Source organism: Drosophila ananassae, chromosome 2L (genome assembly GCF_017639315.1).
Source record: "Drosophila ananassae strain 14024-0371.13 chromosome 2L, ASM1763931v2, whole genome shotgun sequence".
In the NCBI taxonomy this organism is placed as follows: domain Eukaryota; kingdom Metazoa; phylum Arthropoda; class Insecta; order Diptera; family Drosophilidae; genus Drosophila; species Drosophila ananassae.
The window spans coordinates 6,927,023-7,391,277 of NC_057927.1; the positions used below are offsets into that span (position 1 = coordinate 6,927,023).

Genomic DNA, 464,255 nt, shown 5'->3' on the forward strand with positions numbered 1-464,255 from the left:
CACTTTTTGAAACGAATTTCCTCACCACCCCACCGTCGAACCATCCAGGCCCATACGGAGCCACCCACCCGTAGCAGCGCCCTTAGCTACGTTGTTCGCGCGGAGCAGCGGCAATGATTCTAGGCCATGAAATCGACATTCGCATTTTAGAGTCCACTTAACCCCTCGCCCAGGGAAGAAACTCTCAGATACTCTCGTATCTGCATCTTAAAGTCAGCTCTATTGAGTTTGATTTTGATTTAATCGGAATTTCGGCATCAGATTGAATTTCGAACCAAATTACAAGAGTTTATGGTAATTAATTTGATTTCATTTGGAATGTCCTTTTGACAAAAGGAGATTTAAGAGTTAAGCTTAAGGCACTATCTGTCAAATAAAATAAGGAGTTCTAAATGAATACTGTAAGGTAACGTTTATTATGGTCCTTTTCGGCAAAAAGCATCTCACTTGGAAGCTGAAGAGCTCCTTCTAACCAAGTCCTCCTTCTTGAGATTCAGACGCGTATCCTTGAGCAACGAGGCCTTGACCGTTTCGTACTTCTTCTGGGACTCCTCGTGGGTTAAGGTCAAGCGCTGTTGCACCATTCGCTTATTGAGCTCCAGGTTCTTGGATTGCTGAACCAATCGCTTGTAATCGTAATTGTCGAATTGGTTCTCGAATTTGTTGAGAAACCGATTAAGGGACTTGGACTCGGAGGTTAGCTACAGAAATAAGAAAATATCCATAAATAAGTAAGACACTTTTAAAAGACAAACATACATCTTCGTAGTGACGCTGCAGATTATTCAGCAAGCTAACGAATCGGGTCCTCAAATCATTGAGACAGGAGTTGTAGACCAGTAAGGACTGTTCCGGGGTTAGTTCGTCCTGGTGCTTGTAAGGCACCAAATACGGAGCCAAGAAATCAGCTGGCTTGCTGGCTATTTCCCTCTTGAGTTCCTCCTCCTCCTCAAACTAACAAGGACACAATTTCAGTCATTAAATTATTATAAATTAGAGCAGTTCCCACCTGTTTCATTCTAATGGCTCTAGCTGCTCCATTTCTCAGCGGATCAAATATGCTGAACTTGAGCTTTGGATCGGACTTTTCATTCTTCCGCAAGTCGAAGATATTGTTGATGTCTTCGTTGATTTTTTCAAAATTTTTCCTCAAGTGATCCTCGTAGGCGAGTTGTTCGCGCAGCAACCTGTACAGCTCCAGATTAGTGCGAGTAGGATCTAGAGGATTTGCCTGCCAAGGATTAAACTATTAATTGCCAGAATGTGGTCCCAAAAACTACAAGTTATCCCATTACCTTGTATATTTTCGTTAGCTTCTCATCGTAAACAAGTTCCTTGCCGTAATCTGGTCGAGGGGGCTTTGTAAACTCCACAGTGGTGGCTGTAAGTGCTCCGAAAGTATAATGAAACTTTAAGATAATTTTATTTTGTTGAAACAGAAATATTCGAGTGGCAATATCAGTGGTTCCCACATCATGGGCACTGGCTTTGTGGAACTTCTCAGTTACTTTCTGTAACAAAAAAGTTGTATTCATCATTTAGCATTAGGAATTTTTTAATTAATTTACTTTGAGGATGTGTTTCGAAGTAAACTCGAATTCCTTGTACCAGCATTTGTCACAACGACCCTTGTAATGGAGGACCAAACTCTCTGGGTTGACAACCATCAAGTCCAGGGAGTCGATCCTGGAACCAGAATAGAAGTACACATGTCGAGTTTGCATGGGATCCGAGAAGTATTCCATAGCTAAGAGAACAAATTATAGACTATTATAAAACTATAATACCTCTTCCTACTCACATTTCAAACTGTCATTACGGCCCTTGAGGAATATTTCCTCAAACTGATCGGTGGCATAGGTATACTTTACATGCCTCATCAAATCCGATCGATTCTCGTAATACTCATACCGCACTTTGGGATCCGTGCACTCGTCGTTGTTGTAAATGGTCAGTTGCATCACCTTGCCGTCCCGCTGGGAATACGGAGAGAATCTCTCGTGGATGGCCCCCTTGTACTGGATCTTCTTCTCGGAGCTAGGGAACCGTTGCTCGTAGTCGGCCAATCCGATGTGAAGGCGTTCCACCCAGGAGCCGATGCAGTCCAGATGCTTCTCCTCGGCAATGTCCCGGTCTTCTTCGGTTATGTTCTCGTCGGAGGCGACTTTGTAGACTCGCATCTCCGGTGGTTCCCCCGGAAGCATGTGCTCCCAATCATTGGTTTCCCTCAGATCCCATCGCAGTTCCCCGACCCTCTGGTGCTTCTGCTTGTTGACATAGTAGTTGTACTGATTCCATACGCTATCTATCAGGATGTACTGCTTACAACCAGTCTCGCATATAAAGCCCGTGGAAGGCTCTATGAACAAGGCGGTGGGAGGAGCTTCCACCACATCGCCATTTACGTCGGTGTAGGTGGTCTTGGGCTTCACACTCCAAGGTGCATTGTTGATGATCACCACCCAAGCATGACTGCGCCGGTAATGGTGGCGATCCACGGCCAGCAGCTCAAGATCCTTTCGGGAAAAACCAAAATCCTAATCTGCGTTTCAAGCAAACAAGTGCATGCTTACCTCCATTTGCTTCCTGATAATTTCGTCCTGCACCCGCTTCTCTTCGGCATCCTTCAGCCTGTGCACCTCGGCCATATCCTCCTCGAGATGACTCGTTAGATCGGGTAATCCGCGCAGCTTATACTTCTGACCCTGCTTTTCGACGGGCGGCGGTACCTCTTCGGCCTCGACCTCGACTATCGGATAGGGATACGGAATGGCCAGCTGGTCGTTGACAACGATCTCCTCCCGGGCCACCCCTGACACCACCATGGCGGGGTGTCCTGCCCCCGTTAGCATGCTGACCAAAAGGGTGGCCATTTCGTAGGAGTTCCCCCTCCGTCTTCGCAACAAAGTGTCGGGCGAAATGAGGCGAGTTGGCTGTAAATCGGATTTGAAGTGATATATTATCAAGGATCCTTCAAGAGTTATATCCTTGAATAGCCAATCACTGGCATTCAATTGCTCTACATTTTGTTAATAGCTGCCTTTAAATAAATATGTATAGAAGAATAATTATGAACCGGGCTCAGGAAACAGCAAGGAAGTTTCCAGGAAATTTGGCACAATCTATTGCGCAGCACGAGACAAAAAGGAAATCTTGAGCCACCTTTTCGAATCGTTTACCTGCCTGGTGGAAATTGATGTGTACCTTAACTGCATGGACATACATATACCATAAATATATGGGCCTGTAAACACAGCAGGAGTCAAGAATCGAGTAGGTTAAGTTTTACAACCTCTGGAAAGTTATATCCGTTTCAGAGGGAAGTTAACAACAAGGGCGAGGTGTGAAATGTATCCTTGAGAACCTGCTTGATCGTTCTTCTCGATATGAAAATATATATTTAAAAAGCGATTTCTATCTCAACAGTATATCGGAAAAACTATCTATGTGTATCTCTGCAAGGACCCTACTTATATCCGCTTATTTTTATGCATTTGCGATTTGCGGATGTCATTCAGTGGGACGAGGACAATCAGCGGTCTGTTTTTGTTGCATCGCTCAAACGGGAAAGGACGACCACTCCCATTTAATCTGCCTCGGGTTGTCCTTTGTCCCCGCCGATTGTCCAGATTGCTGTTACCTGCACACGGCATCTGCAACTTGGCCCGTAGGTGGCTGCACGACCCCGTGCCATTCATCTTCGTTCCTGTTCCGCGAAGACTTAGGAGACAATCCCGCCAGGATTGCCAGGAATTCTGTGCATGTGCTGCGGCTGAGCCGCGTCCTGTGTGGAAGGAACTGTGAAGCGTAGCGAAACGGCCATTAACGCGGGAAACGCTCACAATTATCGAAGGCCTGATCCTGAATCTCACTTTTGGGCTGGAAGATTGTTGCAACAGAGCAAAGGGGCAAGGAGACAAGGAGGCCAGGGGCAGGACAACCAGGAGCAGTTGAAAAATCAAAAAATAAACAAAGATTTGTTTTTCTTCCAAAAACTATGACTATGAGGAGAAGTGTTGAATTTCAATAAAGGATGTGTGTTTTTCAACTGACTCTAAATCCTTTCGTTTCCGAGGTAAGGATAAGTCTCTGATGATCTGAATGATAAAAAATATATGTACTGCTATTTTAAAGAATATTTTTAAAGTATTAAAAATTGATTTAAAAAGTGATTTTTTTCCAAAGAGCCATACAATTTTTAATCATTCAGTATTAAGGTCCTTGATTGCCTAATTTGTGTCCTTTTCAATTAGAATTAAAATCGATTCCCTGCCAAAAAGAGACAATATTGAAAACAAATTCTTTGGAAGTGAGAGGCAAACAGGATTTCAGCGATGCGGAGGTCCTGCACCTTTCGTTTTCCACCCTGCGTGAGTATGCCCCGTCGCTTCGAAGAAGGCCATTAAAATGCAAAATCGCCGTGTGAAGCCATAAGAATCACAATGAGGCCCGGAGTCATCGGTTATCAGCGGGTAGAAGCGGGATGGTATGCACACATAGTAGTGGATTGTGAACTCCGGGAAGGAGGAGTTCGAGGTCAGAAACACACACGCTGCTGGCTGCAATCGATTAGTCAGCGAAAACCAGTCACTCAGTCAGTCAGCGGCCTCTAATTGAATTCGATTCATGCCGTTCCCTTACGTGGCCAGCGGATTGGGTTCCCCCTCCGTCACCCTTAGCTCTGCTCCTCCCTCTCCTGTCCACTCTACTCCTTCCTGGAGTCGCGAATACCGCTTTCCCGCTCTGCCCCCCTTTGCCGCTCTGACGCTCCGACGCTATCACTGCGGTCGCGCGTAATAAGAAACGCTTCAAGGTTATTCGAACGTGTTAAATTAGGATCGGGCCTCCTGGTAAAGCGACAGTGGCAACAATGGAGGAGCGAACATGACCAAAACAAAAGGGTCGTCGAATGCACAGCGAGAATGGAGCAACGGGCGCCCGGTTGCTCGAGCCGGGGACATGGCTCAAATTACAGCCCATGCATTGGGTATTGTTGAGGCTGAGATGGTCGATGGTGTGATACCCGGTACTAATTAGTACACAAATATTTTATATTTATAAAAGGAAAATTAATAAATGAAAGGCTATTTATTAAATTTATTAAAATAAATAAATTGTAAATGTAATTAATGACAAAGTCAATACGATTTTGATAGTTGTAAGTATTCCTAGGATGCTATAAGATGCCCTACCTTTACCTTTAAGGATCTAAAGTAATCTGACAGACTTTATCTTTTAAAATCCCATGATGGGCTCCCCAAAACCAGTATACCCCTTTTAGCCCAAGATACAATGGGTACTAAAACGACAACGTCCATCGAAAGGAAGAAGTACAAAAAAGCGAGAAAAATAAAACTGCGCCAAAAGCGGCGAAAAATTGCGAAAAAAAAGGGTGGCAAGTAACAGAGTCTGCCGAGACAGAATCACTTTCAGTTGCCACCCTGCTGAATGGCTGCCACCGCTCGCGGGTCACAACTCAAAACAATGCGGCACACAGAAAAGGGCTCAAGAAGACGGGGTTGGCAGACTGGCGGACTGGTGGACTGGCGGCCGGGAGGACTGGAGGACTGACAGCCTTCTCTCGTTGACACAATGCAGCGGCTCTCGTCCTGCCCCCTCGTTCCACGGCCTCCAGCCTGCCACCCAGTGCGGCGACATCCCTTCGTTAAACTAACCTGGGGGCGAAGGACTCACTTGGGAGGCGGCACATCGCTTATCGGGATGCATAATGAGCCGCTGCCATCTTTTTCATAAGAGCGCTGAAACAAAGCGGTGAAATTCAGCGCGATTCCTTCGGCTCAGCCGCAGAGTCCTTCTTACAGGACACACACGACCGTAAGTGTGTGTGTGTGTGTGCGTGAATGTGGGTATGGGTATGGGTATGGGTGTCTTCAGGAAATCCCAAGCCGGGGCTTTTGCGGGCCGGCATGTGTAAGTTTTTAAATGAGCACACACGATGAAAATCAGCGACTTAACCCCTTTATGATAATGTACTGCACGGAAGTGTTATTGTCCTGGGGACAAAAGGACACACGGCGTCAACACTAGCGGCCATAATACGCGCAATGTCCCCGTCACCGTCTCCGTCATCGTCTTCGCCTTCGCTCATAAGATTTTCCGGCTATACCCCTAATGTTGGCCGAAACCCCAAAGACCCAACCGCTCACTATTTGCGCGTCTTTCTTAATATTGCACCCTGGATGTACGTGAAATGTCTATAGCGTCTTTCACGGAGCCGGGGATTTTATTATTTGCCTGGCTTCCGCGACCCGCCTTCCGTGTTCCGTCTTGCGAGTCCCTTGGCCCATAAAAGTCCCCCCGGCCAATAGACGCTCTTAAAAACGGCCAAGATTAAGATATAAACACGCGAAATTAAGACATTTGATTCCCTCCTTTTCATCTCGAGAATAACGGTTTGGGTTTGCCGGGATTCTCATATGTAGTTTCCACCGTGGAGAGTGGTGGCTTATTAATATGGGCCACGGTTTATTAGCCCAGTTTTGTGGTTGGTTAACTGAATGCCTTGAGCATCGGAACTTAAATCCATTCAAGAAATAGTTTCTTTGAGAAAGTGGTATGATATTCCGAACTAAACTGGTCTGAAATAATATATATTACAAGGATACTTAGCAAATTTTTCCTCCTACCCTATTTTACTTTTCTATAAAAAATAATAAAGAATAAGAAAGAATGACATTCCAGCTCTTTAATTTATAAATTCCAATACTCCAATATCAATAGGGACCCTTGGGTAATTGTACTCAGATTTCTTGCAACTTTAACGAAGGATATCTGAATAATTTCAAACATACATAGAACATAATTCCATCTTAATAAATAATGCCCCCTCGCATGGGTTAAATTTCAGCCCTAAACTTTCCGAGCCATTCTTATTCAATATCGCGCTGTCTGAGCCAAGAGCGAGTATGTATACAATGATGATGGTTTTAAACTCCGCCGTTGTCTTTGGGATACAAAACCCTGGACAGCCGGTGGACACGGGCCAGTAAAGTGGAAATGTGACCGAGTGGTGGGGTGGATGGGCACGGATGGGTGGCACATGGGGAGACGCCACCAAACGCTCCGGCAAATGCGGCATCCTAACGACGGCATCCGCACAACTTACAATCACAGATTCGATCCAAGTCACATGGCGTTGCCCACAGCGAGGATAAATGCGACGGACAGACGACGTCGCTAAGAAGGGTGGCGGGGGCTGGGGGCGGGGACTGGGATATAAGGATATGAGGATGGCGATGGGTGGAGGGGGGGATGCCCAGGACCCGGGCATCGAGTGATGTGACGGGGGTCGCGAATCCAGACAGATGCGGACACTGATGCGAGGACTCGGACACAAAGTCGATGTGTGTTTGGTTTTGGTCTGCTTTTGAGCAAAGGAAAACGCCATTCCGTCGCGGGCAAGGCGAGTAAGTGGAGTCGACGAGTCCTGCAGTCGACAATGGTAGACGGTGTAGATGTAGATGCAACGTGTGGCACTCGAAAAAACCAATAATCTATTCTGCTGTTGGAATTGAATAATTTCCGACTGCTCTGCAAATCTAATAGACGGGGAAATACTAGTTATAGTGTGGGATGAAGGTCCTTTCGAAACAAAGAATTCATTCATCTTTTCTCTCAGTGTAACTGGTCAAATCTCGATGGTCGCGCAATGGCCGTGTCAGCGACAGCGAAATTGGCGTCTAGTTTATTGTAGCCACGAAGGCTGTTCCTGGAGCACCTTTGGCGGAGGGAAGCTGCGGATGCGGTGGCTTTTGAGAAGAGGTGTCCTTCGGGCATGGGTTGGTGGGGGTTGCGGATGTTCTGCGACTTAAAGCCAGCATGGCATGGTAAACAGCATCTATTTCGTGGCTATTTGGAGAGAGGCAGTGGCAGTGGCAGAGCCCACGTCATCAGCTTGCCGCGCGACCTTCGCTCGCCTGTCTGACCATATATGGCCAAGTCCTGCATCCTGAGGACGTGAAGACTCGCCGTCGCCGTCGCCATCGCCTCCGCCGCCGCCAGTGCCCCTGCCAGTTGTCCGTCAGGGAGACGGCTTTCTTTTGTGAAAGGGTTGGAGCCGCGCCGCCGTTGTCGCTGCCTTTCCTGCCATCGAATCTAAGGGAATCGAGGACATGGACGAGAACGAGAACGCGCAGTTTGCATTTTGCCCGGTTTGGGGCCCGGATCCCTTGGCTTGGGCTCTGGCTAGGGCTCTGGTTCGGGCTTGGGGCTTGGGTGTTTCGCCTGTGGCACTTGGCCCGATCTCGAGTGAATTGCTCTCGAGTCGAAGGAAATCGATATGCGCATAGTTGGCGGGGAAAGGCGAAAGACGAGTAGCTGGAAGACATCTTGGCGCATTTTCAGTTCACTTCTTGTTTTTTTGTCTGTTTCATTTTTGTTTTAAATTGATTTTCGACGGGTTTTTAAACAAGTATATATTTAAGAAATTAATAAAATAAATTAGGAAATAAAAGAATTTTTTTTGTAAAACTTAATTATGTATTTTTTGACACTAGATCCTTTTAAATTCTAATGTTTTTTTAATAAATAGTTTTAATATCTATATACATAACTCTTTCAAAGCTCTTAAAACTCTAACTTAACCCTATCCCTCAAAAAAAATGCAAGCTACCCCTGGTAGAGTATTCCTTTGGCGACCCAAAAAACACCAAGAGAACCTGCTTCCCTGCTTATTTTCGCTAACGCAGTGTCACTCCTGCTTTCTGTCACCGATGTCGAAAGACGACAAGGTTCGCAATTGCGATTGCAAAACTGACCAAGCAACACGACACGCCATTCTACGTCGCTGGAACTCCGCGAGACCCGTGCACTCAACCGGAAGCGACGGCGTTTTCATCCCCCTCGTGGAAGGAAGGAACATCGCTGCCGGTATCGTATTTGGTTTCCCCATACGACCTCCTCCGACTTACTTCAAGTCCGAAATTTCGGCTCAGACTAGAATGAAAAGATGATGAAAACCAAAAGTACAAAAAAATTTGTCAGATTAAAGGTCCCCCTTGACCTTTTTTTTGACTTGTAATAGATTATTTATATGAAAACGGTTACTAAATTTATTGACATATGGGGGAGAGTACGCCTTTCTGACCAGAAAAAATGATGGGACATCTGTTGCCCATTTAAGTGCCCTTTCTAATAGTTTTTCGCGCATAGTTTTAGCCTCAATCCCATAATCGTTAATAGATATGGCCGACTTCCGGTTCAACTTCCTCTGACTTCCATGATTCTTAGCCTTGCACTCAACACGTGCATAAAATCGCGTTTTATCGCTTTCCGTCGCCATCGCCTCCTTAACTTTTGCTGGTAGTGTGTCCTGGCATTCCTACGTCAAAGGACATCACTCTTGAGTTTACAGCGTCAGCGCATATCGCCATCATTTAACCGCATTGTGACGTCAATACCACGTGCCACTTAAGGTTAGAGGGTATGTCCTTTTTGTCTGTTAAAAAGGGTATCTTTTGAAGAGAAAGTCTTTCAAAATGTATTTGCTATGTAATGGGTATTAGTTAGTCTAGTTTGTGAGCTCAAGTCCTGTGCCTTTTTGCCTTTCTACTGCAGTGCAGGGAATGTCGAACACGTCTGAAAAAAGGACTTCAAAAACCTGCCTATTGAAGGGGTGACAAAGGGGGACAAAAGTTCGCGACAAGGATATCCTAGTTCCCTCATATCTGTTTGTTATTTCAATTTATTTTTGGGAAACCTTTCAATTAGAATTCATTTATTCCAATGACCTGCTTATTATTTTACAAAAGGCAACAAAAAAATAAAAGTAATTACTATTTGGAAAATGCAGAGGCACAGAAAAAAGCCACATGAAAAGCCAGACAAACTTTTCCTTTTATCCTTGCCGAAGGTTTTTTGTTTAAAATAAGAAAAAGAATGCCGGCAAGAAAAGAGCAAAAAAGTGTGCCAAACAAATTGTGGGATTTTATTTCAGTTTCTTTTATTTTTTTGTCCAGCAAGTGTCCCAAAGTAAAATCGAACTTGATGGCCGGCGATTTTTAAGGTCAGACCAGGCCGAGAGGATCGGGCCAGGATCCACTACAAGATGTATTGGAAAGTTGCATCTTGAGCCAGAAAAGGACTTGACTGGATCGCAAGAAGTTTGGTGTATGTGGGTGTGTGTACTTTCGGGATGTGCTGGAATTTGCACTTACACATTTTCCCTGCATAAGCATATATACATACATATATAAATATATACGTGTGTATGTGTGTGTCCTGCGAAGAATATTCGCATTTATATATGCTGGCATACACATGACTGTGTTTTCGGACCTATAGCAATTAGCAACTGATTGAACCTGTACATAAGATGTGAGCTAGCACAAGCAATAGCCAAAGCTATAGCCACGGCAAGAGCCAGAGCCAAAGCCAGAGCCATAGCCATAGCCATGGCTATAACTATGGCCCGTATCTAACGTCGTCCATCTTAGGTGCAAAGAATATCTTAACAAAGCTCTGCCGAGTACATAAGATGCGGACGGACCAAGGATACGAGAAAAAGTGCATGTGTCTGCGTTATTTGCATGTGGCTCGCACTCGACTGATTCTGATTCTCCTGCCAGGATACGAAAAGTGGGCAGTGGTCGGTCGACGGTCGACGGTCGGTCGGTTGAAGGAGGTGTATTCATATATGTGTTTTTGTGGCTGTAGCTCTATATCCTTGTGTGAGTGTGTGTGTGTGGCGAGGATTTCTTGCCTTGCTCTTGCTCTTCCACTTGCTGCATATAGTTTAATTTTGAAAAGGATTCGACTGCCGTTGCTAGAGCTCTGGCAATAGGACGTCCCGCTCGCACTGCTAGTCACTTAGCCAGGACACATCGCTCGCACTCGCTCGCTCGTTCTCTACTTCCGCAGCAGGACACTGCAGATGCGGTGGAGGCGAGTCCGTAAGTGGCCAGTAGTTGATGGTCGAAAATGCTGCGCCTGGCTGTCCCAGTTGTCCTGGCCGTCCTCAACGTCCTGACTGTCCTGGCTGCCAAGCTCCATCCACGGGCTACCTCTTCAATTGTTTCAATTTTCCTGCTTGCTGGAAAACTCGGAGACGAAGGCGGTCAGAGCGCACCCAGTGCGGCCTGCATTTGGCTTAGATTGGAAGGACAAATTCCAGCCTGGCCAGTTTTGCCTTCTTCTTACGCGGCATCCTAGCATCGCACTTACACACTCGTCCTCACACGCACACAGGACTCACAGGTATGCTGACAAAAGAGCTAAAACTGGCCAGGAGAAAGGAGTAAAGCGGAGAGGTGGGGTGAGAAGGCGCATTAAAACAAAGGAGCTACGAGCTGGAATATGCAAATCATAGGAACATGGCAGCAGCAGCAGCAGCAGGAGCAGCAGTGGCAGGAGCCGCAGGAGCAGAAATGACCAGCCAACATGCATGGCACAAAATAGAATACAATCCTGGGGGTAGGACGAGGGCAGGGCAGGGTGCCGAGGACCAAAGGGTCTTCGATGGACAAACTGAACTGGGTCCAAACAACTTGCGAGAGCTGCGGTTTTGTCTGCTCAAATCGCCTTAGCTTAGACAAAACTGCAGATAATGGGCAAGGGCCGGGGCGGCGGAATGGCCATGTTAATGCCAAGTTAGGTAGCAAGGAGCTCTCAGGATGAGCAAGGGTGTCTTGCAGGACCGGCCCAGGTCAGCACGAGCGGCGGACAATGGATTAGGTTGTCTCCGAGCACTGCTGCCAGAACTGATCCGCAAAACAATTCCGAAATCTATCCATATCTGGGAAATACGAAATCAGGTGGATTGAAATACATAGTTTCTTATCTATAGGATTTTGAGGAACTTGGTGTAGTTTATTTGGTAATAAAAGTATTGTTTTAAAAAGGTTAAAATATGGTTTTAAGGATAAATGTAAAATGGTATAATAGTATAATAGATTATATTCGATACTTTAATAGCAAATCATTAAGTATAAGATTTTAAAAGAACTTAAATTATGATAATTTGATTTACTATGAGTTAATAATATTTATTATAATAAAATTTGACTTTTAACTTTAAAAATATATAAATTTTACATATCTTAAGAACAGAAATATATTAAACTTTCATATGACCTACTTAGAAAGTTATGAAGTTAAGAGGTCTTTATTGAACAAAAATTAACTAAAACCTAAATCAAATCAAGTCTGCAATTATTTTTAAATATTTAAAACATTGAATTATTCAAAATCTAAATATTTCAGAAATTTTTTAAGGAAAAATAAACGATCAACCAACTTATTGCTATTTTTTGAGTCGAAGGCAAGGTGCAAAGAACTAGTTTTAAGGATGTATATTCAAAATAGGATCCTTGTGTAGCAAGGAGCGAGAAACAAGGAAAACTCGAGCTCTAACGCACGGACGGAACCGCACGGAAAACCCATGTACACACACACACACCCACACTCGCACACACATTTATCTTTTTAGAAGGCAAACTGAAAATTTTGTTTTAGGAACAGTTATACAAAGACAATGTCAGAGGATGCAGATTCCCTGGGCCATGGGCGGGTGGGTGTCCTGAAAATCAAACGCACACGTCTTCTAGCATATGTACACACACACACGAACAAACATCCAAACACACACATATATCACACACACAAGCATACATTTATTCCGGGGGTGACCAGCGTCCAGCCCAGTGCGCCTTCATCTTTCAATTCACGCGAAAATTTCCTTCGCCATCCAGAGGTGTGACATGAGGGGTTGAGTGGTGGCCGGGGCGGTGCGGTGAGAGGGGGGCGCCGATTGTGGGCGGATGGGTGGCGGCGGGCAGGACGACGGTGACAACGACGCGGACTGGCCAGAGTCGGGGAGAAAGTGAATTGAGTTTAGTCGAGGACGACGAATTCGTAATTGTACACACACACGCAGCAACATTAAGGATTCACATACACAAACACACACACACACATACATGGATGAGGAGAGGTGGGGGGTTTTTGGTCCTGAGGGTGATGGGCAGTGGGTGGTTGGGCGAAAGGCAGTTGGTCGAAAGGCAGCTGGCAAGGAGCTGCAGATATGAGAGAAAGTCCGGCGGCCAAAGAGAGAACGAACGAAAATGGAAAATGTTGCCTTGGTGGACACAAAGGACAATGGACAATCGGTCGGACGGGTTGGGTTGCTATTGCTATTGCCAAAAGGGAGATGGGCGGGCGAAGGCGATGGAGATGGCGATGGCGAAGGCGAGGGGGGGGGTACTGTGTTGGGCAGCCGATGAAAATCTGAAGTATATACCCACAAATACACACGCACACACACACACACAGGCTGGCATAGTGGCAGGAGGCGCGTGTGTATTGCCATAAAGCAACAACTCTAAATTTTCGCAGCAGCAAAATTTACGCTAAAGATGCTGATGTGCCTGCGAATGCTAAGAAGAATGTGCGTCTGTGTGCGTGTATTGCGTGCGTTTGTATGTGTGTGTGTGTTCGCATATCCTTGCGGGCAGTTGTATGTGTGTGATGAAATGAAGCGACCCGGGCAGGCTGCTTGGCTTTTTAGTGGCAAGGATATGTTTCTTGCCAATGCGGCCCCATGCCGGCCATCTGTAGTCCTAGCCAGAGTCCAGGACCTGGTCCTGGAGTCCTGTGTTATTGTTGCTCCTTGTTGTTGTGTATACGCCTCTATATATATATATATGTATATATGTTGGTGTGCGTGTGCGTTTGGACATGGATTCAAAAACCTTTCTTAGCGATTTCCCGAAAGGCAGCGCTGGCGACACTGCTGCTGTCTTTTTCGTTGCTATTAGATGTTGTTGGTGTTATTGTTTTTGTTGTTATTATGGTCAGATGGTCAGAAACCGCCTCCGTTGCCCGGACACAAGCATAGGATACAGCATAGTCCGGCTGTAAGAGTATATGTGTGCTCTGCGCAAATATTTTGCATAGCAACTACAATGTCTACGACCCCAAAATGCCTATGTCCGTTCATGTTATATAAGATCATAATCTCCGGGATATCCGCGCCGACATTTCGATGCAGCCGAAACACACTTGTCAGTCCTTACAGCACTATCCTTTATAAATTTTGGAATTTAACAGAAATTAATTTTGTTATTTTTGAGTGCTTGGAAGGGGGATTGGGTTGGGTCTTCGGATAGGCTTTTTTGAGGGAATTATCAGACTATGACTTTGAAGACTAGCTATGAATATAATAGTTTATATAAAATTCAAAGAATTTGTAGTATTTTCCAAGATAGTCATTTTATATTTAGCTCCTAATCTTTAGGAACCTATAGGCCTTTAAGATGTAGGTCTTTATGAATACAATACTCTTTCAAAAATAAAAGTTTTTGCTTAATCTTAAGAAATAATGTTAGTTTTCGTATACTAACTATACTATAACTACTAATCATGATATCTTTGTAATAGAAGCATCATTCTCCATGAAGCCAACTGCAAATTGTTTCATTTTGATTGACACTTCTTTTTCCCAACTCGATATTTGCATATTTTCGCAACCTGGCCTGGCCGATTGACGTATTGAGTATTTCGCCAGTGACGGTTATTAGCCACGGCAATTTACCTGAAAGAGCCGAATCGGCAGAAACCACCACCGGCAGCACCTCAGTTTCGTGCCAAGCGATCCGATCTTAAGTCGACCGAAGAATTCCAGTTTCTTCGACTGGGAAGATCACGCTCCAGCGAAATGAGGAGAGCACCATGCGCTCTGGGGGACGGATTCGCCTTGTTTTGAAGTGGTCGAAGGTGGGATGAATGGTGGTCGGAGGGGGGTGGGGGGTCGTCCTGCCGCCCTCCCCCTGAAAGCGGCTAAAACACGAACGGAAACACGAAAGCTGCTCAGCTGTCGAGTTAGTCTCTCGCTCTCTGAATCCCCCTGGCTCTCTTAATAAGCGGCTTTGGACTCTCTGAACGCCACCTCGGGCTCTCGGGTGGCTCACAGAGTGGGCGCGAAAGAGAGACAAGCCCACATAAACTGTGATGAAGGCGTGTATCAAAACAAAGCGAGAAAAACTGGCCGCAGCAATAACAATAAAAACGGAAAATGCAGCACATGACAGCGGGAAATCTAAAGATAAACAGAATTATCAGCGGCGATAACATAATCCTGCCCCCTGCGGCGAAAAGTAGGCAAGGATTCGTGCAACCGGTTCGAGGTGCCTACTTTAATGGGTGGAGGATGATGGACAAATAGTGGGCGGGGGCGAAGATAAAGACGACTGCGAAGGAGGTTCTAAACACAAATGCGTTTTTGGGTTTTTGCAGGTCCTTAAACACACACTAACACACTTTTGTGCGTACGTGGGCGCAAGAAAAGAGGCCCAAAAGGATGTGCGTCTCTCAAAAAGCCTAGCACGAGGATTGCGTCGTCTTCGTTGCACATCGATGTGTGTGTGTGTGTGTGTGTGTCAGTGTGTGAGTGGACAGTGGCCTGTGGTTGGGCCGGCCAAAATGCGAAAAGGCCAAAACGAAAGCCAAAACGAAAAGCAAAGCCAAAGCGAGACGACTTCTCCTTCGCCGCCGTCTTGTCTTGGCCCGTTATTAATCATTGTACATTTGGCTGTCAACCGAAAAGGCCGCGAATTCGGCAGCAACAGTCTCCGGGTGAAAGCGAGAAAGGACGAACGCGAGCGAAAGAGAGCCCAGCTCCTGGCGTAAGAGTAAGAGCGAGAGAGTGAGAGCGAGAGCGAGCAATACACGCACACCTACGGCCACGTAAATTGAAGCGAAAAAGAAACAAGAAGTCCACTACGACGACGACAACGACAACTACAACTACACCGGACTGACCAACACACCACCATTTCGCACGTGTTTGGGTGCGATTGTGTGTGTGTCTGTGTGTGTGTGTGCGAGAGGCGCGTATTTCGTGGACGTGCGACTTTAAATTTCCCGCTGCTGACGACGTCGCCGCCGCCGTCGTCGTCGTCCTCGTAGTCGCCGTGCGGAAATTCGCCGCGCTAAAATCAAAATTCACCCAAGTCGAGCTCTCGACGGCCGCGTAGTTTGTCGCCGCACGCTCGCCGCTCAGGTTCGCACAATCAATTCGTCCCATCCGCCGACGAGCGCGCATCGCTTGTCCTGCCGCATGTCCTGCTGCCGCTGCCGCTGAAATTCGCACATTCGCCGATCCGTAATTGCGGTGGTAAACAGCCTCGCGCAGGAAGTGTTTGATTGCTCCACAGAGCACTCTGTGCTTTGTGCTTCTTGCCCTCGAGAACGCTTTGTTATTATCATCTCACCGGCCATCGGTTTAACATCAAAACAATAACATTCCGCAGTCCACATGTGAATTAAATGTGAACAGAATACATTTCGGCGGACAAATCAAAACAAAAACCAAAATCAATAGCTGTGCTGTTGAGTCTCGAATCGAATCATTCATTAGCCGCCTTCACCGGAAGGCCCACATCGTATTTTTCTCCCACAAGTTCCATAAAAAGGTTTGTATAGTTTGTGAATGTAAAATTATAGTGAAGTTCTTAAATTTATATATATTTTCAATGAGTCATAAAAAAAGTATAATCCTATTTAAGAATGGTTTTTTGAACCTAGAGGAAAAGTGGAAACTCAAAAGTGTTTAGTCTTTCGAAAATAGTGTTTTAGATTATTGAAACTTTACCCTGCGTATTTTAAAACGATTTTTTGAAGGGGCCCTAATATTTGCTTTTAAATATTGGTTTATCTATTATAACTAATGGATCATTTCTAATATCTAAGTGTATTTTAAAAGACATACTCCTTCCTAATTGTAGTCTCATAATTTTTGTAGAAAAAGCTCCTTAAATTAACCAAAATTCGGCATACAACTTGTACTTTCTAAAAGAAAAGTTATTCAATATAGTTGCATTCAATACATTTAATATAGTTCTAGGTAAAGTTTATCTTTAAAGTTGTTTTCTGTATCTTAAAAGTTTTGTTTTAAAAGTTAAGTGCTTCTTACTAAGTTATATCGTATAGGACTAAAGCGCTCTATAATTATACATCCTAACTAAAACTAGTAAAACTTACTAGTACACCATTTTAAAACTCATATTTAGGAGCAATTCACGCTTAAAACTTTTATGAGTCTTTATACCATTTTCCTCAAAATATTAACTTCTAAACTGTTTTTAGGATATAAAATTGGATTCTTTTCGATTTATACAGATCCTAAAAATTAAGTATAAGATTTTGCAAATTTTCAATATTTTTTATACAGTAATTTCAATGAATTTCCATTATTTTATCAGCATTTTAAATAGATACCCTTAAGTGGCCCTTATGCCACATCCCCCAGAAGTATGCAACAATTTTCATACATTGCCCGCGGATTCCGGAAACTCCGCCATATTTCCGCCCTGTCATAATTTGGGGTTATGGAATTATTAGAGTCAGGTAGCCAACAGTTTTTTAATTTTAGTTTTAAAATTATTTAAATCTCTGAAGAATACATTTTTAATAGTTACGTGACAGATTTTTAATTTGGGACTAGTAGAAGTGAATTTTGGGCCAAAATTTTAGGTTATAAAGTTAACTTAAATAAAGTTAATAAAGTAAAACTGATATAAAAAAGTAATAATCCAGCCAAAAGAATACATACGCTTTAAAATAATTATTTTCGAGTAAAAAAAAATTATTAGAACGAACAACTTTCCAAGGAAGAACATTGTATGTGGAAAAAGACTAAAAAGCTTATTTCTTTCAAATATTGATAAATTGATTGGAGAAGTCAATTATACACAAATTTTAATTTTAAAACATATTCTCACTTTCATAGAAACTTGTCTCTTATTTCCCCAAAATTCCCGACTTAGACAATGTGCCAAAATGATAAAGCAGATAATAGAATCAGAGACGAGTCGAACATCCCATGCATATTAATAGTTTCCATAATCTTAAGGACTCTAAGTGGCTGGCAAAACACCCCCGGAAGAGTCCATATTAGCTTCATTGAATTGTAATCAGTTGGGAACCCAGACCAGGGGCCGAAGGGAGCCGTAATCGAGTTAATCATAAGCAAACACAAGCACCCATTAAAAGGTGCAATAGTGCTTTAAGCATGACATAGATCATTGGTTCCAACAGGTCGAAACTTGGAGAAACAACACACATGTTTGTATATAGACATTACTAATGTGTGAAAAGGAATCCCAGACACTGGAACACACATCCACAACCACGCTCACATCCACATACACAATTGGGATCAGACGGAGGCAACTTTTTCTTTTATCTCCGGAGTTCTTATTTTTATTTGTTGCCTCTTTTGGTGTTTTATTTCTTTTTACATTAACACAAAACGAATAGAGCTTGCACATATTAGTGCTAGTTTCAGTCGTTGACCTCCATTTGCCAGACTTTCCTCCCGCCAGTCTGCCATCCTGCCATCCAGCCAGCCATCCAGCCAGTGTCCTTGCCACATGCACTGCCCACTTGGCCCCTGTATCCTCCTCTGACTGTGAGTCAGTTCAATACGAGAAGCCAAAGAAACGAAAAAATAGTAAATACAATAAAATTATAATTGTATATAGGAAAATCAGAAGCTCTTAGCACACAGGCTCACACTCACACACACATACACACACAGACAAACAGTGGCAGGACATAAAAAGGACAAACCAGACGGTTGGGTATTACAAACATATAGATATGTATGGTCATTCCGGCATACTTATGTACTTGTGTAGGTGAATGTGTGTGCCTGGGTAAGTGTGTCCAGACATAGACAGAAAACCACATACCCCCCTTAACCTTCCACCCCCCTCCCCCCACACACACACACAGACACACCCTGACAAACTTGGTGTAATTCTTTTATATTTATTTCTTTCATCTTTTTCTGTTGTTACTAGATTTTTTACACACTTCTCACTGTCCCAGTTCGGTTCGTGAAAAGTTTAATGGCGAGCCGGCTAGGACAAGGACGGACTTGGTCCAGGACATGGTCCGGCAGTGTGCGAAAGCGAAAGTAAAAATTCTTTTGCTTTGGCTCCAGCTCCCGCTCCCGTTCCAGCTTCAGCTCCAGCTCAGGCTCCTCCAACTGAATGGCCAAAGACCTTGTAATTTTTATACAGCTGTAAAAGTTTTATTCGATATGTGTTTGGGCATTGGGCTAGTGATAGAGTCCAGGGGGGGTGGCGTGTTGAGGTCCTGCCGGCAGGGAGGGGTGGCAGGTTGTTTGGGTTTAGGTTTGCACCATAGTCGACACAGTTATTTGCTGCTCTATTGGTTATGAGCATCCAAGTATGTCTGCATGTGCGCCGCAGGGATTAAATATTAGGTGTTTGGCCCCAGAAGGGAGTGGGGTGGTTACTGGCGAGTCCTGGCCCGCTCGGGTGGCGATTACCACCTGGCTAAGTATGCATTAAGCCAGAAGTTGAATGAGGTGTCAGGCGCATAAATCAATGGGCCCAATCATTCCAATAGCTTCGAATTGGGTTACTCGGATTCATCGCATTCCTTAGCAATTATGAGAGCTAATTTAGCTAAGGGCTTAAATAAATATTTAGAAAGGTAATGAGCTATTGTTTTGGTTTTTTGAAAAATATATTTAAATATGACTTTGAGGAAATAGCCTCTATATTCTTTTTCTTGAGAATATCTTTCATAAGGAAAAATAGAAGATTCTGAAGGTATTTATTGTGAAGGAGTATACAAGTTTTGAAGTATTTTATATCCATAGCATATCAATATCTTTAAAAAAATATCTATGAACTATAAGATATATAGATGACTTTACAAACTATTAAAGATAGAAAATAAATACCTCCCCTGGCTTACGATTTTTTGAATTAAAAAAAACTACCTTGTGCTTATTTAGGAATTAGTTCATTTAGGGATTATATCTAATCTTCTATAATAGCCCCCAACTACCCTTTGAATATTCAAAAGAGTGAGAAAATATTATTAGAAGACCCAATTAAAAGGCCATGTCTAGAAGCCATCTCAAGTGGCAGCAGAACCCGCCAAGACACTGGCATCTTGTAAACAGCACTCGAATGGCCAAACAAAAGACTCCACCAGTTTGCTGGCCACCTGCTCTTGATTCGCCACTCGGCTCTCTTAGCTTCTCTTCCTCGGCGAATGCCTCTCCTCTCCGTACAGTTGTATGTTCGCCAAGTCCACATATATATATATATATTATATAGATATATATGTCTGAAGATATATGCAGAAGGAAAGAAATCATGTGTCAGTCATGCGCAAAACGTGTTTTTCATTTTAAAATTGCAGCATGGGGCGAGCTCTTTTGCATGCCTCACTTTCTGGAGAGATGGAGGCGGAGCATATTGTCGTTCGCTCAGGAGCTCTCCGGCCGGCCAGGTCTTCTTGCCAACAAAACTGACTTGGGGCCCAAAAGGAAGCGACTTGAGATGGGGGCACATGGCCAAAAAAGACGCGCTGCATCGACATCGGCATCGACATCTGCATCTGCACCTGCAACTTGGGCTGTGCTCAGTTTTTCGGTTCAGTTTTTTGGCCATGTGGCAAGGTGGGAGTGTGGAGGTGTGGGGGCAAGGCAGAAGGCGCAACAGGCGGGATTGGCATTGGCATGGATGCCCCGGCGATGGGGGATGTTCTGCGAACTGCGCTGCAGCAGGGCGACGAAACAGGTAAACAAGTTATAAATTCCAGGCCGGACGACTCGGTCGGCAGGGTTCGTCTTCTCGGGGCTCGGTGGAGCCCGACGAATGGCTTGTTCTTGTTGCTTATTCGTAGCTCGCGTTGCGCGCTGCATTTTGGAGCAGGCGCGTCGCGGCGCGAAGGCAACGCACCAATTAGCATATTCCATTGTCTCCCCCGTATACACACACACACACACACACTCCTATTAGTACACACAAAATTGGGTGGCAGAAATCTTGGGGGGATGGTGTGGGGGACTTTTCATTTTTGGAATCCTCGTGCGCCGAGCGAAAAGAGGCTAGAAGCAAACGGGGGCGTGCCGCAGCTCATTTGCCTGCGAAGGCACTGCCACTGTCAGAGAGCAGGAGCAAAATTTTGTCATCTGAGCAGCAGGAGCAGAGTATCCTTCTGCGAGTGCCTTGTGCGTGTGCGAAGTGCCATGTCCGTGTATACGTATTTACGTATATATGCAGATAGATACACAATATAGCGCATACGCCCGGGTGTGCGGCTGTTTATTTACACCGCGACTTGTCCGTAAAACTTTAAAGCGCGCGGCGATTTTATTGGAGCCTCGTGCGAACATGCCACCTCACCCCGCCACCCGCCACCCGCCCTTGCAGCCTCATGCGGCATGCGGCACGTTGTACATGGACGCGCGCACACGGCATTCGCCATTCGGGCGGCACATATATACACCGCTATGTGGCAAGTGCTGGCGAATGAGAACGCACTGTCGAAGCAGAGATATAGCTAGCAACTGTGTCACGGTAATTAATTAACGAATCTTCCACCTCTTGTCCGACTCTTTGCAGGCGCCAAGCTGTTCGACAACGGCCTCAAGTTGGATATTTCCAGCTACCCCCACATGAACATCCGGATGGGCACCAAGGGGAAGCGCCCGCTAAGGAGCCTGACGCCCCGCGACAAGATCCACGCCATCCAGAGGATCCACGATGGCGAGTCCAAGGCCTCGGTGGCCCGGGACATCGGTGTACCGGAGTCGACGCTGCGCGGCTGGTGCAAGAACGAGGACAAGCTGCGCTTCATGTCCCGCCAGTCCACCACCGACAAGCTGTGCGCCGACGCACTCTCCGACAAGCTGGACGTGTCCGGCGGCCTGCTGGGTCCACCGGAGAAGCGCCAACGCCTGGAGCCCAACGCCCTGCCCCTGAACTTCTCCAACAAGCTAAAATTCGACGAGCTGGCCTTCAAGAGATCCCCCCTGAATGGCCTGGACTACAGCACGGGCAAGAACTTGTCGGAGCTGAGCTACAACGGTCTGCCGGTGCCGGACTATGTGGCCTTCAACGGGGGCGTCAACAAGGCCAAGGTCTTTGGGGCGGACATCAACCGGCCCTCCGCCGCCGCCGATCCCTCCCTGAACGCCATCAGTCCGCTCTCTAGCCTGACGCATCTGTCGGGTCTCACGGGCCTCTCGCAGTCCCCGCTGGCGATCAGTTTCAACGAGCTGACCACAAACCTGAACTTGCTGGCCCAGCTGAATCCCGGACTGGCCGCCATGTCGGGCCTGAACAGTTTCCCAGCCGCGGCAGCAGCGGCCTCAACACTCAGGAATCCCAAGACGCCGGGACAGCAGCCGCCGCCGCAGCAACCAGTTCCCTTGCAGGTCCAGGGCCAGAGTCCCCGGAGCGACAGTGGTGATCGTGTGGGCTCCGGGTTGTCGGTCAAGAACTGGGCCAAGCAAAAACCGCCTCCAGGGGAGGCTAGTCTTAATTTAAGCATTAAGAACGAGGTCAAGCCGGGGGACATCAAGAGTCCCAGTCCCTCCATAGCACCCTCCCAGATGATGACGCTCTCCAATCTGGCCGAGGATCCTCTGCTGTACTGGCTGAAATCCCAGCAGACCATGTTGGGCCTGAACAGTCTGTACCCGCCCACGATCCCCATGGGCGTGACCAGTCCCCCCATCAGGTCCTCCACGCCCCAGCACATGAATCAGCACGCCCAGACACCGCCCATTCCCTCTGCCCCGCTGACACCCTCCTCCACGCCGTCCGGAAGCCTGGACGAAAAGAACGCGGCCTGGTACAATTGGTGCAAGGCCTTCGGAGCCAGTCTGCACAATCTCAATCCCAACGCCGCCACGCTGGCTGCTCTGCAGGCCAACTCGCTGCAGCAGCAGGCGGCGGCTGAGGGAGGAGTGGGAGGTGTGGTAATGCCAGGATCGGGTCCGGGCGCCATCACCGATCCCAGCAACATCCTTTACTCCCATCTCACCAAAGAGACTGAGACGCCGTCGGTGCGAAGCTTGTCCTCCTCCAACGAACAGAACCAGGAAGAGGCCACCGAAACCGACCTGGACAACGACGTGGAGGCGGAGGTGGAGGGGGAGACGGGCAAGCCGGAGGACCTCTCGGCCGCCGGCAAGGCTGTGATGACGCCCTCGCAAAGTCCCATCGCCCATTCCCCGTCAGGCGATAGCAGTAGTCCCGAGCCGAGATCCAAAGACGCCGAACATCCCAATACTCTCAGGAGACCCTCCAACGACTGCAAGAAGATCCTGGACAACATGCTGTTCAAGATAAGTGGCCAGGAGCCAGGATGCGAGTCCGAGCACAGCTTCCAGCACACCAACAACAATGACATGAGTGCCAGCAATAACAACAACAACAATAACTCGAATAAGACGGACGAGGAGGAGAAGGCCAAGTATCTGGACTGCGCGGACGACGAGGATATCGAGGCCATTCGGCACGGGGAGAAGTTCCTACAGTGGCTGGAGAACTGCAGCAATCCCCGGGTGACGGCGGTGCAACTAATGCAACTGAGGTTCCTGATCGCCGCCATCAAGTCGGGTAACGAGAGCTCCCCCGGACTGCTGGAGAAGTCCTGCAGCAAGAGCCTGGCAGAGACAGAAGCCGGCGAGGAGATCAAGGAGAGCAAGGACATGGCCGAGGTCGAGGAGGGCAGCGGCCGGGGCAAGAGCCGGCGTCGCAAATAGGAAAAGCCAAAGTTGGCGCCCACGCAGCCAGCCACGGATAATACCCAGGACCCCAAGGACCCAAGCCAGGGCCAGGAGCAGCCAGTGGCTCCGGAGCCGGTGCCGGAAGAGGAGCCGGAGGAGGACGTCGAGAAAGGTGATGAGGCGATGGCCAGTACTGCCCGGTGCCAGGATTACAAGCCCGCCATCTACGAGTCCTCCGCCACTCTGCTCAGCTCACTGTTCTTCCCCCCCTACGAATTTGTACACTGTGACCTCGACGACGACCCGGACGATTGCCAGATTACGGGCGAGTATCAGCAATACGACGAACTGAGTTCCAGCAGCTAGAAAGTTAGGTAGCCGTTAGGAAGTGCTCCTCTGAATTTATCCCCCCAGCTGTGAACCCGCTCTCCCCCTATCGTGTAAGGATAAGGATATTGGATAAGCCCGGCGCTTAACTATTCTCCATCTTTTTTCAATTCAATTCCATTGCATTGTATTGTCTTGCATTAATTAATCGTAATGAAGAATCGTAACGACACAAGTGTATATATCGATGAATCTCATCTCTCTTTGTAGCTATTATTATTATTATTAATCCTTTGAAACGGAACAAATCGAAAATGAGTCGAATCCTGTGTTTCCCCGATGCATTCTAGAACAAATGTTATAGCCTTTATTTTTTTGTTACGAAACTTTTCGAACTGTAAGGTGTGTTTTAAGGCCGCGAACGAATGACATGCATTTGATATCAAACGTTTTTAAATTTCATAAAAATCATAACGAAAATGTGCTCAACAAGAATTTTCTTAATTCGAAATTAATGCGATATTTAAATAAAGCAAAACGCAAAAAGTAAAAAAAGAAACATTTACAAATTTAAATGTAATTTTAAATACATGTTCAATAAAAAATAATTAGATAATTTTTATGAAACTCTTGGAATTCATGTCTTTTTATCTGGGTATGGGAGGTGATAAAAGTGCGATTTAAAAAATAAAATAAAATAAATGGATTTGAATTTATAAGAAATAGGGAAGCTGCAGATAGAAGTGAAGAGGTGATCAAAGCTGTTTAAGTAACTTTTGGAGGGCTTGGTTTTATAGAAGATATTATTTTCTAAAATATAAATAGAAACTTAAGTAATCCATCGATTTTTGAGTCAAGAATTTAGAAAAAATAACTATACCTAACTTAACTATTTATGTTTTTTCTTTCAAAGTTGTAAGCTATTAAACTGTAATCCAACAGAAATCAGAGCTCTTACAAATAGTTCTTGAAACTTATTTAACCATTTGATAACTTCAGTTAAGTTATAAAATAAACTGAGAATTAATAAATTTACTTCAAGGAACTCCTCTTCTTTTAGAGGAGATACTAAAACTTTACAACACAAAAAAATTTCACAGAATAGTTTCAGATGTTTCTTTTCGCTTAAAATTTCATGATTGTGGCTTTGTTAATAAATTTAAATGCAGAATAATTCACTGAAGCTTTATGAAAGGCAAACAAAAAAGTTCTTACCAAATTTATTTGATCTTCCAGTGGCTCGTACTGAATGAAATCTGCAACAAACTTGGCAATTTGCTCGATGCTGGATATGAGTTCGGGGTAAATAAACGCCGTGGGCCGGATGGTGGTGCACACGAACTTCTGCATGTTGGTTGTGGCAAGTTGTTTTATAAAAAAATACAAAAATGCTAGAAACATTTCATTTAAAAGCTTAAGGACTTACCTGTACTCTGCACTCGTTGGGCAACGCCAGGACCATGGCCCGGCGTTTTGGATAGGTGAGAACCCACTGCTTGCGGAAGTTCTCGGCATAGAGCAGGAGCAGTCGCTCCTTCGGCGACAGCGTATAGTACGAGACTGGATAGCACTGGGGACTGTCCTGGAACTCCTCGACTGTCTCCGGAAACGACAGATCAATCTTTCCAATATTCAAGGCAGGCTCTCCCTCGGACAGGCTGATCTCGCTGTCCTCAACCTCCCCCATTTCCTCCTCGTAATATGCTTCCTCCTCCTCAAAGAAATCCGATTCCGCCTGGGACTGCCGCTCTTTTTCAATCTCCTTGAACTTGGCTTTGTAGCGGTCCGGGTCTATGGTGGTCTCCACCTTCTTGTACTTCTGGAATAATACCTTCGGCATTTTGGCGGTTGTTTTTGCTTGGTTTCCACACAAAATAAACAAGAGGTTGTGTTTCTATAACAACGGTAGATATGCAAAAAATATATATTTTCCAATTCGATCAGATGTGTCAGAAACAAAAATATGAATGTATTGCTAAGGGAACATTTGAAAGGAGTATAAAAGTAACTTATAAGATTTAAATTTTAATTTAAAATTTGGATTTGTGGAAAAAAACGGACTGGAAACTGTTAGCATGCAACAGATTCTTTTGAACAGAAGTTCATTTTTCATATGCCAAATATGCTAGCACTGGGGTTTGTTATAATATTATTTTTAAGGCGTTTTAATATTTTTAAATTACAAAAATATTGATTTTAGGCATATTTTGCTGTCTTTCAAATTATTTTTTCAAAATTACTCAGAGCTGTAAAACCGATTTGCAACACTTATTCATCTGGTCTTTATAAATCTGGCGCCATCTCGCGTATTCTACACGAAATTTATCTACACAACTGCTTTAGAATACCATTATTTACATGGGACTTTTGCAGGGCTGGGCAACATGAACTGCTTATGTATATTTTTGGAGGGAAATTTTCAGAAAGCAGTGTAAATAAGATCTGAGGTAATGTTTTAAAAACATTGTCTAAAATTTTGGACGTTCTTCTTTTCAATATCAAAGCTGAAAATGAGAAGTTAAATAACTAACACTTTTGGCCAAATCGCTCAAGGATTGGATGTAAATTGAGAGAAGATATAGGCAGCCATATAGAGAAAAAGGATCTCACTTACCCCAATATTCTGAAGGAACCCCAATATTCCACCATCCCAAAATTGTATAAAAATTAAATCCAAAAACTAAGTAAATTATATAAATTAAGCCATATTTTTTGTTTTTATATTGTTAAAGTTTGATAAAACTAATATGTTTTGTTAAAATCATCAAATCCTTTGAGCAAATCCTTTGTATTGAAATATAAGTTTAAAAAAGGATTTGGCGCTAAACAACAAAAATATCTTCATCTTAGTGGAAATTCTTTTGATATAAAAAAGAAAATATTTTAATTTTAGACTACAATAAAAATAATAAGAATATAATAAATAATGAACACTTATTATAATCGAATAATAAATTTATGTTTGCAATAAGAAAGGTAGATTCATTTAATCTTCAATAAAATAAAATAATTCCCATATATTTATGCATAATATTTAACAATCGCAGTATAATTTGCATAATTATTCGACGGGTTTAAATTAAAAGCAGAGTCGCGGCAACATCTGGCTGGGGTAGAATTTTTTTTTTTTTAGGGACGACATCCTTAGCCACCGTGCGTCTGCTCGCACCGCAAATTGCATTTGCATTATTTATATTGCATCAATAAAACCCGCATTCAGGAATAATTAGCGAAAAACTTGTCGGCAGAGGGCAGAGTACTGAGGACATAGGAGACCAGAGCCAGGACGAGCATCAGCACTAGCATCAGCGGATTGAGATCGGCGCAGTTGATCCGTTTATGGCTGGCGCTAGGATTTATTTGTACTTCCTTTCGCATTTGAAAGGCGAGCGTCTACCTGGGATTGACGGATTGATGCTACATTCATGAAACCATTTGGCGCTTTTAAGCGACTCAATTACTGCACTTTGATTCCCACATTCGTCGCTCTGCGACGTAGTGTCGCAGTGTAGTCCTGCCACCAGGACGACTACCTGTTGTCTGTGTCTGAGGCAAGATGCGTAAGCACTAATTTTTGTGTTTTGAGTGTTTCGGTGCTCGGTTTGCCGTTTAATTGCCCGCGGCTCGCGCTAAGTGTTCCCTAGAAAAACAAAAGACATCGCTGTGCTGCGCGGCAATCGGCGCTCAATCAAGCACATGTCCTCTATGTCCTGTGTGTCCTGCCTGTCGTGTTGACTCCTGGGCGCCTGCGACTGCGCCTGCGGATGTCTGCGGAGTGTCAAGCGCCTTGTGCAGCCTTTGTCTGATTATCGTCCACGCAACGTTTATGTGCGGTTATGTCAATTAACGGGGATCAGGCCGCGAGGAGGGTATAAAAGGTAGCTCTTCGCTTAGCCAGGACATCACTTTCGCCGCATCCTTTGCCCGAGTCACACACATCACCATGCACCTCGCTAAAGTTATTGCTCTGCTGCTGGCAATCCTGGAGTGCTGCTCGGGATTGTACATCAAGAAAGCTGAACGAGAAAGCCCAGTTGGAACTGAACTGAAAAAGGACGACTGGGGAGTCTTTAAAAATACCCTTGGACTAACCCAACAAAAAGGTGTGTATTTTTATTTAACGACAAATCATTTCTTGAGCTTTTACTTACTTATTCTTATTTCTTATTTTCAGTTGAAATTCTGAAATCACAAAAGGATCAGAAGGGCACCAAGGAGCTACTGAATCGCTTCATTTTGGAAAACCCAAAAGCCCTGCCGAAGAAGAAGATGCAGCCCGACCAGTTCCTGGGAATCTACCGATCCTTGCTGAAAAAGCTAACCGCCTCCAAGCGCATGCTGAAGACATCCTTGAACTTCGAACTGGCCGACAGGCCACACAAAACCCTCAAGAGACCTCGCCGGAAGATCGCCGTCAGGATGGTCTCCGATATGCCATCCTGGAAGATTGACGACCTGATCAACTCCTTCTATCTGAAGCACGGAATTCCCAGGAATGCGGATCTGGACAATGAGGAGGGTGACTACCAGGATTCGGGCATGCCATCCGACTCTGACACGGAGGATACTGACTATCCCTACGATCACATCCTCGACGACGAGGGCGATGTCGGCCTCACCGCTATGGCGCGACAGAACTCGGAGTACGGCTCCTTCCAGGACCTGATCATGCAGGCCAAGATGAAGGAGTGGGAGCTTGAGAACGAGGAAACCAAATTGCACGGCTCAAAGGATGACGACTTTATCTAAAGTTTCCGGATAGAGTCTGAGAGAACATTTCGAAAAAGGGCTGTGCAATAGGGGTTCATATGCTGGCATTGAACTTATTTTTAGGCTAAAGTAGTTAATAATGCCATACAGGAAAAACCAAGACTTTATATTTTATTTATCAGCAACTAAGTAGGTTACACTTTGATTATTTTTTTCCATATTAAAATAAAGTATTTATCAGTGAACTTGAATGTGTTGTTGTGGGCGATTTGAGTGGGGTTTCGGAGTGGCTCCGAATTTCGAGCCAAAAAAAAGCTTGTTTTATGCGCATGTCCTCTCCATAAAGTAGAGCTTTTCGTTTTACGGAAATGTAAATAAAAGTTCATTTAATAAACATTGTCCAATAATAGATGATGCCTGTTTTTATATTTATTTGAAAAGGCCTTTAAGACAGTCTTGCAATTGCCAGCAGTTATAAATTATAGCAGCTATAAGACTATATAGACCAGCAGATTATTGCAGTTCAAACTCTTGTGTTTATTTATAACAAGGACTTCAATAATGCAGGACACATGGGGTACAATAGGTTATTCTGACCAAAACAACATAAGCACGTGCTTAAAAATGGAAATAAAAGGAGGGAAAGACATCTTCGGGAGGAGCCGAAGCTTGTGGAGTTAAATGTCGACCTCCTTGACTAAGTTAAGACCATAACGGGGGGAATAAAAAAAAACTGAGTTTGAGTAACTGAATCTGAAAAAAAACACTTGCAATAGTCGTAAGTTTATATAAAAAAAAAAGATCGCAGAATGTTAGAATGGGTTTGTCACTTTTATGATGGAAAAATGTGTATAATTCAGTTAATACTTGACAGATCCACAAATGTCAGACCTTTCTGAGTTCAGAATTTCGAGTACTATCAAATTCAAACAGAACCCGGCAACCAAAATTTTGACCCATTTTCCGCAATTTTTCAAAGGGGTAACATCATGATTTTTGTCAAAAATCGACTCAAAATGTTATTCCTCGATTTTCACAATATTGTTGATTAGATCAAAGCTACTGAAAGTCCTGAATCGTAAATGGTATTCCTTTTTTAAATCAGATTATAAATAGCTTAAATATTTGATAAGAGGTGTCTGAAAGGTTTACTTTTGCCATTCTTGGGTTTTGACTTGGTTAACAAAGTAGACAATATTCGGACTACTAAACCCGAAACTAATTTATTCAATATGGAAACTTTAATAAAAATCTGCACCTGTTGCCTTTTCTATCCATTTATTGGAATAAATCAGGATGAGTTTTGAAACTATCATAAAACTTGAGCCTTTAGTAAAAATTGCTTTCCGAAAAACCGAAAAGTTTCTCCATATTCAAATTGTTCATCCAAACTTTGGTTACACTTGTGTCGGGCAATCGATACGTTCCGCACGAGGAGTATATGCAGTATTTCAAAATGCACATCACGTAGAAAGTCTTTTAGGTATCAGCTTCAGCAGCTTTTTGACGCTCCTCCGGCATCATTTATGCACGTACTCAGTTTTCTCGGCCTGCAAAGTTTAGTTTGCTGCGGCATTAGCTCCGTCACTGGCCAAATATTTGGGTCTTTGCATTATGCTCTCCCATCAAGGCTCCCACACTCCCACCCACCTAGACGCCTCCTTTGTTTAACAATAATACGGTATATATATTTTTAACTTTATACATGGTTGATAAATTAGAGTACATAATACGAATCAAATAAATAAAACGTGAACACATACAACGTACGGATGAAATTATCTTACAATTAAACAGGAATTACAGACGCGAACAGATATGTCCTGGTGCAATAAATAATGGCAGTAATACCTATTTCTATCCGATTTCTGTTAAAGACTCCAAAGGGGTATCCGGTAGCCCAAAGTCTTGCGTCTTGGAGGTAATAAAGCTCTTGGGAATCAGTGCACGGTATCATGGGGTAGACCTACAACTTCTCACCACTTAGACTAACAATATTATAGTAATTGTGATCCGGAAACCGTTCCAGCTCTATGTAGTCCATTTCGGTGTGCAGAAGCTTGTCCAGCATTTGGATTATTTCCGCAAAGAGGGGACGCTCCTGCGGATCTTGTGACCAGCAATAATACATAATGTTGTAGAGCTCTCGGCGGCAGTGCTCTGGCTTCTCCAAACGGTAGCCATCCCTCACCTACAATGTCATGGTTTCAGTTTTCAATCAACTATATATTATTAGTTACTAACCTTTCTCATAACATCGGCTGCCGATATACCAGGATATGGTGTGGAGCCCAAGGTTACGATTTCCCACATCAGAATGCCAAAGCTCCAGATGTCGGATTTTACGGAGAATATATTGTCGTAAAGTGACTCTGTAGCCATCCATCTTTAAGGGTCAAGAATATGTTATTTAATGGGTTATCCTGTGTTATCTAAACCTTACCTTATTGGCAGCTTTCCCTCGCTTTTTCTTTCGTATATTTTCGAAGTAATGACATCTCTCGCGAAACCAAAATCTGCCACTTTGCAGGTGTGATCATCGGAGATGAGAATATTGCGAGCAGCCAGATCTCGATGGATAATCTGTAATAGATTATTAATTAAAGTATTCTATGAAACATCGGATAATAGTACTTACTCCCCGTGATGTTAAGTAATCCATGCCCTTGGCCACTTGGTACATAAAGGATGTTAGGTCGCAGGAGGTAAGAATATTTGACTTTCCATGGGTGTTGCCATAGTGCCTGAAAATAATATATTTTAAGTACTAATTTCCCCTTGAAGTTATCATTTCTTACCTCTCGGCCCGCGAACTGCGCAAATAAGTTTGTAACTTGCCGCGATTCACGAATTCCAAAATGACAAAAGTCGGATCCTTATCGGTGCAACAGCCCAGCAAACGGACAACATTGATGTGCGGCTCCAAGGACTTCATTACCTGCAATAAATACGAAATGTCATTAATTTTGTTTATGTCCTTAGACCTAATTATGCGAAGATTGTAAAGTTTCGGAACTCGGCTCTTTGTTACCTGAAGTGGCAGCAGCAAAGGCTCGTATTTATCTTTATGGACAACCCTTTTACGGGTATTTACTTCTGGCTAAGTAGCAGCAATTTATATCAGTTAATAAGTTGTTCTCTTCCAGCCCAAACTCCAACCCCTTCGCTACTTATTCAATTCAAAAACTTTAAGCAACAAAGTCATCTACTTTCGGGGGCCATTCCTAACCTAGCCGAGGGCCATTCATAATTTTTCATTGTTCTAAAATTAAAGTGCAATTATTCTCGTTTCTGGGGTAATCCGCAAAACATGATATACAGCCGCCGCACACTGTAGTTGCTGCCGGTGTTTCCCGGCCAGTCAGCCAGTCAGCCAGTGAGACAGCCAGGCTGTTAGGCGGTTGGGCAGACATCCTGTAAATGCGACTTTAATGATGAAGGACGCGACCTGAACGGCATCCCAGTGCCATCTAACGGCAACCCTAGAGTGGCTCTCCAGATTCCTCCTCCGATTCCTTCGAGTCAGATTCAGTTTCAGATTCCGATTCAGATTCAGATCCAGATGGCTGAGGGATTGTTGGGGGCCACGAAGGTCTCGAACTCCGAAAAGTCGAAAAGAGTCAGTGCGCAGGTCGAGAGGATATCCAAACACGTATATGTGTGAGTGTATAAAGGACTATAAGTAGTGCCCTGCGGGCGAGAGGATGCTGCGGTCTTGGCCACATTTGTCAGTTTCAACAGCAACAGGAATCAGTTTGTTTCGAGGCGTCGGAGCGCGTGGTCCAAAAATAATTTATCTATCCGGGATCCCAGTTTTTCGTCGTCCTGTGCGGTTGTCGCTGGTTACCCAAAAAGGAAAGCCAAAAAAAAAAACAGGGAAGATATCCTATTTGCTTGGCTGCGGGGTGGAGAATCCAATGTTTACTATCCAATACGTGAATCCTGCGGCAGTGTGTCTTGAATAGGTGGCTGGTGTTGCTGGTGCGTCCAAATGCTGGACTTATTAGCTAACCATCGACTTTTCTACCCCGGCACTTTCAGAGGTAATAATGCAACTTTAGGTATGTAAATGCTAATCGATACGGCGAATGGCCCTGGCCCTCTTGTGTTGCTATCATTACGGGCCTCATGACTGCCTCCAAAAATTACTCTTAGCCGGAGTGGTGCTTCTGGGCCGAAATAAATATGTTGTCGATTCGACTGCCACGACAACATTCCACTATTCCCCCCCACAACTAAGTGTATGCAAATTGTAGTGAGTGTTGATGGCATTAAAGGACCATAAATGTGTTCACAACAAAAGAGCCGTGCGGCATCCTGGCAACTACACAGTCCGCAACTGAGAATTTATTGATTCATGATTCCTATTTTGAAATCCACGCTGCTTTTTTTCGCCAGTTACCTCATTAAGGACACTTGTCTGCCCAGCTATTTGGTTTACACGATTTCACGATGGGAGCTCTTTGTTTTAAAAACACGCATCCTCGCGATGTCATCGCTAGTTGGCCTCTTCGATGGGGTTTCGGAGTTCCACATATGACTGCGAGTGCGAGTGCGAGTGGCAGCATCAAGGATTCAAGGCATTAAATATGCAAGTCTGACACCGGAATACTTACAAGGGCATAAATTAATAATTTTGTCGCAGTATATTTGGCGAGCATGAATATGCAACAAGCCGTGCTATTTTTTTGAACTGACATTTAAGCAACATGACAGTGTCAGAAGTGTTTAAATTACCATTTAGATGATAAGACTCTAATTGGCTTTGAATTCGAGTCACATAAGAAAAGTTTGTGGCACGACAGGCTACCTGACAAAGCGAATCAAGGCTAATTAATATAATAAAAAAAACAAGAGGAAGGACAATAACCAGGAAGCTCATCAAACTAAGAAGCCTCAACTTCAGATGAGAAAACTCCTTGATAAACGTCTCTCTTTTGAGATCCTGATGTTCTGCTTACCCAAAGGTAAAAACTACATACCTCCTCTGGCACTACAAGTTTGAGGAAAGTAATTTTAGAAAGCATTTCTTCATTTCACTAAAATTTGCTTCAATTGCAAGGACCGTGAAACGGACTCAAACATTTTGCAAAGTTTAAGTAGAGACACATAAGTAGACTCTTTTACGTTTTCATTAAAAAGGCAAACATTAAATCCAGGCTTGAGGGGCAAACGATGGAAGTCCTGCATCTTTTTGAGTTCTTCTTGTATTTTTTGTATTTCTTTGCTGCTAAAGTCCGCAAGTCGCAAGGAGTAGAAAAGAAATTCTTTCAAAACTTTTCAGCATCGTTAATTTTCAATTTACAAAACTTTTTCATCTAACCAGAAAAACCGACTGGCAAGATTTGCCCAGCAGCCTGCACAGTTCTTGGTATTCAGTCAGGCATTTGGGTGGGAATAGGAATAGAAAGGATGGTGACAGGGACGGGAGTAGGGACCAAGGGAGGAAATGAAAATAGGTACGGAAAATGGAGAAAATGGGGAAATGGGAACCAATTGAATGAAAAGTGACAGAGTGAAAGGCAGCCGAGAAATTGCGCTCACCAAGTTGTCGTCACTTAGCCAACTTTGCTTGTAACGATTTTGTCGGTATTTTGCATACTCTTCACAAGGGTCTTAAATTATTGTAAATGCAAATTTTACAATAATTTGTTGTTTTTTCATATTACGCTTACCTCCAGCTCGGATAACAAGTCCTTGCGGTCCACTTCGGTGGCGCTCTCCTTGAGGGTCTTCACCGCCACCGTTGTAATGCCCTCGGAGTCTGCGAGGATAGAAAATACTTATTTTGAATCTTTTCGTACTATTTTAAAAAGTCCCCACTGCCTATTGGCAGACAAAAATATAATATATGTGCAGAAGCCACTTGTCTTTGCTTGTCCACTTTACGTGCTCATAAAAAAAAAGGTAAATTGTGGAAATGGTTTTTGGGGGATGTGGCACATGCCACATGCCACATGCCACATGAACACCTGAGTCCTCGGACGAGGAGGTGGCATAATCCGCGCTGATTGAAAACACAATCTGCTTCATTTAAAATACCTTTCTACGTGACGATAAAATTACTTAAATTTATGTTCCTTTCATACATTTCAACCTGACACACTTACCATTTATATTTGTGGCTTCACAGCGCCACACTTGTCCGAAGGCACCTTCGCCCAATATGTTGAAGAACTTCAATCGGTACCTCGGGAATTCCCAGCGGTCGCCCTTTGCCTCGCCAGCAATACCATTTTCCGCCTGGAGGCCACCGGAAGTGCCGCCCCCCACAGCCACGCCACCGGACCCAGGACCGGGCTCACCTGTCCCAGGACTCTGAGCTGCTGCAGTGGCATCTCCGGCATTGGTGACACCTGTTGATAGCTGGGAAGTTGCCTTTTGCGTCCAAACGTTAGATTGGCATTTTGAGCGACAGCATTGTGGGTTAAAGTCAACATGGCCATCGATGAAAGGTAGTTTCCAACATCACGGCACGGCACGGCAGCGGAAATGCCAGTTTTGTTGATTTTAGTGACAGGTACACATATACGCAGCATAAAGAAAAAGCAAAACGCAGGGATTACTGAGGGATCTCCTCAATGATTACGAAAGCCTTAAAACTGAGCATCAATGTCTGGACTATTTTCCTCATAAATCCTAGCCCCATGCATTCGGAAATATTTTCATTTTGCTACCATACATTCACAGGATTAAACATTCGCTGTCAATGAATAAAAATCAGTTGAAAGAACGTCAATACTAGACGCCTTTATACAGGTGCATCCAGCTCCTTTTTCCTGTCAATTACACAGCCGATATGGCCACAATAGCTGACAGGACGGGATTCAGTGAAGGTGTCGAGTGAGCCAACTGGAAATTGAGCGGCTGAATAGCTGTCGATTGCAGGAAAAATCCTGCAACTACTTTCCTTGGATATTTTATGAAAACAGGGCTTGAGGGATTACTAAACGAAAGCTTTTTTTATGAAAAGTATCAAGACTAAGGTTTTAGATTTCAAAAGAAAGTAATTTCAAACAAGTAGTTCGTTTCAACTATAAAAGACTGAAGGGAATTTTCAAAGAAATACATATTTTTGACCAAAATTAAAAAATGTAAAAAAATACCATTTCTAATCCTATTACTCATTTCTGTTAGCATTTCGCGAGGAATTAGTCCTTTCTGAGTTTCAACTCCAAGTAATTCATACTCACAATGCCCATCTGCTGATCCCGCTCCCAGGGCACATAGCGATTCGCAAAGGCCACGGGTCCCTGCCACTGTTGCATGACCATCGAGTTGCGACTGTCGTCGGTGAGAGTACTACTCAGCTGGCTGGGATTGGACTTCTTGGCCAGCTCCTCCTTTTCCTTGGACTTCTTCAAAGTTCTGCTGATGGCGCACAGGCGACGGCGACACAAAAAGGCCAGGAAGACGGCCGCGGCGGCAATGAAACCGCCAATGGTGACCACAATGGGAATGGTGCCGGACTTGATGGAGAACACGGTGATGGTGTTATTACCACTACCACTCTGGGCTGGCAGCTCAACCCTCGTCGAATTATTGGCACTTATTGGCGTCAGTTTGGTGCGACTCTTTTGCGTTGTGGAGCTTATCCTGGGGGGTGTTTCTAGCGGTGTCACTTCAGAATCACCATCAGCCTCGGTGTCCTCGGAACTGGCTTCTGTTTTATGATCCGGGCGAGGAGGCGGCGGCGGGTAGTTGGATGGGTAGTTCACGAAGGGGGGTGGTCCGAAAAGGCCGCCACCTGGACTCTGGGGCACCGGCGGGAATCGAAAGTCTGGCCGGTTATTTGGCAGCCCATTTCGTATGGACTGGACTCCGGGCAGTTGGTCGAACCGGGGCAGAAATTGTGATATATTGTGGACCACGTTCGAAATCGATGTTTGCGGTCGGGGGCCGATGCTCTTCTCCCGCTCCCCCAAAATATTGATGAAGACTTCATTTTTGGCCGTATAGCGTCCGTCGGTGACAGTTATATAGATGAGAAAATTCTGACCAGCCTTTAGGATTTAAGGGATATATTATAGTTTTCGCAGTAAATTATATTATTAAAATACTTACCCTTCCTGCCAGACTTTCGTTGAGAGTGACTACACCGGATTCCCTGTCTATATGAAATGGCAACTTCTCTGGAGTCTCTCCACTGCCGGGAATTGGCGAAAAACGGGGTTCTATTCCAAATATCAGGTCATCCCCATCAGGATCTTCGGCTCGAACCTGATCAATAAACTGGCCCACTCGTTCCGATTCTGGAATTCGCCAGTTTCGCTCTCGAACATATAGTATTGGTGGTGCATTTTGATCGTGGGCAGCGGCTGGAATTTATAATCAAATAAATTGTAATGTTTATTAAAAACAGGTTGCAGGTATGCAGTTTATTACAAAATATTGAAAAACACCAATTCATGCTTTTAAAATAGAGAAATTAATTGGTCTTTGAAATCTTTAGAAAATAAATCTTTCTAATTGCATAGCTTTTAATCTATAATTCAAATAAAAAGTAAACTTGTGTCAAAGGCACTTACATTTACAATTTCCCCTACATTTTAGTCCCAATTACTAGCAAATAATTCTAATAAAAAAAGCAATTAGTGATTGCAAAACTATATTTCCCGCTGAAAACCCAGTTATCACGTAAGCATATTAAGACCGAAAACGTGTTTTGTAATTTCTTAGAAAACCTCGTGTTAACAGCCTGCCTACACAGTCCAATCTGATGACGACAGATTGCTTAATTGGTTAATGTTAATTGGGCCCTGGGCTAAGCTCTTCAGTAACTTTTCATGCATTTCCATCGACCGGGCCAAGCCCGGATGGCTGCCAAGTTCATTCAGATACTCCAAGTACGAGCTATTGACCCGGATGTCTAGCACTACTTGGTGGCGGTGCAGTGTGGCAGGCTGGTTTTATTTGTGGCATTGAACGAGTGCCAAGCGGACACAAAAGATGGTTTTGGGATGGGGCCAGATTGCAACATCGCAGCTGAAAAAAGTGTTATATTTCTTCTAGCGAATATCAATCGGTTCATTGTACACTGAGAATGTCCATGAAATATTCCCCATATTGAGTCGATTTCTTTGCGCCCCATAAGTCAAGCATCATTCAATGGACCTAAGCGACGTGACGTGATAACCGGTTGGGTTGTTTGCACTTGTATCTTTTTGCCTTTGTATCTTTTGCTGTCTCTGCTTTAGCTTCACGACCTTCAGATACAAATGCGCACACATGTAACGAATACGTATACGTGATATTTGTATGCGTCTGTGTATCAGTGTTTCTGTCTGTGTGTGGAAAAACGGAGCTAAACTCTTAAAGGAGGAGGTGGAGGAGGAGTGTGTGTATTTTCGCCAAGAGCGCGACTTAAGTGAGCAGAATGTTTTTTGCACGGCGGCTTGTTGTTTCGCCAAACAGGTTTGAGACATGCTTTCGGGCGGATTTAACTTTGTCCGCATGTAAGCTCATCCAGATAAATATGACTGCTATATATTATGAGAGCTCGGAGCTCGGAGAAGTGTTCCGTTTCATTTAAATATTGCACAATATGCTCGGGGGACACACACGTGCACGAATGCCACTTTGCAGAGTGTGCAGATTCCCAAAAAATTCTCCGAACTGGAAAATTAAAAACACGAGAAAGATATTTCGTAATGTCTCTTTCTTTTTTAGTAAATCTCACGAGTAGAAGCATACACTGCTAGAATAATAGTGTTCATATTTCTATAGAATATTTACCAAATCTTGCAACTACTTCTATCAAGTGTCAGCACACACTGTCTAACCAGTTTCTATTTTTCAATGAGAACAAATTGTTAGTCAATTTTCTACAGTTAACTTTTAAAGGTTTATAAAAGTAATTGAAGACTTCAATCAATTAATATCAAAAACGAAATGATTCAAGTCCATTTCCTGATAATTAGATGGCTTAAAAGTTCAAACTCCGTGATTCAGACGCCCCCAATGAAATGGTACTACCGATCTGGAGCTGGAGCTCAGAAAATATTCACGGTCAAGGCTGACTTGTACTGAAGCTGAGCTCCGATTGTTTTTCTCGCCCACGGGGACATATGGATTACAGGTGGGACTTTGAGAGCTATTTCGCATTGTTTTGGATACCAATTACGCAGATGTGTGGTGGTCATTAACGTGTTTTGTCATCAAGATAGAGAGAGACTGTTGACCCGGTGGTACATTCACATTTGGCCCATGTATTTTACCTGATTAATTAGTGTCTTGAGAGCTAATTAGGATAATTATTACTATCAGTGGTTTGGCTGTGTCTTCAATTAAGATGTGTTCTTAAAAGGAATCGATACATTGTCTTACTAATTAAGCATATTCGTCGCATCGGGACTGAAAAAGATTCTTCTTACCTTCTTGTGAAATCAGAGAAACCACAGATGCTGTTACCATAACAATGGCCAGCAGCCAGCTTCTCCCTCGCCATGTAATTAATTGTTTTCTGCAGTGTATTATCCGACTTTCGTGGTTGTGTTGGTGATAAACCATTGCGCAATCAACCGCCTAAACGGCAGCCTGCAAGCGGCAGATGTCCGAGGACTGAGACAAGGTGATGAAATTTTAATTAAAAATGGATGTACACTGTGTGTTGAAAGGGAAACAAGTGACATATGAGTTGGGGGCGAGCATAGTGACTGGATTCCGTAAATTTCGCGAATATTTTTTTTTTTGTTTCTATGTTAGTTTTGCTGTCGACGTTATTAAATCAACCGATGCCGGAAATATGAAAAATAACACGCCACTTCCAGCTGACTTTGGCCAAACTGGCATGGGATGGGAGAGTGAACCAGGATATGTAAGTACGTTGAAAAAGGTTTGAGTGAAGGGCACACATCGCACTCAACTAAAAGAAAATATAACTTAAGACGACGCGCGTCATGAAGCGGGTCGGCGATTTCTCTTTTTGACGTATACGGACGGACGGGGACGGCATTCGGGTGCATGGCGCAATAGCAAAACAAACTGGGCAACCGAGCACAGCCCCAATATAAATGTATACATATAAATACAAATATAGGTACCCACGGCACACGTATGTACGGGGTATTTATGGTTAAAGATCGCACGGGGAAAAAGAGAGAGGTGTGTATTTAAATAATTTATAGGGCTTTATTGAAACTTCAGCATGGAATTAGTTTTTGCAAGACATTGGCTCAATCACAGGTGACGAAATTAGCAGATGAATTATATAAATTAGGCTTTGAACATCGGAAAGAGGCCACACGCCTTCAAATACACAGGGCATCTATTTCCATACCCATGAGTCATCACTACGCACATTAAATATACTGAATTTTCATTATGGAGCTATTATTACATTTTTTAGGGTGGGATTTCGCGTTGGATTTCACATATATAGATTGTACACAAAGCCACTGGTATCTGAAACTGGTATCCACAAACTTTCACGGGCTTGGGTATCGGCGATCCCTGGTCGGGACTGGAGCGACCGTTGCGTTTGACTTCTCGGCGGACTGTGAGATGGCTAAAGCCCCAGCTTGGCCAGAAAGCCGACTTGCCAGAAAGCCGACCTCTCGAATGCAAGATACCCTCTATATTAACCTCTCTTTCCCAGCTCAAAACGAATAACTTGTTTGGGATCCAAAAACAACAAACTTGAACTTGCTCTCGTGTGGATCTTGAGTTTGCAGGCGCTCTCTCCAGATCACTCTCGCTCTCAGGTTCAGGCGCCCCTGGTGGCGGAACAAGGAACTACATTTTTTTACTAAGTGTGTGCACTCGTTCTTAAAGAATTTTTCAATTTTTGAATATTCACCCGCAAAGCAAGGTGATTTTTCTTAAATACTTCTACAATTTCGTTTCGTTTTCGCTGCGCCTTGTGGCCAAGCCACAGACCCACCCATTCACAGATGAACGCTGATGAAAGTGGAGATGCGGTACTACCATTTTTTAACATCTTATATTACTTTATTTTCAAAAGTAACTAAAATACATATATAAATTAAAAGTACTGAACTTCCGAATATGTTTATGTCTTTAAGAAATTTACTAAAGATATAAATTGTTTGTGAAACTTAAAAACTTAATTGAATTATCTTGCGCTTACTGATAACACATATTCAGTTTGAACTCATTTTTCAGTCGCAAACAAGCGACAAAAATTACTGATTAGGCAAATCATTAAAAAATAAAAAAAATTGTAAACAACATGTGGATTGAATCTCGGATTGTCACTCAATTATGTTGAGTTTTCAGCTGTGTGATTTTAATTTTTGGGAAAACAAATTTAATCGTTATCGTCTCGTTATTAAACCTAAAGAACATAACTTTGCTTAATTATGTATGTATGTCATAAAGACTAGAAGTAAAACTTAATAAAAATGTTAATTAAAGTCTTAAATAAAAATCATTTAAAGACTGGCATTTTAAACAATCCATTTTTGATTATACATTTTTTATATAAAATGTAAGTCAGAAAGCTTCAATTAATTTATTTCAACTTTAGAACTGTTTCAACGTTTATTGACAGAGGCTTTATGAAGTTAAAACATTCTGTTCGATCTGGTTTTATGTATTATCATCAACTGAAACTCATCAAGAGTAATACAAGTGTCAGATAATAAAGATATAAACCATGTCTGACTGTTGTGGTCAAATAAAACCCCTGTGTCTTAAATGATTTGTTGTGGGATTTTTCCATTTTCCACGCACAAAAGCGCTTTGTACCAGGATGGATTTACAAATCAAAGCATTTATCTGTGGGGGCACGATATTCCCAATGGCATCGGGGTCGATTGCAGTGGCGGCGTCGCCCACGACAACGGCAAGTGAGTGGCTACCAAAACAAATCAATAAAGCTCTTCCTGGGCAGCTTATTTGCTAAAGTGCAGCCGATCAATCTGTTTACTCAAATGCAGTGCGTCACCCGGATTTCCCCAGCTCCGGAGAATAGCCCAAAAGGTAGAAAAAAACACGATTTCGAGAGCGCCCCATTCACAAGTCTTTGCCATTTCAAAACCTGCCAAAAGTCGCTGCTATAAGCGACAAAAAAATCATAAAATATAAACAAGCCAAATCTGGTAGGCCGAGCTCTAAAAGTCAGTCGTTGGATGACTGGCAGAGCGGAGTGTCATTATCTTGATGGATTAATAAATAAATTCTGCAATATAACGTCAATAAAACTAATATGTATAATTACTAGCAGTACATTAGCTTTCGAGGTAAGGCTTGTGTTTAGATTGAATTGTTACTGCTGATTCAGTTTCCATAGAAATGTGAACTCTCTAACATGCAAGTGCTCGACTTTCGGTGTCAATTTCGTTCAGCCACATTGAAATAATGAGTAATATGTTACACTTGAAAAAATAGTTACACATTGTGTGACCCTCACAGCTTCCGAAATCCATAAAAACAAATAGTAAATTAATCTAAACTAAAAAGTGTCGATGCCTCAGATGATAAGAGTTCTGATAAGGCCACAATCTGGCGATAAGAGTGGCTATTCATTGGAACCCTGAGTGGCACTGATAAGGCCTTGGGGCAAACATGAATCAAACAAACCCAAACAAGCTGGTTCAGTTGTCTCGCGTCTTCCGTCAGTGTTGCTTACATTTGCTAATTGAAACATCCCCCAAAACCTATATATTATGTGGGCTGTACAGCACATGGTATATAAATTATAAATAAAATTGGCTGCACTTGTGGACCCCAGCGTATAAGGCTATTATTTAATAAAGACAATAAGAAATGTGATTGAATGTGAAACGGAAAACGAAAAACGAAGCTTTAAGGTACGAGAGTATTCGAATGGAAGTGGCCTCCTCTCGAGTGGTTCGGTTGCAAGATTTCCTCGTAAATTATAGTAGGTGTTAGCCGGCAGCAACAAAAATGCAGAGTTCAGACATCTCCGCATGGAGGGCAAAAGCATTTTAGTTTTGCTTTTTGTTTTGTAGGACAATTTTCATGGCTTGGACTAGAGAGCACATTGGTTTTTGGTCGCGCCCCATAAATGGGCCGGAATTTGGCATTTTTGCAACGGTGCAATTTACTTTCCCAAGCACACATAAAGCCCTTCTGTCTGCCGGTGTTCTCTGTAGCAGAAAAAAAAGATATATATAGAAACTTTGGAGTGGAATAGGTTAGGCATGTGTATACCTACATATTTGTATGTTCATCCCGGTAGTTTTTGCAATGAGTTTGAAACCACGACTCCTATCCACATGTGTGGAGACTGGGCTGCCGGCTTCCTTTCGTTGCTCTCAGAAATGGATTTATCAAACAACTACAAATTACTGGAGCTTTACCGCTAAAGCATATGGATTTTTTTGCATATACATATTCGCTTTTATTTCTTGTTTTGCAGGACCCACAACAAGTTAACCAGGACTGAAAGGACCATTAATGCGACGATGGTTCAGAGGCTTCTGCATCGTCTCAACTGCAGTCCTTTGGTGGTTTTTGTGCTGCTCCTAATCGATCTCCGCCTGAGTTATGTGGACTCCAGTTTTCAAGTCCTCCCCGAGTCCGACGATGGCAAATCCGCGGAATTTAATATTCAGGAGCTAATCGATGTGATGAAAGTCCTGGAGGATGAGGAAATTGTTGTGCGACTGCCTTCGAACTCACTGCTCAAATACACATCCTACAAGGATGTTTCCATTTTGCATTTCGATGTTCCACCCGATACTCGGACAGCTTATTTTACGTTTAAGGCTTTCGAGGATTCAAAAAGTGCCTTTCGTAAGTGTCTTTCATAAATCACTGGGACTTGGTAGCACTAAATTGTATTTATTTTATAGAAAGAAAGTGTAAACCCAAGGATGTGACGTTGCATCTGAAGGCTGGCAGCTTTCCAGTGATAAGTCCGGAAAATATAACTTTTCCCAAGAACTTTTTTAGCTCTGATCAAAGGTAACCTATGATACTCTTGTGGAAAGTATGTCTTTGAATTTAATATTTAATTTTCTTTCAGGTTCAAAGTGTATGATTTGCAGTTCCTTTCGAATGAAAAACAACAACGTATTACCATCCAAGGACCGCATATTGGAAGCTGGTTTGCGGTGGCCTTTATAAGCTGGTCGGATCCCAATAATGATCGAATCGAACAGCAAGGTAAACCAGAACAATACACCTTGTTTGTAATTATACATTATCTAAATTATCCATCTGATTATATCCTTTAGGAATCGCAGCCAACTGTGACACTTTGCTTTTTGCCGAAATGTCGGTTTCCCGCTTCCGTCCGATAATCATAAACAATGCTGAAGAACATCAGGACAATTTAACGAGCCATGTCCTGCCCGATGGCAACACAACTGTTAGCAAAGGAGTCAACGCAACGTCCAGACCCCTGCGCTCCCTGCCGCCCAAACAAAAACAAAAACAGTCTGTGGAAATCTTATCTGATGGCAGTAGTGGAAAATCCGGCAGAATTCAAAACTCTACAGGGTCGGAAAGCCGCAGCAACAGTACCGGCATCAGCAACAACACAACACCACTGACCGCAAACAATGAAATCGTTTACAGATTCTATATACCAGAGGAAATCGGGGATGCCATAGCCCGGATCTCATTCGAGCAAGTGTGCGCCGACTGTCCGGCCGTGGGATTCCATGTCCGTGCGAATGGATACCCGCTAGGCGGTCTGGGTCACGGCTCCATCATCCGGCCAAATCAGACGGACGAAATCTCAATTCCGTTTGGCGTGCAACCCAACACATGGCACTACGCTGCCCTAAGTTTTGTGGCCGATGATGAATCGCAAATAGTGAGTGGCAATCACAGCATATCGTATGCCCTGAAAATCGATTTCCTTGCCCCGGAGGAGCAGGATGATGAGCCAACGAATGGCTCCATTACCAATCCCTGGAAGCCAACAAAATTCCGTCAAATGAACTTCTATTCGCTGTTGCGGCAAACTTACCGCGAGTTCTTCATGTTCGATTACGATCTCCGGCCGGATGCCAATGGGACAGTTCCGGAAGTTCTCAATCTCACAGCTCAGACCCACTCCGGCTTCGCTTTTGACCTGGGCGAGGTGTCCGACATCGGTGGCACTCTCACTTTTGCCCTTTCTATGAAGGAAGCCCATCGGACCAGCTTGAAGATGATCGCTCTGCCCACCCAGTCGCCGGATTTGGGTGGCATTCTCGCCGAACGCTTAATAGGCGATCCCAAAGAGGTCGTAGTCCCGCCGGTCAAGACTACGGACTCTAGATCCAATAACCAGAGCATGCAGATAATCATTTGCATGCAGTTGGGAGAGCCAGGGGTACCTACCTGGCCGGATAAGTGCCGCTATGGGCTGCGATTGAAGCCCGCGTCCGCGATTGTCAATCACACGGAAAGCATGGGTCTGGTGCATGTTCCGTTTCCCGAAAGTGGACGATGGTGAGTTGATAAAGAACTTCACACCTATAGATTATCTCATGGAAAGATATCCTCTTCCTCCCACAGGTACGTAACTATGGGTCTCTTTTGTCACGGGGCGGAAACGGCCAGAGTCGCTATCGTGGAGATCGTCAAGGAGTTCATTAGCAAGCACCGCCAAGTCCTGGGAGAGCTGCGGCCTAGTTGTGGATGTGCCACCAAAGCTCCCCGCTACTCCGAATGTTTGGCGACCCCCGCTTGCCTGGCAAAGATGAACGAATCCGAAGCCCTCGAGATAAAGGAGTGCATGATGGACTGCGCAGTGGAGTCCACCCAGATGACGCAACGGTTTGAGGAGCACCGCCGAGCAGCGATGGAGCAGCATGTGGCACTGGACAACTGCAACACCTCGGTGGTGTTCACTGTGTCCTCCAGTCCTTGTGTGGTTGGAAGGTGCGGTCGATTTGGTAGATGCTATCACTACATGTCCGGCGGCTTTGTCTTCAGCACATGCGTCTGCTCGAAGGGGTACAGGGGCTGGGACTGCACTGAGGACTCGCAGGTGCCCACCAACATGTCCATACTGGTGGCCACTTTGCTGCTGACCCTGAGCAACCTGCTCTTCTTCCCCAGCATTTACATGGCCATTAAAAGGCGCTACTTTACCGAGGGCGTCATCTACTTCTTCGCCATGTTCTTCTCCATATTCTACCATGCCTGCGATGCGGGCGAGGATGACTACAGTTTCTGCCTGGTGAAGATCGGGGTGCTGCAGTTCTGCGACTTTTACTGCGGCCTGCTGAGCATCTGGGTTACCTTGGTAGCCATGGCCCATGTCCGGTCGGAGCTGGTCTCCCTACTGCACATGTTCGGGGCCATCCTCCTGGCATTCGGCACGGAGCTGAACAAGCAAAGTCTGTGGGTTTTCCTGGCGCCGGCCCTTACCGGAATCTGCCTGATCTCCACTAGCTGGGGCCTGCGCTGCGCCAAGAGCCGGAAGCTGTTCCCATCGCGGAGATACCTCTCCGTTTGGCTGCCTTTTGGCCTGACTCTGGTAATAGCTGGACTGGTGTGCTACGCATTCCTGCAGACTAAGCAGAACTACCACATCGTCCACTCCATCTGGCACATGGTCATGGCGCTGAGCATTCTGTGCCTGCTGCCTTCGCGGAAGTCCTTTCTGCCAAAGTGCTAGCACGCGGAGTTCGATTCCCATGGCCGGGAGCTCCTGCTAGCTGAGCAGGAGTTCTACATGTGAGATCACTGACTTCGTACTACTTTCCTCATCGGACAACATTACAGGACCTAGACTATAGCGCATAATGTTAATTTTGTAAATATTAACTATCCAAAGATAAGTTGGAATGGAATCAACTAAGCACTGAATGTTCACTAAGCGAAATGCACGGATTCTATCTAGAAAAAAAGAGCCTATTCCTTAGCCAATGTATCTGCATCTTCTAAAACACCCACTACGGCCTACTACTATGTGTTTAGAGTGCGAGCATTACCTACTACGAATCTGTTATACTTTTAGAAACTATTCAAAAAGCCTTACTAAACTTAATGGAGTGCACGCATGGAAATGTGTTTTAAATAATTTGAAGTGTACATAATATCTGTTGATAGATAAATCACATACTATAAGGTTAGTTTATAACTAGGTCATACTCTATAAACACTATCGCACTTATTAAAAAAAAAAATAGCAATTTATTTATTAAATATATGTTTAAAACTGATAAACAAGATGGAAGAGCAAGGTTTTATTATAGTTTAATTGACTAAAGGTAAGTCATGTTATTTAAGAATCGTTAATAGTTCTATTATTTCTTTACATAATTTTTACATATTATCTATTCTCTACAATTTCGCTCAATTTTCTATCGTACACTTCCCGATCCATATCGGATTTCACGTTCAAATTGTTCGGCCTTCAGAGTCCCATCAATGCTTTCGCAATTTTTGTTAAAAACACTGTAGGCGCTCATCTCGTTCCGTTTCTTTGGACCCGTCCTGGTGTTGAAATAGATCCCAAACAGAGCCGAAAACATAAGGTAGACCAGGCCGAACTTTAGCTCAATGGCTATCACATAAACGGTTACCCAAAACAGAAAGTAAACAACCCAAAGGATGTACTTTAGGGTATTGTTTTCCTTGAAGTGATGATCTGTAGATCCGGATGCGGGTGCGGTATTATCTTCCTCTGGCAGCAGTTCATTTTCACTGGAGAAAACTGTCTCGTCATCCGATTGTTTTTCTAAGCTTTTTGTTGTAGGTTCTAGATCCTGAAATAAAAAGATGAATTGTAAATAACCGACGATCTATGAGCCTAAAAAAGTATCTTTGGATACTTACCTGTTGGACCTCGATTGTTGTATCTTTATTCGTCCCGGTGCCCAACATCCAGAATCTTCTCAGTTTGTCTTTAAAATTATTTACTGTTTCCTGCCGCTTTTTCTGAAGGCGATATTGTCGCAATTGTTCTTGAAAATCAGCCATTAAATTTAGCTTACAAGTATTTTGATAAAAATATAAACATTCGGAAGCTAAGACGCGTCAACAATAAAAATACACCAGATGTTTAGATATCGATATATTAGAGTCAGCTGTTAACTATCGATATATTTAGGGAAATGTTAGGGGTATTTATAAAAACTAAACTGTTATTTCTTAAATTTTAAAAGTATTAATAAAGTTTAGTGGTTTTCAAGTAAATTTAATGTTTTACTGATTTTCCTATAATTTTATTGTGTAGTACGTGCAAATTTTGCGTTAAAAATCTATTCTTCTGCCAAATGAGGATATTTTCAAATGTAGAATGTGTGAAATAATTTCCTTTCTGCAAAAATTTGGCGGAATTTTTTGAAATGGATCCCATATAATATTTTCAGCACTTTTAAAATGCAACCAGCTTTTAGAATCACTAAAACGCACTTTCAAGATAAATTCTTGCCCTATTTGAATTCAAAGTTTAGCCATATGGAGTACTTTGGGTTGTAAATTATGTTGCTTAAAGTTGTAAATATTTATATGTAGAACGTCAGCTTCCTCACCTAAAAACAAATAGATATGTCGACATATGCCACCAGATTTATGTCAGTAATCTAGTGGAAGCATTCCATTTTCACACTCTTAATTGTCGTAAACATTAGAACGTAAACATAAATATTTTTTATGAAAGAGATTTTGCTACCGTTAGTGATTACGTTAATCAACAATTATTTCCCAAGACATTCACTCTTTAACACAAAAATGTGTTTATTTGGGAGGGTTATGATAAAAAAAATTATATAGATCATTTTAATTTTAACTTTCCTAGCTCTAAAAATATATAAATTATTTTTAAAGTAAGATAAAGAAAATATATTCAAATAGATAATTTTTTTTTATTATATGGGTAAAGATTACTTTGTAGAAAATACAATAATTTAAGTCTGGAAGACCCTGGAATTTTGTTAAACAGTATTACGCGCATTTTTATATCAGCTTCCACCTGGAACTCTGGGTGAAGATGAATGACGACCACCTTTGCATTATTTGCTCTAATGAATTGGAAAAACAGAATAAACGAGGCACTCAGGCGGGAGTACGGGGCCGTTCTTCTTTCAGATTCAGCAGACGGACCCAGTGAGTGATACACATTTGATAAATAAACATAATATCATCTAGACCCTCAATTATCTTTATTGTTCCCCCTGATAACCCAACCTCTGGGGGCGTCCTCTGGCACTCCAATAAAATTCTGCCACTGCTTTTATACCCACATCCGAGCGGAGTGGTGTTCAGTTTTAGTTTGTCGCAGGTTCGGGAATGCCACAAAAGTTAAAAGTCAATCCAAGAGATCAAAATGTCTTCGGAACAAAGCCAACAAGACGTTGAGGCAAAAGCAAACACGGTTGCCCCAAAAAATGAAAGTGGAGATCGGAGTGCTGGTCACGATTATGAGGATGTGCTTCAACTAATCGGTAGTGCTAGAATCCTTTCTGAACAAGAATTCCTAAGTAAAAGTAAATATATATATTTCTAATCCAGGATTCGGGCGTGTGCAATGGATTGTCCTCTTGGCGGCAGGACTCCTCCTGATGATGGTCATAAACGAGACCATGGGCATGTCCTATATAACCATTGTGTCCCAGTGTGATTTTGAAATGAATTCAAAAGATAAAGCCATTATGAGTGCTGCCAGTTTTATCGGTGAGTGCGCAGTTTTTCTCTTCAGAGTTCCATGTTCACGTGAAATAAATTTTTTTATAATCTAGATAGTTAAATCTTTATCTTACACGTTTTCCTAGTTGTATATTTTACGCGTGAATTTTTTACACATTTCAGGAATATTCTGTTCCTCATATTTTTGGGGATATTTGAGTGACACTATAGGTCGCAGACCGGTATTGATTTATACCACCATTGCTGGAAATGTGCTATCTGTGTGCTCTATTTTTATTCCAAACTATTGGTTCTACGTCTTTCTACGTTTTGGTGTAGGATTCTTGTAAGTATTGACTTAATTATATCAGAACCCAACGTGACTTTACACTGATTAAATGCAATTTTATAATGAAGTGCTATCATGAACTAATATTGAAGACATTTCTATTGACAAAAAATTAAAATACTAAACAAATTTAGTTGGTAAATATAATAAAATGGTGTATATGAGTTTTAATTTTATATTTATATTTTGTAAACAGCATTGCTGGAGCCTCTTCCACGACTTATGCGTACTTGGGAGAATTCTTTACTCCCCGACACCGTCCCATTGCCATAAACTACGCCAGTCTTTTTGTGGGAATTTCCACGGTCTATGTGCCAGGTAATGAAATATATAAAAACTCTAAAATCATCAAAAACTAACTGAAGGCGCTCTGCAGCCATTGCCTGGCTGGTGCTATCCATGGATTGGAGTATTAGTGTGACGGATGACTTTGCTTTCCGTCCTTGGCGACTTCTTACCATTTGCTATATGCTCCCCGGAGTAATAGGAACCATAATGCTGTGGACTTTACCGGAAAGTCCCAAGATTCTATTGTCCTTACACAAAACGGAAGAGGCTTTTTCGGTAGCGGATTGGATTGCAGTGAAAAACTCAGGGAAACATTTGCATGAATTCAAAGTACAAAAACTAAAAACAGAAGGTTGTTCTGATGGAGAGAATATTCTACTCATATCTAAATCAGCGTAAGTTCATTATAAATTCCTATTCAATACTGCTACCTTGAAAATAATTGACTTAACCTTAGATCAGCAACCATAAAGAAAATGTGGAAGGAAACACTGCCACTTCTGAAAAGACCGCACCTGGTAAACTTTGTTATAAGTTGCACAATCATGTGTGGCCTATTTTTCAGGTAATTTCTTAAACATGTAAAATATGTTTGGGTCTTACATTAAATTTAAATATCTACAGTTCCTCTGGCATGGGTCTTTGGTATCCAGAGATTCAAAACCGTTTGGGTTCTGCGGACTCTGACAATTTAACAGTCTGCAACGTTATCGATGCCTCCATTGATCAAATGCAAGCCAATCAGACTAATAAAGTAACTATATTAATATTTATCTTATTAATTTAATGCTAAAGCTTAGTGCTTTCTAGGTGTGTGATGATCACATAAACACCAAGAGCTACGTTGATACAATCACTTATGGAACCGCCTTAATAGTGGGCTACATCTTAATGGGCCTTGTCATAAACAAAATTGGACGAAAGGCTTCCATTTTCCTTGGCCTTACCTTCGCTGGAGCCTGTGCTCTAGCCCTGATTTGGATCAAAGACGATGTGGCTATTGTGATAGCCTTCTGTTTGTATTTGGTCCTGCCAGGGCTTTGCATATCGATCCTCAGTGGAGCTGTAGTGGATCTTGTTCCAACCCATCTCCGCGGAAAAGCAGTATGTATTTGTCTGATGCTCGGAAGAACAGGAAGCGTTTTTGGTAGCAACATTATTGGAGTACTACTGGACGCCTATTGCACTGCGACATTCGGGGTTTTCTCTGGATTTGTTTTACGTGGGTAGATCAGCATTTTTTCTTATACTCCATATTAATAAGTTATTTTGCTTTTTTTACAGTCTGCGCCTTATTGACGTTGATACTGCCTATTTGAGATTGTTATGTTATTTAATATAATTTAGATTAATTTATATTTAATTTTAGTTTAGAGTAAACTAAATATTGTTGTTTAAAATGAATAAACAGTTTTGAACTTGTTAAACCTAAACTTATGAGAATTATTTTACTTTTTGTCTTCAAGGCAAGATATTTCTTGGTGTAAAACCATGTACAAAAACCAACATAAAAAATCATAAAATTTAAAAGACTGGTTTTCGTACTTTATAGCCCACATTCTTTTTTCATGGGTAGCCAAATACATCCGCCGTTTGAAAAGATTTTAGTACTATTTTCTTAACAAAATCTTCATTTGTTTCTTTTCGATACATATCGAATCGACATATTTTGTCAACTTACGCCCTAAATTTAAAAATCCACCCCCACTGTACTTGTTTTTTGAACAGAAGATTGTCACTTGCAATCCCAACCAGTTTGCATATAAAATCGAATTCATTGATGTTGTTAAACTCTCAGCACATTGTTCTAAATTGAAACAAATCCCCAAAAGGCTTTTCTCAAAACGGGTTTGTTGTGGTTTTCACATGTAGAACTGAGAGCATTCTCGAGTAGCTTATTAGAATACAATGCTTAAAGCCAGGTGCTGCACCAGCTTACTGACCAGTCAGTTGTCAAGTATCCGAGGAATCTCAAGATGCACAGCTCCCTGGAAATCAACACCCCCAATGTGTGGGACTATGATATGATATTGGAAAAGATTGGTAAGAACTTTTTGATTTCGATATTAGTTAACAATATCAAAAATAATTAAATTTTAGGGTATGGAAAAACCCAATGGATACTTTTAATTGTGAGTGGTTTGCTGACAATCACTTCGGTTGCCGCCCAACAAGCCATGAGTATCATTGTCATTGCCTCTCAATGCGAATTCGAAACCACACAGGCAGAAAAAGGTGTGATGATGGCTGCCAGTGTTACAGGTGAGAATCGTGAATCGAGTCGGCATCTCACACAGGTAACAATGGAATATTTTTAATGCTTGCCCAGGTATCTTCTTATCAACCTATATATGGGGCTACATCAGCGATGATATAGGGCGTCGCAAAGTCTTGCTTTATGGCATTTTTGCCTCGAATGCCCTTCAGTTTATTCTCATGTTTGTTACAAGCGTTTGGCTATTCAACATTATTAATCTTCTGGTTGGAATTAGGTGAGTGCAAACACATCTGTGTACAATGTAAAATCCAGAAGATACGAGTAATGACTATTATTTAGTATGGGAGGCGTATCAGCAGCACTCTATGCATACTTAAGTGAATTCAATATTCCCCGCCACAGGGCAGTGGCAATTAATTACTCCACAATGTTTGTCAGTGTGACAGCAATTTACGTTCCAGGTATCTATAGTCCTGTCATTATCCTTAAAGAATATATATCATATATTTATTTTAGCTACTGCCTGGCTGGTACTCTCCTTCGATTGGTCAATCACTGTTGGGAACTTCGTTTTTCTGCCTTGGAGATTAATCCTTTTCGTCAGCTTACTACCCGGACTAATCGGTGGCTTGGTTTTGTTATATTATCCTGAAAGCCCCAAGTTTCTGCTTTCGCAAAACAAGGACCAAGAGGCTGTGGAAGCTGTGGAATGGATAAGTAAATTCAACCGAGGCAAACCGATTCAGAATATCCTGAATTGCGATGAAATTCTACTAAAATCGGAAGACCCCGCTGGTGAGAACATACTAGCCGATAGCCAAGGTTGTGGCATTGGGATACTATCCAAGATTGCCCGGGCTACAGTTCCACTTTTTCACAAGCCTCATGGCTTTAATTTCATCCTATGTAATTTGGTAATGTTTGGCATGTTTTTCAGGTAGGTAAAATTCTAAATTCTCTCAAATCATAAGGTAATACTTTCGTTTTCAGTTCCAATGGCATGCAACTTTGGTTTCCGGAAATTGTGAATCGTTCATCTGGCGCTGGAAACAACTCTTCTACAGTTTGCGAAATAATGAGTGCACCCGTGGAAAAGCCAGAAAATATAACAGAAGAGTTGGTAAAATATATGAATACCAATTATTTCCCTTTCCCAATTGATAATTATATTTAAACTTCAGGAGTGCACAGCTACTATATCCAGCAAAACATACATCGATAATATAATCGTTGGCGTTGCCTTTTTAATTGGTTTCTCGATTCAGGGAACTTTACTGAATCCGTTGGGCCGAAAGAATGTCCTCTTAGCAGCCATTGCAGTCGCGGTACTGAGTGGAGTATTTTTGCACTTTATTGCAAATCCCACCGGAGTACTCATTGCCTTTTGCCTCTACATACTTTTGCCGGGACTTTCGATTTCAATCATGATTGGGGCCATTGTGGACTTGGTTCCTACGCATTTGAGGTATAAAACAGTTTTTAAAATATTAATTTTATCTACAAGTAAGTTTCTTCCTAAAGATCTAAGGCTGTAAGCTTTTGCATGTCATTGGGAAGACTCGGAATCATTGCGGCTACCAATTTAATGGGTGTGATGCTGCAACCCTATTGTAACACCACTTTTGCCATTTTCACTTGTACGCTAGTGGGTAAGTGTTTTTGGTTTAATTTTTTGAAAATGGAACACAACGATAACTAAAATTTTCATTTTGCAGTGTGCTTGATTGTTGTTCATTATCTCCCTATTCGAAACTCAGCCTAATAATTTTCTTCGTGTTTTAAAAATTTGTAAATAAATCACCGTTAATGAGTGTTTCTTTTTAGTGTTATAATATTTTTTTTATTTCTTTTCTAATTATTTTTTTTTTACTGACTGTTTGCCTTTTCTTTTGAAGATCTATTCCTCCTCTTCCTCCTCCTCCTCTTCATCATCTTCGAGGGCTTCCTCGTCGTAGCTGTTGCCACCAGTGGGTGCTTCCTCAGCATTTGAGCTGAGCTCGATCACCGGCTCCTGTTCTTCGAGAGGCGTCACAGGCTCTTCGACTAGGGGCTCAGGATTCTCCTCGTTGTCATTCTTCTGAATGGCTTGGAGTTCCTGGGCCGCCAGCTCGGCTTCCTGGCGGGCAATCTCGGCCAACTCGGCAGCCTGGCGGGCGAGTTCACTATCGGCCTCCTTCTCGATTTCCGCCAATCGCTCCAGCTCCTGTTCGCGCTGACGCTGTTCCTCCGCTATGCGGGCCTCCTCCTGGACACGAGCCTCCTCCTCGGCAGCCTGTTGGGCAGCAGCTTCTTCAGCGGCCTTCAAGGCAGCAGCCTCCTCGGCGGCTTTCTGGGCAGCAGCTTCTTCGGCAGCCTTCAAGGCAGCTTCCTCGGCAGCTTTTTGGGCAGCTTCTTCGACTAGACGGGCCTCCTCAGCTGCTTTCTGGGCAGCTTCTTCGGCTGCTTTCTGGGCAGCTTCTTCGGCAGCTTTTTGGGCAGCCTCCTCGGCGGCTTTCTGGGCAGCAGCCTCCTCAACGGCCTTTTGGGCAGCCTCTTCTGCGGCCTTTTGGGCAGCCTCCTCGGCGGCCTTTTGGGCAGCAGCCTCATCAGCAGCCTTCTGGGCAGCTTCCTCAGCAGCTTTCTGGGCAGCTTCTTCGGCAGCCTTCTTGGCCTTGGCAGCTGCCTGCTTCTCAGCCTCAGCGGTCAAGCGATCGCGTTCCTCCTTCAGAGCCCTAGAAATCCATTTAAATATATTTTAGAGGTTTTCAGGTTTTCTATAAGATCAGTGCTGCCATTGCTGTCCTTTTTGACAAAAAATATATGTCCTTCATTATACGTTTTTCACTTTCAAAGTAATTTTTCATATTTTTTTTACATTTTAGTAGCACAAGAAAAAAATCAAAATCTTTCCAAAATGAAAACCATTTCAAAATACATAAGTTATTTGAATTTAAGTTTTTGAAAATTTAATACAAAAATCTACATCTACAAGTTCAGTCAATCAATGATCAATATATACATATTTCATTATGAATTAAAATAAAAATGTTTGATGAAAAAGATAACAGAATCATTGATGCAACTATAAAGTTAACCCGTAGAAAAATTTTATGAAAACATGATATTATAAGAATATGTCTTTGTCTTTTCTTGTTATTTGAGGTGTACTGTTTTTAGTCAATTTTTGGTAATGGCAGTTGGCAGAACTGACTGGCACTGGCACTGCTTACTTCTCTTCACGGCGCTTGGCCTCATCGGCTTTCTGGGCGCGCTTCTTCTCCAAGTCCACCTCATCGAGGGCTTCCTCGTTGACGGTCAGGAGACGCTCCTGACGCAGGCGCTGCTTCTCCTTCGATTCGAGATCGACAGGATCCTCCAGGGGCCTAGGGGCAGAAAATTTTCTAGACGGACGGTTAGGATCCAACTCGGCATCTGAAATTTAAAGCTTGTCATCACACCACAACCACTCATCATTTGTTGATTGTTTTCTCTGTGGAACATTTATCCTTAACCTTGTTGGTCTTCATATATTTACTTTTTAAATTACAGTGTAAGACTAGTACTTACTATTCCGGACGGCGAGTGGAGTGGTGGTTTGCTTTTAGACGAGGCAAGGTAAAATTGCAGTTCAGAAGACGCCAATGGTTTTAGAGTATTGTGTGGCATTAATGGGAATTTCTTTTTGTATTTTCATTTAGGTTCGTGGTGTGAAGAATTAACCAAAATGTAGTTAATGGGTTAAGCATACATACATATATACATCTCAAAATGCAAAGTTGTACATAAATCAAGCTGAGGTTTCGAGATTCGGAATTTCGTGTATTTTTTTGAAGTGTTTGCTTTCAAAAATGTTATTTACAATAGATCGTGTCTCTTTTTGTAGTGTTTTTGGGGTAAATCTTGCTGGAATCCTTTCGTTGCTATAAAAATATACCCACCCATCCTAAAAACCCGCTGCACATTCCCCATAAAAAGATTCATTTTAGATCAGTATTTACAAATTAATATATTGATACATATATGGTAAGTAAATATCCCTAAACGTGAGTTTACATATGCATGAACATAACATTTATTAACAAATTTCGCGCTGACGATTGTATCTTAAATGCCAAAAAAAAGTATGCAGGTGAATGTAATAAATATTATTTAACAATTATGAACATAAATTTAAATGTCAGCTTTGACGGCCTTTATATAGTTTACTTAAGTTAAGAAAAATCGAAAGATGAAGGAGTATCTACATTTTGGTAAGTCACATGAAAAATGTTAGTATCACAAGTGATGCGCTGAATTTATTGAATTGAATATATTTTCGATCGATTTTAAGCTTTTCTGATCTAATCTGATCTGTGTGAATATTAGTCTGAGTAGTGAAAGCGCCAGAGTGGGTCGATATCATTTGTTCTTCTTGTAGATATCGACAAATTGTCTACCACGCAAAAGAAAGTCTTTTAGATTGGTTTATTTAAGAAATAGAAGTGTATGTCCATACAAAAATCAGGCATGTTATCATTTAGGCCTCAACTTCAACAGCTTCAACTGGAAAGAATCAATCAATCATAAAACGTATAACGTTAGTGAAATACAATGAACGGAACAAATCAGGATGCAGCAACCAAATATGTACGTTAGTTACAAATGAATAAATTAAATCAACTTCTGGAGCACCAGTATAGTAAATATCGTAGATATTTTCTTAAATATTTGTTTTATAGATTTTCAGGAAGATATTCATTTATGGGAACAGAAAAAATAGAAGGTGCTTGTTATTAAAGAAAACCTACTCCGTTTTTGTAATGATTCATAATGCAAGGTTAAATAAGAATTCATAGACTTGAAATAGAGATGAAGAGTATATTTATGGGATATGATAACATGGAACGTGTCTATTGAAATAAAAAGACGGAGTAGTCGGTTCAAGAAAACACAGAGACTTACAATCTTTACTTTAATCCTTCCAAATTAAATCAAACTCAAATTTAAACATTAAGGAGTGGAAATAATTTGACGAAAAAACTTTCAAGACGAGTAAAATCTTTTCTTTGAATGGCAATTGTTTTTTGGCGGCAACATCGAAAACATATATGCTTGAATGATATTTATATACAGGTGTCATTTTCAAGCGTCATGTAACGAAGAAACAGAACTTACCTTCCTTCTGAGCAACATTGGATTGCTTATCACTCTTCCAAGTGGGATGTCTAAGGTACCAGGACAAGAGGTTAATATCAGTTCGAACTTTGTCCGAATCGTACATTGGCCTTCTAATATTATAGGCCTTGTCACCGCAAATCCTTACTGATGCAAGATGACTTTTACCTTTTATTTTTTAATTATTTAAAAGATAGGTATTTAATAACTATAGTTCACTAGGCAATAAATTATGATGTCTAACCACAGTTGTGAACGGAATGCAACAATCACACATCTGACTAAATGAAATGAGGGACTTACCAACATATTTAACTGCTGGACGAGGGTAGTGCGAAATGTTATGAACCTCCTTGGCAACGTGACGAACTGGGTTTGTGACACGGGCCACATAGGCATCAAGAGCCAATTGCGAAGTTGGGGCATAATCGTAACTATAAGCAAGAAATATTCTTAATATATATTCTGCAGACATTTATTTAAACTTTAAAAATATGGCTTTGCTTATTTGAATTCAAAGAATTTTTTCGGTTACACACGGCGTATGAGTAATTTTTATGCATACATATTACTCATACGTCATGTGGGCGCTGAAATATTTGTCTGGCTGTAATCTTTATGGTGCATGTCAAAAAAGTGCATGCATAATAAACTTTAAAATTATTTCACACGTTATTAAATCTTTTTATATAAATAATTTAGGATTTTGGCAACCACTTGGCACACAAACACAAAAGTATGCTATAAAATATTTCATAATGTCAACAGTCCCATTAACAATGTAATTTGAGGAAAATTTCTGTATACTATTTGTATAAACTCAAAGAAATAGTGTTAAAAACTTACCCAGTGACTGGGAAAGGAGTGCAGCTGCGTGCGCGGCGCACCACAGGAGTATGCAAGTCACGAATCAGGGATTGCGCGCGGTTGCGAATCCGGCTTGTTTCCTCAGAGAAGGTCTGCAATTTGGACGGCATTTTAGTATGCTAGCCATGACCTCTTCAATATCAGTTTCCAAAACAGGCACAAAGCACTCAACAAATAATGCGCAGCTACGGCAGTCTTTTAAAAGGTGGACCAACTTACGGTGAAGGGTTCGGTATTGAGGTAATTGGTTAGGGCCCGGGCGCCATAGCCAGGCGGCAGCCTCTTCAGGTACGAGGGCACGGCACGGACCGGGGTACGGGTGATCCTAACCGGGGAGGTGGTGATCCTCACCGGAGATACCGAACGAGCGTACACCCGGGTGATTGTAGTTGGGTTGTAGTGGTACGACGGCGTGTAGGTAGTGTACGATGTCGGGGTCAAGGTCGAAGTGTAGTAGCTCGATGGCAGAATTGTAGGACTATAGTAGGTCGATGGCGTGGTGTAAGAGTACGAGGTGGTGCGCTCCGGCGACGAAATCACTCGGGTCGTTGTGCGGACAACGCGAACCGGCGATGGAGAGTGTATGACGCGGGACACCACGCGGGCGGGGGAAGTTACAACTCGGATGGGCGAAGTAATGACCCGGGTGCCACCATACCTGGGCACCGAGTAGCTCGAGTAGATGGGGTAACTCGACTTGTACACCTATTTTTGCGGATGGTTTCAAAAATTAACAAACAACTCTTGAATGGCCAAGGCATGGAATGAGTTTGAAACTAGCATTTTTAGAATGTGAAAGCCATGAAAGGAAAAAATAGTTTATCAAGTAACAAAGAGAAACAATTAAAGAATTGTATTTCTCGGTAAACGAGAATTTTAATTATGGACTTTAAATGGATTTTATGATCTTTTAATAAAATTTCGTTGACTAACTAATTACTTGGAGAGGTTCTTATTAATTTTGATGTGAAAAAAATAATTTAACACGCTAATTAATAAAACAACTTAATGTTGTGAAGGCTTACTACTAACCGAGAAGACTTCCAGTGATGGTGATGTGATATTTGGTGAGGTGATTGAACAGTGTGATAAAAGTCAATAGAAAAGAATAGTGAACCATAGAAAGATGGATGACGAGCGATTATGTATGGCATTGAAATGAAAAGCAAATACTTACTCGAGTCACTTTCGAGACAGTCGGGTACTGCAATTAATACAAAATAACGCATTTGATTTTCTGTTTAAATCCAATTATGATCTCTTGACAAAACGGTTTCATTCACCTTTTCGTTATCTAAAAAATAGTGTCCTACTTCGTGTCTTCAGAATGAATATCGTATCTGTTTTTTCTTTTTTCTTTTTGGGGATTCAACCAAAGTAATGAGTAAGTTTTTTATTTTTTTGAGATAAGACCGTGTTTATTTTATTGTATCACAAATATGTTTTAACAAGACTGCTTGAAGGTTGGCGAATACATAGAAAGATTGTTGCTGCAATAAATCTAGTCTGTATGCGAAACTATTTGGTCATTAGTGGGGATTAGTCCAAGTCAAAACATTTACATCATTTGAATACGAGCATCGAAAACATCATATATAGTACATATAGGCACTCAAGGTTAGCGGGTTAAGTGGATTATTGAAATAAATAATAAATATATGTATATATATTCGAAACAATGACGTATTAGTATCGGGCACACCATAAAACATAGCTAGAGCAGCTTCTAAACGTGGTAGGAGAAGTGACGGTAGCGGGTTCCGCCCGGCAGGTTGCCGGAAGTGGTCGAGGAATAGCTGTAGCCGCCGGGTCCGGCGCCAGTGGTGCTGGTCCGCTCAGTGCTGTAGTTGTACGAGCCGCCGGGACCGCTGCGCGAGGTCTTCTCGACGGTCGAGGTGTAAGTAGACCGCTCCGGACGGGAGTAAGGGTTGCTCGAGTCGTAGCTGCTATTTTCCACGGACGACTTAGAGGTGTACGAGTAGTCCGAGGAGGCGCGGCTGCGGTGCGAGCCGGGTCTGTCCGTGCACAGGTCTAAGCGTGGAGTCTATAAATTCCGATTTGATATTGATATAGAGAAAATGTTTTTTTTTTCGCAAGCATCATTTAAAAGGGTATAAGGCGACTGAACTTGCTGCTCCAAGAACTGTATATGCAAAACTAAAACAAAAACGCATTGCGACTCGAAAGAAACAAGGGAAATTGAAACATGTTCGAACTGTTTAACTTAAGAGCTTAATGCAACCATCTATGCCAAATTATGTTAAGATTCTATGGGATTATGAGAAGTTAGATACAAGGGTACACAGAGAAAAATGCAAAAACAATCACTAAATAATTGCTAGACAAAACTTTAAATATTGATTATAGAACTTGTATTTTTTCTTTGTGTATAAATCATAAAACACATATTTTTAGTGGGTTAACACAAGTGTTTGTATCAACTATGGATATGCTAAAATGTAGGCCTATCATTATTTTTATTTTTTCAGATTTTTTTGTGTGTTTTCTGTTATTGATACTTAATTGCAATTTTTGATTCGTTCGGCTAGATTCGATGTGGTTCGGGTTACAGGGTGTATATATATACGTTTTTTGGTTTTCTTAGTTCGCCCTAATAGTAGTATTTGGTGACCATCGCGCCCGACTTTTCGTTCCGGTAGGTCTCCCTGCGCACCGGCAGGCTCTCGGAGACCGCCCGGTGGAGCCGTGGCAGCTGGGAGTCCAGACTGTCACGGGCAGTTCGGGCGGCGGTGTTGCCACCCGCCTCCACGGTGTCGATATGCTGGCGCACCATCGAAAGGATCCGCTCGCGGTTCTTGTCCCGGGTGGACACATACGGCTCGATCGGCTCGTAGGCCAGCTTGTAGTCGGGCTTGATCGCCGCCCGATTGATCGGGTCGAGGATCGACCGTTTCCGCTGCTCAGCAGCCGGACGCCGTACTCCGAAGGCGGTCACCGGATCGGAGATGAGCGAGGGCCGCGGCACGAACGGAACTTTCTCCCAGTCAATTGGTGTTCTCTTTGGTCTCTGCAAATCCCAAAATGCCACAAAGTTGATTGTTTTAATTTCTGGGATAGCCGTAAGTTAGGTGGCTACTTGGTTAAGTTGGTGCAGACAACAACGCTGGCTGGTGGTTGGTGGCTTGAGGCTGGGAACTCATCTATATATACACGCTCAACTCGGGAGTTGAAAAGCCTGGTTGTGGTGGTTGCATTTTATACAGCAGTGGTGCTATGGTGGGGCATTTTATATATACAGCTGGGTGGGTCAAGCAATAGTTCCAATATTCGACAGACCTTACGATATGACGCAAACAGCATATCTACATATGTACATTAGATAGGACCTTGGCGTGGCATTGCTCATACGCAGTGTTGACCAGTTATCATAGCAAGATGGAAAATTGTCGCTACCAAAGGTCCACTCTAGTCCACACATACACATATGCAAGTTGATACGACGTAGTGTGGTTGTAAGTAATGTGCAATGGGAGCATTAAGTCGGAACACAACAGTAAACATAAATGTATATACAGTTTAATACTAAGTTAATATTTAAAAAAGCATCACTGAAACTCACATTTAAGTGAGACATTAAAAAACTTAGGAATGCGAAAATATGTATTCCACACAAGAATTAACCAAAGACGAAAAGTGTCCAGAGACTTCGAGCTGTCTCTTGTGGATGTAGCTCTATCTATAAACATATATATCCTTGCTTTGGATTATTATAACACCCATTAATACGGTCGGAGAAAAATGACTCTTTTGTTATTTTTTATTTTTTCGTCAGCATTTATCTTCCAATTTTCGAAAATCTTGGCATTATTTTATTGTTGGTTTCTGCCATGGCTTCGGTTTATTTGAATATATTATGGAAATCGGAAAGATATTTTTAGGACTAGCGAAGAGCGAAGTGCGCGCGCATATAGTATTACACATACAAAAAGCAAAACCACGGCCCCGTACAAAAGCAAATTATCGAGAGAAATGCGTTTGTATGGGATTCATCGAGAATTCGCATGTGTTTGGAATTCCACTCGCCTGTATATATTCTAAACATTTTTGGGCACCAGACGGACCTCAACTTTTTGTAAATAATAATAAAATAGATTCGAATAGAGAAGAAAATTTCGGATGTTCGGCCTCCGCTAAAATCTTAAAATGTATTCGCCTGATATATGCACATATATTTTGGGGTGATGAGTAAACGCGAATATCCGAAAGAGATATGAAGATCATCGAGCAGCCATAAATTTAGGAAAAAACTGAATTCCCACGACCTCAAGAAAATTGTAATGCCTTCACACTCGCATAATTTTGTCATATATTTTTAATTAATGGCCTGTTTTTATTATGGTTAAGCCGTGAACACACACATACGATTTGATATATATATCACATATAGTACAGGTACATACTGGCGTATGTAGAATCCATTATGAAAGCGATTAAATTGTTAGAAATAATGCATGTATGATCTACAACTGAACCTGCAAGTTCTAGTACTTTCTCCCTGAAAGCTGTCACTCTGTTTCTGCTTCTGATTAAAATATTATATTATACAAGTGGATAAGTTACAATTAATAAATACAAATTGTTCGATACGATATTCATAATTGGTAGACACGTTTCATTCAAACTTGTTTCAATTTCTTAATTAATCTGTTCGCTTGTCAACATAGAACCGTGGAGTACAGCAAGTGGGACACAAGCGCTTAAAACTGAAATATTTATTTCGACCAAACATTTGATTAGCTAACTGCTTTCAAATTTGTCAAATTTATCCGTAGCGTTTTCAGTGTACAAGAGTTTTTTGTTTTTGGCACAATATTAGGCAATGTTAAAAATAATAAATTTGGAATTTTCAACTTGGACGCACAGATATATTTCACAGATTTGAGTTAAGGTAAACCACACTACCGTATGTCAAGTGTAACTAAGTTTTTATCCAATCGCTTACCGTAACGGCATAGGAAGTCGTCACCGGCCTCGAGGTGTACGTTCTGCGAGTTGTAAATCCACTTTCGTAAACCATTTTGTTTTTGGTGATTTTTTCTTAGAAGATGTATTAATGAATTGTTCGTTGGATTTGATTCGGATTTGTCGTCGTTGCGTGTTGTTCACTGGACGCCCGTTCGAGTTGATCTGCCTGAGAATGGCACGGAGCACTTGCTTATAATTTTTTGATTTTCAAAATTTTCACAGCCTTCGGTCTCTTACTCGGTCTCGCTCTCTCACGCTCCTGCCCAGTCTGTACCTCTTTTTCTATTCATCTCCCAAATAAACTTATTTTTGGAATTAAGAAACATTGACATCTCTCGTCGCAAAGAGCAAGCAATTTCTGTTTACATAAAGCCAGCAATTTTCAAACACAAGTATATATCAGGGAAAGCCTATACAAATATATATGTAAATGGCTTTTTTTTTTGCCTAGAGGATAGCCCTTTATTTAAAAAACAATCTATTTCGGATATTTGTTTCCAGAGTATTTTGGATCATTAGTCATCGTTTATAAATTCCGCCAGCAAAACATTAATGTGGGCGAAAGTGTGCAATTGTTTTCATTCCTCATAAAGCCCAGACATCCGGCCTATAAAGGTGTATTATTTCCTTCCACAATATCGCCACTAATTTGAGTGACATTTCCGATTATATTTACAGTTCTTTAAACTTTGAAACATAATTAAAAACCAAGAGACCACTGATTGTTTTATGTTTTCTCTTGCCAAACATATATTTACTTTCTCTCTGACCATTTTCCTTCACAATATTATTAATGGACCTTAAAATGAAAATCCTTAGTTGAATTAATATGCCTTGGGTATCACCTGTGAATCGGACACAGTGATTCTCACGCATACACCCAGGTCTGGAAATTAATTATTAAAATAACAAACGTGAAAATAAGATAAAAATAAATTTTGTTTTCCAACGGTTTGAGGCCATGATTACTCATACATACTTACAATATGATGGCGAATGTGTATTTGTGAACATATAAATAAACTGCACATCATCTTCGTATACCCACCGTATTAAATCGCGTGTGTAGGTGTCTGGCTTGTATATAAAAACAAAACCATGGCAGAAATTCAAAAAGAAAATTCTTTATGACATTAACCTTAACGAGAGGCAATGAATGACTCGTAATTTCAAGGCTGCCACAATCATGCTAATCGGAGAACAAATATGTCATTGAGAACTGACTGCAGACAGGCACTAGGACATTCTTCCAAAGAGAAAATAATTCAAACATTGTTTTTAACCGAATATGATGTATTTATTTAATGCACATTGGATTTTAACAGATAATAAAAGTCCACATGAAGTGTATACATGAATGAAGCGTCTGATCTCCTTAACACACAGTCGTACCAGTTTTTGGCATAGCTTTAAGGAAAATTTTAGGATTTAATGAGAAATATTTTGAATATACAGGGAGTTCTTGGTTACCTATTGTTTGGGATTCGTCTACTTCCTAAAGACGCCATGGATAAAAAATGTCCTACATCATGCAGGGTGGGCAACATGATTGATAAGGTAAGCAAGGCATGCAAGGGCTGCACAAAGGTCGGTTGTCGCAAGGACAAAAGCATCTGCAACAATATATGAAATATAAAGAATATCGTTCTTAAAAATGGGAATATGAACACTTACAGTCTGTTCATATCCTTCTGCTCCAACTGGACACGCATGATGTCGCAGGTATGGACGACACGACATCCCAATTGATCCTGTTTTTCGCCGTATCGTCCCAGAGACTTGCCATCATATTGGCCATATCCATCCTTCCCCCTTGTGCCATCCCCTCGTCCTTGGCTACCTCGATCACGGGAACCACGTCCTGTGCCAAATTTACTTTTTCTTCCGGAAGAGTCTCTCTTCTTCTTACCGTCTCCTTCACCCCTTTTGGCCTTCGATTTTGAGTCTCTTCCCTTGGCTTTTGAGTCTCTTCCCTTAGCTTTCGAGTCTCTTCTTGCAGCTTTCGATTCTCTTCCTGCAGCGGCTTTGGCTTTAGCAGCCGCCGCAGCGGCTTCCTTATCAGCAGCGGCCTTGGCTTTAGCAGCGGCCACAGCAGCTTCCTTTTCGGCTTTGGCCTTAGCAGCCGCCGCATCCTTTTCGGCTTTCGCTTTGGGGTCCTCTTTACCCTTCTTATTGGGGTCATCCTTGCCTTTGGCTGCTGCGTCTGCGTCGTCGCCCTTGCCCTTTCCAGCCTTTTTGGCTGCGGCTTCTGCGTCTGTGTCTTTGCCCTTTCCAGCCTTTTTGGCACCGGCTTCTGCATCTGCATCTTTGCCCTTTCCAGCCTTTTTGGCTGCGGCTTCTGCGTCTGCGTCTTCGCCTTTGCCCTTTCCAGCTTTCTTGGCTGCAGCATCTGCATCCCCGCCATCTTTTCCATCTTTGCCACCTTTGCCCTTTGCACCTTTCTTGGATCCATCGGCATCATCGTCTCCATCCTTACCTCCTTTTCCCTTCCCTCCTTTCTTTCCACCCTCTCCATCCTCATCCCCATCTTTTCCTTTTCCCTTACCCTTTCCCTTGCCTTTTCCGCCCTCGTCGTCCTCGTCGTCATCCTTTCCTTTACCTTTGCCCTTGCCTTTCCCTCCCTTTTTGCCACCCTCAGCATCTTCGTCGTCATCCTTTCCTTTACCTTTGCCCTTGCCTTTCCCCCCCTTTTTGCCACCCTCACCATCTTCGTCGTCATCCTTTCCTTTACCTTTGCCCTTGCCTTTTCCTCCCTTTTTGCCACCCTCACCATCTTCGTCGTCATCCTTACCCTTACCCTTTTTACCCTTCTTGCCTTTGGATCCGTCTTCATCGTCGTCATCAACACCCCCACGACCTTTGCCCTTCTTCTTTTTCTGAGAATCTCCGTCGTCTTCGTCGTCATCTAGACCTCTTCTTCTAGATTTTTTCGATTCCTCAGTGTCATCGTCGTAATCGCGGCCCTTACCTCTTCGAGATCCATCCGCCCCATCGCCGTCTACACCACCTCGACCTTTGAACTTCTGATTTCTTTTAGAGCCATCTCCGTAATCGTCACCATCCCTATCACCGCGCCCTCGAGTTTTTCGACACCTTTCGTAAGCGTCTGTGTACTTGTTCCTGCCATCCCCGTATTGCTGATAGGCATCTGAAAAATAATCAAACTCTGTATGTTAAATTCATAACTAGTGACTTGAAGTAACCTCTTTGTTCTTCGATGAGTTGCTTTAAGTTTGTGCTATTTCCTCCATCAAATACTGAGTACTGTTCCCGACACCTCTGTCGACTGTAGTTTTTGACTATTTTATGGCATATTCTCTTAAGTATTGCATAGGTATGATCGTTTAGAAAGTTTGATTTACAGCACCGATTACATTTGCATGGGCTACACGGATTTTCTATATCGCAGAATATTTTCGTTGAACTTGAGGAACTGGTTCAAAACAATTAATTTAAAGTTAAAAGAATCAGGATTTGCATTTAACATACCTAGATGCTGGATTGCAGCAGATGTACTCTAAGTCTATACCCATTATATTAAAATATGCATTTTTTCCAAACAGAGAATTTTGATTGTCAAATTTTGCCTAGAGCTCCCCAAATACTGATGTTTAACGCGAAGGGATAAGACTTATGAACTAAATTGAAAAATTTGTGCATGCTTCCCGTTTTTGATGTCAAAATCAATTAAAGATATATCCATAAGCAACCACAATATAGTAAAATATTAAAAATATAAAAGCTAACGAGCATATAAATTATTACTAAAATTAAAAATAGTTAAAAAATCTATAAAATATAGAATCTGTACATCAATACATAGCAGATTTTCACACTTTAGCATTTTATTCAATGTCAAACTTTTACCATATTAAGATCAAAATTCAAAACTTTTTAATTTTCCAAAAATAATTAAGTCCTCTTAAAAATGCTGGATGGCGATGATAAGAGTTGTTATGTTTGTGCACAATGCAATGTTTTCAGACTTTCTTTAAGACAAATCCCATTCAGCTCATCAAACTTTAAGTATGCTAATATTTCATATCAGGATACTAATTGTTCCGACCGGAAAAAAAACAGTTAGCACTAGACATTTAAGTATTTTTGGATTTAAATATGGGAAATTTGTATACTTACTTTTTATCATATTTTCGGACCAAAAACTTTTTTCAACGAGTTTTACACTGTCGCAATAAAGAACTTTATTTTAATAATAATTTGTCATTCAGGGTTTCATTAATTTCCAATATAAGTGGGTGTGTAATAAATTTAAGCCCATTAATTTCAGAGGCATTTAAATATTTACGAGACAAACGACGAAAAGTCAGTGACTTAATACCAGAAACCTCTCGGTCGGATGCGCCTCATAATGATGCAACTGTCGCAGGTGCAAAGCACTTCCATGTGTCTCCGTGGTCCCAAGTCGCGATTTCGATACATTGGAAGACACATAGTACATAAACATATATTTATGTATAGTTTTAACTGCATGGCTGCTCAATTTATCCACCCACAAAGCGTGATCGCGACTTTACGTTGACTGCGATAATTTTGTTAAATAATTGAGTCTGCAATGAAAATTGCGCATTACAGCGGCATAAATACTATGATGCTTTTACTCCACGGGGATTACATTGTGCGTGTGTGCACACTCATAAGTGCCTCTATGGTTACAAACACCTGTTCAGTCGTCTTGCTAGAATGGGTTTCTTTCCTCACTTTTCCCAAATACTCGCATAAACGGCATTCAAATCTGCACACTGCCTGACATTTTGTAATTTGACAAATTGCTTGAATTTTTGGGCAACTCCTATAAATAGTGGAGTTACTGCCGCTCGAAAAGTTAGTTTGAAGCAAAGCGAACACACCGTTGGATCCCCTGCACACAACGCCATAAAGGACTATTTAATAACTTACAAGCCCAAAGGATAATACAATCAAAACAGGATGAAATTGAATTGCCTTGTTGTCTTGCAATTGCTTGGAATTATGCTGTTGCTAAGCTATGTTACTGCGATTCCCAAATACGAGGACAGTCATAAGTAAGTTGATATTAATTATCGGGAAATGATACTAACTTTTAACTGCAGATTCTATGCCGAAAAAACGCAGAGAGATCGGTCATATTATAATGAAAACAAAACACAACCAAGTGAACCGCAAACAGCTTCCACAAAAGACAGGCTGGAAAGATTGGGATACACCACGGGTTATGGATCTCTAAATGTATGAAATCTTTTCAAATAATCCAAACCCTTAACGCTAAGACCTCATGCCTTTAGGGTTATCCTGGTGGAACTGGATTGTCGGCTTACAATCCCATAAAACTAGATTTGGGAGGTGTGGTTTTGGGAACTCTAGTGGGTATTGGCGCCATCATCTTAATCCCCAAGATTTTATCAGCATTCCATGGCGGTTATGGTGGCTACGGTCGAAGTAAGTATAACATTTAATAGGTATGATTAGGATCCAAAACATGTTATCTCTTTTACAGGTGAGGACAATGACCTGACGCCTCTCAGTAGCATGATAAACAAAATCGACGATGTCCTGGGACAAAATAACATAGACTCTACGAGTTGCATGCAACGTGCAGTCTGTGGATACGTTCGCTCCACGGAATACAACATGAAAATAGGCTCCTCAGATCAAATGGATGAATTTATTCATATGCTCTCCGAGTAAACAATATTTTTTAACTAAAAAAATTTTCTGTAATGTTAATGTTGAACCTCCATATATTTTAGAAACTCCCTCGTCGATTATCTGCTAGATGGAACGGCAATAAAAGAGGCCCTCGAGCATGGAAAACGTTCTGGAGACCGACCTTGCGAGGAAGTCTACTCCAATTGTCCTTTAGACAGCAAATCAGCCACTGATATTATTATGAAACTAATGCCCAAGAAAAACACCCAGGGAAAGGGAAAATCGTCAGCCATTTCTCGCGATAAAAAAGCATAGGCTTATTCGTTTGTTAATATCTTAAATACAAATTTTTTCCTATCATTAACTAATCTATCCGACCCAAAATATTTTACAAATTTAAATAAACAGAATTGTGTTGCCTTTATTTAACGGAATGTTTTATTTGTAACATTTTATTAGTGCCATTGATGATTAATATTTGTTTTTGAGCCTAAGGCTGATTATTTAGTGATATATGCCATTTTTAAAGCTGTGGAAGTGGATCAGTATGATTTGATTCGTTGCCTTGCAAAAGAATCTGAAGTTGCTTTTCCTGCTGCTCAATCAGCGGCAACCATTGCTCCGAGGGAAGAATGAACTTTCCAGGCTCAAATTTCGGTATTTTATCCAACTTATTCAACACAGAATTGCGGTGCACGCGACTCTCCAGCATAATCTGCTCCAGCTTGTCAACCAAGTTGTTAGACTCCTTAATCAAGTCGTCAATAGACTGCAGCAAGGCATACCAATCTATTTTCTGGGACCCGATAAGGGAATTACCTCGTAACCTAAAGGGAAAAGGTACAAAGCTTCTCCAGGGCTTGTACGGCTCAATAACATAGGGTATAAAATGCCGCTCAGACTCCATTTCCACTGCATCGTCGTCAAAGTGCCAAGAGGCAAGAGTAGGAGCCAAGTTAGCATTAGTGTTATTTTTCCTAGGCTGAGAGGACTCGTTAAAGTTGAGCTTCCGTATCTTTGCAATTTGATCGCCTAGTCTCTTTTCCACATCAGATATAATGTCACTGCCGTCCTCGTCGGAGTTTGTCAAATAGGAGTTTACCACATCCTTATTGTAGGCCTTGGGCAGAAGGGTTTGAGTTTGACGGGAGACAGTATCCACACTATCAGTCATTTGAGACATGGAATAGGTCAGGACATCTGCAATTCCATTGGGCCTTAAAGTATTATAAATTTAAATAAATTTGTAATAAAACTTACACTGCTGAAACCCATCTTTCTTCTTTGAATATTGCCCATCGGTTAGAATGCCAATTTCCTTGCGAAGAATAAGGTCATGTTGCACACCAAAGCTGGCCTCTTTCATAAGCTTTGTGGGCACGAAATCGGTTTGCAGAGCTACATTGGCCTTACCTGCTCTCAGCCGTCTGTTTGGGGTAAAATTTTTTTAATTTGGTTTAAATATAAATTAATAATTTATATTTTTTCACCTCGAAGCATCCAGCAACTTGGCCCGCAACAGGGCACTTTTATCAGGTTTTGTAAGCGTGGAGACGCTAACAGCGCGCCATGGTGGGCGCTTGGATTCATTATCTTTTTCCTTTTCCGCCGCCAGGTCCTTCATGCGTCTCCAACTGTTTTTGGCTCTATTAAAATAAATTTATTTTTCATCATTAAATGAATGATATTATTTTTTACCCTAAATTTAATTGGCATAATACTTACCTACTCAATGATGCACTACTAGCACGAACGTTCGTCTGCGAAGAACTTTGCTGGTCATCCACACTTTGCGTCTCGCTGGTTTCCGAGGATGTGCCACTGTTGTTGGAGCTTGTGCCTGACTTAAGCCTGTTCATGATGGCGTTTTTTTTTTACTTTTTAAAGTTTAAATGTGTGTGGGTGCAGGAAGTCTTAAAAAGCCCCTATCAGCAGTCAATACATCGATGCATAAACAAATTTGTGCATCCGCGTTGCCATGGAGAAAAATTCGAATTGATTGGGAGGGGTTGAGGCGCGGATATCGATCAAAGGATAAACAGGAATATCCAAGCGGAAATTCAGACTGTTACATCTATCGAAAGCAAACATGTTTTAATTCTATTTATTTAATCTGACCGGAACACATAACAAAAACAGATTTTATTTTTAAGGCGCATTTATATTTTAAGAGTTGTTATAAAAGGCATTTAATATGCGGAAGACATCGCCATTGTAGTTCTCCAAAAACGACTTTCCACCTTTGTAGCCACATTCCGAAAATAGATCATAGCTTTGCCTTTGGAACCACAAGTTTTTGGTGGAACTGTTGGCTCCAATATCGAGTGTGTTCAGTTGTAGTACACCAAAGTGGAAGGTTCGGCCGTCTGTCTGTACACTTTGTACCACTATGGGTTTGGGTAGGACACCGCCGGCAGAGTCTCCATGCAGTTGCTTGGCCCTCGCCACAGCCACACCGAAGGCTTTGAGCAGGGTTCTCGCATGCAGCTGCGAGCTGGTCACCTCCGATTTGTGTACGTTATTGACCAAGTGCTTGTTGAAAACCGAGAATATGGTGTGTGGATGTGCACAGGTTAGGTCCGCACTCAAAGCTGAGGAGAGACGAATACATAATGAAAAAATGCATATTTTTTGGTATAAGGTGTTTTAAAACTTACGATAAAAGTTTTCATTAACATAAATATGCTGCTTTGGAATCGAAATAGTGCACTTCATTGGGTACAGGTCGGGAACATTTCCTTCAAATTTTCCCTTTATAGCCTCAATTGCTTTATTGGCAACCACTACCTTTTGCGCACTGAGATCAAAGTTGAGAAGGTTATCATCCTGGGATATGAAGGCTTGGAATGGAGCATTGTCCATCCACTTTCGTTGCAAGGTAACTGACTCGTTGGCTAACTTCTCGCTTTCGTGTAAAAGCTTGTTGATCAAAAGGCGACTAAAAATGCACAAAAATTAATACATATTAAAAAATAAATTAGGTTCTTCCTACTTGATCCGTTCGTGGGAAATTCCATAGGTTCGTGGCAGGTTAAAATTGGGACGATCTGGGTTCCTAACTTTTGGCAACTTTACTTGCTCCGCGTCGTAAACGTGGGAAGATAAAATAGCGTGCTTCACATTCTTGTCAATGGAACTGGGCAACTCCTGGTTAGCAATCGCATCTTCGATTTTCTTGGGAAACGTCGGAATCTCTATAGAGTTGGTTAGGACCTGGGCCTGGGGCAAACCGCCAACGACAACGTTGGTATCAGAAATCGAATGACAAACTTTTGAATGCCAATTTGGATGCGAACTGTCTAGAGGAATTGGCCGCTCCCGGTCTCCAACTATGTTGACTCTGAATGAAGATAACATTTATTTAAGATGAAGGATGTTTTTACATTCCAACGAACCTCGGCATCTCCACCTTGGGGTTTAATATATCCTCTGGTGTCTTGATGGTTATCCCCAGTTTTAAAAGCTCGGCGGCTGCTCCTGTTTCCTTTGGAACGCGTTTTCCCTGGACCAGCCAGTGCTTCTTGAAATGCCAGCCAATGTGCTGGGCACACAAAGTATTCGTCAGCCTCATTTCAGTTAAGATTTAGCTAATGTTTTTGTTAAAGAAGTGGAGCCCGGCGGACTGGTTATGAAATGGGAATTAGAGACGGGCGATAGGCAGTCACGTTGCTACACAAATCATCGTCTTATCGAAATCACAGAATTCCTCCTCCATCGGCTTTCTACCTTTCGTATCTTAATATAACAATGAATCTTTATTTATTTACTATCTTTTATAATAAAATATATTAAATAATTAAGATATTGTTCAATTCCTGTTATCACCCAAACTCCCGCGAAAACTATCTGCACAAGTTCCTTTCACTAGATTGTAAGTACGGTCATACTTTTACCGATTGCAACAATACGGTGCTTGCCGGAAATTTTCTCCAATAAACTATAATATTAAAAGTTAATATTAAGAGGTAATTGCAATATTTTTGTCCCAACAATCCCAGCTAAGCTTTTCTTATTGTATCTACAATGAAATGTATATTTTAGATATATTTACGGCTAGCAATTCGCGATCATCAAAAGAGACATGCCCCGGTACAGAGAATGGGATCTGGCTTGCAAGGTGTATGTGGGAAACTTGGGATCATCGGCATCTAAATACGAAATAGAGAATGCCTTTGCCAAATACGGTCCATTGAGGAACGTATGGGTGGCTCGCAACCCACCTGGCTTTGCGTTCGTTGAGTTTGAAGACAGGCGTGATGCGGAGGACGCAACCCGGGCGCTGGACGGAACTCGCTGCTGCGGCACACGCATTCGCGTAGAGATGTCCTCCGGGCGCTCACGTGACCGCCGGCGTGGTGGATTCGAAAGTGGTAGTGGCAGTGGCAGTGGCGGACGATTCGGATCTGGACGTTACAGGTAATAATAATATTACAGGCAATGCCAAGGGCTTTGGAGTTACTTCCAATTGATGTTCCGGTCCGTTGAAATCATTTATAGAAAATGGAATACATTTAATTTCCTTAAAAAAATAATTCATATTATTATGTCCTTTGCCAAATTACAATTATTAGTTTATCCAACGAATTCAAAGTAAAACCGACCCTCTTAATGTACATGGAGGTACTAATTGTTTACACCTACATATATTGATATATTAGCGTTTGGTATGTTTTAAATAAGAGTTATCGACACTTTTTCAGGATAACTCCTTCGGCTAGAACTACTTCCACTGCTACTTCTTCCTTCTACAACATCAGCAACCCACAACAGCAACCATCTTCACAGCCACTGCCAGCAAACTTCAACTTTCAACTCTCAACTCTAAAAATTATCAAGTTCTGCGCGTTTTCATCGTAGAAGAAGAGCATTGCAGTCGCCAGAGTTCTACTTATGAAGTTATCCTGCGTATCTTTGATTTTTTTTTTAAATAATATTCATTTTTTTGTTTATCCATCAAAGTGCTTCGCTTGACGATTAAGTTTTAAAATCCTTTTTTGTGTTAATACTGAAACTGACCCTATCCACATTTAAAACCTTTTATAATCTTCATAAGAAGGGACAAAATCTATCAGAAAACAATTATTTTATCAAGTTATACTTCAGCCAACCTTAAATTTTAATGAAAATAATTCTATCCACAATTCTCTGAGTAGATGTTGCGCGATTACCTTAGTAGTTTTCAATTATTTTTGCCAAAATGGCACTATAGAGGAATCGTTTATTTTCAGGAACTTTTAAGGCGTATGTACATGCACTTCCTCTTTACTCAGTAGTGCGCTATACTAAAAGAATTTATATTTAAACTTATTTATCATTTTCCACAATAAATTAATTGCAGATCCCGTTCTCCACGCCGCTCCCGTTCGCCTCGCAGCCGAAGCTTTTCACGCGATCGCCGTAGCCGGTCGGACTCCCGAGACCGCCATTGAGATGTTTTCAAGAGGATATAATTTAAGTAAAGTCGCAATCTCTGCTTTGATTGTGGTGTAAGTAAATTCATAGATGGCAGATGACAATAGACACTATGCGATGCATTCAATAATCCATTTTTTTTGTATCAAATAAAGAAACAATAAAATAAAAACATATTTGTTTCCAGCAAAAAGTGACATGCAAGATGCACACAGTTTATTATGTGAGAATTGACGTGCTACTGTACAACTTTCCTCTAACTTACGATCGGATAATAATTTAAACAGGCGCACAATTGTAAAAATAGTTTGTATACTAACAAAGGTACACTTTAAATTTAAGAGAAGACGCAACACAATTCGTTGCACATTTCGCACTGGAATATACCTTACGTCTAGTCATTTTTATATAACTCTTCTGCGGGCTCTGAGCCCCAGTCCACAATGAAAATCGGGATTGTTATGGCAGATCTAGCGCATACGGTATGTGTTCGTCTCGTGTATCTCTGACAGCTCGCCCTTGAAGTTGATGTCGATCACAAAGTCGAGGTCGCGATTATTCCGTTCATTGGGCTTCATCTGGAACGTTCCGGTGATTTCCTCATTTTTCTTTGCAGTCATTTGGTCGTCCAAGTAAAACACCGTCTGCTTCCAATGTGTGTACGTGGAATCAGGCGACGTGCTAAAACCGAGTCGCTTGTGGCACTTTGTGAACTCGATGTTAAAGTATGTGACCAGCGCCTGGACAAAATCATTGCGCTTGATTGTCAAACTAAACTGTGAAGCAAAGTTGAGGTCCGCCTTCTGCACGGTGTACAAGTCGACTTCCTTAACCATGCAGGAAGTAGATACTACTTGTTTGGGGTCTACCACGTCCACTAGGGGTTCAGTCACAGCCACTTTTCGGATGCAGCTCATATCAAAGCCGTATACATCATCCCACCAGTTGATCTTCTCGTCCTTGTACTGCCGGTCCTCAATGGCCGTAATGTATAGAGTTCCCCGGTCTGGGAACATCATACCGCCGGGTTTAAGCCACTTGTCCCGCGCATACAGAACAGTGTCCAGCATGGACTCGTAGAAAAGACAGTAGCTGCATAAAAAACGCACAAAATTCAGTTCACAATACTTTTGATTCAGTCAGTCTGCAAAACCTACCCCATCCATTCGGAAATAATGATGTCCACTCCCTCAATACCATTTGGCAGTTCAATCTCCTCAATCTTGCCCTTGACAACCTTGATTACATCTTGAAGATTGTTGTCAATGACTACTTGGCGGGCAAACTCAATAATGTTGGAGCAATCCACTGCGATGACCTGAGCGGCACCGGCTTTAGCGGCAAACATTGAAAGTATACCTGTACCGCAGCCCACATCAAGAACAGTCTGCAATAAAGAGGATCCCCGATATGAAAAAGACGGAATAACCCAAAAAACCTTTCCTACCTTTCCCTGGAACAAATGCTTGTTGTGGTACATGGCATTGCGGTATGTGACGGTGCGCACTTCGTCCTTGAGCATCTCCTCGTGGATGCCGAAGTGAGCATAGGAGTCAAAGTAGTAGTCCCGCGATGTCATCTCATCGGCATTAGCATTTGTATTGGCGTTAGCGTTGGCTCCGGGAGACGACTCTGTTCCGCTGGCGGGCAGCTTTTTCAGCACATTGTTTGAATTGGGCGTGAGGCCGGTCGCGTTTTCCACAGCTGCTTCCATCGGGATGTCTGTGCTGGCCTGTCGGATGACTGGGTTAGCTATTCTCCTGATTAAATTACAAGTAGGTCAACCGTAACTCACCATAATTAAATTTTGTTAGCGTCTCTCAAAAATTTTCCCGTCGAAAAAAGGTAGCGACTAAAAAATGAACTATTGCTACAGCACGCTAGTTTGCAAATTCGTTGTACAACACTACATCTATGGGTGGCTCAAACTGAAATTTTTTGCCATTTGATGCATTTGTAATTGTTAGACAGGAGAGAAGAAAATCAAATGCTTTTTAATATTAAGCCTATCTTTAATTAAAAACCGAATAGATAAAGAGAAACAAATAACTCCCGCTAATCCCCTTTTCGGCGCCCTTGAGGAAACATGTGTTGGAAAGTACTACAATTTTTGGTGCATTATTTTGCGATCAAAAGACTGCCACATTACCGCTTGGCAAATTGGCGGCAAAATAAATAGCACAAGGCATCAAGCGAACCTTAAACCTTTTCTAAATCTCATATTAACTTTGTTTATTGCTTAAGATGGAAGGCTTTGACGATGCAGGAGTGTTTTTCTCTGACAATTTCGGCGGTGAGAACCAGCAGGACGCGCAGATCAATCTGCAGGCTGTGAAAAAGAAGTACAAGGAATTCATACGAACCTTCAATGAGGATAACTTCTTTTATAAATATCGGTGAGTGGAGTGGAAACTAAACCCAAACACAACTAATCATAATTCATGTTCAGTGACACTCTTAAGAGGAACTATCTCAATGGCCGGTACTTCCTGGAGATCGAAATGGAGGACCTGGTCGGTTTCGATGAGGCTCTGGCAGACAAGCTGAACAAGCAGCCCACGGAGCACTTGCAGATATTTGAGGAAGCTGCTCGGGAGGTGGCTGACGAGATCACAGCTCCGCGTCCGGAACACGAGGAGCACATGCATGACATCCAGATTCTGCTGACCTCTAATGCCAACCCCACGAACATCCGCGAATTAAAGTCTGACTGCGTGTCAAAGTTGGTGAAGATAGCTGGTATCATTGTAGCTGCTTCCGGAATTAGTGCCAAGGCCACCCGGATGTCTATCCAGTGCATGTCTTGCAGCACTGTCATACCAAACCTTAAAGTAAATCCTGGATTGGAGGGATATGCCCTGCCCAGGAAGTGCACCACAGAGCAGGCTGGTAGACCCAAATGTCCCTTAGATCCTTTCTTCATCATGCCAGACAAATGCAAGTGCGTCGATTTTCAAACCCTCAAACTGCAGGAGCTGCCTGACTTTGTGCCCCAGGGTGAAATCCCCAGGCATCTCCAGCTCTTCTGCGATCGCTCTCTTTGCGAACGCGTAGTGCCCGGCAATCGGGTCTTGATCCAGGGAATTTACTCGATTCGCAAAGTTGGAAGACCTTCTCGACAGGATGGACGTGAGAAAGCAGTAGTAGGTGTTCGTGCTCCCTATATGCGAGTGGTGGGCATCACCGTAGATTCAGAGGGTGCTGGCGCCATCTCCCGTTATAGTAATATCACCAGCGACGAGGAAGAGAACTTCCGGCGCATGGCCGCCTCTGGGGATATTTATGAGCGACTGTCCGAGTCTTTGGCTCCGAGTATCTTTGGATCGCGGGACATTAAGAAAGCCATTACGTGCATGCTGTTCGGTGGATCCCGCAAGCGCCTTCCCGACGGTTTATGCCGTCGTGGCGACATAAACGTCCTGCTGCTGGGTGATCCTGGTACCGCCAAGTCGCAGTTGCTTAAGTTCGTGGAGAAGGTGGCGCCCATTGGAGTGTATACGTCTGGCAAAGGATCTAGTGCTGCTGGTCTGACGGCGTCGGTTATGAAGGATCCGCAAACTGTATGTCTATTTTATTGTATTCCTGTAAGTCCCTTAATATTATTCTTTTCTTAGCGTAATTTCGTCATGGAAGGTGGCGCCATGGTTTTGGCCGATGGAGGAGTGGTCTGCATCGATGAGTTCGATAAAATGCGCGAAGACGATCGTGTAGCTATTCATGAGGCAATGGAGCAACAGACCATATCCATTGCTAAGGCTGGCATCACCACCACTTTAAATTCCCGTTGCTCTGTTCTGGCGGCGGCCAACTCCATTTTCGGGCGATGGGACGATACCAAGGGCGAGGAAAACATTGACTTTATGCCCACTATCCTGTCCCGTTTTGATATGATTTTCATTGTCAAGGATGTCCACGATGAAACGCGGGATATTACTCTAGCCAAGCATATCATCAATGTCCATCTTAGCTCCAGCAAACCATTACCAAAAGAAATGACAGAAGGAGAGATATCGTTGTCGACGTTCAAGAAGTACATTCACTACTGTCGGACCCATTGCGGTCCACGGCTGAGTGAGGCTGCCGGTGAGAAGCTGAAGAGTCGCTACGTCCTCATGCGCAGTGGAGCCGGCCAGCAGGAGAAGAATTCTGACAAGCGACTCAGCATTCCGATCACCGTGCGCCAGCTGGAGGCTGTCATCCGTATCTCGGAATCTCTGGCTAAAATACGCTTGCTTCCATTTGCTACCGATGAGCATGTAAACGAGGCACTTCGGCTGTTCCAAGTGTCCACTCTGGATGCTGCGATGACTGGCAGCTTGGCTGGAGCCGAAGGATTTACCACGGAGGAGGACCAGGAAATTCTTAATCGCATCGAAAAGCAATTAAAGCGTCGTTTTGCTATTGGATCTCAAGTCTCGGAGCAGAACATTCTGCAGGTATGTTGTTTGTTTAAGATTTTATTTATTTACGATTACTTAACAATATATATCTTATTTTGTGTAGGACTTTTTACGTCAGAAGTATGAGGAACGCACCATCATGAAAGTGATTCACACCATGATTCGACGTGGCGAGCTTCAGCACAGGATGCAGCGAAAGATGCTGTATCGCATTTGCTAACCAGTGTTATTTACATAATTATTTATCATTCGTTTCATGTTACATCAAGCTATTGTCATTCTTGTACCCTCATCTTTATTATTAAGAAAAACCTACACATTCTTTATTACCAAAATAGTTTAAAAAAAGAAATAAACTTTAATTTGTGTGTGTTTTACTATTTAAATTAAAGCTATTTTAACGATTAACATTTAAATTGTTCTATGTCCCACAACGTACTTGATGCTGTACAGATGCTTTTCATTTTAGATAAAAGGATTTCAGATTTCAAGTATTCCCAAGATTTGGCAAATACACAAAAGTGAAATTTATACTTTTTTCCAAAATATTCAGATAACGAGGAAATCCCATGGTTTTAAAAATCCATAAGGTAATCGGCCCGCAGATGATTCGTTACATAAATATTAAAGTTTGTTTACATTTGAGAAAAACGAGATTATAAGCAAGATCTTAATTTTGTTTGTTGATGATGCTTGAACAGAAACACACACACATGGTGGGGTCGGCCTCCAACTCTCCACCACAAACGGACAAATTCGTTCTAGATTCGGGTGTGTTTTGTATGCCTACGTCATTCGGACAAATCACAAAAACCAATCATATTACCTTGGCCTTTTGCCAATTTTTTAAAAATATTTTTTCCTCTGTTTGAGAACGTTTATTACTTCCTTTTATACAAAACTCAATTAGTATATTTGCGCATGCACAGCCACATAATAATACATAAGTGTGCACGCAGAAATGTACTCGATACATGCAACATTTTTCTGAAATACGTAAGCTTCTCATACTCTTCTTGGCATTTAAAAACAATGGCGAATATAAGCATTTTAATATTTATGAATTTCCGGAAGGAAATCTTTACATGTTTGTTTACCACAAAATACGTATCCATAAAATGACTTTATTATTTTAAGCTTCGCTGCAATAATATTTATTTCCGATACATTCATTCCTGGTGACGCCATTTTGTTGACGTCAAGTTCTTCCAAAATTTATTGATCGAATTGCTAGAAAAAATTCCGTATTTGCGGTTCCAAAACTTTTAAAAAGTTCCACAATTTATATAGTCACATTCGCTGAAAAACAATCGCCCACATGTGTTTGATATAAAATTGTATCATTTTAATTTAGTTCGAAATTTTTAGATTTTCCAAATGGGGAAAATTCTGAAACACCCTTACTCGGTTTCGTTCAATTGATATTATGGTACTTTGCCCTTTCGTACCCAATGTCAAGATGATTCAAAAGTCAAACAATAAAATTTTAATTGAAATTCATATTGCAATATTTATGCCCATGTGTGTAAATATTTTTCAATTACCTCGGACGGTGCATGTTCATCGTTTCCATTAATAAAGCGATGCACCCGATGTTCTTTTCATTGCATAAATGCATATGTGTACGGATCTATGTGTATCTGGTAGCTTGCTTTTCATCCAAATCAATTTACTTTATTCTTTTCAGCCACCCGCCACGTAGACCCCATATCTAATGTAAACAAGTCCCCCAGTGCTGTCGCCCTCAGTGGAGAGGTCCAGTTTTAGTTTCAAAAACTAAATTTCCAACCAGCGGTTGGCCATAAAACAGAACAGAAATTGCTGTTATATAATGATCGCCAATTATTATTGTTTTTCGTTATTAATTGGGATCGTCGAGGGAATTAGATAATTGTTTCTAACATGCCTCCACATATTCCGAAATAAGATTTTTTGAACGTCATCAACATCCCATATTTGAGAGAGCGCCAACCGAAATGTATCTGGCGGATACGTGTATGTAACACCGAGGTATAGATACAGAATGGCCCAGACACGAAGGAGGTAGAGTGGCACGTGTGAGTGTGCCTGTAAGATACTTTTGGGGCAAAAAGCAAAAGAGCGAGCACACTGAGTGGGGCCTTTGTTTTGTGAATGAATGAAAATGAAAATTCTCGTCGTACATATGCCAAGCCAGCATCTGTTGCACGTCAGTACAATTTTAGATCTCGACCGAGCACGTTCCTCCGGAAAAGCTATATACCCCCAATACTGGTTGATTGTCTTTGGTAGTAAACGCGGATTCAATTAGCTCAAAGGCCCCAAGACACAAGAAATTTCCGTCACCCTGCATCAGAGGATCATGTACATTTACCCGAGCTCCCCGGAATCAGCATCATCCTTGCAGTCCGAAGAGAGTGCGGCCATCAAAATTCAGGCAGGATTTCGTGGATACCGAGTGCGCAAGCAGATCCACCGATCAAGCAAGTCCTCCAGTCAGAATAGCACATCCAGCCATCGTTCCTCGAACTCGAATCTGCGGCGAAACCAGCGTCAGAGGCCACAGAACAACGCCCTCATGGAGAACCAGGGAAACACTCCCCGCCCCACTGGCGGCGATGCTAAGTCGAACGGAGAAAATGGCGGAAAGTCTGTAGAGGATCGCTGTGCCACCAAGATCCAGGCCGGATTCCGGGGATTTCTGGTGCGAAAGCAGCAGAAGATCGCCAAAGATGCGGCGGTGAAGATTCAGGCTGGCTTCCGGGGCTTCAAGGCTCGCAAAGAACTAAAACAGTGTGAGCCAATTGCATAGTGGATGGGGTGGTCCGCCCCTTCGAGTTTCTACTGTACATACAAAAATATGTGTATTCAAATACCTACCTTTTAGTCAAATATGTGTCGTGTAAATAGCTTAATCTTAAATGATAGTTTCTCTCCACAAAGAATAAAATACTCTCACTCAAGAAACAGGAATCTTGAAAGACAACTTTATCCATTAATGTTACAAAATTTGTTTGTATTTTCCTAAGGCCTATTTTTGGGTTCAAAAGTGTTGCGTATGTACATAAACATTTTCGTTAAGGATATAAATTTTCCATTTCGATAGAATGTCTAATTTGATTGATAAATGTTTATGTTGCGAATAAAAGCGAATGCGTACGCATTTTCCCAAATTTTTCCGAATTCCTATTAAATTTAGAATAAAACCAGGCTGGTGGCTGGGGCGAGACATTTGCTTTCTGGATTCGGTGCATTGACCCAAGGTGCACACCCAACTTATAAACCTGTCAAATGTGTTCAACGTTTCGGAGCAAGGTGCCAAGAGTTTGTTAGACAAAAAACATCCGCCCATCCCCAGTCAAATTAAATAAATTTCATTTAATTTTAGAAAAATAGCCGCCTCTGTCCCGGAAGCTTGTCAGTTTTGTTTGATAACAAAAACATTGTCGATCGAATGTATATATTTTATTTGGATAAAATTCAGCGTATTTACTTAATTTACGTACGTTTTATTTCCTTTTGTTAGCATCGGCGCTTTTAATGCGTTTTCGCATATGCTTGGGTATTACTCTGAATACTTCACAGTCGATTTGCACGGGCATTGAGTTCTGCCTCATGGTAAGCCATTTCAATTCCATAGCGGCCCTGGACTTGGCATCACCTTTGCGGAAAAATAATTATTAAATGAAATATAATTTTTAATATCTTATCACACCTACCAACTAACTTGTGGCGTGGCGGCTTGGCCGCTTTCTGAGTCTGCCCACCATTGGTGGCCACACTGTGCTCATCATCCGGGGTAGAGTCATTCCGCAGGGCATCTCCGCGCTGCAGCTTTTGTCGCCTGGCAGCCAGGTTGCTCTCCAGGCTGATGCCCTCCATTTTTCGGGGGTATCCTTTACGTTTGCGCGTATGAATTCTATATGCAGCCTGTATCTTCTTGGCCGCCTCCTCTTCGATGAATCGTTCTAGGGATTCGCTAATGGCATCATTGCCAAATGACGCCTTGGTGTCTTGGGTGGATGATTTGGTGCCAGCACTGGCGCGCCGCAATCTGCGCCGGGTGAGGAATCCCCGAGCTCCAGCCTGTATCTTGGTGGCTGCCGATACGATGGTTGATTCTGTCTCTGTGGAGGTGCCCATGGCATCTGCCATGGCCGTGTCTATATCGAAGTCCTCTTGACTCACCTTTCTGGGATCAATGTAATCGGAATCCGTTTCACTAAGCGAATAGGCCATCATTTTCTTCCGAATGTTCTCAGATGTTTCATCGTCCAAGTAAAAGCTGGCTGCATTTTGTATGCCATGACCTGAATCCATGTCCTCTTCATAATTAAGTGCATCATCAATGGTCACAGAACGGAATAGACCTCGGGGATCATCCCCAGCAATGGTGTAGTGCCGCATCAAATGCACTCTGCCGGATTCTTCGTCTTTTTCCGGAATCTTTTCCGTCTCTGGATCACCAAAAACCACGGAGTCACTCTGGGCAGAACTCTCACGGGTTTCATCTCGCTGCAGACGGTTGTAAACGATAATATCGCCATCTTCAATGTCCATGCTGGTTTGCTCCTGTAAAGAACTCATTGGCCGCACAATGGGTTCCTCAAAACTAGCATCACCGGATTGAATCCTTTCCTGGGAGGATTGACTCTTAGATTCACGTAACTGGGACATTTTCTCAATCACTTCCTCGGGCTTGGCCAACTTCACTGTGGCCTTGTCTATGGTATCTGCTGATAAAGTATCTAAGCCAGTAGTTTCCGAAAGTGAAGAATCCGTAGGATCTCCTGTCTCCTCCTCAGATAAATTGACTAGCGAAGCAGATTTCTTAATGCAAGGTTCTTCTACGACTTCTTTAAGATTTTCACTTTCATAAGGTCCTTGTGCAGATGAGAACTCAATTTCTTTTTCCAAGAAATTATTGACCAGTTCTTGAGTGGAAAGGATATCTAAAAGTTAAAATATTTGTATAAATAGTTTCTATTACACAAAATAAATACAATTCGCTTACCCTGCTCGATTTTATCCAAGTTGGACTGTGTTAGAAGAATAGCATCTTCATCGGAACCCGTTTCAGCTTTAACTTCAGCATCTTCTGGACCTGCTAAACCACAAGACAGTGCATTATCCTTTTCAATATCCTTGCCTACAGTCTCATCAAATTTAGTACCAGAATTTTGTTTGGATTCAAGCGAGCCATGCGAACTATCTACGGTTTCAACTGATTCTACTACTTGCGTGCTTTTACGTGCCGATGCTGCTGTATCCGGACCACTTTCGATCTTGAGAGGTTCCTCAACGACTTCCTGGCTTGGTATAATTAGTGTTGATCCCACGAACCATTCAGATTTTGGCTTAATTTCCGGCGTATTTTCAACGGAGTCCTGAATCAAACTATCTGTTGGCGTTGCATCAGCTGCATAATTTGCATTTTCAATGGTTGTTATTCGGGAACTAGTAATTGATTGTGAATCAAATGAGTTTTCCTCAAGGTGTTCTAACTTTTTTCGTTCCAAATACTGTCTAAAAGCTTTCTGTATTATTATAACTGCCTTGGCTTTTACTTCAAGATCGCCTTTTCGGGTATCAGTTGGTTTAGATTTTTGTTCTTGGGTAGTAACTGAATCGGATTTCACAGATTCTTGCACTTCTTCGATTTCTTTAGACTCATTTTGCATTACAATATCTGGTTTTTGGATTAATTTTAAATATCTTTTAAATGCCCTTTGTATTTTTATTGCGGCTTCGTTTTGCCTTAAGTCGTTTTCATCTAATTCCAATTTGTTTTGTTTAACTTTGTTTCTTTGAGAATAAAGCCTAAACGCTTTTTGAATTATAAGAATAGCGTTTTTCTGCTTTTCATTATATTGGTTATTTTTTTCTTTGTTTTCTACTTCTTGAAAATCGTTATTTTCAATTTTAATCGATTCTTCATTTGATATTTCTTCATTTGCATTCTGTAATTTTTTTACATAATTCCTATATGCTCTTTGAATTTTTCTTGCAGCTAAGATTTGTTGGCTATCCTTTACATTATCTGATGAAAGTTTTTTTAAATTCTTCTCTAAAATATTGCGAATCCACTTTTGTATTATTTTAGCAGCATTATTAACTTTTGAGTTATCAATTTCATTATTTTGTTCTTCGGTGACATCTTTTGAGTTACAAATTTTAATATTTTCTTTTTCGGTGACATCTTTAGAGTTAACAATTTTAATATTTTGTTTTTCGGGGACATCTTGTGAGTTACCAATTACAATATTTTGTTCTTCGGTGACATCTTCTGAGTTATCAATTTCATTATTTTGTCCTTCTGTGACGTCATTTGATTTATCAATTTTAATATTTTGTTGTTCGGTGAAATCTTTTCTGTTATCAATTTTAATATTTTGTTTTTCGGTGACTTCTGCACTCTTGTTTTTAAACCTTTTGTAAGCTCTTTCGATAATCTGAACCGATTTTGTGAGGCTTAAAATATCAGCCTTATAGAGGGATTCCAAATCAGAATCGCTTTTTGTAGACTCTTCAGACTTTTCTTTTAAGTCTCTTTCCTTAGAGATTCCAAGATTACTTTTAACTACCGCTGACAATTCACCTGTTTCTGGATCCACAGCTGGATTATTTTTATTTTGCTCATCATTGATCTGTTCATTTTCATTTAGTTCTAAGATGGTTTGAAGTTTTGTTCCAGCCATCTTCTGGTATTCAGGATCTCCTTCTGAAACTTCTATCACCTCAATTTCCTCTTCATTTTCATTATCATCAGAAGAAAAGGTTTCAACCTCTTCAGATTTGGTTAAATTAGAATCAGCATCTGGTTGTTTATTTTCAGTAATGTTTTTCTTCGATTGATCCTGGAACCTTTTTGGTATTTGGTATTTGGGTTTGCCATCATCAGAATCAAAAGAAACAAAAAACGAAACGGAGTTTTTTACTTTTGGTACATCGGGTTCAATGATTTTCTGGGGCGTATAATAGCTGGGAACTCTTTCCTGAGGTATAATAGGCTCCTCAAATATTTCTGTTGGCTGATCGGAATCAGTTTTTAGAGATTTAACAGGTTCAGTAGGGACTCCTGAGCTTGTATCCAATGGAATCGGGTTCTCTACATATATATCATACCAGGCGCCATCGTCGTTAGTGTTCTTAAATGATTTCAGCTGCAGTTCAGCAATTGGTGTGGGAACCAGACGTCCCGATGATAAAGTGCCAATATCTTTATCTTTTACATTAACGCTAGAGTACTTCTTGGTGTTTTTTTCAATCTCAATATGGTTAGTTGGTAAATTTTGGGTGCCAATTAATTGATTAGTTACAAGCAATGAAGAGTTTTTCTGCTAATTCAAAAACAAATTTAAGAACATTTCGTTTTTAAAATCTTACCAAAATTTACTTCAGTTTTTGAGGGAATTGAATCGATCGGCTTCTCGGCTTTGGAATCTGGGACTTTGAATAAAGAATATTAATAATACTATTGAGATAAATTTAAATTTACTTACCATCTATCTCTTTGCTGACAGGAGAATCGCTATCAGGGGCTTGGGTTTCTTTAATTTCTACTTCATCTAAATTTTTCACTTCCTCTGTTTTAATTAGAAGATCATTCTCGTAAGAAAGTTCCTTTTCTAAATTTTTCACTTCCTCTGTTTTAATTAGAAGATCATTCTCGTCGGAAAGTTCCTTTCCTTGATCCTTTTCCAAATCAGATTCTGTAGCTGAGAAGGGAGAAAGAGAGAATATTATTAAAAACTTTAAAAATGACAAACTCCTTACGTGTTTTATCAATGCTTTCTTTACTAGAACTTTTCAAAATAGTTTCGTCATCTTTGTTTACAGTAACGGCTAAAAATCAATTTAACAATGTAACGTTTAAAATTTTAAAACAAAATTAAATGTATATACCATTATCAAGTTCGGCATCGTTGGGCTTATTTTCTAGGGCAGACGAACTATCCCCTGAATTTTTTTCACTATTCGATTCTTTTGAAACTGCATTTTTATCGGTAGTTTCTGCAGGGCTCGTTTTCGAGTCTTCAGAAGGAATTTTTTCTATAAACAAAGATTAATTTTTAAATCTAAAACATATTAAAAGGCAAATTTACCAATGGCAACGACTTCCTTGTCCGATTCTTTATCTGCAGAATGGAATTCTTTTTCTTCTTTAGCATTGTTAAAACTATCTGTTGTTTCATTTGCAGAATGTTTTTCCATTGAAGCCGAATTTGATTCTTTTGCGTTCTTGATAGTGTCTTCAGAAAGGGATAATAAATTTTCAAAATATAATTCATAAGAAGCCTGATGTTAAAAAATAGCTTACCAGTGGCATCTGTCGGATCAATCTGTATAGAATTTCCATTATCTACCTGGATACTTATTTCTATAAAAAAAACTTAATAAGTTTTTGTTAAAAAACAATTAATAAAATAGTGTACTACCTTGTCTTTTCATTTTACATGCGTCAATATTTTTTTTTTCTAAGAGCTCCTTCGTTCCAGTTTTATTATCTTTCAAAGAAATATCGTTTGCAGATTTTAATTCATCATAAGTTATACTTTCAACTAATTTATCAACTGATGTCGGAAGTTCTTTTTCACTTGGAGATTCAACTGAAGGGACAAATAATTTAGTACCATCTGTGCTTGCATGTTCTTTAACAAGCGTCTGCTTTTCATTATCTTTACTAGCTTCAAGATCATCACCTGATTCTTTACATGGATCTATCTCTGTAATAATACATTTTAAGGATATTATAACTATTTTAAAAATTCTTGAAGATTTTAGTTACCTAGACTTTTAGTAAGGACATTTTTTTGTCCAGGTTCACAGGATTCAGCTTCAGTTGATATTACACTTTCATTAACCAAGCTATCTATAATTCAAGGATTTCCTCATAAGGCCAAATATTAACAAAAACTCTTTAAACAATATTAAACATAAAATTGGGAAATTGTATGAATTGCCAATATGAGCCCCAACGATGGTTATATTTTTGCCAATAATCATCCGATTCATGAACGGAATACCTTAAACGATTTGTAGTTCGATTCTCCATCGATCTGTATCAAAATCTAGAAACAAAATATTTTTTAGATTTTTCGTCCGATTTTCTGGGCTATCCCCTTCAAAATGGGGAAAGTGCATGGGGAGGACAATATGACCACCTGCGAAGGCTATATCTTGGCCAATTTCTATCCGATTGTTGAGAGGAATGCCTTAAACGATTTGTAGTTCGATTCTTCATCGATCTGCATCAAAATCTAGAAACAAAATATTTTTTAGATTTTTCATCCGATTTTCTGGGCTATCCCCTTCAAAATGGGGAAAGTGCATGGGGAGGACAATAAGACCCCCTGCGAAGGCTATATCTTGGCCAATTTCTATCCGATTGTTGAGAGGAATACCTTAAACGATTTGTAGTTCGTTTCTGTATCGATCTGCATCAAAATCTAGAAACAAAATATTTTTTAGATTTTTCATCCGATTTTCTGGGCTATCCCCTTCAAAATGGGGAAAGTGCATGGGGAGGACAATAAGACCCCCTGCGAAGGCTATATCTTGGCCAATTTCTATCAGATTGTTGAGAGGAATACCTTAAACGATTTGTAATTCGTTTCTGTATCGATCTGCATCAAAATCTAGAAACAAAATATTTTTTAGATTTTTCGTCCGATTTTCTGGGCTACCCCCTTCAAAATGGGGAAAGTGCATGGGGAGGACAATAAGCCCCCTGCGAAGGCTATATCTTGGCCAATTTCTATCCGATTGTTGAGAGGAATACCTTAAACGATTTGTAGTTCGATTCTGCATCGATCTGCATCAAAATCTAGAAACAAAATATTTTTTAGATTTTTCGTCCGATTTTCTGGGCTATCCCCTTCAAAATGGGGAAAGTGCATGGGGAGGACAATAAGCACCCTGCGAAGGCTATATCTTGGGCAATTTCTATCCGATTGTTGAGAGGAATACCTTAAACGATTTGTAGTTCGATTCTGCATCGATCTGCATCAAAATCTAGAAACAAAATATTTTTTAGATTTTTCGTCCGATTTTCTGGGCTATCCCCTTCAAAATGGGGAAAGTGCATGGGGAGGACAATAAGACCCCCTGCGAAGGCTATATCTTGGCCAATTTCTATCCGATTGTTGAGAGGAATACCTTAAACGATTTGTAGTTCGATTCTTCATCGATCTGCATCAAAATCTAGAAACAAAATATTTTTTAGATTTTTCGTCCGATTTTCTGGGCTACCCCCTTCAAAATGGGGAAAGTGCATGGGGAGGACAATATGACCACCTGCGAAGGCTATATCTTGGCCAATTTTTATCCGATTGTTGAGAGGAATACCTTAAACGATTTGTAGTTCGATTCTGCATCGATCTGCATCAAAATCTAGAAACAAAATATTTTTTAGATTTTTCGTCCGATTTTCTGGGCTACCCCCTTCAAAATGGGGAAAGTGCATGGGGAGGACAATAAGCCCCCTGCGAAGGCTATATCTTGGCCAATTTCTATCCGATTGTTGAGAGGAATACCTTAAACGATTTGTAGTTCGATTCTGCATCGATCTTCATCCAACTCTAGAAACAAAATATTATTTATATTTTTCAAATTAATTTTTTATGTTTACATCCGATTCCGGAGAGAAAGACCTTTCTCGAATAATTACTTTGTGACTTGATGTGGATTGAACGATTTTTATTACCTTTGGTTGTATTTTTCTCGTGAAAACTTTCTTCGGCTAAGGGTAGCTTAGTGTGGTGTAACATTGTCGTTTCCTCCATAAGTTTCTTCTCACCTCCTTCAGTTAATGACTCTTTTGGTATTTCCCCAGTTAGGTTTTTAGAATTGTCGGTCTCAGAATCTAAATTTATTTCTGTTTCTTCGGTACTTCGTTTGGATCTAATAAGTGGTCCTTCCTGATCTACTTTTTCATCCTTGGGATCTGTTGTGGTTTCTTTTTCATTATGTTGTATTTTGTTTATCTCTTCATTAGATTGTTCATTAGATTCTTCGGTACTCCGTTTGGATCTAAGCAGTGGTCCTTCTTGGTCTACTTTTTCGTCCTTGGGATCTGTTCTGGATTCTATATCATTATTTTGAAATTCGTTTAACTCTTCATTAGATTGTTCATTAGATTTGTCGGTACTTCGTTTGGATCTAGAAAGTGGTTCTTCCTGGTCTACATTTTCATCCTTGGGATCTGTTGTGGATTCTTTTTTATTATTTTGAAATTCGAATAACTTTTCATTATATTGTTTATTTAATAAGTTCTCTTTGCTAACTTCAACTGCATCTATACTCTCGCTTACAGCATTTTTTATGTTGGAAATGGTTTCCGCGGTATCATTCTTTATTTCATCACCTAAATAAAAGTTTCGAAATTTTTTTATTTATAAATTTTAGTATTTACAATTGGTTTACCTAATCTTTCAACTTCCCCAACGACATCTTCAAGTGTTAATGGTTTTATTTCTTTTTCCAAGGAATCTTCCCCGATGTTAGCAACCATCTCTGGACTGTCCTGTGTTTCCATTTCTTTTTTACATTCAGGTGCATCAGAGTTTTTTTCTTGACTTTTGTTCTGATCAATCCGTTCGATGCTATTCTTGAGATTCCCTTCTTTTTCCACAAGATTCTCAACATTGTTTTCTTCAGCTATACTCTCGGAATTTTCCTTGATTTTATCCAAGTTACTTTCAAGTTCTTCTAAACTTCTCTTAGCTCTATGTATAAGACCAGTTTCAATATCATTTTCATCCCTTGAGGAATTATCTTCATTTGATGCAACTCCCTGAATTGGGTTAAGGATTGATGACTCAAGAGGCTTTTCTTTTTCATTATCGAGTGAAGGTTGTTTTGGAGATTCTGTATAGGGAGAACTTTAATCATAAAATAAAATATTAACACATTATTTTTAGTCTTAGCCACCTTGCTTGTGTCCTTCCTGTCTTTCGTTTGAATCTAAAGATTCAACGAGTTTTTCTTTGTCATTATCTATTGAAGATTGTTTTGTAGATTCTGTAAAGATGCAATTGTTTTGTAAAACTAATAATAAAAAATTATTTTTATTCTTGAGCACCTTGAACATGACCTTCCTGATTTGCGTTTGAAAGTAATGATTCAACAGGGTTATGTTTGTCTTTATCTATTGAAGTTTGTTTTCGATATTCTGTAAAAGGTAAACTATATTAATAAAATGTTAATTTTTAGTATAATTCTTGAGTACCCTTATTCTTTTCTTCCTGACTTGTATTGGAAACTAAAGATTTAACAGGCTTTTCTTTTTCATTATCTATTGATGACTGTTTTCGAGATTCTGTAAAATATTATTAAAATCAAATATTTATACATAAATTTTATTATTGGTTACCTTGATCACGTCCCTCTTTGTCAGTATCCTGAATAGACTTAAGGTTTTCTACTTCAATCTCAGATAAACTTTCTGGTTGATCTACTGCCGATATAATTGAGGGTTCGGATGATTCTGGCACAATATCTACTTTAAAAAAATTGTTTTGATATTCTTAACATATTATTTTATTTTTATTTACCATTAGATTCAGATTGAATTTGTGGATTCTCTTCGGGACTATCATCAACATGTTCTATGGAAATGGTGGGAGTTGCTTGCAATTGACTTTCTGCTTTGACCAATTTTGGAGGAGGAATTGTTTCTATGATTTCAATATTATCTTTTTTTTCTAAATCTTCAGGAGTGTCAACAAATATCTTATTTGACCTTTCCTTTTCTTCCTCTTCTTTTTTCCCATTTTGAGATTCACTTTCTTGAAGTGTATCATTTTTAGTCTCTGCCGGCTCTTCTGAAGTGTTTTTAGGCTCTATTTCAGATTTAATTATGGGTTCCAAGCCTTTGATAGTTTCGATATTTCTAGTTTCATCTTCGTTCTCGGTTTCCAAATTCTCGATGGATTTTTGAGATTTAAGATTAGCTTCAATTTCAGATTCTAAATGAGTATCATTTTCTTTTTTAGAGTCTAAGGCCTTTTCGGTCTCTTTGGCATCAAGATTCTGAGTTTGAAGCTCATCTTGTTTTTCCAGCTTTAATTCCAGTTCAGATGGATTTTGTGCATCCCGTTTTTTAATTGCTCTAAATTCATCCTCAAGTTCTTCTTTTGCTTTCTCGACCTCAAACTCAGAGTAATCATTACTTTCATGGTCTTCCGGATTTTCGATTAATGGGCCACTTAGGGTATCTGCAACATGTCAAGATAAATAAAATCCATTGAAGCTAAACTTATTTATTATTACTATAAATTTCCTTAAGGGCAATAAAATTCAGAACTAGATTACAGCAATAAATTACAGTCAACAAACTTATGCAAATGTAATTACCGCTTTTTCTTAGAAGTATCGATTTTTCGGCTCCTTTAATGGGTTCTTCAAAATACTCCTTTCCCAGGCCACCATCCACGTTGCTGTTCTCCACTTCCTCGTCCTCGTGGATTATTTTCTGATGAACTCGTTCCTCGTAATTGGTTCCCCCCAGCTCGGTGGATTCCGTTGAAAGGAGGGCTGTCGACACGGAGGTGTAGGATCCTGTTTCGGAGGCATTGTCGTTAAGGTCCTCGGGATGATCGGCACTGGCCGAGGTTATCCTTCTGGCCTTATGTACGGCCAACATCCTGCGAAAGGCTCTCTGGATTATAATGGCGGCTGTTGCCAAGGAAACTTTTTCGTTTTTTAATCGATTTTGCTCCTGCTTCTTTTTTAAATATATGCGATAATGTCTTTGAATAATGAGAACGGCATTCATATAGTTGGCCGTGTCAATTTTAGCTTTTGGTTGATTTGTACGCGAAAGCTTGAGTTTTTCCACTCGTTTTTTAGCAATAAGCCGGCGAAATTGTCTTTGGAGCAGCAAAATCGAAGTCATGTATTCCATGCTACTGCATTTATCCTTTTTATTTGGACCTGTTTTCACCCGCTTCAGATATCGGCGAAAGTTCCTTTGAATAATAACTACAGATTTGATGTAGGTGATACTAATTAAATTTTTCTCTTCATCATCTTTCTTGGGTATATTAGAGTCGATCTTTTCTTCCTTTTCAATGAGGACAGTATTATTTTCCACATTCTGTGTTTTTGCACTCAGTACACGTCCACATTCACAGGTTACCTTTGCCACAAGAGCTACGTTTTCTTTGTCCTTCAATGACTTTTCGTATGTGGCATACTTTGTGTATTCCGTACGACCGGACTTTTCCTTCGATAGTCTCTGAAAATACTCCTGTGCAAAAATATAAATGTTTTCCGGCTTTTCTCTTAGAACAGCCTTTATAAATTGCTTGATCAAGTCCGTCAGATTTTCGGGTATTATATTAAAAACCATGGATATGGGCACTTGCTGACGTATACGGTTTTTCATAATGGTTTCGTAAGTCTGGGCTGGTTCGTATTTTCTCACTGCTTGGTGGGACTTCTCGCCAACAATCATGTTAAAAAACTTGGCCGAAAACTCGTACAGATCGGATGGCTTTTCACGCAAAACTTCTTTGGTGTAAACTTTCATGAGATCCCGAAGTCCCTCGGGAACTCTGGGCAAACTCGCAGTCGTCATATTGGTATTTCAAAGAACATCCACGGAAAAAGGTTGAATCAATACTGGCCAAGAAAGGTGTTCCTATATGCCTGGAAACCTCGATTGCCACCATGTGTTACCATGTCAACACATTGGGTGCCAAAACATTTCACCAGCTGACGTTGCTACAACTTGTTGCATTTGAAACAGAGTTGCACAAAAAAAATAACAGTAATTGTGGCTTTTATTTATGGAATCTATTTATATATTCTCATAGGTTAGTTCTCTTATAAGTAATACTAATTATGTCAAAGGACCTTGTTGTATTTCTCAGTTAAGCTAGAAAAAGATTGTAATTATATTACAATTTTTTTTTAGCTTAACTGGAATTGCAACAAAAGTTTATACATTAATGCTATTTTTAAATTAATTTATATCCTGTTCTCTTTCCATAATTCTGCAAATAATGGGGACATCGTTTATGTCAGCGCAATTTACTGCCGACTGCGTTACAGTTTCGTTAACAAAATTGTTTTTGAATTTCTTCCATTCCTGGGTCCGGAGCAGGTGTTGGAAAAGTTTCTCCCTTGTGGGAATCATACTGTTTAAGTAAAGCAACCTGCGCTCCCAAATATTTCCAGGATTTTGTTTGGGGTCCAGCAGAAAAAATCTGGGAAGAGTCAAGCACTGAACTATGGTTTTGGCCATTATGACCCGATGTATCATGCTTTCACCTAGGCCAAAAATAGCCCCGAAAGTCAGACTTCCGACATCAATGAAACGGGTTTCACTGGCCGCTATCTGTAAATAAGTATAACGATTTCAAAAAATTTATAAAGTGTAATTTAAAAAAAGTTGGCTTAGAACAAATACGCAGTCTAACGACTTACAAGGCTCATACTGTCAGATGAATAAGATGGAGTTGAAGCTACCGTATAAACTTCACTTTCATCGGATTTTTTTTCAACCACTGAAATTAAGCCTGGATAGAATGGTTTTCTTATCTCCAAACCCATGTCAAAATCTAAATGAGATTGGACAGGACTGGGTAGAATTAGGTCTTCTTCCCAAAAATCTTCCCAATAATCTTCAAACAAATCTTCAAACCAATCTTCCTCGCCATCTAAATATTCTATAGTCTTGATTGATGAAGCTGATACTTTTGATTTTGAACGTCGTATCAATGTAAGCCGTTTAAAGGGAACAGCTGTTTCTGAAACTTTTTTAAAACCACAAGCTATTTGTATATCTCTTAGTTCCATTTTACGCTTCTGTGTAGTTTTTTGGTATAATTAACATTATTAAATTAAATTGTAAAATTAAAAGTGTTCAAACTTAAGACTCTGATACTTTCAAATTTTCTATCACTATTTGAAAATTTAAAAACTCACCAAAGAGTGCTTCTTTTTTGTCTCGTCGGAGGAGCTTGAACTCTGAACAAGATCCGCAATTGAAAAATTTGAACCAATTTCCACAATTCGACCACTCTGAGTCGTGAAAGTGGATCTATGATCGGCTCTGAATATGTTTGAATCACCATCGATATTTGATAGTTGTTGCACTTTTTTCCCCTTTTTTACTACACTCTGTAAAATTAAATATAAATTAATTTAAAATATATAAATTCAACTTATTTTACATTCCTCTATAGTCAGGCATTGGAGTATAACACATTCGCCACTGAGAACAAAATGAACTTTGGAGACGCTTCCTTTATCCTCAAAGTATATGGTTTCAAGTGGATTGTACTGCTTGAGGCTTCCAAATCGACAGGCTTCTATTATCTAGAAAATAAATTAAATTGTTAAGAATTGTGTATGTAAGATCTGGTCTGCATTGTTTTTAATATTCTTATTTTATTTAAATATTCTTACCTGGTCATTATCGAAAAATTCGAAGTAGTCCAGTGCCTTAATGGCCCGTTTCTTCTCCTCCCAGGTCTTAGTCATCCGTGTCCGGAGAATTGCATCGAAATCATATTCGAAGAGAACCAGGAGCTCGCAGTAGCCTGCAAAGTGAAGCGTTCAATAGCTACTCCTCACTGGGAAATGGGAACATTGCCACTAACTTGGATTCGATTCGTTTCTATATAGTGAGAGCTCTGGTGGCGTGCATCTGTTATTCAAAAAGCAAAAATAACAAAAAGAATATGGCCAACAGGCGAGGAGTGTAACAGGCGGAGCACAACAAGCCCAAAATGAAAGGCGGGTGTTGTTTTGGGCCAACCTATATTTGACTGAATACTTTACTTTAGGAGCTAGCTGGCACGTGACGCGGACCTGGGCGGCGGGTATTTTGTTATTCATTTTGATTGAATCGAATTAGGACTAAACGTTGTTTATTGCTGATTAAATTGGTGGGTACAGGCAATCGCAAATGAAACAACAATACACACAATGATATTTGTACATATCGCGTGCCTGACTTATGTATTTCCCATTTATTTCGACATGAGCCTAAAATGATGCAGTTTGCCTAATTTATTTTCTTATCAAATCTAAGTGCGATAAAATTGCCTTTCAAACGCAATATTCACCAGATTTATTTAGGGTATAAACAATGTTTAAATTTGATGGTGGATACTGTTTATAATAATTGTATACAAGTTTTAAATGCTTACTGACAGTCCTAAAGTTATGAGTTCTTGCTCGGTTTTCCAATAGTTCGGCTGCTCCAACTCTTTCTCCAGGTCCATAGACAGCCACAACATCCTGAAACAATTGTTTCTAAAATATTAAAACAAAACATATTAAGTCATTACATTGCCTGATCCACTTATCATTTGTATTTCTCCGACTAAAATAAAATATACTGTCAGTGGTAGGTCCCCTTGTCTTATTAGATTACGACCAGGTTGAATGGGAAATAATCTCACTAGGGGAACTAATCGAGCGCGGTGTTTCTAAAAAATGATCGTCAATATAAAAAGTTTATAAAGGATAATATTTAATTTACAGGTGGAATGTCGACGAAACACCGGAGTTTACTAAACAAAGAGCACAGCCTCTTTCTTTCCGGTATTGTTCGAAATCTTTGCGGAATCCGAATTAGGGTTTTCTCCTGTTAAAAATTTATTATAGAATATTCTTTTTACTCAGCTATTGAATAATGTTACCGCTGAGGTAAGTAAGCCCGCTTTACGCCGAGAGGTCCTCACAAGATTTGATATATTTTTTTGAACATTGTAGGAAAACTTTGGATCATCATCGTGATCAGTGTCCACCCAATGATTGTTCACGCTTACAATTCGAACTGCTTTCTTAAATAAGGCCCTAAGATCTTGAATCCTTTTTCTTTCTACAGTGTCTTTTATAAGTCTCATAGTTACCCCGCACCCGAAGAGCAGCGCCAAAAAATACAAAAAAAAAAAACGTGTAGCCGAACAAAAATAAAAGTTTCAACCTTTCTTGTTTTTGCATTATTTTAACATAAGTTTGAAATGTTATGAAACGGGTTCTTAGCTTTTATTTTTTCTTTTTTCAAGTATTCACGCTTTTTCACATAAAATCATTTTTGGTGTTTCCCCCAATTTGTCTTTTTAGTGATGGTATTTTCAAATAGCCGCCATGTAGGGGAAATTTCCCAATAGCGGAAACCAAGTGCCATCTCTATGCACCGTGATAGCGATTATTGTGAATGGCAAAGGGGAATTTTTGTTGTTGGTTGCCCTGGAGATCGTGATTTAAAGGTTGTTTTAAAATAGTTGCTTGTTTTTAGTATTTTAAAATAGAATTTAGACTTAAAAAATGGATGCAAATGTAGAGGAAAATGAGTCTAAGAAAACCGAGAATGAGGTAAGTGAAATAGTATGAAGAAACATACTTTTTATTTTGGGTAAGCAACTGAAAACTTTCTCTTTCTTAGTTGGCCGAGAAGTCATCTTCTTCCCAATTAAAGGGCCATATTGGCCTACTGCCGGTCATGATTTTCTTGGCAGCTACAGTGGCCACTGCTGTGATAGTCGAAATGTTTCCTCATGCCAGCCAGTTTTTCAATTGGAGCAGAAGAGATGCCTCCGAAGATCAGCAACAGGTTCCCCCGCCCACCTTTGCGATCTTTGGTCGGAGCCCCACGGAGGAGCACCTAGTGCATGTGCTGGATGTGCTAGAGAGATTCGGATACCGAAGAGTGGGTGTCAATGAGAGTTGGGATCTCCTTTGGGCTCATGACTACCCCTTCCGTTCCCTGCCAAACTTGAAGAATCTTGACCAAAACCAAGTGGTAAACCATTTTCCCGGATGTGGTTACCTCACCAACAAGGTGGATCTGTGCACCACGCAGCTTCCATTTCTGCCGCGTGCCTTCCGGTTGCCAGCCCAACGGCAGGAATTCCTGGAGTACGCCAAGGACAATCCAGGAGTGCTCTTTGTCCAGAAACACAATGAACACCGACACATCCGGATCAGGACTCCCAGTGAGATTGCTTACGGATCAAATGATTCCTTTGTTCAGGAGTTTGTCCAAAGACCGTTCCTCGTGGATGGCCATAAGTTTGACATTGGAGTTTATGTGGCTATAACCTCGATCAATCCCTTGAGAGCCTATATTTACACTGGCGATGTTCTGTTTCGCTATTGTCCTGTTAAGTATTATCCTTTCAATCCCGAGAATATTGACAAGTATATTGTGGGAGACGACTATCTGCCCACCTGGGAGGTTCCTTCCCTGCGAAAGTACTACAATCGCTTTGAGGGAAGTATGAGAACTGTCTTCGAGGCCTATGTCCGTGATCAGGGCAAGGATCCTTCGGGAATATGGCCTCAGGTGGAGCACATTATACGCACCACACTGGCCGCCAAGGAGAAGGACATCGTGGAGACCCTAAGCTACTATAGGACACACAACTTCTTCGAGTTAATGCGATTTGATTTGTTCATAGACGAAGATCTGAAGGTTTCACTAATGGAGGCCAACATGTCGCCCAATCTCTCCTCGGCGCATTTTAAGCTGAACTCCCTTTTGTACGAACAAGTTATTTACAGTGTTTTTAACCTGGTTGGAATCAGACCCTTGAAATCTACAGCTGCAGCATAGTAAGTGAACATGTAATGTTTAAATGTTTGGATAATAAATTATATTATTTTTTCAGTTTGTCGAAAAGCTTTGAAATGCTCACAGCAGACAAGAACCTGGCCACTGAATTAAACAAATGTGTGGCCTACGATTGTGATAAATCCTGTAACAAGGACGAGTGTGATCTTTGCCTACCATGTCTCAGCGGATCGCAGTATGAAATACTTCAGAGAGCCCACCAGGAGCACCTGCATCGAGTTGATATGAAGCGCCTTTTTCCTCCACCAATTGTGAGAGTTATATTAATATTTCTTAGAGCTAATTATCAAGAACATTTTTTTTTAGGCCAATTTGAAGAATTATAATCTTTTGGAGGAAACATCGAACATGTCGAAAAGGAATGCGTGGATGACCCGCTGGTTTTACAACAAATGCCAATTTGATGTGAACTGGTGCAATTAATTAGTTGTTTTTTTTTGTTAAAAATTGGCCTCCGATTGTAGTTAGTTGTAAATTATAAAATAAGATTCCAAGGGCCATGAATCAATCTAGTATTTTATGCATAATTGGTTAGACAAATTAAATTATTAGAAAAATTCACCGATTGTGGAATATTTCTGTAAACTACTATTAGGTGCTCTTAAAAGACAAACAGAACATGTACAAATCCAACAAAAGACCGTCCCTAACTAAACTTAAAGTTAGAATTGTTAAAAGCCGCCTATGAGTCGCAAATAAATTGAATGGAAAAAATAAACTATTAACTCTAACAAACTTACAGATTTTTTGAGCTTATGGTCCGGCGTGTTTGTGGCGGCAGGTCATTGTCCATTTTACCTGCAATCCAAACCAGCTGGGACCAGAGGGCCCAATCCTCTGGCTCAAATAAGTGTCGTCTGGCTGGGTTCCTGCCTTTGGTGACATTGCTGGCATTGGAACGCTGTTGAAGCGTTGCCGGCATCGGCTCGGTTCGGTTTGGTTCATTTCTGCTATGCCATCCAGCCAGCCAGCCAGCCAATGGTGTACACTTATTGCAAACCGATAAGACGCGAGATATGTCAATGTCAACATAAACATAAGCAGCGGAATAAATACACACGGGCATGGTCAGTGGCAATCAATGCCTCTGCCCGCCGTCTCCCATCCTTCCCAGACTTCACAAATGCGCGACCTCGTCGCAACCCGGGCCATAATCGGAGCTACACGAGGAAATGTCAGGTTTGATAAAATATTGGCCAGCACACATTCTTACTCTTTTCGCGAGCGAGTTGAGAGCCCCAGAGTCCAACTCGTAGTCCGAGATTGTGAGTCCCAGTTGGAAAACCAAGTCCAAGCTCAAAGAATAGATGGATGCGACAGATGGATTGGACGGACTTCAGGTACCATCTTTGAGACTCTTTTTTTCTTGGCTTTAGTTTTTGTTGTTCTTGTGCTTTTGTCGAAATGGAGATGAAGACGGCGACGAAGACGCTTTGTCGGCAATTACTTGTGGCGGTGTGAAGCGATGGATTTATTGCTCCAACAGCTAATCAACCAGCTGAATTTATCGCTGACTTCATTCGACATTTAGAGGCTCCATAAGGCTGTGCATTAGTTGTGATTGCGACGATGGCGGCGCGAGCGAGTTGGAGTGCGAGTGTCATGGGAAAATAAAAGAAAAAAAAGCACAGCTTAGAACTCAAAAGGTAAACCATCAACTTGATCGACTGATAGGTGCAAATTGCTCTTTGATAAAATGTTCTTCCCCCGGGATTTAATTCTATGTATGTATTTATATAGTTTACCCCTTTACTAGATCGAGATTTCGGTTTCTTTTTGCTATTTCAATTTCTGTGAACTTCTTGATCGGTACTTGAAAGGCATTTCAGCTTCCGTTTAACGGTTTGCCTGCTCTGCTCTTGGTCTTCTGCATACTTGGCCATAAACAACTTTTTCTCTTCTCGGTTTCGGTGAAGGCTCCAAACAGAAAAAGCCAAGAAACTGAGGCTGCATGCGGCAGTGGATGGTGCTGGTGCGGTGCCATCGTTCCGTAATTAATAGCGGCTCATGCGTGGCAATTTAAATAGCCGCTAATTGTAACCACCGTCAAACAAAACCAGTTAAAATGCCAGGAAATGGCCACCGTGCAGAAGGCAGCGCCACATCGCCAGCGCCATCGTATATCCATGCACAGTAAGAAATATTAGATCACAAAATAAGGATAATAAAAAAAAGTAGCCAAAAAGGGGTCTTTAACGAAAGTGAACTTAAGACAGGACCTTAGAAAAATCTTGAGAATCAGAACAAGAGTCATATTAACATTTAAAAAGAGAATCTTGGTTTAGGAGTCATTAAATCGAATGCACTTTAAATTCACATGCATTCTTTGAATTTAAAACTCTTTAAAAAGTAAATAGTTCCGTACAAATTTAATGTAATTTTTTATCACTGCATTTAGCCAGAAGCAGCTGCCTCTCGCGCTCCTCTGATATTTGTAATTTTGCTCCTAATGCCGGCGCATATTTCATTTGCATCTTGGCTTTAAGCGGGGCGGGCAAGAAGCTACCAAGAAGCTTAAGCACTGGCGCAAATAAAGTACTTGCAGGATGCTAATATGCGACCATGGGCGAACTGGTTCATTACTTTTTTTCCACCTTTTCTCCTTCTTTAAATTCATTTGCTCATTTTCGTTCTTATACTTAACACCACAAAGCCGGCTTTAAATTGGGTAGGTTTTTGGTTTTTAGTTCGAGTATGCAAATTCCTCGGACTCAACATCTGTTCTTCTTAAGGTCGTTACCTTGATGACACCTCACCGTTATGGCTAAGACGAGGATCCCATCACTTCTCAGGCTTGGACTCTTAATCTTGTAATCTGATATGCGTACTTAAGTTTCCATTAAAAAAAGTGATTTGATGCAAGTATTTCCTAAGGAAATCAGGTTTTTTCATCAATAAAGTACTTAGTTTACATGTTTAAATTGAGATTTTTTTGTTAACTTCCAAGAGACTGACATCCTCTCGTAGATGCACATTTTCCTGTTAATTTGGCCAGGAAAGATCCCACGATTTTGGTAATTCAAGACCTCAGAGTACACAAAACACCGTCATCAGCTGTATAAAAATATCATAAAAATTCCTGTTTTATAGTTTTCACTAATAGTGCAATAATACAATTTAATGAACATACTAAAGCTCATTTTTGGTACAGGCACAATTAATTAAGTTGAGGAGAAATGCGAAGGCCTCGTCAAAGTCTTGGGGCTTTATGTTGCTATTTTAGAGTTTTTTTTTTTTTTCTTTTTTTAAGAACAACTTTGTTTTAAGTAAGCATCTTGATGCAATTTAACCCCATTGATTAGTTGGAAAACCAGTGATTATTTGGATTGCTGGAGTCGAAATTGGAATTGCTTGCCAGATAAATGTACGGGATATACTGGCTGATTCGATCGAACTGATGTGATGATGCATCTTTGCGGCATAGACAGAGGCTGCAGCAGCATCTTTCTGGCAAAAACAAAAAATGCCTGGCAAGAAAAAAAAAACAAAGAGCTGCTAGGGTCTATTGGAGTGCTAGGCAGGCTATCCGGTTTAATGGCCAAGGCTAAAATGGCGAAAACCCAGCGACTCTGCTAGTTGGCAGTGGCAACTACGATGCTCATGGCCTGGATCAATTTCAATGCCTTGCCTCCGTTAGGTGACCTCAAGAACTTCAAAGAATTTGAATAGCTATTGAAAATTATGGTGCATGGATGGCATGGCTTGGTATGGTATGGCCAGCGGACAAAGAAAAGTGTTTGGAGCTGCCGGTTCCCATATCCGAGACTCTCTGGTCGACTGGACTCGCTGCGGCAACTCGTCGCCTCTTTGGTGGAGTTGCAATTTTCAGATCCTTGTCTGGTTCGCCACAGATGTACATACGAGCGTACTCTCTTGACCCTACATCGGCACTTGGCCAAAACTATGAGGTACTTTGCATTTGGGTTCGGAAAGATACGCCAAAAAGATGTCTTTATATAAATGGAAAGAGGGCAACTAAGTGTAGCTATCAGATTTATTATTACTTTTATAACTCTTTACCCTCCCATCTAGGAAATGGGTCGAGCCCAGTCCCCACTCAGTTTCGGACGCATTATTGATCGATATTCATTGCCAGGAGATCGATTAAATATCAGGCGAAAGGGAAAACGCACCACCCATCCACCCCATCCAGCAAGCCCCACTCGCGGCTCCAGTTTGGGTAATATAGGTAGGTATGTATATACCACCTCGAGGACCACCCGCACGGCATCGGGAAACATGTGCCTATTGACAGAATATTGACAGAAGCTATTTCACTTTTCGGGGTGTGACAGACATGCCGGCGTTGCTTTTTTTTTCGCCGTTCCTGTTCCCGTTGCCGTTGCCGTTGACTGCACCACTCGCACGCTTCCAGACCCCACCATACGCCCATCCACCGCCGAACAGAATCAGACCCACCAACTTGCGGCAAAGAGGGCCTGGGTTTCCGTCTGTGCCAAAAGTTTTGACTGCGATTCAATAAACAAACGGTATTATTAAATAATGCGCTCGTTTCGCAGCGTCGCAAGTTGGCCGAGAAATTGGAGAAATCGGTTCCGCTGCCCGATTTGTCTTATGCATTTGTATATACAAACAAATATATATGTATATATACATATAGTGTGAATGCATACACATTCCACAGCCGAGTGCATGAGGATTAATATCCATACAGCCACGTCCACGGCTCGCCGCCAAATTCGGCACAGAGAGCTCTGCAAAACTCTAAACTCGAGGCCCGAGTTCGGAGGTGTTTTAATGAATGTTGCCAGGATACAGGTGCCAGGTGAGGCCATTTTGTTATTTTTATTTGCTTTGACAGTCGGCACTTGAGCACCCAGCGGTTCGAATCGCAGCAATTGGACGTCGTCGAGTCGGTGGTACGTGATTACTCCAAATATTGGCCAGTGTTCGAATAACTGAAGAGGCGATCAGAAATGCGAACGCCCTTTGCCAATTTTGATTTTAACTTTTCACCGGGCTGTGAGTGCTCCAAACGGACACCGAAATCCTTCACCGTCCTAACACTGGTCTACATTCCACCCAGTCCTGCGGCCAATTGCCCCCCGTTCCTGCTCATCCTCCATGGTGCGAATCAAAACATCCTGTCGAGGGTCTTCGAGGCACGAGGTAAGTGCAACAATTTAAGGGGACTGCCCCGTAAATTCGCTTACACACTTTTCCATGCATGAATAAATCGAAAATGGCTCAAGTATGTAAATGCCCATAGATATATGGTATGTGTAGGTATGCCAGTGTAAACGAATATGTTATTTTTTGGGGTGGGGTCCCCGGGGGTCTCTGCCATTGTATGAGCCACTCAAATTAGCGCCCGGGAAATATGTGGCGTGCGACATTGGCGCCTTCGAGGCTTCAGCATAAAGCACGTTTCTGGTGGAGTATGATAGTTGAGGCAGATATTTATGCAGGAAAATTCTACTAAAAACTGTTGGCGATTCTCCTTAATTTTAGTACAATGAAAATGTAATTTTTCAGACAAACTGCAGCATAATTCATTAACTATAATTACTCAAGAAGGTAATAAATAAAAACCATAAAAAAGGGGTGAACTAATGCATGCCTAATTTGTTTTTTAAATAAGTATACTTATTTGGGATTTAAGGTAATTAATCATATTCTATATCAAAGGGAAACACAGTAAGGCATGGGGATGTGGAAAAGCTGATTCATAATATAGAGTATGAATGTATAATATATAACTTTTATGGACTGATAACTGGCCTCTTAAATTATAAAAACCCATTAAAATGTACCTTCAATATTTCGAGAATAAAAATGTATTTGGTCATAAGAATGCCCTTGAGCCCAAGACCATAAAATAACTAATAATGTAATAAAGCTATACTTCCATAAAGTCAAGGATATATAGAGGTCTTTGGTCAATTCCTCGTAAACCATACTTCCCACTAAGCTGACCACCTTTTTTTAAGAAAGTCTGAGCAATTCATAAATCATTTTTATTTTTATTGGAAAAACACGTACTCCCACACACTTTACAAGTGAGTGACCTCAATAGAGGTATTTGAAAAGTCCACCCAACAATTTGTGGGATGTTTCACGTAAGTCCAGTCCGGTGAAGTCCGGTGAAATCTCGCAATTAAAGCAGAATTTGATTTGCCATCTAGGGGTCAGTTGCGTGGATTGCGTGAATGAGAGAATAAAATGTGCGAGCGCCAATAGGGAATAATTAAGTATTCCAATATTCTGGCCACAATTGGCGGTTGGGAGCATAGAGCCTCGCATGCAAATAAAACCTCAACAAGTCAAACCGGAAACCCAAACATTTCGTTCAGTTTGCCTTTCACAAACCCATGGTGTGGGTGTGGAAATACTCTCAGTCCTTACAACCTCAGTCCTCGGAACTCAGCGCTCAGAGCTTACAGCTCAGACCTCAAACCTCGGACACAAACGATATCGGAAAGAGCTCCCAACCACCTGAGGTTCTATATATACAATGCACGGAGTGGAGAAATGTGTATAGCTGGGATTCATGCCACCGTTCATCCTGTTGTATAAATTAATGGAAAGTCCAGTAGCGTGTTTTGACCATGGCCGGTAACCATGGTGTTAGACTTTAATGGTGGAAAATATAGAGAGAGGTCACTTCGGGAATAAGTATGCAAATTGGATTAGGGTGTCTCAATGACATTCTCCGGAGCCACAATTCAACCGAACCACGGCCCTTAGCCTTAAAAATCACCTCAAAGGGTATACACTTAAGGCCCAGCTCCGAATAAATCGAGGCTTAATTCATTAATTTACTCGGACATTGTCGGGGGAAGGTTGTACTGACTCCTCATTGTCCAGCCCTTAGTCCTTTCCAGTGGAGCCTTTGGGCCCCTGGGGCTTTGCCATGCAAATCAAATTCAAAGACCTTTAGACCTGGTCAAGACTTCGAGCCTAACGGTTTGCTCGCGCGCTTCCCAACTTTTCGCGCTTCTATATATATTTTGTAATTGCCTTCAAAAAGGTTAAAAGAGTGTTAGATTTGTTAAATAATATTAAATTAAAAGTGTGTAAAAGATGTTTCGGGAGTAAGCCAAATTAAATCAAAACATGTGAAATTATTTTTGGGTCAATAAACTTGATTCAGCGGATGGTGAAAAAAATTGGAAAGAAAAAAAACTCCGACAAGGCTGTCAGAAGAGCGAAAAATCGGCCACATGGCCGTCGAACATTTTCAACAAAAGCCAGATTAATTATTTTCTGGCAGTGAACTCTTTCTCTTGCCTCCGCCCCGTCCCGCCCCGCCCCGTTTTATTCTATTGATTACCCTAAAAATAATTTAAGAAAGTGGCGACGGTGCGATAACTGCTGGGTGCCAAGGCGGACTCCGAGGTTGTTGTACTTCCAAATTTCCAACCTCAAGTCCGCCTCAAAGTCTTTGAAAGCGAAGATAAGCCATACGAGTTGATCTACTAAAAGCTGCAACCAGACTTCCCTAAATAGAGCATCAACAAAAGGTTTCTACATACAGTACTTACTGACAATTGTGGTTGAAAAAATAGATAATTTTCAAATTTTAATACAAAGAGTGTTACATACATTATTGAAAGGAGAGTAATCGTGCTTTCAGATAATGCATAGACTTTACAAAATGATTGACAACTTGAAATAAAATAAAATATTTAAACCCTATATATACGGTTTCAAGCCCTATTATCTTAACCCCAATTGTTAGTATGACGAGTATTCAAGTACGTGTGAAAACTTTCAATTCATTAAGCCAAGTTAAGTTTACCTGCGAATGGTATTTTAGTTTCGATTCTTGGCGGTGACTTTTAAGATTCCGGGAATGGCTTACAAACGATTTGATAAGAGGCCATAAAATGAAATTGCACCAATGCAGAGGAGACCATTGTTAGGCCGTGGAAGCCACATGTTGCAAGCTGTCAGAGTTGCCGTAGCCGTTGCCTTTGCCGAAGCGCATCGCGTGATTGGCGCTCTATATTCAAATTTCCATGCGGATGAAAATAACATGACAGTGAAAGCCCCAAAAACTTTCTGGCAAATATTGAATCTTGAATAACAACATGACATTTGTTTTACTGCTGTCTTGTATCCCCAAAAACGAAACATTTTATATAGTTGTGTCAGTGGCCATTGAGATGTCGATTAAATTGAAATTAAATAAAGCGCCTTGAAGAAAACCCATAAGCCTTAGAAGTAATGGAGCGCAACAAATCCAAAATTGACTAAGGAATTTAATCAAAATGAGGTAAATATAAATACTAAGTCGTAATTCGATTGCACTTGAAATTGTAGGTATACGTATATACTATATATTTATGTATACTTAAGTATGATAATGGATATTTGACGTGTTCGATTTGGAGGCCTAACGAACTCCTTTTGGCCCCGTCTGTATTTGTTTTGGCCGCCTGGACACACAAGGTCAGGCCGACGCCGTCATCAGAATTAATATATCTGTAGGTCAGAGAGGTTACCAACTTAATCGAAATAGCCAAAAAGCCAGCCAGTTAGCCAGTTAGCCCGTCGGCCAGGCCAAGTTGTGGCTTCGATTTAGGGCGTAACCAACCTATTGGCATTTGGATAAGGCATCTATCGATACGTTGTCCTCATTATTGGGTTGACCTTCTTCGAGTATGGGATATGGAAGAGTCGGGATGAAGTACAGGCCCAGGCTTCGTCATTGTAAGCCGTGACTAACACCGAAAAAACTACACCAAAAAAATTGGAAAATCCACTGGAAAAGTGTGTCACCACGTGGGCCCCTCTTGGCCAAAATCTCAAGTTTTCCCGGCTCCAGCACATGGAGGTTAATATGAAAAATGGGTTCAACATCTGCACAGCGTTCTTGGTTCGGTTCGGTTTTGGTGTTTGGGGCTTTGGTGGTAAACTCGTTTAGGTTGCCGCCCTCATTGTGTTTTTTTTTTTTCGTTTTTGGTTTCTGTATTTCTGGGCCCATGTATAAATATCCTAGAGAGACAGGCCAGACAGAGGCACTGGAAATATTTTAATGTACCTTCGATAGGCTCCGGCTGCTATGGCGCTCTGCCTGCTGCATTAGATGCAGGTCACAAGATAAATAGCACAGAACACGATTACACATATTGAACAAGCTGGAAACATGATCGAATTACTGCAATTTCGTGTGTAGAACCGCACACAACTCTAGAAAAACACAAACACACACTCCCCGATTCTGTAAATGTTTTAATTTGCTCGGATATGTTTTGGGTTCAATTTAATTAAACTGACATAAGTAATTAATCGAAAACATGACTGTTTTCAAAATTAGCATAGTCATGGGGTTGGAAAACAATAATGAACTTTGGAATTTTATGTGTTTTCTTATCTCGATGCAAGTTTTTTGAATCCCCCAATAGATTGTGATCAGAATGTGCTGAGATAGATTTTGTAATCAATACGTACTTATTACAACATCTCTAAAATTTGATTTTTTTAAGATGAAAAAAGGGGAACCAAGTTTTAAGAGTCTTAGAAATATGGATCTATTAAAGTTTAAGTTAAATGATTCTTTAAATTCTGCATAAAAAGTCAAAACTTCAAAAAACTACAATAGTTTCTTTACAATAGATTCTATTGGCAAAATATTTATTAGTCTTATAGACTCTCAATTAAATCGAATTTATACATATTTCTTCGGTTATTTCTTTCTAATTAAAAGCTTTATCTTGGCACTTTTAAAATATAATAGAATGAAAATAAATTAAGTAAAATAAAAACAAACGCTTTCAAACTCCAACAATGAGTTCATGACTTAATTCTGCAAATCACAAAGTGTTTTATTGTCGTGAAAACAAAACACAACAAATTGGCTATTGTATAAGCCGTGAAAATTTGTGGCCAATAGTTAAATAATTGAAAGAAATCCCCATTTGCATGTGCGAACGCAACCGAATACAAGAGCTTGGAGCTGGAGCTGCGAGTTGCAGGATTAATTGCAGACTCGTCCGCTTCCGATAGTTCTCAGGCTTGTTTATTATTGGGAATATATCAAGGTTCATTGGAGGGAGTTTGTGGTAGTACTGAGAGTTACCGGCGAGCGGGAAACGAGTTTTCACCTCCCAGAGCTCCAAGAGAGTCCCCAGAAGAGAGTGCTCTACTCTCTGCGCTATTGAAACCGGCTTTCTGCCGAAGAATTCTCCACGGCAGATAAGCTTCAATAGCTGCGGCACTCTTTCCGGACCATTGGCGGTGGCAGTAGCATTTCGTCGGCTACGCGTTCAACACACCAACCCGGATCGGGGCGACTTGAAATACATTGAATCGCCAACAAAATCGGGATCGTATCGGGATCGGAATCGGAATAGGAATCCGAAGCGAGTCGAGCTGAGTGCTGACCAAGCAATATAATTGCAGCAATTTGTTGACGCTGTACATACCATACTTTTCTGTTTGCAATTCGAGACTTTAACCGGCGTTCGGTGCTGGCAAACAAAAGAACGTTTAAAAAATTCGCCGAGTTCCGAAAATAATCGAAACAAAAAAAAACATATAATCACCGACGATATTAAGTTACGCAAAAAAATGGTTTCCTAGTAGAGTGAGTGACAGGTCTGCCCGCTTGGGATCCCCATTAATTTGAACTGATCTGATCAACTTTGATCTAATCCGAAGGCAAGGTCGTTTGCAGTTCATTCAAGCGAAACTCCAAATTGGTTATCTGAGACCAGCTTAAAAGAAACACGGATCATTGGTGGCCTGTCTTCCCAAAACAAAATTTATTGGAAACGTGCTGGATGCGGAAGGATCGCTACCAAAAAAAAAAAAACAAAAAAAGCCAATAAAACCTTAAAAAATGTGCTCCTAAATGGAAGCCAATAGCGGGACAGCGGTGATTTCGGCAATTAATATTCAGTGCGGGTCCGAAAATGTCAATCACTTGATTACAAACGAGAAACAACATCAGTGGAGTGCATAAAAAAAACAAAAAAAAAGCGACCACATGGAAAGTTAAAAATTAAAAGTCAGCCTGTGAAGATACGACGATTTTTCTCCACAGTTTACTTCCCAGCAGCATTTTAAGCATTCAAAAGGTATAATTGAACTAGTTGGTATGTACATATTTAATTAGTTCAGGGGTTATAAGGAAGAAGAAATAATATAAATCACAAAGTCCCAGACGAAAGTTGGCAAACTTACAAGAGATGAGTCTCCATTAAGTAATAGTACAAATAAAAAGCCGACAATAAATTAATTCCAATTCCGAGTCTCTTTGTTAATAACACCATTTTTTCATTAAAATTTATTTGGTCAGTAAAAAGTGGGGAAGAAACTGTGTTTGGTTAATTCGACATCTAGTAAACAGCATTAGCTATTTTTAGAGGACAACATCCTCGTCCCACAAATGTTGGAAAAATCAAACCATATGGTGAACCTAATCAAATTGTTCAGCCATGTTGATGGATTACATAACGATGCTTGCGAGTACACTCGATAGAGTGTACGCCGTACATATTCATCTGTAAGCCAAGTTAGCAAGTAAAGCGACTTTTGCTGCAGGAACTAGCCATGTCGGCATAAATACGAATACGAGTACGAGACCCACGAACATGGCTGCTACCAGCCAACGCAAACACACAACTAGCTACTTGTAAGCTGTTATTTTATTTTGTATTTTTAGTAGTATTTTTATTTCATTTTGTTGCTTTTTGCCTTTGCTTTGGCTTTACCTGAGAGCCGCGGCACAACAAAAACACCGGAGCGACCTTGCCTGACCCACTTTACTCGGGGCAGTGCCAAAATTGACAGCTTTGCGGCATTTTACAATTTATGCTGCAAAATTATCCATAATGGATGTGTTTTATGTGCGCCCGTCCCCGTGCGTGCTTAAGCATCGGGAAAAAGCAAAAAACATCCACAATATGTTCGTGCCTGGTATTGTTCTTAAAACTTTTCCCCGGCCATATCGATCTGTGCGATGCGGAGATGTGGAGAAGTAGAGAACTGGAGTGACGCAAAGCTTTTCCATTTATAAAAATCCGACACGCCGCAGAGGGGTGCAGTCCATCCGGGTCGATGGTCTATAGGCTATGATTTATATATTATATGCAACGTAACTCTGAGCTACGGCCGCAGCTGGGGCACAAGTCGTATTTATTAATTGGGGGGCAGGCTGTTGGCCTCTCCTAAAACGCCAAATTAGACTACTGGAAAGCCATTCGATCGCTGCATCCCGATTAACAATGGCCCGGAGACGCTTAAAGTTAATTACATTGCCGGGGCATCGCATCGCGCATCGCGTTCGTTGCTTCAGTCTTTTGATTGCCACAAGGCAACGCGTCGCCGCCGCCAACGGGACGACGCACCGCACAGCAACACATCCACGTACTCTCGTAATGGCGACTAGTTCTCGACTTAGCCGACTATTGCTCAACAGTCTGGAGTCGTTAAAGTGTCGTTCAACCGCGTCTTGAAAATACAATTCGGAGTCTGAAGACTGAAAACTGAAAACTGAAGACCGACCGACCGCATGCAGAATGAAGAACAATAACTGCGCGAAGGCACATAAAGACATTTATTTATGCTCGACGCCCACAATGTCGCCGCTGCAAGTCTGGCCCGCTTTCGACTCGCTCGCCTTCCGTCTTGGCCAAAAAAAAAACAACAACTCTTGGCCAAAAGACTCTCAGCGCGTCCCATTTGCCAAAGCTTTGCTCGGCTCAAGTGGAAATAAATTTTTGCTTTATTGAGGAGAGCAATTATGGCCTACAACGACGCGGCGATCCCTTACAACGGCCTGCAAATAGATTTTCTGTTCTTTAACACAACCCAAGCCAACGTTACAATCCCAATTCGTATCTTAGTCCCACTCCAAGTCAATGGCACTGAGAGAAATACTCAAGAGGTCCCTTTAACATAGAAGTTTTTCAATGAGAGAATCCTTAACTTCTACAATTCCTACAAGCCATGTCACGAATTGGAAACCCTTAGCTTGTAGACTCATTATAATATTAGAACCCTTACAATTTTTCTGAGTGTATTAATACCCCAGGCCATTGGTCCGCCAGCCAGGCATCCATCAGTCACAGTCTTTGTCTGGCCGTCTGCATGGCTTCCTTCATCCGTTGACGGTTGGTAATCCACCAGACTGAAGGCAAAAGGCGTTTTTATGTATAAGTCGCTATGGAATGGCTATAGAAATCGAGGAAGGAGTAGGATCAGGAAGAAGGAGCCGGAGTCTGCCAGGCCAACAAAAAGCGCAACAAAAACAAGCATTAGACGACGTGTGGTGATGGGTATTTAAACCGCGCGTTGGCAATGCGAAAATAAATGTAAATCAACTTTGCCCAGACCCTGAGTGCATTTTCTTATAAAAGTTCACATAAATTAAGCCAATTAATTTCGCGTCTGCCACACGGGCCTGTGGTGCCGATAAAGTCGAGATTCAATTTGAGTGCTCAACGGCACGCTGCCGGCCAATCGGCGAGCCTGGGGCACCATATCCCGGGCCCTGGAATGGAGGCTCCAGCTCTTCGTTGGGCTCTAAGCTTGCAGCTTCATGCTCCGACTCCGAAGCCATCTCTTCGGCTGTATCTGTCTTCGCTGTCAATCCCACGCACCATTTTATGACGCTGTTCGCCGCGATTGCTGTTATTGCATTCATTGGAGTCTTTTATTTACATTTTTATTTTTTTATTTTTTAGTTTATTTTCACTGCGTTTGCCTAGGATCTCAGTCTCCCCTTACCCTCCTAACCACCCTGAAAACAAAGCAGCAGCATGACGGATAAAAAAAAGAAAACCAAGAGCCGACAGGCGAGACGAACTCCGTACTCCGGATTGAAGAAGGCGCGGGCGATGACGGTGTAGATCTGGGGGTTTCTCAATATTTATCAGACGGTGGTGATGGCTATGGGAGTTGAGAGCTGGGAGCTGGTACCGCGGCTAAATACTAAAACCTACGGCGTTGGCGTTGGCACCCCAACTAATCGAATAGTCTAGGGTCCAGCCCCCGAAGTGGTTGTTCAATTTGAATCTGAATTCGATTCCCGAGTCTCGAGTCCCAGCAGCGCATTCAAAAACATTGTTTGTACTCTTCATTTACAATGGACTGTGAACTGCAGGCCAAAAGGATGCACAGAGAAAAAAGTGGTATTTAATTAACTCCCAATTCTTCTTTATACAAGTTTCTACAAGTCCCTATACATTGTTTTCCGTCTCAATAAAATCTGTTTCTTATATAATATAAGGGTATAGGGACTTGTAGAAACTTGAATAGGGACTCGATTCTATCAGAAAATATCTTTAGTTTTTAAATTTTGTTGTTAAAAGACACATATATTTTTCTTAGTGCACTGTCTGCAGTTTAAGGCAAGTCTAGGTCGCTGTGCGTTGTTAATTATAGGAAAATAATAGAAACAAAGGGAGAAAAAAACACGTTGTCAGTCAACTGCTTGGAATTGTTGAGATGAAAGGAAAAATATCACAGTCGGCTTCGATGGTAATTAGAAAAAAAGTGGAGAAACGGTCATAGTTGAAGAAATGCTTTAGTCATCCATAACTAAGCCCAGGGAAAGGAAAAAACCAACCGAACAAAGTGTGAAATGTTGGAAGTCAGAAAAAGGCAGTTTGCAAGTCTCAAACCGAACTTATTTCATATTTACTTTAATAATTGGCTTGGCAATTTCCAAGCCTTGGAAAATTCTTTTCAAAACCCGTAAGATAACGCAATCAATAGAGATTAGAGATAAGAGGAACCAGTCTCTCCATAAAAATCAAAACCAACGGCCTTCAGTGGCAATAAAAAACTACAGCAAATTTGCTTTACATATTTTTAATTGCTTTATAATTATGGCTTAAGTTGGCGGCACAGTAGATTATTACAGGCAATAGATGGCTGAAAGTTGACCAGAAATTCCAATGATGCTAAGATGGTTTGGTAAAATGTTTTATGGCTTATAAATCTGGGCAGGATTACGCCAAGTCTGGCTACGCAAGCCGCGCCAGGTATCCCTATGGCTATGTAAATTGAATAATCATATTTCCAGAGCACTTTATGGGCCACAATTAAAATGCACGAATAATATATTAAAAAATGCTGTAGTTTTCCGACATGCAGTCGCAGCTCGCAGTTATCCCTGTTGTTTCCATTTCGCCTGGCTACTTTGGACTTTATGCGTATTTATTTTACCCAGCGAGGCGCACCCAGAAACACGCCCGCAGCTGCGGCAATAAAAACTTTATAGATGCAGATATGTACACGTACACTGCAAAAATCTACTCCAAAGACATGAATAAATATACATATGTATGTATGTTTGTGCCTTTGTATGCTGACGAGCTGACAGTCAGACAAAAACCCCAAAGACGGAAAGGAACGGCCAGGGGCCCAGTCGCCATCGCCATCGCCGCAGCCGTCCCAGTCACAGTTCCAGCCTTAAACCCAGCTCCAAACCCCGATCCTAGCCCCGCCCTCTTTGGCTCCCCCTCCCTGTCCTTCTCCTCCTCCTGCTGCTGGAGTCAAAACAGGAAAGGATAGACGGGGCTTCTAGCTTGGTGAAGGACGGTCGACGGTCGCATGGGGGACACGAACGAACCACGAAATAAACGTTGATTACGAGTCTGTGCCGCTAGCTGACTTGGCCGTCTGCTGGCTAAGATACTGAAAAAAAATCTAGGGGTCTTAGAGATACTAAATGAAAGGGATTCTTAAGGGCCCTTAACAGAAAAATAGGTCAGATCAGAATTTTTGATTTCTTTTTTTTGAATAGTTACTTTCCATAATAGAATTTATCTATTTATAAATAACAAACTTCACATTGCTTAACGCCTAATATTACCAAGGTGTGCCTTTAAAAATCGTTGAAAAAATGTTACTTTAACTTATAGAAGAAGCAATACAAGAAATGATAAAAAGATTAAGTGGAATGAAATATCCTGAAATATTTTATCTGAATATTTTCAATGTCCTAAGTAGAAAATATGATTTACATTTATTTCATTTTTTGTGTATCACATTTATTCAAAGTGCAACAGTTTGTTGCTGCCTGCTGTCTGGCTGCAAGCTCTATTGTCGTGAAGCAGATTAGTTTGCCATCAGGTTCAACTTTATTTGCAACACAAATTTTCATTCTACTTGTGTGCAGCCACAGCGCAGTCAGCCAGTTTTAGATGCAGTTGCAGCAGTTGCGGCGGCAGTAGCAGCAGCCCAGCCCGAATTCGAATGCGAACTAAAAACTTAAAAAAAAAATAAAATAAGGAGGCAAAAAGTGCACAGCTCACGAAGCTGCGTGCTTGGCAGTCGGAGTTAAGTTAAAGTTGCATTTTGAACCGGAGCCATGTGGCAGGAGGCAAGCGGCAAGAGGCAAGAGGCAAGAGCCAAGCCAGCCCAAAAAATTGAACAACGCCCAAAATCTTGTTTTGCTCCAGAGTGAACTCACGAGCTGTGGCGCGCCCGAAGTGGAATGGGAATCGGAATAAGCCATAGAGCATAGACCATAGACCGCAGACTAGACCAGGGACTAGACCACAGACTTGGCCCAAAACAACATTGATCATTAGTGGCGGGTCGAAGTTGACATACCCTTCACTTGCCACACACCAGCTGCGGTGTCCGAAACGGTGTAAGACTTATAGTTACACATTTTCAAGTACCGAGTGTTATGGCCGAAAAAGAATTTATTTTTACGACAAACTATAAACTTAGAGCCTACAATTACCAACTAAAAATAAGGGTAATTTTACTCATCTGGCACCAAAAATGATTTTTCCATATTTTTATTTGTTTTTCATGGTTATAGTGTAGAAATAAGTATGGTTTAAAATCTTTTTATGACTTAAGGCTGGGCTACAAGGTGTTAAATCAATTTCAAATGATGTCTTACTTACAATATTTTTTCTGAGGCTTGGACAGCAAATATATTTTTAATTTTAAATTGTAAATTTAAAGGGGTAGGGCCAGTTTTAACGATAATTTCCTTGAACGACCATTAATTCCAACCTATAAACACCCACTAACATTGAATAAAAACTATATAGGTCACAATACAGGAAGTAGAAGCCTAGGTGTTTACCTCATTTTATAAAAACACTTCTGAGTGGATGAAATTAAGCCATTTTGGGTGGCAATAAATTCAATTGACTCATATACTCTTTTCCGCCAAAGAAATGTTGTCTTGCCGGAATGCTCGGCGTTATGTGAGCGATTGTTTAATCCTATATATAGCCGGCTGAGAAATAGCAATAGTAAATGGCTAAAAGACATCGAGGCGTTGGCCACATTCATTGCCAGTAGCTGGCCAGGCAGGCTGTCTGACTGCTCCGCGCCACTTTTTTTTAAATTCAGATCCAGCATCCAGCATCTCGTATATGTGTGTGTATTCGAGAGAAATTCGGTCAAATGGCACTAAAATATTGGATGTATATGTGTTACAATTGTTGCGCAATCCGGAGACCCCAAATCGCGGGAACGGGAACAGGATTCGGGTTTTCGGTTGTTTGGTTGTTCGGTTTTTGGGGACTTTAAACTGGGCCTGGCGCTTGCAAATGAATGCATTATCGGTCGTACATTTATTTTGCCAGCCTATAGCCTATATGCACACAGATTCATTATGTGGCCAAAACGGCCAGAGACGACAGACGGCAGTCAGCAGTCAGCCTTTCTAAGCCAAATGCGGGCAGCCAGAAAATATTGCAACACGCTGGCGACCAAAAGCGAGGGTGTCGGGTGGCCAAAGCCAGATCCAGAGTTAAAGCCTCGCCTCCGATCTTGGCTGCCTGGGATCCGGCTGACATAACTGGTCATTGGCTTGAGCTTGTGGCAGTATGGTTGTATGGCTGTCGAGCTCTGGCCGCTCCAGCGGCTAAGGACTCGACGATGCCACTTAGATGCAGCTGCACAAACTGGAAATTGGCAAATACAGCTAGCACGAACAGCAGACGGGCCAAAAACCGGATTGCCAATAGCTCACTGCCGAGCTGAAAAAAAAAAAATAAGTCTGAGCTCGCAATTTAAACAGACTCGCTTCGGTTCGGCTCGGTTTTGGCCAGAAGGAGACGCTGCACTTACCAAAAATTTATGGTAACCCACATCCTTTTGCAGTGACTTTTAAAATTGGATTATGTCTGCAGGGCTTGTGCAAATATTTAGAAAAATAAGAGCAGTTTGTCCCAAGACCTTCAGACTTTTTTTGTTCAGGCCATAAAGTTTCACCTGAAAATGTATCTTCAACTATGGATATATTTAAAAACCAATTATTTTTTATGAATTTAAAATTACAACAAATTGGATAGCAGAGCTTTTATTATAAAATTAGGCGCCTATTATATTTCTATTAAATTAAAAACTATATTAAGAGACTATGAAAATTATTATTTTAGGAGTAAAGTTCAAAGACCAAAAGATAATTTAGAGTCTGTCTTAAAAGCCCTGTTTTTTCAAGTGTTTCTTTTGTTGTTACCACTGCTGTCTCCTGGCCAGTTTTGTAATTACGTGGAGCACACACGTGAACGCTAAGGGCCAGCAAATGCGGCCAACAAATGCGGCCAGCAAATGGTCCCCAGGATTTGGTCAATGATTCGCCTCGGCTTTGGCTTTGGCTACTGTCTGATGGCTGGTAGCTGGACTGGACTGTATGATTTTCCTGCAATCAGGCAAGAAAAAGGCTCTGGGTTCTTTGAGCCAAGATTGCCACTGAATGTCGGATTGTCCGTGTGTCCCGCTGTCCGAGACCCTCAATTTGCTCGACGCTCGACGGTGAGCACTCTTCTGATTGGAAGTGCAAAAAAGTCTACACTGTCATTTCAACACCGTTTAATGTCCATTGTCATTTATGTCAGCGTTACGGTCAGGGTCTTATCATCTTTCACGCTGTGTGTACTTACCAATTTCAGCAATTTGGGCTAAGAAAACGAAAGCCGTCTCGATCTATTTCTTTATTTCCTTTAATAGTGATTGCAGCCATCACTCAACAATGTGTTTGTATGTGAGGAAAAAGAAAAGAAAATCCACATACCCTTTGCTTTATGGAATTTTCATTAGAATAACAAGTTTTAAGAGATAGTTGGAATTGTTTGAACGTTTTACAGAAAAAAGTAGAAAAGACGAGGAGAACAAGTAGACCAGAAATAACTGCGATACGTTTTGTAAGAATAATGTGCCGCTCTCGGGTCTAAAGTACCGCTTGTAATTGTCGCACATGATTAAACGTAATAAAATTTTTTCGCGTTTAGACAGCGAAGACGACGTGACCGCTCGGATGACCGCGTTACCAAGTTGATGACCGATATGATGACTGGAGAGCAGACTTTCAGTCAAGACCATAGCCCAATTATTGTCTATACAAGGTATTCTTTAGGCCGAGAAGCACATACTCATGTATTCTGTGAGTGGTACCTGTCAGGTGAAGGCACTACTACCTGTCACATAATGATTCTTACTCATCTTTCTCTTTGAAACAAATGAATCGACTTTTGAGGGGTTTTTAATGGAGCTCTATATTACATAAAGGTCATCAAAGTCTTGTTATATGATCTGCGGTTTACCAAAGATGATCTTTCATTTCTTTTACTTTCAAACCAAATATCATCAATATGGTAACAAAAGTAATAGTTATTTGTGGGTAGGGCTTTGAAGTGGGAAGCTACTTTAATAATAATTATGATAAAGCCAAGTTCACATCTATTACACAATTATTTAGTCATAATTATTTAACAACTAGACAAATTTAAGCTGACAATTAAGCCAGATAAGCCATCTTGAAACCTTTTTAATTCGCTCCACACATTTAACCAAAATTAGACGGAAAGGTCATAGAGATCACCTATGTATCTGTCGACCAGGATCTAAAATTGTACGGTCTCGGCGCCCGAGGGAAACGAAAGTAACTCGGACAGGAGATCCATCTTCATTTGGCATAACCTTTTTAAGTGTTAAGTTCATAATTTATGCCCATTTCAACATAGTGCCAAACCGCTTTCAGCTCTTTTCGACTTTTTTGACTTTTTGGCTCACTTACTCATTTCGTTCCGACATAAACTTTAAAGTACCTACCCCACTTGGCTTGTACGCCGGAAAAACATTGACCAACTGGTCTTAATCGCTTGTGAAAAGCTAGATTGCATAAAGCCGAAACTATTTTGTAATTAATAATATTACAACTCCAGTGAGTTGGCCTGCTGTTTTGGTGCCAAAAACAGAGCGGGGTGTGCGACAAATAAGCATTCGTAGATCTCTTAATTGCATTTATTTATCAAAAGCGACTACCACATCCACTACCACATCTCTACATCGCAGCAGAAATCGCCTGCTTTTCTCAACACTGTGGTTAAGTTGTACAAATTGGTCTCTTCTGTTGGTCATGGCTATATGGCTTAAGGAAAAATGAAAGTGCTGCAGTATTAATTATGAAATCTAATTCGATTTCGTAGCGCTGCGCTGCACAAACCGCCCCGAACGGAAAATGAAAGTAGACGGCCGGCCACTGCTCGGTCGGTCAGCCTCGAAAAAGTCTGGCTTACCGGACGCCAAAATGCCTTAAACTTTAACAGTTCACACTTGCATATATACCATGATAAATATGTGTGTGTAAACAGGCCTAGACAAACCGATCCCGACTTTGGGCCTGAATTATGCAGTTGGTCCAAACGATGATTCGGCTCGGTTTTGGGTTTTCAGTTTTCAGTTTCGAGTTTTGGTTTTTGGGTTTTGGGGCTGTGGTCACCGAATTGCACAACCACTCTCATTTCTCTAGTGAACCCCTCGACTATCTGTTCGAGTAGATTCAGATCAGCTGCCACGATTTGATTTAATTGATCAATGATGCGGCATTACAAGTAGTTTTGTTTAAATGGAGCCCCTAATTGAATTACCTACAAAGCCCCAAATTAACACTATCCATTCGATACGCATTGCCTCAAAATTGTATTTAATGATGGCTTCTCTTTTTTGGACCAATTTTGTGAAATTGTTTATTGAAAATTTTGATAGAGATTATTGGAAACAAGTATTCTGTCAATATCTAGGGGCTATCTTGGCCTATCATTAATATTTTCATATTTTGAATTGGACTATTAAGATGTCCGTTCTGTCAGCGGGCCCACAATTTGCAAATTTTTAATAAAAACATCATAGTTCATTGACTCTTCGCTAATTAGCATCATTATTGTGTCCAATTTTATGCGATTATTTAATAACACATCATCAAAAAGGTGTCGTGTTATCAGAAATAGATGTTGCCACTGTTGACAGAAGACAGTTTATAATTATAGCTCAAAAGTTTATTAGGACTGCTATAGAAAAATAGTTTTTAAGATTTCGATGCAGATTGGTGGAGAATCGCTCCACAAAATCAAGGAAACTATAGACAAGGTATACAACTTAAACACCGTCAGAAGATAGACAATTTTACATTAGTTATATAGTTATATTCCTGTGTTTCATAAAATCTAAAACATAAACCTTATGATCTTTTACAGAAATGGCTTCCAATAGCAGCAGTCAGCCGGAGAAGAACCGATCACATGTCCCGCCTAGCCGCCTGGGAACGGATCCGATCGCCGCTGATCGGATGTCGGAGGCCCAGGAGGAGCCCAGTGGGCAGAGGGAGTGCTACTACTATGCCCCGGCCAACTCCCCACACCACCGCCTACAGAACCACCAGCACCAGCACCACCACCATCACCATAGCCATAGCCATCAGCAGCATCAGAACCAGCTTGGATGGCCATCGCGGATGGGTCCGATCGGACCATGGTTGGGCGCAATGACCGCCTATCGGCTGCTGACAATCAGCCTCCTAATTGGCATTCTGTGTCCACATCACGTCCACGGAGTGGACCCCAAGTTCGATCCCACCACGCGAATGCGACTGGTCTTGGTGCCGGCGGACGCACAGGTCAATTCGGTAATCTACAGGTTGCGTGCCACCGACGAGGAGTTCGACTATCCGCTGACCTTCGAGTTCGTGGGCGATGCCAGTGCCTCCACCAACGTGGTCAAGGTGGAGTCCCTGCCATGCACCAAGTACAATTCGGTCTGTCAGGCGAACATCGTGCTGCAGCGGCGATTGGAGCCGGGCAGGTACTATGACTTCACCGTTTCTGTGAAGGACACCAAGGGCGGAATGGCCACGCAGCTCTGCTCAATTACTGCCACCAATTTCACTACGCCGCACGACCTCATCTTCCCCCACAAGCCCGGAATCATAATGATACCCGAGGTGAGAACGCTTTCCAATGTGCCACATGTGCCGCCGATCAGAACGTTTCAATTACCAATTACCTGAAACGCCCGTGAAGAGGGCCAAAGTCTAAGATGGTTTCAATGCACATGAAAAATATTAGGAGCTCTTTTAGGATTTTTTTTAGAAACTTCTGTCATTATTATTTATAATTTAGTAGTCAGGATGAAAGGTTTCAACAAAGTCTAAGCCAACTCAATTGTAACTAATCAGAACCCTGAAAAATTCTTTATTATCTCTTTGATTTTGTGCAAAATTACTCCATCCTATAAAATTATGAACAAATTTCCCCCAGTGTAGGCACTTTAATGAAGCAGTAATCAGATAAGCCATTAGAAGCACGTCTCCCAATGCAAGATTCGCCATACGCTTTTCATAAGCGATCCTCGTACACGATAATCATTGTTATGGCGCAAAATTACAAGCAGATTCAGACAGGGTCAAATGTGTAATTTAGCTAGCCAGTACCGAAACCGAAAATATCCTTAGCCATGGCCATAATCCCCCCTAATCTCATTTTTATCTTCAAAGGATGCTAAACGCGGCACGGAATTGGATTATGTAATTGCCCGCAAGAATCCGCTGTTCCAGAAACCAGTCTACCTCGAGTTATGGGTAAGTGGATGCCCCTATAACCCAGCCAGAGCTGAGCTGATGATTTATTATATACAGGGTTCTCCGCTGTTTGCCATAAGACAGAAAATCGTATCTTCCGAGGCCACAGAAGGCACCGTTTTCCTCCTGGGGCCATTAGACTTTGAGAAGCAAGCCATGTACCATCTAACGATACTAGCCAATGTGAGTTATCATCTGATTCTGATTTCAGATGAATCAGTAGTCCATTAGACATCATAAATTTTCCATATCCTTGCCGCAGGATGCCTACGCCGAGCCTGGGCAGGACAGTCGCAATATAGCAGGCATGGAGATCGTTGTGATTGTCCAGGATGTTCAGGATCAGCCGCCGGTTTTCACTTCTGCCCCACCAGTAACCAAACTGCCACCAGGCATACTACCAGGAGATAAGGTAGGTTATTTATATCCCTCTTAAAATTAAAATTATTTAATTAAATTTAAACTATTCTCAGATATTGCAAGTTCATGCCGAGGATGGTGACAAGGGAAATCCCCGAGAAGTTCGCTATGGTCTGGTTTCGGAAAACAATCCATTTACTTCGTTTTTTGATATTAACGAGACTAGTGGTAAGTGATAAAACAAATCACTGTGGACGGAAGTCCACGAGGTGACGACCTGCATGCCTAGGCGTGCGCGAGGAAACTCTATATATAGCCGAAGAATTAAAAATTTTCTGTAGGCAACCGATCTAAATGAATGATATACCAATCGAAAGGTATTGTTTCAATTAGATAATTTTTGTCGAAACATATTCCAAAAGTTATTTGGTTTGGGAGAAATTAGGGTGAAAGTAAAAAAAAATTTTATCACTAAAGTGGGGCTGGTGGACACATTTTAGTCCCCAGATAGAATATTTTTATATATTCGCATTCTAGAGCTAAATACGCGTCGATTGGTACCTCAATCGACCCGATCCGACATTTCATTCAGAAGTTATTCAAAAAATTCGATTTTTTCTTCTTCTTCAAAATGAAGCCAGTTTGCGTCGGTTTGTCGGTTTGTCTGTTTGCACTATTTTTATCTTAAAAATCCTGAAAAAAATTGGAAAATGTTTGTTACTATCATATGAGCAACTATTGTTCTACAACTTTTTGAAATACCTTTAGCTTACGTCAAAAAATTAAAAAAACTTTGTTAATGAAAAAATTCATAACTTTATAATTAAGAAAGATATTAAAAAAAGCTTTACACCGTTGAAATGGTTTTTTAAATATCAATTTCACTTTCTTTGAGACCAAACGTCTATATAGTAAAAAAACAAAAATACACTGAAAATAAACTTTTTTTTTTAGAAAAAAAATTATTTTTCAAAATTGACTCGACTGATCCTTATTTTTTATTGCACGTGTAGATAGCTTTTGAGATGACGCAACTTTCGATATATCGCTTATATCTGGCAAAATCCGTTAACTCAAGATATAGTCCTGTAAGTGCAGCTACCCATTTTGTCCAGCCTCTTGTGAAGCTTGCATTTACTTATATGTATGTATGTACATGTGTATGTATTTGATTGGCATCTTTGCTTTTTGGAGTCTGCTTATATTTGGTCAATACCCTAAAAAATATGGAGTATGTATATCTTTTCAGATTTTAGTTTATTTATTAAAAAATAAAATCCAAATAAAAAAGGGCTTGAAAAGCAAAACGTAAACATTGACTCAACTTGGACTCGAACCCAGGCCCTCTGTGTTAGGAACCACGACGCTCTCCACTCGACTAACCTAGAACTGTGTTGCTTGATGGCAACTTTTGTTGTAATTCTGCTTTGTGTTTCAGTGTCTCATGTCTTAATGAGAAGACTCAGAAGATTGGTACTTCAACCGACCCGGTCCGACATTTCTTTCAGAAGTTATTCAAGAAATTCGATTTTTACAGTTTTTTCAAAATGAAGCCAGTGGGTCTGTTTTTCTATATTTTTATACCCTTGCAGAGGGTATTATAATTTTGGTCAAAAGTGTGCAACGCAGTGAAGGAGACATTTCCGACCCTATAAAGTATATATATTCTTGATCAGGATCACCTCCTGAGTCGATATGAGCATGTCTGTCTGTCTGTCTGTCTGTCTGTCTGTCTGTCTGTCTGTCTGTCTGTCTGTCTGTCTGTCTGTCTGTCTGTCTGTCTGTCGGTTTCTACGCAAACTAGTCTCTCAGTTTTAAAGCTATCGAGTTGAAACTTTGCACACACCCTTCTTTCCTTTGCAGGCAGTATATAAGTCGGAACGGCCGGGATCGGTCGACTATATCCTATAGCTGCCATATAGCTGATTGATCGGAAATGCCATAACTTTGGGGTTTTTTAAGATAGAGGGTTGGCACTTTCCACACATGTTATATTTGACCAACATTGAACATATTGAATTATTTTGCCCAAAGAGTAATCTGTACCAAGTCCCATCTTTCTTACTTAAAAAACACCAAAGTTTTCCAATTCCGATCGTTGTATGACAGCTAAAGGATATAGTCGGCCGATCCTTATGAAATTTTGCACATAAGATATGTTGGTCAAACATAACATGTGTGGAAAGTCCCAACCCTCTATCTTAAAAAACAACGAAGTTATGGCATTTCCGATCAATCAGTTATACGACAGCTATAGGATATAGACGGCCGATCCCGGCCGTTCCGATTTATGTACTGCCTGCAAAGGAAAGAAGGATGTGTGCAAAGTTTCAACTCGATAGCTTTAAAACTGAGAGACTAGTTTGCGTAGAAACAGACAGACAGACAGACAGACAGACAGACGGACAGACGGACAGACGGACATGCTCATATCGACTCAGGAGGTGATCCTGATCAAGAATATATATACTTTATAGGGTCGGAGATGTCTCCTTCACTGCGTTGCACACTTTTGACCAAAATTATAATACCCTCTGCAAGGGTATAATAAAAAAGAGCTTAAAAAAAGAAAAACATAAGCATTTTGCCTCAACTAGGATTAGAACTCAGGCCCTACCGTGTTAGAAACAACAACGCTCTCCACTCGGCTAATCTCGAACTTCGTTGCTTGATGGCAAATTTTGATGTGTTAATAAGAAGAATGCAAAATTTTATGAGTAGAAAGCTTTATATGCATATGCCCCCACTGAGCATATGTATAATGCATATAAATTTACTTAAATTACGTGTTTCGGTCAAATCATGGATTAAAAGCTAAAAAAAAAACCAGGCAAACCAACTCCGCCAATACTTTTCTAATATTTATTATTTTATATCGCACACCCAAAATAAATTGTTACATTCAACAATTGGTTTAACTAGAAAAACTGGAAAAACGAAATTTCCAGTTTTTTTTTAATTTTTTATCTTTGCGCATTTATTTTAGATATAATACATGTTTATTATATGATTGATCGGATATGCCATAACTTGGTTTTTTTTTATAAGTTAGAAGGATGGAACTTAGTACAGATTGCATTTTGGACAATCTTATCCGATTTGCAAAATTTTATTAGGATAGGATGGGACTATCTATGGTTTCCGTTTTGGGCAATCTAATCCTATGTTTCATAAGAATCGGCCAACTATATCCTATACCTGCCATATAACTGAAAGATCGGAAATGGCACAACCATTCTATTTTTAAAGATGCTTGGGGCTGTTTCCAATATTTTTATTAGAAATTTTGTTGATGGTGAAATTCTCATAAGGATCGGACAACTCTATAGGATCCGATATATATAATAATAATATAAGCTTCTGCTTAACTGCAAGGGTATATCAAATTCGGCTCCGCTTGAAGTTAGCTTTCCTTTCTAGTTTTTTTTTTATAATTTATTATATAGTGGAAATCTCATAAGGATAGGCCTCTCATCTGTTAATTTGTTAAAACAATTTGGTTTCCCACAACTATGAAACAATTTTGGATTTTAAATACATTTTTGAGCAAATTTTTAATTAAAATTTTTAAACTAACCAAATTCCAAAACCTTTGTAAATTAAAAATACGTATAACTTCAGAGCCACTGAAGCTATCGAAAAATTCTTTACGTCTTTGGAAAGGTTTTTAATTATTCCACCTTCTTGAATGTCAAAATCTATAGAGTTAAGAAAAAAAGAGTTTTGATGTTTATCCTTACAATTAAAATATTGCTAACTATGTGAATCGCCTGTCCAGAGGTTACTTCCATATACATATATTCTATATATTATGCGTTCTGTTTTAAATAATTGAAGATCAATATATACAAAAAAACAACTGATATCATATAAAAAAACCTCTTGACGAGGTAAAGTACCGGTGACGAACCTGCATGCGAAACCCAAAATATCTGATATCAATTTTAGTGACGAAAATATGCTATATAGGTGTACAAAATTGCATATAAAAAATATTCTTGTTCGGCACGTGCAAGAAAAACAAAAACAAATCAGTCACGTGCCGAACAAGAATATTTTTTATATGCAATTTTGTACACCTATATAGCATATTTTCGTCACTAAAATTGATATCAGATATTTTGGGTTTCGCATGCAGGTTCGTCACCGGTACTTTACCTCGTCAAGAGGTTTTTTTATATGATCTCAATTAACGAAAAGTGCTGGCTTTTATTAGAAAATAACCATTTTAAAGAAGCTGTTCAAATTGCTCTCATTATTCAATAAAATAAACGTATATTTTATGCAAATAACTAAAAAGACAGGTGGTTTGAAGCCAAGCTCTATTTAAACTTTAATAAAAATGCAAATAGCTGTCATAAAATTCATTACCCAATTACCAAAAAAATTATATGGGATTTATTAAACAGGTATTTGATGGACCCATCAAACATTAAGCTTTACGATAGTGCTGTAAAAAAATAAACCATTTTGAAGCCATTAGACTTCCAAAACATAGCGGATTTGAGAATGAGTCTTAAAGATTCTTAAAATTAATGTAAGCCTGGAGAAATACCTCCTCTCTCCATGGTCAGTGGAAAAATGTAAAAATGTTTGTGGTCACTTTTCGCAATGTTTACATAGTACTTTGCCATTGTACCCTCTCCATTGTCTGGTGCAATAAAATTAGATAACATCTTCATGGGACACACACTGATAGTGGCCAGATAGGATGGTTGGAAATTTTTAGTTTTCTGCGGGCTGTGAGATGTTCATCGGCGATTCCCATAGCCAGATGCATATTGAAATCTCCTGTAAAGTCGCAGGAAGCAAGAAAAATGGTCTGAGCCCGGCTAGCAGACTTAAAAATATTGACCACAAGTAAGGCAGGCAAAATAAATTGGACGAAAATCAGAAACCACAACAGCAAATGTGAGAGAAAGAGGGAATGGCTGGAGAACAACGTCAGGTAACTGATATTAACATAACTACCAAAGGGGACACAGGTGGGGGGCGGACCGGGAGACTGGGGCAGGTTGTGGTGGTGCAGTCTGTGGTGCAGGCAGGCAGGCAACACGGCAACCCGCTTTGTCGTCAGACTCGTTAGATAGAAGCAACCATCTTCGCCAAACCAACCGACTTCCTCCGACGTCAGCAGCGGCAATACCCGTTCGTTGCGGCCAAGTTCTGTGCCGCAATTTGGCCCAAGCCCCCTGTCTCTCCTCCTCTACCCTTTCCAGCCACAAATGCACAGAGACTTCCTTGTTTCGTGCTAGTCGCGTCTCGTTTTTTGTTTTTTTTTTTTTTTTTTTTTTGGCTTGGCAGTAGCACTTTGATGACTTTGGCGATGACGCCCCCTACTCCCTCCCGCTCGTGGGGCCAAGCATAATGGCCAGGCTGGATGGATGAGTACCCTCTCTCTCCCAGCTCCCCCAGCTCCTCTCCGCCCATGCCTTTTTAGGAAGAAGTTTGGTGAACGGCCTTCCCTCCCCAAAGATTCACAGTTTGCTGACTTTTTTCAAATGAATTTCAAATTGGAATCCCTTCGGGGCAAAACAATTAACCAGCGCTTTTGGTCAATATTCCCACTGGCCACATTTCAATATATATATGCATTTTACGACTATTTTTAGGTAACAACTTAAGAGTCATGTAAAAGTTAATTACTTAACGGTATGTCGGCTTAGAAACTAAAAATAAAGTGGATAACCATTTTAAATTGGACACAATCTATTTAGCAATGCAAATTCTGTGGGTGGCATTTTCCAGTCAACCAAGTGGACCGGGTTAATTCGGTAGCTCTCGGCCTTGTCTGTCTCAATGATAGTTTATGGGTGGGAAACTTTTCCTCTAGAATCTTTGCATATTACGCCACCGACCGACCGACCGACAGACCGACCACCGGGGGAAAAGTACATGAAGAACATTAAACGGAAAAAAAGAAAAGATCGTTCAATAAAAAATTGGTAACAAAAAAGCATAATCAACGTGAGCTGAACTTGGCGTGGGAACTACCAGCTTTCTGCACCATTTATCAGGTTTACTGATGACGGTGAACTGCAAAAACAAGGCACTTCTTTCTTTCTTCCTCCCCAGGCAGAATCTGAACTTTTACAACATGGAGCCCTGGAGCATTGAGTTTTTCTTCCTGATTCATACGCAAATCACCTTGCCAGGAAAGAAGTGCATTTCCCATAGTTGACCTTCATAATTGGCTTTTTCTGCAACGTGCAACGGGCATCGTGGAAAATGTTTTTCCTGGTCGTAAAAAAAGTATATAACTTGGTTTTTTAAGGGGTCTGTTATAAAGGCGTTGATTGGATAGGAAAAAATAAAATATAAACTTTATGATATTTTAAACAAAATTTTATTTGACCATGTTTAATACATTTTAAGACCCCTTTTTAATTACCTCCTATTTTACTTTACAGGTGAGATATTCCTCATGCGACCCCTCGAGGACATTGCCTTCATCACGCATGTGGGGGATCCGGTGCTCCTCACCGTAATTGCGGAAGAGGTTAAGGTGGGTCGTGACGAACCGCCCGCACTGGCCTCCACGGTCCAATTGGCGTTCTTCCTGCCCGATCGCACCAATTCGCCGCCGTACTTCGAGAACGATCAGTAAGTACCTGGCCGGTTCCCATCGACGTTTCTTCGGTTTTTTTTTTTTTTTTGTTATTTTTGTGAGGCTGGGCGGGGGGACATGCCAAATATTCTGGCAAGGGCAAACCTGCTTAACCACTATGGTCGGACCCTCGGGCGTTCCCCCGACGACGTTCGGCCGCCAATCTGCAATTTGGCGAAGTAGGAGTGATGTTGCCCATCCAAAAAAACACAACAAATAGGAAAACCAAAAACAAAAAAGACACCAAAGATGCTGCGGCCAACAGCCAACACAAACAACAAATTTTAGCCGCGTCCATTAGCATAAAGTCCTAAAATTCTTGGCATAGGCTAGCACGATGACGGCGACAAGACGACGACTTGGACTTGGTTTTGGATTTTGGTCTTGGACTTGGACTTGGGAGACGTCTTGGACGAGGACTATAAACTCTTCTGCTGAAATCAGCGACTGCAACATCCATTTATGCGCTTTACTAACTTTGAACTCTCCCAGTTCGTCCCAGTCCCAGTCCCAGTCCCAGCCGAATTCCCGACAAACTGGAAACTGGGAGTCCAGTCCCCCAAGTCAACAAGAAAAGAATCGCCTTTACATTGGCGAAAAAATAGTTTGCGAATTAATTATAACTAGTTGCTCAACCTCACCAAAGAAAAATGTAATCAATAAAAAATTACAATCCCACAAGATGTCAGTTTATGTTAGAAATTTAAAGATTAATTTAGAGCATTAAGAACTTTGGATAAAAACATACCTTAACTAACTTTAAATATTAAATCATTTATTTAATTTGAAAAGTTAATATTATTTCCTATAAATATTGAATATTTAAACTTGACATTTATTTCGCGGACTGTACTAGCAGCTTGTCGCACGCCTTTACATTAGTGTACAGCATTCACGAAGTTCCTTCACCATGCTAATCTCTGGCTCACGATTTTTTCTTCTCTCCTGTCAACTCCCTTCCATTGGAACGTCCCCCTGATTCTGTTCCTGCTCCTCCCGAACCTCCCGATCCTCCTGCAGCTATGTCTCGAGGGTGGACGAGAACGCCCCACAAGGCACCGCTCTGACGTTCGTTGATCCCTACGTGCCGCGGGTCTACGACGACGATACGGGCAAAAACGGCGTCTTCTCACTGACCCTGCTCAACAACAACGGCACCTTCGAGATCACACCGAATGTGGCCGAACGGAGTGCCGGATTCCTTATTCGGGTGCGAGACAACTCCCTCTTGGACTACGAGCAGCGGCAGTCGGTGCAGTTCCAGGTGCTGGCCCAGGAACTTGGTCCGGCCACCAATCTCTCGGCGGTGGTTAATGTCACGGTCTACATCAACGATGTCAACGATAATGCTCCGGTTTTCGAACAGCCTGCCTACTCCGTGGAGCTGCCGGAGAACATGACAGTGGGCACCAAGGTGGTACAGGTGTTGGCCACCGATCCAGACTCAGGCTTGGGCGGCAAAGTGCGCTACACTGGCATCCTTGGGTACCTCAACACCTCCCTCAATCTGGACGCGGAAACCGGCCTTATCACAGTGTCCACCAACAAGCACGGCTTCGACAGGGAAGTCATGCCCGAGTACCACCTGTACGTGGAGGCCCGGGACATGGATGGCGAGGGAAATCGCGCCCAGGTTCCCCTGATCATCAAGCTAATCGATGTCAACGACGAGACTCCCATTTTCGACAAGGACCTGTACGAGTTCATCCTGGCCCCGGACCTGTTGGGCTTCACCACTACGGCTGTGATTCATGCCGAGGACAAGGACGCCACTGCGCCCAACAACGAGGTCCGCTACGAGATCATCAACGGAAACTACGACAATCAATTTTCCCTTGACAAAGTCACTGGAGAGCTGACGGTGCGCGAGAAGATCCATCTGCGCTCCAAGAAGAATGCCAAGGCCAGAAGAAGACGCCGTCAAACCGGGGAGGAGGACACGGACATCTTCATTCTCACGGCCAGAGCCTATGATTTAGGTGTGCCAGTCCGCTTCTCCACCACCACGATCCGCATTTATCCCCCGGAGAGCCGGAAGCGCACAGTGACCTTTGTGGTTCCAGGCCACAATCCGGACAAGGCCAAGACGGAGGAGACCCTGTCGGCCATCACAGGCGGCAAGGTCTACATCCACAACATGCGACCCCTGCGGCCGGACGAACCAGGTGCCAAGGACATCCCGGCAGGGAATTCTGGCATCAAGGAGCGCAGTGTAGTCACCGCCACGGTGATCTATGATAGCTCCTCGGTGGTAGATATATCGGAGATCCAGCAGCGTCTCTCGCATCACAACAATTCCTATGCCATCATGCCGCAGGACTCGTCCGGAGCGGATGTAAGTATATTCGGGCGGATCGGTGTACTTCATTGCATTTTAATAGACTCTCACTCCGTTGCAGACCCAGTACAAGGCGGAGAACAAGGTGCTCTTCTGGCTGCTCATCCTCCTGGCCACACTGGTGGCCCTCACCATCCTCATCCTGCTGCTCTGCTGCATTTGCTCCTGGTGTCCTTTATACGGAGCGGCAACGTGAGTAAAAGTTATACATTTTTAAGGGGTTTGGTTTTTAAAATGAATCTAAACAAAAGGTTTCAATCCTATTTGAGAGTTTGCAAAAATGTATTTTAACTTAATTTTTTAAAAGTTAAAACCTCAAATAACGTAACATATTAAGATCTTTACATACATATATTAATATCTTTCAAGTTTAAAGTCTTACCTTAGTAAATGAGAATGTAAAGTTATCATCTCGAATATTTACAACTCTAGTGAAACGTTTTAGCCGTAAATGCGTCATTAAAGCCAATAAAGAGTAATTTATATTAATTACTCGAGACATAAATTTATAAAATGACTAACCTTCTAGCAATTAGAATAAGGTCTAACTGTCTAACAACTATATATTAATGGGTTTACGATTCTAACACACATTTGAAACCGACAAATATCACAACCATTCTATCTTGTATAATCTTTTATTTTTCTCTTGTAGCAAAAGAATAGTTAATATCAGTAGAACTGAAGACGATGTGCATCTAGTGCATAGGGAAATGGCAAATGGAAAACATACAAAATCTGTTCAGGTAGATTTTGAACATTTTCGAACTTCCTTTGTAGTTAAATTGTAAATGTAATGCAAGACAGCGCACTTACGCCACAAGTTTAAGTTTTTCATTTTTGATTTCCTTATCGACTACGAAATTTATTTCGCTTTGTAAAATTTGCACACTTAAAAAAAAGAGGCATTTTATGTGGAAGTCCATTTAACACATTCTAATCAATCTTTAAAAAAACTTTAAGCAAAGCAGTCTCACTTGAATTAAATTTTTATTTACAAACTGCCTTGTTTAAAGATTGTTCTTTACTTACATTTTGTATATTTTTTGTTATATTTAATATATAAATGATTGTATTTAATTAATTTAAAATTTTATGACTTCCAGGTCGCCGAGTGGATGGGAAGACGCGATGCCTGGTCAGCGGAGAAACCTCCCGATACCAGAACGAAGCCCACCCGCTGGGAGTTCCACGATGGACGTGAACAGCTTGACGAAAACCTAGGCAGGAGCCAGGACATAGTCGAGGGGCGACACATCCAATCCGCCGAGGAGCAGCATCGTAGAGTTCGCATCAAGTGAGTAATTAAAAACTTAAAAATAGAATAATTCATAAATATTTATTATTTTGTATCACCAGGAATAACCACACAGCCAAAGACGATCTTCATCTTAGTTTCCATAACTCTAGGACCAATCTGATTAACGACCGCGACATTTATATGGAGGATGTGATTGAGAACCGTGATCTGGGGGAGCACGAGAGGGAGCACATTTCCCGGACCCGAGTGAATCGCCGTAAGCACTACGATTCCACGGAAGTCCGACACATTGACGATGATTCCATGCGAAGACACGAGATTGATCGAGGCAGTGACATCGACTTTAACACCGCTCGAAACAACAGCCTGAAGAGCAAACGGGAGCTCTTTATCAAGGACGGCAATGTGGAGATCCTGCAGCTGATGACCAGGGATAAAACACGGGACGGTGGCAATCTGGACGACGACAACATCTATGTGAACGTCCCCTTGAAGCCGGCAGGTAATCTTTCCCATCCCCAGCTACTGATGGTGGATAACACGGGGAAGGAGATCCTGATGCGGAGGTTCATTGAGGAGCAACCGGATGGCAAGCAGATCATACGGGAGCATTACCAAATAGTACCAGGAGCCACCTACATTCAGTCGATGCCGAATGAAGTGCAACAGGGATCTACCCTGAAGGGAGACACATTCCCGTTGGGCAAGTCCGGACCAAACAGCATAGTCTACTCCCAGTTGGAGCCCGAGGTGAAGGTTATACACACGCAACCAGTTCAGGCCGGCCCGGATGGCATGCCTCTGGAGCAACAGCTTCCCCTTCAGCCCGCACTTTCCAATCAGTCACTGACCCACGAGCTGGAGCACTCCCTGAAGCAGCAGAACGCCCTACTCCGCCAGATTCTGCTCGAGAAGGAGAAGCTGGAGAATGCGTACACGCAGCATGAGGTGGCTCTCGAAACCCAATCCCTGCCTGGTCAGTCGATGGCCATTGGAACGCAAACGGATTGCGATGCTGGAACACAAACCGAGGGCTTCGACAATGCCCTGGATCCCGAAATATCCCTGGCGAAGCCTACCCGCCGGAGGGCACGCAGCGAGAACGACGAGTCCATGTCCGAAGACGGCTACGAATACGTTCGGTTCAATCCGCCAAATAGTCCGGAAGGGGTTTACTGGATAAAGAGACGCCGGACAAAAAAGCGCACCCGCCAGCCCCGAAAACGTATTGTGATGGTCGAGGAAGTGAAGAGGAAAATCCGTACGCCCATCAAGGAGGAGGAGGAACTGCAGGACAAAAAGAAGAAGAGGGTGCCTCCAAAGAAACCCCTGAGGGAAACCAAAACCAGTATCCTGCGAAAGCAGCTGAGTGACGAAAGTCGAAAGGATAATTCCCGGAATGGGGAAACCCAAACAGCAAATCACTCACAAAAGGACAAAGAGCTCTTCATGGAAGTTACTGATTCTATGGACGAACTGGCCAGTCCCGGATCCCACAGCATACGAAAGATTCAAGTGGAGAAGTACTACAAGCACTCGGATGGGGACTTCGATGAGGACGATACAGAGTACTCCATCGATTCGGACGGGGATGAGATAGTTATCAGGACAAACTATCCCAGCAGAGGGCAGGAGCACGAAAGGTATGTCAGGAGAGAAGAGAGGGAGGAAAGCCGGAGTCGACAGAGTCACCAGAGGAAGCCGCCATCCCCAGAAGACGAGCATCCAGAGGCGAGGCCTCGTTTGTCACGAAGGGACAGCTCCAAACGAAGCTCCAGAAAGCAGACCTCCTCGGAGCCACCACACAATCGGGTGTCCATTTCCAAATACGAGTCCACCGTAAGTGAAAATGGCAGGAAACTCACAGCCACTTCCACGGAAATAGTAGGCTCCAAGCGTTCCCTGACCGACCGAAGCTATCAGAGTGAAACGGAGCTGGCGGATCCCGACCAGGGGGAACGGAATGTTCCCAAGTATATGGAATGGTACTACAACAAGAAGAAGTCCTCGGTAAGTGGGCGCACTTCCACAGAATCCTCAAAGTCCCAGCCCTCCAGCAAAAAGAAAATGGGTGCCGCGGAGAAGAAGGTTTCCAAGACTAGGATAACAGTGCATCCCAAGGACTTTGAGGATGATGAGGAAGGCAATGGAGGGCGTTACAAGCCGGAACCTGCTCCCCGGAGATCGCCACCAAAGGGCAGTCGCATGCTGAAGGAGGATCGGGCACTGAACAAACAGCACAAACCAAAAATCGAGACTGACACGAATCACCCACTGCTCCAGCACTCGGAGCACCGTTTCGAAAGGGAAAAGACCATGGAGGTGCCGGCGGCACCCACCAAACTGCCCCACTACATGTATCCAGAGACGCCACCCCATGCTGCTGCTCCTGCCCCCGGCAAGGATGCCAAATCCAAGCAGGAATTGAAACCGAAGCCCTCGCCTATCAGGGAAAACGAGGTGAAGGTCTCAAATTCGAAGATCTATGTGGAGAATCGTGCCTCGGGGAATCCCACGCAGAAACAGCTTAACGCCTCCACTTTGGAGGACGACCACGATTCCGGAATAGCCATGAACTCGCTGCTCAATAGCCTGGGACGCAGGAATCCCATTGCCGAGAAGAAGAGCGTCTTCTCCATTGCCTACGACGACGTCAGCCGGGTAAAGAAGATCAACTCGGGCGGGGAGTCGCCCCAGTACTCGTAGGGCCATCTCCACTCCAACTCTGCAACTGCAACTCCAAACCCTGTAAAGGAACAATCATATGTGATAGCCTCAAAGGCTCCCTACCTGCGAATCATCGAACCAATACAATATCTGCAATACTGTATAAAATATACACCAAATGCCAGCATGCATGTTACCCCCTTCGTAGTCTACGGGATGTTGAGATAAATTGTTCAACTCGTTCAGCCGTGCACCGAAATTAAGTTACGTTTCCGGATCTGGTTAGCCGCTTAGTTATTCGTAATCCGACGATAGGTAGTTACATTTTTTATATATTTAACGTTATATTTAGACAACAAAGTGAGTAATCTCGCCGACACTTGTATTGAAAGCTATCCTATTAAATACATAATTAACTGGACTATGTACGACCAAAATTGTTAAGAATATTTATATATGGATTTATAATTAATGTTTAATGTGTACATACGAACATTTGTAGTTTAGTTAAAGCGGACAAGTCATTACCAAGTGCTTTCCTACCACAAAACTCGTGCAAATGTGTATGTTCGTAAGTTAGTGTACATTCTGCAGTCGAATAAAGTAATGCCTGCCATATTGAAATCACTTGCAAATATAATCTTAAAACATCAGTATCGAGTAAATGTAAATATCTTAATTATAAGCTTATGCAAATAAATCAAATTAATCCCACTAAATGGTGTTTTCTTCTGGGTTTATTGTCTTTTAAAGTGCCTGAAAGACAGCAGTCACCCAACAGGGGTTAATATCTTCAAGTACCCTTCGATGGTGTCAAAGAAAATTAAGAAAAAACAGGTTCTAGTGGTTGCAAAGTTTGCTAAACCTCTTATATACATCTTATATCTCTTATACATATTTTGTTGGGGCGGAAACAGAACGAACCTGGTTCGATGGCGTATCTCATGGAACATGTATCTTTTCTGTGAAATATTTTATATAGAATATGTTCTACGCATTATTACAGGTTTAGATTAATATTTTTTAGATAGGAATATTTAGATTCTGTCTTATAGATTGTAGGGAAAATTCTATAATATACAAATTATTTTATTAAAACGAAACCCGGTAACTGAATTTTTACCAAAAAAGTATGCTACAGAAAATTTTTTGTAAAGGAAGGATTCAGATTAGCCATGAAAACTAACCAAAAGGATAAGAGCACTAGCACTCCACTAGTGGAGTACTAGGTATTTATAAAGTCGAGATATATTCCAAGAATGTTGGGTGATCGAAGGCAACCACCACATCGAACACGAACCACGTTGGAACGTTCTCTCTCTCCCCGGACGCACTGGATGAGTAGTCGCCAAGGGTGATTACCAATTCCATTACTTGTAATGCGTTGTTGCCTCGAAACCCACTCTGCTGGCCGTTGTTTGCCGCTGGGAAGTTGCCGCCACAGAACCGAGAGCTCATTCGAATTCTTGAGTGGATGTGAGTTGTTTGGTTTTTGTTTGAGCTCCGCGCTCCACATATTTCTGAAATGAAATAAAACATTTATTTAATTACAGATTTCCCAAAGTATTAATTTAAACCCGACATCTGTGTAAAAAATCAACAGCAATATGTGCAAGTGCCTCGCCGGAAATATAGCCTGCTGGTGAGTGGATTTAATTGAGCATCTTTAGAGTCTGTGGAGAATTAACAGATGAGATAGATACTTTTGTATATGTACATAGATTAAAAAGGTCGTGGCTGTAAGATATACATAAATAGATCGGGATGTCATGAGTAAGAAGGCAGATAAGAAAGCTAGCAACCACCTGATAGCGAAGCCTATTCACTTCTAATTATTTACGCTTAGTAAGTGTGTTTATTTTAATGAAAAGGGAGCGGTTAGCTTGAATTACTTTCCCTGTTGTTTATTGTATTATTATTTGTAAAGCGGAAGCGGAATTTAGTGCGAAACTCTGAAAATAAACCCCGTGCAAATTATAGCTTGCATCTCTTATACGTAGGTATGTACCACGTACATACCCGTACACACAGGTATCCGTATCCATATCGAAATGAAAACAATGAGTGCAGGTAAACAAACCTCGAAACCCGCTCTCAGATTGGTTCTACCTGAAAGTGTTTCCACTTTCGGCGTTGTATTCTCATCGCTTTTTACTTCTTTTTTTTCAAGCTAATGCTCATACAAGCTGGTCGAATAAATTACTTAATTGTCTGTGGGTATATGTATCATACGCACTGTGGCTGCGAAGAATGTGTACGAGTACATGACATGCAACGCGGAATCCACAGAAGACTCTGCTTATTATTATTCTAGCTCACGCTTCCCAAAGGCCCTCGTTCTATGTATTCATATTCGCGTACAGTGACCACAATTGAAAACAGCCGTATTTGCGTATCTATTAGATACCAAGACCATGGAGCGGCAGGGGGGGAGCAAAAGCTTTATGGTGAAACGCCACACTGGCTCCAGAGCGTCCTGGCACCAGTGAGGCGCGACGGAATAACATATCTACCCTTAGGAATCTTCATCTCCATCCCCTCAATTGTTTTGGCCAACAAGGTTCGGGGTCGTCCGTATGTCGCCGGTTTCGCATTTCCGTAGGAATGTCGCCGCCACTTCTTGGCCATGAAATATATGTTATGGGGTGGAAATTAACTCTGCGAATGCTATTTAGGGTGCATTTTTATTAGAGGAATTCTTCATGCGTAATTAACCCACAAAGTATTACGAATGATATATATTCTTTGCTCAGATGGTTAATTAGTCATATGGAAATAATAACGAAAAATTTTCATTCTGTTACTATTATTTCCAGTTGCTGCAGCTGCGCCATTAGTATGCTCGTTTCAATCATCAGTACTTTCCTGGTGGTCATCATTGTTGTGGGCTTGGCGGTCTACTTCATCTACTACTACGAGCAGGAGGACGAAGTCACCAAACTTACCAACAAAGTCACAGATAGCGTCCAGTCAAGCTTTGACAAAATAAAAGATGCCCTTAGCAGATAAGCTCATTACCTACGAAATATTTTGGTAAATTGAATAAATCATCTTTTCTGCTTAATAATAACTCAATCTTAATGTGCCTTTACAGAAAAAATCACATCCATTTATGTTTCAAACTATACAATTCCAATGATTCAGATACGCCACCAATCTACAACGAGAACAAACTAAAATACCGCCGAAGCCTTGAAGTCGAGGATGATTGTTAAACTTTTTAAATGCCAGTACAAACAAAATGTTTAAAAATCACTAAATATTGTGAATCTCCGACTACCAAAATGTTCCAACGCTTGAAATTTTACAATTAAATTATTTAGATATTTATAAACAGAACTAAGAACTTAAATGTGACGGAGCATTTTTAATAAATAATATTCATATACAGCTTAAAAGCATTTGACCTTTCATTTCTTTTGAATTTAAGATGAAATGAGTTTCTATTTTTGGAAATTTCCATATGTTTCGGGAATGTGAGCAATTTAGTGGCTTTTTTACTCAAAATAGTAACGATAAACTTTGGCGTTTCCGGCTTGCGTTTACAAAGAAATCCCTCCGGAATTAAACTATTTCAAAATATTTTCCTAAATATTTCTTATCAGTTATAAATATTTAAATAGAATATACAATATACATATGTATCCTGACATCAACACCATATAAATTGAAAAAAAAATAATTTCCCTAGAGAATAATTTCTTGCAGCGATAAAAATCAAAACGGTAGTCCTGATAACCAAAGTAACTTTTCGACCTTGTGGAAATCTCTCCTTGCAAACTCCTGGGCAATCACCAATAAAATCGATATGTTCTGAGCCATTTTGGAGCCATCGACTCGATGAACTTCTACCAGGCTCCCATAAAGTACAGGTCGGCTGCCAATCGTTCGACGACTTCGATTTGGACCCAAATCAGCCCCTTCATCGCTCCGAAATGGGGAAACTCAACACGCCGGCGCTGGGCATTGGGGAGTGGGGGAAATTAAAAACGGTGGAGCAGTGGAAATTCAACATGCAGGGGAAATGGGAGCTCATCAAAAAGGATGAAAAAAAGGTTTTTTCATCAGTCTGGCAACACTTTCAAATAAAACTGTCGAATTTAAAAATTTTCTTCAATTATTATTTCAACTTTAAAATAAGTCGTTTTTTTAAATAAACGCTAAATTATCTAACATTTTGAAAATCAAAAGTGTGGCCAGCTACCTAAATGAAAAAAAAACAAGTTTTTTATTAAATATTTTGCAGCCCTGAAAAATTAAGTATACGCCAAGGTAATGTAAACAAAAATAAACAATTCAAATGGAGAACTCGGAGGATGTTTTCAATGACGACTACGAGCATCCTGAAAATGTGGAATACATATTAGAATCTGTTCTAATGCCCAGCGATGGTAGTTCAGAATTCAACCTTTTAGCAGAGGACTATAATTCAATTCTTCTGAACCAGTGCCGGTGTAACGAAACCACCTGTGAAAATATAGAAACATGTACGCATGGAGGACAATACGAGTTCAAACCTCAACAAAAGGAACTAACTTTAAAAAAATTGGAAAATACTGCTCGCCCCATCATTGAGTGCAATGATTTATGCGGTTGCAGTAAAAATTCTTGCTTAAACCGCCTGGTTCAATATGGTCCAAGAAGGAACCTTGAGATATTCCATTCCACTAGATATAGATCCCATGGCCTACGTACAAAAGTGCATATCCCTTCAGGGGCCTTCATCTGTGAATATGCTGGGGAACTGTTAACAGTCACTGAGGCCAAAAAGCGCTTGGAAAACAACCACACCCTTGGCCTAATGAACTATGTTCTGGTTCTTAACGAATACTCCAACGAGAAGAAGCAACAGGTGACTATTGTGGACCCATCACGGCGGGGAAACATTGGACGCTATCTGAACCACAGCTGTAACCCCAACTGCTACATAGGAGCGGTACGAATAGACTGTCCTATACCAAAATTAGGTAGGTTTTATTGATGGCTTTTCTCCAGTTACTGGAATAAGTTTGAGTCTGTATCGGCAGGAATATTTGCAGCCCGAGACATTGAGGCACAGGAGGAATTGTGTTTCCACTACGGCGGAGAGGATCAGTCCAAAAACATAAACGAAGGAAAGGCTTGCCTCTGCGCTGCTGCCAATTGTACGGGTTTTATGCCAAACACTTCAATAGAATAGAATAAGTAGTTAATAATGAAAGTTAGTAATATAAAAAAAGTTACCAGTTAAAGTTTATTTTGCACTTGGTTCTCTAGGGGTGGCAGCTTGTCCTGTATCCATTTCTGCAGATCCGTCAATGATGCGGTTTTCAGTTCATGCAGTGTGTTCCTTAGCGGATGGAATGTGCCCTTGACCCCGAACTTTTTAAGGGTCTCAAATGTTTCCTGACCCCAGTCCTGTGGTACCAGGGTGTCCCGTTCCCCGTGAAACATTCTGAGTTCTGGCAGAGCTTCGGCTTTACTGTTCTGAAGGGATTCGTAGACCACAGAGCCACGATTTAGGAATGAGGAGTGGGCGAACACGCCGCCCAGTTCGGGACGCAAGTGATAGCCCGTGTGTAAAGCCAAAGCCCCGCCCATGGAGAATCCGCCCACAATAATTCGGTTTAGAGGAATTCCGTTGGCCACCTCTTCATCGATGAGTTTGTTCACCGATTCGTAGCACCGGGACATGCTCTTCTTGCTCTCCTGTGCGGCAATGTTGACAGATTTTCTATCAAACCAAACTGTGGACAGCTGGCCGTCCAATGGTGTGTACTTTTGAAGCGGCGCCGTAGGATAGATGATCTTTATGTGTGGGTACTCCAGATCCCGGCCAAGCAAAAAGCGCACCCATTCCAGCACATTCGGGCCGGTGTCCCCGGATCCGTGGAAGAATATCACAGAAGCAGTGTGCTTGCCAGTGGCGTTGATTGTTTTTAGAGCAGGTTGCATGTTTAATTCAACTTTTGAAAGGTTATTGCTCGGACAAAATATAATCAAAGGGCAACAGAGTGACCAGGCTTCATGACATGAAAAACATTGCTTTCTTTCAGTTACTTTCTTATCAAATTTGATAAAACTTGTCAGTAAATTTAATTTTTATTTTAATATGTGCTAAAATATAGAATAAATATAATAATTTAAAATCGAAATCGTTAAATCAAAACCTTTTTATGTGTTTTTTTGTTTCCGATAACCCATCTACCTGTTGCAACAGTGCTCTGTTAACTGAGGCGTTAGAGATTATCGAATGCTTAAGAAAAAGAAACGAAAAGTGGCAAGAGAAAAAAATAAATAAATAAAGTTGTAAGTAGCCCCAAGTAAAAGGAATAAACAATAAACAAATATGGTTAAAACAACTTCCTAAATCGAAAACATAAATAATCGCCTATATTCGATTTTAACCGTTATTTAAACAGAAAAGTGAGTGAATCAGTCAGTGAATCTCACGTGAAAACTTCAATGAAAGCGAGTGAATAATACGTGTTTATGTATTTTGTTTATATACTGCCTATATATAAGCATCATGATCTTTCGAAATCCCAGAAACTGTGGTGTAAACCTTTGTTTTGTAATCTGGGGAAGAAGCAGCTCCCCCCACCCACACTGCGGTTGTAAATAAAAAGTAAATTTCCTTACGTCCGTTTAATTTCCCCCATCAGCTGTTTCGCACATGGCATTGGGACATCTGTAAATATGTACTATGTACATAGTGAGTGGCAGGGATTACGGTGGAGGAAGGGGGAGTGATTAATATTTGTTTATATGGATTCAAAGTTCAACGGTACCTTTACTCACACTGCCGTACAATGCTGATTACGCTATTTGTTTTTTCACCTACACAATTCCATACAACGTGCGGATATGAACGTGTGTATAAGGTTTTGCCTCCTCAGCATGATTTGGCACTATTTTGCCCAGTTTCTGGCTTTATCATTCCCCCCTCCGGCTCAGCGTCACTTTACGCGGAAATTTCAAAACCACAATTGATAAAAACCAAGCCAAAAAAATTAACAAGAAATCTAGCGATTGGAATTACAGCATCGCATGCGTAGCGATTCAAAATAGAAAAACGGGGGAAGCCCCCATTAGTCTAAGCTCTCTTATCTCGTTTCCAAGTTCTTTTTTCGGATACAAAGCCGTCTTAAAGATAACAGGTTACTAGTAACTAAATTTTACAAATAGGAGTTAAATTTGGGATCTTATCTGTGAGTAATAGAACCAACATTTCAAATTTTATCTTTATTAGATGATTAATACTTTCCAAAATGTGGGTGTGCCTTGTGGTTTTTTATTTTTAACAAATATTTCGAAATTCCCCCAATTCCCTGATAACTTTTCGGAGTAAGAGTGATTAGCCATTTATATGTTTTTATTACAAAATGATCACTGAACTTAAAAAGCTATAGAAGATTCTTGCATTTGTTGTTTAATTTATTTTAAATCTTTTTCTACAATGTATTTAAATATTCATTTTGCTTCTTTGAAATGTTAATTTGTCGACTTTGAGCTTTGATTTGGAATGGAACGAAATTCCTAGAGGTTCCAATGACGCACACAGATTCTTTCGACTCTATTTCAGAATAATCTCTGGTATTCAACAGTAGCTTCTAGAACTAAAGTGTAAAGGAATATTTTATTTAGATTTTTAAATTGTTAAACAGACTTCCAGTCTAGTCTAGTCTAGTCCCAAATAAAATACAATTGTAAGCTGGAACCTACAGTTGATCTAAAAATTTCCCTCAAAAAACCTGTAGGGCAGGTTGAACAATTCGCACCTAATGTCGAAAATCATGACACAAATTATATTTGCTTAGAAACCCCGATTTATGAACATCATCGTTACCAGCGCTATATAGAAGAGCGCTCGTAAAGCGGAGCCTCCATTCATGGAAGTATTTTATAGATAGTCTTTTATCGCTGCGGAAAAGCTGGAAAAGGAGTTGGGTTGAATGTTCACCTGTAAGCCAAGGTGCGAAAGAAGGGACCAGCGAACATGTAAGCATGATAGCGCTGTTTTGTAACACACAGACCGCACCGATGATGATGACGGTGCTCCGCCATCCGAACGAGCCGGCCAAGCCATCCGAAAGATAAGTCGCACGGGGCTCTCGATGGGCGAACGGAATGGGCCCGCCGGCAGTCGGTTGACGGGCTCTCTCCACGGCGCACGCATGATCGCCGGAGCGGATTTCGATTAGCGGCCGAGCTATACCCCGCTGATCACCAGATCGCGTACTTTCATTTTCACCGCGAAAAACCCAGATGAGAACCTCAAGCAGTCTTTGTTCGTGAAGATCGATCGATCGATCAGCATTGTTTTCAAAATACAATTATATAGACTTGAAGTGTTTACATGCACACTTGTGATAACCGCTATCACTACTTCCTGCAATTACCGTGAAGTGGCAAACCATTAAATATATAGTGCACCGTGATCTCAGTATCAATATCTAAGCAAAGAAACCGAAACCAGTGCCAAAATGCAGACCCAAATGCAGTATGAGTCCCCGCACTCGCCACTGTCCCAGATATCCTCACCCAACCACAGGATATACACCACCCGCCTGCCAGAAGGTTCGTTTTTTACGATCAAGGTCTACAGTTCAATTCCCAACGAGTTTGCCAGATAATTTCTTTACTCGCGCTTTTGGAGGCAAGAGCAGCAAAAAAAAAACCACTGATCATGACGGGGCACATTGCGAATCAAGTTCTCCAAAACAGCCCACAATGATTGGCAAAAATGTTTGTTGCTTTGCTAAAACGTTTACAGTGGAGCCTTGAAATGAGGAACTCAGTATACCATTTCACAGCTGCATTCGCATTCGAATTTGAATTTGAATATTTAAAGACACTTGAATGTCGTCTTGGATATTATATTGCGGCAGCAGATAACAGTAGTGCCGGGGAACAAGTTTGCGGTGACAATTCGAAATCCGGTTGTAGCCCCACAGTGGTTACTCCCATCGGTGACCCGCCCAATAGTGAACAGGGTCAGGGTACCCTTGAGTTATGTTTTGGCTCGAATCTTGATAAGGTCTAGTTCCTGGGAATATTTTTGTTTATTTGTTTACTGGGTTAGATCTTTCAGTTGTTTGTTACTGAACTTTGGATTCTAAGACGCCTTTTCCAGATGGTATTAAAAGAAAGATACTACCTTCCTATCTTCCACCAGCTATCTTAGATACGCACTAAATATTACTACGTAACTTAACACTTGGAAGATTTTTTTTAAGTGCCATCTTATATTTGGACTTTTTGCTAATTCATAGCAGATTAGATAACAATAGAATATACAGCCGGAGCTGATTGCCGATCTATATTATGTGAAAGGCGCAAGCCAGCAGGGTACAAGGGTTACAGGGCTCGCTTTCAAAGTCTGCTTTAATTACTTAAAATGAGGCAGAATTTATAATGAATAATACAAAGTTTAGAATCACTATTTACATGCTGGTCCAAGCGGCTATTAAATTAATTAACGGGTAGCCTTCTCTGGAAACTTATCTTGAAATCATGAATTGAAAACTTAAGAATTCAAAACTAATCAGCCCTCTACTTCCATTTCCAGAGGCTGAAATGTGCGAAACTTCGGCAAGATGCGACATTGCGTCGAATTGTTACCGGTTCGAGGAGCACGATGCCACCGACGACGACATGACCTTCTGCATGTCCAACTACGCCCGGGAAGCCCTCAAAATGATGTTCATGATGCGCTCCCACGGCATGCTAACCGATGTCGTTCTCGAAGTAAAAAAGGAGCTATTTCCTGCCCACAAGGTGGTGCTGTCGGCGGCATCGCCATACTTTAAGGCCATGTTCACTGGCGGTCTCAAGGAGGCGGAGATGTCGCGGGTGCAGCTCCAAGGGGTAAGTTCTGCTGAAGCGACGCCCACAATTTGTTTAATGGATGAACAGTTCGTTGGTTGCCTCCTTTCAGGTCTGTCCCACGGCCATGTCCCGCATCCTCTACTTCATGTACACCGGCCAGATACGGGTTACTGAGGTAACGGTGTGCCAGCTCCTGCCGGCGGCCACAATGTTCCAAGTGCCAAACGTAATCGATGCCTGCTGTGCCTTCCTGGAACGTCAGTTGGATCCCACAAACGCCATTGGCATTGCCAACTTTGCGGAGCAGCACGGCTGTGTCGAGCTCCAAAAGAAGGCGAACGTGTTTATTGAGAGGAATTTCACACAGGTGAGTCTTTTACCCCCCAATCTTGCCCAGAAGACTTATGAACATCTGTCCGATGCCGCAGGTGTGCCAAGAGGAGGAGTTTCTCCAGCTCTCGGCCTACCAGTTGATTGCTCTTATCCGAAAAGATGAACTCAACGTCCAGGAGGAACGAGAGGTGTACAACGCTGTGCTCAAGTGGGTCAAGTACGACGAGGACAACCGACACTGCAAAATGGAGCACATCCTGGGAGCTGTGCGTTGCCAGTTCCTCACACCCAACTTCCTCAAGGAGCAAATGAAGAACTGCGACGTTTTGCGAAAGGTTCCCGCCTGTCGGGAGTACCTGGCCAAGATCTTCAAAGACCTGACGCTGCACAAGTGCCCGGGAGTGAAAGAACGGACGCCCAACACTCCTCGAATGATTTTCGTGGCAGGCGGTTTCTTCAGACATTCCCTGGACATCCTGGAAGCCTACAACGTGGACGACAAGACGTGGACAACTCTGGCCAATCTGCGCATTCCAAGGTCCGGCCTGGGCGCTGCCTTCCTCAAGGGAAAGTTTTACGCCGTAGGCGGGCGTAACAACAACATTGGTTCCTCGTACGACTCGGATTGGGTGGATCGCTACAGTACTGTCAGCGAGACGTGGCGTCCCTGCTCCCCGATGTCCGTGCCGCGACATCGAGTCGGAGTGGCGGTGATGGACGAACTGATGTACGCCGTGGGGGGATCTGCGGGCACGGAATACCACAACACAGTAGAATAGTGAGTATGATAAGAAACACATTGAGTAATTAAATTTTAATAATGTCCGTAATTACAGCTATGACCCCGACCTAGATCGCTGGACGCTTGTACAGCCCATGCACTCGAAGCGCCTCGGAGTGGGTGTGGTGGTTGTGAATCGTCTGCTCTATGCCATCGGTGGCTTCGATGGAAACGAGCGCCTGGCCAGCGTGGAGTGCTACCATCCCGAGAACAATGCGTGGAGCTTCCTGCCACCGTTGCAAACCGGGCGTAGTGGAGCGGGTAAGCAGGACGCCTCCACCTCTTATCTCAACTCGAACTAATTTCCATTTTAATCTATCAGGTGTCGCTGCCATTAACCAATACATTTACGTGGTAGGCGGCTTCGACGGGACGCGGCAACTGGCCACCGTGGAGCGATACGATACCGAAAACGAGACCTGGGACATGGTGGCTCCCATTCAAATTGCTCGGAGTGCTCTGTCGCTGACACCGTTGGACGGCAAGCTGTATGCCATTGGTGGATTTGATGGCAACAATTTTCTGTCCATTGTCGAGGTCTACGATCCACGTACCAACACATGGACGAAGGGAACACCGCTGAAATCGGGAAGATCGGGTCACGCGTCTGCCGTTATTTACCAGCCAGCAAGTGCCACCACTTTTATGGATTACGAGGAAAGCGAACCCATGCAAGGAGACGGTAGAAGCGACGAGAGCAGAGATAGAGGTTCTTCCCGAGATTCGTTCGGGGGCCGGAGTCCACACTATCCAGGAACGTCGCCAAATATGCAATTCCACAGTTCCTACGGCAAGAGTGGTTGTAATAATTGCGAGTCGAAAATGGACATTCAAGAGGGGATAGACGAGGAGTCGAGAAGCTTTCAAATCCCTGCCATCAGAAACGAGGAGTTAATGAATCCCAACTGCCCGTGGTCCAGAATGACATACAGAGAACGACGCGACCCACCCGAATCCTTTCAAGAGAAACGAAAAGCTTGCATCCTTTCTGCAGCGGCAAAAGTGATACACAACCACATCGAAGGACGTTTCCGTAAAATAACGGCCACATGACAATAATGCAATCCGAGCCTCTCACACCCACATCCAGCCACAACCAAAAACATTATTCATTGTACAAAGCCAGAACCCGCATCTCCTAGAATTCCATATTGAGAATCATTCCATTGAAATATTGCTAGTGTGTTCGCTAGGTGATATTTATGAAAGTAGTCAACCGTTTTTATGGCATCCATAACATTAACTGGCGATCGTGAGCCGATTTTTTAAAGATTGATTAGGGTTAATAGTTGATAATGGAAGGAAAGTGTCGTATTTTATGTAATTGTAGGCGTCTTATGATAGCAAGCATATTGTACTTTTGTTTTAGGGTAGGTTTATCCAAGGCAGTTACGCATTATAGTTATTTATAAAACAAAATCACTAAGTATAAGCAAAATAAAAAACAACCAAACAATTTTTACAAAACAAAATAAGCTGGCTTGCATTTTATTCGTCCGGGAAATGGGGTTCTTAAATATTCTTTATCTTGGGCCATTTTGCTCACTCACTTGTTGTTCGATAAATGACAACAAACTTTTTGATTTCAATTGTCATTGCTAATCAGTAATACTAACCCACCAACCAAGAAACTCATCTTGACAAACCATTTTTTTATCAATTTTAACTTTTTGTATTTTTTGCATAAACAAAGAATTAACGTTAAGGTCTTAAAGACTCCTTTGTTTCCGAGGTCTTGGAGGGTTGAAAGAAACTGGCGTATTATCGGTTATGGATACAATATTTAGGCCTCCCATCTGAAGTCCCTTAATGGCCGACTGGAATAAAAGATTCAAGTTTGTTAAAATGATACAATTTATTAAAGAATTTCTGCAGAAGACTCACCATTCTTCCAGGACCTAGGCCACGAACCTTCACGCGCACTGTCTTCCAGCCCAGTTCAACGGCTTTCTGTAAGATGAGTTGGGAAATCATTAGATATTATAGATAAGTAGTCCAGGAAGCTACATGTTGGCTCTCCTTAGGCTATTATAATAAACTTACCGCACTAATGGAAACAGCTGTCGCTTGGGCGGCAATATTGGTGCCCTTGCGGGTATTTTTGAAGCCTTCTATACCACATGATCGTATCAGCCTTAGGACACCTACAAGGAAGATTAAGCTATTAATAAATTGATGCATAATCAGGATCTTAAGATCCCTACCCTTGTAATCCGTCACTGAAATAATTGTGTTGTTGGAAGACACTCGAATGTTGCAGATGGGCAGTTCGTTGAAGGGGATCCCATTGAATAGTTGTGTGGCAGTACTGGCATCAGGAAAGAACTGGGCCTTGCTGTGGGACATAAATTGGTGTATGTATTAAAATTATTATAAGAATTATTAAATAACTCCCTACCGGTTAATCAGAGTGTCAATATCCACGACCTTTTCGCCGATGGTTCCCTCGTCTTTGGCCGGCAGTGATGCTCTCATCTCCTTTCGGTCCTCCGCCTTGCGTAGACATGCCCCCGTGTGGATACTTGAGGCTTGTATGGGCACTATCCTTTGTACGTGCCTTAAGGCACCTAATAAAGCTGTTTTAAGTGACATTTTTAGTTTATTTATTGCTGTTTCGTGTTCCCCAGTTATATCATTTCAGCAGAGTGACCAAAAAACAACAAAAATACCAAAATATACCAAAACTGTTAGCTAACAGAGTGCTGTTACTGGCATGTTATTCTGGATGGTGGTAAGAAGAAGAGCATTTCACGTGTTTCTGTTTTTGATTGCTGGTTGCTTTTGTTTAAAATGGCTTTGAAAAGATTGAAGAGTAAGATATTTTGTGATTTAAACAATCTAAATGTAATCTAATTTTTGCATTCTTAATTTAGCTAAAAAGTCCAAGCGCTTGACGGGCCGCCTGAAGCACAAAATCGAAAAGAAGGTGCGCGATCACAACCGCAAGGAACGGCGTGCGGCCAAGAAGACCACCAAAAAGGGCAGCAAAAAACAGAAGCTTATCCAGATCCCGAACATCTGCCCCTTTAAGGATGAAATCCTCAAGGAGGTGGAGGAGGCCAAGCAGCGTCAGGAGGCCGAGCGCCTGGCTCGTCGGGAAGCCTTCAAAGTAGAGAAGGAGCAGAACAAATTCAAGTCCCTGGAGTCCATGGTTGAGGATGCGGACATGCGGAGCACGGTGCACGGCATAATGCACGAAAACGACGAGGACGACAACGAGAAGAAATACAAGAATGCCGTGACCAAGGAGCAGTCCCTGAAGCAGTACTTCAAAGAGTTCCGCAAGGTGATCGAGAACGCCGATGTTGTCCTGGAAGTAGTCGATGCTCGAGATCCCCTGGGTACCCGTTGCAATGAGGTGGAGAAAGCGGTTCGCGGAGCTCCTGGAAACAAGCGCCTGGTGTTGGTGCTGAACAAAGCAGATCTGGTGCCACGCGAGAACCTGAACAACTGGATCAAGTACTTCCGTCGTAGCGGGCCCGTCACCGCTTTCAAGGCCTCTACACAGGATCAGACTTCGCGACTAGGACGTCGCAAGCTGCGCGAGATGAAAACCGAGAAGGCCATGCAGGGATCGGTGTGCATAGGGGCTGAACTTTTGATGTCGATGCTGGGTAACTATTGTCGCAACAAGGGCATCAAAACCTCCATTCGTGTGGGAGTTGTTGGCATTCCCAATGTGGGTAAGAGTTCCATCATCAACTCCCTGACCCGCGGCAGATCCTGCATGGTAGGAAGCACTCCAGGTGTCACAAAGTAAGCAGTCTCCTATTTTTAGTTCGAATTTCATATCTAATTCTTTGGCTTTTACAGAGCTATGCAGGAAGTGGAGCTGGATTCCAAAATAAAACTGATTGATTGCCCTGGAATCGTGTTCACAAGTGGCTCTGAGAACTCCCATGCCGTTCTGAAGAACGCACAACGCGTGGGGGATGTGAAAGACCCCTTTACCATTGCAGAAAGCGTTTTGAAGCGCGCCAGCAAGGACTACTTCTGCACCATGTACGACATCAGCAGCTACGACACTTTTGAGGAATTCTTTGCCAAGAAAGCAGCCAGAATGGGTGAGTTTCTCTCCTAGATTACTATTGATTCATAGCCATAATCCTCTGCAAATCTCTAGGTAAGTTCCTCAAGAAGGGCGTTCCAGATGTGGTGGCAGCTGCGAGAAGTGTGCTGAACGACTGGAACACGGGCAAAATTAAGTACTGCACACAGCCTCCGGAAGCAAAGGACACCCAAAGTGCTCACATCAGTGCCTCGATTGTGCATTCGGAGGCCCGGGAATTCGATGTGGAGAACTTTGAAACCATGGAAACCGAAATCCTAGATCAATGTGCCGTAAAAACAGATGATATCATGGAAATAACATCGACAGGGCCACTTGAGATAAGGAAACCCCGGGAAGATGAAGATCAGGCTGCAGTCAAGCAGGCTGAAAGTTTGATAATCAACGAGAAGGAAAAGGGGCAGAAAGGTCGTAAACGAAAACTGGATGACGAAAAGGAAAAGCCAGACCCTGTACTGCTCTTAGAAGGTATGTAAAGATGCAGTCATTTTTTCGAAAATCAATTTAATTTTCTTTTCTTTTGTAGAAAACCAGTCCCTTAACAAAGGTATTAAAGAGCTGCAGAAGCGAAAAAAGAAACAGAATGTGCGGAACGAGAAGAAAATCTCCAAAATTACAGACGTTCTGGATAGCTTTAGCTTAGGTTCCGTTTCCACAAAGGCCGACAAGTACGATTTTGATAAGGATTATGTGATTGAATAATTATTGCCCGCCTTAGTCTTAATTTTTATAATAATCTGTTGATTGTACACTAAAATATATAGAAAAGTGTAAAGTCTAAAAAAGTCTTTAAATTGGGAAAAGATTTTAAAAAAGTTTAGATTTTCCTTTTTAGTTTTTATAAATATTTCTGTTCAAATTTTATTACAATCTTTTAAACTTAACATTATAGGTGAATTAATCATTTCCCCTTTAGTTTGTGTGTCCTCCATGGAATAGAAAGAAAAGTGGTAACAATTTTACGGGGATCGCATTTATTCTTAGAACAATATACATACAAGGCTGGGATTCTAAGATGGCTTACATTCTGTTTGGTGCAACGGGCTCTGGCGCAGGGATCTCTCCAATGCCCCATTAAATCATCGAATTGGCGTTTCCATGGGACTGGAAAGGCCACCGATATCGGGGCTTACAAAACACAAATGATCCACGAATGACTTTTGATAGGATGAATAGGATGAACTGACATGACAACGAAAACAGTCAAAATATCAACATAAAACAAATAATGTTTGAACATGACGTGCGCTTTCTTAAAACCAATTGGGATTCCAGTACGCCAGAGCCGGTGTCCTCAAACTGTTTCGAATTTAGTTAATAGTTTACATTTGTTATCATATTAAACCTAGAATCTATGCAGAGTCTACTGAACAGATTTGTATTTCAGTGATGTTTGGTTTCATTTTGGGTGGGGTATAAATTATGGTTTTGGATTTCAATCCAACGGATAAAAACGTCGCATAGAAAAGGTCTGTAGATGCTGATCGAGAGGTCTCTGAATGTTTTGTGGTAACTAGTCTATTCTATTTGCCATCGATCTCGAAACTGGTAACCCTGATGTGCCTTTCCATTAAGTATGTATATATAAATTAGTTATTTATACATATCATATAGCTACTGGCACAGAGCTCTAGCCCCGTGCATCGGTACATACTACATGTTTATATATATATATATATATATATGTATATATATAGAGTGAATCACAGGATTTCAATTTTTGCTATGTATGTTTAACAATCAATTACAATTACTATGTATTTCAATTCAACTCGTCTGACTCCGATTTCCTCACTTAATGCGACTCTGATGCGTTTAAAATTAATTTCGATGTGTCTACTAGCAGTAATTGAAACTTGTTTCGTAATTATGTATATAAACATTTAAAATGATTTCTTTTGCAGTCCTTTGTTGTTCCAAATTATTGGTTGTTTAATGTTTAGCTGACGTCCCTGCCTCCGCCCAGTCAGGTTTCTCGATCTCGTCGTCCTGGCCCTCTCGAAGCTCGGGAAGGAGCACACTTTGCTGCACAGCCGGGTCAGTAGCTTTTGGGCCTTTCGGAGCAGTTGGCGCGATCGGTGTCGGTGGCCTGCCTTCTCGTCCTGACAGGATGCCAGAGATGGCAGGTGTGGTAGGGTGACCGCCGAGAGCGCCTGCATCAGGTACTGTCACCGCAGGTGGCTGAAGTTCACGTCCAGCCAGCAGGGGCAGCGCATGATGTCCTGTCGCCGGTAGAACTGTCCCCAGCCCTTGGCGAAGCTGATCTTCAGGCTGAACCAGTCGATGGGTCCCATTTGGTGGTGTCCTTGCTGTCTCATGCTTAACATTTGAGCCCTAAAATAATACAAAAAATATTAATTATAAATTTAAAATATTTAAAATTAGTTTGTTATCTAACCTGTGTGTTTCGAAGGCTTTCAGGCAGCATCCGGGCAGCACTTTGCTGACACGCTCCAAGGTGGGTGAGCCCACAAAGATGGGAACATGGCCACGGTTGTAGATCCAGACATCCCCCAGCTCCAGGCTCAACGTTACCCCTAAAAAGAGAGTTATATTTTAGAAAAAGTTATGGAAAACATATAGGATATAGTGAGCTTACCCAGTCCGACCTTTTGACGCGTTTTTTGCACCTCCTCCGTCTTCCCTGTTCCGCCGACCGAGAGGTCACTGAGGCACATGCTGTCCCCCCCACTGTCCACCAGTCCATCCGTGTAGATGTTGACGGCAGTCGTCCTGGCGTGGAACATCTTCCCGACCCGATCACCCAACTCCCAATAGGCGATTTGGCACCAGCCATTGGCATTAATGTTGTGATCTGTAAATAAAATGATTTGCCAAGTTAATAAATGCTAATTTTTAACTGTAAATTATTGCCAGCAATCTTTAAACGAGTTATTTTAGATTTTCAAATATTGAATATTTATGAACTATTATTTCAATTTGAGCTTACAAAGTGTAGGCTCCTCGAAGGCAATAACTCTTTCGTCGGCTAATAAAATGTGATTTAAAATTACAGAAACATTGCGGCTTTGCGGTGTGGGGCGGGGGAGTGAGCTACAAGCCCCTACCTTACCGAGTAAGAAACGAAAAATAAAAAAAAAAATATATGACACTTTTAAGCGAAGACGGCAGCTAATTCAGCGAGTCGAACACATTCAAACAACAAGCGCCGCATTCACATTACGTTCACACTCACTTGTGTGCTCAGACATTTAAATGGTAATAATTTTGGCGCCAGGGAATTACGTAAACAGGCCGCCGTAAAACCCACAGAGTCTGTTTATGGGTTCATTTGTAGTATATTCCGTATTCCGATTCCAATTCCGAACGCGTGTCTCGGCAATAATAAAGCGCAAAACAAGTGCAACTCTTTATGCCAAATCCTTGCTAACAAGACTCTCGAATGTGTGGGCTTTGCTCGCAAATTATTTAATATTTATGGGCACATAAAATAATGATAAATCTAGAAATAGAAATTCATTTAATTTCATTATAAACAATGGCTTTTTTGTGTGCGCTTTCAAATATTGCGTATACGCCACCGATCTCCGCTATCCGCTATTTACAAAGAAAGCAAAGATCTTTGGCAATTTAGCATGAAGCATGAAGACACCCCTTTGAAGGGGTGTGGGGTTAAGTAGAATCAATCAACAATGGGTTAAAAAGCATTGTTTGGGAGACATCGCGCATACGCCATGTTGGCCACCAAAGCGAATTACAAATTGCAATTGCCAGCCAACAGCCAAGAGCCAACAGCGGCGGGTCGATAGTCGTCGATAGGTGGTGTATGTACGAGTATTTGGCCATAACGGCGAGAGCCAATTCGTGAAATGTGTGCACATTGGCAGCAAACAAAGTACAATCGCTCACAAAATCACAAAAATCGCTAAGAAAACCATAACAACAATAGCGCCCAGCACGCGCTCGCCGAGAATAAAATTCGAACGAAAGACCGAAAGGCGAAAAAGGCCAAGCCCAGACGGACGAACAGTGGCGCCAAGTAAAAATATATCGCAATAAATCCGTAGACGGCTTTTAAAATTTTGCATGGCAAAGAATGTGCCGAAAGCGGTAGAACGGGGGGCGGAGGGGCGGAGGAGCGGAGGCGCCTCACAGAGCGGAAGCGGGCAGGGGGCGGGGGCGTTGGACGCTGCAAGTGGCGCCTGTCCGATGTTTACCTAATTAGGTCGACGCCGGCGCTGCCGTCGGGTCCCGCCATGGCCACGAAAATTGTTTACCCCACCAGGCTGGCGTCGTGCTCGACAAGATTGTGGGCCACTGAAGTTGATCCAACCCAGAGAAAGGTGATTTGGAAAAAAAAAAACAACAAAAATTTGGATAATTTATTTCCGTCTCTCTGATAAACGAAATTTTCTATGGGATTTTAAAGATTTTCTAGCTTCTATCTATTTTCTAGTTTCTAGCTATGATGTTGAAATATGGAGTTTTTCAATTAATTTCTTATAAAATGGGTTTAAAAATATATATATTTTAACCAAACATTTAGGATTTCAATATTATATGAAATATAGTTTTTAGATACTCCTTTAATTCGTAAAATTCATATTTTCCTGGGTATTTTAAAAAGATTTTCTGAATGTGTTTTAAAAAGTTTTCCCGAATTTCGTAAAAAATGTATCTAAATGTATCATTTCCTTGTAAAAAAATATATATATTTTGATCAAAAATTTAGGATTTTAATGTTATGAACATATATGAAATATAGTTTTTAGATTCTCCCTTATTTCGTAAAATTGAAATAATTTTGGGCAATTTTGATAAATGTGTTTTAAAAAATTGTTCCCAAATTTAGTAAAATGCTCCGTTTATATGTAGCTTATTTTGAAAGGTATGGCTGTAATGCTTTGTTGCCATTTTTTTGTAGCGCCATTTCATGATTGTTGTTCTCCCCTTTGCTAATATTCATGTAAGAACGAATACATACATTTTTGTTAGATGCCCGAATCCACGGGCTGCTACATCATCTTTAAATTTAGAATATTTTATCTTCAATCTGTGTGCATGTGTGGGTCGAGGCAGTGGCCTGTAAGTTTGTTGGTGGCCCACATGTGGGACTTTCGGGGAAACGTGGACGCCTCGGATTCGGATTCGAGGGCTGTGCTCCACATTGCAGAGCCAGTGGAGTCGCCACGGCGTTGCAAGGCTATTAGATAATTAAATCGATAAAAAGAGTAAAGGGATATGCAAGTCCAGGAGTATCCTTTCCTCACAAAGGCAGTTAAATTAAATTGACCTGAAAACTGACCACATTTGCCGAAAAACTCTGAATTAATTAATTTAAAATTTGAATCTATTTTTAACCGGCCTGTCACCCAATCGTCGTAAAGCCGCAACTTAACGGTCCATTTAAATGTAATAGTTTTCCGTCATTTTGTCGCCAGTACAATGCCATAAAAAAGTCAAATACACAAAAGTCCAATACGGCCTGGCCTGCAATCGCATTAGTGTGCGTGTGTGTGTGTGTCGGCCAGAAACTGGCCAGTTTCACGGTGCCGTCTCAGTCTCAGTCGCCGGGTAATGCCATGAATGATATCATAGGCGGGCACCACGGTGGTGAAGCCCAGAGTGCGGAGTGCGGAGGGGGTGCGGCTTGTTCACCCCTCTTGAAAACCCCTTTGTGGAGCACTCTTGTAAGTAAGATTGTGGCGCCTTCGAGAGCGCCAACTCACCTCACTCCCCGCTCTCTCTCACGCTCACGTCGGCTCTCAGACGGTGTTTGTTTTTCGCTCATTATTTATTTTCATTTCGTTTTTGCTGTTTTCGCTTAAAAGTTAATATCAATATAGAAAGTGACGACCTGACGCGGCAAGCTGGCGCCACGAGCAACTTGTCCGTCGCCTCAGCCGGCGTCGCTGTCGGCGAGCTCCAACACACGCGACTGCAGCCCCCCACAATACTCTTTTCTCTGTTCCCCACACCCCAAATCTCCCCACACCACCACACCTACATGGCAATTCTATAGATTGCCAGTGCAAAATAATCGCCTCTCCCGCATATACATACATACGTCGATAAGGGGGATAGGGGGAGCATGGTGAAGGAAACTCACCTTTTCCGTCAGTAGTAAACGACTCGAAGAGCGAAGGCTGCTCCGTCCGCTTGAAGATGCTCGAAATGCTGGGGCTCCACGTGCTCAGCGCCGTCGACTTTGCATCGTTCTGCGAGTCTTCTTCGGAATCTGGAAATAGCGTAGGAGAGGGGTAGGGGGGGAGTCAGCAAAGTCTGGATAAAATCATTATAGTTATTTTTTTATCCTCACCTGCATCTTTCAGTCTCAGCATTTTTGAGCGATGGGAATCTGAAATAGCGCACAAAAGACACATATCTATCAGATATTTTTCAATTTTCAAGTTTTAAAATTTTGATTTTTAATATAATATATTTATAAATAATTTATATATGATTTTTATTATAATATAAACTTTACATAATATAATATTAGAATTATTTTTATTTTAATCGAAGTTCAAAGACAAGGTTCTCAATAAATCTTAAAAATAATTTTCCTTTCAAAAACCATACTGTTTTTAGGAAAAAAGATACAAGTTCTTTAAAAACATGAATCTATTCCCAAATATTATACCTTAGATACAAAATTTATATATTTTTATTAAAATTGTCAAATCAAAGTTTTGAAGATCAAAGTCTACTTATAAGTATCTCAATAAATCTTAAAAATAAGTTTTCATCTCAAAAACCATACTGTTTTTAGAAAAAAAAAGGTATAAGTTCTTCAAAAACTTAAAACTATTCCCACAAATAATAACCCTAAGATACAAAGATTATATATTTTTATTAAAATTGTCAAATCAAAGTTGGAAGACAAGTTTCTATACTTATAAGTATCTTAATAAATCTTCAAAAACCATACTGTTTTTACGAAAAAAAAGGTATAAAATCTTCAAAAACTTAAAACTATTCCCAAACATTAACCCTCAGATACAAAGATGATATATTTTTATGAAAATTGTCAAATCAAAGTGAGGTATACTTTTAAGTATCTCAATAAATCTGAAAAATAAGTTTTATTTAAAAAACCATACTTTTTTTTAGGGAAAAAAAGGTGTAAGTTCTTTAAAAACATTAAATTATTTCCAAATATGAACCCTCAGATACAAAAATTATATGTTTTTATTAAAATTGTCAAAGCCAGTGTGCAACTAGAATCAATGGAAGATAGAAACCCATCTCTACGGATGATTACAATCAAAGATTCGAGTTATAAATGCGCGTCTTCTAGTCGGAGCGCACATATGATTAGATCATGGTTCGCCAAACTAATACCAGCTAGCTAGTGTTTGAATATTTGTTCAGCAAATCAAAGCGAAACAAAACAGAGAGGGGGCCAACAACAACAACAAGACAAGACAATCAGATACAAAAACAACACCACAAAAAATAAAAAACATTCAAAATAAAATAAAATAGGAGGGGGCAAAATATAAAAAAAAAGAAACAAACCCAAGCGTAAGCAAGCCAAACATCAGCGGGCGATATAAAAATAAATAATCTTTGCATATCAGGCAGCAGGGGGACTGGGGGACTGGGTGACTAGGAGGCTTGGGGGGACGTATCATTGGCGCAGAATTCGTTTGATGTTGGCGCTTTTATTTAATCTCGCTTACATTCTACTCCGTTTTCATTCTCTCATTTCACTCCCCAAAAACAAAATTCTATAAAATAAATAAATAAATAAATAACACAAAAACAACGAACCGAACAGGTCGAATTCGATGGCGAAGATCGGACGAGAAACCTCAATGAATTACTTGCCACTTTTGGCCATACATTTCATTTCATTCAATGCGATTCAATAAATTTCATAATTTATGAAACGTCGGATTAACGATTTTTGGGTTAAATAAGAAAGAAATTATAAGAAATTAAAATTCAATAATAACAGCAGTGTCGAGTGTTTTAAATACTCATGAAATAAGATATATGAACGGATGGTTAGACTACATACGAGTATATTATTAAAGGTTTTTGGGAACCCCAGTTTAGGGGCTTGGCAATTATGTTTTTAAATGTCCGTATAATAGGATTAAAATAGTCTACAAAATTGTTAACAAATATATGCAAAAATTTATTATTTTCACACTAAAGACCTTAAGATTAATGTAATCATTTTGAAATATTTATTTCAGAGATTTTTGAATTCAAAGTGCAACGGATTAGGATTTTTGATATCACAGATCTAAATGACAGATCTGTAGTGCTTTCGGTATTCCGACGGCACGGCGCTTGATGTGCCTCGTCAACGGCGCCCGGTTCAAATCGACTCGAATCGTTTCGATCCGGCCCCACCGGGGCCCCAAATGTACCAGTTAAACCTGATCACGCCGCGTCATCCACATCCACATCCACATAGACGACGCCAACGTCGAAAATCTAACGATTCTTGAAAAACGAGCGAGGCGAGGCGGCGTCGACACCGAAACCGAAACCGAAACCTAAGGGAGCCCCAATGATTCCACTAGGCCAGGCCGTCCGTCAGCCAACTGATGGATGGATCGTATGACCGACCGGCCAGTCGGCAAAAATAGTCAACTGAATAATCACGGTTATGGGTTAGGGGAACTGGATACTGGATACTGGACACTGAATTCCGACAATTGAAATTTTAGTAAAAATAATGCCAAACTATAGACATGTTCCAGATTCGAATTTGTTACTTCTGATGATCAGATCAGTGACTGATTGAGAAATATGATTTACAAACTCGTAATATCCATTAAGTAAAAACCAATAATGGAACTGCTTATGGGATGTAATAAAAAGACCACATTGATGCTTTCTAACCGACAACATAATTAGTCAAGTTCCCTTTAATGCCATCGACTAGGCCCCAAAACAATTTAGGCCCCAGAGCCCTATAGATATTGTATTCTTATATCTGTATGTGTTGAAGATGTGTCTTCGGAGCCAGTCTCCATAAAATCAGAAAGAAAAAAAACTGAACCGTACAAGGCGTATAAACGAGCGGAGTGGAGCCGTCGAACAAGAACCGCACCTCTCAATGAGATCGGATGGATGGGGCTGAGGCACGCAAAATGATCCTTTTTATGGGTGCACACTGGGGGGAACTGAGACTGAAGACTGAAACAAAAGGGACGGCGGGATGCCGGGGGAAGTTTGAGGAAGACCAGGTCCAAAGACTTAAGAGACCGGCGACCACTCGTCGTTACAATTCCTGGAATTGTGTTCCCCTTGCCGATGCGGATGGAATAACATTATCGACTTGTTTAATGTGTTCGGCGCCATCATTAAAAAACCAGTCACTGTCGGGACGTCCATCCGCCGGCCAGACGATGACACAGCCAACGAAGCCAGAAGAACCACGGCTGCCTGCTGTTGCCTCTTGCCTCTTGCCCGTTGGCCATTCAACGTTGTACGTTGCTAGTTGCACACACAGGTAAGTGGCACAGGTAAGCGACGGCAGAAGCGGCAGCAGCGGCAAGGGAAGCTGAAGATGTATCTACCAGGCCCCGGCACGAACAGAGTCTTCATGTTTCCCAAAGGATCGTCGTTGTTGTAGTTTTTTTTTTGTGTTCTTAGTTGGTTGTGTTTTTGTGGACAGGAATGTCGGTATAGACATGCCTTTTCGCCATCCCATCTACAGTGATTATCGGTTAGGGGTCCACTTCGAGAATGCCCACAAAAAGCGAGAGAAACGGTGATCCTAATCTTGGTTGCTATTGAGTTAAGCATCGGCCAGGTAAACATATGCAATTTCTTAATTAATTTGCGGCCCAAGGATTGAATCTATAAACTGTTTAAAATTCTATAGGACTGTCTTCTATAGAACTATCTGATAAGGAGACGAATTCCTATCATATTCCATGGAAACCCTTCGATTTCCTTTCTGCACATGGCGCTAGTGTCAAGTGGGGTTTCGTTCCAATTGAGGTTAGAACTTGGAGCAACCACTACTGATTGATGAAAACAACCCACACACCCACGGATGATGTATTACATGCATTGCAGTTTAGTGCTGATATAATAGACCGATTAGATTATGGCCGGCTGTAAGCTCAGTCGAGTGATACGCACGTTCTAGATAATGATTCCAGCGATGGAATATACATACATAGGGGCTAGTAAACTGGATGAGACTCAAGCTCATCCTGGTTCCTATCAATTAGCTAAGAAGTTCTGGGAATATGTACTCTATATGAGTGTTGCAAGAGCTGCATTCGATTAAAATTTTTATAAATTGTATCTGTATTTAGGTGGTAGGTGTGTGGATGCGCGTGCTAAAAATAAAAACAAACAAATCGGAAAGCGCACATAGTGCGAATGGGATCTCTAAACGATGCGCCAACTAGCTGGTGGCGACGGATATGCCTCGGCCTCCAATACAGTACAGACTCACTAGAGTGAACCAATTAAGGGGGGGCTACTATTAGGGATTCTGAAATTTTCACATTAGTTGTTTTATACATTTTTAGAAAATATTAAAAAGGAAAAACTTCAAAACTCCTTAAAGTTATATTTTATTATTTAATTCTTTTTAGAGATCTTCAACTGTATTTGGAACGAGTACGGGTAATGGCTGACTTTGCCGTAGTTTTTGCTTTTGCGTTTGCGTTGGCGACGACGCCTGATTATTTCCTGGCGCCAGTTTCTAAATTTACGCAAATTATTTTCAAAAGAATTTAGTCGCCGTCATGTTGGGCCGACCGTTTGCCGTTTGCGTGGCGCTTTCACGCACATTCTCCCCACCTCTCTCCATGTGTGTGTGAGTGCGGCAAATGATAAAGCGGAATAAATGAGCCCCACTGAGAAAAAAAAAAAAAGAGAGAGCGGGAGAGAGAGGTGATAGTATGGGTGTCTGGGCAAAAGTCAAGGCGGCCGCGGGGCTCCACAGTGAGCACAGGAACTTGAAATTCAATTTTCTGCGGGAGCAATTTAATGCCTAATACAGACCGGTTGCACCTTGTCTCTTGATTTCTGGCCTTATGCTTCAGCTTCTCGCTCTTCCAGGCCAAACATTCACACAGATACTCGCCTCACACACATACCACTGCAGAGTGCAACCCATGCTCGAGTGGCTCTTTGCGAAAAAAAAGCTTAAAAAAAACTGAATTGGCGAGCAGCAGCATTTTCATATGGATTTCGCATGCGATTGAGTGTGTATGTGTGTGTGTGCCCTGGCGCCACCAAATACACACACAAAACGACGACTGCACTTGTGTGTGAGAGTGTGTGTGTGCGACGACAGTCGTGGCTGGGAGAATGGGCACACCTGCCAGCATTATTCTTATCGGTTTTAAGAAGATTTTTAGCCAGGCTGTGACTATTTATCCCCTATACCTTAAAACCCCTTTAAAAAAAACTTAATTCTAATATTTAAGATCTAAGGACATGTCCTCTCATTACCTGTCTCGCTCAGGCACAGGATGCGGAACCAGTGCAGAGGATTGCAACACGTGTAGACCGAGTCGCCGGCGCTGGGGCAGGAGGGCAGGCGCTTCAGCTCCTCGCCGCTCCGCAGATCCCGCCAGAAGAACAGCCGGCTGGCCGTCACATGTTGCTCCCGGGCCGTGGGGTAAGGTAACAGGATGCACTGCAGGTAGGTGGGCGGGGTCGATCCAGTAGCCTGGGGGGTCTTTGTTGGCCCGTCCACTCGGCTCTTGACCGCCAGCAGGAGTTCCCCCACCTGCTTGCGCTTCAGCAGCTTCATCAGGGCATCGAAGTCCTCGCGAAAACGCCGGGTGCTCTGGAGCTGCGAATGAGCTTGGATTTGGTTCCGGCTTTGTTGGGCATGTTGGAGGGCTTTCGCAGTGGTTGGAATTGTGGACATTGATTCGCTGATGGACTCTGTCGCTCCGCCGCAACAGTTTCGTAGCATCGTCACAAAGGCGGCGGTATTTGTTGTCCGTGGATGATGCACTCGCTCCACCTGATCCGGCTCCCTCACCGTCACCCGACTCCGTTCCTGATCGCTTTCTTCGATCAGCATATCTTCGCCAGAACTTGCGCAACTGTAGCCAGGTGCGATACAGTAGAGGTCCGAGCTTTCGCCGGCTAACACTGATCCGCAGCTGGGCGACGGTGGGAATTCCAAGCGGTTTGGCAGGTGACGGTACGACTCGTTGTTGTTGTTGTTGTTGTTGTTGTGGTTCGGACTCATACTCTGGCAATAGGAACCAGAGCAGTCCATGGCGCAGGGCATCGAGCTGTAGGGTGGCGGCGGGGTCTGACGCATCGCCAAGGAATCCTCCTCGCCGGAGTAACCAAACGACTGATGCGGATTGTGAGGGCGGAGTCGAGGTGGAGGGGGCTGCGGCCGTGGTGGCGGGTCGCCCGCTACAGACGGCACCCCATCGCGCACACCCGGATTGTTTCTGGACGCATAACGCCATAGATCTTTCTTCTTTTCGTTTGGGAATATCATGGAGGGACATACAATTTTGCGGTAACATCGATCCTATTGTATGCGCATTATTTGTAGTTGACTAACTTGGTTCGCGGACTCGACGGGGCCGGCTAGTCACGGTAAAGCGTATTTATTTTTACTTCAGTACTGTCTCTTGTCAGTTTGCGCTTCTCACTTTTTTTTTTCGCAAATGTTGATTCTTTGGGGGGGGAGGAGTATGGGGGTAGCTTGGGGAGTGTTTTATTTTTTTTTTCCTTATTTTCTTAACGATTTTAGACTCCCTCGTATCACTCGTTGGCTTTTGATATGTTTTTGCGCCTGGTATGATATGTTATTTCCAGTGGTGTACTCTGCAAGAAAAGAGGGGATTGTTGATTAGTCATTGGCTTTACTGGTATTCCCAGCTTCTGTCTGATATACACTCGTGTTTATGGTACAAGACTCTATAGGTGGGGGATAACAGTGCGTATACTTGATATGCAGCTTAAAGCTTCTAGCCCTTTTAAAAACATTACTAATTAAATGGTAGTTTATTAATGTAAAAATTTAACAAAAAAATATACATTCTAGACAGTAAAGTGTCAATCTTCCTGTTTACTTTTATTAACTTTAGAACCGACAACAGTGCGTATACTTGATAAGTTCTTCTAAGCTTTTCCGAACCCTTATATTCTCCTTAAATAAGAACTAAAGTTCTAAAGAACAAAAATACAATGCAACAAAAGTAATTTATTACTTTCCGACATCCAAGTAAATATCCCCCCTCTTCTTTTAACACGCCTACGCCCTTGGAACCGCAGCAAGAATCTGCCTCCGGATCGGATCGTATCGGATCGGTTGAGTGAGTAATGCCCCTGCCCCCCCCCACAGACGCCGCTGCATATGCAAAAGATCGGAGACGGGAAGTGGTGGGGTGTGGGGACGACCCAAAACAGTGGTGGCAGAAGGGGTTTGTCGGCAAGCGGGGGTAGAAAGAAGGGGGCGCCGCCGCCGCAAATTAACAGTGTCTGTGTGTGTGTGTGTGTTTGTCTGTTTGGTGTTTGTGTGTGGCCCATGCGAGCATTTCCATTTTGTTGCTGGCATTTCTTGCGCTCCTTATCGACGACAAAAGTGGCGCCGCCGGCATGACGGCAACAACAAAAACAACACCAACAACGACAGAACCGAGCCACAGCAACAAAATTACGAGTCAGCCCCACAAACATACACACACACACACACACACACCGACACACATCACTCCCTCTCTCTCACACAGACAGACACGCTCGCTTGCGTGCAGAGTTGAAAGGCTGGGGCTATGGGAGTGCAAGCGAGACACAAGACCCTGGCGCCACTGACGTAATAAAAGAAATAATAGTAACGATGTCGGCGGAATGGCGCCACCAATATAAGCTTATATCAGGCGGCAGTCGGTTTGTCAGCCGGTTTGACAAGTTGAAGAATCAACAATTTAAGGTTGAGGTGAATTTGGAATAATCTACTGTGGTCAGAAGACCCGAAGAGAATGCGGGAGAGACTCTTCCGACAGGCTGGTATTGGTGTATAGTGGTGTATGGTGTGTGGTGGGAATGGGAATGGCTGCTCGCAACACTTGAAATTCTTTCAAAACTCATCGAAGCCAAGAATTTTTGTTGGGTTTTTTAAAACCAAAATCGTTTTATCTCGGGGGTTTCTAAATAAAAATAAATATAATAAAAATAAATGTATCCTTATCTGTAGATAGTGTAGTGCTACAAGCGAAACCCATAATTATGATCAAATCTACAAGCTGGAGATTAGTTTATTGGTCACTCCTCGAAACCATTACCTATTTGTTTGTCAAAAAATCGCTTCGAGAGATCTATTCAAACATACATAATGTGTTCAGGTAGCTGGGTCTTCTGATAATGAAAGCATGACTAATTGGATGTTCAATTGGTAGATACGATTTGCCAGTAGATACAGGCCCAGGTACCTCGATTACCAAAAAAAGAATGAAACTCATAAACGTCGCTTATCATATCGCAAAAAGAAGGCCTATGAAGGTAAAAAAAGCCGGAGAAACACCTAAAATCTAAAATTAGAACCATTAATTATTAGAACCCTATAAATTGTTCCTCCCAAAAGGCCAATTAAATCATATATTTAAAAAAATAACCATAAACACGAGTATTGAAGTAAAAAAAACACTACTTACTTTTGAAGTACGCTTTCACATTAAGGTATCCGTTTTATCCTTAGAGGATGATATGTATTTGTTTTCCAAACATGTGCTTAGCTACATGTGTTTCTGATATGTTAAGAAGTTCACTTTCTTTCGGATTTACATGACTGCAGAAGAAATTGGCTATTCTTATTATATTTCTCAACTTTACACGTGCCGAAGCTTATAATTTTTTGTATTTTTTGCTGTGAATGGCAATCGCAGTCGTCTTATTTTTGCACTGGTCAGTAACTTTTTGCATATGTATGTACGGCTTTATGAGTATGGATCCGAGTAAAGTGTTGATTTTGTTAAATATTATGTTGGAGTGGCCGAAAAACAATAACAAATGAACGTGGTGGAAAAGGTGTTCTCGTTAGCTTTGCGATTTGCGCTACTTTCTGCCCCCCCGACTGTTTGTTTGTATGGATGGGGTCTGCACTCGGGCAGCACTGTAATGTGTGTACGTGGCTGCCGTACTGGTAAACTGCATTTCATTTCTTTTTGTTTGTTTGCAGTTCGATTCTGTTTTTTTTTTTGTCAGCTATTTGACCAGTTAAGCCTCGAAGATTCACAAACACACACACACACACACTGGCACTCGGAAGCAAAGTTCTATTCGGACAGCGAAATCGCTTATGGTTTTATTATTTTCGCCTGCGCTGTGCTTTTCTTTTGCTATCGATTTTTAATTTGAGAACACACCAAAAACCAAAAACCAACACACACACATGACTAGCTTGCCGTCGCAAATTAACACAATCTCCAATTGGGTGCCTGACAACGTGATCGGAGATCCGTATCCGTGAGATACGCGGCGCGAGCTAAAACAGAAAAGCCGGGGGAGAAGGATTCTCTTTCTGGCAAGTAATGCCCCGAGATACTCTCCTTCGCACACCCACAAACCGACATACATATGCTTGGGAACTCATAACAGAAAAAAAGGCATTTCCTACTGACTGACTGACTGGCGATTTCCAATCACATTTTCACTCCGATTGATTGCACTTACACTTTATTTTGTGTTTCCCTTCGCCCTTTCACTTCTCATTCACTTTTTTTTGAATTTTGCTCGGCTGGATTACGGAGTTCTCGATTACGGAAACAGAATTCAGCAGTCGGATTTTGGAACGAGCCACTGCAGGCGTTGGTGTTTTGTTTGTTGTTTACGCCGAGTTTACAACAACAAGAAACCCGTATCCGAGTATGGCCAAAAGAACGGAAAAAAAACGGTACGGAATCGCGACGGGTCCGCTCTAGGACTGATGATAATATATCAAATTATTAATATTATTTGTATAAAAAATGATACATTTAAATCATCAATTGCCGGCTATACTTCAACGACTTGGCTATTTGCTTCCTTTGGCCCACGGAAATCACGTAAAAATATTCGGAGGATTTTCACAATTTCATCGGATTCCGTGGGTTTGATGCTTCTCCGTTGAGCGCGCGTTTGAAAATAACTTTCAGATACGAGTTGATATTTTTACAGATACACTTACACATACAGATACATTTTCGTTCTCATTTTACAGATACAGATGCATTTTGAATGGTTATCCACCACGGTTTTACCCACCATTTGGTAGGGTATCTCTCAGATACTCTCTGCGCTCACACAGATACTCTCTGCGCACGCATATATACATTTTACATAAATTTTACGTTTCAGTTCTCACGCACACCCACAAGCAGCTGCTCTCCGTTTTCCCTCACAGCTGATTGTTGGGTTTTCCAATACTGCTTAACTATACGATAGTTTTTAGTGTTATAATCTACGGTAATATTCAAAATTTTCCAAATTTAAAATGAAAAGTTGAGAGCCATGGGCTTTTAATGGTTTTTAAGCACAGGAAGCATACATTTTGGGGCTCGTATACGTAATATTTTTATACTCTCGAGTTGATATAAGATTTATTGTAATTTAAAATTTTATGAAAAAAAGAAAAAATGTTTAAGAGGGTTCTTAATATGATTACTGAAATATTGAGAGTTTTTGTGTATCCAAAAAACGAGTAAACTTTGCGAGTCAGGAACATCAACATTTAGCGCGGGGTTCCTTGCCGCAAAATGTGATGAATGGTTGTGATCAAGGGCATATCAGTTGCAATTGCCTTGCCCATGTCTGTCCCAAACACACAAACCCTTACAACCTGGCGCCCCTGCAGCGTGCAGACACAAAAAACCCTACACTCCCTGGGAGGATCGGAAACTACACTGAGAATATTATAAGCAAACTTGACAAAAAGTTATTAAAAGAAAAATCTACATAAAACATCTTTTTATATTCAGAATTTTAAATATTTTTAATTTGAGTATTTAACATTTTTAAGACCAACTAATTTTTTCAGTGCAAGGCAGACGCTCCAGTAGGAACCCAGCAGAAATACATAATTGTCTCTCGTTTGGACGACTCGAAAACACAAAAGCAAATAGGCTCCCGTCATTACGATAATAACAGGTCGGAAACAGGGAACACAGGCCACTTGTGGCGATCGCCTGGATGTTGGCAGGAGGAATTCGTTCGTCGCCGTCCCCGGGACTCTGGCGTCGTGAGCGTTAAATAAGCCAGAACCGGGGAATCGGCACCGGGCCACTGACTTAAAGAAGCATTACCCCGGGAAAGGACAGCAGGAGTTTGAATACATTATTTTCTTATGAGGGCCTGAACATTCCACAAACGTTAAACAAATAATAAGAGAGTAGGAGTTACCTGCTGGAACCGACGTTTTCATTTTTTACGAACTTTTATTGGTAATTATACAAAAGGGGTTTTAAAAAATGTTAGTTTTCTGATCGCCTTAGCTTAGAAAGAAAGTAAATTTTAATAAAATGCTGTCATTTATTATAAATAACGATTTCGAAATAAAGATGCACACATGACTGTGACAAACTCTGATTATTTTGTTTATTTCCCTCAGCTTTTTATAAACAATATATCGTATGATCCGAGATATAGTTTGTTTGCTTATTTGTTTAGAGGTGTTGTTTCAAATTTCATCACCTGGTGCCTATCTGGAGAATGTAATCTTTATGAAGGTGACGTCATTTTATGTACAAATGCATAAAGTTGTACATACGAGTATATTAGCATAACTATATGTATTTAGTGTGGGTTGTAGTAGTTGGAATGGACATCTATGAAATCTTAACTCGCTCAGCGCTGGTTTACGCGTTGGCATGCTGGGAAAGTATCGGGTTTCGGTTTCGGCCTCGGTTTTGGGACAGCGCTTTCAGAAATGCCGACAAGCTGAGGAATTCGGCTCATTTGAAATGTTTTTCTAATTTGCTGACCCCAGGAATTCTCAGAAACGTGAAAAACAATCTAGATTCTAGAAGGACAAATCGATCTAGGGGCTATCATGAAAAGTAATATTTTAAATCGACACATTCGTGTTTCCCACACTCCTCCCGAGTAGAGTAATCCCATCTTAATAAGTTTTAATTGCACTTGATCGGCGGACGATCTTTTTTTTGCAGAATTTTTGACTGATTGTCCAGTTGACAGGAGCCAACTTGGGTGGCCCTTCATCGTCGGATGTCAGAGAAACGCATTCTCGGCTGCATTCGAGCGCATATCTGCAGCGGACTTCCTCCGAAACCGACGAAATTCTTGGCAGAGAGCTGAAAACCAGTTTAGCATCGTTCCATCATCATCATCTTATCCTGTGCCAGCACTCTTCGAGATTTGTATGCCCCTTAACGAGCTGCAGACCTTTTGTTTCTACTCATTGATATTCGCCACCGACATCATCTCCCTCCGCCCCACGATTGTCGTCGGGTTTTGAATTTCATAAGCTAATTTTCGAGAGTTCATTCAAAGAAGATAAATCTGAGTAGCGTGTGTCCCTTGAAGTCGGAAGAATTTCTTTGGCCCTCAAATGCAAGATCGACTTACCTGCCAGTTCTGTTTGATTGTTTTTTTAGACTTGAGCTCTTAATAAACGGAAATTCACATAATTTTTTAGTAAATGACTTATTAATTTTAGGGTTTGTTTAACTCAACAAAGAAGATCAGAAAGCGTTTCCACTTTAAAACATAATACTCTTGGTTTTTTGTTAAATCTAAAATTATTTAAAAACTTTTAACTTCTCTAGAAAATATTCTTAAAACCCACACTTCTTTAAAACACAATAATATTAATATTATTTCGTTGTTTAAACTTTTTTTTTTAGAAAAATAATAACACTATCTAGGTGAGTTTGCTCTTACCTGAATAGTTTGTCATTCCAAATTTTACAAAAAATTGTTGTTTTTATAAAGTTTTTTTTTTAATAATTTCTAGTTAATTATTTTGTATGAGATTGTTTGGGTTTTAATTGCGCGCGTTTGCATTTGCTGTAATGCGGTTTTATCGGACGTATCCCGTGACACATTTCTAAGCCAACTAAGCGCCAGCCGTACCCGGACTCGTCCTTTTATACTCGCGGCAAGGATACGACCGGAGTCTGCTTGAGCGGTGCGCACTTGGGACTTTTGGACTGTTGCGACCACTGCGCACGGACACGGACACGGACTCGCCGGCGGCGACGTCGCCACGGACGCCGAATCCTTGGACGCCGACGCCACTTCTGTCCCGACTCCGACTTCTGACTCATTGTCAGTTAGCTTCAGCCATTCATGCTTCCATATACTGGTATTCATACTGGTGTGTGGATATTTGAGTTTATTGTCGTTTTCCTTTTTGTTGGCTCCTTTGGCAGGACACGTTTGTTGTTTTGGTTTTTGTTTATTTTGGTTTTTGGCTACCGCTGCTACCAGAACTTTGGCTTTTTATTATCAGTATTTCTCAGAAAAATAATTATTATTTTTTTATTAGAAGTATAAGAACTAAATAATTAATATGTGTAATGGGAATATGATCTTTATTTTGAATTTTTAATAATAAAACTATTCATTTTAATTTCAAAAATATTGATAACGAAATATTCTTAGAGAATAATTATTTGTGGCTCCCCTTCGTTTCATAAATCCGATTAATAGCAAACAGAATAAGAAACCCTATACTCGAAACTGAAAGAAAATTGGGGGAACTGCAAAAAAAACGTACGAAGAAAGTACATAAATTTTTAGTGGCGTCACTACGCGTCTAGCTGGTCTAGTCTTAGTGGTGTCTAATCTGCGCGCCATTTCGTTTTTCAAATGTTGGCTGCCGGCTGGCTTCGGACGACGACAGTGCCAGTGGCGTCTGTCGGCCGAAGTTGGCCTAAACCACACAGCACGAGGGCGCTAGACATTTGCGAAAGTTCGAATGACTCCGGCAGACCGGCAGATTATTGGCAACAATAAGGGGAATCCAAACAACCATACCTAATGTCATTAACCACTAATTAACAGGTTCGACAGATCTTAAGACGGGCCGAAGAACGGCCTAATTACTCATACGACATGTGGGTCAAGCAGATAAACCCAAAAAATTACTCATACGACATGTGCACCAAATAGAAGGGGGGATGATTGTTTACATTAGTTAAGGTAACTAAAAAGTCTAAAGACTTAATGAAAGGATCAAGCGAGGCACAGTTCTATGTAGAAATTATAAAATAAGCCATTTGCCCATCCCCATTAGAACGAATCCTGGTGTCGTCAACAAAAAACAACTAACAGATAGACGCGACATAACTCGTCATCATCGACGCGCCGGCTATTTTCGCATCTAATTGTGAGAGCAGCGGCATTTGACGCGACAATGGTGGCAATAATAACGGCGCCCAGTGGCGTGGCGCTCTCTTGGCCCGTTCGCAAATCAAAGTTCTGCGTATCCGCATCCGCATCCGCTGTGTCCTGCCCAAACTGCGCCACTGTCTGCTCCAGAGTCCTGGTCCTGTTGTCCTGGTGTTGTCGTCGTGCCATTGTCGCCGTCGCCGAAGAAGACTGGTCGCCGCAATCGTCTGTCTAAGTCTAGCCTTTGGTTACACTATAAGAAAGATTTTTTAGTTTATTATTATTCAATAAATATTAAACTAAAAGATTTGCTTGTTATGTGAGCCGTGAAATTCATTCGACTAGGCTCATACAGCATTTCCATACATTTTCGAAATGTTGACCCAGAAAATTTAACAAAAAAAATGTTTAAAAAGTTTCTAGATCATAGATTTTGATGAAGATCGATAAAGAATCAATATACCAATCATTTAAAGCATTCCGCTGAAGAATCGGATGATAATTGGCAAAGATATAGCCTTCGGGGGGCTCATAGGGGCATCTTTATACTCTTTTGGAATTTTAAAGAGAAACCCCCGGAAAATTTTACAACATTTTTAACAAATATTTGATTTCAAGATTTTGATGCAGATAGATGGAGAATCGATTCACAAATCTTTGAAGATATTCCACTGAAGAATCAGATGATTTTTGGCACAGATATGTCCTCCACTGGGGAGGACATATTGCCACTCCCATACATTTTCACGATTTTAAAGAGGACCCTCAGAAAATTTAACAAAAAATCTGAAAAATATTACGTTTTGGTATTCCTCTCAAGGATCGGATGAGAATTGGCAAAGATATGGGCTTCGCTAGGGGGTCGCCGATCGCCGATCTAGTCCCGTCAAGGATCGGATGATAATTGGTAAAGATGTAGCCATTGAGAACTTTAACATATTTAATACCATTTCCATTACTTGAATTTTTCCAAGTGTTTTTGCCGGCAACTTAAAATGGGGTGGGTTGGGGCGCGTGGGCTCCGGGGCGCATCCCTTAGCGCTGGGCGGACTGTTGCCGACAAGTTGTCGTCTTGGTGACCGTCGCCACCATGGTTGGCGTCGTCGACTCAGAAATTTGCAACAATTCCACAGCGCCGCCGCCGCCACTTGTTACGCACTTTGGCGCCTCCGAACAACAAAATGTCCTGCACGGACAGCAACTGCCGACACTTCGACGCTTGATTCTGCGCCAAAAACAAAACAGACAGGCCACAAAACACGGTCTGTCACCGCTCCTTTGATGCGACTGTCCCCCACATTGCTGATAACTCAATTTGAAAACACATATATGCAATTACAGTTAATAATTCATGAAATGGAAAATTGGATTTAATTGATCCCATATATAATCCAGAACCAGACCCAGACCAAGTAAAGACCTCACAGTGTCCTGTGAAATGGTATGCTTTATTTATTATACTTTTGAAATCATAAAAATAATCAAAGGTTGTTTCTCAATCGGCAAAGTTAAATATGTTTCCAAGTGCTTGCAAGTGATAAATACAAATTAATCTATAATAATTATTGTATATGCTTTTAGTTTCTTATGCAGCTACAGTATTTTGACTCTTTTTTCGTTTTTTTGCTTAAAAAGCGTATAATTTTTTTGGAAATTTTTGCCAAACTCTTGCAATAATTTTTACGATTATAGGAAAAACATAAATTTTGGTATAAAAAATATATATGACTTAAAAACAACACTCAAATGAAAAGATCCAAAATGTCAATTAAATAAAAACAAAGTAAAATTATGATGCTCCACAACGGATTCTTACAACAAATATCTATCCGCTGGGTTACAAAAATCCAGAAAAATGACAATTGCGGCTTTTCTAATTTCAATTAATAATGGTTCTTTGTGTGTTAAGTTAACTCTTTCCGCCTATCTGGTTTTTGTTTACGTTTAAAAGTCAAAATGTATCACAATTTTGATCATTTTGTTTCAATAAACACGTTCTCGGCTGCACCAATCTCACTGCCTATATATGTAGTTACACATTTATGCTGAATGTCTCGATTTCATTAACGGGGCTCCACACAAAAGTTTCATTCAATGAAACCCAAAAACTTTACTTTAATAGAAATGTCACAAAACCGATATTTACATATACCAGAAAATAGGTGCTATTATATGTATTTGCCTTTTGCAATTTGCATTTTATATGAGTATGTAAGCGCTCATACGTATCGGCGCTGAAAAATTCATAAACGTAGATAGTGTAATTTCTTGCTTCTAGGGTTTCAGATAGCGGCCAACGCTACTGATTATTAAGTCAATTATGAAAATAAGCTGAATGTTCGCGTTAACAGATCTTAGGGTGGTTATTAATCATTCAAAATCTCTAAGGAAAATGCCAAAAAGTACTTCTTATCAAATATGAAATGATATAAGTATGTACAATGAGCAAAACCTACCATTCGATATTATTTATAAAAACATTTTCTTTTTTGCCTCTTTTTTCTTTTTGTTTCTTGATTCTTAAAAAGTGCACATAATTTTGGATAAAAGAACGTTTCTAACAAACTATTATCAAAATTTATTGACGGTTGAGTACTTTCTCATTTTTTGGTGTGAGATTTTTATACCCTGTAGCAATATTTTTTGTGTATTTTTTTGTTTTTAAAGTAAACACGGTACATATGTAAGTATCGGATACATAATTTATACAAACATATGCGTAATTGAGTAAAGAAAAATTAACTCTGCTACATACATTTTACAATTTCTGAAACATTTCGATTAAGCGTGAAAAAAAAACTTACAACTCAACCTAGTCGATTTGATGCCTGGCTTCAGTGATCAATGCCAGAAGGGCATCGAGCTTTAGGTCTTTAAACCGTTCAATGTGGTCCATTAAAGGCTGAATCGCATCAGATTCGATGGCCGCCGAGATGGTTTGATTCTGTATGGTTAAATTAAGGCTTGATGCCACCTGAGTTAAAAACTCCCGCCACTTCTGCTTGTTCTCCTCGTTGAGAGTGGGATCGGAGCGGGCCACGTATATTTCCTCGGCCCGAAGTATCAGAGCAACCAATGACAGGATGCCAAACTGTTAAAGCATTGATATTTAGTTTAATTTTAATAATCTTGATTAGTTAGATAAGCAAAACTTACGCGAGTGCAAAAAATTCCGGTTAGCTTCTTATCGTTTAGCGTAATGGCAGCTGAAATGCTAACAAGGTTCAGAAAACCGGCCTTATTTATGTGCTTCTTAAATTCCGGATAAAGTGCGTAGAGGACTCCTTCCACATCGTCCTTGTCCTTCTTAACAACGGTCTGCAGCGAGCAGAATATGCCGCTCCAAACGGTCCAACAAATGCTTTGATCCGCAATGAAAGGCATGACTCGACGTAAAAGAATCTGCAACAGACACAGAATATTGTTATTTTGAATTATAAATAAATATTTTCATGAAATACCTTTCCCTTGCGCACATTCATCATGGCGGTAACCTTGTCCAGGGTCAAGCCAGCCTTCAACTTGTTAACCAAAGCGGCATTCGTCTCCACTTCGTAATTAAACTTATTCTTTAACTGCGGATTCATCGGCTGGGGGTTTATAGCTTCGGCAGCGCGCTCTTCGGGCGTTTTATTGGCCATCTCCAGCTGCTCCAGGGCCGCGATTCGCTCGGCCTCCTTCTTCTTCTTTAGCGCAATAGTGGCCATCACCTCGGGACTCTCCAGATCCTCTAGCTTTAACAGATAGCGGTACAGCGTTTCGATTAGCAGCAAAATGTGACGCGACTTGCGCATGCTGCTCGGGTTAACATCTCGATCGTTCGAAGGCAATAATGGAGTGCCAGCATGCGACTTGGTGTTCGTGCTTGAGGATGAGGAAGTGGCACTCGTATCTAGGCCGGCATTCGAATCCACGCCCATAATGTCGGCGTCAATGATTTTGCGCGGTGCCGTCACACTGCCGTACTGCAGCTTTCCCAGCGAGTTCTCGAATTTCAGCGGTGAAAATATGTAACCGGGCAACGTGTTATTGTTGCCGCCGATTCCACCTGGTCCGTTGTGGGTATTGCCGCTGGTGTTGTTGGCATTCTCCGAATTGCGACGTTCCCGTCCGTGACCGTTGCGCGTTCCGTTCTTGTTGCCCAGCTGGACAAGTATCAGTTGCGCGTGGCCGCGCGGCTGGGTGAGCGGATGATTAAGTTGGTTATCCTTATGCGCTTGACTATGGCGCATTTGTCCGTTCTGCTGTGCCTTCCGCTCCCTGTACACCGTATAATAGTAATCGTCTATGTAGGGCGTATCCGTGTTCAGCTGCGACAGCTGGATGCCGATCAACCAGTGCTTGTCGCGCGTGCTCATCAGGTTGGCATACTCATCGTACTCGTCCTGTGGCAGATTGCCGGTGGCATCAGGCCGACGTCCGTGTGGCTGTTGCTGCACCTGCTGCATTTGCTGCTTCTGCCGATCACTAGCCACGGAACCCGAGCGACTTTGTTGCATCTGACGTGCCACGGCCGCTTGCTGCAGCAGCGGATGGTTTTGCTGTATCTCCTGCACCAGACGCATGTTAAACATGTTGTACATCGAATTCGGCGGCTGCTGGCCTATTGGATGCGGAGGCATCCTGGGCTGTGGCATTGGGTGGCCGGGTTGTATAAATGGTGGCGTTGAATGGAGGCCAGCTGCGCGCATGGCATTAAAGCTTGGATGCATAGCGAAGTTGTTCAGCGCTGTTGGCAGGGCATGGGGATTGGGCAGTGGACGCTGATTGCCGCCATTGGGCAGCGGATAGTTCAGCGGTAGGTAATTGGGCATCAGCGGGTGCTGCGCAGGCAGTGGTGGCATATTTCCGGTCATAGCTTGCGGGTAAATGAATCCGGGAGGTACGCGGTTCCCAGATGGCCCATTTAACTGCGGCTGCGATGGTGGCGTTGGTAGCAGCTCGTTCAGCGGATGAGAACCAGGCACGGGGCCGGGCACTGGGCCGGGAACTGGGCCGGGCACTGGACCAGATCCGGGTCCAGGGAAACCCAAGTTTGGCCTAGGTGGAGAGGTCTGAGGCGTTCCTAGAAAGCCAGGAGGTGCTACAGAATTAAGGATAGTAGAGTTTAGAATTAATTAGAATTCTAGAATAATAAATGTATGCTTACCCTTGTTCTGTTGCTGCTGCTGTTGTTGCTGTAGTTGCTGCTGCTGATGTTGTTGTTGTTGGTTCATCTGTTGTTGGTGCATCTTTTGCTGTTGCTGCAGCTGCTGTTGCATATGTTGCTGCTGCTGTTGATGCAGCATGGTTGGTGTGGCCACCTGCCTCCTGTTGCCCAGGTTAAAGTCGTCGAACATTTTACGTTCCGTCTGTTGCTGTTGTTGCTGCTTAGATGCCTGCTGGATAATCAGATTGCGCTCAATGTCTTCAAGAGTAGTGATTTTCAATCCCTGCGGAGGAAAGTTTGCATTCGCCTCTGGCGGAGGTTTCATCAGTGGATGCTGTTGTGGCTGCAGCTGCGGCTGCTGAGGTTTGAAAGCGCTGCGTAGGTTTTCCCGGAAAAGAGGCTGGCTGTTCGGAAAGGTGTGCGAGGTCCACACGTTCGAGTCCAAGTTGATGCGATTGCTGAGGCCCCCGGCTTCGCTGTCGGTAAATGAGGACAGATCCATGTCGTCCAGCTTCATCGAGGAGAGGTTTAGCTCTAGATCGGAATCGCCAATGTTGCGCGATTGTCGAAAAGGAGCCGGTGTGGAACCACTGGACGAGGGCCCCGAGGAGAGAAGATTCAGGTGCCGGAAGGCGCCGTTGTCACTGGGTTCCAAAAAGTCCCCGTCCGGGACCCGCTTGCGCGCCCGCTCTCCATTGCCGCCGAGGCGCACCATCGTCTCGTGGGCCTCCTCCCAGTCTCCATTTATCGCCGAGCCGAAGGTCTCGTCGTTCAGCGCATCGTAGTCCTCCTCCCCGAGGCGTCCGTCGCCTCCATCTTCATCCTGCAATTAAAATACAGCAACTTAGTCCAGGTAATCGTGATTCCTAGCCCTCTTTGGCCTTAGTTTCCCCATTTCGCAAAGTGAAAAGTTCGTGTGGTGTACACTTCGAGAGTCTTCGAGTACGAGGGAAAGTCGCCGATAGAATATTGGCTTTCTTTGGGGCCTGTTCTCTGGAATAAAACAGCATCTGCGTGGGGGGACGCTTTCTTACCGGTAAATTGGTGTCGAATCCGAAAAACGAGTCCATTGCGAAAAACTATTGCTTTAAAAAAATTATCATGACTTGTCAGTGACAAGTTGTCAGTGTGACCTAGCGATGGCCGGGCGGGCGGACTTATCTGCTATCGATACCAATTACAGGAAGCGAGGGTGGCGGAATTGGTTCGATAATTAAAAATTAAGTTTAATAACAAAACATCCGTATTTAATTTAATTATTTATTTTATTGGGAATTTCTTTAAAACTATAAGAACAATAAAAAGTTATCTGAAGCATCTTTATTAATAGATCCGGCAACCGATAGTTTGAACCAGATCCTTTCGACGCATCTTCAGCTGGTTCCATGAGTTATTGTTTACGCATCTCGGAGATTGTTTTTTATTTTATCACAATATATTTCTGAATTACTGTGAAAACAGCCGAAATGAAGCGAAAGACGAGCGAAATCTGGTGCTTCTTTCGGGCAGTAGACGACACCTACGCGGTGTGCAACATCTGCAAGGCGAAGCTGTCGTACAAGACCACAACCACAAATCTGAGTAAACATATGAACAGAATGCACCCAACTACGGCTATGGCTCGCACCCACAACTTTAAATTCCACCGTCGACCGCAAGAAGGTGACATGGACCGCAACAAGGCAAAGCCTCGAAACGCGACACAGGAGACGATCCTTCTCGATTTTGTAAAGAAGCACCCCCGCCTGCTGCAGAATCCGACGTGGGAGACTAGAAATAATCTGGAGTCTCTATGGGAACAGCTGACAAATGAACTCAACAGGCATGGGCCGCCGCGAAAAGATATACCTACCTGGAAAAAGGTTTGTTAAATAGACTGTCCACAATTAGAGTCACCAGATAATTGTTCTCCTTGCAGGCCCTGAAAGACTGGAAGAGGTTCATCTTAAAAAAGGTTGAGAAAAACGAAATGCACAACATGCCATTTGGCACTAGTCTGAATTCGTCGGAGGAAACCATTGCAACTCTTTGCCGCTTAAACGAAGATGTCAGTCAAATAATAATGAAAGTTTCCGACGACGATGAAATGCACGAGAATTCCACCACCGGGTTCGACATAGACGAAGTGGAGGATGTTGTGCCGGAGGATGATAGCGGCGGGCCTCTGCAAACCCCCGCCGAATATGTGTATGAGCCGGATGAGGCCAAAGTTGAAATAGACCCCCTGTATCTTCAGTCAAGCAGGCGACCGCGGGCCAGCAGCCGGGTAATGGAAGAAGAAACTCTGCTTGAAAAGATTAAAGACAATATAAGTCTGGTCAATGATTCCGCCAGCAGTGTGCACCTAGCGCTTAACGAGTTCTGCTTACTGTATAAGCAGAAGTTATATGAGGATAAGAGGCATCACCTGGCCATGGAGCAGTTGATGGCGGAGAAAGTCGATTTAAAGAGGAAACTTTTAGAAATTGAGCAAAGGAAGCTATCTCTTAAATAACTAAGCTCTCCTAGCATCAAGTGTTGGAATTAAAACTCAACTGTATATTTTGCTTAAGATCTTAGGTTCCCTGTTGTCTAATTTTATATCTGTTCCGATACTCTATCACACTCCAAATCAACTGAATACCAGTATAAGAATAACATAAGCTATTTTAGTTCATTTTTATTGTAGACATTTAGCTTATTTGCAATTGTTCTTCGTAGACTTGTTTAACGATTTCCTTGAATTCTGGGGGGTAGAATGCATCGCTCATGACAACATCATATGCATATTGCGCCTCCTTTAGGAAGAATTTCCTTATTTAAAATAAATATTGAAGCATAATACAAATATTACTTACATCATTTGGTTTTTCTGTATCCCTATCATCTTCTTCATTTAGTTCGCCCAAATCCCCGCATGCGATGAATGGCACCAGCTTTCGGTTAACCTCAGATCCAGTTTTCTGGGCCAAGATTCGGATATCATCCCGAGCCGTGTTGATTACTTGAGGTATGTACCCAGTTGGCAAACAGAAGTCGGAGCAGACTACGAATGCCTCTATACTCGAGGGCCGCGAACTGGGAGGCTTGTAGATATCAAACTTTTTAAAGAAAATCTTCATCTGTGAGCTCAGTAGCCATGTGGCATTGCCTTTGAATATTTTGGCCACAAAAGTGCCTCCAGTTTCCAGCACACAGGTGGCTATGCTGAGAGCAGCCACCAACAACTGGTGCTGCATATACTCATCCATCTCATGCACCCCGGTGACATCCGGTGCTCCGTCGCATACGACCAATTGGGCTTTATCCTCCTTGTTGTCGCCAAAGTGGCCAATGATGGCTTCTGCCGTGGACTGCTTTGTAATGTCTCCTTGTAGTTGGATAACTCCCCGAATAGGGGCCATCGCCTGCAGGTCCACTGCAATAATCTTCACGGCTGCCTTTTCGTCGTCTGTTTGGCAGGTGTCGTAGAGTTTTCTAGACAGCACTTGGGACCAACTGCCAGGCGCCGCACAAAGATCCACCGCCCTCTGGACACCTTCATGTGTAGAATGTTAATCATTGAAATCTCATACAAACATACTTGTTTTGGCAACATGTCGCACTTACCATTTAGTATGCCGTATGCCTCGTCCACGTGGAGCAACTTAAAGGCACTTCTAGCCCGCCAGCCTTCCTCCTTAGCCTGTCGATAGTAAATATCGCGCTTATCTTTTGAAGTTTTTCCCATTTTTACAAATTTTAATTCATAAATAATGCTTCTAATATGCTCCTAGGGTTCTGAACTAGTTCATATTAGAAAGCTCAAAATGTGCGACATAAAATACCAACAATAAATTTATTGCGAATAAAAAATAATTGATGAAAATAGAGAAAATGTAGTACATTTAGTAGTATAGAAATTTATTAAATATAATATTTAAAAAAAAAAAGTTTTTAATATTAGAATTTTCTATTTTAGTATTTGCGCGTTTTAGCATGATAAATAATGGTATTTTGACGTCTTGTAAGTTTGGTCACATTCTTTCCCGCTTTCGCTTCAAAACTGCAATTGCAAGGATAAATTGCAATTTCTTATGAAATTATGCATCGAATTCCTCTGCATCTTATGGATGATCCTCATCCCGGGGCTCCAGAATGCGCCACAATGTCAATGGTCTTGACTCCGCGCAATTTAATGTAAGTATGGCACGGTAGAGGTGTTCGGTGCACAAATACGCAATGGAGTTTCTTGAATTCTTGAGTTTCTTGATAATTCTTAAACTAAGAAAAGTGTTCTAAGCATTCTGTTTAAGCAATCAATAACTTTCAGAGAATGTGAGCTCTTTGTAAAGGTGTTGAAGATGGAAACGGATGCGGTATTTATGCATTTCGCGGAGATAGCACCCCGGTGCTTTGCCGTGGCCAAGGAGCACATGAAAAATAAGGATCCTACCGTCTTGAAGCTGGTAAGCCTAACCTAAGTTTTGTGGCTATTGTTATTGCAATTGGTTTATATAGGTGTTTCAGCTTATGAACGAAATTATTTGCCGGGCCCCTAGCGGCACTCACACATTTGTAGATGCGATCTTGGCCCGAAGCATTCATTACATGAAAAGCAATCGCTATTTGGTAATATGCTTTGAAATCGTTAAATCCCTGATATCATTGAACATCTTCATTCATTCCTAACAGGTAGCCGCTCATGACCTGCGGTTTTACGACAGTTTGGACCCAAAACTTAAAAATCCAGAGGGCATTATAATTTCCCGGATTCTGTCATGTGTTTCCCTTTTTCTGGCAGGCGACTACCATGGAGCAAAGGCTAATCTTGCGAATGTGAAAAAGCTAATTGGTAAGTTTGATTGGGTTACAAATTAATGCATATACCAAAAACAGTTTCTTTTGTAGAAAACTCACCTCCACAGACTGCCGGTAAGTTCAAAGAACTTTCTATCGTCAAGTTGTATAAATTTTTTAACTCTTGGCGTACATATTTTAGATGTTGCATCATATATTTCGTTGTTGGTCCAGTATGAAGAGAAAATCCGCAGCGCTTTCAGTGAAGAGATAAAAATCAATCATAAAATCAGGCCCATATTACCTTTTAAGGGCTGCAAGCTTATACGAAAAATTCCATTTGCCAGCGGTGCCTGTGTTTATCTGTAAGCAAAACCTAATTTTAATTGCATATATAAATTATAATTCCATAACAAAAACAGGAGCAAGAACGCGGGAGTGTTTGCAACTTCGGACATTGATAAAGGAGAAATTGTCTTGGCGGAGAATCCCACCTACTATCAGTTCGGAGCGCCATTTAACAACTGTGATCTGTGCGGAGTTCCTCAGGAACTGATCTACACCTGTGCTGGTTGCCGCTATAAAACTTACTGTTCCGAATCGTGCATGAAAGACGACGAGGAGATTCATCAGTTTGAATGTTCTGGCTTTAAAGTAGGAATAATACCAATGATGGAGTCAACAACTCTGTTTCGACTGTTTCTGAAGTCGGCGGAGTATATACTACCGGCTCTAGAAGACTTTGTTCTTGATGGCGGGTGCGTATAATTTAATTCCTGTTGATAATCGTTAACTTACTTTTCTTCCTAAAAGTAGAGTAATAAAGAGTGCCAAAGATGCGTGGAACTTTATACTGGAACATGCTAAAGAGGAGGAGAAAGAATATAACTTGTACGGAGACCTTCTGTCCAACACGCCCGACTATAAGCGTTTGACCAAAGAAAACTACCTCACCATCATAACGAAATCATTTCGTCTGGCTGTTTACATTTACAACGATACTAAGCTCATAGATAAATATTTTAATATGCTTGCCCTCAAAAAACAAGATATGATTACTGTAATAGGTTCAATTCTTCTGCGCTTGGCAGCTCACGTCGTCTTCAATTCGCATCATGAGAAACTAGCACCTTTTCGCGACCCCATCAATGAAGATGAACGAAGCGTACCTGTTGATGATCTGAAAACAAAAACCATGCGTATGGAAGAAAATGCATTTAGTTATTACGGGATTGATGCAGTGGCCGATTTTGTAAACTGTTACAATAGCGTACAAAAATCTTTTCGTGATTCCGGGAATAGTAGTGACCCGTGCATGCCACACGAAACTCCCATCGGCCAGTTTACTAATAAGCTGCTTTCACTTTGCCTAAACAGAATTGAAGTAACCTGTGCCGAAGACATTATCAATGCTAACTCCTACAATTCGCAGCAATTGTCTGAGAAAATGAAGAACATGAACACCTCAAAGCGGTGTCATTTATTGGAAAACTATACCAAACACTTCCAACAGTTTGTTATTCAGTACTTTACCAGAGGAAAACTGAGTAACCGTCATCGACAAGTCAAGTCGTCATTTTGTACGACGTTGAAGTCCTTTCGGCACTATTGCGGAGCAGAAAACGTAAAAGTAATGTAAGTATTGGCTTTGAAATCATTGTTTTTTACTTTTTCTAATTTTATGTATTAGTTGCATGTCAAGCGGTAACTTTATAGGAGTTACAACAAAAAAAATCAAATCTGGCTCCGAATTGGTAGTGTGCTCCGATTATATAAGGAATAGTGCGCACTCGACGTCCTGTGTGGAACAAGGTCTGGGCTACAATTTCCCGCTGTATGTTCATCATGAGAATCACACTGTAAGTAATGACATTCTGAGTTTTATTGAATTGAGTTAATTGATTTGATCTTTTTTGTAATTTTTAGTTTGGAATAACCTGTAGCATTGAGGAAAGATGCATTGAAACCATAAACCTTTCGTCAGATGTGATAAGACAAAATAAGGCCTTTATGTTTAATATCAGGAGGAAAATTTCCGACTGGAAAATGTCCCCACAAGGTATATTTGTAGCCCATAGAATGGAGTTCTATTTTTAAATAATTATGATAATGTTTTAGATGTGACTGTTCAACATGATTTGTCTGTTTTGTATGGAGCCTACAATAGTTTTCTTACCTTACATTTCCCGGATGGCCATCCAATGCGTTTACTTGGAGTGCTTAAATTTTCCATGTTTCTCGCCACGAATGGTATGAAGATGGGTTATCATTTCTTTGTTTTTATTATTAATATATAAATTGATATTTTTAGGATTTCTAGAACATTCCAGCTATATTATAATGCACATAATTGAGGTAATGGAGTCGGATGATACCTATTTTGAAGATATTGAACTTTACCGCCAAACTTTCTGTATAATTCAGTCAATAATGGAACAATATATTGATATTATGTGAGTGCTTACAAATTCAAAACCTTAATATCAGCTGGAATAAGTTTTTATTTAAAATTGCAGGATTGATTGTCCGGATATAGATCCCGGGTATCCCGTAATGTTACTAGGGAGCTGTTGGTGTTTCCTAAGAAGACTAATGCATCAAGTGGAGAAGCTAAAAGATGAAGAGGGATCGGGCCTTTACGCAGAATATTGTACTTATCATCACAAGTGGAAGTTGATCCTTAATTCTTATATCCAGATGCCATCAGACTTGAAAGAATTCATGGTGAAGTTAAAAACTTAGGTTGTCCTGTGGCTTAAATACTTAGTACGTTGCCTATTTAGCTTTTTAAATACCAAAACTCTTGACATATATTTTATTTATTTATTTTTTTTTGTTTTTTCCTGATACATAGAAGTATCATGTTAAGTTTCAATATTACACATTCCAATTTAAGTTAAGTTACTACATAGAAGATATGTATTTAATTTTGATTCCTACAACCGAAATACTCTGTTCCATTAGCCCAGAAAGGCAGTGATATTTACAAACAAACAAAAAAGAAAAAAAAAAGGTTAATACGTGATAAAGAAATAAATGACTCAGATTTGTTTATATTAAGAGATTTTATTGCTGATGGTTGAACAAAATTGCCAAAAAACTGAATTATTTTTATCAGTTGTATGATTTCATTATTTTATAAGAACTTGGCCATTCTACGGCTTTTGTTGTGAACCGTAAACACGTTCGGTTGGACTATTATGGGTGCATTCACAGTCTGCTCACCCCCACGGCTGGCGTCGACCGAATATTGGAAATTATGCTCGCATATTTTTGCACGTTCCACAATCTTGGACATCTTACCGAGAATTCCGTTGCGCACTATCACGTCTGAGTGCTACGGAGATCGTGCAGCGGAGATCTATATATGGCTTCACACACGACATGCATGGTGCATTAAGTTTTCCGGCGTCGATTCTGATATGCGGTTCTTTCTAGTGGCTTTGAGTGTTCTGGCGGTGGCACTGGCCACAAAATGTCCGTATTCGATGGATCACCTGTCCAGATCCAAGCGCAGTGAATATGATATTCGTCCAGCGGTCAGTGATTCCAGTTTCGATGCTCTGATCAAGGATTTTGGTGGCAACTCAGCACAAGGCGGTTGGGTGGAACCGCTAGGATCGCATCAACCACCTTTGAGGTGCGGCATCCCGCCCCCCAATTGCTTGAATGACACACGTACCCTGCACTACCGCACCATCGATGGAGCCTGCAATAACCTGCTGTACCCGGATTACGGAATAGCTGTTTCGAAGTACAGGAGGCTCTTGCCTCCCAGGCAGGTGCTTGAGGCTCCAAATGCCCGGCTTATCTCGCTGTCGTTGTATGGAGAACAGACCAGGAACGATCTCTATCGAACCATGGCGAGCATGCAGTGGGGACAGTTTGTGGCTCACGACATCAGCCAGTTGAGCACTCAAGGAGCTCCCAAGGATTGCTGCTCAGAGCCGAGAAATCCACGTTGTGACAACATAGCACTTCCCCGCGGAGGACCCATTGCTTATCACACAGGAAAGACCTGCCTGCCCTTTGCCCGAAGTGTCTCCGAAGCGGATGCCATATGTCCAAGGAGTCGTGCACCCTATCCCGAGAAGCTAACGGTAGCCACTGCCTATCTGGATCTCTCCTCCGTATATGGAAACACCCCTGCTCAGAGTAGGAACGTGAGACTCTTCAAGGGTGGTCTCCTCCGGACCAGTTACACGAATGGACAGCACTGGCTGCCAGTGAACCGGAATTTTGATGGAGAATGCGGAACCAAAAGCGAGTGCTATAGCGTGCCGGATAAACGGAATCGTTTCTCGCCCACCATTGCTGTTATCCAGACCCTCCTGGTGCGGGAGCACAACCGCCTGGCCGAGAGCTTGGCCCTGCTGAATGCGGATTACGATGATGAGCGCATCTTCCAGGAGGCACGAAAGATCAATATTGCTCAGTACCAAAAGATTACCTACTACGATCTGCTGCCCTTGATCCTGGGTCGCACCTACACCCATTTGAATGGACTGCTGTATCCGGTGGAGCCCTCAGAGTATGTGAACGACTACGATGACAGCGTCAATCCAGCTGCCTATGTGGAGTTTGCTGCCGTTGCCTTCAGATATGCCCACACTCAGATCCCCGGATGGTTCTCGTAAGTTTTTATTAGCTTTATCGATATTAAAAATTTAAATATAACTTTCTTCTTTATAGTCTGGTGGCTCCCAATCGAAGCTCGAACAAAACCCTCCGCCTCAGCGACTATTTTGACCGAACGGAGAGCATTAAGTTGCTGGACTCGAGCGACAACTTTGCTGCTCTGCTCAGAGGATTGGCCACTCAATTGCACAAGCGATCCGATGGAAATATTGATCGGGAAATTAAGCACTATTTCAATCGCAAGGAGTTCGAGGAATACGGATCGGATCTGAAGTCCATAGATATTCAGAGGGCAAGAGATTTCGGAGTGGCTTCCTACAACGATGTGCGGGAGTTTTGTGGCTTGCGACGTGCTGTGGATTGGGCGGAATTTGCTCATGAAATACCTGGCGAGGTAATATTACCAGGTTTTAATTTAATAATTTAATAACTAATCCTTATTTTTAGAAAATCTCTCTGCTGCGTCGGCTGTATGCCACTCCAGATGATGTGGAGCTGAGTGTGGGCGGCTCTTTGGAATACCATGTTCCGGAGGCCCTTTTCGGACCCTCTCTTTTGTGTGTGATTGGAAAACAGTTCTTGAACACTCGACGTGGTGATAGATTCTTCTTTGAAAGGGAAAATCATAGCGCTGGATTTACGCGCGGTAAGTTGGTAACTTATAAGCCAATAAAATTATTGTTTAATCCTTTAATTATTTCTTAGATCAACTGGCCGAAATCCGTAAAGTAAGCTTGGCTAGTTTGTTCTGCAATAACGCCGACTATCTGCACTACATTCAGCCAAACGTCTTTGTATTCCCAAATTCTCAGTGAGTTCAACCATCTATTTTATTATACAAATTAATATTTTTAATTGCTCTTCCCATAGGAACTTACTGTTGAACTGCAACGATATACATCAGCTAGATATCAGCAAGTGGCAGGATCTCAGGCCTCAACTTGTACATTAAAATGAATGTACGATTTTATATATATCTGTGGCAGATTGGTGGGTCCAATTTGTGCTCTCAGATAACCATGTTTTATGTTATATTTCATCTTATTTTTAACGCAATGAGATGAAGACTCAATTCGTATTTAATCATTTGTTTTCTATTAAATTGATTGATGTAAGTTATTAAAAATTATATACTCCCCAAGAAAAACAACTAAAAACTTTATATTTCTTGATTTTATTAAAGATATAGTTCAGACTCATGATTTCACACCTCATTTTCAATAGGTTCTGTAGTATCTTCAGGCTTCCTATCGACTATTATGGATACGGGTACATCAAATTGAGATTCTTTATGACTTTCTGATTGATTGTTACGTTCTTGAGGGACAAGAGATTCCATGGAAATTACCAATTCATCAGTTATCGGGTCGACAGTTGTGAGTTCAGAAGAGAAAGTATCCTGTACTGCTGATGTTTCTGGGAGAGATATGGGTTGCAATCTAGTATCCTTAGTTTCATCCTCGCTTATAGGACTATAGGTCGCTTCTTCAGGTTCAGGTGCTTTTTCAATTTTTAAAGTAATTATTTTATGCGGCGATGATTCAAACTCTCCGCTTTTATTGGAAGCTTGATAAGTTTCTGTATTTTTCTGAATGTGATAAATATTTGAATCAGTGAAACCCTGATTCAATATTAAAATATCTGTCGTTGTGTCCAGCTCAGTTGTCGTTGGTGTAGTGTCTTCAGGGGTAGTGTCTGGATTTCTCTGTACTTCTTCATTGCTAATAGGGAGAGTAACAGTATCCTTTGAAGTATTAAAGTCATATATTTCAGTAATAGATTCAGTAGTTTTGTCAACTAATTGAATACTTTTTTCAGGTTCCGCCTCTAATTCATTTTTTACTAAATCTTCTGGTGCGGTTGTGGTTTCTTGACTGTCTGAAATTTCATTTTCATTTATGTTCACAGTTGATTGATCCAGATTGAGTTCCGTGGAAGTGGGAATTTCCTCAGTAGTAGTTGTCAAAAGGTCCTGTACTACATCTGATTCTTGTTTTTCAATAACTTGACTTCCGGTTTCTACATTATCAGAAATTTCCTGTATTATTCCATTATCCATTGAAGAGTTAACACTCTCAGTGGTAGTGCCTGAATTATTATCCGGTGCCTCCTCTTCTGGGGAAGCCATAGTTGTAAGTGATTCTTCTTGAATACCCTTATTAATTGGTACATCATTTTGGCCAACTTTCACTTCTGTCACTCCATTTAACGTATCTAATATTGTTTTTTCTGGATGTTCTGATTCTGAGTCTTTGCTCAAGTTTGCCAAATCCAATGGCAACTCATTTTGTTTAATTTGTATCTTTTTAATGGGCTGTTCTTTCTTTTTCTGCGATGCCACTTGGCTGATATTCAAATAAGCTGCTGGTTTTGTTAAAATCGGTTTCTTGTTAATATGGGTGCCATTGTTTTTGGACGCTGATGGTCTGTAATTTGAGATAGTCGAGTTTTTGCGATTTCCCGAACTAGTCCTAATTACCTTTCGTTTACTATTTGCCAAGTTAGGATTCTGATGGGAGATTACATTCCCAGGTTTATGCTTCTGGGAATGGGAGGTTGGCCTAGTAGTTGGTTTTCTTTTCTTGTTAGATGTGTTTGGCTTGATGGCCTGATTGATTCTCTTGCGATTGACGGAAACAGGGTTAACAGTTGGTCTTCTGCGATTTGGGTTTTTGTGGTTTTGGTTTGTTTGTGTTTTAACTTTGTGAACTCTTATTTTATCAGTTTTTGCTGTTTGAGGTTTGTTTACTTTCACAATTGGCTTTTCATTGCCAGTGGTTTTCTTTTTGGGAGGGTCTTTGCCCTCCGATTGTGCAGGCAAATAAATTATTTGTGGGGGTTCGCTTTTGTGATGAATTACGGATTTTCCAGGGGGCCCAGGAGGCCCTATGGGTCCGGGGAAACCATAGTAACCAGGTCTACCGGTTCTGCCGCGTTCTCCCCTTTCTCCCGGATCACCACGATCTCCTTTTTCTCCTGGGGAACCCTCATCGCCCTGCACTCCAGGCAGCCCCGGGGGTCCTGGTGGCCCTGGAGGTCCTGGCCTGCACTGGCAATGTGATCCGCCATAGTAAGGAGTCTCGGGCCTATACAAGTACAGATCATAGTTTTTAAACAATGGCTTTTTGGCTCTGGGCCTCGTATCTGCTTTAGCTGGCTGGCTCGAGCTTAAAACCCATGATCCCTCTCCGAAAGAGATGACACCTGTCCAAAAAATAAATATCTTAATTTGATTTCTCGCCTAATATTGTAGTTCACTCACCTGACAGAAGCAAAACAGCGAACAGCCTCATGCTGAGGCCCACCATTCGAGAGTGTTCACCTGGCCAGGTTAGAACCCGTCTTATATAGCCTACTGGAACCGATAAATAATGGGTTAATTAGAAACACCTCAAGTCCGAGCTGAGTCGATATCAGATGGCAGCCAGCTAAACGATCATGCATAAATTTTATTTCGCCACTGGGTTAATTACCATTAATCTCATTTTCATTTTCGAAGAAAACTAATTTAATTTGGAGTTTTTGAAATCTGTAAAATGTAGTCACGTGTTGCTTGAAACTGTTTATTTTTAATTACTTATTTATTACCAAATATGTTTTCTTCCAAAGGTTTATTCACTTTTATTTTCTTTCAGTTTCAGATGTTCTACCTCCACACCCATTGTCTGTATAAAAACAATAAAAAGACAAGAAAGGAAAGCTAACTTCGGGCGGAGCCGAAGTTGATATACCCTTGCAGTTCAGTCGCAGTCCGCTAGGTGGCGCCACGCATCTTATATTATTAGATATATAGCGGATCGTATATAGGCGGCCGATCCTTATGAAATTTGGCAAATCAGATTATTTTATCCAAAAGAGAATCTGTACCAAGTCTCATCTTTCTAACTTAAAAAACAACAAAGTTATGCCAATTCCGATCGTTGTATGACAGCTATAGGATATAGTCGGCCGATCCTTATGAAATTTTGTACATAAGATATGTTGATCAAATATAACATGTGTGGAAAGTCCCAACCCTCTATCTTAAAAAACAACGAAGTTATGGCATTTCCGATCAATCAGTTATATGGCAGCTATAGGATATAGTCGACCGATCCCGACCGTTCCGACTTATGTACTGCCTGCAACAGAAAGAAGGGTGTGTGCAAAGTTTCAACTCGATAGCTTTAAAACTGAGAGACTAGTTTGCGTAGAAACAGACAGACAGACAGACAGACAGACAGACGGACAGACGGACAGACGGACAGACGGACAGACGGACATGCTCATATCGACTCAGGAGGTGATCCTGATCAAGAATATATATACTTTATAGGGTCGGTGATGTCTCCTTCACTGCGTTGCACACTTTTGACCAAAATTATAATACCCTCTGCAAGGGTATAACAAACATGGCCAAAATGGAACAATAACTGGCACATCTTTATAGATTTTAATGATTATTTTTATAAGGTCCTCATACAAATTGATCTTAACTAGCGAAATTCTAGACGACACACGTAGATTCTTTTTGGCAATAAAATAGTAGATCAATCAGATGCAAAAATCACATAAGAACAGTTATCATTCAATAACTTGAATTTGAATATTGGGTTAATGTTTTCACAAAAATAGTTAGGGAAAACAGGGAAATGTTTCATTTGGCGAAGCTCGTAAAAGTAAGGCTTTCGTTAAAAATATGAATACATATTTGTGAACCAGATGGCGAAGTCAATAAATATTAAAATAAAATGTCCCTATAATTTTGAGAAAGAGGAAATAGTTAGAATAATAAAACTTATCAGAAACTACAACTTTTACTTGTTTGAAGACCGTCTGATAACCTTAAGCTTAAGTTTAGACAATACTTTATTGTATTATGTGAAAAGATGTTAGATTTGCAAATTTAGTCGTGTGTCAGGGAGATTATTGTTGAAATTTCTTTGTGATTTCACTTTTCACATGCCATTGACCATTGTTCGATCGAAGAAAGGATTACAAAGCCCCCAGTCGTTTCTAAGAACAACGGAACTATCGAGTCTTTCAATAACAAAAGAGCTAGTCGGTTATTTATTTAAACTGTTATTTTATACAATTTTAGATGATCCAATTGACGAATAAAAGGAAATCCTATAAAGTTTATTGCTATCATTGGCATTTAGTATCTAACTAATATTTCAGATAAAAAATATGTTTTTTTTACTAGAAGTATGCTATGGAAGTCTGAAGTTTGTAAGGCTTAACTTCAATCCAAGAAATAACACAAGGCTCATCAAAGAAATCAGTTCAAAAAAGCAATTTATATATTCATGTTTTGGGTTTTTTATTTACGTATATCAGTGGCATGTTTTTTAATTATACTGTTCATAGGCATAAAAATGGAAGGGGTTTCTTGGTGTCCCTATGGCCAGCACTATAGGTCCTTTGTTAGTACGTTCCTCGATCTGATCTGTCTCATAAGATTGGTTCTCATCCAATCCCGTACCAACATCCATTTGGTCTAGCAGTTGTTCCTCGATTGGTTCCTCCGTGATGGGTTCTTCCTGATTTTCCATTTCCTGATCTTCGACGGCTTCGCCTTGGGTTTCCGCATCTAAATTGGGTTCCTCTTGGTATGCCTCTTCAATGGAATCATTGGTCTCAGCCTGAACCTGGTTCAGGTTGTTTTCGTAATAGTTACTGTAATCGATCTCCTCGGGATCGGTCTCATACACCGTTTGATCATATGGTGTTTCATCCTGTTCCTCTGCAATGTCGTTCTCATCGACTAGGTTGTCTAGATTTTCCACAATTTCGACATCGTTGTCTAGGAACTCTAGGATATCACCACGCTTATCGCCACTTCCCTCCTCTGGATCGGTGGGCTTGGGTGGTGGGGTTTCCCCCTTGGGATCTCCCTTGTGTCCGCTGTTTCCACCTTTTCCACTATGAGGTGGAGGAGGATAGTGGCTGGATCCTCCCTTTCCGTGGTTGTGTCCACCATGATTAGAGGAAGGATGATGATGATGTCCATCTCCGTGATTGTGGTGGTGGCCATCTCCGTGGTTATGGTGGTGGCCATCTCCGTGATTGTGGTGGTGGCCATCTCCGTGATTGTGGTGGTGGCCATCTCCGGGGTTGTGCCATCCATCCCCGTAATGGTGCGAGGGATGATGACCGTGATGATGCGAGGGATGATGGTGATGTGGTGGGCGCGGTGGTGGAGGAGGAGGAGGTGGCGGGGGTGGGTAGTAATGGTGGTGGTGACCGCCCTTGTCGCCTTTGTGACCTTTATCTCCCTTGTGGTGACCCTTGTGATGACCTTTGGATGGCCATGGCACTGGGACTGGCACTGGCACTGGAATCCACGGGGAGGGTGGTGGATAAGGAGCTGGAGGATATGGTGCGGGATAAGGTGGTGGTGGAGGAGGAGGAGGAGGAGGTGGTGGAGGATACACGGTGCCTGGAGGTCCTGGAGGGCCGGGGACACTCATTCCTGTAAGATTTTAAAAATATATTTAATAAATTAATAGCGAACATCAAAATAATTGAATGAAAATAGCCTACCGGGAGGTCCTGGTGGGCCTGGCGGTCCCTTGGATCCCTTGTGGTGGTGGTGATGTCCGCCTTTCGATGGTGGTGGAATTACCGGAAAAGGAATTATCACAGAAGGGGGAGAGGGGTGGTGATGAGGATGGTGCGGTGGAGGAGGCGGTGGTGGTGGTGGCGGCGGAGGAGGCGGCGGTGGAGGAGGTGGCGGCGGAGGAGGCGGCGGGTGATGGTGATGGTGATGATCGTGGTGATCATGGTGACCATGGTGGTCATCTTTTCCCTTGTGTCCAGGAGGTCCTGGTAGGCCGGGTGGTCCAATGGGTCCGGGAATACCTGGTGGTCCTGGTAATCCGTAGCGCCCGCGCTCGCCCTTCTCTCCACGGTCCCCTTTCTCGCCCTTGTGCCCCTTTGAGCCCTGGGGTCCAGGTGTTCCCGGTAGACCCGGAGGTCCTGGTGGACCCGGTGGTCCCGGCGGACAATTGCAATGCTGCGGCGGCAGTGGAGGTGGAGGCGGTGGTGGCGGAGGGTAGTAGTGCTGAGGGGGAAGCTTGTAGATGACGCTCTGGGGTGGCGCTGGAGCGGGAGCCGCCTGAAGACTGGCTATCAGTCTACCGGTCTCCGGGCTTGACTTCTTGGCACTGGTTAGGCCAAAGGCCCAGCCTGCAAAGGTGATGAAAATATCCAGATGAAAACGGATCCCACATAGACCCCAAGGCTTAGACCCTTACCTAGCCAGAAAATTAGTGCGAACAGTCTCATGGCGAAATGGCATCTGCTGCCTTTCGCCGGCGGATGGATCATTTTTATACCGCATTAGGAGCTGCTAATCTCGTATGCACACTTTGTTTAAATCACTTTCATTAATCTAGATTCATCAGAACCGTTATATCATGTCCATTCAGAAATCTACGCTGCAAATCTCTCGATGACGACGACGATGTCGATGATGATATCTTTCGACGTTCTTTCTCCCAAAAATTATGTAAATTTATGTCAATTCAAAAAGTGGACCACCTCTGAAGTACATATTAATATAAAAAACCCGCATTTGAATACAGAAGACGGGGCTTGCTAAAAATTTAATAGAAAAGAAAAAACAAAGAACCCATTCTTTGTATTTCCCCTAACAAGATGGCTCAAAGATGGCAGAAAAAAAGCGTTTTGTCGCTTAATTGGCCGTTTCTATCATGTTGTTCACACCTCTAGTCGCGCGCCTCAATATGATTAACCCCGATCAAGTCGAGTCGAATAGTGTTCGATCGGTTCGAGCCCCAAAGTCAATGAAAGTGTAAAGGTTTTCGGGTTCGAGAAGATTGCGTAAGCTGGTAAAGTCGGGTATTATTATTCTTGAGCTCTGATACTAATCCGTTCTGCCCTTGACTTTGCTTCTTAAAAGTGCAAGTTTTTCTCTCCACCTTTTCAATTAAAAGTCTTATTTAAATGGTAAAAGGGCTTTATTTCTGTACATCAATTCGCAGGGCATTTATGATACAAGGGGAAGGGAGGTGAATGCATTAATGATTATGTTACTGATTAAGCTAAAAGGTATTTTATATATTCAACTAGTTAATAACAGATCGATCCGCCGATCACTACTTTCCAAAATGAATGGACGGGTCCACCGCGGCATATGGCTTTTGGTCAATCCACTTGGAGAGGTCAACTTGTGGAATGTTCGAGCACGGCACAATGGGATTACTAAAAACAAATTATTTTAATTCAAGTAATTTCCAAAGTTTTTAATTCAATAAAATCAAACTTACGAGGCGGAAACAGTGCGGAAAGCCTCGGGCTGCATTGAAGAAATGTGGTTGCCATTATCGCACAGCAGTCGCGCCATACTGGCCTTTCGCAACTCAGCCAGTTGATCTTGAAAATAAATGTTTTAAAAATTCCATTTAGTAAAAAAAGGACTCATAAATACCTGGGGTAAAGCCAGTCAATTTATCTCCATTCTCGAAGAAGAATCGGTCGCCCACTCGGGTGCGATAGAACTGTTCGGTTAGGATGCAAAGGAAAGTGGGACCAGCCAAGGCTCCCGCCACATGAGCCTCTAGGGAAGCGCCCACAGTCAAGTCCACATCATCGTGGCTGTCGTACAGCGACTTAAGCTTTTCCAGAATCGGGGGGCTAATGAGGTCACCGTACTCCTCCCAAGAGTGGGCCCTGCGAAGACCGCAGAATTCCCTCATGTCGTTGTAGGAGGCCAATCCGTGATCGCGATTACGCTGGATGTCCAAAGATCTCAGATCCGAACCGAAGGGCATGTTCCTCCTAAACAAGAAGTGCTTGATCTGAAACGAGTAATTGTGAATTGCAAATCATAGTACATTTTTAGTAATCTTCACTCACCTGTCTGTCGAAGTTAATATCCGTGAGCTCCTCAGGTTGAGTGGCATGGCCGCGAGTCAGGGAGTCAAAGTTATCGCCAACCTCAATAATACCAGGACGGTTGAACCAATCGCTCAGGGTCAGAGAGCCAAGGACTTGACGCAACTCAGACAAAAGACTGAAAAATATTATATTAGCATATTCCTAGGAAGTCCAAAAGAAACCTATACTTACTCCAAACGTCCTTCGATCTGCGAGTGGAAATATCTGAATGCAGCCGTAGCATGTTCATTCAAAACGGCAGGATCAATGTTAGGATCAAAGTCGTTCACATGACTGGTCTTGGGTGCCTTGTAGATCAGACGATTCTTCAGCATGTTCTCTCCGCCCAGGAAGATGGGGAGCCATTCGTAGTAACTAATTTGCTGGTACTGGGCAATGTTGATCTTGCGAGCCTCCTGGAAGAGGGTGCGGTCGTCGTAGTGGGGATTCAGGGCAGCCAGGTGATCCGCAATGCGGTTGTGTTCACGGAGCAGAATCGTCTGGAGAATGGCCAGGCCGGGGTTCTGGTTCACTCGGACATCTCCGGATCGGTAGCACACTTCGCTAGCATCCACGGCATCGCAGTCACCGGTTACATTCCGGGAAAGTGGCATCCACTTGGCTCCATTTCGTTCCTCCACAATCATCCGACCACCTTGGAATTCACGGATGTCGCTGTTCTGTTGAATGGAGTTTCCGTAGACCAGAGAGAGATCCAAGTAGGAGGTGACCACGGTCAACTGCTCAGCTGGACCACCGCGGTATTGGCAGTTGGAGTCCCGATCCGTCAGCGTCCTCACAAAGTTGAGGCACTCAGTTCCCACCTGGGAATAGGCCGGATCATGGGGCGGCACAATGATGGCGAAGCACGTCTTGTGGGCAGTGTCCAGGCCAATCAGGCGACCGTCATCCGTGCAACAACGAGTGGGATGTTTTTCTGGTGGGTGTAAATATTCAGATTGGTTCAGAATTTATGTAAAAAACGTTTAAGGTATTCCGCTCAAGGATCGGGTAAAAATTGGAAAAGATACAGACATCACTATGGGCAATATATGAGGCTCCCATGCATTTCCTGATTTTCATGGAAAATTTCAGGGGTTCCATGGAAAATTTGACAAAACACTTCTTAAAAAAGTACATATGGAAGTTTAAAGATTTACTTACTCGACTGAGTACCACCGGCCTGCATGCTCATGTCATGGGTCATGATCTGACCCCACTGCATATTGTGCAGGGTAAACTCTGGATCGGGCACATCCTGTTCTCCAAAAGCCACTAGGGATACTAGGCGGGCACTGGGCAGTTCATCTCCAGTCACAGAACGTGGAGGGGCTGAGATGCCATCAGCGTACTTGGGAGTTAAAAGGCGACCATATCTATAAAAAAAACTTTTAGAAGATTTTCTGTAATTGAGATTCTTAATATATTACTTGGAGTTCGCAACGCCTAGACCAGGACGTTCCAGATGGTTGCATGATCCGTCCAGTGTCCGGTAGGCGGTCTTCTCGCAAGCTGCTGGAGGAGCGGCGCAGTTGACTTGCCCGGCTGTGGGGAAACTATAACCATAAGCACTAGGAGCTGCTGGAGCTGGAGCAGGAGCTACAGGCGCAGGTAGAGAGAATGGACTGTGAGCCGGAGAAGTGGGTAGGCTATTCCTGAAGTTAAGGATTAGGTTAAGCTTAGATAAAAAGATTACCTTAAAGTGGATTAAACTTACCCAACAAAGGGAGCCGAGCCTTGGAGGTAACTAAAGCCATGAGGGGTTGGATAAGAATAGGAAGGCTGGTTGTGAACTATGTGGTATCCAGTGGATACTTTCAGTCCCAGTGCTGTGGAGACCAAACCCAAAAGGGCCAAGAGCAAAAGGTCTCGTGCCCTAAACATCTGTAAAGAAAAGGAGATTTTTTTTTCCATTTAATAAATAAGACTTCGAGAAGTAAGCCAATATTGCTGTCATGAAAATAAAAAAAAACCATTGCAACATTCAGAGCACAGGAACCATAAACGTTTAGTAAAATATTTGAAATACCGGCTTACAAGAATCCAGTTTTGTTTTGGCTTCTGTTTAAATGCATTAAAGTGCTGGTAAGATTCCACATAAATTATGTTGTTGGAGAACAGAAGTATGGAATTCAGGACATAATGTTTCTTTAAGATATTTCTGTGGTCCAAGGTCTGCACCATAAATGGTCGATTGATATCGCCTCCTGAACTACATGGGAAAGTTGTTTGCACTCCTAACACATTCGGCAATTTATGCTCTGCAGATCCGCCGAGTGTCTTAACTTGGTCAAAAGAGCATACGTTGCAGGTACATAGAGGTAACTTGGCGGGCTAAGAAAAGCAGTCGAGCCAACATCGAGCCACATATGTTGGACACATTGGACACATTTCATGTTCGCCGGCTGGCAGACAGATACAGTGAACTACAACTGGAACGTTTTTGCATTTTTTTGCTGCTCTGTGGCAGTGGCAGCTTTGGAGGCAGCCAATCGATCTGGACGTGGACTCCTTTGGCACACATATGGTCACAACAGGTTTCATCACCGTTTTGGTGCGCATTCATTATTATTTATTGCGACATTTTAGTAGGAACATGTTCATTGCTCTCATACCCCTGGCATGTGGGCCCGCTGACTATTATGTATACTATATGGTATTGGCCCAAACCCATGGCAAAAATCTTAGCCGCAGCAGCACAATGAAACGGATTCAGATTTAGATTCAGTTTTAGTTTCAGTTTCAGTTTCTGTGTCTTTTCTGCTGCCAAGTCATGTGCAAGCGTGAAAAGTCTCATAATTGTTTAGTGGCAACGGCATATTTGACCAATTTGCAAGCTACTTATGTAAACAGTCTGAATCGACAGTAATGGTTAGCTTTACATAATGAATTTGTCGACGGCCCCGTTCTGCAGTCTAAAAAAACTAGTCAAAAGCTCAGAAAACACCCCAACCCACTCTTCGATTCACAACAACCTTTTTCTCAAAAGGCCAGCAGCTGCTGTTCATGCAAATGCTCATGGTATCAGAAAAAAATAGATATATATAGAGAGGTATATATAAAAAACAAAGGCAGCCTCTGTCAATGTTTTAATTGCATGCCGTGCAGAACAATGGACCAGCCAGCAATTCGAGTTCGTGCCATGAGTCTTACACTTTCCGGGACGTGGACCCAGGGACTCAGTTCGCCCACTCCAGGAAACCTTCGACTGCACTTGGGAAAAAGGTAACAAATTGTAGTTGTAGCTCAGGTTATCAATATTTTGTATTAAGCATAACTCAGTATTGCTTATTTAAAGTCTATTCAAACTATTGAAGGAGAATGTTATCATAATGTGATGGTTCTAATAAGAAAGTTTCTTTGAAGTAGGTAAAAACTGATGTAATTTATTTAAGATGAGATTATCTAATATTTCCCTAAGTGCAACTCTTCGATTTCTAAATTCGAATGGGGTCAGCGAGTGATTGGAACCGATGATTGGCCGGATTTGAAAACCACAACGCCAACGTCACCGCTTGTCAGTAGGAAAAAGCTTCAGGTACTCGAATCTAAATCTGAATTTGAATTGCAGTCTGAGGCGGCGGACACGCCAAGGCAATCCGTAGTCGTATTCAAAGCTATGCTATTTGTTGGCCCGGCTAACACAGCCGTTGGTCAGGGCCGTCATCTACATTACATTGTATTAATGAGCTGTAACTAAGCCAAACACGAATGACTTGGACATAAAAATATATTTATCCGATCGAAGCTATCGCAGAAAATCTGTAACAAAACACAAGAGAACCGTTCTGAATAATCAAAGAGATCGTGAATATAATTCTCGAAAAATTCTCCCAGGTAAGACCCTTTCTAAAATCTTAATGTATGCTAATTTTTTCAGACATCACAAATGGTTGTCAATCCTTAATTGATGCAGAGATTGAAAGAATAATGGTTCCATAAATCAAATTCCAGATTTAAATCGTAAAAATATTTAAAGGAGTGACTGAAAATAAGTTCAGATATTCTCATTTGACAAAAATCATAAAGATTTCTTTAAAACTCCAACTATTGTAGTTGTTACATCACATATATTTTAGCCAAGGGTCCTCCAACAACTGTTGGCAATATTTTATAATTTATTTGGAATATTTGGCTCTAATTTTTTGATTGACATAGACCGTACATAATAACCGATGCACTTACATGCGAACCGACCCTACCAAATGTGGCTTGGCCATTGTGGGCCCATTGGCTTCCATCAAAGGCGTGGCCAATTTGGTCAGATCCAGAGCCGATTTTGGCCAATGCGAGCAAATTTTTTACGACTTTAACGACTTCTAATTAAAATCGAATTCATATCCCGAGCTATTTGGTGATCATTAAAGTGTAAAATAGTGCTTGGCACATGGGATGCTGGCATCACGGGGCATGGGAGAAATGGAGTGCTGCTGTGATTGATTTATTGGCTGACTATGGTCCGAGTCTGGTCTGGCCATATAGGATGCAACATATGCTATATGGGGATAGCGACAACATTATTGCAATCGGAGTTGGGGAGTCGGGGAGTCGGGGAGTTGGGATACCTATATGGGTGCATATAGGTATGAAAAAACGCGTTGGGCCTACGTGGCGTGCACACAAATCGAGGACATTCCGATTTGTCCGACCGATACAGTAACAAGCACTAATTGAAATGGCCATTTAAATGGAAAGTGTCCCAAGCGTCGGGCATCTAAAAGTGGCACCCGCGGCTTGGTTGTCTTGGGTGCCCATCAGGAGCTGCTGTCAGTGCTCTGGTATTTTTTGGTCTTTCTTATTTATCCACCAAGTGTCGCAACACCTGGAATCCGCGCGTTAATTACAAAATATGTGTGTCGTTTGGAATCAAATTTATGCAAGGCAATGGCAGCTTTTTGTTAAAGCGCCATCAATATGCAATTTCATAGCCAAAAGTCTCATGTGATTGGCGCAACACATGATCTACTCCAACTCCATCTCTTCAAGAAATCTCGTGCTCAAGCCCCAAACCCCCACGCTGGGCCCACGATCTTCTGGTCTCCTTCGTCTCCGTCTCTGATCGGTGCACGAATTTGGCTGTCATTTGGATATTTTCACACATGCCCCAAATACAATTTGCAATTGCCATAGATGCGACAACTAATTGATTCTTTACTGCCTTGCACTGATTTCGGGTGACCAGTTCGGTCTGGCTTCAAGCTTCAAGTTCCAACTGGTCACTGTTTTTGGTTGTCAATTATCTTCATGTTTTGGTCTGATGCAAATTAAAATTGTCCATCAAGTTGTTCGCATAGTTTCGATTTTTATGACTCTACGATTTCTCATTAACATATCTCGGCGACAAATCTAAATATTGCGTGCGAGATTTTCATCTTACATTTCAAGCACGTCGCTTTTTTTTGTGTTGCCATTTTATTTTCCACGGTAATTATTTAAAACGAGTTCACATCAACGTATCCTACTACTTTAAAGCGGCGAAAATAAATTGTTTTTCGCTACCTGTTGGTCAACAAACCACTTGAAAATCAAAACATTTCTTATTTGAAGTTTTATGTAACGAGTTTTTAATGTTGCAGTTATTTTTCATAAATGTCCCAGGAAAATTAATACGATTTTCGTGTTTCCTTTTAATGAATTTATATTACTATGGGGATACTTGATAGATTTGACTATTCTAATTTGTTTTTTTAATAACTAGTTTTCAAGAGCTTGGCTAATACCTATTAATTTTTAATACCTAAGTGCTAGTGGTTTCAAGACATGATTGTGCCACTTGGCTTCTTAGAAAATATTTAGATCGGGGGCTAATAGGTCATTCTAATTCCAATTTAAATAAATGTTGTGGCGCGGCTTATGGTTTCATTTAAAAAATAATTGAATGAAAACGAATTCATTATTCTTTTGTTACTAGAAAAATACCTTGGGTAATCAATAAAAATTTATTATTTATAGATAAATGATCTTAGTTTGCATGGTTTGCTTAGTTTGTTCATAAACATATATTTAATAATAATTAAATAACAGTCTATTCTTAAGCCGGAATTAAGTATTTTTTATAAATGGTATTCTGATGGCATATTCTATAGAGCTGCGTGCGGTCACACTATCAGCCCCACATGTTTATAAGTAGCTCTCATTAGGCGCAACAGTTGGTTTTGGAGTCTTAATCAGCAATCAGTGCGGTTATCTAACTAATTAATTAAACAACCCACCATGGCCAGCAACTACGAAGGCTATAAGTCCCCGTTGAGCACCCGGTATGCCAGCAAGGAGATGCAGTTCCTGTTCAGTGACCAGAACAAGTTCTCAACCTGGCGCCGGTTGTGGGTTTGGCTAGCCAAGGCGGAGAGCCAGCTAGGCCTGGAAATCACCGGGGCGCAAATTGCTGAGATGGAGCGGGAGATCACAAACATCGATTTCGAGGCGGCGGCCGCCGAGGAGCGCCTCACCCGACACGATGTGATGGCCCATGTCCATGTCTTCGCCAAGCAGTGCCCGGCGGCGGCACCGGTGATCCACTTGGGCGCCACCTCGTGCTATGTGGGTGACAACACGGACCTGATTGTCCTGCGTGATGCTCTGAAACTGCTCTTGCCACGAGTGGCCAGTGTAATAGCACGACTGTCACAGTTCGCTCAAAGCTACAAGGATCAGCCCACTTTGGGATTCACCCACCTGCAGCCAGCACAGCTCACTACCGTGGGAAAACGGGCCTGTCTTTGGATCCAGGACCTGCTGATGGATGAGCGGGCTCTGAACCGATGCCTCGAGGATCTGCGCTTCCGCGGTGTGAAGGGCACCACTGGCACTCAAGCTTCTTTCCTCCAGCTATTCGAAGGCGATGGCGAGAAGGTCAAAAAACTGGATCAGCTTGTAACCGAACTGGCTGGCTTCAAGAAAGCCTACGCCGTGACTGGACAGACCTACTCACGCAAGGTTGATGTGGAGATTGTGGCAGCTCTGTCTAGTCTGGGTACCAGCATCCACAAGATGTGTTCCGACCTGCGAATTCTGGCTTCACGCAAGGAACTGGAGGAGCCCTTCGAGAGCACCCAGATAGGCTCCTCGGCGATGGCTTACAAGAGGAACCCCATGCGTTCTGAACGCTGTTGCGCCCTGGCCCGTCACCTGATCACCTTGTTCAGCAGTGCCGCCAACACCCATGCCACCCAGTGGCTCGAACGTACCCTAGATGACTCGGCAAACCGGAGGCTGACTCTTTCGGAGTCCTTCTTGGCAGCCGACGCTGCGCTGCTCACCTTGCTGAATATCTCGCAGGGATTGGTAGTCTACCCGAAGGTGATTGAGAAGCACATTGCCCAGGAACTGCCATTCATGTCCACGGAGAACATTATCATGGCCATGGTAAAGGCTGGCGGGGATCGGCAGGTGTGCCACGAAAAGATCCGAGTACTGTCCCAGGAGGCGGGCGCTCAGGTCAAGCAGCACGGCAAGGACAACGATTTGGTGGACCGCGTGCGAAAGGATCCGTACTTCTCACCGATCCTGGAGCAGTTGGATACAATTCTGGACGCCAAGACGTTTACAGGGCGAGCCAGTGACCAGGTTGGCGAGTTTGTAGCCGAGGAAGTGCAACCAGTGCTGGCACGATATGCGGAGGCCTTGAAAACCGTTCAGGACGTCAAGCTCAATATTTAAATTCCACTCGACATCGATTACGATTATGTTGCCCTGTATTAAACCGATTTTGTTTTCGCTTTTGTAAAATACACACAAACTTCCACACCTAATCAGCTGCGTCAGTTGCAGTCGAAATTCAAGATTATCACCAGGGGAAACGCTCCGAAGGGGTCGAATGCCAGTCAGACCCCCGGAACGATATTTCTGTTATTTGTTTTTGTTTTTTTCGCCAGCTTATTTACAATTAACAAAACCACAAGCCTCGAAACGAAACGAATCGAACTCGAGCTGACGTTCTTGATCCAAGTAAACATATTTGCCGCCTTTGCCTTTCGCCACTTGGGCTGACATATCACGACTCCAAGGCAGCCAGCACAGTGGGTCTGCGGGTCGACCTGAAGTTTTACTTTTAATTATCCGTCATGCAGACATAAAACATATATGTAGCTGAGAATTATTTTTAACAATTGTTATGCTTGCTAGCACCTACAGGTTGTTAACTGGAAAATTGGTAGCTCAGTTTTATGTTCTCATTTACATATATGATATTGCTTTGCAACAAATAAATCAAGTATACGACCCCATAAACGTTAAATGTGTAACAATTGAACAAGCTTATCGAGATAATCTCGCTGGGGGATTGAATAATTGCATAATTGGGTTATCAAGAGGCGGTATAAAATAATTTGAATTTATAAAAAACATTGCAAAGCTTTAAGCTTATGCTTTAGACTACTTTATTAGAGCAAAAATCCACGTCCCACCTAATAGTCCTAACTATTATCTGCCTTTATCTGAGTCTGTTTTTATAAAGCCTATGAGCTTAATGTTTGTTTACCAAAAATATTGTTTTTGTTTATTATTTCCACAATCTTTTCGCGGCTAATAGAGATGTCTGGCAGTCGACGACAAGACGTCGTTACCTGTAAGTTTCCTTTTTAGTTTTCGAGTGATGGATTGGACGACTACAAAAAATGATGAGCCGAACGTGCTCCTCTGCACTTGGTTGAACGACGAGCGAGAGACACTTGAAGTCGGACTAATTAGGCCCAGTGTCATGTCATGTAAAATAAAGAAACAATAAAGACATACACAGTTTTATGATCCGCTACCTGGTTGAAATTTGTATTGACTTGCGACAATTAAATCGTAATATAATTACAATGGTCCGGTTAACACGCAAAATACGGCAGTGACAATGCCAACCAGAGCAGATCACACGGCATATATTGCATAGGAGGAGTTGTACCACCAAAACGGAAGCGGCAAAGACAATTCATGGGGCACGCGAGATACTATTTCTTGATTATGCATTTGTATTACTGCAATGTCGGCTCATTTTTCTGGATAATGCTTTCACGCAATCTCAGCGGCAAAATAACAAAGACCAACGACCAACACCCTTGCTTAATTACTTAATTCCCAAGATTATTAGCGACCTTCTTTGAGTGGGATTTACGAGGCGTAGGAAATAGTAGACTTGCGAATATCTCGGGTTTCATTAACCAGACAGACGCCGTCGTGACAGACGCCCCATGAATCAGCCCCCAACGATCGACCGCGGCGGCGGCGGCGGCTGCCGGCCAACTGAAGTTGTAATGGGGGACCAATTATGGCCTCAATGTGTTGTCTTAGCTTGGCTAACTGGCTACCAACAGCCATTGACCGCTGCCGGTAAAAGATATACAACGGTTTTTGGGTACGGAGACCTTGACTTTGAAATCGGAAACGAAAACGACAACTACAGCGAAGCGACAACGAAGAGCTTAAAGTGAAATTGGCAAACTGGTTGGACTCGATCTGTCCCCAAACGGAGGAGCCGATCGCTTTCTTCGGCCTGTATTCCAGCGTTTTGAGTTTGCCGACAGCTATTGGGATTAAATCATGTCAATTGCATCGAATTACTTTCCCGCAAGTGCATTGCCTGAAATTTGTTATGCAAACGAATTGCAATCCAAGTGGCATTATTGTATTAGGAAGGCTTAAAAGCTGGCCTCGAGGCTATGTAATTGAAGATAACCTATCAAATATCTAAAAATTATGTCATTCTATATAAATTTTTTAAGTTTTTAGAAGAATTAGTGGCATTTGAAATAAATAAAGAAGAAGTATAGAAGAATATTCCACATTTTTTTAAAGATATGATTTTAAAACTAAACAACTTTATAGTTTTAGAAAATATAATTCCAATATATAATTTTTTGATTATTTGGAAAGACTGCGGTCATCATTCCACATTCCTTGTAAACTCCTCGCCTTATTAATTATGCAATTGTTTAATTTATTTAAGTAATTGCATTAATTGGTTGCGCTTGGGAGGTGCCATGTGCGCTTGTGGTTCTTGGGCGCCAAAACCCAATCCAATCCGAAGCGTTCATAAAACCACCTGCCATGTGGGGAGCGCACGCGCCGCCGCTCTGTCTGCCACGAAAACGCTCCGTCCCAATGCAATTGGAGGCAGTAGTGCCTTCGATTTGGCAAGCCAAGCTAACACGCTCGCAGATACGCCCAAAATTCTCCAGCTCCAGTTCAAAACTGTGGCATGTACATATTTCCCAAGCTATTTTTAGCCATTTAAATGCGTATTTAGTGGCTTTCCAGTCCGCTCACGCAATTCTGGAGCGGGCTGGAGTTGGCCCAATTAACCAGATTGGCAAGATTGAACACCAGAAGTGGATTATGCATATTCGAGAGTTGCACCAATTATGTGAAACTAAACTAATTGGGAGTTGCATAGCCTATGGAGGGAGTCAGGGACGGTACGACTTATTAGTTCCCGAAACTAATCTCTGCCATTGTGATGCTGTCTCGGCACAGGTCTCATTATTTTCCTATACAACAAATTAATTTTATGTGCGATCGCATGACGGATATACGAGTACAACACCTGCCCTGATGGCTGATGCCTGAATAAATCATTTACATGCCAGGCCATGCGGCCCAAAGATCATAAATGACTTCTGGGGTTTTTGTAGCTAAATGGCGGGTTGAGTGCCAGGTGAACGGCGAGTCGTCAAAGCGGCGGATAAATCCAGGTAGAGATAAAAAGATATTATGAAAGTGTGTAGGTATGCCCAGTCAATTGGCTGCGTTTGCATAACAGGCTTAAATCTTAAATTCCAATTGAGAGTGAAAGTAAGACCGCGTCGGATAAATACGCCAGCATAAGTCAGCTTAAGTCAGGGGCGATCAGAAACCAGCTTGACCCCGGCTATTGATCTTAATGTTCTTGAATGAATAATGTTCTTGATGAATAATTAAGCCAAGTGTTTAATTGGCAAGAAGAAAGGAAAAGGAACGTTCGGCTCGTGGCCTACAAATATCACAGCTGTCAAAGCCCGAGATATATATCAAAGTATCAGATCTCAGATTAGAGTCAGAATGCCATCAATGTTTTTGTTTTCCGTTTTTTTTTAGAAATCAATTCGAGAAGGAATTGAAAAGGCCGCCGCGGGTGCTGATCGATTGTGGTATTTTTTTTTCAAAAAACCTTTGCCGAAAGACCGACTCGCAACGGAAGCCTGAAGGTCGCTCGCTTTGGATCTCTAAATAAATGTCTTACTTGTAATTAAAAGATTTGTTACTTTCAACGCAACCACACCGAAGTGGTTTTTAAAAACAGCATTTGACCGTAATTTATATATTAAAATGCGTAATTTAGAGCACACAGGTAAACTGGTATGTGCTTTAAGTACGTGAAGTTATCAAGCTTCGCAATTAGCAGCCTCTAGCATGAAGGCGAAAAGTTAACCATACTGTTTAAAGAGCTCCCAAATTTAATTTATTTCAAAACCTCAGGCCTTTAATGACTTCGAGGATTGTGTAATGTTTTTGTCACTTTGCTTGATGCCCTATTTTTTAACCAAACATAAAATAAAGCCTGTTTGCAAATCTTCGATTATAGATACGAGTAATTAAGTAAATTGGATTCAATTTCAAGTGAAAAGAAAACAATTACCTGTCGGGTCTTTGATTTTTATTCCCTTAATTGAGAGTACTATTATTTTTTGGTTATTTTGCAAATTGAAATAATAATTGCCTGGTCCATTTAAATATAATATGAGCTCTCTAAAACAGTTTTAAAAAAACTTTCTATAATGATGTGTTTGATTTTCTAGTTTAACTTGACATAAGTATCTATCTTTTTTTAAGTTTTTATTTTTAAACGAAATTACTTATATTAGAAACACATTTTAAATTCAAACAAATATTTCGCGCCACAAAGAATGTGTGTTTCTATAGTTGGCTTTAATGTCTTTAAACCCGAATTGGCTTAAATTTTTTATTTGAACTCTAGTTCTTTAGTGATAAACTAAAGATAGAAAGCATGATTTGCATATTTTCCCCCACTTTTCCTTCAATATTTTTAAGACACTTCATAGACACTCCAAAGATGACTTAACTTTTTGCCTTCGAAGCTTTAAAAATGATAATGTGTACTTATGAATGGCCATTAAAACTCTGCTACCGCGTTTTTTCCTCGCAACCTATACTTACTGCGGCTTCAAGCAAATATCCTTTCTCCGGACTATTAATCAACAAAACAATGTAGTTCTTTCACTTTTATTGCTAACAAAATTTCGGTGAAGGGGTGGTGACGTTGTGTGGGGGATATTCCCTCGAGATATTGGACGAAGCACCAACGTATTTACAACAATCCACCAATTTCGAATGCGCAATCGCGAATTCCACGCTGAGGTGAGCAAATTACTTTGAATTATGTTGGTTTTCGCGATTACTATTGACTTGAAAAACAATTCACAGTTTAATTAGCCGCTGGTTTGCACCTGCCCACGGTGATTGAGGGCTTATTGGTGGACTAATATATATTTTTTGTATCGGATCAGATGGATCCGTTGGATGGTTGGTTAACTGTGGCAAGGCCCAAGGCGAACTAACTGCGCTGCCGCTGAATTTGGGCCTTTTATAACGAATCCGCATCCGAATCCGCTGGGGCGCAGGCGCCAACGACGGCAGCGTTGCGCTTGCGTTAGCTTTAGCGTTAGAGTTAGCGTTTTGTATCTGTATCTGAGAAGCAGCAGCAGGAGAGCAGCAGGCCGGTTCCACTGTACTTGTATCGACGGCATCGGCGAGTGTGTAAATCAAAAAGTGCGCTGCTGACTGTTTTTGCTCAGCTCCGTCTGTGCTCCAATTTAATCGCGCTATTGAAAATGCTGCTTTATGCTTTATGTAATTTATGTTGGACAATTGTCGTTTTTGGCTAGGACTCGCATATCTGAGGTGTGCTTAATGTTATTGGTTATGGCCAATATACTTGGCCAACATGGAGGTGGAGGAGGGCGATCGTGCAACACGGTGACCTTTTTAAGTGGCTTTTCAATTTCGAACTTAACGAATACTATGTAGTTTGGCGACGACGCATCTGTGACCTAGAAAGCTTTTCTTTCGAAAATGAAAATGTTTTGAAATGCCTTCTTGTGTGTCACTGGGTCTGCGTGACCGTCGTTATGGCTAATTGGTATCATTAATTAAACATTTCGGCTGTCCTAGAGCGTAATGTACGAAATTTGGGCCACAAGTAGGTGTACAAAGTCGCCAAATAATGTTTCATGGGAGTGCTGAAAAAGACTTGAAAAAAATGAAGAAGTGCAGTAGCATTTAAAAGGTAGTTTTTTTTTTTTAGATGAATAACAGATTCGTTTTTTCTAAAGTATTTTTCAAATATTTAAGTAGTTTTTTGTGGCCAGCTAGGAATGCTTGGCTGTCGAAGCCTATCGCATTACAAAATCTCCAAACAGTTAGTAATTACCTGTCAACATTAACTGTCCGTAAAATGTTGCATGGAAAAAAGATACATTCACATCCCAAGTATCTGCCAGATACGATTGATTTCAGAGTCCCAAAGTTAGTGATTGATTTCAGAGTCCCAAACACTTTAGTAACACATTGTAAAGGTTGGCAAAAAATTCAGGTATCACTCATTCAGTCATAACGTGTTTTTGTTTGTTCGTTACAATAAATTTGTGTATAATTGATTTGATTCGACCGCCTATTAAACCCAAATAACCCGTGGACCTGTTTGTGCGTGGCGCGTAATTGCAAAAATTAATTCGTTCTAATTGGCAAAACTGCCGCAGAAAGCGAAACAATTGGACATCGAATGCAAACTGGACAAACTCGAAACGAAATTAAAAATCGAAATCAAAGTTAAAATCAAAATGAATTCCGAAAACAAAATCCGTAACGGACAACTGACAATTGTTGATTATTTAATGTTCGTAAGAGTCTCTCCACGTAAAGGTAACACATGTCTCTGTGTCCAGAGACCGGTTGGAGCCTTGAAACATGTGACTTCACAGATTCAAAACATTGGGCGAACATACACGGGCGCGTGACTAACATATTTTTTCCCCCGCAGAAAATATGGCTTAAATCCAGGCACCTGACACGTCACGCCCTCACAGGTATTTATTGGCCAGAATTTAGGATCCATTTAGGATTTAATGAAGACTACCACTTTGGGGTTTCCATTTTTTATGGCCACTCAAGCATGAAGCACTGAGTGGTCTTCTTTATATCATTGCAAAAGCTGGTTTATTGAATGTCTGTGAATTTGATTATGATTTGCTTGAGTTTAGACGCCAAGTTAGGCACAAACATGTAAGTGTGTCGAAAAAGAAAAAATAAGTATTAAAGCTGTTTTGAAACCAGTTTCTTATAAGGTTCCTGTAACGATAAACATGTTCTTGGATAATTAATCATGTCCGTGTGGTAAGTGTGATAATTATGCAGGAATTATGTACGTGATTTAGTTCAACTTTGATTAAGTTTCTGGTGTTTTTTGTGTTTTTCTTTAATGTACAATTTAATATAACATAGAACACTCAAATTTCGTTACACATAAATAAATAAATGGCAAAGTTTAGAGCTTTAGGATTGAAGAAGTCCTAAAAGACTTCATTCGGGTCGCCATTGGATTGGTCTGCCTTTTGGCGGGCACGAGCCAACTTGGCAGAGAGCTCCGATGATCGTATGGTTTTGTACTGGACAAAAAGGGGTTTGTTAGTAAAATAATGGTATTTGAAGTTATAATATGTGTTACCTCGCAGAAGTTCTTTTGCAGCACAATCTGGGAGATGAGGCGGCGACTCTCTCGCTGGCCAAAGTAACTTTCAATTGTGTGCGGGGACAGAGCGAAGATCTCCTCCCCACTGAGTGTGTGCAGCCTCTTGACAATGGTGTCCGAGAATCCTTTGCCCCGCAGCCACTCCTCCACCTCCTTGGGCTTCGAGTTCTGGGTGATGAAGATCTCTGGCGTCTTCAGGATCTCCAGATCCTTGCGGCGCTGCCGCTGCTGCAACATGACCCTCAGTTCGTCGTTCACATCGTCCTGCATGTAGTAGGTCTCGTCATCGGCGTCGCAATCGTTCCTGGCTCGCATGGCTGAGAAGGGTTGGTATAAATATTAACTGGTTATTAATCAAACTGGTTTCCAGACATCTTAAACTTTAAACAAAATTCGAGAGCATTTATTATGGCTATTTATTGGCCAATTTAATGGATAAATGATTTGCGCTCCGATAATTGAAATCAATAATGAATGGAATCTGAAATGCTCTAAATATATGACAAAGAAAAAGTCTATAAATTAGCTTATCTAAGTTCTTTGAACTCCTAAATAATACTATAAAATAATTAATTGTGTTATTCCCACCTGCGAGAGCTCCTGCCGCTGCCATGTTCCTCTTGAGGGTACCACTCGGAGTGGGGGGTTGACTGTCGCTTGGTGGTGGCATTGGCGGCGGCACAGGAACATTGGGCATCGAATAGGAACGCGCCATGTTGGCATTGGCCAGGGGTGGCTGGGATTCCCGCTCCACGGGAGCAGTGTACATTGCCATGGTGTTGCGGTACATGGGATTATTTGCCTCGCCGTTCAACTCCCCGCCATTCTCTACCAGCGCCATGGATGCAATGGACTCCGTATCCCGGCCATTCACTCCGGGCTCAAAGTTGTACGGCGTAAGCACAGTGTGCGGCACATAACCAATGTTTCCGTAGGAGTTACGGGCCTTCCACCAATTACGGGAGTCGTCAATAACCTAAGGTCAACAAGATAAGGCCATAGTTATGGTTATATATGTGGCGGAAAATACAGATTATATTTCTTCGATTTAGGAGCCGATAATTGATATGAAATGGTAAGTGGTAGGTCTAGGGCGACGCATAGATAAGATTATTCTTTCAATATTCTATTCAAGTTAAAAATAAAAACTAAATCACAGTGATGCAGAAGATTTTAGTATAGTTTTATGGAATCATTAATGATTTACTTTAGTAAATATTGATGTCATAAGTATATTTTCATTATTGCAATGATTTTGGTTTATTGTTTTACTGATAAAAGGTATTTGAGTTTTATGAGTAACAAAGTATAACTGATAAAGAATACGATACTACTCGGGAAACACACTATAAAAGTGAAACGATTTGGTTCATTCCCTGTTTTGTTTCTCGATTTTAGGGACTTTAAACTGGATTTTTGTTTTGTTAAAAAAAAAAGCTATAATCCTAAGCAGAGTTTCATTATCTTAAATTTTAATTGGAATAAACAAATTGAATTTAAATGACTTCACTTTCAATTACGGGGAGAATATTTTATACGCTTTTTGAATTCTTAATTAAGATAATTCGAACGATGCATATTGATAAACATTCAAGGAAATGTCATGTTTGTGAGACAAAAGAAATAATGATTTTGTTATCCGTATTTTACCTCCAAAAACTTACCTCCAAGTACTCTCCCTTAGTGACTTTCAGCTCCTTGTCGTTGGTGGCTGATTTATTGAAGGCAACCTCGGCAATTTTCACATTTCGACTCTCCAGGCGACTCAGCCAGGTGCGATTGCCCCCGCCAGGACTGGCAGGAATGGGCACAGGAACTGGGACTGGTGACGGAGTCTTCTTCAGAGCCGGAGCCAGATACTGAACCTCCTCGTCCACCACCCAATCCGGTGACCAGTCATCGTAGAAGATCGGATGGTAGGAGCTCTTGTGGTCCTTAAACTGATCCTTTGGTACCGTCCAATTGGGACCCAGGCTCTGCCACAATTGCTTCTCATTGGAATCGAGAGTGCCGTTGAGGAAGGCGATGGTTTCGCGGCGCAGAAGAGGATTCACCACTGCCTCCGGAATACCGGCGTCCACATAGATATCGTTGCAGACCGACACTATGGTTTTCAGAGAGATGAAGACATTGTGCACCGGGTCTGAGGACTTTGTGAAGTGGTTCTGTAGTCGAACTGCGTAGATCAAGGCCAGCTTGGTTTTGGCCAGGATGTCGTGGAACTCGCTCTCGATGGGCGGACGGGATCTCAGGACCAGAAGTCCTTCCCCGTGGGGATTGTGCTGCTCCTTGCGGAGCTTCAGCTCGTTGAGGGCTTCGGCGGCATAGTGCAGCCTGGCCATGAATCTTTCGATATCCTCGAAGCAGTGATTAAGGACCTGGACATCCTTTTCCGTCTGTTCTCTGTCCAGGGCGTTCTTTTCCGCAGCAATTCCAGCCACTGCCGCTGCGATTCCGTACTGATCCTTGGCCTGATGGTTCTGAGGTCTATCCGGCTTGGGCAAGAGGATGGGTGTCTTGTTGCGATCCACAGTGATGGGGGTGCCCTTGCTTAGCTGGAGGAAGATTTCGAATATATATAGTTTGAATAGCTTTACCTTTAAGTGTCCACTTACCAGTCTCAAGTCCTCCACTAAATGTACGGAACTGACATCTGCCACCTGGAAGATGTGCATTTCCGTGTTTCCCAGGGATATGCCGGGAACCGAAAAGATGAGGATATTGTTGTACGCCTCCTTCGGATCCTCACTGATAAAGGCTGTTGGTTCTGTGATGAGGCTTCCGGGAAAATTCTCGATCTCCTTCATTTCGCTATCCAGCATCACCAGCCACTGGCCATTGAAGCTCATGAACATTTTGTGAGGCCAAATGCCTCCGGTCTTGTCCAGTTCGACGAGCAGCTTCATCTTCTCCTTCGGCTGTTTGATTTCGGCCTCGTTCTTCAGCTTAAACGTGGCCAAGTGTTCCAGGGCATATGTGGGCTTAATCTCGTCATAGTGTCCATTGGCGAGGTCCCCAGCAGGGATTCCATTTTCGTAGCCGTTGCGTGGCATCCTGTGTGGATTGTAAGCAATTATTGTCGAAGGAAATGCGTTATAGATTTCTATTTTTACGCGTTAGTCGAGTGCCACGACGAAAGCCTATCTATTGGCCAATATCGGCTATTATTTCCTGTCTATCAGGTTCAATATTTACCCATTTATTACCGCGATGGGCCGGAAATATTTCAAGGTTCTATTGCCGGGCTTGACCATCTTCGAAGGGACTTGCGAATCGAATGATGGTCAATAACGCCCTGACATGTCCGGCGGGACAGAAAATCAAAAAATTGTACATACCCCGAATGACGATTTTACGAGTAAATAATAACTATATTCCGGGGGTATGGGGAGAGAATTCGGGGGAATGATATTCCACCTGTATGCCTGTGTGTGGTAGCTACCTGCCCGATTAGATAAACGCCATTGACTTTGCGATAGCTTTTTTCTTTTTTTCTATTTTCCACCTTATTGCCATTATTTTACTTTGGCAGCTATCACAAATTCCAGCAAATTCTTGGCACATGAAGCAATCATTAAGGAAAAACTTATTACATAAAGGTTTGAGCACCGCGTTGTTTGATGTATTTTTAGGCCATGATTATTGGCCAATTATTGGAAGCCCGACGACCGCATGGCGTAGTTTTAGATTTTAGAGATTTATTGATGGCTTTCACTGGCATGACATCAGATCCGACAGATATCGTATCTTCGGGATCGTGATTTATAGTCTCAGACGAGACAATTGGATTGCTGGGTTACCTTGTACTTCGCACGATGGCCCACAATGTTTTATTTATTTACTTTATGATTTTTCCAATTTTTTGATCTCGTGGTCCGAACTCGCACTCTCGATCCGCTGTGCATTCAATTCGAATTCCAACTAACCAGCTCTGTTGGCCTGGCCCCAAGGGAATTGGTGATATCAGCTGGCTTGGCTGGCTCCTCGCTCATTAATTGATTGCCTGAAATTGTTTCAGGCGGTGCGTTATCGCAAAAGCAAAAGTGGGCTTTATCTCTCTGTTTGCCAGTGTCGCGATTGTGCATCGTATCGCTCGATACTTTGGCCCATTGGCACTTACGGCAATCTTATCAGACCCACAGGGAAATAATAGTAACAGCTCAATGTAGTATACCAGGGAGAGAGAGCGAAAATGGTCAGCAAATTGTCCCTGAAGATACGCAGGTGTAAAAATGTAGAAATTTAATATTTTGTTTTTGTTTAGTAGGCACGCATTAGGGGCATTAAGTGCTTAGGTCTGGAACGTGGAGTGTCACACTTTGTCCACGCTGACATGTTTAATTAATAATTAATCAGTTAAAGTCATCAATTTCCCTCTATTATCTAGGCTATGATAGAAATTTTTAAAAATAAATTTGCATATGAATCATTAAGAATTCTTGAATGGAATTTTTGGAATTTAATTCTTATAAGAATCTTACAGTTTATTTTGCATTGAGAAAAGATTAACGAAAAATAAATATTAAAGGGCTTGAAAACTAATTTTTCATGATAAAAATGTTTAGTTTTCATGAGCTGAATAAAGATTTAAATTACGAAATTGTTTAAATTACGAAAAAAATGACAACAATTTTGGTTACATTTTGATTGCGTGCCTCTAACAATCGACATTAAAAATGATAATTCCATTAAACAAACTCAACTACTTTCATAAACAAACAAAGCCAAACTTTCAATTTCCTTGAGGTATTTATTGATCATTAAAATTTAGTTTTGTAGTTTTTTGGCTTAGGAACATAATCTAAAATCGGTTTTATGAGTACTATATACGCCGTACGCTCTCTAGGTATCACCCTTTAGACCAAATCGTCACAATTGACTAGCAGATTGCTGCAAAGAAACAAACAAAAACAATCATTATGGTTGTATTGTTGATAATTGCTGTTGCCTCAGCTTATCACTTCCCGGCATACTTTTATTTATCATTAAATGAGAATCAAATGGGGTTCTGTTTCAGTGACTCAACTCAACGGCAACAGGTGACTGCTGATCTATTAACGAGGAACTCACCTGGCAGATGGCAACTTGAAAATATTCTGCGAGGCGGACCTCAAGTCTGAGTTCAGACAAAGAAGCTTGGTGCCATTAAAGTGCAAATATTCCGACAAGATGGAAGCATACTCATGGAAGGGATTGCGTCGGTGTTGCAAGTGCACATTCCGGAATTGTTCAGCTTAAGGGGAGAAATTATGAATAATAAATATCATAATTTTTTAAAAAATACTTACACAAAAGGCAACTGAAAGTAGGACCCACAGCTCCTTTGACAGGAGTCTCCGAAATTCCACCCACAATTAGGTCCACATCTTTCCAGCTTGAGTAAATAGTTTTCAGCTGGTCCAGAGTCTAAAAATAAAGTTAAATCTTTGAGCTCTTAAGCCAATTATAAGATTAAGTATGCAGCCTACCTCTTTCGGTATAAACCTTCCAAAGTCACTCCAATTATCCACAACATCAATATTGTTGCAAACTTTAAGATATTTGTAATAGGGCTGCACTCCATGATCCCTGCCCCTCTGGATATCAAAAGCCAGGATGTCGGCGTGCGTGGGCCTTGTGTTCTTCGGCCAAACAACCTTAAAATATAAATTTTATTTAATTTTTTTTAAGTTTAATGTTTAAGGCAATACATACACTGTCGGCGTAGGAAGAGTCCATTTGCATGGCTCTCTGATGGAGCAAGCTCTCCAAGATCTCATTTAACTTTTGGGTGGTGTATTGCAGATGAGGTTTGTAGATTTCGTTCTTTAGGACAAAAAGATTGGTCTGGCCATCTCTGAAAGGTTTCAATTTTACAAAAAAAACCATAGAAAATATAAAATAGTATCTTACTCTTCGAAAAGATCATTGAAGTTATCACTGCTGTGGTTGCGGAGCTCATTGGGCAGCAATGAATAATAGAATCTGATGGCGGCCGCACCAAACTCGTTGGAGATCTCCTTGAGGGCTTCCTGGGAAGGCTTGGAGTCGAGCACCTCGTTGGCCTGGGTCTGGCCAAGAACCTCTGGCAGCCACTCCTCCATGACAACTCGTCTATAGATGTCCACATTGACCGCTTTGGCGGCCTGGAAGAGGCGTTCATCGCTCCAACGTGGATTTTTCTCCTTCAGTTCCCTCGCCAAACGATTGTGGTTACGCATGAAGATGGTGTAGATGACGATGGAGAAGGGGCTGCTATTGACCCGTGAGTCGCCAGCTGCAAAGCAGGTGGAGTTGCCAGAGGATCCCCAGGCGCAGAAGGAGTTCTTCACGTCCTCTGTGTCCGAAGTCATCGGCAACAGAGCATTGTTCTTGAAGTCGCTTGGTGTGGACTTGAGAAGTCCATCCTGGAAGACCCTCATCTTATGCTCGGCAGCCGAGGTGAAGCCATACAGTTGGGACAAATCCAATGAGCTAGTGGCTTGGTTGAGCTGTTCCATATATATAGTTTTTATATATTTTTTATGATTTTTGGCTTTTTCCACTCACCTGCTCTGCAGCACCAAAATTGCAGTCGGCCACGGCCAATGCACTTCTCACATAATTAAGGCAGCTGGGCACGTCGTATTTCCCACTGGGCTGGTAGATGATTGGGGCGCATGCTGGGTGCTGGTGGCGGGGCTGAAGGTTGTTCTGGTCACGGCTGCAGCACTCTATCGGCGATCCGTTGCCTGGCAGCAGGAGAAATATTTACCCAATTAAAAATAATAAATATAAACTTGTCCACATTTTTCCTCGAAACACTCATTAAAATGCCTTAAAAGAACCTGTTTGGATAATTTAAATCATATTTGTTTTCTTCTTTTTTTTAACAATTTGAAATTAACACAAAAAAATATTTAAAAAGCGGAATATCAAATATTTTTTCTAAGGAATAGAAAAAGGAAATGCTAAGGAACTTGAATCATATTTTACATGATTCAGTGATTAAGAGCCAAAAAAAACCGATAAGAAATTATATTAAACCCTTCTTAGTTTTTCATACGATTTATACTTAGACTTACTCATTGACTGGGATACGGGTTTGCTCAGATCGTGCTCCACAAACTGGGCCCATTGGGCAATTCCCAAATTCAGTTGAGATTTTTCAAAGGATTGCACTATCTCCGAATTCTGAACCGAATCTGACTTATGGAGGGCCCTACTGACATACCATGGTCCTGGAAACGACCGAGTCTCGGGGAACATCTAAAAGATCGAAAGGATTAAATTCCTTTTATGAAGTTATGAGTTTTTAGGTCACTCACTCGATGGAAACCATCCTTGTAATAAGGCTCCAATAACCTTCTAAAGGCATGATGTCCCTCACGGTTGCCATTGAGAAGTTTTTGGCAATCGTTGCGGAGACTGGTGCTTTCGGGAAGGGGCTTGTTCTCCAAGTAGATGCGGCATTGTTCCTCATTAATTCCATGGGGCAGGCACTGGCTATTGTACACATACAAACTGGACTTTAAAATCTTGATAGCTATTTCACTGTCCTTCTTCGATTCAACATTGGGTAGTGTGTCCAAGAGTTGGGTGTGCGAAAGACTGCCATTTTTCACAGTAATATCAGAACTCAGCAAATTGTCTTCCAGTCTAAAAATTGGGTTTTAATTTTTTAATTTCTTACAGTAAAGAAGATTACAAACCTTTTTTGTCTGTTGATTGAATCCAGTCCTGAGTTAACAAGCTCTATCCATTTGGATGATGGAAGGCCATTTAAGTACGATTTAACATTTTGTCCCAAATTGTTGCTAGCTGGAAAGACAGAACTCAGATTACCGACAATTCAAGCTCAATTATAATAAAGATTTCTATTTGAAGTGTAAATGATTTATTTTCCTTGCAATAATTTAAAAGCCATTTGGAATATTCCACAAATTAAACGGTGTCAACACTTTAATCAAGGTTTTAGGTCGATTTTAAGCTACTTACTATATCACAAAGATCATTGTTATAAGAAAAAACATGTAGTTTAAAAAATATAGGTGTAAATCGAGGGATTTTCACACAGTTTTAGGGTCATGATCCGGTGTACTTTCCCTAATTATAATGAGATGTTTTTCAAAACAAATATTTTCTTATTGAGCTTATTTGGCGGCGATTTGATTTCTTAGATAAGAAATTCACGCTTATATTTGTAATAGCTATAAAAATGTAACCATTTTTAAATTGTGGGTCTTTTTAAATTGTGGGATATTTCCAAGCTAATACTTATTAAAAATATAAAGTCTCATCGCCAATATGACATAATGCGTTAAGCTTTGAACTTTGAAGTCGAAAGAAGAGTGAAAGTCTATTGCTTTCAGCCTATACGATAGTTCCATTGGGGACTACCTATTAAATCTTCAATTCAAATATTAAAAAGCAGTTAACAACTTCCTGACAAATAAAAAAGCTATGAAGTATAAAATAACCATTCGATTATGCCTTTTCAGCCTATAAGAATTCCGGTTTGTGACATCTAAAATTATAATAAAATGTTGAATTTATATTATACTATAATCCATGGTAGATGTTGGCTTATTTGGTTTATTTTTAAACACTTACAAATAACTAGACTTACGGCTGGGAAAATTAAATCTGGCAGCGTTGCTAATTGAGGGCAGCAAAGATGCTCCTATTATGAGACCCAGCAGGCAGATGTACTTTCCACACCCCATTGCACTGTTCTTTGTTCCTGAATATTTATGAAAACGGCTCAGAACAAACAAACTTGGAGGGCCCCCGATTCGCGATTGTGATTCCCAAGACGTTCTGGACCCCAAAACACGTCACTTGGATTTAAGTCACGTCGCGAGCGTCTGATAAGGAAGCAATCCGAACTGCGATTCGAGATATTTATTCCGTTCAGGGTGGAAACCGTGTCAACGGCTCAGCGGCTCATGGGGAACTGAAATACAAAGCACATCTCAGTAAAATAAAGCCGATGCCGAGCCGGATCATTATCACGCACAATGAAGCTCATCAACATGACCGGAGTCGAGATTCTCTAAAAACGATTCTCTCTCGAAAAAGTTCGCGTACGAGTGTAAACAAATGTTATTTTTGTTTTCCACATAAACAAATTGATTCACCTTACCTGGTAAGTTCTCGGTAAGGTAAATCAATTTGTTTATATGACGAAGCAAAGCCGTGCTTACTAATACAAATCACGGCCGCAAATAGGGTTTATTTATTTGAAATCTTTCACGTCCTACTACGTGATTATTAAAAATATTTATTTAAACATTTTTAACTATATTTAAGCCAAGTATTTAGTAGATAAAAAAGTGTGTCATTTCGAATTACCCGCCGATTATTGGCGAAACTTATCGGCACCATACCATCTCCAGAAACATCGATATTTTCTAGCCATTAATAATCGAGTTTCTTTCGTCTCTGATGTTTTTCACCTCCGCAAACGGCATTGTCTAACAATAATAATATATTTCGCCGAAAATTGAATTTCATCAATAAATAGAAGTATATCGCCAGCCATGTCAGCGCTAGATGCGGAAGCCACCGACGAGCAGTTCGGCAATGACCAATCCAAGCCAATGTCCGGGCCCATCATCGGAATAATTTACCCGCCGCCGGAAGTCAGAAGCATCCTTTTGCAAACAAAAATTCTTAAACAAAACTTATTAAACCTTATTTGCCCTAATCACTAATTAGCTTTCAGCCTTAATATGTTTTCCGCTTACTCAGTTGCCTAGCTTTAACAATTAGATATCGTTGACAAGACCGCCAGCTTCGTAGCACGCAATGGACCGGAGTTCGAGGCGCGTATCCGTCAGAACGAGCTGGGCAACCCGAAATTTAACTTCCTCAACGGCGGTGATCCCTACCACGCCTACTACCGGCACAAAGTCAACGAGTTCCGAGAGGGAAATGGTATGGTTACAGTACAAACCTTTGGCAAACAGTTAATGACCTAATTTACCCAATTTAGATGCCGGGATTTCTGCCGTTGCTGGCATGAAACAACTTGCAGTGACCAGTGCCGCGCAACAGAGACAGCAGGAGCTACTGAAGCAAGTGGTGGAGCAGCAGTTTGTGCCGAAGGAGCCCCCACCGGAGTTTGAATTCATAGCCGATCCGCCGTCAATTTCTGCTTTGGACTTGTAAGTGGAGTTGTTGCAGTCAAGTCCATTATTTATGCAAACAAATTTTTCCAGGGATATTGTGAAGCTTACTGCTCAGTTTGTGGCACGTAATGGTCGGCAATTCCTGACCAATTTGATGAGCAGAGAACAGCGAAACTTTCAGTTCGATTTCCTACGTCCCCAGCACTCACTCTTTCAGTATTTTACCAAGCTGCTTGAGCAATACACGAAGGTGCTAATCCCCCCAAAGGATCTACTAGGAAAGCTGCGTGTTGAGAGTGCCCCAGGTCGAAGTAGCATGAACCACGTTCTGGAACAAGTTAAATACCGGGCCAACTGGCAGCGTCATCAGGAGGCTCAACGGCGCCGAGAAGAAGAGAAAGTGGAGCGCGAGCGTGTTGCCTACGCCCAGATCGACTGGCACGACTTTGTGGTGGTGGAGACAGTGGACTACCAGCCATTTGAATCCGGAAACTTTCCGCCACCCACAAATCCCGACGAAGTGGGTGCCCGCGTGCTCATGGAAGAGCGTCTTATGGAAGAAGAGGGCGATATTGAAATGCAGATCGAATCTGACGATGAGGACGCCGCGCCGGTGCCTGGCCATTTGGACAGCGGCGGTGTGAAGCTTTCGCAAATGGAAAATCGTGTGGGCATCCAGATGAAGAACGTATCTTCCTACTCTCAGCCACCAGGGGCCAAGCGGGACAACACTCAGGTGCAGGACATGGACGAGGCCTCCAGCGATGAGGACACTCCGTCGTCCAAGCATCAACCGCCTGTGGCGCCGATGCTGCCGCCCACCCACGACAAAGTGGTGGTCAAGAAATACGATCCCAAGGCCACTCAACCAAAGCCGGCGCCAATGCCAACGGACGAGTATCTCATCTCTCCAATCACCGGCGAGAAAATCCCGGCATCAAAGGTATCGGAGCACATGCGTATCGGTTTGCTGGATCCGCGCTGGGTGGAGCAGCGCGACAAGCACACCGTGGAAAAAATCAACCAGGACAACGTCTTTGCTGCGGGAACAGCCATCGAAGCGAGTCTCAAGCAACTGGCCGAGCGGCGTACGGATATTTTTGGTGTTGGCGACGAGGAAACGGTGATTGGCAAGAAACTGGGCGAGGAGGAGACCAAAAAGGACGACCGTGTGACCTGGGACGGGCACACCTCCAGCGTGGAGGCTGCTACGCGTGCAGCCAGAGCAAATATTACGCTGGAGGAGCAGATTCATCAGATCCACAAGGTCAAGGGACTGTTGCCGGACGAAGAGAAGGAGAAGATCGGACCCAAGCCGGTTGGCAGCAAGGCCACGCTCTCGGCTCCACCGCAGCCTTCGTCCAAGCAGCAGCACAGCCACTCCAACCAGAGTCAACATCACCAAGGAGGCGGTGGTTCTGGTGGTGGAGGTCACCATGGCCATCACAGCATGCACCATCACCATCCTCCGCAGCCACATCAACCCCCTCCGCAGCACCATCAGTCTCATCATCATCAACAGCCGCCCGCCCAACCGATGGTTCAATTGATGCAACTTCGACCACCCATGATGCGTAAGTTCGCGTAGCTTTTCGTTCTGCTCAGAGATTAATCGGAGTATATTTTTAGAAAACCCCTATGGTGGCGGCGGCGGTGGTTACATGAATATGCAAGCTGGAGGACCGCCCTCGCAGATTGCTCCCGCTCCGCCTGTGGATCTAATGGTGGAGGATGAGCCACCTACCAAGAAGATGCGCTCCGAGGATAACTTGATTCCTGAGGCAGATTTCATTGCCTCTCACAAGGTGAGTCATTTTTACTATTGTCCTATTTAGTCCCAATTCTAATACCGCTTTCTTAAACTTGCAGAGTCCTGTGACAATACAAGTCCAAGTTCCCAACTCGGACAAGTCCGAGTGGAAGCTAAATGGTCAAATGATAGCTATTACTTTACCCCTTACCGAGCCGATTTCCACACTCAAATCGAAGCTGCAGGATGAAACTGGAATGCCACCAGCCAAACAAAAGATCTTCTATGAGGTAATTTATATAACTATTTTTATTTTAACTCTAATTAAAAAAAAACTAATATCTTGTTTCCATTTTCAGGGCATGTTCTTCAAAGATAGCAACACGATGGCTTTTTATAACCTCGTCAATGGTACCACAGTGCATTTACAAGTCAAGGAGCGCGGTGGTCGCAAAAAGTAACCGGACCTCACTTACAATAAAACAATGTGACAAATTTAGAATGCTCCATATGAAGAAATCTATTTGTAAATGGTTTCGCATAAATTTGTAATAAATTGTCAATCACAGAATTTAGTTAATTGCACTTTAGTTTGTCAATTTTCAGGTTAAATGTTAATCGGGGGTGTTAGTCGGGGGAATGATTGGAGTATAAAATAGGAATGTTACGTTGGGATATCCGTTCTAGTCACTGCACACGCACGTAACTGGCTTTCCTCTTGCCAAGGCTTTGGCCATGTTGCGATACCGCTGCAGCATCGGAGTGTAGATGGTCTCGCTGTCCTTGTGTGGCTCACAGACGAGCTCCAGCTGATTGGGCGTCAGACTGAGTATATAATCTCTATAGCAGAGAGCAGTCTTATCCTGTTCGAGGTCCTGGCAGTACAAAGCGTAGGCGGCTCTAAAAGCGGCTCCCATCAGAGCGGCCTCACTTTCAGTCTGCAATACAATATTATTAGAATTTTTGGATTTAAAAATATGGCTAATCACCCACCTGTATGTGGACGGGAGCATTAAACACGTCGGCGATTGTTTGGAGGATCGATTTGTTTACCGACGCACCTCCTGTGGCAAGGATTCGGGTCTCTTTCCCAAAGTGGAAGCCCATGTCTTCGGCCACTGCGCGATGATGAAGCATCTGTCCTTCAACTAAGGCACGGATTTCCGTTTGAGGTGAGTTGAATCTGTAAACAAAAATCAATAAATGTTAAGTCGACTGCAGTGTAATATTAGTTTTATGACTTGATGAGATAAGCCGAGCGCCTTCAAGATAGCCTTGATATTTATCAGGATTTACAAGCTGGCTGTTTTTACAATATCTGTAAAGATATAGGGTTTCTAAAAACCGCTTTACTTACTTGATAACTGTTTGATTTTCCCTGTTCATACGCATTGTACCCTGGGCCTTTGGAATGATTTCCATTTCGTTAAAGTGCACGGCCATGTTGCCGAAATTTCCACGGGGAGTGGATTCGAGAAGTTCGTTGAATTTTTGCCAATCACCATTGGCCTCCGTCTTGTTCACTCCTTCCCGGACTAAGGAACCGTTTCTAAAGCTGATAAAGTTTAAAAATATTAAGGATATATAAAATAATTAGTAGAACCTCTCATACATACCAAAGAAGACCCATATACTCCTGGACTTCGGTTGGATGACACAGGACGTGGCCCTCCGGCCAGTTTCGAGGTTCTTCCAGGCTCATCATGAGAGTGTCGCTAGTGCCGAGAGAGACACTTAACCAATTTTTGTCCACCAGCATACCGGCCAATGCCGAAGGATTGTCACCGGTGCAGGCCACCACCTTGCAGTCACTCGGGAAGGAGAAGCGCTTCACAAAATATTCGCAAACGTTGCCCAGAATCGTATTCGGGCTGACCGGCGGGCCAAGGCGCTCTTCCAAGTCCGGAGCACAGGCATTCAGGCAGGCCTGGGACCAGTTCTTTTGGCGGATATCCAGCAGATTCATGCCGGAGCCATCGCTGTAATCGATTCCCGCCACATTGCCCAGGAAGAGCGATGCCACGAAACTGCTCACCAGTGAGATTCGACGGGCATCTTCGTAGGCATGAGCCTTCTGCTGGTAGATTTTTCGGATTTGTGGGCCAGTGAAGCGTTCGTAGCACTTGGAACCCGTAATCTCCACCATGCTCTCAGCCCCGCCAATAGCCGTTTCCATTTCGATGCATTGTTTTGATGTGGAGGCATCCATCCAAATGGGCGTCCGGTTGACCACAAAAGCGGAATCGTCTATCTGTGCGTGCAGGAACTTATCGGGATCGAGATTTTCTAGAGTTGTGACGCCGTGGTTGGACCAGTACAGTGAACCGTGCTGCTGTCCGGAGCCACTGATGGCTGCCACTGTGCTCAGGTCAGCTTCCTGCATCACCAGGCGGTCCAGGACAATGTCCATCGCCTTTACCCACATCACGGGCTGCACAAAGAATCTGGGGGAGATTAGATGTAAGATATTAACGGGAGAGTGCAAAACAAATAGTAAAATGTCTTATTTTATGACTGTAAGAGGCGGCCTTCCCCCTCAAATCAACAGGTGTTTTTTTAAAATAATTGGAAGCAGAACGTTCCCAAACCAGTTGGAGGAAATTAAAAATAATGAAGCCACCCAAAACAAACACATTTACAGAATATCATTACAAATAAGGCTCTTGTTACCATCTAAGCCAATTAACCCCAACTCACTCATTTTTGTTGGGTCCCGGATTAGCGCCTCCCTGGGTCCGGAACTCGGGCAAATCGCTGTCAAATTTCACTTCCGCCGAGGCCACCACATCCAGGCTGGAGTTGAGCAGGATGGCTTTCAGCTGCGGGAGAATAAATTGGGATGCGGGGGTTAAACAATGGCTATAAGAGTGGGGGTCACACCTTAAAAGTAACGATCAAACAGACAGAGGGCAACTAGGAGTCACCGCTGGCGTCATCCGGACTTGTGAAAGTTATTGGGGTGGTTAAGATAATGAGCGGGGGCCAATCCATTCGAACGTGAATTCGCAATAAAAAAAATGCTAATAGTTATACTATTGGCCGATAAGCCTACGGCGGGCCTTGTCAATGGGTCACCTGATAACACAAATTGTTGTATTTTTGGGGGAGCGTTTAAAACAAGTTCCGTGCGCAGAGTTCCGTCTGACCTTTTCCAATAACACCGTCAAGTAGGTGACTACTAGTAAGCTACTAATTCCCACGCACTGGTAGCTTTCAGATACAAAGATACAAGATACAACGTAGGCATTTTCACTTACCTTCTGGGTGCTCAAGTCGAATCCCAGAAAAGCGCGCTTCAGCTGCTGCGGACCCATTTTTTAATTGCTTCCGGTTTGCTGTGGATGCCTGCTATCGTCTGCTGATGGGAGCCAGCATGTGGAGCCCGACTCTGACAAGAATTTAAATAAATAGGCCGCCGGGAGGTTGTATTTTCGTTTGTATTTTATTTGGCTCAGTGTAACCATAGCTGATGTGGGGATTCTCTTCTACCACAGGCTGGTCACATCCGGAACTAGTTCTCTCTTGAAAACAGGGCTCCCACAATTGGAAAAGGGGAACAAATAAACAAACAGCTGTGGGGCATCACAGCCACACTAATTTTAAATTAATTTTAATTTATAACTGGAGCCAGGTTTCGGCTACAATTGAAAAATTGAGTTAAATTGAGGTGAGAAACTCTATTGCTGAAGCTACCATGTCGCTGAACTACGAAGAGATGAGCTGGTCGGGTGAGTTTTCCGCTTCTCCCATCCGGGCACACGTCAGTAATCCAATTTGACATGTGTCCCGTTGAACCCGAAGAAAATGAATGAAAAGTGGATATTAACTGCAACCTGATTGGATTTTTCAGATGTGCGTGATCAGTTCCGGAAGTGGCGCGAGGAGAACACCCGCCACAGCGAGGAGGTGGTCCAATTGTGGGTGGCGGTTCTCGAGGACAAAGTACACAAGACCGGCAACGAGCGGCATCTGATCCTGGAGCAGGTGATCATCGCGGCACTGGACACTGCCCGCTTCGACATTGCCACTCAGTGCACCAAGCAGCTGGCCGTAGAGTTTCCCGGCAGTTTGCGAGTGATGAAGTTCAAGGCGATGCGGTATGAGGCCCTGGAGCAGTACGATGAGGCAGATGAGGTGCTCGATGCCATAATTGCCAAGGATGAGACGAATGCTGCGCCCAGGAAGCGCAAGATTGCTATCTTAAAGGCCCGTGGTCGCCGGGTGGAAACTATCAAGGAGTTGAACGAATATCTTAAAAAGTACGGATGAAGCTCACGAGCACTATGGCTTCCACGCCATTTTTTCCTAATCTTCATAACCGATTTTCTTATTTTGGCAGATTCATGTCTGACCAGGAGGCCTGGCACGAGCTATGCAATTTGTACTTGGCTGAAGGCGAGTACGGCAAAGCAGCATTTTGCATGGAGGAGGTTTTGCTGCACAATCCCCACAGTCACCTAATTCACCAGCGCCTTGCTGAGATTCGCTACACAATGGTAATCGATGTGGTTTACCAGCATTTCAAGCAAATAACTACTATATTCTAACAGGGAGGCGTTGAGAACGTGGAGTCGGCTCGCACTTACTACTCGCAGGCTCTTAAGCTTAACCCCCGTAACTTGAGGGCTCTTTACGGCATGTACTTGAGCTGCAACTTTTTGGCCAACTCCAGGGCGGTGAGCTCCAAGCGCAAAGAACTGCAAAAACTAGCCAGCTGGGCCCTCGAACAGGTTGCGGAGCAAACTACCAAACAGTCCACGATCAAAAACAACGACAAACTTATTCTGTCATTGGAAGCTGCCTTAGGAAACCTGGAAATCAAATCGAATTGACCAATACAAGCACTGATGGTCATCACATCATTTGTGCAATAGATGCCAGAAAAGAATGATTCCAAATATTTTCAGAAATGGGTTTCCAGTTTCTGTCTCATAAGATAAACTTACAAAAAAACAACAGCAGGAGTAAAACACAACCATTTTATAATCAGCGCATCCGAGATAGTATTTTTTTGATGTTAACGATTCGGTGTAGGCTTCAATCTCGGATAATTTATACCCTCAGTGCTATTGGGTTATGCGAAAATACCTAGTTCTGTAATAAATCTAGCAAAATCAACTACTTTTGTTTTGTTTCCAATGTCTTGCGATTTTAATACATACTTTATTTGTTAATTTATTTAAAATACCAGCTTATGTCTGTGCCATTTAGCGGACAATTAACGTCACTGAGCTCATTAATTTAATTATTGTATACCTACTGATTACTGGAGTCCATTGACTCGCTTTATTGTAAAAATTGCTTGAAAGCACTAGATTAATTCTCACTAGGCTCGTGCATGTCCATCGGCATACATTTGCATATGTGCTCGCATTCAGTCCATGACGATTATCGGGCACATATTTACATGCATCGTACTGTAGGTGCAATCGACGACTGCAGGGCATCCGAGGGCAGCGCTGATAATCCAGCGGACGGTTAAAAATAGACCAACAATGGGACATGAATGCAATCTAAAGAATACCCCTCCCATCCAATCTTTTTTAATTCGTCGAAGAGCCATTGCCGTAGGTCCGACCTCCATGCGCTCTTCTTGACGGCTTCGACCGGAAAAAGTCCTTGAACACAAGTGAGGGTACTGAGATTGGTTTCTCCGAGTAGCTGGTGGAGTCCTGACCGTGACCTTGCGACGAGGAGAGTGCGGTTAGACCACCGTTCCCACTATTCTGACAAATGGGCAAGCCATCCAGATACTTTAACTGGGGCAGCACTTCCAGGATGTAATCACGGGGACCCTGGTTCCCGAACACTGTCCTTATGCCAGGATTACCCATACAGGAGAGCTGCTCCAGAGCCGGGCATTGCCTTTCGATGCGATGTATCCAGTCGGTTATGTTGGCTATATCGCAGTTGTTTATCCTGAAAGGGAATAAGATCTTAGTTCAATTATAAAAACATCAAGCTAACCTTAAATCACCACAAGATCCTCAAGCTGGGCAAATAAGGGAACGTGTTGAGGTCCAGATTGACGTTGCGGTCCAGTATCAAGGTGTCCAGGTCCTCGAAGAAGGAGAGAAACTTAAGATTTTGGAAATCATTGTGACTTAAATCGAGGAACTTGGTCTGTGCCGCGAACTTGTCGGCCAGTCGCCGGGGAATGGTCTTCAGGTTCTCGTACGCCAGCGAAATGCGTCCATTGTCCTCCAGAATGCTCTCCGTAAAGGATACATCCTCGCTGGGACAGCTGCCGATGGAGATGTTGCCACTGAAGGAGTAGGGATTCGGTGAGATCATCTTTCCCTCACTGGAACCGTTGAAGTAAACGTCGTTGTACTCGTAGTTTAGACTTTCCAGAGATTGGATGTTAGCACAGTTTCGCAGTACCTCCGTCAGGCAGGGATTGGATGGACTGCACCGGGTATTATATTGAGAAGTCATTGAGGGAACTTATTTTTTCCGATTTTTCCGTATTGAAGCTTCTTACCTGTCTTCGGAGTTGGAGCGTTCAGAGTTCGATGTCCCGGACATAACGGCACTGGGTTCGCATAACTGGTTAGGATTGGTAGCTTTACTATACTCCTGTTTGGGTTGGGTCAGATTCCTCAGAATCGGAGGCCACCAGAGCGTCTTTATTTTGGTCCAAAGATTGGTGACAGACTGAGGGAAAAATGATACTGGGCTCTCGCTCCGCGCAGATTATCTCGGTTCGTTCTTTCCACTGGTGCTCCAGTGTGAGTGTTTGTATTAAAACAATTGTCATGTCGGTGGAAACCATAATCCAGAGCTCTTTGAATACACTCAGAGAAATATTGTATATTAATCTAAAACACAGACTTTTGAAAGTTTTTTGTTGCGTCCCATTACGAATATAATATATGGTCTTGAAAGTGTCCTAAATTTCCTAGTCATTTAATAAGTTATGTATCTTTTCCAACTCCCTTTTTTTAAGTGCATAGATTAGTAAGTATGACTGCACAGACAAGCAAACGAAAGCTGTAAACAATAAAACAAAGTACACTCTATTGTTTCCTCTTTGTGATGGCGATACCCTGCAAATGTAATATTAAATAACTCATTTTCTATGTCATTGCTTTCTGAAGTAAGAAGTACCTTTTCTTCTAATCCCCATCTGTTAAAAGTTCCTTTATGATTACTGGTACTCTGATAAGCTCCATAGATAAAGATCAGATTAAACGAAAGCTGATCCACTTTAACACTTTACCAAACTGAAGTACTAACTTAAAAAAAAGTAATTCTTTGAGAGGGAATTAAGAGGTCGTTGGTGAGAAATTCATTGAGTTGTTTTCTTTCTTACTATTATTACATGTTTCTGTAGAAGTTTGTTTTTAAATAAGTGCGGATGTTTATACATACGTATTAAATTATTGTAAAAGTTGTTTATACTTTGATCGCTTTGAAGTGATTTATTCACATCCTACACTTTATTGATTGACATATTTTATATTTTTGAAAACGTGACACAATGCACCTAATATTAAACGTGATTTACATTTAAACTAAAAAAGTCTAATTTTAAACGCCCCTCTTAAAAGTTTAATTTTAATCAAAACTTACATATTAACCAAGAATATATTATCTAAATTTTTAGTGGGCAGTGCCCGCCATAAATTTATTTAAATAGCCATTAAAGGGGTCATAAATTCTCATTAGTAATAAAAGTGCAAAGGGTACTATGTGAATGGATAGTAAAAATCATGTTAATTTTGAAAATACAAAAATTTGAGTAGTAAAGTCAACAAAGTATTGTTTATGGGTATGAATGAATACTTTATGATTAATTAATTAGTTCTTAATTTTCTAATGGTATATCTTAGACAAGTCTGACTGTGCTTACATCGAAAGAGTGATCGTTGAGTCCAAGTGTGTGCTAAAAATAGAGCTGCCTTTGACTCTTTAGTGAGCTTTGAATAAGCGAATCACTCACTCATTCATTCATTTAATTGGCCACAAGTACTCGTAAATCCGTAAGCCACTCGAACAAGTGGCCGCTGCCGCAGCCGGGGCAACCACTTTGCCATATTTATATTGTTATTCAGCTTATATATACACCGGCATAGATATATATGCACATAGTATAGTGGCAAGAGCGCAGATGGAATATTGGGGGCGCGGCGAGCCCCCGGCAGACTTTCGCTCTCAGCGGACCCATTACCGCTACCGCTTGGGGTATGGGTTGGAACTGGGTAAGCCGTAGGGGGGCAGGAACAGGGGCTGAGACTATGGGGCTATGGGGGCTAGAGCGTAGCGAGCGTTTCATTTGGTCGACAGTCTGCTCCACGCTCTAGACCCCAATAGTTCGGCGCCTGCTCGCGGCAAAACATCAGCAAGATCGATTCGTTCCGATTCGACATTTCGAGTGTGTGTTTTGAGTGTATTTTGAGTGGCGTTGACTAATTCTCAATCGGCATCGGTGTGTTCGGCCTCGAGCCACAAATCACGAAATCCAATCATCATATCAAATCACAGCGGTAATAATAACAAAAAAAAAAACTTGGCGACAACAAGCTTTACATAAAAATGCAATCTAACATGCGAGCATAACAAAAACAAAATAGAGTTTATTGATTACGCGGGTTGCCAGTAGCACCATCATATCACTCCACCCCCAAGATACCCATTAAATCGATTCCCACACAGGCAAAAAATATATAACATTAATTGGGTCAGGTGGTATACATTTATTGTTTTATTAAAAATAATAGGTAGTTTAAAGGTCAACTTAAATGATTGAAATTTTTTTATATTCGCCAAACTTTGAATAGACACCCATAGTATTTAGAACCCCTCTCTCCCTACACCATAAATACTAATATTTATTGATTAACTAGTACAACATACGATTATGTTTGTACATCAGTATGAACCATATATTTGTAAATACGTAATCAATTAAAGAGGTCTTATCTGTGGTTGGCGCGTGTTTACCTCCAGTGAATTTTAATGCTGATTTGTTACGATTGCGATTCGCACTTGTGGAAACTATTCCATGGCTTTTGACCATTTTACCGTGAAACTCACAGTGTAGCCGAATGGCTTGCGCCACTTGCATGAAAATGGCATTGGCCAGAGCCGGTTTTTGCCTAAATGCTTGAGTAAATGAGCAAATATCAAGCTTTAGCTAGCCAGCAAAATGCAAAAATAAAACCCTTCTATGCACTGTTTGTTTTAGCGACAAGTCACTGTGGTGGTGGAGCTCAAGTGGTGTGTGGGCATCTGGGAGGCGAATGAGTTCATTGATTAAGTGCCTCAGCTGACGTTGGCGTTTCTTTCTTTGTGAATCTTATCAGAGAGCTCACAGCCAGTGGCAACAACACATAAAATAGGAAAACCCAATTAAAGCACCAATATACTCGATCGTATGAGTCTTAATTTCATGCAAAAAAAAAAAACAATCGAACGTCGAGGGGAATATGGTAAGCGGTGTGTTTTAATGCATATACTTGCGTAGTAGATTTTTATATATACTCTGTTTGTATCAGAAGCCTGGAACTCACTGGACAAAGTCCACTAAAATCTTTTCTGACTCGCCAATCACTCTCCAGTCCGATCGGTCGAACAATTGCAAAAGTTTTGCGTTTATCATTCGATTGCAAAATGTGCTGAAATATAACCGATCGGGGTAAGAATGAAAATATCAAACTGTCAAATCACTCAACGTCTCAGATAGAATTTTAAAGGTGAGAAGGTAAACACTAGAAATGTGGATACTTTCACAAATTGCCGCCCCCACGTAAGCAAACACCCCTGCTCAAGGGTTTTTGTTTAATATTTGTATTTATTTCTTTTAAACCGAAACGTGTTGAAAATAGGAAGTTTCGACCCAATGGATCGGATCGTATGCCTCATTATTGTAAATCCATATGAGTAGACAATTGCCGGGGAAGCGGTTTTGTAAGCTTTCGTAATTCTGGAATTCAAGGGCAGGCCACAAATGCGTGAATGCTAATTTGGCGCGACGACCTTTCTCGATGTCATTCCGAAATACGAGCACCAAGTTAACTAAGTGAAATATGCAAAAATCCCATTCAAAATCGAAATCTTTGAGAGTATGGAACTTTGTATACCTTGTAGTCCCAGGGAGTCTCTTTTATTTTCCCTAAAAATTGTTCCTCAATTTTAAAATTAATTTCCAACATGTGTGAATAGTTTTGAAAACTTCAAGCAATGATTTATGGAACAGAGATCTAAAAATAAGCATCAAGTACCAGGTATTTTTAAGACAAAAAGAAGAAAAGGTTCATTGTTGCTTTCATTTAGTTTATTTTTGTTTTGAATTCGTTTTGCGTCATTGAAATGGCAAGTTTTTATTACCACATCTGTTTTTATCCAAATGTGGCATATTATCATCTTACAGAAGTGAAAATATTGGACTAGCGATAAGGGCTAGTGGTAACTTAATTAAAGTCCAAAACTTATCGTTTGCTGTGGCAGTGAAAACTTTAATTTCAATATGGACAAGGTCTGCCGAAATAAAAAAGCGGGAATTTTTTGGGTTCTTTTGAAAAACCTATTAGAATACCACTGATACAGTATATAAACTTTTGACACCTTTATTGTTATTGAGTTATCGTGAATTCGGTAGAAACTACAATAATAACCGATAAGAAATTCTTAGGTAATGCTTAAAGGGAAAAAATAAATTAGACCGTTCAGTTGCTATTTATAAAGCTTATCAATATTACAATATTTACAATTATTGATTGGCTTTTGATAAACTTTTCGCCAACAATGAATAGTATGAGACGTGATTGATTTTTGGTCTTTAGCCTCGACAAGTGTCACACCACTTTTCGCATGACAAAATAAGACAAAATCAAATCAATGCCAGCAACGTGCAAGCCGGGCGAAAAGTAAAAAGTCAGGTGGCGTCTTCCCCACCTGGCAGTTTCTGCTTGTGTGAGAAATTAAACAGACTGGAATTTTAGAGACCAAAGTCTACTCAGAAGCGAGCTCACGCCAGGGGTTAATGGAATAATACAGAAAAAGTATATGTGCTTTCGGAAAATCTATCCAATTTATTATTGGCGACATTTGAGCAATGGGAAGGACAGGGTCAGACACTTAACCGCCGTGTTCCATTTTAATTCAGCGCCCCATTGTCGGGAAGTGTGAGCGCTAATTGATCGTGTGCCCGGAATGCTAATTAGTTAGACGAACTTCACCTAGAACGTTTGATTCGTCACAGGGGTTTCAGATCAGGTTCCACCAAGATCAGGCTATCGGGCAGTACACGAATGCGACTATTTATGAATTTCAATTAATTTATTCAATGTTTTTTTGTGCATTTTCAGGGTTCCTTTTGAATTAAATACCAAAAAGGCAGTATGACTGGATCAGGTAAATTTTATAATTTAAGAAATCAAAAAAATTTAAACAAAAAACTGTATCCAGTAACAATTATTTATAAATTATTCGTGGCAAGTTCGCAGTATTTTGTTTTTACATTTTTGTTGCATACTTTTTGGGGCAGAAATTCACATTTGTAAAATGTAGAAAAGTCTAAATAGTTTTTGTGGCTAAATATAGTTAGTATAAAGCACATTAATAATAAATATTATTTATTATCACTTTAGTTCACGATCCGAAATGGAGCCTGGAGCGACGCGAGTCCTCGGGCCATTTAGTTTGGCGCAAGGAGTCGCCCGAGTCCAAAGTACGATTTCGCTTCGACGTGGAGGTCCTGGAGTTTGAGAAGCATCCGCACGAGGAGCTGGATGACAAGAAGGACCACTTTTCCATGACCAGTCTCTCGGCAACAGTGGCTATGTGCGCCACCTGCGTTGCAGTGGTGGCCGCCTCCGTTTTCCTGCCCTGGTACCTCATGGAGAAAGTGGGATCGCTGTGAAAGGATCAAGGATGCGATGGCCAAGGGCACAAGATACGTGTATATAGGATACAGCCTGACGGTATTAAGTAGACTCTTGTACATAAGCAAGCGTAGATTTAATTATTTTTAAATAGTACGTACGATGTAAATAGACTTTATGCGTAGACTGTGTGGTTAATGATTTTTTGTATAAATCGAACAAGAGTTTGAAAAACTCATTGGTGCAATACAATTGCAAAATTGAGGAATGTGGATTGTAATTTAAAGTGTGTAAATTCTCATAAGGTTATGCAGATTAAATATCACAAAGATAGTTAATGGAATAAACGAAATACTTGCCTGTAGTACGTTTCTTTTAATATGGAATCTGGATGGCATATGAATTGAATAGCATATGCAATAAACATTTTTGAAGCATCCCAGGAATTCAAACAGAAGCCTGGATTGTAAATATTCATCACGCACAAAGCCGTGCCACTTCTCTTTGAGTTGCTACCAGGAATCCCAAGCAACCAATTAGACCGTCGATGGAGCACAATGGCTTCAATTCAACCCCACATTCTAGAGTAATCCACCCCCGTGGCGGCAGCATCCCCTGTCCAGCATCCCCTCCAGGGGTTGATGGCGTAATTCCTATTACGGTGTCTTGATTAAAATTCCAATTCCCTTTTTATGGCCATGTTAAAAGCCACGAACCTCCATAAAATTGTATGCAATAATATCATTGGACAGCGTTGGCGAAAAATGGCCGAACGGGGAATTTAATGAGACACCCCCGATACTAGGTTGGAAAAACTAATTAGTAACAGTGATGCCTTTAATATTTAATATTAAGAACTACCAGCACTTTAAAAACTTAATTATTTATCAATTAAACGGGTGTTTAGATTTTCCAAACACAACTATCACAAGTGTTTTAATTTGTTAATGAAATTCCACTCATCCGGGCAGGAACTCGGCCTACGTCAGAGTCGAAACTGATTTCCGTAATCTCGACTATACGGCGTGGAGTGAAGTTGGATCATGATAAGCTCTCGTGGGGGATAAGAACGGGGAGAGTCGTAGACACGGACGGGGGCGGTGATAAGAGCTCCTCCGTACCGTGATAACATTCTCATAAATGTGGCAATCTTATTTACTGATACTCGCTCCAGGGTTTTGTTGTGTTTTTGGATTTTGTTTTTAAATTTTTGCTTTCGTTTTTTATTTTGCTCATTTCTTGAACGTATAAGCCAGTGACTCAGTTTGCTTTTAGCCCTAGTCGAGAGCGGACGTCAGAGATCTGAGATCTATAAAGATCACCGATCATCGATCGCTCTAGATACTTAAGAAATACGGAAGAGATATTGCCCGCGATATTAAAGCGAACGGATTCGAGAAACGACCCCATCCGATCTTGTTTGAATTTGAATCGCTGGCCGATTGATGCGAAGTGAGTCCGATCCGATCTAGTCGGCCGCCTGATCTCCACCCGGACTGACGTGTTTCTCCGCCTCCTCCTGCTCAGTAGAATATAAAGAAGCCATAATACCCGATATCTAGCACTTGCACTTGCTGATTAGAGCTGGTCTCCGGAGGTGCATAGAACACTAGTAATCGAAACGAAACAAGCTCCGGTATACATAACCAGTTTTTAATTCAAATGTAAGTCCAACAAGGTCGTTCTCTCTTTATTATTGAGCTTATTTTTTGTTTTTAATTTCTGGCACTGACGACATTTGTTTGTTTTCATTTTTCCCCCTCGTTTTCGGTTATAATTTGTTCTCAGTGCCTTCAAAATGTCTAAAATGCCAGAGACAACGTTTGCCGACTTGAGTTTGGCTGATAAGGTAAATATACATACGTCGACTTCTTAAACGAATTTTATTCGAAATATTAGAATATTATGAGGAATATTTATAAGGTAGGTGTGTTGGTAAAAACCCGACTCGGTGACTTAATTAAATATAGCACGTGACATCTTGAGAAAACAAAACAAACAAAGCCCCAGAAACCCGCTTAAAAAATATATTATATACAAAGTCTAGTCGAACCACCTCGAAATTTTGAATACCCTCTGTGAAAGTGATCGTATAATTGTGTCTATAAAATCAAATACACCGGAAGATAGTTTCTCAAATTTACACTGTAAACTTCCAACCTATTAGCCCAGTTCAGATTTTCGATCTTTGATTTGTTAGGCCATGAATCGGTTGTAAATCGCAACTAATTAGGATCGCAGAACAATATAATCTTGTAGATAGAAGATCGTGTGATTCCATATGGCCCGGCGATTTGTAAACAACAATAGGAAAGGCAGAAATGTGGATTTCATTAATTCGTATGTTTACATGCACTATATGGAGGTACGGATGCTGTATCTGTAGATTCGTGTTTTTTCATATTGTGATCGCCGAATCAATTGGCGCGACGAATTATCGCCGGTATGCTAAATGATTTCAATTAGCTTCGAGCCTCGAGCTTATTCGCATGTTTTTCCATTCGAGTTTTCTTTGCATTGAAATCTGGATTTCTCCGGAATCGTTACTGATTTAGCACCAACAGATACCCGTAGTTTCTCATCAAACATTAATCAGATCGAATACTACGTCTGTTTGCCATAAACACATATCGGTGCGAAATAAATTAATCCGATGGCACATGTTAATTGAAAAGCGCAACAAATTCATGGGTTTGTGAATTGGTGCCATTACCATTGATTGTACTACAAATTATATATAGCTTGTTGGTTTTATGATCTTTCACAGGAGTGATATAAAATCTGGCCAACAATTGATTTTGCCTGGGGGGATGATCAACTGATTTGCATGGGAGTCTAAATTTAAGAACCTAAATGCTAATAATTTTTCCATTTTACTCTTGTTCATATTTACAATTTCATTTCCAATTAAAATCATTAAAGCTTAATTGCGATAAAAACGAACATGTTTGTGTAAACAAAACTATATTATCTAGAACTTAATGAAATGTTTTCCATTTTTATTAGACTGCTGTGAAGAAGTCTAGCATCGAAGCTCGGCGGTTCTCCGATGTCTCCACTTGCTCCTTTAGCTCCAGTAAGTATTTTTAATTTTTTAATCTTTTCAGTAATTCTAACCATTAATGTTATTTGGACCTTTTTAGCCTGTTTCACCGGAAGTTCCGATGAGGAGGAAATCTCGCCAAAGGACAACCATCAACGCAATTCCGCCGGCGGAACAGATTTTTGCGTAAAAAGCATATCGAAGAGTACTTTTGGCCGACGTGAGATTGAAATTGCGGAATCCGAGATGCCGGGCATTATGACCCTCCGGAAAAGGGCAAAGGATGAGAAGCCCCTGAAGGGCGCCCACATCGTCGGCTGTACCCATGTGAACGCTCAGTCGGCGGTGCTGATCGAGACCCTGGTCCAGTTGGGCGCCACCGTTCGCTGGGCGGCATGCAACATATATTCCACCCAGAATGCCGTGGCAGCCGCCTTGGCCGAGGCGGGCATTCCGATCTTTGCCTGGCGAGGCGAAACTGAGGAGGAGTTCTGGTGGTGCCTGGACAAGTGCATCCACAAGGAGGGCTGGACCCCGAATCTTATTTTGGATGATGGCGGCGATGCCACGCATCTGATGCTGAAGAAGTATCCGGACTACTTCAAAGGCATCCGAGGCATTGTAGAGGAGAGCGTGACGGGGGTTCATCGTCTCTATATGCTCTCCAAGGGAGGAAAGCTCACCGTTCCGGCTATCAATGTCAACGACTCGGTCACCAAAAACAAGTTTGATACGTTCTACACATGTCGCGACTCCATACTGGACAGGTGAGAGAGTTTTTTATTTATTTTTTTAATTTTTGTTTATTTTCCTAATTTATAGTTTGAAACGCACTACGGACATCATGTTTGGCGGCAAACAGGTGGTGATTTGTGGCTACGGCGATGTGGGCAAGGGATGTGCCCAGTCACTTAAGGGCCAGGGCTGCATCGTTTACATCACAGAGGTGGATCCCATCTGTGCCCTTCAAGCAGCCATGGACGGATTCCGGGTGGTGCGGCTAAACGAAGTCATTCGGACGGTGGATGTGGTAGTCACAGCCACCGGAAACAAGAATGTAGTCACCCGGGATCACATGAATCGCATGAAAAATGGATGCATACTTTGCAATATGGGTCATTCCTGCTCCGAGATCGATGTGGTAAGTAATGAGCTGTTTTTTAATGTACTGAATATCCTTTCAAATCTTATTTCCCTTACAGAACAGCCTGCATACGCCGGAATTGACTTGGGAACGAGTTCGCTCCCAGGTTGACCACATCATCTGGCCCGACGGCAGGATGATTATCCTTCTGGCAGAAGGTAGGTTGGTGAATCTCTCTTGCTCCACAATTTCCTCGTTCGTCGTCTCCGTGGCCTCCTCCACTCAGGCCCTGGCTCTAATTGAATTATACTCGGCGCCAGGAAGGTACAAGTCGGATGTCTACTTGCTGCCAAAGAAAATGGGTAGGTTTATAATATATTTTATAAACTAAATCATTTGTTTCAAACTTTATTCTTTACTAGATGAGTACGTGGCAAGTCTGCATCTATCCACTTTTGAAGCTCATCTCACAGAGCTCACAGATGAGCAGGCCAAGTTTATGGGCCTGAACAAGGCGGGACCTTTTAAAGCCAATTACTACAGGTGCCCATAACAGCGTTTATTTTTATTACATTTTAATCTAACATCCCTTTTTTGTTGCAGATATTAATCAGTATTAAATTTTATATTCTTGTTACTCTTGTTCTGTAAAATTGATATTAGAAAAAAATATAAAAATATCTTTTAATTTAAATTAAAATATGTTTATTGTTTTCTTTAAAGTAAAATGCGGAAGTCAATGTCCACAATGGCTGTCATAGATTCGGTGAGCACCTCCTGCGTCTTGATTACATAGTTCACGTTCTCAAAACGGACCGACCGCTCGCTCTCCCGTTGATCCCCGATCCCCGCTGTCCCTGCGTGGTTTTACTTGTGGGCGCAGGATACCTGTTGTGTCCGGGAATAACTCAAACCGACTCGTTTACCCTAGGGCCTCAGTTTTGCTGCGGATCCTTGATCCTTTCCCCTTGCTCCTTGCTTGACTCTCGTACCGCCCGTCCCCGTTGTCTCCTATAACCGCGGAGGCCCGGCCGGGACCGTTACGATTCACGGTGATTATCATCTTTCGGAGGCATCGTTCTCATCTGGCGCCGATTGACCAGAGATTTTCCGGCATTTTTCACGTTGCAAAATGGAAATTTGAAAAAAAAAAGTGCTGGAAAGTGCTGGAATGGCCAGGTTTTTGAAGCTCGGCCTGAAACCTACAAATGAACTAGTTTTTTTTTGGCGCCATCTACCGTTGAGGGCAGTCAATTGCTTAGCGCCCTCTTTTGTCGTAAACGGCAAGCTGGCCACTTTTTTTCAAATTTCCAACACTTTTTTTTTCAAATTTCCGTTTTTTTCAAATTTCCAACACTTTTTTTTTTTAAATTTCCATTTTGCAACATGAAAAATGCCGGGAAATCTCTGGTCAAACGGCGCCAGATGAGAACGATGCCTCCGAAAGATGATAATCACCGTGGAACGTAACGGTCTTTGCAAGGATTAACGGGCGCCTCTGGCACTATATAAGGAGGGCCCCTGGAGCGAATCGGGGCCGAGTCTTCTAGGGAAGCTGGGAGAGTGAGTGAAAGACCCCCCGTGGGTAAGTCTGGAATTCAAGTTGGAAAGCTTCCTTGAAGAGTTAGGAGTACAGGCTGAAGGACCTCCTGTGGGAATAGGATCAAGGATCCGCGGCAAAGCTAAGGCCCAAGGGTAGAAGAGTCGGGTGGAGTTATTCCCGGACACGACGTACGCCTTGTCTGCTCAAGGGAATTGTAGCGAAGGTGCCTTGGAGGTGCGCGTTTTTGGCTGCCTGGTCCACGAAGTCGTTTCCTTGTATTTTGCAGTGGCTCGGGATGTAATGGAGCTCAACTAAAGTAAGCTGAGGTTGTCTTGCGATCTTCTTTTTAATTTCGTATAATTTTAAAAAAACAAAACACCCGTCCGTTGATAAATGTTTTAAAATATTTTTAAGATTTTCTTTTTATTAAACAATACAATATTTATTAAAAATACAAAACTGGCCTAAATCTAAACATATCTCCTTTTACTTTTCTGTCCATACTCGATACAGCGTCAGTTTCGGAAATATATCAGTTTATTGTTTCGCCGGGTAGTCTTCCACCTACACTAGCGTCGTAAATATTGTAAAACTTCATAAACTTTCTAAAAATGGCGCCTGATATAATGGAACGCATTTTCAAAATAAAACAATCGCTATCCTACGGCAAGGAAGAACAGCCTTCCAATAATGCATCCAATAAATTCGGCGAAACTTCAAAATTTCTTCAAAATAAGCGTTGCATGGGGGAGATCCTTCTACTGATCAGATTTATGGCCGAAAAATACGAAACTTCGCAGAATGTAAGAGATCAGGAAAAGGATAAGATTTCCGATGTGTTAAAAAAATGTAAGTTGAAAATTTATGAAAAAATATCCACTAAGAATATATTATACTCAGGTAAAAAGTTAATGAAACAACTCTATATGATTTTTCCGTGGCACCACGATGAAGTCGAACTGAATCAACATGAGCAATACACCTATCAGTTTCTGCTTAATTCGGTTCTCTTCGAACTGGAGAAAATTGCTGAAACTTTGCTGAAAGACTGTCAGTCCTCCAAATCTGAGAAGCAAAAACCATTTTGTAATACAGAGAACATCGATGAGTTGGCCGATCTTCGGATCAAGTTGAAGAATGCGGAAACAAAGCGGCAACTGCAGGACTTGAGTCACAAGCTATTGCTTTTGAAGGAAACTACTTTGGCCAGCAACGCCATTGCAGCCCAAAAAAAAGCCGAAGAGGAACTGGCCAAGGAGAAGGATTACGCTGCGGATCTTAGAAATCGTCTAGCAATTACCAAGCGAAACCTAGAATTAGCCAACGATGAGAACAGGGAACGTAAGGAAGCCTTTATAACACTGCAGAGAAGCTATATGGCTCTGCAGAGAGATCAATCATATAGAAAAGAGTCTGACCCCGAAGAAATCCAAGAGAAACAAGTGAAATATTCCATCATAGATTCAAATAAAACTCTAAAAACCTCGTCAAGTGCCATGAAAATCATCAGAAAGGAACTGGAACCGAAAACGCTGAGTGTTTTGAAACAGCAACTCAGTTATGCCCGAATATCGTTAGTTGAGGCCAAGACGACTGTTTCGGAGATCAAGAGGGATATCTCCAACCTGTGCTATAAAGATACCATGATCTTGAACCGAACAAAAAAAAACAAGGCCAAAAAGACTCTAATAACTTTGAAACACACTAGACAAGACACATTGCGGGTAATCGATGGGGTCCTTAAAGCTTTCCAGTTTCATAAGCAGCTAAAGTTTCCCGCCTGCAAAATAAAATGGCGAGTAGTGTGCCGCTCTTTGCAGGAAAATCTCCTTAAAGTTCGGGAGAATTGGAGGTACTTGGATCTGGAGAATCTTAAAAAGTGTTCAATAAAAGCAGCTACCGATTTAAATCTATCATCTGCAATGAGCCCTAGAGGAAATCCTGTCAAACTTCCGTTTGATTATCCAGAGATGTGGTGGGACAAGATATACTCCCCGACTAAAACCGCCTCGGAAACTACCATCCTTTTTTCAAGGACAGAGGACTTCAAAGTAGATCCATCCGTAACAAGCAAAGTGTCTTCGAGGACCGTGGTCTCCAACGCCTCTTCGCTTCGGGCTTTCCAGGGCAAGACCTTCGGTGACCGTCGCCTTTTGGTTTTAAAATGGTGCCAAGAAAAGACCAGACCCTATGGTGTTCCCATGTACGAGTTTTCCAACTCCTGGACCAGTGGACGCGCCCTTTGTGCCATCATCCACGCCTATCGCCCTCAACTCATCGCCCCCAAGTATCTGCGCCGGACTGGACCGGTCGAGACGATCAAATTCGGCGTTGGGGTTGCTCAGGGTCTGGGTGTCTGTAGCCCCATCGATCTCGTCCAGGAGTGCTCCCGGGAGAAGCCCGACTACGAGAGGGTGTTCGAGTTTGTCCAGGAACTGCAGCGTTGCCTGGAAGCCCTGCCTTAATATATTTTCTACTTTTTTGTATATTTAATACAGTGGGGGCACGAATGCCGTCGCAGTTCTTAATAAATATACATATATATATTCAATGATTCAAGTTAAGAATAAATGTTTGGATTTTTCTATGGGTTATTGGAATATTTTCTTGAGCATAGAATCTATGCCAGACATACTGGTTAATCGCAAAAAAAAAACAGCTAGCAACGCTACCAGCTAGCTCCCTTCTCCCAATACTTTGAAAATACATTTCTATAATTTATTTAATTCATTGAAAATATTCAGAATCTTTAAGTTACGTGTCCAGTTTGTCATGGAAACCGGAGTTTGGCCAATAGGCCATAATGCCGAAGATGGTTCTCCGTTCTCCCCGAGGCCCAATCAGAGGATTCATCTGCATCAGGAAGGTGACCAGCCATGCCATGTAGCAGCAGACGCAGGTGAGGATTATGCAGCAGCGGATGACGCTGCTCTCCTGCCACAATCGTGCCAACATGCTGCCCACAATGGCAATGACCAGGAAGATTGCGGACACCACCCCCAGAACTATGAGCTTGTCCATTTCCGGAGACGTTCCAGATGCCCGACAACAGACTGTAGAAGTGTCAACTTTTGACTAGTTTTTCGCCCCTAAGATGATTTCTGGGATTCGGTTTTGAAGTGAAGGAACCCCCGAAGCGGAGCTTGGTGGCATCCATTCAAGCCGAAACCCAATTTGGATGCACTCATAAACTTTTATGGTTGCGAACATTTGGATATTTTATGGCCAGCGACCAGGCCAGGCGGATGCTATTGAAGGGAGCGGGGAAGGTTGTATAAATGGAAAACTGTATACATTTTCCGAGTGCGCCGAGTGGGCATCAATAAAACCGCTGCACGCATCCCTGACTAAGCGCAAAATCCGTTTTACGAGGACTGCCAGCTCTCCATCAGCCATCAGTTGTCCCGGCAGCATCCTGGCAGGATGGCCTCGCTCCCTCATCCAGGACCGAGATGATGCCATAAGTGCCCGGGCGCGACTCATAAAATGGCGGCTGGGAAATGGCAATGCAATGTTGGCTGGTACGGTGGTGGTTCTGGACGGGGTGGTGGTGTAATCGAGTTTTCCCAAAGTAGCAATAAATGTTAATGGCGGCATCGAATTTTCCATTTTCTCGCCATAAGTATCAAGACGTCCGGTGCCAAGTTGGCCGGCTGGCAACGGTTATTTCGCGGCTGTCCATTAAGTTTCGTCCTTATGGAGTGAAAAACAGTAGCCTTAGCATTGCAAGTCAACTTCGCACCTCTCCAAACACCAGAAACTGAAACTTCTCCTTCGGAATGCTTCGATGCCAAATCCATTGCATATCGTAAATTACAAAGCCCTGATCTTTTCTTCGTTTTTGACTCGCAAGCAAATGCAAATCGGTCCAAAATGTGTGATTTCCCTTTTAACACAGTCGGCTCTTAAGAAGAATACGGTTCCGTCGGTCCGTGGTTGAAACTCAAACCAATTCTGGGACGCCGCGTTATCTGTTCCGGTGCAGGTATATCTTTTCAACACAATACCTTTGACGAACCGTCAAAATATTTGAGTGTTCCTCGACGTCTATTCAGGGTGTGTGGGTGTCGGCAAAAACTGCGTGACTGATTTCCCTGAGTGACCTCAAAGCAAGTGCAAGTGCTATCAGTCATTGCACTTTTACAGAAGAAGAGCAGTAACCAATAGTAACCACAATCCGAATTCGTTAAAAATATGCTTTTTATGCAATTTTTTATAATAATTAAACAGAAACTTTCAACACACCATAAAATTAATTCCCGTAAATTTAAATTACCACTGAATCACCTAATTTGTATCTGATTGCCCGTCGGTTAATGTATGGGAATGCTATATGGGCCCCCGCGAAGGCTATATCTTTGCCAATTTTTATTCGATTCTTGAGCGGGATACCTTGAATGGTTTGTATATAGATTCTCCATCGATCTGCATCAAAATCTAGAAACAAATTATTTTTTAGACTTTTTGTGAAATTTTCTGGGTTGACCCCTTCCCAATTCCAAAAATGTATGGAGATGTCCCTATGAGCCCCTGCGAAGGCTATATCTTTGCCAATTTTCATCGGATTCTTGAGCGGAATACCTTAAATCATTTGTAAATCGATTACCCATCGATCTGCATCGAAATATAGGAACAAATTATTTTTTAGATTTTTTGGTAGATTTTCTGGGTTGTCCCCTTACCAATTCCGAAAATGTATGGAGATGCCCCTCTGAGCCCCTGCGAAGGCTATATCTTTGCCAATTGCCATCGGATTCTTGAGCGGAATACCTTAAATCATTTGTAAATCGATTACCCATCGATCTGCATCGAAATATAGGAACAAATTATTTTTTAGATTTTTTGGTAGATTTTCTGGGTTGTCCCCTTACCAATTCCGAAAATGTATGGAGATGCCCCTCTGAGCCCCTGCGAAGGCTATATCTTTGCCAATTTTCATCGGATTCTTGAGAGGAATACCTTAAATGTTTTGTATATCGATTCCCCATAGATCTGCATCTAAATCTAGAAACAAATTATTTTTTAGATTTTTTGTTATATTTTCTGGGGACTCCCCTTCCAAATTCCGAAAATGTATGGAGATGCCCCTCTGAGCCCCCGCAAAGGCTCTATCTTTGCTAATCTTTATCCGATTCTTGGGCGGAATACCTTGAATGGTTTGTATATAGATTCTCCATCGATCTGCATCAAAATCTCGAAACAAATTATTTTTTAGACTTTTTGTGAAATTTTCTGGGTTGACCCCTTCCCAATTCCAAAAATGTATGGAGATTCCCCCATGAGCCCCCGCGAAGGCTATATCTTTGCCAATTTTCATCGGATTCTTGAGCGGAATGCCTTAAATGGTTTGTATATCGATTTTCCAACGATCTGCCCCTATGAGCCCCCGCGAAGGCTATATCTTTGCCAATTTTCATCCGATTCTTGAGCGGAATACCTTGAATGTACCGATTCTCCATCGATTTGGATGAAAACATAGGAACAAATTATTTTAAGATTTCTTGTCGAATTTTTTGAAAACTCGAAATACTCGAGTGTTTGAAAATGATATATGAGGGCCAACCAATTAGCCATAATCGTACTGAAATTTGTTTAAAAGCTAGGTGGGTGCTATTTAAAGGCAAACTGAGAAGCGATGCGATTTTAGCACAACTGTCCTCCAAGTTCTAAATGCATCTCACATGGATGTGCTGAGTAACAGAACCTGGACAGTTCGGATTAGACGTACGACTCCAGCACGCGTTGTTTACTTAGTTACTTAGCGGCTGGAGCGGTCTTGGCACCGGAGAAGGAAGTGGTCCAAACACAAAGCTTGCCACACATTTCGCAGGTAAACACCTGGCCGGGCGTCGCGTCGACTCTTTGGACCGTGGCGATTCCGCTGGCGCTGTTTCCCTTTCCCACTCCCTCCCTGCCCGTTAGAGTATCTTGGAAAAGGGCCCGTTTTCTGTTTTGAAAGTCACTCTCCGCTAGGCGACGTCACATCTACTCGAAAAAACAAAACAAAAAATATAGTTCTCCCAGCCTTTGTTGGCTTTGGTTTTCACACATTACCCTGCCCAGGTAAATTGGCCCAGAATTTTTAAAACCAGTGGCTAAAAAGAGGAATTTCATATGGAAATTACTTTCAATTTTACACCGACTCATCGGCTATATTATTGCTAATTTTGGACCAGAATCGTGAGCGGAATACCTTAACTGATTTGTATATCCATGTTACCATGTTTCTTGTGGGTAAAAGTTTATCAAAATTTTTAAAATAACTATGAGCTACACCACGCTAACAAATGGGAAGAAAAAAGCCACATTGATGGAAGTAGACAAATGTGGGTAACTGCGGAGATGCAGCTCCTGCTTCACAATCTTGAATAGCCACACAAAATTTTGGAGGGAAAAAGGGGACTAGATTCGAGCCGGTTGGGGAGATGCTGCACATTTGCCAGCGATGGATACAATTGAGGAATCCATCGACTCCCCAACAGGCTCCAGAAGAAGAAATAAGGAATGAATTCCCAAACTCCCATTACCAATGGAACTAATAGATACGCTTCTTAGCTTAAAGTAAGTAAAACTAAGTATACAATTGATAAAATTTAAATTGTAATATTTTTTCAACAGCCAAATGGACAGGTGGACAGCACAGCAGGTGCTGAGACTGAAGCGAATTTAGTCATCTTTGTATTCTTATTAATGATTTTAAAAATAAACTCGTTTAAAACTTTTTTTAATGCAATTATTAGTAATTATTTAATTTCAAGGCCAACATGATAATCATTTTTCGTTATTTTGGTATTTCTGATTTATGTGGATTACTATCGATTTCGATTTAGGGCATACCAAAATTAAGCAGGTTACCGAATTGAAGATTCGAATGTTAAACCCTACAGCCAAGAAAGTAAATAAGCCCCAAAATATGTGGGCGTCCACCCCGAAAAGCTGGATTTCCATAAAACGGAGTCTGCGCACAATAAAATGCATCCGTGCCGCCGATGGTGATTGATTTTTGACGTCGCACGAACACGGTTCATTGCGTGTATCCTTATCTGTGGCAAGTGACTGGTACTGCTGCGCACTGCGCAGATACAGATACGGCCAAAGATACAGATACGCGGAGCATGCTTATGTGTATGTGGGGGCGGTGGTTGATTCCTGTCCCTGGCGAATTTATGTATCTGGAGCAACCCCTCGGTTCGATGTATCGAAATCGAAGAATATTGAAGAATTCCTGTGGGGGTGTGAGGTTTTTTTGTGAGGGTGCGGGTGCCGTTCGCAAGATATATGCCCGTCATATATCTAGTTCCGTTCCCCATGCCGCTGTATTTATTTGTTTATCTACTATTTATGATACCGAATCCTCCCCGGGGCCCGGGTCCCGGGACCCCATGTTTCGTCACGGTCGCTGTTGTTGCCGATTTTCCTATTGCCATTGCTGTAAATGTATCTGTAGCTGGGAGTTGTATCTGTATCTGTGGATATAGCCTCAGCCATCGGAACATTGGGTGACTCTTGGTGGCGTTGGCGTCGGCGTGGTTGTCGTTTCTTTTTTCCTGAGCGTGTGTGCGATTGCGATTCCTGGAAACTAACAGCCATTCACAGACAGCGGAGAGCTCGCACACCATTCAGTTCAGTCTCGGTTCGACTCCAAAACTGGCTCTAACACTTGGCCCCGCCGGCGCGTTCTTTCACGAAAGTGTTAAAATAATAAACCAACAATAACCGCAATAACAACTCAGAAACATCGGGGCCCTAAAACGGGAACTATAACACTCGTAATCGTCTGAGACTATTGCTACAAAAAAAAAAAGACTCACAACAAAGAATTTAATGTGCAATTTTAATAAACATTCCGCGTCAGCCAAGTTACTGTGTGCTTTAAATTATAGCCATCATCAAATCGAACCTAAATCTGCCAGACTGGTGGCAAATATCTTGTCATTATCAATTATTCTACCCAATTGCCAATAATTCTAGTAATCGGGTCTCGAATTACTTTTCATAGCCGCCGGTGAGTGACATTAGCGAGGATTTAATTTGCATGTGCATTTTAGTGATTGTAAAAAATACAGAACTTTTATTCTTAAATGGCAAGATATAAAGCTTGATTCCTATACGAGGTGGTCTTGGGTGAGTAAATGCTATTTTAAAGTCTATCTTTTTGTGACTAAAACTATTTACTGCGATAGTCTTTATAGAAAAGTCAGTACTATAAATTGAAAATTTATTTAAGAAATAGTTACGTTTTTTTAAAACCTCTTTACACTAGCGTAGATAGGGGGGGATCAGGGGGATTAATCCCCCCCTTGGGTCTGAGAATTATAAGATGATATAATCTCAAAATTGAAAAAGAAACACATTTTTACGCGATGACTGCGCAGTGCAGCATTATTATTATTATTATCGCAGATTGCGGATTATTATCGCAGTGTAAAATAAAACTTACAAAAAAACAGGATATTATTCTGAGTCATATCCCCCCCCATATCAAAAAGCTATCTACGCCACTGCCTCTTTATATCTTTAAAATTGTTAGCCTTGTTATGTATTTTAATTGCAATATTTTATAGTTTATTTAAATTCTCAGTAAATACTTATAAAAGAGACTTAGAGTAAAGAGAAGTTAGTAGAGACGTTTATAAATGTAATTACATTTAAAAATTCACCCATTTAATTTGCTTTTAGTGGATTCTTATTGTATTTACAATGTGGCTTAAATTTAGCTTGTCCATCCTATTATATTTATTTTAAATTGTTATTTAAATATATCTTTGACGATTTTTTCAATGCCCAAAATAAAGGTTTTTATATTTTGAGCGATTCCAAACAATATTAAAATATTTCAACTAAATCAACCGATAATAGTGCGAATTCTGTTTGTTCGAAATCGGTGCTATAACGTGATTTTTAAGCCCATTAGGTCTGTGTTAGGTTTAAATATTTGAAGTGAATCGTTATAAATTAATATTGATTAAATATTGATATTATTTACTGATAATTAATGAAAAACAAACTGAAATATTAAAATCTCAATTCATTAAACTAATAATGGAATAGAACAATGTGGTGTACTCGAAGGTTTTATTGCAAATGTTCTACTTGAATGAAGGCAATTAGAATTAATTAAAGTTTTAGTGCCAATTCCCACGAATGCAGTTCATCTTGGTAACCCCATTCAGACCGACAATGTTTTCATAGTGGCGCTTTATATCCTTCTTAATTCCATGCCGCTATCTGGGTGGATGCGCGTGATACCATTCAGAGTAATTCTTTCGCAGCAATGTTGGCTCGAAAAAGGAGAAGAAACTGATTTCCGGCCGCCATTTGCTGTTTATGGCACGGCGATAAAGGGCATCTGGAAAGTTCCCACGGCAACCCGGGGCACTTTTGTTCTACAAGATCACGTCCTGCCATAAAAGTGCCGGGAACTCATAACGGGAAATGGAATGGCGGCACTTAAGCACCACCGCCGCTTAATCCAATTCCGCAAAATGGAGCCACGCACTCCAACCCCTGTTTCCATTCCAAAATTGTTTATCTAAGGAAGATTTTATCCACCCCTATTTATGTGTGTGCATGCGTATCTTCGAGATAAACAGATACAATAAAAATACACTCAGCTACATTTTTTTTTTAAAACGTTTTTATTTTATATTGTAAACATTGTTACATTGTAACTTAGACTTGCGGAGAAGAGAAATATTATTTATTATTCTACTGGACATAATATGAAACTATAATTACATTTATTCGTCTATTTTTTAAATGTTATTATATTATTTCATACATAAATATTGTATATATGAAAAATATTTTTATTTTTAAGAATACAACAGATTTGTTTCTGTGCAACAGCCATTTTGTCATCCATTTTGTTTTTCACTGCCATTCTATTTCCTTTTGCTCCGCCCCTTTTGGTAGAAGTCTCGTCTATAGTAAGGTTCACAACCATGCCGGCTTGAAATTGTATTGATATATACGTTTCGTAAGCACCAGGTGGCGCTTTGTGGCGGGAGTGAAACTCTACTAAATATAAAATTTGTAGAAAATATAGAATTGAAAATCAAAAATATAATAAAATAAGTTTAATAAATATGAATAAGGAGGGCCCAGTCCCATTGCTCTGATTCCTCCTCTGTATTAAATAATTATTGCGGCCATGCGATTCTTTGATATTGAATATATTGAAAATATTTATTAAAATATTCTACTTTATATTTAACAGTATTTAAGTTTATTAAACAAAAAATTAAGAAATAAAACATTCGGTTTAATTTACTCAGAAATGTTCTCTTTTATAATCGACGTGTGAACTCCTTTTTGGAAGTCATTAAATTTAACTGGCGGCCTTGGTCGAGATGCAACTTGGGCGATCGGGCGTAACATTGCGCAATGGGAAAGGATGTGTGTCCTTGAGACAAATGCATCCCGGTTTCTAATGCCATTTCGCAGCGATGAAAAGAGTTGAGAGTTGGGCATTGTCTGGGTTATATCACTGAGCGATTTGGTAACCTCAAGGTCACCTGCAGGATCCTTAGGCTGCCTGGCAGGATACGAATGCAAATCAGTGTGGCCCGCGGGCTCAGCGGTGTGCAACATGTGTTGCTCTTGTGCGCCGATCGCGATCCGATTTTAATTTGAAAATTTGGTTTGAAAATTGCTTAATCTCCGACGGAGCTGCTCGTGCGGTAATAATCGCTCCAAAATCTAAGCGTTTTTAGAGCGTTCTCGTAAATCGCAAATCGTTGCCTCCGTGGCGGATTCAGCAGGACTTTTCGGATACGTGCACTCGTAAAAGCCAAGCGTTCAACTCAAAAGTGACCCAGACAATAGCCCCTTACAATGTCGGCGGGCTCCTTTGTCTGCGAATGCCAAGAAATGAGTAGAAATAAACGGAAACGCCAGAAAGGAGCAGAAAGTAAATTTATTGCCAGCAACGGACTTTGCGAAAATGTCAATTTCGTTTTTATGGCATCAAATGTTTGAGGAGCTTATGCGGATGTCTGTCACAAAGTGGATTTCAAATTTGCTTCACTCCACTCGAATTCAGTGGTGCCTTTTTCGGGGGATACTTTGTGTGTTGCTCTACCGAATGGGTTGCTTGGCTATTTCTCTAAGACATTCCTAGAAATGTAAGTGCTGCAGGCCTGTCTTCCACTCCGGGGGAGTCATTAAATGCCAGAGTTTCAGTCATTGTTGCACTCCCCGTGGCCCCAACGGCATTTAAAGTGTATCTTTTAATGGCGGATCAATGAGATTTATATATAATGAGCCCCGCTTTGTACGCAGCTTTGGGCGGACTCCATAAAACGGTGCCCCGTTCGCTTAATGCCACTCCGCCATTTTCCTTCACTCATCCGAACCCAAATCAAAATCCAAAGACTCGCATTCACAGCCAAAACGAAACGAAATGAAAGGCAGTGCCCCGGAGTCAGTGAAAAGAAATCTGATATCATTCGGCGTCCGTAAAGAAAATAAAGAGGGAACCCTCGGTTTTTTTTTTTACGTTTTTATGGCCAAACGTTGAGTCGACCAGATTGTGAGGCAGAATGTACCATTTTGGATGCAGTGTCTGTTGTCTGAGTGTGTGTGTGTCGGTCGCTTCGTTTCCAATCAAATCGAATCCAATCCCATCTTTGCCACAGACCCCGAACCCCGAACCCCGAACCCCAAGCCCAGTGCCTTTGTTGCCGTACTTTTTAACAAGTTTTATGGGATGTCATGTGTCAAATGGAAATGAGAATTTATGTGTTTGTAATTGAAGGCGAGGCGCGGGTAGTCGCAGCTCTGTCTCAGTCCCTGGTCGAGTCTTTCAGCATCCACGGTTCCTGAGCGACCATTTTGCCCGCTTGGAGCCCCGATCCCCGATCCCCGAAACCCTAAGCACCTTAAACCTTAAACCTCAAACCACTTACCGCGATCCCAGGGCCAACGTCATGCTGGTCCCGGGTCTCCTCCTCGCATTTACATAAATTATAGGCTCTTTGTGTGAGCCAGTGTATCGCAACTTATCATCAGCCGACTCATTTGGAGTCCATTCCGTAAAGTCGGGATTTAGGAGTCCAGCCCAGAGCCTGTACCAACCCAGCAGGTTACGTTTTAGGGTTTTAATTAAATGTGGTTACATTTAGAAAGCAAAGTTATAACAAGATTTTAAATCAAGGATAAGGATTGGGAGTTTGTTGGTAATTTGTTCTATAATATAATAACAACTTTGGACTTATAAGGAGTATTGAATTTAAGAAGAATTGAATATAAATCTGCCAGAATCTTTTTCTTACACTTACAAAATTGAATAAGCAATCCAAGAATGTATAAAATGCATAAGAAAATATACAAAATTCGGCTTACAGCCTTGAAAAATGTGCGCCATTGAAAAAGTATCTATTTAAAGCCATTATTCATTAACCTGCTAACCAATCTGCGAAGAGTATGTGTCATTTTGACTATTCAATGGGGCCATAACAACTGATAAATCAGAATACACACTTTCCCAGCCCAGAAACACTTTGAGGAGGCCAATAAAATTCCGGGTATATGTTTGAACATACTTTATGACCTAACAGTTCATTCGATAATAAATCCTGCCATGTGAATACTCACTCATTTGTTTATTTGCATAATGAGCCTGCTTCACTTGCTTTTTTTCGGCTGGCTGTTTTTTGTTTAGGTTTTTGTTATGTAAATGGGAGTTCTTTCGCTTTGCCGTCGGCTCACGCAATTCTTCCTTTCCCACATTGCATTGATTGAGGCCTTTGGGTTTGGCTCTGGCCTGGCTGTCGCTTTTATGAAATCAGTCATCAAATTAAGTTTATGTCTCAATTAGTTTGAATCGTCAATAATATTTCGTTTCGTTTCGTTTCGCGAATGGGCCCTAACAATAACAGAGAAACAGTTTGGCTACAAAGCCCTCAGACCTACAGCAGTCTTAACTACTGCACTGAGTAAATTGCAAGTCGGGGAATACGAAGAGGAGCCGCTCGCAGTGGCGACTACTTCTGCCGTCCGATTGTAAAAAACTGTTATAGCCAATTAAACAAAATACTAAAACCCAGAACTGCTTCCAGTCGAATAGTATTTGCGCGCCCGTCGTCCGGCTCATCTTCAATCCGTTGCCACGGGGCGTATGAGCAATGTGCCGGTGTGGTGGAGAGGATTGGCGAAGGAATATCCTTTGCTTTCCTCGCTTCCGCTCGATTAACTGTGACATTTTTTGCAGCGTCTTTGTTGCTCCGCCTCCCCGCCTCTGGGCTGCCTCTTCCGCCATCGCATTTTTAACGCTGATGAGCGAAAGGAAAGGCCAAAGCCGATCAAGTTGTGCATCACTTTTATGGCCTCCTGATAAAAAACGACGACAACGCCGGAAATTACATTTTTCGGCAGCATAAAATTCCTCTCCAGCAGCTGATGCCAAATGCACATCCTTTAGATAGATTGTCCTTCCACGCCCAGCACACACGCCCTAGATGGGCAAAAACAAATTATAATAAAACCTTATGAATTTGATATCGCGCCTGGAAAAAATCTAAAACGTAATTTGCATAACAGATTTTATGTTCTGTAGCTTTAAGCGTGTAATGCAAATCGAGCTTATCGCTTTAAAAATAAGCTGGGATTCCAAGAATTATGATTTTTGATGTTTCCAACGAAAAAATTTAGGTTTCGGGAGATCAGAGGGAGATAAAATTCTACTGATAGTTCTCTCAGTCATCGAGAAGTGTAATAATATAGAAATATTATAAATAAAATAAAATATATGAAATAATTTTCAAAAAAAACCCACACCAGATGATTCAGGTCAACCGAATCTTTCCCAGAAATTCATTTTTCAATGCCACCAAGCTCGAAATTCAACCATTTTTGGAGGCGTTTCGCTTCAATTGAAGCATTTGCTTTGGGCCCTGGATATTTTTCATTAGTTAAATTGGAAATTAGTTGGCCATGGCGGTGGGCAGGACGCAGACGAAGCCAAGCCCAGGACCTCATACGTCAGAGTGTGGGTTTCTGTATATACATATATTTTTTTTGGATATGTATCTGTAAATACGACTGGCAACTGGAGGACTGAAAGACTGGCAGGCGAGGAGAATGAGTGCCAAGCCCTGCCCTGAAGTCGGCAACTGCGAAGGCCATAAATTGCGGCTGTCAGTGTCTTAATGTCCCAAAACTCCACAATCAGCAGCGCTCAGATCCAGGACTGTGGTCGCACCCTTACCCGCACTCCTCGCCCCACTCCTTGCGTCCTTCTGGGTGTCCTGTGGCCGGCAGCGCAACTAAAGGAAAAACAACGATAATTTATAAGTCGTAAATGCTCGCCCGCCTCTTGGCCCGCAAAATGGAATGCCAAAATGCCGGAATGGTGCACAATTTCCTAAATGTATCGCCTTCGCCCAGTCGCCCGATTAGCAGCCGTCTTTTGTCAGCAAGGATACGATACAGTAGCGCCGCTTCTCCTTTCTCTCTCTCTTGCTCTCTCTGGAACGGAAAAGGTCCTTTCAAGATGGCCGCCTGTCCTTGGGAAGGGGGCTGAGGGACACAGCCGGAGGACAATTTCGGCAAATTGCAAATATTTTCAAGCTCACTGAATCGAAATCGTAAATTATTGGCTCGTAATTTTTGTATTCCACTAAATCCAAATGAATCGTGGAATTGTTTCCAAACACAAAACATAAATCTGTCATGGCAAGTCATTTGTTTCAGTTTTCGAAGGATGTATAATAGCTTTTGTTTGTATTTTAAAACTTTTTTATTTTGAGACTAAGAAGAATGTATTTTATAACTTTTTTGGCCACAGATTCCTCAGGAAGTATTTTTAATTTATTACAAAAAATATATATGCTATCAGGATTGATTTTTTAACTTCCTATCTGTCTTAAAAGTGGGATGGAGTAATACTTGGGTTATCTCTCAAAATAAGTTATAAAAAGTTTCGGATTTCATTTTATTTCAACAAATAAAAACCTAGCTATTTATGACACATTATTTTAATGTTTTATTTTATAATTCCTAAATTTCAAGGATTTTAAACATAAAACAGTAATAAAAGCAAGTATTAGAAAACAATCTTTAAGATTCATCCATCCATCCATCTTGTCCCCCTTTTAATTAATTAAAAATTTCAATATGAGGTTTACTGATTTAAATGCCTAGAAAGGTGTTGGCTTTTATTGATTATAGATGGGTGCCAGGTGCATTCCCTATTTGGGATTTTCGTCTACCCCCAGAATGTTGCCACGTCCAACCTGCAACTCAGCCGAATTCAAATTTTCAATTTAAATACTTGTTGGGAGGAGATGGAAGGGAGAAATGTGGGGCTATGGGGGCAAAATCACGAGCTGAGAGCGGACCAACCGAAAGCCAAGAGATTTCTACTCGTACTCGCCGTGCTGAGCGTCGCAAAGTGGTGATTTCGTATTTCTCACACACAGAGGCAACACACCACACACACACAGCCAGTAAAGAGTATCTGTGTGCCGAGGAACGGCGAGAGTGTGTGTCCGTGTGTATCCTGTTGGTGTGTATACCTCTTTAATGCTGTTGTTCTGGTTTTGGCGCTTGGCGTTTTTTTACGGTGCGCCGCCCGAGTATTTACCACTTTACAATGGAGTTTTAGTACCGCGAGTCGTCATTGTCGTCGTCATCATCGCCGCATAAAGTCGAAATTAAAACCGCGGAGTGTCAGCCATAAAGCACTAGAATCTACTTGATCCCATCCCCAAACTCGGTTTAATCCGGCTCAATCGCAGCTCGCCCGCTGGCCATAATTAATACATTTCGCCAATCGTAATTGAAAATCAAAGCAAAAACCGAATTGACTCTCAACAAGTTATTTAATCGAGCCACGGTTCTAAAAAACCAGAAGAGGAAATTAAAAACCTTGAGTCTAAATTAAATCTGATGGTGTTTAGTGAAAAATTTGACTCCAAGTTAGTTTAGCAGCAGTGTGTACTTAAAAAAAAACATGAAGCAAATCCGTGGGCAGTTTATTGAAAATACTTACTCTTAAAATATTATTAAAATTTACGTGCCATTAAAATATTAATTTTGCGACGGTAAGTGAGAAAAATTTACATAAAAACTTAATAAGGTGCTACAAATAACAAGTAAAAATTAAATAAATATTGATTATTTTACAGAGCTGTTTTAATTCTTAATACACTTTAAAAGAATTGAAGCTAGAAAAAACTAAAAGATTTTTTATATTAACTAAAATATAAATTAAAATGTTTATGACCCTAAACAATGGATCTTTAACTTTTGCAATTAAATTCATAAAAGTGTTTTAGAAAACCTTGAATATTTTATGTGTTTGCTTAAAACTATTAGTATATGGCATTTAGCATAAAAGTTTTAAGAACACATCCAAAATGGAAAAGGTTTTAATTTATACTTTTCCTGTGAATATAAATTATTTGATTCAAATAAGGCTTAGTTACTGAAGTAATAGTTGATTTGCTTTTTATGGAACTAAACCAAATTCGAGCCAAATTTAGCCAAAAGTCTTGAACCAAAAAGGCATTCAAAATAAGGCTATATAACTAAAACACCAAACATTTTCATTAACGTATAAAACAATAAAATTATAACACTTTCATTAATTTCCCACTTCATTGCCCCATTTGGTCGGGAAATGCTAATTCCAAATGACTTTCCACTGACTCAGCTGAGTGTTTCGCTTGACGGCCCAGCTATGGGCCACGAAAGCCATAGGCCATAATACTATTATTTTGATTGCCCTGACATTTTTTGATCAATTTCGGGAAACGGATACCACATGCCACTGGGCCCAGAGCCAGAGCCAGCGTCTAATTAGGCGAACTAAAGCGTTTAGCTAATTGCATTTGGACCAATTGGCGTTGCGGGTGCTCGGCCGGCCATTTACGACTATCTCAATAAAATTAATGCATAATAATGGCAATAAAACAATAAAGTTATGGAACGCTCCGAATTCAGATAGACGGTGGCAGATAGCCGGCGGCGGTTGGGGAAAGCGAGGAGAGAAGATCGCAGTGAGCACATACGATGGCCATAAATATTTACAGCCAAGCAAACACTTGCTCAAATTAAGTACTCGTTAAATTGGAATTGGATGGCGGACGGACCTCCGAGGCCGGGGACGAGTGACCAGCAAATTGATAAAAAGATAAATTGAATCATAAAGACGCTCCTCGGCTTCCCCGTCAGCTGCCCGGTACCGATTTCGGGGCATTTGGCATTTTTTAATTGCCTCGAAAAATAACGCAAACAGATTGGCAGTTAGGCTGCCCAACCTCCCCATTTATCTAATTCTACATTTTGTTTGTTTCTGTCCTATATACAGAGAGGGGAGGGAATTTGTGTATTTTGGCCAACTTTTATTGCCCAAAAACATGGGACTAAGCCGCAATGCGCAGTTGTCGCAGCTGAAAGTCCATTACACACAGAAAAAGATGGAGAATCTTAAAAATAGTTTGAAAGGGATTTCGTTAAAATATAAATTGTATTTCAACCAATTAAAATTAAAATAAATATCGGGCAGAAAAAGAAACAAGGCTGAAAATACTTTGTAGTGACTTTTCGTATTCTTTAGAAGAAGTTTATTTTGAAGACTTTAAAATAAATATCTTTATTCCACTTTGGATGGAATCCAACACTTGTATAATTTAAGAAATTTAATAAAAAGAGATCCCAAACTTTTTCCTCTGTACGAACATACTCCCTTAAACCAACAGATACCAAGTCAGACGCATTTTGTATGATTAACTTTTCGGATTTTGTAAAATTATAATAGCTCTGTGCTTTGGTAGCGCCGAGGCTTGAACCTTTTGGGGTTGGGAGTCCACTGGCAAATGGCGGTGGAGCAGGCGAATCGGGGGTGGCAGGCGAATTAAGCTCGTAAAAGGCCCACAGAAGCGGAATGGGACCAGGGTGTTTTTCGGGGCTTCGCTTGGGGATTTTGCGTATTTTTTGGGGGGTGATGCTTCGGCTTCGGCTTCTGCTTCCGCTTCCGTGGCTCGTAAAAGCGGGCAAGGGGGAAAAAGCCATTAAAATCGCAACCCTCGGGCCTTGGGTCGGAATCTGCATTAGCATTCTACGGAAATAAAGTTGCCTACGAGTCCCAAAAGTTACACCATCTTTTAATATGTGCGGGGTTCTAATATAATACACACGTGTTTTTGTTGACAGAGGTGCCTGTACCTTTATTAAAACATATACTTTGTAGTCCGGGGATTTTTTTATTTAATAGGTTTACATGGTTATTTCATTAAAGGAATAGGAATTATTTTAGTTTATTTCTTTGAGGTCCTAATAGGCTGAAAAAAAACCGATTGGAAATATAAAATATATTACAATTCAAAAAGTTTTCCAGGCACATTACCTTGAAAATGGATCAATTCTAGAAGGGTTTCCGAAGACAGAAGAATTCCAGCACTTATGAAGTGCTTTTAAAATTCTAAAAGAGTTTTGCTGATTAGAAATTCTTGAAGTTTTTCATTTACTTTTGCCGTTAAAGGAGAGAAAATTGAAGGAAAATGGGAAAAATGTGGGAAAAACAGACAAAAGAGAGGACACAAAGCGAGAGAGCAATAAAATGGCTGCGAATGAGAATGGATGGCGGGGTTGTTTTATTTTATTTTTGAGATACACAAACCAAAAGATACACATGGCAGGCGCACCAAACAGATACAGATACATTCTGCGGACAGAGACGGAGCACCAGCACCAGCACCAGCAGCAGAGAGAGAACGAGACGAACAGCTCCGGGGCCAGTTGAGAAAAGTCAATGCTGCTGCCGAGAGAAGAAATGGGGAAAACTGAAAACGGAAAACACATTTTCCAGCCTCGTCGACTTTTTACATCGCATTTTATGGCATTTGGTCGTAAACTTCTTGTTGGTGTAGAGCGGATCGCGCGAGAGCGGAGCGGAGCAATCAGGGAGCCCAGAAAAAAAAAAGGAACAATTTTGTTGCCAAGCAAATCAATAAGCAAACGTCCAAGTTATTGAGCTTCCGCGTAATTACCCATCAATCTGACCCCCGATTACCGCGAAATTCGACCGCCGGCCAAAGTGTGAGTGAAAATGCTGTTGAAAACCAAAGTTCATCTATCCGCCGGCATTTCCATTTCAACCAACTGTGCCACAAATCGCACCTAGCCGCCAATAAATCCATCAGATACATTCAAGTAAGTGCCCCAGATTCGTGTCTCGCCGACGTGAAAGGGGTGTCCAATTTGAATATGCAGTTAGCCGCAAGGTTACTCCGGAAACTCAAGGTGTCAACTCCTCAAGGTCGCCTTGAAAGTCCTTAACGTGGCCATTACTCCAATAAATGCATTTCGTAATTGCCGTGGAAAATAAGGTGTGAAGTGCATAGCAGACTGAGAGGTATTTGTTGAAGGTATTGGATTTTCATCTATCCCCAGATTGAAACTCAAGGTGTATGACTTGAAGGTTTCTGATAATGAAGCTGGTTTCAAAATTTCAAAAATTTAATGCCCTTCATTGAATAATAATGGTAATTAACAAAAAGGCCATCTGATTGTATTTTTAAAGCACAATTTATGGCCTATTTTGGTTCGTAAAGAGACTATAACTGATACTGCAAAAAACTGTCTAGATACTGTCTAGAAAGAAAGAACTGATACGGGCATTTTTCAAAGTAATTAAATATTTTATTTAATACACAATTATTTTTTAAGCTTGGCAACAAATGAAAAAGTTTCCTTATGGAATAACCTTAATACAAAAAGTCGCAACCTCATTTATTTAATTTTTTAATTGAATCATATTTTCGACGCGTGTACCCTTTTAAACTTAATAGGCCGTTAATTATAAAATATAATTGACAAGTGATGAATAACAATAGACCCTGACCCAGAAAATGTCTAATATAACCCGAAATCACTACCGGACACACTTCATTACCGATCAGGTGTTAAGTGCATTCCATGGAATCCTTTGCCCTTATATTTTTGCCTTTTGACTTCTGTGGCTGGCCAAGTTTTATGGTGGAATCTCCTCAATTGAGCGCCATCATTGATGGCGCACTTAATAGCACACCACGCTCTGTTTGTGTGCTTGAATGGATTTATGAGAGGTACTAAAATCATTAGCGCCATCGCCATCGCCAACTCCATCGACATCGACATCGACATCGGCCATCGAAGTTGCCTGGGGTTGCGTGTGGCTTTGGCATTATGGGATCTGAGATCGGGCACCTCGCACCTTGAACCCCAACGTAATTGCGGCAATAATTTCATAAATATTTTTAATCGCAGGCCGGTTGGCTGGGCTTTTACGGTCTAGCTGGCTAGGAGGGACCATAAATCCCGATCATAGTCGCTTGGGTTGATTAAATCGCAATGAAATGCGGCTTTAAAGCAGTTGCCTTTTAGCCACGAAATCCCGAAAGCCCGAGAAACCGACATGCGTACTATAAAATGGCATACAACTGGCTAAGCGGGCCCGGCGGCCATAATTGCCAATCTCTCACACGAGCGGCCATGATGGTTTGAACTCGAGCCGAGGTTCCATTGGGTTGGTCTTGAGCGAAAGAGACAGGGCGAGAGGAGAGTGAGACGGGGTGCAAGCGAGCCAGAGGGAGATAGGCTAAGAGAAGTAGCAGCCAACCTGTTTTGGCTGCAGGAGAATATGGCTAAGTATCGACTTTTGGGGTGTGCGTGTGCTTACACTTAAAAAAATAAGAAAAATCAAACATAACTAAATATTTGAATATATGAACTATTTTTTATATATATTTTGATACTATTTTATAAATGAGTTACATTTTTCAAAATATATAATCCAGAAATATGGTTAAATATCAATATCAAAAGTCTGTATTTGACTCTAGAGTCTAGAATCTTTAATATTTGAATTTATAATTGTTATTCCTATATTGATGTAATTTTTTCGAGTGTAGGACAAACCGGTTCGGGTAGGCTGGATCTGCTCTTTGAGCGTGCGTATAAGATGCGTTTTATGCCGCCCGGAGAGTCAACTTATTTTATCTGTATCTTCTCGAAATTTGTATTGAGCGTTGTGGTTGAAATGCCAGTTACTTTTGTAGTTCGGGTCTTCCCCGCCAGGAGTGCTGCTTGCGTTCCTGGGTTTGTGAACAGGGTGCGTATGCTGAGAGAGCTAGTGCGCCGAATCGTCAATAGAGAGCGTGTTTTATCAGAAGTGGATAAACAGGACGGATAAATTAGGCCAGGCTTTGAGGTAGAATTATCCGTTTTAGCCAGGTCTTCATCTAAATGGCGGAAGAATCGATTGAAAATTTTATGTAAATGATCAAAATTGTCAATAGAGATATTTGTGAGTCCTGTCACATGTCACATGTCACATTCTCATTTCTATTCATTTTAAGAATTTTAAGTTGTCTGAATTAAATTTGAAAAAAATATTTTAAAAATATTTTGTTCCTAGATTTTGATCCATATCGATGGGGAATCGATATACAAATCATTTATGGTAGTCTGCTCAAGAATCGAACGCTTATTGGCAAAGATATAGCTTATAGGATATAGCTTATAGGATATAGCTTATAGGATATAGCTTATAGGATCCTATTGTCCTATATTTTTATAGGGGTCCTTAAGGAAATATGTATTACAAAAAGTCTGCAGAAAAATGTAGTTTTAGATTTCGAAGCAAAATAATTAAAAATCAATAAACGAATCATTCGAGGTTTTCCATTCAAAAATCGGGAAAAAACGATTTTAAATATAGGGTTGTGATGGCGCATTTCCAATTCCCAATATTTTGAAATGTTTCAAAACTCTCCTTAAAATATGTATGTATATACATACATATTTGCCTTCCCAAAGAGGTACACATCCCTGGGAAGGCATTCTGAAATGGTTCAATTTCTGAAGTAAAATGGAAGACAGATGGAAGACAGATAGGATCCGAAAAGGAAAAATAATGAGAATCGGCGGGGGTGGAGTCAGTCGGGGAGACGTTCTCATTGTCGCTTGACAACAACACAACAGCCCCGCTTCGCTTGTTTTTACCCAGTTTGCTGGATTTTATCTCTGGACAATTTCGAGTGCAATTGTTCCAAAGTGTATGTGTATGGGGTGCAGGGACGCTTGTTGCCTTTGGCAGTTCCCGCGGGACGTGTTCTTCTTGTCCCATCCCATGCCTTTGAAATCGAGTTTGCTTTGCGGAGATGGAGGATGTCGAGGAGGTGGAGGTGGATGAGGAGCTGGGGTGGAAAGGAAGCCGGAGTCACCCAAGCATGTATCTACAAGACTAAGAGGGGGATGGGGCTGCTAGCTGGGGTCTGGGATCTGGGATCTGGGTTCGGGGGGTCTTGTGGTCTTGGGGCATGGGAGCGAGCATGAAAAGGGAAACTGGCAGTGCACGTACAGATGAAATTCCTCTTCCGAGAAGTTCTCGAGCGTGGCAACAATTCTGGCCGGCGATCGCGAATATTTCCATTAGCATTTCCATTTGCCGCAAAACTAAAATTCCCAGGGAAAACGCGACCGCTACAAGTTGCTCAGTTTCGTGGAAGTGACAGCCTCTTTGCTCCACATTTCACTGGTTTCTTGTTTTTTTTTTTTTTTTTTTTTTTATTTTGTCTGAATTCGAATTCCGAAATGCGACTTCCGCTGAGACCCAACCAGCTAGCCAGCCAGTCCCATATGGCTGCCCACCGACTACCCCGAGCCCCGACCCTGAGGGTAGCACATATAGAATATGCATTATTATCGACACTTACGAGTATTTGTGCCCCATCTCAGATGCTCCCGTTACTGTCCCAAATTATATTGGCTTCCCTCTTCGACCAGATGGGGCTTTAAAATTCTTAAATGTGCGCATATGAATATTTATAGAGGAGGTAATGGCATATGGGACACACCTCTGCTTAAAATTTATTTAGATTTTAAAGAGCCAATTTGTTCGTGCCCCCATTAAAAAAAGGAACAAAAAACCGCAACTAATTTTCAATTCATATTTTATTTTAGAATCTGCTCTAAAGGCACTTGAAAAGATAACGACCATTCCACTGACACATTGAAAGCTTAATGCCAAATTAATGGCATCAATTTAGTAGAATAAAATCTTTAATTTTTGATTTTTAATTTTTTTAAATTGTGTCTTCAAAGCTTCAGTTTTAATCTGAAACTTTGAACTTCAATTAAAGTTCTTTTTATTTCTTTGTTATTTTGAAGTTGTAAAGTCGTATCTTGATTTTTGAGCCAGCGGAAAACTTTGTCCAACTCAGTCCCCTCTGTCGAAAGTTGACATCCTAGGATGAAGAATACAAAAACAATCCCTGGCTCCGTTCCTGGTTCCACGTGCACGCCGGGATTAGTTGGGAGCCAATTTATTTTATGTGCCGAGGCACAAACATAATCATGTCTAATTTTGTTTACTTTCAAAAATGTGCGTGCGTGAGTCTTTCCCAAGTTACCCGGACGGATGGATGGATGGCTGGTTGGTTGGTGTGTGTATCCAAGGGGGCTGTTTCTGAGTCCAGGGACTCCCGTTTCCACGTTTTCCCGTCCGGAGCAGCGACAACGTTCATTAACTAAATTTAGAGTGCGGCGACGGCTGGGGAAGTTTACAAACACATTTACCAACGGAAAGTTACGCAATCGAACAAGCGAGCGAAATCAGGATGGAGGTCCTTGTGCCATTTTGCAGCAAAAGCTACCCACCCACCACCCCCAACATCCGGTTTTCAGGACGAACCCTTGTCGCCGGGGTGTGGCCGTAGGTCCGTGTTGTCCGTAAGTCCGTGTGGTCGTGGGGATGCGTGAGGCTTGTTTTAAAATTGCGTGCCAGGATATTTCCAAGGCAATCGAAATTGGAATCGGCTGGGTGGTTGGGTGGCTGCTTTTCTGGAGTTTGGGTGTCTCGGTTTGCGTGCCGAAGTGATTACGAAAAAAGGGTCCAACGACCGACGAACCAGCCACCTCTGACGGGCTGGGGAACCCGAAAGGGTTCCCAAAAACAAAAAAGGGCCAAACATTCCGCTGAAATTGTATTTCATTTTCGGGAAATTGGAACTGGAATGCGAATAATTTGAAACAAAAGTTGCCAGGCTTCGGCCCGGGGCACACAAAATGGTGGCAATTAAAATGTTTAATGAAATTTGGCAAAAGCAGCCAAGAATTTTCTTGCCTCTCAGATATTTTAATTATCTGGGCGTTTGTTTAATGGCTTCTCTCTAACCCTCCGACTCCGACAGCTGCCGGTAAAGGAAAAGGTCGGTGTTGGGGGAAAAGGGGTAAGTAAGCCAGAGGCTGAGTCCGCGACTGAGTGCGATTCTGGGGGGATGGGGAATGGAGGTTGGAAAAAGCGATTGAAATGGCTAAGGAAACTCATCCATATGCATGTTGGCTAAAAGAGCAGCGAATTGTGGTTTCCAAGTCGCAGTCGTAGTCGTGAAATCGGATTGCGTGTAGCAATAAATCTGTGATTTTAATGCGCGTTATTAAATTGCAGGCAGCCAGCAAGCCATCCAGCCATCCAGCCACAGGCCGCAGCTCCAGTCAGAGCTCAGAGCTGGAGCCACAGTTGGTACTGGAGCTGGTGCTGGTGCTGGTGCTGAAGTCACTCCACAGTCGCAGTCGCAGGCCAATAAAATGCAATTAATATGTTCCGCCAACCTGCAACAAAGTTCACCGCCTGAAAGCTCGCACAAACCGCTTCACGAGGAGGTTTCTGCGATTTCGATTGCAATTTGCAACCCGATCTTGTCATCTTGGCGGCGGCGGCGAGGGACTCCATTTTGCGCGCATTTCGATTAAGTCCGCGCCGAGAATTTGCATTGTAAATTGAGCTTGAGATCCAGCCGATGTTATGGCCGATATCGGCCACACCCCCTTGCTCCATCCCCCTCCCTAGCCATCTGCAGGCCCGGACTACGCCCATGGACGACGGAGCCTCGGACCCGGTTCGTTATCGGGCGGCGCAAACAAGTCACGTCGCCTAATTTATGCGACGGCAACAGCGACGGCTAAAGCTAAAATATTCGAAAAACGTGTCTTTCGATTTTTAATGGCCGCGCATAAATTTCAACATTAAGACTCGTAATAACTTCATTACACGAACTATAATTCTGTTTCTTTTTGGTCTTTGTTAAGTTTTTTATTCTCATTTGTTTCCTTCGCTGCCCGCCGGCACTCAAAATGTCAAATTTTTGAATTTTCGACTCGCCATTTGTAAGAATCTAACCATCCATATGGATATCGGCTCCATTCATCTCCGTTCGTCATGGAGACCATGTGACGGGAACTCTTAGTTTCGAATCAGGCACCCACGCGAATCTTGAATGATGAATTTTGTTTAATTTTATGAGAGATCATTGGCCAAGAAATATATTTTCCTAAGTAGTTTTTGGCAGATTTCATTTAAATACAAACGAAAATGGCATTTTATTGTGTTTTGTAAAGTGTTTTGGATGAAAACTTTGTTTAATTAATAATAAATATATACTCCTTAATAAAGATTTCTCAATTTTTAAGAAACCAAAGGTTATTTTAATGAATATCATTTATATATTAAATATTATTATTTTAAAGTAGCTTAGATAGGATTTCAGTTTGACACTTTAGGGTTATTTTCTTAATGGGTATTTATCTTTTGAAAATATTTTAATCTGACTAACAATAATGATTTTTGAAGCTTAGGCTTAGGAAGTTTTAATTTGAATACAATTTTTGACAAAATTTCAAATCAGAAGAAAGGATTTTCAAATAAAAGCTAATGAGTTTTTAAGCTAATGAGTTAAAGTCTCTCATCAAAACACGGTTAGTTTATGAACTTAATCCGCAGGTGTTTCTTGATAAAAAAAAATGCCTTTAAAAGCCTATGTATGGAAAATAAATATTTATAAATGTATATAAGAAATATGTATTTAAACATTCATGTACAGCCACGCAGCTGACACGTGAGCCGGCGTGAAGACTTAGGCGTAATCCCTGCCGCCTGAAAGACCCCCGCCGGCAAATCCTGGGGACCCAGAACTCCAAAAACCTCGAACTCCGGAGTGGCTGCCACAAATCTCATTTCGTATGCGAGTCCGCCATCGTTTCTTTTGGTAAGGGGTAAAGTGGGGGACAAACTACACAGACAGCGACAACGACAATGCGGAGGTGTTGATAGAATAAAGCAGGGCGTGAATTTTTAGTCGAAATATTATACCCATACAACCCACACCCACACCCGTGCCAACGCAAACACGTACTGAGCCCTGGGGTTATACATATTTAAGCCCCATAAAGGAGCGCTAAAGGAGTGGAGTAGCCGAACAATCAGTGGGGAAACTGCGAGCCGGGCCGGGCTGTTGGGATAAATGCACATATTAAATTTGAAACGTATTTGGAATTTTTGATGAGTCCCGAAAATGAGGTTGATCCGGGTGGATTGAAGGTTTCGGGGATTGTGTTTGTGTGTTTTGGTGGTGGGTCGACATATGGCCCTGATGGCAGGCAGGGCGGGTTAAAAGCCACTTTCGATGCGCTCGCTGGCCCGTCTCTGGCCATAGTTGTTGCCATTTTTTCCTTTCAGTTTGTCGCTGCCATTTCCGCCGTTTTTTGATTTGGCTTTGGCAGCCCGAAGAAGCTGCACATGTTCGGATGCGACGAGGCGTACGTTGAACCGTTGAGCCAAGCCAAGCCAAGCCAAGTGTATCCGAGAGATACAGATGCCGCCGCAGCCTGCCCCCATTTTGTGGCCCCTTCCCCAGCTCTCGATTCGTTGCGGTGGCTCAGCCTGATTGAGACCCTGGTCTGGGTCTGCCCCATCTACCCAACTACCCATTGCCCATCGGCCAAGTATCTGTATCTCATGGAATGGCCATCGTGTGGGCACTCAGCCCACTTGACTGGCGCGACTGGAACTCATCTCGAATGCGCGCCTCTTATCCGATCCATTATTTCGATGGATTTATAGGCATGAAGGTTGGGCAGCCACTCTGCCATCCCCAACTCTAACTCCATCTCCATCTCCACATCCAATCCCAATCCCATTCCCATTCCAATCCCATCTTCTCCAGTGTTTTCGTTGAATTTTTTATGCCTCTTGGCCGGTCGGTCGCTTGTATCTGCTCTTGAGGTGGTTTTATATTTCGTTATCTTTCCTTTAAACTTTTTCATGCCTTCGGATAGATGGCATTTGAAGTTTTTGTAGTTATTTGTTGGTTTTTAATTTTGCTGATCTCATCTTGATACAAAAAAAAATATTGAAAAAGTAAGCAAATTTCAGTAAACAAACAGTATTGATAGAGAGGAAGTATTTATTTTATCAAGTTAAAGGAAGGCCCTGAAGGAACTGAGTTTCTATATTATTTTTGAAAGGTTGTAATAATATTTTTCATCTATCCCTTAAGACTTCCAATCATTTTGCCTGATAATTTACAACTAAAACTGCCTAAGGATTCAGTGGCAGTGGCAGGATGTATTTTAGAAAGTTACATAAGCAAACAATCCTTTTGTGTATCATATCTGTCGCATCTACCCAGTCACCCTCAATGTGTTGCTCTAATTTCATTGTTCACGGTCTCTTTGCCATTGTTTGAGTTTTGAATATGCCCATGGAAATGGTAATGGAAGTGGAAACTGTAAGAGGAAAAAGGGTTCTTTCACAGACTTGGTTCGACCAACCGTCGCCACCATAAATCAGTTGAACATCGCCTTCAACTTTGACATCGAGAACGAGAACGAGAACGGGAACGACATCGGAGGGCAATATGCGTAAATGCAATAAAATCATAAAACTGGGATGCTAAACGGAAAATTTGAATCTCGGCTCTACAGAGTCGGGCTACAGTTGTACCGATTTTCGTTTCGTTTTTCATGGATGGCTTTTCTTTTTATGGCTTCGGCGCGTTAACTGGACGCAAATAGAGCTCGGCGGGGGAGGGGACCCTAAGGGTTTCAGGGGCAAAGATACTGGCCCGGGGGAACTTGGCCGGGGGACTTGGCTTGACATTTCTGTTTTATAAATATACAAATACATATTTTGATTTGGTGCGCGTGCAGGTCGTGCCCTAATTCTGGCAAGATATTCACGCATCCATTAGATACAGATACAGTCCGCAGGGTGGCCTTTTTTTTCTTGGTTCTTGTTGTTGTTTCTGTCTCGGACAGTGTGGCTCTATGGATCCATAAAACGCCTTTACATTCTACTACAAAAAAATAAGATGAAAACGACAATGCATCTCTGGCTCGTTAGCCATGTTTGTTGGCCGTTTGGGCCTGCATCTGGCAGATGCATATGTAAATTAGGCGCATCTACTACATGTATCTTTGACTGCGAATGGCCAGGCACATTCGGAGGCATATGCAAATGCCTCCTCGACTGGTTATGCTCGGCCAGAGACCACGGTGACGACAACCCGCGGCGCATTCCAAAGTGCCCTATAAAAGTGTCACTTTTTATTTTCCACCCAGCCGCAGTCCCAGTCCCAGTCGCAGGGTGTCAGAGCTGATTAGTCAGCCGGCTCGGCCCAATGGCTTTCCTTTTGCATATTTTGGCTTTGAGAAATGTTTTCTCTCCCCTTCTAGAAGCCAAAATGCAGCCAAATGGAGGTGAACAAACTGCTGCGAAATCAAAGTAAACACAAAAGATGCTTTGGTCAAAACACCAGAGACATTAAATCAGTTCATTTGCATTCAGCGCGGCCAGGTCCTGTTTATTTTTTGAGAGAAATGTTTCCATAAACAATGTCCGGTTTTATTTACAAGAGAGACCCCGACAAAGAAACTGATTTGTTTACCGAAGTCGAGAAATAGCTTTGCAGTCAATAATTGGTCGGGGTGTTGAAGGAAAATAAATAAGTGCAATGAAACAATTGGTTTAATGAACCGAACTCTGAACTCTCAAACGGGCAATAAAGACAGTAAGTTCCTCCAAAAATGATTAATTTCTAGACCCATTTAATAAATTTCTTTCTGTGCTTTTATTTTATTGGAGTTGATTGCATTTCTGCGGGGAATCAGGGAAACATTTGTTGCTACAAATGTCCAACTGTGGGATACCCCTCTGACGCCATGCCACGTCCAGGAGGAGTAAGGGCGATCGGCGTTTTGGGCAGCCCGCCACGTGCAATAAATCCAGAGACCATAATCAGGATTTATGGTGCTCGCCGTTGTTGTTGTTCCTGTTCCTGTTCGGCGGCGGCGGTGCTTCAAACATTTTTATGATGTCTCTGCAGTATTTATGAGCGCCTGCCAAAGGGAAGAGCAGCCAGGGTATGTGGAGTAGGGGAGCATGGCAGCCACTGATATTACGCGGCGGCGGGCATAAAATCCGAATAATTTGCAACAGGTGATAATTGTTTTACAATATGTTCGGGCATGCGAGCGGGGGAGCGCGTAGAACAGGTGTATTTATGAGTTCGCATAAAGAACCTTGTTAGCACCTCGATTGCTCTTGATTCAATGAATGAATTGAGTCGGATTCTGTCTGTATCCACATCCAGATCCAGGGGAAAGAAACCAATATAAACAGTAGTAAAAAGTAGTATTGCCCCAAAAACACACACTTACACCTGTTTCTGATCTTTTATTAAGGCATTTCAAATTGCTTATTAAATAAACTTTCGTTCGGGGATTGATTGATTGATGGATGGTCTGAGGAACTGGCTGATTGATGGGTTAAAATGCCAAAAGCCACCGCTGCTTCTACCGCTTCTGCCGCGCAATTAAAAAACTTTTATGATTTGTTGTGATTTTTGTAATTGGCATTTTTACGAGGGCTACCTGACGATGCGGATTCCATTCGAAATCGCACAGCCAGGGCAGCCGCTCATTTCTATGCAATATTCAGTGCGGCTTTTATTGTTTTGCAATTAATTTGGCATTGTTAATAGTTTGTCTGGCCGAGACTGAGACTGAATGCCAGTATGCCAGAATGCCAGAATGGCTGCCAAAGGTGTCATAACTCACGTAATAAACGCCACGCAGTTTAGCCGGCTTTGTCACACCGACTCGGCCGTAAACCACCGCCAACAAAAGATACTATATACTATAGGAGTGGGTCTTGGTCTGGGCCTGGGCCTGGGCCTGGAGGACCCGGGTCTGAAGACTCCATTGGCCATAATTCACCAGGCCAAAACACATGAATGGGCCTCAGCACTCGTAAAAGCGAGGAAAGTGTGTGTGTTTGGGGAAAGAGTTTTACAATCGTTTAAAAACTCGTCAAAAAATTAGACCTTAAAATATTGTATTTGCGTTTTTGGCGCTCCTCCATATAGACAAGGCACCGGCACCCCCATCGTCGGCACAACCCACACACACTTCCACTCAGACTCTGGCACTCTGGCAGGACAAGGACAGTGAGACTGCAAGACAGTCAGACACAAACAGCCACTCCCCTAGAATGGGGGCGGAGGTTCGCTTTTACGAGCCAACAAAATATTTTTTATATTAGCAATAATTTCACTAGGCGTGGGGCTCTGATTTCATTTGGTTTGATTTGCCGCAGCTATTGTGGTTTTTTTAGAGCTGTTTGCTTTAACATTTCACGGCTGAATCATCGGCCACAATTAAGAATCGTTTTTATATTTCGTTCAGTGCACTTGCGCTGTCTATCTCGCTCCCCCAAAAGTGGGCAGTGATCATCCCCAGCCGCCATTGGTCTGGCATCTCGCTCGCACTCGTGTCGATCGCCTTTTGGGCCAGCATGGCCGGTGAGTGGTGAGTTCGCAATGGTGAGTTTCCCCTCGCTCATGGCGGCTGCTGCAGCGTCAACAGAGGCGCCGGCAGAGCAGTCATGGCGTGACTTTTCTTTCTCTGTGTTTTCTGCTGCGTTGCAGCTGCTGCACTTCGGCTGGCTGAATAAATTTTTTTGGGAAAATGCTCTCAGCCAAATTGAAATGTAAATGCGGAGAGACACTTACTCCAAACAGTAAATGCACACAATGCATTTTATGGAACTAGCTTTGGCGTCCATTGACAGGTTTTCCGTTCAGCAGAGTTATTTCCTGCATAATTTAAATGATAATTAAGAGGAAGCCAATGAATTTAAATGCGAAAATTGGAAAATTAAATACTGTATATTTAGTATTATATACAGTGCCTGAGTATTTGTTGTAGCTTTGAAAACTTATTAAATTTAAATCACTTCTTTGCCGTCGGAATAAAATAATAACTAAATAGAGAATATTATTAGTTCTCTTAACCCTTGATCTTGACTTTAACGCCATCTGAGTCACACTGTTTGATGCAGTTTTAATGGACCTGCGTTTTGTTACTAAATGCACAATTCTAGGCGACTTAACCGCTTCTCAATTAATTTTATTGCCACTTAAGATTAAAAGGAAGCAGCGCAGCGGGCGAGCGTAATTAAAATAATATGAATAATAAAAGAAATTGCCCGGCAGTCGACGCGACGCGCAGCAGAGCAGAAATGCTTGCGAAAAGGCACAAATTTCAGCTCGGATATGAATCTGAATTTGAATGTGAACCCACTTAACCTTTGCCTAACCTTTTGCCCCAAACATATACACTCACGTGAGTGTGTGTGTGGAGTCCGTGGAAATGTTGCAAACAGAAAAAACCGAGTTTCCAACCAGTTTTCCTTTCAACTTTTCTCTCAGAGGCACAATTTTCTTGAAAAGGCAAGGGATGCACAGAAAAATATTAAGAGAACTGTGTTTGGAGAATAAAATATTAAATTTATTATTAAAAGAAAAGTGAAATAATTTTTCCAAGTGGTTTGTGGGCTTGGTATCGGTGTCGAGGCCATTTCACTGGCGATGTGGTGGGGCAGAGACCCCCCAACTCTGAACCACCCATCGATCCACTCTGCAGAAACCCCCACCCCCACTCTCCACACCTCTCCGCAAAAGTTAATGGACCGTGCATGTTTTTCCCTCAGCCGTGGCGCTTAACATTATTTATGATGGATGAAAAACTGCTATTTCAACTGTTCCTCCATAGTCTCTACCCTGTTGGCTTTCAACTTCCTTTCGACACTGCCGCCATTGGTTGTTGTTTTAGTTGCATATTCCGCATAGTTTCGCAGCATGCCCCAAGCACCCCACCTCCCCTCACGGAATGGGTAATTATTTGGCCGCTTTGCTCAGCGGAGGAGATTGAGCCATCAAACGCATTTTCCCAATTGATATTTGCTTTCGGCCATTTAATGGCTTTTGTTTAGTTGTGTCATGACTTTTGGCTAATCTTGGGTCTTAGCTTGGATCTCGTGGGAGGTATTTCTATATAATATATTTATTCTTCTACGAGTACTTCTATAGAATTGTATAAAATAGAATTCCTGAAAATGAAACAGATGCCAAAGGTGTTCGAACTCCTGCCCTCTTTCGCTTAATTCTGATTCCATATCAAGGAGGTTTCTCCGGGGTTGAGACACTCCATTAGCTCTACGTCCCCCTCCAGATTCTCGCTTCTGGCTCTACCCTCGGAGTGTGACCAACTTTAATTAAACCAACTTTTAAGCCAAAAAAAAAAAAAAGTGGAATGGAGTTCGAGTTGACGGGGGGACGGGGTCATCATCATCGTTAGCCACTCGCTTTTTTTTTTCTTCTTTAATAAAAATAATTACTCGCATTTTTTGTGTGCTGCTTCTTTTGTCTTTTTTTTTGTTTTTGGGTTGGTTTTTTTGCTGTGGCTTTGTTTTGTGGCTCAGAGCCGCAATTTTGGAGCGTTTTATGGCCGCGTTTTTGTTTCGTGTGTGCTGCCGCCATTTTTTTTTTTTTTGAGGCGAACGCTTTCCCGCCTGCCGCACTGACCGTCAGATTGCAATCTAAATGGCGTTTTTTTCTTTTTTTTTTCTGCTTGCCTTAATAATAATTTTTTTTTTTTTTTTTTTTTTTTGGTTTTGCGGCGGCAGCTTTCAATTTATGAAACACGCTTATTACTTCTTCTCGAAAAGCCAAAGAGCCGCCGTCGCGCCAGTGCCGCTCAGGTAATCGCAATCAGTCTCCAAGGCCGTCGATCGGGGGATAGGATCAGGGGATGGCTAGCAGGGGGCGGGACAGCGTCCGTATTTCTGTTCACGGCCACCGCCAGCAGCAGATACAGATACAAGTACAGACTCTGTCTCAGCCTTTTCCACTTGCCAGTTGCCAGTTGGTTGGCCAATTACATACAACACTTGGCCAAGACTTTTCTACAATTTTGTTTGAGTTTAGCCCGCCTCTGGTAGTGCCGTGACTTCCCTTCTTCTTTTCAAGTTAATTGCACAAGTTGCTGCCGCTGTGGCTGCCCCGGTGGCTGACGGGTATTTTTTAATTGTATTTTCCAGGTTTTTAATTAAAGCTCAACTTGATTTTCAGTTTAGTTGCAATTTCAAAGCTGCTTTTGGTTTTCGCACTTGACGCGAAACAGGTTTGCATTTGATTGGCAGTCCGAGAGCCGGCCAAACGGGTTTTGGTAGCACGAATCAGGATGCCGAAGACGTTTTTACGATCCCCAAAGCAAATTACAGAGGCAGAGCTCAGCTGAGCTGCTGTTGCTGTTGCTGTTGCTGGTACTTGACTTTCTTTCACCGTCTCTAACTAACAGCTCACTAACTAGTTGGACTGGCATTTTGGCCAGGCCAGGAGGCCCGATTAACTTGAACGGGACGGCTGTCGGACCCATCTTCTATTTGCTATTTGCTATTTGCTATTTGCATTGCAAAACTATTTGGTATTCAAATGAGTCGCAAGTTTCATGAATCAGTTAGAACGCTGCCCATTAATGTCTTCTAGCCCGTCTAGCCCCCCCCTCCGATCTTCTGAAAAGCAAATGAGTTTTCGGCCAACTGAATGGGCCATCAAGTAGCCGCTCGTTGGCTTTTCCTTGCGACTTTTCACGCAACACTTGCCAGACGTCGTGCCAGCCAACCGCAAAGTCCGCCGAGATGTGCAAAGTTGCCTTCAAGTGGCCTTTAATGGCCAATGCACGAGCACTTGAAAGATACAGTTGAACTTCATGGATGTGGGCTAAATAGGAAGAAAGGTTGAAGATTTCTAGGGGGGGGTTAAGGCTTTGAAATTCAAAACTAATTTATTTAAAATAAGTTTAAAAAGAGTCCTGCATTAGATCTTGTAAAAATTAAATTTATGGAAGATCAACTGTAGTATTTTGAATGAGAATACATTTGTGGGTTTGTCATACCCATCTCCGATCCCCCATCCCCGATCCCTGAGAGTGTGTGTGCTGGTGTGTGGGTTTATGTCTTTTGAAATGGCCGCAGTCACACGAATGCACACATACACAGTCAGCATGTTATAATTAAAATTAAGGGAAGCAACGCGAATGTAAAAAGGCAAAAACACAAAATACGAAAATGTATATATTTCTTGAACTTTGGCGGTGAGCTTTGTGTTTTTTTTTGTGAGACGAGCGCACAGAGTCGCCAACTTTTGCGCCCAGCCAGCCAACTGTCCCCCCTTCAGCGGCCGCCCCTGGGCCGCCCCCCTCTCAGAAACCCCTCCCCCTTTTTGTGATCTCAGATCGCATTTGAATGTTCACTTGTTTGCGTCTTTGTGTCTCTTTCTGTCTGCCAGTTTCGTGGCCATAAAAACCAAAATAATACTATGTAAAAAAATGTTTTGTGTGTTTCTCTTTGGCCCCCCCTCGGGGTGGAGGCCCCTGGTCGTCTCTATTTCCCTCCCCGGGCCATCTAGATGGCGCTCGTGTGTCGGAGCGGTCGGAGATCGGAACTCCAAGATCGGCAGTTCCGAGAGCTCTCTCGTTCGCATTCGCGTCAGTTTTCGTTTCAGCTTGGGGCTTTGTCTAAACAACAAAATATTGAATTTAATTTTTTAGTGTTAGTTGCTCTCTAACAATTTCGGCGTCGTTATCGCATGCGCATGTCGGGTTCGCGCCTCCGTCGAAAAATAATTTGTGGCCTCCTTACCTTTTACCGCCTGGTATAATATTCGCCAACCAACCAACCAATATCCGATTTCCATAAATCTGCAATCCAGTTTTTGTAGGCCCTCCTCCCTCAGTGGATCCCCAGTTCGATGGCAATCGATCGGTCAGCTATCGAGAGTGCGCGAGTGTGTGCGGGTCATTCATAAATTATGTCGTTTCATTTCGTACAAGTATATTGAATGTCGCTTGAACGGCGGCCATAAAATCGAGAATTTTAAGTTCTTACAATTTGAAAAGTTCATTACTTTGCGATGCCAATCAAGCACACGCTACTAATTCAACATACACACAAAGAAATATAAAATGATAAATATATGCACATACGTACATATTTATTTATAACTACATTAAAAATTTATTCCGAAGCGATCTTTTACGACGGCTTCTGAAGGGATTTTATGAGTGCATCGATTTCATTTCAATATTCGAGTTCGAGTTCGAGTTCTTGCCCGCCGATTGGCTTCAAAATAATCCACACACACACTTGCCTCGCCTTATCAACCGAGAGTACAAAGATTTCTTCGGGGTGGTGAGTTCTACATCTCAATTCCTATGAATGATGGCTGACACAATCGTTTATTTCAATTTTATTATGTAATTAAGCATTTGATGATGTTGTGTAATGGCTTTTTAATATGCGGAATGAGTTATTTAATGGAAGAAAAATTAATAATTCGACCAACTAATGATTAATTGTGTTTTTCTTCCTTTCAGATCGACTTGGTGACTAAAAATTCAGAACTTGCCGTATCAATAATTTAAGCTGGTAAGTCGGAATGCTAAATAGTCCCCCAATACCACCAAGATATTAAAATAATTAAGGTCGAATGAGTGGCCACAAGTCAGAGCCTTACTGACGTCCGACCGAAGCTCGACCGAATTACCTTTTGGATTTTTATGGCCGAGACAATTCGATTGCAGGCCAGTGTCGGGGGAGCATTATTGTAACATAAAGTGGTCCTGACCCACACTTCCCCTCCATCTCCCTCCTCTTTACAGCCCCCTGGTCTGCCCAGTCCAGATTCGCGTCAAGCAGAGGGCGTTAAAGTGTCCGGGCTGGCGAGGCGGGCGGTATTAAAAATGGCAATAAATAAAGTAAAGTACGGCGAGTACATGATTTCCCTGTTAAGATCCCACACAGGACACGAGAGCTGGAGCAGGAGCAGGAGCAGGCGATGTGGGCGTGGCCGGGGACAGTGGGAGGACAGTGTCCGAGCGGGCCAATTGTGGTAAATCGGAAGTTAAAGACGGCAATAAAACGGCGCAATAAAAATCTATGAATGACACATTAAATCAATTGCCAAAAATCACAATAGCGTGGAAAAAGTCGCTTATGAGTGGATTTGTTTGTTGGCTACTTGGGTGGTGCTGTGGTGCGGCGAAATGAAATGAATTCATTTGAAAGTTTAAGTGAATTACTTTTATGGCCGTGAGAAATCGAACAAATGGACTAATTACCGCGGTAGCCTTTCTTCTTTCTTGAGGAGACACTTCCAAAGCACCTCCTCCAGACAGACGCCAGATGGAGATCTCTTTCTTGAGTTTTGAACTCCCGACTTTGCGTCAGGTGCATGTGCATCCTCGATTAAGCAATGCATTTCAAAATCCTGACATTTACAACTCCATTCCCATTGTTATTTGGCAGACTTTCTCAGGGCAACCGGCGTATGTGGCTTATCCCAAAAACAAAAAAAAAACACCGAAAAAACAGACAAAATTTTAACGACTTTCGCCAGAACAAAGGGGAAATCGTGCCCGACAACAGGAAAATAGCAGCCAAGTTCCACTTATGAAGTAATAAAACGAGAACCAGGGTTTCCTCTGGTACAAGCTGGTAGAGTTTATCGGTGGCAGAAATCGGACTCAAACCCGAATTCCTGTCCGACTCCCTCCTGCTATATCTATATTTTTTCGTTTTATATTTTTGGGAAGATCATCCGATCGGTATGGAGGTTGGACAGACAGGTGAGCAGGTGCTGCACCTACGTCGCTTTCCCCGGCACTTCGAGCAGGCCAGGAGAGAGCAGTCCAGTCCAGGCCAGTCCATTTTCGTGGCCATTTTCGATGACTTCATTCGGCAGCTTCAATTGCCGGCGTTTCACCTTTCTCCCCTGCTGCTGCTGCCTGGGCGTAACATGTGCATCCGTCAGATACTGAGATACTCGTACTGTGCCAGTACTGGTACTGGTACTGGTGCCTGTATAAAACCCATAAAATATGTGCACGTCAACGCGCTTCGTGCTGCCTTTTGTGCAGCCATTATTAAATTTCTGATTGTGGCTTTCTACTCACATGTCTTTTTCTCATTCCGCTGTCTGTCCGGCGGACAGGCAGTCAAGCGGACAAGCGGACCGATGGACGGACAAACGGACACAGCGACCAACGGACCGGTTCGACTTGTTATCTCGACTCTTCCCCTCAGTTGGCTAATCGAGTCCGGAGCTCAAATGGGGAGAACTCGGTGTTTTCTCCCTTCTGAGGAACAGTGGATGAGATTTGGGAAAAGTTGATTAAAAAATAATTGACTAAGATATTTATTAAATAAATAAAAAGGGGTTGGAGTGGTCTTTATTAGTGGGAGGGAAAGTTGCTGATATATTCTCAAGTGTAAACAAATGATGGAAAATATATCTTACTCTGTATCTTTATATTAGAATCCAAGCATAAAATATTTAATAAAACTTATACATATTACATAACCTGAAAGATACCTTTTCCATTATCTGTATGAGGCCCATTGTGCGCCATTTATTTGACTTCTGGCCTGGGCACCCAAATGAAAATTAGCTTGAGGTCCTCACCATATTAGTCAGCAGGAATTCCATGGAAACGAACTAAAGAAAGAAAGATATTTCGGACTGGGGGGGAAAAGGTGGACAATCTACCATTTTACCAGGCTTATCACGTAGCGCATTCGTGGGCTATGGGTTCTGAGATCGGGGTTCAGGGTTCTGGGGTCCCGCCTCTGACCATTTCAACCTGCAGCTGGGAGACAATAATAAAATGTAAAATTTATAATTCAATTAATAATGTCCGTGTGGCGGGGTACCCCAAGAAAGATACTTGGGTTTCAGGCAAATGGCCGACGATGTCAGTTGCTGTGCAGGAATGCACTAATGTATCCGATAGCTTTCCAATTTGCCGTCTTTTTGTCGTGTATCTGACAGATACAAAATCTTTTTCGCAGACAAGTGAAGAAAATGTACAAAAGCGCTGGCACAAAGTAAATTGAGAACTCATTGAGTGCAGGCAACGACCCAAGAGGGATCGATATTCCAACAAACACAAACCGGGCAGCCCCACCCCCATGTCCTTGCCTCTTTGTGGGTGTATAGATGTGTGTGTGTGGGTGGATAGTATCTGTGTGTGTTCATCCAGCGACGACGTCAGCAAAAGTGTTTTCAAACTTGGCTACCCTTGGTCCTTGGGGGTGGTTCTTGTTTTCCGAGCCGCCCTCAAGCGTGGCGCCCTCTTTTCCGCCACCCCCCCTTCCCATTCATTCTCTCTCTCTCTCTTTGGCCCTCTCTTTCTCTCTGCTGGGTTTTCTTTATCCTTGAATGCTTTCGACTTTGCTTATCGCAGCCGCCTGTCGTTCTGTGGGGGTTGTTTGCCAACACTGGCATCCAGCGGATGTGGGCGGTGTGCCGAGTGGGTGGGTGGGTGGTATGCGTGGGTGGTTGGGTGGTTGGGTGATGGGTGGCTGAGGCCGTTGATGTAGCGAAACTGAAATTAACCTTTAGGGAGCCGGAGACGCGCACGCTATTTGAATAAATATTTTGCTGACTTTGGCTGCCAGGCATGCCAAGAAAAAAAAAAGAAGAAAGGGGCGGAAAGGGAAGCGAAGGGGTGGCTGCCTGTGTATCTCTTCCTTTGTGTTATTTAGCTATGTAACTATTCTATGTGGAAATTATGCTTATGTAAATGAGGCAGAGTCGCCTTTAAATGGGAGAGCCGAGAAGGAAAACTCTAAAAAGAAAATAGAACAACTCACAAAGTAGCAAACTTTTCCATCCCCCGTCGAGGGTTATTCTAGGGGATAAAGAAAAACAAAATTGATGATTTCACTTATTTCTCTGCTTATTTTTTTTATGTCCTGGCTCCGGCCCTAAGCCAGAGTCTAAGGCCGCTATATAGTCTCTAGGCCGGATTCAATTTCGTTGAAACTTAAAAGTTGTAAAGAATCTGGCTGGGACTGAGGGATTTGCATACATAGTGGTATAATGGCAGAATCTGTGGCGAATTTTTGTCAGTATTTCTCGTTTCTGCGACAATTAATTCGCCATAAAGTTTCAGACTCTTTTATCACACACACATACTGGGTGGTGGTACAAATATGCGGGGATGTGCTCCCATCCCAGCTCAAATACGCCATCAAATAGCCTAACGACATCATAACTCGTGTCTCGGCGTGTTTGCTGGAATTTTAACTGGTGGCCAATTTAATGCCCATAAACATGGTATTAACACCTTATTGGAGTGGAGCGGAGCAATTAACACTCTTGGCCCACTGGCCATAAACCAAGCCAAACAAGAGCCGATGGTCTGTGAAGGTGCGACCGATTGACCGACTGAATCAATGGGTTAAAGATCAATCGCCTCGCAGAGGAGCCTGGTAGAGTCTCAAGGAAGTGCCGTGTGAACGTTGCCGGAATTTGGAAATAACACTCGTTCGTGGTTCAAGTTCAAGTCAGAGCCATTTTGGCCAGCAAACAGTGGCCAGAATTTGAATCGATTCGGAAGTGACGGCCGCCTCCGATTCGACTGCAAATGTGTCTACTTTTATGACTGCCACTGTCATGCCCGCCCTCGCCCTTGCTTCGTCCCGCCGCCCATTCCTTTCCACGTGGCGCGGAGTGTAATTAAATTTATGATGTGCCCGAAGGTCGTCGTCGCTTTCTGGAGGAGATGGATATATAGATGGATGGATGGATGACACAGCCTGGAGCTCGAGGAGAAGGTGAAAGTTATGTGCTCGAATTTAAGGAGCTCCCTGGCCCCGTTTATATGACTCCATTCGCACCAAACTAAAGCCAGAAACCAAAATAGTAATGGCAGACAGAAGTCAACCAGGCTGACACGAGTTAATTCCGAACATAAAACAATTCCGAGCCACTTGCTCGGTGGCTCAGCTGCCACTGGCCACAGTCGACTCCCCGTAAAGCGGCCAAAAGTGTTGTTTTAATTTTAGGGGTGTTTACTTTTATTTTTATTACAATATATAATGCAATCTACATACAATTTCACTTGCTCAAAGAGTTGTCCGGAGTCGGGGCGGAGTCTCCTGGCTGGCTACGTTGCCTTTCCCAGGCATTCCTTGCTGCCTCTTGCTGCTTTCCAGCTCGCTGTCTGTCGTAAAACGCTTTGCTGGCAATAAAAGGCAGTTAACTAGTTAGATTTAATGTACTAAAATATGGCTCGAGTACAGACACGGCACTTTCTCAGGTGCTTAACTTATATGAATGCGAGATACGATAAACGCCCGTTTAGGGCTATCACGGCTAATTGTGGCTTCCACTTTTATTTTTACATTTTCGGCATTAAGCGAGCGACTACGGGTCTCAATTAGTGATCCTCCCGTAATGGATATCCCAAATGTACAGCCAGGTTAAAAGGGTTCTAGCCCCCCCATAAGTATAACGTGTGCTTCAAGGTTTAATCTTTGAAGTGTTATGATTTCTCTAGAAATTAAGATTGTATTTTATTTAATATAAAATAATGAAAGAAACTACTCAAAGTTTTTATTACACTGAATCTGATGACATGTTTATGAGATATATTAGATGTTCTACAAACAGTTTCACGATCTTCTGGCATTAAATTCTACAAAGTGCCGGGCTATAGGACATAGAATCGGATAATCTTTGTTGGCAGTGCCAATTACTCCTGTCCCAGACAAAGAGCAATGACATTGTGTGTACATAATTAAACAAAGCAAATTCGTATCATAAATTTGCAGCAACAATGGATGCCATCCAAAGGATGTTGCCAAAAAAAAAAAAAAATATGGAAAATGGAAAATGGGAAACAACAAATTGCCGGGTAAACAAACTGAAGAAGGGAAATTTTCAGGAGAGTTGAGGAGGGGCGGTGGCCATGTTGAGAACGCATGCATCCGACATGAACATATAGTATTTGTATCTCAGGGATACATGGCGGAGGGATACATGCATCTGACATCTTTCCACAAAATGTCTCGCTTGGAAGCTGTCAGCACGATATATCTCTGCCCCTGCCACAATCCCTATCCCTGCCACTCTGGCCTCCCCTCAGTTTCCTCTGACTTCGTTCTTTGTTCTAATTATGGCTCGGGATGAGTTTGCTGGCAGTGTGTATCTTGTATCTTTCGCTCGGATGATTCTGTCGGCTGTGTGTTGCCCAATTTCTGGCGAGTCTTTTCGTCAGAACAGCCAGCATGGAGGGCACAGAACACGTTTTCACGATTAAAGACAGAAAATATATACACATAGCACACATAGAGGAAAACAGGAATGAGAAAACTTGTTTGGCCGAGTCGGGAAAAGTGCCAGTTAGAGCCGCGATCCGAGCTTAGTTTTTCAGTTTACTTGGAATCGGAATCGGGCCGCGTATCTGTGATTCGTCTCCGTCTCCGTCTCCGGTTGCTGGAATTTACACGGAAAAGGTTCGGGGTCCAAAAAAGGGTTCCGAGAATAAAGAGATTCCAGGCCATTAAAGGTTCCAGCCCGTTCTGGCGGTAGGCTGGGAGTATCATAATTAGTTGGGAGAAAGATCATTAACGATCGCTGTGTCTAATTGGATAACATGAATTTAATTTTATTTCATTTAATTCCTTCGCAGCATCTCCCGTAGAACAACGGGGAGAACCCGAAAACCACCGACAATTTCTGGCTGTTTCTTCTTTTTTTATGGCGGCTGGCCAATGAACTTCTCTCACCATACTACCCCGTTCCTTTCTTTGGACATATTGCATGTGAATTTGTCCAAGATGATTGTATATTTTTTGTGGTAGGTTTATTGTTTGCCCGAATTTAAATTCGAGGCCCAGAGTCGGCCGAGGCTCACATAATGAAGCCATAAGCCACCATTTCGGCCATAAACCCATTTGAATATTAATTTTGTTAATTAACTTATTCAAATTCAAGAATCGTTAAAAATGGAAGAAATTCTTTTTATGGCTATCGCTCTATTCCCTCCCAAAAGAAAAAAAAAAGAAACAAAAACTGGTGACAACGAATGAAAGGCTTTTATTGTTGATGACAAAAGAAATACAAATTATTCACAATAATTGTGACACCCACAAAGCCGATCTTCCCACGATGATTGCAGTTGGGAATCGGGTTATGGAATTATAGTTTTATGCATTTTTTATACTCTCCTAATAATGTCCAAAAATAGCAAATCTAATATTCCGAATGGGGGCTTGTTTATTACTCAGTAATTCAATCAATGAGATATTCTGGAGCCTTGGAATGTGGGAGATGCAAAAATGATCATTACTTCTTCCGCTTGAAGGAAAATTCCCATTTCCTGTTGCACAGGGTCTAGGGCTTCAGTCAAATGACTTTACGAGAGAGCCCGTCTGGCGATCAAAGCGAAAGCGAAACTCTTGAGGGACATTGGGGACTGGCGGCTCCGGCTCTGGGCCTGTTCTTGAGTTCAGTTGGGCATGAAAGTACAAACAGTCGAAGGGCAGGCGGTGACTTTGACCCTGAGACCGCCAGCCAGCTAGCCAGCCAGCCAGTCATCCATCCAGCAGCCACCGGAAAATCTCTGTGTGTATCTGAAAGTACGTGTATCTGTAGGAGTCAGCCAGCGGCAAGCAGTCAGCATGCGAGTGTTGCACAATGCAAATGCGAAACGAGAAACAAATTTTACGACGTGTTTGACGGCTGTCACTCTGTCCGAGTGTCTAGATGTCCGAATGTCTCACTGTCTTACTGACTGCCTGACTTAGAGTCAGAAAAACGAAACCCAGACCCAGCCCTAGAGCTGTTCCCTTTCCCTTTTCCGGGCCCGGCGCTCACTTCCGCAGTGGCTTGAGACCAGACACTGCGGGAAATCGCGGCATACTTCATCCTTCCATCCATCCTGCGTCCTGGTTGGCTGCCAAGCCGGCCTGCATTATTACCTGCTCGCGCGGTGTCAAATGCAAACAAGACGTTTGCGCCGGCCATAAAGGCACAAGATGACGACAGCTTCCCATCCTCGTTTCCTAGTTGTTGTTCCTTCGGGAAAAAATTGAAAGAAAAAAATGAAAGGAAGGAGTATGATGAGTGGCGCCACGTTGCAGCAGGCCTTTATTGATGGCTTTCGAAGTTCTGGCTTACTTAGTCGCTTTTTCTGTATCTTTTTCTTGCAGTCTCTGAAGTCGTGGAATCCAGCGGAGTAGCCTCATCCTGAGAACCCACAACCTGAGCCTCTTCCCCAGTAAAAACTCCCAGCAGTGGCGTCCGGACAAAGCCACCTTATTGCGCCGACAGCGGCGAGCATTTCTCCCTCCAGCGTCAGTTCCCATCCTCCAGGTGAGTAACTCTACTTTCTGCAATAATTTAGATTCTTAGATAAGTATTAGTTATTTTTAAGAATAGAAAAATATTATTTTTAAGAGACATAACAAATCATCAGTCTGAATAAATCCATTATTGTAATGGCTTAGAAAATGTATGCAGATTCAAAGTATTGTGTGTTTTGATGTCCTTACACATCCTTAACCCCTGCATAAATCTATTATTGTAATTGCCGGAGACGGAGTTTTATGTGTGCTTTGAGAACGGGTTGAGAGAGTTTCCCCCCCAGCCGTGTCAGTCGCATCCTTTTTACGATTTGTTAACATCTCCTTGCCCTCGACTCTCAGGCCGTTTGCCTTTCTTCCAATGGCAATTGCCATAAAATTCCCATAATTGTCCATTGCAGCGTTAAATTCGGCAATTGCCGCCTGAAGCGGCCTGGGACGAGAAAAGAAATCCTCAGATACTTTCTGAGCGAGACAGGATGCGAGAGGGATAGAGAGCGCACCCGGGGGTATCCTTTCGACTTTCGGCTACTGTCGTCACTTATTTGTTTAGCCAATTACCATTAATTAGCGCAGTTTCTGTTATGTAAGTTCTTAGTTTCATTCCGACGGGCTGCTGGTTGGTAATCGATAAAAAAAACAGCACTCTAACTACACACAATGTCGGAATGTTTTGCGCCAAGTTCTCCCCGAGGCCCCCACCTCCCAAATCTCGGCCATAGATGGCGCTGTGGTGCGCGTGTTAAAAAATATTCAAATCAGCCCCCAAGCACTGGGAGAGAAAGGTCTACGGCAAAGAGAGAGCAGAGGACTCACACGTACACTGTGCGTGTGAGTCAAGCACCTCAAAGCACCTGCTGAGCTCAGCGAAATCCGTAAGATACTATCTTTTTTTGTTTAACTGGATAGTTGGGTTTTTTCTTCCAAGTCAGTAGTGGAGTTTTGTTCGTTGCCAGTTCAGTTTTTTGATGGGGGGCTCCACTCTCTTTGTACTCATACCACGGCATGTCTGGGATCCACACGCACGCTGTATACAGTGTACGTGTGCATAACGCGCCACAAGAGAGCCAAAAGCAAGCAGCAACCACCAGCAGAAGGAGCAACACCAACAGCAGCAACAGCAACACAGCACGACAGCAACATCGGCGCATGCCCAATATTGTACTCTCTCTTTAGGGTAACACACACACACACTGGTGCACGCCCGAGGCGCCGCTGCCTTTTGTTTGCCTCTTGACTCTTAGCTGGCGAGTGTGGAAGAGCAAGAGAGAGGGCAGAAGCGGGACTCCACCGTTGCTGTTGCTGCTGCTGCTGCTGCTGCTGCTGTTTGAGTTTCTGGTTCTGGATTGTCGGTGTTGTCGCCAGCATTTTCATTTCAAGTTCGGTCGTCGCTCTGGTCGGTTGGAAGACGCGCGGGCGTCCCAGCAGCAACTACAACAACAGCAACAGCAGCAACAACAGCAACAGCAGCAGCAGCAACACGCCAGCAACATACAACTTCGTTGAGCAACTTGGCTTATTCGACTTGGAGTGTTTCGCTCGCGTAACTTGTGCTTTTCGGGAAACTGCTTCCTTAAAACTTAACACTGAAAATTCAAATTAGAATTCAAATCAAAAGTCACAAAAATCAAAACAATCGGCAGCAATGCGGTGAATAAATAATAACATTTTTGTTAACTGTTGCAAGCATTGAGTTTAATTGTTTGTTTTGGTCGTAAAATCAAATTTTATGACCAGCAACATAAAAAGCCAGCCCCAGCCAGCAAAGGCAGCAACAACACCAAGCACGCACTGAAAATTACGCTCGCGACTTGTGCCGGCCCCAAAACTAAAAGCCAACAACAGCAACTAAACTAAATAATTTATCAAAATAATCACAATAAATAAATCAAAGCTAAGTAAAAGCTCTGCTCCGCTCAACGATAAGTGATTCAAACAAAAATCAAAACCATCCCAAATACTCCCTCGAAACAAGTTTGGAAAAATTTTCAAAAAATCAGACTCGTGACCAATTTGAAAATATTGAGTGACCTCGAACACCCTGTGACTGGGAACTCTCTTGGCTGGTTTTTGATCGAATCAGCCCCCTGCCAGCCAGCAACAACAACAGCACGGACGGAAACAAAAAAAAACTGTGGCTCTCTTTTCGCCGCTCTTAGCGCTGTGTGCGTGTGAGCGTGTCCGTGTGTGTGTTTGAGCGTGTGCCAGCAGTGTGTGCGTGTGTGCGGTACGCAAATAAAAAAAATTATAAACAAGAAGTAACTGGCCGAATAAAAATCAGAAAAATAAACAGAGGAGTGTGAAACAAAAATTAATTACTTAACTAGAGTTGGCCAATAGGGGGGGAGGAAAAAGATTGGAAAAACGGTAAAGAGGTCGGTGGGTCGAGGCGATCTCGACTGCACTGCACCACTGCAACATCGCCGCTACATCGCCCGAGTTTGAGTGAAACGCGTCCAAGATAACCGTAAATATTCCACCCCTCCCCCAAACCCCAACCATCCCGCTGGCGTGCGCTTTATACGACCCCCACGATGTCTCGGCAGTCGGGTCGCACGCCGCTGCCGGGGCGTGGTGGGGGCACCACACACCACACACCCACTCCCACACCCCCACGCACCCGCATTCGCATCCGCATCCGCACCACCAGGCGCATCCCTCGCTACCCGCCATGCAGCAGCACCACCTCCAGCAGCAGCAGCAGCATCTGCAACAGCAGCAACAACAACAGCAGCAGCAGCAGGAGCAGCAACAGCAGCAACACTTGCAGCAACTGCATCAGCATGCCGCTCACCACCACCTGCCTCAGCCTCTGCATACCACCAGCCACCACCACAGTGCGCATCCCCACCAGCAGCAGCATGCCGTGGTCGCCTCCTCGCCCTCCTCGGTGCTCCAGCAGCAGCAGCAGCAGACGACGCCCACCACACATTCCACGCCCACGCATGCGGTCATGTACGAGGATCCCCCGCCAATTGTTGCCGTGCAACAGCAGCAGCACCTTCCCGCTCCCCAGCAGCAGCAGCAACAACAACAGCTGGCGACAACACCGGTGGCCGGCGCCCTCAGTCCCGCCCAAACTCCCACTGGACCCTCCGCCCAACAGCAGCAGCAGCAGCAACAGCAACAGCAGACGCAGCAGCAACATCTCACCTCGCCCCATCACCAGCAACTGCCCCAGCAGCAACAGACTCCAAACAGTGTGGTCAGTGGCGCCTCCTCGAATCTCCAGCAGCAGCAGCAGCAACAGAACTCCGCGCTCCCTCCTGGCCAGACACAAATCGTTGCTCCGACCACGGCGAGTGTTTCTCCCTCCAGTGTTAGTTCCCAGAAGGAAGGTGAGGATCTTGAAAGAGGTTACCAGGGACGAAAGTCCTTAAATTTGTAGGGGGGATAAGAAACACTCTTATGAAGTATCTTATTGCTTATGATACTGTGAGGGAGTTCTTAAAATCTCAAATATCTTCCTAAGAAAGTTGCTTTATGAAGTACAAAGTCCTATTGGGATCTTAAAAGTATTCGTGCAAGAATTTTCACAGCAAGGCCGAGTTCTATATTTTAGTCACAATTGCAATGTGTCCCAGTTTCTGCAATTACATCACGGTTGCAAAACGTTGATAAGAGACCTCGGCTGTGTTTTTCTCGAAGAGTAATTGTTTCTTTTCGCCATTGACCCAAATTGTAGCAATGCTGAAAAGTTACAATTTCGAAAAATATTTTTTACAAATTGTTACAAACAAGAGGGCAGTGGGAAGACTGCAGTTTATTCTAAAATATAAAAGGTCTAACATAAGAATAGTTATTCGAAAAAATAACAATAGAAAGATGACTCTTTATTAGATATTATTTATTAAAAAATATTATTAAGTATAGTATAGAATAATTTTATATAAAGCAGCACCAAAATCTGAATAAAAATATTAACCAATCCAAAATCCCTTAACCTTTCCCTTCAGACCTCAACATGTCCATCCAATTAGCGCCACTGGCCATACCCGCCGCCATCCGGGCCGGACCAGGATTCGAGGCGGAGGCCTCGGCAGCTGTCAAGCGGCACTCGGCCCACTGGCCCTACAACGAAGAATTCAACCCGTACCCCGCATACACATCACAGTACCCAATGGATCCGCGCGAACGCAAGCCCATGTTCTACCCCTATCCAGATAGCCAGTTTCAGGTGAGTGTTTGAGGTCGCAGTCCCCGTACCTGCCCCTGCACCGGCCGGCCGTAAAAAACTCAGTTCCGATCTCAACTTGCGTCTCCCCCTCTCGCAGCAGAGCTGGCCATACACATACCGCCATGATCAGACGCCCACCACCTACATGAGCGCCACCGAGGAGCGCCACGTGTCCGCGGCAGTGGCGGCCCGCCAGTCCGTCGAGGGCACTTCGCAGTCCAGCTATGAGCCGCCCACCTACTCCTCGCCGGGCGGACTGCGCGGCTATCCCAGCGAGGCCTACTCCAGCTCAGGTAGGTCGTTTATTGAATTTTTTAGCTCTTAATTGAGGAGTAGAAATATTTTCTTGCTGTGTATTACGTTCTATTGGCATTGTTCTTATTGTTGTTGGGCATTTTTGTCACCGTATCGGCTGCGAATTGCGAAAGCATCAGGTTTGTCGTTCAATTAGCGTACTGCAAAACAGCCCATAAATCGATTGTCGCTATTTGGCGAGCGTTGCGCCTTAATGTGGGTGTGGAAGCCACCTGGGGGTAGCGTGTTTATGTTTGCATTCAGTCTGTAAAAGTTATATTTCGAACGGAGGATTATCTTTCAACTGCTACTATCAATAAGTAAATATTTACTGGGATAAAGATTTGTTAAATAAATGTTGAAAATAATATTTTTAAGGTTAGCTAGTTACTTAGCCCCTAAGGAGAGGCTAAGGGGCTACCTTAAGGGGTTAGGCCAACAAAAATCCGACTTGTCACTTTGCTTCAATATTCATTTAATTGCTTCATTTGGGCGTCCAATGACCGGGAACGAATGCATCCATTAACCATAAACCATTACCCATTATTCAGTCGGGTGTGAATGGGCCTCATGCCAATTTGGAGCTCCGCTCCCGTACCGCACCAATTAAGGGGCCATAAACACTGAATTGAATAATTTTGTATTACGCTTATTGCTAAACAATTTCCTTAATTGCCCTATAAACTTAACGATCTGATATTGTACCAACAACTATGAAAACAATGGCGTCCACGAGACCACCCGTACTTTTCTAACCCGATTTTGTTCGCTGATCGTTTTGCAGGAGCCTCCGGAGGGTTGTCGGTGGGCGCCGTGGGTCCTTGCACGCCCAACAACGCCCTGCACGAGTGGACCGGACAGGTGTCCGTCCGGAAAAAGCGGAAGCCCTACTCCAAGTTCCAGACCCTGGAGCTGGAGAAGGAGTTCCTCTTCAATGCGTACGTGTCCAAGCAGAAGCGCTGGGAGCTGGCCAGGAATCTGCAATTGACCGAGCGACAGGTAAGTCTGCGATACATCTTTTGATGTTTGGAACATGTATTTTATGATAAATGGACTTGCAGGTGAAGATCTGGTTCCAAAACCGGCGCATGAAAAACAAGAAGAACTCACAGCGCCAGGCCAATCAGCAGAACAACAACAATAACTCGAGCAGCAACCACAACCACGCCCAGGCCGCCCAGCAGCACCACAGCAACCACCACCTGAGCCTCGGCCTGAGCATGGGCCATCACTCCACCAAGATGCACCAGTGACCCTTGGACAACAGCAGCGCGGGCGCCATGGGCTTTGCCACCTACTAGCAGTTAGCCAACCCGGGTCTGGGTCCAGCTTCCAGCGCCGGCACCGGGACCGGGAATCCCGCCCAGTCGCATCCACCCAACCCGATGGCCGATCCGCATTCGCATCCGAATACCCATCTGATCAAAAACGAACTGGCACTGGACTTCCCCTGTTAGCCAATCAATTAAATGTACAAAAAATCAAAGAGGAAAACGCAGATCTCTGGGATTCGAGCTGAGGAGCTGAGGAACTGCATCTGGAGGAGGAGTTACCTTGGAGTCGCAGGCGTCGCTGTTCATTGCTGACAAAGATGTTGATTGAAATGCAGTTAATTATTAAGTACTAGAGAGATCTAGGCCGAATGCATTCAGCTTAGTTCGGTAGATGAATATAGATACAAGATACAAGATACATGATACAAGTAAGACGGAGAAGTAGCAGCAGACACAGATGCACTCTAGATTCGCAACTGTTTGAAAATATATATATATATATATATAAAGATGTATGTATTTCTCTCTCGAAGCTCTCATTAACCCTAAGCGAGCACTATGAATTTTCTGAATTATAAATTATAAAAAATATGAATATATAATCCCGCATAAATTATGAATACACGCGTTCGAGTAGTAGATTTTACCATAACTATCCATGTAAGAGCGGTAGGATGAGCACATTGTAGACCCAGCTAAAATGTTCATGAAACAAAAACTAAAATTGTTTAACAATTTAACGAGATCCCCTCAGCCCTCCTCACCACTCACCACCCAGTCTCACAGGCACACACATACCACACACACTCCGCGGTTTAGGATAAATTTTGTCGTATAATGTTCGTCGTGTCGTGTCCTTTGATACCTTTTAAGTTCCTGTATATAAACTAAGACATCGGGCTGACTTCCGGCCGAAGCAAACACTCGATAATTAAATTAAAAATCAGATAATATATTTATGTAGTACTCATACTATATAAACTCGAATTCGATTTTAGTAAAAATGTTAATCGTAAGTCGCAAAATTTCGATGTGTGTGTGCATGTTTACTCCATAGTTGAAGTCGCTTTCGAATTAAATTAACTCTACTCCTAAATCTAAACAAAAAACAAAAACAAAAAGCAAAAATTAAAAAAATCAAAAAATAAACAAAAGAAAGGAAATATTAAAATTTAACTAAAGTAAGCGAGTGTGAGCTATAACGATGATGAGAAAGGGGAGCGGTCGAGGAGGAGGAAGTAATTAGCATACCGTAACAGCTACTTATATATAGTACATATTAACGTACATATGCATACATATATTTTCATGTGTATCGACGCCGCTTGATCCTGATATTAAGTCTAAGTTTAGTTGTGTTGTGTAATTATCGATTTTGTTAATGTTTTGCCCCGAGCATTATATTATTATACCTAAAGCCCTTGAACTTTAAACCTAAAACCTATACCTACACCTATGCCTCTCATTCTATGTGTATAATTGATTAATTGATACATAATTGATGAAATGATTTCACCCACTGCTTTATTCACGTTCTTGTATTATTATTATTTCGAGCCCTCGATAAGTTGTAGTCTAAAGTCGGTTATGTTTATGATTATGTTCGATTATAGTTTGTTTAGTGAATTTTAATCTAGCGTTAGCAATTCTCTTTTTTAAAAAGTTAATTATTGTGAATAAAAAACAACAATTGCAGCATTGCAACAAATATACACACAATTCAAAAACCAATTATCCCCACTTGATCCCATCGTGGTATCAACTTTATTTTCATTTTCTGATTATTATTTCATATTTTCCGTTTGGTTCATCTATGATTTCGGTAAGTACACCCCGGAGGAGGATGTCGACACATCGCAAGCGACCTCTCACCATCGAATTTATTCATATTCATAGGCATTCGAAAACATACAGAAAGTAGGGCAAATACTACTCTGTACTGCACTCACTCACACCAACCTCTCAGCCAAACTAATCATTAAAGGATTTCTGATCATCACACTATCACAACTCGAAGGATTTTCGGTTCTCGTACATTTCCTTTTTTTCATTCGTTTCCCTGAGTTTTGGTTTCAGTCTCTTTTCGCAACTGGTATTGTAATACAGCGCTTAAATAAAGTAAAATAATAAATAGAATTAATAGTTTTGTTTCGGCATATGTAAGATTAAATAAATTATTATGTAACTGTGTTCTTTGCACTTTCCTTGTTTTGGAACAGGATCTATGGGGTTGATCTTGGCTGGTAGATAGTTGGGGGGAGTTTTGCATGGTTTGGGGATTGTGGGGAGGCACTGAAAACATAGATTCCTATGGAACTTCTTATAAGATTATGGAACTGCATTATACCATAACAGAAATCATTTTTCCTCCACCCAAAATTTGACAATTTATGGCTTAATGTCTCATACTGCTAAAGGTATGCAAGTAGACCTTTTATGATTAAAATGATACAAAGCGGACTTCACTTTTCGTTAGTGATCCTGTTAGCTTTTTCAATCCTGAGCTTTGAAAGCTCTTACATTTCGGGATTATGGGAGAAAAGTTTGGAAAGGGTCACATCCTTTGAAGCGAAACGCGAAAGGAAAGCTAACTTCAAGCGGAGAAGAAGGTTGATATACCTTTGCAATAACTGCTTATATTGGCCGATAGTTGGCCGATCCTTATGAGAGTTTCTCTACCAAATCAATTTTCTGATAAATATGTTGGAAAGCGTCTTAAAAAAAGCATTATTCCAATCATTCCAATCATTCAGTTTCTTCAGTTATTTCTATCACTCAGTTATATGTCAGCTATAGGAAATAGTCGCATGATCCTCCTTAGTTTGCCCACAATGGAATCCGTAGAAAGTCACAGCCTTCTAATTTAAAAAATCGATCGTGGCCGTTCCGATTTATTCACTGCGTACAAAGGAAAGAAGGATGTGTGCAAAGTTTGATGTCAATAGCATTAAAATTGAGGGACTAGTTTGCGGAGAATTGGACAAACGAATATGCTTATGTCGACTGCGTTGCACACTTTTGACCAAAATTATAATTCCCTCTGCAAGGGTATAAGAATTAAGTTAGTTTTGGAAAATGTGAGAAAAGTGTATCTCCCAAAATATATATGCTATTTTAAAGATACCTTGCATATTTCTGCTGAATTTAATAGGTCATTAAAATGTGTATTAGGAATTGTTCTTTTCTTTTAGGATCTTTTTGATTTTACCGATATACAGGCATAATATCCTTTAAATGTATAGGATGTATAGGATAAAAACATAGACAGCCATAATTTAGTAAATTAAAAGAACTTTTTATCCTTTTTTTTAAACATAGCTGTTAGTATAAATATGGCTCTAAGGACTTAGTTTTCCGTATTTATTATTATAGTCAAACATTAAAACAAAGAGCGTTGTATAACTTGAATAAAACACCTTTCATGTAATGCAGAAAATTAAACAAAAAGGTATCTTAACCATGGATGTTGGATGTTGGATGGATATAGTAACTAAACATTTGCATTGATAATTACCTCCCTTCGGATCGTAAAAGTAAGCCCTGCAATTCCATGTTTGTTCAAATGGTGTTCAACCCCATCCAAGGGGTTGGCAGGAGGCTTCTCAAAATCGGATAAATGCATATGGGAGTCCGTAACGTTAATGTACATAGAGTTTGTGCAAATATCTATTTGTGTATGTACCCTCCGACACATACTCGTATCTACCTAGACAAATTTGAATAAGTTTCCTTCGATGCTGAGCTTAGAGCCCTGGGATCGGAGCAGAGGCCCCGGGGAGGAATACGAATATACTATAAAATGCACCCTGCTATGTAAACACTCCCATTTCCCCTCTTTGAAAGGTTCACAGATTGCGAGATAAAGTGCTTCGGTTCTGTTCGGTTTCATGCGTTTTTTATGTTATGTACAAGGAGTCGCAGTCGCCCATCGAATGGTTACTTGGGTGGAAATGGGTGGATTGGGGATGAGGCTGAGGATGGGCTAGGTGGATATTGGGTGGTTGCGTCCAAAGAAATTTCCACCCCTGAAGCCAACATTTTAGTTTTCAGTAATGCGAGAAGTTTAAAATGAATCGATTTTATTAGCCCAAGAAAATTGTAAGTGGTTGCGCAGTTTATGATTTATTTTTCATTAAAATAATACAAGTAAGCTAGAAATCATTGTTTTTTTTTTTTTGCACACATTCACCGATCTGAAATGATTTGGAGGTGAAATGGCCCCATAAGCGGTTCAAAGGCAGATTTTTATTTCAATCCTTCTTCTTTGCAAGACCCCCTAAGTAAAACACAATATTTATCGTTTAAAAGACTCTTTATTAATTAATTATATTGTTGCCAGAATGAGACTTATCACCATGATTGATCTGGATGTCCTTGTGCAAAGCTGCCGACCCAGTTGCCATCCAAATAAGGAAAGATCCTCGTAGAAAATGTGCTTGTGGCCGATGAGCCCGATGGTCCATATTCCGACTTCCATGATGGGAAACTATCCAGCGATTGGTAGGTGCACTCCAGATGACGTCTAGGATAATGCAGGATGATGCACTGACACAATGGCATTTGACACAATGAAGCAGACACCATTGGTTGCAGTCCCGCGGAAAGAAATTCGGGATTAGTTTTTGCCACTAAACATGCATAATATTAAGTAATTTTTAATAAGTTTTGTGGTATTTCTCAAGCTTAGTTATGCTATACATTTACAGAATAATGGAAATAATTATACCATACTTAAATAAGAAATGAATATATATTTTTAAAACAATTTTCAATCTACAATAAAACTTGAATTAAAAATGGAATCTGAGTTTTGAATTAGTTAATAAGGGGTGAATAGTTAATGTTTGATTATAGCTGGGCAACATATGTCCACTTCTAATGGATTACAGAGTCTAATTCCATAATTCTTAAACCCCATTACTCGGTTAATCCTTTGCCAAAGTCGAAGCTCTGATTCGATACCAAATAACTTTAATATTGAAAGAAAGGTTTTTCGAAAGTTGCTATTGTGGCCACATCGGTCTTAAATTGTTCAAAAGGCTTTCCGCGCCAAATAATATCAGGAAATTAGCCATAACTTAACTAAAACCTATCCAATCCGCAAATGTTATGCATTCCCGATCTTATACCTTCGAGTATCATAATTTTTTTTATCAAAATCTAAAATCCAACCCGATTTATAAAATTTTTCAAAAGGGGAAACATCATGATTTCATCATAAAAAATCTACCCCAAATATAATTCGGCGTTTCTCACAATATTTTTATGCAGAACGACGGGATTCTGTTGCCTTATTTGTAAATTGTATTTTATTTCGATATCCGATGGGAAATATTTTAAATATTGCATATATAGTGTTTCAAAAGTGTTCATTTGGCCACATCATGATCTTATTTGGTAAAGAACCTTTTCGCCCCGATTACTTTCAGGAAATTAGCCATATCTTGGCCAATAATGACTCCACTACCGAGTGTTATACCTTTCTAAGCTTATCTAATCGCGAAGCACGGTTTTCGATCAAAACCCAACCATCTAAAATCTGACCCCAATTTCTCCATTTTCCAAAGGGATAACATTATAGTGTTTGACGAAAATTTTTAAAATTTAACTTCCCAGTTTTTGGCACAGATCAACTAGATTGAACCACCGATTCGTAAATGGTATTTACCTTTACCTTTATTTAAAATCGGCTATAAAATGGCTAAATTCTTCAATAATAAGTGTGCTAAAAGCTCACATTTTGACCAAGAGCATTTCATATTAAGTATACGCCTCGTTTTTGTTCAGGGAATTGGCCATAACTTTGCAAGTACTAGTTCCATCGGAGAATGTTATACCTTCATGATCTTATCTTTTTTCGAGTATCATAATTTGTAATAAACATCTGGCCACCCTAACTTAAAACCAATTTTTGAAAATTTTCAAAGGGTTTTGGATATTTTTTTCCGAAACAATTTTCGGTTGTCATCTTTTATAAGGTTGTCATCTCGAATAAGATTGAAATCCTGATTTGTAAATAGTAATCATCTTCAAAATTGATGAAAAACTATCTAAGATCCATTGTGGCCAATTGCCATCTTACTATAAAACAGAAATGCGGGCTGATACAATTTTTAAACTTTCTTTAGATTCTAAAGTTTAGAACTGTTAACTAACACTGTAGACTTAGTTAAATCTTCATATAACTATATAATCTTAAAAAATGTTTAAAAAAACAGTAGAATACATATAGTATTGTCCAAAATCTTGTGATGAAAAGGGGCTACACTGTCCTTTACCCCCGGGATCCATGTCGAATTCGCGGCATATGCGGGGTAATGGTAAAAAGTTGTCGCAGAAGTGCCCCGGGATGGGCGAGAATATGTACCTAATTCAATACGATTCGATCTGGTAATCAAAAGATAAGCGAACAGGAGATGGCAGCCAGCAGGCAGCCATCCCAAAATTCAGTATCTGAACCCCAACGGAACGGGCGGTGGTGGTTTGAAGATGGGCAAAATGTAGAAAGAATAACAATCAAATGATTAGAGCAACAACAACCACCGCGATGGGAAACTGGAATTCAAAATTGACTCGTCGATGTCGTCAGCCTCGAAATACAGTCGGTTTCAGTTTCAGTTTTCAGCTTCAGCTTCAGCTTCGAGCGTCGAATCGAGACGAGACGAGTCGAGTCGAGTCGAGTCGAGCTGAGTCGGGGACTTGTTTCGCACATAAAGATACAAATGTATCTGCGGCAGACAGCAAATGGCGTATATAAAATGATTGGACATGTGCCAGTCTGTGTGAGTGTGGGCATTATATGTACGGATGTGTATATATCTGAGAGCTCCAGGTCGGGTGGTTGTTTTTGGCCAGGAGAAACAGAGACGGGGCTAGCCGGGGCACGACAGAGAGGCGAGATACACGCGCGTTTTATGACCCACCGCCGTCGTCGTCGCCGTTGCCGCTTCTCATGGCTTTTCATCTTTTGGCATTGGGTCTCGGTTTTGGTGTCGGAGTCGGTATCGGTCTCGGTCTCGGTCTCGCCCGGATTCTCATTCCCACTCACTGTGGGCATTCTCAGTGGCATTCTCTTTGGGGTTCTCGCAAGTGTTGCCATCGGGCTGTCGTCTCTCTGCCACCGCGCAGCCAGCGCCGCTGTCGATGCGGGTTTACGACCTTCTGGTATTCCGTCCTTCTCCCTTATTTTTCTCCTTGTTCACCTCACAACCTCGCAATCATCCTCAGAGCCTTATCCTGGGAGCCTGGAGACGTACAGCGCCTCAACCACCAGCGGACAATGTGCTGCTACCTTGGCCGCCGCCAACCTCCGCTTCGCCCCAGTATCTGTATCTGAGTATCTATGTATCTGTGCACTGCGCAGCCGGCGTCGCTGCCTCAGCCACTGCAACCGCGCTGACTGCCGATTGCCGCCGACTGCTGACTGCTGCCTTGTGTCAAAGTGAACAGCAAATATTATTTTTTGGACACTTTGCCATCAGGTCGCCGCCGCGTCGCCCGGAGCCAGAAGACCCAAAAAAAATAAATAAAGAAAATCCCGCTCCCGTTCTCCCGTAGCCCGTATCCCGTTTCCCGTATTCCGTATACGTTACTTGGCGGCCATTGTCCTGCTGCGGTGTGCAGCTCCGTCTTTTGTGCCCGTTGTCGCATTCGAGGTTGGACTTTTGAGCCTTTTGTCTGAATCGGCGGTGCCAATTGTGTGTATCACTGGGATCGAGCTGGCCAACAACAAAGCCCAGCAGCTACCCAAGAAAGCCGGAGAAACCCAGAAGAAGCCCCAGACCCAAAAACGACAAGAAATAATAACAATAAGAAAGGAAAAAGAAAATGAAAGAACAGGCTGTAAATCAAGCCAAGCCGGTTCGGGTTCGTTTGTTGCCAAAAATACAAGAATTAATTATAATAATGACACAGAACAACAAGAACTTTGACCTCACTCCGCGTCCGATACCGATACCGACTCCGCCTCCGAATCCGCACCCGCAATGGCCACCGTATCCGCGCGCGTTCGAGTGGCTAATTGTGAATGTGGATTACAAATTCGCGTGTGCAAGTATGGAGGACCAAGAGAAAAAAATGGAAAAAATGAATTTACCAGCATTTCCGCCTTGTGGTCCGCATTGGTGGGGCACGGGAGCCGGTGGTGCAACCAGTCCCGGGCCTTGGATACCGGGATACCGATCCCTCGAGTACGCGGGGCGTGACTTCAATTAAAGTGATTTGTGGCCTCCGTTTTTGACATTCGAGACATAAATAGCTGGCCTGATTCATGGGGCTGCCTGAAATATGAACATTCGAAGTCCTCTGGCCACTGGCTGAACAAAAAACTGAACTTGCCACAAGGCGCACAGTCACGCATTGCTGTCCAGACACGAAATCGCCACTAACCTGACTAATTGAAAGAGGCCCAACAAGAGGTGAGTGCCATGTACTTAATAAGTACCATATTTTTGTTAATGGAATGAATAGTATTTTCAAAAAACAATTTCATGTAATTTTATAGATTTTTTTTCGCCAAGCGCTTACTTATTTTTACCTTAACACTTTATAATTGCTTTTTTCGTACCACTTTTAATTAATTGGCTTTTGCAAACTGGTTTTCATGTTCAATAAAATGTTAAAAATACACTTAAGGCTTAAATCAACTCCCCAGTGTGGGGCTTAATTTATTCAGTGTTTATGGCTGTGATATATTGTTCACCTCTAACCGAAACTAGGACTTATCTTGATCTATTGTATTAAGCAAAACTTCGAAGAGATTGAAAAGAAAGACACGTTGTCTTTCCTGCAAGGGATCTCCACTAACTGGAAGGAATATATTACCGTCTGTTGCCGGAAGGAGGCAGGAATTTGAATGGCAAACAGGTAGAAAAGGGCCAAAAGGGTTATGCAGATACCAGTACACCTCCTTGGAGTGATTTATGGCTGTGCGAACTGAGTGGCATTCAGGGAAGAGTGACGTAAAAGGCGACCAAGATCCGTAGGACTCGGGAGGATTATGCTTATGACAATGCCTGGAAACTGGGCCCGATCCCGGGGATTTTCGGGTCGGCGAAAGCGTGAAGGCGGGTCATTTACGACCACATCATAAACAGTTTACAGCAGCCCGGGTCTCAAAATATTTTGGTCAGAACAAAGAACCGGGCCAGACCGTGGCTAAAACGCTTTGAAAGAGATCGTGAAAACGGGTTGTAGAACCCGAAACTAGAGCAACCCGGCTGGAGACGGCTGAAGACGGCTGAAGACGGCCTGGATGATGTAACAGTCACATATGGCGGCACTTCCTGTTCCCCCAGAACTCCACACCCCCGACAAAAATCGAAAAACCAATGAATACATAAAGGCCGTAATTGATGACGTGTGGAATGGGTGTTCTGTCACAATTTAATTGCCCCTTTTTGGCGACAAACATGCGAGGGGGAGAAGAAAAGCGAGTGCTGAGCACCACTTTCTGGCCCCGGAAATTAATGGGAATATGTTTCAGAAGAACATAAATAGGAATACATATGTACGCTATATGTACGACGAGGGGACGGACATGCAGGCAACCGTGTCACCACCACCGACACCGCCCACGCACATTAAAATTCCAAGAGCTCCGGGGATAAGGGCTCTTACTCCTCGAGTTCGAGTTCGAGTTTCCATCTTATCAGTTCCAGGGAACAGGGAACAGACGGCCCAAAAATAATGTAATTTATTCCGACACTTTCATAAAAAAAGGCAAAACCAAAAATCTGAGCAACAAAGCAAGACATTATCGCCGCATAATTAATGCCACATGTTGCAATGCGCTGCAGCGCGACAATAAAAAGTGGCTCCAACCCCGACTCCGGCTTGGATGGCAGCTCCTTTTTCTGTACTGGGACCTGGGACCCGGAGGCGGAGCGAATGACGACGGCGTTGTCGCCTAGGCGCGGCACCCCTGAGATATCATAAAGCCATCCCGGATTTAATTGCCCGCCTAGAACGACGCCGACCCCAGTCCCCACTCCGCCGGCTGCCAAGTCTAGTTTCCATATTGAAGCGACTCCAACTCATTTGCATAAATTTATCCGAATGAAAATCAGCGACGGAAAACCCAGCTTTGAGCCGGTGCCTTGGACGCTTCTGCCACTGCCCCCACCTTCTACCCATCCCCTTGTTCGACTTCCATCTTCGTTCAGCCGACGCATGCGTCGCTCTGCCATCAGAGGCCATTATAAAATGGGCGGAGCCAAGGCGCCGTACTCACCACAGGTTCAGCGGACCGTGGTGGGTTTCGGCGGCTACCAGCCAGCGGAGCCCGGGGCATCGCCAGGAGCAGAATCTGCAGGTAAACGAAGTGGCTTTCAGTTTTCATAGTTCTCAGAACATCAAGTACCCGCATATCCTTTGAAACTCAAACTCATTCTATTTTAAAACTATTCTGAAATGGTGTTTGGAATTTTTTTTATAAAGTAGAGAGCAGTTGCCTTGTGGAAGGATTTCGTTTTGTATAGGAGTTTTATTTTTGGAGCGGTGCTAGTATTTATTTTTTATAATCCTTGTAAGCTTAGAATAGTGGATACTACCATAAAAATAATTTTAAATGGATCAGTTTGTGTTTAAATTAATTATTTTTTTTAAGTCAAGCCTTAAAAATGATTCTAACATTCTACATCTATAAACTGTTTTTATAAAATTTGAATGATTTGATTGAAATTTACATTTTTTTTAAAATATTAGTTTATAATCATTATTTCTTAGAATATATAAAGAATATATCCCAACTTAGAATACATCATATGAAATAAATATATAAATATTTATGAAACATACAAATTAGCTCCAATATGAGTGGTAAGAGCAATATTTTTAATCTTTTTCCTTGATTAAATATCGAAAATTTCACGAAAACTTATCCACTCACTTAATATCCTATAAATAATATATATAATAACTAAATAATTATATATTTAAGATCCAGGCTTAAAAAGTTATCGAAATTGTCTACGCGTAGCTTACGTACGGCTTGTTAGCGACCTCTGGCGGTGGGGGTGTGAATGCTAGTTCGCGTTCTCAAAGCTAGATGGCGCTACGCCGGCGGGTGCGGTAAACGTACGGTTTGAAATTCCATTCACTTCTCGAATTCTCTTTCCTATCTGAATATTCGGAGAATCATACTCTTCGCTTGCTCACTAACACACTTGCATCTAGAGTTTGCGGTTGTATTGGTGAGTCTGATTTGAAAGTGTTTGTGCTGGCTGGCGTTGACGTCGCCGCTGGATTTCTGGCTTCTGAGCAGAGAAATGTTGTCGAAAACATTCCAAAACTGTTTTCCAAATTTGAGGGAAATAAGAAACATTTTTGAGGCTAACCAGAATTGAAGGAAAAGATTCTGACTTTGTTCCTGTTGGAAGAACATACATAGGTCTTTCCATATGATGGGCATTAGGTTTCGTTCTGTGAGATATAATTTATTGGACTGAAGTCCAACTAACATCCATTCCACAAATTAAAATCGGACGCAATCGCTTGTTTTTCCAATTGATTTATGGCCAACATAAAACTTTGAATGGGAAAACTAGGCAAAGGAAACCGAACACGTGTGCCAAGCCATCAAAGATAAATGGAAATATGACGGGGCGGGAACATTCTAAACGCCATAATAATTAAACAAATTGTCAACCGTCGAAGGCCCGAGGAAAAACTATAACTCATACGTCAAAGACCGAGAAAGATTTCCAAAAGTGAGACAGCGGCCGGGGGCGAGGCTCGATCGGAAAGTCAAGTAGCCAATAAATATCAAAGGCAACGGGTCTGGAATTTTAAAACAAATAAAAAATCAAAACGCCGACTGATTACAAATGAAAATTCAAGTGCAGTACTTACAGAATGGAAAATCGAAAATCGAAAATGTAAAATGGAATCCCACTGCAGCCATACTGGCTTCTTCCGATATCCAAGAGAAAAACTTGTTTGACAAATGGCTGAATTCGATTTTCTGATTACTCAAGAACCCATTGCAGATGCATTTACTTTCGAGATACTCTGGTAAGGACCCTTGTCAAGGGGCATAATTCGCTTGTCAAAATAATCGAAAGGAAGTCGTAAATTCCCCAGCTAATCATATTCGAGAGGAACATACTCGTACTTAAAAACAAATTGAAAATATATTTGTATTTTTGGAAGATTTTAAACATCCGCCCACACGCAGAGCGCCATTTGCATATTTAAGATTCGTTGTTCGTTTTTTTTTCAGAAACGCCAAAATTCAGGTGTCAGGGCTTTACGCTTTCTATCTGAACTTTACGCACACGCTTCATTAATGAAGACACTGGGATATCCATAAAATTAGCAATTTATATAGAGCCAAACAAAGATATATAGATTTTGGTACAATGGATGAGGGAAAAGAATGTTCTTTTCGTTTCAAAAAAATGTAATATCATTACTGCCTTAAGGTTGATTGAATTGACTTATATTAAAATTCCTTTTTTTTTTCGACAAACACCCCCAGGATAATACATTTAAGGGACAGCATATTGAACCTTGTAAATCGGGGACCACCAAGAGCGATAAATTTGCTGAGACAAATTTCTGTTTTCATCCACAGTGCCTCGGACTTGTTTTTTCGCTCCGAGCCAATGAAAAACTTGTTTCAACCATAAATTTGCGTTGATTTACGCATTTTATCATCGCGGGTTGAATGGCAACCGAATGGATTTTTTCTTTTTGCTTTACAAATTATTGGAATCGACTCGATTGGTGTTCCAGGCCAGCGGACTGCTCCATTTGCAATCCGATCTGTTCGGTCTCAGCTCCCCTTTCCCCTTCGCCTCTTCTGGCAATCAAGTTTTATCGGCTGCTCCCGATGATGGGTCCTAGGACTCCACCTCCTCTTCCTCCTCCCTTGGCTGCTCTGTTGGAAATCTGTGATTCGCATTATGCGACTGCTGACCTGAAACCCATTAAGTGCCCCACATCAGAAGGCGAAGGCGACCATTATTAGAGTGCTTTCAACCTAATAACACCAATAAAAGCAGTGCCAAACAACACGACCCCCGTCATCCCGTCATCCTGTCATCCCACCATCCCAGTCCATCCTTGGGCCCGTTCCCATTCCTGCGATCTCCGGCGACCCCGGAGCAAGTGGAGCGCATGAGACACTGTAAACGACTTTCTGTGCGAAATTATATGCGAGCTCTCGGCTGGCGCCCGTCGAATATGATTTTATTGTTGGCGTACTTGCTCGGCGGGCGGCCATTGCCGCTGCCACGCCCCATTCCACTTCATTACAATTCATTTTGCAAATGTAAAAAAACGCAAAAGCCAACACACACATGAGACACGGGGCAGAAAAGGATCTTTGTGGCACAGAGAAAAAAGAGGGAAAACTAAATTAAATTTGTGTATTTTTGATTGAAATCTTTTAATGAAAAAATGTAGAAAATATTTGGCAAATAGTGTGGACTGTTTAGTCTCAATATATTATAGTGTTCTAACTAAAATTCAAAGCTTTATATTTTTCTCCTTGTGCAGCGTAGCTCAAGTGGCAGCATTGGCTGTGGCGCCGCGCCCACTTAGCCACAAGCCTCTCCGAAATAGTGCTCCTCGAATTGCCCCCGACCGCTGGCCGAAGCCAGGCAAATGGCATGAAATGGCCTTTTTCCATTATCCAAATGGAAAACTTACACAAACAGCCAACCAACAGAGCAGGGCCAAGAAAAATGGTGTCTGTCGAGAAAGTCAAAAGCAAAACTACTCGTGCGCGTCATTCCATTGCTTTATCAGCCAGAAATTTTCGCACAAAAAAAAAGCCAAGAAAAGAAAGCATATATCGGGCCGCCATAAAAGCCAACTAGGCCCCGCCTCCCACTTTTCCGGCTTTTCCACTTACGCCTCCTTGGATGAATTACTCCAATTAGGGATTACTTGTTTCGTATCCTAGACTTTTATTAATTAGGACTAGTGCAGGTGGCGGTAGGAAAGAAGACACTTTTCCTAAATGAATTGAACAATAAGGGATCCAAGTTTATCTTTCAGGAAAGCATAAAATGTTATTAATTAAGACATAAGTTTAAATAATTTATTCGCTCAACAAGCTCTGTTGTTTGTCCTCCTCAAGATCTTGATGTTTTTCCGGCAGACTACTCAGAATTTTATTTAACCTTCCCGGCAATTAGCTGGCCGTTTTCTGAGCCAAATCACAGAACTGCTGACCCAATTAAGGCAAGGGCAAGAGAATAAGGAGAGCGGCAGAAGGCTTAAAAGGAAAACGCACCATTAAAAGGCGACAACAATAAAAAGGCAAATAAAAGAAATGAAAAGAAAGCGAATGTGACTCGGAATGGGTGAGAAAAAACTCTCTCCGCCCCGCCAGCCTAGTGGCTCAAGGTCGCCTGGACAATAATGATGATTTAATGGCCTCATAAATAAGTTTATGGCTTCAAACTCACAAAACACAAAACTGCCAGCCGGCCGACGGTGATCGGTGATCGGATCGCAGTGGCAAGCCAATCGGAGAGTTGGCAAGCCACTTTTGGCCCTCTTGGCCGGCAAAGGGTTAAAAGGATACGCCAAGAGCGTAACATGCGCAGTTTATGGGCTATATCCCGATCCCGGGAGAAGGCATAGCAGGGGTAGAGTAGACCACGCCACATGCCAATTCCGGCTCGGGCCGGGAATGAAATTCAAAGTTTATCTGGCAGAACTTGTTAATTCCGAAATGGCATTAACAAACATGTTGACAGTATCTTCCACTCCCTTGCATGTGTATCTTTATGTGCCCGCTGGTGTGCCTGGTTCTCTGTGTTCGGTGTGTGCTTTGGGGGAGTGTGGGGTCTAACCCCTTAGGACTCCAAGTTGCTGACGGGGCACACACAAAACTCGGGTAGGTCGCTCTGCAAACAGAGATTAGGCAAACAATGGAATCAGCAAAAAATGTCACAAATATTTTCGTATCCCCCGACCCAGCTCCACAGTGGGCGGGGCTGTAAATCCCATCTGGAGCCGGGGAGGGGAACAGGAAGGTGGAGCGACGACTTAATTAAATCGAGCGATGCCTTACCGACAGGAGGAGGCAAGGGGTCTTAATCGTGATCATTAAAAAAATATTGTCAGGTGCTGGAACAAAAAGCTGCACGAGCATCACCAGCAAGCACCTGCAACAGGAGAAAAAGCAGAAGCAGCAATGAATATTAAATGAGGTTGGAGCTTCAGTTTTAAGCATTTAGCCACTCGCAGTTCAAGGAATATAAAATTAATAGCCAAATTTACAATGGGTGTCGAAGGCAGAGCTTAGAAAAGGATCTACAAATAAGAATTCTACATAACTATGTTCTAGTAGGCTCTTGTTATCAACCAGACTCTGTTCGGTACTAGTTGGTATATATATTTATTTATATTTTTAAAACACCAGACTCTTGCCTACCCATTGTCACGGCGGGTTATTAATGATTTCTTTTATTACCCTTGCCGGCGTTGTCATGTAATCGCCTGCATATGCGACAGAGCACGGCTCTCTAAAAAAAAGAATTAAGTAAAAGAATGGGAAGAGGGATCTAGAGCAGTACAGGATGTGGCATGCCCCATCCCACTGCCAGTCCAGGGACTTTCACCTGCAGAGTCAGCAAAAGTCCAATCGCCAAATCCCACACACATGCGGGCCAAGTTCAGGGCCCTTGGCTGCAATTCGACAGGAAACTTTGTTAGAGGCTGTGTCGCAGCGGTGTTTACGACTTATTAAGTTGGATAAACGTTTACGATATGAAAATGAGTAGAAATCTTGTGTGGTTAATTAAAAAAGAGCCACACCGTCTTGCTGCCAGCCTCCCGCCCGAACCCTGCCGCTAAAATAATAAAACGTTGTGAAATGTAACACAAGCCGCAATCCAAAATCCACGAGCCAAATGGGAAGTTGGAAGCTGCAGAAATTTATGTGGCACGAGTTTCGGTCTTGTTAATTGTTTTATGATGCGCCCATAAATCCGTGCCCCGGCACGAAAGTCTTGGTCTTTTCCGTATTTCCCCCTCAGCTCCGACTCCGGCCCGACTCCTTCTCCGGCTCATCTCACCTACGCAACATACGTCGAGTTGCTCGTAAATTACACACGGGACAGGCATTACGGCAAATAGGCAAATGGTCCCCCGGTCCTCCCAGGGCCGCCATGGGCCGCCCGTTCAACGTCATTCAGCGGCTGCCGGGATTTGGTCTCCCAACTAAAAAACAGCTCAAAATCCTGCATCAATCGTCGCTGCGGCCCAAAACAGGCTGCTTACATAAACTAGTCGGTCTGACATGTAAATGTATCTGCGGCCTGTAGTCGGCGTGCCACGCCCAAGAAGCGCCGCAGCACTGTGCATGCGTTGTGGCAACTGCCGGCTGTGTATCTGTCAGATACTCCGACGGCAATCCATGGCCGCTGCTGGCTGCTCGCCGCCTTCCATCTCGGCAGCCATGAATTTCTTTGGCAGGGGAGGGAGACGAGGTCGGGAATCCACCACCATCGGTTGCTGCTCTACTTTTAGCCAAAAACACACTATGGCTATGCCAGAGGGTGAGTTTTCACAGCCAAGAAAAGTGCACTGGAAAATATATTTCATAAAATACAACTAACGCTTACTTACTGTTTACTTTTCTGTTTTAAAACAGCCTGAAAATTTTGATTTTTAGTAAATAATTCCACATAATGTATATCTTCTCTGACTAATTTCTTCAAGTGTACCAACTGCTGGTAGTGTCGTAGCCGAACCTATAAAAAATATTTAGTATGGAGTACAGCAATTATTGAATATTGCCTCCATACAATATTGCCATAAAAATTTCTGTGCCATGTTAAATGAATTGGTAAATACATTTTTATTTCCTAATGATATGACATCTCACACCTTGAGAGCCTCTCCATACATACCAATTAACTAATGATTAAAAAAATTAAAAAATTTTTATATTATACCATAGTATACAGAAGATATGTATGGAATGAAATAATTAAAATTGTAGGCCTCGGACCCTCTCTATAAATTACTTGCGGTTAACAAACTCTTACTTTTAGTTCGGGCCGAAAACTTTTTCCATTTAACTTTGGAACTCCCGAATCCCAATGCCTTGAAACGTTAACATTTTTTTATTAACTGCTGATGAAAGCCACAATTCCGGAAAGTTAACGAACTAGCCGGAAAGTGGAATGTTTTTTGGGTGCTGACCAAATTTTTGGGACAACCAATAATGTTACGCTTTCTGTGGAATCTGTTTAATTTTTTTTCTGGCCTGGTCTATTTTTCCTTCATTTTGGCAGTTGAAATGAATTATGAATTCTTTATGTTTTTTGCTGAAAACAAGGATATAACTGAAACACATTTAATAAAATCTTTACATTACTAAGATTTAAATATATTTTTTCGATTAATAAATTCTAGGTAGTATTTTTAATAATATTTAATATAACTATTCTTGAAAAAAAACCCTTAAAAAGAGTAACCAAACTTCTCCATAGTATTCCCTGAAGATTATTCTGCCATCTCACAATTTAGATGAGTTTTCTGGAGGCCCCAAGGCCCTTGATTCGGGGTCGAGTCATCGAAGGAGGAGGACGCTGTGTGTGGCTTTTTCTTTTAAAATTTGTTGTTTTAAAAAGTTTTTTCTTGTAGATGAAATTTTGATGAGCCGTGTTATCAAAAGCAACTTTTTAGTGGCCTTCTTTCCAGGCTAAATGATTTTGTTGTTTTCCTCTGGCTCCGTTGTGGTTATTTATTTTGTTTTTTTCGACTTTGTTTGGGGGGAGTCTAGAAAAAAATGTTCAATTTGGGGCTGACGCGCGCCGAGTGGGAATATTATCCGGACTTAATGAGATTACCTGCCGGTTGTAAATTTTTGTGGACTTAATTTTTGCTTTCGCACCTTTTGCCCGCCCTTTCGTCGTCTTTTGGGTTTTCGAAACTTTACAGTTTCCACCATGACATTTCAATTAAGTTTGCCACCATCCTGAACCTCCAACCCCGCCTCCGGCTCCTGTCCGGGGGCTATATAAAATCCGGAGCTAAATTTGCTCACGTCGCAGCTCCTGGATACTTTTATGCTTGACTCTGATTCTCGAACGGGGATTGCTCCGGCCTGGCCTGGCCTGGTCCTCTATGGCCGGGTCTCTGATGCATATCGCATCTAATCTTGCATCTAATAAGCATTTTCAATCAACTTTTATGCTTGCGCTGTAAAACGTAATCGACCTTACCGTCACGCCCCCTTCTCGTATATTTCGTTTCCCAGGAGTCCATGGGAGCCATGTATGGATATACGAGTATGTACATACGTTGCACAATAACTTAATCCGTAAATTTTATTTTAAAAATCCCTAAAACCGCTCCCGGGATTTACTCAGCAATGGCTGGAGCGATAAATTGAAACCCAACGCCCAGCAATCCTCCACTCCACTTCAATTTCTTGGATGTGAGGAACTGGATATTTGAAGTAGACACGTGGAGTTAGAGGTCGATTTCCGTCCGTTTCGGCCTATTAGGTGGGCGTGCATTTTCAGCGAAATTCATCCGGGCCATCAAAAATCAAGGGGAGCAGGAAACAGTGGAGTGAGACTTTATTCTGAAATTGTTATACTATTTATACATTTTATTTTAAACAAAAACAGTTAACAAAATAGTATTGTGACTTGGTGGCTAGGAAATATCTTAAACACTTTTATTTAAATAAAATTTATATCATACCTTTGAACACTGTGCCCCCGAGTTATAGAAATAAACCTGTGTAACTCTTTCGTTAAAATTTTCTTCCTATTTTTTGGGCTGACTCAACGATATCTAAAGTGGGCGGAAGTGGCTTGGGGTTGAATGGGTTTGAAGCACTGGGGTATTTTTAAAAATCGACAACCATTTTGTTGTTTTTATTTATCCCTTTCACCAATTTGATGCGTTCCGTTTGATTATTTTGCGTGCGTGAGGGACTCGAAGAAAAAACAAATTTATTTTCCGGCCACACACCACAAGTGGCTGCTGTTGCTATTGCTCACTCCCAAACCCTCATCCCTATCCCCATGGCCATCCACATCCATATCCATATCCAGCATCCACGTCCTCTTCATTTTCATCAGCATTTCCAGATCCAGCTCCAACTCAAAAATCGTGTTTATCCTCCAGAAGGCAGCCACTTGAGTTGGCATCGCGTTGCGCTTCGTTGGCCGTAATAACACGCTTTGATAATTTTCATGGCCGCCTACCAATCCCACAACCGCCATCCTTCAAGGTACAGGGAAAAAAAATATTCCTATATGTGATAGCTCTCCTATATCTTTGAAGACTAGTTTTAAAACCAACTAAAGTAATTGGTTGGGAATAGATTTGAGACTTGCTGGTTTGGTTAAATTTATAATATTGAAAGTATATATTTATATTTTCTAGCAAATAATACATAAATTCTACAATTTATTGTTTTAAATGTCAACCACAAAGAGATTTAAAGCTAACAGCACTCACAGGTGTCTTAATAAATTAAATAGCTTTCTAAATTGGTTTTATTTCTTAAATTCATTACTTATTTATAGATATTTATGTATTTCTCTCTGTGCACTGATGGGCTTCGTTAAACTTTATTTGAATTTATACCCGCATTGGCTCCAGTTTCGAACTCCAAGACCCCCGCACCAGTATCGTTCTATCAAAATTCAGGACATGCCTGGCCGGTTCGCTTATCCTTTCGCTCGTTACCGGGCGTATCCATTTTGCTTGGTTAATGGACATGAAAATTAAACTCGGGCTTGGGACTCCTGCCCCATTTCCACATCCACCTCAAGTTCCGCCTCCCTCGCCATTCATCATCGTCGAGCACCTTTTCCGGTGCTGTAACAGATTTTATGCCTGACGACGCCATTTTGGCATCTTGGTCCTAGATTTAATGCGAAATTTAAAGTAAGGTGGCGGTGGGGGTATAGACTCTTTGGATTGGAAGCCATAGGACACCGATACCCATTGGCAGGGCAATAAAATAAATATGCCATTTGGCAATCCTGGTCTGCGTATTGGCAGCTGTGCAGAAATGCAAATTTCGAGGCAGTGCGGAGACAAACTGAAAGTTAGAAGCAAGCTCACAGTCACAATTACCATATAAACGGATATTTATTGTCACTGGCCGCCGCATGCGACAATTGCCCTTCCACCAGCCACCCCACCTCCATCCTGCCCCCACCACTCTACTCTCCCGGAGCATTTATGGCAGCGCTTTGCGATTTTATGGTTTTATAATGTACGTCGCTGATTATCGCGCATGATATGCGAATTAAATTTTTACAATTTGCCAAATGCAAATACACTCTGGGAGCCGCCATTGGCTGGCGGGCTGGCTGGCTGGCTGGCTTTAACCCTCCGCCGGCACCGCCATCCATTTTAATGGCCAGTCGAACGGAACGAGGACAAACGAATTTCAATAATGATTCAATTTTAATTCGAGCGGGCTCTCCACTTCGTTTGCATTCGCTGTCCGATGGGTCCAGTAGAGGAAAGGGGACAGGGGACCCGTCTCCGGACGACTCTTAATGGAAATCGAATGCAATCGGCTAAGCGCTCAATTAGCGGACCCGAGACATTCGCTTCTATAAGCGGTCTGCGCCAATCATTTCTCACATATCAAAGGCTTGCGATGGTGACTGACAGAGGGGCATACCATAGTAGAGTAGAGACTCAAGGGGCAGTGCGTGATGGGGTTCCCAAATGCGGGCAGCTGATGTAATGTTCCCAAGCCGGGCATTATTGAGGCAGAATCAGAGTGCCAGCATTCACGAATCAAAGTGGGGCCCTATCTAAACGGGAACACAAAATATGCAAGATATAGCATTTATGCTTTCAAAAGGTTAAAAAAACAAATGTCAGACATAATAGTATTAAGAAATGTTTTAAGCTTATGGCGTTTCATTTAAGCCATATTACTTCAGAATCAGATAAATAACGACAAAGATGCCGCGCCTTTTTACGAAGTTTTAACAAGGGGCTCCAGCAGAAAATTTGGCAAACAACCTAATAGGATTGTAGGTTTTGATGCAGATTGATGGAAAATAGATCTACAAATCGTTTGAGTTATTCCTCTCAAAAATCGGATGATAATTGGCAAAGATATACCCTTCGCGGGGGCTCATAGGGGCCTCTCCGTACATTTTTAGAATTTGGAAGGGGAGTCCTCAGAAAATTTTACAAAAAGTCTAAAAAATATTTCGTTCCAAGATTTTGATGCAGATTGATGGATAATCGATGTAGAAATCATATAAGGTATTCCGCTCAAGAATCGGATAATAATTGGCAAAGATATAGCCCTCGAAGGGGGTCATAGGGACATCTCCATACATTTTAGGAATTTGAAAAGGGAGCTCTAGAAAATTGGATAAAAACAATCTAAAAAATTTTTAGATTTCTAGAATTTAATGCCGAATGATGGAGAATCGAAGCACAGGATCTTTAATGGTTTCCGCTCCGCTTATGTACATGTAGACTACGCAGTGGGCTATATGTATTTTTGTTTCCTTATTTGGTAGATGGACTTCATGACATGATCTGAAAGAAAAAATTGTCTTTAAATTTCTTGCATCTCATACACAAAATTAACACCTCATCCAGATTGCATTTAATGCATAGAGTCATATGTATGTATATATTCGGACGTAAATCCTTTCATCACATCAGCAAGTTTGTTGTCAATGGCTGGCGTCATACTTGGGTTTTCCATTTCCGGTGGTCGCCTCAGTCGCCAGCCAGCCAGTTTACGCCAATTTTTGATGGCCTTTGGCAGCAGCAGTAATATTTTCAGAAAACCAAACTCAATATTCAGAGCACAGCGAAAATTTCAATATTTTGCTTTTTGTTGTTTTCAATTTACGAACATTGAACATCAGCGAAACGTGTCGCGTTCCCTTGGATTTCGTTTATGGCAACCAGGACGGAATGGGGCAGAAAGTTATGATGTGCCCCCGCCTAGAGACCGAGTGGGATGTCATTTGGGACGCGGGGATTTGGTCTGCCCATGCAGAATTGGAATGCACGGTCCCAGACAAAGCTACAGATACAGATACGTGTACAGAGCCAGATACGGATACGGATACTGACGGCCCACACACATCTGTGGATGCGAATAAAGAATGGAAATACATGTACATAAATTTTAAATTTCGTTATTTTTTTTGTCATTTTTCCCCCTGTAAGGCCAAAATACATGTGTTTCCATTCCCACCACGCCCCTTCCCTTGATGATTATTATTTTTTTTTTGTGCATATCATGATCCCTGCAAATAAGAAAACGTAAAAAATAAGAATTCAGAAGCGGAAAAAAACTGAAAAAAAAAAACCATTGCGAATAAGCAAATCGAAAAGAATAAGCAGCGACTCCGAAAGCGCAGGAAATATTGTTATTGCTCATGCGACATGCATAACCAAAGAGCTCTGCTCCACGCCGCTCCACTCCGTCCGGGTCCGATCCCTGCGACGACCCCCCTTCAGAGACCAAGTCGTCAGACCAACCGGAACGCGGAGGAGTCCGTCCAACTGCAAAATACGAAAACACAAAAAATATATCTATAAAGCTGCAACTTGTGCGGCGGTCCGCTTGTGCCCCAAAATGCTGCCAAGGGAATAACAGTGGGTTAAGAGATATTTATTTGGGTCAGGTTGTTTTGGAACAGTCTCCTTTTAACTATCTTGATATACAATTTACACACCTTATTAATTGTAGGTCCTTTTGAATAATCCTTTGATTTCAAATACTCCTCCAAACCATTTTTTAGATTTTTTGGTTGATTGTTATTTGGATTTCCTAGATTAGAGACTTGATTATTTAAGAACTTCCTTAAAAACCCTTGACTAACCACTGTGCCCCTGTGATGCGACCCTGGGGCACCTGGAATGGGCAGGAAGGGGGTTCAGAATGTGGACTGTGTGGAGGCGAGCACTTCGAGAGCTCGTCACATGCAAACAACGACAATGACACGCCGCGGGGATATACATATAGAAGGCAGAAGGCCAGGGATCAGGAATGGGATCTGAGCTGGCAAAGGAATGAGCTGGGGGGATGAGGATGGAAATGGACGCCATGCTCTGCGTCAGCTCGTGTCATCGTCATCGCGTTGACAAATGTTGGAAAAACAAATTTTATACTTGTTTTCTCGGTGTTTTCCCTTATTATTATTTCTGTGTTTTTTTTTTTTTTTGGTCGCTTTCTGTTTGGCCGGGTTTATTTTGCTGTTTTATTTTTCACAGCGCTGCAAAATATGCCACCGTGTGTGCCTGGGTGTGGGGCAGAGTGTGGGTGGGATAGTGCGGCGGCTGCCGTGGCTGTCAGTCACCGGGCCTCGCCGTTTGCCCAGAGAGATATATATTCCAAGATATTAGTCATAAAACGGGCACAAAAATATATATACATACATATATAAATTCATTTGGGGCATGCAGCACCGCCCCCCAGAAACCACCTACCCACGTTTCGCATCCGGGAGTTATGAAGATGGCGGACAGGTCGTGCCGGGTTTTTATGCGAGCGACACTCTCCGCGTCCTCCATCAAATGGGAAACCTAATTTTCTAGGGTAATCCGGCACAGCAGCCAACAGAAGCGGAAAAAGAGACCGGGGTAGTACACCTACGAAGTACGTACGACACATGCAAACATAAATTATGCAGATCCTGCAAACGTGCTTAGATGACATTTTTCCCCAGGACCCAGGTCCAGGGATGTGGTGCGTCCATAAAGGTAACACAAACAAACAAACATATATGTTTAAGGTGGTTGGATTGGGGGGGTTGGATCATTTACGTAATGCTGCCAGAATGCCACAAACATCAACCGACACCAACTGCATAAAAAGTTTTCCGCGCAAATAGCAAAATGGTCAAAAGGACATACCAGAGTCCTCAGCCCCGACTCCTTATGCCCTGGCCTGTTTATATGCTCCAGCATGCCCGGCATGTCCAGCCATTTGGCTTATCCTTGATGAAACTAATCCCAACTTTGCCATTTTTATATGCATGTATTTCTGCGAGTGGCCCACAAAAAACTTTTTTTGCCCAATCTTTTTACGACTTCATTTGACAGCATCCTCCAACGGAACGGGAACGGCAACGTAACGGAACGAAACGAGAGCAGCATGAAAAGTAATAAGTCACCGAGTCACGACAAATGCCACGCCCACTACCCACTAGCCACTATCCAACGCCCAGTGCATACACCCACTTAAAGGCACACACACTTCTATATGTTCTGCCAACTATATCTAACTTTTTCCTGTCCAGAGATCTGCAGTTTTTTTTTCCTTTTATCCGGTTTTATTTCAGCCATCGATTTGCCAGTGGGTATAACACTTATTAACAAGGCTAAGATAATTGTTTAAAAATAGTTTAAGTTTAAATAGTTTATGGGATAAATAGTTCCAGTCCATTTTCAAAGGGAAATATTTGTAAAATATCTATTAACTCAAGAAGTAATTAGTTTCTTAACAAGTAATTATAGTAACCTTAAAGCCAAAAATTAAGAAAACAATTTATTAATACTATATATTGACTTAAGACTTGCACTCCATATCCTTTAACCTGTTGTCCTGTGTCCTTCCAACCCAAACCCAGTGGCTTCCAGTGGGTTCGGCAGCTCCTTTCGCTGCAGCTGTAAATGATTTCATTGGAGCCCCACCTTAAACCAGCTAAACTTTTTTATATGCGCTTAGCCAACTGGCGCCTCTGGTCGAGTTCTCAGTGAAATCGAGTTCCCCACTACCAACTTGCAGCCAACTACAGTATGAAACCCCTCCTAACCGAAGTCCTCCTGCAGCAAACGATGTTCTAGCCACTCCCGACTTGGCTCCTTGCCCGCTGTTTGTGCAATTTCGCGCTGGTTGCATTTCCAGTTTTGTTGCCTCGACGCTTAAAACGCGAACAAGGACTGGCTGGGATGCGGTGCAGTGGCCCAGGATTGAAGGGGCTGGGATGGGGGGATGGGCTGTCGTAAAAGCCACAGATCGCTGACAGCGCTGTTGGAGCCAAGCGAATTTCGCCGCGCGTTATTGGACAAAGCAATTCCGGCTGCCAAGGAAGCGTAACGAAATGTTGCTAAGACCGGGGCGAACCCTTTGCAATGTTGCACTGCGAAAAACGCAATAGAACCCACTCGACCTCCCCCTAATACAAATCGGCCAAGACAAAGTTCTGGAGAGGAAAATTAAGGGCTGGTGCTGGACATTCTGGCATGAATACTTGTCAAGTCGTCGAGCTCGCCCCATTGCGACTGCTGATTAAATTCAAAGTAAATTTTCTGGAAACCCACCGACGTCGAGTTCTCCAATTCAAGTTCTTGGCAATTAAGAGGCCTTTAATTGATGCCCCGACCCCTGGCCACTGTCCCCGGACACAACTTTTTTGATTCGCCACTGTGTATTTACATATGCGCTCTGCGCATCTCGGATCTCGCATCGTAAACTTTCTTATGGGAGTTTCTAGTTTTGGCCCGGCATCAAGAATCCTCCGAGATGCGAAAAGTTCAAAACTATTTGAATCTCTGTGCCATAAAAAGCGGGGCTAAATGATTGCCCAACGCTGTCTCCAGTCGCAATTAATTTTCCTGTCCCTCCGCCGCCCTGTCACCAATTCGAGGCTCCTGGGCCAGGCCAGGCCAGGACAGCAGCTGGTTGTCCGCCGTGTCGGATGAATGTGTTTTGGCATTCAGCCTATTTCGTTTTCTAATTGAACTGTCAGTGGCATACCACGCCTCCACCTTCTGTCTTTTTTAGCCCTGCCATAAAAGTGTAGCCCCACAAAGTTTCCTTTCGCCGTGCAGTAAATAAATTGAAACGAATTCAATTGGCGGCGCAATGTTTACAGGCATCGAAGACAAACAAATAAACAAACGGACGGAGGGACTGGAAGTACGGAAATCGACATCATGTTGACAAACGAAAGATAAACAAATTCAAAAGTCATGGCATCCATCTCGCCCCACTCAACTTCTTCAGTTATCAATGGCTGTCATTGGCGCCCCAGGCCATTGTCCGACTGTCCGCCTGTCCGCCTGTCCGTTGTCCGCTGTCCGCTGTCCATCGTCCGGGCACTCTCTTTTGGCGTAATAAGCTGTTTGTTTTAACGGCGCTCCACGTCGCATTTGGCCAGGCCTCTCCACCGGCGAACATAAACAAAAGTAATGGCACTGGATTCCCCGCAACGGACAAAGGGACAAACGGACAGGCGGACGGACGCACTCGAGCTCCGGCAAACAGACCGAAGAAGGAAAAACACCATAACGTCATAGCCGACAACTACGACTTCATAAATTCGACTGGCGTATTTATTTATAATAATTTATTTCAATAACAACGCCGGCCATTCATCTCCCTCCCCATACATCTTTCGGAATTCGTTTTCCCCTGTGACTTCATCTCACTTCTGAAGTATATGTCTGAGGGCCCGGCGGAGTGTTCGAATATCAATTTATGCATTTCGAGAACTGGGGAGCCGGCATATTTTTACAGTTTCCGATGGAATGCTTTTTGGGGAAAGTGCCTCCACCAATCGATTCGAGGGCAAAAGAAAACTCTAGCCCGGGGAATTGAATTCAAAGAGCTTACTTTACCCGAAAAGTGTGAATAAAAAAAAGGCCGACTCTGACATGATATGGTTCCCAACAGTTGTTTCCACCTGCTATCGCATTGTTCGATCTTTCATGTTTATTTAATGGCAGCCAGAAAGACCCAACATGACATCTTCCATTATCAACCTGATTATGAACATTAGTTAAATGTTTACTTTTGTTAATCAGTTCGGCTTATGGTGGCAGGAGAGTTTCTTTTAAATTGGGAGTTTATGGAAAATATATGTAAAAAGAAACCATGGATTCCATTTTGGCTTCATCGCTCTGGTATCCACGTTTGAGTCACTGACGCCCCACGTTGCAAAAATATCTTCCCCGCCTTTTCCGGACTTCTAAAGCTTTACGGCTCCAACTACAGGTAATTCCGTACGTACCTTGCGTTTTTGTTCCATCAAATGGAAATTCGCGCTCTGAAAAGAAGGCTGCCGCCCATCCCATCCCATCCCAGCCCACCCTTTTCGCTGGCCCGCTCGACCTTCCACGGAAGGTCCCCGTGTTTTTGTGCAAGTAATTTACAGAATAGAATTCTTGATTAAATTGGAGTACATTTCGTGCTTCGTCCCGTGCCACGGCTTACTGGCGACCATCTTCTCATTTACCTAGAAGGTGGGGGAGGGAGGCAGTGGATGGCAGGGGATGGCTGGCGTTAAGGTGGGCGGACCAGACCCCGCCCCGCACCACCCAGAGTACTTGGCATATAAAATGGAGCCGACGTCAGAGCCGTTTGAAGAATATTTGCTGCATATTGAAGGAACCGAAAGACCCTTACCCGCTGCCATTGCCACTGCCACTGCCCGTGCCCCTCACCCGCTGCCTCTGCCCTTTGCAAATCCACGCCCACCCCTCGCCACTCCGCCCTTTTCGCCCCTTTCTGCTTACCTGAGCTGGCTGAAACATGCGAAACTTATTTTGCAAGTTTTATGTCGACGTCGTCGAGCAGCAGCTTTTATTTTTTGTTTCGTTCTTTTCTCCTTTTACATTTTTTGCCCTTTTCCAGTTTTTCACATTTGGCTCTTTCTCTGGCTCAAATTACAAATGCACTGGGGAAAAATGTGTGGACTAGTCATCTAAAAATACTTCAAAGGTCTGCATTCAAAAGGCTTCCTAGTTTCAAAGGCAAATCTACTCATATACCCTTCTCGTTTTTAATTAAAAATTTAATCGCAGTGTAGGGCATGCATAAAATTGTCGGCGAAAAAACTTAGAAAGCCAGCCCGATTGGGGCAGGCAAGCAGGATCCACACCCTCCGGCATATTCACATCCACATCAACATCCTCATCCTCATCCTCATCCTCATCCTCATCCTCATCCTCAACCTCAACCTCATCCTCATCCATATCCAAAGCCACATCCACGCCCCTGGCTCGAATTGCATGGCAAGATGCCATCGCCATTTGGCTGGCTGAATCGCTGGCAGACGATGGCGATGTCGATGGCGATGGCGATGGGAACCCAAGCATAAAATAGAATTTCTAACCAGGGAGCAGCCAGAAGCGGCTTAAAGCATTCCCATTTCATGGATTAAATGAGTTCAAGTCGGGAGCGAGGGAGGCGGAACGGGTTTATCTTGGGTCCCAGCCTCGCATAACTCAGTGGCCGTTATGAGGCCCAGGGACAGAATTTAGGAACAGATGCTATACGAAAAATATGATATATAAAAAAAAACTGCACAGACACTATAAGATAAATTTTAGAAAACGATATTTTAAAATGACCTTTAAAAGGCAGAGAACTAAAGAGGCTGTGATTGAGATTGAAACAAACCACATAAAGATAGATATTTATTTTTTGTCCGAATGCCCTGGAGATGTGTGGACTACGCAGGCCAATCTTTAAGAACAAACATCGATAATGCGTAGGAGCAGAGGTATCCGAGCAGGGTCAGGATGTCATTGTTCCTCGAGATCCGAGAGCCGAGGGCTGAGAAGCGCGCACCAAATACGCTGCGGGAGAAACGACCTCGAGGCGGCAAACCGCGCTGCACCGGCACAAAGGCGTTTGTTATGGTCATTAATGCTTTTATTGGCCCCGAAACGGACCGAGACTCAAGCTGAAGCTGAAACTGAAACCCAGAAGTTGAGTAAGGGAATCCTGACGAGGGCATGAAATATGAAATTTGAATCCTTTCGGCAGTGTCGAAGGTCAACCGGCAGCAATAAATTTGATCGAAACTGTGCTCTCGTTTTCATCCGAAATCTGTCCCAGGGTCATTGGCTTGACCTCTTTTTTTTATGGCTTATCGCAGTTATGAGAGGACATTATGAAATCCCTGGGAATCCAAGGCAGATCGAACTCTTTACCCGGCAGGAGACCAGACCAGGTTGTTGGGCCACGTTGTCGCTTCTCCTTTTCCGCATAAAGTAATGCGATTAATGCAGAACATGCCCGAACTCTGAACTCATCATCATAAAATCGGAGCAACGACAACTACACACGCCTCACAGGACAGTGGGTGTTGGGCGTTGGGCGTGGGGCGATGGGCGGAGCTAGTCCCGAGTCAAATTAGTGCGATTCCAGATGAGACCCGGCATAACCCCATCCACGCGTTTCCATTCACTGGGGCCGATAATAGCAATGAAGTAGAAAATCCCGAAAAGCTCTGGCGCGCATAATGATGAGAAGATGGGCATTCGGGAATGGAATGACAGGAGAACCAGGAGTTGGAGGACGACGATGGCCAGAGCAGGGGCGGATGGGCCCGGAATAATGCCCGGCATCTGAAATGCCAACGAAACGGAAAACTAATTCCGTCGTTTGTGTCTTAAATGGCGAGGCCCAAAACAAAAGCTGGTTTGGCGGGGAGCACAGTGGATTGGGTGCGAGGGTGAAACCTAATTAGCTAACAGCCCCTCGACAGTGAATCCTAAGAAATCAGATACGAGAACTTATGTATTAGAACCCTGAATAAAATATTCAGAGTAGGTCTTTGTCAGCTATTAATATTCAATAAAGAAATCCCAAAGTTCCGATTACTTTTAAAAACTATGGTGTTATAAGCAGGGTTTTAAAATCAGGAGAGGAGTTGTAAATATTAATAATTTTTAGAATTTCTCAATTCCTGATTTATTTCTTTAAAAAAAAAAATCTCTACCACTGTACAGGAGAGTTTCCCAAGCCAAGGCACGTCTTTCCTTTGAGACTGAGACTTTTTCGGGATAAACGTTTTCCAATAAAAATACGGCTTTGCTAGTGGCCCGGAAATTCGGTTTTCGTCAGCCTCCTCGCAGCCTGTACGGCCTGTGCCGGAATCCTGCCAATCTCAATCTCAATCGCCGTCCCAATTTCAGCTCCTTGGCGGCCCAAGCCCCAATCCCGATGCTATCGCGTTCGATTGTTGATGGAAGCTGGGGGCCAGGATGTCGGACGGAGGTCGAGGTGGCACACGATGGGGCATTAAATTGTATTAAAATGCGCAACGCACACACGTCTATGGGCTCTAGCAATAGTGGGCTCTGGCAGTGGGCCCCCCCACCCACTCACGCCCCGAAAAGTGCTCCCTGAGCGCCTCGGCTAAAAGACGGCATTTATTTTTAGTCGCCGTCGCCGGTGAACACGGCCAAAGTTTTCATAGAAAGGGACGCTGGGGGACCGATGTCGTCGGATTCCTGAACAAATGGCATTTTATTTATTTTTATTGGCAAATGTCAACGAGGCGTCGCTTCCTTTGTTGGCCGCTGCTGCTGAGTTTTAATTCTGGCAAGGGTCTCCGTCTCCGGTTTATTGCCAGAGCCGGAGCCCCATGGAATAGTTTCGCTAATGTATTTCGGTCTCAACATTAAAACTAAAGAGCACACTTCGGCAGCGATTCACTTTGAATTTGATTTGATTTCGGTTAAAAGTTGAAATTGTTTTTGCAATTTTTCAGAGAATTAAACGCTTAATGGTATGATCTTAGCTCTTCTCTGTTTCTTCTTGAAAATATTCAGCATTCAAAGAAGGAGGTTGAAAATATATTATATTGCTAATTAACACACTGCCATAAAATGGTATAAAATATGATTTACTTTTGATTGAATTTTAATGAGGAAGAGCTTCAATTAAATATATTTTAGCCAAAAAATATAATCTTGTTAAAGAGCCGAATTTGAATTAAGTGCTTATACATTTTGGCTTTTATCTTGATATAATAAATAAAGTTGATTTTTATTAACAATAAGATTTTTTTAAAATTTTATAATTAAATAATGTATTGAAAATTTTTATAAAGTGGGATATCCATTTCTCTTAAACAGGATTTTGAAAAGAAGGGAATTTTTAAAATCAAATGCATTAAATTTAAATATAAAAATTTGTGATTTTTTAAGTAAAAAAATTATTTTTTTAATTTCAATTCAAATATTGTTTTCTTTTTATTTTTAGCTGAAATTCCGAAACAAAATGCCGTCGGCTGTCAGCCATACAAATTCATGGCGCTGCTGAAGAAGAAGAAGAAGCGCAGAGCGGAATTTATGAAGCGCCATCATGGCCCAGTCGAAGAAGAAGAAGCAGGCAGCAGCAGCAGCAGAAGAAGAGAGCAGAGACAAATACGGAATGCCATTGGAATGTGTGAGATTGGGCTGCGTCAGCGTCGACAGCGCTGCCAGCGTCCACGGCAGCCATCATGGATGTGAAAGAGAGCGTTGCCCCTCTCGCTCGTGCCCACGGAGGTGTGCGACTTCGGAGCGGCCATGCCTGGCACTCACCTGCGACGGCGGCTGTTGTGAAGTTCTTGCTACGTGAGCGAGCGATTTTCGGGGCTCCCGAAAATCAGAAAACCAAACAGGACTGCCTTGCCATGGCCAGAGGGACGAGGGGTGCGTTTCTGAGGCCCAATTTTTCCCAGAGTCTCTGCGACTGCGTTGTTCTGCAAAATAAAATCTACAAAAAAGGAGAAAACATCTAGGGGTAAGTGAAGAATATTAGGGGTTGCTCGACCGAAAAGGGATGGATGTATCCTGTGGGTGCGCAGAAAGTGAATACACAAACCAAATAGTTGATGTCACCGCTAAGCCACTGGGACAGTTAAACCAATTGGACTTACTGACTTCCTGATAAGGTTTCCAAGAAAAGTTTTATTTTAAATAAAAATTAAAAAAATTTTACTGCTTTTTTTATTTCTAAACAACTTTTGTAAGCTTAAAAATTAACATACATTTTTTGTGAGCAACTGAAATTACAAATTTATTCCAAAAATCCAGCCACTCTCTTGCTCACCAACACATTCAAAGAAAGACTCTCTCTTCCAATTGGGTTTTTGTCAGTGTGTGCGTGACTTCTCTCTTAGCCTGCCTCTCTTAAGAGGCACTTTTTGCGCATGTATTGGTGAGAAAACTCACTTGGTGGACTCTCTTTTCAGACAACTTTCTCTTCCACTGCCTGCACCTGTTCACTTGGCGCTCTTTATCAAAGCGGCTCTCTCCCAGCGATTTGTTTTTCTTTTTGGCGCGCTGCCTGGCCTGGCTCCCCAATGTTTTTGTTTGCTTTGGAGCTGGCCCCTCCACGCCACACCACTCTCTGCCTGGCCACTCTCTTCGCACTCCCCAGTGACAGTTGCCATTTGCTTATTGGACGCCACTGCACTTTTCCCGCTCCCTGCTCCGCATCGTGCCTCTGGCCACGCAGCTTGAAATCTTGTTAGAATTTAATAGAATCTCAAAAGTCCTGCGCAAGTTTCGCTGCTTTGGGGAAATGCAATTTCCTCTTTTTACGATACCTCCTTAGCCATTCTTTTTCGCTGGGTTTTCCAGCTTTTCCACACGCCTTGCTATTCGCTTTTTTTGGGCTTGCATTCATTTTTTTCTGGGTCTGGGGGTCTGGGCGGATGCTGGGATGCTGGAGTGGAATATAATAAGTTTTTCGCTCGCTTGGCAACAAAGTTGGATGCATTGTGGGTGGCGAATATCAAACAATGGCAGTGCTCTGCTTTTCGCTGATAAGGATGATTGGGGCAATCGCCCAGCACAACAACAATGTTGAGCAGCATCCGCAGACACTAAGGGAGCGCGAGAGAGAAGTAAGCAATTCCCAATCGGTTTCCATTCCAATTGGATATTGTCAAGGGGCGGTTCGTGTCTCGACTGAAAGCGGAATACCATTAAGGTCAAATTAATCGAAATCGGCCATTATCGAGCGGCATTGATGGGAAAATTATCATGACAAAGGTCCAGGGACAAGGGCGGCAAATTTGAGATAAGGTCCCGATTGCATTTCCATTCGTCACAGTTTCGCGCCCCCCACCCACAATGCCCACAAACTCACAATCAGACACGAATTTCTTACAACACTCCGCCAAACACGTGTGGAAATGTTTAAATATATCTCGTTGTTTGTTATTGAAACAATGCGCCTACACAAACATTTATATTCCATGGTGTGTTTTCGCTTTTTGTTTACTTTGCACATTTGAACAGAGTGACTATCGAGCGGAGAGGTCAAATTTATTCATGACCTTCGCGGCTTGGAGAAAATAGCTTAAAAGATACTGCTCAAAATTTAATTAATTTAGAAAATAATTAATATTCATTGATTCCCATATTCACTGTTTATGACCATCAATTGTAAATAACAATTAAAATTGAAAAAATTTTCATTTAATCGGGTTTGAACTCGTGTGTTATTGGCCTCCTGAAACCAGTTGGCATTTAATTGGCCACAAATCCATATCCTTAGCTTGTAAAACATAAACGCTGAACAAGTAGGTGCAAAGGACAATGAATAAACAGGGAAACAGTAAAAGCTTAAGACCGAAATCAATCTGCAAATTGGCGCAGATATCCCGGGCAGGGACATAAATCAAGGGGACCAGTTACTCGCCGGACGGAAGATGAAGCCACTTGACGGGATTCCCAACTGCCGGGCGGAGGACGAGCAGCGGCGGACGTCATAATCGTTTCAGTGACAAAGCATAAAATTTGAGTTTTACGATTTAACTGGGCCATAAAGCAACCAATTAGTGTCACTGCCAAAGACACTGCTTCTCGCTGGATAGAGGAGGGGCTCCAAGGGGGCGTGGCAGTGCGTGTGGATTGAATACCTGCCAACGGTTATGAGTGTGAAATTCGTTTAATTGCTTTATGATAATTCTGACAGATCATTAAAAAAGTCAAGAAAGCTTATGGTAAACTTTTACTGAGCTCCTGTATTTGCATTTTCTTCGAAATTGTTGTATCTGGTAGCGTTTTCCGTTCAAGTGGCTTTTTAAGGAGCTGCCTAATATACGACTTCCCCTTTTGCCACAAAAATGTAGCTTCCAGTTCCAGTACCAGTACCAGTACCAGGGCCAGAATCTGAACCGAGCCCACGGTAGGGAGTCATAAAAGTGACGACAATTTCGTTTTATTTTTTATGACAAGCGTCGCCTGCGGTCTCCACTGCTTCTTTATATTCCCACCTCTCCGCCCAGGCCAGGTGTGTCCTCCGATTCGCATGTGTGGGGGTGTCGGGGTGAGGCTGTCCTCCCTCCACCTGGCAGGTGAATAATTTTCATTGCCGTAAATCACTGTGTCAATTGTTGCCGTAATGGCCGTCCAATGGATGTTCACAAAAATGGAGACATCGAAGAGGATTTATTGTCAGGAAAACACAAAAAAAAAAAAACGATGTGTGGGAGTTGTACAAAATGATATTTACATGCTTATGGCGTATGAGAAAAATAAACGTGATATTGTGAAAGGTTTTCCAAAGTTTGATTTATTTTCATGAATTTTGTAATCAATATAAGTTAATAACTAATCACGTTAACTAAAATAGGCATGCTTTTTAAAACTAGCAATTAAAATCAAGAATAAATTCCTTATCGCAATCAAGAGCACTCTGTGCCAAATGCATTTGCACTTCAGGCCAAAACAAATTGCATTGCCAATTATGAATTATGGCTAGAACGAACTCGGCCTAGCCAATCGATTGGAAGTTGGTCGGGAAAAGGCAACCAGCAACGATTCTAACCGCCAGCGGCAATGTTTATTTGAAAATCAATCTTCATTCGAAGTGCGCGTTCCCGGCTGTGGCACCTGAGCCGGGTCCTCCTCCTCCTCCTCCTCCTCCTCCTCCTCCTCATCGGAAACTCCTTGAATAAATAAAATGGCCAGCAGGCCGAACTGGGGAGCAGGAAATTTCAAACAAACACAGAAAGCCGACATGGGAGCATGGAGAACCCCGAGGTGAGTTGGATAAACAAAAATGAAGAATGTTCGCTGATTGACATTATCCGGTGCACACGCAGTCGGGAATAGTAATTGGGGAATGCATTTCCATTCCGAACCCATATCCCCACACAAGTATCCAAAGCCCGCACCTGTGCTGTACCCAATCCCATTCAGGGTTTCCGCTGCGGCCATATTCCCCATTCCCAGTCCCAGGGGCCAGTAGTGGCAAGTATCTGCAGTGGCAATATCTGATTAACATGGATGTCCCGCGTGGAGAGCAGCCAGAGGTTTATTAAGCCATAAATTAAGCGAGAATGCTTCTGTAGTTTTTTGATGGATTGCTGCTGTCGCTTTTGAGCTCCGACTCTGAAATGAAACCAAACTATTTGTGCTGCCCCATCGCTTTTTGCTCTTTGCCTTTTAACTAAAAAAAGCAAGGAGCGAAGAAAAAAATTATTTAATTTAACTAAAAGCTTTTCTAGCAGCTGCTGTCGTTTCCCCATTTTCCACTCTATTTTTTTCCGGTGCATTCCTTGACAAAATGAAATATTTAAAGGCCGAGGGAGAAACAAAATCGAGGCTAGAAAGTCTTGAAATATTTTCCGCAGTCCGCAGTATCGCAGAGTGTGTGTATCTGTGTGTGCGTGTGTATCTTTGAAATGTCTAAAAGCGTTTTCCTCTGTAGTTTTCTTTTCTGGTGCTTGCCAGTCCGTCGTGGCAGCTCTTTGTTGTTTTCCCTCCTCTATTTTATATTCTTTGATTTCGTTGAGTTTTCCATTTCCAATGCCATACCCTAGAGGCTACAATTACAGGGAGAAAAAATAATATAAAATATTTAAGGTATATAGGATCTATTGCAAATTATTTTCATTTAAATTTATTAAAGAGTTTTTAGTTTAAATAATAATTATTTTTTTAAGAAAATGTATTTTAAGCCCGAGACTTTTTTCCAAGTCTATAGCCCCATCATGACGATGTCCTTTGTGCCTTTGATTTTGTTTTTCTTTTTGCCAATTTTTGTAGCCCCTCCCTGCCCCTCCCAATCTTGGCCATTTCCTAGATACACCTTCTCACCCATTCTCAACTCGTACTCCGAAGTCGTCTCCATCGCATTTTCGTTTCGCATCATAATTTTCCCTCCAACGCCGACGACAACAAAAGAAAACGACATTGAAAATCACGTTCCTCGATGGCGGAGAAAGGAACTGCGAATTCCTGGTAGCTTTCTTCCTTTCTCCCATCCTGGCAGCCCTTCTTCCTTCCTTGTGAGCCAACTCAACCGGCCGGAACGCCCACATAGTTCGTGTTGCGTATTTAGTTGGGAGCCGACCTCCATCCCCAGAAGGTTTCTATATTGGTCTCCAAGGCACCACTTCGGGCGGGGACTTTTCAAGTGTACTGTAAGCAAAGCACGCGCCAATAAAAGGGGAGTAGAAGTGGGTGGGGGCGGGGCAGGCTTTAGATTTCCGTTACGTGTTCTTGGCCATTTGCCGAGTGCCGGCCGATTACATTTATCGTCTATTAATTTAATGCAGCAACTAATGCTGATCTTCTAAAAGAAAATCGTTTCCGTTAACGGCAGAGTTATTTCTCCTTCTAACTAGTTTAAGAATTTCTTAAAAAACATCTAAAAACTAGTCTAAAACTTGATCAAGAAAAGTTTTCTTTTCTTTAATCAAACAAACAGAATAGTTTTTGCAAGAAAAGCGATAAGAAAAGTATATGACACTCTGGCCATTGACTTTATTTAGTTTTGCAAGTATTTGCATTAGTTTAAGCCATCTGGGGAGCGGGAAAAAGCTTAACGAAGGGAAAATTATGACGGACTGATTGGCTCACTGATTGGCCAACTGAGGAGACAGTGAGACGTCGTCGAGATGCCAAGGATGATGAAAATGAGGACCAGGACCAGAGCCAACTCGGGTTTCAATTTGTCTGAGCGGCTGCTTATCTGAGTATAAAAGCAAGTGAGCCAGCAACTGAACTGCATTGCAAAATACACTGAGAAAAACAATGCTTAAAGAGGTTAAAAAAATACAGATTTTAGGCCTAACTTATATGCCTTTTATAGGAAATATCTTTTTTTATTCTTTGCAATTTATTTGAAATTAATTTAATTATTTTTCCCTGTGATTGAAATGCTTCTGCCATAATGCAAAGATGATGAAGTCGACGACTGGGTTGCCATGATATGGCCACCGCGTGGCTGCTCGCTGCATTCAATTCCCCGCCAGCAGCAGCCATCGTGCCACACAGATACACACTCACATGCAGATACAAATACCCCCTCACAGATACAGATACAGCTACAGATAGGGGCCACATGTGTTTCGGTCTTTGGCTTGGCTTGCATCCCGCCGCCATATGGCTCCGCATCCACAGAGAACTTTTGGCGTGGCGTCATGTGCGAGAATTTTCCGCGGAGGAAAAGCGGAGGAAAGCGCAGGGTAGCGGAGCAATTTTCCAGGGGTCGTGGCAGCTTTTCCTGCTGCCTGTCCGGCACATGCGCAGAGCTGGGTGGATGGAATGTGGCAGTGTCGTGGGGCAACCTAAACTGGTTTCGGGCCCTGGCCACACGCGATGCCCGATAAAGGCTGAATTTGCAATTTACTTAAAAAGAGGCCATTGGCCAATATGCCAAATTACCTTTCCGAGAGTTGAATAAACCTGAATAATAAATTGCAGGCAGCCCAACTATTGTTATTAAAATGCAACCATTAGCTTAAAAGGAATAGTTTAAAGAAACCTTTTAATTAATTACTCAACTAATGTTTGGCCCATGTCTCAGCTCCTTGCAAGAAGAAAGTCACTCGTTCAGCGAGTAATAATAAGAATAAAATATTTAAACTTATGGCCAAAACCCGTTCCGTCCCACCATCCATAGGGAATTATTTAACCAAAGCCGAGCCGCTTAACGTAAATTGCAATTTATGCCCAGCGGCAGGCCAGGTTGCATCAGTTAACCAGTTTTAAGACCTGGGAGAGGCCAAAACGGGGGCTCCATTTCGAATTTGAATGAAGTAATCACAATTAATAATTGCCCGATCGTATCGAGAGTCGCAGTCGCAATATCCAATCTGCAATGTGCATCTGTTATTTTTGGGTTCGTTGATCCATTCGAATGGCCGCCAGGCGACGCCATCGAGTGTCCGGGACTGGGCATTCGGTTTCCATAATTTTTACGACCCTGGACACTCCCCTCCGGTCAACTGGGAAACTATTAGAAATATGAAAAGCTATGGAATGGAAGCTGCAGCCCGGAATCAATTGTCATAACAGACAGTCCATTTAGAGGCCTTTGGGACAGCCGAGACGGACTAGTTTATGAGGGCAAATATTTGTGTTGCCTGTCGGCATGTGGCAGCGGAAAGATACGGATCCCAGATCCATATGTCGCACTGTCCAACCCGTTCAGTCTGCACAAGTACAAAAAAATATAGGATGTAGAAATTGCAATTTATATGGCTGTCATAAACAGGGGCCGGCAGACATCAGGCATCACTTTCACTTTTCCGGGAATGTTAGGGACGCTTCATTTTTTGACCAGAAACTCTGTCTTTTTCTTCGGTAATTGCATTCAGAGCGTAGCAGTCGCAGGTCGCCGGTCGCAGGAGGTCCGAACCACACGGAACCCTTAAACCCTTTTCTCAGGACGCGAATCCCAGTTTTGGAAGCGGCGGGAGATGGCCTCTGAAGTTCTATTTCCGCAGCAGGGAATGCAGGTTTTTAGTTTAGTTATATTTTTAAAAAATATTTCCAGATATAGTAATTAGAACAGATAGTGGCACTACTTTACAGTCTGAGATATGTATGTTTTCCCCTAAAATTAGTTGCCAAGCTGACCTGATTTTGGACTTGTCTATATTTTCTTGGAAGTCTGGCTAAAAGCGTTTCTATTTTCCCCAAATTTTATCCCTGGACTAAGGGCCTCAATCGTGACCCTTGTTACGATAACAACGAGCATACATAAATAAATGGAAACACGAGTGAATTCCACAAATCAACACTTTGGAGTCGGGGGGGAAATAGACTTTCGTTTCGATTTCCATTTGCCGCCTGCAGCTAATCTTCTGAAAACGAAAAATATTAATGAGCCAAAAGTTTCTCCGTTGGGTTCGCCGGGGCCTTTTATGGAATTTCGATACTGAAAGATACAGATACAACTGACAGCCGCCAGCTACATAGTTGGCTGGCCTCCATTATGCGGCTGCCACGGACATGTTTGTCATTTACAAGTTGCGCGGCCAATTACTTTGAGGACTCCGGGAAAATGGCTCCGGCTCTGGCTGACGTCTCCGGCTGCTCATTATGAAAATGAAAGCAGTTTCGGGCCCCGGAACAGGGCAGGGCGTTGCCGTGGCCAGAATGGCCAGAATTGCTCCAGAATTTATGCACACGAGCATATTCCATTGGGGAATTCGAGGTCGGTCGATTGCCGTCGTCTGTTTGTCTATCAAACAAGGAAACTAAAAAGTTTTGCAAAAAGCACACAAGCTCGCATGGGGCGAGCAGAAAAAATGGAAAGGAAAATTGATGACGCCGTTGATGGGAACGGGGGCAGATGGCTGATGGAAAAAACAAACAAATACGGCAGACAAAACAAGCAGCGGCCACTCGACAGGACTGACTACTGTGGGTGTAGGTGTGGGTTGGTAGGGGGGCGTAAAATGGCGAACATCGGTGGCAAATTGAGGGAAAGGGTGTGGCACATCCGAAGGACATGTGGGCATAAAAGGAGGAGTGTGCTACATGGCGGCATAATCGAATGAGCGCCGGGTAATGGGCCGCACGGAAGCATACATCCGCAACTGGACCCCATGGAATATGAATGCATATCGAGGATACTTCTCCAGAACATAGAATATTCGTGGTGCTTGAGAGCGTCCTGGTCCAGTCCCTGGGAAGCAACTATGAATTTATTGTATTCCTGTTTTCCGCAAACACGAAAGCGCACTCTGTGAAGAGTTTCCGGGGGTGGGGCTTGGGCCGAAATGAATTGAAATAAAATGATAAGCGTGAAATAATAATGAAGAGCGTGTTCCGGCATAAATCGTTTCGTCCCTTATCCTCTCCACCCAGCCACGGGTTTGGGAGGCAGGACTTGGGTCCTTTCTGGCCATTTTGTGTGGTGTAATCCAAGTAATCGGCTGTGAAAGGTGTTTTACATACGAGTCCGCCTGCCCGACCCGGGTAATGGAGCGTGGATCATATGCATACTCATACATGAGCCATTTAATATTTCAAAATATCCAACCCCAATAATAGAAACAGCTTGAAAGGAGTTTAATTTTAAACTTTATTTATGAAACCCTTAAGTCATACCTTTATTTATAAATTTAATCTTTAACTCAACAAGACTATTCAAATTAAAATATTCCTGTTTTTTTTTTAACCTTTCCAGTTTGATTATCCAACGACCCCTGGAGTGAGCGCCGGCAGCTGCATCAGGTGAGTTTCAATAAGAATATACGAATTCCAAATTAAAGTTATAATAATGGGGATTCGCATAAAACTCCATCTGGCAGCAGGCGAACTAACCAATTGAACGGGGCCGCAGGTGCAACTCGACGTTCAACAAACAAGAGACTCACCCCACCGCACCGAGCCAGTTTCCATTTTTATTTGCCAACATGATTTTTGCTAAATTACATTTCACAAAAAAGCGACCGAGTGTGTTTGGCATATGAAATAGTTCGGGGAACAAAATTGTACCTTTTGCCATTTATTTTCCACATCCCCTAGCATATACGGATAGATCCCCATTCTATCCGATATGAAAAAGGCAAAAGTTGATCAAATAAATGGCGAAATTTCCATATTCCAGCGATAAGAGCAGAAACGTGTAGCTCAAAGATTTCCATCAATCGAAGTCGCAATGGGAAAATGTAGCAAGAAGCCAGGGCAGGCGAGTAACAAGTTGTGCGAATCTCCTTCCTGGGGGGTGGGAGGTCCTTGGGTGGCTGTCCTGAATTATTTTTTTCCTCCATAGCAGAGGAGGGGTGGCTGCGCGGGCAGGTACGGACGGCACAACCCTCATCGCTTAGCTAAGTAAATGGGTTGGCTGGCGAACGTGACTCGGCCGGGCCCACCTTCTTTTCAGTTTCCCCATCGAAGGCCCCCCTGTTACTGGCCGCCTCTGTTTTTGGTTATTTGAAGCACATGTCTCCTCTAGCTTCAGATATTAGCAATGGCTGAACAGTGGGGAGACTGTGGAACCTACTAATATTAAAGAAGTTTTTTAAACAATAATATTAAATCCCTCTGAAAGGCTATAAGGTGTTTATCATTTAAGGCTTACTTTAGATGTAAAAACTCTATTTCAAACCCAAAAATAAAGCCTCAAACCTCATCCGTTCTTCCATACCACTGTTCCCTGATATTGTATCTTTGCAGAAAGCCGACCAAAGCCAGTCACGATTCCAAACTAATGAGGAATACACGTAATTACATGTGGTTACGCAATATCAGAAACCCGGCTCCAGTCTGGCCTCCGGACCCAGCCCATCCCAGCCCCATGGTCGTACTGGGATATAGAGTTCCGTTCGAGGAATCAATGCCCTGAGACAACCCCAGAAATTTAATAAACACGCAAGTGCACGGAAGTAAATTATCCCGTCAGTCAATTATGTATGTTGCTCCGCCTCCCTCCCGATAGCGACTTCTTATCCCCCTTTGTTTGGGGATGGGGCGAGATGGGGGCCGATGTCTTGAGACGCCACATAAATACCTCGTTTATTTGCCCGAGTTGTGACTGTGTGGCAAGTTGCCGTGCCGGCTTCATTAAACGCTTGCCACACTCGCTTCAATTGGTTGCTTTATTTGTGGCTTCAATTTGCAGCCCTTTGCCTTTTACCTCTGTGCTTTTTAATTAAATGTTTTCGCCTTCGATGCCGTAATTGGGGAGCATATTGTTTGCGAAAATAATAAAACTTTAATTGAAGCAGGTGAAAGTAGATAAGATAGCCGTAAAATAAAACCCGAAAGTAAAGGGGAGAGCGTGTCATGGGGAAACTAAATTAAACTAGACAGCAACTAGCAATTAATTTCAGTTTATTTTTAAACGCAATTTTTGTTTAATTGCAAACCTCTCAGGTGTCTATAAATCCAGGTGTCTTGGAACAATTATTGAATTTTTCTCACGCTGTCAGAATTATTTCTCCAGTATTTTTAACTTTGTTTAAACAAATAAGCGCCTTTCCAGTGGGCGGCTGAGGAGGAAAGCCATCTATCGGACTGGCCGTGTCTGAAAGCCTCTAAATAAATAATGAAATTTCGTCTGCGGCAGATAGCCTCTCATGTAAGTGGCTTCGGTGCTCCAGCATTTTGGGGCAGATGTACAGATGTATAGAGGAGTTCATTTGAAATTTTAATCAGCGCCTCGTTCGGCAAGTTCCAATTGCGCGGCCAAATTGAATTAATTAAACTAATTTCTTGGATACATTTGCATAGAAGCTCGTTCATCCTGGTCCTCGCCCGGGGACTGACTTGATTACATTAAGGATGCGCAGTTGGGAGGCTGGAAAGGGTTCAGGGCTCGGTCCTCATTAAGGGCCAGAAGGTGCTGCCAATTTACAAAATGCCCACGCCCAGGGACTTAGAGTAGAGGCTGGCTAAAAAGCTGTCCTTTGAGTAAATTATTAATGGCCTCTGGGCAGGAATAGAAAAGGATAAAAAATATTTTTAAAAAAGGTGAATAAATTATACAAAATTCTGAAAAAAATATTATTCTGAAACTTAAAAAAAGTATAGTAACTTCTTATAGAAAATTAATCACAAATATTTCAGCAAATAATTTCTCCAAGTGCATTTATTTTTCTTGCTTTTGTGAACTCATGTTTCGCTATATTTGAGGGAATATTTGGATGGCTGCTTCGCCTTTGATTTATTTGCGTCAGAATTCCGAAGGCCGCGACTAATTAAACACACGGAGTATGAAAGCACCTCCGGCGCACCGGACCAGCACCGGATCCGAGATCCAAAATCAACAAAAATTCGAATCAGCCACGGAATCGTAAACAAACTTTTGCCGGCCGGACTGGTGGGTGGGTGGTTCTGGGCTGACGGATGGATGGGTGGTGGGGTGGTTGGGGTGTTGGAACATAAACAGCTGTACACCGAACGGGTTCAAGTTGAATGGATCGGGTCGAAGCTATTTCCATTTCTGTTTCGGACAATGTACCGTTATGGCCTGTGGCACCTATGCCATCCGAAAATCAAAACTCACGTAGCACCCGAACCTGAAAAGAATCAACCACTATAGAAGGGTCTTTTGCTCACTCTTTTCCTCCTATGGGTTTGCGCACATGGGGCATCCCTCTCTTTCGCTCTGCCAGGTAGGGCAGCTCCTGATGCGGCGGCCATTGAAGCTGGCGGCCATTCCCCGGTATGTGGCAGTACCCCACCCCCTTCTGCCGCATTCCTCACCAACTGCGCAAAACGAAACAAATCTGGAAGAGACACACACTCCGGCGTACAACCTGAAATTGACTCGAGGCGAAAATAAAAAAAAATTAAATTTATATTCTAGGCTCAGACGGCGACCAGGCCTAGAACCCCAATAGAACACTACGCCTCTGAAGCTGCCCTGACCCCAGTAGATAAAAACCGAAATTTGTTTGTGTCGGATCTCCGGTTGCACACAATAAGTGAGTTTTTGTTTGTGACTCATATTATTTTTGTATAAGCGTGCTGGGGCACATTTATTTACATTTTTTAATGCACTCCATAAAGAAAGCAAAGCACAAACAAGTTTCTGTTCGTTTTATTTTGCAGCGCAGGTTTATTTGTTTTTAAGTGGCCACAACTTGGCTCACAGACGTATTTTGAATGAAATTTGTATTTTGTTGTTGAGCTAACATATTGTTTGATACAGTATTAGAGATATGGGGGGAGATATATATGCTTATCTTGATTTATGGCGGCAAGTAGTAACTAGTAGTAGCTGCAGAATTTGATTATCACTGGTAGCTGCAACCCCAAAACTCAATCTACCCCCCAAGAAAGCCATGAATTATGAATGATGACCCTTGTTGCAGGGGCAATTAACTTGCGGTGCTGCATCGTAATGTCTGCCAATCCAAGATAGAGGGGAGATTCAGATTAGAATAGGAAACCATCGAGTTGGGGAATCGAGCAATGAACTTGGGACTTTCTGACTTTTTTCAAGGCTACACAAACCGAATTTTAATTTTCTCTGATAAAGCATTAATATTCTGAAAGTGTGAAAATAATTACCTCTGCGACAGCTACTTTATATGAAATTCTTTCGCCATCTTTAGATATTGATTTTATTATTTTAAAAAATATTCTTGAAGTGTATTGTCAGGGATATCCCAGGGATATGGTGGCATAGAAATGGCTACATTTCGTGGCAATCCAAGTTAGTCAGCTCTCGGGTTTTAGGGGCCACACAAATTCGCGTTGCCCGTGGGGATTGTGCAAACTTTTTGAAAAATTCATATTATTTCTAAGTAGTTGCGGGCACAAACTATGAACTATGAACCACCAAGTCTACCGAGTCCACCCAGTCCACGCCCCCTGCGTCGAAAACAAAATTGCGTGGCTTAGTGCGCACCACGAACTTTGGGGAGCAATCGCGGAGCCTTATCAGGGGGATTTATGCCAAATGATGGCAGATTGCCAAGCTGCAGCTACAAACTTCAGGGGGGCTTTAGATACGGATACGGATTCAAATGGCACTCGCTGGGTAGCCACCAGTGGCAGCCACCAGGGGCAGGCAACATGGCAACATGCTTTTTAGTGTGTCTGTCTCTCCTCGTGCTTTTCTTTTATTTTCATTCATTTTTTCTGCTTATTTTTCTCGGTTGTTTTTTACAATTTTCTCTCGAGTATAATGGCTAGAAAAAGTTGCGCCAATCCCCAAGGCTTCCAGAGATGGCACATTGGTTGGAGGTTAAAGGAACTCTTAACCCAAAAGAATACAGTTTTCTTTTTAAGAAGATCAATTTATTTTTAACTTATACTTTCATTGTTTTATCTAGTTATTCTCTAATTTTTCCCACAACTTATAGTCTAAGTGTTCTATATTTAAACCAAAAACCACAGTGCGGCGCTTGACATACGGCTTCTGCTTCTGTGGCTCCGGCAGTTGGCATTGCCACCGTGTAGCCAATTTGTTGCGGTTCATCAATATGCCACGCCACACACATCCAGCCTGGTCACAGCCACAGCCACAGCCACAGCCACATCCACGTCTCTAGCCACGTCTATATATCCACATCTGTATCCATATCCCGGCACCAAGCACCAACCAGAATGCCAGTCGGAGCCAGGCGCAAACGGATGCGGATGTGGTTGGGTGGCTCTGCACTCGCTGCGCAGATTTGCTGTCAATTCTCCCCCTTCCTCCCCCCAGTCCCCCCTACGACTCAAGGGGCAGGGGTGGTTGGGGGGCACTAGCCGTCGAGAAGCTTAAGTGGCTTCACGTACTGCTGCTGAAAAAAATATGTGCATAAATTTAAAGAATCTCAATTTACTTGGTCCGTGTTCATTTGTGTGCCGGCTGCTGCAAGATTCTGTCTCAGTTTCTTCTGGTTCTTCGATTCTCCAATTCAATACACAGAAAGAAAATCTTGGCATTAAAATAATTCCTTTCTTATGGATGATTTAGATGCGATTAAGATGAGAGAAGTAACCTCTAAACCATTTTAAAAATACTTTTGTTTTTTTAATCTTTCCAAATTTATTTTTATAATTTTGTTATATAAATTTTTCCAAGTATAGCTGCTCTGCCTGGTGATTTGTGAGCTCAATTATGGTACATTTTCTTGTCTTGCCCGTGCGCCTCCACTTCCCATCCCCAGGCTCATCCACCTCCACATCCACATCCACTTTCCTGCGCTTCCCGCTCCACCTTGGCCGTGGTCGTTTTTTGTGGTTGTCACTTTGTTATTTATTCAGCGCCATGGAGCTGGTCTGGACTTGGATTTTGGGGATTGGTTACTGAGTACTGGGGGATAGTCACTGGGTGGAGTGGATTCAGGGACCTGGCCTGGGCGATGGAGCCCTGACACTGAGGCTGTTAATGAGTTCGTTCGTCTTCGCGCTCCGCATTTGGATGCTAATGAGTGGATGGCATCCAATAAATTTAGTTCGCGGGCTTTGCTTTTATCGCTCCACTTGCATAATTCACAGCGCTGCAGGGTTGCCGTCGATCGGGGGTACAGAGGTCAATAGAAATTTATGGGTCGCATTGTTAACGCCACTGATTACAAATTATTTGTATTGCCCTTTGCAGTTGGGCCCACAGCTCCGTGTCTGATTACTGATTACTGTTTACTGGCGATGTCCTCTGCCGCATTTTATTGGTCACTGAAATTTAGGGGTAACTTTCTCAAGATTCTGAGCTGGGTAAGACTTTAGACTGGGCTAGGATTAAGTCATTTTTAGATAGCATTTTAATTAATATAATATGTTTATTTCTCTACTAAATATATTCCAAATATACAAATTAGTGTAAAGCTTTCACGGTCGTCTTAGAAGTTGTAGATAAATAAGTGTTTCTAAATTATTCGCTGATAAAGCGAAATATATTGGCTTATAATGTGGGGCTATGATATCAAAGCTAGTTTTCATTTCTGAATGGGCTGACTCACTCAGTACTTTTGTATTTTAGTCGAAATATGTAATTAATCTGTTTGAAAAATAACTATTATAATATTTAATAAAATATGTGAACCAATCTTGAGGTATTCAAAAAGCTAGTCATGTAACTACCAGCACATTTTGCTATCCCCATCGCCTGAAACCCCCTGAAAAATAACTTCCAATCGCTTTTCCACTTCTCTGGACAATTATCGTCATGAGGAATGTATTGGCAGTCGCCTCGCAGATAATGGTCGGGTGACAAACAAGATTGCTGGCCAAAACAACCTTAGCCAGATTTTCGCATTCCAGCCAAGAGCGAGACCCCATTTGGCGGTCGGCCATCGACGTCACTCTTATCTGACGCCACTGTGGCGCCATCTGGCGGGCGAGCCGCGAAGCTGCGCCCTGGGAGATACTCAGATACATTCGTATCCTTCAGGCACGCTCGCCGGCACAACTGCAGCCTCGGGAGACGAGTTCCAATCAGAGGCAGATAAAAACACGTATACGCACGCCGCTAGGGGGCGCCCGAGTGCAGTGTATCTTTTTTGTGGCAAAGCGAGTTTATCTGCCGGTCGGCCATCTTGGATTTATCTGGCGAACAGGCATTCAGTAGATACTTTTGAACGCCTCGCAGTGCTGTGCGTCCTTTTCTCGCACATGCGCATAATGGCGTTTTAGGCGTGGCAACGCCGACGTCTCTGCCATCGACAGCAGTAGCGGCAGCAGCGCCGCTCACGCACACCACTGCCGGCACACTAATACCAGCACACAATGGCTCCCGCACCCTGACTTCCACAAAAAGGAGCGGGGCTGGCAGCGCGTGTCTTCCATTATTCGAGGCCCAGTTGTCATGGCAACGCGGGTTGTGGAGTTTTGGGACTGGTATCTGGTATCTGGAATCTCGTAGCTTGTATCTTGTATCTGCAATTTAGACTGGGCCTGGGTCTGGCCCGGGACTTTGCTGCCAGTCGTCGGCGACTCACATGCGCAGGAAATGCGGACTATCTGCTAGATACTTTTGTTTTTTGATTTTTTTAATTTATATCCATCATATTTTAACTAAAAATATTTAAAAAATTGATTATTGTGTTTTTTGTTTTCCTTTTTAATTCATAAATATTAATTTATAATTCTTGAAAACATTGTATTTTATATTTTCAATAAATACTACTTGATAGTCTTATTAAATTATTTACAAACTTATTTAATTTTATTATATAATCACAATATATTTCATTTTAAATTATTTCACTTTGTTCATTCTGAAACACATTCACATTTCACATTTTACTGAAATCAAAAATGTTTCTTTATTTAGACCCTATTTGGTTAAACGATAGGTTAAAATTATCTTCATAATATTAAAAGAAACTCTTAAAATATTTCAAAAAGCATTTCAAAAGTATAAAAAGTCATGAAATGACTTATTTAAATTTCAAAATAGACAAAGAACTAACTAATTTCATTCAAGACAACCCCATATGTTTATTTTGGACTTGCCGACGGCACTTGGAGCTCGATTAGAAATGCCCCCCATCAGAGTTCCGCTGTTTCTGTTCCCTTATTCATGACTCGCTTTTATGCAAATTCTAATTCTCGGACCACACACTGGCACCAGCTAATTGACAATTAGCCACAAATGCTAATGGCAGCCTTCGCTAATTGCGGCGACAATTGCGCAGAATTTGTCATTCATTCATGCCACGAATTTGTATTTTTTGAAATCTTAAAGTCTGTTGAAGCCTTTAAGTGGCCAGTGTTCGGTGGCCATTTTTGCATATCTGCCATCGAAAATAAACACAGCTGAATTTGCATAACTTGAATGCAGAATTTATTTTAATTCAAGCGTTGCATAAAACGTACTTCTTTATATGCACTCACACTGGCACAGTCCCAGTCCCAGTCCCAGTCCCAGTCCCCCTTTAAGTATCTTTCAGTATCCGAGTATCTGAACAAGCGAGTATCTGGGTATCTGTGTATCCAGCTGGAATTACAGGAACAATTTATGCAAATGCCTCGACTCCGGACTCCGACTCGGGCTCGGACATGTCTGTTTGGAGTTTCTGCTTGGAATGGCCAAGATGGAATATTTCAGTCACGTTAATTCATTCGCGTTTAATTCACAAATAAAGTTCGTAACTTATATCGTGCTCATAATGCATGCAAATTTATTACAGCTTATACCCCGCAGGTGAATCCATTAAGTGTTCGATTTACATTCGATTGGGCTGCCAGGCTTGGCTTTCCTCATTCCTCCATTCAGCCGCCTGATTTATGAAGGCCCCTGGATCCGTAATCCCCAGGACTCAGAGCTCCGAACACTGGCTCCAATCCAATTCGCATCTCAGCATGCACTTTGTGTCCGTGCCTTAACGACTTGATAAGTCGAATCAGCCACACACAGGCACATACACCACACACACACACACCCTCCGAACACCGGAAATAATTAAACGAGCCAAAGTTCTGTCGGGCCAAGTTTTTCGCAATATGGCCAGAACAGAAGCAGAACGGCAGGCAGTCGGATAAGATGGGGAGAAGGTGACGAATTTCATTAGACAAACTGACAAAATGTTACCAAGAACGTTCCGAGCGGAATCTGCTGGGGATATAAAAAACTTTTGCCCCGAAATATTGGCCAACACTTTCGGCAGCCAAATTAAAAAGAAATGCCGCCTCAAGTGTTTCGAGTTTAGTCACCTTTAGGCCCCAGCCCAGTCCATAGTTCCCCAGTCCCGGGTCCCAGCCCAATTTATATTTAGTCTCTGGGCCATGACATTCACGAAAACAAACAGAGACAGCCGGAGCCGAATGGAATATCATATTTTCATATTCGCCGGGCTTATTTGGCTTGTTTTGTTTGCCTCGTTTTTGTGGGCACACTTAGGTGTGTTCCTCAGCCCCGAAATAGAAGTCAACATCGCGGCAATTGGGGCACTTCTATGCGAAGCGTATCTTTTCGGAGAACACTGCAAGAAAAGTTTATACTTAGATGGCACAATAGCGTAGTTTAAAGGTATCATAAAGTATAAAATTAAATTTCTTAATACTACGATGATATATTTTTAACTTCCTAACACATCCCTAACTTTTCCTCTCAGTGCCATGTTGTGGAACGTCACTTGGCTGAAATGCAACGTCTGCCATCAGGAAAAGCCAAACAGCCGGCTGTAGGGACTTCCTTTCCATCTCCATCGCCTGCCACTCCCTCAGCCTCTCCCCTCTGACCTCTGAAAAAAAAATAAAAACAAAAGCAATCCGGAATGGGAACGAAGCCATTCTTCCGAATCGTTGCCTTGTGCACAAATAAAGGAAAAGTCAGTGCCACGGCTTGGGGCAGGAATAAGTGCCTATACGGTTCCGGTTCAGTCCGGTATGCGGGTGGCTTCCCTTCCCCGATTCCGGAAACACGATGCCCAGATTCCCAGATTCACTGGCCGTGTCCGTGTCCGGCATTCTTATCCGGACTCGTTGCAACTGCTGTGCAAATAATGGAAAGCCGGGGCGGGGACAAGGGCCACCTACAACGTCCACGGGGATTGCAGCCACTCGAAAGAGATTTACTTTTGGGCAACTACTTGTGGGCGGATCGAGCGAGGAGGGGGTCGGGCCAGCTCCTCCATTTGCCAACTCCATCTGCGTCTGCATTTGGGAGCGTCGACACGTTTGGTGTTGGCAAAAGTTTTCTCATTTTGGCAAGATGCTCGCTCGAAAATTGTCGAGTTCGCCAAAACGCCGATGGGATGAACGGAATGGATGACTGGAGATGGAAATGGAGGGGGATATGGGGGCTATACCGGATACCCATACTCAGGGGGGGCTGTCTGGGGAACAGGCTGCGGAAATGGAACCACACCGTACCACATCGACTGAACCGCCTGCACTGGCGACATTTCTCATTAAAACTTTTCGACATTTTGTTGTCTCAACAAACATTCTTATCGGCAGACAGAAGCCATTGGAGGAAAAGCGGAAAATGCAGAAAGCCAATGTGGGGAGGACAGGAAGCCCGAAAGACAGGTGTCTGACAGCTTAATCGGATGTAATGAAATATGGCTGGCTTAATTAATAAGAGGTTGCCGGGTAGAGGTGGCACCAAAGAGCTTACTTAGTGGGTGCAGATTACTTTTAAAGGTGAAGCAAACTAACTACACAATAAGTCACAACAATCTACTCTTTTTCTTTACAGATTCTAATAAATCTATATACAAAGTATAGGAATATGATCTTATTACATGTGGAATTTGAAAACCAGTCTTTTTGCTCAATGCCAACACCTTTCTTGACGCTGCCTTGAGTGTGATTATTTCCAGTTTTTAAGGGCCAATTAAGAAAATGAAGCCTGCCTTTTGCTGCCACATTGCTGCAGTAAAGTATGAAATGATAATTCCAGCAGACCTTGAAACTAAATTAGGCGCAACCTGCGTGCAATTATCGTTAGTTCATTTTTCATTTTCCTGCAAAGGGTTGAGAGTTCCTCGTTAGACAAAAGGGTTGGGCCCGGCTCTGTTCAATGTCAGTTCTTGCCAGGCCCGCGGCAATAAAACAAGGTCGAGTCATAAAAAAAGTAAAAAACAGCAAGGCACATCCTCAAGGCAAGGGTTTGCCAAACACAACAACAGCAACACCAAGAACACACACATGGCAGAGCCAGTTTAAATTCTCGTATTATGGCCGCACAGTGGGCTCATTCACTGTTTTGCGGCCGAAGAACAGAGCGATCTCAGGCTTTCTTTTTCTCAAGATGTATATTGTATCTTGTATCTAGTAGTGTGCTATGGCCGAGTATCTGTATCTGTATGCGTGTGCCCGTCACAGTTCCACAGTTTTACGGTCTACGAGAGTTGGCCGTAAAAAGTGAGAGTCATTAAAAATTTTACTGCTTCTCAAGGTCGTCTCAGGGAATTTTATGTCACTTTTATGGCGTAGCTGGTGGCTGCCTCTGGCTCTCGCTTCATGGTCATGGCCATCGTAATCGGCATCGTATAGTCATCGATTGACCCAATTTGTCTGGGATCAGGTATCTGAGCAATTGTGAATCAGTTTATTGATTACCCATTTGCATGGCGGAGAGTTCAATGAACTGGCACGATCGGATGCAATTTTAGCCAGAAGAGCAAACTACTCTCAGTTAATTGATGAAAATCTAAAGATTTCTGCTTTCGGCATAAAATATTTATTAAATATCGCACCAGCACCACCCACTACCCTAATGCCTTATGAAAGTTTTTGGCACGAACTGAGTCTGACTTGGCTTATTTGCGAATTTCGAGCACGCTCCGCAAGCTGGCAGAAATTTTGCAGCGGAATAAGGCAAAAATGGGAAAAATGCTTAGTGGCAAGTGCCGAAACTAAATCCAATAACTATATGCTGAAACATTCATGAGCGCAAATTGAACACGTCCCTGCCTTCTGGTCTGGGATTCTGCAAACTCGGATCCTGACTTGAGCCCCGATTCGATTCTGCTCCTCTGGTTTCGTTTGCCTTGGAATTAAGTTCAATTGAGCTTCCAATGCGAGGTGGGGGATGGTGTCGATTATCCTGGCAGCCGGAGGGATGTCCAGACTGGTCCTTCAGGGCCAACGCACTCGGCACTCGACACTCGGCACTGCAGCGGGATGAATTATCCACACCTTCTGGCCGGGAGTAACGACCATTTTGATTACAAGTATTTCTCGCAGACGTTTCCCTGCAGTTTACAAAAATGGCTGCTGGGAAATTCCTTTACTGATTGCACGTTTGAGCTCCCCAGCTGAATGGCATTCCCTCACACTTGATTCCTTCGCTTTCCTCTATTCAGAATAATTGAATCGAAAAATGGCTCTGCTCCTTGAAAGGATTCCGATGCGGAGTTTGCAATGGAAGGCGAAGCTGAATCCATTCAAGCATTTCACAAAATCCAATTTGATTTTCAGGACAATAAGGTGGGAGGAAAGTAAATAAAACAGTAACTTTCTGAGATTTAAGTTTATTTTTTATACAAAACTAAACTAACTATAACCCATCTTTAATTTGTATGGAGCTACCTAAGCAATTCATAAAAATTCATAATCCATAAATTATGACAAAAAAAAGAAAACAAAAACCATCCCCTTCTCAGACAGCCATTATTTTACCCCCGAAAAGACTCCCCCACCCTAGTATATCCGAGAATTTAAGAGAGCGAAAGAGAATTTTGGGGGTTCTCTTTGAGTATTTGGGTAGGAGAACCCGCCACAGGGTGCCTTGCGTATAAACTTGATTAGATTTCTGGCCGCCAACAACAGCTGTGCGGCTAAAATCACATTAAAGTCCAATTAGCATATAAAAATCAGGTGAATCGAGAATCGAGCGAGAGCTCTAATTAAGCCATTTCTCTGGCCGGCTTCGGTTGCAATTTGCATTCCAATGGATCGCAAATCAGTCAGTGGATGTCTGAATCTTGCCAGGCAATACACTGAGAACTGGATGGGTTTATTAGCCACAAAGTGGCATACCCCCATGCCCCGCTCCGCGCCTGTTGCCACGATTTGGCTCGTAAATAAACGCTCCGAGGGAGGGGGAGAACTTAAATCTCAGCGCCCCATCGCTTTCCCATCAATCGATAATAACGATGAGATAATGTCGATGGAACAATGGAGATGTCGATGATGCTCTTATGAGCCCGATTCCCTGATTGCTGCCACAAAATTTCGTATGCAGCCGAAGTTTTTCGGCTTGCGGGGGGAGATATTGCGGGAAAAACTAATGGTAGAATTTCGCGATGTCACGAGCTTGAGTTATGGTTAAGTGCACTTTTTGGGCTGCCTTTCCCAGGGACCTCCCATCACCTTCCCCCGGCCCAGGTTCACCCCATCCCGGTGCCGTGTTGTTTGCGTCTAAATGCAAATTTTGTGTAATGAACATAGCGCGGTGGTGAAGAGAGTGGGACTGTTCATTATACCCTAACTTTGAGGGGGTATAGTAGGCTTTATAAGAAAAAGGATCACATAATTTTCTACACTGAAAATTAAAGAGACATCATAATTATTATCGCCCAAAAGAAGTAAAGAAAGAGTATATTTTCCATATCCTTTAAGGGTATTTAATAGTCCTTCTGTATAAGCTTAATTTCATTTTCATTTTTCTGTTGAGGCTGCCTGACTATTAGCTAATGCCAAAGCCGCAATTCGTGACGTGCCGCGCCCCCAGAGCGCCCTCCGTCTCCCACAGCCCACCCCCACGGTTCCAACCCCAGCCGCAGAGTCCTGTTGCTGCTGATGCGCTTCGTAAAGTTTTTGCAGAAAATTTGAATATCGTTTGGCTTATTTGGCGCTTGCCAAGCAACCACCTTTGCAACTCAACTGGCTGGGGCTTTTTGGCCATGGCGCACACCACATATGCATGTGGTTGTGTATCTGTGTGAGGTATGTTTAATGGTGGTGGAAACGGAGTTGCAACCACCACCTTGCCAGGTCAGGAGCTCACTTTGTTTGCACTTTTGCCCGCAGCCCAAAAACTCTTTTTGTTTTTTTTGGCTCATAGAGGAAAATGCCTGCGTTGTTGCACAGGAAAAAAATCTGGATTTATATATTTTAAATGTATTTTAAAAATGTATAGAACATGGAAATAACATAGCTTTATGTATTTTTTTAAATTTCCTAGAATTTTTGTAAAGGATTGCTTTTAGCCCTTATTTTTCCAAGTGTTCTTAAACATTTGCTCGAATTTCGAGCTTGCCTGCGTCTGTGTTATTAATTTTCCTGCTTCTTCAGCCTCCAGCCTCATCTCGTCCTGAGGGCTCCCCTCTCCAAGGACTCCCCCAGCTTGGGGCCATTGAGCGCCAATTGCGTCTCGGTGCCAGACTCCGCTTCCCTTTTCTTTTTTTGGTCTTCAACTCAGTTTCAGTTTCAGCTCGAGTTGTTGTTTCAGTCCCGGTCCTTAGCTTTGTCTTTGCCCCTGGATGCGTTTCATTAATTAACTGAAATACTCTCGACGAGCTTTGCACGTTACAACAATGAATTATTTATATAAAATTTGTCTGGCGTTGAATCTTTTTTCTGCTGCGTCTTTGTTGCCCCTGGCAGTCGCAAATTTGTTGCCATTTCTCCACATCATTGTTGGAGTCCTTTTTTCTCTCTGGCTAGAAGGTGAAATAGAGTGCATTAGTTTCGGACATTATTGGCCAGATTTTTTTGCCGTCTGCTTGGCTGTTTCGTTTAATTTATTTTTCCAAAGGAACCGACATATTATTCTAGCCCATTAAGTGAAATAATATTAAATTATTTTTCTAGCATCTGCGTGTCTGGGGCTCTTTGTTGAAGACATTAAAGTGCTTTTAGCGAAAGATATTATAACTATCTGATTGCAGGTGTCTCATTTGAACTCTTTCCCTTTGTTCAAGCCCCTTTGCCGCCTTTTTCCCATTCACTGAGCTGGGCTTAATTGAATTAAAAAATGTCTTGCTTTCCACTCCCCTGAGTCTCCCTCTCCATTTATTTTTTTCTGTTTGGGATTAGGAATCCAGACATAGTTCTGCATTTTACAGACCGATGGTCGGGCGGATTTCAAATCTCAGCCAGAACAAATTTTATATTTTTCCTCCATTTTTTTTTGGGGTTTTCGAGGATTTTTTCCCTGAGTTCCTTTTATTTCTGTGGGGAGTACGTCTAAAGGATTTGGGTTGAGGGCACGGATGCGTCTGGACCTCGCTGTTTAATGGATTTTTATAGTCGGACTCCAGCTGCATTTGCATATTATGATCTTGTGCTGTGAGGAGAGAGTACAATTATAATTACTTACAATGTAATGAGCTGCTTTTTATGCTTTCGCCCAACGACTTCATGCTGTCTAGAGTTATGAGGGAATTATGCAGAATAACAACACGAATTACATAGTCTTGTATACTAATTTTCTTTAAAATTTGTCTCCGTTTTCAGGTAAATACATATGAACTAGACGATAAATGGATTATGAGCAGGGTAAGCTGTATTAGACGTATAATAAGCGCGAATCGCATGAATTTTATTTAGTGTGTTTATGAAAATGGCCAACAATCAGACAGAAACGATAACGTAGCAGCTTTTTCCTAATGCTCCTGCTCCTCGAGCACCAGTCTCCTGGTCTCCTGATGTGCTCGGAATGAAAATAAAATAAAATACACCCCATCAATATAAACGACAGCCGCACACTCACATGAATCACGTCCTGAGCGGTTTGGGCCAAGCTCGAACAAAAAGGGAAAAGAATTGAAAAAAGTCTGTACAAATAATGCAGCCATTTTGGATAACAATGGAAGCTAACAAAGAACAAACAAACAACATTCGGTTGGAAGAAAAACAACGACAAGAAACAGGAAAAACAAAAAGTCTGAATGGCGATTGGAAAAGGTGGAATCGGAATTCGATTTAAGCGTTCAGTGACTCGTTTCCCCTGCCACCACCACCGCATAGCCTTCTCCCTAGCAGCTTTGCCACATTTATCAAAGACCCAAAAATGCCAAGAGTCCGGGGCCAGGGCAGAGAAAATAAAAAGAAAACACAAAAATGTCACATTCGAATTGAATTTAAATGAGTTTTTGTGCTCGACATGGCCAAGAGGAGGGGCTAAGGGAGGGGTCCCAGGCCCCGACCTGATACGATCCGATCCGTTTCGTTTCGGACCAGAACCCAGAACCACAATTCGATAAAACTGCCAGAAATTATGCCGCCAGGGCAAAGGCAAAGCTCCAGGGCCATTAGTCTGTTTGCCGGTCTTTCCATGGCTCCTAGAAGTTAGTGGAGCCATCGACGTCACAGCTATACAGTGGGCACAGTCAGAAGATAACATGGCAAAAATAAATTAAGTACTCACAGGGAAGGAGATAGCCTAGAGTAGTCTAGTAATTTGGTAATTGAATAGTTATTTCGGGGGATATGAGACAGGAGTCTAGAGAAGTTCAAACCATAATTTAACTTTTCTTATGTACAGTTTAGATATTTATATTTCTTTTCTATTGTATCCACTGTACTATGGAATCATTAGCATCATTAGCATTTACACTTGGCTCGTCTATCGATCGACGCGATCGCCTAGGAACTCGACATGGCCCGGCCGGAGCGATCATCATTTTAATTTAGTCCAATCAGAGCCAATAGAATTAATTACGAGACTAAGACACGGATGGCGACGACGCAATTAGTGGTATGTGCTGGCCCATAAACACACAGATACCAAATACAAAGATACATCCGAGCAGCTAGTGAGCCAAAAATCTGGCAAGTAGGTCACGGAAAGGGGCCGAGGACGGGGGTACAGTACAGACAGTGACACATCGCCGGAGATATAAATAAACAGGCATACTTTAGGAGGCTGCCCCGCCCTTCTTTTGTCGGTTTGTTGGGTGGGTTGGTGAATGTCTCTGGGTCCGGGGATATCTCGTTTTGGGCAGCCAGCCTGCCAAATTGCGTGTATCTTTGTGCGTTGTGCGGATGTGACTCCGGCCCCATTCAACTTCCTTATAATGGCAAGGTCCGGGGCTTGCCAGTCGATGAGTTCCATTGTGAGATGGGTCAGATTCGGATTCCATCGCCCCATTGGGATTAAGCAGCTACGGACAAACGACACAGATATTCGTACAAAGTGTATGTATCCGACAGATACGCACACCCACGTCTCCGAAAATGTATATTCATATTTTTGGCATTTGGTGATGGGGCCAGAGAGCTTCTCTGAACGAATGCGTGTTTGTCGGTCGACTATGACATCAAAGTATGGCTAATGAATGCAACTGTCATGGTCGTAAATTAACAAGCCAAGAATTGGCATCTTTCCATGTTTCTTTTCTGCTCAAACAACAAGTTGTTTATGGCTTAAAAATGATAAATATTTAAGACTATGAATTGTGACAAACCATTCCATATCGCCCTCTCTGAGCTAGAACCAAAAATAATAAACAAATTCCCCCATTTCACTTTCAATATTGCGTATTGTTCTGGACGGCGTTAGCGACTTTCAATTGCCCATTCATATCCAAAAAACAAGCCACTCCTCCATCAGTGGCAATTGAGTCGCCCCAGAGTAACAGCGACAAGTGGGTAAACAGAAAAGTGCGGTGGCAACACCTAAAATGAGTTAATGGCAGCATTTATTGCCAAACTGCTATAATAAACAATTTGTTGGGCATTTAACGAATTTTACTACCGCCAACAAAAGCCGGCAGAACGATGGTGGGGATGTGGGGCGGTGTAGCGGTGAGTGGGCCAAATGCGAGTGCCCATAAAAATGTTTATGATGGATTATGCTCCCGCTACCGCCGCTCCTGCTGCTGCCGCTACCGCTTACCGCACAACGCTCGCTCATCACTCACTTAATGTTTTACGACACTTTCCATGTGGGACAGAGCGACCGTCAGACAGACTGTCAGACAGACTCAGTGGGGCAGGTCGGCGGAGGATGGTGGAGATGGCCAGAGACGCAAAGCCGGGAGAGACCTGGTCAATGTCAAGGTGAAAAGTGTACCGTAGCCCATAAAACGGCCGTAAAGGTGCCGCAGATTGATTTAGACCGCCGCTGAGCAGATGAGCAGTTGAGCATTCACTGGGGGTATTAAAATTTTACGGTCATCAGTAGACGGCTGCCAGACACCTAGACACACTTTCGCACACACACTCGACCACACCAGCTCACACACATGCGACAGTAAAAATAAAGCATTATTATGGCGGTCATTAAATGACGCGTCGAGAGCTGCCGGAAGCTGAGGCTGCTCCCCAATCCGAAAAAGAGTCAGAAAAAAACTGAAACTGGATCTTTAAATAAAGCATCTAGTTTTTTTTCTTTACTGACTACAAGCCTGGTCCTCGTAAACACGCGAGTCAAGTACTTATCATCCGCCCACTGCCATGAGAAAAAAGAAGCCAGTCTTGTGGCTGCGTTTTTATGAATGAAACTGGTGCCCCTTTTTGTTGCTTTTTTAGCGGCATTTTATTGGCTTAATGCCGCATTTTGCAGCAATGTCAGGAGAGACAACAAGTTGCTAGAGGTCTGGAGAACTTTTCAGAAGTGTGGCAAGTGAAGGACAATTACAATTGCGTAGCTGGAATAATTCTAGTACTGTAGAGTTTTGAAAAAAATAAATATTTTTTTATTAGTCTTTCCGTAATTGAATATTCCACTTGTGCTTCCCACTTTCAGACGGAATTTAACACCTGTGAGGGCTTCAAGCCTCAGCTTTGAGCGTTTATTTCGAGATATGCTCGCCATCCGGCGACCAATGACATGTCTGCCAGTCGTTAGTCGGAGGAATACCCAGCTCATCCATTTTTTTTTTCGAGTCGCTGGATGGCCAAGTTGGCAACTAATCAAATGCCAAAACACGTTTTCAGCAACTGCTTAGCGAGGCATGGCCAGCCAGGGCAGAGACAAAGACAAAGTGTATGAGGGGCCGAATTAATTAACATATTGTCAGCAACTGGCAGCGGGCGGCTCGGATATCAGGGGCGTTTGTATAAATATGATTGATTTATGTGACAATTTTCGACAGCATTATGCGGACGTGTCACGCATATGGCTGAAAGCAGGTTTCTTTAACCAAAAATAGAAGTCAGAGGCTTAAATAAGACAGAGACTATATCCAGATTGTGATTGTGGAGCCAAAGTTTATCCACGAAAACGATGGAAATTTGCATTCTCATTTCAGCAGCGGGTTCTGCTTTTGGCAGCAGCAATATTAAAGATTGCAGCCGAACAAGTTTTAACTGCAGTCTAATAAACTGGCGATGCAGAGCGAAAAAAATCAGTTCTGCTGGAAATATTCTAGCAGCTGCTGACTGCGCATGAGTTTCGGTTTTCAGGGGTTGACAAAAAACGCGACGTCAACGCAGCAGATACACTTCACCCATACACACGTAGCCAGAACGTTCACATAGATACAAATCAGAGTGCGAGGCCATGATTCCTTTTTGTCGGCCATTAACGGTGGCGGCGAGCAAGATGGCTGCTTCGATGCTATATCCGTCTCTTCCTCTCCTGCACACGCACACCACGACAGCGGCCATGATGTGTGCGTTGTGCGCCTATCGGACATAGAGAGAACCTGCAGCTGCGCAAAAGTAGCACGAGAGGGCGCCAGCGCAAATGGTTTGAGTATCAGCTAAAACTCCCCGGGCGGGAAATTTATTAAATGATTAAATCCCTTAATTATAATATTAAATTAGTAAAAAAGTGAATGAAAATATGTCTTATTTTATATAAAAGAATAAATTGGCATTTTTTAATTCAAAATGTAAAGAAATCTGGTCCCCTTTAATCATAAATTTCCCCATTTCGAGTTTGCAGAATTTTCGAAAAAGCCAGCTCAAAGCTTGGCCTTTTGGGGCGTCGCTTATTTACTAACAAGCTTATTTTCTGCACATATACGACCATGTAATAGGTCCTGGGCCTGGCAACAACATCCCTCGATGCCGGCGAGATAAAAATCAATATGAATATATGTACTGTGGGCGGACAGGCCGTACGTATATACGGCGTACCTCCAGGACGAATACATACAATATTTGCGCACACTTAATGAGCAAATTTATGCGTTTTGCAAAGGATTATGGCGCAGAAAATTTCATTAATTTCGTTTAATATTCGCAATAAAACGGTAAACGAGCCTCGGCCCAGCCAATTTGCATTTGAACGGCTTTGGAGAGGCTGAAAACTTTAAATCAATTTAAGTCCGTTGTTGACTTTTACAGCATTCCAGTTGCCACGCCCTGACTCTACCGATATATCCATACATATACACCTCATTGGCTCGGCTTTATTTAACGCATTTAATCGAGCCATCGAACGACATATTAATTTCAATTTTCGGCATAAACCTCACACTTTATGGCGACACTGAGTGGGGCTAGGGGAGGGCCGGCAAGTGCCTCTTAATGGCCCCGCCTTATCGCGAACCTGTTGGCGGGGCACTCCACCAAAGGACAGCTTTGCATTTGCATTCGTTATCTCCGGAATATAATGCACATTCCCGTCAGTCTGACTCAGGTCGTAAATTGAATGTTTATACTCGTTATTCGTTATTGAAGCCCAGCAAATTAGCCAATTATATTTCATAAGCCATTTCCAAAACGACAGTCCGAGTCTGAAAAATGCTTATTTAATTGTTATAATTTGTATTTTAAAAACAAATATGGCTTCACTCTTTTTTTCGGCTAATGGCACTGACAGTGCGCATTAACATGTGTAAGGTGTGTCATATTTATTAAAAACTCGCATAAAATCGGTCAATATCACCAATTTGAATATTTATTATTTATTAAAAATATTTTTTAAAGGCACATTAAAATATGATTTAAATGAAAATATGGATATAAATTAGACTCAAACAAAACGAGATAAAGGATTTGGATCTCAAAGCCAAGTATAAAATAATTTATAATTTTTTGATAAAGTCTATCTTTCAAATCTTGAATCCCCGTCGCGTCAAAGAGTTTAATCTTTTTTACTATCACATAACTTCTAATCGGATTAACAACTTAATCCGTGGGAGTTGCTATCATTTGAAATAGAGTTTAAAATCTTGTTGCCACAGTTTCTTTCATTCTATTAACTGATTTTGAATAATGCTCTCCTTAAAGTGCTGTAACCAGTAACGTTGACAAAGAAACTTTTGAGCTGTTTTGGGTTTTAAAACTTTACGACTCTACTATTGGCCAAACGATGTTCCCAGAACTTTTCCCAGCCAGCTCGTGTTTTATTTGTGTCAACAAATCTTTACAAGCCGGAGGAGAAAGAAAACATCGTAAATGTTTTTCCCACATATTAAAATGCCATAACCCGCGGTCATTATTCCGCTTCCTTGCATAAACTATTCGGCTAACCGATTTGCCTTTTTCCCATATTTCGCACGTATCAGAAAGTACACATTAATATGGCTATATCTGAATCTATCGTGGAACGTATTGCCGTCGCCATTTGCACAGTTCAAGATTGGAAACGAAAAAAAAAAACGAATATGTAGAGATAACATAAAGACTTCCAAGTAAATTGAATGCGTTCAGAATTTTAATGGTCTTTGGGCACTTTTGCATCTCGAGAACGAAAAACAGACAACATGTCTGGTCTGGTGTGTGTTTGGGGCTTCAATTAAAACATTTTAAAAATCTTCGGGCATATTTTGATTGCCTGTCGAAGGAACGCATTAAAATGGGCGACGCAGTGCCTCCCCTCCAATCGAATGAGTTATCCAATGTGCCCTCGCACTTGACTCTTGTTATAAGTACATCAGAGAGTCGAAAGTCGGAGATATATGGCCATATATCTACACATCCCTTGTCTTCTTGTTTTCTCGTTTTCCCTGGACACCCATTGCTGGGATCTGGGATCTATGTGTCCGTCCGCCATTGAAATTCAACACTCGAACTTTGCTGCATTTATCGGATTCGGTTCGGTTCGGTTCGGGACCAGAGAACTCCATCTCCTGTCTTGCTGCCTTGGAGCACTCGACTCGTTGATATTCCCGACATCGGGATAGGCATAAATATGCCACTCGTACAGCACCATTTTTCATTTTGCTTCGTTTCGAAATGAGTTTATGCCCGCCGAGGCGAATCACTCCAGAATGAGCGATGTCTCTGATCTAATTGCAACTCCGATCCCCTAACACTTGACACTCGAGTGGTTGCCCTATCCCAAAAACACATCTGAAACAGGCACCAACACAATCGAGAAGCTGTAATTCGACAGAAAACTAGTTTTTCAATATTTTTGAAACAATTTTGAAGACATTGTTGTTGGTGGTGGTCAGGCTCATTTTCATATTTCCATATCGTATTTTAGTAACCGAATTCCAGCAACGACAATGACACATCGACGACCCCCTCTTATCTTCGCCGAGCAGCGTGACTTGAAAATTTCAAAAAAATAAATAAATAATTTACTTTGTCTCGGAGGTTTTGTTTGGCTTCGGTTGTGTTTTGTTGAATTCCCCATTCGAATCTGGTAAATATTTATGCCAGCCCAACCAAAACCAAAACCAAAACCGAACTCAATCTCTGTCGCCATATCTTGTGGCACAATTTTTACGATTCTGAAATTAACACATGTTCCGCTAACGTTAACAGATCTGTGGCATGCCCCAGCTCCTCTGGGGATCAGTATCGGGATCGGGAAATTTATGAAGCGGTTCAGTTTGGTTCTCAGTCGCTTCGAATGCATTGAATTTTAATATTTCTCTTGGCACTTTGGCCATTGGGAAGTCGCACCGCATCCATTTCGGTTATCGCCCAGCCACTTTGGACAGTGCAGTAAATCAATCAGGCCGTCTCAACCACTTCTTCGAAACAAAGTCCCCAACGGATTCAAGGCACTATCTTCCATTTTCGATCGGGGAGCATGGATTTTATTAAAATATCTAGCTTGACTTTCAAAACAGTCAACAGTCGAATCTAAAAGTCTAATTAGGTTTATACGAAAGAAGATTTAAAACAAATGATTAGTAAAGGTGATAAATATCAATAAGAGAAATAGTTTCTAATGTATTAGTATTTAATTTTGGATGCTATCTCTTGAGTTTTATTTTCTATAATATATTTTACAAAACTAATTCCAAGGCACTCCCAGCAATTATTTTAGCTGGGAATTTATTAAAAAGGTTTCCTATTCGTGAAATAAATGGGAAAATGTTCTCCCATCTTTTAAAGCGGTTCCTTGGGAAACGCCCTCGAAAGGAGCAGGGTAAGAGGACTTTCAATTGAAGGCATTTCCAAATAAATGGCATCCTGTGATTAAGTGGAATAAAGAAAGCGCATTTCATAAATAGGTAAACAACAAAATGGGCGGCCCTGGCCGGGGATCCTTTTGTTGCGGTTTATCTGATGAAGGAAAACAAGGAGGCGCTGCCCGAGTTCCATGGGAGCAACAGCAACTGCTGCTATTACAAGGATTAAACGAAACATTTACATGCCCGGAGTAAAGCCACCCCAGAAGCGACCGCATCCTTCCGCTTTCCACTTCCGAATAATTCTTGGGAGTTATTCCTTCCATGGCACCAGGTGAATGGGGTTGGCCATTTTCAATATGGCAGCTTGCCAGGGGTCGGGGGTTACGATTTCTTACGGGGGGCATGGCCAGCAGTAACTTTCACTTTTCGCGCAGTTGAAACTCGGATTTTGATTTACGGCCTCTTGTTTTTACGATCCAGTGCCGGGGAATCGCAACAATTGTCATCCTCCGACAACCCTTTGTCTGGCAACCTGACGAGTCGGGGTTCAAAGGAAATAGAAATGAAAGTGGAAAGGCCAGAAGGGATGGGTGCGCACAATGGGACTCAGCTGCCTGTTTGGCAGCATTTTCAAAATCCATTTATGCCGCATATCATAAAAAATAATGCAGAAATATGCGTTTTTCTTTTTGCTGTCGCCGTCACGCTGAAAAAAGTTGGGTGTCTGTTTGGCTAAAAACAAATTTTACGCATCGGGGAAAGGGTCTCCGTTCGCAACTCGTTCGCTCGCGGCTGGGCACCTGATGCAGGTAAAGGTAATCGTAAGGACGGAAAACTTTCTCCTCCGGCTAGGTAGACACTTCCATCAAGTGAAATTGGACGGGGAGGAGGAGGGGAACATCAGACTCTGTTCTTAATTCGATTGGCAATTTATTCGCCGCACGCGTAATTAAAAGTGCGTCGCTTGATGGGCTTCCAATTTGGAGGAAATGAACCCACCCACGGGCAATTACTAAGCTGCAATTACATTAACTTTGCGGGGACAGAGGCCGGGACCCAGGACCCCATCCCGCTCGCATGATGATTGCCATTATTAGAGGACTTCGACTCGATTTTGTGGCCCAATCAACGGCGAAACACACATCTGTGTATCTGCATACGATTGCGAGTATATGGCATGGAGTCTATATGCATCCGGTGGGTCCGCTGGCAGGAGGAAATTGATCAATTGGGTAAAATTAAGGAGGCACTTTGGTGGGCCCGTCACTTTCGATGGGGTTTCGTGTCAACGTGCCGTTGGCCTCATCAATAAATAAGCCGAACTCTGTCCTGTCCCACGGACATGACTCCATCCAACTCGAGTTTGGTATTGGAAGCCTTGAGTGCTCTGCGACATAAGTTGTCTGATTAAATGCGATGTTGCCACATGGGGAAATGGCTCTACAAGGGTTAGCTGAAATGAGGGTAAACTTTCATAACTATTAGCTAGATATTCAAACTAAATCGATCATCGAAATAACATGAAAATAATGAGTGTGTCATGTGGAGGGTAGTTAACCAACAACTAGTATTACAAGGCTTGCACATTAAATGGGTTTAATAGTCTTCATCTAGATTGTATTTAGTATTTAGTACAACTTTCACGCTATTCCATTAAATGAGCAGCTTTAAGACAATTTCATCGCTGATTTCTTGGCTCCAGAAGGCCACTTCCCTCCACACTAGCTCCGTGGAATAGTTTTGCCGTTTCGCTATCGTTCGCCATCATTTCTGTTCAACCATCATCGTAAATTACACGAAAAGTATCTATCTTTAGTTGGCAATGCTGCAATTTTATTAAAATTCCAAAAAAGCCACCCCTCATCCATCCGAGGACCCCAAGTTGCCCATGAATATATGTATGTAGTTCGCCTTCCATCTACTGGCAAAGTTCAGGCTCCCATCGTGGGCAAGGACAAGAGTCCTGACAGGGGATGGTTCACCCTCGTCCTGGCAGCAACATCGCCATATTGCACAAATTGTGTTGGGGGGCAAATAGTTTCCCCTCGGAGCTGCTGTTGCTTTTATATAAACATGAGGCAAGATTAGATACAAATTACACGCCAGCTTCCCAAGGTGGGCAGCTCCACCTCCTCCTCCTGCTATTTCCATCCTCATCCGCCCCCCTTGGCAATTTGCTCACCTTGCTGTCTGCTACTTCGTATCCATAAGTTACCTTCCATCCATCCCAGAAGTATCTCCAGTCCGACAACAACGGCTGCAATAAGAGGAAACTTTTTCCCAGGCCAGCAAATGGCATTTCAGGGCCACGCCCTCTCGAGTCTGCCTCCGCCCAGCAAGTGTATTTTATTATTTATTTATTTCATATATTTTGCCGCGGCGGCGATTATAAAATGTAAAAAAGAGCCAAAGAGGAGGAAAAAATATGGAAAACTATGTTTGTGCCCTTGGGGAAGCATTGGCCTCCACATTGGCCCCTTTCTCAGCCTCTTCCCCCGAAAGTCATTTATGCCAAATTCAAACTTTACTTATTTTCGCAAAAAAAGACGAGGAGGAAAGTTTGTCCTTCTTTCCGTTCGTGATTTCAGATGCTGGAGGGAAACGAAATTGGGAGGACGAAAAATAAAAGCAAAGTCAGCCGGAAAGTTCCGCCGGGTCCGGACTCCGGACTCCGGGCTCCGGATCCTCTGAGTGGGTGGGCGGATGTCGTTGTGCGGTTGTGTGTTTGCTCAATTTGGCGGGAGGCGGAAGGCGAAAGGCGGGGGCGGGGGCGGACAAAAGTTGAGCCTCATTCGGTGGCACGTTTGCAAAATGGCCCGATGCGTGTCTGGAATACATTTTCATGCTTGCCAAAAAGATGGCAGAAAACAAGACGACACAACCAAGTCAGAACTCCTGACAACCACTCCCCCACCTGCCGGCCCATTGGGGTGCATTTCTTGCTACACATTGTTGGTTGTAATTCAACGTAAATTTATGTGAAATTGTTTGCCAAGCACGGGTAGCACGGAAAGCGGCATTTTGTGTTTTCTAAAATTTAATGTAGCTCGGTGGCTTGGTCTCTGCCGAGGGGAGAGTTTGCCAGTTCCCCAGTGCTTACGCCACAGAATTTCAAATTAGCAAACACACACGCACTCACACACGGCGGCCAACATTCCCATGGGTTGGGCAGGTTTTCGCTTCTTTATTCTCGGAAAGAGGATCGACTGGCTATCCCAAGCCCGAGTCCCAAAACTCAGGCCAGACGAAGAAGGGCTTAATGTTAATTGCGGCCTTTGTTTGGTTTTCCATTCGATTAAGTTAATGGCGCCGGGCGGCGCCCCTCATTTTTGGCAAATGAAACTCGCTTAATCAGGCCCGATCTCAATGCAAATAGTCAGTGGCTTTCGGTTGGCTTTACACCTGCTTACCAAGGTGTTTTCAAGCCTCCATTGGCATGGCGATGACTTCTAGTTCAAAAAATAACGAGGAGGTAATTTATGGACTAAGTAGAAATTAAGGGATGCCTTTCATTAAAAATTACACAAATATGAAAACTATTTAGAGTCCAGAAACATTCCAAGAAAACCTCAGAAAACAGTAGCTTTTTCAACTTGATTCTTTGTTTATTTATGTCTCATTAATTGAATCATAATTATGAAAAAGGATTTAAGCTCGAACTGGCTGGAGGTTTCGGCGAGGAAAGTCCAGAAGGGCAAATACAGGAACTGGCTACAGAAACTGTCAACTTAAGCATCGTAAAAAGTCAATTGTATTGACAATAATTTTCCGCATTAAACACACAAAGTTACTGCGCCAGAAGTTGCCAAGTGACTCTAACTTGGGGTCCAAGGTGGAGGCCGAGATACACATGGAGAAAAAAGGGGTAACCTCTACCTACTATGTTACATTACCTATGAACAATACATCCGTTAAATAAAGACTTAACTCAACCTTTTCATATAAATATACTTCAATCGACTTGATTCAATTTAATAATATTTTTTTTGAGTATTTTTAATTGGAAGAAAGCCTGGAAGAGATGGAGGATCAGGGGCAGGGAGCATAGAGCGCCTTAATGGAAGACTCCAATGCTCGTAAAAGTCAGCTTGTTGAGTTTTTTTTTTTTTGGGTAGCGGGACCGAGGGAAATGGAGTTCGTCGAGTGCTCCGCTGGGCACTTAAACGAACCGAAGGAATTTGTTTGTTTTCTTAGCCCCACCCCCGAAGTGGATCCTATCCCCCAGATCCGGATCCCGCCCCTGCAACTCGGAACATGTGCATCTGGCACACTTACCGCGCAATTAATGGCGCAATTAAATGTTTACTTTAGGCGCTTTCCAACCGCACATAAATGGCAGCCGTCCCCCGTCGCTAGGGGAGATCGAAGTCTCCGGGAGGGGGGACGGATTCGATATATAATTTTGTTTATTTTTTTGTGGAAGGGTGGGGCCTCTTGAGGTGAACGAACAGGTGATCAGAACAGAAGCCTGGCTTCGGCGTAACATTTGCGCAACATCAGGTATTTCTTTTGTCTAGCGGTCTGGTTTCTGCTCGTTTTGGTTCACACTTTCAAAAAGCGATTTTGCATAGAAATCGCTCAGTTAACATTGAAATCTCTTGGTTATCTTCAAATTGTTTTAACAGATTTTTTTTATATTTATGGTCTTTAATTTTAATTTGACACTTTAGCATAAGGTCGTAAAATCTGGTTTTGTTTTGGATGGAACAAAAATAGATCTTTTTTGCGAAAGAGTTTTAGAAAGCATTTTATAAGTTAATCTTTTAATCATTGATCTAAAAATATTTGAGTAAAAAAGTCATATATTTTTCGCATTTAAATCCCTTGTAATTTATATCGCTGGTGGAGGTTTGAGAGATTTTTTGTTAAAACTCCCACCCGAGCCATAAAACAATTTGTTGCAAAACTCAGCCAACAGCCAGAAAAGTGCTCCATAAAAATATTAATCCTTCCGCCTCGTGGCTGGGCCGGCCGGGCAAGGAAAAAAAATAAATGGGAATTGGGAAAACAAACTCCTACACATGTTCCGCCGCCCTGGGCTTCCGACTCCTTGGGCGAAACTCTCGCTTTCGTTTTTAGGGACCATAAAGCCGTTTTAATGGCTGCCAGGCAGTGCCTCCTTGCTGTGTGTGTGTTTAAGGAGTATCTGTGTGGGCGCAGCACCGCAAATAGAGTGAAAATCTAAAAAATCACAAATCGCCCCGCTACGGGATGGTCGGTTGCCGTTCCGATCGTTTTCATTTCGGTTTCGGTTCCGTTCTGCCACGTCAAAGAGTTGCAATTACAAAATGTTTAATTGCCGGCAGCGAGCGTTCAAGGAAAAACGAAAGTGGCCTCGGCAAACGCCGCTGGCGAGGAAAAGAGTTGACTTAATGGCACTTAAAAGGCCATAAAATCCTGAATTATGATTTCGAGGTCGCAAAAAAGAATCTAGCCCTAACGAATAAGCCCCCCTATTTATTCACTCGATTTTTGAAATGACGTGCGTGGTTTCTGTACTTTATTCTGGCTCTTGAGCAGCCGGAGGAAGCATACAATCTATGGTCGCCAATGACGCATCCTACCCAGAGTTAATTTTTTCGTATCGCCTGTGCAGGAATTTGAAAATGACGCCTGTCAGTGGGCCGCTTATTTATGGCAATTTCGAATGTCTTACGGCCAACTGACAACATTTACATATTCGGAAAGAGGAAGGCTGTTGTGGTCACTCGGCAATCGCAACCACAATCCCACAATCGCAATCCCAATCCCAAACCCATTTCCCTCCTCGTTTTCTGTCTGTCATGGCAAGTGCACGTTTGGCGTGTTTGTTTATACACTACATGCACATTGCTTTTTGTTTTTTGTTTTTTAAATAAAATATCACGAGTGGCATGTAGACAGAACAAAGAATGCATAAATTACCCATCCCCCCGGCTTTAGGGGGCTGCCTAAAAATCTCCGTCTCCGAGTTATTGAAATTGATGCCGCGCGGGTTCATTGCGCCTTATCAGCGTCCAAAGTCGAGACGGGAAATCAGGAATAAGTGCAATTGCCCCCAGACCATCAATTGACAATTGGAGTCTCCAATGTGCATATACTTTACTGACCACGCAAAGATTTTTAATGCCATCTTTCTCTCCATTTCTCTTGCAGTTCTCCGAGGGACGGACGCGGAGCCTGGCAGATGGATACCCGGGGCACTCGTAAGTTATGCCAATTGATATAAACAGCCGATATGTAATCGCTTTATTATACATCTGGATATGGGCTCCCATTCGCATTCATATTGCAGGCCAGCTTTTTATTGATTTTCATTAAGATTTTCAAGCAGCGTCGTAAAGAGGCAGAGCTATGTGGCATGTCCTTAGTATTATGGGTTTAATCATGGGCCGGTCTTTGAAGAGATTGTCGAATCTAATTAGGGCCCAGAAAGGAAATGGCGGCTATTACCATTTTAATGGTGGAATATGAAAAAGATTAATGATTAATCCATTAAACTAAGTAATAATTTTTGACTTTAGTGATCCGTTTATTGGTCATACTATACAAGTTCACACCTTTCCGAATAAAATAGTTCACCATAGAGTCATTCTGCTTCTAAATAGATATTTTTATTTCGGCTTGTTTGGATAGCTAATGGAGCCTCAATCATTTTAAGGATAGGTATATGGGACGGCTAGTGCTTCAGCTGAGACATTCCGCCAATATCTTACTCACTTGGCTTGGATCGCATCGTTAGCGCTGTCGACTCATGGGTCGTAAATCAATTTTCGACATGTTTAGACTCACCCATAAATTCCACTAGCTATGTATATTTATAGATAATGTAGTCCCCACCGCAAAGAAAACGAAAAAAGGAAAGGACGGGCCCAGTACCCAGCTCCCAGTCCCCCGTGCTCATTCCGTGAGACCGATACGATTCCACTCGATTCGATTCGATTCGATTCGATTTGACTTCAACTCCGGCGAATCAAGATTTTATGGGCGCAATCGTAAATCGGCAATTTTATAGTTAATCGATGGCCATTTAGGCCCATAAGCCTCTCGATGCATATTAATATTGGGGAATCGATAGGTGGGCCCCAGTCCCCCTAGGCTCAGACGCCATGAAATTGATTTATTTGCTTTTAAAGACGTGTTTAGCACACGGCCTCGGGGCTGCGAGATCGTAAAATTAATAAGGGATTAACATGCCATGATTGTGCCCCAAAAGCCGTGCTATGAGCCGGGAAATTAAGTCAAAGGTTAAAGCGAAAGCCGGCGGAACCGGCGAACCCATATGCAGATACTCAGATACATTGGGATACTCGATACAGAGACAGATACAGATACGCCGGCAAACGCCCTAAGATGAACGGAGCAGACGCACTGACAGATACCGAAAACCCACCCCGAAAAGCGGACAACGAAAAAGGAAAAGGAAAAACTAAAATGAGAGCAATGACAGCATGTCCAAAATCCAGTATGGCCGAATTAAATGTTCTCTTTCTCCGCTTTGCTCGCTCCTTCGCAGCGGCCATTGTTGCCATGGTAACGGGGCTGGCCGGGGGTTGGAGTGGGTGACAGAGATGGCAGGCAGAGGGAGACGGGCTGAGCATGCTCATAAATTCATTTGCTTGTTGTTGTCGAGCAAGTTTCTTTATTATTTTTTGTTCGTTTTGGTTTCGTTATCTCCTCCGTTGCGGTTGTCCACTGCCCCACCCCCTCCTCCAACCAACTAGCCGGTCCGGTATCTCTCAGATACTTTGTATGCTCGGCTTTGAGCGCTCGTCGCCAGCTGAGGTTGGCGACCGGCAACTTAAAGATACAATATGTCGCTGAAAATCAGAGGACTAAAAGAAACGATCCCAAAAATAAATTTTAAAATTTAACTTGGTATCTTTAAGAGCAAGGCTATATAGATAAAATCAAACCTCTCCAAATCTTTAGCATTTTAAATATTTATTTTTTATATTTTATAATTTAAAAAATATAAATTAGTTTCTACTATTTTTCGATAAAAATTGCGAATTTTATTTTTTGCAATACTATTCTTATAGGAAACTATATTTCAACCCCGATTTCCATTCACAATTGATTGTGCGCACTAGACTGTGTGGGTAAGTACGGCCTTGCTCAAGAGGTGGCGCTTTTCAGGTTCGGCAACTGGCCGTTTATGGCGCTAGTAAAATCGAACAAGACAAAATGCATATAAAATCCAAATAAATGCAACAAAGTGTTTGAGTTATACCTCTTTTGCCGCATTATTTCTTAATTTTACTGCCAATGATTATATTTTTCTATATGTTTTTCAAATAAAAATCACACCAACATTAACCGCACATTGTGTTTTCTTACTGGTTTTGTTTATTGTTCTCTTAAACACAATAGAATGCATGGAAGATATAGATCATTCAACCAAATAGCTCATAAAAAACGCAAAAAATTAATTTTATAATAAAGTATATGGGCCCCAATGGTCCGTTCGTTTGCCACAAAAAAATTATTCATGGTCTCATAATTAATTTATTGTGTTGAAAAATGCATGATGAGGCCAGAAATGTTTTATCGCGAATACTAAATTTAATTTTAACGACAGTTAAGATTTGTTTATGTCGTCAATAAGTCGTAAAAGCGAAATAATTTATTTCTGGTTCTGTTCGAAAAATATTTTGAATGAAAATATATGTTCTTGTATCAACAAGCGAATATCCTTGGGCGAATCCATCAACATTGTTGCATAATTGCCTGGTGGGGCAAGTTCAAGTCAGCTGTTCCATCATCTGGTAACAAAAAGCCGCATCAACAGGTTGCGGGTACTTCCCCCAGCCATCCAGTAAAAGCCACAATCATATATGATATCATTTTCCAAAAATATTTTATTCAATCCATATATTTACAAAGTGATAACTTAAAAAATATTCAGTGAAAAGTGTTTAAATTGTATTTAATTCTATTATAAAAGTGCTTAGTGTTTTAAATATTTCAGAATATTAAGTTTTCACGTCCCGCGTTGAAGGTGTTACCTCGTGTTACGTATACTGAAGGTATACCGGATAGGATACACTCAGGATACATTCAGTATACGTATACGAAGTTGCACAAAATCACCATCCTCCGTAATGTTCTAGTGCTGCAATTAAAGATATATTTCCGACACTGGACTCCGGGAGTCTGGGAGTCGCGGCGTTGTTGACCCGACGATTGCACGGCCGCAACTGAAACGAGCTGGCAGGAAAAGCAGGAAAGCAGCCGGCATGTCCTCGTAATTGTCGTTTCCTTTCGGGCCGACCGCTCGTGTCTCACTCGCACTCGTATGCCGCTTTTCACAGGCATTTTCCTCCTGCCCACAGCCACTTCCGGCCGCTGTGTCCTGTGTCTATTCCTGTGCCCGAGCCCATTTCCTTTCCTTTGGTGGTGGCTGGCTGGCTGACTGGCTGGCTCATCGAGTTTTCAACGGGAGCTCCGGATAGAGAATCGAAAATGATTGCGATAACCTCAGACGTTTAGCCCGGCACTTGTCACATATGTAAGACGTGCCTTCAGTCCGTCTTTATTCTCGACTTCTGCTGACTCCTGGCTGCTGGAAAATATCAAAAAGAAAAGACTTTCGGTGAACAGTAAGTTTAAGAAGTTACGACGCAACGCAGAAAGTTCCAAGCTCCCAGATACCTGGCATTAATATTCCCGCCACCCGGTGCCACTATTTCGCCAATCGCGATAATCACCCTTTGTTGCCATCCATTACCCACCTGCCCTGCCCCCTTTTGGGAGCCCCTACTTGCGCTCACGAGCACGTCCTTTCATTTAATCCCTAACAAGAAAGGGGCGGCCTCCCAGCCAACACACACACACACACACACACAGCTGGCAGGAGCAGGCCAAAAAGGAGCCAAGGGAGAAAGGAGACTTTCACAGCCAACCAGGCAACTCTCTGGCAATCTAATGCCTGAGATAAAATTCAAAATTTATAATATTGCACAGTTTGCCCGATATAAAACGTAAACTTATGGCTCTCGGGGAGTACGTGCCATATTTTTCTATGTGTATGTGCCCAAGTCTCAGCCACTATACATTTGCCTATGTATTTCCACAAGCTGCCTTGTTTCTGGGTATGTGTGTGAGGGTCCTGGGGCCTGGCTCCTGACTCCTGCGCCCAACCCTTGCCGGCAAAGAGTCATGAGCTCGTTATGCCCGTGAGATTTCATTTGTGCGCCGAGACAACCCCCCGAAAAACAGTGGGTTCTGTTCAAAGAGACGCAGTTCAAAACTTAAAATATTATATATTTTTAATTTTAAAAGCAATAATAAAGGATACACATATCGGCAATGAAGTCATAAAACTAATGACAAAGTTTGAAGTTTATTTTTTAGCTGATTTCTGAAAACCTCAGCCAATATGCTATTTCCTTTTAACTTAACTACTATTACAAATTTGAGCCCCTAAAAATAATTACAAATAGAAGTTCAAAGTCTTAAAACTTCCCAGCTGATACCTTTTAATATTAAATATCCTTTTAAAACCCTACACATTTTCGTTCATCATTCATTGGATTTCGAACCACTGTGCTTAGGCACAGTTCCTTTTGGGCCTTGGCAGACATTTTGGGGAGGGTAGTAGGAGGGTGGCAGGACAACTCCAAAGGTGGGGAGGGCGTACACACAAAACGGCCGTTACAACCATAAATATCATTTTTTTATTGGCACAACCCTAAATGGCGGCATTTGGCAAAGCAAATTCCGATGCAAAACGGCGACTCCCAGAGGAATGTACTATGTACCATATAATATTGGGATGGGCATCCGCTCGCTTAACGAGTAGTGGACCCAGGTTTTTGGGGGAATTATTTTTTGCTGGCTTTTGGGGCAGCTGGGAGCTGGGAGCGGGAAGTTGGAGAACCGCCCCCAAAGAATGTGCGACAATTTGGCGGACCAACGAGCCGTATGGGTGCGAGTCAGTAAAACATCCTTGGGGGGATGCTCAAATGTCCATCGCCCGAAATCCTTGTTCGCCAAATCGCCCGATTCGGTGGAACGTGACTTTATGGCAAATCGCTGCCATTCTGCCATTCTGGCCAAAGGTGCTAAGCGATGCTGCGTTCAGTACGGATGCGATGAGTCCTTTGCGGCATGTGGTGTTAAATGCACGCTTCGTTTCACCGGGACGCACAGACAATGGATTCGCCGGGGAACGGAAACAATTGCTCGAAATTACAGACGCCATTGCGCCATTGTTGCCAGCAGACGCATTCCGATTCCGCATTTCGCAATTCCCGCCTCCGACCCAGGGCCCCACTCCCTTGCGGTTTCACCTGCCCTGGACCGCAAAAGCAGTCGAAGCAGTCGTCGCCATCAACGCTTTCAGTTGATTGTTTCCACGCTTGGCAGCAGCCGCAGCCCCCTTCCTTTTCAGCATCCTTCCCAGCCACACCCACACACAAAAAAATACCAGGATCCAACACAATTCTAAACTTTTCAGGGAACACAAGAGCATCCGCCCCGGCCCCGCCCCCTCTGCACTTGGACGACGTCTTTGGGGCGTAGTTCCCAAATGAGTTTCCATTTTTTCCACCTTTTTTTTTTGGTTCTCAATTATTCTGCTCTGTTCTATTTCATTCTTGCGGGCGAGGACCTACGCGTATATTTCTTTATCGCCCATTGGGGATTATGTCTCAGGAATTGAAGTTTAATTTAGTTTTCAAATTTGTTTCACCTCGAATCGACTTTGTTGAGAACTCAAGAGTTCAAAGCGCTGACAAAGGGATTTTTATCTTGAAATGAGAATTCTTTTATTGGGGCTTGAGTTTTAAATTAGTTTTAGTCGGTCCTCAATTATTTATTAAATTATCATTTTTCCTATTAATTCTTTGCCAAAACGATACTCTTTACAAGACTAGCATTTGATATGAACTCTAATTTAAATTTCAGAATGCTTCGCATTCAATGTCTGGGCGAATGTGCTCGGTGCGGTTCTTGTAAAATTTTCGAGTAGCAGCCGGTGGACACAACTGCTCCGGGAAAGCAAATAGAGGCTGGGAGGGGAGGGATTGGGGACTGGAGTGGAGCTGGAGCTGGAGCTGGGCAATATTGCGTCAATGACTTGCAAACAAAATTAGAAAAGAAAACCCGAGCGGTGGGTAGCATATGCTGCTGAGTGCGCTCCGGCATCAAAATGACTACACAAACTTTTCAAATTAGATTTCACACCCAAACTAAACACGAGACGATGGCGACAGTCACGGCAGAGGAGAATTCCCAAATAGAATAGGGGAGGGGGTAGGTCTTTCAGAGACACAGACTGAATTTCAGGCTGGGACTTTGACTCGGTCGGAGCTTGGAGATAGCCACGACACTAGCGCACATAGTTCGCCACTGTATTTTAGTTTATTTTGTTTTATTAAAACGACTAATGGGTGGTCGGCTGCCTGGGTGGGTGGCTCAGCGGTCTGTCCCGAACACAAGCAACGCCCAGAAATGGACACAATTAGTGTGCAATTTATGCTCCATGGAGCAGCAGTCGGGCAGCCATAATGATTGCCTCTTGTCTGAGCTGCAATTTGAATGGCCAAATTAGAAGTCGCAGACCCGACTGTCTGTCAGCAATTTATTTATGCATTCAAGGTTCAAGACGCGCTCGGCAATTTGATAACTCGCCGGTCCCCGAGACCCTGGGCATTAAATTTAATGTCTGAGGGCGTTAGCCACACATGTAAATTGTGCGCAACTCTGGCACTTCTAAGGCATCCCATTATGGTTGTGGGTAGGCCAGGCCGCCATCCCATCCAAAATAATCACCCAGCAACCCCTGAAATCAGCTTGATAATTCGCAATAATCAAAACTCGCAACGCCATATTGTCTGGCGGTCTATGGAGGGATACTACAATAATTGAAAATTTATTTTAAAAGAAAAAGATGTCCTATAATTGGTTACAAACATCTTTTTTAAGACACTGAGGCATAACTAAAGCTTGAACACCCATTTTAAAATTTATAGAGCCATGAAAATTGAATGAGATCCAAAACCCAACACAGACACTGTTAACTACATATATCGAATGCCCACTGTATGGTTCTGAATATGTCACATGTGCCCGTCCGACTTCGTGCTTCACGCCTGCATCTGTTCGCATCACAAAAAATCCCCGAATATCGTAATCAAAATTCGTATAAATGAAGAGAAAATCAACCCGGCTGTTTGCCATTTTGCAGCATCGCTCCCTCCCCCAGGGGGTGGTTCTGTTCTGTTCTGTTCTAGCCCTGTCCCTGTCCCTGTATGGGTGTGTCGGTGAAAAACCGCCCCTGTAAGTGCGTTCGTGTAGGTGCGACTGCGTGTGTGAGTACCGGAGTGCGTAATTATGCGTTTGGCAGTCGTAAAACTAAACTATATGGCTGTCGTCTGCCGGTGTCGTTTTGTAACTGATCTCCGAGTTCAGGGAACGACCTCTGCATCTCTCTTCCCGACCGAGGGGGATTCGTCGACCTTTGGGTCTGGGCCGAGGAGTCGTGGCGTTGCTTGATTGATTTATACGCATGTGAAAAATACAGCTACGACCCGGACCACTCGTTAACTGTCTGTCTGAGCCGTCTGGTTTGATTTAGTGCCGCTAATAAGTAGCCAGGTGGCAGCTTGACCGATTTCGGCCCAAAAACTCAATGCACAGAAATATTGCGTATACGCCCCATGAGCCGTGAGAATGTTCTTTGGGTGATTTTGGGCGTTCTGTTAACTAAAGGCATGGTTTAGGGGTCTTTTAAGAAGTGGGAATTATAGACTGATGTGATAATAAAGTTAAGAGCTCTAATATTTGATTATATAAGGGATAAAAACCAATATCATTCTATAAGGTATATACTATAAGGTATAAAAGCTGGAATATTTATATTAATTCCTCTTATTAAATAAGCTATATTTAATATTAATTTATTCATAAAATAACCATAACTCACCAACTAGTCCAGAGCACTTCCATAGGCTTCTCCGAGGGAAGACCTGCCAAGTGATAACGAGATGGAGAAGAAATCATGCGAAAAGCAATATTAATGCAATAAAAATCGATTACCCCAGGGAGTGGCGATGGGAGGAGTGCAATAAATAACCTGCCCCACTGAATGCAAACCGAAGCTGTGAGCCGGCAGCCACACAGGCTGGGCGAGGGGGAGTGTGCAAATGAAAATCATTTCAGTTGCCGGTATTATCGTACTCATCATGATGAACTTCATCATGGCCTGCCTCATCAGACTTTTGTCGTGGCACAGTGTTTATTGCTGGCGGCTTTCCGGTCCCCCTTTAAGTACGACCCCCCTGGAAGCCCCTTGATGCCACGAGATGGGCATTCTGTAGCTATCTGTCTGGCAGTCAGTCATTCCGGGCAATTGTTTCATTCATGGACCCGCCAAAAAGGCACAAGGCGTTTATCATCCCAGACGAGTCTCGTTCATAGCCCCCCCGTCTCTTTTGCTCCGCATCTATGCCTCTCTTTCGCTGCGTAGGCAGTTCAATGTGTGTGTGTGTATGTTGTGTGTGTGTGTGAGCAAAACAAACCATAAATGTGCGTGGCAAGCAGAAGACGACGATGAAGACGGAAAGCAAAAGAAAAAGCTGTCTAAAAGCAAAAACACAAAGTTTTTGTCAAAGGGTCGACCTCCCAACCCCCCCACCGCTCCTTCCACCCACCCTCGGCCATAAGTCAATGTCAATGGCACGCACACACACACACACACACACGCACACAGTCAACTCTATTTGGGGAACTTTGGTTTTCGGGGCGGCGAGCAGCTGAAACAGCCATCCATGTTGACTCTTTCGACGGGGCTTCCACGTCTCCATGCTTAATAAGACCTTGACATGCGACAGCGTTTGCTTGACAAACAATCTGTCGCATGTCAAACGAAAAACGGCCAGAAAATTTGTTATTTGGTGTTTATGGCGGCGTTTAGGCCTCACGGCTAGCTGGATAGCGACTAGCGGCACGGGATCTGCAAAAAAAGGCAAAATATAGATAGAGATACTTTAGATACGAGGGGGATTGTGCGGAAACTGGTTTGCAAGCTGCAAGCTGCGGGTGTCACTCACACAGATACACAGACACACTTACGCACAGCAGCACACCGTCGCACCCGCAGATACAGATGCAGCGGTAAAAGATACAAATGCAAACCTGTTTCACGCTGCGCCTTAACGGTAAACCAAAGCCAGGAAAGCTTCCTCCTCACATTTTGTTTGGTCGAAACAAAAATAAGAACGTGAAGTAATATTAATTTGAACGGCACACACAAACTTAAGATGCACACTATAGCACAGATACTGTATCTAGAACCATTCACTGTCGAAGTTGCAGTTTTATTTTTAGCTGATGACTTTTTTTGCGGTTGTTTGCTTTCCAACGTTTTGCGTTCATTTGAAGCCGTTGCCCAGCGATTTCTTGCACGCCGCTCGCTCGCTGGTCCGGCGACGGCGACGCCGGCTGCTACGCCGGCAGCGACGCAGCTGGCAGCGGTATCTGTATCTGTGCGTATCTCACAGATATCCGGCCTCCATGCGGCCGAGTATCTGTGTGAGCGCACGTACGGCGTATCTGTGAGGGCTATTTTGTCGGTGTATGGGTGTGCCGTTCATGCGCAACTCTCCTGCCGCTTACACGGTGGTGTGTGCTGGTGTTGGTGCGGCACACGCACGTGCGCCGAAATTTCCCTCCGGCACTCACACAACCACACCTCGGCTGCCAACCTCTTTGGGACATTTTGCGCCAAGCCAGTTAACTGGCCCAGTATCGAATTTGGGATATTTCGAACCATATCTCTAACGAAATGTCCCAACCACGTGCTTGCCGCTCGGTGGGTTTGCTTTTGTTTTGCTTCTGTGCTTTTTCCGCTGCAAACTCTGGCCGATTTTTCGAAAAAGGGGAGCTTTTTCGCCGGCCCCGTAGCTTTTGTTGGGTGCGTTCGGTATATAACCCCGCCCACGCTCCACAGCTCCACAGCTCTACGGGCTCTACGGGTATTCAATCCATTTATGAGGCACTTTCGGCCCATCTCGACTCGAAGCCGTTGCTGTGTTGTTGCAATTAACGACCATTTGAATTATATTTGCGCTCGTAAAGTTTACAAGAACAGTTTGCCGGGCTGGGCCGCTGCTCATCCTGGCGGCTGGTGCCCCAAAAAAAAAGTACTAGAAAAAATCGACATCACTCTGACTTTGGACCGGGCGGCCTTTTTCTCATTTTCCCCCATTCATTTCGGCCGTAGACAGCAGAAATTTTTACGACTTTTCTGCACAATGCGCAAATACAACGACAATGGACCATCCGACCCTAGACCTCCTCCTCCCCTTCCCCCTCCCTCTCCCCACATTGTGCCGCCCCCTCACCTTGGCATTCCACTGTGACTCGAACCGGGATTGGGGCTGGAGATTTTATTGTCGGTTTTCTCATTTAATAAATCGTTTGTTGATAATAAATTCTGGCCTCGACTTATATTAAAAATTGTTCCTCTAAATAGTTTCCAGCAACCCCCAGCCGCTAGAATCTATTAGAATAATTACAAATATTAAACTGAGGTTGGCTTTTACAGATCGTCGATCATTTGGATGGACGTGTTTATGATTTTGAAAAGATTTAGCATGCAGTTATTTATTTTCGAACAAAATGACGCTTAAACTAAGCTGAGAACTTTATTTAAAGACTGTAATTAAAAACATCAACTTTGAGTTATGGGAAGATATATACTTTAGGGTTAAACTGAAGTAATGGTTGAGCAATAGAATTGGAAAATAATACTCCATCTCAAGTGCTTTATTTGTTAAAGTTCTGGAGTTGGAGAACTACAAGCCTGGCAAAGCGAGATAATGCAGAAAGTATTTGTTTAGCATTCCGGGGAACTGCAATATGGATTTTTCAGATAATTTCTGGCACGGCATGTTCGCTGTTCACCCCTCGGTAGATAATTAACAACCCTTAGCCCGCTCCGCCGTTGCACCCTTACGTCTCTGTCACTGTGTGTGTGTGAGAGTGAGTCTGTGTGTGTTTGCATGGATGCGCTTACCCCTAATTGCAATGCCATAAAAAAGTGCAATTCAAGCGAAGGACAACCACCGAAGGAGATGCGAATGACGAGAGGTGAGCAGAAGCGGAGGAAAGGCTCTTGGCATTGTGCCATTACATTGCAACCATGATTATGATTAGAACGGGCATTGTCTTGCAACAAGGAGCGTTGCAAGGACCCAGGACCGAATAGAGAACCATTTCTGGTGGTTGGGCAGGGGATCAAATTATGCGAAACTGCATTTTCACTTTTCGCATCGCCAAGCCAGAGCCATTGGCACCATACGGCTGCCAACTGGCAGCTGCTCCTCTGGATGTAAGTGTCCTTGCCTCGGGAGAGTGCACAGGATAAAGACAAAGCCCCAGACCCTCGAGACCATCAACTGCTGCATGCAAATTCCTTCGTTGTTCGGGGATATCGAAAATCTTGCAAAAGTGCAGCCAATCAACTGGAAATGGCCAGGCGACGAGTTAAGTGCACCGCCAAAGCGTCCCCGACCATTGCAATTGATAACAGATACTGTAGCAGCAGCCACTTCAGATACTGCGGCAGCAACATCAGTTACAACGGTTACACCGGCAACCTCAGGCGGTACGACAGCAACATCAGGCCCCGCAGCAACATCAGCAATCGCGACGGCAAACACGGCTGATAGGCGATAAGGCGGTGCGAGCGGACCACCGCCGCCGTCCTCCGACTGTCGGCGATTTCGCCAGCAGCGGCCCGACCGCGCGTTTGGGGGGCGCGTGGGCGTGGGCGTGGCACTAGTGACTAGTGTGCACCCTGTTGCGCACATGGCCCCAGGCACTGTCCGCTCTGCTCGCACCCAGCACTACTGGCCGCTGGAGCGAGCGAGAGGCGACTAGGTGGGGCCAAAATGGCGGCCATTTTGGTGGGAGCGAGAAGGCAATGTAGGCAGCGGTTGCTGAAGCAGCGCAGCGCAGGCGTCAGCAGCAACTGCGACAGCGGCGACGGCGACGACGGCAACTGCAGCGCAGCAGCGGTCCGGCGTTGGAGACTTTCGCGGGATGTGTGATGGAATCTTGGAGCTGCAGAGCTCCGGAGAAAGGAAAAACAAGAAAAAACGCCAAGCGGTCGCCGGGGAGAACTCGTTTGGCTTTTGAGCGAAAATGCCTCGAGTGAAAACTCGTCACGGCTCCCGGAGGAAACGCCAGCCCACTCGGACGGAATTGATTTTCCAAAACTCAACTTGAAGCTCTTTGTTATTTAAGTGGAATTTTGCCGAGAGAAAGAAACCCAATTTTAACCCGGGAATTGTCGTTTTGCACACCTGACGACCTGCCAAACGGCAGCTGGCTTGGCTAAATTGGGTTCAATTAGTTGCCACCAAATGGGGCTCGCTTTGAGCCGGAAAATATGAAAATTTCATTTGAAAGCACAAATTTTGGAATTATTTCAAGGAAACTTTTCTAAAGCGGAACGAAGTTATTAAAGCTTAGAGATTGTAAAATTTATACCCTTTTTGAGAATTCATTCGTAATATATATATAGAAAATATACAATAAATATTTAGTCTTCAATATGTATGGTATTTGTTTAGGAATTCAAATAAATTAAATTTTATTTTCACGTCACAGTTGATAGCTCATTTAAATATTTTTATATTTCCGCTCGATTTCGGATGCTCCAATTAATTTTAAAACATTTCTGCCAAATTCTGAAAACCAATTATTTTTATTCGAAAACAAACTAAATAGAGCCTCGGCCCTCTCCTCTCGTTTCAGGTCTGTGTCTTCGCGTGTGTGGTGTGTTTTTATAACATTTGTGGATTACGCCTATAAAAACTACACCTCCCCGCGGAGCCAGTCGAGCTGCCCCAGCCCCTCCGACCACTACAAAAGGGTAGGTATACGAATTTAAATATTCGCCTTTTATTGCCGCTAATATTAATATGAATCTGAGCTGGGCGGGAGATTAAATCAAAGGCGCATAAATCAGGCAGCATTTTAAATAAATTCGGTTTATGGGCGCGCCAAGCCACCGGAGTCGTAAAAGTCTTTTGTCTAAGCTGGAATCTGGCAGGAAACCTAATTGCATAATGATTTAATCCCAACATGCGGCTCTGGCGCATGAATCGATCATCATTTTTCTCGGACATCCATTAAATTTCTCGCATAATCGCTTTAAAAAGACATTAACATGGCCATAAGCTCGAACCGACGGCTTTCCATTTCACCCACAAACAAAAACCATGCCATGAGGGACGAGTGCCCAAAGTTTGGTTTTTAAACTCAGCTTCGGCGATCATTAAATGGGGAATGGTTCACAAAAATGTGAATAAAAGTTTATGAGGCATGGCTTTGTTTTCGCTTTTGTTGGTCGCGATTTTATGATTTAATTTGGCAACTGCTATTCGATATTATGTGGCTCCAATTTTTGGTCGCCACTTGCTGGATGGCACCTCAAATGACCTTATAAATATGATCGGCAGTGACCAGTGCACTGGCGAACAGAAATTGCACGATTTGTGCAGTTTTCGTTACGATTCGATTGTGGATGAGGCCATAAAGTGTATTCGTTATTGCCATTAGTCGCTCGTAAATTGGCTAACGAATGTGTCGTCTCGACCCTTGTCTCCCCGGCCTGCCCCGGCTCGGTTCTCACCTGCCCCCCGTACACCTTGCCGCCAAAAGTTGGCAAGTTCAGGCCCGTCATTGGCGGAGAGCCTTCACTCGAATATCCAGCCATCAGAATCCACATCCGAGCCCAAAGAGACTGACAAAGACGTTATTCCAGTTTTTAATCTGCTCAATTGCCCGGGCAGCGGGGGGCGGTCCAGGAGGCGGTGACTTCGTCATTGGATTTGCCATCGGATTCGGATTCAGATTCCAATTTAGACGCGGAATGGTTGTGCGATGGCGAGGTAATTAATATATTGCATTAAATTCTCGTAATCACGCATTTTTATGGCGGATCTCAAGACGCACAGAAGTGGGATTAGGGCGATGCACTTTGAGCTTAGGAGAATATTTTTTCTTGACTTGTACTCCTCCAAACTTATTCCAACAAAGATGAAGATATAATTGTGCCTCCTAAAATATTTTAAAATTAAAACAAATATTTTGTGAGTACCCCTACTCTCCGCTGATTAAGTCCATTTATTAACCGCACCTGTATTATACAAATGATGCTCTGAAAGCCCCCTAAAAGCTTGTAATCTGATCGAATTACACTCAGTTGATTAAATAAATTACAAATGTTTATAATTATGAACTAAAAGCATTCTCCGCCGTTAACAATTTCGACTGTCAGGTGACAATCACGAGCCACCCAAATCCAATCCATTTTGTTCTTTATCAGGGGCTTTAACAATGCTCTGGCTAAATCCAGATCCCGATTAAAGTATATAGACTGTCGGACTGAAAGTCACTGAAAATCGCGGCCACAAATCGTAACCTGCAATGGACGCTTATCATTAAGTGTACATAATGTGCTTTATTGTCACTTAAATACAGATTTAAATAATTTTATGACTTTATTTCATTTGTGGCCAGTCGGCGGTCGTAGTCGGCCCCAGGTCTATCTCTGCTGGATGTGGAATACAAAAGCAGCCATCTATATAAATAATAATAGCTCATTATAAGTAATCAATGACATTTGCACCCGCATATGAGCTCATTACGCTCCGCAATTACAATAATATTATTCACTGGCGAACAGAGTAACGATAATGGTTCTTAATGATGAAAAACAATGGAAATTATGATTTTTGAGTTATTTATTTCGAGAGAGCTTAATACCAGGTATCTTGTAAACTATCCTTGATCTCATTCCACTAAGATGGCCCTTAAATATACTTTAACTTAATTAAAACACTTGAGGAATATATACTTATATTCCCTTGGGTGTCTTGTTTAGTTCTCCTCCACTAGCGCAGCGAACTAATTTGCGTTAATTGCCCTTCACAGCGCCAGTGCACAATGGAGCTTCAAGTGGTAATTGCAGGCATTTCCATTACAAAAGCATAACAATATCAATATGCCGGGCATTTGCATAAATTGTCCCCACCCAGCTGATGATCGCTGGAATGTCGGGCAAGTCAAATAAATTTGCGTCGAACACCGAACATCGACTTGACTAGAAAATCGTTAGTCGAAGTGCGACAGAAATGGACAGTTAAATAAATCGACCGATGTCAGCCCGACAAGAGTCAGGCTATCTGGAGGAGGAACTGTGGCCAGGGTTTGGCGAATTTTGAGGAAGAGTGGGTCTTTGACTTGGGCTTGGACATGCATTTTTTACACAAATAAAAATTATTCATTATTTAAAATATAACAAAATAATAAATAGTCTAAAGGGTTGTGCATTTTATTCCCTATGAGTACCGGGTATCAAATAGTTCGCCTAAAGCTTATGTTTTAAAAACTCCCCCCTTTTATTCCTCAGTGCATTGTGATACTCTCGAGCTTCGATTTTGATATGCAGAACAGTCACTCGCGTGACAGTCGTACTGCGGCATGTGGTTGTTGCTGTTGCCATTGTGGTGCAGGGTGAAGTGGTGCAGAGTGGCTCAGTGGCTTTGAGCCAGCGTGGGCGAGTTAGTTTGTTGGCATTTCGCACGCATCCCACATAAATTAGCGAGATTTATGGGCCAGAGACTTAGATTCGCTAGAAAATCGCTTTCAAACGGCGGCGGGGACATGGATATGATGTGGAATCGATACTAAATAATCCTCTTTGGCGACAAACTTCCTCTCTCCAAATGGCCCTGTATCCTCCTCCTATATTATGTATTTTTTTTTCAGCCGGAGACACACCCAGAAAACTCTCGTGCGCCGTCTCTGTCCTTGTCTCTGGCTCATTATGCGCACTCGTTTTCGGAGTCGAAAAATCGATGGAATATGCAAAATATTGTTTGAGCTGCCATCGGGATCCGCCTAAGTCAACAGGGAGGTATTTGGAGTAACCCCCAATCCAGGCCAGAAACTCTTTCGGACGGGAATGTAAATTTGAACAGCGCTTTCTTTGTTTTCTCTGTGTCGCAAAAGGGCCACCGCGCTTTTCAGTTTGTTATTCTAAAATGGATTTTGCTCTCCATATCGCCCAGCTCCCAAGTGCCCGAGCTGCCTAATGTAAGCTGTATCTGGCCGTATCTGTATCCGACAGATACGCACCCAAACCACTCAGTCTCTGGGGCCTCTCTAGGCCCCTGCCTCGAGGCTCGATTTCAATTTCGGGTTTTCAATCGGGCCTCTAATGCTGCCCAAGGTGGTCAATGTTGTCCATTTTCGAGATTTTAATCGCTGGAATTTGTTTTAAGGCATCCAAATTTATGTGACAGCCCAAATTTTGAGTGTGACACTTTAGAAACATTTTTATGGTTTATTAAAAAGAAAAAAGTTCGATTCCCCGGCATCGGGCCAATCTCGTTTCAAATTCAAAGAGAAGAAACTAGTTTTTAATTAAAACTCCCAGATTCCAAGAGACTCTAGACTGGAAAGGAGGACCTGGGCGGGAATGGAGAAATTTGGCAAGGCACCAGGAAAAGTGGCACTGCACTTGAGTCCCTTTTAGGCCTTGCAGTGGGAAAATGGGGAAATCGATTGAAAGCCATAAAACAAAATGTTTATATTTCGAAAAGTCAAAAGTCAAATAGGAAATTGAAAAGATCATCAGACCGAGAGGCCCCGAGAGCTGCAATTGGCTGACTTTTCTTCCGGAGGGGACGCCCGTGAGTCCGGGACCGGGGAGGGAGCTGCTCTCTCAGCACTTGGACTTAATTGAAATTTGAAATATGGTATTATGTGCGCGCAGTTCGGAAACAGTTCATAATGCAGAGCTCGAGCCAAGTTCGAGCACACGACTCTTGTGCCTGTTTATTGAAATGCTCGTAATTATCCAGTCGAGTGTAATGAGCAACTGGCTCAAGTGGAGGTGTACACATACGTTCCCCCAACTCCCCCAATCCTCCAGCCCGGTTACAGCACACTGCCAATGCCATATGCACTTGCCCATGAAGGCAACTCGTCCGCGGTGTTGGCCAGGCCATTGCGGTTATGGTAATGGAAGAACGCTGAATGCTCAGCCTAATCACCTGCAGATGTACTTCTCGATTCGATTATAATTGGACTGGCTATGCCTCCAGGAATCCCAGAAATGTGAGTGGAAAGAAGATGGCTTCAAGCAGGATAAATGGTATTTCCCAAGGCTTTCAAAGTTCCTCGACTGATTAAAATTAAAATTCCCTCCGATAGAAAATCAATAATGGAGAGGAAAACTAACTCCATAGTCCCCCATTGTTCTCGCCTTATTTATGGCGGCACTTCTATAAATAATTAAGATTCTAGATCATCACCCCTTCGGATGGGGCATGTGACTGGCATAGAAATGGAAATGGCTCCTTTCGGAATAACTAATTAGGAAAACACATTTCCAGGGTCCGGACAAATGGCGAACAGCGAATGGAAAATGGCAGAAACGCTCGTTTTGCCGTGCTTTTCTCACCAAATGTCCGTCCGCAATTACTGGCCATTTACATAAGCCGTTCATTAAATTTTATGGCCCACTTCTGCCATTGTAAATAAAATGTCAACAAGCTCCATGCCGACGACACATTTGCGATTTAAATTAATAAGAATGCGAAAGCCCCAAAAGTCTCTAAAAATGAGGAAAAGGAGAAAGAAATGTGAAGGCGCCCCCACACAGATCGCCGCCAATTTCTATATTTAAGTGTCGAATTCTTTGACTTCTGTGACACCACAAACGATGAAAACAGAAAATCATGGCAGATGAGTGAGACCCCGGCCATGTGGAAGAATGTGGCGATAACCTAACGGAATGGCGGAATATTTTAAAATAATTACGTGCTTTTTCGATCCCGGCGAGGAGCCACCACCTCGGCGAAATAAGTTTAATGTTAATTTGATTGCGTTTTTATTGATAGTAAAAACATTTATGCGGCATACAAAATGAATTATGAATGATTTGGCGGACAGTGAAGCGTTGTCAACGATCCGGCCGATATAATATTCTGAATTCTGATTTCCGAATCTGATCCCCAATCGTCTTCAGCTGTGACGATCCGTAGAATTGCCCAATAACGAATTTACGTTCGTTATTATTTGTATTTTTACGGTTGTTTCCATTTTGATTGGAGTTAATTGGCCAGTTGGCTACGGCGAACAAGTTATTTCGGTTCTTATAAAATCATAATGGCTTTTTTATTCGAATCAAATAAGCAATATTAATTTTAAATTTCTTCGACAATTTTAATGGATGAATTTAAAGGGGAGTGAATGCCATTAAGGCTGTTAGACAAGTAATTGGTTTTAATTTTGATTGTTTATACACCTTAGGTTTGAATCTTCCCTGAAACTCCCACATCGCATCTAATTCCTGTTGAAGGACATTCGCCAGTAACCCTGTCATTAAGGGTTATGCAATTTGCACGGATACTATTTAGACATTGCAGGTCCTGCCGCTTTCCAAAGACCTTGGGCTGGGCAATTAGCCCGCCTGTGTTTTTTAAGGACAGCTGCCCCGCGGCCTACCTGTTAGCCTTTCTTTGGAATATCCTTTCTCCGGATGCAGTTTTTTACTCCAGCCAATGTCCTTGAAGGTGTATACTATTAATAATCGTTTGCCAAAAAAGATGCAACTGGTTAAAATGTGAAGTCAAGGTAAACGGGTACAGTTCTCAGCCCGCATCGATAAATTTAAAAAACTGTCAAGTCTGCCGGAGAATGCTTTGAATCTTCTTCTGGCTGGTTTTTCTCATTTTTTTTCGAGTTGGTTTGTCAACGAAAGTGAAGCGGTTAAATGGCGGACAGAGGTCGGTTAAAAAAAATTCAAGAAGGAGGTCTGGCGGCCATAAAGTCCGTAAACAAAAGGTTAGCGGCGGTCGTAAAACGCGACAACATGGTGTGACATTCTGCCTCGGCTGCTTCCATATTTTTACCATATCCTGGGCAAGGGGTTTCGAGAACTGGTCACCCTGCGACTTTTGTTTGCCATTTTATTGTCACTCCTCGAGGGGTTCCCGAGCAGAAAATCCGGCATTTTACGGCCCTTTTCGCAATTGGACAGTTTAACCCTTCAGTCGAAGGAAAAAGGACGCGGAAGTCCATCTGGATTACTATTCTTCACTCCCTCGGAGCAGAAGGGCGTTCAGTTCAACACACATTTCGTGGTTGTACTCGCGACGGTTCTGCTTCTTTTGATTGTGATTTATGGGTCGAGAATAACCGGAAACCGAGAGTGTAGACACGCAATTCCGGGCAAAGGACACCGTTCCAAGGCGCAGAAGCCAAGATGCGAACAATTTTTAAATTGACAAAATGATTTTAAGGATGCTCCCCGGAAAAAAGTATAAAGAACTCCATCTAAGCTTTGCTCAGATATTCAAAAAGAGATTTACAAAGAAAAAAATCTTTTGAGGTACTCCTCGTCGATAGAGAATTGATCTACAAATCATTTAAGGTATTCCGTTCAATAATCGAATGAGATTTGGCACAGATATGGGCATCGCTGGGGGCTATATTGTTCTTTCCATGCATTTTCCTCATTTCGAAGGGGACTCTCCAGAAAATTCCATAAAAAATTTTTAAAATATTTTTTTTCTAGATTTTGATTTAAATCGATGGAGAATCGCTCTACAAATCATTTGAGGTACTTCGCTGAAGAATAGGATAAGAATTGGCAAAGATATGGACTTCGCTGGGAGCTATATTGTCCTTCCCTTGCACTTTCCAAATTTTTGACAGGAACCCCTTAGAAAAGTTGTCGAAAAATATAAAAAAAAACTTGCTCTTCTCTTTTAATGCAGATCGCTGTCAGCGATCAATGTACTCTGCTTTCCAAGACTTCCCAATAGCCCATTTCTTCACCATATTATCCATATTACATTAAAGTCTTTTCTTTAGCTTTAAGCCAAGTAGTTTGTGGACCATATTTTTGGCATGTCTGCGACTCTTGAAAGCTCCTCGCCGCCTGTGTGAGACGTCTCAATTGGCCCGCCAAGCACCTGTAAAGTATGCTGAATGGCCGTTTAGGTGAGTTAAGAGATGCGCACCTGGGCCGTCGCATGCATATGCATAATGTGGCCAACTGAATTGGCGGGGCGTAATCACGTCTCGATGTGTGGCACGCGATGTGGCAGTGGCAGTTCCATTGCCCAGTGGCAGACTTTGTTCGCCGCGAGGGCTGACCAATTTATTTTGTATTTTTTTTTTCGCGAGCTAATCCGCCGCATAATTGCGCTGGGAGCCAGACTTCGTCCGACTTTAGCCGGTCTGGGGCTCTCATAAATTTCCAGCTCCGCCTGGCGGACATTGGCCAATGATGGAGGCAAAGGCACTCAAAGAATATGATTTATTTGTCACTAAATTCGAATAGATAAAAAAAGCATGTGGAAAGCGCGAATTAAGAAATCTTTTCATCAAGATGATACATTCTCATTTATTATTTAAAAAGTATTATGTAGATTTTTCCCCAAGTGTAGAAGGGTGGCGACCAACATGTCCGGCTGTGCGCATAATTGTTGTGCGTCCGCTTTAAAGTTGCGACCAAGTCGTACAGTAAAACTCCCTTTTAATGACCGCCGACAATGATAAGGCCCACGAGTTTATGGCTCCAGATAGCAAGTGTCAGCGTCACGTAAATTCGCCAGTCGGCGAGGGGATATTAGGGGTCCAGGGATCCAACTCCTTGTTTCCCAGGGGATTATTGGCCATGGCTTTTATGGAATTTATCTTTGTTAGTTACTGTGTGGGATGCCTTAAACGAAATACTCCATGTTTAATCTCCCGACAATTTATGACAACTATCAGAAATCAATTCTCCAATTGAATTTCTTGAAAATCCTGCCCAGTTGGTCAATAAGTCGGTCAATCGATAATCGGATGACTATGACCCGTAGTTTGAATGACGAAAACAACGCATTAGGACAGGCAAGAGTTCGACCTCCTCGATGACCGAATGTTTCTGGCCGGGCATTGACTGCACTGAGAAAAACACAGAGTAGTTCAAAGAGGAATTTAAAAATTGTTAAAAACAAACAAAGATTCTTACTGCACTAATTTATAGAATATCTTGGCCCAAACCTTAAAATGGGGAATAAAACTGAAATCCAAAGAAAACCTGTTCCTGTTTTTTCTGTGTAAAAAATGAACCCGTTTCGGGTTTTGGTTTTTGGTTTTTAGTTTTGGACCCTGAGTCAGACAAAAGAACTTGGCCCTGGAGAAATGCGCAGGGAGAGAAAGCAAGATGTGCGCAGGCAGGGAGGGGGATGAAAAGGAATTTGCCCTGCCAGGGCTCAGCTGAATCTATTTCGGAATACCGAAGGTCTTCGAGACAATCCAAAAGCAAACGATGGCGGTGCAGAGGCGGTGCTCTTATCACGGCCATTTGCCTCCGCCATTGCACCGCCGCCGAGAAGTGGTTGATCCGGTTTCCCAAAACCCCAAAGAAACCATTCTCAGCTCGTGTGAATCTGTCGGCGGCTCTTCGGGGGCTCATTGCGGAGCCAAATGTCACCTGAGCGAGCTTGGGCCAGAGGGACATTATAAATGGAAAATAGAAAAGCGACTGTCCCCCCATTATGCATGCCCACTTGGGCAAATCGATTGGGAATCAATTTGCTGCCAAACGGAAACATGCAAATGGATCTGACATCGCAATTAGCGGCAAGGTCCTCCATTCACCCTGAATGTCAAACTTACTTTGTTTATGCGTTCAATTAATGTTAATTAATTAAATTGTAATGGAGCTTGTTTTATTGAATGTTTTACAGAGGCACTTTACAACTATTATAATTAGAATAATTGAAATGTCTCGAGTTTCCTTCAGTTTTATTGCCAAGTTAAATATATTCCGGTTCTATTCGCTTGTAAATATATCTAATTTTATATTGGAAACAAAGCATAAGTACTTGCTACATATGAAACCCATGAACAAATACCATTATTTCGCCAAGGCTTCAAGTTCTTGGAACGGCAAGTCTTTGAATTCCAAACTTAATAATTAATGGCTTCCATTGCATACTTAATCACTTGCCTATTTCCATTTTAATCCCGTAGATTACCACTCGAACATTCCAGTTCCCTCGTAGACGCCAGCTGAACTCCAAGAAGCACTCGCATTTCGCAACCAGATGCGGCGCTTGGGGCTCTAGACTTCTCAATTTTCCCTCTCCACTTAGCGCCACCACCCTTTTACGAAGCACCCCCCTTTTTTTAGGAGCTCATCACGAACTTAAGCAATCTCTCTGGCGATTCGACTATCGGCCATCGGAGCTGGCGCAAAAAATCTTTAAATTGTTGCAAATTGCGTTTGAAAACGTGCCTTTTCCCGAAGATGCCCCTGGGCGATATATTGGGGAATGGGCTGAGATACTCGACGATCGTGCCGCCGCATTTGAGAAGAAACTCATTGGCCAGCACTTCATTTCGCTGGACACTTTAACGAGCCCAAATACAAATAACTCACGAGTGGTTCTGACCCGGGACCGGCCAGTGCGAAAGTTACGCAAAACCATAATTAACAAACATTCGGCGGAATCCGTTTTACGAGCGGCAGTGCTCGAACTTTTTGATTTATTCGCCCGGCCGGAGGGACTTGTCTGCACAGAGAAAAATATTATATACTAAGTTCGATACAAAATATGTAGAATACAGTACTCTGGCAGTCAGCTGGAATATTTTTTCGAAATGGCACTTAAAAGACACATACATTTTCTTACTCTGCATAGGTTGGATTGGGCAGATGATTTATCCGTGTGGTGGAAATCGTAGGAAATCCTTTCCACCAGTCACATAACTCTCGCCCCCTCGAGCTGATGGATGGCCGAGTCTAATTAAGTCGTGGGGTCGTTGTCACCAGACTTCCAACATTTGTTAGGGCTCATAGGCCATAGATCGCCCTACGTGACTGCACCTACGAATGGCGGCCAATGAGCCCAGTTAGCTTAGTCAAGTTAAGAGGGTGACGTGGGCCAAGATATTTTCATCGAATCGATTGCACTGTCTGCGTTTGAATACGGGAAATAATGATAAATATAATGGTTGTTCCTAATCGGACTTGAGACTTCTCCAAGTGCTGTTTTCCTGCATCGATCACCTGCCCATCAACATCGTGGTAGACCATCCTAGCCATCAAACTAACTCAGACATCCATCAAAGTGTGGAAGCCATCAAGTAGCTAATTTACTGGTAATTCTACTTTGATTTCCAGGAGTTGAATGCATTCTACGAAGTTTATTGAGATTTTCTCAAAAAATGACATTCATTTTCATGATGGAATGCGTGTTCTTTTCGTGATTATTTTATATTTTTTCAGAGCACTTTCGAGATACTATTTTTTATTAACTTTTTTAGCAATAAAATATGGCTCAAACACTGCCTTTTTTCCGTTTCGTTCAAGCCACTCTCTAAGGAAAGTTAAAAACTGAAAATTCAATCAAGTTGAAAGAGATTAGCAACCATAAATCGGCTCCTACTCGGACACACCCATTTCTTGACCTTTGCCGGTTAATGGTAGGCAGGCCTAAAGGACCTCCGCTTATCCCTGAACCGGAAGCAATGACGTAATGCCTAGACCACGCCCTGTTATTGGCATTAGAGATCGTTATTGGCCATCTCTGTTGTGTTGCGAAAACTCTTGGCCCTCTCTTTCTCCCGAGATCTATTAATTTCCATCAGGACATCACATTTTTCGCACCCACCCCCTGACGATGAGTCTTAGCCAGGACATTTAGAGCGGAAAGCAGTTCGCACTGCTTGAACTGCTTCTTCCTGGTAACTGGTTTGTATGCAGTTTCGGATAATGGCTGGCAGATGGCGTAATGGAGTGCCGCCCATAATATTTGAAATCAGTCCAAAAAACATTTCTGGTGCAAATATAACAAGCTCAACCCGTCAACGCATCCGGTAGATATTTTTTTGTTGCCTCTAATTGAAGTTTTCCATCCGCAGCATCTGCATTCGCATTTTCTTATCTGTATCTTTGCGGTGCGTGCGCTTGCGTTTTTGTTGTCCCACAACACCACTTGGCCATATTTTACCGCTTTTAAGCAGCGCGTAAATACTCACGCTTACTGCAAGAGTCCATTAAACGGTCGTAAAAACTTTACGATTCCCAATATGAGATTCTCTTAATACGATTTTTTATGATATTGAAATCTCCTTTCGCTGCCAGCCCATCATCGCCCATCTTCAAACCGAAAGCCATCTAAGTCCCAATGTCTGCTTCTCTTCTCTTCTCTTCTCTTCTCCCGCGTTCTGGCTCTCCTCCCTTTCTCGATTTCCCGGTGGTGCTCCAGCTGGGGGAAAAACTGAAAAACCACCGCTGCAGGTATCATAATGGCCACCAGCCACCACCCCTCTCGGCAGCCGGGGCGTATGCGTGTGTTTTAATGTCTTGTTGAGGCCTATAAAACACGCTCGTCATCCCGTTGCGATGACGAAACGATGGCGATTGGGATGACGGCTTTCATTCACTTCACTTCTCCCTCTCATCCACCCCCACTGCCAAGGAAAACATTGGAAAAGCCCTAAATTAATTTGAGTCCGATATTTTGTACCAATTTAGGAGAGTGTATAAAAATATCAAAGATTCCAAAGGAATCTGTGATTTGTATGATTTCGATAACATTATTTCAAAATTATGAAAGTTTTTAGCTAATATTTTAAATTTGGAAACCGCAATTTAGGGTCGCTGGTAAGGAGGGATTTTTTTATCCGCCCATTGAGTCGCTACTTTTTTCGCTATTCTCGCTACTGGTACTTTCATTTTCCATATCATCATTCATAACGCAAAAGGATGTTATGAAGAGGCCAATGCAACACGCACTTACTAGAAAGCCCATGCCTTTTCGAATCGTCACCTTTAAATGGAATCCTTCGGCGTCCGACTCAATAGTTTGGAAGATGTAGACGCTAATAATCAAAGACTTCATTAATCATTAACCAAATATTAAAATTGTACGTTTTTACCAAAGAGGAATAGCACAAAATACTAAGGTTGCTAATAAAACCATTAAAATTTCCAAGGATGTCCGAAAGTATCGACTTCCAAAAAACAAGAATAAATTGAAGGATACGATGCCTATTAGGGCCCCATAAAATACTCCTGACGACGCATTCGAATATCCTGCAATAGTCACAGCCACACTCATCTATGGGAAGTGTACTTGTTTATCAGAAGGTATAACTTGAATAGGGGTCTACTTACACCCACAATACCACACGCCCTCCAAATAGTTTCCAATGTATTTTTTGCCTGTTCTTCCAATTCTTGGGGAATATCAACTTCGGGGTCTGGTGGATTCAACTCATTATCCCTATTTGGGAATTCACCCTCGTGTCTTTTTCTCCAGAGCCTTGGAGAATCATTTTGTTTCATTTTTAGGCGCTGAGTTCTCATGATCAGTCCAATTGCTAGCCAGACGCTCAATCTCTGACAACCTTAACACAAGTCACTACCGAAAAGCATACTTCGTGATACAATAAGACTAACAATTTCCATTTCTCTTACACTTTCAGATTACATTTTACTAGTGGCAGTCCTCGGTGAGTGGAGAACCAAACTTTTAATCCTTACCAAGTCTAAGTTGTCCTCGGCATGTGTAATATTTTTAATGCTTCTGAAATACAGTGTGTAGCCTTATAATTAAAACACAATAAACTCGAAGGAAACAAGAAGAGGGACATTAGGTTTGCACTCGTATAATTTTTATTGAGTAATTCGGAGGTGACTGGAGATCGACGTCGTGCGGAGACCCAGATTCCGGGCCGACCCATAAACCAGACCGCATCGGGGGATTAAAAAATGATTGCGTGAGAAGGCATTTAGTAATCGTCAACGGAATCACTCTCTCGAAAAACTCATTCATCAGACAGTCCGAGGGCCGGAAGGGGGAAACCACAAGCCCGGCCAAACAAGCCATAAACTGACGCTATAAAAGTGTATCAAATTAGGGAATGAACTTGATGTGCAGGGTGTTTTTATTTTCAACCGCCGTGTCTGAGCCGTCCTTGCCACTTTGAGTGCAAAGCGAGTGCAGAGTCTCACTCAATGCCATTGATTTTACGGCGGAGTGACAATTGATTCCGGACTCATTACTCACTCTCTGGCCCGGCGTCGTGCCGAAATATTTTACAGTCTTTTTATGGGCAATTACTCCTGTCTTCTAGCTGGTTTTACGATCCGCACTCAGAGCCGAATTGCAATTGCAATAGTTTATTTCACTTCCCAGCCCTCCGGGGCTCCGAGGTGTGAGCTCTATTTGTGGGAACCAACGAAAGGAAAACTGACTGTTTGGTTATTAAGTGAATGGATTTTCAAGTGGGCCATGAGTGCAATAACTAGCCTTGTATTGTCTGTCTATCAGCTGTGTAGAGTTGAGGATATAAAGATTAAGGATTTATACTTAATTGGTTAATGTACATATAACTTTGTACTAATTTATTAAATGTGTAATTAAAAATTGTAAAATTATGTACTAAAATAAATGGAATACTTCTAAAATATGCTTTGTTTTTTGGGGGAAAATCTTCAAACTATATTACTTATTATTTCAAAAAGTTGCCCTTAAATGTACTTTATTTTAACCATTTCCCTCATTTGAGTTTATGGTTTTACAAGTGTTTTCATTGCTCAGTTCCCCCGTTTTTTTTATGCCTATTTTATTTCAGATACAACCTGTCGCACGGGAGATTAAAACTGTGCTGTTTCTTTTATGGTTTGTTCCGCTTTTTGTTAAACACTCCCGAGGATCACACGCAACTCCGCACCGTTTCCACCACCCCAGCTCACGGCCAGGAGCGCTCAACTCAAAATAGTGTTTTATTGCTCAAAATTACGCTTCTTTTATTTATTTATTTTTTGTTTCTCCTACTCTCGGCTTCTCACTCATTCACCCAGTTTCAATTTTTATTAGTTTATTACGATTATTATCTTTTAATGGGCCCCGTTTGCACCACCAGCGTTTACTCATTGTTTTTGTTTTCTTGTTTTTATTTTTTGTTTTCGTGGTAGTTGTGGCGAAGAGTAACGTGTGAAGTTGTTTTATTATTTGTTTTGATTATCAAAATGGGCGTTTTACATTTTTCCGGTCGTTGGGCGGCCCACCTGCCACGGGCCCCTACCTTATAGCCCCACATCCCATGGCCCATAACCCCGGGCCAAAGGCAGTAAATCACAGCCCGCTGTGAGCGTCTGAGTATCCAAGAGTGAGTACATCATGTACACTTGGCAAGAAAATGTATCTTTATGACTAAGAATCTTTTAAGGAAACATACACCTTATTTGATTTTTCGAATTTCAGTTTCTCTCAGTGTTCCCCACTTATTCTTACTGACCCATAAACACAAACCAAAGTGTGGCAAAATGTTTAATTTGGAATTTATGAGTAATTAATTTTAAAGCACTCGACTGGTCGTTAACGCTGTCCTACCCCCTTCCCTGCCACCTATCCCTGCTGACCATAAAAGATTTAACAAGCCAGTGTGCCAAAAATTGATTGCGTTTGGCCACTCCGCTGATTGATCAATTATTCAATTGTTATCGCCCTGGATTTGGCCATCATAGCCATTCCAATTGGGCAAGCCCCGTAAAACTTACCGAAAGTTAATTATAAAAGAATTATCCGAATGGATGGCCAGGTGAGAGGCCAATTAAATTGGCAGATGTTTCGGGTTGCGAGAGCCATCAAACAGATAATTAAATCCAAATAAATTTTGCTTCGGCTAAAGTTAATGTCCAATGAATTATGTACATTTTAAGATTCATAGAATAAATTGTATCTATCATTAAGTACAATAAGCTAATTTTGTTAATTAAAATTAATAAAAACACATTGATATTTAAATAAATGGCTTATATTTTGTTTTATTTTCATTTGAATCAATATTTTTAATCGAAATAAAAAGGTTCTGTTGAGTTTTTCATAAAATTACAAAATATCACTCATCCGCCTAGTAGCCCACATTGTAGCAAAGTGACTGAATCCGCTTCCAAACCGATTTTGAGCCAAAGCAGTGCAAGAGATAGTTGCCCACAAAGCAAGAGGGGTGGGGGCAATATCTGTGTTGTTGGCCAATTTCAATCGTAAATTTCAAATTTTTCATAAAAATGTCATAACAACCATTCCTGCGACAAACGTCAAAAGGCACAGAGGGACGAGGAGAAAAGGCGAACAAAAGGCGGCGGAAGAAAAGAATCAAGAGGAAGAGATGACTTTTCGCCGAGTCGGTGTTTTTCATCTCTCGAATTTATGGATTTCTCGTAATTTCAGTTTCGGGGGTAAAAACAACACATAAAGATAGAGACAGGCAGCAGCAGAGCGAGGGAGTGAGAGAGCCAGCACTTTTTATGCGTGCAATAAAAAATGAAATACAAATTTGCTGCGACTAAATTTCGGCTAATTTGTATTGGAAAGCGCTCACTCAAAACGCCACTCGACATGAATAATGCAGGGTAATTTAATAAATGCCAAACAAAGCGTAAAACACTTAAAAAACCATTCCACTCAAAGGCGGCCACTCAAAGCCGATAGTTTGGCTCAGCGCTCATTCTCACGTTATAAACAAAATTAACCGCCCACTAAAATCACACAAGGAAACCGAGTGAGAGTCCTCAACTGAAACTCACTCAACCGCATTCCACTCAAACGTCGCGGCGGCCATCATGCGAAAGAGAGGGAGCAATGGATGCCGTTCGACCGGATGCAACGGCAGCGCGAACGAGACAAACAGATGAGTTAGCAGCGCTACCATCTTTCTTATTGCCGTCGCTGCTGCGGCCGGCGTCGACGCCAGCTGCGAGTGGAACTGTTGAGTATGTGTATGTGGCTCGAAACTGTCGCAGCAACCGAAACCGAAACAGAAACTGATACGAAACAGCATCCATTTGCCCATAAGAAAGCTCGCATGGCTTTTGTATTGCGCCATAAACGTTTCGCTGCTCGTAACGCCACAACGCTGTGGCACCGGCCTTCTTCTCGCGCGTAAACAGCGGTCTCCGTTCTCCGTTCTCAGCTCTCAGGTCCGGGCCAACAAGAATAGCAAAACAGCCATCCCAGTCCCAGTCCCAGACCCAGACAGACAACACTCAACTCTCCAACGACTCAAAGCGTTGCGTCGCGTCTCTGCCACTGCCGCCGCACACGTCAGCTTCGGGCTCTGCTGCAGTTGCTGTCGCTCTGCCAGCGCCAGCAGCAAGAATTACCAATTACACGAAATTTTTATACTCTTTTAAAAATTTCGTTTTATTATAATATTTATTATCGTGGCGCGCAGTAGTGTCTGCGGAACTCAGCTCCCAATTCCCGACTCTTGGCTGTAGCTCCCCGATTCCGATTCCGTACCGATTCCGATTCGGATTATGATTGCCATCCAGAGTCCGATTCCGATTCGCTGTGTTTATTGTTCCTACGCCCGCCGCCGGCTTATTGTCATTTAACTGTTATAGTGCATAAAATAAAAACGAAAAAAAAAATATAAAGCACAGCAGCCAGCCATCCATGTTTGCGTGAAAAATCAAAAACAAAAACTGTCAAAACACTCGCTTTTATCGCCATAGTGTGTGTGCGCAGTGAATGAAAATTAAAAGGCCATAAAAGGTTCGAGAGTTCGATAGTTCTGCCAGCAAAGTGTTTTACGGCATTTTAAACAAAGTAATTAAAAACTGAAAGAAAGCATTTCTCCAGCCACACACACAGTCGTTTCGAAGGACGGAGGTACACCCACACCAACACCACACCACACGAGCACGCACACTTGAGAAGTCGTAAAAAGCCGCAGGGAAACCCAACTCGCTCTTCCATAAAATAAAAACAAAATAAAACTACAAGAGTGCCATTAAAAAAAGATCGCGCGCCTATAAGTCACAATCCTCGAATCCCGCCGGCACACTGTCCGCTCAGACTTCCGCCTAATTGATGGTCGCCTTTTAATTGCATCTGCATTTGCCACAAAATAAATGCCATACACCTCACAGCTCACACCCACACACACTTGCACTCGACAGCTGCAACAACAACGCCAACCGAGACTTTATGAAAATTTAACAAATTTCGTTGTGAATTCGCCAGTTTCGAGCGAAGTAAAAGGCTGAAAAGTTGCCCAAGTTCGCTAGAGAAAGCCCGAGAAAGGTAACGAAAACCATTTCACTTCCCTCCCCCCAACCGAGAAAGTAGCTTAAAGTGGGAAGAGGCTTCCCTTTTCCGTTCCTCTCTCTGTAATCTGTCTGTTAAAGTTACTAACTATCTGCCATCCTAAATAGATTACTAATCGCGGGTTGAAGTCACCTCTAAAAATCCCCATTTTTAGTTCCTACTAACCCTTTGGCATTGTGCAGGGAGATTCCGGAGAAAATTCAAGGCACAAATAAGAAATAAACTTGAGTTCTATATCTCGGCTATACGAGAGATTTATGTATGTTCCATCGAAACATATTCAATTTGGCTAATGTTCTTTTTTATGTTTTCCGAGCAATTTTTATAAGCAGTCTATATATTATATTTGGCTGCCATTCCGCTGTTTCTCTTGTTTATAGCATTAAATGCGAAGTTTATTTTCGGTTTTAGTATGTTTTAATTTGATCAATTCGGGGAGTGATTTATGGAGTGATTCCCTTGTAGTTTCCATTGGATTATAAGTCAGTAGAGTTTAAAGGGGAGCAGATAGAAGATTCAATTCTGAAACATCAATTTATGAGGTTAAACGGTCAGAGTTTCTGTATAATAGTTCGAAAACCTAGACGAATTCAAACAAAATTTGTTAAAGGCAACAAAAATAATAGATTAATATTCAATAGGTATTCCAAAAACGACTAAAATATATATTCCGAAAAACTCGAAAGAACCGAAATACGAACCAGAACCCAAGTGAACTGAATTCCGAAGATTCGATCTCGAAAAAATATGTGCAATGTCAAAATTTGTTTTCGATAGTATGCTGCCAAAGTATCCACAGTTCCAGCCGTTTATCAGTTCGCACCTAACCACCACCCCCCCGAATTCGTCATCTGCAGCAGTAGCCGCCGCCCTTGCAGCCGCCGCCGCCTCTGCCAGCGTCTCAGCCACCGCCAGCAGCAGCAACAGTCTCAGCCTGAGCAACAACAACACCAGCAGCATCAGCAACATCAACAACAACAGCAGCAGCAGCCCCAGCAGCAGCAGCAACCACAACAATCTCAATCTGACAGCGGGATCCCTGTCTCCCAGTCCCAGCGGATTGCATTTGGGCCAGCACCTGGGTCAGTCGCCCCACTCGCCGGTGTCCTCGTCCTCGCCGTTCCAGCAACACCAACACCAGCAGCAGAGCTTGCACCACCAGCAGCAACAGCAACAGGCCCAGCAACAGCACCACCAGTACTCCTCCCTGTCGGCGGCCCTCCAGCTGCAACAGCAACAGCACCACATCAACAAGCTAGCCGCTGCAGCCGCCGCCTCCCACGGCCACGCCCACGCCCACGCCCACCAGCAGTTGCTGCTGACTCCGCCGTCCGTTGGCAATTCGCAAGCCGGCGACAGCAGCTGCTCCCCATCGCCGTCGGCATCTGGCAGTTCGTCACTGCACCGCAGCCTCAACGACAACTCGCCGGTCTCCGGCCCCGCATCCGCATCAGCCGCATCCGCGTCGGCATCCGTATCCGCGGCCAACTCCGTAGCCGCCGCCGCTGCCGCTGCTGCCGCCGCCGCCGCGGCCAGCTCCTCGTTTGCAATCCCCACCAGCAAGATGTATCCCTATGTATCAAACCACCCCAGCACCCATGGAGGACTCTCCGGAATGGCCGGGTTCTCTGGGCTGGAAGATAAGTCATGCAGGTGAGTCAAGATCTAGGGTTAAATCGTATAGATGCATCTTAGAGATAGTTAGCTTGACTAGAAGTATCTTCCAAGGGGTGAACTGTTCTTATCTCCTGATTAGTCATCATCCCATTTTTGTTTTAAAATAAATTGCAATAAGTTGCTTTCCAAGAACCCATTTTGCAAGCCCCTGGGCCAATCAAAACAAAAAAAGAAACCCTCGTCGAAGGTCCGCCATAAACCGCAAACCACAAATCCGTTTCGAATGCGCTCTAATTATCGGCCCGGGTCCTCTTGGCTTCCTGGCTGGCCGGACATTCATATCGAATGGCCATAAAGGACGAAAATTAGAGCAGCCTGCGGTGGCCGGTGGCAATTTGTTGCCGGCCACCAGATTCGCACGCACTCTGACCTTCCGCTGTGGCCATTTGCATATTGGAACTACAGCAGGCCCCGCTGTGCGTGGGCGTGTTCCGGATTAGTGTGCAATTAGAGGCGACCGCAGTCGGAGCTGCTCGAAAAAGGGCGAATGCAAATGGCCCGGGACACAGTCAGCTCATTAGCATTTGACTCTTCAGATGGCCGGGGCATGGGTGGGAAGAGATAGGGATCGCCAGCACGTCCGTATGTTAACTTTTGTTTTGTTCTCTCTTTCTCTCTCACCTGCAGCAGGTACACGGACACCGTGATGAACAGCTACCAGTCGATGAGCGTACCTGCCTCGGCCTCGGCGCAGTTCGCTCAGTTCTATCAACATGCCACAGCCGCCGCCTCGGCGGTCTCAGCCGCCAGTGCCGGGGCCATTGGAGTCGACTCCCTCGGAAACGCCTGCACCCAGCCCGCCTCCGGGGTTATGCCAGGAGCAGGGGGTGCTGGTGGGGCAGGAATCGCCGATCTGCCGAGATATCCCTGGATGACACTTACAGGTGAGTCATTAGAATTTTTGTTTATTAATTAGTTGGTTAGAAATTAATAGCCAAAAGTTATCACGATCTATTCGAAAATCTCAAAGAATCACTTCCACTGAGTACACAGTTTTGATCTCCAAACTGATCTTTCTAGTTTTCCATAAAAACCAAACTATGTACTTGGTTATTTAGAAAAGATACACAATCATTTGACTTCAAGGAAAAAGAATCCAATAAAATAAAGAATGAATCTCTGGGCCGTAGAATCCATAGCTTTAATTTTAGTGTAAACATTAATCATGGCTAATTACACTGAAAGAATACCTGCATTCCTGCTATAATATCTAGTGGCCAAATATTGAAAGTGATGCACTCGTTTATACTTCATCATATAAACAACAGATATTCCGATTTCCAATCCCATTGCCATTTCGCCGGCAATTCCGATTCATAATGAACACTTTGCGGGGCAGTTCGAAGTCGTTAATTTCGCATAAGTCTTCCAGGGCGATTAGAATTCGGATCTGATTCGGAATCGGTATCCGACTCGGCATAGGAATCCACAAACGAAACGAGCCAAGAGCTAAAAAGTTGGCAGTAAATAAAAATGAAAATAGTTTGAAAAACGCTCTTGTCTGATGGTCTGTTTGTCGTGCTGTTTGGTGGCTCGTCGATTTGTAATTTAAATAGCCTCAAGGTTGCTACACACAAACACTCGCTGTGGATACACACAACAAATGCTGGGGATGTGCCCCCGCGCATACGAAATCCAGCAGATACAGAGATACACTCGAGCGCGGCAAAAGATACAGATACAGATACAGATATTTTTTCTTCGGGCGACCGCCGCCGCTCTTTTTTTATGCGGCTAACGTAGTACGAGCGAACTCACTTTAAATTTATGTGGGTCAGTTTAATTTACGCGATCCGTTCGCTTTTTCCGCACATTTTTTGCACATCAGGATTTATTTATCATTTGGCCAGAAAGCCAGCCATCCACTCGATTTCCACAATGCACAAGAAATTGAACGAATTCAGTTTTCCAGTCTGCCCCCGCGGGTTGAATGGCTTGTGATTAATGGCAGACACCATATGAATAGACTGTCAATTGGCCCAAAGTTATAGACTGCACATCGGTCGCCATAATAGAGAAAACATCGGGATTTGGCTTATGTTTATGGCCCGGGCATGTGAATTAAAAGGCATGAGTGATTGCCAATTGATGGGCTTGCAGACAGATTAATAAGCGAAAACAAGGTAGCAGCTTTATGGGATCTAAAAAAGAGCTGATTCTCTGAAGAATTCTCTGAAGACTTCGGTTAATAAATAAACAAAATGCTAAAAAGACGAACGGGTTTTTGGAATTTACATTTTTGACTAGATCTGGGTGTTGGAAAATCGATAACTAGCGATTGAGATTAAAAACATATATTCTAATGGTGGGAAGACCATAAAAGCCCAAAGGCTTTTACACCAAGCCCATGGCAGAGACCAGCCGGACAAACAGGTTTTGGCAAAAAGGGTAGAAAAAAAATACCCTGAAAGATAAACGATATTTCGCACAATGAAATATTTTGCATATCTCCCGCTCACAGCGCCAAGGCGATAAAATTGTCAACGAGATCATAGACGACGCGACGACTGCGGCGACTGGCAGCGATGAAAGTAAATACGAGCATGACGCCATTATGGCAGCCAAGTGCGCGACACGTCGGCGCAGAGCCCCCTCTTCCTCCGACCCTCCCCCCCTGGCACATACATAAACTGCGGCATATAGCCATGCAGTTGCATGTGAATCGCACAAGAATCGCACATCCCTGCTCCCCGGCCCATTCCGAGAGTCTTTCTGGCTGGCTTTCACTTGGCCAAGCCTCCGAACCCACCCAAAAAGCTAAAACTAGCAAGACCAAGACCAAGACCCACACCCGGACTTGCTTGCAACAACAAATGCTGCAACTTGAACAGCAACAGCAGCAGCAACAGCAACAACGGCAAAGGCAACGTTTTACAGCTGAATGCTTGCCAAATGCAATTTAACTAATGAATTTTAATATTTTACGCCAAAGCGTCTGAATGAATTTTCATTTTCACATCGTTGCACCGACTCCGGGCAGCAAAATCAACAATGTTGCCAACAAAACTTGATGATTGCCGAGGGGCGTTGCTGTTCCAGGAGGGGCGTTGGGCGTTGGGTGGGGATGTCTATGCCCGGGCTATGCGGGCGCGCCTGCACCTGATTATGCTGATAAGAAAGCAAAGAGGTTAACTTTTCTTAATTATCTGGAAAAGCGCAGCCCGACAAAGCATGAAAATGGCAAAAGCTCCTCCGCACTGAAAATTCGCAAACTCAGCACGTGCTTAGGGGGGGAACGGGGATAAGATGATAAGAAAGTGGCTAGAGAAGCTACACTTGCAAAAAATAAAAAGAGCAGAAAGTTAGTTGGAAGTCATCAAAAAGTTATATAATTCTTTGAGCAAGAAGTTTTTCTTTAGATTATTTTAATGAAAGGCTTAGTATAAAGATTAAAACACTTTTTAATCCTTTAGAAATGGTTAGCTTTTCTCTCAGTGTAGACATAATATTGCCTTGGCAAGATAAGCAGCCACTGGCTCATAAATTGTGCAATCATCAATGCGACAAAGAAGTCTGGGCCTCGCAGAATCTCTTCCATACGCGAGATTGCCTGGCCACTGTCCGTCTGTCCGCGTGTCCGCATGTCCGTCTATCTGTGCGTCAAATAAAATGGCAACAGCGACTGGCGAATGCACAGAAATTTGTGTATTTTAATTAAAAACACGCCAACGATGCCGAGCAGCTTCATCTGCTTATTAATTAGGAGGAGTCGGCGTCTCTGGTCGTTGGCATCTCCTCGAGCTCCCAAGCTCCCAAGCTCCGGCTCCAGCTCCAGCTCCCCATCACCCCTTATTCCATCTGCATCTGGGCCATTCGTGGTCTGCTTAGAGCGGAGCCGGTTGAACTGGCCAGAGGTTCACTGTGCTGGTGGTCTACTCGGCTAATTCTGCTTTTTGTGGCCGGCGCTGACAACTAAATTGAAAACGACCCCATTGAGTGGTTTATGAAAACTGGCATATGGGGGAAAAAAATAGAAGAAGGGGCTGCGGACATGATTTGAGAGATCGTCATAACTCAGCGGGACTCGCTCAAGGCTGAGTCGCTCAAGGCGGGCAATTTTGCATTAGCCCAACTCCTTACCAAACTCCTTGGCCATTAAAAAATACAACAAATAAAAAACTTAACCATCGTATTTCTCTCTTTCATTTCAGACTGGATGGGAAGTCCCTTCGAGCGTGTCGTTTGCGGCGATTTCAACGGTAAGTACCCGCAATTAAGCAGAACCCTTGAAGTTAATTTCCCGACTGGCATTGAGGCAATGGGTTATCCGTCTAACCGGGCATGGAATATGGCAGAACGCTGCGTTTTTTACGGGCCGACTGCGATGGCCTTGAAGCTTGGGAGTGTTACCTGCTGCGTCCGCATCTTTCACCCGGCTACTTTCACCGCCGAACCCTTCTCGGCCGGCTGCCTTCGAGCCTCATTCGTCACATGACTCGCTCGCTCCTGGTGTCGTCCTGTCATAAATCCTTCGGGCCATTGTCCCGATCGCATTGTTTGGCGGAGCAATTTTCTGGCTAAAGTCTGAAAAGGCACTGACATCCGGCAATTGTTGCGCTCCCCGGGCTAATCTTATCTTCGCGTCGTGATTTATTCGTCGTCGCATTCCCCGCCCAGCGACATGGGCGCTATGTGAATAATAAAATATATTATTTTTATTAATTTTACAAGCCATAATTGTAGCGCGCTCGTGATAAGCTCGATCGCGGAGGAATTGAATTATAGGGGAGATGTCTCGCCCCCTCTCTGTCGTTGTCCGTTGCCTTGTCTCTCTCTCTCTGAATTCCAAGCTTTGAACTCAAAGTCGCGCTTGAAATCAATGCAATATCAATGTTTCAATTCGACTGCGGCCGCCGAGATCAATGTCATTGGAATCGGGTTTTTTCGTTTTCGATTCGCCGCCATCTCGCAGATAAATGCTGATCCCGCTGACCCCTCGACACCACCACCCCCTCCTCCCACTGGTGGTGCAACGCCTCGCCCATTCCTCTCCGGTTTCTGGAGTGCTATCTCCCTCGCAACATGGACGGCATGGGCGGCTGGCAAGGGTTAATTTATGAGGCGCGATAAGCGAATTCCATTTCGTTTCGGTTTTGTTTAATTTCCGATTCCCTGTGTTTTCTTTTGGTTTGTGTTTTCCTTTTTCTGTATTTACATTTGGCTGTGTTCTCTCTCACTCTGCATGGCTCCGGCTATCTCCCTCTAAGGTGGCCGGGAGGGCCGAGGGGGAGTATGCGACACCGTGTTATCGGCACGTTTCGTGTCGTTCTCTTCAGTATTTTTTTTTCCCATTTCCCTGGCTGCCGCCGGCGGAAAATTCGAAATGACACGTTTCTCTGCTGCTTTTTTCGAGTTTTTTTTTTTTTAACTACTCCATGCGGCTGTTAATCTGCGGTTTTAATACCCAAGTGGCGCAAATTGGCAAAGGGGTTTGAATTACAAAGCCGGGACGCAGGATTCGGGGCAGCAGAGCCGCACACACACAGACACAGACGAGAGGACAAAATGGCAGCCAGACTGGCGCGGTTTTGGCCTCCGGCATGGGGCAGGGACATGGGCCGGGCAGACATGTAAATTTCGGCGCAGACAAAATCAAATTAAAAGCGCACACGTTCCACAGACAATTGCCGACTCGATTCCCCATTCCCCCAGCACTTAATCACAGTTTATTCCCCCCATCCTCATCACACTTTAAGAAAATCTGAGGCAGTCCATAGCTTTAAACATCTAACCATTAGAGTCTTAAAATACACATCCATATGTGACTTAAAAATAGCATGGCATGGCTTAACCCTTTTTTGCACAGTGCTGTCAAAAGTTTTCTGCCATTTTCATTAATTAAAATATTTAATTTACACAAAACTTGTGCTTAGAACTCTGCCGGCGACATTTTCCGAGGCACTTTCCACCTCTCCCATCGCGTGCGATGCGTGACTGCCCGACTTTTCCGGTTGCGATAAATTCAAAGACTGGGAGTAGTTAGTATTAATTTAATCGCGGAATTAAACAAGTCACTGACGGGGCCGGTGTAGGTTAATGCACTCTTCGTTCTCCGCTTAAATTTATTATTTTACCCGATTAATGGAAAAGATTAGAGTTTTTACGATGCACTCAGTTCTCTGTGATGTGCCATAATCATTTCCAAATGTGAGTGGTAACTAGTCTACTGCATTTATGAGAGATCCCATATCTCATCCATACAACTACAACACTTTTTATTTGTAATGAATACATTGTGAGATTTTACAATTGTAAAGAATGGATTCTCGAGGAACCTCCATTCCTCCAGAGGATAAAGGGGCTGATGGGCCTATTGTGTTTCGGGAATCCTCCCCTAAGGGAACTCGTTATTCCAGTTGTTGGCTTTGTGGGAATCCTTCCGCGCCTTAGCCCCTCTCTCCTAATGAAGCAATTCAGGTAATTGGAGATGCTATTCCGGCCGAGCTTCGTCTTCTGAAAGGAGCAAACTTGAATGGCCAGAACAATAGGGGGAAAATAAAACCTGTCGTTGACAAAAGACCGTCGTCGTCTGGGATCATGGCAGCAGCATCAGCCACCATTTTTCCAACGGCCATTAAGAAAAGGCCGAGTCCCAGTGCCGAGTCTGTGTGTGTGAGCCATTAATCAAGTTTGTCAGCCCACAAAAAATTCCTCAGGAAATGGAAGATTCGAAATACTAATAGGCGAGGTGCCGTCTCTGTGGTCTGCGGTCCCTCCGCCGAACTCCTGGGGAGCCCGCAGGACCACACCTCGTCGTTCTCGAGGGGGGATGGATGTGGCTCCAGGAGCGGGGGTACACCACCGGGTATTATAATGAAACTTCCAGCTGAGGGGGATAAGCATGAGTTATGCGCACGCCTAGGTAAATATAGAACCCGCATCGATCGATCTATGCTTTTTATACGAATTTAAGTGTCACGTTTTCCATTTGGAGGGGGGGATTACAGAGAAGGGAGCTGGGAGTCAAGGCGGGCGGGGGTGCTTCTTCGAATGGCGTTTTAATACGTCATCGATTCAAGTCGGCCCACGCAATCTAAGTTATGGCCGACATCTGCCCCCGAGTTCTGCATTCGAATAATGGAAATAGGAATCCGGAGTTCGTGTTTGTTTTCACCAAATAGGAATATATGTATTTATATGCGATATCGAGTGCTTGGACCCGTGTGCACTGGGCCGTGAACGTAGTTGGGAAAAACGGGCCGAAAAAGGCAAGGAAAACCCAACCAAAGCAAACACAAACACAAAACCCCCAGAATACAATACCAAAATGCGTTCTCAGTCGAAAGCAGTTGGCTCAATTTATATGTATTTTCAATAAAAGTCGATATAATGCTTGCCAAGGTTCATAGAACGGGCAAATGAACTTGGAAACGGCCAACAAAAAAACAAAACCAAAAAAAAAAGGAGAGAAAAATGTGGCGGTGGCAACCAATGAAGGCAATCAATTTCAATTCAGTTTCCTCGCCTTTCCCAAAAAAGAGAATAGAAACACGCCGAAGCCAATGAGGCGTCCAAAGGGCAAGACGAGGCCAATTGCAGATATGTTAACGGCTTTGAAACCTTTTTTTCATACCCTTCTAGCTTCTCAGGGTATCTTGACTTGTGCTTTAATGTTTAGAAGCAATATTTGTATTTTATAATCAATATTTAGTCACAAAGACCATCAAACATCATGCTTATAATTTCAAGACAAAGAGTTAGCTAATTCCAAGTAATAGTTTCTACCAAAACCATTGTCTTCTCTTAGTCCCCCAAGAAGGGTACTCGAACAAAGAAGCCGAAAAGTGTTGATGAACCCAACCGCCACCCGCTGAAAACCCCATCCGAGTAGCTTTGTATCCGTGTACCCGAAAGATACAGACAACCAATTCCATAGAGTCGCTGTGGCGCCACTTCATTGTGATCATTGAATGGCCGTTGATTGTGTCGCATCGATTCGCGGCGATTTTAATCGCAAGCGGCGCACATTAAACGCCTTTCATTTGCAATTAAATTGCCAGCCACAGACAGATACACAAAGCCAGCTAGCCAGGAGATACAGATACATTCGAGGGTGCTCGAGTTGCGGTCAGTTGCGGCGACACGTGTCCCCCCCAAGAACGGAAGAACACCCACCCAGAACACAGTGGAAGCAAAGTGACAGGAACAGACGCCGTTTGCAAAAATCTTGCGGATTACCAATTCTAGACGCCTAATGCCATTTATAGGCCATCGCTACAAATGCTCCACAGCTGTCCGCCCGCCCAAAATTAGTTGAGACCGAGCAGGAGCTCCCACTCCTCCCCACCTTCCACTTCCCACCTCCGCTCCGTCTCTGTCCTCGGGTGGGCCAACAAATTTATTGAAACCACTTCGGTGCGATGGGCTAAAAGGGGGTGGGGTAGTTCTCCCAGCAAAAGAGTCTGATTTTGTTGGCTTTCCTTTCGTGGAAAGCCCTCGTGTCTCTACTCACGGCCCGTTCTGCGGCTGGCTTCTTCCGCTTTCCTTTGGCCCGTTTCGCTTTTCGCTTCTGGCCATATATTTTTCACATTTATGTCGGGTATTTTGTCTTATCACACCCTCGTGTTTGCAGTGCGTGCAAAAAATGCCCTCGCTGGGCGTGGGGCGTGGCTGTGGGGTAAGGTTGTGCCGCCAACCACCCACGAGATTAAAAATGCCATAAAGACAGTAAGGGTGAATGGCTCTAATGGCTGCCGTTGCCGTTATTTGCCATCCTGCTTGCACACTCTGTTTCCCTCTCTCTCTCTTCTCATTTCTTTGGCTGTGTGGAGAAAGGAAAACTGGAAAAGTAGAAAAGTGGAAAAGGAAAACCTCGAGCTGTTACCATGTTGCTATGGCTCTGGCTGGCCCGAAAATTTAGGGCTGTCTGCACTTCCTGAGATACAATATATCCGGGGGATTCGGTGTCTTATCTGGGAAGATAATGTCGAAAGCATATGGTACAAGTACGTACGATCTTGGAGTCGATAGAAAATTGTATGCCAAGTGTTCCTAACTCTTAATGGATTTAATATTTTTGTTGAAAAAACAACTTTAATCTTTAATATTTCTTCATGAAATTAAATAGTAAACTCTGGACTTAACCCTCTTGCTCCAACAACTCTCTCTACGGACTAGATACCATTTTAATTGTGAATTCAAAGGGACCTCCATCCTAGTCCATTCCTGATCCCCCTTAACAAGTAGCACGAGCAACAACGAGGAGTAATTCCAATAATGGCGTGAAATATTTGATGAGAATATATTAATCCCCCAGGAGCCGGAGTATTTGCAACATTTGCCGGGAATTTCCTCCGCTCTCGCCCGCGGAAGAGCACAGACAACGACAGCTTGCCATATATTTTCCAAGATTAAGCACACAATTAGCAGTCCTGGCACTCGGGCTGGCACTGGGGGCGTGGCAGATCGGATAGCCCAAACAACAACATTGGCAACGCGCTGCACATAAATTGCAGAAGAAGCATCCCCCGGCGAACGCTCCAGGTTTTCCACCCCTCTTAACCTGCCCCGCACTTTTCCCCCTCTCAGCCGCATCCTCCTCGGCGCACAAAATGCTTGCGCGACTGATTAAATTTAAATAAATTTAATAAACATAAATTATTTGCAATGGCAGCCAGGAGTTGCCTCCGCCTTGCCACTTTGCCACCCCCAAAATGCCGGGCATGAGCGCAATTTAATGGCGGCGCTTACCTGCCCCACCACTCCTCTGCCAATCCCCCAGCTCATCCTCCCCCTCTGGCTAAAAGCCGCACAAAAGAGCCAGATGTTGCCCGTGAGCCTTGTCAGAACAGCGTTTAAGCGGCTTTTCGTTCAAAGTTTAATTAGTCTTCCTCGCGCATTTGCATATCCTGGCTGGCTGGTGGGGACTGGGGACTGGGGGGAGCAAGACAGCTCCCCTGGGACATCATTTTAGTCGAGAACATTGCAATTTGCGCTAAATGCCCGAAAGATCGTCTCTGCGAAACAATGAACTCCCTCTTCCAGCGAAAAGCAAGAAGACTGTTGAGCCATCAGAAGTGCTCGGGACTCGCACATTCCTCACTTCATCCTATAGGTCCATATGGGTTCGTAGGCTGGTGGATCTTTTTTTGGGGAATGTTAAATGTCGGCCGATTGTTTATATATCTTTCAACATGCCATCCGGGAAGTTAGTTTCGAAAATTCATACCAAATATAAACAAATCAGCATAAAACATATGCACCAAGCCGCGAACACAATTCACAAGTGAAATTTCTTCTTTCCCAAAATACATAACAAAACGGTTCCATAAATATGGCCTTAAAGAGAAATGAGTGGGAGATCTCTGTCTTGGCAACTTACAAATTGAAGGGTTTATGTCTCCTTAGAAAAGACATTTAAAAATTAATTTTATAGCCATAAAAACAAAGGCTCTTGGCTGAATCAGCGAATCCCAAATATATCCCCCATAAAATAGGAAGTCCTCGGAGAATTCTGGAAATTCTCTTCCGAAAGACAAATACACAACCGAAATTTGCGCGCCAAAAGTCAACAAACATTCGAGGGGGACCTTCGATTCGCCTGAAATCCGGCAAAATGTTTGGCCAAGCTTAGAATTCGAATTCAAACTAATTGCCGACAGACAACTGAAGCAACACTGAAGTGCGGCACAATGTTTCAAAAGTTCTTTGTCAAGCGATATGTAAATTGCCCCCCACTCTGTCAGATCCGGGAATTTCTTTGGCCGGCAAAACGCTTGGCCAGCTTAGAACTCGAGTTCAGACTAATTGCCGGCTTCTGAAACAACAAGGAAATATGGCTATATCACTACCAGTGCTATCACGCATAGTGCTATACCACAATGTTTCAAAAAGTCTTTGTCAAGCGATATGTAAATTTGTTTATTATTTACGAAAACGAAAACGAAAGCGAGAACGCTGCTCTAGAAAGGGAGAGTAGGAGCCAAACACTAAACACGAAACACTCGTACAGCCAAAATGTTTGTTTATTGTACAATTTTGTGTCGCTTGATAAACAAGAAACAAGAATACCCGTCAGCGTCCCCACGGAACCACTTTCGAATGCACACTCACACAGACCCAGACCACCAGCCATAACACAGATACGTGGATACAAAGATACATAGATACACAGATACTTGGGTGTACTATGGCGCTTTTTACCTCCCGCCCCACCCCCCGAGCGCCCAATGTCCGTGAGAATGTGTGCGAGTATCTTTATTGTACGCTTTGAATTGTTTTTATGATTTTTATGTCATCATAAGTTTCAGTCTGCGCTGAGTTTTTTCAGCGTCTCGTTTTCGTATGTTTTTGTGCTTATTTATACGCTCCGCTGTTTATTGAACAATTACGTTTATGATTATTAATATTTTTAATTGTTAATGTCATTGTTATAGAGGCTATCCCCAGACCCGGGTCTGGCTGGGCCCATTCTCATAACCATTCTCCTCCCCATAACCATTCACGGTCCCATTCCGAATGTTGACAGCGACGCCTTGGGACGACTTCTCTGGCTATAATGTCACCTCCCGGATTACGTATCCCGTTTCCCGTCTCCCGGTTCGGTGAATAACCTAACCGATTTCCATCCGAATCGGTATCAGAATAGTACTTGCTCCAACGCCACCGCGTCTGGAATTTCCCTTCTGGATTTGTGGCCCAATTTTTTCGTTTTATTTCGGATTTTTGTTTACTGGCCGCCGCTTCAGTCAATTGCAGCCACGATTTATGGCGCGCTAATTGATTCTTAATTGGAAAATGTTTTTCCTACGCAATTGTGCAACGGACCGGTTCGACCGGGCCACCTCAACTAAATTCAAAGACCCACCGATCAAGACAGCCGCTAAGCGCTTGTCTAGCGAGCGCTTAAACGCAATTTATGGGCGAGTGTGCAATTGAAAATCATCATAACGCAGTGGGAGAGATGCCTTCCTAAATCGGAACGTGGGATTTTATTTTAATTGTTAATCTAAACTGTGATTAATCAAAGATGCAAGTGTTTGGAAGTGACTCAGCCTAGTTCTATTGAGTTGATATTTAAAATCATTAAACAAAACTGTTGTAGAGAAAATAGACAAGTTTTAACCTCATAAAGATATTGAATCTTCCATATGCTCCCCTTTAAACTCTACTGACTTAAAATCCAATGGATTCACTCCATAAATCACTCCCCAAATTGATCAAATTAAAACATACTAAACCCGAAAATAAACTTTGCATTTAATGCTATAAATAAGAGAAACATCGGAATGGTGGCCAACTATATAGACTGCTTATAAAAATTGGTCGGAAAACATAAAAAAGAACATTAGCCAAATTGAATATGTTTAGATGGAACATAAATCTCTCGTATAGCCAAGATATCTCAGCGAAATGCCAAAGGGCTAGTAGGAACTACTTATGGGGATTTTTAGAGGTGACTTTGACCGGCGATTAGTAGTCTGTATAGATGGCAGATCATAGTTAGTGAGTCACTTTGTTCTGGAAACAATTAAATGGCTTGTTTTAACAAACCTGAGTGATTTTCGAGTTGTGTGGATGCCTGGAGGTGTAAGCCTCAAGTAAACCAATTACTTCTAGTTACTGAACACCCTTTTTTATGGCTACTCTGCAAGGGGAAAACAACTTTGAAAACCTAAACCACAATCCAGGCATCGTGGCACTAGCAACTGGAACTCGGTGAGTTAATTACTTGTCAAACAGCGGCTATTAGTGCTGTAAATTGCCCGAATGACTCCGCTCAACGCCAACGCCAGTGATTTATTTACAAAACAAACACCAGAGGATCCCCCGAGTCCCCAGGGGGAGCAGTGGGGCTTGAACCCGCTCGAATATCAAACGATCTGTGACGCCCAAAGCTGAGCCGTGGCACGTACTTCTGCCACTTCAGCGTTGCGAACCCCGGCACGAACGCTCCGATTTCAGCCGATTCCAGACGGCTTCAGCAGGGACGGCCCAGACGGCTTGGACACTCCGGCCAGGGAATGTTTGGTCAGTGGTCGAGTGCAATTAAACGGCTGGCAATTACATGCCCCAGCAAGCCAAAAAGGGGTGACCACTGTGCGTATGCGCAATGTCTAGCTACGGTTGAACTCATTCCCCAATCGATAAAAGATTACAGAGGTGCTTGTTTTGAGTGAAAAGTTCTTCAAATAATAAACTAAGCCTCAAATTAATTATCTGCTTGTTAAACCATTACATGCCTTTATTCAAAAATCGAAATAATGGCTGAACCACAAAGTGAGTGCCATTAAGTCAAGTGATATTATGGGAATGGGAATTGGAATCGGAATGTGAATGTGAATGCCGATGAATGGCCGCCCATTGTAACCAGAAATCAACAGTGGCTACTCGTGTTTACGACCGCCCTTGTCATTGTACAATCGCTGTACTAATTAAGCGGGACATATAACCACATACACACAGTGGTGATTCGCTAAACAATCGCCTGGACCGACGCCATTATGGGAAGCTATAAAATGGGGATCGGATCGCTCGGTAGTCGATCGTTATGCAAGGCGCAAGACCATGCGTAAAATCGTAAATAGATCATAAAACGCCCATAAAAAGCCATTTAACGAGGCCCAAACAGCCCGGCCAGTGCAGATAGACGACACAAATCGATCAATCGGTTCTAGCTTTGAGTGAGTGTCTTTTTTACTGTCACCGAGTCGAGATCGAGATCAATTGTTATGGGCAGCAGCAGCCCGGTTTTTGGGGGGCCCCCATAGGAAGGTGATTTACGATCTTGGTCGTGTACTCGACTGGCATTTTTTTGCAACTTTCACAGAGCCAAGCAACAAAGTTACCTTTCTCGGGTTTTATCTACTGAACTTATGAGGAAGTCATGCTCATGGCGAGCAGTTTGTATTTGGCCAACTTTTCAGTTATTTCGCTCGAAACTGGCGACTTCACAACGAAATTTGTTCCATTTGCATATGGGCTCGGGTTGCGTTGTTGGTGCAGCTGTTCGAGTGCAAGTGGGTGGGTGTGAGCTGCGGGTTGTGAGAAATTTATTTGGTGGCAAATGCAATTAAAAGGCGACCATCAATTACTCGGAAATTTGAGCAGACAATGTGCCGGCGGGATTCAAAGATTCTAATTTATAGGCTCGCGATTTTCTTTTATTGGGCTTCCCGATTGCTTTCCCCAAAAGAAAAGGTAGAAGTAGATGGAATTGAACGCGTTTTCAGGCAATTGAAAATGTTTTAAAATGCAGCTAAAATTATTAATCGGCCATAAGTATTTGACATCAGTTTTATTTTTAAATTCATAATCAGTTATTTCTTTATTCTACCAGAGATTATGAAATACAATATTGTGATTAATGCACCTTTATAAAAGTTATGTCGCTTAGATTATATTTTCAATGTCTAATAAATTTTCTCTTTTGTGAAAAGATCATTGAACCCTGAAAGACTCCCACCAAGCCGCTCGTCCAGACGCACTCACTCGCAAACAAAAATAAAGAAAGAAGAAAACAAATCCCAGAGCCCGATTTGAAAACGTCGATTGTCCGTTTCCCAAGCGGATTTAAGGCTTTCCGAATAGTTTTTGAGTGGAAAAGCAGCAGCGGCCGTGGAAAATCAATAACAAACTCTGGCTGCGGCTTGTGACTCAATTTCCTAGCTCTCTTTTCCGCTCAGCTCCGGCTCCGGCTCTAGCTCCAGCTCCACGTGTAGGCAGGCAGGCGCTCTCTCTTTTTCCCGGTGGATGGCATTCCGGTTTCCCGCGCCGACTCACCACTCAATCCCCCGTCCATCTCTTTCTCCATCAGCCGTTGCCATGCCAACACTCTCTCTCCTTCTCTCCATCTGTGTGTGTGTGTGTGTGAGTGAGTGAATGCGTGTGTCTACCTGTGCGAGGGCAGACACTGCGGCAGCCATGTTGGATTCCATCACTCTCCGGTCCTGCGAGCGGTGTGCAGCCATCTCGCTCGCACCTGTTGCCATTGCGGCGGCCATTGCGGGGGTCGTAAATCTTGTTTAGGGGCGCGTGTGTCCTGGGAGTCGTGATTTATGGGACGAATTGTAGCTGCTCATTGTAGCGTGTAAATAATTTAGATTAGTTTGGTATTCCTGGCAGCGGGAGCGGAAAGGGGGGGTTGATTAGAATTGAAATTGCTTTCCCCCTAGCCCCTTGCCCATTCCCCCTTTCACTTCCTGTCCACTCAGCATCGAATGTTTTTCCCATTTTATGGCAGCTCTCTGGAAATTAAAAATATCCTGGTATAGAATAACCAAGGAGTAATGGAAATTAATTTGCAAGTGGGGCAGTTATTTTATTGGAATTTAATTTCCTGTTAAATGCAAAGTAAAACTTTAAAATGTTAAAAAGAGAAATCCTAATGACTCACCTCAACAAGCTTATCAGTTCAGGTAAATTTGACTGTCACGGGCTCATCGGGCCGTAAATATTTTGCCAACTGCCCAATCTCATAAAAAATGCAACTGAAGATGATTTACAGCCACAGCCGAGAAAGATTTCCCAAAATCTGCACCTTTCATAATATTACGTAAAAATTGTCCCTTTTTTCGAACATTGTCTCGGGCTTGTGATGTTGGAAAGTCGCAACTTGCAAACCATAAAAAATTGCCGTTGACATGAAACCTTTTAGGAGAAAAACTCCGCACAATGGCAGGCGGCAAGCGGCAAGGAGGAAGAAAAAGAAAAAAAACCATAAAACGGCAAGCGGGTAAAAGTGAGAGGCGGCTGGCACTGGGACAGCAATTTGTAGATAGCGAATTTTTGATTTCCGTAACATAAACACGGAGCCTGTGCCCATTCCAGGCGCAGCTTCGCACTGCCGCGCAAAAAATTCACACAGGTAGCGAGGAAAATTGCTAAAAAAAAAGTGTACAAAAAAATATCTAGAGAAAGGAATGTGCAGGGAAAAATTGAGGAAAAGCGCTGGCCACCAGGGCGAGACCTGCTGCTGAGCGAATCGGTGCCGGTTGCTTCACCCTTCCATGCACTGTGTGAGATGCGATTCCACAGCGGAATCAGGTCCGGAATGGACCCCGGGGAGTCGGTGTCCTGGGGCGACCGCCTGCTTACGTCAACTCACCCTTTTCCCAGCCAGGTTGCTGGGTAGCTGGTGACTGGTGGCTGGAAAAACTGTTTGTTTGGCTCGTAATTTGCAGCCAGACATTCGCAGTGCACCAGTGTCTCTTCCCTCTTCCCACTCTCCTAATCCGGCATCCACAGACCCCCAACTCCAGCCACAAATCATGGGGCGACGCCTGACATGTGTTGCTGGCCATTAAGGCGAGCCAGAGTTCCATTTTCGACTGTCTGCCAGTGTCTTTGCAGCTCATTAAGCGCTGCCAAAAAAACGGCAACAACATCATCATCAACGACGGCATCTGACGTGACTTTCTCCTCTCGTTTCTTTTTGCAGGCCCCAACGGATGCCCCAGAAGACGCGGCCGCCAGACCTACACTCGCTTTCAGACCCTCGAGCTGGAGAAGGAGTTCCACTTCAACCACTACTTGACTCGGCGGCGGCGCATCGAGATAGCCCACGCTCTCTGCCTGACCGAGCGACAGATAAAGATCTGGTTCCAGAACCGGCGCATGAAGCTGAAGAAGGAGCTGCGCGCCGTCAAGGAAATAAACGAACAGGTGAGTCCGCCCTTCCAGGTATTTGGATAAAATTAAACTAACTGATTGGTGTTTTTTTGATTTCTTTTCGAAGGCGCGACGTGATCGCGAGGAGCAGGAGAAGATGAAGGCCCAGGAGACGATGAAATCCGCCCAGCAGAACAAGCAAGTGCAACAACAGCAGCAGCAACAGCAACAACAGCAGCAGCAACAACAACAGCAACAGCACCAGCAGCAGCAGCAACAGCCCCAGGACCACCACTCCATCATCTCGCACAATCCGGGCCACTTGCACCACTCCGTGGTGGGTCAGAACGATCTCAAGCTCGGCCTGGGAATGGGCGTCGGCGTGGGAGTGGGCGTGGGCGGTGGTATTGGCCCCGGCATCGGTGGCGGCCTGGGTGGCAACCTGGGCATGATGAGTGCCCTGGACAAGAGCAATCACGACCTGCTGAAGGCGGTCAGCAAGGTTAACTCCTAAGCAGCTGGCCCCCCGGAAAGCCGAGCCCCAGCCGAGCCAACGAGCCATCGAGCCAATCTTCCACCAGCCGCACCACTAGCTCCACTAGCACCACCACCAACCACCATCACCGCCGCATTCGCATCCGCGTTCTTGTTGCGAAAAAAACAAAACCAGAAGATAAACTCGATAACTAAAATACGTAAAGTTTTACATAGTAAATAGTTGCATAAGTCTAAAAAGTACTACATAGACCCGAAAGGGAAGAGCAAAACGCAAAGAGAGGTGCCACACGGCTCAGAGGCGATTCTGTTTGGAGAAGGATTGTAGAGTTGTTGCTTTTTTGAGGAGGAGGCCAGCTGAGGTTTTCCTCGGCTCTCCTCCCAGTGCAGGAGTTGTCTATTTGATAGAGCGACTGCCGCGCGATTTCCTTTTCTCTAGATCTCTGGCGAGAGTTTGTGTATCCGACATTGCTTCCACGTTTTTCCTTCTACTCCTGTGCAGTCCAACCCCTAAACCGGCAATTCAACCCCCAGCATTGGCCTCTGGGCCAGGGGGCTCACAACGAGAAATGATAATATTAATGGATAATTTGAACTACTTAGAATAGCGGTTAATGCTTAAGGCAGGAGTTAGCAGGAGACGCGATCTATATAATATATAAATGAATATTGACGAAATGAGCGATTTTTGATAGTCAAAGGACCCGGTTGCCTGACACAGACCCACTACCCCCCGAAAGCGAAAGGGGTCGTTGGGGAAGGGAACGTTCGGGGTTCGAGTGTAAAATTATTTGCGACTGCTGTAGGATAACCTAGTTCGATACTTAGAAGCCACGTTCGACTATGTTAAACGGTATATTAATACATAAATATATGGATATGCTTACAGATTAAAGATACTTACATATAGAGTTATAGAGCGTACACTTGTATCTAAATATTTATTGGAAATTTCTGTTTATGTTTTTCGTCAACAAAAAAGAAAAGTAAGAAAAAAAAAAGAAAGTCTCTTCCAATGTTTCGTTTAAGTAAATGTTTATTGTATGTTTGCTGTATTTTGTTGTTTGCCAACGCTTGATACAATGATTTCTTCAATGCCATATTATTCTTAATTCGACAAGCAAGCAAGCATTGCATACATATTTGCGCAAATATTCCCATAAATACCAGTTTTAAGGACGAAACGGTATGCAACATACCCAAAAGCATAATCACGATTTCAAATACGTAATAATAATAATGAAAATGAAACAAAAGTGAAGTAGGGCGGAGAAGAGAGTAAATTGATTGTCGTTTTGCCAGTGACTACAATTTTAAATTACCTACAGTTAAGCAAAGTATGTACTACAAATCTACAAAGAAAATAACAAACAGTAAGGAAACACTGAATACGTATTAGCTTAAGGTTGCAACAACAGACGAACTGTCAAGAAGGCCAGTCATAGGGGGGAACGGCTCGAAAACCCATATACGTAGATTTCCAACTTCCCGAAATTAAATTTACTAGCATCGTCTCGCGAGGATGGCAAGTTGAATTAAAGTCAAAATCTATTTATTATACACAACCGAGGCGGAGGGCTTACACTGCGCGTATTTACATAAACAACAATTATTGACAAATATATATGAATATATATTACAAATATATACAAATATGAACTTATATATGTATAAAAATACTAAATGTATGTGTATCTAGTATGGTTAATATTAAATGCAGTCGAGTCAGAAGTTAAAGTCTAGCCCACACCCACGATGAAAAAAAAATAAAAAAGAAAAAAACCGCTTCCAGTAAACAAAAACATCTCTTGAGGAACTCAGACTATGTTTTCCCACTTTCCCCTTTTAGCCTTGGTTCGAGTGATATTCACGCCTTTTTCAAGACCAGTTCCCACTTCCGTTTCTGTTTTTTGTTGCATTTCAGTTTCGTTTAAGTTTAGATCGTAAATCAATATTTTGTTTGAACCATAATGCTAAATCCTTCTGTTAATTTTAGTTTAAGTTTAGTTGTGACGAATTGTGTATTATATAATTTTATGCGATTTTAAAATGAATGCGAAAAAATTAAAAACTCCTTGTTTCACTCCGACTGGGAAGCAACTGCAACGACAACCCATCCATACGCTGACCTCTCCGATGAGGTCGAAAAACTCGAAATCAAACTAACTATTAGCTAATGCCTAACGGAACATATATACGTAGAATCAAGTCGATAAACTATATACTAACCAAACAAGATTACTCACCCATCCACAAATATTCGGATCAGAACCCGCATATACGTAACTGAATTATATTCGAACTTTAAAGAGATCCTAGTATTAGACCGAGTGGCGCCCAAAGATATTGGCCATCGTTTTTGTACATAAAGCTGCATTCTATGATAAGAACATGAGACACTGAATATAAAACATGAATCGTATTATGTTCGAAAAGATTTATGCCGAAGGGGTATTCATGAAATATGAAATATAAACCTATGAGTCAACCGATTGAAAAACGAAATAAAAATAGCGATAGCCTAAGCGAACAGCAGAGAAAAACTAATAAATAAATAAAATCAAATAATGTATCTTTTCTTAAATCATCCCTACTGCTAACTGCGGCCATTGTGGCTTTTATTATTTGCCAAGTTCTTACTTGTATATGCTGAAAATATCAAGGAGGTGGCCCAATCCTGCACGAGGCATAAACTACCATTTGCTAATGTCGCCGCCACAAATATTAATTAACGAATGCCATTTTGCGCAAATTGATTTCATGCCTTGTGGCAAGGACGATTGGGGTTAGGACTCGTAAGATATGGCCCTGCAATTTGCAGCGATGCCACGTACCCGGAATTGTTGCAAAACGCCTTTAATTAAATTTAATTAATGCGGCAACAACTCAACGGATTATGATAATAAGCGCACACATAACGACGCCATTTACGACACACCCACACATGTGCACTCCCAAGAAGGGGTCCGGGACATGGATCCGGATACGGGGGCATATACGGGAGTGTGGGTACGGGCCTGTCTTCCGGCCGGAGGTGAAGGCCAGACAACGTACTCCACGTCCTGTTTTTGGAGCTGCGACAGCGTAATGGCAGCGTCAACGAGTCCTAAGTCCTTAGTCCCTGGTCCTTGGCAGCGGAAACGGAAGCTCCGGCACCCAAATGGCTCATGTATGCAATAAAAGAAACTTTCGAAAACGTCAAAATGGCGTTCCAAAGATTGTCCCATTGATGGGGCCCGATTGGGTTGAGTGGGTTGTGGAAGGGGAAGGGAGCCTGGAAGTTGGTAGAAATATTTTGGGTCCCCTGCTCGAGATGCGAGGCACGTAGAAGCGCCGGGCATAAGTTCACATTTGGATGCTGTTATTGGAAAAGTTTTCCTGTGTCGCTCAAACTGCCCCAAAAGGCGATCATCCACACGATATCCCAGTGCCTGAAATATACTTTATTTCATTTATCCGCCAAAAAAACAGTTCCCTGATTAACAGCAAACGCAGCACTACCAATTACCAGGCAGATAAATGACTTTAAATATTAAAACATAGCAAAGATTTAAAGTCAGAGGAACAGCCATTCCCGGCATATGTTTTATTCATGTTGTATGACTCTATCCACCACTCTGCGATTTGGAGAAGAAAAATAAACCGCGGATGGCTTTAGTCGGCCGTGTAATTCTAATGCCGAATCGCTCATAAACTCTGCCATTTTATGGCATTCAAATTCGTTCGCGGGCTGGGCCCATCCCATTCGAAAAAAAAGAATTACAATATTTTGACAGGGCAAACAAAGCCGCAACTGCAAAGCGCTGATCCTACTTTAAATTCTGTTCCAGCGGCAGTGGATGCTGCGGCATATGCGAGGCCTAATTACAGCGGCGCGCAGATGTTACCACATGCCTCCCCCGGAGTCCTGGCTTCCGGCCCGGCAAAATGGCGGCCAATTACAGAGCGCGTTGTGTTTAATTGAAACATAATTTTGCATAAATAAAACAAGGCATAAAACACCCTGTTCGATGGCATCCCCCGCTCACCTCGTATTAAGGCTAAGGGTGGTACTTTCTTTTTTTTTTTGGCAAGTGCAAACAGTCTTAATCGCAATCGAAATCGCAATCCCAGCTGGATGGGCTTGTTGTCTTTTTTTCAGCCTCTTTTTTTGTCAACCCAGCTCACAGCTCATCGCAAATGCACAGGTTGATTTTATCCCCTGACACTTTTTCATGCCTCCGGCGGAAGAGATTGGCCTGTCGCAGCCTCCAGCTCCTTCCCCTCTGGGTAGGCCTTTATGGATATGGCTGATACTGCTGCCCTGCTCGGCTCCCTTCTCCACCTTTACCTTTTGTTGCAAAATTGCACATCCCGCCGCGCTGCTACATCATAATTTATTAACACTGCGAAATGAGTTTTGCCCTTTTTTGCACCCAGCACTCGGCGAGCGCAATTTTAAAACCCTCGGCGCCCATTTATCACAATTTTCGCTTTTCAATACGTTTGAAGTGAGTCGGGAAAAGTGAAAAGTCTAGTTTTCAATTCGATTAATTGAAAATGAAGTGAGGGATAGAAAAAAATGGCTGTGAGAATTTTTTAGAAGGTAGACAAATGGCGGATGTTTTTTTGGGAATTTTTTAATGTTTTTATTGAAGATGTTTTTATTCTTATTTCAAATCGTAGCTTCTTTTAGAAAACATTAAAAAGCACTGTTTCCTTGTAAATTTTGTAAATCAAATGTTTTTTACAGAAAAGAAGTAGTTATCCTTGTTAAAAAAGAAATAAGCTATTCAACCCTGATGTCAAAACAAGAAAATCCATCCATCTAATCCCAGGACCTGAAAGTTAACGCCATTTTCCATGCCATCCGGCTGCTGTTATTGCGCTCATAAGACCCCATTGACATTAACACTAAATTTCAACTAAGCGATCTTCAATATATTATAATAATCCGCCGAGAAACCAACCGACAAATGTGCACCGCATTCAAATGGAACACAATCTTTTTAATACGAGTAGCCCTGCAGCCCGTCGAACCACCCTCAATCCCAATGCGACATCCACCCACCACCCCCAAATCGGCCAGAACAACGGCTACTTAGGACCCCCAGAATATTCCGAGGAACGAGGACCGAAGACTGAGGGCTGAAAGGGAAACTACAAGCAGAACTGAAACTGAAACACGTTGCCAACATTGCAAATTTTTGTTGATTTAATAAAATTGCACCCACGAGACAAATTTATATGGAATGTTGGTAGCCGGGAAGAGAGGCCGAATTGGTTTCAGGTACAAAGCAGACATCCTTGTTGGCTGCACAGTGGGGCAAGGTTAGTGGGAGGGAGTCTTTTTTATGATTTTAGTCACATCCTTTGTCATTATCCTTTTTCTTCAACATATTTCCCTCCGAAATATACAGCCTTTCATGGGTTATTTTTTATATTTTTCATATGACCTTAACTGTATCTTAACTTTCTCTAAAAAACCTGGTTAAAACACATGTGGCATGGCCTTGACAGAGCCCAACTGGCTGGTTCAATGCCAATTATCTTAGCCATTACCCCATTGAGCTCGAGCACCATGTGAGCAGCATGCTTTCCATTGAACCGGAACCACTGTGCGGGCCGGAAAGTCAGTCGGCTGGCAGCTCCCTTCGCTTTCACGGTGGCTTGTTACATTTTCGGAACTTCTGTTATCATTTCGAATTAAAGTTGCCACCCCCCGACTTACTGTTCACCTTGCCACATCCTTCGGGTGGATTCCATCCTGCCACCCGCCGCCATTTTGTCTTTTAGTGTGTGTGTGTGTTGTGCTTGTGTCGATGCCATTTGCTGATTTATATTGCATAATATTGCTGAGCTGAAAATTGCCTCGGTTATCGCCATCTCGGCTCATGGAGGAGCAGGGAACAGGGAACAGGGAACAGGGAACAGGGAGCTGGGAGCATAGAGCGCAATTTGCCAACTGCTCCATAATAAACATTATGGCCTGCACCTACTTTCGGTCGGTGGCCAATTGTTTTGATCTGCGACAATTTACGAGGCTCTATCGCTGGGGTTTCGGGGAAAATATATGTATGTATGTGTGGCACTGATGTGTATCGGCAACCTCATCTAATCGTCGAGTTCCCAATACCGTTATCGCTGGCCCGTCTTTGTTGTGCCAACTAACCGTTCTCATAATTTTCATTTTTTTACTCCTTGAACGAAATGGAAAAAAGGGCCGCCTTCTTTTGGCAGCCACTTGAACAGATGTCAGCGCAAATTTCTCGACTTTCACCCAATACAATCGTATTTAATAAGCATTCTGGGGTATGTTCTCTGTGTCTTGAGACTTTTACCTGAGATAAAAAAAAAAAACAACAAGCAGGAGAGAGAGCGGAAAAAGGGGCAGAGGTGGAAGGAGCGGCCGTGACGTATCTGTCAGATTAAGGAAAGGCCATAAAGTGTGGTGAGCGAGGATGACACCCAGAGACCGAGACACGGGGCTGCCATTGTGCTGCCTTCCACACAAACATGGCAGCAGTTGGCTCTCGTACCCTTCCACTGTCTAGCAGCAGCCTCCCCCCACCACCATGAACCCTGACCCACCACTGGTTATAATTTTAATTGCTTTCCCTTTGAAGGCATGGGCATAGATGCATAGAATGTCCGCCCAGAATGTCCGCTGCTCGCAATTGAACGGCATTTATGACTGTAAACAGACAATAAACTGTCGCCCATCTATCGGCGGGCCAAGTGCTTCCTTGGGAACCCAGAAGACGCATCTCGAATCTCACATCTTGAATTTGATCCTGGTCTCTGGTCCGTGGTCCGGCTTCTGTGCGAAGATCTCAGCATCCCGGCAATTTCCGCTAGCCCAGCGCCGGGGCCATCACTGGCGACAGTTATGACTGCGGACGGCACATTAAACTGACTTTTACGGCGGTAAACAGTTCATAAAAACGAACTCTCACTGGCACACTCGCTCCCAGATACACGAATCTCCTACTTCAAGATGCTCCTATATCCGGATATTTCATGGCCGAAGCGTGTGCAACCAAAGGAATTACGCAATCGGAATGCAGTTTCCCAAATATGTCATTAAAAAGTGGGTTATAACCCATTTTGGTAATTGCATGTATTCTGAGGAGATTACCGCTAATAGAAAATTGAATAGGGATTTTAATAAAAGGTGTTGAAAATGCCACAACTTTTGAGAATCTATGACAACTTAGAAACGCACTATCTGATAACTCCTAGTGGTAGAGATTAAATTAAAAATACCCCAGATAAAACAAGGCAATTATCTCAGCCATCAACGCTTTGAAAAGTTTTCAAACAAAACTCAAAATTGAAAATAAAGCCAGCATCTGCATTTATTTATTTTCTTTGTATTTCTTGTGGATATAGTTTGATATGCAGATGAGTTTTGAGGAAGTTACAATGAAAAGCACTAAACGACACAGATAATGCCGGCAGCCTCAAAACAAGATGAATGCATTATGGACGGATAACTCTTTCTACGGAATCCAAAACAGGTTGATTTCGATTTGGAGATAGAATAACAGGTATCCATATGTGGGAGCTGATCGGATTACTTCTCTTACCTCGCAATAATAAGATAAAAAAGCCCTGCAATTGGAGACGAGAGTTTCCCGCATTTTGTTTTTTTTTTAACCGCAGTCGGCCATCATGTGCATATTTTTATGTTTCCATGCTGAGCCTCCACCAGTCTACCTGTGCGTGTGATCCCAAAGATGCAATTTATCTTATTTGTAGCCCCTTTATGGGCCATCTTGCTTTTGGCCTTTTGTCTCGTCTGCTGGGGTCTTTTGTATTGGGTTTCCTAGCGCTCGCTTCCCTCCAGTCAGGGGCCTCCAAGCGTCGTTTTCGGTTTCGGTTTTAATTTAAAATGGAATGGTGATTCCAAAGATACGAGACCGCGTCGAAGGCAGAGGCACAACTACACTGAAAGAAAATATGCCTTGCTAAAAATGGAAAATTTCTTGTATAAGTATTTCATGATATCCAAAGCCATCTTTGCTTCAAATGGAGTTGCAATTTTGCCTTACAAGGTACTTTAGATTTTAAAATACATTTTTTTCTGTGTTTCGAATCTAAGCCAGCTTACCCCTATCCCTGCTGCGAGACCCCCCTTCCCGCTTTCATTCTCCAGCTCCAGCTCCAGCTCCAGCTCCGCCTCTGACTCTGACTCGGCGCGCTTCACTCGAAATGGAACGAATGACTTTGTCTGTGATAATTTACTGCTGGCCCGGCTCCCCAGCTCTGTTCCCGATCTCCTGGCCCTGGTCCTTTCCTTGGGCTTGTGCGTGTGTGCCTGTTGCCACAAAAGTTTTTGCCATGCGGTTTCGGATTACAGTTCTTAACCCTTTCGCGGAGGAAGCGGCCGGACTGGGGAATGCTCGTTTTCGAAATTCTGTGGAAAACTTTTCCTGGGCTCCGCTCTCTCGAATTAATTAAAATTTTAAATCGCGTCTGTAACTGTTTCTGACGTGTCGTGTGTTCGGGTGAGTCTCCGGATTCAATTTGGATTAAATTTAATTCAATTCCATATGCAAATGTCGCGCATGTTAGCTTGATTATGTGTTAATCTCATTGGGCCCAAACCCCTTTCAGGCCCCCTTGCCGATCTGTGTCTTTGTGGAGCTCAACATGTCGTAGGCACAAATTTATCGCTGCCATTAATTGTAACATAAATTTATTTTATTTTAACATTTCGCATCGCTGTAGTCGTTGTCGTCGTTTTTTATCGAAGTCGCATTATACTTATAAGTCGGCATTTAGCCAGAAACAGAGACCAAAATCAAAACCGAGACAGAGACTCAAACTGCAAGGCCCGGTTCGAAATGGAAACTTGTTTCAGAGCCAGCAACACTAAAAACCGTTGGCGGCTTTTATATTAGCCAAACCGCCAATTGAATCATTTTTATGGAGCTCATTTAAAGCTCTGAAATACTCGCCCCACATCCCCAGCTGTCGTCTCGATTGGCAGTTGTAACTTTGCATCCGACAGATACAAATTCCGACTGGGAGTGGCCGGGGGAGGGAGTTAACTCGGCCAAAGATACATTCAAAGAAAGCAAAATGTCGTAGGAGCCATTATTTTTATCTTTCCAGATAAGCCAAACTTGTTCCCGGCTTTGTCTTTGGCTTCGGTACTCTAAATGGTTTATGGGTCTGCGGGGAGATGATTTCTCTATTCAAATATAATAAATATATGTATTCCTTTTTAAAAATTATGTTACAATATCTAGTATTCCTTAGTTTGAATATTAATTATTCATTCGATTATTCATACGCATTCAAACCAGTTCGAATTGAAGCAAGATGTATAAACAATTTAAATTGAGATAAATTATGGAGGTACAAATTAAGTCGCAAAATTGTCTGAATGCAATTCGCGCATTTTTAAGATACAATCAGCAAAGCCATTCAAATAATGCCAATATGGGTTTTATTTATATTTTATGGAGACTGAGCTTATAATCGGGCCCATAAAGTGCACGTTTTGATGAGCTGATACATTTCATGAATCCGTAATGTTAAAGGGCAGGAGTGTACAACCAATTAACACTTTTGTCTTGGGAGTGGTATGGTTTTTAATTTAAGCATACCACTAATAATAACTTGAGTTCAACGGTGGATAATGAAAAAATTCAATTATATTTTAAGGTTTCAAATACCACGCCTTAGTTTTCCTTTTGGGGTCAACTAAGCCTAAATTACAGAATAAAAAATTTAAAAAAATTAACCAAATACTAGTTCAAATTTGAATATTCCGCCATTTTCATCCCTGGTAACGCAAGAACTTCAAAGTTAGATGGCGCCAAAAATTAAAATACTAAATATTTTGAACTTCAGGCCGAGCTTCAAAAACCTGGCCACTCCTTTTATATTTTTTCGGCCGAACGCCGTCCATTTGCAACACGTTTTTTTCAAATTTCCAGCACTGTTAATGCTAAAACTTCAAAGCCAGATGTCGCTGATATTGAAATATATTGAAATATAGAAATATAGAATTAGTTTCTTATTGGATTCTATATTTTGAATGCATTCCATAGTCAGGGTTTGAGAATTGGCTAAGAAATTTACTTTTTAATTAAATTTGTTTGAAATAATCTTCAAAAATATCTATTTTTTTCTATATTTTTTAATTTATATAAAATATCGGTGGTCGAAATGTGTTCCTAAATGCACTATATAAAATTTTGATGCAACCATAAAAGTGGTTGCAGTTTTATTATTTCGACGCCCAAAAGTATGTAACATTTTGACAAACTATTCGCACTTGCAGAATTATATTTTTAAAATTTTTTATAATTTGTTCATTCTACTACCTCAATGTAATAAATCCATTATCATTGTGGAAATCACCTTTAAAGAGTTAGAAAGAAAATAAACTGAAAATAAAAAAAAAAAAAAGATAAAATAAATTCAAAGATGAAACTTTAATTTTGAACCCCTTAATCCTCGTTCGAGGACATGCACGCTGTGGTGTGCGTGATAGGCTTCCGGCCGCCGATACCGTCGCGCTGGCAGGAAGACGACGTCCTGGCCACCGTCTCCAAGATCATGGTGGAGTGTTGGCACCCGAATCCCACCGTCCGACTGACGGCCCCTGCGCGTGAAGAAGACGCTGAGCGACTGCAAGGACTGCCTGATCGAATACTTTGCAGACTTGTGCAAGTGAATGCTGCCTTTTGTAAAATCGTGTGGGTGATTTTGTGGGTGGACAAATCATGTCCCTGAGATCGGCTGCTCCGAACCAAGAGGGGCAGGACCTACACGATTTGATAAGGCCCCAAGGACCAAAACTCCACAAAGGAACTTCACTGGAAGAAGGATAACAGGTTGGATCAACCACAGAGGCTGCCCTGACTCAGATGGAACGTGATAGTTAACCTGCTCGGCCCGACAATAAATTCAGTAGTCAACTTCATCATCGCTGTCATTCGCCAGCCGACGTTGAGTGGTTTTTACCTGAATTAATGAACACAACACCGAAACTTCAACAGAAACCGACCGACAACCAACAATGTCGCTGACATGTTGCAATGCCTGAAATTAATTATGGCGTGGATGGGTTTTAAAAACGCCGGTGTCGCGTTGTTCTTCGTTAATTACGACCTTTGTAGTGTTGGTTACTCAGTTGAAACATCAAGTCTGGGTCCGAGGGCCGAATTTAGCATTGGTCCAGGCCCAGATGGCCAACAGCCGAGCCGTAGGAGTGGCTCAAACGAGTTTTTGTCTCGAAACCGCCTCAGCTGTCTTCTTTTGAGCCATAAATCCATTTAATGTTCCTCCCAATGGCGTTTTTGTTTTGTATGTTCTTTTTCTTTTCTCTTAATAAGCCTGTAGAGTGGCCACTGGCCACCCACGGGTTAAATTAAGATGCGATCGAGAATGGTTAAAATGGGTTTTAGAAAGAATTTAGCTTTAGATATATCATTCAAAGTCGACACTCCATACATCTGTTTCTTAAATATTCTTCCGAAATAGTGCTAGGTTTTTAAGCTGCCCATGTGCACTGGAATTTGGAGCACCAACAGGATAATTCTCATTTTAATTCGTTCCCGAATTGCACATTCGCCAGGACATTAAAATGCCACCAAAAAAGAATCAACACGGCATTTGCGCCACTTGAAAGCGAGTTAGTTGGATGCTGTCGTGGCTTTTGACTATTTGGTCTGTGTGAGCCCCAACTGGATCTTGATTAGAATTCTCAAATATTTATAAAAAAAAAAAAAGCACTCAGGTGGGTGACCACGCCCACCTTTAGAGGCGCGAAGGCCGTACGTGAGCTGAGGGAATTTACATAGAACACAAATAAATGAAACTACAGTTAGCAGGGCACGATTCGGGTTATGAAATTAACATTTTGAGCAGGCAGCCCCATGTAGTACCGACTTTATACCAAGCCCTGTAGTACCCTGCCCCCCTTGCCACATCCTTTGCTGAGGCAGCACTTTCAACTTGGCCGCAACTAAAAATGCGAAAAGTCGACAAAAAGTCTAAAAAGTTTTCGTCCACATTCGTAGCTGCTGCTGTGAATTGGATCTCTGTTGCCAAAACGAAATGAAATTTTCAGTTGAGTTGCCACAAACTCGCTTCACAAACAGCCCCCCGCTCAAGCCGCTCCTGTGGCCCCCAGAAATTGGAATGGGGAATTCTGCTGAGTTGCCTCTGCTGGGAGGACAGTGCATTGGAGCCTGAAAAAGCAAGCTGGGAGCAGAGAAAAGCTGAAAAGAGCACAACGACGACGACCGGGTCGGGGACGACGACTACGACAGTCGACACATTTAACGATTATTGCCGGCCATTAAAAATAACAAGCAAAACTTTTGCGCATAAAGCCGCTTCGGGGATTCATTCAACGGCGAGCGAAACTCTTTCGCCGAATCCTTTCTCGATTGCAATTGTTGATCCTTTCGCAGCTGGCGAGTGCGGCTCTTCAATTCGCTTTCTATCCGCCTTTCCCTGCAGTTTGCGCCTCGAATCGCAAAAGTTTAAATTCAATTGCAGGACCAATCACCTTTCGAATTTGGCCAATCAAAAGGGTTTTTTGGTTTCAGGAAATGCCAATGGAATTTACTAAAAAATAAGTTAAGATCCAAGTTATTTAGTGCCAGAATATCTTTTAAAACTCATCAAAAACTAATTTTAATTGGTGATTAGAGTCAGGCCCCCAGGAAAAGTGGAAAACACAAGCATACCAAGTTTTTCCTTGAATGTACGAGGAAAACTTTCGCATGTGGTTCGCAAACGGCTTAAGCACGAAACATGAAAGCTGAACACCCCCATATGTTTTCCTGATATCTGACAGCCCTTATCCGAAGGTTCATGCTCGATAAATAGCCCACGCACTTGGCAATCGAATCACGTATCGTTCATGTTTGGTGATTATAAAGTTTTAATGAATACGCACCACTTGTCCCGCATGGCAACATAACAACGGCCACGCCCACTCGTGTTCCTGCTCAGCATCCCGATTGCCCCCGCCAAGGTCCCCTTTGTCCCCAGACGAAGAAATGCAATGGCATTTTATTTTTACAATGGCTCCGTGCAGGGCTGCGTGCTCCTCAAGGATATTAACACGTACGAAGTGCGCACCATCGAGCAGGCATAAATATGAATGCCTTGTTCCTGCTCCACCTTTCAAGGGGGCGGAGATTCTGCGGGGTATGAGTTCTTCCAACTACGAAAAAGAGTTTGCCCTTTAAAGGTTTTCGCATTTTTAAGCTTTCTTTAAAATCGTTGTAAGCTCAGAGCCTATAACGAAAACTACTTCTACTTCTTGATATAGGGAAATAATAAGTACTGGCTGGTAGAAGATACAAATTTGTCTAAAGGGGAACATTTTCCAATCGATTTGGAAAAGGAATACCATTTTTTTTATCAAAGCTTCGACCCCTTCGATCTGCATGCTTTGATTGGAAATGAGACTCCTCCAAGATCGGGAAGGTATATGTTTTCAAGATCCCCAATTTGTAGCCGAGCTATAGATTTTTTTCCATTTAAAAAATTTGCGATCGAAAAACTGAATATCATTTTTGAATCAAAGGTTGTCATTCCCGATCGATATGCATCAAGAGATTGAAAAAATTAAACAAACAAAATTTCGGTACCTTTTTGGCAAAAATCATGATGTTACTTTGAAAAGGTGCGAAAATTTGTTTAAAACCAATCAGAATATGAAGACCCCAACGTGGTCTCTTATCAAACTGCATTTGATGCAGTGATTGATTTATTTATGGTATTTAATGACTAAAATGTGCTTTGAAAGATGTAATTTATAAGAATTGTCATCTTCTAACTCCATCTTGGCCACTCTTTTTTTTCATCTTGGTCCAAAATAACTATTAGTTTTCCGCTTAAATCAAATAGCCAAAGAAAGCTCATTTTTCATGATTGAATAACTTCCAAAAGCCTTCCAAGATGTCTTTTGTCTAAAATTAAAACCCATGTGCCTCCAGTCTTAGAGTTGGCCAACTCCACCTCTGGTCAGCTCTATTCTCGCACTTTAATGGGACTCAGCATACAATAATTTCAATTTGCAAACGAATATTTTTTCCAACTGCATGCAATTTTAAATATTCAGCTCCGTAATTATATTTATGCAAATGGGAAGCGCACACAAGCACATGTGGGCGGTGGTGTGGGTGGTTGGGTGGTTGGGCGGTTGGGTGGCTGGAATATTGGCATGAATATGCGTGCTTGGCAGCAGCTTCTGGGTAGAATATAATTTTCATTTTTAATATTCTCTTGCATGCACGGAGTTTGTACATTAAATTTATTTATTGCCGCAAATATTGGATCGGATGCCGATGGCTCGGGTCTTTGGCTATTTGCATTATTGCGGCTCCTTCCCTGAGCACAAATGCTCGCAAATGGAAATACGGAGAATATATTTAATATAAAATCGTATATAGTTATTGCTATGCAAATTATATACAAGTATTAGAAACACAGACATTATGCAGTTTCAAGAAGTTTGGGGATTTAAAACTTAAATCCTAAATATTTCAAATAAATGAACTTAAAAATAGAAATCTTAAGGTTAGATTCCATGGCCAAAACAATAGACAGGGTAAGTAAGCAACTTAAAGCCTGGAAATTGTTCAACTTGTTTCCATTTATTGGTCCAGTCAAGTCTCTCCCCAGCCTGCCCCTCCCAGGACGACATCTCCCCCTCTAATCCCCCACTCCCACGGAGGGAGTGAGTGGGAGGAGCCGCCTGTTGTTTGCTCAAATGGAATTTCCAAAGTCGTTTAGCTCCTTATTTTTCTCGTTTCGCTTTTCTTAAATGCCATTTTTTTCCATTTCGTGCGTTCGCATCCAGAGGCAGCTGCCGTCAACTCCAAGGCAGCCGGAAGCAGTTCCGGGGGTGGCTGTGCGGAATTCCTGAGTGCCAGAGTGCCAAAGGACCAAAGAATGGCGACGGCGACGGCGGTGGGAAGATACAGAAGATGGCTGGCTGCCATCGCAGCTCGGCGAGCAAGGCAACCCACCCTTAAAGATTCCTTCCCAGTTTGTTTGCTTTAGCCGCATTTCTTTGGCCGCTATGTAGCTACACTGAGAAAAAATATGAAATACGAAGGATACGTTGAATTGCAAGTCCGTTTGAAAAGAGTTCATAATTTATTTCAAAATCAAACTACAAATAATCAAAAGATAATAACTTATGGAAGATCATTTTTCGCTTTTTTTCGGTGCATCTCCTCTGTGGCAGCAACGTCTTAGGGTCTGAGATGCCATTCGAATAGTTTGCTTAGGTTCATTTTCCGTGGGCGAGCAGGGGGTGGCTGCTGGTGGCTCCGGCTCAGAGTGGCTCAGGGTGGTGCAGGATGATGGGGAGCGGCCATTGTTGCCAGAGTGTGCGCTCGTAAAGAAGATTTATTGGGAAGACGCGCGCGCTTCTTGGGGCGCACGTAGCCGGCGGATTCCATTTGGCCGGGAAGGAAATTGGGTTTGCTTTGCCACTTCTCCGGCCCGCATTGCGGCTTGCCCCAACCCTCTTCCCACGCCTTGGCACAGACCCTTGGCTCGACCTCGGCCCAGCAGCTTACTAAATTGCTTTTTCTGCCAGGGAGTCTCAAGAAAAATGACTTTGCCCACACAGCACTTGTTCTATCTCCTGCTTAGTCCGGGGATCGGGTGGCGGGTGCCGGGTCCCGGGGTGGATATGTATTCCTATATCACATTTCTCACATCTGAGACTAATGCGATTGTGTTTTTTGAGAGTTTTTCTAATTTGCATTTAATTTTTTGCAGCTGTTACAGTTCCTTCGGCTCCTGGTCCTGTCTAATTCCTTTCCAGAGCCTTTAAGTCGTTGAAAATTCAGAAAGCGTTTCGCTTTTAGTTTAACGATGCTCTATATTGAAAGATAAGCATTTGGTATGCAACAGGATGTTGCTATTAGAAGGGATATCATTTCAAGGTGGATGGTCCAGAAAGAGGACAAATAAACATTTTTTAACTTGAAATTGCATCAGATACTAAACACTGGCCACAAACTCAAGGACAATCGATTGTTTACGGACAGTTATCCAAGGTGCTCATTTTTTGCACTTATTATTTTGCACCGCAAAAATACGACCAAGGTTAATTGCCGAGGGCACTTGCAGATTTCATATTGCACGGTTATTATCATCAGCTTGGAAATGCGCACTTGGAATGGCATAAAAAAAAACCGAAACAGGTAAAATGTCCTGACCCGAAGGCTAGAGCGGCTCACCGGCCCAAACAAATCCTTGTAAAAAATACCCAAGCCAGTGGGAGTGGAATGTAAAAAGATGCTCGAAATTATTCTTGGCATTTCCCACAAGACCAATACAAGAAAATCGAATCCAAGTCGGGGCAAGGACTACGGACCAAGGACCCAGCAGCTAGTACCTGGCCCGGTTCCACTTGGTCGGTTTTTTTTTTTTTTGCTTTTCGTTTTCGCTTGGCAGCAGCGTTCTTAATCTCGTTTATGGGCTCGTATATCCTTGGCAGGGAGCGCAGCTCCAAAGAGCCGGATGGGGACGGGTCCTTCGTCCTGCGGCGCCGGTACAAAGCCCATTACAATAAACAACGAGGCGCTGGCGTCTCCCTGGCGGGGGTAGTGGGGGGATCACAGACCACACCCGCCGAATCGCGTATCGTGCCCGTATCTTCGGATGTCCTTTCGCCATTTCCGTTCGCTGGTAGCGAAGAAAAATAAAGGAAGAATGGGGGCAAACACTTTTTTCGCCGCCTTATCCTTTTGGGATTTTGCGCCATTAACGTGAATTGCTTTTTGGCCAAATTATGTATACCCCGCTCGCAGCAGCAGCCCCAGCAGCAGCAACAGCAAGGGCAGGAGCTTTAATGTTTTGTAAATTCACATAAGGAAACCATTATCACCTGAAATATGAAAGCAATTTTCATGCATCCTTTCGACATTGCAGAATTCTCTTTTTTCTCATCCCATTTTTAGTTGAGTGCTTGATTTTATCTTGGTTATCAGTACTCGAAGTTCCACCATTGAGTTTGTTTAATCAGGTGGGACATTGATTAGTTGATTTGTTAAGTAATCTCATTTAAATATTTTTTAATTTTAAATAGAATCATCATTACAAAATTTAATAAAGCTCTATAAAATATAATTACACTTATGAATAAGATTTAAGAAATGTCTGGACATCATCTTTGAACAAAAGAATATTAAGCCGCTTAGCTTTCTGTTTATTTTTGTTCAGATTCTTAGCGAAGAACTTCCAGCCAAGACTTCCTTGGTGGCCACAAGAGCCGAAGGAGCTGACTATGTCGTCTGCAGCTTCGTCTCCTTCGGTCCTGGCAATTGCTGGGAGCATCGTTTGGAGCCATTTCGGTGGCCATAACAATTCTCGTAATACTTCGGGCATCGCCGACTAAACGATAATCGCGCGTAAATGCGGCACTAAAATCAATACTACGACTTGGCTCCCGGTTCGTGGAGTGTTCAGTTTCAGTTTCACCTTCGTTGGCTGTGGCGCTGAATTTTTAGCCATCTTGCCATCCTTTTCGCCAGGACACAGCCAAGGAAAAGTCGCCACCCACGCAAATGGGCGGTTATGCACATGCGCTTCCCACTGCCAGCATCTTGTTGGCTTCTTTTTTTCACTTTTTTCTTGCCCCTTCTTGCCAAGAACTTTACTTGGCCAGCGTCTCAAGACGAAATGAAGTCAGCCAGCAAACAAATTGAGTGTTTTTGGGGTTTATCAGATCCGGATTTATTCATTCACATATGAGCACTTTGGACCATGGCCTCGACAATGATTAAATTTACTTAGTTCCTGATACCTCGATTTCATTTATAATTCGTAGTTTCCAGTTTTCAGATCCAATCATATCCACAGATAAAAGAGCTTTAAATGTCATTTCAATTAGCGAATGCCTCTAATTACAATTCAATCCAGACTCCCTTTGTTCGCTCCGTTCGAAGCTCACACTCGAATAATTAATTTTCCTTAAATTTCACTTAAAGAAATTATACATTTAAATTTCCGTCAAGACGTGAATAATTAACAGCCCAGAAACCTAACCCCGGACCGGAGCTGAACATTTTAATCAGCCTGTGGGACCGAAAACATATGGCGGCGGAGTCCTCCATTAATTTACGATCCGGCGGCATGGCGATCCGATCGGTTCGAAGAACCTCGAGCGCCCAGCGGGACGGCGGGAGAGCTGGAAAGCGGGACAGGTAAGCCAAATGAGAAATTTATCAAATTTATTGCGGGGGAATTGGGAATGAATTGAGATATAATTCAGGGGAGTTACAAAGGCCAGGACCAGCCACCAAAATGGAGGCTTAAAAAAATTCAATAAATTAGGCAGGAGAGTCCCAAGGAAAGACAAAAGGCAGAAGGTCCCGACCCGCCAGCCCAGCCATTGCACAGTGTCTTAAATACAACAAAAATTTAATATATAGTGCTAAAAAATTAGTATCAAACTTATTTGTTACATTTTATTTAATAAGCCTGTCTTGGTATCTTAAGACCTCTGTGTTTTAATGCTGGGGGCCTTCAGAATTACCATGCTTATTGAAAAATATATTTTTTTGTAACCTAATACCAATGTGCTGTTGCTTCTGAGTAGCAGCAATCGCTGTCCGGGGGCCTCATGCTGCGTCCGTAATTAAAAGTCGTAAACTATTTTTATGGTGGCTCGTATATTTGCCGCAAAATGTCAACCTCGATTTGCATGCGTTGCTCGTGGGAAGGTAGGGTAAGGCATCCGCTGGACAGGTGAGTGGATTAAATAAATAGCGGATAGATAAATCGAAATAATCGAGATCCCAACCACTGAGAATCGGCACACTTACATACTAAATCGGATATCGGTTTTTGCAATGGCGACCACTAGCTCCAAAGCTCCAAAATTTCGCATATGCTTTTCTGCCATTTATCTCAATGAGAAGGCCAATTGCAGTGGCTCATTAACTGGACTTTATGGCCGTCTAAATCATGTGACAAAATGCAAATTAATATTTATTTGCAATACCCAACAAGACTGCCGCCACTGCTCTGGAACTCGCCTCGATTCCAGTTTGTACGAGTGTTTGCCTCGACGCAACTTTCAGCACACACATCGCATAAATTCATAAATGTGCCGGCAGCGCCAATGAATTTACACTGCAAAACATAACTTTTAATTACGCGGACAAGAAACAGTGCGCAGAAACAGAAAATGTCGTCGTACAAATGCATAAATACAAACAGCTAATAAGACAAAGTTAATTGCCATAAAAAGAGTTCATTTCAGCCATTTCCATTGGTCTGGATAGAAATGCCCCTTTGGCAGCGTATATCTTATCTCGGCCATTTCTCAATAGAATTCGAACTACACTTTTTTCCAGATGGTGGAATATGGTTTTGTGGCCAAAATGGTAATATTTCCCCAATTGTTACTTCATATTTAACTCATTTCACATCCCACTTAAAAGCGAAATACTAATCATGAATCGTGGCTTGAGTGCCTTAAGATATGTAACAAAATATGGAAAACGTAATTTTTACCGATTTTTGGCCAAAATCATTTGGTCGAAATGCATCGTAGAGCAAGTTGGGATCTAGGATGGCCAAAATATCAACTTTAGGGCAGGTTTTATTCAATATTTAAGCGATTTCCCATCGGATGACGAAAGGGCATACCATTTACAAATCAGGGCTTCAAAAACATTCAAACTACATCAAAATATGGGCAAAATCGCAAATCAAAATTTTTGTTCAAATTTTGGCCAAAATCATGATGTTACCCCTTTGAAAAATTTCAAAAATGGGGTCAGATATTAGTTTTTCAGGTTTTGATAGGGAATGATAGTTCTTAAAGATACAAGATCGGCAAGGTATAACATTTACCGATCGGACAATTATTAAAAAAGTTATGACCTTTTTCCTGAAATAAATCGATAGGGAGACTATGTTGACCAAGTTAAGATCCTTGTGTGGCTAAAATGGAAACTTTTGGGACACTTTTTAGTCAATATATAGGCCAATCCGAATTGGATTTGAAAAAGGAATACCATTTAAAAATCAGGGAACTAAGAACCGTCGGTCTACACCAAAATATAGTCCCAACCGCAAAATAAAAATTTGGCTTGATTTTTGGCCAAAACCATGATGTTACACCTTTGAAAAATTTCGAAAATGGGGTCCGATTTTAGGTGGTCAGGTTTTGATTGGGAATGATAGTTCTCGAAGATACAAGATCGGAAAGGTATAACATTCGTTGATCGGATCATTTTTAGGCATGTTATGGCTATTTCTCTGAAATAAATAATGGCGTCAAGCCTCGTTGACCAAGTTAAGAACAATGGTGGCCAAAATGGAAACTTTGGTCCATGTTTTATATAGTATTTAATCTATTTTGGAACGCATCTAAAAACAGCATAAATCTTACGAATCAGGGCTTCGATTAGCTTCGATCTCCATGAAATTATTGTATAAAATCATAAATAAAATTTTGGGTCTATTTTTGGTCAAAATCATGATGTTACCCCTTTTAAAATTTGCGAAAATCGAGTCAGATTTTAGTTGGTCATGTTTTGTTTGAAAATGATAGTATTTGAAGACCTAAGATCAGGAAGATATAACATTCGCGGATCTGCGAATTATTAACCGAGTTATGGTCATAGGAAGTTGGTTCTTGGCTAAAATGAAAACTTAAAAAAAAACGCCCAATATCCTGAAACTAGCTCACTAAACTAAAATCTCCCATCCCGAAACCGTTTAACAAACCAGAATACGACAAGTAATTATACAACCGATTATCCCATTCGCCTGCAAAAATAGCCAGGGATCAGAACAAAGTCGGGTTGTGGGCGTGCGATTTATAATATTGCATTTCCAAATCTCTCACACTGCTGAAACGGCAAATGGAGTTGGCAATAAACTGGCATCTGCAAACATTTGTTCCCACACACACACACATAGATACCCAGTCCATACGTGTGTGTATTTTCCGGATACGCATCCAGGCCGTATTTTGAATTTGTACGGGTATCTGTCCGTGTGTACTTCTGGCAAAGTGCAGATATTTATGCGTATTTGATAGCACTAATGGCCCATTAAATGCGTACGCAAATACACACACGTACCCGTACCACTACACATGCAGCTCGAATGTGTGTGTGTGCGGGTGGGGGAGTGGGTGGGAGTGGGGGTGACAGGATGAAAATGTACCTAAGCGAATCTAAATGGCATCAGGGGCACCGAACATGCAAAATCATGTACTCGTAAATCTCCTTAATGCCAGCGGCCTCCGGAGTCCCGAGTCCGGAGTCCGGACAAACTGAGACAACCGGAAAGTATCCGGGGGGAGAAGGGAGCAGGTGCGGCCTGGCGAGAGGGGCTGTGGGGTTAAGCTGTTCCACACATCCTGCCCAACACACATGCACACATGTACCAACATGGTGGATGCTTGTTTACCCCGGAGAAAAAGTCCAAAATGGAAGGAGAATTTCCGTAATGGAACTCGATATGTGTGAGAGTGTGTCGGAGTGTGTGCTTGTGCGTGTGGTGGGCGTAAGGTGCTTTCGAATACGTATTACGTAACTAACGAAAATTAACGTTAATAGCCCTGAGTATCAAAATAATGGCCCTCAACCTCAGCCCTCTGGCTGCCCTCTTAGCAAGGCCGCTTTCACCTCACCTCCGCAACCCGAAATAAATTTCAAAAACTCATTCCGGACTTGGGGAAAAACGTGAAAATATTGTTACGACCTCTGTGGATCCTGCATCCTTATGGTGTGCAAAAAATATATGGGGTCGGTGGGGCGGTAGAAACCAGCTTCCTTGGCCATCGAACTAAATTAGATTTTAGTCGAAAAATTACGATATTCGAGTGGTTAATTGAGAAAAGTGAAGCAGCGATTTTTAATGATGTTTGTGATTGCGGGTGGATGGGTGGATGGGTGGAGGTCCTTGTGTCCTTGGGGGTTACAAGCTATTAAGATGATATTAAATATATTTCTTGAATGGCACTTGAAGTACTGGTTCTAATTTAAACATTTTGTTTAAAATTTAAGCTAGCCTCGTTCATTCCAGAAAAGTTCTCCACAATGCAATTGAGTTTTCAGCAAAATTGAAATTTCCAAACACCCACCAACCGAAAGGACTAACAACCCAAAAAATACAAAAAAAAGGGAGATACTTTGGGCTGACATTTTGTGAACTGTGTATGCGTGTATCGTTAATTTTTATTGGCCAACTCCCGGGATCCCCTTTCGCATTGAAATCGAATGAAATTCAGTTGTTGGTCCTTGTTTGCTTGTTGCTGGGTCGCACATCCGACAGGGAAAAGGGGAAACGAAGCGCGGGGGCCGACCAGAGGACAAAAACGCAATAAGCAGTTAAAAAATACTCGTAATTGCAGCGGGAGTCAAAACCCCCAGAGACCCTGCTGCCATGCTGCATGCCTCATATGAGTGCTATTGTTCCTTATTTTTTTTTCATCGTTTTTTTTTGGATTCCCTTAGAAGAAAAACGTGGAACGTGCGCATCACATCGACTTGAATTCGATTCGGCGGCCCCTTCCGTTGGAGGACACTGGCGGAAATGACACTCGGCGGACTCGTTCCGCCGGAAATTCATGAATAAGAAGATGAAATTGCTTGTACAGCCCGGCCTCTTCTTAGCATATTTTCTCAATTTTCTCCAATCATAAGTTTTTGTTTTAAAGTTTTCAACGTTTTAAGTTCCTTAAAAGAAAATATAAAGAGGACTGATATTATTTTGGCTCTTTGCATACTTTTCAGCAACACATTTTTTTTTTTCAAAACATAATGGTTTACCAGTCAATTCCGATCTTAATTATTTTCTAGGTTCTGGATTTTCCATTTAATTAAACTATTTCGTGCTTTTAGGAACTCCATGAATCTTTGTCTTTCTTCTGAAATTTCCCTTGCCAAGTCTAGGGTCTCTGGTCCCTGGAGCACTCCCATGGCATTTATCCTCGTCGGTTGCCTTTTCTTTCTCCCGTAGTTGGTAGTTTTCCTTTTGTCCGTCTCGTTATTGCCGTAATATTGTTTGGTCCGTAAAGGAGTCGCGTGTGATGTTGTTCCTGCTGCCGCCCATGTTGTTGTAGTTATAATGGGCCAGTGCCATTCTGGACGCTCGGCAGCGGCAAAAATGTTTCACAAATGGGTTCATATTTTGACGTTTAATGTAGCGAAAATGAAGCAGGGATTTATGGAATGTGCACGTTGCCCTCGCGGTCCTTCGTCTCATCACTGTTTTTCCAATATCACAAAAAAAACTATATAGAGGGTAAAAAAACAATATATATGGCTCTGAGAAATCAAGAATCAATTGCATTATTAGAAGCGAATGGGGCGTAATTCCTTCTGTATAACTCTGTCTGGGAGATGATACACGATTTGTAATCATTTCTGCTTAACGGAGAAGCGAACAATTTCATTTTTTAAGATTAAAACTCTGGCATATTTTGGCCGTAGCTCGTAACCTGCCACCGGTGTCCTTTATGGCCAATAGCGAATGATGAAAACGCCATCGGATGCGGGCCGAAGTTTGCCTAAATATGGCTAATCGACTGCCAGGGGCACTTGAGGCCAGCAGTTACCCGAGGCAGTCACCCATCTCCCCTCCGGGTAGTCAGGACCTTGTCAAGGGACCCTGCCGCACGCCCGGGATCAAGTAAATTGCGAAAACTATGTGCAAGATGGCCTGTTATTGCAGCCGAAGCGCTTGTAATGATGACTCTAAGTGTCGTTTCCTTAAGTGTATTACCTATAAAAAATTTATACAAACATGCTGCCGAATTGGTTGCCTGATTCCCTGGTTTCCCAGGGCAGGCTTTTCCACCACCTTCGAAATGAGATACAAAAGCCAGGGGGCAGGCTCTGACTCGCTCGAGATAAGGTGAGAAGGTAAGCCGTAGCATCTTGACGATAAAATGCAACATTAAGCGGCTGATTTCTCTAGCCCAGGCCCTTCTGGGGCTGAAGACCCAATTCGGTGGCAGTTCATTAGGGTAACATTCGGAGGGCTATGGTTATCGAACGAGCTTGTAGGACAACAAACTGGCTAAATATTAATTGGGCGTTATGCATGCAAATGTGTCGAATAAATTTCAAGGAGGCACAGTTATTCATCTGAAATCAGGGATTATGAAAATGCAAATAAATACTTATTATAATGTAAAAATTCTACTATTAGTATTAACTATCATATTTTAAATTCCTACTTTTGTGACTTCTTGTAAAGTTTAAAATTATAAGCATCTTATAAATTGGAATATAACTTGTAATAAATTCTACTGAGCGAACTGGTTTCCCTGTGTCCTGTTTTCATATCCTGCTGGGTACGCCATCCGCCCCCACCTCGCCCCCTTTTCGATTTAATCCGCCCCTTTTTGAAAAGGGAGCTCGCTCCCTTGGTGCTCGTAGTTTATGTTTACGTAGAAATTAAAATAAACGCCGCAATGAGATTTATTCAATGTTTGTATTAAGCTGCTCTGTCCAGGAAACACGGAGCGGAGAGCAAGGAACGCAAAGCCACCACCAATATTTCCACGAGTCCTGCCAACCTCCCCCCGCCTCATCCACGCCTGAAATCAGAGTTCCTGGCCATTTGGGGTGATATCCGCCGTAATGGTGTAGCGAGTGGCATTCTGCTCCGAGAGGAGAGGGTGGTTTTCCCACCCTGCCGCCCTGCCACCGGACTTAAATTCTAATCTAAGCCTGGAGCGCGAGCGTTATGCGTCCTGTGTCCTGCGACGGTTGCGCACTTATCCGGCATGGCGGTAATAGCTTTATCTGCCGACAGAATTATGGCCACTCGCCTGATTCATGATCCCGGAAAGAGTCCGTTCGCGCCTGCCACCGAGGGGGTGGTTGGGTGGTGGTGGGGCTGTGTGGACAGGAAGTCATTGCCATTCGATGTAGAGAATACACTTCGTAACAAATCATTAAATTTATTTCAATATAAAATGTGCAAATAATATTTTCTTAATCCTTAATATTTAAAAATGAATTTCTTGATATTTTTTCTAAACTTATTTCTTAAACTCAAGTTAGATCCCTATCCCTAAAGTCATGCCCTGGAGTGTAATGAATTCTGCAGTTGCTGCCTGATCGACTGTGCAGCTGAATGAATCTGAATGGGTGGTCGCCACAGGAGGCATCCACAAGAGGCAGGAGAACCGAAGAGGAAATCCTGTTCGCCATGGAAGACTCCACAAAGGAGACAGCCACTGAAAAGTATGGAAAATCGATATCGCCAACATGGCGGGCTCCCTGGCCCCCGCCTCCAAGCACCAGACTCCGGTCCTGGCTCAACTGGGGGATGTTTGTTTAATTTTCCGCAGAGCAAGTGATGAAAATCTATTGAATGTGCGGCTGGAAACATTCTCCAAAACCTATCCGCCGGCGTCCTGAGAAAATATTTATTCAGTGCTGCGAAGAGTGAAGCGGAAACTCGCCTGCCAGGGCCATGATTTCGATTCTAATTTCCAATCTGAGTGTTGCACGAATGGCGAGGGTATGAGGGGTCTTGTTGGGGAGGGTTCGGGTGATGAACAGGAGCAGAGACTGTGGCTGGGACGGGGGCAGTGGTGGGCTGTGAATGACACGCACTCGCTTAAATTGACATTTAATGCCAATACAATGACAGTTATTTTAATTGTGTTTGGGTGCTGCGGGAATTTATGGTACGACTGTAATTGTTATGGCCGATTCGAAGTGTTTTTGGGCAGAACAGATAGAGCCAGGTTGGTAACAGAGGTGGAATCTGTGATTCCACCAGTTGAGCTCACTCCGAAGGCGTTAAAAAATGCAAGGCACGTTTCTAAAGCTTGAAAATATATAATTCTTAGGCCCGTAAACAGAATTTTGTATCAAATTTAAATTACTTTAAAAGTAGGGCTCTGAAACCCGCTTCTCAGACACTTCGCTCCCGAATAAGGAACCGGTTTTCCAGGTAAACATAGTCCCTAAACCCGCTGGCGTAAATAGGAGCTCCCGAAGGGGCGTGGGGTTGTGGGGCAGCGGCCCCATTGCGACGCAGTGCGTCCACATGCCGCTAGATGGCGCGCAGGTCAATTTAGTGGAATTAATGGAATTGGAATTCATGGCGCGGAAATTGAATTTATGGCCCCAAAGGCCGCCGTCCAATCGCAGGAGCACCCGAGAGGATGTGGGGCGCCCAGGGCGGAGGCAATCGGTTTTTAATGCGCCATTGAACGCTTCGAAACTGTTTGCGATTTCCAACATTGGCAACTGCAACCAGAAGCCGAATTCCGGCGGAGTCCCAAAGCCAGGAAAACTTTTACTATGGACACTGAAAAAGTTTCCCAAGCAATTTCCAAAAATGTTACAAATAGTTTTGGTTTTATTTAAAAAATTTTTAAGCTGATGTATCAGTTTCACAAAAAAACTAAACATTTTCAGGGGAAACTAGAATACGTTTTTACTTTGATATATTTTAGATAGCTTGTGTTTTTTGCTGGTGTAAGGGAAAAGTTTGCAATGGATAATGTGACACATAAATAGCAAAAGGAGCCGTAGTACGAGTAATTAAAAACACGTTTTGTCCTTTTGGGCCATTAAGACGAAAAAGGGAGCACAAGTTTGTCCGCATTTCTCGCATGCCGTGCTCCCTGGGAAAAGTTGAAAATAAACTTCTGTGGCCAAAACAAAAGGGCTAACACACACACACACAGTTATAACTCTGTGATGTCAACTTTCGTGTTTGGTTTCGCATTCCCATTTCGCCGCTCTGCTTTTTCCCTTCTGTTTTGCTTTGGCTTTGTTCCCAAACGGATAACAGCTCCTGGCTCACCTTTCCAGCCAAGTTGATTAACGCAGACGAATCACGAAACGGGCTCTGTTATTTTTGGGCTGCCCGTTAGTCATTTCGCCAAACAAAAGGATTCGAAATTCGGATTTTTGGACTGGGAGGGGCAGAGATCGATAGACGTGGGGGGGAATGTGCCTCAAAGATGGAGTCATCGCGGGGTTAGGCTTTAAGGTTACCAATTGGGCTTTAACGGGATTGCCAGGCTAAGCGATTATCGAAAAATTTCAGAGGCATTCCCACTTGGTCCCTTTAATTATCCTAGAGTTCTTTAACTTTTTTTTGTTAATTTTAAAAGGGCTCTTTTGTTCTTGACACGCGAATTAGTGCCAGGAACTTGGCCAAGAATATTTGGCTGAGGTTCCATTATCTTATTTCTGGTTAGAGATCATCCTCCTCCCGCTTGAAGTCCGGGTGTCCTGGAGTCGGGCCAAATTGTGCAAAGTTGCGAAAACTTTGCGGAATTAATTTGTTAAACTTTGCTAAAATATATGTGTGCGCATAAAAGGCTATTGGTTGGAGAGTTTTCGGGTTTGGGTTTCGGCTGGAACGACCACATGACCGCTAAGGCCGCAATAAAGCCGTATAAGCCCCGGCCAGGACTCCGGCAAAAACCAATCTCGCAAATCAGGTTGATAAAGCGCCGGCACGCAACCCCGCAAGTTGAACCCTTTTTCAGCAGGCCATCAAGTCATATATGACCGCCGTAAGCCGGCTTTAATTACGCCCCACCCATGCACCCAACCATCGAACCACTGAACCACCCAGCCATGTGAAACCACCCGCACCAGAAACATGCGACACAATTAAGCATTCATGGCTCCTGGTGAGCTTAAATTTTGACATTTTCCTGTTTGTTTTCTGGATGTTGCTGATGCTGCTGGGAAAGGACATTGCGAATGGACGGACGGACAACAAGGTCCGTAATCAGACACACGTCCTGTCCCTTTTCGCTGATCCCGGCGACCATTTTATAATGTGTGTATAGCAGCTTAGGGCACCCGGGAGACCCATTGCCGACGGCACTAAACAATTTTATCATTTTTAATCATCAGAGTGGATTTGGGGTGGTCTCTCCGTCACCGTCTCCTTGTGCCCAGGACGTAGTCCTGGACCGGGATTAAAAACTCATATTAAGTTATTATCGGGTGCCCAGATAAGAGAGCTAGCCATGCTCCCCGCCTGGTAAGTTAGCAAGGTGGCGGTTGAAAAATTCATGAAACTCCAGCGGATGTCAAAGAAACCTTGTGGCCAATAAAAATTCATTTCAACCAGACGATGTTTAAAACATTGTCTGCACTGCGGGAACAAAGGATTGCTGCCAAATCGCTTTGGAGGCTGGAGAGGACACCGACGGGGATGGAGGTGGACCAGGCTCATGGTTAATGCATGATTTAATGTAATTTGGAATCGCTCGCACGCATTCTCCAGTCGTCGGCCAATTTGGCAGAGCATCAACACGCCATTTGGGAACTGGATTTTGCACACAGAGAATAATTTTCAGTATCCTTATTGATTGGAATACCTCAAGGTTTGAGAATTTAGGGTTTCGCGTAAAGGCCCTTTAAGACAATGGTTAGATCGCCTACCAATCTGTTCTGTATCTACTAATATAGTTTTTTCCCGGTGCAATCACAGGTCCAACTGCTGCATTCCCACCTCTCGAGGGGCATTGCACATGTTTCCATTAATGGCCCCGCATCTTTGGTGGCAAATTGGAGGCAGAGGCAGCCTCCGAGGCACATAACTCTGCAGCTTAGCTGCCATTTATGGCCTGTCGAGACTTGATGGCAAGATGCTCCATTGTTTCGGGTCTACGTAAGTGAATTGCCGGACTCCTCTGCAGATTTCCAGGCATTTAATGAGCTGCCATTTGGGAGGAATGGGCCTCATCACCACGCCAGTAATGCAATGTTGCACTTGCAATTGCTTGGTATAAACAGGTAATCGGTGGGGTGAAAGATCACGGATCAAAGCTTAAATTATCGAATAGGGATCTGCTAATACAGGAGTTTAGAGGAGTTTCAAATATCTAACCAAACCCTTTGCTACAGCCATTAAGAGAAGAGTCCTGTAAAGTGAACTCAATTCATTTGGCTGGCAGACAGAAAGTTGGAAACACAAATGCCGTAATTGCTACACGTCCGGGCAGGGTCCGGACTCTGGACTCCAAACTCCGGAGGAAAGCCAAAGCCAAAGCCATTAGGTGGAGCACACTTTCATCCGGATATGCAGTGCCTGGGCCTGTTGTGAGTCACAATTTTAGAATTAAAACCCGAAATGCATAAATTGCCGTTAACCGCAAGAAACTTTAGCCTTGGCTTGACTCCAGAAGACCTCTTCGGGCTCCAGACCTCATCTTCCGCCTCATCCCCATCCCCGTCATGCCGGTCCTCTCCCATCCCCAGTCTCTGGTCTCAGTTTCGAATGCGGTGAAGCTCCTCTGGGGAGGGCACAAAAAGTTGCTTAATTTAATGTTATTTGCGCTTTAGCATATAAAGAATTTTGTGTCTTAATCTTTTGACTCTGCGGCGAGCACGAGAGCCTCTGGAGGCTTTGAATATGCTAGTGCTATTTATGCCTGGGACGTGAGTCTTGGACCTCAGTCCTCGAATAACAGGGAGAAAAAATGTAGGCAACAAAATATATCACAAAAAATTAAACCCTTTCTACGCTTTGAGGCAGCCAAGAATTGCAAGGTAGTGTAATTTTGTTTGGTTTAACCATTTTTAGTAATATTTGATAATAATTTTTCTCTGTGTCTTGGCTAACTGCAGCTCACATAGACACAAGGATGCTTGAGGTATGCCAGTGTGTGTGTGTGATGAGCATAAGAAAGGGTTGCAAATTTATTTCTTCATTTGCATATTTTAAGGAGCTCGCTGCGAAATATATTTTTTCGCCGACATCCTCCGACTGGGTCTTGGTCGCTTTCCAATATTCATGTGCGTCTTTTGTCGATCCGACCAAAAAGGTTTTCTTCTCCTCTCCTTATTTTTTTTTTTTGGCTCTGTTGCCGCCATCGCCTGATGAAACTTTATGAACTTTGGCTCTGCCGCCGCGAGTGAACTATAAATTTGCGAGCTCCGCTGATTGCCATTGTTGTGTTTTTCCCTTTCAGAGGCTGCATGTAAATCGTAACCGAGTATCTGAGTATCTGTATCTTTGCAATTGTGCGCAATCAGCGAAATTGTAACGCAGCTCGTTTTTCAGCCAGCTCCAATGCCAAGGCAGATCCGCGCCTGATCCTCGGAGGCGTCGTAAATTGTCCGCCATTGGTCATCAGCTGGAAATGTTTTAATTAAATCCCCGCTCCCCGTCATCTGGGCTGTGTGGGAGTTGGCCTCGCAAATATAAAACAAGAATAATGTAATGAATATTTATATCACTGGCGGAATGAGATTTCTCCCTGTTCCAGCAATGGAAGACATCAGCAACGCCTTTATGTTAATTTCAGCGAATGAGCAGTGTTTTGAAAACAAGTTGTAGCATTTGTAAAAATGTTTTATTAATTGAAGGGCTGTCTGATTATGCGTGATCGTGTTTCCTCTCATAATTGCAATTGCAAGTACTGCACCTTGCTGTATAATTTCTGTATTTAAGAGTTCTAGTTGCACTGGAAGAGCTTGTTAATCTGCAACTTCCCCTTGGCTATTTTTGTACAGCTACCATTGAGATTTCCTCCCTGGCACTAGTGATTTCGAATCGCTTTAAATTCTTTTATTCACGTTCAGCGAATTGGAATAAAATTATGCGGCAATCTGGCAGGTTCTGCCGCCCGACCATAAATCGCATTAAAATGCAGAGCAGATCCTTATTGATTCACTAATCGAATCGGCAATGGCAGACTCGCAGGGCAGCCATGGCGACACACTCGCAAATAACTCATTTAAGGCGCGGACCGTGCGAGGAATCGAAAGCGATTATGCAAATGGCAGCGCGAACGCCATGAACCCATGGGAGTTGACTTTTTTTGGGGGAGAGCAGGCGGTGGGAGTCTTCGAAAAAGAAGCGTTCTGAGGCAGAAGCCCAGGCTGGGCGTCACGCGCCGCATAAATATCTGCAAAATGTGTCTAATAATAGTCGCATCAGCTGCAAGGAAATGCGAAATGGAACCGTCTGGCCCGAGTGGCTGTGCATTTGCGTTTTTAATTTGTCCAACAGAATTTATTTAACACCCATGGCTGCCACGGATCCCCTGTCCCCCTGCCCCCCTTAAGGATTATTTATGAATATGCAACAGAGACAAAAAAGGGCAGCAAGGAAACATAAAAAATGCGTTATTGAATACAAAAGCTACTGTGCAGTTCTGCCAGCTAGCAACTTTGTTTTTAATTTCATTTATTTTTCCCATTTCCCATAAATAATAAAATTACTCATCCGCACGGCAATCTACTGATAAAAATATTTAATTGGCTTTTTACTCGCACGGCCAGTGCAGCCAGTGCAGTTTCCAGCTTGCAGTTTGCAAAAATCGAACCCGAATCGCACATCGCATCGCATTTTTGCTACCGCGCATAAATCGCGAATGCAGCGATGCAAAAAGCCTGATAAATAATTTAATCGAAATTTTTCCATAGCCCCCCACAGTACGTAGGGATAGATAGGAGCCCCAAATGGGAAAAATGGAAAGCACGCACTTCATTTATTTTTAATTTACAATGACGCCGCATCATGTCGGTGCCAGGAGGCAGAACTAAAAAAATATATAAAAAGTCTGGGGATCCGGCCATTCTAGGAGATCTCATCTTACAGCGCTCTAGCAGTTATTTTTATAACTAAATTATATACGCCCGTCGATGCTCCAAGGAGCTCTACGCCAAACCAGAATCTGAATCAGATCCAGGCTGCAGAGTCCAGACTCCAGGGTCTCTCCTCTTTTTTCCTGCTCGATTTATGGGGCACAAGGAGCGCGAAACCATAAACAGCTTTTATGGCGTTCTACTGGATTATTGCCATCCCGGCCAGGGCCAGGGAGGCCAAGCCCAAGTGTCCGGGCCAATCCCCAGATCCTTTTGATTTAGCCAGGCCCATAAATTGCGGGCCCCACATGCAATTGTTTCTACAAGTTCTGCGCATCGCTTCAATTACCAGAGTACATGGTCTGGACCATTGGCGAAACGTGTTGCCAATATTTGATCGTTTGGCAAGAGAGCTCCAGTTGCAACTCTAGCTGTGGATAAATTGAAAAAAGTTAACACAAGAAAACTCTTTCAAAAAAAGCTCTTAAAACATCGTATAAGGCAGCCTTTTCTTCATTCACTTCTAGTGTTGGCTCAAATAGCTTTCTTTTTGTTCTTTTCCATTAACTAGGCCTAAAACCAAAGGCATTAGGCTTATGTACCGACTAATACATGTATGATTAAATCGATTTTTGCTTTTGTTTCCGAGCCCGCAAGTATTTCCTTATGTAAACGGAATTCATTTATTGGAAATGTTTCTGTACTGCCCCCGAGGAGCTGGCTTGATTTTTTTTTGCGCCAAAGTTGTGGCGGGCCAGTTTGCGGCGACAACATTGTTGTATGGTTGTTGTTCCTTAGTGCTCCAACACCACCACCGCCACCCCCCTGGGGTTTATTCATGACGCATAAATCTCAGCCGCAACACTTTATGCGAACCCACAACCACACCAGCGAAAAAATCACCAACCACACGCCATGTACTCCTCGTAAATTTCGTGAGTAACTTTTTTACGAAATTAAATCTTGTAACAACAAGAGCCTAAGCAGCGTGTATACATGTATTTATTTATATGAAGGTATGTTTCTTTTTCTGTATTTATATAATGGAGTTTGTTGCCAAGCTCTGACCAGAACACAGGAAAAAAATCAAGGGATATAGGATAACATTTACAAAATATATAAAATAAAAATTAGGGCCATTTTAACCACAATTTTAAAAGATTTAATTTTCTAAATAGTTTAAGAATATTTTAATAAATAACAAGTTTTTTATATTTTTTATATCTGTGCATCTAAGGCCTCAGATTTTGGCGGCCCAAAAACTGAAGCTGGCCAAACGAGAGTCCAAGGTGGGCGTTTTTGTTGTGGGTATTGGTGGTGTTGCTGCCTCCGCCAGTGGGTGGGGCGCTGTCTTGGGCCAACAATGCGTGTTTATTGCCCTGCAGCCGGAGGCCGAGATTTACAGGCCGAGCAGCCGGGTCGCATAAATCTGTCCACTCAGTCGTCCTGCTCCCGGCCAGAAGGGAATTGGAAAGGAGGGTATTGGAGATGCGGAATTGTGGGCGAGGCTGCTCTAGGAGGATCAGGTTACCGGGGTGGGAGGTCATATAGAGAGAGAGCACCAATGGATGCGGTCAACTAATTGTTAATCCACTCGCCATTATGGCCGAAGCACTGGGAGAAAAAGCGCCAGCGACTCGTGAATGAAAAATGCATTTTAATTACCCGCCATATATATTTCACTTTAAGCATTTCAATGCAAATTGCCGGCCACCTAACCGCTGAGGGGGGCGGGGCCATATTAAAAGTAATTATTTGGCACAAATTGCGTGTTTAGGATTAATTATGATACGGCCAGGCTAATAACGCGGCCCAAAGTGCTACAAAATACATTTTCAAATTATGCGCCCTGGCTTTAAATGCGCTTTGATTGGTGGTCATCGGATAGGATATCGCATTAAAGTTAATTCCGCGGGTCCCAATAATGCAGTGGCCAGGCCATATGGTTAAATGTGTGTGCGTGCTGGGTTTAATAAAAGCTTTCAGTTTATTAGATTTAAAATTTGTTGGCTCTCTTTGGCGAACCCCTTTAAAGAGCGCACATGTGTCCAAAAATTGGAGGCTGAACATGACACTCCATACAATAAATTTAATTAAGCAAATGTTTTCGTGTCCCTGCAACGCCTGTTGGCAATGACAGGATACATTTCAATGCAAAAGGACGAGAGACTGCAGCCTGTGGTGGGTCCACTGAATGGGGGTAAAGTAGAATAAAGACCTTGAATGACTTTCCCTAGCCATTATGCGAGCAGGTTGCATCATTTTGCACGCTCTAACGAAATATGATTTCCGCCAACAAAAGGCAATCATAATTTTCGTCACATGGCTAATAAAAAACAACGCCGTCCAAGGTCAGGGCCAAAACCGAGGCAGGTTATACTCATTAAAGACACACAAGTGCAGCTGCTAATGAGCGATCTCTCCTGCCCTGTCTCCTGATTTTTTTGTTACCTTGCCTCACCTTTTTTAATGGCCGCCAGCTATGCTGACCTTGGTGCGAATTTTTAAGCGGAAAAAAGGCTCAAAACACACACACATTTTTTATGGCATATTCCCGTTGCGTGGCGAAGCGTTTTGGATTTGGTTTTTTAGCAGCAGCCTCTGGAAATTTATGATTTATGACGCCGGGCCGTGTCCAAATCCGTCCACATCCGTGACCCTTTTGCATGCGGTCCAGGGATCTGCAGGATCTTCCTCTGTTCTTGTGTTTTCTGGTATCGGGAATCGGGAATCGGCGACTGCTGTTTTGTAAACACTCAGTATGAGTTCCAATTCCCGGGTGCTTGGACGTTGCGGATCGGCTAAAAAACGCATCGGAGGCGGCGATTTCCCTTTTTTTAAGCCAGCTATCGGAAATCAGTTAAAATGTGTGAAAAATATGAAAATCCATAAATGGCATATGTTTCTCATGCTCGCTGGGAAAGTGTTAAGTGTGATGTGTTGTATCCTTTGGACACCGGATGTCCATGTGCTGGTGATGTGTTTAGTAAAAAAGTTATATTTAGGCTACAAAAAAAGGATACAAATTCTGGCTATTTGGTTACCAAAATTGGTAGGTGTTTTTTAACTTTCTCACTATTACTAACATCATACCCTAAGGACTTGAACTGACTCTCACCTTTCATCAAGGTGATTGTATTTCGAAAGAAATCCGTAAGGCCTTGAAACTCTTTCAAGACAAGGGGAAAAAAACAGCTCCTAACCAGGAAAAATAGTCGGAATAAATCAGAGAAAAAATCACAGAAATGCCTGCGCATCTCGTCGGTTGAACATTTCTCGCATTCGTATCTTTCCCCAAGATTTTTCTCAGCGTTTTGAGTAATTCCGCGGAATGAGCGTCAAAGCAGTCAGACGGCCATCTGCCCCCTCCCTGTACCTTTAAAAAGAATATACATGTATAAAAAACACAGCTCCAGGTATACAAAAACAACGGCAACCAGATCGGGCAGCGACAAATCTTGAGAGGGCAATAAACAACATGGTTGACAATCTTAAATCTTGCGACTTGCAGGCCATCCCACACAGATACTCAGATACTGCTCGGCCAGATACACTCACAGATACGAATGCGAATGAATGTCGCAGCCATTACGGAACCCCTTGTTTTTGTTTTTTTCCTTTCGTATTACCGAAGACATTTTTCCTTTGTGTTTTCTTTATTTTCTTATATCTGTGTATATATTTTTTTTTACCTTTGCTTCCAAAACGACCAACACTATCGCAGTCCCAATCCCGGTTTCAGATTCAGACCCGGTGTGTTGTTGCGGTCATTGCTATGCTGGAATGCAACAACACCAAGAACAGGGTTCAGGCCGCTTTAAAGGCTTGGCCCGGCCAGGCCAGGCCAGATATGGCCCATGGGTAGGTAGAGAAATGCCAAGGTACCCTTGCTTGCAACCGACAATGGGTAGCAAAGTCAGTCCTTCGTTTTATTTTATATTAAACAAGAATTTAAAGAATTATCCTAAAATCCTTTAAAATCTAAAATAAGAGTATAAAGCTTTATATTTTTTATAATTTAAGTAAAAACTATACTATGGAAGTCTCTCAAGCCCACAGTACCATTTGTTGACTTGAACCGTAGCAGCATTTTGGCCTTTTGGCATCGAGTCGAGTCTTGGCCTGTTTGTTGTTTGTCTCCTTTATGGCTTCTTCTGGTACCCTTTATCGCCATCAACGGTTGCAGTTGGATTTTCTCCCCGGTTTCTGGTTTCCTTCGCTTTTTTAACTTTTGGGGTCACATTTTCGAGCTTTGCAGGTAAGAGGAGGCCCAGCCGAATGGCTTTCCTCCCAAGATTCAGTTTGCGGATATCGAGTGTTTGAAGAGCGAGAATTAATCCATCCAATAACTTTTAAGGCCAGCCTCATCCCTAGTCTGTAAATCATTTCAGAACCACTTAATGACACTTTAAAGACTCGGAAATCAGCGACTGACATAAAGATTCAATGAGACAAGACATAAAAAGCCACAGACAACAAGCTCGAGCAGAAGCGTTTGGCATTTGATGTTTATTTAATTTGCCGCAATTCATAACAATTTCGTTTACGACATTTTTACAACTCGACAAATGCCGTAAACAAAACACACTGCCGTCGATTTGTTTGACGCCCGCCCGCCTCTCCTTTTGGCCCACTGCGGCACACGCTCAGGTTTTTATGGCCCGCTCATGGACTCCGGATCCCAGGGACCTGGGACCCTGAGACTCCGGCTTTCCACTCCACACTGCTCTTTTGGCTCAACAATTAAACGCCATCATTGAGTCGATTCGGTGGCAAAAGTGCAGTAGCACCCCGGCGATTTATGTGCGTTTTATAGATCGTAAAAGCCGAGTTCTAACTGGCGGGGCAGATGATTTTACGACGTGTTGAAATGCCACCAGGACGAGCGAGCACTTGTCCCCCCGGACCTCGACTCCTATTTCGGATCAGATCGGATAGGATGTGGTTCAAGTGCAGCCTCGTAAAACCCTCCCTTTCCCGGCTACTTGAACATTGAGCCGTAAAAGGGCTATAAACAAGAGTGGCGCCCGCAGGCTTACGTGTCGTTATCCCGCCGGATTGCGGGAGCGATTCGATTTTGATTTGATAAGGATAATTGTGTCTCATCGCCATAAAAAAAGCAGACAATCAAAGCCAGTGGGCGGAAGAAAGAGCATATGCTTAGTAATTGGCTAAGTTAAAGATGGGCACTCGCAAGAGTAAATTTTGGATTGCATTTAGAGCACTTTCAGTTATTAAAGTCTAAAGTTACTGCTTAAATAAAGACAAAGCGCACAACCCATGGTATCGTGCGCGGTGTCCATTATTAAACCCACTGAAGACGTGTTGATGCCACAGACCTGGGACCAGACAGCAGACATCAGCATTGCAGACACATCAGACACTGAACCGAAGACAATAAAAACCGCGAACAATTGAGCTAATGACGTGACTATGGACACTCGACGCACTGGTCGGTCATTTGGCTGGCAAAAAAACAGAAATAAACAAAAAACCGACTCCATTGTTATCATACGAAATGGCAATGGCCAAACTTATGCATCGAAAGTGTTGTTAAATTACGCCAAATTGCTTAATTTCAATAATGAAACGAATCGGTCGAACCGCAGGAAAGCACTCAATAAAATTATAAATTTTCGGCCCCAAATGATATGCAAAGGGCAGTGGAAGAGCCACAGAATGATCCGTGATCGTGATGTCTCCTCCTTCTTTTCAACTTCAATTCCGATTCCGATTGTGGTTGCCCCTGGGCTTCTACATAGAAAAAAAAATAATATTTTCTTCAAAAGGTTTTACATTTTTTGAAGCAATCTTTTACCAATTTATTACCTTTTTATCTTAGACCGATTCTATCCTAATAAAATATAGTTGCCTCTGTTTTTCTTCTTTAATAAACTCTAAAAATGTCTAGTCAAAGTATATGATTTTATTAATCTGATATTTTTTTTCTGTGTATAGTATTACGATCCCGGCCAGACGGCGGCTCAACGCTTCCAATTTAATGGGCCCATTGAATCGCTCGTTAATGTTGCTTTTTATTTGGCCTTTTATTCGGCCGGCAGTTGTTGTGGCTTTATTTCTTCCACTGTTTTAGGTTTTTTTTTTCGGATATTCTGGCTGCAGACTTACTCAATTGTATTATTGTTTATTTATGCGAGCTTAAGTAATGCGCTGCAATTTCAATTTCAAAAGATAATTTCAAATTTACTGTCAAATAATTTATTAGACGAATGTCTGCCTCCGTTCTCCGGGCCCTGCTCTTCGGACGGAGCTTTATTGGGGTTTCTTTGTTTGTTTTCTCTACAGAAATACTTCTAGATTTGTGTATGTTTTGGTAAAGATAAAAGCAGAGCCGCAGCAGAAAAGTTTTTATAAAGTTTCGGGCATTATTTACGGGCTGGCCGTCGGGGGCGTATACGTAATATTTTATAATTCCATAGTTTCTCGGGGGAGGGCCGAAACTAGTTGAGCCGAATGCTTTGTGATCTGACAAGGCAGACAGTTTTGATGGCCCATTTGATATAACTAGAAGGCGTCGAATGTCTACTTAATCAATTGGTATCTATTGAAGCGTGTTTCTGGGAGTGGCTATGGAGAAATCAAATTAAATTTGTGTATTTGATTTCTGGCTTGGACTTTTATTGTGCATTCAATCATTTAAGAAAGGATAATGTTGGAAAACACTGAATATTCTTTATTCAGATTTAATAGACAGACTGGAGTGCTTATTAATATGAATTATGAACACCATCTAAGTGCAGAATCGGCGACACACGTCCTCCTCCGGATTATGTCTACCATAGTTCCAGCCACTGTCAGATCGGGGGAGGCATTGCCCCAGCGGAGGCGTTCAACTTTGAGTGCTCCGTGGCATGGCAATCGGCGCTGGACTGGTGACGTTTGTTGGCACTTTATCACAGCCGTGCATCATAATTTAGGCAGCCATTCCACATCCACCCACCAGCACTGGCGAGACTGACAAAGGTTGCAAATAATAAAATTCGTTGACATTCGTTGCGCTGACTAAGCGGCCGGGCCAGGGGAACGTGTGCAAACTTGGCCAAGATGGCCCGGCCCGATAGCTGGCAAAACGCTGACCACGCCCCCCCATCAGCCCAGGGTCCCTGGAGGGCCCTACTGAAAGCCATTTCCTGCGACAACTTTTTCTCATACATGCTCATACAACCTGTATGAGCATATAATGGTTTTGTTTTCATTTTGCGTCCCAAAAAATGGGAACACTTTGCTCCGGCCCCATTGATTAAGTGAATCGATTGGCCGGCCGGCCGGCCGTTCAGGCTGACTGGATAGCAGGCAATTGGCCATCAGCTTCTGGCCCAAAACACTGAAATTAGTTGGCATTTTAACACGAACACCTGACACTCGAGTCCGGCATGAGCAGCAGCTTCCTTTCGAGCCAAGGCGAGTGCCGGGTGGAGGGCAGGAGGCCTAGTTTCTCTTTAGTTAAATGGATTATATTACAATCGACGGGGGGTGGGGAAGAGTACGTGGTCCCACGTTATCGATGGTGCATGACAACGCAATAATAAAGTATTACACTCGAAAAATAATCCAAGAAGGGTTTATGATGATATGAGTATTATTTTGAGTTTATTTAATAGTTTTAATGGCTAACTAGAGCTACAAAAAATATAGAAAATAGGATGGATTTACCAAATAATTTTTATATTATGCGTAAAATATATTTTTCAGTGCCTCAATGGGTTATTGAACGATAATTCCATTTAAGCAAATGTTCGCGCTGAGCACCAGAATTGTCCAAATTATATGTGTGTGGCCGAAAGCTCTCAAGCATGAATTAAAAAATGGCCAAGTTTCTTCAAAATCGACTCGATTGCAACTCTTTTTGCCAGAAATGTTGGTAATAACACAGCAGGATCCCCCTGGAACTGAGAACCGGGGAGGTGCTCGAATGCGTTTGTCGCTCGTGGAGGCACCGCCGCCGCCAACCCGTCAGAACCCAAAGCCCATACAGGCCATCTTCATCTACCAAAGCGCAAATACATCCTCCGTCCTCCATGCCCATCCAGAAGATGTATTTTCACTTAAACGTTTTACTCGTCGAATAATGGCTTTAATGACTTTAATGGCGTTCGGATAATTTGGCCGCCGGGCCAGCTGCCCAAGCTCCAGTGGATGCCACGTCCAGCTCCAGCTTCAGCTTTAGCTCTTTCGTAATTGACGAAAGTAGTTGGCCGGCGGTGAGATGCACATGCAACTGCCACATCCAGGATGCTCATGCGAAATGTATATAATTTGTAATTGTTGTTTCTCTTTAAAATGCACTCGAGTGCGGTTCGAGTAATTGCAATGAGCAGTTGCAAAGTGATCCAAACTGAAATGAATGCAATTAAAGCAAGTTTTCTCTTCGGGTTCATCAAAATATGTAATGGCATCAGTAAGTCGATAACTGTATTTAAATTGTGCAACAATTTTTAAAAACATGAAAATATTTAATAGGCCAAACAAGCTGATAACTTTGTCGCATTTTCGAAGTCATATTTTCTAATAGATCTTCCATTATCTGTAATAAACTGTCTTTACTACAAATTGAAAATTTTTTCTCTGTTTTTTTTTGTCAAATAACTGAACAGGTCATCGTCATACATATACCCTCCTTGTGAATGACCTTGAGTTAATAAACAAAAAATACATGTTTCAGCGTAAAAGGTAATTGGTAAAAAAAAGTCATAAAGACTACAGGTATGGCCAAACGGAAAACACAAAAGCAGAGATGCGACAAACGTCGTCACAAGGCAACACAAATCAAAAGGTGCAACATAAAAAATGGCATTGAAAAAACAGATAATTAAGCCAGCTAGGGGACGAGGGGAGTGGGAGGTCGCCGGGCAAGTGGAAAACGGGATGCCTGACCCGAAAGAAGAAAGGGTGGGGCTGGTGACTGTCGCAGAGGCGGGGGTGGTTGCCGAATGACAAGTCGCACATTTTCAAAGAAATTACCAAAAAGAAAAACAAGCCATAGACGAGAAAATGTACATAAATTTACACAAACACATTCATAAGCGGACGGGAAAAGCGGAGTATTGGGATCTGAAGTGGTGGAAACCGGGAGGAAAATGCAGCTGCCGGGGAATGAAGAAGCGTTGATGGACACCAGAAGGAATGGGACTGGAACTGGGACTGAGAATAGGAATGGAGAAAAGATCCAAAATTAGTCAAACCAAGCGAGTCAATTAAAACGAATGCGATGGCCGGCGAATGGGAATTTATCGGATCGCTTATGGCCGAGATGCTACTTAAAAACGCATTTTCCCGAAGGAAATATCTTAATATTTGTTTTCGAAAACATTCTGAACTGTCGCAGTGCAGAATTTACAATCGTTCCGCGCCGCCTCTTGTCCCAGGCGACTTTTTAATTAAAATTCCGAATGCATCGGCAGTCGAAAAAATGCTTTTATTATTTTAATTACCCATTTCGGACTCAGATGGCCCCCGGGCACTCAATATTAATTTCATAAAAATAACTTGGCTCTACCGCCATTTCTGGTTGCTTTTTCTCCCCATTACTGTCTCTTTCAAACGTGTCTTTTGTTGCCAGCTGGGTCTCCCAAATATAACAAAAACAAAGACCCAAACTCCAAATCAGACTTGGTCGGATCCAAAGTGTTTTCTCCTCAAAAAAAAAAAAAGAACTCCCGAAACACGCCAAACATTCAGTGAATAGATACGCATTTGTTCGACGTTCGATAAACATTTATTGGGCAATCCAATCACGGAACTCACGTCCCCGGGCCGTGACAGTTTCGTTAAAATGCTTTTTCTTTATCTGAATTATTTTTCTGACTTCATGTTGCCTCGCTTTTCGAATTCCACAAGAATTATGTTTGCCGTATGAGAAAGAAATAAATAAACCATTTTTGTATGCGCCAGGTATAGCCAAAGACTCGAAATGAAATCGAAACTGGAGAAGTCATCTACCTAAATAATAAATATCTGTCAATATGGCTTATTCATAAACTTTAAATGTAAAAATCTTTTCAAGCCTAATAGTAAAAAATTATATATCAGCTCCTCTAGATTGCAATAAATATTTAATAAAAAACTGGTTTACTTTGGGAGTTGGGATAGTTTTTCTATTTGATAAATTTATAACAGTATTTTGGAGTAAAAAAAATGGTTTAATCTTAACACCAAATTTGGTTTCGCTGAGCTTCCAGAATATCAAGTATACGCACCGTCACATATGAACTATTAGAGTAAAATAGTGCGATATAAAGAAAATTTGTAATTAATCGATTAATAAGTGAAGTATATCGTTTATATTTGCTTCCCCTCGATTTAAATTCATTTCTCCAAATTGTATTTTTTACATTTTAAAATATTATATGTAACTATGAACTTTAAAAGTTAATCACCATAAACAGGTGTATTATTATCTCTTACTATAAGATATAAACGAAATAAAATCCACTAGGAACCATATCGAAAGAAATCTGAAGGACCAGCCCACCTAAGATTAAAAGAAAAAGGATTTTAACCCTTTTGATTACTTTCTCTGCTCCATTTCCGTTTTATTTGATATGTGAGCCGGGTCAAAAGTCAAGGCTATGCATAAGAAGAAGCAGACAAAGACGAAAACATCAAAACGGCGATTAGGCGCATAATCTTTGGGGCAATTTGTCACCGCAAGGCAGCCACGCCGTCACAGAGCCACTAAAAATCATTTAAGGCGAAATAAAAATATTTTTTACGACCTTTTTATAGTTGTTGCAACAATCTAATAACAATCCAAATAATTATCCAAACAAACAATTTCACCGCCGCCAAAGCGACGGCAAATGTCAAAGCAGCAGCCCGATGAACATGAACATGAACGAGAAGAAGAAGCAGCAGCAGCAAGGAGCACCAACTGCGCCGCTGCTGCGCCGACGGACGCCGAAAATGAGCCATAAAACTGAGGGCCATAAAACCCAGTGCGAAATGCTACTGCGCTGGGCCGATAGGCCACGCCCCCTCCGAAGCAGCAGCGCACACGGAAGCCATAACGGCGGAGGCAAATTGCCGATAACTCAAATAAAACTGCGAGCGAGAGCGAGACGGAGGCAAGCCGCTCCGCCATTGGTCAGAGCGGGATGCAGCTAGGGCTGCCTGAGAAAGAGAGCCGCGCACCATAATGGCTGCGCATGTGAGAGCGTAATGGCAGGCGAAAGCAAGATGGGGCATTTCCGGTATGGCTGCCTCTCGCTTGCGCGGCCACGTGTCGCGCTCGCATTAAAACAAGTAAATCGCGGCAGTTGAGCATAATCGATACGCAGCTCTTCGTGAGAATTGCTTTTCTCACGCTCTCCCAGCTACCTCTGCCGGCGTCGTCGCCATAACTGTCGTCGTTTATGGCCGTTAAGTGCGACTGAGATGGCCTCATAATCGTTTGGTGAATGTGGCTCAATTGTTTCACCGCCGGCGCTCTTTTCTGGCTCTCTTTTGGGTGGCCTTCTCTCTTGGCGTGTTTGCCAATGTTTGCTGGAGATGTTTGCCCGCACTAATTAGTATTGATTTAATTGCCAAGTGACCACTAGACTGGTCAAAAATCGTCCAGAAGAAAGCCTCTCTTCCAGGCTTTCTTTGTCCCTCTCTTTGGAGCTTGCAAACGTTTTTTTTTTGGTACCGTTTTTGGGGAGAACTGGAGAAAAAAGCGCGCGCATCTTGGCATCTCGGCACGGCTGCCAGAATGGGACATAAAATGTGCCAGGCAGTTAAAATGTAGATTTAAGTAAGTGGAAACGAGATCGTTACGTTGGCGCATAAAAATAAAAATCATTGTGCTCGGGCACTGATTGAAATAAGCTGCAAGAAAAGAGAGCCCCAGCTTGGGGCAACAGGCGGCGAAGCGGAAAACTCATTTTGCTTGCTCTCGCGTCTTTCCACTCGCTTTTCCTTTGAGTGGAAAAGCCAGCGGTAGCGAGTGGTTTTCCATATCAATCAGAAATCACCTTAAACTTGTTTCCTCCCTCCCCAGCCAACCTTCCGCCACGATGTTCATCGCTTCTTGTTGCTCGCCGCTCTTTAAGATTCTTTTCATTTTCGTTTTATGGTTTTTATGCGGGTCTTTATGACTTTTATGGGGTTTAGTGCGTGCCAAAAACGAACGAAAAACGAAAAAAACAACACGGCCCACACAACAGCAACAACTTTTAATTGAATAATGCGGCGTCGGCCGTTGTTGTAGTTTAATTTTTTATTTTTTTTTTTTTTGGCTTAAAAGGCGTCGGACGGCGCTGGTAATTAGCCAGAGATAAACATTTAATTGGCAAACTCAAAATTGGAAACTGCAATGAAATCCGTTGCCGTCTTCTACATTCCTGGCCATATGCATTCTAAATTGGGTCAAAGAACTCGGCTCGTCACGCTTCTTGGGTGGCACTCAAACATTCCAAGTGGCGTTTTAAAATTAAGAACTAGATTTATTGTTGGAAAGGCTTAAGCAGTTTCCATAAATAATAAATAGTTTAGTAAACATTGTTCCCCGTCTTAGCCACCTCGTCCACCTGATGCAATAATTACTTTCATGAGCCCTTTTTCCAATTATGCACTCGGCAAGTAAAAAGGCGAAATGATAAATTACTAAAAAGAAACTTTAATAATATAAATAAGTCGGACCGCAACCTGTCGCATCGGGGTGGCATGCAACTCGGCGGCGGGTAATTGGCGGACGCGGGGCACTGGCCCGAGTTAATTGCAGTTTTTAATATCCTGACCCTCTCGCCGGCTGGGGCGGAGGGATGTCCAAGTGAGTGTAAACACGACATGAAATGCTGCACGGTCCTCTACTTGCCACTTGGCCACCTCGAAGTGCCTCTGATGGAGGCGCAGCGAGACCGACACCGAGAGCGAGAGACGAGAGACGACCCCCTGCCGCACTCTACTCCTTTCAGGCGGTATTTATGACTCCGGCCGAGGGCTTGTGTAATTGCCACGCAATGCTGCATCCGCATCCGCACACAATTTTCAATTTACAAAAATTAAAAAAAAAAAAGTCAGAAGGAAAATGTAACGTAAGAAAGGGAAATATGAGTGTGGAGGGAAAACAAACAAAGTTGGTTTGCCGTTTGGCACGGCACGTCCTTTCAATGGACAGGACACATGTGGATTGCCGGGCGGAATGTCCTTTTAATGGACTCTGCACTCTCACAGCCATCGCCGCATCCTTTCGCCGCGCTGCTTGATTGCCGTGAATTGCTGGCTGCATGACTTTTATCCTTTCATACTTTTGTAGCCTTTTTGTTTCACCGGCGCAGATGTCGTATATTTTCAGGACTCTTCCTGCTGGCAATTATGGCACGGTCTGCTGGAGATACTTTTACCTCTTTAATGTGAAATATCAGTTATTATATAAAAATAAAGTTATAAAGTAAATTAAGAGTGTTAGAGTCCTGAAAAAAGGGCAACAGATGAATGGTTTCTTGCGGATACTTCAGTTGACGGATGAGTACAGCCTCCACAAAATAAATGACTCTTACTGTCCATGTTCTATCCGAAATTCTTCCCCCTTTTTGGTCCATGGCTCCACAGATGGCGGCGTCAAATGCGACGCTGAATTTATTACTGGGGGGTTTATTTATGCGCTTATCGCGTTGCCAGTGCCGGCCTTAGCACGTTGTCAAGTGTTTATCTTGGCCTCTTAGCCGGACCCGCACCCGGACCCGCTAAAGTCAAAAGCCAGACCAAAACCAGATCCCCAGGCCCAGACCGAAATGAAATACCAAAAAGCTTAAAAGTGAATTTATGACTGCACCTAAATCATGCCTCCGAAAAAAACAACAACTTACGAATATGCGAGTGTTTTCGTGTTTCGGGAATGAGTATGTGTTTGAATGAGCCTGTCGCATGATTTAGTGCCTCCGAGTAGCAGTCACAGTCCCAGTCCCAGTCGCAGTCGAGAAATTTAAATAATAAATATTCCATTCCATAGTTACACAAAACGAACGCACAAAGCGAGAAAATGGAGGCGGCCCGGCCCTATAATCCCAAACCCGATCCGGGCCCGACACCAACCAATTTCAATTCCAAAATCAAACCAATTCGTAAAATATTCAGAGCGAGCGCGACTAAATCAAAACCCTGTCGAAATAAAACGTTTGAAAATTGAATTTCGCTTTAGACCCGGCTCTGGCAAAATTGAATAGCATTTGTAACGGAAATGAAAATGGTTCAAGGGGGAGGAACTCACTCGGTTGAACAACAAACAAGACCCAGCTCTGGGTTTGAATTTAAATTAAGAAATTTATCTTTTCAATGGCTTTTGTGTGTGTGCCGTTGCTGCCACGCCTTCGCCTTTGTTGTTGCCCCAAAATGTAATTTTTTTTAACATCTCCCACCTTTTTTTAAGCCATAAAAATAAATGATTTCAGTTTCTTTGTTTTGGCAAGCGTTTTCGCTTCGAGTTCTAATCCGAAACTTGATATCTGATATTTTGTTTGTATTTCACAAATTTTTAATTTATTTTTATGTGTTGTTTATTTATTGTTTTTTGTAAAAACGAGTCTCATGAAGTTATTAAAATTAGCCAATGAGATATATTTAATTGCGGCATTTTGCACCTTTTCATTTGGAACTCAGAGTCGGATTCGAATTCGGATGCTTCTAACGATTTGTAGTCGGTGTGGAGAGCAACGATTTTAAGCGTTTTGGAATGGCTTTAACGGCCGACTTCATGGCTAATAAAAATTTGCATTGGTTGGCCGCAAAGTAGTTGTATTTCAGCTGGCCGAAACCAGATCGACTTTGGCCCAGACCTCGGCTACCATAAATTTGCCAGACCAACTGCCACGGAATTTGCATACGAAATTACGCTTCTCAAAGATAAATACCTTAAATTGGTTGTTATTTAGAAGTCCATAACATAAATTCGAAAAGCAAATAATGCCATTTGTCAATGGGATTACGAATTCGGGGCTGCAATAATTTCACAGTTTTTATTGTCTCTGGAGCATCTCAAAGGAGGAGATGCGGCAATCTGTCGATAAAAATAATGAAATCATGTGCTAATGACTAAGCCTCGATTTTAATACCAAATAGGGGTTTTTGTGGGAAGCACTCTTTAAGTTTTTAAGCTAAAAAAAAACAAAAAAATAATTCCTCCACTTTTCATTTAATTTTCAATTACAGAGCTCTCACAAAACAAATAAATTGGCCAGCAACCCTCAAGGACTCTCCGGCAGGACTGTCTTCGTTGTTCCAAATTAAAAATTCCAAAAACGTTTCGGAGGTGAGTCCACATGCCGGAGTACATGAGTTTTATGTGCATTGTATATATTATTTATGGCTGCTGCCGGGTCTGTAATCAAAACTGGGATTCAGACGACATGAGAAGTCGGGAAGTGTGTCAGTGGGCTTCCGAAAGGGGTAAGGATACAGATTTGGGCCACTCGGACACAGCCCCCGGCCAATTTGTGAATTTTGTGCCATGTGTGTGGTGCGACGTGTCCCTTTCGCCGCTCGAGTGGCACAAACGAAACGGCCAAAACAAAAGGGCAAAAAAACCAGATACATATACAGATACAGATGTAGGTGAAGAGCTGACCGCCGGCCAATGACCGGACCCGGCTCGGGCTCCGGTTTTCCAAGGCTTGGAACACCACGGCTGCTCGAGCAGCTCATTTGCATTTTCAGGAGCAGGGAACAGGGAAAGTGTTTCGCCCTGAAAGCCCCTGGAAGTGGCCGAGTTGGTATCTCTGGCATCTCCAGCCCCTCCTCACTCTGACGAGGTCGTTTTTTAATTTTAGTCACCAGTTGGTGTATGTATGTTGGTTTTTCTAATTAACAAAGGCATTTTCCATTTCGTGAGTGCTTTTTTTGGGTGTAATTTATAGTTTTTTATGCCGCCATTTGCTGCCGCCCGACCTTTTGACCTCTTCGAGTAGCATTTTCGGGGGATCTGAAAGTTTTGTGTCTATTGGTGGATGAATTATTCCAGAGCAGCGATAGTCATCTAATTAAATGAGTTACGGCCCCGGCATAACGCCGAGTATCTCGCTCTCGGATAAGCGTTTGCCGCCTAATCCCGCCCCGGGGCCAGAACCCCAACTGGGCCCACAGATAGGACTCGAAAGCGGCAATTTATGAGCTCGCATTTTGCATAGTTTCAAATGGCCCAGAGCCCGAACTTGGGCACAATTCATTTTCCAGGGCCACAAATCTCTCGTTTTGCATTCGGCGGCCACAAATCATAGATGGCAGGCAGGCAGGCAGGGGGAGAGGTTGCCCAGTTTAAAGCGGCTTAAAAAAGATACATTTTTACCATGGTAATAGTTGGTTTTGTTTTAGTAAATATTTCATGTATTATTAAGGGCTCTCAATTAGGTGATTTTCCATGGTAGAAAGTTGAAGAATATTTTTGAGATTTTGAAGCCTAGTTTCTTTTATACTTTATGACCAAGTCTTGAAGATTTCTGGCTGCTTTTATTGAACCAATTTTTAGCACTAGTCTCTCAGTAAGAGGTGCCGAAATTTCTTGACATAATCCACTGTGTCTCAAAAGTTAACCCGTTAAATGCATAGCCTCCTGCTGACCCTCGAGCAAATCCCAGTTTCGGGTTGCCGTTGAATGGCACCGGAATTTATGCACATTTTATTGACCATCAGTGGGAGAAAAGAAGGGGCGGAGCGGAGTTGAAAGTTGTTGGCCCAACAACATGTCCGAAAGTGTTTTATGGCCGTTGTGGGCGCTCGAGTGGCCATTTTGGGTTGATCCGGGGATCGTCGGAGCGACGGAGCAGGGAGTATGTGTGTTTCTGCGGCATACACATGCCAGTGCACTCCTCCACATGCACTCTCCGGACTTGTCCGACAAGCACTTCTCCGCCGCCAAGGAGGAGGCGACGAGGAACCCTGAATACAGATGAGCTGGGGCCCCAGATGAGTGCTGTACTAAATACTAAACACCCGCAACTCCAGTATTTGCAACTCTGCGAGCTCTGATTTATGGCATCTGCCTCAAAACAAAAACCGCTTTAAGCTAAGCCAGGGCATCGGAATTAGTGGAAGTGGCTGTGGCAGTGTCGGTGGCGGGGCAAGTCAACGACCTGCCACAAAGCGATCCAAAGTCAAAAAGTCAATTATACGGATACCTAAAAATACATCGGATGGCTGCAGGATGGAGTGCGGCATGGAGTGGAAATCTCGTTAAAAGCCAATAACAGACGCCATTAAATGTGCATGAAAATTAAATGAAAACGGCTTGATGAGGCAGCCTGCGGGAGGAGAAAAGCCACGCGACCACTTGAACTTGAGCGGGAATATCAATTCTGGTCTTTCTGTGTTCTCGGTAATTTGAACTGACCTCGGATAGTGGGCAGGCCAAGTGGAGGGCAAGTTCAATGGCATGCGAGGGGCCTGACTGCCTGCCAGGAGGGCGGGGATCGAGATAAGAAACTTTCGATAAGTTCAATTTATTCGATTCCCTTACCATCTGTTATAATGCCAAAGGCGGCCCACACTTAATTAATCAATGCGGTATGGTATACTAATTATAAATTGGTTGTAAAAATATGGATATGAAGTAGGTTATGCGGGAGTAGGCTATGAAAATATTATTTTTTGGCTAGATAGAATGAACTCCCAAGAGCTCCGTGCCTTAAAAGTCATCCGATTTGTCATATTTGGAGCTCCATACAACCCGAATTGTTCAGAACATCGGTGAAGGCTAAAGGGAGAGGACGACTTTCTCTCCAAAAAAAAAAAAAAAATACACTAAACACAGTACACTTTCGGAGGACGCTATGAACCGCATCTTGGAAGAGGTCATCCACCGGAACGCTCCGATCGTGGACAGGATCATAGCCGAGCACACGGCCGGCTACGTGGTGGCCGACAACATGGCCAACGCCGTGGCCGAGACGTCCTTCGACAACACCAGTGCCCAGGCGCTCGTGAAGCACCTGAACGGGACGCTGGTGCCGGCCTGCCAGAGCGTGGTCCGCGACCTGGACCCAACCAACCAGCTCACCTACATGCGAGTGGCCACCCGGAAGTTCGAGTACCTGGTGGCCCCCGAGGAGTACTTCACCATCACCGTTGTTCAGTAATCGGAAAGGACCCGCAATAGCCTTTCTGCCCTCTTGACGATGTCGATATACATTATTCTGGAAAGAGACGTATTATGAGATGGAATTATGCTGCAAAGAGATGTATTATGATGATGAACGTATTATGGATGATTTTAAGCAGCGTATTTATGAAGTTTTTGTCGCGGAGCGACAGAGATTGCCTAAATCTTTTAGGAAGAATTTCCTGATAGGTTGCCGCTTCGTAATATTTTGGGATGTTATTTCCTAAAACCTATAGGCAATTGGAGACAATGTCGTGGAGAAATGAATTTTAACTATGGAATCAAGATTTCTTTATTGAAGGGAAGTCGATTACAATCTAAGTCATACAAACTTGATACCAATTAATCAGAATCACTTAAAACTACTGAAGAAGACTCTAAATATTGATGTACATATGTTGGCAATGACTACACTAAAGTAATATATTTAAACCAGATATGACGAGTTTTTTATTAAAAAGTTGGGTAATTGGAATATATCCACTGCGCTTCGATATATAATATAATTAAATTTTTTGAGTAAGATACTTGATCTTGAACCCTTTTCGAAAAGCAAACAAATTCTAAAAGTTTGCCTAAATCAACAGGGCTGCCCGAAAATCCTTTATAATTCCCCGGCGACGTTCCGATCCTGATTATTTACGACATGGCTTCATCGGACCGGGAATCTATTCGGATCTGTGAGAATGCGGCTTTCTAATGCGATAATTCAAAAGATTTACTTCTGTCAACATGACCATTTTGTAGCCGTAGAATGTTTCGGGGTGGAACTGTGGCCTTTGACCTTTTTCTACGTACTCTTTTTTTTTTTTTTTGGCTGCTTCCATCTTGCGTCCTCATCCACAATGGATGCTGCCTGCTATTTTAATTTAAAATGGCAGGACTCGTAACTCATTTTTACGACGCACCCTCCGGGCAGATGAATGTATCTGTGAGAGCGCGATTGTGCGAGTGTGTTGGTGTGCGAGTGTCTTGTCCTATTTTTACCGAGAGCCTTGCAGGGGTTGCAACAATAACTTATCTAGCCTTTTTACCCAACTTCAGCCCCGGATCCATAATCACCGGGAGACGCTCCCGGGGTGCGCTTTGTGCTGCGCTGCTCCGGGGCTATCTTTAAGCAGTTTCCCATTGTCTGGCGTCGTTTTGTGGTGCCTGGGTAAATATGAAAATATAAAAATTTGTACAGAAACTTAATTCAACTTGCCCGAAAATGCGGCAAGTCCGCCGAGCACAATGGAGCGACTGCTTCGATGGTGGCAAGGTCGAGGGATGCGGCTGCCTCCTCTTCCCCGTATCTGTCAGAATTGCGCACTTCATTTCAGGCAGCGTGAAATGAAATTACTCCACGGTCCATTCCTGGTGACGACTTCATCTTCTGACGGACGGGGTCTCGGAGCGATTCGTGCGAAATTATCAATGCCCCTGGAAATTAGAAACACTTTGAATTAAATTCGAATAAAACGTTTTCCAGGCCATCCATTGTACGCTTCCTTGGACGCTAGGACGAAGTCTGAATTTGATATTTATGTTCTTGCGCGACGACTACTGCTTCTATTAAAATATTAAATAGAATCATCATGACATAGAAGATTATGAATCTTCAACTATAAAGCTGTGACAAAAATAGAATTTTTGTTGATTTTGAAGGGGTTTTTAAGCTAAATGGTGATTTTAAGAGGTTTATCCTAAACCTAAATATAAAGCTAAATATACTTCCTACAAGTATGATTTTAAAATTAAATAAATTTTTGTAGTTTTATTTGATTTTTAAATTGGATAGAATATTTTCAATAAGTTTACAATCTAAATAGATTTTCTTATATATATTTCAAGAGCTAAAAAGTCTTATTTTCATTTGTAAATTTTTACTCTAAAGGACAATAAGAAGAACATTTTTCATTGTAAACATTTTTCTAGTAAGTGTATTTATATTTAATGTCACAGTTACTCTTATAAGAAATATTTATATTATATAATATTAATTTTTAAATTCAAAACCCATGATTCCAAAACCTTTTCCACTTGCAGGGCCGCCGGCTTTCTTCCCGAAAGGAGAGAGTGAGTGGAGAAATGCGGAGCAGGAGAATGGCAGGAGCGTGAGCACCTCCAAAGTTACTCACTCAAATCGAAAAGGCCAAGCCCATTTTCTGGTGGTGGTGGTGCTGCTGGTGATGAAATGTTGGATTTTTTCTGACTCGCTCAACCACCGCCACACATTTCCAGTTTCGACGAGCTGCAGCGCAGACGTCGCTTGGCGGCGCGACGGATGAGCGATTTTTGGCCCAAAGACCTCAAAGCCTCGGATGGAACAAAAATTATATCAAAGGTAGAGCAGAAAAGTTAAAAAATAAAATACATTTTTAATTTGATGATTCTTAACATCTAAAAATACATTTGAAGAAATAATTAAAAACAAAAAAAAAGTTATTGTAAGATTTGAAAATAATGTAAAAGATTTATGTAATTTTTTCAAGACCAAAAAAAAAGTATTTTTTTACAAGTAAAGCTTAAATTAAAAAACAATAAATATTAAAATTAATTTTTCTTCTCTACTGTGGAAGATACAAAGAGTTTCCACTAGATGGCATCTTTCAGATGTTCTGCATGCGCCATCTATAGGTACTTTATGTCAACACAGGTTTGGGAGCTACTGGCAGTTCTAGAGCCACTGTTACTCCTTTGGAGTTAAAGTTACTGTTGTTGTAAAACTGTGATTGTAGAATAATATTTAAAATTAAGCGTTAAATAAAGCAAGAAATTCTGTTAAATAAATTATGTAACATAGTTGAATATTTTATTTGAAGGCCCAGTCTGCGGTTGTGTCAAAAAATGGTATTTAAAAGTAAGATTTCAATAAAATATGTTTAATTTTTTTAATCATACTTTGGGGGCTACAATCCTTTTCGTCCTATTATCTATGAGTCCCCCAATACCCCCCGAACACGTACTTCCTAGATCACCATTTTGGTCTCCCAAATTAAATGGGAGCATCTTAAAATTAAGCATTCCTCGACTTTATTTATATTGCCTTGTTCTGCACTCTGGCACTCCGCTTTACGATCCTCTTGGCAACTTGTTAAGGGGTCAACGGAGCATATTGCCAATCAAAGACTTCAATTCAATTTCCCCGACTTGCCGGACGATAATGGCAATGGCGCATAAAGCCAAGTGCGGGTGTTGCAGTTGCAAGTTGCAAGTTGCAGTCCATGCTCCAAGCTGCAAGCTGCAAGCTGGAGTGCAAACGATTCCGTTCAAAATCGGAGCAATCAAAGCATCAAGATGTCAGTAAACGCGGTTGAGACAACAAAATTACTTTGAGCATCGTTAGGGCCACGATTCGAGCTGAAAACCAAGGGGGGGAAATCGAGTGCAGAAAAGGGGAAAAACATGAAAATCATCTTTCAACGCGATGCGCTTTCGACAACCACCAGAATGCCAATCGCCTTCAAGGTGAGGTGGCATGGGGGCTGGGACTGCTCCTCGACTGCTCGACTGCTCGACTGCAGTTGGGTTTAGTTGCTCACATGATGGCCAGAATATAGAAAAGAAATAAAACTACAAGACTGCGGCAAAGACAGCCAGCAAGTGCTGGAAAATAAAACGAAGAAGGCCAGAGAACTGCTTTTTCATTTGGCTGCAGGCAGTGTCCATGGCGCACATCCGAGTAAGGACTTAACTGGTTTTCCTCACAGTGTCAGAAATACTTCGGCCATATAAACTAAATCCATAAATACACTATTAAGAGGTCTAGATATTTAAATAACTATCTAATTACGGGAAAAGTTTCCTTATGAATATATTTTATTTCACAAAAAAAATATACACACATCTCCTTGCATCACTGCCAGGAAGTCTTTTTCAGATTTCTTTGTTTTCTCTATGGCTCCATGCCCCACCACCCACGCCACAGTGACCCTTGCCACTCCTGGATATCCCGACCCCTGCAGCACTATCCTTTCCCCCCAAAATCATCTAAACTGATGCAACACCGATACAAATACTCGTCCCGTCTCTCTCGGTGATGATGGTGCCATCCTTTTCGCCGTCTCATTGTTCGTCTCCTCGGTTCAGTTTGGTTTGGTTCCGTAAATTACACTTTTGATTTTTAGTGGCCGTAAAATAATCGTAAATGTCGTGGTTATTGCGACCGAAAGTGCCAATTTTGAGTGGCTCCGCTTCCTCCTGGTCTCCCCAGCCCTCTCTCTAACTGATATTTTCGCTCAGTGCAGCTTGTCGATGTCGGCTGGGACGTGCTGCCACTGCACAAGCAGCCCGAATACCCTCCAGTGGTGTCAGTTCCTTAGGGCTGAAAAGATATGGGAATAACAGGTTTTTCGAAAATCATTTTTTCATTAACAGGTTTAGAATGGAATGGAATCTTTTTAGCCGTTTTTTTAAATAAATAAATATAATTAATGTGCAATTTTAAATCGAATATTCTTCTAAACTAACTCCGATGTTGCCTCTAAATATGAATCTTTTAAAACCAGGTTGTCTCATTCAGTTAGGAGTTTTGTTTAATATTTGAATTTGGCTTAAAAGCTGCTGTCTTGGCAGTACTGCCGCTCCTCCTGCCTTCCCGCCCCGCCTCTTCTGGCCATCTCCCCAAGCAAGCTGCACTTGTTGTTTTTAATAAGTTTCTGGTTGCTGGCTGGCTTTTGTTTTTGCTCTTGTTGCTGTGGCTGGCTTTCTTCCTTTGATGTTTCGATTAAGTTCGGAGTTCGCGTTGCTGAACTGGTTGGTTGGGTTCCCCCTCTCCCATTCTCCCTCCCCCTGTTAACCCTCTGCGGCCACCCGGCCACCCCCTCGACCTCGGAGGGAGCATTTTGGCTTAAGTTTATGGCCATTTCGTTTCACTGTCTCTGCTTTTGGCTTTGCTGCTCGTTGGCTTGATTTTCTTGAGCACTTCACCCATTTACCTTTTGGCTGTTTCTGGGCTTGTGCTGCAAATTTTCTCACATCCCAGGTCTGACGCAACTGGTTGCTCATTGGTCCGCTTACCGCTTACCTCTTACCTCTACCACTACCTCTTACCTCTCACAAATTTCAAATTTGATTTTATTGTTATGATTTCAATTGTTTTCGCAACGTAAACACTGGAGATTTCCAGAGCAGACCATGTCGAGTTGTTGGTTAAATAATTTTTCCTTTTTATTGCAATGCGCCAGAGAGATTTTGCATTTAGCTTTGGATCTCAGGGGGATAATTAGTTGGTAAGACCCCCTAAAGTCCCACACAGATATACAGATACAGAATAATATCTTTAGCCACCTTATTAGCCTTAAAAGACTGTTACCAAAAGTCACATTAGAACGCCCTACTTCTCGAAAACAATTACCAAATATGTTCTGGTGATCTGGTAATCGTTTTGAGGCCAGACCCTCCCAGGATCTGAAGGCCATAGTCCCCGGTAAAAAAAAGGACACAATTCGAAAACCAAATCAATTCATAAATCATAAAAATGTGTCATAAAAAATATTGCTTGCCATAAACGGAATGGAAATGGTAATGCTGCCTTTCAACATGTCCTCGAGAGCGTAAAAAATGCCAAGGCTGTAAGGATGCTTCTCGTAGGTGACCTAAGGAGATTTGTTTTGACTCGGAGATAGCGTATATCTGGTCTCTGCTTCGATCCGAAAAAAGGACACCCAGGTATTGTGAGCTCGATTATTGCCGGCACCGGTAATAAATCATAAAAATATGCCAGATCGGGCGGCCTCGTTACACGGTGGATTCGTAAATCCCCTGTAAAATTGGTGGTAGGTACAGGGAGTAGTACCGGCAGTCTGGACCGATCGCGCCCTCGAGGATCTGATAACAAAACCACCGGCATGGCCAATGCCCAGCCTAACAAAGGGCCAACAACTTTCTCTTTTGCGCCAGACGGCATTCATTCTTGCCAAATATGAGCGTTTTGATTTATTTCCCGAAATACAAATTCCTCTAGTGGCGTTTTTGTTTGGCTGTCAGTGAGAGGCGCCTTCCATGTATTCGGCATTGTCCGGAGAGTTACTGAAAATCAGGAATTGTTTTATTTAACCCTCTGAGTTATAACTCCAAGCCTGGAGCAGCGCAGAGCATTAACACTTCCCCAATGGATCTGCATAGATGACTTCATTTTCGGAGCCATGTGGCTGGGATGGCAGGGCTGACAGGGCTGTACTTGTAGTTCTGCCATGACTTACTACAAGCAGATGATTTAATATGACCGCATAAATGGGTATAGACACGCACACCACCAGAGTGCACTTCAGATGCATTCGGCTCGAAACTGGAACCCGTTCAACAGGCTCACCCGACCGACACAGACGCCCCACACATGTTGCCACCGAGGCGTCCGATTTTGGAGGAAAACCGGGGCGACAGTTCCACCATCTTGAAAACTGATGCTACTGCAGGATGGCCCTACAGTTGCTAATTCTATTTAAAAATGGACTGAGCAACATGGGTTAAACAAACACATTTCAGAAGCAGAATACTTGAATACCATCGCAAATATATGATATCGTATAATAATCCCCACTTAGTTGTTTTATTTTCTGTAGAGTTCTTATAAAATTTTTGTGGGTTTTTTATGGCCTCATTACGATGTGAACTTCCGTGGAGTGCGTAAATCAAGGCGTCAACGAGCTGCGACCTTGCCCATCGCGATGCTGGCCAAATCCGACGTCAAAACAAATCGTTAAAATGCCATAAAAGCCAACACATCCATATGCAATCACTAAGCAAATGCATTCGAATAAAATTTTAGCGCCATTTCCTCAGCTCGGTTGCTCCGTGGCATCATCATCAGTGGCATGGGAAGAGCGAGCATCAAACTAACGGCGGCAACATCCGAGGCACCTCGTAAAAGTAATGATGTCTATGGGCCATCATCATCTCGCAGATACATTTGTATCTACACGCCTCAGCCTCACGAAGCCGCATGAAGAAGGGGATATCACAATAATTATGGCATACGTCACGGAACTTGGGTTTTTATGTCTTTTATATTGATTGTCATCATGTCACACTAACAGATCGTAAAAAGGTCGTAAAATCGGCAGACTAGAGCTCAAGCCACTCACTGGCACTGGCAGACTCACTCACAGTCGCACACCGGAATGAACACATCCCCCGAGGTGGCTCAAGGCTCAGGATCAGGCAAGGACACTCAACCCAGAGGATGCTCGGATCGTTTCTGAGTGAGTTGCTGAGCGGATTCGGCACTCAAGTGGCGGTGGCGTCAAGTCGTAAAAAGACCATAAAAACTTCGGCCTGTGTCTCGGTATTAACCGCAATTTGTTTATATAGTTGTTAAAATGCCATTCTATCTTGTTCCGCTCTGTTCTGCTTAGCATTTAATTGCCGACTGCCGGTTTTTTCTTTTTACGATCTAATAAAATGTATTTTACGACAATTTAAATGGTTTCATTTGCCATTCGATGGCAATCCGAAAGGTGCGACGCTCTCGACAAGTGGCACCAAAACCCAGCAGCAACAGGTTCTACCAACTTGGCACAAAGTGGGGCGTTAAGAGTCACTAAACCCTGGCATATGTCAGTCATAAAAGTATTGAAAGTACGAAGAATCCCTTCCGGGTTGCTTGACCCTATTCCCACCTTCAAAACAAACACCCCAGCCACTGCGGGCCAAACTATTTGCCGACTTTTGATGACTTAATCCACCGCAAAGTGGCTCAGTGGTGCCGGGCACGGTGCTCATTACGGGGTCAGGAATCAATTGCGGCCTGAAATCGCTGTGAACTGACTGCCGACTGCCTGCTTATGCAAAACAGAAGGAAAACAATAAAGGCCCGGCTCGGCCAGTCGAGGTCCAGGCAGCGGCAGACAATGAAGACATTCGTTTCGGCGGGATACTTACCTTCTAATCCTGACAATGAACCCTTGACTTCTGGCCACAATTCATCACACAATTGGCAGAGCATTTGCATGCGGCTGTTGGCAGCTCACTCATCCCAACTTTCCGATTCTCACATTTCCCTGCCACAGCCACTACCTTTCCTTGGCCAAATCCTAATCCGGGGAATGAGGACCGAGGGCGACTAATTGAGCACTTTTGTTTGAGTGGCGGTGCCTCGCGGTCTTAGCCTACTTGTTAGCTGCTGGCCAACAATTGGCTGGTCCTCCCACTTGCACTGCCAGAATGAGTTCAAGACTGAAAATAAAGTTCTTACGCTTCCCTATTTGTTGGCCCAGGTGGTGCCCCTTTTTCGCCAGTGCACCCTTATTAACTCAACAGTCTCAGCCGTAGACGAGGCCGAATCCTTTTTCACTTTCCAGGGCCTGTGAAAACGTGCAAAGTGGGTGTAAACGGATCGAAATGATGATTGTTTATTGTAATTTTTATGACTGCTTTGCACACAAACACGCCAAGGCGCCGATGATTGCACTCCTGGGGTAGAAGGGTGGCCAAGGCCAATTGCCGACTTGCCAACAGGCAACAGCCACCAGCCAACGGCCGGATGGCTCAAACTCTTGGGGCCACATCAGTAACCGGCCAACTAAGCTCTGAGGTTGTGGGTGGGCCGGAAGGTGGTGCTGGAAACAAAGAAATAGCCGGATAGCGGCGACAACTCCAAGCACTCGAAAACTTTCTAATTAAGCCATTTGCCAGATAGATATTGATGGCAGCAGCAGGTAGGTAGTGTGTGTGGGCGGATACAGTTGCCAATGATATGAACATCAAAATTGGCCAAAAGGAAAACTAATAGGTCTGATAGTCTCAAAGCGAGTCTCTTATGTTGATTAATATATATGTTTTTTATAAAAAATCAGACAATTACCCCCTTGATAAAATGGTATTATTTTCCAATCATCTAAGGCTATCTGGTTTAAACAATAAATTTTCGATATTTATGGCTCTGACCAGGTTAATGGCGCCTAATATCAAGTCTCTGCGATCTGATTAAATATTTTGCATGCTCAGAGTCGTCCAGGCCAGTGCTCTTGCTTATCAATTTCAATCAATTTGCCGCCCAAAGATAGTTTACTTCTTAGACACACATTACGAATCCATCAGGCCAATCATCTGCCAATCTTGGCCATCATCCACATGGGCCTATATACCACAAATATGTATATATCAGCCGTAGCATCGAAATAGCCGGATCGAGTTCCGGCCGGCGGGGTGCCATAACACTAATACGCAACTATTACCTGGGACTGGTTTGCTTTATGGCCAGAATCGCCACTCTGCTCCCCTCTCAATGGGGGAATAAATTAAGCCAACGTTTATGGAATGGCGCTGGGGGCGGTTATGATGCATTTTTAATTGACGTTCATTTGAAGAAACGCAAAGAGCGCTTCAATTCAATTATGCGCCGCTGTTCACCCAACGACGAGGCAGTTGCAAGTTGCTGCTTTCCAGTTGCCAGTTGCTGGTTGCAAGTCGTCAGTTACCAGTTGGCAGTTGCAACTCCGTCTACGTACGTCTCTGATTGTATGGGCCATAAAAGGCGCTCGCAACGGTTTTGGGCCAAATTGCCACTTTGTGTGCAAATTTGAATTGTGGAAATGCTGGGCATAAAAATGGAAAATCGCGAGCCTCACAATTGTTGGGCCATCCTAGGGTACACCTGGAACAAAAAAGGGCTAACTTTATTTACCTTTTAATTTAATAAAAACCTACTATAGGCTCCTTCTAGGCTAACTTCATCTTGTTGTCTATCTTTTTGAAAATATTAAGATCCTTGGGAGCTATTCTCCCTGTGTTTTCTGGCATTCGTATCTGGTGAATGCAATCTGCAAACATTTTAAGAGCTGCTGCTCGTCAAAGGCAGAGGCAGGCCACTGCAAACCAAGGCAAACCAAAGCAAACCACTCCCCCACCCACACACACACCTCAATTACCACCGCCAACGTTGGTGGCACTCAACTGCTAACGAATGTCCCGCCCAATTGTTGCACATTGGAGGACTGTTGGCTGAGGATTGTTGGCTGCACTCGCCGTTGACGGGTGACGGGTGGCGGCGGTTCGTCAGTCGGTGGCCCGGTGGCCCGTCAACTTATTCATTAATTCATCAAATCGCTTTGGAATCCCCTCACGATTTATTCGTACAAACGCAATGGCTCTGGCAGTCGTCGATAGTCTTAATTGGCTTCGATGCGATTGTATAAAATAAACGTTAGGAAACGTGTTCTGCTTAATTGGAAAATTTGTATGTCTTGTCCGTAGATTTTCGCAGGGGCCTTTAGCGTTTATTGATTTTCCAGCAGGTTGGCTAGGTTGGAAAATTCTCGAAGCCGAGTAGCGGTAGCGAGTAGTTTAATTAGTTTCAAAAGATCTGAAAACGGCTTCTAGTAGCGAATATTTTTAAAAATTTTCTACATTTTATCTTAAATTTAAAATTTTATTGAAATTCGCAATAAGTTCTATTAAAATCCGGCTTAAACCCCACAATATATGGCCACTAAATATTCAACTTTGCGAAGCTGCACGCCACACACCCACCTGTCCCTTGAATGCAACCTGATTTTGACGACACTGGCACACAAATAGGCCTTAAGCTTAAATCCGCAAATATTTATAATTCCGTATTAAATTCATAATGCAGAATGTTTAATGCATAAATACATAATAAAATTTTACGACTCTTACCTTATCTTGTCACACGAAAACAATAATAAACTTTCATTTTAAAATGAAACAGGAAATTTTTTGCCCCACTCGGCAGTTGCTGCATTTTACGAGTATTTTATTTGTGCACGTTGCACGTTGCAGTTGCAGTGGCAACAGCAACTAGCGGTACAATAACAACAACAATAATAAAAGAACACGTGAAAGGGCAGGCGCCACATGCAACATCGATGTGCAACGGCCAATCGAGCGCCAAACAATTTGTCATTTTTTGCCAGCCGAGGAGTGGGAGCCAGAATCGGAATCGGAGTCGCAGTCGGAGGTGGCGGCGGAGGCGATGATCAATGCTTTGAATTATGATGAGGATTTATGCTTGACACTGTCGCAATGTGGCAGATAGTGCCGGACAGCTCGGACAGCAGATGGATGAATGGATGGATGGATGGACAAGCATTTACGGGCCTCCG

The 464,255-nt window shown here is 42.6% G+C and overlaps 52 protein-coding genes and 5 long non-coding RNA genes across 99 annotated transcripts; 33 read left to right on the plus strand and 24 right to left on the minus strand.

The window, feature by feature from the left end:
• Positions 1-393: 393 nt before the first annotated feature.
• Positions 394-25,812, minus strand: LOC6499882 (coiled-coil domain-containing protein lobo). The gene is made up of 9 exons (XM_001953670.4): positions 25,275-25,812; positions 25,064-25,192; positions 2,574-2,933; positions 1,802-2,516; positions 1,569-1,747; positions 1,296-1,511; positions 1,010-1,231; positions 760-954; positions 394-701 (listed from the first exon to the last, which is right to left on the minus strand). The coding sequence occupies exons 1-9, from the start codon at positions 25,686-25,688 to the stop codon at positions 444-446; spliced, it is 2,688 nt and encodes an 895-aa protein (XP_001953706.2). The 5' UTR covers positions 25,689-25,812; the 3' UTR covers positions 394-443.
• On the plus strand, positions 3,111-4,286 carry LOC116655359. Its single transcript, XR_004310473.1, has 2 exons — positions 3,111-4,075; positions 4,254-4,286. It is a non-coding gene; the product is annotated as an uncharacterized LOC116655359 (long non-coding RNA).
• On the plus strand, positions 15,495-24,481 carry LOC6500677 (protein distal antenna). The gene is made up of 2 exons (XM_001953671.4): positions 15,495-16,427; positions 21,408-24,481. The coding sequence occupies exon 2, from the start codon at positions 21,461-21,463 to the stop codon at positions 23,555-23,557; it is 2,097 nt and encodes a 698-aa protein (XP_001953707.3). The 5' UTR covers positions 15,495-16,427; positions 21,408-21,460; the 3' UTR covers positions 23,558-24,481.
• A 1,914-nt stretch (positions 25,813-27,726) lies between the features above and the next one.
• Positions 27,727-28,718, plus strand: LOC6500678. The gene is made up of 2 exons (XM_001953673.3): positions 27,727-27,951; positions 28,023-28,718. Exons 1-2 carry the CDS (start codon positions 27,792-27,794, stop codon positions 28,595-28,597), a joined length of 735 nt encoding a protein of 244 aa, XP_001953709.1. The 5' UTR covers positions 27,727-27,791; the 3' UTR covers positions 28,598-28,718.
• Positions 28,719-30,214: 1,496 nt separating this feature from the next.
• Positions 30,215-40,082, minus strand: LOC6499881 (tyrosine kinase receptor Cad96Ca). Its single transcript, XM_001953674.4, has 11 exons — positions 39,897-40,082; positions 38,932-39,118; positions 36,623-36,876; positions 35,752-36,561; positions 34,669-34,936; positions 34,234-34,322; positions 31,357-31,496; positions 31,197-31,302; positions 31,002-31,141; positions 30,803-30,944; positions 30,215-30,749 (listed from the first exon to the last, which is right to left on the minus strand). Exons 2-11 carry the CDS (start codon positions 39,065-39,067, stop codon positions 30,525-30,527), a joined length of 2,310 nt encoding a protein of 769 aa, XP_001953710.1. The 5' UTR covers positions 39,068-39,118; positions 39,897-40,082; the 3' UTR covers positions 30,215-30,524.
• On the plus strand, positions 32,271-46,654 carry LOC6500679. Of its 6 annotated transcripts, none has more exons than XM_014911183.3 (7): positions 41,633-41,760; positions 41,802-42,207; positions 42,903-43,279; positions 43,339-43,450; positions 43,512-43,651; positions 43,723-44,929; positions 44,996-46,654. In XM_014911183.3, exons 2-7 carry the CDS (start codon positions 42,086-42,088, stop codon positions 46,101-46,103), a joined length of 3,066 nt encoding a protein of 1,021 aa, XP_014766669.1. In that variant the 5' UTR covers positions 41,633-41,760; positions 41,802-42,085; the 3' UTR covers positions 46,104-46,654. The 6 variants fall into 6 exon arrangements, with proteins under 6 accessions (XP_032306601.1, XP_014766670.1, XP_014766669.1 ...); XM_014911186.3 differs by having other exon boundaries at positions 41,811-42,207; XM_032450710.2 differs by lacking the exons at positions 41,633-41,760; positions 41,802-42,207 and adding an exon at positions 32,271-32,619.
• Positions 46,655-46,667: 13 nt separating this feature from the next.
• LOC6499880 (SAYSvFN domain-containing protein 1) lies at positions 46,668-47,519 on the minus strand. Its single transcript, XM_001953676.4, has 2 exons — positions 47,267-47,519; positions 46,668-47,196 (listed from the first exon to the last, which is right to left on the minus strand). The coding sequence occupies exons 1-2, from the start codon at positions 47,408-47,410 to the stop codon at positions 46,792-46,794; spliced, it is 549 nt and encodes a 182-aa protein (XP_001953712.1). The 5' UTR covers positions 47,411-47,519; the 3' UTR covers positions 46,668-46,791.
• A 1,140-nt stretch (positions 47,520-48,659) lies between these two features.
• Positions 48,660-51,127, plus strand: LOC6500680 (synaptic vesicle glycoprotein 2B). Its single transcript, XM_001953677.4, has 9 exons — positions 48,660-48,876; positions 48,944-49,105; positions 49,241-49,403; positions 49,603-49,724; positions 49,783-50,089; positions 50,152-50,259; positions 50,319-50,448; positions 50,505-50,916; positions 50,979-51,127. The coding sequence occupies exons 1-9, from the start codon at positions 48,759-48,761 to the stop codon at positions 51,011-51,013; spliced, it is 1,557 nt and encodes a 518-aa protein (XP_001953713.1). The 5' UTR covers positions 48,660-48,758; the 3' UTR covers positions 51,014-51,127.
• Positions 51,128-51,615: 488 nt separating this feature from the next.
• On the plus strand, positions 51,616-53,746 carry LOC6500681 (synaptic vesicle glycoprotein 2A). The gene is made up of 9 exons (XM_001953678.4): positions 51,616-51,737; positions 51,795-51,956; positions 52,024-52,186; positions 52,252-52,373; positions 52,429-52,849; positions 52,903-53,032; positions 53,094-53,377; positions 53,434-53,561; positions 53,628-53,746. The coding sequence occupies exons 1-9, from the start codon at positions 51,671-51,673 to the stop codon at positions 53,672-53,674; spliced, it is 1,524 nt and encodes a 507-aa protein (XP_001953714.2). The 5' UTR covers positions 51,616-51,670; the 3' UTR covers positions 53,675-53,746.
• On the minus strand, positions 53,730-63,152 carry LOC6499879 (protein anoxia up-regulated). Of its 5 annotated transcripts, none has more exons than XM_001953679.4 (7): positions 62,876-63,091; positions 59,090-59,116; positions 58,132-58,617; positions 57,892-58,004; positions 57,349-57,479; positions 55,122-55,323; positions 53,730-54,623 (listed from the first exon to the last, which is right to left on the minus strand). In XM_001953679.4, the coding sequence occupies exons 1-7, from the start codon at positions 62,948-62,950 to the stop codon at positions 53,810-53,812; spliced, it is 1,848 nt and encodes a 615-aa protein (XP_001953715.2). In that variant the 5' UTR covers positions 62,951-63,091; the 3' UTR covers positions 53,730-53,809. The 5 variants fall into 5 exon arrangements, with proteins under 5 accessions (XP_001953715.2, XP_014766270.1, XP_014766267.1 ...); XM_014910784.3 differs by lacking the exons at positions 53,730-54,623; positions 55,122-55,323 and adding exons at positions 55,879-56,433; positions 57,046-57,213 and having other exon boundaries at positions 62,876-63,090; XM_014910781.3 differs by lacking the exons at positions 53,730-54,623; positions 55,122-55,323 and adding exons at positions 56,341-56,981; positions 57,046-57,213.
• Positions 63,153-64,158: 1,006 nt separating this feature from the next.
• On the minus strand, positions 64,159-66,533 carry LOC6499878 (protein qua-1). Of its 2 annotated transcripts, XM_032456485.2 has the most exons (6): positions 66,388-66,533; positions 66,102-66,331; positions 65,211-66,046; positions 64,573-65,120; positions 64,369-64,511; positions 64,159-64,305 (listed from the first exon to the last, which is right to left on the minus strand). In XM_032456485.2, the coding sequence occupies exons 1-5, from the start codon at positions 66,429-66,431 to the stop codon at positions 64,421-64,423; spliced, it is 1,749 nt and encodes a 582-aa protein (XP_032312376.1). In that variant the 5' UTR covers positions 66,432-66,533; the 3' UTR covers positions 64,159-64,305; positions 64,369-64,420. The 2 variants fall into 2 exon arrangements, with proteins under 2 accessions (XP_032312376.1, XP_001953716.2); XM_001953680.4 differs by having other exon boundaries at positions 64,160-64,305; positions 64,573-66,046.
• A 635-nt stretch (positions 66,534-67,168) lies between these two features.
• LOC6500682 lies at positions 67,169-68,961 on the plus strand. The gene is made up of 5 exons (XM_001953681.3): positions 67,169-67,940; positions 67,989-68,124; positions 68,181-68,334; positions 68,393-68,579; positions 68,646-68,961. Exons 1-5 carry the CDS (start codon positions 67,846-67,848, stop codon positions 68,857-68,859), a joined length of 786 nt encoding a protein of 261 aa, XP_001953717.1. The 5' UTR covers positions 67,169-67,845; the 3' UTR covers positions 68,860-68,961.
• LOC6499877 lies at positions 68,946-70,492 on the minus strand. Its single transcript, XM_014910780.3, has 4 exons — positions 70,270-70,492; positions 70,035-70,190; positions 69,805-69,971; positions 68,946-69,744 (listed from the first exon to the last, which is right to left on the minus strand). Exons 1-4 carry the CDS (start codon positions 70,401-70,403, stop codon positions 69,068-69,070), a joined length of 1,134 nt encoding a protein of 377 aa, XP_014766266.1. The 5' UTR covers positions 70,404-70,492; the 3' UTR covers positions 68,946-69,067.
• A 140-nt stretch (positions 70,493-70,632) lies between these two features.
• LOC26514801 (39S ribosomal protein L37, mitochondrial) lies at positions 70,633-72,218 on the minus strand. Its single transcript, XM_014911856.3, has 4 exons — positions 71,940-72,218; positions 71,537-71,884; positions 71,202-71,482; positions 70,633-71,135 (listed from the first exon to the last, which is right to left on the minus strand). Exons 1-4 carry the CDS (start codon positions 72,113-72,115, stop codon positions 70,711-70,713), a joined length of 1,230 nt encoding a protein of 409 aa, XP_014767342.1. The 5' UTR covers positions 72,116-72,218; the 3' UTR covers positions 70,633-70,710.
• Positions 72,219-72,363: 145 nt separating this feature from the next.
• On the plus strand, positions 72,364-74,153 carry LOC6500683 (RNA-binding protein 1). 2 transcript variants are annotated; one of them, XM_001953683.4, is made up of 3 exons: positions 72,364-72,509; positions 72,586-72,960; positions 73,245-74,153. In XM_001953683.4, the coding sequence occupies exons 2-3, from the start codon at positions 72,626-72,628 to the stop codon at positions 73,399-73,401; spliced, it is 492 nt and encodes a 163-aa protein (XP_001953719.1). In that variant the 5' UTR covers positions 72,364-72,509; positions 72,586-72,625; the 3' UTR covers positions 73,402-74,153. The 2 variants fall into 2 exon arrangements, with proteins under 2 accessions (XP_001953719.1, XP_014766673.1); XM_014911187.3 differs by having other exon boundaries at positions 73,883-74,153.
• On the minus strand, positions 74,137-75,867 carry LOC6499876 (protein arginine N-methyltransferase 1). The gene is made up of 4 exons (XM_001953684.4): positions 75,752-75,867; positions 75,404-75,688; positions 75,114-75,343; positions 74,137-75,048 (listed from the first exon to the last, which is right to left on the minus strand). Exons 1-4 carry the CDS (start codon positions 75,752-75,754, stop codon positions 74,427-74,429), a joined length of 1,140 nt encoding a protein of 379 aa, XP_001953720.2. The 5' UTR covers positions 75,755-75,867; the 3' UTR covers positions 74,137-74,426.
• A 258-nt stretch (positions 75,868-76,125) lies between these two features.
• LOC6500684 (DNA replication licensing factor Mcm5) lies at positions 76,126-78,764 on the plus strand. Its single transcript, XM_032456443.2, has 5 exons — positions 76,126-76,141; positions 76,201-76,352; positions 76,406-77,516; positions 77,571-78,392; positions 78,460-78,764. Exons 2-5 carry the CDS (start codon positions 76,201-76,203, stop codon positions 78,574-78,576), a joined length of 2,202 nt encoding a protein of 733 aa, XP_032312334.1. The 5' UTR covers positions 76,126-76,141; the 3' UTR covers positions 78,577-78,764.
• Positions 78,765-80,450: 1,686 nt separating this feature from the next.
• On the plus strand, positions 80,451-81,334 carry LOC6500685 (abnormal spindle-like microcephaly-associated protein homolog). Its single transcript, XM_001953686.4, has one exon. It carries the CDS (start codon positions 80,698-80,700, stop codon positions 81,145-81,147), a length of 450 nt encoding a protein of 149 aa, XP_001953722.1. The 5' UTR covers positions 80,451-80,697; the 3' UTR covers positions 81,148-81,334.
• Positions 81,335-81,728: 394 nt separating this feature from the next.
• LOC6499875 (putative leucine-rich repeat-containing protein DDB_G0290503) lies at positions 81,729-93,038 on the minus strand. 6 transcript variants are annotated; one of them, XM_044714312.1, is made up of 19 exons: positions 91,692-93,038; positions 90,890-91,552; positions 90,709-90,837; positions 90,565-90,654; positions 90,418-90,507; positions 90,267-90,356; positions 89,760-90,203; positions 89,041-89,700; positions 87,124-87,207; positions 86,774-87,061; positions 86,656-86,715; positions 86,441-86,587; positions 86,241-86,387; positions 86,112-86,180; positions 85,838-86,053; positions 85,732-85,778; positions 83,350-85,675; positions 82,055-83,287; positions 81,729-81,996 (listed from the first exon to the last, which is right to left on the minus strand). In XM_044714312.1, exons 1-19 carry the CDS (start codon positions 92,914-92,916, stop codon positions 81,845-81,847), a joined length of 8,160 nt encoding a protein of 2,719 aa, XP_044570247.1. In that variant the 5' UTR covers positions 92,917-93,038; the 3' UTR covers positions 81,729-81,844. The 6 variants fall into 6 exon arrangements, with proteins under 6 accessions (XP_044570247.1, XP_044570243.1, XP_044570246.1 ...); XM_044714308.1 differs by having other exon boundaries at positions 85,732-85,784; positions 91,692-93,035; XM_044714311.1 differs by having other exon boundaries at positions 85,732-85,784; positions 90,709-90,834; positions 91,692-93,034.
• A 74-nt stretch (positions 93,039-93,112) lies between these two features.
• LOC6499874 lies at positions 93,113-105,920 on the minus strand. 4 transcript variants are annotated; one of them, XM_014910779.3, is made up of 9 exons: positions 95,993-96,335; positions 95,833-95,937; positions 95,639-95,779; positions 95,498-95,588; positions 94,752-94,885; positions 94,521-94,661; positions 94,269-94,463; positions 93,768-94,148; positions 93,113-93,678 (listed from the first exon to the last, which is right to left on the minus strand). In XM_014910779.3, the coding sequence occupies exons 1-9, from the start codon at positions 96,197-96,199 to the stop codon at positions 93,304-93,306; spliced, it is 1,770 nt and encodes a 589-aa protein (XP_014766265.1). In that variant the 5' UTR covers positions 96,200-96,335; the 3' UTR covers positions 93,113-93,303. The 4 variants fall into 4 exon arrangements, with proteins under 4 accessions (XP_014766265.1, XP_032309664.1, XP_032309667.1 ...); XM_032453773.2 differs by lacking the exons at positions 95,833-95,937; positions 95,993-96,335 and adding an exon at positions 105,692-105,920; XM_032453776.2 differs by lacking the exons at positions 95,639-95,779; positions 95,833-95,937; positions 95,993-96,335 and adding an exon at positions 105,692-105,920.
• On the plus strand, positions 96,498-98,664 carry LOC6500686 (probable tubulin polyglutamylase ttll-15). Its single transcript, XM_001953689.4, has 4 exons — positions 96,498-96,671; positions 96,742-97,910; positions 97,967-98,180; positions 98,236-98,664. The coding sequence occupies exons 1-4, from the start codon at positions 96,624-96,626 to the stop codon at positions 98,350-98,352; spliced, it is 1,548 nt and encodes a 515-aa protein (XP_001953725.1). The 5' UTR covers positions 96,498-96,623; the 3' UTR covers positions 98,353-98,664.
• Positions 102,570-134,680, plus strand: LOC6500687 (cadherin-86C). 9 transcript variants are annotated; one of them, XM_032453721.2, is made up of 13 exons: positions 102,577-102,715; positions 102,771-103,059; positions 119,355-120,097; positions 120,650-120,733; positions 120,791-120,916; positions 120,996-121,145; positions 121,207-121,321; positions 127,504-127,696; positions 128,721-130,035; positions 130,082-130,230; positions 130,694-130,784; positions 131,145-131,335; positions 131,398-134,680. In XM_032453721.2, exons 2-13 carry the CDS (start codon positions 102,867-102,869, stop codon positions 134,003-134,005), a joined length of 5,958 nt encoding a protein of 1,985 aa, XP_032309612.1. In that variant the 5' UTR covers positions 102,577-102,715; positions 102,771-102,866; the 3' UTR covers positions 134,006-134,680. The 9 variants fall into 9 exon arrangements, 7 of the variants coding, with proteins under 7 accessions (XP_032309612.1, XP_014766675.1, XP_032309613.1 ...); XM_014911189.3 differs by having other exon boundaries at positions 130,100-130,230; XM_032453722.2 differs by having other exon boundaries at positions 102,786-103,059.
• Positions 134,681-135,298: 618 nt separating this feature from the next.
• On the plus strand, positions 135,299-136,999 carry LOC6500689 (protein midgut expression 1). Its single transcript, XM_001953692.4, has 3 exons — positions 135,299-135,442; positions 135,520-135,608; positions 136,783-136,999. The coding sequence occupies exons 2-3, from the start codon at positions 135,574-135,576 to the stop codon at positions 136,973-136,975; spliced, it is 228 nt and encodes a 75-aa protein (XP_001953728.1). The 5' UTR covers positions 135,299-135,442; positions 135,520-135,573; the 3' UTR covers positions 136,976-136,999.
• A 1,200-nt stretch (positions 137,000-138,199) lies between these two features.
• LOC6500690 (histone-lysine N-methyltransferase SETMAR) lies at positions 138,200-139,167 on the plus strand. The gene is made up of 2 exons (XM_001953693.4): positions 138,200-138,933; positions 138,994-139,167. The coding sequence occupies exons 1-2, from the start codon at positions 138,267-138,269 to the stop codon at positions 139,143-139,145; spliced, it is 819 nt and encodes a 272-aa protein (XP_001953729.2). The 5' UTR covers positions 138,200-138,266; the 3' UTR covers positions 139,146-139,167.
• Positions 138,910-140,125, minus strand: LOC6499873 (lysophospholipase-like protein 1). The gene is made up of 2 exons (XM_001953694.4): positions 139,190-140,125; positions 138,910-139,131 (listed from the first exon to the last, which is right to left on the minus strand). Exon 1 carries the CDS (start codon positions 139,898-139,900, stop codon positions 139,193-139,195), a length of 708 nt encoding a protein of 235 aa, XP_001953730.1. The 5' UTR covers positions 139,901-140,125; the 3' UTR covers positions 138,910-139,131; positions 139,190-139,192.
• Positions 140,126-140,172: 47 nt separating this feature from the next.
• On the plus strand, positions 140,173-146,362 carry LOC6500691 (kelch-like ECH-associated protein 1B). Of its 4 annotated transcripts, none has more exons than XM_014911192.3 (6): positions 140,173-140,254; positions 143,517-143,815; positions 143,886-144,143; positions 144,205-144,887; positions 144,946-145,151; positions 145,213-146,362. In XM_014911192.3, exons 2-6 carry the CDS (start codon positions 143,525-143,527, stop codon positions 145,941-145,943), a joined length of 2,169 nt encoding a protein of 722 aa, XP_014766678.1. In that variant the 5' UTR covers positions 140,173-140,254; positions 143,517-143,524; the 3' UTR covers positions 145,944-146,362. The 4 variants fall into 4 exon arrangements, with proteins under 4 accessions (XP_014766678.1, XP_044570261.1, XP_001953731.1 ...); XM_044714326.1 differs by having other exon boundaries at positions 140,189-140,371; XM_001953695.4 differs by lacking the exon at positions 140,173-140,254 and adding an exon at positions 142,066-142,525.
• A 181-nt stretch (positions 146,363-146,543) lies between these two features.
• LOC6499872 (30S ribosomal protein S11) lies at positions 146,544-147,554 on the minus strand. Its single transcript, XM_001953696.4, has 5 exons — positions 147,289-147,554; positions 147,095-147,225; positions 146,934-147,034; positions 146,775-146,840; positions 146,544-146,707 (listed from the first exon to the last, which is right to left on the minus strand). Exons 1-5 carry the CDS (start codon positions 147,480-147,482, stop codon positions 146,600-146,602), a joined length of 600 nt encoding a protein of 199 aa, XP_001953732.1. The 5' UTR covers positions 147,483-147,554; the 3' UTR covers positions 146,544-146,599.
• A 7-nt stretch (positions 147,555-147,561) lies between these two features.
• Positions 147,562-149,669, plus strand: LOC6500692 (guanine nucleotide-binding protein-like 3 homolog). Its single transcript, XM_001953697.4, has 5 exons — positions 147,562-147,702; positions 147,764-148,646; positions 148,704-148,954; positions 149,014-149,427; positions 149,486-149,669. The coding sequence occupies exons 1-5, from the start codon at positions 147,681-147,683 to the stop codon at positions 149,659-149,661; spliced, it is 1,746 nt and encodes a 581-aa protein (XP_001953733.1). The 5' UTR covers positions 147,562-147,680; the 3' UTR covers positions 149,662-149,669.
• A 241-nt stretch (positions 149,670-149,910) lies between these two features.
• On the minus strand, positions 149,911-165,025 carry LOC6499871 (mothers against decapentaplegic homolog 6). The gene is made up of 8 exons (XM_001953698.4): positions 164,560-165,025; positions 163,542-163,675; positions 160,363-161,712; positions 155,240-155,278; positions 155,030-155,158; positions 151,559-151,774; positions 151,358-151,496; positions 149,911-151,293 (listed from the first exon to the last, which is right to left on the minus strand). Exons 3-8 carry the CDS (start codon positions 161,378-161,380, stop codon positions 151,128-151,130), a joined length of 1,707 nt encoding a protein of 568 aa, XP_001953734.1. The 5' UTR covers positions 161,381-161,712; positions 163,542-163,675; positions 164,560-165,025; the 3' UTR covers positions 149,911-151,127.
• A 139-nt stretch (positions 165,026-165,164) lies between these two features.
• Positions 165,165-166,449, plus strand: LOC123257035. The gene is made up of 2 exons (XR_006506954.1): positions 165,165-165,330; positions 165,902-166,449. It is a non-coding gene; the product is annotated as an uncharacterized LOC123257035 (long non-coding RNA).
• Positions 166,450-171,759: 5,310 nt separating this feature from the next.
• Positions 171,760-175,530, minus strand: LOC6499869 (protein PAT1 homolog 1). Its single transcript, XM_032450236.2, has 5 exons — positions 175,399-175,530; positions 174,365-175,187; positions 172,677-174,298; positions 172,372-172,617; positions 171,760-172,306 (listed from the first exon to the last, which is right to left on the minus strand). The coding sequence occupies exons 1-5, from the start codon at positions 175,432-175,434 to the stop codon at positions 172,028-172,030; spliced, it is 3,006 nt and encodes a 1,001-aa protein (XP_032306127.1). The 5' UTR covers positions 175,435-175,530; the 3' UTR covers positions 171,760-172,027.
• Positions 175,531-175,699: 169 nt separating this feature from the next.
• On the plus strand, positions 175,700-177,200 carry LOC6500693. The gene is made up of 2 exons (XM_001953702.4): positions 175,700-176,226; positions 176,283-177,200. Exons 1-2 carry the CDS (start codon positions 175,831-175,833, stop codon positions 176,856-176,858), a joined length of 972 nt encoding a protein of 323 aa, XP_001953738.1. The 5' UTR covers positions 175,700-175,830; the 3' UTR covers positions 176,859-177,200.
• Positions 177,004-178,153, minus strand: LOC6499868 (putative tRNA (cytidine(32)/guanosine(34)-2'-O)-methyltransferase 1). The gene is made up of 3 exons (XM_001953703.4): positions 177,953-178,153; positions 177,202-177,881; positions 177,004-177,141 (listed from the first exon to the last, which is right to left on the minus strand). The coding sequence occupies exons 1-3, from the start codon at positions 178,071-178,073 to the stop codon at positions 177,037-177,039; spliced, it is 906 nt and encodes a 301-aa protein (XP_001953739.1). The 5' UTR covers positions 178,074-178,153; the 3' UTR covers positions 177,004-177,036.
• Positions 178,154-178,328: 175 nt separating this feature from the next.
• On the plus strand, positions 178,329-182,182 carry LOC6500694. The gene is made up of 13 exons (XM_001953704.4): positions 178,329-178,522; positions 178,656-178,791; positions 178,844-178,954; positions 179,018-179,177; positions 179,234-179,257; positions 179,325-179,487; positions 179,545-179,880; positions 179,939-180,757; positions 180,813-180,981; positions 181,049-181,181; positions 181,241-181,372; positions 181,434-181,575; positions 181,639-182,182. The coding sequence occupies exons 1-13, from the start codon at positions 178,428-178,430 to the stop codon at positions 181,862-181,864; spliced, it is 2,646 nt and encodes an 881-aa protein (XP_001953740.2). The 5' UTR covers positions 178,329-178,427; the 3' UTR covers positions 181,865-182,182.
• A 327-nt stretch (positions 182,183-182,509) lies between these two features.
• On the plus strand, positions 182,510-184,825 carry LOC6500695 (peroxidase). The gene is made up of 5 exons (XM_001953705.4): positions 182,510-183,755; positions 183,815-184,154; positions 184,208-184,406; positions 184,466-184,571; positions 184,631-184,825. The coding sequence occupies exons 1-5, from the start codon at positions 182,545-182,547 to the stop codon at positions 184,710-184,712; spliced, it is 1,938 nt and encodes a 645-aa protein (XP_001953741.1). The 5' UTR covers positions 182,510-182,544; the 3' UTR covers positions 184,713-184,825.
• Positions 184,826-184,833: 8 nt separating this feature from the next.
• Positions 184,834-187,442, minus strand: LOC6499867. 2 transcript variants are annotated; one of them, XM_044714568.1, is made up of 3 exons: positions 187,234-187,278; positions 187,023-187,115; positions 184,834-186,964 (listed from the first exon to the last, which is right to left on the minus strand). In XM_044714568.1, the coding sequence occupies exons 2-3, from the start codon at positions 187,066-187,068 to the stop codon at positions 184,965-184,967; spliced, it is 2,046 nt and encodes a 681-aa protein (XP_044570503.1). In that variant the 5' UTR covers positions 187,069-187,115; positions 187,234-187,278; the 3' UTR covers positions 184,834-184,964. The 2 variants fall into 2 exon arrangements, with proteins under 2 accessions (XP_044570503.1, XP_032309531.1); XM_032453640.2 differs by adding an exon at positions 187,349-187,442 and having other exon boundaries at positions 184,835-186,964; positions 187,023-187,289.
• Positions 187,443-189,063: 1,621 nt separating this feature from the next.
• On the minus strand, positions 189,064-191,297 carry LOC6499866 (formin-like protein 20). Its single transcript, XM_044718367.1, has 3 exons — positions 191,285-191,297; positions 190,286-190,993; positions 189,064-190,214 (listed from the first exon to the last, which is right to left on the minus strand). The coding sequence occupies exons 1-3, from the start codon at positions 191,295-191,297 to the stop codon at positions 189,091-189,093; spliced, it is 1,845 nt and encodes a 614-aa protein (XP_044574302.1). The 3' UTR covers positions 189,064-189,090.
• A 408-nt stretch (positions 191,298-191,705) lies between these two features.
• Positions 191,706-205,183, minus strand: LOC6499865 (peroxidase). The gene is made up of 9 exons (XM_001953708.4): positions 204,782-205,183; positions 194,361-194,527; positions 194,074-194,298; positions 193,808-194,019; positions 192,836-193,580; positions 192,623-192,779; positions 192,195-192,564; positions 192,034-192,139; positions 191,706-191,968 (listed from the first exon to the last, which is right to left on the minus strand). Exons 2-9 carry the CDS (start codon positions 194,525-194,527, stop codon positions 191,863-191,865), a joined length of 2,088 nt encoding a protein of 695 aa, XP_001953744.1. The 5' UTR covers positions 204,782-205,183; the 3' UTR covers positions 191,706-191,862.
• On the plus strand, positions 198,745-200,394 carry LOC6500696 (adenylosuccinate lyase). Its single transcript, XM_001953709.4, has one exon. It carries the CDS (start codon positions 198,857-198,859, stop codon positions 200,300-200,302), a length of 1,446 nt encoding a protein of 481 aa, XP_001953745.1. The 5' UTR covers positions 198,745-198,856; the 3' UTR covers positions 200,303-200,394.
• Positions 205,184-207,068: 1,885 nt separating the features above from the next.
• LOC6499864 (epidermal growth factor receptor kinase substrate 8) lies at positions 207,069-211,394 on the minus strand. Of its 2 annotated transcripts, none has more exons than XM_014910774.3 (6): positions 211,172-211,394; positions 209,987-210,425; positions 209,036-209,926; positions 207,960-208,347; positions 207,348-207,688; positions 207,069-207,288 (listed from the first exon to the last, which is right to left on the minus strand). In XM_014910774.3, the coding sequence occupies exons 2-6, from the start codon at positions 210,422-210,424 to the stop codon at positions 207,193-207,195; spliced, it is 2,154 nt and encodes a 717-aa protein (XP_014766260.1). In that variant the 5' UTR covers position 210,425; positions 211,172-211,394; the 3' UTR covers positions 207,069-207,192. The 2 variants fall into 2 exon arrangements, with proteins under 2 accessions (XP_014766260.1, XP_014766261.1); XM_014910775.3 differs by lacking the exon at positions 211,172-211,394 and adding an exon at positions 210,567-210,897.
• Positions 211,395-212,101: 707 nt separating this feature from the next.
• Positions 212,102-216,292, minus strand: LOC6499863 (peroxidase). The gene is made up of 11 exons (XM_001953711.4): positions 215,959-216,292; positions 215,042-215,150; positions 214,658-214,988; positions 214,415-214,598; positions 213,900-214,081; positions 213,264-213,841; positions 213,066-213,207; positions 212,840-213,007; positions 212,660-212,777; positions 212,442-212,604; positions 212,102-212,261 (listed from the first exon to the last, which is right to left on the minus strand). Exons 1-11 carry the CDS (start codon positions 216,053-216,055, stop codon positions 212,228-212,230), a joined length of 2,106 nt encoding a protein of 701 aa, XP_001953747.1. The 5' UTR covers positions 216,056-216,292; the 3' UTR covers positions 212,102-212,227.
• A 455-nt stretch (positions 216,293-216,747) lies between these two features.
• LOC6500697 (splicing factor 3A subunit 1) lies at positions 216,748-219,787 on the plus strand. Its single transcript, XM_001953712.4, has 7 exons — positions 216,748-216,980; positions 217,104-217,268; positions 217,327-217,498; positions 217,553-219,036; positions 219,092-219,267; positions 219,332-219,502; positions 219,572-219,787. Exons 1-7 carry the CDS (start codon positions 216,872-216,874, stop codon positions 219,671-219,673), a joined length of 2,379 nt encoding a protein of 792 aa, XP_001953748.1. The 5' UTR covers positions 216,748-216,871; the 3' UTR covers positions 219,674-219,787.
• LOC6499862 (xylulose kinase) lies at positions 219,708-222,664 on the minus strand. Its single transcript, XM_001953713.4, has 6 exons — positions 222,470-222,664; positions 221,910-222,031; positions 220,829-221,656; positions 220,570-220,767; positions 220,206-220,395; positions 219,708-220,150 (listed from the first exon to the last, which is right to left on the minus strand). The coding sequence occupies exons 1-6, from the start codon at positions 222,524-222,526 to the stop codon at positions 219,896-219,898; spliced, it is 1,650 nt and encodes a 549-aa protein (XP_001953749.1). The 5' UTR covers positions 222,527-222,664; the 3' UTR covers positions 219,708-219,895.
• Positions 222,665-222,755: 91 nt separating this feature from the next.
• On the plus strand, positions 222,756-224,330 carry LOC6500698 (ER membrane protein complex subunit 2). The gene is made up of 4 exons (XM_001953714.4): positions 222,756-222,940; positions 223,063-223,471; positions 223,552-223,708; positions 223,763-224,330. The coding sequence occupies exons 1-4, from the start codon at positions 222,907-222,909 to the stop codon at positions 224,042-224,044; spliced, it is 882 nt and encodes a 293-aa protein (XP_001953750.1). The 5' UTR covers positions 222,756-222,906; the 3' UTR covers positions 224,045-224,330.
• Positions 224,331-224,355: 25 nt separating this feature from the next.
• Positions 224,356-227,230, minus strand: LOC6499861. Its single transcript, XM_001953715.4, has 3 exons — positions 225,697-227,230; positions 225,190-225,621; positions 224,356-225,131 (listed from the first exon to the last, which is right to left on the minus strand). The coding sequence occupies exons 1-3, from the start codon at positions 225,738-225,740 to the stop codon at positions 224,756-224,758; spliced, it is 852 nt and encodes a 283-aa protein (XP_001953751.1). The 5' UTR covers positions 225,741-227,230; the 3' UTR covers positions 224,356-224,755.
• A 259-nt stretch (positions 227,231-227,489) lies between these two features.
• Positions 227,490-231,404, plus strand: LOC6500699. 4 transcript variants are annotated; one of them, XM_044716413.1, is made up of 3 exons: positions 227,490-228,646; positions 230,525-230,570; positions 230,807-231,404. In XM_044716413.1, exons 2-3 carry the CDS (start codon positions 230,558-230,560, stop codon positions 231,076-231,078), a joined length of 285 nt encoding a protein of 94 aa, XP_044572348.1. In that variant the 5' UTR covers positions 227,490-228,646; positions 230,525-230,557; the 3' UTR covers positions 231,079-231,404. The 4 variants fall into 4 exon arrangements, with proteins under 4 accessions (XP_044572348.1, XP_014766680.1, XP_044572351.1 ...); XM_014911194.3 differs by having other exon boundaries at positions 227,490-227,701; XM_044716416.1 differs by lacking the exon at positions 227,490-228,646 and adding an exon at positions 228,699-228,852.
• An 898-nt stretch (positions 231,405-232,302) lies between these two features.
• On the plus strand, positions 232,303-235,867 carry LOC6500700 (adenosylhomocysteinase-like 2). The gene is made up of 8 exons (XM_001953717.4): positions 232,303-232,704; positions 232,829-232,889; positions 234,047-234,116; positions 234,184-234,850; positions 234,906-235,224; positions 235,286-235,529; positions 235,590-235,710; positions 235,771-235,867. Exons 2-8 carry the CDS (start codon positions 232,839-232,841, stop codon positions 235,775-235,777), a joined length of 1,479 nt encoding a protein of 492 aa, XP_001953753.1. The 5' UTR covers positions 232,303-232,704; positions 232,829-232,838; the 3' UTR covers positions 235,778-235,867.
• A 1,334-nt stretch (positions 235,868-237,201) lies between these two features.
• LOC6500701 (cytospin-A) lies at positions 237,202-239,260 on the plus strand. Its single transcript, XM_001953718.4, has 2 exons — positions 237,202-237,559; positions 237,611-239,260. Exons 1-2 carry the CDS (start codon positions 237,322-237,324, stop codon positions 239,173-239,175), a joined length of 1,803 nt encoding a protein of 600 aa, XP_001953754.2. The 5' UTR covers positions 237,202-237,321; the 3' UTR covers positions 239,176-239,260.
• A 34,852-nt stretch (positions 239,261-274,112) lies between these two features.
• Positions 274,113-275,333, minus strand: LOC26514760. The gene is made up of 3 exons (XR_001409016.3): positions 275,272-275,333; positions 274,431-274,522; positions 274,113-274,371 (listed from the first exon to the last, which is right to left on the minus strand). It is a non-coding gene; the product is annotated as an uncharacterized LOC26514760 (long non-coding RNA).
• A 6,017-nt stretch (positions 275,334-281,350) lies between these two features.
• Positions 281,351-287,504, plus strand: LOC6500702 (homeobox protein abdominal-B). The gene is made up of 5 exons (XM_001953720.4): positions 281,351-283,366; positions 283,985-284,205; positions 284,303-284,498; positions 285,284-285,498; positions 285,561-287,504. Exons 1-5 carry the CDS (start codon positions 282,700-282,702, stop codon positions 285,750-285,752), a joined length of 1,491 nt encoding a protein of 496 aa, XP_001953756.3. The 5' UTR covers positions 281,351-282,699; the 3' UTR covers positions 285,753-287,504.
• Positions 287,505-292,854: 5,350 nt separating this feature from the next.
• On the plus strand, positions 292,855-293,582 carry LOC116655321. The gene is made up of 2 exons (XM_032452996.1): positions 292,855-292,937; positions 293,001-293,582. Exons 1-2 carry the CDS (start codon positions 292,917-292,919, stop codon positions 293,328-293,330), a joined length of 351 nt encoding a protein of 116 aa, XP_032308887.1. The 5' UTR covers positions 292,855-292,916; the 3' UTR covers positions 293,331-293,582.
• Positions 293,583-293,738: 156 nt separating this feature from the next.
• LOC26514230 lies at positions 293,739-382,555 on the plus strand. 7 transcript variants are annotated; one of them, XM_032452986.2, is made up of 8 exons: positions 320,280-320,483; positions 325,870-325,916; positions 340,977-341,018; positions 354,866-354,915; positions 356,752-356,811; positions 367,478-367,595; positions 380,231-380,257; positions 381,383-382,555. In XM_032452986.2, the coding sequence occupies exons 3-7, from the start codon at positions 341,010-341,012 to the stop codon at positions 380,243-380,245; spliced, it is 252 nt and encodes an 83-aa protein (XP_032308877.1). In that variant the 5' UTR covers positions 320,280-320,483; positions 325,870-325,916; positions 340,977-341,009; the 3' UTR covers positions 380,246-380,257; positions 381,383-382,555. The 7 variants fall into 7 exon arrangements, 3 of the variants coding, with proteins under 3 accessions (XP_032308877.1, XP_032308874.1, XP_044570126.1); XM_032452983.1 differs by lacking the exon at positions 381,383-382,555 and having other exon boundaries at positions 320,281-320,483; positions 380,231-381,213; XM_044714191.1 differs by lacking the exons at positions 356,752-356,811; positions 381,383-382,555 and having other exon boundaries at positions 320,285-320,483; positions 380,231-381,213.
• LOC26514896 lies at positions 379,245-380,179 on the minus strand. The gene is made up of 3 exons (XM_014911871.3): positions 379,920-380,179; positions 379,682-379,863; positions 379,245-379,624 (listed from the first exon to the last, which is right to left on the minus strand). The coding sequence occupies exons 1-3, from the start codon at positions 380,109-380,111 to the stop codon at positions 379,423-379,425; spliced, it is 576 nt and encodes a 191-aa protein (XP_014767357.1). The 5' UTR covers positions 380,112-380,179; the 3' UTR covers positions 379,245-379,422.
• A 992-nt stretch (positions 382,556-383,547) lies between the features above and the next one.
• On the plus strand, positions 383,548-405,655 carry LOC6500703 (homeobox protein abdominal-A). 2 transcript variants are annotated; one of them, XM_044714190.1, is made up of 6 exons: positions 383,548-384,840; positions 385,506-386,517; positions 387,169-387,425; positions 390,693-390,740; positions 402,920-403,143; positions 403,217-405,655. In XM_044714190.1, the coding sequence occupies exons 2-6, from the start codon at positions 385,619-385,621 to the stop codon at positions 403,601-403,603; spliced, it is 1,815 nt and encodes a 604-aa protein (XP_044570125.1). In that variant the 5' UTR covers positions 383,548-384,840; positions 385,506-385,618; the 3' UTR covers positions 403,604-405,655. The 2 variants fall into 2 exon arrangements, with proteins under 2 accessions (XP_044570125.1, XP_032308892.1); XM_032453001.2 differs by lacking the exon at positions 383,548-384,840 and having other exon boundaries at positions 384,920-386,517.
• A 32,140-nt stretch (positions 405,656-437,795) lies between these two features.
• Positions 437,796-455,778, plus strand: LOC116654502. The gene is made up of 3 exons (XR_004309722.2): positions 437,796-438,174; positions 450,270-450,369; positions 455,239-455,778. It is a non-coding gene; the product is annotated as an uncharacterized LOC116654502 (long non-coding RNA).
• Positions 452,786-453,647, plus strand: LOC6500704 (dynein light chain roadblock-type 1). Its single transcript, XM_001953724.4, has one exon. The coding sequence runs from the start codon at positions 452,882-452,884 to the stop codon at positions 453,185-453,187; it is 306 nt and encodes a 101-aa protein (XP_001953760.1). The 5' UTR covers positions 452,786-452,881; the 3' UTR covers positions 453,188-453,647.
• LOC123257313 lies at positions 454,128-454,750 on the plus strand. Its single transcript, XR_006507352.1, has 2 exons — positions 454,128-454,366; positions 454,431-454,750. It is a non-coding gene; the product is annotated as an uncharacterized LOC123257313 (long non-coding RNA).
• Positions 455,779-464,255: the final 8,477 nt, after the last annotated feature.

What these genes read in the sequence shown, in the direction of transcription:
- LOC116655321 (XM_032452996.1), top strand. Translation starts at nt 292,917, where the DNA reads ATGCGGGTTTACGACCTTCTG. An exon ending in TGCGGGTTTACGACCTTCTG is followed by an intron (nt 292,938 to 293,000) that starts GTATTCCGTCCT and finishes AATCATCCTCAG; the next exon opens with AGCCTTATCCTGGGAGCCTG.
- LOC6500677 (XM_001953671.4), top strand. Translation starts at nt 21,461, where the DNA reads ATGAACATCCGGATGGGCACCAAGGGGAAGCGCCCGCTAAGGAGCCTG.
- LOC6499877 (XM_014910780.3), bottom strand. Translation starts at nt 70,403, where the DNA reads ATGAACAGGCTTAAGTCAGGCACAAGCTCCAACAACAGTGGCACATCC. An exon ending in AAGTTGCTGGATGCTTCGAG is followed by an intron (nt 69,972 to 70,034) that starts GTGAAAAAATAT and finishes TACCCCAAACAG; the next exon opens with ACGGCTGAGAGCAGGTAAGG. An exon ending in GAAAGATGGGTTTCAGCAGT is followed by an intron (nt 69,745 to 69,804) that starts GTAAGTTTTATT and finishes ATGGAATTGCAG; the next exon opens with ATGTCCTGACCTATTCCATG.
- LOC6499879 (XM_001953679.4), bottom strand. Translation starts at nt 62,950, where the DNA reads ATGGTTTACGAAAGTGGATTTACAACTCGCAGAACGTACACCTCGAGG. An exon ending in TCAATACCGAACCCTTCACC is followed by an intron (nt 58,005 to 58,131) that starts GTAAGTTGGTCC and finishes TCCAAATTGCAG; the next exon opens with ACCTTCTCTGAGGAAACAAG. An exon ending in ACTCCTTTCCCAGTCACTGG is followed by an intron (nt 57,480 to 57,891) that starts GTAAGTTTTTAA and finishes TCTTGCTTATAG; the next exon opens with TTACGATTATGCCCCAACTT.
- LOC6499878 (XM_001953680.4), bottom strand. Translation starts at nt 66,431, where the DNA reads ATGGGTATAGACTTAGAGTACATCTGCTGCAATCCAGCATCTAG. An exon ending in TGCTGCAATCCAGCATCTAG is followed by an intron (nt 66,332 to 66,387) that starts GTATGTTAAATG and finishes GTTTTGAACCAG; the next exon opens with TTCCTCAAGTTCAACGAAAA. An exon ending in CAGAAGGATATGAACAGACT is followed by an intron (nt 64,512 to 64,572) that starts GTAAGTGTTCAT and finishes ATATTGTTGCAG; the next exon opens with ATGCTTTTGTCCTTGCGACA.
- LOC6500695 (XM_001953705.4), top strand. Translation starts at nt 182,545, where the DNA reads ATGCGGTTCTTTCTAGTGGCTTTGAGTGTTCTGGCGGTGGCACTGGCC. An exon ending in TAGCGCTGGATTTACGCGCG is followed by an intron (nt 184,407 to 184,465) that starts GTAAGTTGGTAA and finishes ATTATTTCTTAG; the next exon opens with ATCAACTGGCCGAAATCCGT. An exon ending in TTTGTATTCCCAAATTCTCA is followed by an intron (nt 184,572 to 184,630) that starts GTGAGTTCAACC and finishes CTCTTCCCATAG; the next exon opens with GAACTTACTGTTGAACTGCA.
- LOC6500681 (XM_001953678.4), top strand. Translation starts at nt 51,671, where the DNA reads ATGCACAGCTCCCTGGAAATCAACACCCCCAATGTGTGGGACTATGAT. An exon ending in AAAATATAACAGAAGAGTTG is followed by an intron (nt 53,033 to 53,093) that starts GTAAAATATATG and finishes TTTAAACTTCAG; the next exon opens with GAGTGCACAGCTACTATATC. An exon ending in TTTCACTTGTACGCTAGTGG is followed by an intron (nt 53,562 to 53,627) that starts GTAAGTGTTTTT and finishes TTCATTTTGCAG; the next exon opens with TGTGCTTGATTGTTGTTCAT.
- LOC6500693 (XM_001953702.4), top strand. Translation starts at nt 175,831, where the DNA reads ATGAAGCGAAAGACGAGCGAAATCTGGTGCTTCTTTCGGGCAGTAGAC. An exon ending in ATATACCTACCTGGAAAAAG is followed by an intron (nt 176,227 to 176,282) that starts GTTTGTTAAATA and finishes TTCTCCTTGCAG; the next exon opens with GCCCTGAAAGACTGGAAGAG.
- LOC6500692 (XM_001953697.4), top strand. Translation starts at nt 147,681, where the DNA reads ATGGCTTTGAAAAGATTGAAGA. An exon ending in AGCACTCCAGGTGTCACAAA is followed by an intron (nt 148,647 to 148,703) that starts GTAAGCAGTCTC and finishes TGGCTTTTACAG; the next exon opens with AGCTATGCAGGAAGTGGAGC. An exon ending in CAAGAAAGCAGCCAGAATGG is followed by an intron (nt 148,955 to 149,013) that starts GTGAGTTTCTCT and finishes GCAAATCTCTAG; the next exon opens with GTAAGTTCCTCAAGAAGGGC.
- LOC6500697 (XM_001953712.4), top strand. Translation starts at nt 216,872, where the DNA reads ATGTCAGCGCTAGATGCGGAAGCCACCGACGAGCAGTTCGGCAATGAC. An exon ending in TCAATTTCTGCTTTGGACTT is followed by an intron (nt 217,499 to 217,552) that starts GTAAGTGGAGTT and finishes AAATTTTTCCAG; the next exon opens with GGATATTGTGAAGCTTACTG. An exon ending in ACTTCGACCACCCATGATGC is followed by an intron (nt 219,037 to 219,091) that starts GTAAGTTCGCGT and finishes GTATATTTTTAG; the next exon opens with AAAACCCCTATGGTGGCGGC.
- LOC6499881 (XM_001953674.4), bottom strand. Translation starts at nt 39,067, where the DNA reads ATGGTTTATCACCAACACAACCACGAAAGTCGGATAATACACTGCAGA. An exon ending in ACTTGTTATCCGAGCTGGAG is followed by an intron (nt 31,497 to 34,233) that starts GTAAGCGTAATA and finishes TATTTATTGCAG; the next exon opens with GTAATGAAGTCCTTGGAGCC. An exon ending in CGCAGTTCGCGGGCCGAGAG is followed by an intron (nt 31,303 to 31,356) that starts GTAAGAAATGAT and finishes TATTATTTTCAG; the next exon opens with GCACTATGGCAACACCCATG.
- LOC6499863 (XM_001953711.4), bottom strand. Translation starts at nt 216,055, where the DNA reads ATGGGGTGTGGAAAGTACATCTGCCTGCTGGGTCTCATAATAGGAGCA. An exon ending in TCAATCAACAGACAAAAAAG is followed by an intron (nt 214,989 to 215,041) that starts GTTTGTAATCTT and finishes CCCAATTTTTAG; the next exon opens with ACTGGAAGACAATTTGCTGA. An exon ending in TACTTTCAGTTGCCTTTTGT is followed by an intron (nt 212,605 to 212,659) that starts GTAAGTATTTTT and finishes TCTCCCCTTAAG; the next exon opens with CTGAACAATTCCGGAATGTG.
- LOC6499869 (XM_032450236.2), bottom strand. Translation starts at nt 175,434, where the DNA reads ATGGACTCGTTTTTCGGATTCGACACCAATTTACCG. An exon ending in GATTCGACACCAATTTACCG is followed by an intron (nt 175,188 to 175,398) that starts GTAAGAAAGCGT and finishes TTTTAATTGCAG; the next exon opens with GATGAAGATGGAGGCGACGG. An exon ending in GCAGCAGCAACAGAACAAGG is followed by an intron (nt 174,299 to 174,364) that starts GTAAGCATACAT and finishes TTAATTCTGTAG; the next exon opens with CACCTCCTGGCTTTCTAGGA.
- LOC6499867 (XM_044714568.1), bottom strand. Translation starts at nt 187,068, where the DNA reads ATGGTGGGCCTCAGCATGAGGCTGTTCGCTGTTTTGCTTCTGTCAG. An exon ending in CGCTGTTTTGCTTCTGTCAG is followed by an intron (nt 186,965 to 187,022) that starts GTGAGTGAACTA and finishes TTTTTTGGACAG; the next exon opens with GTGTCATCTCTTTCGGAGAG.
- LOC6500682 (XM_001953681.3), top strand. Translation starts at nt 67,846, where the DNA reads ATGAAATTGAATTGCCTTGTTGTCTTGCAATTGCTTGGAATTATGCTG. An exon ending in AAATACGAGGACAGTCATAA is followed by an intron (nt 67,941 to 67,988) that starts GTAAGTTGATAT and finishes TTTTAACTGCAG; the next exon opens with ATTCTATGCCGAAAAAACGC. An exon ending in TTATGGTGGCTACGGTCGAA is followed by an intron (nt 68,335 to 68,392) that starts GTAAGTATAACA and finishes TCTCTTTTACAG; the next exon opens with GTGAGGACAATGACCTGACG.
- LOC6500704 (XM_001953724.4), top strand. Translation starts at nt 452,882, where the DNA reads ATGAACCGCATCTTGGAAGAGGTCATCCACCGGAACGCTCCGATCGTG.
- LOC6500691 (XM_001953695.4), top strand. Translation starts at nt 142,432, where the DNA reads ATGCAGACCCAAATGCAGTATGAGTCCCCGCACTCGCCACTGTCCCAG. An exon ending in CGCGGGTGCAGCTCCAAGGG is followed by an intron (nt 143,816 to 143,885) that starts GTAAGTTCTGCT and finishes GCCTCCTTTCAG; the next exon opens with GTCTGTCCCACGGCCATGTC. An exon ending in TTGAGAGGAATTTCACACAG is followed by an intron (nt 144,144 to 144,204) that starts GTGAGTCTTTTA and finishes CCGATGCCGCAG; the next exon opens with GTGTGCCAAGAGGAGGAGTT.
- LOC6500698 (XM_001953714.4), top strand. Translation starts at nt 222,907, where the DNA reads ATGTCGCTGAACTACGAAGAGATGAGCTGGTCGG. An exon ending in TTGAACGAATATCTTAAAAA is followed by an intron (nt 223,472 to 223,551) that starts GTACGGATGAAG and finishes TTATTTTGGCAG; the next exon opens with ATTCATGTCTGACCAGGAGG. An exon ending in CTGAGATTCGCTACACAATG is followed by an intron (nt 223,709 to 223,762) that starts GTAATCGATGTG and finishes ATATTCTAACAG; the next exon opens with GGAGGCGTTGAGAACGTGGA.
- LOC6500696 (XM_001953709.4), top strand. Translation starts at nt 198,857, where the DNA reads ATGGCCAGCAACTACGAAGGCTATAAGTCCCCGTTGAGCACCCGGTAT.
- LOC6499868 (XM_001953703.4), bottom strand. Translation starts at nt 178,073, where the DNA reads ATGGGAAAAACTTCAAAAGATAAGCGCGATATTTACTATCGACAGGCT. An exon ending in GGCATACGGCATACTAAATG is followed by an intron (nt 177,882 to 177,952) that starts GTAAGTGCGACA and finishes CTACACATGAAG; the next exon opens with GTGTCCAGAGGGCGGTGGAT. An exon ending in ATACAGAAAAACCAAATGAT is followed by an intron (nt 177,142 to 177,201) that starts GTAAGTAATATT and finishes TTCTTCCTAAAG; the next exon opens with GAGGCGCAATATGCATATGA.
- LOC6499872 (XM_001953696.4), bottom strand. Translation starts at nt 147,482, where the DNA reads ATGTCACTTAAAACAGCTTTATTAGGTGCCTTAAGGCACGTACAAAGG. An exon ending in TTCAGTGACGGATTACAAGG is followed by an intron (nt 147,035 to 147,094) that starts GTAGGGATCTTA and finishes TCTTCCTTGTAG; the next exon opens with GTGTCCTAAGGCTGATACGA. An exon ending in GCCTAGGTCCTGGAAGAATG is followed by an intron (nt 146,708 to 146,774) that starts GTGAGTCTTCTG and finishes CTTTTATTCCAG; the next exon opens with TCGGCCATTAAGGGACTTCA.
- LOC6500678 (XM_001953673.3), top strand. Translation starts at nt 27,792, where the DNA reads ATGCACCTCGCTAAAGTTATTGCTCTGCTGCTGGCAATCCTGGAGTGC. An exon ending in TGGACTAACCCAACAAAAAG is followed by an intron (nt 27,952 to 28,022) that starts GTGTGTATTTTT and finishes TCTTATTTTCAG; the next exon opens with TTGAAATTCTGAAATCACAA.
- LOC6500700 (XM_001953717.4), top strand. Translation starts at nt 232,839, where the DNA reads ATGTCTAAAATGCCAGAGACAACGTTTGCCGACTTGAGTTTGGCTGAT. An exon ending in ACTTGAGTTTGGCTGATAAG is followed by an intron (nt 232,890 to 234,046) that starts GTAAATATACAT and finishes CATTTTTATTAG; the next exon opens with ACTGCTGTGAAGAAGTCTAG. An exon ending in CACTTGCTCCTTTAGCTCCA is followed by an intron (nt 234,117 to 234,183) that starts GTAAGTATTTTT and finishes GGACCTTTTTAG; the next exon opens with CCTGTTTCACCGGAAGTTCC.
- LOC6500684 (XM_032456443.2), top strand. Translation starts at nt 76,201, where the DNA reads ATGGAAGGCTTTGACGATGCAGGAGTGTTTTTCTCTGACAATTTCGGC. An exon ending in TTATGAAGGATCCGCAAACT is followed by an intron (nt 77,517 to 77,570) that starts GTATGTCTATTT and finishes TTCTTTTCTTAG; the next exon opens with CGTAATTTCGTCATGGAAGG. An exon ending in CGGAGCAGAACATTCTGCAG is followed by an intron (nt 78,393 to 78,459) that starts GTATGTTGTTTG and finishes TATTTTGTGTAG; the next exon opens with GACTTTTTACGTCAGAAGTA.
- LOC6500689 (XM_001953692.4), top strand. Translation starts at nt 135,574, where the DNA reads ATGTGCAAGTGCCTCGCCGGAAATATAGCCTGCTG. An exon ending in GCCGGAAATATAGCCTGCTG is followed by an intron (nt 135,609 to 136,782) that starts GTGAGTGGATTT and finishes TATTATTTCCAG; the next exon opens with TTGCTGCAGCTGCGCCATTA.
- LOC6500680 (XM_001953677.4), top strand. Translation starts at nt 48,759, where the DNA reads ATGTCTTCGGAACAAAGCCAACAAGACGTTGAGGCAAAAGCAAACACG. An exon ending in TTCCACGGTCTATGTGCCAG is followed by an intron (nt 49,725 to 49,782) that starts GTAATGAAATAT and finishes GGCGCTCTGCAG; the next exon opens with CCATTGCCTGGCTGGTGCTA. An exon ending in AAGCCAATCAGACTAATAAA is followed by an intron (nt 50,449 to 50,504) that starts GTAACTATATTA and finishes AGTGCTTTCTAG; the next exon opens with GTGTGTGATGATCACATAAA.
- LOC6499866 (XM_044718367.1), bottom strand. An exon ending in AGGCCCACCAGGACCTCCCG is followed by an intron (nt 190,215 to 190,285) that starts GTAGGCTATTTT and finishes AAAATCTTACAG; the next exon opens with GAATGAGTGTCCCCGGCCCT.
- LOC6499876 (XM_001953684.4), bottom strand. An exon ending in AGCATTTGTTCCAGGGAAAG is followed by an intron (nt 75,344 to 75,403) that starts GTAGGAAAGGTT and finishes TCTTTATTGCAG; the next exon opens with ACTGTTCTTGATGTGGGCTG. An exon ending in ATTATTTCCGAATGGATGGG is followed by an intron (nt 75,049 to 75,113) that starts GTAGGTTTTGCA and finishes TTTTTTATGCAG; the next exon opens with CTACTGTCTTTTCTACGAGT.
- LOC6500685 (XM_001953686.4), top strand. Translation starts at nt 80,698, where the DNA reads ATGTACATTTACCCGAGCTCCCCGGAATCAGCATCATCCTTGCAGTCC.
- LOC6499871 (XM_001953698.4), bottom strand. Translation starts at nt 161,380, where the DNA reads ATGATATTCCCAAACGAAAAGAAGAAAGATCTATGGCGTTATGCGTCC. An exon ending in GCGTCAAAAGGTCGGACTGG is followed by an intron (nt 151,497 to 151,558) that starts GTAAGCTCACTA and finishes CTCTCTTTTTAG; the next exon opens with GGGTAACGTTGAGCCTGGAG. An exon ending in AAAGCCTTCGAAACACACAG is followed by an intron (nt 151,294 to 151,357) that starts GTTAGATAACAA and finishes GTATTATTTTAG; the next exon opens with GGCTCAAATGTTAAGCATGA.
- LOC26514801 (XM_014911856.3), bottom strand. Translation starts at nt 72,115, where the DNA reads ATGAGGCTGACGAATACTTTGTGTGCCCAGCACATTGGCTGGCATTTC. An exon ending in CCCAAGGTGGAGATGCCGAG is followed by an intron (nt 71,885 to 71,939) that starts GTTCGTTGGAAT and finishes ATCTTCATTCAG; the next exon opens with AGTCAACATAGTTGGAGACC. An exon ending in ATTTCCCACGAACGGATCAA is followed by an intron (nt 71,483 to 71,536) that starts GTAGGAAGAACC and finishes GTGCATTTTTAG; the next exon opens with TCGCCTTTTGATCAACAAGC.
- LOC6499862 (XM_001953713.4), bottom strand. Translation starts at nt 222,526, where the DNA reads ATGGGTCCGCAGCAGCTGAAGCGCGCTTTTCTGGGATTCGACTTGAGC. An exon ending in TCGACTTGAGCACCCAGAAG is followed by an intron (nt 222,032 to 222,469) that starts GTAAGTGAAAAT and finishes ATTCTCCCGCAG; the next exon opens with CTGAAAGCCATCCTGCTCAA. An exon ending in CCGGGACCCAACAAAAATGA is followed by an intron (nt 221,657 to 221,909) that starts GTGAGTTGGGGT and finishes AATCTCCCCCAG; the next exon opens with ATTCTTTGTGCAGCCCGTGA.
- LOC6500683 (XM_001953683.4), top strand. Translation starts at nt 72,626, where the DNA reads ATGCCCCGGTACAGAGAATGGGATCTGGCTTGCAAGGTGTATGTGGGA. An exon ending in TTCGGATCTGGACGTTACAG is followed by an intron (nt 72,961 to 73,244) that starts GTAATAATAATA and finishes ACACTTTTTCAG; the next exon opens with GATAACTCCTTCGGCTAGAA.
- LOC6499875 (XM_044714308.1), bottom strand. Translation starts at nt 92,916, where the DNA reads ATGACGACTGCGAGTTTGCCCAGAGTTCCCGAGGGACTTCGGGATCTC. An exon ending in TCAGGAAGAAAAGAATAAGG is followed by an intron (nt 90,508 to 90,564) that starts GTACTCAAGAAT and finishes TACCTTTTACAG; the next exon opens with AATATCGAAAACAAACTTCA. An exon ending in CAATTCCCTCAAAAACTGAA is followed by an intron (nt 85,676 to 85,731) that starts GTAAATTTTGGT and finishes TTTTTGAATTAG; the next exon opens with CAGAAAAACTCTTCATTGCT.
- LOC6499880 (XM_001953676.4), bottom strand. Translation starts at nt 47,410, where the DNA reads ATGGCTGATTTTCAAGAACAATTGCGACAATATCGCCTTCAGAAAAAG. An exon ending in CAACAATCGAGGTCCAACAG is followed by an intron (nt 47,197 to 47,266) that starts GTAAGTATCCAA and finishes TTTTTATTTCAG; the next exon opens with GATCTAGAACCTACAACAAA.
- LOC6499864 (XM_014910775.3), bottom strand. Translation starts at nt 210,625, where the DNA reads ATGGTCAAGCCCGGCAATAGAACCTTGAAATATTTCCGGCCCATCGCG. An exon ending in TAGTGGAGGACTTGAGACTG is followed by an intron (nt 209,927 to 209,986) that starts GTAAGTGGACAC and finishes ATCTTCCTCCAG; the next exon opens with CTAAGCAAGGGCACCCCCAT. An exon ending in CTAAGGGAGAGTACTTGGAG is followed by an intron (nt 208,348 to 209,035) that starts GTAAGTTTTTGG and finishes TGTTGACCTTAG; the next exon opens with GTTATTGACGACTCCCGTAA.
- LOC6500687 (XM_032453721.2), top strand. Translation starts at nt 102,867, where the DNA reads ATGCGAACGCCCTTTGCCAATTTTGATTTTAACTTTTCACCGGGCTGT. An exon ending in TGATATTAACGAGACTAGTG is followed by an intron (nt 121,322 to 127,503) that starts GTAAGTGATAAA and finishes TTTACTTTACAG; the next exon opens with GTGAGATATTCCTCATGCGA. An exon ending in AGGACTCGTCCGGAGCGGAT is followed by an intron (nt 130,036 to 130,081) that starts GTAAGTATATTC and finishes GCATTTTAATAG; the next exon opens with ACTCTCACTCCGTTGCAGAC.
- LOC26514230 (XM_032452986.2), top strand. An exon ending in GATGGATACCCGGGGCACTC is followed by an intron (nt 354,916 to 356,751) that starts GTAAGTTATGCC and finishes CTATTCTTATAG; the next exon opens with GAAACTATATTTCAACCCCG. An exon ending in GTGCGCACTAGACTGTGTGG is followed by an intron (nt 356,812 to 367,477) that starts GTAAGTACGGCC and finishes CTCTCGTTTCAG; the next exon opens with GTCTGTGTCTTCGCGTGTGT.
- LOC6500690 (XM_001953693.4), top strand. Translation starts at nt 138,267, where the DNA reads ATGGAGAACTCGGAGGATGTTTTCAATGACGACTACGAGCATCCTGAA. An exon ending in CTGTCCTATACCAAAATTAG is followed by an intron (nt 138,934 to 138,993) that starts GTAGGTTTTATT and finishes CTGTATCGGCAG; the next exon opens with GAATATTTGCAGCCCGAGAC.
- LOC6499861 (XM_001953715.4), bottom strand. Translation starts at nt 225,740, where the DNA reads ATGTCCGGGACATCGAACTCTGAACGCTCCAACTCCGAAGACAG. An exon ending in CGCTCCAACTCCGAAGACAG is followed by an intron (nt 225,622 to 225,696) that starts GTAAGAAGCTTC and finishes TACCCGGTGCAG; the next exon opens with TCCATCCAATCCCTGCCTGA. An exon ending in CCCAGCTTGAGGATCTTGTG is followed by an intron (nt 225,132 to 225,189) that starts GTGATTTAAGGT and finishes ATTCCCTTTCAG; the next exon opens with GATAAACAACTGCGATATAG.
- LOC6499874 (XM_014910779.3), bottom strand. Translation starts at nt 96,199, where the DNA reads ATGAGACTTATAAAAGACACTGTAGAAAGAAAAAGGATTCAAGATCTT. An exon ending in CGGGCTTACTTACCTCAGCG is followed by an intron (nt 95,938 to 95,992) that starts GTAACATTATTC and finishes AATTTTTAACAG; the next exon opens with GAGAAAACCCTAATTCGGAT. An exon ending in TGATAAGTGGATCAGGCAAT is followed by an intron (nt 95,589 to 95,638) that starts GTAATGACTTAA and finishes CAATTGTTTCAG; the next exon opens with GATGTTGTGGCTGTCTATGG.
- LOC26514896 (XM_014911871.3), bottom strand. Translation starts at nt 380,111, where the DNA reads ATGAGAACTCAGCGCCTAAAAATGAAACAAAATGATTCTCCAAGGCTC. An exon ending in GGGCGTGTGGTATTGTGGGT is followed by an intron (nt 379,864 to 379,919) that starts GTAAGTAGACCC and finishes CACTTCCCATAG; the next exon opens with ATGAGTGTGGCTGTGACTAT. An exon ending in TTTTGTGCTATTCCTCTTTG is followed by an intron (nt 379,625 to 379,681) that starts GTAAAAACGTAC and finishes TTTGATTATTAG; the next exon opens with CGTCTACATCTTCCAAACTA.
- LOC6499882 (XM_001953670.4), bottom strand. Translation starts at nt 25,688, where the DNA reads ATGCCGAAGGTATTATTCCAGAAGTACAAGAAGGTGGAGACCACCATA. An exon ending in AGCTAACGAAAATATACAAG is followed by an intron (nt 1,232 to 1,295) that starts GTAATGGGATAA and finishes AATCCTTGGCAG; the next exon opens with GCAAATCCTCTAGATCCTAC. An exon ending in GAGCCATTAGAATGAAACAG is followed by an intron (nt 955 to 1,009) that starts GTGGGAACTGCT and finishes TGTCCTTGTTAG; the next exon opens with TTTGAGGAGGAGGAGGAACT.
- LOC6500702 (XM_001953720.4), top strand. Translation starts at nt 282,700, where the DNA reads ATGCAGCAGCACCACCTCCAGCAGCAGCAGCAGCATCTGCAACAGCAG. An exon ending in TGTTAGTTCCCAGAAGGAAG is followed by an intron (nt 283,367 to 283,984) that starts GTGAGGATCTTG and finishes CTTTCCCTTCAG; the next exon opens with ACCTCAACATGTCCATCCAA. An exon ending in ATCCAGATAGCCAGTTTCAG is followed by an intron (nt 284,206 to 284,302) that starts GTGAGTGTTTGA and finishes CCCCTCTCGCAG; the next exon opens with CAGAGCTGGCCATACACATA.
- LOC6499873 (XM_001953694.4), bottom strand. Translation starts at nt 139,900, where the DNA reads ATGCAACCTGCTCTAAAAACAATCAACGCCACTGGCAAGCACACTGCT.
- LOC6499865 (XM_001953708.4), bottom strand. Translation starts at nt 194,527, where the DNA reads ATGTTTAGGGCACGAGACCTTTTGCTCTTGGCCCTTTTGGGTTTGGTC. An exon ending in ATTGACTGGCTTTACCCCAG is followed by an intron (nt 192,140 to 192,194) that starts GTATTTATGAGT and finishes TTTATTTTCAAG; the next exon opens with ATCAACTGGCTGAGTTGCGA. An exon ending in TTCCGCACTGTTTCCGCCTC is followed by an intron (nt 191,969 to 192,033) that starts GTAAGTTTGATT and finishes ATTTGTTTTTAG; the next exon opens with TAATCCCATTGTGCCGTGCT.
- LOC6500703 (XM_044714190.1), top strand. Translation starts at nt 385,619, where the DNA reads ATGTCAAAATTTGTTTTCGATAGTATGCTGCCAAAGTATCCACAGTTC. An exon ending in CGTTTGCGGCGATTTCAACG is followed by an intron (nt 390,741 to 402,919) that starts GTAAGTACCCGC and finishes TTCTTTTTGCAG; the next exon opens with GCCCCAACGGATGCCCCAGA. An exon ending in TCAAGGAAATAAACGAACAG is followed by an intron (nt 403,144 to 403,216) that starts GTGAGTCCGCCC and finishes TTCTTTTCGAAG; the next exon opens with GCGCGACGTGATCGCGAGGA.
- LOC6500679 (XM_014911183.3), top strand. Translation starts at nt 42,086, where the DNA reads ATGAATCAAACAAACCCAAACAAGCTGGTTCAGTTGTCTCGCGTCTTC. An exon ending in TGTGGGCTGTACAGCACATG is followed by an intron (nt 42,208 to 42,902) that starts GTATATAAATTA and finishes CTTGTTTTGCAG; the next exon opens with GACCCACAACAAGTTAACCA. An exon ending in TTTTTTAGCTCTGATCAAAG is followed by an intron (nt 43,451 to 43,511) that starts GTAACCTATGAT and finishes ATTTTCTTTCAG; the next exon opens with GTTCAAAGTGTATGATTTGC.
- LOC6500701 (XM_001953718.4), top strand. Translation starts at nt 237,322, where the DNA reads ATGGCGCCTGATATAATGGAACGCATTTTCAAAATAAAACAATCGCTA. An exon ending in TTCCGATGTGTTAAAAAAAT is followed by an intron (nt 237,560 to 237,610) that starts GTAAGTTGAAAA and finishes TATTATACTCAG; the next exon opens with GTAAAAAGTTAATGAAACAA.
- LOC6500694 (XM_001953704.4), top strand. Translation starts at nt 178,428, where the DNA reads ATGCATCGAATTCCTCTGCATCTTATGGATGATCCTCATCCCGGGGCT. An exon ending in GACTTTGTTCTTGATGGCGG is followed by an intron (nt 179,881 to 179,938) that starts GTGCGTATAATT and finishes TCCTAAAAGTAG; the next exon opens with AGTAATAAAGAGTGCCAAAG. An exon ending in CTGGAAAATGTCCCCACAAG is followed by an intron (nt 181,182 to 181,240) that starts GTATATTTGTAG and finishes ATAATGTTTTAG; the next exon opens with ATGTGACTGTTCAACATGAT.
- LOC6500686 (XM_001953689.4), top strand. Translation starts at nt 96,624, where the DNA reads ATGGATGCAAATGTAGAGGAAAATGAGTCTAAGAAAACCGAGAATGAG. An exon ending in AAATCTACAGCTGCAGCATA is followed by an intron (nt 97,911 to 97,966) that starts GTAAGTGAACAT and finishes TTATTTTTTCAG; the next exon opens with TTTGTCGAAAAGCTTTGAAA. An exon ending in GCCTTTTTCCTCCACCAATT is followed by an intron (nt 98,181 to 98,235) that starts GTGAGAGTTATA and finishes ATTTTTTTTTAG; the next exon opens with GCCAATTTGAAGAATTATAA.